The sequence below is a fragment of the Balaenoptera borealis genome, assembly GCF_965194805.1.
Source record: "Balaenoptera borealis genome assembly, chromosome: 14".
Lineage (NCBI taxonomy): Eukaryota > Metazoa > Chordata > Mammalia > Artiodactyla > Balaenopteridae > Balaenoptera > Balaenoptera borealis.
The window spans coordinates 65,780,871-66,267,611 of record NC_138875.1 but is presented as its reverse complement, the minus strand read 5'-3'; the positions used below and the strand labels follow the sequence as shown (position 1 = coordinate 66,267,611).

General features: G+C 51.5%; 11 protein-coding genes, 4 long non-coding RNA genes and 1 pseudogene across 48 annotated transcripts; 8 read left to right on the top strand and 8 right to left on the bottom strand.

Moving 5' to 3' along the window:
- The first annotated feature begins 2,940 nt into the window (after positions 1 to 2,940).
- RAB36 (RAB36, member RAS oncogene family) lies at positions 2,941 to 20,023 on the top strand. Of its 3 annotated transcripts, none has more exons than XM_082354156.1 (11): positions 2,944 to 3,138; positions 3,842 to 3,924; positions 6,753 to 6,844; positions 8,585 to 8,650; positions 9,049 to 9,150; positions 11,129 to 11,193; positions 12,696 to 12,751; positions 13,620 to 13,697; positions 13,963 to 14,053; positions 15,374 to 15,503; positions 15,741 to 20,023. In XM_082354156.1, the coding sequence occupies exons 2-11, from the start codon at positions 3,856 to 3,858 to the stop codon at positions 15,895 to 15,897; spliced, it is 906 nt and encodes a 301-aa protein (XP_082210282.1). In that variant the 5' UTR covers positions 2,944 to 3,138; positions 3,842 to 3,855; the 3' UTR covers positions 15,898 to 20,023. The 3 variants fall into 3 exon arrangements, with proteins under 3 accessions (XP_082210283.1, XP_082210282.1, XP_082210284.1); XM_082354158.1 differs by having other exon boundaries at positions 2,948 to 3,138; positions 15,374 to 15,493; positions 15,741 to 16,566; XM_082354157.1 differs by lacking the exon at positions 8,585 to 8,650 and having other exon boundaries at positions 2,941 to 3,138; positions 15,741 to 16,566.
- A 3,109-nt stretch (positions 20,024 to 23,132) lies between these two features.
- Positions 23,133 to 125,781, top strand: BCR (BCR activator of RhoGEF and GTPase). Of its 6 annotated transcripts, XR_014234174.1 has the most exons (26): positions 23,133 to 24,589; positions 76,902 to 77,068; positions 82,371 to 82,475; positions 82,814 to 82,999; positions 88,122 to 88,229; positions 91,092 to 91,152; positions 92,358 to 92,410; positions 94,439 to 94,579; positions 98,635 to 98,756; positions 99,776 to 99,944; positions 101,107 to 101,226; positions 101,834 to 101,909; positions 103,233 to 103,337; positions 103,995 to 104,069; positions 105,417 to 105,514; positions 107,057 to 107,188; positions 115,046 to 115,226; positions 115,695 to 116,020; positions 118,030 to 118,089; positions 119,074 to 119,183; positions 120,470 to 120,609; positions 121,136 to 121,270; positions 122,036 to 122,141; positions 122,618 to 122,780; positions 123,132 to 123,636; positions 124,328 to 125,781. XR_014234174.1 is itself a non-coding variant. In XM_082354143.1 (25 exons), exons 1-25 carry the CDS (start codon positions 23,284 to 23,286, stop codon positions 123,219 to 123,221), a joined length of 4,299 nt encoding a protein of 1,432 aa, XP_082210269.1. In that variant the 5' UTR covers positions 23,133 to 23,283; the 3' UTR covers positions 123,222 to 125,781. The 6 variants fall into 6 exon arrangements, 5 of the variants coding, with proteins under 5 accessions (XP_082210269.1, XP_082210267.1, XP_082210268.1 ...); XM_082354143.1 differs by lacking the exon at positions 115,046 to 115,226 and adding an exon at positions 112,641 to 112,791 and having other exon boundaries at positions 107,057 to 107,182; positions 123,132 to 125,781; XM_082354141.1 differs by having other exon boundaries at positions 123,132 to 125,781.
- LOC309610771 lies at positions 35,573 to 51,307 on the bottom strand. The gene is made up of 3 exons (XR_014234155.1): positions 43,899 to 51,307; positions 40,452 to 40,624; positions 35,573 to 39,117 (listed from the first exon to the last, which is right to left on the bottom strand). It is a non-coding gene; the product is annotated as an uncharacterized lncRNA (long non-coding RNA).
- LOC309611352 lies at positions 71,487 to 75,936 on the bottom strand. The gene is made up of 2 exons (XR_014234471.1): positions 72,738 to 75,936; positions 71,487 to 72,324 (listed from the first exon to the last, which is right to left on the bottom strand). It is a non-coding gene; the product is annotated as an uncharacterized lncRNA (long non-coding RNA).
- A 9,273-nt stretch (positions 125,782 to 135,054) lies between the features above and the next one.
- On the top strand, positions 135,055 to 256,311 carry SPECC1L (sperm antigen with calponin homology and coiled-coil domains 1 like). Of its 6 annotated transcripts, XM_082354148.1 has the most exons (18): positions 135,066 to 135,187; positions 138,869 to 138,980; positions 161,440 to 161,622; positions 162,531 to 162,720; positions 173,304 to 173,457; positions 177,734 to 179,364; positions 181,005 to 181,212; positions 191,376 to 191,449; positions 192,539 to 192,714; positions 196,834 to 196,997; positions 198,261 to 198,352; positions 203,465 to 203,555; positions 214,226 to 214,309; positions 216,764 to 216,920; positions 219,091 to 219,193; positions 252,170 to 252,286; positions 252,831 to 252,890; positions 254,314 to 256,311. In XM_082354148.1, exons 4-18 carry the CDS (start codon positions 162,568 to 162,570, stop codon positions 254,401 to 254,403), a joined length of 3,354 nt encoding a protein of 1,117 aa, XP_082210274.1. In that variant the 5' UTR covers positions 135,066 to 135,187; positions 138,869 to 138,980; positions 161,440 to 161,622; positions 162,531 to 162,567; the 3' UTR covers positions 254,404 to 256,311. The 6 variants fall into 6 exon arrangements, with proteins under 6 accessions (XP_082210277.1, XP_082210272.1, XP_082210274.1 ...); XM_082354151.1 differs by lacking the exons at positions 138,869 to 138,980; positions 161,440 to 161,622 and having other exon boundaries at positions 135,055 to 135,187; positions 177,734 to 177,769; positions 177,851 to 179,364; XM_082354147.1 differs by lacking the exon at positions 161,440 to 161,622.
- A 5,057-nt stretch (positions 256,312 to 261,368) lies between these two features.
- ADORA2A (adenosine A2a receptor) lies at positions 261,369 to 280,309 on the top strand. Of its 3 annotated transcripts, none has more exons than XM_082354154.1 (3): positions 261,369 to 261,502; positions 270,521 to 271,090; positions 278,605 to 280,309. In XM_082354154.1, exons 2-3 carry the CDS (start codon positions 270,768 to 270,770, stop codon positions 279,506 to 279,508), a joined length of 1,227 nt encoding a protein of 408 aa, XP_082210280.1. In that variant the 5' UTR covers positions 261,369 to 261,502; positions 270,521 to 270,767; the 3' UTR covers positions 279,509 to 280,309. The 3 variants fall into 3 exon arrangements, with proteins under 3 accessions (XP_082210280.1, XP_082210279.1, XP_082210281.1); XM_082354153.1 differs by having other exon boundaries at positions 261,369 to 261,810; XM_082354155.1 differs by lacking the exon at positions 261,369 to 261,502 and adding an exon at positions 261,871 to 262,043.
- Positions 280,310 to 326,424: 46,115 nt separating this feature from the next.
- UPB1 (beta-ureidopropionase 1) lies at positions 326,425 to 355,607 on the top strand. Of its 5 annotated transcripts, none has more exons than XM_082354772.1 (10): positions 326,425 to 326,592; positions 332,220 to 332,391; positions 333,752 to 333,839; positions 340,336 to 340,430; positions 344,015 to 344,176; positions 345,764 to 345,933; positions 349,797 to 349,878; positions 350,790 to 350,832; positions 351,991 to 352,145; positions 355,268 to 355,607. In XM_082354772.1, exons 1-10 carry the CDS (start codon positions 326,489 to 326,491, stop codon positions 355,400 to 355,402), a joined length of 1,206 nt encoding a protein of 401 aa, XP_082210898.1. In that variant the 5' UTR covers positions 326,425 to 326,488; the 3' UTR covers positions 355,403 to 355,607. The 5 variants fall into 5 exon arrangements, with proteins under 5 accessions (XP_082210898.1, XP_082210901.1, XP_082210900.1 ...); XM_082354773.1 differs by lacking the exon at positions 355,268 to 355,607 and adding an exon at positions 353,887 to 354,288 and having other exon boundaries at positions 326,429 to 326,592; XM_082354775.1 differs by lacking the exon at positions 350,790 to 350,832 and having other exon boundaries at positions 355,268 to 355,355.
- LOC309611039 lies at positions 328,834 to 332,213 on the bottom strand. The gene is made up of 2 exons (XR_014234289.1): positions 330,901 to 332,213; positions 328,834 to 329,183 (listed from the first exon to the last, which is right to left on the bottom strand). It is a non-coding gene; the product is annotated as an uncharacterized lncRNA (long non-coding RNA).
- Positions 355,608 to 364,308: 8,701 nt separating the features above from the next.
- GUCD1 (guanylyl cyclase domain containing 1) lies at positions 364,309 to 377,150 on the bottom strand. Of its 5 annotated transcripts, XM_082354781.1 has the most exons (7): positions 376,202 to 376,337; positions 373,925 to 374,059; positions 371,791 to 371,875; positions 370,776 to 370,941; positions 369,504 to 369,595; positions 367,382 to 367,623; positions 364,309 to 366,695 (listed from the first exon to the last, which is right to left on the bottom strand). In XM_082354781.1, exons 3-7 carry the CDS (start codon positions 371,799 to 371,801, stop codon positions 366,604 to 366,606), a joined length of 603 nt encoding a protein of 200 aa, XP_082210907.1. In that variant the 5' UTR covers positions 371,802 to 371,875; positions 373,925 to 374,059; positions 376,202 to 376,337; the 3' UTR covers positions 364,309 to 366,603. The 5 variants fall into 5 exon arrangements, with proteins under 5 accessions (XP_082210907.1, XP_082210909.1, XP_082210906.1 ...); XM_082354783.1 differs by lacking the exons at positions 373,925 to 374,059; positions 376,202 to 376,337 and adding an exon at positions 376,902 to 377,150; XM_082354780.1 differs by lacking the exons at positions 373,925 to 374,059; positions 376,202 to 376,337 and adding an exon at positions 376,819 to 377,085.
- SNRPD3 (small nuclear ribonucleoprotein D3 polypeptide) lies at positions 377,122 to 387,772 on the top strand. The gene is made up of 4 exons (XM_082354784.1): positions 377,122 to 377,250; positions 378,624 to 378,767; positions 385,591 to 385,783; positions 387,542 to 387,772. Exons 2-4 carry the CDS (start codon positions 378,642 to 378,644, stop codon positions 387,601 to 387,603), a joined length of 381 nt encoding a protein of 126 aa, XP_082210910.1. The 5' UTR covers positions 377,122 to 377,250; positions 378,624 to 378,641; the 3' UTR covers positions 387,604 to 387,772.
- Positions 387,773 to 392,917: 5,145 nt separating this feature from the next.
- On the bottom strand, positions 392,918 to 403,054 carry LOC309611040. The gene is made up of 2 exons (XR_014234290.1): positions 398,855 to 403,054; positions 392,918 to 397,829 (listed from the first exon to the last, which is right to left on the bottom strand). It is a non-coding gene; the product is annotated as an uncharacterized lncRNA (long non-coding RNA).
- Positions 403,055 to 404,719: 1,665 nt separating this feature from the next.
- LRRC75B (leucine rich repeat containing 75B) lies at positions 404,720 to 411,655 on the bottom strand. 2 transcript variants are annotated; one of them, XM_082354778.1, is made up of 5 exons: positions 411,166 to 411,655; positions 408,521 to 408,649; positions 408,115 to 408,207; positions 406,840 to 406,955; positions 404,720 to 405,460 (listed from the first exon to the last, which is right to left on the bottom strand). In XM_082354778.1, the coding sequence occupies exons 1-5, from the start codon at positions 411,340 to 411,342 to the stop codon at positions 404,935 to 404,937; spliced, it is 1,041 nt and encodes a 346-aa protein (XP_082210904.1). In that variant the 5' UTR covers positions 411,343 to 411,655; the 3' UTR covers positions 404,720 to 404,934. The 2 variants fall into 2 exon arrangements, with proteins under 2 accessions (XP_082210904.1, XP_082210903.1); XM_082354777.1 differs by lacking the exon at positions 408,115 to 408,207 and having other exon boundaries at positions 411,166 to 411,648.
- A 6,980-nt stretch (positions 411,656 to 418,635) lies between these two features.
- Positions 418,636 to 434,679, top strand: GGT1 (gamma-glutamyltransferase 1). The gene is made up of 15 exons (XM_082354771.1): positions 418,636 to 418,680; positions 421,946 to 422,018; positions 423,851 to 424,019; positions 424,559 to 424,721; positions 425,347 to 425,477; positions 425,626 to 425,712; positions 428,577 to 428,769; positions 429,003 to 429,160; positions 430,094 to 430,243; positions 430,650 to 430,786; positions 433,127 to 433,314; positions 433,495 to 433,622; positions 433,718 to 433,830; positions 433,902 to 434,015; positions 434,354 to 434,679. The coding sequence occupies exons 4-15, from the start codon at positions 424,561 to 424,563 to the stop codon at positions 434,498 to 434,500; spliced, it is 1,707 nt and encodes a 568-aa protein (XP_082210897.1). The 5' UTR covers positions 418,636 to 418,680; positions 421,946 to 422,018; positions 423,851 to 424,019; positions 424,559 to 424,560; the 3' UTR covers positions 434,501 to 434,679.
- Positions 434,680 to 436,409: 1,730 nt separating this feature from the next.
- GGT5 (gamma-glutamyltransferase 5) lies at positions 436,410 to 463,658 on the top strand. 6 transcript variants are annotated; one of them, XM_082354767.1, is made up of 12 exons: positions 436,410 to 437,957; positions 455,478 to 455,608; positions 455,920 to 456,015; positions 456,533 to 456,728; positions 457,293 to 457,450; positions 457,979 to 458,125; positions 458,961 to 459,097; positions 459,429 to 459,619; positions 460,017 to 460,123; positions 460,263 to 460,381; positions 460,519 to 460,629; positions 462,763 to 462,947. In XM_082354767.1, the coding sequence occupies exons 1-12, from the start codon at positions 437,785 to 437,787 to the stop codon at positions 462,859 to 462,861; spliced, it is 1,665 nt and encodes a 554-aa protein (XP_082210893.1). In that variant the 5' UTR covers positions 436,410 to 437,784; the 3' UTR covers positions 462,862 to 462,947. The 6 variants fall into 6 exon arrangements, with proteins under 6 accessions (XP_082210893.1, XP_082210892.1, XP_082210894.1 ...); XM_082354766.1 differs by having other exon boundaries at positions 462,512 to 462,864; XM_082354765.1 differs by having other exon boundaries at positions 436,413 to 437,957; positions 462,855 to 463,658.
- Positions 440,756 to 450,912, bottom strand: LOC309611037 (small ribosomal subunit protein eS8-like; annotated as a pseudogene). Its single transcript has 2 exons — positions 450,424 to 450,912; positions 440,756 to 450,197 (listed from the first exon to the last, which is right to left on the bottom strand). The product of its transcript is annotated as a small ribosomal subunit protein eS8-like (transcript).
- SUSD2 (sushi domain containing 2) lies at positions 458,516 to 486,486 on the bottom strand. Of its 5 annotated transcripts, none has more exons than XM_082354760.1 (17): positions 485,912 to 486,486; positions 484,242 to 484,449; positions 483,911 to 484,062; positions 483,264 to 483,431; positions 482,600 to 482,774; positions 482,280 to 482,481; positions 481,960 to 482,045; positions 481,607 to 481,875; positions 481,374 to 481,517; positions 481,119 to 481,277; positions 480,514 to 480,762; positions 480,129 to 480,401; positions 479,821 to 479,997; positions 479,649 to 479,751; positions 473,066 to 473,184; positions 462,177 to 462,405; positions 458,516 to 458,733 (listed from the first exon to the last, which is right to left on the bottom strand). In XM_082354760.1, exons 1-15 carry the CDS (start codon positions 485,985 to 485,987, stop codon positions 473,139 to 473,141), a joined length of 2,487 nt encoding a protein of 828 aa, XP_082210886.1. In that variant the 5' UTR covers positions 485,988 to 486,486; the 3' UTR covers positions 458,516 to 458,733; positions 462,177 to 462,405; positions 473,066 to 473,138. The 5 variants fall into 5 exon arrangements, with proteins under 5 accessions (XP_082210886.1, XP_082210889.1, XP_082210888.1 ...); XM_082354763.1 differs by lacking the exon at positions 473,066 to 473,184 and adding an exon at positions 463,944 to 464,034; XM_082354762.1 differs by lacking the exons at positions 458,516 to 458,733; positions 462,177 to 462,405 and adding an exon at positions 463,946 to 464,034.
- Between the last annotated feature and the right edge of the window lie 255 nt (positions 486,487 to 486,741).

Below are 486,741 nucleotides of genomic sequence, written 5' to 3'. Positions count from 1 at the left end.
CACTGCTGACCAGAGCAGTTGTTCTTGAAAGTAAGCCAGAGCCAGCCACCACGTACACCAAACCCTCCCAGGGCTCCCCACTGGTCTCAGGACAGAGCCCAGACTCCTAGGCTACTGCTCAAGGCCCTGGGTGATGGCCTCCTCCACACATGCTGGATTATTTCTTAATCCCCCAAATGGCTAACTCTTTCCTGCAGCTGGGCTGCTTGTAACACTATCCACTTCTTTGTTCTTCAGGACACAACTTGGTGTACTCTTCCACCAGGAAGCCGACCTTCTCCCCAACTCCAAATTAGCGAGTGATCCTATAGCTTAATTACCCCACTGGCACACTTCCCTCTTCTTATTCTCTACTTGCTTGTCTGTTTCCCCCAACAGACTTCCCTGAGGGTGGAGGCCACTTCGGTCCAGGTTCCTTGCCTCCCCAGTGCCAGAAATATACCAGGAGGCCTTTCAGTAAGTGTAGAAGGAGTGAATGGTTAATGGATTTGAGTCAAGCTTCATAATCAAAGCACTTTCACCATCTTGTGTGATCCTCACAACAAACCATTGAAGTACATAGTCAGGTCCATTTTATACCAGAGTAAACTGAGGAGGAAGTTGAGCAACTCAGGGAAGCTCACCCTGACGCCTCAGCCCTTAGCAGTGAAACTCACTAACAAAGACACCAAGCTTTGGCCTCCAGCACAGTTAACTCTGAAACGAAGGTAACTGACTTCGATCTGTGTGCCATGGACCCCATTTTGTGATGTGGTTGTCTGCCCCTACTGCTGTCCTTCAAAGGACCAAGTGGTGAAGGGTTGTCTAACCTAGAGCATCCTAGCTTTTACGAAGGTGGTGTGGAGAGCATTGGGCTGGGATTTAGGAAATCTGGGTTCCAAATCTAGTTCTAACTCACGAAGCAAATCCTTTGGAATGTGTGAGCCTTCTTTTCCTTGCCTGTGAAATCAGGGAGCTGAATCAAGTAGATTCTCAAAGCTGGGAATCCCAGATCTCTCAGGATTTGGTTACAGAGAGTCTTTCTGTAAAATCGTCCTTCAATTTTCTGTTTTTCAATCTCCTTTTTATTATTTTTGCAAACACACACATAACATTCTATGTAGCATATATGTTAATTTGTGAGACATAAAAATATAATAAGCACCTGTGAATTCACCATTAGAACATTATCAGTGTCTGCATCCCCTTCCCTTGTCCCATACACGGTCCTCCTCTCCAAAGCTACCATCTCATTTCTGTGGTTACCGTCTCACAAATGCCTCTGGAAGCCATCTAGCCCCACGTGCCTCTCTCTGCAAACAGAAACTAGCTCACAGAAACTCAGTGACTCAGGTCAGCCTTTAAACAGCCATTAATTATGGAAATTAATGTTGTAGCGTGAGCTCTAGAAGCCAAGGCATATGATATTCAGGCATCATTAGGTTCAGAACTATGCAGATGAAGGTCAGGAAATGGAAGGCGTGTCCATTCCTTGTCACTGCAGGGCGATCAAATGCCAATGCTACAGCAAGAGCCTTTTCTTGTGCCATGATTGCAGAGAGGAGGAGGTGTCTGTGGGAAAGGTACGAAGCACACCGAAATACATCAGGGCTAACCCAGAAGGGCCGAGACGGGGGATATTATTGTATTCTCTCTGTTCCAAAATGTTTATTTTCATTTGAATTATTTACCGAATAGGTGATATATGCACATAGAAGAAAATCCAAAAAGTATGAAAGTATATTGTCTCCCTCCCTCCTTGGTCCCCAGCCAACAGATCGTCCTTATCTATGGCAACCACTGGAATCTTTCCACTGATAAACTAAATTTATAAGAGTAAATACAATTCATTTACCTTTTAATGTAATGGTAGCATACTTCAAACAGTGTTCACCTTCTTTTTGTAAATGCAATATTTGTTCACTCATTTAACATTCACTCCATGCCTGCTTATGTGCAGGCACTGTTTGGCTGATGCAATAAATCGGGTGGACTATACACAAGAACCCCTGCTCTCATTGCGCTCAGTGGAGGAAGACAGACAATCAACATAAACAGCAAGTTATATAATGTGTTAGAAAATACTAAGTCCCTGGGAGAAATAGAGCAGAATAAGGGGTTGGAAGGATGCAGCAGTTGTAAATAGGATGCCTCATCTAGAGGTGACATCTGAGCAATGTGGCTATCTGGGGACAGAGCCTTCCAGGCCTAGGAGACAGCTGATGCAAACACCCCGGTGCCTGGTGTGTTGGAGGAACAGCAAGGAGGCCAGTGGAGCATGTGGGGGGGGGGGGGGGGGGGAGTGGGAAGCAGTAGGAGATGCGCTAAGAGAATAAATGGGGCAAATCACATGGGGCCTCTTGGGCTATTGTAAAGACTTTATTCATCTAAGAGCGGTGAGGAGGCACTGGAGGGTTTGGAGCTGAGGACTGACATGATCGGATCTGTGTTTTAACAAGGGATCCCTGGGGGCTGCTGAACTGGGAATAGGATAGAAGCAAGGGTGGAAGCAGGGAGACCAGTTAAGGGGAGAGAAGATGATGATGGTTGGGACCATGGTGAGATCAGAGGAAGTAGGAGGGAGAGAGAAGATACTGGACAAATTTTCAGGGTAGAACCTACAGGATTTACTGATAGATCAGACACGGGATGTGACGGAAAGAAGTCAAGGGATCCTGGAGATCCCTCCCTACCAGATAACAAGAAAAACACGAAATATTTACATAACAAGAAGAAGATCACATTTGCTATATTATGAAAATAAGTACTTAAACACTTCACATAATTCCCTCCACGTTTGAACCACCACCCCTTCCCAGCCATGGTGACATCAGGGAGGCCAGGTACGCAAGTCTCTCCACGGTCAGCCCCGCCCAGGCCCGCCCCTGGCCGCCCTGGCCCCGCCCACCAGGCCCCGCCCTTGTTGCCATGGTGATCACCGGCGCTCGGGCCGCGTCCCGGAGTCTCCCGCGAGGCTCTGGTTGCTATAGTGATCGCGGAGCAAGGCGCTGGCGGAACACTTTTGGCTGTAAGCCCCATCCCCGACGTCCCGGATTCGTCAGACGCCAGCCTGTCCCGCGTGGTGCTCGTTGCCATGGTGATCGCGGCCACTGGACCCTCCGGACTAGGCAGCGTCAGGAGCCTCTGCAGCCGCCGCAGGTGAGTCAGCCGCCCCTTCGGACTCACCCTCTCCCGCCCGCGTGATCCCCCGCCCACCTCCCACTGCATAACCTGAAAGCGGCCTGGGCCCCGGGCCTCCTCGTTTCCTGACCGCACACCCCGGGCCCCCAGTGCTGGTCTGGGGAGAGACGGTCCGATGCGGAGGACCACAGGCCTCTCTCGGTCAAGGCCACCCAGTGGGGAGGGGGCGGGAGGGAGAAGGAGCCGGGGCTGTGGAATAGGCGGGAGGGGCCCGGTGCCGGCTGGGGTGGTTCTGGGAAAGGCCTGTGGGCTGAACCCTGAGGGCCCTGCATACCCAGAGTCTTCATCCCTTAAGGGGCAGGAGCAGGGGACCCCTCCCCCCTCTACTTCCTCTGCCCGGGCTGTGTGCACAACCTGGCGACTGTGCTCCCTCACTCAGCCCAGAGCTGAGCTCAGGGAGGGGCCACTCCTGGTGGACATTGGGCAGGAGACTCAGGTCTCCTCGACTCCCAGGCCGGGTGGCAGGCCTGGTACCCGCCCCTGTGCCCCAACACACACTGCCTGCAGATTGGAGAGATGACCCCTGGCATCCTGACATTCCTGACAGAGAAGGAGGGTTGGACCTGTTTTCAAAGCTACTGCAACGTTAGGCATCAACTTTGGGGGAGTCCCCAGGGATTTGCACAGCTCCCTAACTCTCTTCCCCCTGTTGGGGCCACAGGACTACCTGGAAGGATGAGGTCCTCTGTGACGCCTTTGGGGCCCACTGTGAGCCAGGACCGCATCATCACCAGCTTCCCTAAGGTAGGGAGGCGTTAGGCCAGCCCTTGATATGTGCACTGCTCTCCGGACACCATGCCCTCATCCGGCTTTCCCCACCTCACTCACCACTGGAAACAAAGCAGGTGAATCGGGGAGGTCAGTCCCTCACTGACAGACCCCAGGGACTCAGCAAGCAGACTTCTTGAGAAGCTTGGCATTGACTTGCCCAAGGTGGGCCAGCAAGTGAAAGGTGACACCAGGAGGCAGTGTGGCATGGATGTTAAGGGCACAGACTTTGCAGTCAGACTGTCCTGGGTGTGAATCCTGCATGTCATTAAGCTGTGTGACCGCGGGCAAGTTACTCAGCCTCTCAGAGCCGCTGGTACAGAAGAATAATTCCTCTCACATTGGATGTCTGGCTCATGGTAAAAGGGCGCTCCCTTGCCCAAGTGTGGTCACTGTTTTTCTCATTTTAATTATGACATTATCAAACAGCACTCCAGTTTCCTGACACCAAATCCAAAGTTCTCACCCCTTACCATTCTGCTTTCTGTCCTTGCTGGAAACTCACAGCTCTCTTCCATCTGTATTATAATCCATTATTAATCACAGCAGGGGATGCAAATCCACACAGCCTCCCAAGGGGGCAGCGGGATAATGTCTCCCAGCACTGCAGATGCTCCTGCCTACCCTCTGCTCCAGCCACTCAGGGCCAGGCACTGCAGCAATTTGTAAAGTAGAAGGTCAGACACAACATAATGTCCTCGAGAGGGGGCCACTTAGACAGCAAAATGCTGCTTCTTGACACAGACTCTGGGAGGCATGAGCCCCTCTCAGGGGCTGATGCACAATGAGAGCCAAAGTAAGTTGTTGAGCACCACGTGTGAGAAAAGGAGCAGGAGAAAAGAAATGCACGTGTTTGCTTCTACGTGCAGGGTATCTGGAAGGATGCTTAAGATCCTGCCATCAGTGGTTGGCGCTGTGTGTGGGGGGAGAAATCCTCTCTTTTGAGTCTTGAAATCTGTGCCCAGGCCGGTGGGGGAAGGAGGGTAGGCTCTGGGTATTTGGGGTCCGCAGTCATTCCTCTTCCCCCTCTCCTGCCTTCCCCCCCACCCCGAGTTCTGTCTCCAACATGCACAGAGAAAGCCTCGGTGCCTTAGACCCGTGGACAGTGCCCCCAGGATTTTCCATCTCATCAGAGGCCCAGGCAGCTGCTTCTCTTCTGAACTTGACAGTGGTGACTGGGGATGATGGGGACTGGGGTTAAAAAGCCAAAGGAAGGGAAGCGTGATTGGCACAAAACAGTCCAGGTCTCATGGGATGAAGGACCCCAATTACAAAGTGGGATGAGGCTCAGAGAGGTAGGGAGGACTGCCTGAGGTCACACAGCTGAGTGTGGGGGAGCACAGACTTGACCCGACCGTGGCCGACTCCAGAGCTCTGACGTTTCCCCACCTTGGGAGGCAGGCTAGGGCATCCCTGCTTCCACAGAAGGTGAGATTCTCCCCCAACTGCCTGTGGCCAAGTTCATCCCACACTCCAGGGCCACAGCACTTCAGACCCGAGCAATTCGTGGTCAGGTGGGGCCAGTCCTTCCTTCACCCCATGTGCCTTGGTTTCCCTCTGTGCACTTCCTGCCAGCCTTCCCTAGCACACTTCTCCAATCTGTCCCAAGTGCTGGGACCCCTCTACTGACCGCCGTGTCTTGGCCGGCTCCCAGCTTGACACTGACACGGAAGTGGACGGAAAAGCAGCCAGCTTTCCCGAGAGGTGGCCACACATCTTCGCGTGGCTGGGGGCCCTGGGCTGAGTGCTCGTTTGCACTGCCCACTTGCTCCTCCAGTGAGCAGACCAAGAGGTGCCGTGAGGGGTGTCCCCACCTTACAGATGAGGACATGGGCTCTGTGAGGTCCCACCCTCACCCTTGGCCAAGCTCCTTCGCCGTCCCTGCTGCCTTGGTCACACAGAGCCGAGAGGGCAGGTGGACCAGGGCAGAGCCACAGGGGCCCTGAAGGACAGAGGGGTGGCCCAGCGACCACAGCAGAGCACAGCAGCCGTCTCCAGCATGGCCTGCTCCCACATCCTGGCCATGCCCCACACTTCGCCTTGGCCAATCTGACCGCAAAACGTAATGGTCACCTTTCATTTGTTTAATATCATTTTTTCTAATTATAGAACAAACCTGCATTCGATAAGTGTCATGGCGTCTTTGCTGAGCACTTAGTATGTATGTGCCAGACCAGCTCTGCGCTGGTGGCTTCACAAATATAACCTCGTTTTATGCCCCCAAGTCCCTGAGGTTTTCCAGATGCAGAAATTGAAATTCAGAGACATGAGGCAACTACCCAGGGTCACACAGCAGCTGAGGGTGGACACAGGGGCCCTGCTCTTAGACCACTACCCGGTTCTGCCTTCTGAAAAATGTGGAAGGTGAAAGTGCCTTCCAGGACATTTTCCATGCACAGATATACATATTTTTAAAACAAAAATGGCATCAGAGATCCATAGAAGGTGTAGGAGGATCTTGGCGCTAAAAGGGCCCTTACAGCCCACCCCTCCTCTCACTGGAAGAGGCCCAGAGCGGGCAGAGGGTTGATACACCCACAGCAAGGGCACAGCTGTCCCCAGCGGGACACAGCTCTCTGGATGCCCGCCTGGGCTCCCTGGTGTGTCCTGGTCCCACTGCTCCTCCTCGGGGCTCACAAGACCCTGGAGTCTTAGGAGTCGCTGACAAGGTAGAGGACGGATGTGACAGAGGCTCAGGAAGGAGGGAGCTCTGGGAAGTAAGTCACACCTGCTGCCCGCTTGGCGAGCTTTACAGGGTGATGTGCCCACCTGTCTGTCTCTTTGTCTGTCTGTCTTGTTTCCAGTGGTACACGCCCGCCGCCTGCCTGCAGCTCCGGGAGCACTTCCACGGGCAGGTCAGCGCTGCTTGCCAGCACAGGAATACGGGGACCGTCGGGTGAGTGCCGGCTTGGCCAGGGAAGGGTGGGGAGGACCGAGCGCACGTGTGAGTGTGTGGATGCACATGTGAGCCTCGTACACAGACCACGCGGGCGCCGCCACCCCGTACAGGCCTGAGGAGCATCAGCCATTTATCCGGCTTTACCTGCCGCACCTGCTGCAGGAACAGCTCCCCCCTCAGTGAGGCCGACACCGAGGTCTGAGCACGGCTGTTTCCTCCAGAAGCATTTCCTGCCCTTCAGGCCTCAGACTTAGTGTTGGGTCCCCGGGGTCTCCTCTGAGTCCCCACCACACCTGCCCCCTCGCCCAGGCGGAGCGGGTGCCCCCCGCACCGTGCTCCTGAACTCCGCGCTGGGTTCCTCGCCAGGCCACACGCAGGAAGGAGAGGCACGTATGTGCCCCGTCCCTGCCTCAGGGCGCCTGGCACTGCGGCACAGGTGTCCTGCCATGGTCACACCTTCTTAGCAAACAGGTGCGGGGTCCTGCTTCCGCCCTGCATCCTGAGGGGCCCATGGTCTGCTCAGGGAGAAGGCTGAGCTCAAAAGTCACATGGGGACAGTGAGGCCAGGATGGCCGAGGTGGCCATGGTCACGGGCTGAGCATGGCGGCAGCTGCTGGGGGAGTGCTGGTTCCACACCAGGGGCTTCCCACCAAGGAGCTCCCAACCCTTCCCCACACTCAGTGCTGGGAGGCCAGGAAACTGGGGCACAGGGGAACCCAGTGGCCCTGCGGCAGCACCTTTACTCCTCCTGAGAAGCAGAGTCAGGGCCACCTGCTCCAGAACTAGTGGCGCAGGGAATTCCCTGGCGGTCCAGTGGTTAGGACTCGGTGCTTTCACTGCCGGGGCCTGGGTTCGATCCCTGGTCAGGGAACAAAGATCCCGCAAGCCTCGCGGGTGTGGCCAAAAACAAAACAAAACAAAACACCAGACGCGTGCACACACACACACACACACACACACACACACACACACACACACACACACACACACATATAGAACTAGCAGTGCAGATGCAGCGCCGAGGTAGGGGACGCAGGCAGGGGTACAGGGCCTGGGGCTGTGTGCCTGCCAGGACACCACCACCACCCTGGAGGGCGTTCCAGGGCCAGGCAGGCTGGGGGCATGTCGTGGACTCAGGTCTGCACGCCTGGGCCATGGCTCTACGGTTCTCAGGCTCCCTGGGGAGGGGGGACCCTGCTCACCTAGAGCAGCCACCCCTCCCTCTGTGTGTGTCCTGCACTTGCACATCAGCATTCCTGGGACTGCAGGTCACGCCCAAACCACCAGCCTCCTCCACCTGCAGACAGCAAGAGGGCACCTCTGTGTCACCTGGTGACTTGGTGCAGCTCACCTGGCCACGTCTTCGAGGGAGGGGCAGTGTCTACTCTGCTCCCAGGCAGCAGCTAGTTCTGGAGCAGGTGGCCCAACTTGGACACAGCCCCACCTGGGGCTCTTCCCGCTGCTCCCTCAGCCCAAGACTCAGCCTCCCATGGTGCCCATTTGTGATTCTCACGGCAGGGACGTGGACCCAGTGGGGTCAGGGGTACAGAGTCCCCAGAACAAATGCAGGTCCTCCTGCCCTCCCCTCTGAGGGCCAGCGAGGGGGACAGACATCCCAGAGTGTGTCACAGGTGACCTGTCCCCATCACGAGTGGGGAACGCAGGGAAGGAGGGGCCCGTGTGCGTGAAGATGCTCTCGTGACCGTGCCTGAGAGCACCGCGCCGTACTCCTCACAGGCTCAAACTCTCCAAGGTGGTTGTGGTCGGCGACCTCTACGTGGGCAAGACCAGCCTCATCCACAGGTGCGCCACCGGCCCGGGAGGCTCCGTCACATGTCGTAGTGGAGACCATGTGGCTGCTGGGAGGGGGTGCAAGAAATCCGGGAGATGGTGGGTCCGCGGGGAGTGCGGCGTCCTAGGAGCCTGGCGTTGGCCACACCATCCCCGGGGCCACAGGCTCCCCTCCCTGCCCTCCCTGCCAGCAGACGCGATACTTTTCACTGCCTTGATCCACTTGTTGGTCTCCTGCTGCCGCAGCCTCTCTCCCCACAGAGTTCCCACTGGCAGCTCCGTTGCCCATGGCCTGTCTCTGTGGCCCGTCTCCATAGCCGTCACTGCCTGGTCTTCCCTGAGGGCGGACTTTCACTGTCAGGAGTGAAACCTCCACACGCGGCCTCTGATGGCTTCCTCGGCCCCCACAGGTTCTGCAAGAATGTTTTCAACCATGACTACAAGGCCACCATCGGGGTGGACTTTGAGATGGAGCGCTTTGAGGTCGCCGGGATCCCCTTCAGCCTCCAGATGTAAGTCACCGTGCCTCGCGCGTTTCCCATCATATGGTTGTGGAGGGCTTCGCGGAGACGCCGGGGAGACCCCGGGGAAGGCCTCGGCGAGCGGGCAGGAAGCCCCGGGCAGTTTTGTGAAGCTGGGCTCTCTGCTGCCCCAGTCCCTGCAGCCTGATGTGCCCGCCCCCAGCCTCCCCTGGTGCTCCCCGCGGGCCCTCTGTGATCCCACTTGCCAAGCCAGCAGCACGGCCTACGGCAAGTCACTTCAGCCCTCCAGCCTCTGTTCCCACCTGGAAAACGGGGCCAAAACCGTTCCCTGCGTGCTGGGCTCTAGCGGAGGCCACACGGTCCACAGGCCTTACTGGGGCCTGACGCTCCCCCGTCTCTCTCCCTCTGTCTGTGTCTGTCTCCTCCCTGCCAGACCCCACGCCTTGGCCTCTCAGGGACACACACACCCCCCACCCCCCGGCTTCGGCCCCTCCCCTCTAGTTTCCCTCAGAATAGCCCAGGGTCTCCCCCCAGCCTCATGCTTTCCCACCAGAGCCACTCTCCTCCGGCACCTGCTGGTCTCCAGCCCGGCCCTCTCCTGCGTGGCTGCCCCTGCTGGCATTCCCTGGGCCTCCGTCTGGTCCCCTCCTCCTGCGCTGTCCCTGGTGCTCACCCCTGCTCCCTGGATTCACTCCTCGGGCCTCCATGCCCCGGGCTGGGCCTGGGATCGCGGTGATCGCGGTGATCGCGGTGGAGCTCGCCCCCTTGTGGACTTCAGCTCCTAATGTTTCGAGACAGTGCCCGCTCCTCTGAGACCAGCCCCAGTGCAGTCCTGGAGCAGATGGTACCACCAAATCTCGCCCAAGGGGGTGTACAGGGTCAGACCAGAGCAGAAGAGGCTGTGAAGACACAGGGCTGCAGGACCGAGGGGATGAGGAGGCAGGAGAGTGAAGCAGCACAAGCTGCTGGGGGCAGCTGTGTCTAATTAGAGGGCCCAGGAGGAAGCAGGGGGCTCTCCCGGCTCGGCCTCTCCTTGTCCTACACTGAGGCCATTGCCAGCCAACCAACTGGCCCCACCGCCAGGCCACCCTCCCAGCTCCCACCCAGAGTATTCTTCAGAAGTGGAAATGTGAATGAATTAATGAAAGAGCCAAACAGTTCTGCATCATGCTGGATCACTTGGAAACATTTCAGATTATTGGTGTCTTGTTCATGGCTTGTCTACTTGTTAGTTTACTGAGAAAACTTAAAGTTTGATGTGCTGATTTTTAAAAAGGGTGGATTTTCAGACTCAGCCCTGCATTTTGACCTCCAGCCTTGTTCTAAACCAGGGCAAGTAGATCTCAGCAGGTAACTTCCTCTATCTTTACTGTGCCCATGGCAGACATCATTAATCAATTGTTGCATTTTTTCCCATGGAGCCAGGGCTCAGCTCCTCCAGAGAGCCAGAGCTAACTGATCAGAGAAGCAAACCATGTCCTTGTTAGACAACGCACCCCACCCAGGGAGCTGAGCGTCCCCTCCACTGCCATGGGGAAGGTGGAGCCACACCCCAGTCACACATGAGCAAGTGGCAGAGCCCCAGTCCCATTCCCGGGGTCGCCTCTACAGGTGGACTTTCACATCTTGAGAGCAGCCACATCAGGGAGCACATTCTCTTTTTTATGGCACAGTCGGAAGGGACTGAGCTACAGCTCCATTCATCTGGGCAGTGGAACTGCTAAGGCCGTGCCCCTCCCCTATGAGCACAGTGCATCCAGAGAGGGGGTTCCCCATGGGCGCCCAAGGAAGGAATCATAAGGAGTTGGGGGTGGGGCTGGCTGGCTGGCAGCAGGCACTTCGTGACACCCATGCAGCTGGTGCGGGCGCGTGGGTCTCCGGCCCAGGGCCCCACAAGCCTGCTGGCTGCAGCCACTGTGATCAATGACTTAACCTGCCACCTCTCCCTTTCCCTTTTTCTCTCTCTCTCCCTCTCTCTCTCTCCCCCTCCCTCTCGGTCACGGCACAGCTGGGACACAGCAGGACAGGAGAAGTTCAAGTGCATCGCGTCTGCCTACTACCGGGGTGCCCAGGGTGAGCAGCCGGGTGACGGCAACAGTGGGGCCTCAACCATGTGCAGCAGGGGCTCCCCGTGAATTCCCTGCCGGGCGCACAGCGAGAAGCCCAGGTCTTCTGTGCAGGCACCAAATCTGTCCTCTGAGAGCCACTGAGGAAACACGGGGCCGGTCCTTGTCTTCCAGCCAGGCCCAGGCCAGCCTCGGCAGCCACGCGCTTTAGGGATCCATGGTGGTGGGTGCTACCTGAAAGTCTCAGCCCCAGTTTCAGCTCAGAAAGATGCTCAGAGCGGGGAGTGCTTGTGCAGAGACCCCAGAAAGAAGAGCAGAGTCAACTCAGGAGCAGGGGCGCGGGGCTTGGCTGGAGGGGAGGAGTGGGGGTGGGCCCCCAGGTGGGGGCCAACGGGGCTCCTCGCCCACCACATCCTTGTTGAGGGCGCCCCAGCCCTGGGCAGGCCTCCCGGTCGGCAGGCAGTGGCAGCATAAGCCCCCTCCTCTGACCAGGAAGAAGAGAGAAAGGGTTTCAGTGAGAGGTAAGAGCAAGCGGTCCGAGGCATCCAAACTGGACTCAGATGATGAGGTACAGTTAGGTCCACTCAACACTGGTGTTAAAAGTCACATTTTCACTAAGGTTTGAAAAAAGCAAAAACAGGAAACCACGAGCACCTTGGCTATGGATTGGAATAACAGCTCTGCCACGTCTGCTGTGGCCTCTCTTCTCGGGGGGATGACACCCCCTGGGAATAAGGCGTGAGGCGCCTGGCACAGCCCTGCAGACAGCAGCCTGGCCACGGTCACCACCACCATCAGCTTCCTCCTTCACTTCTCAGCCCCTCTGCCAGGGCAGGGCGCGTGGGTAGGCCTCCTGCAGCCTTCAGCCAAGGTGCAGAGGGAGGCCCACGTCCAGCCCTGCTCACACCCCTGGGGCCAGAAGAGAGCAGGCCCTCTGGAATGCTCTCCACATGGGCCCACCCAGGGCACAGGGGACCAGACAGGGCAGTGATGAGAGGAGCTGGGGGGAGGGGGCTGCATCTCCCAATTTCCTGCCCACCCTGCTCCTCAGATATTGTTCCCCTGAAGCTGGTCGTTGCTAATCGCCCGCACGACCATAGCTGCCAGTGGGGGAAAGTCTGCCCCACGTCAGGCCCTGGACCAAGAGCTTTAAAACAGCTGCTCCAGCTTAGTCTTCAGAGCTACCCTGAGAGCTAGAGGTAGCTGTGGTCCTCACCATGTCACAGATGAAGGCTGAGGCTCTCAGCGTCAAGGCTTCACCCGCACTCCCTCAGCCGTAAGAGGCAGAGGGGAGATTTGAACACAGGGGCTCACCTTGCCTCCCTGGAGCCCCCTGTGGCTGGGCCGCTGGGTGTGGATCAGAGTGGGGGGCTGGGTCCCCAGGGCAGCCATGGGTGTCTCCCTCCCAGCCTCCGTCATCCCCATCTTTCCGCGGGAGCCCCCTTGTCACGCCGTGTTTGCCCCCCCCGTCACTGACCGGCTCCTGGCTCCCCCCTCCACCCCATGCAGTGATCATCACGGCCTTTGACCTCACTGACATGCAGACCCTGGAGCACACCAGGCAAGTCTGGGGCTCTGCAGCCCCCGTGGGACCCTTGGGCCCAGAAAGCTGCCTGGAGGGCTCCCTAAACCTGGGCCATGAGCTGGGCCCCTGACAGTGGGTACAGGTGACCAAGCTCGCTGGTCAGCACCTGCCACCCACGGGCCGATGACTGTTGGCTGCCTTTTTATCCTTCAAGATCTGCAGCTACAGCAGAAGGCAGGGCCAGCTGGGCCTGTGGCCAGTGCAGAATGGCGCACGCTGGCTTCAGTGCTCTGCTGTTGTCATCTTGAAAGCCTTACTAATTTGTGGCGAGGGGCCTGGCATATTCACCTTGCCTGGGCCCTGTCTCTGGGGACACAGCTGGGCACTTGCTGTCTCAGGCAGAGATCTGGGCAAGAGCCGGGGGTTGGGAATTCCCTGGTGGCCTAATGGTTAGGACTCCATGCTTTCACCGCCATAGTGCAGGTTCGATCCCTGGTCAGGGAACTAAGATCCCGAAAGCCGCACAGCACGGCCAAAAAAAAAAAAACTTTTTTTAATTAAAAAAAAAAAGAGCCAGGGTTCATCAGCTGATGGACCACAGCCCCTTCACCTTGCTTTTGTTTGGGGGTTCACAGCCGCATCTCCAGCCCTGTGAGGGAGGCCAGGGTGGTCACTCCAGTTGGTGACAGTGCAGGACTCACCCAGGGCGAGGGTAGAGCCGTGGCCAGGATGGGGCCTTCATCTCCCCCTACAGTGCTCCTGCGTCCCCACCCACCCGAGGCCAGCTCGGGTCAAGCTCCCTTCCATGCAACCCCCGGCCCTGGGAGGACCCGGGCTGCACCCCATCCCGGCTTCCTCGGCCCCTGGGGGGGGGTGCCGTCTCTTCCTGTCCCCCATGTTCCAGGCAGTGGCTGGAGGACGCGCTGAGGGAGAATGAACCAGGCGCCTGCTTCCTGTTCCTCGTGGGGACCAAGAAGGACCTTCTGGTGAGCGGAGCGGGTCAGGGCCAGGGGCGGCCTCGGGAAACGCGGCCCCTTCAGCCTGGGCTTACGGAGCAGAGGGTGACTCGGATGTGCCTAGGTGGGAACTTGCAAGCGTGAGTCTGAAAGCAGGGGCACTCAGTTCCTGGTGCTCGGGGCTCGTCCCATCAGGGAGGCACGCTGGCGCTCAGACTCGCCTGGGACCGCCGGGCTCACCTCTGGGCAGGTGCCGAGGCCCGGGGAGCTGGGTCAGCAGGGCCGCTTCTCCCAGTCAGGGGCCGCGTGCAAGCAGGCGGAGGCGGAGGCCGTGCGCCTGGCCAACGAGATGCAGGCCGAGTACTGGTCCGTGTCAGCCAAGACCGGTGAGTGGGCGCAGGGCTGCCGCCATGGTGATCGGGGGTGGGGGGCCCTGCCCTGGATGGGAGGAGTGGCACACCTGTGTTCTCTAGTGAGACCCCCGCGGCCGCTGTGGGGCACATCCATCCCGTCCCTGTGAGGTCACGTCCAGAGTCTCAGGGAGGCAGTGGTGGGGCTGGGGTTGGAACGCATCCTCACCTGTAACCACACCATCCTCCTGCCCCTGTCCTGGTACAGGTGGGAGGGGCCAGTGACCGGCTGTCCCTCCCTTCCCCAGGTGTCATCATAGAAGGCACTCAAACATCCCTCACGGCCCTCCAGCCCTCCCCCAAACCCCACCCAGTCTGCCCCAGCCTCGCTGGGTCTCCGGGCCCTGAGCTGCCCTCGCCCACGGGCACTGCTTACCCCGGCCCCCAACGCCTCTGAGCCTCATCATCCTCATCTGGGAAGTGGGGTGTTGCTGTCAATCTCGTTTTATTTTTAATGGAAAAACGTGTTTTAAATGATAAAAGCCATATGATTCACTGAGGAAAAATGAGAAAATGCAGAGAAGCAAGGAACAGATTTTGAAAACAGGTTGTTGGGGGGATGAAATGAAATAACTTTCAGTGCCTGGGGCACAGAAGGCCCCAAGGCTGTGGGGACTCGGGAATTACACCTGGGAGTCCTTACCCTGGGCGAGGGGCCACCGTGGACACCTGCCCAGGGGTTGGGTGAGGCAGCAGGAGTGCGAGTGGAAGTACCACCTCCAGCCCAACACAAAAAGGTGGCAGCCCCCATGTCCAGTTCCCTCTGCTCCTTCCTGACGGTGTCCCTGAGGCTGTGAGAACCCGCCCTCTTATTGGAGTAACAGCATGTTCCCTGAGAGCTCCCTATGGGCCAAGAAGGACTGCCCTGTGCGGTGGTATAGGTTGTTAACTGCACAAGGGCAGCATGTGTGTCGGGGGCTGGGCCCGGCCCTGTGCCCAGATGGGTGGTCTTGTCCTCCTGGCAGAGGAGGCACAAAGGTCCCACATGGGGGCCAGTGGCTCTAATCCTCATGGCTGCCCACTGGAGAGGTGCTCAAAGGTTACAGGAAAGCAGGCCCACACGGCTCGGTGCCTGGCCCACGGGTGCTCAGTAGCAATTGATTGGAAGAGTAGATGCCGGGAAACCAAGGCTCAGAGATTTTCAGGAGTGGCCAGGGCAGGTGGCCAGGGTGGGGAGCCCATCCTCTGCACAGCGGGGGGCTGTCCTGGCTCCCGCACCGCTGGCTCCCCCACCCCCCACTGCATCCATGGGCAGGGGCAGAGGTGGCCGGAGTCATGGCTGTCCCATGCCCACAGGGGAGAACGTGAAGGCGTTTTTCAGCCGCGTGGCCGCCCTGGCCTTCGAGCACTCGGTGCTGCAGGACCTGGAGCGGAGGAGCAGTGCCCGGCCGCAGGTCGGCGACGGGGACATCATCCGTACGTGCAGGTGATGGGCCAGGCTGGGGAGAGGCTTGCGGCCTGAAAAACGCGTCCACCACCCTCCGGCCCAAGACTCAACCATTCCCTTGGCTTGTCGCCCTCTGCTCTTGGCTCCTGGCTGCCCCTTCCCCCATCCCTCTGACCTCCAGCCTGCAGCCTCCCTGCCCACCTGCCAGCTCAGACGCCCACCCCCATCAGCTGCAGGTGCCTGGTTGATGCCAGGTGACTTCTCCCCTCATTACAGGGATGGAGGGACACCCACCCGAGACCCAGGACAGCAAGAGGCCCTCCAGCCCAGGTTGCTGTTAGCTGAGCCTGCGTCAGAGGCCTCCACTGCCTGCATGCGTGTGGGCAGTGCCTCCAGTGACCTGGAGGGTGACATGGAACACCCACCGTGCTGAGCCCCAGGGCTCTGCCTCTTCTCTTTAGCGGGTCGGGAGCCAGGGAAGGCCCCCAGTGGCTGCCCAGCTGGTGGGGGCACTGAGGCTGTCATCTGGAAGGCCAGTTGCACTTACAGAGTCACCCAACAGCCCCCCGGCCCCGGGAGGCTCAGCACCACAGGCACAGACACGTGCCCCCAGGCCCACGGCACTCGCCCTGGGCACAGTCAGCATCCCCTCGGGCCTCTTCCCCACTTTCCTGGGTCGGCCTCGGAATCCTCCTCATCTCGGTGGTCCAGGCGAGCGGGACTTGCTGAAGTCAAGGCTCCCTGTCTGCTGCAACCCGGATAGGGCAGGAGCACCCAGGCCTCCCCTCCCCAGCTCCCGCCCAGAGCGCCCAGCCCTCTCCATGCCCTCGTGTTGCTCCTCCTCAGGGGCTACTGAGCCCCCACCCACCCCACTCTCCCCAGCCCTGGGTGTGTGCCCCCCAGTCCTGCCCTCCATGGCCATAGGCAGGTGGCACGTCTGGCTCCCGCCTGTTTCTCGGAGATGGTGAGCATTTCTCGGGCAGCCAGGTGGTTAGCCGCCGGGAGACTCGGCAGCTTCTGTTCATTCCCCCTTCACCACACTTTTAGCTCTCCTTTTTTATAGATAGAAGATACTTCTTTATATAAATCACTCCTAAAGGAATGGCATATGTGCTTATTGTGAAACGAGACAGCACAGAGCTCTGCATGCAGTGACAGTCCCTGTGGTCCCCGACGTAAGCCTCGTCTGCAGCGGGTAGGACTCCTGTTCCTACACAGCACGGCCATGACCTCGGCGCCTTGTTTGCTGTTAAACCAGAGTGACCTCTCCCCACGCCCACAGGGCAGGCCGCATTCCGAGGAACTGCCAGAGCGAGCCTGCGTGTCCCTTTAGCAGCTGCAGGTTTGCCTTCATGCAGATGGGCCAGAGTCCATTCACCCTGCCCGGCCGTGGGACAGTTGGCTTGTGTCCAGCTTTTAGCTTTTTTTTAACTGAAGTGACCATCCTCATAGTTATAGCTTTGCACACTCGGGATTCCCCACAGAGGCCTTGCTGGGCCTTTGGTGGGCTGGCCCACCAGACCCAGTTTTGAGGGGCAGGCTGTCTCAGGGTGCACCAGGACCGGGTTTGGGGCACACCACAGACAGCGTCAGGATGGCAGACCCTGGTCAGGTGGGCTGGCACCCCCCCGGCTCCGTCCCCCACCCCTCTAGGCCCCAGGACCGGGGGGGCGGTAATGCACCCTACTGTCACTAGCCCCCGAGCCAGGACCACTGTCTCATGTGCACCCACCCCCTCCAAATGGCCCTTTGTGAAACTCTCCTCCTGTTGCCCTGTGTGTGCCCAACTGTTCGGTGTTTCTTCTGAAGTGGCAGAGCCACTTTGCTGTGGTTCCACTGATACCATGAGTCCACAAAGACATCCTCTACAAGCACTTAAATTTCTGGGGCGGAGACCCAGGGCCTCATGCGAGAGCGTCAGAGCCATCCCGGACCCCTTCCCCTCCTTCGCTTCTTTCACCCCGGCACTCGAGGCCCCTCAGTGGCCGCCCCAGCCCACCCTGCAGGCCCCTGTGCTTCAGCCTTCCCCCGTGATCACTAGTCTTTGCAGGTGCCAGGCCTCTTCTGTGCCCGGCAGCTCAGGCACCCCTTCTCTGGGAGGACTTCCTGGAGCCCGCATGGCTCCCGCAGCACTTGTTACTTCTGGGTGTGGTGTCCATGTTTGGGCTTCTCCCCCAGCCCCCCCTCCACCACCTTGTGGGACCCTAAGAGCCAGGGCAGCAACCCTGTGACCTCATCTCCCCAGCATCTCCTAGACAAAAGGCCCCCGGCAGGTGCTCACCTAGATGTAGTAGGGAGACAGGAATCCCGCTGAGTCTCCCGGCAGACACGTTCACTCTCACCAAGATGCCTCTTCTTAAACCTCCTGGGGACAGTGCTGTGCTTGGCCCTCCTCGGTGGCCAGAGGCGGATGTGCCCACTGCTCACTCAGAGGCTCCTGAAGTCAGGCAGCAGCCAGTGAGGGCTGTAGGGGCTCAAGCGTAAGGTCTGTTCCTGGGAGGAGCTTGGTGAGAGCCAGACACAGAAGATTCCAGGGAAAACCGTGCAGGCCTGGGGAAGGAGTCGCATGCAGGCACCACCACTGCCTCCAGTCCACTGGAGGTGGGAATTCTGGCCCATAGCAGGGGCCACCCAGGAATGGGGCCATCCAGCCTCTTGGGGGAGTAGCCAGAACCCCCATTTACTGAGCACTCAGTGGAGGGGGAAGAAGCCCCTTTCATCCCAGTGACCCTGTGGGCTGGGTATCAGGACCTCCTGTCCCCACCTGACTGGAGAGGAGCCTGAGCACAGAGCCCAGGTGACAGGATGCAGCTGAGCACTTCTCCTCCGCATTCCTGGTCCCTCCTCTGTCTCCGCCTCCCACGCCAGCTTGCAGTCTGATCCCAGTGGGAATCCCACTCCAGGTCCCACACCTGGTCCTCCTCAGGGTCCACAGCAGAGCTAATGAGCTAATCAGTCGCTCCCCATCACACCCTGCTCCCTGAGCCCCGTGATTTTAGTCGGTCCTTCCCCAGCCCCACAGCCACGGGACCAGTCTCTGTAGTGACCCAGAGCAGGGTGGGGGTCTCGGCCTCCTGGCAAGCGGGAGCCTCCCCCTTCCCCGACACTGCTGTGACCTCTGGAGGGAACAGGGGGCCTCGGATCCACCCAATGCCCACTTCGGCCTGACGATGGGATGGGAGCCACTCCCAGAGGGACTGCGCTCTCCTGAGGGACCCGGGCAGCCTAAGCTGGACACCTGAGGTCACCTGAGATGTAGGTAATGGAGCATGGTGATGGGCAGGGGACCTGCTCCACTCACACTCTCACACAGGTAAGAACCTGGGAGAGGCCAGGGTGACAGGCGTTCCTGGCCTGGGGACTACAGAGGGGACTCGGGGACCCAGGAGGCCCAGGGTGGGGACGAGAGGTGGGGTGGGGGGGGGAGCTTTCAGAAGCAGCAACAGCTCAGAGAGGGCCCTCATCTTCTGAGCCTTCGGGGCTCCCGGAGATGGGGGCAGGGGGCCCTGGGCGCACGTCACCCAAAGAGGCCCTGAGACGAGACTCTCCCAGCAGCCCCTGGGCTCCTCTGCCATCTGCTGTGGCCTCCCCTGTCACCTCCCATATGTCGGGCAGACAGGGAGCGTGGCTGTCCCACGGCCTCCTTCCAGGCTCCACCCCCTCATCCAGACGCCTCCCAGAATTCAGGGCCAACAGCCACCTGTCTGAGCCTGCGCCCCAGGAGGGAGCAGGGTAGTGCGGCCTGTCCCCAGGCTGCTGTTTGCAGACCCTTCCTTCTGCTCCCTGATCCCCAACAGGTGGATGGCACCCCTGGCCTGAGGGTGCTCTGGGCCTCTGGCCACTGGAAGCCACAGCCTGCACCATGTCACTGGCCGTGCCTTCAGGAACCAGCTCATCTTGTCCCAGCCCCTTCTTCTCTGTGAAGCTGGAAATGGCAGCCTGGGCACTCGGCCGGGATGCCCCCCACTGCAGGGCTTCATCCAGAATTGATTCTGCAGAAGGTGGTGGAGTTACAGACAAGGGGGCCTGGGAGGAAAGGCCCACAGCTCACTTGGTCAGAGCCCTTGGCCAGGGAAGTCCCTCAGAGACCCCGGCTACCCACTCTGGGCCGGGGCTGGTAACCTGGAAGAGGCACCCCGCCAGGCACCATCTGGCACAGAGCAACAAGCAGGGCTAGAGAACAGCTGTATCGATCGCCCCCATTTTCTGATCTTGCCCGCAGCTCTCTGGGGCTGACGGATGACAGATGACAGATGGGGGTCATGTGGCCATATCCCGTTTGGAGGGAGCCCTCTAGCCTCTGCCCCCAAAGCGGGTGGGGAGGAGGGTACAGACAAGGCAGGGAAGGAGCAAAATATGGTCCCCACTTATTGTTGTGTGAGACCATTAGCAGTCACTCCCCATTCCTCCCATCCCCTATCCCCAGGTGACCACCAACCTACTTTCTGTTTCTATAGATTTGTCTATTCTGGACATTTCATGTAAATGGAGTCATACAATATGTGGCCCTTTATGACTGGTTTCTTTCACTTGGCATAAATTTTTTCAAGGTTCATCAATGTTTAGCATGTATTGGTGCTGCATTTTCTTTCATGGTCATATAATATTCCACTGTGATATTCCCATGACGGACATTGGGGTTGTTTCCATCCCCAGGGTTCTGAGGCATCGGAAGTTCTGCGTTCTGTCCAGCAGAGGGGGCCATTGAGTCCCAGCCGCTCCTTCCAGCAAAGGGACCGGATAGCCTCGGGGAGGGGTTGCCGGAACATTGGTCTGGGTTCAAGGACCACTAGAGCTGCTGCTGAGGGTACGAGTGTGTGTGTGTGTGTGTGTGTGTGTGTGTGTGTGTGTGTGTGAGAGAGAGAGAGAGAGAGAGAGACTGTGAAATGAATTATAGAGCCACAAAACCATATCCCAGAAAATGAAGGAAGTTGAGGAGGGGACATCACCAACAATCCCACTTTCCTGTTCCATTTTAGTTTTTAGATGAAAAAAAAAACCCATCTATTGGGAGTGGTGGTGATTGTGGTGATGGTTTTCACGGGTGCGAAACCCCTGATGTGACATCCTGCAGCCCACACCAGCCTCACCCCCTAACCCAGCTGTTCCTCAGACACACCCAGAACTCTGAACTCTCCCCATCTTTGCCTGTCTGTCCCCATCTTTAGGACCAGCTCGCCGGCCAGCCTTCCCCTGACCTCTGCCTCCTCCTGGATGCCCGCCCTCAAGGCCCACACACCTCTGCTGTGGCCTGGCTCTGCCTGCCTCACCCTTTCCTCCCTGGGCTCTGCGCTCCCACCCGGGGCCAGCACTGGCTGAGCACCTACTATGTCGTAAGCACTGGGGGTTCACTGGGGAACAAGACAGACAGATCTCTGTTCTTAGAAGTTTAGATCTAGCTGGGGACAGACACCAAATGGGGGATTACAGAGTGTTATATACATGGACCCCACTTTCCTCCTCATTCTTCCCTTCCTCAGGAGGGAGGAATAAGAAAGCTCTTCGGGGAAGGACCAGAGACCCAGGGTGGGAGTGCTTTCAGGGAAGCCTCAGAGGATGGGAGGAGTGTCCTTGGGGCCAGAACAAGCTGTCCCATGGGGAGATAGCCACTATGTTGCAGTGTCCTTGTGCCCAACAAGCCACTTGCTCTACCAAGAGAACAGAGCTTGCAAACCCAAACCAAACAGCGTCAGAGTTTCTGATATGAGCTTGCTTATGTGTACAATATTTAAGGTGGGGCTCAGTTGGGGCCTGCAAACCAGAGAAAGGGACACCTCACTGATGGATGAAGCCACCCCCCCCCCCCGCAAAGTATCCTTTTCTTTCCCAGGTGTTTAATGATAATGTCCCTGATGAGCCCACAATTCCCCCTAGAAACTGAGAGACCCTGTCAGCAAGGGGGAAAAAATGTTTGTGCTTTTGGGATTCTCCTTGCTGACAGCCAGGGAATGGGGTTTTGGAGGCCTGGGTTCTAGTCCTGTCGGACCCACTCCCTGGGTGATGGGAGCAGGTCATCCAAGGAAGGCAACTAATACTGATGCTGAGCTGCTGTGTGCCATGCCCTGGGAGGTCAGGATTTATTATACCCGTTTTGAAGAAGAGGTCCTCAGGATGTGAGCACTGCTGGGATTTCCGCCTCGCATTGCTGGCCACAAAGTCAGGGCATCAACCCCTGTTTCCTCACCTGCAAAACAGGCTTTACAAGGGCCCTGTTGGCCTTGCAGAGGGGTGGGAGGGGACATGGGGCCTGGGAGGGGTGACAGCAGGAGGGTGGAGAGCCTGCAGGGGGCGGCAGTGAGCTGTGCCTGGAAGTGTCTGCCAGTCCTGCCCCCAGGGTTTTCCTGCCAGTCTCCCAGGGCACCAACATTAAAGGCAATCATGGAAGGAACAGCACATGCTTTATGTTTGCCCTATCTGGTTGCCTTACACATGGTGCTCACAACATCTGACATATGAGGACAAAACTTGGGCTCAGAGAGGGGAAGGGAATTGCCAAGGTCACAAACAGGCCGGCCCTGGGCTCTGTTCCTCTAGGTTAGATGTCAGGGTATCCACTCTGGGTGGCACTGGAACTGCGGGGAAGGCAAGACAACCCCTCACATCCGTGCAGGGACAACAGCGCGGGGGTCTGGGAGCGGGGTGGGGAGGTATCCTGGTTCTCATTTCAACGCCCAGGAAGCAGGCACAGAGGGGCAGAGGCGGTCAGGACTCAAGCCGGGTTCTCTGGTCGACAAATCCTGTTTCCGTATCCCCTCACCCAGCAGGCTGATTGGGGTATTTTCACTTGGCGCCCCTTGGACTCCCTCCAGGGTGCTGTGTGTCTAAGATCTCTGGGCTTCCCTGGGGGACGAGAACAAATTTTGTTTCGCTGCCCGCCTGGGCTATGCTGTCTTCCGCCCAGCCCTGCGCGTCCCAGTGGAGGCTGGCGACCCCTTCAGAGGCAGATTACAGAGATAAGTTCTGAGTCAGGCAAACACCTGGCCCAGGACCGCAGGAAGGGAGACATGGGTGTTGAGTGACCTGGGGAGAAATTCCTATTGATTATCTCTGTGACAGTCCCGTGTGGCAGATGTTGCTTCATCACCCACCCCAGGACCCCAGCGCTGGAGGCCCGTTGGCACCGCTGGGTGACCTGTCCGCTAGGGGCGCGCTCAGCCGTGACGCCGGTGAGGGGCTGCCGGGCTGGGGGGCAATGCGGACCCAGGGTTTCCTGTCCCAGGAATGCAGAACTCGCCGTCCGGGCCTCGGTTTTCCCAGGCGCGGGGACGCTGGCAGGGCCACGGCTGGGCGGGGGAGCGGCCCCTTTAAGAGGCCCTCCCGCTCGGTCCGCCGCGCCGCGGCCACCGCCCCCCGGCCCTCCCCTTCCTGCGGCACCGAGTGCGGGCCGGGCGCGAGTGCGGCGTGAGCGAGCGGGCCAAGCGCAATGCGGGGAGGCGGCGGCGGCTGGGCGAGGGCGCGGGAGCCCGAGGAGAGCAGCGCGCCGGCGGCGGCCATGGGCTAGTGGGCCCGGCTTAGCGGAGGTAGCACCCACCCTGCGCGCGCCGGGAACCCCGCACACAATAGCGGCGCGCGCAGCCCCGCGCCCTTCCCCCGCGCTCGCGCGCCCGCCCCTCGCCCCGCCCCGCGCGCGGGGAGCCTGACCGCAGCCTCACCTGCCGCCCGGGAGGGGGCGGGCATTGTTCGCCAGCTGCCGCCACCGCTGCCCCGCCGGGGGCATGGGGGCCGCCCGGCGCCCCGGGCCGGGCCTGGCAAGGCCGTCGCGCCGCCGCTGAGCCGGGCCCCGCGGCAGCCGGGCGGCGCAGGTGAGGCCGGCCGCGCCATGGTGGACCCGGTGGGCTTCGCCGAGGCGTGGAAGGCGCAGTTCCCGGACTCGGAGCCGCCACGCATGGAGCTGCGCTCGGTGGGCGACATTGAGCAGGAGCTGGAGCGCTGCAAGGCCTCCATCCGGCGCCTGGAGCAGGAGGTGAACCAGGAGCGCTTCCGCATGATCTACCTGCAGACGCTGCTGGCCAAGGAGAAGAAGAGCTACGACCGACAGCGCTGGGGCTTCCGGCGCGCGGCGCAGCCCCCCGACGGCGCCGCCGAGCCCCGCGCGCCGCGCCCCCAGCCCGCGCCGGCGGACTGCGCCGACCCGCCGACCGCCGACGAGCCCGAGGCCCGGCTCGACGGGAAGGGCTCCCCGGGCAAGGCCAGGCCCGCGGCCACGCGCAGGCCCGGGGCCTCCGCTCCCGCGGACCGCGACGACCGCGGGCCCCCCACCAGCGTGGCGGCCCTGCGTTCCAATTTCGAGAGGATCCGCAAGGGCCCCGTCCAGCCGGCGGCGGCGGACGCTGAGAAACCCTTCTACGTGAACGTCGAGTTCCACCACGAGCGCGGCCTGGTGAAGGTCAACGACAAAGACGTGTCGGACCGCATAAGCTCCCTGGGCAGCCAGGCCATGCAGATGGAGCGCAAGAAGTCCCAGCAGGGCGCTGGGCCCGGCCCTGGGGACCCGCCCAGGCCCTCCTACCGCGGGCGCCTCTCCGAGAGCAGTTGCGGCCTCGACGGCGACTTTGAGGACGTGGAGCTGAACCCGCGCTTCCTGAAGGACAACCTGATCAACGCCAATGGCGGCGGCAGGCCCCCCTGGCCGCCCCTGGAGTACCAGCCCTACCAGAGCATCTATGTCGGGGGCATGATGGTGGAAGGGGAGGGCAAGGGCTCGCTCCAGCGCAGCCAGAGCACCTCGGAGCAGGAGAAGCGCCTTACCTGGCCCCGGAGGTCCTACTCCCCTCGGAGCTTTGAGGACAGCGGAGGCGGCTACACCCCGGACTGCAGCTCCAACGAGAACCTCACGTCCAGCGAGGAGGACTTCTCCTCGGGCCAGTCCAGCCGCGTGTCCCCAAGCCCCACCACCTACCGCACGTTCCGGGACAAGAGCCGCTCACCCTCGCAGAACTCCCAGCAATCCTTCGACAGCAGCAGCCCCCCCACGCCCCAGTGCCAGAAGCGGCACCGGCAGGGACCGGTGGTCGTGTCCGAGGCCACCATCGTGGGCGTCCGCAAGACGGGGCAGATCTGGCCCAGCGATGGGGACAGCTTGTCCAGCAGGCTGCTTCAAGATGGCACCTTCCATGGAGACGCAGGTGGGTACCTCTACCACCCTGGTGGGCACACCTGCCCCTGGCTGGAAACCACTGAGCAGTAGGGAATGCGGGGAGGAAAAGGTGGATAGTTTTTGGAGTGATTTTCAAATACTGTTGTGGACTGGAAGGATTCTTAATGATGAGCCTGAACAAACTACATCCCGCCTTCCTCCTGAAGGCAGATTCCCAGTGTTTGGAATGGGATTGGGGTGGGAGGGGTGGTGTGTGGGACGGTCGGTGGCTCCTTCCTTTGGGTCTAGAGCTCTGTGCTTCCTGTGAGAGTACTCTCTGTGGGTTGGGACCAGGATGCCCTGGGCAGTCATCTCCTTGCCTTCTGATTCCCCCCACCCGAGCAGTAGGGATGGTATAAAGAGTGGGTCATCTCTGCTGCTTGGATGGATGCTTTTAGCCGGGATTGATCCGTGTCTTGGGCAATCCCCGCCACCTGTCCTGGAAGAGTTATATGACATGTTTGGGGAACCCAAGAGGTGCCAGCTGCTCCCAGGCCATAGGAGTGTCAGGTTCGCTTGCTAGTCAGAGCAGGTGAAAATAGGAATGAAGAGGAAGTGAGGTGACGGACAGTTCTGACTCAGTGGGCCACTGAAGATCCACAGGGTGAAGATTTTATCCAGGGCTGAAGCAGGGCCACGCCCGTTTTGATCTGCCCAGTTTTGATGAGAGTCATCACCCATCATTACTCACCTCTGTGCATCTTACCCTAGCTACATTTTCTGATCCATCAGTGTGCTCTTGCCTCCTCGTCTTCCCTGCCCACTGATGCTCATTTTGTGCTCCTAGTCCACGGTCTGACTCCTGGCCCTGAGATTAAACCTATGGGATTTGTGTATATAGTACGTGTACACATTTGAGTACAAATACCGTGAGGCGCAGGGGTGATGGGACTGGGTTTTGAGATCCAGGCACATTTCGTGATTGGAGTAAGGAGAGGGATTTGGGGGGGGTGGGGGTGAGGCAGTCGGGAGTCTCTCAGAGTCCTGGTCCCTGTTGGGCTGATCCAGTTTTCTGCTCCATTGATTTTTCTTTCTCTGCTGATGGAGTTGTATGTGCTTCGTTGGTCAGCATCCTCTTGAAACAAGTGAGGCTATTTTTGGCTCTGTGGAGTGGCCTCTTTGCGATCAGTGCCCCGTCCTGTTTGTTTTAGGCACATCTAGTTGCTGACTTCATCTGCTGCTGGGGTGGGCTGTGGTGTGTCGTCGGGATCTGTGGCCTGACCCAGCCGCATCCCCTGAGTCCCTCGTGGGACGGGTTGGGGGGAGGCCGTAGTATTTAGAAGCCTGCTTTGCAGGCACGTCAGCTCCTCCAGGGTCTGGAGGATTGCCCTGTGGTCGCTGGGCACCAGCCCCGTCTGGCCAGCTGTCGGCTGAGCGAGCCAGCTTGAACTGGTCCTCGGCGCCCGCCAGGGTGTGGGAGAACGTCGTTAATAAAGCAGAAAATGAGGCGTTTTCGTGGAGACCTACAACCTGAAACCATGATGTCTTGCTGGGGGAATTCAGAGTCTCCAGGGACCGGGGCCCTGTTGGAGGGGGTGTGTTTCGGGGCCCTCCCTGCGGGCCGTCTCCCCAAGCTCACAGCTCCTCGCCTGCCTCTCAGCCCCTGCACACAGGGGAACCCGGCTCCGTGGGTAACGCTGGGTAGGTTCCCAGCCGAGGAGTTAATTTGACAGCTTGGACTCCACTCTTAGCACTTTCTGGATCCTTCTCTGAAAGTCCTCAAGGTCCCACGTTCTCTCTCCTGTTAGGTTTTGAAACTCTTGGTGGTTTTAGCTCCGGGAGCCTGTAAATTCAGTACCCAGCACGTTCCTCTGAGCGTTGTGGCTGGAGGGGAAGGAGGGACCCATTGGCCCGGCCGTCTGTCTCTGTCCTATTTAGCTATGTTCTTTAGATGCCTGCTGGCCAGGGCTGCGCCTCTGAAATGTGACAATGAGGAAAATCGCTGTGGGAGGGAGTGGAAGTCACCTAATTTCTCTGACGCAACAGCAGCCGCCGACATGGGGCCCTGGCCCTAGTAGCTTCAGAGCCTCTTTACTCCCGTATTTCCGAGTTGAGGAAAGGAGCTGAAATGACCACCAGCCGCTGTGCGCCAGGCATGGTGACAGCATGCTTCAGGCAGGGCCCCCTGTGGGCTCTCCATCACCCCACCTGCTCCACATCTGCAGGTAAGGATGCAACCAGGAAGTGGCAGAGCTGGGCCTCCAGGCCCCGCGGGAATGCAGAGCCAATGTTCTTCCCACTGCCCCACACATGCCTGAAAAATGCGAGTGGGGGTGTCTAGGGGTCCTTCGAGCTCCGCACACCCAGGGCCCACCGGCTGCGAGCTCTGCTGTGTGCAAGCCTGTCCCTCTTACAGGACGGGCTGCATAGGAGAGAGTGTGGTCCTTGCCCTCTGGGAGCTTACAAGTTAATGGGAGACAGGAACACACACATCACTTATGTGTTCAGAGGGCATGCCATCAGGGAAACTTCTGGAAATAGCTGCATTGGAGAGGGGCCTTGTCTAGGGGCAGGGGGTGGAGGCTGCCGTCTGCCCCTGAGGAGCAGTGGAGCAGAGGCTTCTGTGACTCTGGACTGTGTGCTTTGTCCTTTATTTATTTATTTATTTATTTTGTGGTACTATATGACATAAAATTTACTATCTTCACCCACATTAGCCGTTTTTAAGTGTACAGATCAGTGGCATCAAGTACGTTCACGTAGTTGTGCTACCATCACCACTGTCCGTCTCCAGGACTTTTCATCTTCCCGAGCTGCGACTCTGTCCCCATCAAACAGCAGTGCCCCGTCCCCCAGCCCCTGGGACCGTCTCCTCTACTTTCCGTCTCTATGATTCCATGACTCTTGGCGCCTCGTCGCAGGAGTGGAATCACACACATTACGTGTCCCTCCGTGTCTGGATAATTTCACTTTGCGTCGTGTCCCCGAATGTCATCCATGTGGTGTCACAGCCACGTGTGCGTCTTGAAGGCAGGGATCCCTGGTTCATTCCTGGGCCTCCCGTGGAGCCCAGCTCAGAGCCGTACACACAGCACATCCCCAAGATCCTGTCCTCCTTTCCACAGCCAGGGGGCCGGGTCGGGAAGATGGGAAGGTGGCTGATCATTGGGAAGCGTCTTAGCTGTGTCCACCCCTGTCCCTTAAACTCCTTTCGAGGACTTTGGCCACCCTTTCCTGAGAGAGGCCACACAACCAAGGACCTTTCCTCTTTTAGGTCTGAGGCACCCCCAGCCCCATGTGTCCCTTGTGAGATGGGACCCTAGATCTTGTGTTTCTTCCTGGGTGCTCCTGCAAGTGGCTGCCCTGTTGTTTCACATTTCTGTTAAGCAGCTTAATTTGCCCTTTGGATTCTGGTGACATGTTATCATCAGAATGATCGCAGCTTTGTTTTTCCCTTGGGTGGTTGAATGGACCGGCGACGAGCGTGAGTAACTGTGGGGCAGGAAAAGGTCACCCAGGCCTGGCCTGGGCTCCACCGGCATCTCTAGACCAGAGCCTGCCGCCACCTCCAAGTTGAGTGCAGGCTCCTCCCGGGGGACAGAGGCAGAGTCCGAGACCATTTAAATCATCACCAGAGTGGAAACGGAATGTAGATCCAATTTTACAAGGATTCTCCAGCTTGGGAAGGATGACTTTAATGTTTTGGGAACAGAAGGAAGCATTCTGGACCTTTCACTGAAGCAGGAGCTGGGAGTGTAGATTCGTGTGGGTCCAGGGGTAGGTGCCCCCCCATTCCTCCCTGTTGCTTCTGGCTTCAATAGCCGCCTCCCCTCCCTGGCTGGGAATCCCGTGGTCCAGCCTGCCCTGTGGTTTCAGAGGGTTCCACATTCACGGTGAACGGTTGGGCATCTTCTCCAGTTGCCAGACAACAGGACTGAGTTTTGACTGAGGCTGCTTTTCAGATCAAGGCTCAGGAGAAGGTGGTGGCAGATTTAATTAACTCTGAACCCCATGGGGGTCTTGACCCCGACTAGAATTATAATCCCTGTGGCTCGTGTAGGATTTTTTCCTTGTTCTTGAAAAAATATAATAACTTTAATTAAAATAACTTACTTATGTAACATGTGATAGGTTTTTCTTTATTGTGGTAAAATATATGTAGCAAAACGTGGCATTTTCACCTTTTTTCCGTGTTCAGTGGCATTCTGTATATTCATGCTGTTGTGTAACCATAACTATCTCTAGAACTTTCCATCATTCCTACCAGAAACTCTGTATCCATTACGCAATAACTCACCTTTCCTCCACCCCCAGCCCCTGGCAACCACTGCTCTACTTTCGGTCTATTTTCTGTGAATTTACTTGTTTCACGTACCTCATGTGAGTGGAATCATGTAATATTTGTCCTTCTGCATCTGGCCTGTTTCACTCAGTTAGGGTTTTGAAGTTGCTGGGTAGCGTTCATCTTTGATGCCCCATCTCTGGTCCTTCATAGGTGTCTTCTCTTCAGGAAAACACCTGTTAGCCATGACGATGTTTCCTTGGCTTTCACACCTATGTGTTTGAAGCAGCCCAGTATGTTAGCGTTCTGGGGCAAAATGCCACAGACTGGGGGCTTCAACAACAGAAATCTATTTTCCCTGCAATTCTGGAGGCTGGGAGTCCAGGATCAAGCTGCTGGCAGGATTGGTTTCCTCGGAGGCCTCTCCTTGGCTTGTAGATGGTCCTCCCCTTCACATGGTGTTCCCTCTGTGCCCGTGGACCCCTGGTGGCTCTGTGTGTGTCTAAAATCTCTTCTTATAAGGACATGATTCAGATTGGATAGGCCCCACCCTGATGACCCCATTATAACTTAATCACCTCTTGAGAAACTCATCTCCAAATACAGTCACGTTCTGAGGTGCTGGAGACTAGGACCTCGACGGGTGAATTTCAGGGGGACACAGTTTGGCCCCCAGCACTCAGTGAGTCCCTGATTGGGCAGCAGAGAGATGGTGTGTGTGTTGTGCTCACCAGCCGGGTCTTAGGAGGAGTTCAGGTGGAGCACCATGCGGCGCTGGGCAGCCTGGTGGGCCAAGACCACCCGGCCGGGTGTCAGGAGAACCACGTCCTAACACTTCACGTGGCCACATCTCTCTCCTCATCTAAAACATTAGGGATTGGACCCTGTCGTTGCTAAGATCCTTTCCTTCCATTCTTTTTCTTTTCTTTCTTTTTTATTTGGCCTCACGACTTATGGGACCTCAATTCCTGGACCAGGGATTGAACCTGGGGCCACGGTAGTGAAAGTGCTGAGTCCTAACCACTGGACCGCCAAGGAAGTCCCTTTAACTTTTTTTCTTTAAAATTTATTAACACAATTTTTCCACGTCTTCTTTACTCTGGTTTGTACCTACGTTTCCTTTATTAAGGCAACCACCTGTCCCCCGTTCTGGCACTCAGAGGTATTTATTGAGCATCTACTAAGTGCCAAGCACTGTCTCCTGGAAATTCTCTCTTGCCTTTATTCACGGGTTTGTGGAAAGGCTTCTTTCCATGCGCCTTGTCTTTAAAAAACCAGTGCAGACAAACAAAACCTTTGTAATGTCCTTGCATCTTCTCTGACTGTGTGTCTTTCTTTAGCTGTATGTTTGCAGCTATTTCCTGTGAATCCTGTGTCTGTCCGGCTTTCTTCTTCAGGGTGGTGAGATCCTCTAGACAAACACCTACCTTGATGTCTTGTGTCTTGGGTGCCGTGGTGTTTGTGGGTCACGGATGGAATGAGACCCCCATCTCTGAGGTTTCTGTTTGGTCCGGCCCCTTCCTGTTTGAGCCCCACTCCGCTTTCCCCCATATAATAATCGGCATTGATTCTGGGGAGCCTGATGACACAGGTGCCCCAGCAAGGAAGCTTGTTAGCTTTGGAGATGTCCTGGAGGTTATTTTTCCTTCTTTGCTGAGGTTTGGGCTCCTCTCAGTCAATCCCAAGAGCTTCCTGAATCCCCGGCCTGGAGCCTGCTAATCAGCTGTCTTGGATTCTGGTGCCCCCTGGCCACTGCCACCTTGCAAAACAGGGACGTGGTGGTGGCGGTGCCCGGGGGAGACGGGCCTGCCAATGTGGGGCGGGGGCGGGGACTGCGATGCCTGACTTGGGAAGTAAACATGACTTTGGTGGAGGCTGTTTCTCGTGCCCTCGGAACATTCTTATGAAGTGGCTGGAGTGAGATTATACGCTGTCGTCAGGTTGGGTCTGAGGGGGTGTGAGACATACACACCCGCCCAAGGTCAGGCCGTTGGTGGAGGGGCCGGTGCTGTCCTCTCTGCTAGGCTGGGGGGTGATGCCTCTCGCATGAGAGTGGGCACCGAGTGACCTCCCCAGAGGTGGAGGGGACCTGATCAGTTGTTTGGCAAACAAAAAAAACCTCCCGGAAAATGTTGTAACCCTGTACATCCTCCTGGGGCACCTGGCTCAGATTCCTCCAGCAGGTCAGGTGGCAAAGCGCCCAAGAGGACAGACGTGTTGGAAGGACACTGCCTGTCCATCTGCCTTTTCCCTTCAGCAGTCAGGGCACTGGGGCAGGGTCATGGTGCTGACAGGCTCTGCTGTGGGCAGTCCTGGGAGGTGCAGAGGGGCAGGGGCTGTCTGGGAAAAGGTGACAGAGGTGGCCGGCCATGTGCACAGAGGGGTCAGCGCATGGCCCAGGGAGCACTAGGAAGGAGCTGTCAGTGGCTGGGAGACCATGTGGAGACACTGGAGGGAGTGGGAGGGCCCTGCTGCCCCAGCTGCCGGGGGACTTCCCTGGTGGCGCAGTGGTTAAGAATCCGCCTGCCAGTGCAGGGGACACGGGTTCGATCCCTGGTCCGGGAAGATCCCACATGCCGTGAAGCAGCTAAGCCCGTGTGCCACAACTACTGAGCCTGCGCTCTAGAGCCCGCGTGCCACAACTACTGAAGCCCACACGCCTAGAGCCTGTGCTCCGCAGCAAGAGAAGCCACCGCAGTGAGAAGCCCGCGCACCGCAACGAAGAGCAGCCCCCACTCGCTGCAACTAGAGAAAGCCCGCATGCAGCAATGAAGACACAACGCAGCCAAAAAAAAAAAAAAGTGCTGCCGGGGTTAGTTGGTCTGCCAGGGGGGCAGGAAGAGAGTTTCTGCGGGTAACACATGTACACATACCAAGGGTAGCCTTCTGGAACATATGTCCACATAGTCTGGGGAAAGAATGCAGACCTTGAAGGTAGGAGACCTGGACATGCCTGAGATCCAGCATGTGGCTTTGTGCAGGGACTTGGTTCTGTCAGCTGGAGAGGACACCCCCTCCTTGGGGGCTTGGTGGGAGCCTGAGTGCCCAGGATGGTGGCCCCCGGGATCTGGCCCCCTCTCTGGTCTCACAGAGTCACCCCCTCAGGCATCTAATGTCAGTTGATTGAACACCACTTAGCAAGCGATTTTAAAGGAGAAATGCATAATTCAGTAGGTGCAGGCCTTTTCACCCACTGGGCTCAGCTCCAGGAGGACCCCGGGGTCTGCCGGGCGCCTCCTCCCGCTCTGTTCCCTCTCCTAATGTGTCCTCCTGGGCTGAGTGGAGTTCTTAGGTCTTAAAAGTACAGTATGTGTGTATTTTTCTGCATCGTGGCCCCAAAGGAGAGCCAGCTGCTTCACCTAGTGGGCTGTTCCGTCGGCCCAGGGCACCTGGGGCCGCGCACGCCCCTGTGGGGTGGAATGGGGTCTTCTTGCAGTGTTCCTGGGGGCCTGGGAAGGTAGGAGCTGCAGGGAGAGAGAGACGGCTTGATTTTTCTCATAGGGCCCCCCCACCCCCAAGTTTGTAGAGGGAAAGCTTAGAACCACTTGGTTCTCGTTTTTAGTGATTGTGAGGCTGTAAGAGAGAAAGTAAGAACCACAGACTTTCTTACTTCAGTGAGAAGCAGAGGAGGAAGACAGGAAGCCACGAGAGTGGCTCACGCTCGGTGCACTCAGGCTGCTGTGTGGGCTGCCCAGGGCTCCGCCAAGCAGAGGGTGCTGCCCTGCGTCGTGTGGAAGGGGACACAGGACAGCTGGGCCCCATGGAGCGTCTGAACCATTTTCAGTGTCCAGCTCAGCGACATCAAGTATTCGGTTGGCCAAAAAGTTCATTTGGGTGTTCCATACCATCGTAAGGAGAAACCCAAACGAACTTTTTGGCCAACCCGATACATTCACATTGTCGTGCCACCATCACCACCACCATCTCCAGAACCTTTTCCCAAAATGAGACTCTGCCCCCATCAAGCAGTAACTCCCCCCTCCCCCTCCCTAGCCCCTGGCACCCCCAGCGACCCGCCGTCTGTGGATCTGCTGTGGGGCCTCTCAGAAGTGGACTCGCGTGGCCCTTGTCCTCTTGCGTCTGGCTTGTCTCACTCAGCGTGATGTCTTCACCGTTTCTCCCTCAGGCCTCGGTGGTGGTTGGACAGCAGGACCACGACCAGGCCAAGCTGACCGAGGCCTCTGCTCAGTGGGGAGGCACATGGTGCTTGGGGAGCGGGCTGCGTCTTGCACAGCACCATCCCTCACAGGGGTCCCTGAGGAGGAGCAGCAGGGATCCCCATAGCTGAGCTGTCTGAGGCTTTAGGTGAGGAGCTGGGGGAACCTGCAGGCTCGTGGTTGAATAGATGGGGCAGTCTTCATCCCTGGCCCTCCCCAGTCTCGTGGAGTGGCTGTGCTGTGAGCGGGGACGTGCAGGCTGGGCCAACCACGCTGGTGCCCCCCTCTCCTGTCCTCTCCGAGGCGCGGGGGTCCCCGTGCTGGGCTCAGAGCCGTTGTCCAATTGACTGGAAGGCCCTGCGACGTGACCTGTGAACTCTCTTAGGTGATGCTCGGCATGGCGGCTCAGCCTCTGGGTGTGTGTGCAAGCCGGCATGTGCAAAAGCAGGATTCGTATCTGCTCAAATCTTAGACCAAAAAATGTAACTCACTTATGAATGTTGACTTCTGAAAGCTTTCCACTTTCTACCCTAGGAACATGGGTGGAAGTGTCTGCTTTGGGGCCCCGCGGGCTGGTGGGGATGGTCTGGATCCGAGACGGCCATGCCTGTGGGAGCCCGCTGGGAGGCCCTGTGGGATAGCATCTTGCTGGGGGCAGTCAGATGGGCCCCCTCCCCCCCAACCCCCGAGGCACCTGGGCAGCCACTATCAGAATTCAGCTCTAAAGCTCCAGGGTGTGATGATGAACATCAGTCTGGGTACCCCTCCTGTGGTATTTTGTCAGCACCCAGATGGTGCAAGTCGCTCTAGAGCAGACTCTTCTCTGCGGAGGGGCCAGCGAGACTCCAGAAGGCGGGGTAGGGAAGTATTGGAGACCCGGTCCGCGCGCTGCTTGTCACCTCCCAGCTTCCCCTGCCCCGTGGGCCCTGTGCTGTTAATCCCTGCTATGTCTGCAGTCTTGGGGTGCAGAAACCCCGGTAGGGTAGCAGGGAAAGTCAGAGGGCTGAGACCCGGCTGCTGGCTGCCTGAGAGAGGCCCTTTATTCTAATCGCTGGGCTGGGACACTGATTCTGCAGGTGGCAGGTGGGAAACCATCCCAGTCGGCTGATGGAGTGCGGCAGGCAGGGGCATGGCTGCCAGAGCCTGAGTGCCCTGCTGGGTGCCCCAAGAGTAGGGGGGACGTCTGGGAGGAGAACAGAAAGTGTCTGTCTCTCTCTGTCTCTCCCTCCTTCTCTCTCTCTCTCCCCCTCTTCCCCCTTTCTCTCTGGCCCCAAAGCACTGGGCCCCCTCAAGTATGTGAGTGGATCAGAGCCGGTCCTAAGGGAGGAGAGTCACTTTATGTTTATTGAATTCCAAGGCAGGCATGATGGGGCATGACAGTAAATAAGACCTTGGACGTCAAAGGCCAAGGCGAGGCTTTCTTGGGGGAGCTCACTCTGTCATCGGGGACACCCACGCCGGCCCCATAGGGCTCGGGGGTGTGTAGACCACGCCGGAGCAGTGGGTCAGGACCCTTGTACTGTCCCTTGGCTTTTCCCTTTCACAGCTATTTTCAGGGGGCTTTTTAAAGGCTGGGCTGGGCTGTGGTTCACTTGGGAAGGGTCCGGGGGGTTCATTTGACTGGGGCCTCCTATGGGTCAGCGGGACAGCATGTGACATCTAGGGGCCCAGGTCCTTCCCGGTGTCCTTGGACGTGTCCAGGCTGTAGCTTTACTCTGCTCGGTGCCACTGAGCCCAAAGACTCAGGAGGAACTGGGGGGCATTTGACCTGGTGGAGGTTGAAGGCAGTGTCTCTGTCCTGGTTGCCCACATGGACCGCCTCTGCTGTAGTTAGAAAAATCACACACATCCCCACAGCTGGTCACTCCTGGCAAGTCTGATTTGTGAGGTTCTTCTTGTTTTTGTTTATCAATATCAGTTTCCCTGGGTCAACAGTCCAGCATGGCTTAGCTGGGTCTCCTGCTCAGGGTCTCCAAAGTCTGCAAAGTGTCGGCAGGGGCTGCATTCCCATCTGGGGCTCCACATTCCCTCACCAGCCCAGGTTGTTGGCAGAATCAGTTCCTGGTGGTTGTAGGACTGAGGTCCCTGTTTTCTTGCTGCCTGTCAGTGGCTCCCAGCTCCCAGAGGCCTCCACTCTTCATAAGCACTTTCTACACGGATATCTGATTTCCTCCTCCGAGCCAACCTGGATTTCTGTAAATCTCCCTGGGAGATCTCCTCTGCAGCCAGGCTTGAGAATTGTCCACCTCCGGAGTCCATGAGCACTAGCTATGTGTCTTGAACAGTTGTCATGTGGAAGAGGGAGTAGATTTCTTTAGGGTCATACCTGGGAGGCTGGTCTGTTACTAATGGTTAGAAGCTTCAGGGAAACACATTTCTGCTTAGTGTTAAGGGAGGTTTTCTTTTCTTCCCGACTTTACATAAAATCATATCTCTGATTGTTTTATGTAGCTGAGATCTAGCTGCACTGGGGGTCCTGTTTTTGTCAATTAGCGTGAGCATTTTCTTGTTTTACTGAATATTTTGTAAACATTATTTTTAAAGTCTACATTATTATTTGTAATAGAGTTATAGCTTAATTGATCTAATTTTAATGAATTTTGTTGGACATTTAACGTTTATTAAATGTAGCTTGTTATTATAATGTTTCAGCGAACATCTTTTCTTTTTAATGAAGCTTTATTGAGATATAATTCACATAACATACAATTTGCCCATTTAGAATGTACAATTTGATGGGCTTTGGTATATTGCATTATTAACTTTTTAACATTATGTTTTTGTGTGTGTATGTATACATAAGCATAAAACTTACCATTTTAAGCATTTTTTAGTCCATAGATCAGTGATAGTAAGTACATTACATTGTTGTGCAGCCATCACCACCGTCATCTCCAGAATTCTTTTCATCTTGCAAAACTGAAATCTGTGTCCTTTAAGCAATAACGCCCCCTCCCTCCCCCGGCCCCTGGCACCACCATCCACTTTCTGTCTCTGAATTTGACTGCTACAGGGACCTCACAGAAGTGGACTCATACAGTATCACTATAAACGTCTTATGTCATTGAGCATAATGTCTTCGAGGTTCATCCATGTTGTAGTATGTGTCAAGAGTTTCCTCCTTTTTTAAGGCTAAATACTTATCCCATTGTTTTGTACTTAAACCACGTTTTGTTTTAAGTACAATTCAGTGACATTCATTAGTCAGTGAGCATCTCGTCTTTTTACATGTGTTTCCATTTGCATTTCCGCTCCCTCCTTGAGGGTGAGCATCTGTCAGTGGATTTAGTCGGGGTGTGGGTGGTTTTAAGACACTTGATATCTGCCACCAGATTACCTTCCAGAAACGCTGTTCCAGTTTACCTGTGGTTTTGCAATGAATCCTCTGCTGTCCTCTGACTTCTTTCTTGCCAAGCTGGGTCTCACTATAACTCCTGATTCTTTGGTGCTCCCCAAGCACTCTGGATCAAGAGAGGCTCAGAGCTGGGGCCACACCAGTCCCGTCTCTCATTTGGGAAGATCTCTGAGGCTACCAGCTATGTGACAGTCCTTTGTCAGCTCCGTGGTCCTTGGCAGGGAAGGAACTCACTGTCTCCTTGTTTAGCATAGAAGCTGCTATCTTATTGCTGCTCTGGGCTGCTTGTAATCGAAACTGAAAAGCACTTCAGCCTCCCTTGCATGCATCCTGGCCGTGGATTGAGTCAGCTAGACAGCATTGTCCAGTTAGTTCTGGCCCCTGGAGTTCCTACGTGCCTTAAGGGAAGCTCCAAGGAAGCCAAACACTGTGATGAAAAGGGATTTTACAGAAGGTAGTACGTGGTTGCACTCAGGCTGCAGAAGCTGGAAGAAGCCGGGCCAGGGCAGCAGGACGCTGTTGGGCTTGTCAGGTCAAACACCTCCCTGTGCCTGAGGACTTGGAGCCTGTAGGCTGTGTAGTTGTGTAGGCTGTGTGGTTGTGTAGGCTGTGTAGTTGTGTAGGTTGTGTGGTTGTGCAGGTTGTGTGGTTGTGTAGGCTGTAGGCGGGGCAGGTACATACAGGAAGGTCATATCTGGAGGGTGGGCAACGTGGTATAATGGCCTTGGGGAGGAAAAGAGAGGGATGGACTCTTTTCCATGCTGGTGAGTTGTCTTCCACTGTGGATGATCTGTCTTATATTTAAGTGCTCGCTGCAGCTGAGAGCCAGCACTTCTGGAGTTTTAACCATCACAGCTTGTGAGCTATAGAGCTGGGGCTCTCACTTGCTCCCTCCTCTCTGGTGCCTGTCTTGGCTGTGCCATCAGCTGCTGTTCTGATTCTGCGTAAATCACTTAAACCCTGTGGGCCCCTGACTCCCCCCGACCCCCCACCCCATAAATGAGGAAGCTGCACGGTAGCATCTTTAAGATCTCTTTAGTTTTGTGATTCCAAATAAAATTAAGTCATGTTGCTCTGAGTTGCCAGCAAGTCACTTGGAAAACCTTACTGGCAGGTGTCCCGAAGCAGTCTTCCCGTAAGACCCCAATTGGGTCTGGCTGCCTGCAGTGACGGGTCCAGGGAGCCCGCGGTGAGCCAGGGGGTGGATTTGGCTCTGCGTGTACATTTAATGGGAACCAGGGTGCTTCTTTGCTGGTTGATTTATCTCCCTTACTGCCCACTGGCCAGCCCTAGGGTCGGCCCCCAGGGCGGGCACAGATGCTCAGGCTGTGCAGGTGTCACCTGCGTAGCGTGCTGAAAGGCATAGCGTGGACAGCTGGGGGGGGGGGGGGCCCAGCCTCAATGTGAGAGAGGGTGAGGGCAGTGTGGAGGGCGTCTGCCCGGGCAGAGGTGGTGGTATCCAGGCAGGTGGTTGGCAGCGGGAAGCCTGGAGGTGCCAACTGATGTCTTGCCGGCCAGAACACAACCCTGCGTGGTCAGGAACGCTTGTGCTGAGGCCAACCCTGAGACAGCGGGGCTTGCATGCAAGGCTCTACCTGCAACATCTCTGTGCCGTGGGGATGGGGGACTTCTGGTACCTTGGGGCCACTGTTTTCCTGCATCACAGATGGCCAGTCCTCAAGCAGCCTGCTGCCTCCCAGGCCCCACCTGGGATTGGAGTCTGAGGGGAAGCTCTCTGTCTAGTCCCTGTTACTTTCTGAGCATCCTCAGTGTCTGCCAGAGCAAGGACTGTCTTGTGCCCGGGCTGGCCACCCCCGGGGATGGGTTGGTCAGTCTGGAGGACACGAGGAGGAGAAGGAGACCGTGCTGACCGTCTGCACTGCCGTGGGGCTCAGATGCCTCAGCAGAAGTCCGTGCTTTCCTTCAGGACTTCTTGTTTGGTGAGCTCGACTGGGACTCCCAGGGACCCCCAGAGTGGCTGGCATTCCCTCTCTGGCGGTCTTGCAGGAGAGAGGACCCCTCCTTTTACTGGAACTTTGCACTTGGGTTTGGCTTTGCGCTTTGTAATAGAATCCCGTGTGCCTTCTGGGATCTGAGCCCCACTCCACCCTGCAGAGAGCTGGGTGGTACGGCCATTGGCAGAAGCTTAGACTGGTCAGAAGGTTCCATGACAGAGCCTGGATTTGAACCAAGCATGGTTATGTGAGCCTCTGCTCTTCTCTCTGCGGTATTGGGGTGGCCAGCCTTTCCTTAAAGGGCCAGATAATAGCTAATTTAGGCTTTGTGGCTGAGAGGCAAAATTGAGACTATTAGGTAGGTACTTATATAACCACTTAAAATGTAATCACTTAAAAATCGTTATAAGATCCATTCTCAGATCCTGGGTCACACAAACGGGTAGTGACAGGCTGGGTTTGGCCCGTGGGCCAGAGCTTGCTGACCGCTGTCCTGCAGTGCGCTGCCTCCTGATTCCTGGTGATTGTGAAATGAGATGACGGAGCCGCGTGTGGGTGTCTCTCCTCTGTGCTCGGGAGCCCTTGTGAGGCAGGTAGGGTCAGTCCTCCTGTCCCCGTGAGGCCTCCTTCCCCCAGGAAGTTGCGGGGGTGGGAAGCAGGGGTGGGGAGCGGTCACCAACAGCGCCCTGCCTCTCCCCCGCATCCTGCTGCTTCCGAATGTTTATCCCCTGAAACCAGGCTGCCCGTGGGTTCATGACGGTTGAAGCTGGGTGACAGGAATGGTATTCGTGATACTGTACTCTCGATTTTGTATGTGCTGGCAATTTCCTGTAATAAAAAGTTAAGAAAATAGTCATTTATTGATCAAAGTTATAAAAGAGAACCCTCCAGCTTGAGAGAACAGGGTGTTGGAATCCTGAATCTTTCTCAAGCTCCACATATGTGTGAGTCGAATCTAACTCATCTGTTCCCTAGTAGCAGATGTTCCGGGAAAGCCAAGCTGTACTTGAGCCACTCCATCTATCATCCATCCCTCCATCCATCCATCCCTCCATCCATCCATCATCCATCCCTCCATCCATCATCCATCCCTCCATCCATCTCTCCATCCATCCAACCATCTGCCATAGTCCATTCGGGCTGTTATACCAGAGTACCATAGACTGGGTGGTTTATAAACAACAGAAATTTATTTCTTGGAGGCTGAAAGTCCACGACGAGGGTGCCAGGAGATTCAGCGTGTGGTGAAGGTCCACTACTTCCCAGTTCATAGACGGCTGTCTTCTCACTGTGTCCTCACATGGCAGAAAGAGTGGTGGATTTCTCTGGGGTCTCTTTTATAAGGACACTAATCCCATTCATGAAGGTTCCACCCTCATGATTGAATCACCTCCAAAGGCACCATCGCACGGGGGATTAGGTTCCGACATACGCATTTTAGGGGGACACAAACATTTATTCCATAGCTCCATCCATCCATCCATCATCCTTCTACCATCCAAATATCCATGCATCCATTTACTCATCGTCCATCCATCTGTCATCCAACCATCCGCCTATTTGTTCATCTGAAGTTTGTGTAGCACCTGCTGGGGTCCAGACTCCATGCTTTGGCCTCGACACAGTCCATGACCCCAAGGAGCTCATAGACACTGATAAATGGGGGCTGCGATGGAGGTCAGTACCAGGTGGGCACCAAGAAGGGGTAACTCTGCTGGGTTAGCTCACAGAGGGCATCATGGAGGGAGCGGCCATTTGGTTGGGTCTTGAATGGACCCCACTGAAAAGGAGAGTGTTAGGCCGTTGTGGGGGATGGGGAGAGGGGGCATTTCAGGCGGAGGCGGCCTGTGCACAGAGCCCTGGAGGAGTGGGACAGCAGGGTTCTGCAAGGCTTGGGACGGCTGGAGCATGGCTTTGGGATAAGGGACCGGCTGGTGATGAGGTGGGGAGATCTGGTGTGCCTCCCACCCTGGGCCAGAGAAACCCCCCAGTGACACCTGCATGGAGGATGGGGTGAGTATGGGGTGGGAGAGCCACCCTGCAGCCACGGGCCTTGCTCGGTGCCCCGCCCGGGTCACTGTGGGTTCCGGGGCTCCTTCTGGACAGAACTCCTCCCCAGCTGGGCGGCTGCCAGCCTCGCTTGGGCCGAGCAGGTGGCTTACCTGCACTCAGCTTTGCTTTGGCTTCTTGGCTCACGGACTCCTGTTGGGGAGCAGCGGTCCAGACATTGTGGAGTTTTGTGTCTGCCTGCAGAGCAGACGCGCTGGAGCCTCAGTGTTGGTGGACCTTTGCGCTTCACTTGGCTCCTCCGGGCCGGGGTGTCTGCACTGCACACCTGCGGCTGGAAGGGCAGAGACAAGCAGCCCTTTCTCCTCCAGGCCCCCCCTCCCCGCCTGGCGTGTGTCTGCATGGTGTGGCGGGTCTGTGGCTGCGTGAAGGCCATGGCTGGGGCTGCGATGCCAGGGGCTCGCCTGCCCTAGAGCTCATGGTCACTTAGGACAGTGGGAAAGAGTCGTTGGGGGTTGTTTGTTTGTTTAATTGTGGTAAAATACACATAACATAAAATTGACTGTGTTAACCATTTATAAGTGCACAGCTCAATGGCATTAAGTATATTCATGCTGTTGTGCAACCGTCTCCACCATTCGTCTCCAGAACTTTTCATCTTCCTGAACTGAAGCTCTGTCCCCATTAACACTAATGCCCCCCGCCCCCCAAACTCCCTCCCCCGGCCCCTTTCAGTTTCCATGCATCTGACTCCTCTAGGGACCTCATGTGAGTGGAATCCTACAGTATTTGTCCTTTTGTCCTGAGCATAATGTCCTTGAGGCTCATCCATGTTGTAGCATGTGTCAGAATTTCCTTCCTTTTGAAGGCTAAATTTTATATATTCCATTGTACGGATGGACCACATTTTGTTTATCCATTCATCTGTGGATGGATACTTGGGTTGCCTCCACTTTTGGGTGTTGTGAAATCATGCTGCCGTGAACATGAGTCTCCAAATTCAGTGGTCTTTTTTTTTTTTTTAGCATCAGAATTTTACATTTGTTTGCCTCCCCCTTCAGCTGTTTGGTTTGTTTATTCATTTTTATTGAGATATATTTGGCATTTAACATTGTATTTGTTTTAGCTGTACGATGTAATGACTTGATAATATGTATATGTTGCAAAATGATTATTGCAGTAAGTTTAGTTAACACCTGTTACCACACATAGTTACAAATTTTTCTTTTCACCTGTTTGTTTTTCAATCAGTTCCCTTTTCTCTTTTGACAGATTTCCAATTACAGGAAATTTTGTCCATGTTAGGAAAATGAAATTTTGAGCTGAGGGTTAAAAAAAAAAAAAACATATAAGTTACCTGTTCTTTTTAAAAAATGCCAAAGATTCAAAAGATGCTATGATGTCAGTAGAGGTATATGTGCATTGAAATGTAATTCACAGACAGTAAAAGTCACTCTTTTAGGTGTACTGTTCTGTGAGTGATGGCAGAGTGGTGTAACCACAATCAAGATACATAAGAGGTCCGTCACCCCAGAAATTGCTATCACCCCCAAAAGCTCTATCACCCCAGAAACTTCTATCACTGTGTCTCTTGTATACACCTCTCCCACCCCACCTGCAGCCCCTGGAAACCACTGATGTGCTTTCTCTCCCTCTGGTTTTGCCTTTTCCTGAATGTGGAATAAATGGAATCCTACAGTGTGGAGCCTTTTGGATCCAGCTCCTTTTACTTCGGGAGGGCACTTGTGACTCATCCAGGTGGTTGTGTGATACCTTGTTTCCTCTTGTTCCTGAGACATTTTTTCATCAACTGATGGGTGGACTGTTCCTTTTCCTTTCTGTTCTGTTCTAACAGCTTTACTAAGATGTAACTTACATCCCGTCTAGTTCCCCTGCTGCATGTGTACCGTTCAGTGGCCTTTATAGATCCACAGATTGAGTGATGCAGCCACCATCACTTTCTAGTCCCAGAACCTTGTCATCACCCCCAAAGTAACCCCACACCCATGAGTGGTCTCTCCCCACTCCTCCCCTTAGCCCTGACACTGCTTTCTCTCTGTGTGGATTTGCCTTTTCTGGACATTTCATACAAATGAGTTCTACGAAATGTGGCTTTTGGTGGGCACCACCCTTTTTTATGGTTTCTTTTGGAAGACCTGTCTTCCAGGCCACCCCGCATCCTGGGAGGGCAGCTGGAGGGTGAGGAGCTGCTCCTCATAATATGTGCCCAGCTCCTCCCCAAGCCCAGGCCTTTCTCTCTGGGTTTGGGGCTGCTCCCTGCAGGGTACCAGGGAACAAACCCCTTTTTCTCCTGGCTCCCCTTCCCCATAACTGGGGTCCCTGCTCCTCCGTCCTCGGCCACCCCCAAGGGTTTGGATCCCAGAGTGGGCAGGTGGATGGGAGGTCTGACCCTTCAACCTCCGAGAGGGGCCTGCAGCTTCCTGGGTGCCTCTCTCTTCCCCGTGAATCCAGCTGCTGAGTCCCCTTTGTCGTTTTTGCTGCCGGATTGTCCCGGCCTCTGGGAGGGGGCTGAGGCAGGAGGAAAGCTGCCCGGCTGTGGCTGGAGGACCGCTGCTGGGTTTGGCAGACACCCAGCTGTGCAGGAGAAAGACCTGCAGGGTGGGCTGTGATCACAGTTGGATCCCTTTGCTGCCCATTGTCCTCGGCCTGTGACTGCTGACACGTGTCCCTGGGAACGCTGTGGTATTTGGTACCTACAGGGACGCCCATTGTCCAGGGCCCCAGGCCTCAGCAGGGAGCACGCGGGCTTCTGGAAACTTCTCAGAGCTGTCGCTGCAGGTGCGCCAGCCTAGAATAAGCCCCTGGGGGCTGGGCTCTCCCACAGGAGCACAGTTTTTACTCTGGGGACGCGGAGGCTTCTGGCACCGGGCGGCGGCGTAGACATGTGTCCGTGGACCGGGCCCTCCCGTGAGCATCCCCCCCCACCTCACGACCTCCACGGGCTCTGATTCTGACAGACATGGGCGTTTATGACTGTGCTTTGGTTTATCCCCTTGTTTGAAGAGCAAGCTGGATGCACCTGCTCTCGGGCCAAGAGCCGTGGCAGCTGCAAGCTGCACGCCTAGCGCCGAGTCTTACTCAGACCGAGGGATGAATTATTTGCTCATAAATCAGTGTCTCGTCTACAGAGGACTCAGAGAAGTGAGGGCCAGCGGGCTTTCTCTCCATCGCTGGGAGGGTGGGGGCTACAGAAGGCACGAGAAAGGACAGTGCTCTCTCTCGAGACTTCCAGGCTCCCCCACCCCCGGAGCAGCATCCTGGGGAGGCCCTGCGAGAGCCTCCCACGTGTGGGCTCATCTGCCCGCGGTCCCCTTGCTAGTCTGGGTGGGGCCTGGCTGTAGCAGGGCAGCCATCCCGGAGGAGATGCACTGACCCCTGCAGCCCTCAGGACCCTCACGGCCCTGGGCTCAGTGGGAAGGTCCCAGGCCCAGGTGGGCACTGGCCAGGCTGTAGGTGGCAGCACTGCTGACCCAGCTCCCCAGCCCTGGGGTCTGGGTGAGGCAGGGGCTGGGCTGAGGGGTGTGGAGAGCCCCTCCTTCAAGGGGCACAGAGCTGGGGACATCACTGGTCATTGCATTCACCTGACACTCCGTCGGTGGCCGCTGAGCAGGAAGGCCACGCTGCCAGTTAGCATCGTGAGAGGCAGGGAAGAGCAAGAGATCCCACTTTGTCACGTCGAAATCTTCGGGGGACTTCCCTGGCGGTCCAGTGGTTAGGGCCCTGCGCTTCCACTGCAGGGGGCACAGGTTTGATCCCTGGCCGCGTGGTGTGGCCAAAAAAAAATATTTCTTTTCGGAAAATCCGTGTCTGAGAATGCAAGAAGGATGGTTACGTTTCCTCATCTGTAAACCAGAAGTCAGAGCAGTCATGCGCTCGGGGGCTTGTGTGAAGGTCCAGTGAGACGGTGCACACGAGAAAAGCACTTAGCCCGGCTGCCGGTGCGCCTCGGTGCTTCATAACACTTGTTATTCTCGTTTTATTGTTGTTATGACAGAGAGTGGGGAGGATGTTGGCTGCTTCATCAGCTGGCTGGACATGTGGGTTTGTTTTTTTTTTTTAAGAGACCGCCGTGGAAGATGACAAGCTGCCTTTTTCCATCAGAGTTGGAAACGCCCAGAGTCCATTTCCAAGCGGTGATTTTTCAAATGCTTCGGTTTTGTTCTAGGAGCACAGCCCTTCTTTTCAAATGACATTTTATATGACACCTCAGTACATGAAACAGATGAAAAGGGTCCCCGCTAGCTGAGCCCAGCCCCGCTCGGCCTCCCACCCCTCCTGGCCTGGCGGTCTCCACGTGGCTCTGAGGACCCAAGTGTGTGCTGTCCCGGGGGTGGCGGCCGAGGGTCTGGGGGCAGGTTCTTCATGGAGGTCGGTGTCCTGTGTCTTCTCCAAGGTGGAGTCGGCCGGGCAGGAGCCTGGCACAGCTTCCTTCTTGGAGCAGAGAAACGGACTCGGTCCCCAGAATGACCAGCTCGTTTCGTCAGCAGATGTGGGGTGAGGTGAGGGGGCGCTCTGGCTCAGAGCCTGGGTGTGAGCCTGTGTTGTCCAAACCTGCATTTGGAAGGGGTTAAAGACAAGACTTCTGTCTGTCACAGAACTTTGCTTTTCTTCTTCATTTAAAATTGTGATAAAAAATTTAAGCGACACCTTAGTGGCATGAAGTACGTTCGCATTGTCGTGCAACCATCAACACTGTCCAACTCCAGAACTTTTCACCTTCCTCCTGAAACTCTGTCCCCGTTAAACACTAACTCCCCCCTCCCCTCCCACCCCTGGCACCCCCCTTCTACTTTCTGTCTCTATGGATTTGACTGCTCCATGCACCTCACAGAAGTAGAATACTACAGTACTTGGCCTTTTGTGTCTGGCTTATTTCACTCAGCATAAGGTCTTCAGGGTTCATCCACATTGTGTCAGAATGTCCTTCCTTTTTAAGGCTGAATAATGTTCCTTTGTGTGGAGGGACCACGTTTTGCTTATCTATTCATCCATCGGTGGACCCTTGGGTTGTGTCTACGTTTGGCTGCTGTGAACGTGGCTGTAATGCTTTTACTCTTGATTCCTTGCAACCAGGACCCGCCTGCAGGAGCACCCAGGGCACCACTCAGCTGCTGTTGATGGGGGATGGGAGAGGGCACCGTTTTCCTGAGCACAGCCCTCTGGGATGTAGCAGGTGGCTGATGAACAGGGCAGGAGTTCTTGGAAAGGGGTGTTTCTGGTGGCAAGTCCCACCGCCGTTTCCAGCCACTTTCTCTGCCAAGGAAACTTGAGCCAGCCGCTCCTGGGATGTGGCAAACCTCCGATCAGGTTCCGGGGAGATGATGGAGTGGTTTTCTGGGTGATCCGCCTCCCCCGAGCCAGTCAGTGACAAAGTCAGTGTAGTGGTGGGACAGGGACACCTGTCCCTGTTTGGTTTTGACACTTAGCTTCCTGAGTGGAATGGGGTGGGCAGGTGCCTTCTTCCCAGCAGCACTGACAGTGTGGGCTCAGCCCTGGGGTGGACTGTGGTCCTGCCCTGCAGTCAGCAGTTCAGGAATTGGAGGCGAGGAGCCTGCCTTCAGGCGATGGGGATGTGTAAGGAAGCTATGGGACCAGGGAGTCAAGGAATCAGGCAGTGACTGAGACTTCAGGCATTGGCCCTTTCCTGGAAACCTGGGTCATTTTCTAGAATAACCAGATTCCCTTGAATTTTGCCAGGTTCAGGAAATCTGGCTGAGCTGGCCTAGCTTCAGAATACAGATGCCTGGTTTCTGCAAAGCCGAGTTTATTCCCAGCCCCTTTCTCTGAATTCTCAGTGTCTACATTGTTTAGGAGTCATTAACATGTTTATAAGCAGAGACCCAGGAATCCCACCCTAGATTTTCCTAAGGAAATAGGACTTTTTTTTCCCTTTTCCTTTTGGTATTATTATACGAGCTGATTCATTGTGTTCATAACAGTGGAAAGCTGGAAATAAACTAAAACTAGTCCCGCAATAGGAAAGGGGTTACATTAGCTGGGGGGACTATGATGTAATCAGCACATGGTAACAATGAAGATTATGTAGCCACGTGGTTCAAGCTCCTAAGTAGAAAGAGTGACACACAGAGCTGTGTGTGTTAGGATTTGTATCTGTCATCTCTTGCTGTGTAACAAACCATCCCCAAACTGAGTGGCTTAAAAGAGCATGATTTAATCTCTTGTGACTCTGTGTGTGTATTGGTGGGTGGTCACCTGGTGGGGACAGTGGAAGGCTGGGACCTCTCTCTCCCTGTGATCAGCCCTCATTCCAGCCTTAGCGCCTTCACACGGAGCCTGGGTTCCAAAGACAAAGGCAGAAGCTGCAAGGCCTCTTGAGGTCTGGGCTGTGGAACTCAAACCCCATCACCTCTGTCATATTGGTCAAAGCAGGTCCCAGGGCCAGCCCTGGTCCAGGGCGGTGGAGAACTAGGACTCGATTCTGCCTCTTGACAGGAGGGGTAGCAGCATCCCATGGCCACAGTGCGTGGACACAGATGGGTGTGATTCCTGGTGCCCTGGTTATGCTGCCTTCTCTGGGGTTTTAGTTACGTGGTCACAGGAGAGGGACTTCTGGGATTGTGGGAAAATGAACCAAGGTGATTGGTCAAGGAGGTGAGGATGTGGGTGAGTTCTTCCTTTAGAGTCTTGCTACTGCCATGTTTATGTAATAGGCTTAAAATAAAATTCTCTGCACGCCAACCATTGGGTGCCTGGCTTGAGAATGATGGCGTGGGGAGCCCAACTGTTAGGTCCCCTAGACGTGCAGTCTTGGCTGGTGCAGGACACTGGGGCCTGGACTCTGGGAAGAAGATAGTAAGTGGGCGCCATTGTGCCTTGTCACCTGGACAGGGGGTGGATGGGCCTTAGGCAGCACGAAGGGACCCAGGCCACTGGAGGTGTTGGTTGACCACCTCCAAGAGGCAGGCGTGGCCCCAGCCAGCACCAGCTGAGCATCCTCATAGGATGAGGGGGCATCGCGGGGCCCCTGTTGTCTGAGGACAGTGTGGGCAGGAGGTGTATTTGTCTGTCCTCCCGGCTTCCCTTTTTAGGTCATTGCTGTCCTAAACAAATGGTTCTTTGTACTTTGCTTTCAAGTTTTGTGTGAGTTTGAAAGTGTTTCAAAATAATAAGTTAAGCAAATAAATGCACGGGAAACCGCACTCCGCCTACGCATGGGACGGTCGTGAGGACTGGAGGGAGGAAGGGCGTTCCCACGCAGCCTGGGCTCTGGGCCGTGGCCGGTCGGTGGGTGGGAGATCCTGCTGGAGAGAGAGCCGTGGCCCAGGTTCCTGAATCTCTGCCTCATGGAGAAAAGTTGGGTCTTGCACAACTGTGCCCCGGGAGCAGGGAAGCGGTCTGGACCTGCCCGGAGCTCATGGGCTTTGCTCCAGGGGAAACTCAGGCTGTGGATTAACCCTCCTCTGATCAGAGAAAATCCCCCCCTGTTGCATGGGGACCTGCCCCCTTCTTGGCATTCCTGTGCTCACTGTTCTCTTCCTCCTGGGCACCCAGGCCCTCAGGACCCCACTGGCCACCCCCTCTGGCCTGATCTTCGGGCCCTGCTGGTGCCCTGGCTCCCCAGGTGGGTCGGGGGCAGGGGGGAGCCCTCAGAGCTGGGTGAGCATTGAGGTCTGCTGCTGCTGCTGCAGGTGGCCAGCCTTGGAGCTTCTGTCTCCTCACCACCCCCACCCCGTCCCCCAGGAACCCTGTAAGGATTCCGGGAGGTGACCCAGAACAGGGCCTGGTGCCCAGCTGGGAGGAATCACCCAGAAACTGAGTTCTTTTCCCTGACCCACTGTTTTTCAACTTTTTCTTTAACAGCTGCAGAATCCTTAGCCAGAATTTGTGAGACCCCCAGGATATAAGGCAGATGAACCTAGTTGACACTCCCCCCTCCCGTACATCGTCCCAGCTTGGCTCCCACCTTGGGGGCCACCATAGGGTCCGGACAGCTGGGAAGGCACTGCCTCAGGCCCTCCTGGTCTCAGGGATGACCACAAGGAGGGATCTGGTCTTCTCTGCAGCACAGTGGATCTGGTTGTGAGCCCTGAAACTTGTCTGGGGCAGTGGTGGCTGAGGACCAGCCTGACGGTGTGCTGGCAATTCAAGCCACAAGGGACTGGACAGGCATGGTGGACCCTGGTTCTCATAGTGGGGATCCTTTGCTTTCAGCCCAGGACATCCAGGTGGTGGCCCAGGCCCCAGCGCTGGGGGAGGGGAGGGGAAGGGAGAAGAGGTGGAGAGGGCTGTTTTATCCACGCTGGAGTGAGCCAGCTCCGAGGGTGAGTGGCTGTCAGCAGCTAGGATGAATCACCCATTTACTTGTTCCATTAAGAGGCCCCTGGCCCGTGGGAGAGATCGCCGCCGGCCCGGCTTGGGAGGACGTGGTGTTTACAGGGCCCAGCGGGTGCAGGGCGAGGAGCTGGCTCATGGGAAGGGCCTGCAGCATGCCCGCTCCTGCCCTGCCCCTGCCCTGCCGGTAGTGACGGCCGTGGATGGACAGAGGGCCAGGCCAGCTCCACAGTGAAAACAGGAAATCTAATCTTTTAAAAATAATCCGGGGGGAGGGGAGAAAGTGGAGGAGCAGAGAGTGTAAACCAGCAGCAGGCGGGGCGGCGGGGAGCATCTTCCAGCGGCCAGGGTTTCTCAAGGCTGGAGATCCAGCGAGTCAGCAAAAAGTCGAAGATGCTCAGTGGGCGGAGGGCGTCTTCCAGGTCCATCCCTGACATTAGATGCTATCTTAGCAGCAAGGCTCCTACCCGGCTGCTCCCGACTGTGCTCCAAACCAGCCCCACACAGAGCCCAGCGGGCAGGCCTGACCCCCACCGTGACTGTGATCCGTCCTTCCAGCCCGTGTACACACCAGATTGTCTTCCCAGAGCCGCAGCCTCTGCGCTTCCCAGGCAGGCAGGCCTGCAGGACACCTGCACTCCGCTTCCCCAGCCTCGTGGGAGCTGCCCTCGGAGCAGAGCTCCCTCCTCCCCACCAGCACTGAGATCCTACTCCCTTGCATGCCTCCCAAACCCCATCTCTTCGCCTGGAATTCCATGCTCCGCCATGTCTCCACCTGCCCAGATCCATCTGTCCTCCCGGGCCCAGCTCTGATGCTACTTTCTTCACAACCCTCCTTTGTCCCACCCCACGTCCCTCTCTGCCCCTGGACCCCGCTCCCTCCTCTGCCCTGTCCCGGCCCCTCATTCATGCCTCCTCATGCCTGTCCAGGCTCTCCAGTGCTTATTTGTGCACCGCCTTGCCACCTGGAGCGTGGAGGCCTCCTGTTACCACCGTCACTGCCCATTGATGGTAGGGCCCATCTGTTGGCGGTGGGGCAGGGTCTGCACAGACCAGGCCTCCTTGGGTTGAGCGTCTCACTCTAATGGGCTCACGTCACGTTATTGTCTCCTGGTTCCAGCTGCCTTGACAGTGAACCAGAATTGCTTTGGCTGCAATACTTCATTCTTCCCAGTGTAGGAGGATTTCATATCCATAATTTACTCCCTTTCTTACAAATTGGACAATCAAGATGTGGATGTAAAATGACCTGCTCACACCCCAGGTGGAGATGGCAGGTTTCTGATGCTCTTCCCTAAGGCTGACCCTCCCCAGGGAGAGCGGAGGTACCTTTGCTTCACAGAGGAGCCCTGGGTGGGCCATTTCCGGCTCCCCCTGCCCGGTCCTCACGCTGCTTCCCACCTTCTCACCTCCACCCCAGTTCCTTCTGGCAGTGGTGTAGGTGGTGGGTCTCCTGCTTCTGCACACACACCTCACTCCAGGGCGGTTGGGAGATGTCATCACAGAAGGGGTCCCAGGTGATGGGTTCAGACCAAGGGGCTGGGGATCCTGTAGGACCTGGGGGGAGGGGAACAGGTAGCCCCTTTTACCCACATGCCTGCCGAAGGCAGAGGCCAGATAAGGGCACCCACGTTGCTCAGTGCTTCTTAAGGAAGGTCCCAGCTCCCTCAGGTCTTTAGGGATCTCACTTCCAGGGTGAAGGAAACTTTATTTCTTAAGACTCAGGACAGATCCCCCACTATTGGCGAATGTAGCTTTTGTTTTCCCGGTTGGGTTCACTGGTTTCTCTGCCTTCGACAGGCAGCTTTGGGGATGGGGGAGTCATCTTTATTATAAAAAGTGACACTTGTCCAGGGTTCCCACACCCGTCCCTCCTGTTGGTCTCCCTCCAGAGCAAGCTCCCCGAGGCCTGCAGTCACAGCCTGCTGTGTTCACTCTCGCATCCCCATTGCCCAGAGCAACGCGGAGCACGTAGTAGGGGCTCAGTTAATGTTTGCAGAGTGAAGGGAGACCTGCCTGTCTCGTCTTGGGCCCCCTCCAAGGCACAGTGAGGCACAGACAAGTTTGACACGGGCAGTTTCCAGCCTAAGTGGGAGGTGGAACACAAATATTTGAGAATTAAAATGAGAAGTAAAGTGATAGTTCTCAGCAGATGGTGGGAAACGTTCTGTGACTGTCAGTAAATTGCACAGATGCTAAGTGCTGTGAAAGTTCAGAGCAGGGGGATTGTTCCAGCACGGGCTGAAGGGTGGAGATCTCGTGGAGCAGGGTAAGGGAGGGTGGGATTTGGCAAAGGGCGCAGGAAGACGTGCCTGGGTGGGAGGGGGCAGCTAAAGGCCCCGAGCAGAACACAGAGGCCGAAGCCGGGTCATCGGTGCCTGGGACACTGGTTTCAAGAGCCTGAGCCTCCCTCTCGGGCAGAACAGAGAGGCCGAAGCTGGGTCATCGGGGCCTGGGATGCTGGTTTCAAGAGCCTGAACCTCCCTCTCGGGCAGAGGTCGGGTGGGTACCTGGGCGGAACTCCTGCCCTCACCTTGGTCCCTCTGAGTCTCTGGACGGCATCTCTTAATAGAGCAGGGGAAGCGGCGTCATCTAGCAGTGGGACGAGGGATCAACCAAGGGAGTCTGAATGTGTGCACGAGGGTGTGGGTGTGCACACGTCTGTGAGCACATGCACGTGAGTAAGCTTGTGCGTGCATGTTTCTGTGCCCATGCAGCCCATGGCGGGGGAGAGGAGCAGCGGCCCGGGGCTGGGCTCTGGCCCATCCACACAGGCGTCTCTGAGCCTCATCTCATAGATGAGGACGCCCACTCCCTCACATGCCTCTGAGAACATGAAACGAGAGCACGTGCACAATCCTGCGTGTGGCGGTGCATCCGCAAGGGCTCTGAGACCCCTGGAAGGCAACACACAGCAGTGGCAACAGGTACTGGCCAGGTGCACTGCCTCAAACCAGTGAGCATCCTAGCGTCTTCTCAAGAGAGCCGTTGGCACCTTGTTTTCAGAGAAAAGCTGAAGGTTTACAAGTGGAAGCCATGTGTCCTGAGCCCCAGAGCTGGCAAGTTGAGTTGCAAAGCGGGGTCCACACAGGCAGGTCTCCCTGGCCAAGGCTACCTCCTGGAGCCTCATGGGTCCAGCCACACCCTGAGCTGGATCCCCAATTTCAGACACCCTGGGACTGAACCCAGAGTGGGCTGGGGCAAGGCAGTGCTAATCTGGTATTTTACACCAGAATTTGAGATGTATCGGATGTGAGCAGATGTCAGAGGCTAAGGAACAGATCTGGAGGTGCAGGGTCTCAAAGTCTCATTTTCCCTCTGGAAAACCTTCTCTGCCCAGGAATCCTGGGAGTGCCAGGAACTCGCGCATCCTGGACTCACACATTTGGAAAAGGGAACATAACGCCATCTGTTCCCAGCCTCCCCCCACCTGACCTCCAATCATCCCTTCGGAAAAGAGAGACAACAGACAAGCCGGGGTCACTGCAGACCGGAGGACTTGTTTCATCTCTTTACGTTCCCACCAGTAAAGTGGAGATAGTGACAGCCCACCCACGCACCCCTGGGATGACAAGCAGGCCCCGGGGTTCCCCTGCCAGAGGGGGACGCGTCGAGAAGCACAAGCATCATTTATCGTAATTATTAGAAGCCTCGGCTGTTCACGTGGTCCAGCCTGCGACGGCTGCTGGCACTGTCCCAGAAAACCACACCACGTTCTCCTGCCCGACTGCACCCTCGGTGCTGCCCTCTACGTCCACGCCAGGCTGAGGTCTCCACTCTGGGAAATGGGACGGGGCCCACTCTCATGGGGCTGCTGGGAAGGTTCTTCCCGGGGCTGGGAGCCATGTGTCAGCAGGGCCCGTGGCACCTGTCGGGCCGCCGTGGGTCGGTGGCCCGGTGATCCTGTCCCTCTGGTCCACTCTGAAAGCCACCATCTCAGAGCCACCCACCTGGAAGGTGCGGCCCCCCAGTGTCCTGGACACGAGGTGCTTCCCCACCCCTTGAGGCTCAGGGTCTCGAAAACAGCTGAGGAACCAGGAGGGGAGTAAACTGGCGAGGATCTCTGTCCAGATGTGAGAGGAGACGGAGGACTAGCCTCAGCTCTTGACCTGAAACTTGAAACTGTCATGTGGGAGTTACCACCTCCAGTGATAATCCCAGTTGTCATTGCGGTGTGACAGCCTGCTCAAGCCCCATGGCTCACTCCACAGTCGGCCAGGCTCCTGTCCTGCTGCCCTGGCCCGTGGGAGGAAATGGGACTGGTCATGCTGCCCCCAGTGGGCACAGCTGCCAGACCCCCACTTAGGGCTCCAACTGGCCACCCGCAGGCCACCAGGAGAGCAGGTTCCCATGGGGCCTGGGGTATTGGTTCTGAACACCTCCTGGGGAAAACGAGTCCTCCAGAGAGACACAATCCGCAGACAGGGCAGCATGGACCACCACGCAGCAGGAGGCTCTGGGCCCATCAGGTGTAGATCCACTAGGAAGAGGCCCTTCACTCAAGAATTGTGTTATCCAGGGAGGACAAGGCATCCAGAAGGGCTCCCGGGGGTACCTGACACCAGCTCTGAACCTGGCGCTTCTCCCAGAAATATCCGTGTGGTAGAACACCAGCTTGGCTCAGCCAGATCACCCCCCAAGCACGCACGCCACAGGCTAGCAATTCCTGCGGGTACTGTTAAAGGCACAGAATCTGAGCTCGGGCTTCCCGAACAGGCCTGGAGAAAACAAGCCCGACTCCTGGGCCCCAGTCCACTGCCTCAGGTCACTGACCTGATGTCTCTGTCCTTCCAGACCGGGCACTGCCATCCCCCTGCACAGGAGAACAGTGGAGACCAATCAGGTCACACGCCCATGCAGCGCATGGCACACAGCAGGCACCCAACAGGTGTCAGTCCCCTTTCCGTCACCATGAAGGAGCCCGACTGCTTATTCCCAGGGCTCTGCCCACAAGGACCCTCCCCACATTACACGCTTTCTAAAGCATTTCTGAGACTCAGAATTAGTCCCAGCCATGCAGGTGTATGTCTCCAGGTCTCACCTTACTCCAGGCTGAGACGCTCTGCTGTTGGCTGGGGGCTGGGGAATGTCACCCAGGGCAATCAGACGGTGGAGCTGGTCTATCTGGATGGCTGTACTCGAGCCAGCAGCCCCCTCCCACCCCTTCCAGAGAGGCCGCGTGCATTAGCACTGCAGCGGCAGTGCAGACATGCATCCCCTGGCTTCCTAGCTACTCAGCCACGGCGCATCCTGGGGAGGAGACGGCCATGCCCCGAGCCACATGGAACTGGACGGCGGAGCTCAAGGAACCTGTGTGGTGGGACCGGCCTTTCTCTGGGGGGCATTAAAACCTGGCAAGCACCTGGGCTGGCCAGTGCCCAGCGAAGTGTCACATGAGAGGCCTCAGAGCGGGGGTGACAAGCCAGCCTCTAGCCACTATGCCCTTCAGCCCTGGGGAGTCAGCCCCCACGGGTGCAGCCCCTTGGCCTTCAGGGGGGAAGGCACTCCGAGATGCCCCCCCTGAAAAATCTGACCCCCTCACCCGCCAAGGGTCACTCCCCCAGGTTCTTTCTCCCACCCACCGTGCATGAGCCCCTTCAACTTTCTACCCGCTTCACAACCTGCGTCCAGATGCTAGAACCCTCCTTACACACTCATCCGAGTCCTGTCCTTCCTCAGACCACTGACCATCAGGACACAGGGGCCATTTGTGGAGGCACTCTCCCCCACCCCACTCACTCACCAACCCAGGGCCAGATCAAAAGAAACAAACCACACCCACACGTAACCACCAGCCCACGGGGGTGCTGGACCCACAAGGCAACAGGCTGATAAGACAATGGGGTACAAGTGCCGTCCACCTTCTCCAAGAGTTTGGCTATGTGCTAGTCTCTGCAAAAGTGCTCGCACGGATCGCCCCCACCGCCCCTCCCCGGTTGACGGCCACTGGAGGACCCAGCTGGGTTTCAGGACATCTGAGGGGTGAGGGGCTGGGCTCACTTCTGAATCACAAAAACCGGAAGTGATTTTTTAGGTTAGTGACAAAGGGAGAGCCTCCAGCATCTGCCCGGGGACCCCACGTGTCCATGGTCCAGGCTGGCACACCTTGCACAGCAGGTGAGGTCACCGTGCTTCCTGGGGACCCAGAGGGGAAGCACTGATGGGGAGGGGGCGCGCTGCCCACCACTTGCACATGCAGAACCAGCACCCAACGCAGCCTCATGTGTTGGGAAAGGGGAAGAAAGGCAGCGATGGTGTCTTCTCTGTTTTCAAACAAGAACAGCCTGTCAGCACCAGGCAGGGAACTGCCAGCGCCAGGAGGGGGCCGGCGGGGACGGCATGGAAACACCTGCACGGGCTGCTCCATGCACATTTCAAGAATCAAGCATTCAAGCGGGAGCCGGGGTGCACGCGGGCCCTCAGGATGCTCAAACGCAGACACTCTGCTCGAGGACGTCAGGGGCCTGGGAGACCACGACAGGTGCAGAGGAGCCCCACGGGAGATTTCCCACCAGATCCTGAGAGTCCAGAAAGATTCTTCTCTCTGAGGCTCTGGACTAAGTCCAGGCTGAAACCCTCTGAGCGGATCTCCGTCCCTCCACGTTCTCCCCTTCCTTGCAAAGAAGTGTCTGTGTGTGCGTGAGTGTGTGCATGTGCATCTGTGTGCGTTCTTATGTGTGCACATGTGTGAGGCACGTGCACCCACCAAAGGGAACCTAACCCAGCTTCTTAGACCGGCAGCTCCCACTTGTGGTCACCAGACCGATGCAGGACAGAAGCCCCTTGGTCTGGCCCCCGATGGCAGGACCTCGTTAAGGAAGCCTCCCCACATCCTTATAGCATAGCAGCAATTGTGTCCCCCTCCTGGCCATCTCTCCTCAAGGCTGAGGGGCCACATGTGCCCACAGGCACATCAGGTGGGCTCGCTGACTAGCCACAGGGACACAGAGCTGATGAGCGACCTCCAACCTGGTCAGGCCCCGTTTGCCCCAAGGCACCAACCTTTCCAGGTGGCAGGATGGCCACCTCCATGCCGGTTGGCTTGGGGCAGAACTCAACCTGCAGGGCAGAGCAGCGCTTGGCTCCAGCCCAGCCCCACTACTGCCCAGCTGGGTGACCTTGGCAATTTACTATGTCTCTCTGGGCCCCTGGCTTCTCATCAATAAAAAGAGGATTCAGCTGGTCTGCTGGCCGCACGTCCTGAGGGGGAGGTGCTGGGCAGTGCTCTTGGCAAGACAGCATCCTGGAAGGTGCCTGCCCAGGGGCCTTTGGGGCCTGGGTGCTCAGCCCAGCTGGGCCAGGACTCGAGATCAGCACACTGTCCTTGGCTGAGCACTGGGTCTCAAGGCTTCCAACTGCTGGAGAGCAACATAAAATTTAGGGGCTCACGCTGAGGTCTGAGTTAATAGGTGGAGAGCAAGTCCCTGGGAGGGGAGGCTGGAGAAGATGGACAGGGTGGCGTGCAGGGGATGAATGGCCTTCGGACCCGCTGAGGGCGCCCCAGGGAGCAGGCGGGCAAGGCAGGGCCACAGGGGGAACCGGAAAGGGCTGAGGAAGAGGGTGGGAGATGCCAAAGACTTACTCCTCTGGGACATCCCTCCCCCACCTGCTGTTCTAGCCTGGTGTCCGATCCTCCTGCTGAAAACGGGACAAAAATGTGGGAATGGGCATGGGTGGGGGCATAACTCAAGGGCCCATGTGCTGCACGGGCCCGGCCAGATGGGGCAGGTGGCTAGAGTATCCGGGGAAGAACGCATGGCGCGTTCCTGCTGGATTCCAGGCTTGCTCCTTACGCCAGCGGGCGGTGGCGGGGAGAGCACAACCAACTCAGCCTCCCTCCACGTGCCCTGCCCGGCCCTCTAGGGAAATCATGTTAGGGAAATCATATCGGATGCAAAACCCCTCCTTTCCGAGGCACCTACCACATGCCAGGCTGTTACAGACCTCACTGCAAATCCCAGCATAGCCCTACAAATTCCTCAAATCACTCCCATCTGACGATGGGAAAACAGACACAGAGAGGAACGATCACCACCTGACACCCTCTGCCCCTCCAGATGGTCCTGGACACTGTGCTCCCTGCTCCACCCATGGCCCCCACCACAGAGAAGCAGGAACCCCATACCACGGGGGGCACATGCCACGGAGGACCGCTATGCGTCTGGAACAACTGCAGGGGTGGGTGACAGCTGGCTGTGGGGCTGCTGGGAAGGCAGGGCTGGCTCGCAGGACAACTTCTGGCATCTCCCGGTCCCGGGAATCCCCATGTTGGCAAAGGTCTCCATGCACAGGTGGCCTGAAGCCTTTCTCCCCCTGGAAATGTGGGCAGGAACTTTAACGTGCAGCTGTGGCCACCCTGTGAGGACCTCTGAGTCAGGCCTCAGAAATCCACAGAGGGTCCTGCAGCAGGGCAGGGACAGGCCCAACCAGGGCATGCGGCCGAGGAAACCAGGGAGGCAGAGAGGGGCTCCCAGCATCACAAGCTGGACACAGTCCTGGTTGTTAGGGGCACGGGGCTCCCCCGAGGGCCGGCCTGAATCTGCAGTGCAAGTGTCAGCTGGGCCAGGCTCGGGGGTTTCAGGAGGGGCTGCAGGAGAGCTCCCGGGAGCTCAATCCAGGGAGTACCTCCACACACAAAGGAGGAGAGTCAAAGGCAGAAGTGTGAACTCCCAGTTCCAGGGGAGGTGGAGAAAAGCGCACTAACCTTCCCACTCGCCCCAGCTAAAATTTCTGGACAAGTCACATGAAATAGCCATCCAGGGGCTCTGAAAGGCAGATAGGAACAGGAGGATGGGGTAGGAATCTCAGGACTTGAGGGACGTCCTGGCAGTGACTTCTTTGTTGTTGTTGTTTGCTTTTTTTTAAACTTTATTTCTTTTAGAGCAGTTTTAGGTTCACTGCACTTTGAGAGGAAGGTCCAGAGATTTCCCATATGCCCCCTGCCCCCACGCAGGCACAGCTGCCGCCATATCAACGCCCCCTCCCCCCACCAGAGTGGGACATTTGTTACCATTGATGAACAGAGTCTGGGTTCCTCTCAATGGAACCTGCTGGGACCCCCACCCCCACGCCCATGCCCATAACCACTCCAGGGCTGACAAGGCCACCCTGGGGCTGGCCTGACGGAGGCTCAGCACAGCAGGCACCAGGACCTCGTGAGATGGTCCCGCCTCCTGGGAGATTTCTTCAGTTCAAGAACCATCCCAGAAAAGAAACCTCCAGTAACTCAGGGCCTTGGACGTTCTCACGGGCTCTGTGCTGCTGGGATCTGATGAGCCAACGATTTGCGGGGGGGACCTGGGGGGGAGAGAGCTGCTGAATCAGAGAGGAGGAAAGGTTTTCTTCCGGGGGCCAACGAGGCCAATGCCAGTCACCAGGCATATGGTTTACCCTTCCCAGAGCCCTCCCCAGATGGGAATTTCTCACACTCCTCTGACAGCTTTTCCATGTTTAACCATGCTTGCAGTCAAAATGTTCTTCCTTCTGTCCGCCAGGCAGCTCAAATGCTGGCTAACTCCCCTTTCTCTCCGCGAGGCTGGACCACAGGGCAACACGCCCCGGCGGCTCCCTCCTCACCTCTGTGGTCAGGGGAGCTACACGGCTGGGCCTTGCTGAGGTTGAGCATAATGACAGCGCCTACTGCCACCGGGCACACTGTGCAGAGTGGAGAATGCCAACAGCAAGTGGCACCTTTAGTCCAAGGCTGCAGGCCGTCCAAAGCCACATCTTCACCTGCTTTCTTCAAGGCTCTACTTTGTAGTCTTTCAATCACTCAGTGTGTTCGGGCAGCTCAGGATTTGCGTGGTTTTGACTTTGAGGGGACTTTTTCAAGCTCAAGGTGAAGCTGTGTTCACAGCAGGCAACTCCCTGTCACGGAAGCACATACACAGCTGCCTCCAGATCACCACTGGCCGATCCTGGGCCTGGTCCCCAAGCCAAGTTTAACGTCAGCTCCACCCAGACCTAGATCTCATGACCCAGTTTTTCTGGCCCCTTTCAGGTGGAAATGAGGGGGCTGGCATTTTCATATTAAATCTATTTTAAAAGATAAAACTGCCGAGAAGAGACTCTCTTTAGCTAGAGCCATTATTCTGGGGCCTCTCCACCTCTGCTTTTTATCCTAAACCAGGGGTCAGCTACCTTGTTTCTGCAAAGAGCCAGCTAGTAAACATTTTCAGCTTTGCAAGCCATGTGGTATCTGTCACAACTACGCAACCTCGTCATCACAGCGCGAACGCAGCTGTATGTCTTGCAGAGACCAATGAGCATGCTGTGTTCCAGTAAAACTTTATTTACGAAAGCAAGCCGTGGTCTGGATTGAGCCATAGTTTGCTGACCCCAGCCCCAGTAACTGGGAGAAGTCCCCACCACCTTCCTCTCCTCAGTTTCATAACCTGGCTGTTTCTTGCCATCACCATAGACCTAGAAATTTGTTATGCAGCTTGGGAGACTCTTCCTTCAACTCTGCCAAGAACCCATCAGCACAGGTGACACACCATAAGACAAAAAGAATGTATTAGCTCCCTTCACATGCAGCAGAGGTAAAACACACACACACACACACACACACTCACACTCACTCACTCTTATAGAAGAATGACTTTGGGCCCTGTAGGAAGAATATTTCTAAAGGGGAAACTCACATCAGTCATGGCAGAAAGTGTGAGCCAGAATCTTGATTCATATAGAACAGAGATTGTGCTGGAAGACAGCACAGGACACTTGTAGGAAATGAATCACTTATGGAGCCTAAGGAGGAGGTTTGTAGGGTTTCTCGGGAGACGCCCCACCCTGCCCCTCCCAGAGGAGGGGCTCGCACTGCACCAGGGCCTCCAGGTCCCAAGGAAGGAGAGCAGGATGTGGGCCAGGGAGCTTGCCAGGCTGGGTGGAGCGTGTGTTTTTGTAGGTTTTATTTGCCTGTTTTCAAAAGGACTGAGGCAGCTCTCAGAAATTAAACTGTGAAATAAGACCATGTGAAGAAAACAAAAATGAAGGTCCAAAGAGTGTTTGAGGTCCCTGGGGTGCATGAACTGTGCCAGCTGGCCCCCAAGCTTCCTGATGGCAGAGGCCAGAAAGGTAGATGAGCCTTGGGTAATGGCTGCCCTCAGAGGGGGGAGCTGGGACTCAGGAAGGCTGGGGGCCGGCAGTCACTCACTGTGGACTCCTTAGGCCTACGGTTCTCCCCCACCCCCTGATCTGCTGGAGCAGGTGATGCCAGAGGTTGAAAATGAGGGCCAAGCCCTGGGTCACCCTGGCCTCATCCAGACCCACAGGGATTTCCCCAAAATCAAAGCCCTGATCAGCCTCCAGCACAGACTGAGCAGGAGGGCACTCAGCCCATGCCCTCCGAGTCCCCGGGTGTGGGAGCCCCAAGCAGGGGCCCCGCAGTCTGGTCTCCGGCCGGCTGTCTTTGCTTTGGCAGAGCCCACGCCCTGCACCTGGCCAGCCTGCCGTCGGTGGGGTCAGAGAAGCAGGGTGGGGCCACCGAGTGAGTGGTCCTGGAGCTGCACAGAGAGGAAGCCCCCAAATAATCACCACCTGCACTGCTCTGGGCTCCGGTGATGCCTTTGGTCCAGGTCCCCCATGGCCGGAGTCCCCTGTATGTACGTGGAAGGGGGCGGCCAAGGCACAGGAAAGGCACAACCCCAAACTGCTTCTTTCACTGCTTCACACACGTCTCGGGGGAGCTGACCTCAGTTCCACTCCAGACACACTCGGGCACATCCTCCCCGCAGCAGCCGGGCCAGCTGCCCCAATGCCGGCTCTGCAGTGAGGTCTCCGAGACTGTCCCCGCACCATGGTGCCAAGAGGACCAGAGAGCACTTGGCTCCAGGCTCCTCCCCACCTCCCCCCACCCACTCCCGCTCTGGGCTCATTGGGGGCTGCTCTGCCCAGGTCCGGGAGGGAGTCCCTCCTGCCCTGATGAGCGAAGGGGCTCCGGGCAGACACAGCACCACAGTAGGCGGCAGGTGGGGAGTGGGCTCCCCTCTCGGCCTCTGCCCTCCCCTGCTCACAGGTGGCTCAGATTTCGGGACCTCTGACCCTCGCGGAGGCAGGGGTGGAAGCTGAGCTCTGGAAGAAACGGTGTCTACCCCGGGCACTGCCAGCAGCTGGCCCCACCTGGACCCTGGTGCTGCAGGCAGGTCACCCTGAATGTCCCCTTGTCCAGTCTACTGAGAGCTCTAAGAACAGTTAATCAAGTCAGCAGTACAAATGCCACCTCTGAGGCAGCCCTCCGGACAGGAGAGCCCGGGGGGCCAGAGGTGTGTCCCTGGGCAGCAAGGGTGACCATGTGAGGTGGCTGGTGCCGAGGGACCCGTGCCCACGCCATCTTCCTGTTGTGGAGTCGGTGCCTTCATGCACCCCTTCAGCACCAGCTTCCTTTCAACCGCGTGGAAAGGAGAGATAAACGGGCCCTCCGGGCCGGTGGCCGAGATAAGGGTACTCTGGTCACTCCCCCTTAGCTGCTCGTGGAGCTGGGTGCCAGGGCCTCTGCCCTTGGGAAAGGCAGGTCCAGGCCTCGCTTGGTGGACAGGGGAGGAAGAGGGGGTGAGCCCAGGGCTCATGCTGCAGGAAGAGAGGGCCAGAGCGCCCGGTCCTCTCTGTGTGGGGAGGTGGGTGGAATAGGTACAGTTGGGGCCTAGAAACAAAATGCGGAATCTCAAGGCCAGGGCCGCAGCCCCCTGTGCGCTGGGAGGGTGGAGGTGTGCCGAGCCCTCCTTGGTTTGTAGACAGCCGTCCTCCTGTTCATGGGGCGTTCTCTCTGTGTGCCATTTTGTCTCCAAATTTCCCCTTTTTGCAAGGACACGATCATGTTGTGATTGTGCCCAACCTAATGACCTCATTTCAACTTGGAAAAGGCCCTGTCTCCAGAGAAGGTCACACTCTGATGTACTGGGGTTAGGACTTCAGCATATGAATCTGGGGGGCACAGTGCAACCCGTAACACTGCCCTTCTTTTGTTTGTTTGTTTCTTAAATCTCCAAACCTGGGTGATCATTTGTGTGTGTGTGTGTGCGTGTGTGTGTTAAAATATACACAACATAAAATTTACCACCTTAACCATCTTTTAGTGTATAGTTCAGTGGTGTTAAGTACATTCACGTTGTTGTACAACCATCACCACCATCCATCTCCAGAACTTTTTCATCTTCCCAAACAGAAATTCTGTCCTTATTATAACAGTCACTCCCCACTTCCCCCTCCCCCAGCCCCTGGCACCACCATTCTACTTTGTGTCTCTGTGAATTTACCTGACCTGGGTACCTCACAGGTTGTGGACTGATGTCCCCCTAAAGTTCATCTGTTGAAGCCCTAACCCAAAATGGTAGTAGTGAGCTACGCTCACTGTGTCCACGAACATGCAACCAGACAAGGCCGGATGAGGACTCAGCCAGAACTCATCCATCTGCACAACAGGAAGAGAGCTTACCCTAGAACCAACCCAGCTGGCGCCCCATCTCACACTTCAGCTCCCAGAACTGGGAGAAAATAAGTTTTTGTTGTTTAAGCCACTCAGTATGTGGGATCTTGTTATGGCAGCCTGAGCAAACCAATGTCTTCAGACAAGTGGACCCTATAGCATCTGTCCTTTGTGACTGGCTTATTTCACTTACATAGTGTCCTCAAGGCTCATCCATGCCTCTCACATAGAGCAGAACTTCCTTCTTTTTTAAGGCTGAGTGATGTTCCATTTTATCGCTGGACCGCATTTGGCTTATCCATTCCTCTGCCGATGGACACGTGGGTTGACCCCACCTTTCAGCCGTTGCGAATGATGCTGCTGTGAACGCGGTGTACACGTACCTCCTCTCTGGACCCTCCCCAGGCTTCCTGCAGGAGGGGCAGTGCCGAGGCGGAAGTGGGGAAGGTGGGTCCTCCTGCCCGTGGCTGGGCCCTGGCCTGGGCTCCATGTGATGTTCACCAGATAGGGAGCCCTTCCCTCCTGCCATCTTTTCTTTCCTACCCTCCGTGTTTCCTCCTTGGAGTGGGAATGGGCTGGGGGATGGGGGCATAGCCATGCAGTGACCATGACCTGGCTCCTGGCCGGGCACCTGGGCCAGCAAGGAGGGACCACGCTGATGGCTTCCCCTCCACTCCTAGACCACGGTCCTGTGCCCGGCGCTGCCCTCTTGCAGGTGCCATCCTGCTGCCTTCACCACTGCGCCCCTCCCACCTCCTTCCCTGAGGTCTTGGCCTCAGGCACTGGGAACTCAGCGTCCCCTTCACTGTTCCTCCCTCCATCCAAGCCCCTCGGTCTGGCCCTGTCTGTTGTGTGTCCATGTCTTGCTCTCTGTTCCCACTGAAGCTGGGCCCTCTACCGGTTCACCTGGAGTGACCGTCACAGAAGCCTCCGGCCGGTCCCACCTCCAGCGCCACACTCAGACATACTGCCAGTGTCACTGGCTCCCGGGCCCCACTCTTGCTCCAGACCTTCGAGGCCCCTGATTCTTCCTAAATGAAGCCCGAGTCCTTGGCCCGCAGCCCACAGCCTCCCCAGGAGGACTCCTGCCGCCTCTCCTCTAGCTCCCAGCACGTCACCCTCCCAGCCTCCCACATGCGGGACCCTGGAGGCCCTGACCCCCTCCATTGGGCGTCTCTGCTGGCTGAAGGCCCAGTCGTTCTTCTGTCTCATGTGGACCTCGCCTCCGTAAAGCCCTTCTGGATCTCTCGGGTCGGCCGTCTCTTTTCTGACTCCGTGGCACCACTTCCAAGCCATGGGCTATGTCTGTGTCAGTGTCCTGTGGCTGCCGTAACAAATTATCACAAACTGTGGCTTAAACAACAACTGTGTGTGCTCTCCGGTTCTGGAGGCAGAAGTAAGTCCAACGTGAAGGTGGGGCTGGGCCGTGTCCAGCTCTGGTGGCCCCGCGGACTCCTTGGCTTGTGGCCACATCATTCCAGCCTCTGCCCCCATCCTCACACGGCCTCCTCCTCTTCTGTCCTTCCTGCCTTGCGTTCTGGGGGAACTAGCGTCTGCCCCCTCACTCCATGGTGACTTCCTCGGGGAGACAGTCTCTGCTGCCCGCCTGAGGGTCCAGCTGCCCCTCATCGATGGCCTTGCCATGATGCATGCGTCACGTGACTCCTGGGGTTCTGCAGCCCCCAGGGGCAGGGGCTGGGTCTGTGGTGCCCGCCATCGCGTGCCTGGCACCGTGCCCAGCATGACTCATGGGTGCCCTACGTCTTGGCTGAGTATTGGGTGCTCAGTACATACATTAGTTTCATTGTCTGAGGCCAAACTGCTGCCGTGGTCAGAGTCAGGCTGTGCAGAGTAACAGTCACATCATCCTAGCCCGAGGGCTGCAGCTCCTCCCAGCTGGTGCTGCAGCCTCCGCCCGCCCCTCCCCCTCCCGGCACCAGCTGGCTCAGGCCCAGGCCCAGAGCATAAGTGATCTTTCCCTTCCCGAGGATCTGGGAGCGGAAGGCACAGGTGGGTCCTTGGAGACAGAAGAGAGTCCGTTGATAATGTTCTAGATGCTGATTGGGGAGGGTCCTCGTCTGCCCACACTGGGGGCACTCGGGCTTTAGTGCTGAAAGTCCTCGGCAGAGTTGACCTTCAGGCGATTCAAGCTCCACCCAGCTGGAACCCAAACCCTGGGTGGGAGGGGCCGTGGGAGCTGTCGGGCCATCACCCCAAGAGCTCAGCCTGGGCACCTGGGGCTGCCTGGCGAGTGGGGCTCAGGCCCCTCCCGACTGCATTTTCCAACCTCTTGTGGGGACTTAACCAGCCTCGGGGCCTTCTGTGTGGCACACGCTGGTGTGAATTGTGAGCTCCCCCTGCCCGGGCAGTTGGGACTTGCCATGCTGGCCTGGTGATGTCATTGTCGGGGTGGCGGCATGAAGACTGAGAGGTCCTGGTTCCTGGAGTGCCCTCTCTGCCCCTCCTCCCACAGAACCACGGGCTCTGAAGGCAGGCTCTCACCAGGATGCAGCGGCTGACTGGATGGGGGATGTGTCGATGGAAAGGATTTTGACCCACGTGGTGTAGTTGCAGGAAGGAACGGCTGCCAGCCTGACGGTGGAGGAGAAAACAGAAGAACCACCCAGATATCTCAGAAAGCGCGGCAGCCTCTCACTGCCCGTGGGTGGCCTGGGGTTACAGTGCCAGGCCGTACTGACCTCTGTCTGGAACGATGCTCCGGGTCTTCAGGAAATGGCTGGATTACGTTCTGAGGTCCCTGTTTAAGAGAAAAACAGGTCCGTTTTGTTCTGTTTTGTATTGAGATGAAATTATACAACAGAAAACTAAACATTTTCAAGTGAACCACTCACTGGCACTTAGTTTATTCACAATGTTGTGCAACCACCGCCTCTATCTAGTTCGCAAACATTTTCTTTTTTTTTTTTAATATTTATTTATTTTTTGGCTGCGCCAGGTTTAGTTTCGGCATGCTGACTCTTAGTTGCGGCATGCAGGATCTAGTTCCCCAACCAGGGATCAAACCTGGGCCCCCTGCATTGGGAGTGCGGAGTCTTACCCACTGGACCACCAGGGGAGTCCCCCCAAACATTTTCATCACCCCAAAAGGAAGCCCCATACTCATTAGGTACCTGCTTTCTGTCTCTATGGATGTGCCTATTCTGGACATTTCATATAAATGGGATCAGGCAGTATGTGGTCTTTGGGGGCTGCCTTCTTGGCATAATGTTTGGGAGATTCATCCATGCTGAAGCCTGTGTAAATACTTCCTTTCTAAGGCTGAATAATATTCCCTTGTATGGATAGACCACTTTGGTATATCAATGTGTTTATCCATTCATCAGTTTTTTTTGTTTTATTTTATTGGAATATAGTTGACTTACAGTGTTGTGTTAGCTTCAGGTGTATAGCAAAATGATTCAGTTATACATGTACATATATTCTTTTTTAAATTATTTTCTCATATAGATTATCACAGACTATTGAGTAGAGTTCCCTGTGTCATACAGTAGGTCCTTGTCGGTTATCTGTCTTATATGTAGTGGTGTGTGTGTTCACCCTAGGCTTCTGATTTATCCCTCCCAATCCATTCATCAGTTGAGGGGTAGTTGTGTTGTTTTACCTTTTGACTATTTTGAAATATTGCAAAAGAGAGTGCTCTTTGAACATTCTGGTACAAGTTTTGGTTTGAATACCTGTTTTCATCTCTTTGAGTTACATACCTCAGGAGGGTAATTGCTGAGTCATACGGTTATCAGTTCGGCTTTTTAAAAATGTCTTCGCTTTGAAATGTGTTTGGAAGGTGACCGAACTGGGCAGGTCACACGGCGGACCTGGGTGTAGTTTTTCTCTCGGAGACTCAGTTTCCCTGTCTGAAAAATGGGCATCTGGAAGTTCCTGCCCCCTAAGGGGATGGGGGTGGATTCAAGGAGATGATGTGGGTGGGTGGCCAGCCCTGTGCCTGGCCCAGAGGCTGTGCCGGGCAAAGGTCAGCAGGTATTTGGCAAAAATACCCACTTGCTACATCAGAGATTTGAGGGTTTTCCACTGTTTGGGGAACTTACTTCCCTGTAGCACCACAAACATCCTCTGACTGTACCCAAGTTCTGCTACAAATAAAGGAGCCAGCCTTGGACACCGAGCCCCAGGACCAGTGGCTCATCCCACAGATGGAATCTGCTCTCAGCACACAGGGCAGCAGGAGGAGGAGGGCTCAAAGCTCAGGATGAGTGTGGCGTCCAGAGCCAGCTGTGTCCCGTGGAGCCTGTGGGTCCTTTGGTGAGACCTGGACCTCCCTCCCCGCCCAGTTTTCTGAGCCTCTCCCAGAGGGACGATGCCTACCTGGCAGGACACCCCCCAAGGATGTGAGCTGCTGTCTGTGAAAGTACCCAGCACTGCACCACCAGCACCACTGTGCTGCTGCCCTGGGACCAGGAAGGGGTGCGGGACCGGGAGAGGAGGGCGGGAGCCGGGAAGGGGGCTTCTGCAGACACGATGCGATGTGGTGAGGGCTCCAGGGCTGCCTCACGCTGCAGCTGGCTGAGACGCCGGAAGGAAGCCAGTATTTGATCTGCTTTTAACTTTGTGAATAAATATGGCCCAGCCTCTGCTGGCGGTGTAAATGGGGATGGAGACCACCCGCTGCCGGGGTCTTCCTGTCGCCCCACCCGAGTTCCCGGTGCCCCTTTTCCTGTTCTTCTTTTTTTTTCTTTGGCTGCGCCACGCAGCTTATAAAATCTTAGTTCCCAGATCGAACCCATGCCCCCTGCAGTGGAAGCACAGAGTCTTAACCGCTGGACCGACAGGGAAGTCCCCTGTTGTGTCCTCTTGACCCCATGCGTATTTATCAGCGAGCCACTCCCTGCTCGCCAGGCCTCTCTCCTCGTCCCTTGTCTGTTCTGGGCAGGGAGGGCTGAGAGCGTAACCTTTGCTCCTCCTGAGGGCCTGCTCCAGACTCACGGGGTGGGGAGGGCACGTTGACCTGAGGGTGGGACAGGGCTGGGATCTCGCAGCAGCAAGGCAGCCGAGGCGGGAACTGGGGACCCTCCAGGCACCTCGGGTCCGGGAGGGGCCCCCTGCTCGGCTGCCCCCAGGAGGTGAGCAGCCAGTGGTCCGGGCACACGTTTCATGGGAGTCCTGCAGCGGGGGTCCCGCAGGGCCCGGCAGAGGCCTCGGAGGGGTTCTCGCTCCCTGAAGTGCAAAAGCAGAAATGGGGAGGGGCGTGTCGAGGCTCCTGGGGGCCCTGTGGGGGGCTGAGGGACTGAGGCTGGTCCAGGGGCAGGTGGCGCTTTCTGGGCTGGTGTGGCGTGGCTCTGCCAGGGCAGGGAGGACAGCGTCCGGGAGGTGCAGGCGCGGATCTGCGATGGGCCAGGTCCTCCTCTGACCTCAGGAGCCCGGCTGGCGGGGATCTCATCCAGCCTGGCTGGAGAGAGTGCAGGTGGACAGGGAAGAGGCCCGGGAAGGGGTGTGTAAACTCAGAGGAGAGGGGCGGCTCGGACCCGGCGTGCGGCTCTGCCAAGTTGACGGGTGGGCAGCGTGATGGCAGGGGCTGCCCTTGAGGCTGCGTTTACAGAGAAAGCCCAGGCTTCCCTATTGTCTTTATTGCTCAACAAATACACAGGTGGGAGGGTGTCCTGGAGCCTGGGTGGCCATCACCCAGCCCTCTCTCAGGGAGCACACCCTTGGAAGTTTCAATTCTATGCTTATTTTGTGCGTATTTTAGATGTGATTGCCGAGGGGCTGCTAGAGATTAAGGGAAGCCGCCCTCGTCCGCTCCCCCGGTACCGCCACCCCACCATTGCCACTGGTGGGAGGGGCTTAGGAATGTGTCATGTACGTAACATAAAGTGGACCACTTTAATCATTATAAGTGTGCCGTTCAGTGGCATTAAGTACATTCACATTGTTGTGCAGCCATCCCCACCATCCATCTCCAGGACTCTTTTCATCTTCCTGAACCAAACTCTGTCCCCATTAAAAAATAACTCCATTCTCTTCTACCCCCAGCCCCCGGTAACCACCGTTCCACGTTCTGTGTCTATGAATTTGACTGTTTAGGGACCTCATATAAGTGCAGTCATAGAGTAAATTTGTCTTTCTGTGACCGGCCCATTTCACTTAACATGGCATCCTCAGGATTCATCCACGCTGCAAACAGGTATTGGAATGTCCTTCCTTTCTAAGGCCGAGTGATATTCCATTGTATGGATATATGGATAGACCACGTTTTGTTTATCTGTCACCCATCGATGGGCAGGTGGGTTGCTTCCACCATTTGGCTCATGTGAATAGTGCTGCTGTGAACTTGGGTGTGCAAATATCTGTTCGTGTCCCTGCTTTCAATTCCTTTGAGTATATACCCAGAAGTGGGATTGCTAGATCATATAGGAATTCTATGTTTAATTATTTGAAGGATTTTTTTAAACCAGTGTCGTCCTCGAGGTGTAAGAAGGGGATGTGATCCCCAGCCTCTCAAGTTTTTGCTCCGATCCCTGGCACCCCTGGAGCTGTTCCGCCTTTGGAAGCTTTCCTGGGTAGCAGGAGTGCCTAGCACAGGGGTAGTGACCTAAGTCTGAGCACTGGCGACCCTAGAAATCTGTTACAGAACAACACTTTATTGAGCAGTAAGGGACCCCACTGGGGACAGAAAGGGCTGGGAATTAAGGAGCATGTGAACCTCGGGGCAGGGTGCGTGCTGCTTGACTCTCCATCCTGTTCTTGCTTCAGGGAGCAGGTCTTCCTGGGTCTCTCTATCCTGCCTCCTGAGACCCCAGGCAGGAGGCTCTTTGGGAAGCCACAGATTGCTGCTTTCAGTTTCAAAAAACCCAGCATGGCCGCTGACAATGGCTCAGGGCAGGATCCCATGTGGTAGACTGCTAAGGCTTCTCTGCACCCTGTCTCTGCTCCTGCATCCTCCTCGGCTCGCAGAGTGCAGACTTTTCTTTCTTCAGCTCACAAAGGGGCCCCTGAGGATTGAGCAGAGGAACATCACGTTTTCTTCCAGGCCAGCTTCAGCCCTGGGATGTTAGGGCAGACTCTCATTTCAAACCTCAGTTTCTGAGACTCCTTGCTTATGGCCATTTAGTGTGGAAGGAGGCTCCTGGCTGAGGAAGGCTCAAACAGAACGACGCAGGTTCTAATCTGTGGCAGTGGGCAGTGGGGGGACGGGGTGGGTCACTGCAGGAAGAGGCATTCGCTGCCTTAGGCAGTTAAACCATTGCCCTCTCTTCAGAATGGCTCACCAAGCAAGATTCTGTGGGGTCCACCTCCTGGAACCATGCTGCAATCGCCGGATTTTGGGTCTGGGGCAACCCAGATCTTCGTCCGACTTTTCCGGAGTGTGCTTTCTCTTGGGAGCATGTCTGGGGACTGGCTTCTCTGGTTCCACCTTTGCTGGTGTGGCCAAAGGAACATCCCCGTAGGCCCGGTAGCCACCAACCAGGCAGTATGTCTCCCCATGCCAGCCCAACTGCGTTTCTCCACACCCTCGGTTGAGGACACAGTAGTGACCAGGTATAGGAGGAGAAATGGGAGCCACTGCTGCTGCAAAGAAAATCAGAACTGATCAGTCACTTCTGCTGTACACAGTCTCCTGCCAGAATTTCCCTCTCTCCTGTCTCTCCCAGTTTCTGGCTGAAGACCTTCAATCTACTTGACATCCAAAACACAGCCTTGGCCCATCACCTCTATGAGTCCCTAAAGAAGGGACACTGGCTGCAAAAGCAATTCCTAGAGCCTACGGCTGCAGCACATGAGGAAGTCTCTTCACCGTTTCCAGGGAAAACAGTAGAACCCGAAAGTAATTGCAATCATGATCCTCTCCATCTCTCCCTTCCACAACAGAGAAAACATTTCTTGCAGTCTGTCACTTCTGAGGCTTTAATGGAAATGTCTTTCAAGGTTTGGAAAAAAATAATCTAATATAAATTGGTTAAGAACCCCTCCCACCTTGGCAACCCCTCTTGGGCCCCATTTATACTGCCTGTTTCAACCACACTGAACTCTAGCCCTCTGATACTTTTATCTAGATTAGAACAAGGCCAAATACAGAGGCAGAGTGATCAGGAGACTCAGAACCGCGTTCTGGGTACCAAGTCTAGGCTCACATCAACCCAGCCTCCTGGGACACCATCTCCTCAGCCCTCCAGTCTCATTAGCACTTCAACACCCCTCTTGGTTCTTCCGGTCTTCCCATCAATATGGCACCACCCTCTCCCCTAGTACTCAGCAGCTCAGGATGGGATGTGTTTGAGGGCACCGATATAGATGTCTACATGACAGCACAGAGGTGCCTGGGTTTGAAGGTGTGTTTCAAGAGTGGCCCTCTTCCTCAAACTGCTCCATTTACCATTTGCCAACAAAAATGCACTTGTCTTTTGCTAAGAGGCCAATCAGGAAAGGTTCTGAATGGAAGCATCCTGTAGCCCAAAGGGGAAGGCTACATTTATAAAGATCAGAACCATCCTGCACACTTGTCCAGGGATGACCTTTCACTTGTCCTCAGCAGTGAGCACTGTGGGTCCCTGAAGGTGTCCCAGATCACTGGTATTACTTACAGCTGGGAAAGTGCTCAGGTGTATGTGGTGGGCAAGCCCCACAGGAACATGTGGCAGCCAGGGGAGGTTGTGTGTACACCATGCCTCCTGTACAGATGCCCGGTCTCAGTGTACCTGCTGCACTGCCCTCCCAGGGAACAGAGGACAGGTTACAGTAAATATAGAAGATCCGGTCAGACATTCTCTCTCAGACAACCAAAGAGATTGGTATCTGGTGGAGAACTGGCAGGGAAATTTCTCTGAGGGCAGCACGTTGGCATAGTTACCTTGCCATGGAAACTGTGAGAAGGCCTGTGAGGTCATCATTACCCAGTGAGGTCATATAAGGAAGCTGTGACTTGAGGGGCAGGCTTCAGGAGGAGGGGCAGTTTTGTGGAGGAGAGTAGGGTGGAGGCAGAGGTACTCTGCCTGGCCCCTCACACCTGGGCCTCCCCACCCATGCCCTAGTGTAGTAGACACCCCACGTGGGGCACACCGGTGGGCTGGCACAGCCCCAGGGGCCCCAGGAGGGCAAGAGAGACCCACATTCTGAGATTGGCTTGAGAGGCAAGATTAACATAAGAGACAGCTAGGTTGTATGGCACTGACCCTAAGAGGCAGAGATTTGTGTGGACTGGGGAATCAGGGAAGGCTCCTTGGCAGTGGGCCTGAAGGACAAGTGAGATTTGGACCCATGGGGAAGAGAGGGAGGACATTCCAGATTGGAAGAATAAAAGCAAAGACACACTCTCCTCGACCTTGTCCCGCCCCAAATATAAATTCATAGAACCCTCACATTTTCACAACTGAGGACTGAAGAAAACCAAGAGGTTAAGGGGCCTACCCAGTGTTACACAGGTAGTGGAGAGGTGTTCTGCTCAATGGTTAGGTTCATGTTGGGGCTCCGGATTTACAGCTGATAGGAATGTGAGGACAAGCTCATGCCATTTCAGACATTTCCAAGTGATACTGAGAGAGATGTTAAAGGTGCAAAATGAGGGTGCTGAATGACCTCACAATGTGGGAATGGTGGGCCCATTTTAATATGAAATTCAAAACAAATTCATGACAAAAGGACATAATACAAAATGACAACATAATCATTACACTCCCCTCTCCCCTAGAAGTAAAAATCATTATAATCCTCTCTCTCTCCACCATGAAAGGATGAGATAAAGGCTCAGCAGCAGCCCCCGTGAAACACATGGTCACCACTGTGAAGAGGTGTTACTAAGACGATTTGGTCCGACTCAGAGAAGGAAAGAGACAACTCTGCCCTTAGCCTGATCAGGCCCACAGGAAGGAACCACATTGGGGGCAGCCTTTGAGAGTGTGGCAATGAGAGAGAACCTTCTTTAGGAGGGGACTCCCTGTTGCCGACCTTGAAAAAGCAAGGATGGGACATTCTTTTACTGGGGCTGTTGCAGAGGGGATGTGCCCAGGAGGTAGAGACTGCTTGGACTACTATTTTAGAGGTTGGGCCACCCTGGTTGAGAACCACAGCACCTTGTATTCCTAAACTGCTTGAATCAGCGGGTGCACGTTAGGACAGACGAAGTCAGGCCTCATTGGAGCAGACTGCCTTTGGGAGTGGTAGAAGGTAAAATGTGAAGGGGAATGCTCTGGAGGAGGTTTGTCATGGCAGGTGGGCCAGCATGAGACCATTCAGATTCTCCAAGGCTCCAGAGATTACTTGGCTGGGAGCATCCCTCTGATGTGGTGCGGGGACTCCTACCTTAACAGGACCTGGCTGGGCATCTGTGGGAGGCAGAATAAATGGTTTATTAACTTAAGAGAGCGAGAGACTCACCTGGGGGGTTCCACAAAACCACTTAAAAAGACTTGTACCTGGATTCTTGAGCCAACCCTCAGAAAACTTATCTAGATCTGGAGTAGGGCTCAGGAAGCTGCACTTTTAATAAGCTTCCTGGGCAGTCCCACCACAGTGGTCCATGGATAAAGTGACCAAATTATTGTGTATTCTCGGTTGCTTTTGGGAGTCAAAGTGGGCAATGTTAAAAACTGCAGCAGGCATACGTATAAACAGGGAATATTCAAGGCAAACAGAGGTGTATAGTTATTCTATGCATGAATCAGATTTGAGAAAAGCTAGCCTGGTGGTTAAAGAACACAACCCTTGGGACAGACAGACCAGATTCTGTCCTACTTACTTGTGTGATTTTGACCAAGTTCTTTTATCCTTCTGACTGTTTCTTCATATGGAAAAGAGCTATGGCTGTACATTTAGCACAATATTCTCTTTTGGCAAAGGTTGCTCTGGGTCCATTTGTGTTCTCTGCAACTTAATCCTTTCCGGTGTGCAAGCATTTTTAAGTTGTTTGGTGAAGTATTACATTTGACTTTCAACTGTTCATTACTTTGGGCAAAGCTTATATAATGCTGCAGAGACTAGAACCTATGCAGAGATAGTGAGAGGATGTTATAAGCTTATTCTGCCGGTTTATAAAAAAGTTTAACCTTTTCTCCTCTTCCTCCGCCTGCCACCAAGAGATGAGAAAGAAGGCAGAGCCTGGAAATGCACACCAAGCAATACTTCTGTGTCAGTTTGCCTTTTATTCCTCTGCCAGTACTTCCCAGAGAGATTTCACCAAAAGTGCCTAAGCTTGCCATGGCCATTGTTGTGAAGAAAATTTATCTCTATTGCTAGTCACATCCCCTTTTCCTTCTCCTGGGCGCTTAATGGATGTTTGGGGGCAGGAAATAAAATTTAAACTAAAAAAAAAAAAAAAAAAAGAAGGGGATGTGACCTGGGCACTGACTGGGGACACCCCGCCCCCCGAACTGACCCAATTCCTTCTGCTTTTTTGGAGGGGGGTGGGGGCTGCCTTTTTTCCTTGCATCGGAGGATGGATTTTAGATTTGCAGAGTGCTTGGCTGGAGGCTGCTGAGCCGACTTGCCTGGAGAGGAGGTTTCAGATTTCACTGTGCAAACCTTTTTCCACACTAAGCCGGGAGCTGTGACTCAGCCTCGCAGCCCTCTCCACTCCCTCCCCTCCCCTCCCCCCTCCCTCCCTTTCCCCCTTCCCCTCTGGCTCTGAGCATTGGGTTGAGCCGCCTTCATCTTGCTGAGCCTCTAGAAGGCATGGGATCCCAGGCCCATGCCCGCTTCTTTCCTGTGTTTGGCTTCAGCTTTGGGTAGAACTTTGCAGGAAGTGCCTGGCCTCTGCGGCCACCGTGTCACCAGGTGGCCAGGCCCAGAGAGGTTTTCCCGCTGGGTGTTGCTGGCAGAGGAGGGGAGAGCAAGTCCTCTCTCTCACTTTGCTCTGGTTCTGGGGAGACAGTGGCTTTCCAAATCCCCAAATAATGCACCTTGTGCTCAAGAGGAGGGGGACCCCTGTGGTGTGGGGACCTCTGGTATGAAAACCCGCAGGGTGAGAGGAAGGCAGGTCCCTGTGTGCTGGTTAGAAGCGGGAGGAGGCAACTGAGGGCTTTCTTCCCGCCCGTCACACTTGCATCGGAGCAATCTTGGGGGGTCAGTGAAATGAGGGGTGCTGAGTCCAGATGAGCTGGACAGTGGGCTGAGCCCTCAGGTGGGATGCAGGAGGGGTGGCCAGCCATCCAGAACTCAGGCTTAAAAGCATCAGTTCCTCAGACGTCGGTTTGGGGAGGTGTGTGCAGAGGGAATACGGCTGGGTTTTTAGTTGCCAGGGAGCCTCCTCACGACCCCATGGCATCTGGCTGCAAACCTGGCCCCTCAGTCTCACCTGGTGGGGGTGAAGCATCCACATCGGAGCCGATGGTCCCCCTGGACACGGGCCAGCAGACCCTCACGGGGTGGGGGGGATGACTTGGCTTTGCACCAGGTTTTAGCCCGGATATCGTGGAACCAGCACGTGGTTTCACAAACATGAATTCTTGCAGTTCTTGGGGTGAGCCTTGGGGCCCTGAGCCTGACCCTGAAGTTCTTACTGGAGACTCAGTGTTGATTTGACCTTGGTCATGAGCTCAGCGCAGTCACGGGCCTGGAAATCAGGTGGCATGCTCAGTGTTCTTCCAGGCGATAAAGAATATGTTGACTTTTTATGATTGTTATTTTTTAAAAAACAGTTCAAAGGTTCTTAGGATATGTGGAGGCTGGTAATTCTGAGCTAATGGAAAAGCCGGGCCCAGAGGAGGAGTTGGGGGCAGAGGATGGGACCTGTTGAAGGAGGTGGGGAGGGCACGGCCGGCCGCCCTAAAGAGTGACAGTGATGTTTTAGAGCTGAGGGGACCTCTATCCATTGTCGAGTTCACGGGCCCAATTTTAAGTCAGCAAAACTGAGACATGGATGGCTTAAGTGAACCGCACCATCTCAGGTGTGCAGCCTCCTGGACAAGACCAGAGCCTCTCGCTTCTGAGACATTCCCACCACGGCTTAGAGCTGCCCACCTGCCCCACCTGGAGGATGAGTCCCAGGTTGCAGGGCCAGAGCAGAGAGCCCCGTGGCCCAGGGGGACCATTCAGGTTCACGGGGAGTGAGGCCCTGACAGCTGAAGCCTTCCGCCCGTGCCCAGCTGCTGTGGGAAGCAGCTCCCGTGGTTGGCAAGTTTCGAGTAGGGGTTGCTGTAATTTAGGAAAAGAAGGCCTCGTGTTTATTTTATTTAAACAAGCAGACAAACCTGTGATTCCCAGAAGGAAGTGGAAGCTGGAGTCAGACCTGTTTTGGAGGGTGGGGTACAGAATTAGGATTCTGCATTAACAGGGTTTTGTGTTTTTTAATACAGTTGACCCCTCCCCAGCTGTCCTTGGGGATGCTGAGTGAAAGCTAGTTAAGTGCCTTTGCAAATCCTCAGGAGGAGGAGGCAGAACTTGACCATGGCCTTGGACTGTCCTGCAAGGACAATACAAAACCCAAAGTCCAGGGGGTCTGTGGGTGATAACCCAACACAACGATCTTGGTAACTAAAGCCCCTATGATGGTCCGTGGATTAAGGGTCCATGGGATTAAGAGGTACCAGGGTGCCTCTGTGCAGCTCTTGGGGTCCTCCTGCTACACTCACCCCAGAACTAGCCTCTGCTGGGACCCTCCTGTGGACACACACACAGGCAGAACCCAGCCTGGCCTTTGCGGCTGGCACCTGAGTGCAGACACCAGGGACCCAGGTGGATCGGCATGGCAACCAGCTCAGTGCCAGGCCGGGTGGGGGTAGTGCAGGATCTCTGCCCTGGCTGTCTGCTGGAGTCCCATGGGAATCTTTTACAGCCACCAGGGCCCAGGCCACCCCGGGCGTCTGACTCGGTCTGTGTTGGGCCCGCCTATGTTATGTTTTCAAAGCTCCCCAGGTGACGCTGCCCTGTAGCCAGGGCTAAGGACACCTGTTAGAAGGCGTGTGACCAGCTGGGACCGGAGGTGGAGGAATGGGGTGAGGCAGATGCGTGGGAGGGAGCTGGGACTTTGGCCGTGTGGGCGCCCGCAGCTCGGTGGCCGGTCTTAGCCTGCAGCCAGTCCAGCCGTGGCTCCTCCCGGCTGCCCACGTGGAAGGAAGTGAGAACAGCCCCGTTTCAGGCTCTGGAAGCCCGAGAGTGGCCCTGTGCTGGGCCCTGTGCCCACCTGGCCTGGGCAGTGTTTGGTGGTGGCAGTTGTTGTAAACTGGTGACTGACCGCCCCGGAGGCCACCTGTGCTGTAGCCTTGGGCTGCTTGCAGGTGAGTCACAGTGACGTGACTTAACCCAGTTGGGATGACCTCTTGGAAATCCCAGGTGCCCTTTGGAAGGAGTCGAGAAGTGGCCCTCATGTGAGATTTGGAACAGGCTGGGCCATTGTAAGTTGATGTCCCAGTGAGGGGGTCCCCTGAATTAGAACAGTTCTGGGAACAGAGCTACCAAAGGGCCAAGGGCTTGGAAGCACGTGTGGGCTTTGTGGTTTGGCCTGGGATGGGGCTGACTGCCGTCAGGTGCCTGTAGGAAGGTGTTAGCTCTATAACTAGGTACCCCCAAATAGGGAGCCTGCTGTAGCATAAGCCGCTCTCTGTGCTCACAGGGACACTGGCTGGGAGAGGCCTGCATCCTGTTTCCTGGCCCTGCACCTAGGTCAGCAGGATCAGGTCGGATCCCACAGACAAGGTAAAAGGATGTCCCTGACAGCAAGACACTGGCATTTGGGGTCCACCTTTCAGGGCCCCCTCCCGCTGCCCCACAGCTATCGAAAGCCCAGCCTCGTGTCGCCTGACGAGGGGGCTGCTGCTTCGTGCCCTCCTCGCGCTGCCGTCTTTGGCCAGTCAGTTGTGAAGGTGAGATCAGCCTACCTGAGGCCCCTGTTCCACGCCTGTAGGTGACCGGTGGGGCATGGAGCCCCTCTCCTGGCTCTAACACAGGCTGCTTCTCTGCAACGTAGATGCACCATTCGGGACGCCGCCGGGGTACAGCTGTGCCACGGACCGGGCCGAGGAGCAGCGCCGGCAGCAGGACGGGCTGCCCTACGTGGATGACTCACCCTCCTCCTCGCCCCACCTCGGCAGCAAGGGCAGGGGCAGCCGGGACGCACCGGAGTCCACCAAAGTGGTGAGTCCCGGGGTGGGAGGGCGGGTGCCAGCAGTAGCAAGTGGGTCATGGGGCAGCCAACAGTCGGAAGTCAGTTACTAAAGCCCTTATTCCCCCATCTGGTGCATGGGGACCGCCTGCTGGAAGCATGAGCTGGGGGATTGTGGGGCTCTGTCGGCGGGGCATGGACGAGGCAGGCAACCCGTGCTGAGGCCCAGAACTCGGCTGCCGTCTAAAGCAGCGGCAACTGGGGTGGTGGCCCGAGCAGGGTGGTGTCCGCACCCAGAGCACTGGCCCCCTTTTGCCAGAGGAGATGCTGAGATGACTCATCCACTTTCCAGGGTCTTTCTCCTGAGGTCTCATTGTCATTAATGATCCCGCCGTCACCTCCACTCTACAGATGGAGAACTGAGGCCCCGAGGTCCATGGCGAGTGCAAGCTGGCACATCCTGCAGGTGCCTCTCTCGTGGGCACACGGCTGGGGTGGTGGCGGAGCTGGTGTGCCAGCCCAGCCTGGCTCAGTGTCCTCACGCTCCCAGCGGTCCCACGGCTCAGGCGGGCACTTCTGAGGTGCATTAGGGCCCAGCTGGGCACCCCTTTGACCTGTCAGGATCTTTCCTTTTGGGCTGAGAGGGTGCTGTCCTTGGGGCACCTCTGTCTTTCTGGTCCCACTGTCCCTGAGGACAGACACCTTCCCCCTTCTGCTTAGCTTGTTTCTGGGTAATCTCCACTCTGAGTTTAAAAATGAGAGCGAGGGACTTCCCTGGTGGTCCAGTGGTTAAGACTCTGTGCTTCCACTGCAGGGGGCACAGGTTTGATCCCTGGTCGGGAAACTAAGATCCTGCATGCTGCATAGCGCAGCAAAAAAAAAGAGAGAGAAAGAGTGAGAGGACTCTGCTTTTCCCTGTGGCTGGAAGCATATCTTTTCACTGCAGTGGCCTCTCCGCTGGGCTGGCGCCTTAGCTGCAGAGCTACTTCTTTCTTTTGCTTTTGTGATTTCTGAAGACCGCCGTGCTGGGCAGGCTTCTCATCCTGAAACGGGGGTGGGAGGGGAGCCCATGTGTAATGCCTACCTCCCTCGTGCAGCTTCTTACCAAACAGCCAGTTTCACCATTTTACAGACGAGGAGACTGAGGTTCAGAGAGGCAAAGTGACTTGCTTGAGGCCACACAGCTACCAGATCTGAAGCCTTCCCCACCCCTCAGCTGACAGTCTTTCCCTCAACTGCCTTGCCTTTTTTTGATGCATCCCCTTTCTTCCTGCGTTGTGGGTGTCACTTGGTACAGACAAGCATCCTTACGGCTGAGCCCTGAACTTGGGACAGTCGTCCCTGTCCATCTATGGTCCCTGAGGACTGTCTTCCCCCCGCATGACCTTGCTCTACTTCAGGCCCCTTGAGGAGGCTGCTCTGCCCTCCCTGTGCCCCAGGCCCTTTGCGGCTGGATGCCCACCTACCTCTCCCTGGGCTCCTGCCCTCAGACCCCTGCCACACTGACTTGGGGTTCTGCCCCCACCTTTTAGCCCCCAGTTGAGGGGCTTATCTGCTGTGGAGCCTGTCCAGATCCAGGTGCTCACCCCCTCCTGCCTCGCGGAGCCCACAGGCATTTCTCACGTTACACACAAGGCAAGAGGCTGCACCTGCTTGCCAGGCCTGGGGGCTCCAGTCCCCAGCAGGCCACCTGGCCCAGAGAGGTGTCAGGAAGCACCTGGGTGAGATGGGGACCTGATCAGAGGAGGGCTGCACTGTTTTGTTCCAGAAGCCCCATGGTTAGGTGCTTGGAGCCCCAGGGTGTGCACCCTTCACTCCCCTGGAGACAGGCACAGCCCTGACTTTCTGGGTCCCCCGTCAGCTCTGCAGTGAGACTTCCTTCTTTCATCTTTGATTATGGGTTTGAAGACGATGCAGCTGTCACTTTCTAGCACCCACAGAAAGCATGGTGGTCTTGAGGTCACAGCTGCCTCATCCCCATCAGCCAGGGGAGGGATCCCTGCTCATCCCTCTCCGTCCCTACCTTCCCGGGTGGGGCTCATCCCCGGCTGCCGAACTTGGGTCCTTTGAGCGGTGAGCTGTCAGGAGGACCTTCCTGGGGACTCCATGGCAACTTGGGGGCTTGGTGGCCTCCTGGGGTGCAGGTCAGCTCCATGCATACCCGTCCCCAGGGGTGGGTAAGGGGTCAGCAGAGGCCAGGCCCCCCCCCTTGCCTGGGGCACTGTGGAAAGGATGCAGGTGGCCATGTAGGGTAGATCCTGGTGACCGAGGCTGTCCCAGCGCTGAGCGTCAGTGACATTCTCCATCCCTGGTCATTCTCAGAGGTGCCTGCCAGTCTTGTCTGTGTTTCCCCTGGACCCATGACTATGCAATGCCAGCCAGCGAGTGTCAGGATAAGGATGAGGGTCTGGGCATCACCCCCGGCTGCCATCCTGCGGGGAGGCGGTGTCCTTTGTTCTGCAGCTGTGCTGACCACCACATCCCAGCCAGGAGCAGCCCAGCCCTCACGGCCCAGGTTCTGCGCCCCAATCACCCCAGGCCCCAGGGTGGGGGTGGGCCTGGCAGCTGGCTGGTGGGTGGCAGTTCTGTTCCCCTGGGTCCCTCCCTCAGCTTCCCTACCTTGTTTTGCCACACCCAGTTCATTTTTTATTTTTTATTTGTTCTTTTAGCCTCAGGGTTGTGTTGCCTTGCCCTCTCCCCTCCCGGGCAGCAGTGAGAGGAGGCCTCCTTCCTTCCTTCTTCCACTCGCCCTTTTCCTCCAGCTTCCTCCCTCGGTCTCCCGTCTGGACTGGGTGCATTCACGCGCCCTTCCCAGCGCAGGCACGTGCCGAGGTGGGGTCGTAAACATCGCTGGTCCCCGCCCTGGCCTTTGCTCTCTCTTCTGCACTTCCCCTCCACCCTCTCTCCTCCGAGTGGGGTGGGCCAGTGTCCAAGCTGAGCCGAGCCGTCCTTGTCTGCTGCCACTGGCCCGTTTGAGGCTCAGAAGAAGGTTGTAGTCTGAGGAGAGGTGCCCTCGCCCCCGCCCAGACGTTCCCTTAAGCTGGCTGCACCCTTTGGAACAGAGAGCTGGACGGGGCGCTGTCCTGCCTACGTGCCTTTTCCGCCCGGCTCTCCAGGCCGCGGCGGTGGGAGCAGCCCCACTGGCCGTGCTCACAGTAGTGGGGTTGTTCCCGGGCGCACGAGCCTTCACCCTGGACCCGCTGGGAGGCACGTGCACGGTCCGCTGGGAGCTTGCTTCCCCGAGGCGCCTCCGCTCGCGACGTGGCCTCTGTGGTCTGAGGTGAGAGGAGATGATGGGATCCCTCCACCCTGCACATCTGTGCTGATGGTGGTGGCACTGGGGGCCCAGAGCAGGCTGCATGGATGGTCCTAGACCCCAGGACCCGCTTGTCTCACGGACAGGGGTTCCCTGGAGGGGCCCTTGGAGCTTCGTAAAGATGCGGCCAAGCCAGGGCCCAGCCAGCGGTTCTGGATCCTCTCATTGGTTGGTTTATTCTGTGAGTCTTCGTGGAGCACCTGTGTGTTCCGGGCGCTGTGCCCCAGAGGCTCCCATTCTTGGAGCCGCTGCCCAGTATGGCCTGGACGGGGGCTGTGGTGTGGGACGTGGGTGTCCTTTCCCCGGAGTGGCTCTAAGCCAAAAATCTGATGGCTGTCCCCCATGTGTGCACACACAGCTGTCTCCCATTCACCCACAGGCTGGGAAACCAATGACGGAAAGCACAGGGCTGTTACATCCCCTTCTCTGGACACAGGGCCCCAGCCGTCTGGCGCCTCCCTCAGACTACAGTGAGGCCGGTCAGCACAGGCCGGGCAGAGGGAGGGCAGCCTCAGCCTGGTGGAGCACAGGCCATGGGTACGGCCAACCTGACACCGGCTTGCCTTGTTGGTGGTCCAGGAGCAAGTGAGGGCTGTGGCCAGGAAGTCGATGAAAACAGCATCATCTCTTTTAGTTTCCTGGGCATCTGTAATAAAGTACCACAGACCGTGTGGCTTAAAAAACAGAGGTTGATTTATCCCAGTTGTGGAGGCTGGAAGTCAGCAGGGTTGGTTTTTCCCGGGGCCTCTCTCCTTGGCTTAGAGATGCCCGTCTTCTCCCTGTGTCTTCCCGCTCTGTGTGTCTGTGTCCTAATCTCCTTCTCTTGTTCTTTTTTATATTGAGGCATTGACATATAACATATTCGTTGTAGGTGTACAACATAACGATTCAATATATGTGTATATTGTAAAATGATCGCTAACCATAAGTCAACATCCATCACCACACGATTACAAATTTGTTTTCTTGTGATGAGAACTCTTAAGATCTATTCTTTCAGCAACTTTCATGTATACGATACAGTATCATTAACTATAGTCACCATGCTGTTCATTACATCCCCAGGGCTTATTTATTTTATAACTGGAAGTTTGTACCTTTTGATCGCCTAGTCTCTTCTTAGAAGGATACCAGTCATTTTGGACTAGGGCCCACCCTAATGACCTCATTTTAACTTGATTACTTCTCTAAAGACCCTTTCTCTGCACACAGTAACATTCTCGGGCACCAGGGACACATCGCCCCCGTAACACCATCACAAGTAGGGGTGGAATGTGGTCTGCCAGCCTCTTGGACCCTACCCCCTGCATCTGCATCCAGGGGCGCATCAGCTCTGTGCTTCTGAGGCAAAGGCAGCCGAGCATCACCCCACATATAGGAGGGGCGTTTAGTAGTAGGGAGAGGGGACCTTGCCGTAGCCCACATGTATGCGGGTCCAGAGTCTGGAAAGCAGGCTCAGAAGAGCAGGTTCAAGGGACAAAGACCCTGAACCCAGGGGATGGGGTTTCCCTTGGGCAGGTGGCCACAGCCCCCAGCCCCACCACTGTGGCTGGGAGGGAGGCGGTGCTGCCTGGGCCTGGTTGGTCCAAGGGTCAGGTGGCAGTGGCACAGAGGCCGGCGAGGCAGATACCAGGAGAGGAGAGGGGAGCCGTGGAAGGAGTCGGGGTGGCCGTGTGGGGGGCCCGACGCCCCCTGGGCTCAGCCTCTTCCAGGACAGCCACTCCTTGGTCACGGGTAGAAGGTGTGGAGAGAGGCCTTGCCCACCCTGCTCAGCTCCAAACTGCCCGTTTCCTGGGGTCAAGACCAAGGGTGGCCTTCGGCTTAGCTGGATGACCATCCAGAATTTGCAGTGACCACAGTCGAGCTGACATGCCAGGACTCCCGTGCCTTCCTAATTTAATCCCACCTGGAACCTTCTTGGGAAGCTTGTCCTCAGGTTGGCAAGCCAGCTTCCTCTCTGAGAGGGGCCGCCTCAAGCACCCTACCCCGGGTCTGATTTTTGTCTGTTTCTCCTGCAGAGTGAGCTGGACTTGGAAAAGGGCTCGGAGATGAGGAAATGGGTCCTGTCTGGAATCCTGGCTAGCGAGGAGACTTACCTGAGTCACCTGGAGGCGCTGCTGCTGGTGAGGAGGGTGCAGGGGCTAAGCGGGCAGGATGGGCCCTGGCGAGCTCTGCTCACGCGTCCCAGGTCCCAGGTCAGCCTGGGAGCAGCCCACCCTTCCAGGATCCTCGACACACCTGTGGGCAGGCAGGACATGCCACCTCTGTGGAGGTTGGGCCTCCCCAAGGGGCAGTGGATGCCAGTGAAAGACTCGGGTACCAAACCAAGCTGGCTTTAAATTTTTATTGTTAATGGAATTTTAAAAATAAAAGCATGTATGTCACGTGACCACAGTGCACTTGACAAGTGGCGAGACCTGACATCTGTGCTGCCCCACCAGTCACCTGTGCCCTCTTTCAGCCCATGAAACCTCTGAAGGCTGCTGCCACCACCTCTCAGCCGGTGCTGACGAGCCAGCAGATCGAGACCATCTTCTTCAAAGTGCCTGAGCTCTATGAGATCCACAAGGAGTTCTACGACGGGCTCCTCCCCCGCCTGCAGCAGTGGAGCCACCAGCAGCGCGTGGGCGACCTATTCCAGAAGCTGGTGAGTGACCCGGAGCGGGGACCGGCAGCCTCCTGGGGGTGACGGGGGGACGGGCGGGGGCCAGGCCTCTCCCTGAGCCTGGTGCCACCTGCGGGTGAGGCTGCTGAGGGCACGATGGGGAGGGAGAGTCTGGGACACATCTTACTGCCTGGGATGCCGAAGGGGGGGCTGCGGGGAGGGGGCGCCGCCACAGCACCACTGCTGGACCCCGCGTGAAAGCAAGGCTTCCCTCCCTCTGCTGGCCCCAATGCCATCTCTGGTCCTTTCCGGGTCCGCTCAGTTTTACTCAAGGTTCCCAGTCTCCAGACTGGTCCCCTCTAGACCACAAAGAAGCCGCTGCCCTGGGAACAGGACTCAGACTCTGGGCAGGGGGACTGGGGCAGGCAGAGCCTGGAGGGGCAAGCACAGGTGGGGACAGCGGGGGTTTGTTGTACTTTATTTCATTTTTGCAGTTCTATGAATTAAAGGCTCTTGAATTAATCAAGAATTTTTTTTTTAAAAAGTGGTTTGGGGAGGGAAGGCTGGTCAATAAAAGTCAGGGAGCCCTTGGGTCCCCAGGGGGTCCCTGGCTGAGGAAGTGGTGAGAACAGGCCTTCCGTGTGGCCCCAGCTCCCGCCGCAGCCATTTTGGGGACCTGGAGGCACGTTTAATGCTAGCGACTGTGACAGCAGCTCCCTGGAGCCTTGCAGGAATCAGGACGCGTCCTGTGGACAGGCTGGAGGAAGGCAGGAGGGCTGGTTTGTACCTGGGGATGGCCATGCCAGGCTGTGAACCGAGGGACCATGAGGCCATCTGGTCCCCGGGTAGTGGGTTCAGCTCTGATCAGGGGGCTCAAAGGGGCCTGCGGGTGCCCTGTCTCACCTGAGCTGAGGCAGCCCCACCAGGCAGGTCCCGTCTCCACCCCATGCAAGTGAGGAGGCCGAGGGGCAGGAGGTCACCTGCCCAGACGGTACCCCTGGTCTGTCTGCCTCCAGGAAGAGTGCTTTGCCCTGCCTTCAGGGGCATAATACTGGAGGGTGGGTGGTGCTGGATGACAGAACAAGGGTTTCTGCAAGGGCTCAGTGGGCCAAAAACTGGCTGGGAGTCCATTCGGCATACGTAGCTCTGGGTCCCTGGTTAGAGGGAGGGAGAGGCGGCCGTGGGGGCAGGTCAGGGACCTTCTCTGGCCATTTGCTGACCTCGGGGCTCACGAGGAGCCAAGGATTCAGCTTTTAAAAAGTCAACGGGATTGGGAAAATCTAGTAATCAGATGAAGCGGTTTGGTGGACCCCTTGGCACTGGCGAGGCCACCCCCGGAAGGGACCAGGCTCGGGTGAACACTGAACTGAGACATGGGTAACGTAGAACTTGTCCCAGCAGAAGGGGTGGTTGAGGGACCTGAGGATGATGGAGAAAACTCTCAGATGGAGCTGCCGGATCGATGTTTGTCTTCCAAGGTGTGAGGTTCATGTGTGAGGAGCCCCCACCTCTGTGGGTCTAAAGGGGGAGCCAGTCTCTTTAGGTGGAGGCTGGTGGGGCATGTCTCTATATAAGGGGCAGCAAAGAGGCCACCTCCCAGCACTGTGAGCCCCCATCCTGAGACGCCCTCGAAGGCGGGTGCTGGGTAGGCCTGGGTGACCGGGATTCCACCTCTGAGGACCCCTAATCCTGATTAAAGGGTTGCCCGGGCCTCCTGTGCTCTTTCCCTGGAGTGTTCTCCCTCCCGAGGAAAGCCGGTCTTCTGGGGGTGGGGTGGCCAAGGTCACCTGGCCCTCTCTAAGTGCCCAGAGCACGCGGTGAAAGACCACCAGCCCCCAACCCTCCTGGCCGCCCAGACGCCCAGCTGGCCCACCGCCGGCCTGTCTTGGCTCATACTGGGCTCTGGCGTTCCGCCCGGGTGTGGCTTTCCTGTTGGCCACCGCCCCGGGCTGCAGATTTTCCCGCCCGGGACCCCTTTCCCGTGGCCAGAGAGTGGAAGGCTGTGTTTTGACGCAGGTGCTCCCCATCGTTGAAGCCCACATCTTTGAAGAATTGTGTTGTGGGCAGAAACTGCAACCACACTCTTCCCCAAATAACACTCTGAAGTCACTCGGAAACTGAAAAAAAAAAAAATTAATAGTCTGATGAACACCAGAATTTGGAAAGTTTCCTCTGGTTTCCCTGGTGTCCTTGAACTACCTTCACGTATCAGATGTTGCAGCGCAAAGACGTGGGGAGAGAGGTGGGGCTGCCGTGGGAAGTGGAGCCCCAGGAACCACGTGCTGCATGTTCACGTGTGTGCCGCCGGGGCCGGGCGCTGGGTCTCCCCAAGGACAGACAGAGACCGTCCCCGTCCCTTTCAGATCAGCACAGCGGGGTCAGGCTCCCCAGCTAGGAGAGTCTTAGGACCCGAGGAGCCTGTGATGCCCCAGCCCTGGTACCTCTGCCACCTGGGAACTCATGAGCCACACCTGGTAGCTAGGAAGCCCTGTCCTGACGGTGCCTTGACTCCCGTTCCTGTGGGGCTGTGGGTTATTGCTACCCATCTAGGGGCTTTGTTTCTGGCTGAATTTTTATCAGCTCCGGTTTTTTGTTTCTAATGATTTCAAACTTCCTGAATTGTTGCAAGAATAGCACAAAGAACTGGGTGTGCGCCGGATATACCAATTGTAACATTTTGCACTGATTGTAACATTTTGCCACATTTGCTTAATCTTTATCTCTTTCTCTCTCCTTTGTATACACCCCCCCCCACACACACACACACGCACACATGCTGAATAGTTTGAGAATAAAATGCAGATCCCTCTGCCCTTTTACCCCTAAATACTTCATCGTGTATTTGCTAAGGACATGCTCTTCCACAACCCACAGGACAGTCCTCCATCGGAGGACGGTTCACAGTTGAGTGATATTATTATTTAATATGCAATGCTTCTACAAATCTCTCCCAAGTTAGCCATCGTGTTCTTTGTAGCCATTTTCCTTCGGAGTCGGGATGCAGTCCAGGTCGCGAGATGTACGTGGTTGTCAGGTCTCCTTAGTTTCTTTCCATCTGTACCAGTTTCTCAACCTCTGCTGGTCTTCCACAACCTTGACATTTTTCTGAAGGATGCATTCTAGTTTGGGTCTGATGTTTCTTCAGGAATAGATTCAGGTTCTGCGCTTCTGGCAGGAAGAGAAAAAAAAACCACTGCAGTGATGCTGTGTCCTGTCGGTGCCTCACATCGGAGGGCATGTGATCTCCATTGGTTTATTGGTGCAGCTCGGGTTCTGATTAGTGCATGAATTGCTTGGAACTTCTCAAAAACCACTTGGAAGATGTGAGCTCCTGGAAGAGGGGGCAGGAGAGGTAATGAAAGGGGTTCTCCTCCCAAAGACCCTGTGTTAGTTTACTAAGGCTGCTACAGTCCAGGTGGCTCAAACAACAGAGATCTATCTCCCATTTCTGGAGGCTAGAAGTCTGAGATCCAGGTGTGAGCAGGGCTGGTTTCTCCCGAGACCGCTCTTCTCGGTGCGTAGAGGCCGTCATCTCTGTGTCCTCACGTGGTTGTCCCTCTGTCTGTGTCCTAATCTTTTCTTCTCATAACGCCCCTAGTCAGATTGGATCAGGGCCCACTTGAATGGCTTCATTTTTGCCCAATCACTTCTTTAGGTCCATCTCCAAATACAGTCACATTCTGAGGTGCTCAGGGTTAGGGCTTCCAACATATGCATTTTGAGGGGACACAGTTCAACAGTGATATCCCCTCAGGACTTGGCTGAGCCGTTGCCTCTTTAGAGAGACCGCCCTGACCACAGTATCTAAAGCAGCCCCGCTGTTCTCCTCGCCTGCTCTGCCTTCAGCCATCTGCCATATTACTTGTTGCTTTACTTATTCATCGTGTGTCTCCTGCTAGCCGGCTGCGCTGTGTCTGAATGATTCGAGGTGACAGTGCCTCAAGCAGGGCCTTTGTTTTTGTGGGAGACGCTCAGTGAGTGAGGGTGAGGGGGAGAAGGCAGGGCTCTGGGTCCAACCGGATGGCAGGGAACCTGGCGTCTGGAATGCAGCGACTCGTCCAGGTAATCAGCGGGGCCGGGCAGGGCCTTCTCCAGCTGCTGCTTTTTCTCTCGCGCCCCCAGGCCCGCACGCAGCCCCCTCAAGGAGCGAGTCCAGAAGACCAGACAGTGCCAAGGGCATCTGGGATTGCCATCTGAAGAAACATAAAATTCAATATAAATGCAAATGCACGTAGAAATAAAATTTAGGTTCGATGCAGACCGAACACCAGGATCAGCAGCAAAAGCCTCAGGCCTCCCGCTCCTGGTTGGCTGCAGTGGGAGGCCTGGCCAGCAGGTCACGGCTTCTGCCCTTACACCCCAGGCCGGGGTTTCCCTGCTGCCTCTGGAGGTGACCTGGGGCCCAGCGATGGTGGTGGCTGCACACAGGACCCCTCCCCCCAACCATGGAAGTCTTTACTCAACTGAGTGTTGGAGCAGGAGGCCGAGTGAGGAGACACTCTATTAATGCCTTTGGTTGAGAACAGGACAAACAAACACCTCTCGCCTTGCACCTGGCAGCAGAGGTCTCCCACCTGCCAGGTGTGTAGCATGACACCTGGGCCCCGTCACCAGGTCTGGGCTGGGCTCATGTCTGGGCAGCGCGAGCCCCTCTTCTCCAAGGGCGGCTCAACTGAGTGTTTCTTGCGTGTCTGAAGAGATCAGGTAGGAGCAGAGCAGTGGCCCCTCAGGCCAGGGATGGGTCCACTGAGGTCTCCCGCAGCCAGGATGAGAAGGGGCCGCTCCATCCCACCTGCTGGAGACGCTCATCCACGTTCACTGATATCCTGGAACTTCAGCTGCTGCTGGTGGCCCCATTTAAATGAGTGGGGTGGGAGGACGAAGAGAACTGCTTCCCCCCCGCCCCGGGGCTGTGAGTCACTTCTCAACGTGTCGCTTTGGAAGAAGAAAGCGTGCTTAGCGCGTGGGGAGGGGAAGCAGGTGGGAGGCAGTGACAGCGTGGAGGAGCTGAGTTTCCTGCAGCCCTGCACTGTCTGCCGCACCTGGGCTTCCTCCAGAGCTGTGCACAGAAGCCCGTTACCCAGAGGGATGGAGACCGCCTGTCCCGCACCTGTCCCACACCTGCCCTACACCTGTCCCACACTCTCTTCCTTCCTCCCTGCAGGCCAGCCAGCTGGGTGTGTACCGGGCCTTTGTGGACAACTACGGAGTTGCCATGGAAACGGCTGAGAAGTGCTGTCAGGCCAACGCTCAGTTTGCAGAAATCTCTGAGGTACGCGTGACGCTGTTCAGACAGGTGCGCCCCTCCACCTCCTGAGGGTGGGCTGTGGGCTGGTCGTTGGCACACCGTGACCCGGGAGAACAAGGCACAGCAAACTAAGGTCTGGTTGTGAACCTCAGCTGTGTTTCCAGATGCCTGTGGGTTGTCATGAGCAGACAGACGGAGCAGCCCGAGGAGCACCCTGCCTCCCCAGAGGCCAGGGCCCAGCTCTGGGGTACCCCGGACAGACTTGCACTGTCTGTGTGCAGTTCGGGATGCCCATAGTTCTGCCTCATTAACAGAGGTCTCGACACTTGAGTCCTGAGGCCGACTTTGCACCTTGCGGATGGAGAGCGGGTGGGGAGGTGTCATGCTCTGCTCCTCTGGGGTCTGCAGCCGGCCCGGGGGATGGGGCTGGTGTGCGTTCTGTCGACCCGCATGGGAGGAAGCTGCAGGCTGGGCACCGCACCGGCCCGGGGGCTCTGAAACCTCAAGCCCTGGAGTGTTAGCACGAGGGACCTCGGAAGAGCCCCCCGGATGCAGAAGACAGGTGGCCATTGGGGGCTGGTGGCCATGCCAGGTCCTCCCTGCCCCGCTCCATCCTGCTTCTGCCCGTGGCAGTTGGGTGATACTTTCTTCTTCCCAGACCTGTAGTCCTCAGAGCCCTGACCTGCCTTCCCCGCCAAACAAGGATTCTGGGTGGGAAGACCTCCAAGTGAAACCCCAGCTTTAAGAAGAGAAACGGAAACTAGAAATAGGCAGGGGAGGGTCTCTTGCTGGGATACGATCGTACCCTGACTGCTACACCTGGGCTTTCTTTGTTCCAGGGGATTTGTGCTATTTTATAATTTATCACGGGGGCTGGGGCCTGTGGGTCCCGGCACCAGCGTCTCCCATGGTGATAATGTGCCACACCGTTCCCCAGAGCCCATGGGTGCCCTGCTCCCCACCTGTTGCCGCTGGTAACGGGCTACATGCACCCAGGGCTTCAGGTTGGCTCCGCACTTCCCTCTGAAGCTGCCCTGGTTTGCCTGCAGCATTGGGTCTGTTCCTCTCTTTAGCTCATTAAACTAGCAGCCCCCATACCCCTAACAGCTGGAATGCTGGCACCGAGTCCCAGGTGACTTTGACAAATTAGAGTCATAATCTTTTAAGAGCAGGCTGTGGTTAAATGGAGCCAAGTTCACGTCCACCAGGACAGGTGTCCACAGAGGAGGGAGGAAACGATGGTGGCACACCACCCGGGAGTCACGTGGTCCCATCAACCAGGCACAGGTGGGAATCTGAGCCGAGGCCCAGGCCCAGGCAGCAGGACGGGGTTCGGTGCGGCCAAATGCCGGTTCTGTGAAACTTTTACCATCAGGTGGTATCCACTTTGGTTTTCCATCCATGTTTCAAAAAAGACCCAGAGAAATTAGAGCCACACAGACAGTGAAATGAACCAAAAGGACACAGAAGAAGCAGGCCATTTAGAGGTGTGGGGAGTTGCATTCTGGGGGGTCAGAGCTCGGCCATGGAGACTGGATGTCCATCTCCAAGGACAGGCAGGGTGGAGCAGTGGTCCTTCATGTCTCCCAGGACTGGCCTGAGAAATGGGTGTGCTGCAGTGTCCAGTCAGACTGGGGTTGCCTGAGATGGGTTCTGTGAGCTCAAGCTCCCCAGATAATAAGTAGGTAACAGGAATCATGTGAAAAGGGCTTCCGGAGTCTAGTCAGTTTGGGAAATGTGGGGTTAAACCAAACTTGTAAGTTTTCTTAAGGCAGGCCTCCCAGAGCCCCGAGATGCTCAAAGTGCCCACGTTCATCACACCTTCCAGGGGCCCTTGGCGCGTGGGCTGCTGCCCTGGCTCATGTGAGCGGCACCTAATTCTTGCAGATTTGAGCTCTCACGCCCCCTCACCCCCCCGCCCACCCTCTGGGAGCTGCTGAGGCAGACAGATGGAGGAGTCATTGAGGGGAGCTAAATTCTCAGGAGAGGCACCAAGGTGCATTGTGAGTTTGGCCCCCGTGAGTTTAAAATACACTATGTTTTCTAGTCCCAAGAGGTTTCCCACAGCCTGAGAGGTTGCGAGGGCCATCTCCAGGCCCCTTCCCATTCCTGTGCTGTGTTTTTTGTTTGCTCAGAAGTCTCATACTGGGATTAACCACAGCTTCTTTCCAGAGACTATTTCAGGCACACAGGGACCTTTTATCCACATTTCTCTTGGTACCGTGGACCAAATCAGCAGTGCCTTTGACACGGTTGTGTTGAAAAATGACCCACCCACTAAAAAGCTCTGCTTACTTCCTGGGCAAGGACGTTTGCAAAGTCAGGAGAGGGGAGGCTGGGGTGGAGGCAGAGTGCATGCCAGCGGCCTGCCCTGGCCTCCCCGAAGCTGAGTGCTCTTCTTTCTGACCCACCAGCCCCTGCACGTTGTTTAACTGCTCCAAGAAAGCTGATCCGTGCACCCAGGGTGGGCGTTGCCAGTTGCCTTTCTTTGCAGGATCCTCTGTGTCAGAGGTTCTCAACCAGCACTGATTTTGTCCCCTGGAGACACTTAGCAATGCCGGGGGATGTTTTAGATTGTCACAGCAGGAGGAGAGGGTGCTGCTGCACCCATAGGATGCTATTCAACATCCCAGAGTGCATAGGACAGCCCCTTAGAATAGAGAATTTCTGATCCTAATGTCAGCAGCGTCATCCAGGGCGAGCGTGTGCTCAGTTGGCCCCGTTCTGCAGCCTGTGGCCCAGACACAGCCCTGAGGTTTGCCACATCTGGGCTTCTCAGCGGTGAGAGGAGGGTGAGAGTTCTGCTGAAGGTTCCTGACCGTGAACTCGCTGCCACATCAGAGCTGCTTCATCTGCCCTGTGGAAAACGTGCTTTTCTCTTTGCAGAACCTGAGAGCCAGAAGCAACAAGGATGCCAAGGACCAAACGACCAAGAACTCTCTGGAAAGTGAGTTCTCCATGCCGAGGCCCCTGCATGCCCCTGTGGTGGCGGCCGCTGCCAGCAGGCAGGAGCAGCCAGGGCCCCCAGCTGGGTCATACTCTGGCCCCTCTGCTGCTCCAGATTTCCAGTAGTGGGGGGTGGGGGGATGGGGAGGGAGCAGCGCTGGCCGTGGTGGGTGCGGAGGGACGTGGTCAGGACCTGTTGCCACCAGTGGGGGGTGGGGGCTGGGGCAGAGAACCAGGAAGAGGTGGGAGTTATCGGACGCCCACAAAGCAGGCACTGCCGGGCATTTACAGTGTCATCGTGTTGTCCCAACGGCCCTGCAGGAGGCTCTTGTCTTCCCTTGTTTCAGATGATAAAACAGGTTTAGAGTGGAAAGGACCATGTAGAACGCAGATTCAGAGTGGCTGGGCAGGGGTCAGGGCCAAGTAGTCGGGCTCCCGGGCCTGTGTTTGCCCTCATCCCTCTGAGCAGAGTGAGCTCAGGAACAACAAGGTACTTCTCGTTTCTGGCTGTTAGGGTCTTGGGAGGAGTTACGCTCACAGAGAACAGCAGACGTGGGCCGGGGCCACAGCTACACCGCCTTCTGAGCCGGTTTCCCCCGTTTCTGTAAAATGGGGATAACAATGCATGCCCTGCACTAGTCGTGGGGGTTACGGGCGGAGCTGCACCCTACATGTGAGAACACATGAAACGCCTGTGCCTGTGATGGGCTGTGCCCACCACGGAGAAGCGGGGATGGCCCTGGCCGGTGGGGCTCCATGCTGCTGGCGTCCAGGGGTCCAAAAACACTTATAAAACCAAGAGCCACATCTCAGCATCAGGCTTGGATCCACATGGAGAGTAGCGTGCTGGTCCGCACCCCCCGGCCTGGGATCTGCGCTGGCGCTTCCTCCCCAGAGTGCTGGCCAGCTCCCTGACCCCAGGCCAGAGGGCCGTCAACACGGAGGCCTTTGAATGCTTGCTGCTGAGTCAGCCACGCAGGCTCGGGTTCTGATCAGCCCTGGACCTGGCACTGATGTCACAGACTGAAGACTCACAGCCATGTTCCCGACCTTCCAATGCATCGGGTTCAACCTTGTCACTGAGCGGAGGGGATGTGGGTTTCCCAGGGGATGTGGAGGCTGGGGCTGCCCCCACCTCCACCCTTGCAGTGAGGGTGGGTGGGCAGGTGGGCGGTCCGCCTTCTCTCACCCTTCGTCTCTCCACAGCCCTGCTCTACAAGCCTGTGGACCGGGTCACGAGGAGCACACTGGTCCTGCATGTGAGTCCCTCGGGCCCAGGGCCTCCTCACCCTGGGGTTCTTGGCTTCTGTCCTGGGGCTGACGCTGATGTCTGTCAATTTTGCCCGCTTGCACCCTTTTCTGCCACACACCTGTACTGAGGATGCAGAAGTGAGGCACCTCTGCCATCCCTGGGCTCCTGGGGGTGGGAGGGGGGAACGCAGCAGGCTCTCCAGGTGTTCCAGATGCCTCATCAGAGCGGGAACAGGTAGGGAGCATCCCGTCCCACATGGGCAGAGGCTTGCGGGTGGAGAAGCTTCCCGGGGGAGGGGGCGGGGACACATAGTACAGGTTGGGGCACCAATGGCAGGTGCATCCCGGGGCTGTGGTCAGACCACATTCTCCAGCCGGGAGAGCGTGTGCAGAGAGGGTGTGCAGGGAGGCCCACCTGGCGGGGCTGCTCCTAAAGGCAGTGGGGAGTCACTTGCACATTATTAAGTGGTCGTCTTAATGCTGAGAAACAAAAGCAGGGGAAAAAAAGCCCCCAATCCTACTGCCAGGTGACCTTATTCGTCTGTATTTAGAGCAAGTCTTACATGTGCTTTTTTTTTTTTTTAATAAATTTATTTATTTATTTTGGCTACGTTGGGTCTTCGTTGTCGCGCGGGCTCTCTCTAGTTGCGGCGAGCGGGGGCTACTCTTCGTTGCGGTGCACGGGCTTCTCATTGCGGTGGCTTCTCTGGTTGCGGAGCACGGGCTCTAGGCGCGTGGACTTCAGTAGTTGTGGCACGTGGGTTCAGTGGTTGTGGCTTGCGGACTCTAGAGCGCAGGCTCAGTAGTTGTGGCACACGGGCTTAGTTGCTCCACGACATGTAGTATCTTCCCGGACTAGAGCTCAAACCTGTGTCCCCTGCATTGGCAGGCGGATTCTTAACCACTGCGCCACCAGGGAAGCCCAACCTGCGCATTTTTTAAAAAATGTACAACCAAGTCACAGAAGTGTTTGAAGTGTCCATTTCCTGTCTTGCTTCCTCCCCACAAAGGAGCCACCACCACAAGGATCTTTATGCCGACACACGTGGCATCTTTCTAAATCACTCAGACGGTGTTGTGCTGTGCATACCATTCCACGTGTGGCTTTTTACCCCTTAATGTTATATTGTGGCAGTTGTCCCACTTTGGCCCAAACAGCTCTGCCTCGTTCAGTTTTAAGCTGCGTGGTTTTCCATCCATTGCACGTTTCATAACTTCTTACCATCCTCCGACTAAGAGTTCCTGGATGGAGGGAGATAAGCTGAGATTTGCGGTTTGGGAGACTCTGGCCGGTGGCCCATCAGAGTCCTGGAGACCCTTTATTTGGTCCCCTCACCACGATGAGTCCAGGCCTGGCAGGGGGAAGCCAGAGCCACCAGGAGCGGTTGGCGGGGGAGCCTGGGATTCCCAACACCAGAGCCTCCCCTGAGCTTATTTCATCTCCCCATGTTCTCTTTGCTGTAGGATTTGGGAGCTAAGAGGGTTTTGTTTCTCTGAACCAGGAAGCCATAGACTTTGAGCACAAATTACGTGCATTCGCGGTAGAGAAGGATTCTCAGGCTCTGATCTAAAAGAGGAGGAGCCGGGAAGGTCAGGGGCTTTCTCCTGACCTCACACGGACCGGCGGACCAGGATGGGTTCTGCCCCAGGGGACCTGTGACAATGTCAAGGGGCACTTTTGCTTGTCACAGCCACACGAGGGGGCTCCACTGCCATCGAGTGGGCAGAGGCTAGGGATGGTGCCAGCATCCTCCAGTGCCCGGACAGCCCCCACCAAAACCAGCCCTGCATGTCGCCAGGGCCCGGGTAGAGAAACCTGCCCCAGACCTGTAGCGTGGAGCCCCTCTCTGCAATGTGCAAACAGTATAGGCTTGTGGGGCGCCGTTAGGGGCCTGCTCCCGGCACAGTGCTCGCACGAGTGCTGCCGCGTGGCCCAGGCCATGGTGAGAAGCGGCCCCAGGTCACACCCAGCGCGTCTGCGGCTCTCACGGCAGAGATGCCGGGACTGCTCTGACTCCATCCTTCGTCCGATGCAGGACTTGCTGAAACACACCCCCTCTGGCCACCCCGACCACCTGCTGCTGCAAGACGCCCTCCGCATCTCGCAGAACTTCCTGTCCAGCATTAACGAGGAGATCACGCCCCGCCGGCAGTCCATGACCGTGAAGAAGGGAGAGGTGAGCATGGCGGCCGAGCAGAGGTGGGCATGGGGCCCACTGTATCCGCACAGCTCAGCCCAACACAGAAACGCCTGGACTTGGGGGCCCTTGACCCTGGCAGGGTGAACCCAGGCTGGTGTGCAGGGCATCGGGGTGTGGTTTCAGGGGTGCGGGCCTCACTTGGGGGGTTATGTCCCGGGCACCCCACACCCTGCCGGATCAGGATCCCCAGCTAAGGAGACCAGTGAGAAGGAGGATGGCATTTGTGTGCCTGGGGACCACTCGGTTTCTCTTGAGTGTTCTTTCATTAACATACAGTTAACAGTGGGTTTAAGGACTTTAAAGGTGATGAAGGGGAGGCGGGTGTGGTTTGTGTTTGCGGCCGGAGATGGAGAACGAACGTGGTTGACTTCTTCGGCCAGGAGGGCTCTCCTTCCCCTCCTCCCTCCCTCCCTGACAGCCCCTCCCGGTCTCCATCTCTCTGCACATCGTAGATGAGAGGGTGTGGAACAAAGGGGCTCAGACGCCACCCCTGCCACCTCCGCTCCTTCCCGGGAGGGGCCCAGCCCGGTGCCAGGCAGCTTGCAGCAAGATGGCAGAGGTGTGCCAGTCAGGGGCGGCGTCTAGTGTGAACACCTTTCGTTGGAAGCGGCACCGCGGGGCGGGGAGGGGATGCGGACCCGCGGCCTCTGGGGTCTCGTGCAGGGACAGGAGCCGTAAGGCCCAGCAACACGTGGGCTGGCAGCGAACCTTACTGTAGCTGCCGCTCGGAGCCACTCCTCTTCCCGTTAGCGTGCCAGGTGCTCGGCGGCGCCGAGGCTGACCCGCCAGGACGCGGGGCTGGCGGGCAGGCTGCTCTCAGCCCTGTGCTTCCACACCTGTGTGGGAAGTGGTACCTGAGTGCTCGGCCTCCCTTGTCAGCAGTTCACACGGTCTCACCAGACTCGGGATTTGCTTCCGTCAAGACTCCCGTCCCCTTCGGGTTCATGCTGCTTGGTCTCCCCTCCTGGGACACCGTGCTCTCTCGCAGGCAGTTCCTTCACAAGAGCCCCGCCCTCCTGGGAAGCAGCCGTGCGAGTCCTTCTGTGGGTGCTGAGTCTGCGCCTGTGTCTCCCGCTGCACTTAGGTTCCCCGGGGAGAAGTGCCTCCTTGCTCTTCGGATCATTGGAAGCAGCTGCCTTCAGGAATTGAGGAAAATCAGATGTCGCCTGGCAGTTGTCAGCCAGGCCCCTGAGCCCGCATCTGTATCCCAGGCCTCCTTCCCCGTGGGTCCCGGGGCGCCTGAGTGGGAAGTGTGTAGGGGCCGGTGCTTCACGGAGACAGGGCTTCTACCTGCGTCCACCCCGTCCCCGCCAGCATCTGGTCCTGTTGACCTGTGGTGTCTGCTCCTTGAGGGGAATCGCTTGGGTGCCTGAGCCACGAATGGGGGAGAAAGGCCGGTGACCCTGATATCGGGAGTCTGAGTCGCACACGCCTTCATTCAGGGCTCTCCGTCAGGAGCACAGTAAGGGAGATTGATGGCGGCTAGACCAGGATGCAGGCAGATCCACACCCACACTCCTGCCTGGGACGTCCTCGAGAGCTGGGGGCTGGGGTCTACAGATAGAGACAGAATGAGGCCTGACCCCTGGGCCAGGGTCCGGGCTCCCTTCGTGGATTTGCCAGTATCGTGGTTGGGGGCCCTGCTTTCCTGGAGCTGGGAGACCCTTCCTGCCCATCTGCTGCACGTTTTCTGTTTGAGCCACTGCAGGACACCAGGGTGGGCTGGGGTTCAGAAGTGAGGCCTGGGGCCTCCTTGGGAGGGAAGACATCTGCCACGATGGGAAGCTCGTGGTGAGAAAGTCCTGCTGCGCTCAGAGGACAGCCACACCGTCCACTCCCCGCGCTGTGCACCTCGTGTGGCCCTCGGAGACGGGGTGCAGCACAGAGCAAGGCTCAGGCCAGGACGTCATGGGGTGGGGGGCTTCTCCTGGAAAATGAGGATTTGCACAGGCAGGGGTACATGGGGAGGGGCCTGGCAACTGAGTCCACCCATCAGAGCCCCCCAGGGCTGCTGTCTGAGCCCATGTCTGCTAACACGGACGGGTGGATGTACGGGCTGCCACAAGTGCCAGGGTGACGCTGGTGGCCTCTGGAGGATGAAGTTGGTGGCTGGGGTGGGACTTTGGATGAACCTGTGAGCGGCAGGACCCGGCGGAGGAGGGGAAGGGCCTGCAGGGGGCTCCATCAGGGCTGGGACCCTGGACGATTCTGACCTGCCGGCAGAGGGGACGAATCCACCTCTGAGCTGGACGTTGGGGGCCCTCTGCTGACAATGGCCAGAAGCTCAGCTCCTTTGTGTGGAGAAAGGAGTTCAGTCCCCCCCTCACAGAAGGTCCCTTGGTCCTGCCTCCTGGGCTGGAAGACCATCTGCCGTGTCCCTGCCGAGGGGGCATTCCTCGAGGACCTCAGTGTCCTAGGACCTGCCCCCCAGCACAGACCCCGCAGTCAGGCTGCCCAGGTCCCCAGTGCTGCATGACCGTGTCCCCAGGTGCACATGCTTCTGTGCTTCCCATGGGTGCGGACGCGGGGCTTGCCTATGCCCACAGCAGGCGGGGGAGGGCAGTGACGATGGGTCACGACCTGGGCACGTGGGCAGCCCTCCTGCCCTCCCACTTATGGTCTGGTTGGCACTGGCGGCTCCCATGTAAATCATCCAGTCTCCGTGCCAGGGCCTGGCTGGCTGCTGTGAGCCGAGCTGCGCATGACGGTGATGTGGGAGTGTTGGGGGGCCTGGCCCAGGCTGCATTTGCTTCTGGGGGGCTCCTGCTGAGAGTATGGGGGGAGTTCAGGGAGGCACAGGCTCCCTGATAAGAACCTCAGGCGGCAGGTGGCAGTGGAGCCAGGTCCCCAGACCTGCTGGGGGGGAGGGTGTTGAGGGCGGGGGGTGACAGGGGTAGGGAGACACTGTGGGTCTTTGCCCCCTGTGGTGTGTGTGCCTGACCCTCCAGACCCTTCCCAGGCCATCACAGAGAGGGGTGGGGAGTTGCCCTTTCTGGGGGTCCTTCCCTGAGGCCAGGCGGGCAGGGTCGCCGATGAGCACCTGGTCTCTCTCCTCCTGGGCACAGACCCCTGAGCGTCCCCGCTCGCTCCCTGTGCTGCCTGGGGTGGATGGTGGAGCTCCCTGAGGCTTAGGCTTCTCATCTTCGAAGTGGGCACGAGGACTCACCCACAGCAGGAGGGTCACATCCAATGACAGGCCACGTGCTGGCACAGCACACCCGGGGTGTGCATGGGGCAGCCTCTCATCCTGGCTCTGTGTCCTCGGCACAGCACAGCGCCAGCCCGGATGAGGTGGCGGGCACTGTTTGCCAGCTGAATTACCGACTTACCTCCATGTGCCCTGGAAACTTGTGAGCCATGGACCATCCCTTGTCTTTCAGATGAAGCCCCCAGGGGCAGAGAGGCACAGGGCTTGCTGGTGACTGGTGCCTCTAGTCTCCCTGCTCCTTCGAGGATGCCTCAGGGTCAGGGGTGGGCATCAGAGGTATAAAACCCCTATGTGGGCCCCTGCCTATCAGTGGGCACTGACCTCAGAAGGACTAGAATGTGGGGTCCCAGCTGGGGGACCCCTGCCCGGCCTCCTGATGCCCTCAGATCCAGGCCCAGCCCTTAGCGTGACCGCCCCCTCTCGGAGTTCTCCCGGCCCGTCTCCTCCCCCCTTACCCTCTAGGCCGAGCACCAAGCTCTTGTTACCTGAGCCTTGACGGTCCCCATACGAGAACATCCCCTCTCCACGTGGCCAGCCTCTTGCCTGGGTCTCCAGGCCTGTCCTGGGGATGTATGGGCCGCCCTGCTCAGAGGGGCTCTCCCGTCACCTTGGCTGCAATGTTCCCTCCGGCCTCCAGGCCAGTGGCCGTGACTCTGTCTGGGGCTTGGGAACTTTGATGAACAAAGAGCAAGGCGTTTGGCGTGTGTGTTTGCGGGTGGATGAGGTGGAAGGAGCGCTGGGAAGTGGGTGTGAGGGTTGGAGGTGGGGGGAGTGGAGGCCCAGGCCACCCCTGCCCTGACCAGCACCCTCCCCGCCCCTGCAGCACCGGCAGCTGCTGAAGGACAGCTTCATGGTGGAGCTGGTGGAGGGGGCCCGCAAGCTGCGGCACGTCTTCCTCTTCACTGACCTGCTCCTGTGCACCAAGCTCAAGAAGCAGAGCGGAGGGTGAGTGACCGTGCGGCCCCAGCTGAGAGGAGGGTCCCCGGGGTATGGGGTGGTTTCTATAGGAGGAGACCTGGTGTTCTTTCCAGTGAGCCTCGAGAGGTCGTAACCTGTTGCCAGGCTGCTCTTGTTAAGCTACATTCTGTCTCCAACTGGACGTGATGCCAGGCTCAAGGTCAAAGTTCATCATTAGGAATCTGGAGACATTCAGGGTCTGGGTGGGTGACCAGGCTGTTGACTATGACTTCAGGTGCTACTGGGGGGCTGTCATGTCGTGACCCAGACAGGTCAGGGGGCTGCAGGGTCTGGTGCAGGTGGGGGATGGGCACTGGCTGCCCCTCCCCTGTCCTCGGAGGCCATCACTAGGTGATCCCTACATTTTGTCTTCCCGAGATCATGGTGGCTTCTAAGTGATTCTCAGCATTGGCCTGCAGACCCCACCCAAACCCCCAGGGATCAGACCACACAGGTTGCAGCAGTGGGGGGCCGGAGGGGGGAGGCAGTGGCTGGAATGGAGGAAAGAAGGTCACGTTGGGAGGAACCAGAACTGGGCTCTTCACCCCATTCTGCCATCACCACACTGAGTGGATTTAATCAGAAGAGAGCCTTGGTTTGCCCATCTGTCGAGGGAGGGATTACACCGGATAGATTTGCAGCCCCTCAAACTCTACAGCTCTGGACGTGTCTGCAGTCCTGTCCTGACTGTCATTGGCGGCCTAGGTGGTCTCCCGCGTCAGGGAGCCTATGAGCCACCACCGTCAGCACAGAGTGGGGTGGATGAGGGCTTGTCAGACCCGTGGGGCCTGGGTCACTCGTACACAATGCCCCTCCCCAGGGGTCACCGAGGCTGGGTCGCCAGTGTCTGCCTGTGGCCTTATCCCAGCCTGTCTCAGGGACCATGAGCAGAGTTTGAAGGTCAGGTAAACTTCGTGGCCATGAACTTAGGGTTCCCCAGTGTCGAAAGCAGTGACTTAAGCAAAGGAAGGTGGTCAGCCTGTTAACCTGCCCCTCCCCCCACCCAGCAAAACGCAGCAATACGACTGCAAATGGTACATCCCGCTCACGGATCTCAGCTTCCAGACAGTAGATGACTCGGAGGCCGCACCCAACATCCCCCTGGTGCTGGATGAGGAGCTGGATGCCATGAAGATCAAGATCTCCCAGATCAAGAGTGACATCCAGAGAGAGAAGGTGGGGCTGGGGGGGTGGTGCCAGGCCAGGCTCTGCAGCTCGAGTGGGCAGCATCCCCTCAGGCTGGCAGGCGGGCGAGTTCTGCAGGGCATCTGACCCCACTGCTGGTCTCTGGGACCTGCTGGGACCCCAGTGAGCCCTCTCAGTGCCAGGCCTCCCATCAGGCATGGAGCCTTCCAGGATGGGGTGGGGGGAGGTGCCCCTCTGTCCCTCTTATAACTGCCCTGATCCGGAGCGAATCCCAGGCTGGGGGGAAACACGGCCCCTCCAGGGGTTCTGGACTGCACCCAGCAGGCCCCTGGTTGTTTCTGGAGAAGAACAGTGTTCTGGAGGAGCAGTGAGGATGAACCCCTCGCCTGTAGGGTCAGCCCAGGCCAGAGCGGGTGCCTCACGGTGGCCAAAGACAAAGTGGGTCCCCAGAAGGTTGATGTTCAGGGACACCCAGCTGAGGTGGGTGCAGCAGGACAGGGGTCCTTCTCAGCCCTCACCCTACCCAGCCTTCTGTACTGCAAACCCCGCAGGATGAGGAAAGCACAGGAGCCCCAGGACCGGCGTGAACTCTGGGTTGTTTATTCGTCCCGACGGACCCGTGGCCCCCATGGCAGAGTGTCCCGAGGCAGAGGGGAGCCAGGGCTGCATCCGCGGGGCTGTCAAGCTCTCTGCCACCACTCACCCATCCGAGCCGTGCCCTCTGCCTAGTGGCAGGCAGCACAGCCTCCCCCGGGGACAGAGGGCTTCAGGAGGGAGGAACACGACACGCGGCAGGGAGGATTCTCCCAGCCAGGTCCTGGGGGTGCATGTCACCCTCCATCAGGACCCTCGCAGTCACTCCCGGGGGACCTGATGCTGAAATGTGGCAGATCCGGGAGCAGGGAGGGGCCTTTGGGGTCACGACAGGCCCCTTCACATTGTCTAAGTTTGGAGCAAGTGAAAAAAGGGAGGTTTGTGAGAGGAAGAACTTAATCCCTTAAGAAGGATGGGCTGAGCACGTCCGGCAGCCTATGCCGGGCCTGGACGCTGTGGCCGAGACCCTGTCCACGCTGGGCCGCCAGACGGTCTCCCGTCCTCCACCGACCAAGCATCAGGGGTGGTGGGGCAGGCAGAGCGGGAGCGGGCCGCGCTGGGCCAGAGCTGGAAACGTGACCGTGCCCTCTCCCCACAGAGAGCGAACAAGGGCAGCAAGGCCATCGAGAGGCTGAGGAAGAAGCTCTCAGAGCAGGAGTCGCTGCTCTTGCTCATGTCCCCCAGCATGGCCTTCCGCGTGCACAGCCGCAACGGCAAGGTGAGCGCCCAGCGTGGCACACAGGCCACTCGCTGGGGCTTTGGGCCGGAGCCCCCATGGCTGGGAGGTGGTGGGGTCTCCAGGGAGTCTCAATAGGGCGGGGGGCTTGCAGGTTTGTGCAGACCCAGCCCTCGGTGCAGGAATGCTGTCCGGGACCTCTTGGGCCAGAGAGACAGCTTCTCTCCTGAGTGGCTTCTGCTGCCTCTGTAGCCGGGACCTTTCCCTCCATGGGCATCACGCACTTGTCAGGGGGCAGCCGGTGGGGGGCAGCCGGTGGGCTTTGCGGGAGCCTTGCCTCTGCGTCATGGGCCCGGCTTGTGGGCATCAGCCCTCCCCTCTGCAGGTCCCACCTGGTGACCTGGGTGGCCCTACACTCTGATTCGTCACGCCCTGACCCAGGCGCAGCAGGAGGGGCGGAGGGTGCAGGGAGGGACGAGCAGTGCTGTGAGCACAGCCGCCCCAGCTCGGCCGGCCTGCAGCACGGAGATGCTCGTGCCTCCTGTGGGCGTGCTGCGGGCTCCACGCGGTGACCAGGACGGAGCCCTGGATCCACTGGGCGCCCGCTCAGCCGGGGTGGAGATAACGGGTGTGCTCTCCCCCCGCCCAGAGTTACACGTTCCTGATCTCATCCGACTATGAGCGGGCCGAGTGGAGGGAGAACATCCGGGAGCAGCAGAAGAAATGTGAGTGGCCTTTGCGCCCAGGACGTGGGCTCAGGAGCGTCAGGGCTGGATGGTCACCTCCCATGGTCTCAAACCTTGTTTTCCCCAAGGGACAGTGGAACTCTTATCCAAGTGAGATGTGCCGTGGAGCCCTAATACGGGAAATAATGGGGGAGGGGCTGTCCTGATAGGGCCCCCTGCCCTCTGTGCCCCCCTGCCTGCCCTCTGACCTCCTCCCATGAACCCCCTTCCCCTCCTCTGGCCTTCTCTGAATTCCCGCCTGCATTCTGGACCTCCCTACTCTGAATTCCCTGCCTGCCCCCGGGGGCCCCCCTGCACCCCTGCTGCCTTTCCGAGGCTGCCACGCACGTGGCCCACCCGCCTTGCCTCCCCCCAGGCCTGCCACACACCCCAGCAGATGCTGATGCCATACGGCCCTCGACTGGGCCCACCTGGGCAGCCACACTGTGCTGGCCCTGCTCCCCTGTGCTTGACCGCTGTCAGGACAGGGCGCCTACTCCCCTCTGGATGGCCCCTTCTTTGGGCGCTTCCCTCCATTAGCAGTTCTTTCCTTCTGCTCAGCTCAGAGCTGCCCCGTCCTGCCTGGCAGCCTTCAGGGTGGGATGGCAGACCCTGCCCCAGGTCCTGGGGCTGCAGCTGCCGGTTCCCTCCTCCGCCCCCAGCCATACGGTTTGGGATTCCCGAGCCATCCTTGCTAAAAAGTTTCCGCGTGTGCCCTGTGTGCCCCCCAAGGTAGGTTGGGGGCTCCGCACGCCTCTGCCCTGTCCTGAGCGCCTGTCCCCCCAGGGTTGTCATTCATGCCTGTGCTGAGACCCCAGTGCCACTGGCCTCCGGGGGCAGGACGGGCGCTCCTGGTGACTCTGATGGCCAGTGCCTGGGGCCCTGCCAGAGTTCCTGTCCCAGGTGTCCTGTTGTAACCAGGGGCCCAGACCATTTACAGCATGTTTTGTCTGCTCAGAAATAATCCCCTTTCCCCACCTGGTGGAGAGGAGGGGGCGCAGGGGACATAGCCCCACAGGAAGGTGCCCCAGATCACCCCCTCGCAACCGCCTTGAGGTCGTGCCAAGGTGGTGGGCGGCCCTGTGTTTGTGAGCGTTGTGCAAAGATTCCTCCCACCCTCTGAGCCTAGCCTGGTCCCCCCGGGGCCATGCCTCACCTGCCCCTTACCGGCTCCTGCCTGGGAGCAGGTGGCCCCTGTGGTCCTCCTAACCAGGGTGTGCTGAGGACCCAGTGGGGGGACGTCTGAGAACACCCCATGGGGGTCCTGGGGAGTCCGAGAGCCGGGCAGACTCACCAGTTGGTGCGCCTTTGCCCCCATCTCAGGTTTCAAGAGTTTCTCCCTGACGTCCGTGGAGCTGCAGATGCTGACCAACTCATGCGTCAAGCTTCAGACCGTCCACAGCATCCCACTGACCATCAACAAAGAAGGTGGGCTGTGCCCCCCAGGCCGCTGTCCCTTTCTGCTGTTAGTGCCATCCTGGGACCAGAGACGTCCATTCCAAGGCTGGGTGTGCTCCTGAGGGCCTGTCAGCCTCTCCAGGGTGTGGACGGGATGGGTTAGGGGTGGTCGCTCCCAGGTGGCGGCCACCGGGTGGCTGAGAAGACCTATGACTTGGCCCCAAGTCCCGAGCCGCTCCTCAGGCCCTCTGTGCTCTGGGTCCCGCTCCCCGTCCCCCCGCCCACCACTCAGCCTGGTGCCGCCCGCCCCCACCTGTGGTTGTGCTGCATCTTGCGTTCACTGTTACACACACTCATGCACATGCAGCCACACACAGGGGTATGCTTTGTACACTCAGGCACACACACCCCATCCACGTGGCATGCTCCCCGACCCCTCTCCTGTCCCGAGAACCTGTCACGTCTCTTCTCGGTCCCTGGTTTGCCCGAGTTGTGAACCCAACTAGATCCTAAGGTCCCCGAGACAGAGGCCACGATGGGTGTGTTTCTGCTCCTGACATTGCCTTGTCCCCTGCTAAGCAAGTGACAGTCACATGGGCCCCCATGAGGGTCACCTTGAAGCAGAACCTGTCACCTGCCTGCTTCTCCCAGGAGGACGGATGCTCACCTCTCTGGTCTCTCGCACAGATGATGAATCTCCTGGGCTGTACGGGTTCCTGAATGTCATCGTCCACTCCGCCACTGGCTTTAAGCAGAGTTCTAGTAAGCAGCTGGGTTGGGGAGGAAGGCGGCCGGACACTGAGCCGAAGGGTGCGGGGACCAGAGAAGCAGCTGACCGCCGGGAGGTGCGGTGCTGGCTGACGCCCACTGGGTGTGGGGTTGCTTTCCCTGGGGTGGACCCTGCCGTTGCCGGCGCCTGGCTCAGACCCTGCGAGCTGGGGAGCTGCCCCCTGCAGGCGAGTCCTGCAATTGCAGGGGCTGGGGTTTGCTATAGACAGAAAACGCTGCCTAGGTTGCTAGGAAGCCAGGAGGCTGAGGGCCAGCACCCTGACCCTGGCCAGCAGAGGGGGGGCACCTCTCCCAACCACTTGAGCTGTCAGAGTGGTGAGGGCTGGTTGCATTTCAGCCCAGGTACAGCACACGCTCACCTGTCAGCCTGGCACCAAGTTCTCAGGGTCCCTCGGAGGAGGACACAGGGCAGGCACCGTTCTGCTGACCTTCCCACCGTTGCTACAAAACCAAACAAGAAATCCCTGATGAGTCACAAGATAGAAGATATTTACAAACTGTGTATATATGATCAGGGCTTTGTATCCAGAATATATAGAGAACTCTTACAACGCAATGCTTGAGACAACCCCGTTTTTAAAAAATGAGCAAGAGATTCAGATAGACATAAAAAACAAATTTACAGATTTGTGGTTGAATGGGAGAAATGGGCATAAGAGATCTTTTAGGGGTGATGGAAATGTGCTACAATTGGATAGTGGTAGTGATTACACCACTCTGTAAACTTACCAAAAAGCATTGAATTGGTCACTTAAAGTGGGTAAACTTTAAGGTATACAATTCATACCTCAGTAAAGACATTTTTTAACAAAAAAGAATGGAACACAATAACTATTGAATAAATTCTCACTAACTAGAGGTGAATAAGTCTGAATACAAATACTTTTTCATTTTACCCTGTACTAACTTTATTAGTACACTGATGGGCGCCACGCCCCTGCACCCACTTTTCTCCCAGCACCGAGCTGCTGTCAGTGAGCAGGGGAGCGAATGTTCTGAGAGGTGCCGGTTCCCTGCACACTGTTGTGAGGTGCTGCTAACCTTGCCGGCCACTGGTTTGGTGTCTTGTTTTAAAAAGAAAACCAAGGGCTTCCCTGGCAGTCCAGTGGGTGAGACTCCGCACTTCCACTGCAGGGGGCACAGGTTCGATCCCTGGTCGGGGAACTAAGATCCCACATGCCATGCTGTGCGGCCAAAAAAAACAAGACAAAAATAAAACCAAGACTGTTTTTTATGATTTAGAAAATAACACCTGCTTTTATAAAAAACATTGGTAATAAGGGACAGCATGGTCACCCTCTCTGTGTCACTCTTCTGCAGGTCTGTACTGCACCCTGGAGGTGGATTCCTTTGGCTACTTTGTAAATAAAGCCAAGACACGCGTCTACAGGGACACGGCTGAGCCCAACTGGAATGAGGTGAGGCCCGACTTCTGGGTGATCAGGAGGAACATCTTTCAGGGAGAGAGTGTGACCCCCAAGGGCTTCCCCGCAGGCAACGGTGCCAGCATTCCCGGAATCTCCTGGAGGACCGGGCATGCCAAGAGATAGAGATTTTATCTCCATGTTCCTGAGAATTCTCCACTCCCCTCCCCCCAGTTACAAAGAAACTTGTTTTGCTGGTGAAGCATCTGGAAAAAGAACTTAGAAGGGCTTCTTGTTACTAAGGCCTTTGTTATTGCTCAGTGTTTCCTTGGGAGGTTTCCATGGCGTTTTTCCTCAGAAATTGGAATGAGCGTTCGGCTCTGTGACCCTCTCAGTGTCCGGAAGCTGGGGCTCTGCTTGTGTGGGGGGGGCCTCGCTGGGCTGGAGGGAACCCCAGTCTCTTTTCTCAGCATCACTCCTGTGATTATTAGTTGTGCCGCCTCCATAGGACTGGGGCACGGGGAGCCAATGGACTACCTGGTCCTTATAGCTCTGGGTGCCCATTCGGAAAGGGCTGGTGTCTGCTGTGACAAGGGGGGATCACAGCCAGGTGGATCCATCGAAGGAGGCTTTGCGGAGAGCGAGAGGGCCGTGACCCAGCAGAGGCGACAAGGGCAGGGCTCTGGATACTATGCAGAGGGTTCTGGTGTGAGGCAGCCCTCGGGGCTCGAGGGACCGATCATGGGGTGGGGGGAGCTTCAGAGCATCAGGCCACCCGGCGGCCACCCTGGCTGTGTGTGTATGGATTATCCAGGGTCTCACAGGTTCTGGGCATACACACCCTCCCTACCCCTATTCAGGCTCAGAAATATTTGCTCTCCCCTCCCTGCTGCTTCCCCAGCAAGAACCCATGCCTGCAAAAGCACTGGTGTGAAATGCAGCAGTTACTGAAGGTTTCATAGGGGTGATGGAGGAGAAAGTAGACACCTTGAAAACCTACGGGAGAATTCTTTCCTCCCAGGTCCCTCTCTCGCCTAGGTTGCCTCCCTGGATCGATTTTTTTTCCCCCCCTTTCAAATAGGCTTTATTTGTAGAGCAGCTTTAGGTCCACAGCAAAACTGAGCAGAAAGGACAGAGATTTTCCGTGTCCCCCTGTCCCTGTCCTCCCCCCCCGACTATTGACTCAGCAGAGTGGGGCACTTGTCGTAACTGGTGAACCTCCGAGGACACATGCCCCAAAGCCCACAGAGTGTCTGCATTTGTAACCAGCACCCCAGAGCTTCTGGTGCAGGTGGTGCGGGGACCACGCTGTGAGATGCTGGCTTAAGGAGCTTGGATTAGGTTTGAGAGGCGCTCAGAGCTTCCAGAAGCATCCAGACTGGGCCACGGTGTGATGCTCACAGGGAAGTGGCTTCCGAGGGTCTGCATCGCGGGACGAAAGTGAGGAGAGTCTCGACGCGGGGCCTCCCGGGGCAGCTCGGGAGCTGTCTGTGCAGGAGCCGCGGTTCAGAGGCCCCTTCAGCCGGCAGCACTGACCCCCACTCGCCGGGGACCCCCCAATTAACTCGGGGCTTTCCTTCTCTCTCGGGGCCACAGGAGTTTGAGATCGAGCTGGAAGGCTCACAGACCTTGAGGATACTGTGCTACGAGAAGTGTTACAACAAAAGCAAGATCACCAAGGAGGACGGCGAGAGTGCAGACAGGATCATGGGGAAGGGCCAGGTACAGGTGAGGCTGCCGCCCTCTGCTCCCTGCAGGGTCCTGTCTGCCCCCACCACTGCCATGTAGTCGTCCCCCGGCCCTGGACACACTCACCCCAGCTCCAGATGCTCTGTGTTCTTCCCCACTTGACACTCAGGGACACTGAGATGGGGGTGAGGCAGGCCTGGCTCTGAATCATCCGCTGTGGGAGACCTGGGCTGGCACCTTCGTGGGTCCTTTTCTGCCCCTCTATCTGAGTGTCTGTCATGCCCCGTCTCGTCCCCAAAGGAATTTCAGATCCACCTGTTTTTCCAGTGGGGCTGCAGTGCCTCCATGGCTTCCGGAAGACCCCAAGGCAGGCCGCTGAGTTGGTGCCCTGGGCTGCAATTGGCAATTAGGAGCTTCCTCTTCTTGGAAAAGCATGAGAGTCTGAGTCTACCTCCCTGACATCCCCTCTCTGGCTTCTAGACTCAGATTCCAGGGGGTGCAGCTGCATCCCTCCTGGGGCACAGGTCCCCCCCTGGAGTTGTCATAGGAGCCCCTGGTGGGCCAGGAGTGTCTGTACAAGACCAGCGAGGGGTCCAAGCCATTCGGGCCCTCAGTCCTTCCAGTTTACCCAGGCCCTGGAAGCACCCCACCCCCACCCCCCAGCTCTCGCACTGCTTGGCAGACAGGAGCTGCACCACCTGCCTTGCGCTTCTTGCAGCCTCACCTGCACGGTTCTGCCGCCCATGGAGAAAGCCCCGGTACCCTCTTTCCTTACGGGGCATCTTACTGGACCCAGCTAAGCGGGTTCCTCCCTGCCCTGCCCTGGAGGTGGGCCCTGACTGTTCCCCACTCCCCCTGGTGCCCCGGGACCCCTGGATGAGGCCTCCTGGTGGGGGAGTGGTTGGACATTCCAGGTGCCAGTCAGAGGACAGGGCTCTCCAGGAAGTCCCGCCTCCCTTCCCTGGGGCAGGAAGTGAAGATCCTCACAGCAGGAATGACAGGAGAAAGGGTGACTCATCCCTGGGTAGTTCGTCATCTCTGTTGGCAAGTCTGGGAGTCACCACTCCAGCTGGCTGGCTTCCTGGGAGGTGCACGCTGCTGGCTTCCCCACCTTGGAAGCTTATTAGGGAATTTGATGGCTCAGGGTCTCCAGGGACCCCTGTACGTTGAGAACAGGTCTGAAAGCAAAAACGCCCCTCTGATCACCCTGTTCTGCTCCCCTCACCCACCCACCAGCTGGCGCCACAGGGCAAGACAAAGACACAGGGAGAGGAAGCCAATGACACCTGGGGCTGGGCTCTCCTAAGGTGGAGACGGCCCAGGGTGGGAGGGGACACCAGTCCGGGACGACACTCTAGTGAGCCCACTGAGGTTGGGGTGCGTGTTGGGGAGCAGGGCAGCAGCCTCGCCCGGCACAGGGAAGGCAGGACTCGTGGCCCCTCTTGGGCGGGGATGGTCCACGAAGGCCGGCTCCTGGTCCAGGGTCGCTTGGCGGCTGTCCTGGACCTGAGACCTGCCTGTGGCTTCGATCCTGGCTGAGAAGGGGATGGTCCCTCCTTGCTCCCCGTCAGCCCAGGGTTCCATTGGGCTAGTTTTAGGGTCTTGGTTTAGAGCTGGGCTTCTGGGTGGAAAAGCAGAAAGGCAGGCCAGGATTTATCAGTCATCCCACTTCTGGCGTCCCAACCAGGGACCTGTGGCCAGCCAGGTCCCTCCCTCCACCAGGGCCACCCTGCGTGAGCTTGGCACCTGTGGGTGCTGCCTGATATTTACTGCCTTGCGGCTCACGTGCATTGACTCCCTGCAGTGATCTTGAGACCCAGCCTTGTGTTTCCACATAGATCTTGTCCACCCTCCTGGCTTTACGTGGAATCCCATGGATTCCAACCGCACTGCTGGGCCGTTTTGTTCTTGATGGATGCTGGGGCGGTCCCCAAACGGTGCTGTTCTGTGAATGCCCTGAGCAGGATGCCTTTGAGCGCCGCCGTGTTTAGGCACCTGCCTCATGCCGGTCATCACTCTGGTCCTTAGTCGTCACCTCTGCTGCTCGAGGATGGCTGGCTCCCTTTGCTCCCTCCCACTCCCCTCCGTGTCTGCACCTGCCCCCAGCCCTGGCGTCCCTCACCCACACGCATCTTGCACAGCCTACGATGAGCTGACAGGCTGGTGCCCGGCTCCTTTTCTTGGCCCCGGTTCCTCCAACCTTTGACGCCAGTCATCTGCACCCTCCACGGCTGGGGTCCCAGGGGTGGTGGGCTTTGAACTGGGGCCTCTAAGCACTGCTGCTGGGTAACCGAGGGTCTCAGAAAGGAAAAGAGAAAAGAACTGACACTCGTTTTCCTCCTTTACTGAGTCAAGCTGTCTTTGGAAACCCTCTGCCTTGATACATTTTGATGTAAACAAAACATTTCCTTATGCTCACACTTGCGTTCTCCGACAGTCAGGGGGTACCAGGTGAGTGCCTGCCCCATCTGGGGAAGACGTGAGCGGTGAGGTTAGGGGGCTGGTGAGGGGCGTCTCCCCGAGTCCCTGCTGCTCCCAGTGTCTGATCCCAGCCTGCACTTCCCCATCCATGGTGCTTTGAGCTCCTCAGACAGTCCTCCTTACAGTAGGACCCAGATGTGAGATGGGAGCAGGGGAGGGGTGGACCCTGTTAAAAAATACATTCATGGCCTTGTTAAACCAGCAAGGCGGACTTCATTCCAGGAGGCTGTCGAAATAGGAGAGAGATGGGGCTCAGCTCTGAAAACAACAAGGAAAGGTGGGAATTTACCGCCCCGGGGGACAGGGAGCAGATGGAAAATGACTGAGAACATCAATAATGGTAGAGTAGTAAAATAACACCAGGGCCAAGGGGGCTCTGGCTAAGCCGACCTAATGGGATTCTTGCTAAAGACAGGCCCAGGTGATCAGACATCACCAGGGAACGGTGGGGAATGAGTAGCTTGGTCAGATGTCGAGGTTGGTTAGATATTGAGCGAGGATGGGGGATTCTTGCTAAACTGACTTAGCAGGATTCTTGCTAAATTTGGCCTCTTGAGGACATGCCCCAGGGACAAGACCTACAGGCATACCTCAGATATACTGCAGTAAAGCAAGTCAAGTGAATTTTCTGGTTTCCCAGTGTGTATAAAGATTATGTTTACACTGTACTGAAGTCTAAGTGTGCAATAGCATTATGTCTGAAAAAACAATGTAAGTACCTTAATTAAAAAATACTTTATTGCTGAAATATGCCAAGCAGCATCTAACAATGCAGGGTTGCCACAAACCTTCAGTTTGTATAAACACAGTATCTGCAGAGCACAGAAAAATGAGGGATGCTTGTAGTTGGAAAGCAGCTCTGAGAAGCCTGTAGATTTGAGCCAAGGAGAGACTGTCAAGTCCCCCAGCCCCACTGCACCTCCTGGGACCTGGGGTGAGTCATAGCTGTGTCTGCGCAAACTCGTTTCCTCACCTGTAAATGGGTGGGAGTCATGGAGCTGTGCGTGGGGGCCTTCAGTGTCAGCTGCTGCTATTATTATTATTTGTCGTCACTGTTGTTAGTGGAAAAGGCTGGCTTTGGCTCCGCCCCCTCATCTCTGCTTCCCTGGGAGACACGGTGGGAAACCCCACCCTTGAGCCATCATCACCCTGGGGGGGATCCCAGAGGGGCAGGAGGGGCATTTGTGACTCAGGCTGTAGGCGGCCAGGGGGGACCTTGTTTATGAATCAGGATCCTCAGGAAGAAGAAGAAAGGAAGTCAGGGGAGGGTGGTCATGCCAGCGACACCCTGGGACCCCAGCCAGGCCTCTTTCTCCCTCCCCCTCCCCCACGGATGCCTTTTTCCTATGGGGGGTCCACCTCGGTGAGGGCGTCCATGACTCCCGGGGCCCAGCCTTCCTGAGTTGGGGCTTTTCCCAGTAAATCCAGGTGCCCTCCGAGCCGGGCCACGTGCGAGGGGTGTGTGGCCCTGCATGTCCTGCTGCGGGGTTGGGGGGGCGGCGCATGCCTACATCCCCCAGGTGCTCCCTGCCCCATGTACACACCTTAACTCGGAAGCTGAGTGGAGAGCCCTTCCCATGAGGGGGGGAAAGTGCAGCACCCCAGAGTGTCCGAGGGGGGCCATGGAGAAGTGGGAGCCAGCCAGGGGTCAGCGGGCCCCAAGGGGCCAGGGATGGAAATCGGACACACCTGCCTGGGCCAGAGGTGTCAGTATCATCTGGGGAGCTAGGTCCCAGTCCCCCAGGTTAGGGTTCTGGATCCATGTGTTTTTACCCCCCTGTTGGTGTTGGTGAGTGGTGGGTTCAGGAACCGCTGGCTGGACTCTCGGGTTTCGGCCCCTGCTCTTCAGGTGACTGTCCTGGTTGAGTTGCCAGGTCCCGCTTCCCTCCCTGAGAGACGGAGGCCCCGCGAGAGGAGGGTGGGGGACTCTCCCTCCAGAACCCAGGGTGCGTGAGCTGGCTAGCTCAGAGCATCAGCCAGTGACGAGGAAGGAAGAGGGACAGGCTGTCCAGTGGGGACGTGGCCCCGGGGTCGTTGCGGGCAGGTGTAGAGGACCCAGTGAGCTCCCTCTTCAAGCCAGATCTGAGGCTCAGCGAGCTGTCTGTCCTCAGACCCCAGGAGCCCGCTGTGCCACCCTAGTGATCGACGGCCTCTGTGTGCCAGGCCCCGGGGAGCCCGAGGACAAGAAGACAGCTGCCCCCAGGCTTCACGGTCCAGAGCTCAGAAAGGAGGATGCTGCAGACGGGCCTCGAGCCGGAGCAGGCCCTGCCTGGGGCAGCCGGTGGCCTTGATGTTGCAGTTATGTCAGAGGAGGGAGGAGTCAGGACAGACGCCTTCACTGAGGGTCATTGCGTCTGGAGCTTCAGGGACTGGTTCCCTGGGTAGAGATGACCACATCCTAAGCTCCAAGAGCAGCCAGATTCATGGGGATGTACGGGGTGCCGTGATCTGAGGAGTCGCTGGGCCAGTCGCTGGGCCCCAGTGCCCCAACGTGTCCTGGGTAGGGAGCGGGGGGCATCACCAGGGTCAGCAAAGCCCAGGGAAAGTGGAGCCTCACGCTGTTGTGAATTTCTTCCTTCAGTTTTCCTTCTCTCACTTCCCTGTGCAATGTCCTGTCTCTTCTTTATATCACGTCCTAGAATTTTGCCTTCTCCCATTTCCCTTGTTCTTGTGTGTGTCTTGCTCGGCTCACAACTCAGGTTCTGATGGGAGCATCAGAAGTGATTTTTTTTTTTTAATGTTTATGTCTTATGTGAGCCTCATGGGCGAGACTGGGGCCTCGGGTGTCTGGCTTGACCCTCGCTTTATTTGAGACTACAGCTCGGGGCCGGCTCGGGGTGGGACACGGTTTCCCAGACTTCTCCTTCAGCCGGGAAGCTTGTACCCGGACTGGGTATGGGCCAGGGGGTCCGACTGTGCCCCTTTTGGGGCGTCCTGGCACCCACACTCCAGCCATCACCAAGCTGTGAGGTATACCCACTCTCAGTCAGTCTCCCCATTCGACCACCAGTTCTGGGCCATTGTGCCCCAGGAGCCCAGGGGAGTGCCTGGCAACATCACCAGATGTGGAAGTGCCACCAAGACTTGTACACACATGTTCTCAGCAGCACAGACCATGACAGCCTCAAACTGGAAAGAACCCAAGCATCCACCAGCTGCTGGTGAGTAGATAAACAAAATGTGGCGTGACCATACTGTGGAATAGTATGCAGCCATAAAAAGGGAAGGATGTTCTGACACACACTACAACATGGATGAACCTTGAGGACCTTCTGCTCAGTGAAATAAGCCAGTCACAAAAGGACAAATACTGTCTGATTCCACTTGAATGAGGTACCCAGGGTAGTCAAATTCATGGAGGCAGAAAGTAGAATAGAGGCCACTGTGGGGGTGGGGGTGGACAGAGAGTTATTGCTTAATGAGGCAGTTTCTGTTTGGGAAGATGAGCAGGTTCTGGAGATGGACAGTGAGGATGGTTGCACAACACTGTGTATGTACATGTTTACATTACGTATTATATGCATGTATGTCTGGGCACAGAGATACCACAGTGAATGAAACAGAGGAGGCCCTGTCCTCGGGGCGCTTGCATTCTAGCAGGAGAGATACACACCAGCCAAAGTGTGGATAAGAGCCCTGGAGACCCGTCAGGCAGGAAGGAGATGGGGAGGGGGCAGCTGATCCTGTCACAAAGTCCCCGAGTTACACCTGCCATCAGGATCATCTCAGGACCATCCACATTCTGTCCACATGGCCGTTCACCGTGTCAGGGCCGCTATGCGCCTGGGGATGGAGGTGCGGTTGGGGGGGTTTGGTCAGAGATGAATGGGGTGAGACTGTGTTGTAAAATGGGTGGTGATTGCTTTTCACAAACATTTGAGGAAGATTTTAGATGTTCAACTGTAAAAGTTGTGAACATGTAAAACCACAAGAGCACATCCTTGTACGGATTCCCTGGGATTTGTCCTGAAGAAGCATATCTCTGCCACTGTGGGGAGAGTGGTGCTGGGACCCAGTCCCTCCTTGGCTCTATTGTGGTCCAGTTTGGGAACCAGTATCTTTTTTTCGTTAACTGACATACCATACAGCATCCCTTTAAAGTAGGTAAGTCAGTGATCTTCAGTAACTTCCAGCATTGTACAACCATCACCAACAATCCTGTTTGAGAATGTTTCCATCCACCCAAAACCCTTTCCCTGTTCCCACCCCCAGGCCCGGGCTGACCCGCTTTTTGTCTATAGATTTGCTCATTCTGCATGTTTCCTATAAACAGAACCATACTCCATGACGTGGTCTTCGTGACTGACTTCCTCCACTTAGCAAAATGTTTTTGAGGGTCACCCCCGTCATAGAGCTTTTACTTTATTCCTTTTTTGGCTGGACCACATCTCATCCGTGTATCCACACGCCACGTTTTGTTTATCCATCTATTCACCAGTTGATGGATACTTGGGTTGTTTCCAGCTTGGGCTTGTGATGGTTAATGCTCCATGAATGTGTGCACGGTCTGTGTGTTAACAGATGTTTTCCTCCTTCCTGTGTGGAGACCCAGGAGGGGAATTGCCAGGTCAGGCAGCCAAGGTTAACTTTGTGAGGAGCTGCCATGCTTTTCCAGGAAGGCCACAGCAGCTCACGTCCCCGTGGTGGTGTCCGAGGGCTCCTGTTTCTCCACATCCTCCCTGACCCTTGTTGCCATCTGTCTTTTTGATTGGCGCTGTCCTTTGTCTTTTTGGGTGGCGCTGTGGCCTGGTTGGGGTCAGGGAAGGGCAGGAAGGAGTTAAAGATGTAGAGGATAGAGCTCCTGAGAATAGACTAGTGAGAGGAGAAGCAGGAGAGCAGATTCCCCTCGTGGGCGGAGTCTCTGGTCCCCTCTTAGGGACCACTCCAGGGAGTGGGTTACAGTGCAGACACGTGGGGCTCAGTCGGGAGGGCTGGGGAGGCCCCGCTGGACCGTCCTGGATGTTGACAGTTTCCCGGAGGAAACTACAGTCTCCAATGAGGCTGGTGAGGAGGGAACAGCATTTCCTTTTTGGACAGGTCCTGCCACCGCCCAAGCTGGGGTGGGTGAGAAGATGCCCCGGGGTTGTCCATCGGTGACCCGTTTGGCCGTGTCTGCTACAGAGCAGGCAGGGCAGTGCCTGGTCCTCAGCACCTGCCCCATCCTCACCGCCTCCCTGGCCAGTCGCACAGGGCTGTCTTCCAGGCAGACCTTGGGGCAACCGTCCACCAGGCTTACCGCCCACATTTGTTCCTCAGAGACCCCCCTTGCCCAGCCCTAGGAGAGATAAACGGGGACCTGGACCTTCCTCCTGGGAAGACGGGTGTGAGGCGGCCCTGGGTTTTCCTTCGACTGCCGTTTTCCAGTCCTCTCCCCTCCATGGTCCCCACTTGTTTACTTCCCTGTGCTTTCAATAGCCCAGGAGAGAGCGTGCTAGCCTTGAGTGTTGTTTGGGGCTGGACGGAACCGAGCCGCGGCCTCATCATTGTGTTATTCTCATGCTGCTTCCGCTCTGCTCAGCACGCTTTGTTTGTTGGAGCCCAGCCAGCCTGGGGACTGTCTTCCCACTGGAGCCGCCCGGGCAGCGCCGTGGCCCAGGTCTGCACTCTGGGGGCTAGTGCGTGCCCCGGCCTCTGGGGCCTGGTGGAGGTGGGGCTGGACGTCGGTGCTGGGGGAGGATGGTGGCACCAAACCCCCTTGTCACTGGGCCGACTGGCTGTGCTCTGGGGGCTGTGGGGTGTTCTCCCACCCGAGTCCAGCCCCGGCAGTGCCTGCCGTGATGGGGTCACTGGCTGCGGGGAGGTGGTGGTGGGGGGGGGTCCCCGGGGGTCCCCTGAGCACGTCTGCCCTGAAGCAGACTGGCCAGGCAGACACAGGTTACTCAGTGCCTCCAAAGTCACCAACAGGAAACCAGCCACTTGAGAAGGAAGCTTGGCTTTTCTGGGCTTCGGAGAAAATCATGACGCATCGGAATTCCCAAAACCAATAGGCTGCTGGTGGGGGTGTTTTTCCCATACAAACAAAAAGTAGAACTCAGGGGTGATGGGAAACTTTTACCTTGGCTAGACTGCAGGGGCGGGGCTTCCCGAGAAGCCTGGTCAAAAGGTGGAGGAGGCCGGGAGCTCGCCGCACTGCTGCCCATCGTGCTCCTGCCCTGCCACGCTCCTGTCCATTGCGCTTCTGTCCATCACACCCCTGCCCTGCTGCCAGCCCCTCAAGCAGCAGGGCTGAGGATGCGAGAGACGCCGTGTGCAGCCGCCCTGCAGGGCTTCCTGCGGTACCTCCACCCCAGCCGGGCAGGCCGGAGACGGGTGGCCTCTGTCGAAAAGCACCTGTGTGCTTGCGGCACCGCCCTGTGGACACACATCCGAAGCCTCGTGTGCAAGAGCAAGGTGGGCCTGCGGGTGGGCCGGGGATTCCTGGGTGGGTGGTGCCAGGCAGGGTCCCTGCCGTCCGGTGTCGGGCTCTGTTCCCCTCCCTGTCCCTCTGCTGGTCGGCTGGGGCTGGGCTGTGTGTGCCAGTCTCTGTCCTGGGAAGAGGGGAGGGGAGAGGGGCTTAGTGATTACCGTTCTTTGGAGGGAAAGGAAAGGTATCTTTCTGCTGCCATGTCTCCCTGTTTACAACTGCCAGCGGTGGAGGGAAACTGTCCCTTTCCTTGGGAGCAGGAAGAACCGTGCCTGCCCCCTTCCCTCCTGGGCGGCCAGGACACGGGAGTTGGGGGTGAGGGACCAGCAGTGTGCATCCTTCTCTCCCGCCACACCTGGTCTGGTTGAGAGCTGGGAGCTCCACTGGCCCCAGAGCTGTGAGGGCCCTGGTGTCACCCCCCTGCACGCACCCTCCCCCGGAGGAGGTGTGACCCCAGCTGGGTGTCGGGAAGCACTGTGTGGGAGTGTTCTGTGACTGCTCTCTGCTCACAGACCTGCCCCTCAGGGTGGGGTCCCCACGGCCCAGGAGTGTGGCTCCCGAGACCCTCCTGGAAGAGAAGGAGAACCTGTCACCACACGGCCCAGGAGGGAGATGCTCTGCCTCCCTCTGTTTGTCTGTGTCAGTCTGTCCATGCATTTCAGATCCTTGCGAATGGTACCCAGTAGGATCTAGAGGGGAGGTGAGGAAGGCTCACCCCCAGGAGTGCCTGTGATGACCTCTGTGCCGAGCCGGGGCAGGGGGAGGGCCTGGGTGCACACACCTGAGAGGTAGGGCTTCGGGGCTTCGCTTTCCAGCTGCCTCCCCTGCACATGGCCCAGGTGGCTGTCTCCTCTCGGGTCCCTTGCAGTGGATAAACAGGTGATGGCTGTCCTGAGCACACTGTGCGCAGTACCGCCGTATGTTGGGGTGGGGTGCACGCGTGGGCAGCAATCATGAAGTGTGGTCCTGCTCTTAAGCAGCTTTCTAGTAGCAGAAATGAACCATCACCCAAAGCAAGCGATGAAATCCCGGGGCACCGTGCAAGGAGTGCCAGGTTATGTGGTGTTGGATGGTGGCTCCCTGACCTGGCTTCACACCAGAATCACCTGGGCAGTTTTTGGTTGTGCTGCCGTCAGTTCTGCGGAGACTGGGGAGGTATTTCTTTAACAAGAGCTCCCAGGTGCTTATTCGTCCAGCCCAACCCGCTGGTATAGAACATGTGCTCCCCAGAGCAGGGGAAATGGAGCCCTTGTGGACAGGGGACACGCACCCTGACCAGGAAGGTCAGGGCATCTTACAGCAGCACAGTCAGGTGACACTAAACAGCAGGGTCCCGAGGACCAGCGCTCGGACAGCGCTCTATGGGATAGAAGCGAGAGGGGCTGCAGGGAGCCTTTGTCCAGCCCCCTCGCCAGTGGCGTGATTTGGAGCTGGGCTCCGGGTCCTTCTGGGCCTGACTCTGAGCCATGGGCCCGGCCTGGACTGGAGACCCCGCCTGCACGGGCTCCCACAGCCAGAGCTCGGGACAGTGTCCCCAGCTCTTGGATGACATACCCCCAGGAAGATGCTGTTGAAATCGGGCTTCCCAAAGTGTGTCTAAATCGACTGTCAGCCTCCTCCGAGCTGCATGAAGCACCTCTGATGCCGGGGGTGGGGGCAGGGAGCAGGACGGCAGGGCTGCCAGCACTGATGTTAGCTCCCATTAGGAAGGGACCAGAGGAGCAGGGTACAGGGCCCGAGCTGTTGCTGACATCCCGGGGGCAAGCCTAGGCTACAGGCAGCGAAGGTCTGGGGGCAGGAGGGCTCTGAGGTGCCGGGGGCTTCTAGCAGGTCCTCTCCTCTCTCAGGACCCCTCTTGGTCTCTGGATAGAGGTGCCGGCCAGGGTCTGGCTCCGATTCGACTTAGACATGGAGAAGTAGCAGGCTTGGGCTGCTGCCCGGCCAGGCCTCTGCACAGACCCCAGGGCATCTGATAATCGTGACCCCTTGCTTTCAGCTGGACCCCCAGGCCCTGCAGGACAGAGAGTGGCAGCGGACCATCATCGCCATGAATGGGGTATGTACCCATGGGGCTGTGTTGGCACCCGCTTCCTGCCGAAGGCTGGGGTGGTCCCGGTCTCTTCCAAAACAGTCGGAAGGAGGCTGAGCCTGAGCTGGTGTCTGAGGGGGGATGTGGCTGGAGGAGGCAGAGGCACCGTGGGGCAGGATCACTGTGTGCAGGCAGGAGTCCGCCTGGTGGCTGGAGTGCAGTCACCCGCCAGGCACTGAGCATCCCTCCTCAGATGGCAATCCAGTGGCATCATGGGGACAGACAGGGCCTTGACCCTGGGGTCTGCCCGTAGAAACTAAGACCCCTGGTTAGCCTTCAGTGCCCCAGAAGGATTTTTTTTTTAACATCTTTATTGGAGTATAATTGCTTTACAATGGTGTGTTAGTTTCTGCTTTATAACAAAGTGAATCAGTTATACATATACACATGTTCCCATATCTCCTCCCTCTTGCGTCTCCCTCCCTCCCACCCTCCCTATCCCACCCCTCTACATGGTCACAAAGCACCGAGCTGATCTCCCTGTGCTATGCGGCTGCCTCCCACTAGCCATCTATTTTACGTTTGGTAGTGTATATATGTCCATGCCACTCTGCCCCAGAAGGATTTAGACCTTAAAAAGAAAAACTAGTACCACACACCAAAAAAGGTCTGGGCATGTAGGACAAAATGTTACCATTTGATAGATAATTCATCTTTTTGTTATATTATTCTCTATACTTTTTCTCTAGTGTTTTGTTGTTGTTGTTAGAATTATATAAGAAAGAGAAGCAATGGGGTCGTTGGGGGAGGTTCTGCAGAAGCTGGTCCTTAGATCACCCTGACCATTCCTGGCTCTTGCTGAGTTGGACTAGGGGCCACCCCCCACCTGGACCTTACCCTGCTCGCCCCGGGGGGTGGGGGGTGGAAAGAATTGCTGAGATCCCGGGGCCCCTGGGAACACAGGCTGTGAGGACCAGGAGGGTGAGAGGATCGTGTCCCCTCCACCTGCAGATTGAAGTGAAGTTGTCAGTCAAGTTCACCAGCAGAGAGTTCAGCTTGAAGAGGATGCCTTCCCGAAAACAGACGGGCGTCTTCGGAGTCAAGATCGCAGTGGTCACCAAGTGAGTGGTGAGGGGTTGGGGCTCATGCGTCTCTTGTCCCCAAGGACCGAGGGCGCCCCCTCCCCAGGTGTTTCTGGAGGAAAGAGCAGGTGTGGGTCTCCTGCTCTGTGCACGGTCACTGCACGGGGACGCCTCCCAGGCCCTTGGAGCACTGTGCTCAGCTGCCTCCCGTGTTTACCATGAAAGGTGTCCCCGTAAGCTCAGGGGTGTCCCACCCCCTTCCCGTGCTGCCCGTGGAGCTGCGCTTGGCAGGGTTTTCTTCCCTCACTCGGAATTTGTCACGATCAGGCCTCCTGTTCAATGATGGAAACCCTGCCCCTTTGTCACGGGTCAGTTGCCAGGAGAAGCTTGTGTGTAGGTTTGAGGGCAGTTCTCAGGGACACAGGCCGCCTCCTCCCAGAATCCATTCGCTTCCCCGATTTGGAATCTGGCCGGGCCCTGACCTCGCTGGTCGTCAGGCAGGGGACCTGCGTCAGATGCTCCCTGGACACCTTTTGTGTCCAAACACTGCTCCCTGCTGCACCCCAGCCGTCCCCCCCCAGCACCTCCGGGTGGCTCAGGGAGGGAGCAGAGAGCACCGTCAGCAGGTACCCCAGAGAAGCACTGCTTGTGAGAGTGTCTAGGGACAGAGCTTTGCTGGGCTCCCGAATGCAGTCACTAAACTAGACTGAAGCTGACCCTCCAGACAGCAAGTCTCCTGTGTTTGAAGTGCTCTTACCCCGGCGTCCTGCCTGGAGCTGCTGGAATTGTCCGTTGTTAGGACGTGGAAGAGAAAAGTGTAGAATCAGGAGTCTGAGCACGGGCGTGAGGCAGCCCCATGGAGCTGGTCCTCTGGCCGGGCTGCCTGCTGGGCTTAGGGCTCACCTCTGCCCCAGGCCTGAAGGGGTCAGGATTTTTCTCTCGCACAGCAGGTAAGGGGCAGGGCTGAGATCGGGTCCCCTGACCCGACTCAGAGACCAGACCGCTTTCCAGGACCCTTGCAGTCACCTGTTAACCCAGGGCCTGGGATCTTTTAGCTGACTTCCAGTGGCTGACCTCACTTAGAAAAGCCTCCTGACTGTCCCTCAAAGGTCGTGTGTGACTTGTAGGGTGTCCAGCCATCTGGAGCTGTTGGAAAGGCCCCGATAAGATATAAGCAGTGATAATCGTGAGATCTCAGAACAGAGGGAGAACACACAGAAGGCTCTGGGTGTGCCCAAACCTGGGTGCTTCAGGTGTACAGAGAGGTGCGGGGATCAGCCCCACTGAGGGGCTGCCAGGCACTGAGGGCGTCCCCTCCCCTGCAGGAGGGAGCGTTCCAAGGTGCCCTACATCGTGCGCCAGTGCGTGGAGGAGATCGAACGCCGGGGCATGGAGGAAGTGGGCATCTACCGCGTGTCCGGAGTGGCCACCGACATCCAGGCACTGAAGGCGGCTTTTGACGTCAGTGAGTGTCGGGCTGGGCAGTGCGGGATGGTGGTGTGGGCACAGTGCCCAAGCCAAGATCCTGGGGTGCCCGTTTATGTCACAACGAGAAGGAAATGGCGCTGTGGGAGGAGGTTCTGCACAAGCCAGTTCTTAACCCATCCTGACCACACGGGCGTGGCTCTTGCGGAGTTAGACCAGGGGCTTCCGTGGGGACGGCCCCATCTCGCACCGGGGCTCCGCCTGCTTGCCCCTGGCCGGGAGTGGAAAAGAGGTGCCAACCAAAGCCCAGGGGTCAGTGCGTCTGGCTGCAGAGAAGCCGGTGGAACTGCCCCAATTGCCAGATAAGGACACGAGACCCCAGAGGGTCCTGGAAGTGGAAGGGGGCAGAGCCGGGACTTCAGCCTGGCCTGGAGCCCTGGACGTGTGGGCCCAGCCACAGTTACAGCTCCCTTTGGGTGGCCAGTATGGGCCCAGCCTGTGGCTCAGAGGGTAGAAGCGACTCGGGGTCCATTGTGGGCCTTGTTCCACATCTGCACTCTCCCCAGACAACAAGGACGTGTCAGTGATGATGAGCGAGATGGACGTGAATGCCATTGCCGGGACGCTGAAGCTCTACTTCCGAGAGCTGCCTGAGCCCCTCTTTACCGACGAGTTCTACCCCAACTTCGCCGAGGGCATCGGTGAGTGAGGGGGGTCAGGGGCGAGGTGAGGGAACCCGAGTTTCAGCCCAAACCCTGCATGTGGCTTGGGACTGAGAACCAGGCCGGTCCCGAGAGGCCTCTGCCCATCCTCAGCGGGCTGCCCGCTGTCCCGGTCCCTCCAAGTCACCCGAGAGGCTGCAGCAGCTGGCGCTGCTGTGGACACGCCTGGGTGCGGGGTCCTGGAGGCCACTGTCCTCCTCACCTACCCTAGATCCTGGCCCCGTCAAGCAGGGCTTCAAGCCCGACCTGACCCCTAGTCCACCTGGAGGGTGGGGGGCACTGGCGCATGGGGCAGCTGCGGCCTCCGCACCTCCCTCCAGGGCCGTTCAACAGAGGACCTGGCCCCCTGAGTGCACAGGGTGATGTGATGAGGGGGCCTTGGGGCCTCGCGGCCCTCCTGCTTGTCACTCTTCCTGCTTTATTCCAAGCCCGGCTTCCCCTGCCTTGGGCTCTTCCGAACAGAAGGCGGGAACGGCCGAGTGTGCCAGGAGGGCAGCTGTGCCCGGCGCCTCCTGCCGCTGGTCCCTTTGGTGCCATTGACCCCTTTGAGATTCAGAAAAGGCGTCCAGGGTGGCTGGCTCCCCACCCCAGCTCCCACCACAGCATCCTCAGTGGGGGCCAGTGCTGTGTGAGGCAGGACGGTGACGGCCCTGGGCTGTCCTGTGCCCTCCGACACGGGCCCTGGGAGAGGCCTCCAGCCCATGCTGTGACCCTGAGAAATAACCGCCCCCCCGCCCCCTGCAGCTCTCTCAGACCCCGTGGCAAAGGAGAGCTGCATGCTTAACCTGCTGCTGTCACTCCCGGAGGCCAACCTGCTGACATTCCTCTTCCTTCTGGACCACCTGAAAAGGTAACCCCAGCTCCTATGTGGAGGCTCAGGGCTCCGGGAACCCCAGGGCAGCAATGGGAGGGGGTCCTCCATTCTCCGCTGTCTCCCCGGTGTCAGACTCCCCAGCAACCCAGGGCCTTCTCTCTACACCTGCCCCAGTCTGTGGTTATCCCCTCTGGGTACCAGAGCCACTGCCACCCCCATCCCTCTCTGCCACGGCGAATGGTGTGCTCGGATCACCACCACCACCGCCCCTCATCCATCCCAGAACCGGCCCCACCACCGCCCCACATCCATCCCGGAACCGGCCCCACCACCTGGTGGCCTTGAACGCTCTTCATCCCGGGCCCCTCTGACCCAGAAGAGCCAGGGTGGGGTCTGCTTTCTGCACAGCTGGGGCTGAGCCCTTCCTCCCGGGGTGGCCTGGGTCCCCGCCCACCTCCATCCTCAAAGTGGTGTCACAGCAGCACCCGCTCTTCTGCCTCGGCCCTCCGCAGGGTGGCAGAAAAGGAGACAGTGAACAAGATGTCCCTGCACAACCTCGCCACGGTGTTCGGCCCCACGCTGCTCCGGCCCTCAGACAAGGAGAGCAAGCTCCCTGCCAACCCCAGCCAACCCATCTCCATGACCGACAGCTGGTCCCTGGAGGTCATGTCCCAGGTACGATGGCCGTTGCCACCCGGCCTGACACAGGTGGCCTCTGTCTGCCCCCTCCTGCATCCTGCCGGTGGTTCCCACCGAGTTGTGCAGGATGGGTGTCCGAGGTTTGGAGAGGGACTTGTCCAGGGCCACGAGACAGGGAGGAGTGGGGAGGACCCAGGCCACTGCTTTTTCCTCTGCACCTTTGTGGGGTTTCTCAGGGCCCGCCCCACCTGGCCGTCCTTCAGGGGCAACCAGATCTCTTGCTGTGAGGGGCTTGTGTCACCAGGAGGGCCCTCGGTCGCCAGGCCCTGGGCTCTGCTGGAAAGGCCTCTTCTCTGAGCCGCTGTCCCCTCCTGCTCTGCCCGGCAGGTCCAGGTGCTGCTGTACTTCCTGCAGCTGGAGGCCATTCCTGCCCCAGACAGCAAGAGACAGAGCATCCTCTTCTCCACCGAAGTCTAAAGGCCCAACTCCACCTCCAAGATGCCGGCAGAACGGCCTGGGAACCTCCTAGGGAAACGGGCAATCCACAGAGCGGGAACCGAACCTTCTAGAGGAGTCATTAGGCCACCCCCCAGGGCCAGGCTGCTGCCAAGAGACAACTACCCAAGGCAAAAGGCCAAGTTGCCTGGACAGTTCCAGGCCCCCCTCCGGTGGGGCCTGAGAACCCTGGGCTGGCCTCAAACTGTGGTTTTCTACGCCACCACCAGAGGGCGCCCCAAGCCAGCCCTCGTGTCTCCGGTCACGGGCCTGGGCGGGACCAGGCAAAGGGAGTGGTTTTTACGAATTTAACTTATGAGAGTTCAAAGATTTCTACTGGATCACCTGTCGAGATGCACCCTCTCCAGGGAGAAGGGAACAGGAGCAGATTCCCTCGGTATCGTGTCTTGAATAAATACTGCTGCTGCTTCGTGCCCAGGGGCCAGGCCCTGTCCAGCGTGGGTGGGGGCGTTTCGATTTCCCAGACTTAGAAATTCGACTCCTGTTTGTAACAGGGTTTGAAAAGCTAAATCTACACTGTGTAGTGCTTGACCCCTTTCACCTCCTTTCTTCTTTCTTTCTAGAAGAATTTGTGCAGAAATGGGTCTTCTTCCTGTTCTATCCTGTTGCTTTGTTTTTGCTGATCACGTGCCCCTCGGAAGGCAGCTCCCTGCGGAGCTGCGTAACGTCCAGGACCGGGCACCAGGGGAGGGAGGCCCAGGCTGTGCACTTTATGGCTGGTTGTCTAGGGAGAGTGATCCTGTTCACCATCCCGACTGTCCCGCCGGGCACGCACTCTCCTCATCAGCTCAGAAAGGCCTTGATCTCTGGCCTCCTCCAGCCTGTGGCCCATCTGCCCCCAAATCTCCCTTCCCCTAATCATGTCCCGCCGCCCCACCCCACCCCCGCCCCACCCCGATCGCTTCATTCCTCGCTCTTTGCTACACACACTCAGCAAACTTTTGTAAAGCTTTCCTCTGGGCGGCGGCAGCTTACCGACAGCTTGTTTTAAACTTTGATCTGAATAGCCTTTTGATACTTGAATATTTTTAAGTTTTATACATAGTTTCTAATTTTTTTCCTAACAGATTCAGATTCCTAATAAGATGTTAGAATGTACTCTGTGGACAATCTGTGTCCCAGCGGCATCTCGTCTTCCTCTGAGCGCCAGCTCTGTTTCCATCAGGAGCCATTTCTGAAGTCTTCTGAGCATCTGGAATTGGGGGGCGGGGATTAGGAACAGGCTGGGCCGAGGGTAGGGGCTCCCATCCCGAAGCAGGTGGAGAGACAGAGCCCCCCATGCTCCACACACCTGTGCGGAAGCCAGGATGTGCCTGGTAACCCTCCTGACCATCTGACTTGGAGGAAAGAGAACTGGGGAAACCACTAAGTATTTTGAAGAAACAAGTCTGTGAAGAATTGCATCACTTTTTTTAAAAAAGGGATGGGGGCGAGGAGAGAAGAAACTTCCATGCTGGACTTGCAGGAAGAGAGGATGTAGCTGAACCGGAGGAGGGAAGTGGTGGCATGACTCAGGAAAAGGCGTTTGCTTGTCACGCGATTAGACCAGTAACAGGTGGCACTGTCCAGGACCCTTCCCGTGTCCCTGGCGGGGTGGGAAGGCTCAGCTGGTGTGTCAGCGGGCAGCTCCTGCCCAAGGTCGCGGCACACAGGGGGCCACGTGCCCCCCCCCCCCACTCTACCCTCTGCTCGCGGACCTGCCGAGGCAGGGACGGAAAAAGAAGTCACTCGAAGGTCTTAAGTCTGCATGTTGTATTTATTTAGTTGTACTTTTTTCTCGTGAGGAGAGCAGACCCACCGTTTTAAAGCAGTGCTGCTCTCCTGGGGGATGAGGGCGGGGAGCAGGGTCCTCTGTGCTTTGCATGTCTCTGGGATCCATGGGTTTCCCAGGCCTCCAGTCCCTGGCCTCTTCTGGCCTGGCTTCCCATCCCCGTCTGGCTCTACAGGGGAAACACACTTTACTTAGAAAAGCTAGACCTGGCCCCGGTTTCTTTTTCCCTGGAGTCTCATGATTTGCGTCTGTCGCATTGAAACTGGAAAGCAATCTCTCAGTGTCTGTGCCAATTTTCGTTCCCTCCCCCCATCTCCTTCCTCTGTTTGCTTTTTATTTATGTAGGATGCGTGGTGTTTAGTGATGGAATGACCACTCTTTCTTGTTCAGCTGTCCAAGCACTCCTTTGCCGAGCCTCAGTGGTGGCGGTCGCTTTGGGTCGCTGGGCGCCCCTGTCGTCCGTCTGACACTCAGGCCTGAGGGTCGGCAAAGCCGGTGGGCAGGTGATTGCCTGGAGGCCAGACGTGACCTTCCACAAGGCTCAGCCGCTGGACTTGGCAACGAGAAGTGATGGCTCGCCGTCTGGGCCCTAGGTCTGGGTCTGGAGCCTGAGCAGAGGGCAGCCCAGCCTCGGGCTGTGGGTGGCAGGCAGTCTCTCCGCAGCCGCCTGTCTGAGTTTGAGCTCGGCCGTGTCTGTACCACCACAGGGGAAAGGAAAGCTGCCACTTTCATTAAAGTTCCCCAAGACGACTTGTGTCAGTGGTGATGGCTGCAGTAGAAATAAACACCGTGATCAGAGCCTCTGGGAGCATCCCCGGAGCCACTGGGTTGGGGCTGAGGGTGGGCATTGGAGCTGGAAGAAGAAGCAGGTGGAGTGGAGAGGTGGGTGTCAAGGAGGCCTCCCTGAGGGTAGTGGGCACTGCTGGGGACAGGCCAGGCCCAGGGCACCCACTTGCCCACAGGCAGTCGCCCCGCTGAGCATGGGGCCGTCTGGTTTGGGACGAATGGCAGAGGGGACACCAGCCGTGCCAAGTCCAGGGGCAGGGAGGGCTCCAGCCCCACAGAGCCTAGCCCTGCACGAGCCCCTCAGCCTCTGTGGTTTCCGGTGGTGCTGCCAGGTGCAGCCTTTCTGTTGCCAGCAGACGGGACATGGGTCACTCTTAGCCGTCACCAGCCTTGCCCACAGAAAAAGCCACCCAGCTTACAGGGAAGCCACACCCAGGTGGAGAGGGGTGTGCAAGGTGGGCTCTGCTGATGCAGCTTGGGACGAGCTGGGGCCACACCCACTCGGACCCCTATTGCCGTGCTCGGTGCCTGTCAGCCATCACCCCGAGGCTCCCCCAGGGTCTTCATGTACACCATGCCATCTGCCCACCTGACACCTGCTGATAAGGAAAGGGCTGCCACTGGCCCTCCTCCAAGTATTTGGCCCCTAAAAGGCTACTTAGCTCTCTCTATCCCTACCTTCCTATTTGAAAATCTGTTCTAAAAAAAGAAAAAGCCCCATTGCATCTCTCTTACTAGGAGTTGATTTTGGGGGCAAGCTGACTGTCGCCATGTTCCTGAGAGCAGGTGCTGTGTCCAGCCAAGCCCAGGCCAGTGGCATGGCCCAGGGAGCAAGACCGTTCACTGCTATGGAATTTGAGGTCTTACACCTCAAAGACCCTCAGAGGCCTCTTAATCCAATCCCTTTACTTGGTTGGTGGGTAAACAGGTGCGCGAAGGCCTCCCCACACACCCGGTGTCCCAGAGTTGGTTGAAGAACAGAGGCTGGGAACTTTGTGTCTTGATCCCTATAGGCTGGCTCACTTTCTGCTGGACTGGACATGGCCAGCTGAGCAGGCCCTGTGCCGAGGCCCAGCGTCACACACGTACCCTGGTCAGATAAAGGAGGGCAGGATTTTGTGTAGAAATCTCAGAAGAGCTTGTATACCTGCCCCCCCCCAAAAAAGGATGCCCCAGTTGCCTTAAACGGAAGCATTTCCATGATGAAGCTAATGGTGGGCTGTCACAAACGGCTCCGGAAAAATAAACAGAAAAAGTGAGGGGGCGACAGACACACCAGCTCTTGAAGAGGCCCAAATGGCCTCCCAGAGCAGCTGCCATGGGTCAATGGGCAGGATCGGGCCTGAGGGTCACCTCTGGGTGAGGGAGCTGTCAGACCAGGGGAGAGAGCCCTGCGTCACCACAGCTCTCCCAGGGTGGGAAGCCAGACAGGGCATGACAAACAGGCAGCCACGTAAACGGTTTCCTGGAAGATGGAGCCCTGGTGCGTCTCAGATGTGTCTAGGTTGGGAAGGAAACCAGCTGCTTGGGGGACTGAGGCTGCTCCTCTGCATGTCGCCAAATGAGATGCACCAAGTGCCCGGCCGGACCTCATAGGCCACGTGTCCCAAGACAGGCCTTCTCAGGGCCTCTCTGGCCAGTTCCGCCAAGTCACCAAGGGCTCAGTCCACACACCGACTCCTTTCCGTTCCCCTCCTGTGGGTGGAACCGGGCGACCTGACCAGAAACTCTCCCTTGGGGTTTTCAGTCACTTGGTGGAAACGAGCCCAGCAGCTGGGGATGGGGAGGTTCAAAGGGGATTCTGGCCAAGAAAGGGGCCTGAGGAGCATGGTCTACATGGGCTCAGGTCCTGAGCCACTGCCAGCTGAGCAGCCCCGGGAAGAGGGGGCACCAGGATGGTGGCCGCCCCAGACGTGGGGCTTCCCCGGGGCTCGAGGGCTTGAATGACCCCTGGGCGTGGGCCTCCCAAACCCAAGGCCTGGCCCCAGGGCCAGCGTGGGAAACCGGGACCCATGCGGAGGGAAACAGATGCTGCAGCTGCTTGTTTAAATAAAACCACCACTTAAAAACTGCCTTGCTGGGTGGCACTGCCCTGGTTCCCTCTGGGGCTCCCCAGCCCCCATAAGCCCAGCCTCCCCACTGTCACTGGGCCAGAAGGAGGGAGAAGCAATGGGGAGAGGGGAATGGCTGCTGTTTCTTCTATTTTCTGAAAATAACGTTTCCAATGTCGGGGTGGCGATCAGAAGTTAGTTGGAACAGGCTACGGCCTCTGTGACTTTTGTCTGTGTTCTTCATTAGATAAGCACTCCTGATCTGCATTTTCCAAGCAGGGCCCTTTCATCTGGTGACGGCCAGGAAGAGACTCCTGGGGCTACTGGTCAGTGGGCAGCGGCTGCAGGAGCCTGTCCACCCTGGCAGGCTGGCCTCTAGCCTCTGAGTTTCTAGCCCACCCAAGCCATCTCATGCTAACCCCGCCTCCAGGTGGTGCCATGCTGGGGTACTAGAGGGTGGTAAATTCCTCTTCCACCAGCTGGCATTGTCCACACCCTCCCTGTGCTCCTTTCTGGCCCCCAGGGTTTTCTAGACTCCACTGCTCCACGGTAGTTATGAACTGAATTGTGTCCCCCAAATTCACATGTTGAAGCCCTAACACCTAGTGTGACCATGTTCAGAGATTACCTTTAGGAAGGTAATTAAGGTTAAATGAGGTCATAAGGGTGGAGCCCTAATCTGATATGACTGGTGGCCTTATAAGAAGGGGAAGAGAGGGACTTCCCTGGTGGCCCAGTGGTTAGGACTGTGCGCTTTCCCTGCTGAGGGCCCTGGGTCGGGGAACTAAGATCCCACAAGCCACGCAGCACGGCTGAAAAAAAAAAAGGAAGAGCCACCAGAGATCTCTCTCCACTTCTCACAGAGGAAAGGCCGTATGAGGACACAGAGAGAAGGGGCTCAGCTGCAGTAGAGGCCTCAGGAGGAACCAACCCGGATGGCACATTGATCTTGAGAAAAATCAATGTCTGTTTAAGCCCCTGGTCTGTGATTTATTGTTATGGCGGCCTGAGTCCACTAATACAGTGGCCTTTGGTTATTCTGACCCCTGGATGTGGAGCCAAGCGTGGAACTCGAGTCCTCCCCATGCTGCTCCAGGTTAACGACCCTCTTAAAGGGTCCCAGGGTGGTTGACTGATCACACCGAGGGCAGGGGGCTATCACCCTCCTTGTCCGGGCCACACCAGTGAACCTCATGGATGAGCACATTCTGGGGGACCGAGGCTGCTCCTCTGCGTGTCCCCAGATGAGATGCACCAAGTGCCCGGCTGGACCTCACAGGCCACACGTCCCAAGACAGGCCTTCTCAGGGCCTCTGGCCAGTTCAGCCAGGTCACCAAGGGCTCAGTCTGCACACCAACTCCTTTCCATCCCCCTCCTCCTCCTCCTCCTCAAGTCAACTGGAATCTCTTCCAGTTCACACTTGGCCCGTGGCTCCTCTGGCGACCCAACCACAGCCACTGCCTGGGTGCTGGCCAAAAAAAGAAAGGTTGGGGGCTGTGAGTCCTGAAGATGATTCTCGATTCTCAAAGAGGAGACATGGGCATGTTCGGAGCCTTGGGATGTGTGCAGGATTCTCGGGAGACTAGTTTGCAAGGGGGGGCACCAGCGGCTGAGGGAGAAGGCCCAGGGTCCAGAGGCCAAGGCTTGGGCAACTCATGCAGCTCCCAGAGCCTCACCTGTAATTTTTTTTTTTTGGCTGCGCTGCACAGCTTGTGGGATCTAGTTCCCCGACCAGGGATTGAACCCGACCAGGCCCACAGCAGTGAAAGCGCGAGATTGCCAGGGAACTCCCTCCTCACCTGTAAAATGGGGACTTGCTCACTCTGACACTGGGAAGGGGCACACACAGGCTGAGGAGCGCTAGTTAAGCCTCAGGCACATTTGGGCGGAATCCCTTTATCCAGCTCATCATCCCTTGTCTTCCGTGTCCCCACCACGATATGCCATTGTTTCCTGAGGGCCCCATGGAGTTGAACCAGGAGGCTGCACAAGGGTGACTGCTTTCTGTGGTTGGGGACCTAGAGTTGAGAGATGACAGAAGAAGCATTTCCAGAGCCCTTGCCACATGCCAGGCCCTGCCCTTGGGACGCTTACAGTCTCTGGGGCCATAGACATTACTGTTTACTAGCCGTGTGATTGCCGTGTGCAGAGAAGCACGGTGTCCAGGGGGGCACTTATTGGGGTGGGGACGTATTATTTAGTTCCCCAGCATCCCTGACCGGTGTGGGAGAATTGCCATTGTTCACAAAAGAACTGGAAGTACAGAGAATTTGAGGGCCCTACTCGAGGTCACACAGCTGTCCCGGCCAGAGTTTGGGCTCAAGTCCAGAGACCAGCAGACCTGGTACATGGGTTCCCTTCTTGCTGGCATCAGTTTCTCTGACTGTGAAACAAGAGGGTTTCATGATCTCTGATCTCTGTGGGCTGTGAGGAAGGGGGGACACCTGTCCTGAGTTGGTGTCCTTTCTGTGTCTCTTCTGGATCACCTGCAAGCCAGCTGGGCATCCCAAGGAGTCTCCTGGGGTTCAGACCATGGCTGCTGGGTACCTGAGTCCCTCTCAGGGTGAGCAGCCCACCTCTGTCTGCAGACACATCTTTGCTCAGCTGACAGCTGAACTTCTCCTGGGACTCGGCGCACCCCTGGCTCCAAGAGAGGCATGTCAAGAATCCCAAGCTGATGTCCTGGCACTCGGAGCTGATGATGTGCTAACGGCTGGGGACAGTTGTTTTCTGATTAAAACTTGGCCTGCGGACCCTGCCTGTTTGGCTCCTCCAGCTGTGGTGCAGACAGAGCAGCTGGGCCTGAGTGGAACAGTCAGTGTCGGGGGTGAGCGTCAGGGTGAGCTGAGGGGGTCACCAGGAAACCAGAGGCACAGAGCTCAAGGGGGTTCCGGGCTGCAGCGCTCCACCCATCTCAGTGGGTGAGATGAGACCCCAGCACTGCAGGGCTGGCGGGGCCTGACCAGGGGGGGAAGTGTCAGCCTCTGAGGCTGATCATCACAGTGTCCCAAATCCTGCCACTTGGTGGTTGTGGCCCGTGGAGGCTGGGCCCTGGGAAGGGCTACACAGTGATAAATGCTCTGGGCACCTCGCCAGGTCCCTTCTTGCTCCTGGCCCGCAGCTGCCCAAATTGCCTGCTCTTTCTGCCCCTCCAGTCCTGACAAGCCGAGGAGAAGGGACCGAGGTGTGGTAAGGCTGATGGGACCACCCAGCGCTGAGGCTGAAGTCTGGACAGTTCCATGCACCCCACCCTCTGATCTGTGTCCTCTCCTCTGACCCCATCGCCATGTCAGGCCTCCAGCCTCCCCAGGTCTCGACTCTCAGGGTCACCCTCCCCGTCCTGCATGTGCCACGAGGGCCGTCTTCCTCAAGAAGATCTCACAGCATGTCACTTCCCTGTCCTAAAGCTGCAGTGACCGGCCCCTGTCCACATTATAGAAGCCCAATTCCGAGGTCTAGTGGGGGAGGCGCTCTCTGCCTCAAATCCTCCTCAAATGCCACCTCCTCCCAGAATCCTGCTGATCCCTCCGGGACACTTTAGCAGCATCTCACCTGATTTAGGACCAGGTTACACTGCTGTCCCAGGCAGAGAAGGCTCTCAGAGCCTAGGGACCTGGTCAAAACCATCTTTGTACCCTCTCCCACCCACCCACCCACCCAACCCTGCACGGGTGCGGTTCAGCAGACCTGGTTCCTATTCAGGAAGTGTCAGCAGCCTCCTGCTTGGTGGAAAATGGCGTTTTTGCTTTGGAATTTCAATGGCAGAAAATCTAGGTTAGTAGTTTTGGTTCATTAAAAGTACTTCGCTGTGTATAAAGACGTTCATAGGAACTTTATTCCTAATGTTAAAGGGTAATGTTTTAAAAAGGTAAAATCATGACTCTTATACAAATATAAAATAAACAGATATCAAAGAGTTTACTTAACTCATTCATTAAATGAGGGAACCAGTAAGATGTTACCATCAGTTCAAAGGAGAACTCCAAGGTCAGACACATATATAGAACAGAAATATTGAAATGAACTTGGAGGCAAAACTGGTTCTTCCACTGTGGGGGAGGGTTGTCCCTGGACAAGAATTATTTGCGTTGCTGTCAATTTTCTACAATATTGCAAAAGAGCTCAAAGACAATATAAGGCCCAAAGCCCCCACAGAATCAGAATCAGATAACCTAGAAGGGTGTGTACCAAGGATGCCTATAGCTTCCCACTGGAGACTCCAGGAATCTTTTTTTGCTTAATCCAATTTTCATTCCACAAATAGCTCACAACTGGAGACAACCCAAATGTCCATCAATAGAATGGATAAACCATGGAATGGTAAATTCATACAGTGCAATACTACACAGCAACCAAAATGATATTCATTTTGCATGCCACAGATGCATGCAACAAGATGGATGAATCTCACAGAATTCATGTTGCGTGAAAGAGGGTAGACACAAAAAGATACTTGCTGTAGGCTGAATAATGCCCCCTAAAGATATCCAGTCTTTCCCTGGGACCTATAAATGTTACCTTATTTGGAAAAAGGGTCTTTGCAGATGTGATAAATTAAGGATCATGAGATGGGGGGTTATCCTGGATTATCCAGGTGGGCCCTAAACGCCATCATGAGTGTCCTTATATAAGAGTCAAAGGGGGATTTCACACAAACACAGAGAAGGCCATAGACCAAGGCAGAGATCGGAATGATGCAGCCACAAGCAGAGGAACATCAAGAAATGCAGGCAGCTGGCAGAAGGTAGAAGAGGCAAGGGATGGATCCTCCCCCAGGGCCTTCTGAGGAGACTCAGAGATGCTGACACCTAGATGTTGGACTTCCAGCCTCTAGAGCTGTGAGATGATACATTTCTTTTGGTTTAAGCCACCAAGGTTGTGGTAATTTGTTACAGCAGCCCTAGGAAATCAATACAATACAATTCCATTTATTTAAAGTTCAAAATCAGCCCACATTCATCCTGAGTTAGATGTCAGAATGTGGTTACATTTGGGGAGGATGTAGTGTTGGCAGGGGAGAGGAGGGACTTGGCAAACTGCTCAAGTTCTTTTTCTTTTTTCTTTTTTTTTTCTACCATTTTATTTGTTTTTCCTGTATCAATATCTTTAAACTATTGTAGTTTTATAATTTGTCTGGACAGCTAGAAGATGGAATCCGAATTGTACTACTACTTTCTTTCCTCCTCCTCCTTTTCCCCCTTCTCTTTCACATTTCTTGTACTCTCCCTTCTTTCTTTTCTTTTTATGTTACTTTTTAAAATTTATTCATTTTATTTACTTATTTTTGTCTGCATTGTGTCTTCGTTGCTATGGGTGGGCTTCTCATTGTGGTAGCGCACAGGCTCAGCTGCTCCACGGCATGTGGGATCTTCCCGGACCAGGGCTTGAACCCATGTCCCCTGCATTGGCAGGCGGATTCTTAACCACTGTGCCACCAGGGAAGTCCCTCAAGTTCTTTTTCTTGACCTTCACTTTTTTGTATTTCATTGAGTTGTATATTTATTTTGTGCACTTTAATATAAAAAAAGTATCTCTTGTCCTCCATGCAGTTCTTACAGGGCTGGCGTGAAGATCTAAATGATGTTGAGTCCTGTTTGAACTGTAAATGCTGAAACAGATGCAACATGAATGCCCTTCACAGTCACCAGGTGTTTACTGGGTGCTGGGCATCATGCTAAGCTCCCTTCATGCCTTATCCCACTTAATCCCCCCAACCCATAACAGCTCCCATTTTGTAGATGAAGAAACTGAAATGCAAAGACAAGTGGTTAGTAAGTGATGAAGCCCGGATTCAGACCCAGGCTGTCTGGTGATGAGGACCATGACCTAAGTCCTACACAAATGTTGAATGATTGATTATCTCCAGACTATTAAACCATCATGGCTATTCCGGTTTTAAAAAGAAAGGTACAGATCATTATGTATAGTAGACTACCATTTGTGTAAAAAAAAAAAAAAAAAGGAAGCAAAAAGAACCAATCTGCTTATTTTGGATATTTGTTTATAGTCAAAAAATATTTTTATCAAGAAACTGAATACATTTAGTTGCAGCTGGGAAGAGGAACTACAGCAATGGAGACAGGGTTGAGAAGGTGCTTTCTGAATTTTGAAGTATGTAAATATATTAGAAATTTATTCAGAAACAAAAAGAAACAATGATTATAACAAAAACCATCAGAGAATTACATCAACAACGTTATGCCAATGATTTGGAAAACATTAACAAAAGACACTTTCCTGCAAAAATATAACTCAGTAAAAATGACACAGGAAGAAAACGAAATTCTGTCTAGACTTAGGACCAATAAAGAAATGTTGGGGCTTCGCTCGTGGCGCAGTGGTTAAGAACCCGCCTGCCAATGCATGGGACACGGGTTCCAGCCCTGGTCCAGGAAGATCCCACGTGCCACGGAGCAACTAAGCCTGTGCGCTACAACTACTGAGCCTGTTCTCTAGAGCCTGCGAGCCACAACTACTGAGCCCACGTGCCACAACTACTAAAGCTCGCGCACCTAGAGCCCGTGCTCCACAAGAGAAGCCACCGCAATGAGAAGCCCACGCACTGCAATGAAGAGTAGCCCCCACTCGCCACAATTAGAGAAAGCCCGCGCGGGGCAACGAAGACCAAATGCAGACAGAAATTAATTAATTAATTAATTTAAAAAAAAAAGTTGTGCTTTTTTTTAAAACCTGCATCCTATCTCCCCCAAAATCTCCGGGGAGTACCGGGAGGGCAGGGCTTCTGTGTTTTCCCACCACTGTCTAGCTCAAGCACAGCGCCGTCCTTGGCACGCTATAGATACGTCCCTGAATGTTGGACCTCTTGGCTAAGCCGAGCATGAACGGTGGACCTCTGGGCGAAGCCGAGCCTTTGGGATGATGGAGCGTGAACACATCACTCGGCAGTGCCCAGTGCATCCTCCAGGAGCATCCGCCAGCCAGAGCTCGAGCAGGAAGCCTGACGCACGCGCACTGCCTGACTGAGGACTTTCTGTGGCCGGCCGGATGATACGGCGCCTGCGCGATCCAGAGCCGGGAGGGACGCGAGCCGAGTGGGCTGTGCTGTAGACGCCTGCGCGGCGGCGGATGTAGGCGGGGCAGGCGCCGCGCCTGCGCAGTCTTCGGCGGCCGTGTGGGACGGACAAGGGGCGGGTTGGGGGCGTGGGCCGCGAGGGAGGCTGGGCGGGCCGGGCGAACGGCGCCGCGGGGTTGGCTGCTTCCCTGAGGCCGGACTCAACGGATTCGGGCCGCGCCACCGGGCGAGCTCGCCGCCCGGCCCCAGCCCGGAGCCAGCGAGCAAGCGAGGCGGCGCCGCGCGGTAAGAGCCGGGGCCAGGTGCCCTGAGTGTGCGCGGCGGGAGCGTCCTTCTCCTCAGCGCCGCCCGCGCGGCCAGGCCCCGGCGGCCCCGCAGACCCCGGCGGCCCGCGCCTGCGCCGTCCCCTCCCGGGCCCCCCGCCCGGCGCGCGCCTGCGCCATCCCCTCGCGGGCCCCCGGGCAGCCCAAGCCGCGACCCCGGCCGGCAGGCGTCCCGGCTGCTTGGGGCCCGGCTGGTTCTGCGGCCGCGCCCACCGGTCTCCTCTCCTCGTGCCCCAGGAGAGGCTGGGGCCGCCGCCCCATAGCCCCTGGCCCCCAGTCCTTTAGTCCCCGGCCTCCATCCCCGGGCCCGAGGACGCGGCGGGCGGCCGACCCGGGCCTCCTGCGGGCTCTGCTTCCGCCGGGCCGCGCCCCCACCCGCGCGCAGCTCCGCCGGCGGGGTCAGCCCGGAGCAGGAGGAGTATCCTTTTTTCTCCAGACCTGGTTAATTGCATCAGGTTGGATGTGAATAATCTTGTGTTCTGCCGAGGAAATTCTGCCTTTCCCGCAGTGTGGTCATGTATGGCTTCAGTGGTTACGTTTAAGACATCAGAGTTCGTTTCTGGGCAGCTCCGCTGGAGATGGCTGGAAAAGAAATCAGTTTCCACTCAGTTTCGGCCCATTTACAAAACCAAGTAACTCCTGTGATCATTCAAGCGCAGAGAATCTTGATTCGTTAATGCCCTTGGTAATTCGCCGGCAAGCACGGGAGGACCCAGGGAAAATTCCCATAAATTTGCCGTCCTGTATTGATCACAGGGGGAAATGTCTGTTGTATTAAAAAAAAAAAAATCATCTTAAGCCACTGATAATGTTTTGTAAGTTTGCAACAGATGCAAGAGACTAAAAAATGTTTGCTGTCACCCCGGGGGCTGCATCTTGAGATGAAATCAGAGCCTGGGGCTTGGTAGATACCAGCAGACATCACTATAATATGGGTAGGTTATCAAATAGACACATCGATGCAGAAGGGTAAGGAGAAGTAGGGTATTGACCTAGGTAAGGTTTTTTTCTGTAAAGAGATAGCTGATCCAGTAATTTTTTCCTCTTGAAAGATGTCTCCTTTTCTCCTTTGAATGAGTGTACTCCAAGCATCTTGAGATAGCTGGAGAATGCTTTTTAATTACCTGTGCATACTCTACGTATGTAGGGATTTTCTTGACATTCATTTTCAGTAAGAAAGTGAGGGGTTCCCTGGTGGCGCAGTGGTTAAGAATCTGCCTGCCAATGCAGGGGACATGGGTTCGAGCTCTGGTCCGGGAAGATCCCACATGCCGCAGAGCAACTAAGCCCTTGTGCCACAACTACTGAGCCTGTGCTCTAGAGCCCTCGAGCCACAACTACTGAAGCCGGTGCACCTAGATCCCGTGCTCTGCAACAAGAGAAGCCACCGCAGTGAGAAGCCTGCGTACCACAACTAGAGAAAGCCCACGCGCAGCAACGAAGACCCAACACAGCCAAAAATAAATAAATAAAATAAATAAATTTTTTTTAAAAAGAAAAGAAAGTGAATATTGTGCCATAGAAAAGCTTTATCACTCTGCACCTTGTCAGCAGTCCAGATATCTAAGTGTGCAGTTCAGCATCATAGTGAGTGGGAAGTGATTATAGCAGTTTTGGTTAAGGTGAGGTTTGTATCAAAATTTCTGTTTTAAACTTGAACTTTTGGGGTTGTGTATCTGCAGTGTGTCCTCTTGAGACGGGATTTCTCTGAAGCAGAGGTTCTCTTTATAACTGACTTTATAAAGTACATCTTATATTTTAGATGACTCAGATGATAGTATTGCTTTGGTTCAAAATTATTATTAAGGATGGGTTTTCATAATACATTAAGATTTGCTGTATGACCATATACATATTTAAATCACATGGCTAACTTGTACATAGTCATTACGCAAACTCTCCACCTCAGTAGAGGAACAGTGTCAGGGTGTCAGTAGGTGAGTTAAATTCTCTTGGCTTTATGGCTTTGGGCAAGTCGGTTTTCCTTTCTGGGCTTCATTTCCCCATCTGTAAAGTGTGGGGTTTGGGGGTGGAGATGGAAAGGAGCTTGAGTTGCCAATTTTAATGTTTAATGGATCTTTGCCTACTTAGTCCTCTTCAGCCAGGGGTAGAACTGGGCCTTCTCACCAGTTCCATGACATTGTGGTCCCTTGTCAAAGACCAGGTGGTGTTGTAAAGCTGGTGAGAACCAATCTCGGAGACTCTTGGTCAGACCCCTGAAATGAACTGTTGAGTGGGCTTCAGAGTATTAAGAAAAACGAGGACAATATAAGGAGTTTTTCATAAAACTAAATTTATTCAACTAGGACTTCCCTTTCTAAAAAATGTCATTTTCTTGATATTAAAATTAAAGCATCTTCTATGACATGATGGTGATAGTAAATGGTGGTAAATGAGATTGTAATAAATGGCAACTACAGGTTGGTTTTCTTATCACAATAAGGTATTTTTAGAAATAAAGAGAACGTAGAATCTATTGTTTTGCTGTTGTTATAAGGGAGTTTAGTGAAAAAGTTCCTGGGGCTTTTGCTGCTGAGAAGATTAAAATATAGATTACTTTTTAAGAGTAAATATGAGTTACTTTGTGGTCATTTGTCCCAATCCACAGGCAACTAAGAAGGCTCTGTTGAATTTGCTTGGTATTAAAGATACTTCTGATCATCCTTTCCTACCAGATATAAAATGTCAGGATATTTTTGTGTGTGTATAAGCCTAGGCAGGGAAATTCCTCCTGGTGGTTGGAATTGTTAGTATTGAATAGACTGGCTGCTGAGGTAAAGAACCCCTGTGGGGATTCTCTGTCAGCTCCGAAACCTTTTAGTATTGTGGCCCCAGTCTTTTGCTGTGAAACACCATGACCATCAAGAAATTAGGCTTACAGATTATATTTCAGATACGCTGAGGGGAGAAGTGGCTGTCCAGCACCCTGTCCGGTTCCAAAGTGAATGTAACAGATGACCATTGTGTCTGTGAAATCTTAAAAATTTTTAAAGATTTAAAAAATCTTACTAGATTTAGATTTAGAGTTGTTGTAAATTTTCTTTTGTACTTACAAAACTACAATATATAATGTGTGTCAAGCATACGTTTTAAAAGTGTCTCAAATTAAAATTAATAATGCAATCTGTAATTCTTCAAATACTCATGTTCACATTGGGAGGACTGACTGCTCTCACCCACCTGAGTTCTCCATTTTCAAAGGATAACATGGAAACTCTGTAAAGGACATTTGTCCAGAGGAAGAGAATGCAGATCTGTTAAATGTTTTTCCTGACCTTTTTGCACATCTTCATTGTAGTTCTTGTCTTTATTTTTTGGTTAAATCCTGAGGTTTGCCCCTGCCTTTCTTTCTAAAATGTTAATCTGTTCACGGTTACTGCCCTGCTCTCTGCACAATTTAAAATCCTTCAATGGCTCCCACTATCTTTACAATCAGATCTACCAATCCTTAGCTTGGTGTCACTGGGCTCAGGCTGCCATTCTCGTCCTGCCCCCACCTCCTTTTACGTGCTTTGTTGAGCTCTTGGTCCTTGGAGCTCTCTCCAGTCTCCTCTGCTGAAAAGCTTTTCTCTCACTTCATCCTTCAAAACTCAGCTCAGATAGGACCTGGCCTGAAAGGCATCCCTTATCCTGTCTCCTGCAGGCTTGTCCAGCACCCTGTCCAGTTAGGATTTGGCTCCCTGGTTTTGTCTGCTCTTCTCCACCAGCTGGGACACCGCAGTGCAGAGCGGGGTGCGTGTCGTTGCATCTGCTGGGTGAGTAGTTTGTCAGGCATGGGTCCTGAGGAAGTGGGTCACTTAGTCCCTGCCCCTGAGGAGCTTTTCACTCCAGGTCCACTTGGCCTTGCCACCCCTGAGACACCTCCCAGCCATGCACACCAACTTGCAAAGTCCATATAATTGTGTCTTAGTGTCTAATTAAAATCTAATTTCTTGACGGAGGAGACTCTGTCTGTGATGTCTATTATATCACCTTTGTTCCGGGCTCTGGAAGGAATGTGCATTTGTTTCATGTTGTTTCCCTTTTTCCCCTTGTATACCTTCCATCTTGGTGGTGGTGGTTTTTGTTGTTGTTGTTTTTGGATGGTAAAGTTTTAAGAGATGAAGATATTAAATTTCAAGTTCGTCTCTTGTGCATATAGCCCAGGGAAAACAGAAATGTTAAAGGGGAAAAATACTTTGTCTCTTGAAAAAAAAAAAGCCCCGTATTACACTTCTTTTCAAAAGAACTGAGTTTGTACAAAAGGAAAAAAAAAAAAGACCCTGATTAAGCTTGGGAAAGAGGCAAAGAAACTGATGGCAGTGTTAGGACTTGTCAAGAAATACTTGTTAAAAATGAAAGTTGTCCCTTTCTTCCTCTCTCACTTCTCATGTTCTTGGGGAAAGTCCCAACTCAGCCATTTTCCAGGGGCACCTCGTCCCCTGGGAAGTCCTGAAGCAGTTTGTTGGGGCTGCTTTTTTCCAGAACAGTCACAACTGGACACTTTCTTCCGAGAGATGCCCCTGTCCTCCCATGTAGGAGACGCCAGTGTCCTGAGTCCCGCTCCCTTCTTTCCCTGGAAGCGTCTCCTGGTCATAGTTTGTTCTACCCCACCAGGCCCAAGAGTTCTTGAGCAGGAGCTATTGAGTCTTCTCCTTGCACATTTTAAACCTTGGTGGGTTTGGGTCAGTCTCCCCCAGCCTCCCGCCCCAACCCCCCAGCCCTGGCCTGGTGGCTTGCTGGACCTTAGTTCCCTGACCAGGGATTGAACCCAGGCTCCAGCAGTGAAAGCACCGAGTCCTAACCACTGGACTGCCAGGGAAGTCCCTGGTTAGGGTCAGTCTTAAATCTTCTGTCCCGTGTTCTTGCCCTTTTCCCTTTCTGGCTTCTGCATTTCTGCAAACTCCGTCACATCATTACACTTAGTCCAGTGTGCTTTCTCTGCCCTGTTACAAATTACCTGCTGGATTTTTAAACCCTAGTTCCCTCATTTTTATTCTTTTTTTTTTTTTTTTTTGGCCGAGCCGCAAGGCTTGCAGGATCTTAGTTCCCTGGCCAGGGATTGAACCCTGGGCCCTCTGCAGTGAAAGCACTGAGTCCTAACCACTGGACTGCCAGGGAAGTCCCCCTCATTTTTATTCCTCAAGCTTACCTCATTGCGTACTTACTCAACTTTGCCCGGCCCCTGCCACTCAAGGCCACCAGCCTTGGATTTTTTAGTCTTTTTTTGTTTATCTCTTCCTTCTTGCCTCAACACTTGTCTCCTCTCCCCACCTCACTCTCCCCTCCCCCGAACTCCACCACCAGGAATGTCAACCTTTCATACCACTCTTCATCGTTCATGTATTCATTTGAATACAAGAATCATGTATGCATATATTCATTCATGTATTCATTTGCAAAGATGTATGGTTTTTAAAAATAACAGCTTTATTGAGGTATAATTCATATACCATAAAGTTCATCCTTTTTGTTGTTTTCCAACTTAAATGAGTCAAATTTATTTATTTGTTTATTTAAATTTTTATTGGAGTATAGTTTTTTTTTTAATTTATTTTTGGCTGCATCCAGTCTTAGTTGTGGCATGTGGGATCTTTAGTTGCGGCGTGCGGGCTTCTCTCTAGTTGTGGTGCATGGGCTTCTCTCTAGTTGTGGCGCGTGGGCTCAGTAGTTGGCGGCGTGCAGGCTCAGTTGCCCTGAGGCTTGTGAGATCTTAGTTCCCCAACCAGGGATGGAACCCGTGTCCCCTGCATTGGAAGATGGATTCTTAACCACTGGACCACCTGGGAAGTCCCTAGAGTACAGTTGATTTACAATGTTGTGTTAGTTTCAGGTGTACAGCAAAGTGAATCAGCTATATATACACATATATCCACTCCTTTTCAGATTCCCCTCCCACATAGGCTATTACAGAGTACTGAGTAGAATTCCCTGTGCTATACAGTAGGTCCTTATTAGTTATCTATCAATGTTTTATACATAGTAGTGTGTATATGTCAAACCCAATCTTCCAATTTATCTCTCCCCCCTGACCCTCTAGTAACCATAAGTTTGTTTTCTACATCTGTAACTCTATTTCTGTTTTGTAGATAAGTTCATTTTGTTCCCTTTTTTTAGATTCCACATATAAGCAATATCATATAATATTTGTCTTTCTCTGTCTGACTTACTTCTCTCAGTATGACAGTCTCTAGGTCCATCCATGTTGCTGCAGATGGAATGATTTTGTTCTTTTTTATGGCTGAGTAATATTCCATTGTATATATGTACTACATCTTCTTTATCCATTCCTGTGTTGATCGACATTTAGGTTGCCATGCTTTTTGAATTGCACACCTCAGTGGTTTTTAGTACATTCGCAGAGTTGTGCATTGAGCACCACTCTCTAATTCCAGAACATTTTCATCACCTCAGGAAGAAACCTTGTACCCAGCAACAGTCACTCCCCATTCTCCACTCCCCCAAGCCCCTGGCAATCACTAATCTACTTTCTCTGGACTTGTCTGTTCTGGATGTAAATGGAATCAGACAATATGTGGCCTTTTGTGTGGTTTTTTTCATTTAGCATAATGTTTCTAAGGGTTATCCGTGTTGTAGCATTCATTAGTACTTCATTCCTTTTATGGCTAAATAATAGTCCATATTTTGTTATCTATTCATTAGTTGATGGACATTTAGTTTATTCCACTTTTCTTTTCTTTTTTTTTTTAATTTTTTGGCCACACAGCATGTGGGATTTTAGTTCCCCAACCAGGGACTGAACCCGCACCCCTGCATTGGAAGTACAGCGTCTTAACCACTGGACCACCAGGGAAGTCCCTAGTTTATTCCACTTTTGGATATTATGAATAATGCTGCTGTGAACATTCATGTACAAGTTTTTGTGTGGACAGATGTTTTCTGTTCTCTTAGGTGTATACGTAGAAGTGGAATCACTGGGTCATATGGTAGCAATGTTAAACTTTTTGAGGAACCACCAACTGTTTTTCAAAGCTGCTCCATCTTACAGTCCCTCCAGCAGTGTGTCAGGTTCTAAGTTCTCCACTTCCTGATCAATGTATGGGTTTTCAGGGCATACTTTTTAAAACATGGGATATTTTTGGCACTTCTGCTTTTTGTTTTCCTCACTTAATACTTCTGGAAAGTCCATTAAATCAGCTGGTATCATTCTGACTCATTGTGATTAATGGCTTCATAGTAATATTCCATAGTATAAATATACTGTTTATTCATTCAATTCAGCAGATAATAAAAGGCTATGATGGACCAGGCACTGTTCTAGGCTCTGAGGCAACAGCATGAACAAAACAGACAAAACGCCCTGCACCCTTAGAGTTTACTGTCTAATAGGGGCAGGGGTGGAAAGTCAGGAAATAAACAAGTAGCATAGCCTAGGGTTTTACCATTGCAGTTTGAGTCTGTGGGGGCTTTCTGAGTAGTGTATATGAAGTACCAAAGGCTAGATTGCCCTAAATGTTGTTACAAGTTACTTTAAGTCAGTATTAGTATTAATAATCTTGCAGGAGAAAGTAGAAACATTTTCATAAAATAAAAAAAAGGAAAAAAAAAAAAGACCCAATTGGTTAATGTGGATATGGAGTTCTAGGAGATCCACATATGAGTCCTTGGTAGCAAAGTTTGCACATTTATAAATTGTATCCAAATCCTCTTATTCTGTTGACAAGTAATAGACATCGTTCCCCCAAAACCAGGTGAGATATATGTGCTGGAGGTTTCTGATGGATGCAGTTGAGAGTACTTTTGGGGGACATGGCAAAACTTCTGGGCCCAGTCAAGACTCTTGTTTTCTTCCTGAACTTTTCTGTGTTTGTTATATTGCCCTATGAATTATTGAGATTGTCCCTCCAGTAAAGCCTACTTTAAATTATTCATGGTGATGCTTAGGGAAAATAATCTGGGTCATCTAGTGTGGTTAGGCCTGGAGGGAATTCCCTCCCAATAAGGGCAGATTTATATTGATATGCAGCCTAGTTTGGCCTGCACTAACCCTTCTATGTTGGCCCTAGTGGTAATGCAGTTAAAATAAGAATTTCGGTTCTGATTTTGTTTTTTTATATTTGACTTTGAAATGAAGTTAGAAATGCACATTTTAGACACACGGTTATTCACCCTTCATGTTACCCATCCAGGTCAAAGTCTTGCTCATCCAGACCAGCTCCATCATGATGGAATGCTAGTCATCTATTAATAATCAGAATGTCACTCTAATGAATGAAACATTATTTTGCAGAAAACTTTTTTGGGCAATTCAGTTACTAATGTTCGTTTATAAAAATTCAGAACAAAACACAACCTGCAAGTTTATATTAAAGTAATATTTCTGAAGGTCTAGTGTAGAATATAAATGCCAACCAGCATACTGTCTAGCAGTACAGGGATCTTAGTCACCTCCTCTCCTGCCTTTGCTTCTCGCTGTCCTCCCCCACCACACATGTGCTTAGTTGGGTTGGGTTCCAAAACTTTATTTATAAAACTAATTTAATTCATAAGGTTTATGAGGTTTAGGTTATTAGTACTGTGGAATCTAATGAGCATCCATGGCAGCATGGCTGAAAAAGCATACATTTCATGTGTACCTTTCATTAAATATGGTCCTCTCACCATACAGCTTAAGGTAGTTATTTTCCTTAATTTTATAAATGAGGAAACGAGGTTAAGAATACAGAGTTAACCAGGGGCCAAGCTTGGACTTGAGCCCAGTTTTCTGACTAAAAGTCCTATGTTCTTTTCGCTGTAATATGCTGCCTTTCAACTGGAATGCATTTGCCATATGGTTGAAGGAACGACAGTGCCATTTAGCCTGGAGAATAGAAGACTATGTAGGGCATTGTTTCTCTTATAATTGAAATATTTGAAGAGCTTTCACATGGAAAGAGGGCTGGACTTATTTTGTGCTGCTCTGGCAGGTTCCCTAGTAAATGGTAGTTATAGTTGCACTGACATTTGGCTCCACGTATGAAAAACTGCCCAAGAATTGCAACTAGTGACAAAGGCTGTGGGGGTGTCATAGGACGATGGCTGGGGGACTGACCTTGATGCCTGCCTGGTCTTACTGAGGTCCTCTTCTTTGCCTCCTCCTACACCCTTTCTTGCCTGAGCGCTTGGCTGGGCCCCCTCTCTTCTCTTCCTAATTTCATTCCTCTTCTCCCTTAAGCCACTCAGAGGCAAGTTTTAAATATGGGATGGTCACTTGATAGTAGTTAATGATGATTTTGTTTGATTGGTTCGTTTTTCTCACATATGCAGTATACACATTATTTTAAATAAAGTGACAGTGAAGTATGAATTTGGAATTTATAATTTTTTCCAATACTAATTTCTGTAGTGATTTTTTTTAAGCGGGAAATAAAAATTGAAGAGTATATCCTGTAGGCTAAGGGGGGCATTTATTATGCAAATATGAGAGTCTCTGCTGAAACGCTAACGCAGTGTTTACTTTCTCACCCAAGGTTCATTATCCTCAGGGATAACTACCCAAGGTTCCTATGCTGTTTCATTCCTCGTCACATGTGATTGCATAGGTGCTGCACCTTGTCCGGCCAGGGAGTCCTGCAGGTGGGGAGAGGGTGGTCAGCAGCAGCAGGGTCTGTATTGACGCCAGAGAGTGACTTCTGCGAAGGGTTCTCAGTCTCTGAACATCTTTGCAGGTGAAGCTTCAGAGCATAGTGAGGTCAAGAGGAAGAATGACCTGTTACCTCTCAAACAGCTGATTAATTTTTTCATAGCAGTTACTGGTTTCTTTGTCTCTTGTCTACATACTTTTTTTTTTTTTTTTTAATTGTCAGGATACTGGAGCTTAGATATATGTGCCATGCTGCATCAGAAGCAAGCTTGGGACATTTCAGGTGATGGGGGTGGCTGGTGGCTGCCCTGAGAAAGAGATTCCCTCAGGAAACAGGCAAGTGAGAAAGTGAGCCCAGCAAATTCCCCCGTGTAAGTTCAATGTGATGCTCTTTAAATAACAGTTGACGTTGCACCACTGTTACCTGGAGCCCTGAGAGCTGAAGCGTTGTGACTGTTCAAGTATCTAGCTAACCGAAGTTAGTGCAGGAGCCGAACATTCAGCTGGTGTCTGATGACGAGCAGTCCTCCCGGCCCTGCTTGAGTGCCTTCGGCGAGGGGAGGACCCAACCAGTTTTAAGGCCGCTCGGTTGGTGTAGGGACATCGCTGATTATTAGTTGCCTTGGAATCTGTCGCTTGATAACTTTCACTCTCTAGTCCTATTCCTGCCTTCTGGACCTTTTGAAGTTTGAAAACGACTATTTTCACTTACCGAGTTGAAAGTCTCACTTACTTGAGTTTTCAGAGCTCTCTGGACTGAAGACAGGCTGGTTATTAGATTTTCTCCTCACAGTGTGGTTCTAGAACTGCACACAGTACCCTACCAGCTCCTCTGAGGAGGACAGTCTACCTGGGACTCCTGTCTTCCTGGATCCAGACAGTGTAAATCAGATGATTTATTTCAGCTCAGGACTGTATTGTTGCCCTTGGAAGAGCCCTGCTGTGCTGTGGGGACACTTTAAGCCCAAATTCCCTCTTCTGCTACAGAAGCAAGTCTTCCAGAGTCTGTCTTTCAGAGTTTTCCTCTTCCCGGGAACTTGTGGACAATAGGATCAGATTCTAACCTTTGACAGCACCTGCACCCTTCCAAAATCTGCTGCTCACACACACGAACAAAAGATAAATATGTGAGGTGACGTATTAATTAACTAGGTGGTGGGAATCCTTTTACAATGTATATGTACATCAGTCGCCATGATGTACATTTTAAATGTGTTACAGTTTTATTTATCAATTATATCTCGGTAAAGTTGAAAAAAATTTGAGGCGAAAGCATCTTGCCTTCAAAAGGTCAGGGTTTCCTATCTGAGACTAGTCACAGAGAATGCATTCCAGGTTTCTTATTTCTTATTTGTTCCCAGATGGTGTGCAAGGAGGTAGTGATCCCTGGGGTTAGGCCACCTTATGTAGCGTGGCAGCTTGAGGGGGTGAGGACACCCGATGAGCTGAGGTTCCAGCTTCATAGGGACCTTCCTTCTTAGGCTGCTTTGGCCTCCGGGGGAGGGCTGCCTGCCCCTTTAATGCTAGGGTCTCCACAGTTTTCCACTAACCACAGTTTGTGAGAGTCTCTAAGTTGTCAGTTTTCTCCTCATCCCCTTCTGCCCCTCATCAGCTTTTTCTTCCTGATTTCTTTTTGAAATTCTGCTGTTTTGTGTTGGTATCTTTTTGACTTTCACCTATACTGGTAACACGTAAATGATGACATTGTGGTACAGGACAGACACATTATTCCCATGGCTTCCTTGAGCATTTCTTTCAGTACCCTATATTGCATGCTCTCTTTCCTAGCTGCTAGCCTGCCAGCCCGCTGTGAAAGATTGGAAGTGAATAAGGGGTCATCAGCCGTCCCTTGTACACACGGGGACAGCATCACCAAGGCCTCAATCTGTATAGTAACAAGGAATGTTTTGCTTACCTGCTTCCACATAAGCTGCTGGTAATGGTTAGGATTTGGAAAAGGGGAAAACATTCCTGAGGTGGGGAATTTAGTCACCTGTAGTTCTATATGAAAGTCAACCCCCAAAAAAACAAAGGGACTTCCCTGGCACTCCAGTGGTTAAGACTCTATGGCGCGGCCAAAAAAAAAAAAAAAGAAAAGAAGAAGAAAGTCAAAGTCAACCGAGAGGAGGGGAAGGCATATCATTATAGTCTCAGTAGAGACTGAGAGACTGACAGGCTTTTTCCAGATCCAGGTAGTAAATGTTTTTGACTTTGCAGGCCATATAGTCTCTGTTGCAACTAATCAGCACAGAAGTAGCCATAGAAATACATGAATGAATGAGTATACCTGTGTTTCAATAAAATTTTCTTAGTGTATCTAAGAACTGGAATTTTGTATAGTTTTTGATGTCACAAAATACTCTTGATTTTTTTTCTCCCCAACCATTTAAAAATGCAAGAAATATTCTTAGTTTGTGGACTGTACAAAAACAAGTGATGAGCCGGATTTGGCCCATGGACTGTAGTTTGCTGTCTGTCCTCCGTCATAGGGAAACAGGAAGCAGAGAGGACTGATTAGAGGGCCTGGGAAGCCAGGCCCAGAGTTTTTTCTGTTATTTTCTAATTTAATTAATAAAGACTCTTTTACAAAAACCCCATCTTAAAAAACAATTCAAAAAGAAGAAAGATGGAAGGATAGAAGGGATTGAAAGCATGCAGAAAGGCTCAGAGAGAGATGTGTGTCAGCCAGGAGGTGTGATGAAAGGCCGGTGGGGAGACTCACACTGGGCGAGGGAGCGAGTGAGGAGAGGGCTGGACACCAGGGACAGAGGAAGGGCAAGTGCAAGTTAGTGACCCACTGAACGAGGAAGGCAAAGGAAGGCCGTGCTGAGTTAGACCCCAGGGGGTGACAGCAGCAGTGGTTAGGCCCCAGAGCGGGTGGCACACACCTGGAGTGGACCGTGGAGTTTTTAGTTGTCTGGAAGATGGAGCAGAGCAGAGCAGCCCTGGGGATTGTCCTGGGAGGGAGAGAGCTCTTCTTTTCTGCTGATGGTGTGAGGAGTTGGAAAGAAGAAGTAAGAAGTTAGGGTACAGGGAACTCACCTCTGTGGTGTAGGGAGGATAGCAGTGTGCTGTTTGGTGTGGGTCCTGTAGCAGTCCTGTGTAGGAGCTCTTAGCCTCCACCTAGAGGTGCAAGGACTGAAGTTTGGACGTGAGTAACATGCCCAGAGCCACATAACTAGTAAGTGGTGGAGCTGGCACTTGAACCCAGGTTCTACCGGAATAATCTGGGTTCTTTCCACTAGACTGTGAATTCCTGAGTGCACAGCCGCAGTGTCCCAGGCTGCTAGTTGGAGATCTGCCTTCTGGCACCGTGCTCTGTGTTTAGTGTTATGGCCCAGAACAATGCTGCTCTTCTCTCTCTTACAAAAATCTGTTTGTGTTTTGCAGTCCTTAGAAGGGATGGTTGTTTGTTTGTTTGTTTTCAATTTATTTTTGCCTGCATTGTGTCTTTTTTTCTTTTTCAATTAATTAATTAATTAATTAATGGCTGCGTTGGGTCTTCGTTGTTCCGCATGGGCTTTCTCCAGTTGCGGCGAGTGGGGGCTACTCTTCGTTGCGGTGCGCGGGCTTCTCATTGCAGTGGCTTCTCTTGTTGCAGAGCACGGGCTCTCGGGGCGCGTGGGCTTCAATAGTTGTGACACGCGGGCTCAGTAGTTGTGGCTCATGGGCTCTAGAGCACAGGCTCGGTAGTTGTGGCGCACGGGCTTAGTTGCTCCACGGCATGTGGGATCTTCCCGGGCCAGGGCTCAAACCCATGTCCCCTGCATTGGCAGGTGGATTCTTAACCGCTGAGCCACCATGGAAGCCCAGGATGGTTGTTTTTAAAGCTGAAATAGTTAAATTACTCATTTGCAGTAAATCAGATTAGGTAGGCAATGTTCTCAGAGACAGGATTTGGTAATTTTGGGGGTAATGTTTTAAACCTAAGAAATAGTTTTGAAGGATTAGAATCTGAAGACCCCCATCTGCTGAGTTTGGGGTGAGCTGCTGTGCTGTATGTATGAGAGTCTATTATTTTTTTTTTTAAGATTTTAAATTTATTTATTTATTTATTTTGGCTGCGTTGGGTCTTAGTTGCGGCACGTGGGATCTTCATTGACGCATGTGGGATCTTTTTGTTGCTGCGCATGGGCTTCTCTCTAGTTGTGGTGTGTGAGTTTTCTCTTCTCTAGCTGTGGTGCGCAGGTTCCAGAGCACATGGGCTCTGTAGTTTGCATCACGTGGGCTCTCTAGCTGTGGTGCGCAAGTTCTCTAGTTGTGGCCCACGGGCTTAGTTGCCCGGTGGCATGTGGGATCATAGTTCCCAGACCAGGGATCCAACCTGCATCCCCTGCATTGGAAGGTGGACCACTGGACCACCTTCCAATGAACCACCAGGGAAGTCTCTATTACTCTTAATATGTTACTAGTAACCTGTTACTGAAGCTCAGAGTTTGCTAAATCAGGTAACATTGCTCTGAAATTCTACTTGTTAAAAATTAGAATGAAGCATTAGGAAGAAACATTTATTTTACACATTCTATTTTCTTGATACCCTGTTGGTTGCATTGTATTGAAGTTCTGACACCTAATTAAGTTCGGTGCTTGGACTTTGTAATACATTACTCACGCAGTAAAGACAAACAGCATGATCCTAAATTGGCAACAGCAAAGTCAGTGTAATTGAGTTATATGGTGAGTCTCGGCATTTTCACAGATATGGGTGCACCATGACATCTGGAACTCAGAAGGAAGTGCTTGCCATGGTTTTCCTCTTTTTTCCTCTTACATCCTCATCCTGCCACTGATAAGTGAGTAGAAGTTCTACCCCCAGTTGCAGGATGTGGTGTGACAGGCTATGAACTGGGTAACAGGTGTCTCGAGAGTGCTTCCAGGATTTCCTTCTGGCACGCTTGTCCTTTCAGCAGTGGCTTGGGCTCTTCGCATCCTAGCTCCGATTTTGTCTGCCTGTCGGGTGTTTGGTTCCCTTCTCTGTGTAGTTCTTAAATGATGCCTTTGGCACTGGCCCTGCCTCACCTCCCCTATGCACCTTGCGGTCCTGGTGAGGCCGAGAAGCCTCCACGTGGCTGCCCTGAGGGCGTGTTGATGGTGCTGGAGGGACAGTCTGGGGGCGGGGCTTCGTGTGACCCAGGTCCTCTGAGCTGGGCTTCGAGGGACTTGAGCTGCTTGTCCTCCAAGATAGCTTTGAAGGAGGAGGGGTTTTCAACCAGTGGACACTGGACTTGGGGGAATAACGCGCCTGTGGGAGGGAGCTGCGCGAAGCGGGCAAAGGGCCCGGCACAGGGGTCTGGTTTCATGAAAGAAACGTGCTGCTCTAGACCCCGGCTGCTGGAGGGAGCCCTGGAGAGTGGCTTTGGAGTTCTGGATCGGGCCGTTTTGTGGAGGATTGACTGTTGAGCTCTGCGGTTCGGGCTTAGTGTTCTTGCTGTTCTCTGTGTAGCTTCTGCCCATCGTTCTCGTCCCAGTTCACCTTGTGTCTCGTCCCCGTGTTCTGCTCCCTCCTCTCCCAGCGCTGGCGCTGCCCTTTGCTCCCTGTTGGCCGGTCTGTGTGCAGGGCCTAGGGTTGCCAGGTAAGATACAGGACGCCCACCTACATTTGAATTTAGGGTAAAGAGCGAATATTTTTTAGTCTAAGTATGTCTCAAATGTTGCTGGGATGAAATACAGTGAGGTGGGTGCTGTGGTCGCAGTGCCTGGAGACAGAGTCTTGGCGTGACGTGGGAGAAGACCGTAAGGGGCTCTTGGGGCGGGAAGGCCGAGTGGAAGTGTAGGTGTTGGAAAGAGCGTGGCTGCATCAGACAAGGGATAGGGAGAGGGTGGGAGCCAGGCGTTTGGCCTGAGGCAGGTAGGCAGGCACCTGGAGAGGTGGGGGCGGGGGGGAGCGGGATTCGGGTCGCCAGGCTTTGATTCTTCCCTGACACAGAAGGAGCTGGAGCAGGGCTGGCAGGGGTGGTGGGCACGGAGACGAGGGGATGCTGTCAGCCAGGACCTGCATTGGGGGGCCGGGACGAGTCTCTACCGTAGCTCAGTGTCTCACTGTGCAGGCCGCACCTGAGATTGAGGAAGACAGCCTAGGGAGCTACCCTGCTGTGGTGCCGTCGTGGGGCATCTGGAGTCAGACCTGTTCAGACCCCTACCCTTGCGTCTGAGCTGTGGGAGGCTCAGGTGATCCTTTTCACGGTTGCTCTGAGGTCATCCTCACCTCTCGAGGTGAAGGAGGGTTGAATGAAATGCTGTGTGTGTGGAATCCCCAGCACAGTGCTTGGCATGCAGGGGGCCCTCAGGGTTTAGTTCCCTGCTTTCCCTCTTGCCAGTGAGGTTTCAGATGGACTGGAGAACAGTGGATTTTCACCATCCATTTGGGATTGTCGGTCCGCCAGGCAGCTAGCTAGGACACCACAGAAGGAGGTGCAGGTCAGCAGTGAGTCCCTGTGACTCTCCTTACATTTCATTCTGGGAGATCAGAGAGAGCCTTCTTTGAGCTGTCTGTCCTTTCCCAGAAAATGTGGATGGAAATCAAGGGTGTAATAGGCCCCATGTCATACACGTTCCCTGCTCTTTCAGTCAATTCTTTTGAGTTGGCTTTCTCAGCTCAACACAATGTCTGTGCAGATGAGACTGTATTTATAGTCTGCTGCAGAAAGACGAACATCTCCCTTCCCTCCTCAGTTTAAACCAATCTTTTCACGCCAGAGTTTTTCAGCCTTGACACTATTGATTTTTGGGGCCCTATAGTTCTTTGTTGCGAGGAGTATCCTGTGCATTGTAGGATGTTTAGCAGCATCCCTGGCCTCTCACCCAGTTGTGACAACCAAAAATGTCTACTGACGGTGCCAAATGTCCCCTAGAGGGCAAAATTACCCACTGTTGAGACCACTTACCTTATACTCAGTAGATATAAGAAAAAAGTACTCCTTAGTATTTTTTATTGATTTTCATGTTATCTAATCAGTGAAGTGCTTATTGAAAAAAGATTTCAATTTTTATTACACTGAATTCAAATTCTAATTTATTTTAACTTGTTTAGTTTGGAAAGACTTTCTTTGTGCCATTGGCAAAACATTTCTCAAATCTAAAATTTTTAGCTTATTATTAAAGGGTTTATTACATTGTTACATTTGAATGATTAGTAAAATAAAAGAAAATGTTTCATTTTGTATTTCAGATCACAGTTTGTTATAAATGTACAAATATATTGAATTGATATTTTTAATTAAAAATATGGCCGACAGTTAATTTAATGAATACAGTATTGTGCAATTTTGTAACTGCCTGCCAGAAATCTGAGCATAAAGCCATGGTTTGGAGGGGTCATGAATAAACATTTTCTTTTTGTAAATATGGCTGAAGAGGGAGAGGAGACTCAAAATTTCTTGCATTCTGGGAGTTTGAACTTTGGGAACCAATTTGTTTTGGACTAAATCTGGAAAAACCATTTGTGTACTATAGCCAGAAATTCTTTTAGGCTGTCCTTTTCCAGCCTTGTCACTTGTCTGGAATGTTAAGTATCAGCAGTAGTTTAACGGCCCTTTAGCGACTTGTATTAAAAAGATCTCCAGAAATGGATCTAAAGAGGTCCTAGTATATAAGATTAGGGTTTTTTTGTTGTTGTTGTTATTTTTTTCAAAGCAGTAAGAAGGAGAAGACTTATGGTTCTAAGTCTGAAAAATGCAGGGAGCTTCTAGTTGTTTCTAAATATTTCCTTGTGTTAAATCTTGCAGAGTAATAGAGAGAAATCATAAATTAGTATGAGTGGGTTTTTCTGTGGCCAAAACAAAGGGAAATAGAATTGCGCTTTTGGATTTTTGTTGCTGATAATTAACTCTTTTTTTCTAGTATCCTGTCTATCAGTAGTTGTGGTTTAGTGAAAAGAGTTCAGACTTTGGGCAAACTCCTTACTCCTGTAGCCTCAGTTTCTTCCTCCTTTCGAGGCACGTAGGGTGGTTTCGAATCAAATGTGCTAGTGCTGGGCAGCACCGCCCTCCCCCAGGCAGCTTGCTCTGGCATTTACACAATAGCAACATCAGCAAAGTGTCTCACCCTCCTCATTACCCTCTGACTGTGTGCCCTTCACAAAGCCAAATTTTTGAAACGTTCTTCCTTCATCTCCTACTCAATTTTTTGTCCCTTTCCAGTGAGGTCTGACTTTGCCCCGTCCTTCCACTTGGAGCTGTGTTGGCCCTGCTTGCCATCTCCTCCTTCTGGTCGACTTCAGTGTCCACTTGGGCACTTTCTCCTGTAGATTTGCCCCCAGGCTCCCTTCACCCAGCGTCGCCAGGCAGAGAGGAGGTAGCTGTGACGGGAAGGGGTGGTAGTTGGAGAGGAACTGCTTTTTCCTTTTCCTTCTTCTGTGGCCGCAAGGGTGTTTGGAGGGGAGTGCACACTTGGGGCTGGAGGTGGAAGTGGAGGAGAGGTCCCTCTGAAGGCCGCCTTTCCTCAGTGCCAGAGTTTGCATCATTGGCTTCTGGGAGCAGGTAGAACCACCATATTAAATGTGCGCATTAGTTGATAATCACACCCTAATTTTAGGCATGAAGTAAAATCCATCTTAAAAATGAGAAAACATCATGTTATAATAAAAAATAAACATTTAAAAGACAGATAATAGAGAACAAAGCACTGATTAGCAGTGGGGAGAGGGATGGGGGAGGGGCAGTATGGGGGTAGTGGGGTAAGAGGTACAAACTGTTAGGTATAAAATAAGCTGCAAGGATATATTGTACAATATGGGAAGTATAGCCAACATTTTATAACTATAAATGGAGTATAACTTTTAAAACTTGTGAATCACTATTGTACGTCTGTAACTTAAATAATGTTGTACAGCAACTATACTTCAATTAAAAATGGACATAAAAAATAAGCTTTTAAAAATTGCCAGTCAGCTCCTTAGTCAGTAAGCATGGAAGTATTTTGAGCAGTAATGGACTTTTGTATTTAGATTCAGGCTAAGCACAGAATCACATGCCCGAAGGCATCTCCCTGGCCTCTCTCCTTCATGTCTCTGTCTCTTGCACCTTGAATACACGCCCACTTGCACATGTGCGGTGTTTTGACCTGGCAAAGCTCAGGCTTTTGTCTGAGTAAGCCTTGCCTTTTTCAGTGGAGTCCACTCCAAGTCTGTCTTTAAAATGTACACCTTTAAATGCACTATCTGGTTGTGTGTTGCAATTCACAATAAGAAAGTTTAAAAAAAATGTGTATGTTGAGGAATTCAGTATAAGAAGTCTATTGCATTATGATTTATTTAATTAAAACATTTCTCATTGAATTTCTTTTCAACGTTTTGTTTGGTTTTGTAGAACTCACGATTTTGTCAGTTGGTTTTGGTTATTGGTTTTGATCCATTTAGTAGCAACTTTTACTTACAGACTCTTATTTATTTATTTAAATTTATTTTATTTTATTTATTTATTTTTGGCTGTGCTGGGTCTTTGTTGCTGTGCACAGGCTTTCTCTAGTTGCAGCGAGCGGGGGCTACTCTTCGTTGAGGTGCGCAGCCTTCTCATTGTGGTGGCTTCTCTTGTTGTGGAGCACGGGCTCTAGGCGCACAGGCTTCAGTAGTTGTGGCACGCAGTTCAGTAGTTGTGGCGCATGGGCTTAGTTGCTCTGAGGCATGTGGGATCTTCCCGGACCAGGGCTCAAACCTGTGTCCCTGGAATTGGCAGGTGGATTCTTAACCACTGCGCCACCAGGGAAGCCCCACACTCCAATTTAGTTTGCTAAATTTCAGTTTTCCCTTGACAGTGTGATTCCTTCTCAGTGTTTTAGTCTCTTCTTAATTTAAAATTTTAATATGATCCCTACATTTTGAATATGGAGTTTGTGAAATAAGAGATAAATGTATTTAGGTTGCTTTGGTTGAAACCTTTTTTTGAATTTTAGTGGGATATTATCAATATATAACAAAAACATAAAAACATCATAGCTAATAAGCAATTTCCTTTTTTAAAAAAGTTTTGATTCCTGGTTCTTGAGGTATAAATTGTAAAATAGAATATTTGAATTTTTGAGTGATCCTAATCCATCCTCCTCGCCTATAAACAAGGCTCACAGAGTTAGCATGACTTGCTCAGGGTCACGCAGGCATGCCAGGCCTGAGACCACAATCCAGGTCTCCTGATTAGCGTTCCAGGGAACTCCCTACCGTATATTTTCAGTGTTTCCTGATATGTAATTTTCAGTGGGAAAGAACCAGAAGCAAATGTTGTTTGTTGACATCTGTGTGCCACAGTGTATAATTTAATGAAGTAGTGAGTAAAAATAATCTTTAGTCATTCCTTATGGAGGGTTTCTCTGACAGTGTCTTTTGAGTTGCTGCTTTTATTTAAATAAAGCATTAGTCATACTTGGGGCATGCAGTGTGTTGTTATAGATTACGATAGCTCACATTTATGCCATCATTACTGTGGGCCACCCTGCTAAACACTTTAGGTTCATTATTTCATTTAATCCTCCCAAAATCCTTATAAGGAAGGGAGTATTATTTCCAGCCCATTTTACATATGAGGAAACTGAGATTTCAGAGAGGTTAAGTAACTTGCCGAGGGATACAGATTTGAACAGGCATGGTGGGTGGGGCAGTCTCCAGATACTGTAAATAAGCACAGTGGATTTAAAAGTTATCAATTAAATAACAATTCCTTTTTTTTTTTTCTGGCTGCTCCACCCAGTATGTGGGATCTTAGTTCCCTGATGACCAGGGATCAACCCGTGCCCCCTGCAGTGGAAGCCCAGAGTCTTAACTGCTGGACCGCCAGGAAGTCCCCACAATTCTATTTAAATAGTTTTAAATAGCAATACATTTAGTGTAACAGAGGGGACAAATGATTCTACTTGGAGGTGAATAGGAGGTGCATAGAGGAGTTCAAAGGAAGAAGTGGTGACCAATCAGGATCCTTGTGTGTCTACAGGTGGGAGGATTAGGGACCACACCTGTAGTTAACACCAAGAGCTCCTGTCCGGCACTGTGCCAGGGCTGAAGGTGCTTCTTGGTGAGGGATGGCCTCAGAGCTCCTTTGTGGTTTCCAGGACAATCTGTCTTCTCCTCCGCTCAGGGAGGAGCCTTCTTGTTGCAATATAATGACAGTTAAGATAAATTCTTAAGGTCCTCTTGGCATTATTTCTGAAACTTGATTGGTGTGCTTTTCATGGGTGGATGGTTGGGGAGGGTGGAGTTTCTGAATCACTGAAAGAAATTGCCATCCCTGATCTTGGATTGTTGTACCATTTTTCTGACCTTTGAGCCCTGGTGAAAAAACTTCTGGAATGAGTGTGTTGGGATTTTTGTTCTCTTTGTTGGTCTACACATATTATTTTGTACAATAACTATAAATTAGGTTTTATCAACTCCTCTTTATAGGAGAGGAAACATTTGCAAACATACGAAGTGATGAAGTGATTTGCCTGCAGTCACAGTTTGTGTGGCAAAGCTGGAGTGTGAACCCAGCTCTCCTGACTTGAAGTTCAGTGCTGTGCTGATGTTTTGAGGCCCGGGATTGGGTGGGGGTCTGGTGACACATCACAGAGCCTGTTCACCGCTCTGTTCTCTACCTGTAACATCACCATCAGCTGCGTGAGGTGTATTAGAAGGATTTTGGAGTCAGGAGGTACCTTCAAGATTCCTTAGAATTCAGCCTTTTATTGTAGGTGAGGATCCTGGTTGGACAAGTGACTTAAGATTGAAGACAGTGCTTTTTAGAGAAGAACTAATGGGTTTTAAATTGAAGTCAGAATTTAAAAATATCTCAAAGGCTTGACCTTAAGCTGAATTTGACCAAATGATAATTTTAACAGATAGGTGTAAACTTTTTCAGAATATAAATTACACAGCTATGAAACGGAGAAAAGTGGAGTATTTACTGTTCAGTTTCTTCAACATTTCTGTGTGTTTGAAATTTTCATAATAAAATGTTATCGGAAAAAAAGAGAAAAGCAGCTTAGCAGCAGTTTGTGTGAAAGAGGCTTTGTAGTATTAGGTAACCATGAACTCAGGAGGAGCCTCTGGTAGCTCCTGGCCAAACAGGGTTTTTTCTTAGATGAAGTTGAGAAGTTCAGTGTCTAGATGGAGAAAGTAATAGTCGGCTGGACTCTGCTTGCAGACCAGGTCCTCCTCCTGTCTGTGCCAATGGCACAGGTGTGTGAAGTCTGGAATAGGGGCTGGAGACTCTCAGACCGACGTGGGGGAAGGGCAGACTTATCAAAGCACTGTGCTGGTCCTCAGATCCTGGGAGAGCTGTGGGCTGAGGGTACTTTTGTTTTGAGTGTGGCGCTCAGATTCAGGTCAGAGGAAAGGAGTTACAGGGAAGGAGATGCCCTTCTGGCCCCTCTCCCCGAGCCCCCATATGGTGTCCTTCAGTCCATCCTCTGCAGCACCAGGTTTCTCTTTAGGAAGGACACATCCAATCAGGGCGGCACTGCCTTCAGCCCTCAGTGCTGTGTGTCAGACCGAAGCCCTTCCCCGCTGGTCGTCACTGTGACGTTTCTCTGTTTGAGCAGGCCCAGGTCTTCAGGGGCCCCGTGCTTTCTTACACCTCTGACCTGTACCTCCCTTCCTGTTCTGCAAGGGCAGAACCAGGGACGATGTCCCCCTGCTCCCACCATACCTTGTACATGTATGTCCCTCATGTTTGCAATAGATTCATCAAGGATGGAGACCTGTTCACTTATGCACCTCATTCTTCCCCTAGACTGTGAGCCCCTGGAAAGTAGGTATTTTTGTCTTAATCAGCTTAGGATGTCCATCTATTTATCCTTGTTTCACTAGCTTCCCAGAGAATTGGCGTTTGGCTCGTCTTGGCACAAAATAAGTGTTCAGTAACTGTTAAGCAAGTAATGACTTGCTTCCTACCTTAGTAGTCAGTATGCTCCATTTTTTGTCAGTGGTGCTGCATGTGGGGTTTCCTATAAGGGACCTCCAAGATATTTTCCATTTTTAAGAGTCTGTGGTTTGATTTTTAGATAGTATTTTACCTGCCATATGTGGAAGGTAAGAGATGGCCCTTTGTTTTCCTTATGTGATCTCCTTATACATGTAAAGGAAACTCAAGCTTCCTGTGTGGCTGCGGCTGTGTAATTAGCTTTAGGCAGGGCTCCTAGAGCTGTAAATCCTGTACTGGGACATCCTGGTAAGAGGTCCAGCCACCCAGATTGCAGCCTTCTCACTGAATGCAAGCTTATTTGTGTAAATGAGAGCAGTTGTGTCTCTGCCCTTGCCTAACAATTATTTTAAATAAAAAAGTAGCAGCTCTCTATAAATGAATATGATTATAGCTAAGGTTTTTACTTTTAGAGCTGTAACATAATACATACTGATTTAGACCTGGTAATAAGTTTTCTAAAATCTATCCAAAAGGTAGATTTTATATTAAATAACATGGTAATTAGCACCTTCAAAATGAAAAATATTGGTCAGGAGTACCAGCACTGACCGATAGGACAAGTAGGTAAGTCTAGAAGGGGCAGATTGAGCAGTATAATTTTAGTGTTGTTACATTTTGTTCATCTCTTGTGAAATCTTCATTGAGATAAAAATTGCCGGTTTCTGAGGAAGTGCTTGTGTATGGTTGCATTGGAGGCCCTATGGATTGGCGGGCAGGGTGTGGGGTTTGGATTGAGACTACTGTCACTAAAGAATGGTTGACCCAGGGAGAGTTACATCATCAGCGCCCACCTGTGGAGATTCAGGGACCTGTGCTGGGTGTGGCGCAGCTGGGGCATGATGCCTGTCCGTGGGAGGGGCTCGCAGCCTTCAGCGTCTTTCCCTATTTGGGGAGCAGTGCATATATTTCAATGTTTTTGTTTTCAGAAATATTTAATATCTTAAGAAATATTATTTGAGAAATACATGTGACACACTCCTTGGATTATTGTTATTTGAGATTATTCTTAGCGTATGTAGAGAGACAGCATCCATCCTGTTTTTGTGAGGAGAGCTACTTTTTATTCCCCCCCACACCTTGATTTCACTGGACTAGAGGTGGTGGTGGGTGCCTATGTGACACCCTCGTGCAGGCCGGGGAGGTGTAGTGGTAACTTCCATCGCACTCCTTTCGAAGCTTTTAGACCCTGGAAGTGCTGCATGCTGTGTTGTCCTCTCCCTCCACTCTGCATCTCTCCCAGGCCTGGGGCTCCAGGGAGGGTCTGGACCAACAATTCCTGCTCCTTAACCTGGTGAGGGGGGCCAAGGTCTGGTGAATTACCACCTGTTTTGGAGGATCCTTGTCCTTAATAGGGGTCATTTTAGAAAATTGTGGAAGCTTTTTTGACTGCCTCAATGGTTGGTAGAGACTGTTGATATTTAATAAGTAGGGGCCCGGGAATTCTAGACTCAATGAAGTGACAGTTCTGCAGAATGGAAACTTATCCTGAGATCTGCAAAACTTTGGAATATCTTTCTGAATAATTTATGTGGATAAAAAAAAACCTGTTTATGACTGAGCCTAGAATCTTATTCCATCTTACACAAAGAAAGCATTTTTTTAACATACTTTTTGGTATATATGGAATTTTCCAGGGTTGCAGTTACTGTAGACACTGAGGAGAAATTGTTTTGTTCTCAGCTATGAAGTATATTAGGGTTCTCCAGAGAGATGGAACCAATAGGACGGAACCAACCTTATTATAAGGAGTTGGCTCACATGCATATGGGGGCTGAGGAGTCCCAAGATCTGCAGTTGGTAGACTGGGGCCCCCGGAGAGCCACTAGCCTAAGTTCCAGTCTGAGAGTTGGAGTCCAAAGCCAGGAAAAGACTGACATCCCAACTCAAGAAGTCAGTCAGGAAGAGTCCCCTCGGACTCCAGCCTTTTTGTTCTATTCAGGTCTTCGATTAGTTGGATGAGGCCCGCCCACATTAGGGAGAACACCTGCTTCACCCAGCGTATGAATTCAATCATTAATCTCAATCAGAAACACCCTCACACCCAGAATACTGTTTGACAAAATGTGTGGGCGCCCTGCGGCTCAGTCAGGTTGACATAAGATGAGCCGTCACACCAAGCGTGGTTCCCCCTTTTAGAAAATCACATTCTGGAGAGCGTGCATGGAGATGGCATGTATCTGAGTTGCCAGGACCTCGTGCCCAAGTCAACACTGTTTGTAACTGTCAGATTCACAGTGATTCAACTTAGAGCTGTGCATTTCTGACTGTTTTATTCCTAGTATAGTCTGGCTTGAACAGTTACGTGTCAAAATTCGTATTTATTTTATTTTATTATTTTTTATAAATTTATTTATTTATTTATTTTTGGCTGCATTGGGTCTTCGTTGCTGCACGCAGGCTTTCTCTAGTTGTGGTGAGTGGGGGCTACTCTTCGTTGCGTTGCGTGGGCTCCTCATTGCAGTGGCTTCTCTTGTTGCAGAGCATGGGCTCTAGGCGTGTGGGCTTTGGTAGTTGTGGTCCGCAGGCTCAGTAGTTGTGGCTCGCGGGCTCTAGAGCGTAGGCTCAGTAGTTGTGGCTCATGGGCTTAGTTGCTCCATGGCATGTGGGATCTTCCTGGACCAGGGCTTGAGTTTCCCCTGCATTGGCAGACGGATTCTTAACCACTGAGCCACCAGGGAAGCCCAGCAGGCGGATTCTTAACCACTGTGCCACCGGGGAAGTCCTAGTAACTCTGTGTTTAACCACTTGAGGAACTGCCAGACTATCTTCCAAAGTGGCTGCACCATTTTGCATTTGTGCCAGCAGTGCTTGAGGGTTCCAATTACTCCACGTCCTCTCTAACATTTGTTACCATCTATCTTTTTTATTATAGCCACCCTAGTGGGAGGGAAGTCGTAGTTCATTAGGTTTTAACTCTGGGACAGAGACAGCAGCAGGAAAGGGACAGTCTATTACATTGTCCAGTATGGTGTCTACCATGTAACTTTAAATTTAAAAAAACTAAAATTAAATAAAATTTAAATTTGAGTTCCTCAGTCACACTAGCCACATTTCAAGTGTTCAGTAGCCACAAGTGGCTAGTGGCTACTGTATTTCGGATAGCACAGATGGATATAAAACATTTTCATAGTTGCAGTAAGTTCTGTTGGATTGTGCTGGTCTAGAAAAAGTTAATTTGACAGCAGCTGGAGGAGTAGGCAGAGAATGGGAGAGGGTCTGAGTGGTGTAGGAAGGAGTGCAGGCGTGGAATTTGGAGCAGAGAAGAAAGAAACTTTGGGGAGCCATTTACAAGATATGAGACTTAGAAAAAAGATAAATACAAAGGGAAAGTGAGACGTTGAAGGAAAGATTCTTAGGAACTTGATTTTTCTACAAAATCAACTTAGTGATGGGTCCAATCTAATTCCTTAATTTTACAGGTAGAAAAGCACAAAGTTGCCGGTTGGCAGGGATCAGCATAACTGTGGTGCACGTGTTGTGGGAAGCCGCTCCTGTCTGTCTTGGTCATTTTCAGTGTCCTCTGGGAACCTATAAGGAGCAGCTTGGTGGAGCTAAACTAGAGGGAGTGCCAACTCTGGGCTGAGTGCTCCAATGGGAAGGGAAGTAGAAAGCAGAAGGCTTCAGGGCAAGCAGACGGGTGATTTGATTGTCACCAAGTACAGCATTTTCTGGAAGGAAGAACCAGGAAGTTGGGAGAAGTCTGGAGAGGAGACTGAGGTCTCGCTGTGTTTTGCTTGGTGTCAATAACAGTGTTCTTTTTGCTCCGAGGTCTTATCACGGTGAGGGTGGAGCGGAGCCCCCTTTGCCCTGTCTCACTGTTCTGCCACCAAACCAGTTGGTACAGTTTGTGTTACGTCAGGCAAGATAAATCTGGAGCGTTCAAGCACAGTCTAGGTGAAGTGTTCATTGAAGCTATTGGAATGAGCCTTTTCTTTTCCAAAAGGCTATTCTGTAAGTTTCTCTTTATTTTTATTAGTGTGTAGAAATCTTCCTAAAATAGACCAACTTCTTTTTTGTGCTCAGTGTAGTTTCTCAGCGTCATCGTACATAAACTTCCTTACGTTCACAGTAGGCTTTCATTTTCTTTAGTCGTATTATTTACTTTACCCAGACCAGGCCAATGTGTCTTTCCAAACATGATACTACTGTAGAGACTGCTTTTCTAGCTCAGCTAATAGAGGTATGTTGAAGGGTTTTTCTGGCCGTAGTTCTGTGTGTGGCCAGTGTTATTCCAGGTCCTCTAAGCTTGAAATCGAGACTGTTCCACTTAGGCAAAAGGTTTGCTGTCGTGGTTTTAAGGGTGTAAAAGAGTGCCCTTACTTTCTGAACCAAATATTGAGGCTTATGTTCTTATAAGACATTTTGATGCTTCCTCTTGATAAAAGAGATATACTGGGAAATATATTTAGATCCTGAATGTTGGAGTTTCTGGGCTGTTTTGCTGGTTTATGTGGAAATATCACAACAAATATTTGAAATTAGGACTGTGCTGGATAATTTGGAAAGTGTGATCACCTTAGAGACCTGCAAAGTGGCTCATTCTCAAGTGCCAGGATGATTATTGCTTCACTAAATGTACTGTGTGTTAGCCAGTTGCGTTAAGAGATGTAGGATATTCTTTTTACTGAGAGAACTAGAATGCACAAAATAATTTCAAGTTAGTAGTGTTCAAGAAGGAAGCCTTGAAAACAGGGTGCATTCTGATGAATAAGTCTAAGAATTTTTCATCCTTTATTTTCTGTAGCGACATCCAACTTTCAAACATTTTTATTTAGTTCATGGTAAGATCCTTCAAAGACAAATGTTTAAAGAGCTTTCTTACAGTTTTGTTCTCGGTATAATGCCATTTCTCTCCACAGATTTGCTTGTAAATGCATCACGAAGAGGCAGCCCAGAATGAAGAAAACAAGCAGGAGTGTTGGCTCAGTGCCTAAGGTGTCTGGGATAAGCAAAGTGCAAACAGCAGACAAAACGAAACCCGAAAACAGCTCTTCAGCATCTGCAGGAGGCAAACTCGTAAAGCCTGGAACAGCAGCTTCGTTGTCAAAGGTATTTACGTGGTTTTGTTTAAATATGTGACGAATTGTAGGAGGAGTGAGTCTTCATATGATGTTTGATTTATCACATAAACGTTATTTAGGATTCACCCTCTTCAAAGAGAGTTCATGGTGTGGTGGACTTAATTGGTGTTTCGTTGGTCTTTACGAACGAAACCAAGTAGCAGGCTTACTTGTGAGCAAATCGCTGTGCCGGTGTGGGAGAGCCTGCCTTCAAGGAGCTTGTGGAGGAAAGGATGGAGGCAAGTCACTTGCACGAACAACTAAAATACAAGTGAAAAAAAAGTCAGATGCCCTGGGAGAGCAGCAGAGTAGCGTAAACAGTTTCAAGTAGGAAAATATTGTTTCTGCCCGAGAAGGCTTAATGAAAAGAGCGTGTGCGTGAGGTCTTAAAGGACGGCCAGTATGACATTCCTGAAACCCCTGAACAGGAGTTTTTATTCCCACCCACCCCCCTACACTGTTACCATAAACTGTTACTTGTTTTTTGACAACTGATCCAGTATTAATCCCAGGCAAAATTGGGTGATATTAATTTAGTCAGAGCATAACTAGTTTTCTTGTTACACTCCTTTCTTTAGAGGCTAGTTTAGTTCTTGTTAGTAAAAGGTAGTGGTACGTTAGATCCCGGGCTTCGGGAGCAGACAGGCCCAGGCTGGGCATGTACATCCTAGGGCTGCGGTCAGGATGGAAGTGAGGGTGTAGGAAAGAGGATGGCGCAGGGCCTGGCTCACAGCAAGGGCTTTGTAAGGGACTGGCAGTAGGGTTTTTCCTGGTTAGCTCTGGAAACTTCCTGCAGCTCAGGATTGATTCCTGACAGTAGCAGGCTTCCCATGGGTGTTCTCAGTGTCTGTGTTGAGATGACTCTGGGCCATTTTTCTGCTGGTCAAGTCTTAGGTTCACTGGACAGAGATGCACATGGTCTTTTTCCAGTCTTTCTCAGTCCAGAATTCATTTATTTGTTCTTTGCTTGCTTGTTTTGAGGTTTGGTGTTTTGGGGTAGAAACTTTGACTCCATGGAGAAAACCTGGAGAGAGTTTTTGCTTGTCTGATAGGGAGGAACGAAGAAATACCTGAAACGCAATCTGTTCAGAAGCCTTTTGTCCAGGAAAGGCTTTACAGATGTGACTTAATTATTTTAAGAAGCACCTCACAGGAGCAGCTGATGAGGGACTTCCTTATATGTGTTGAAAGACCTAGCAGGAAATGCTGGTTTTTCTATTCCAGGGTTGTCGAAACTGAATGCATACTTACTCTGTGGGCTTGGAGATGCCACCAGATTTTCTCCTTGCTACATCCCTGATGAGCAGCTGGGTGTCATCCTGCGGCCTGGAGGGTGATACCAGGAGTAGACCTTTGCCCTGCTTCCGTTAGTCTGAATCAGCACGCTGAGCAATTTCCTTGGTGGCAGTGCTGCCTCTCTCTCGTGTAAGAAAGCTGGTATTTTCTGCCCCAGCTGTTCACTCAGTTGCTCGCCTGTTTTCAGAGTGGAGCGCCTGTGTGCCTGGGTGACCCGTGACTTATGGGGCTGGAGGAGCAGGCTGAAGCGTTGGCACGGGGTGTGCACTACTGCCTGCCTTGTTGCCTCCTCCTCGCTGGCAGGCAGTGTCTCTGAGGTTCACTCCGGAGTGTGCCCTGAGCAGCATGTCAGGTCTTCCAAAGCATGTATCCTGAGTCGATGGCAGCCTAGTCTTGAGCAGTGAGTACTTCTTCATTGTAAGGCAGAACCGTATCCCTGCTCTGTGCCAGCTGTCCATGGCTTTGCTGAGTTGGCTGATTTAAGTAGTTCTGTGTGTGTGCGTGTGTGTGTGTGTGTGTGTGTGTGTGTGTGTGGAGTGGGGAGGGTCATAGAAGAGGTGAAACTATTTGGGAACACTTTACCTCAACTGGAGCAAGTGCTTTTACTTAAAAAAGGAGGGGGAAAAAGTCATTGAATAGAAATTAGAGTAAGAAGATAAGGAAAGAAGAAAATAGTGAAAATGATAGAAAAATTGGAAAAAGCGAAAGGACCTAGGGAACCCACAAACTTGTTATTTTATTTTTCTAAGTTTCCATATTTCACTGTGCTTCTCTAGCATATGGTCACATCCCACAACTTGAATTCTGTAACTGATGGAGCCTTGATGATTACCAGAAAAATGAAGCATTTGGCTTTTAATCATTGAGACACCGTGTCCACACATCCACTCTCGTGGACACCCACGTGGTGTCTGTCACTGCGCAGGATTCACATAACACCAACACTTTTCTTACACTTGGCAGGGTACAGGGATATGTGTTTCTTTTTTTGGCTGCAACCAAGGATTGAACCCAGCCCTGGCATTGAAAGCGCCGAGTCCTAACCACTGGACCTCCAGGGAATCCCCAAGGATATGTGTTTCTTTACCTCTCATTTCAAATGTTGTTTGCAGCTAGGTCTAGTGAGATGTAGGGAAGGACCTTTTTGAGTCTGAATGGAGCTTCTGTAAACATGAAAAGAAGCACTACGGCTGTTCCCAGCATGTTTGGAGGAAATTGGTCCCATTTCTGTGAGTAGCTGTAACATCTGGCTTGGGCCTTTGTGTGGGTCATTCTTCTTTGTCACAGCCAGCAGAGAGGGTTATTTCCAGGTAGAGGTGGTCTCCTACATGCCTGCACTTTCTGGCTGTCCACACTTAATCCTTTAGAAGTAGTACACTTTTTCATTGTCCTGGGGATACTTTTTTCTAAAACTTGATAGATGAGAGTTATAATAAGTTAGGGTTTATCTAAATAATTGATGATTCTCAATGATGATTTGTGATCATACCTTTTCAGTGTAAAAGTTAGTTCACAGTTTGACTGAGTAATCCATCTCTGAAACATGGAAGGTAGAAATTTTAAACTAATCTTAAATTATGAGGTGGAGATGCAGACTATGAAACTTGGACTTTACCTGGAGAAGCCTGTATTCTTTGGTTGTATTATTTCATTATTTGTATCTGTATGTTTTTACCAAATGATTTGTGTTTTGCACCTGTTATTAAAAAGTAGGCTAAAAATCTATTCCTTCATCAATTTCGTTTTTTGGACTGTTGCTGATGGGGGATGTTTACATGTGGGAATGCACATGTATTTATAGAACTGTGTAACAAAAATTAAAACAGAAAAAAGTATCAGAGCCTTCGTGTAAAAGGCAAGTTGGAAAGTGCAGAGTTGTTTCTTGTTTTGTTTTTACTTTTCTGATAAAGTAGAACATACACCCAGAGAAGTTCACAAAGCATCTGTGTTGGGCTTAGTGAGGGGTGAATGTACCCTGGGCCACCAGCCAGGTCAGGAAGCAGAGCCTGCCTGCACCTCAGTGGCCTCCCCCCCGACCCCTCTGAGCCCCCTTCATCACTGCCCTTTCCTTCCTCTCCGGAAGTAACTACCACCCTAACTTCTAGCCCCCAAGATTCATTTTGCCAGTTTTGGATCTTTATAAAGATGTTTTGGACATGAAGTTCTTTTTATGTGTGTCTGGTTTCCTTAACTCTGTTTAGGTCATGATATTCATCTCTGTTGTTGCCTATAGCAGCAGCTCCTCCCTTTATTTATCTATCTATCTATCTATCTATCTATCTATCTATCTATCTATCTATCTATTTATTTATTTATTTATTTATTTATGGCTGTGTTGGATCTTCGTTTCTGTGCGAGGGCTTTCTCTAGTTGTGGCAAGTGGGGGCCACTCTTCATCGCGGTGCGCGGGTCTCTTATTATCGCGGCCTCTCTTGTTGCGGAGCACAGACTCCAGACGCGCAGGCTCAGCAATTGTGGCTCACGGGCCTAGTTGCTCCGCGGCATGTGGGATCCTCCCAGACCAGGGCTCGAACCCGCGTCCCCTGCATTGGCAGGCAGATTCTCAACCACTGCGCCACCAGGGAAGCCCCCCTTTTTTTTTTTAATTGAAGTATAATTGATTTACAATATTGCGTTAGTTTCAGGTGTACAACAAAGTGATTCATCTATATTATATATTTTTTTAGATTATTTTCCATTATAGGTCTTACAATATATTGATTATAGTTCCCTGTGCTGTAGTAAATCCTTGTTGCTTATTTTATGTATAGTAGTGTGTATCTGTTAATCCCGTACTCCTAATTTATCCACCCCCCTGCCACCTTCCCCTTTGGTAACCATAAGTTTGTTTTCTATGTCTGTGAGTCTGTCTGTTTTGTATATACATTCATGTGTAAGCAGCTCCTCCTTGCTGATTACTAACCGTGGAATGTCCACAAGCCATAGACCTCTTCTGCCCTTGATGGACATCTATCTGGAGTTTCCTTTGGGGCTATTAGTCATAGTACTGTTATGAACATCCTACACACGTCTTTTATATGCAGGTACACCCATTTCTGTTGACTCCATAAGCAGGAGTGAAACTGCTGGGTTGTAGGGTGCATGGCGTTCACCTTTCATAGGTAGATAACCAGTCATTTCCCAAAGGGGTTACTCTGGGATGCCCCACATCCTCACCTGCACTTACGTTACTCTTTTCATTGTAAACATTCATAGAGGCGTTATAAAGTGGCTTTAATTTGCATTTGCATTGTTATCAATGAAATTAAGCAGCTTTTTATGTCTTATTTTTAAGTGTTTAGTGGACATTTAGATATTCTCTTATGTGAAGTGCCTGTTCAAATCACTTGCCTATATTTTTACTGTGGTGTCTTTTTTTCCTCAACTTTTGTGTGTGTGTGTGTGTGTATGTGTGGTAAAACACACATAACATTTGTCATCTTAACCATTGTTAAGTGTACAGTTTTGTGGCATTAAGTACATTCACACTGCTGAGTAACTGTCACCACCGTCCATCTTCAAAACTTTTTCATTTTCCCAGACTGAGACTCTGTCCCCATTGAACACTAACTCCCCATCTCCTCCTCCCAGTCCCTGGCAACCACCATTCCACTCTCTGTCTCTGTGAGTCTGACTACTCTGAGTACTTCATGTGGGTAGAATTACACAGTATTTGTCTTTTTGTGACTGGCCTATTTACCGTAGCAAAATGTCTTCAGAGTCATCTACGTTGTAGCATATTGCAGAATTTCCTTCCTTTTTAAGGCTGAATAATACTCCACTGTATGTATAGATCACACTTTGTTTATCCATGCTTCCATCAGCAGATACTTGGGTTGCTTCTACCTTTTGGCTATTGTGAATAATAGCTGTGAACACGGGTGTGCAAATATCTCTTAGAGACCCTGCTTTCAATTCTTTTGGGTATATACCCAGAAGTGGAATTGTGGGGTTGTATGGTAGTTTGATTTTTAATTTTTGAAGACCAACCATACTGTTTTCCACAGCACCTGCACCATTTTATATTCCCACCAGCAGTGCACAAGGGTTCCCCTTTTGCTAATCCTTGCAAGCACTTGTTTTTTCTGTTTTTTGATAGTAGCCATCCTAGTGGCTGAGGTGGTGCAGTGTGTTTCTTTGTACTGATTTATCGTTCTTTACCTATTCTAGACGTGAACACTTTGTCATTTATATGCGTTGTACATATATTCTCCTACTCTGTGCCTTCTCTTTCTGCTTCTTTCTGTTTTAATTAATTAATTAATTAATTAATTATTTGGCTGCGTTGGGTCTTCGTTGCTGTGCACAGGCTTTCTCTAGTTGCAGTGAGTGGGGGCTACTCTTCATTGTGGTGCGTGGGCTTCTCATTGCGGTGGCTTCTCCTGTTGTAGAGCTCGGGGTGTAGGCGCGTGGGCTTCAGTAGTTGTGGCACACGGGCTCAGTAGTTGTGGCTCACGGACTCTTAGAGCACAGGGTCAGTAGTTGTGGAACATGGGCTTAGTTGCTCCGTGGCATGTGGGATCGTCCCGGACCAGGGCTCAAACCTGTGTCCCCTCCATTGGCAGGCGGATTCTTAACCACTGAGCCACCAGGGAAGCCCCCAGAAATACATAATTTTTTTCTTGATCTGTTTAAGTGTAAATTGTAGAGCTAATGCTCCTTTACTGCTGAATATTTCAGTGTGTATTTCCTAAAAAAAGAAGACCATTCTCTTATAACCATAGTACAATGATAACATCTGGAAATGAACATTGATAAAATGCTAGTATCTGATCTGTAGACTTTAGTTAAATTTCACCAATTGTGCTAATGTCCACTTTAGCAAAAAAAGAAGAAAAATTTTTTTCTGGTCCAGGATTCAGTCCAGGGTCGTGAATTGCATATAGCTGTTCTTCATTCTCCTTAAATTTGGAATAGTTCCTCAGTCTTTGTCTTTTAGGACCTTGACATTTACTAAAGCATGTAGCCCCGTTTGTTTGGCTGACTGTCCTCCACATTTGGGTTTGTCAGTGTTTCCGTAGGATGGGGCTGCAGGGTCCCGCAGGAGTCCCACAGAAGCTGGGCGTCCTAGGTGCAGCATTTCCAGAGGCACGTGGTGTGTGGTGTCAGTGTTCCTGGTGATGATAACTTGGTGAAGGTGGTGTCTGCTAGGTTCCTCCACTATCAGGTTACTATGTTGCCTTTTGTAAAAATAACTATCTTGTCGAAAATACTTCGACACTGTAAATATCCTCTCTCTCATCAAACTTTCACGTTAGTTTTAGCAATTTTTAGTAATTCTTTCCAGAATCAATTATTACTATGATTATTACTATGATTTTTGCTAAGTGGTAATTTTATAATTCCATCATTCTTTCTACATTTATTAGTCAGCATTCTACTATAAGGAAGAGTTTTTACTTTTCTCCCATTTGTGTATTCATTTATATTAGTGTGGATTCATGGATTCTTCTTCAGTGGGCTGTAAACTGTTAGCATCATTTATTTTGATGCTCAGATTGTCCCCAGTTTGGCCGGTGGGAGTCCCTTCAAGCTGGCTCTCGTGTCCTTCTGACATGTTCCTCGTATTCTCTGAGCAATTTCTTAATTTCTGGCACAGTAAATATCCTGCTTTTCCAGCCCCAGCCGTAGAATCAGCCTTGTCTTCAAGGAGGCCTTGATCTTTTCAGTGGGGACTAGAATTTAAACCATCTGGAAGCTAGGTGTGCTCATGGCTTTTGCACATATTGTTTCTAAGCCCTTTTAGCAGACAGAGGTAGGAGCACGCACACATGTGTACACGCATATCTGTACCAATTTCTGTATCTGCTTCTCTCCATACACATTAAAACCTCAGAGTTCACACTGATACTTCCAATTCCAGTTACTACACAAAGTTGCTAGTAGCCTTTGCACTTTCCATAATTGTAATCCCTTCCTCTGACAGTGGCATTGGTTATCTATAATAGATTTGTTTATTTTCTCATTCCTAGAATATACAGAAAATACAGATTTGCTTAACTGTTACCACTGCAAAAATCAATTCTACCAGCTGGAATTCAGAATTTATACTTTTTTGTATTTAGCTTGAGAGTTTGAGGGTTTATGGTCAAAATAGTGTGTTCAAAAGATACTTGATTGCCCCCATCCCAACCCCATGTGGTTGTATGATTCATTTGAAATGGAGTTGTGTCCATTTGTTCCCATCGTGTTCCACTTTAGGGTCCCCCCACCCTTGTTTGTTTAATTACTCATTGTGAACACGTGAAGCACTCCCGTGGTTCCACGCGTCACAGCTGTATGAGATGTGGTCAGAGAAGTGCCCCCCCCATCCTCCTTACTCTGTCTCCACCCACTGCTTAGAGGTAAGCAGTCTAATTTAGTTTTTCTATATTTCTTTTTGCATAAATGAGCAGATGTTTATTTTGTATTTCTGCTTTCTTACACAAAAGTTGACATAATTAGATATACTTTTGCACTTGGCTTTTTTTCACTTAATGTATTCTAGAAATCTCTTCACACCACTTTTTAGCAGTCTTTCTCATTCTGTTTAACATTTCATTGTATGGATGTATATAGTTTATTCAGCTACTAACCTATGTACAGGCGTTTAAGGTGTTTCCAGTATTTTGCAACTAAAAACAATGCTGCAATGAGTAACTTTATGCAAATGTATTTTTGTCTTATTGGAAGTGTGTCTTCAGGTTTAAATTCCTAGAAGTGGGATTGCTGGGCAGGAGGTAAAGGCGTATGTAGCTTTGTTAGATGTCACCAGACTCCTTCCGTAAGGCTCTGTCAATCAAGCTGCATTCTCGCCAACAACTTATGAGAGTGCCTGTTTCCTCACATCCTTCCCAAAGGAGTGTGTCATACTTTTTCCTTTTGTGCCAGTCTGAGGTGAGAAGTGGTATCTCAATGTTGTTTACTTTGTATTTCTAATATGAGTTAGACTGACTAATCACCTTCTTTCGTACATTTGTGTGAGTTGATTGTATGTGATTGTTCATTTTGCCCACTATTCTTTGTGTTTTTTGGTCTCTTTCCCCTTAATTTTTAAGAGTTCTTTGTGTATTAGGGATATTAGCCCTTTATCTGTGAGATATTGCAAGTATACTTACCCAGTTTCTCATGTGTGGATTTTATTTTTAAACTTTGCTTATTTTTTTTTGTCCATGCAAAAATTTAAATTTTTTCTTAAGATTTTTATGTAGTCAAATTTTTCAATTTTTTGTTTTATCATTCAGGATTTTGAATGATAGAAAGCCTTGGAATTTATTTTTGATATGGTGTGAAATAGGGCTCATTCATCTTTTTTCCTTTGTGAATATACAGTTGACCTAGCACCATTTATTGAAAACTCCATTTTTTCTGTACTGCTTCTTTGGTCATAAATCAAGTGCCTATATATACAGTTTGGTTAATTCATGTGACAATATTGTGTTATTCTAGTTATTGTGATAATTGCATAGATTTTGATTTGGTGCTCTGATGTATGTTTAACTTTGGCATTACCCAAAGGCAAATTGTAAACAGAGAACTGTGACAATTCAGCCACTTTTTACAGGAGTATGTAGGGTGGTCTTCAGATGTAATTATTATGGAAGGAAAGAATATTTAACTTATGGAAGAAGGAAAATTAGTTCAAAGTTAATTTTAACTTTTATTAACAATATAAAAAATGATTTGAAAATGTAAGAGTATGCTAAGTTTATTTACTGATTAGTAGACGAGGTACAAATTGACAGGGAGGGAGTGTAACTTGATTTACAATTTATTTTTGCATCATACTTGATAACCAGTTTTATTAAGAGAAACTAGTCTTAAAGAATATGAACAATCCTTAATGATTAATGCAATATCCCCCTTCCTTATTATGTGATCTAGATTTTTCATAATGTGACAACCCTAAATTACCAAAGCTTAATTCTGACAGTTCATTTAAAACACTAATCTTCTTTCTGCCTTTTTTTTAGTAAGACAGATTGACCTACCTAATGGTACTACTCCATATACAGTCACTGACATTTAGAGCTGGGAGAGGCTTCAGATTAGAGATGAGTTGTTTTTGAACCATTTTAATTTGTAGAAATGAATTCATTGTGATTATCCGAGGGTGGTTATCTCAATGGGAAACAACATAAGTTGGCTTGTTAACTTGTGCCTTCACCTTAGTGGGCAAAACTTTTGGTTCTTTTATTTAAAAGCAGGGGTTTTTTTTTTTCCCCCACAGACCTTTAACTCTTCTTTGTTCTCTCTCATTTCTAGGAGAAGTAAAATCAGATTTCTTCACTGTTTTTCTTAAGTAACAATTTTATACCCAATCCAGTTCTCCAGAGTGCTTGTTTTCTTTTTAAAAAGCTCACATTTTTTTCAATCATCTTCATAAAACATAAATAAATATTACAAATGGTCTTTCTCGAGTAGTATGATCATTTAACCCTTACTCTAACCATAAAATCTCTAGTTTGTTATTTGTATATTACTTAGGCTTAAAAAACAACAACAACCCTCCTTTCAATTTTGGCTTAAATTAGACTACAAAAAAAAAAATAGAGGTAAGAAAAACAGATTTCAGAATAACTTCTTTTAGACATTGGCTCCATCATTTCATCACTTCAGAGCAGTGAAGATTCCTCCTGACCCTCAGTACTGCTTCTCTCTAGAAACTGCAAGGTGGCATTTCCTGTGGCCTTACAGACCTTTCCTGAGATAGCACATGTGATGTCGCTATCCTAGAGTCACATCCTAGATGAGCGGTAGCAAGGAGGATGTCTGCACTTTCTCCCCCCTCTCACTGAATCTGGCACGTGGGGGCACACCGGGCTTCCATAACATCTCTGAGTACATTATGATTTTCATATTTTAAAAAGAAGTGTATGTGTGGGACTTCCCTGGAGGTCCAGTGGTTAAGACTCCGTGCTTCCAATGCAGGGGGCGCAGGTTTGATCCCTGGGTGGGGAACTAAGATGCTGCATGCTGTGTGCGGTGCGGCCAAAATAAATAACTAAATAACTAAATAAAATAAAATTAAAAATGGCTTTATAAAAGAAAAAAAGAGGTATATACTAGGGTGAAGATTTAATAAAATTAATTAAAAAAAGAAGTATGTGATCATTTATGAAGCAGTGAAGAAGTTCTGTTTCTGTAGCACAGAGTGATGTGCTGCTTGGTAACTGTCAGAAAGTCCTTGTAGAGTTCTTGAACTCAGCGTAAAAGTCAAGGGCTTTGTTTAGTGTCAAAATGTTATTTAATCTTGCTTCATCTAATCAATTTGTTTTTATCTTCTGTTGCTTCTAGACCAAGAGCAGTGATGACCTTTTAGCTGGGATGGCTGGAGGGGTGACTGTGACTAATGGTGTCAAAGGGAAGAAAAGCACCTGCCCTTCCGCAGCACCGTCAGCATCCGCCCCTGCCATGAGCACCATGGAGAACAGACCCAAGAGTAGCACAGGTATGCGCGCACTCGGTGTGAGGGTTACACTGCCTTTGTGTTTGAGTAGGTGAGTGCAGTGGTATTTAGGGAATTCCATCTAATCGTAGAAAATTTCAAACATGCACAAAAGTATCTGGTATTTCATCTCTGTGTACTCACCACCCTTATCACCTGATGGCCACTCTTAGCTCCCTGACACCCACCTTCCCCCTCATATTATTTTGAAGCAAATTCCAGATGTCATCCACAAATATTTAATTATCTTTGAAAGACAAGGATTCTTTTAAAAATATATTCATAATACCATTATCAGTCCTTAAAATAATTAATAATCATTTCTCAAATCATAAATTATCCAGTAAGTATTTAAATTTCTAACTGTCTTATAAATATTACATACATATATTTACTTATTTGTTTGGATCAGGATTTACCAGGATTCACTTAAGTTCCATATATAGTAATTGGTGAAGTGTCTCTTAAATCTTCATTTTTTTTAAAAAAAAATAATTAATTAATTTATTTATTTTTGGCTGTGTTGGGTCTTCATTTCTGTGCGAGAGCTTTCTCTAGTTGTGGTGAGCGGGGGCCACTCTTCATCACAGTGCGCGGGCCTTTCACTGTCGCGGCCTCTCTTGTTGCGGGGCACAGGCTCCAGACGCGCAGGCTCAGTAGTTGTGGCTCACGGGCCTAGTTGCTCCGCGGCATGTGGGATCTTCCCAGGCCAGGGCTCGAACCCATGTCCCCTGCATTGGCAGGCAGATTCTCAACCACTGCGCCACCAGGGAAGCCCTAAATCTTCATTTTAAATCTATGAGTTCATCCCACTTTTTTCTTGCAATTTAATTTTTGTGGAAACTGGTTGTTTGATCTGTAGAGTTTCCCATGATCTAGATGTCCCCCCACCCTTGGGTCGTGCTGTGTGGCTTACGGGATCTTAGTTCCCCGACCAGGGATTGAACCCAGGCCCTGGCAGTGAAAGCGCTGAGCCCTAACCACTGGACCACTATGAAACTGCCTCCCATGATCTGGATTTATTTATTTATTTATTTATTTTTTTAGTTTATTTATTTTTGGCTGCGTTGGGTCTTTGCTGCTGCACGCGGGCTTTCTCTAGTTGCAGCGGGCCATTCTTCGTTGCAGAGCACGGGCTCTAGGCGTGCGGGCTTCAGTAGTTGTGGCACACGGGCTTAGTTGCTCCGCGGCATGTGGGATCTTCCCGGACCAGGGATCGAACCAGTGTCCCCTGCATTGGCAGGCGGATTCTTAACCACTGTGCCACCAGGGAAGTCCCGTGATCTGGATTTTGATGTCACATTCCTATGATGTCCTTGATTTTATTCTTTTATTCTCTCTGTTTACTATAAATGTCATTGAATTTAGAGCCTTGATGGGACAGACTCAGGTTCCTTCCTCTTACCCCCGCCAGTTCCTTCCTAGGTAATAGTTGTCTGTCCGTCAGGAGGCCCATTGTTTCTGGTCGTGTCCCGCTCCATGTTGTTAGCAGCCTCTGATGGTTGATGCCTAGATCCATTCATTCCAGTCCTACCATTCTTTCTTCCTTCACTAGCAGCAGTTTGTTTCTAGATCTCATTCTGTAGTCCAAGGAGTAATGTTATCATATTTTACTTCTTACACTTACAGAAAAAAACTTTGAAACTTCCAATAAACTTAAGGTCATATGTTTGTAATAAAGTGTATGAAAGCAAATTGGCAGAAATTATAGCAGACCTTCTTTTGCTATCATTATTTAGGCTCTTGTCCCCTCTTGTGTGTATTGGATTTTTTCCTAGCCCAGGTTTGCCTACTGTCATCTCTCCTGCTGTGACCCTCTGTGGATTCTTCCGCCCACTCCAGGTCACGCCCCACTGTTAATTGTAATAGCAGTGCAATATGATCACCAGGAGGAAACGTGGAAGTCCTTACTTTGCTTTAGAGGCGTTATTCCATTTTATCCTCACTACAGCCCTGTGAAGTAGAGGCTATCATTAGTCTCATTTTAGAGATGGCAAGCTACACTTAGAAAGCTCAAGTATCTTGCTCAGGGCCATGCATTCATTTGCTCAGTGAATGCTTAGTGGGTGCCCATTTTGTACCAGGCCTCAAAGCTGGTGATGGAGCAGAGACTGGACCTTAAGTCTTTCACCCTCAAGCCTGGGGTCGTCACCACATTTAACACTCTAGCTTGTGTGGTAAGAAGGAAATTCAATACTCTAATCCCACCAGTATCTCCTCCTGGTTCTAGCCTTTAGAATTCCCTGGGTGCACACCCATGGTTCCCTGCTGACCAATGCCTCCTGCCCTCACAAGGCTGGACTCAGTTATCACCTCCCCGGATCAGTTGCCCCATCTTTTCCCTCTTTTGGCCTCCATTTGCAGTTGTTCCTCCTAATCCTGTTACTTCTGCCTTTGAAATCTATTACAGATTTATTATCCCTTCTCTGCTCTTACGGAGATCTAGCTCTTGCTCCCCGAATGCAGACCTTCCTTTAGTTTTACTGCTCTTCCTTCTTCCTCATGTTTCACTTCGCATCCTCTAGCTTAATTTCCATCAAAGTAGTCTTTCTCTGTGTTTCTTCCCTGCTCAAGAAAATTTATTGAACGTTTGTTGCTGCAACTCACCAAGTTCTCCCTGGCATTCAGGGCCCTATGGAAACCTTCCCCTGCTGCTTCCATCGACTGTAGGACCTTACTTTTCCTTCCTGTGTATGATGCTGCTTCCACTACCTCGCCCTCGTCTGTCTTGTGGCCACCAGCATTCTCTCCCCTTCTCTACACCTGATCCCTGGCAGAATTAGTGGCTCTCTTCCCACATCATCATCCCTCGTGTAGACCTTTTACTCCCCGTTACCTGGTTAGCCTGGTGCCTGCCGCATAAAGAACCAGTTGGTTCTTTAAAAATATTTATTGGTCAGGTCTAGGACTTATTTTTCAAAGTAAAAAATAGTCTAATGATTTCCTTAAGTGTTTGTGGGTATTTAAACATACTCCTGTTCTTTTTATATTAAATACATGATCATGTCAATTGTTTGCACAGGTTTAAAATTTTAGCAGTTAAGTAATGGTGTGCCTTGTGCAGCATATTTGCCGAACGTGCTGTTATAACTTAGCAGTGATGCGTCATCGTTTTCTAATACTTAGGGAGGCAGAGTGGCATACTGCTTAGACTGCCTGCCTGTGTGTGAATCTTGGCTCATCCGTGTATTACCTGTGGGATGTCAGCAGATTATTTAACATCTCTTTTTGGGTTTCTTCGTCTGTAAAACAGGATGATGATAATGAAGCTTGTGTAAATTAATGTGTATGAAGTGTTAATATGTGTGTGTAGTAAGTATAAGTGCATGTTGTCTATTCTAATAATTCTTGTTATTGGTACTATTTATGTGGCATTTTATAGTGTGAAAAATTTTTTGCATTTACTTTGATCATAGTTTTTGTGGTTATTGTATGTAGCTTAGGTTTTTTGTTTGTCCACAGGCTGCCTCTCACTTCTGGTCATCTGTAATCTTCCTTCACTGTCTGTTTCTGCAGTTAGGTTGCTACCTGACTGGCTATCCCTAGAGTCACCTTCATCTGGCTTGCCCTAGATACTATGTCCCTGGCCACCTGTTGAAAGCCGTGGTTTGGGATTCAAGTTCATGTGTATAGCTTTTTTTTAATGTGAAGGCTTTATTGAGATATAATTCATATTCCATAAAACTCACCCCTTTGCGGTATACAACTCAGTATATAACTTCATTTTTCATTGATAATTAAAAGATGATTGATCTTCCAGTTTGGAGGAAACAACTTTACAGTAACCAGACTCTCAGGCAGAATTAGTGTAGGTCAGAATCACTGTGTGATTATGATTATAGATCCTTAGATTATATCTCATTCGACCTGGGGCATAACTATGTGCCTTTCTTTTTTTAATTAATTAATTAATTAATTTTTGGCTGCGTTGGGTCTTTGTTGCTGTGCGTACGCTTTCTCTAGTTACGGGGAGCGGGGGCTACTCTTCGTTTCGGTGCATGGGCTTCTCATTGTGGTGGCTTCTCTTGTTGCAGAGTATGGGCTCTAGGCGCACACGCTTCAGTAGTTGTGGCTCACGGGCTCTAGAGTGCAGGCTCAGTAGTTGTGGTGCACAGGCTTAGTTGCTCTGCGGCATGTGGGATCTTCCTGGACCAGGGATCGAAGCTGTGTCCCCTGCATTGGCAGGCGGATTCTTAACCACTGCGCCACCAGGGAAGTCCCACTATGTGCCTTTCTATTGCTAAGTTTTTGCCTTCTATTCTTTGTCTTAAACATGTAGGCACGAGTTCTTCAACCAAGCGGAGCACTTCCACAGGTAATAAAGAATCCAGTTCTACTAGAGAAAGATTACGTGAACGTACCCGACTAAACCAGAGCAAAAAACTACCTTCTGCAGGTCAGGGGGCTAATGACATGGCGTTGGCTAAACGTTCCCGCAGTCGCACGGCTACGGAATGCGACATTCGTATGAGCAAGTCCAAATCAGACAATCAGATCAGTGACAAAGCTGCTCTGGAAGCCAAAGTGAAGGATCTTCTCACATTGGCAAAAACCAAAGACGTGGAGATTTTACATTTGAGGAATGAACTCCGTGACATGCGTGCTCAGCTGGGCATTAACGAGGACCCTCCTGAGGGGGATGAGAAGTCCGAGAAGGAAGCCATCATTGTTCACCAGCCCACTGACGTCGAGTCCACTTTATTGCAGTTACAGGAACAGAATACTGCCATCCGCGAGGAGCTCAACCAGCTGAAAAATGAAAACAGAATGCTAAAGGACAGGTTGAACGCACTGGGCTTCTCCCTGGAGCAGAGGCTAGACCATTCTGAAAAACTGTTTGGCTATCAGTCCCTGAGCCCAGAGATCACCCCTGGTAACCAGAGCGATGGAGGGGGGACTCTGACTTCCTCGGTGGAGGGCTCTGCCCCTGGGTCAGTGGAGGATCTCCTGAGCCAGGATGAGAACACCCTCATGGACCATCAGCACAGTAACTCTATGGACAACCTGGACAGCGAGTGCAGCGAGGTGTACCAGCCCCTCACGTCCAGCGATGACGCCCTGGACGCACCGTCGTCCTCGGAGTCAGAAGGCATTCCGAGCATAGAGCGCTCTCGGAAGGGGAGCAGCGGGAACGCCAGCGAAGTGTCCGTCGCTTGTTTGACGGAACGGATACACCAGATGGAGGAGAACCAACACAGTACGAGTGAGGAACTTCAGGCGACTCTGCAAGAGCTCGCTGATCTACAGCAGATCACCCAGGAGCTGAACAGCGAAAACGAAAGGCTCGGAGAGGAGAAGGTGATTCTCATGGAGTCGTTATGTCAGCAAAGCGATAAGTTGGAACACTTCAGCCGACAGATTGAATATTTCCGCTCCCTTCTAGATGAGCATCACATTTCCTATGTCATTGACGAAGATGTAAAAAGTGGACGCTACATGGAACTGGAGCAGCGCTACATGGATCTAGCTGAGAACACCCGTTTTGAACGGGAGCAGCTTCTTGGCGTCCAGCAGCATTTAAGCAATACTTTGAAGATGGCTGAGCAAGACAACAAGGAAGCTCAGGAGATGATCGGGGCACTCAAGGAGCGCAACCACCACATGGAGCGAATCGTTGAGTCTGAGCAGAAGGGCAAGGCTGCCTTGGCAGCCACGCTGGAGGAGTTCAAAGCCACAGTGGCCAGTGACCAGATCGAGATGAATCGCCTGAAGGCCCAGCTGGAGAACGAGAAGCAGAAAGTGGCAGAGCTGTATTCCATCCATAACTCTGGAGACAAGTCTGACATTCAGGATCTCCTGGAGAGTGTCAGGTTGGACAAAGAAAAAGCAGAGACTCTGGCCAGTAGCCTGCAGGAAGATCTGGCTCACACCCGGAATGATGCCAATCGATTGCAGGACACCATCGCAAAGGTACTGTTTAAGTAGATAGAATGTTCTGGACCAGTGTAATGCGGCTGCAGTACATGGCATGCTTACTGAGAGCCAGCAGTCCTGGTGGTGTGTCATTAGCTTTTGTTAATCAGATATTTTTTTAAGCTTCAGAATGGTTTTTTTGTATTGGGATGGAGTGAAAAGTATTCTTACAATAACGTCACTTCCACTCACTTGTACTTTGTTACTGTTTTCCTGCCTGTGAGAGGATGGGGCTGGAGCTACAACTAACTGAAGTTGTAACAGAAGTTGTCCCTAGTTCTGGGTATGCCCAGGGGAGTGTGTCATGCAGTTTTACATCCTCCTCTGTAGTGTAGTTTGGCATAAGAAAAACGGAGAGCCAGTATTCCAGTCTGTGGGACCAGCAATGTCTGCCTCTTCTTATCCTTTTGTGGTTGTAGTTTTCCAAGTAGAGTTCTGTTGTGATTTAAAAATACTTTTGGAGTGTGAAGGCTCCTATTTCTTAGAGGCCCATGGTTTGTTGCTGGTGGGGACCTTAGTGATCATTGGTCCAGCCCCCTTCTTTTACACGCAGTGTGATAGGGAGGACTCAGTCAGAACTGCAGCCCAGGGTTGCTGGCAGTCGCCAGGGCTCTGTGCCCCACGTGGTTGCTGATGTAGTGTTTATTATTATTTTTTAAAATAAATTTATTTATTTATTTTTTTGCCTGCGTTGGGTCTTTGTTGCTGTGCGCAGGCTTTCTCTTGCTGCGGCGAGCGGGGGCTGCTGTTTGTTGCAGTGCGAAGGCTTCTCCTTGGCGGTGGCTTCTCTTGTTGCGGAACACAGGCTCTAGGCGTGCGGGCTTCAGTAGTTGTGGCACGTGGGCTCAGTAGTTGTGGCTTGCAGGCTCTAGAGCACAGGCTCAGTAGTTGTGGCTCACAGGCTCAGTTGCTCTGCGACATGTAGGATCTTCCCAGACCATGGATCAAACCTGTGTCCACTGCATTGGCAGGTGGATTCTTAACCACTGCACCACCAGGGAAGTCCCTGATGTAGTGTTTATTTGCATGAGTTATCTAATTATCCTAGCTTACATTTTATTTACTGTTTCAGTGCAAAAATTTTTTATAGTAGGAAACAGTATATCTTTGCTCAAAATTTGAATAATATAAACCTTAATTTATTAAGTGACAACTTTCAGAGATACAGTTTAGGAGATGTGGTATTTGTCGGAGCACGTATGTTGGGGGCCACTATGAACTAACACTGACTGTATTAGAGAACTTTCTTGTTTCCATTTTTAATTTGATTTTGAAACTGTCACAAATCAGACATCATTTTTGTGGGAAAGCATGTTAATCATTAATCAGATGCATGCCTTCAGTCCAAACTTTGGAGAAGGGAAAATTTCCAAAATTTCCTCATAAATAATGTAGTGAAGTTCAGTGAGATGTCAGTGTAATTTCAGTCAGTGATGTGGCAGCAGATCATGCTTAAGCATACTGTGTGAAATCCATGTTACTGGAGAGTGCCTTCCACCCAGTTATTACACAGGTCGTTCTTGTTCACGCAGAGCAGCTCACGCTCAGCTCCCTGCTGAGACAAGGTGTGCCTCTGTCCTAGGACTTATCTTAGAACAACTCTTACTTTTCTGATCTGCACCATCAATTTTGCACAGGTAGAAGATGAATACAGAGCCTTCCAAGAAGAAGCTAAGAAGCAAATAGAAGATCTGAATATGACATTAGAAAAATTAAGATCAGAGCTGGAAGAAAAAGAGACAGAAAGGAGTGACATGAAAGAAACGATCTTTGAACTTGAAGACGAAGTAGAACAGCACCGGGCGGTGAAGCTTCATGACAACCTCATCATCTCCGACTTAGAGAGTAAGTGAGGTCCCACCCGTCTTAATGTGTGGGAAGAGTTTGTGTTCTAAGTAGCAAAGTGACAGGGGGTGGCTCTACCTGGGGCAGGGGTTCAAAGGCAGGAGCACAGTGGCCGGCAGACACGCGTGTGGGCAAGAGCTTCCCATGGCCATTGGCAGTCTTTCAGCTGCTATTTGGCTCCTAAAGGACTGTTAAGTGGAAGCATCTCTTTAAAATTGCTTAATTATGGAAAATCATTTAAGTGAGAAGCTAATGGGGCTGTTAACTTTCTAGATCTTAGGAAAAGCCATTTGTTGTCGATGTCTAGTGGTTGCAAGTATACTGAGACCAAAAAATATTTATCCTTTATAATCTTATGCCTGAGGCACAGGTTTTTGTTTATTTGTTTAATATTCCTCCCTTTCATGGAGATTTTATGATCAGGTAGACTTGAAACTCAGATTTTGAGTTGCTTTGTTTGCTTTTTAAAAGATTCTAAAAAACTTGTAATTATTTCAGACTTTAAAAAAAGTTGCAAAAATAGTGCAAAGCATTTCTGTGTGGAAAATTTGATGAGGTACAGAAATTTGCATGATCTTAAAATGTCTTCCCACAGACTGTTTATTATGTTACAAGTGAGGAAAAAGAAACAACCAGAAATTACACAGTGGAACAATTGGGCAACACTGTGACCCGGTGATCGGGTGGGTGACCGGGTGATCATGTAAGTGACAGAGGCACATGGATATCGCTAGGCTGTATTCTGGCTGAGGCATAACTTCAGTTAATCATAAAGAAACATTAAACAGACAAAAAATGAGGAATGTTGTACTAAAAGCCCAGGATCGAATGGTGCTGTATCCTCAAAAATGCCAGTGTCATAAAAGACAAAGGCTGAGGGAAAATTCCAGGCTGTAGGAGGCTGAGGAAAAGGACAACCCGTGCGCTCCCTGTGCCTGCACTGGCTCCAGTGCTGTCGAGAGCTGCTGTAAAGGTGTGGTGACGGAACTGGAATGTGTGTGAGATTAGGTAAACGTATTGTGTCAGTATAAATTTATGAAGTTGATAACCCAGCTGTGTCTGTGTATTCTTGGGAACCACACACTGAATATTCAGGGGTGAAAGACTGTGATGTATATCCTTAAGGGTTCAGGAAAAAGGGACAATTAGAGGCAGACGGACCGGGATAGGAGATAGCAAATGATAAAACCAATGGTAAACTATTAACAGTAGGCGAATCTGAGAAGGAGGTAAATGGGTGTTTGGTTCTTTGTGTTACTTCTTGCACCTTTTTGTAAGTTTGAAATTATTTCCAAATAATACATTTAAAAAATTCTTATGTATTCTTCATCTAGATTCCTCAAATGTTAACAGATTTTAAGTTGTAATACACTTTAATGATGGCCTGGTGGGGACAGGGAGAATGGAGGTAATAACCTTTTTGGATGCCTTGGTTAAAGCTCTTAAAATTTCTGGTTCATGATGCTGCTGCTTTGAGCACTGATGGTTTACTATTTATTTTCTGACAGAGGATTGACAGGCAGATACAGCGTGTCAGTACAGTAGCCAGAGCCCCTGTGCTGTGGATGCAGAGGTGGGGTGGAGGGGAGGTTTGAACTACTGATATTTCCAGGAAAGAGACGGTCATTTGCAGGAGCCCTAAATGTGTCTGGTGGCAGTTCTGAGCTCTGGCTAGTTGACCCAGCATCTGTAGGTTGACCTCAGGGTCATTTGGAATATTCCAGGGTATCTGGATACTGAAGTAGTGGATTGTGGGATTGTATTTCTTACATAGTGATGAACTTTTTCATCTAAAGCTTTAAAAACTTTTAGTTTAACATTTATATCTAATCTGTATTTCATTGTCTCTGAACTGAGCAAGTTATCTAATTTTACTTCCTAAATATAAGAGGTTCTAAAGTTTTTCAGATTAACTTGGGGGTTCAGTGTGTTTTCCATTTTGTACTGATAATAACAGCCTTTTTCCCTTGCAAACCGTTTGATTTGAATATGGAAAGAGTGACACCTTGTGGTAATTGGGGTAATAGCTAGAAAACTGTTAGGTGATAAGGATTCCTGGGACAAAATTTTCCATATCATTGCCAAAATAAAAGTTACATTGACATTGTATGGATTTTAATCATAAAATGGCTGAAAAGCCTTAATAAATTTTTTTTTAAGCCATGTAGTTTCTCTCCCCAGTTTTTTGAAATGAAAAGTTGAAATATATAGAAATACTGTGAGAGTAGTGTGGTAGTTAGCACCTCCTGCCTGGATGTTGGTAGCATTTTGCAGTGTTTGCCTTCTGTATGTGTGTGTTTAACTGAACCAGTTGGCAGTGAGCTGTGGACTTCATGATACTTAACTTCTAAATATTTCAGCATGCACCTTCTAAACATCCTCCTTGAAACCACAGTGCCGTTATCACATCTAGTAAAATTAGTCGTAATTTCTTAGCATCATCTAATACCCCACGTGCAGATTTTCCCAGTTGTCCCCAAAATGTCCTTTATAGTTTTTTTACAGGGACTGGGATCCAAACAAGTTTCTTGCATTATAATTTGTTGTTACATCTCTGTAGTCTGATAGGAGTTAATTTTTTTCCTAGAGAATTCTGGCATTTGGGATTGATGCTAAGTCAGCACTTGGTATAGGGGACTCAATGACAGAGAATACTATTAATTGGGAAATTGAGATTTTCTTCTGTGGATGAAACCATCACCATAGTCAATTTTAGAACTTTTTTATCACCCCCAAAAGAAATCCTGCACCCATTGGCAGTCACTCCTCATTTACCTCAAAGCGATTCTGACTTTGGAATTAATGGACAGGATTTTAAAACAGCTATTGTAACTGTACTCAGGGTGTAGAGGAAAATATGCTTGTCATGACAAACAAATAGCAGATCTCCACAGAGAAATAAAAACTGTAAAAAAAAGAACCTATTAGGTGTTCTGGAACTAGAAAATTAAACAGCTAATATAGCAAGTTACAGAGTCATTTAAACAACAAATTAGAGATACAGAAGAGCCAGTGAACTTGAAAACCAATCAGTAGACATTATCCAGAGAGAAAAAAGATTGGAAAAAATGAATAGAGTATCAGTGATATCTGTGGGACAGTATCACAGGGGTGTATCATGTAGTTGGGAGTCCAGGCGGCCTCCCAGAGAACATCAGTGCCGTACTGTGTAGACCTGGCCTGCGGTACTTCTCAGCAGCATCTGAGCTGGAAAGATTTGATGTAAAAAGTCACTCAGTAACTACTGTTAAGACTTCCAGTTCAAGATGATGGCCTGAGGTCATACATACTTCCTTTCCCTTCCAAAGTCCAAGTGACATGGCGGGAGAGCTATAAAAATTACAATGAGCTTGAGCAAAGATAGAAAACAGGGGAAGGGTCCTATCAGTAGGTCAGCAATTTGGGGTAATTTCTGGAATACTTTATATAAAGCTGATGGAATTGGCTATGGAGAAATCAATCAGAATAGAACATTCTGCAGTTTAGGAGAACACTAAAGCTCTTGAGTAATAATGTTCCCAGCAGAGCCCTGGGGATGGGGGCAGTGAAACCTCCACATCAGGGATCGTAGGGCCCCGGGGCCAGCAGCGGTTTCAGGCCACAGTGTAAGGGATTGCTGCGCTGTACCGCCCCCTCCTCTGTCGGGGCTGTCTCTGGTGTTTGCCCCCAGGCTGCTGCTGCGCTCACCTCTAAGTAAGGTGGGAATATGGTGCCAGGGACTCCCAGCACAACCTTCACACTGTGCCAGAAGTAACTGCAGCCTGCCCTGTTGTCTTAAAGAGAAGACCACCCAGAGGGAAAGGCAGCTCGGCCCAGCAGTGAAACGGATACACACACACATACACCTGTTGCCTCAGCAGAAGCCGCCCGTTCCACATACACCTGTTGCCTCAGCAGAAGCCGCCCGTTCCATCTTGTACATCCAGAGGGCCCCACCCACCCACCCACCCTGCAGGCTCGTGTCATCAGCAGAGCCTTTAGCCATTTGTTCTGTTGAGAAGCATGCAGGAGTCACTGATGCTGATCATTCTTTGCAAGTAAGAAAGACCAACCAGGACTTATTAGACATTTAACACCTTAGAAGAGCTTAAGGGAGAAACAGCAGAAAGAAGCAGCTCAACTGAATCCCCAAAAATAAAGGTAATAACTTGCCCAGCAAACCAAAGCTGACTGGTATTCCGAGTAGTGACACCAGCGAGACCTCAGGTCTGGCTCAGTTGCGACCTTATCAACCACTTAGTGTCTGCATAGTAATGCTCTGTGCATGCTTGCAGTTAAGTCCTGCCCTTTTCCTGCCCTCTGTAGTTCCCAAGATTGGGGCTAGGGCCTGACATCCTGATACATGGAACATTAGCGACAGTGGTGAGCAAGGGTGGCTTGAGATTAGAGAAGGAGCATAAGGAAATAGAGGAAAGCTGTGTAATTCTGTGATGAGAAAAGCGTGGAAGGTAGAATACTTGGAAGCCTTAATGGAAAAAAGTCTCATATTTGACTATGTATAATTGAAATTTTCAGTTCAGCAAAGTGCCAGAAATAAGTGACATAGGGAGAAATATTTATAATGCATGTCAAATATGTAAAGAGATTCTGTACATCAATAAGACTAGAATAACCCATTAGCTAAATCAAGTGTATGAATGGATAAGTCAGAAAAAGACACAAAAAGATGCTTGACTTTTAAAAAAGCAAAGAAACTCAAAACAAGATGCAGGTGTGAAAAATTGAAAAGATTGCTAACGTGTAAGAGAGGAGAAAGGGTCCTCTCATATACTGCAGCTTTTTTGGAGTATTGATCAAAATTTTTCAAGTACAACAGTAATTTAGCAATCCACTTCCAGAAACCTGCTCTTCAGAAGCATTCTTACAAGTTTGCAAATGTATACATAGATGTGGATGTTTGCTGCAGAGTTGCTGGTTACCACAGAAACTTGGAAGCTACCTGTATTTTCAGAAGTCGAGATCTAGTTAATAACCCATGTGCACAGCACATCCCTACTGTGGCTGCTCTTTCACCAGCCAAGATAAACGAGGCATGGAGAAATGTGTGCACAAAATAAGGCAAGTCCCATAGAGGATGAGCTGAGTATATTACTTCTGTAATTAAAACCATAAAAGTTTTAAATACAACATTACACTGAGATTGTAGCCAGGCATAATGGTGTTCCCTAAGAAATACCGATTTCAGTGTATTCTGTACCATAAATTCTCTAACTTGGTGACTTCTCAAAAAAAATTCTGTATTCTTGAGCTAGAACCTTCTAATGGATTGACTTGGATCCTGTTGATAGTTTCAAATGGTCCTTCATCACTTCTTCTACTTCTAGAAATGTGTCTTCAAGTAACATCTGAAAAACTGTAAAGTCATTTATAGTGTTTATAACAAAAATTGGAACCCTTCTGGCTGTTCATTAATAGGAGGTTGCTGAGACAAATCATGATATATCCAATTGATAGAATACTATCATGGCCATCAAAATGGTGCTGCAGGTCTGTATTTATTGATAAAGGTGTCCAGTATCTACTGCTTAGTGGAAGGGCTTGTGAAGCAGTATAAATAGTATAATTTCATTTTTCTTTAAAAATAATACACACATACATGGAATCTGGAAAGATATATGCCAAATGTAAATGCTAGGTAATCTTATTTTTGTCACCATTTTCTGTTTTCCAGACTTGTTACTGTGAGTGTGCATTACTTTTAGAATCAAGGGGTAAAAGTTATATTCACTTTTTTGGAGGGGGATAAAAATGAATAAAATAAAAATTAAAAAACAGAGACAGGGACTTCCCTGGTGGTCCAGTGGTTAAGACTGCTTCCACTGCAGGGGGCACGGGCTTGATCCCTGGTCTGGGAACTAAGATCCCACATGCCATGCAGTGCGGCCAAAAAATTAAAAAAATAAAATAAAGACAAATAAAAATAGTAAATGGTTTATTTGAAACTCATGTGTGTCCTCTTCCTGCATCAGGAGTTCTGGTTTGGGAGTAAAGCTGTTGTCTGGTAGCTGGATACACCACCTGCCCTGTTCCCCTGCCCCTGAGGTGTGGAGCTTTAACTGATAGGTTCCTCTGGTCCTTTCCCTTCCTCTACAAATTGTACCTGATGGCAATTGGAGGTGCTTGACCAGATGCAGGAGCCTGACTTGAGTACTCGGGTATCTGTACCCTAAGGGTTTTCTGGGATTCAGAGGGCAGGAAAGGTTGGTGGAACTTTCATTACTTTACACCCCAAGGGTCGTAGGTAGATCCTGTGCCGTGGTAGCTGCCCAGTGACACCCTCAGGAGTGATGGGCCTGTAACTGGAACCAGCATGGAGGCCTGGTTGATGGTTCTGGTTTTGTTGGTGATGATAGGTCTTGGTGGTGAAAAAGATTATGAACCCCATTATTAAATGGGCAGGGCAGTGCCCAGAATTGTTCAGAGCAAAGTTGGACTAATAACAATGAGAATAGAAATTTACCTGATTTCTAGAATAAAGATAACATTGTAAAATTGAGTTATAATTTATAATTTAAAAAATGAGGTCATAGTAGTTCTTCTGTTCTTTGATAGAATTTAATGTTGCATTTGAGTTGAAGACAATAGATGGCAGTGTCTCTCACACTTAAAGCTTTGAGGAAGGAAACTGCCTTTAGAGGCCCCAGAGTTGCAGGCTAAGCAGCCATGTGTGACTGGTCACTGGGAGAGGCGGCCGTTTGCTAAGCCTCTTCACAGCGAGAACTGGAGCATAGACGCCTTTGTTTCCAGGGAGGAAAAGCTTGTTGTCACTTTTAATGCTTTGTAAAGTTTAAATCAAATTCCCTGGAGACACTTGTAGTGCGCTTTATTCGGCCTGAATATGCCCACTGGCTGCCAGCTTCCCTTCTGTTTAAAAGAAGACATGCCAACAATAAATACGTAGTGCTGAGGGTAAAAGAATGTCCTTTGAGAGTAGTGATCATGTGAATTCTGTGGCCATGAGTGTAGAGGTTGGTGAAAAAAGGATAAGAACAAAATGAATGAAATTTGGGATTTTATGATCAGTCTAAGATAGCCATGTGGCTTAAAATGTCACCTGGGAATCAAGGCACCAGATGTTAAAGTGGGCTGCAGCAAGATTTGCTGTCATCTGTCTCATGTAAGTTACCTAGATAGGTCCTTTGTGACCAGAAGAAAAGGCAAAGGATTTTCAGCAGAGGAGAAATTACACATTTTTTTGTTTGCTTGTTTTAATTATAAAATATTTTTTGTACATAAATATAGTGTAAATGAAAGGTGTAACCCCTAGTGTTTTCCACACTAGAAATATTTTAGCTTCTGTCCTTATTCCTTGTCTATGTCTGGTAATATCACCAAGACCCTGATTTCATCTACCTGTAGGTCATACAGAGCCAAGTTCCCTGCTGGTTCCAGAGTCATCCTTTCCTCTGGAGGTTCGGGTCAGGGTATTGGACTCACTCACTCACCTGCTTGTCCACTTTGCCCTCAGCCAAATTGGATGGCCCGTTTGCCCCTTAAGTTACCAGGTTAAATGTGGTCTGAAGCAGCTTGTATAGAGATAGACTTTTAAAGTTTAATCCTTTGCATATGAAAACATCCTCTTTTCTGTCTCTAAAAGGGTAGGAACTGTACCTTTTTTCCTTTCCCTTATATCTCATGCACCTTGTAAAAAAGTCTGATACAAAGTAGGTACTTATGAGCAGTTTGTTGTATTACTGAGTAAAAGTAATTAATTAACTTTTTATTTCATAGGCCCTAACTTTCTGGAATAATTTTGGGGTGATGAATGGGAGGAAATTGACTACTAGCTACCAAAAATGGCCATTTTTTTTCACCCATGTTTTACCTCATTTTTTAATTAAAAAAAATTTTTTTAATCTTTTTAAAATGTATGTATTATTATTATTTTTTTGGCTGCATTGGGTCTTGGTTGCTGCGTGCGGGCTTTCTCTAGCTGCAGTGAGTGGAGGCTACTCTTCATCGTGCTGCGTGGGCTTCTCGTCGCGGTGGCTTCTCTTGTTGCGGAGCACAGGCTCTAGGCGCACGGGCTTCAGTAGTTGCAGCATGCGGGCTCAGTAGTTGTGGCTCGTGAGCTCTAGAGCGCAGGCTCAGTAGTTGTGGCACAGGGGCTTAGTTGCTCTGCGGCATGTGGGATCTTCCTGGACCAGGGCTCAAACCCGTGTCCCCTGCATTGGCAGGCGGATTCTTAACCACTGTGTCACCAGGGAAGTCCTCATTTATTTATTTTTTTATTTGATTTATTATTTATTTTATTTTTGGCTGCTTTTGGGTCTTTGTTGCTGCACGCGGGCTCTCAAGTTGCAGCAAGCAGGGGCTACTCTTCATTGCGGTGCTCGGGCTTCTCATCATGGTGGCTTCTCTTGTTGTGGAGCACGGACTCTAGGCTCCTGGGCTCCAGTAGTTGCAGCACTCAGGCTCAGTAGCTGTGAGTCGTGGGCTCTAGAGCATAGGCTCAGTAGTTGTGGTACACGGGCTTAGTTGCTCTGCGCATGTGGGATCTTCCTGGACCAGGGATCGAACCCGTGTCTCCTGCATTGGCAGGCGGATTCTTAACCACTGCACCACCAAGGAAGCCCCTCATTTATTTTTTTATTCAGCTTTAGAAAACATATTATTATGTATTTATAGTAATCATTACACATATAATTGTTATAAATATTCTAGACTTTATATTGTTACTGAAGTGAATTCATGCCTTTTAAAAATGTCAGAACACAAATGTATCAACATTGAATTAAGGTTTCAGCAGAGCACGTTCCTCGTGGAACTGGGAGGAAGAAGACGCGGAGCAGTCTCAGAAAAAGCATCAGCCTGCTCATACTTCAGGGTCTTGATTGGAAGCTAACAGCCTAAGAGGTGTTTTGGGTACATGTTGTTGCACACAGGTGTTGGCTGTGCCTGGGTTCCCTCTGCTACGTGTAAGGAGTAGGGGGAATGTTTACTCAGAAACACCAGTGTCCATGGTTTGACATCCCTGACAATAAACAGTTACGTTCTGGCAATGGTATATTGAAACACTTGATGCTAGGTAATGACCTTAGGATTGCTTTCTCTTTTGCTTCCATTAGCTTGTGTATTTATACACTTGCTCTACTCTACAGGCCTACCTGTGCTGGGGCTGCGACCTCGGCATGTGGCTCCTGGCTCTGAGGTGTGCTCAGCCTCTGGGTGAAGAAACGCACCCCTGTTGGCAGTGGCAGCAACAAGGCTGTGTAAGGCAGAGTCGGAACACAGAAAGGACAGGGCTCTGCTGCAAGGGGGCGTCGGTGAAGTCAGAGTGTTTGTCACCAGGTGTAAGTGCCTGCTCTGGTGCTTAACCAGAGAGACAGTGATGGGTTCCTGAGCTGTCGGAGTGACCAGCCGTGGGGAGGCGCTGGGCAGCAGCACCAGCATGGCGCCCTCCCCAGGCATTTCCCCTGATGCAGGGGTTTTTGAGCAGAACCTCCAAATAGAAGGGGACTTCCCTGTACATTTCTGGATCCCAGGGGACTGGCCTTGGCTGTGTCTTCATCTTTGCAGCCCCACTCTGTCTAGATCGGCCTTTGCATATTAGTGGTGCTCATCAGATGTTCAAAGTGCATGACATTGTTGGAAGGAAATTCGTATTATGCTAGAAATAATTTGAGGAATTGATTTACTTAATCCTTTATTTTGTGAAAGACTTTGCATAGAATTAAATAGCACCTCCCCCAAGTTACTAAATAATTAAGTTTGTAAACATTTTACTAATTCACCACTTTTCTGGAATTTATTCCAGCATGTAAAGTAAGTGATGCTTGCAAAAATACTTTAGATTTATAACCCTTTTGATTAAAATCTCCCATTTTAATTGCAGTCAGTGTTGTTTTGATTGGTTATGAGCCAACAGTGTGTGTGTGTTTCTAACAATTGATTTTACTTAACTTTTTGTTTCAGAATTAAGACGCTGAGGAAGGAAGTCATCCAGAAGTTGTGATTTAAATTTGATATTTTCCTTACAAAGTAATACTGGTTTATACTTGGGTTGGACATTCCTTTTTCCTTTTAAAGTTTTGTATTAAAAATAAAAAGTCTTTGGGCAGGATGACTTTCTGAATGTCATATTTAAGTACCTCCTCCCTTTATATTATTCCTTTCGAACACAGTTGTAAGAATAAATATTTAAACTTTTGTGGTCTTTTCAGATACAGTTAAAAAACTCCAGGACCAAAAACATGACATGGAAAGAGAAATCAAGACACTCCACAGGCGACTTCGGGTAGGATAAATCTTCACATACTATCTCATGAGAAAGCACGGTTTTCTGAAAGTTGAGCACTTTGGTGTGGTTGACCCCACTCTCCTTCATCTGAAGCTTCAGATACTGTTACAATACTGAGCCCACTGGAATTTGGGCAGAAAGCTACTGCCTGTCACTTCAGAGTGGGACTGGTGCTAGATTCTGGTTGCAAGATTGTACTAGTAATTTATGAGTGGTAACTTTAGAAAGAGGGATTTAGGAAGCGAGTGTTACATTTTGGAAAGAAAGTTTATTAGCTCTGGATTATGAAGCGTCCCAAACTAAACTGCTTTCTTGTCAGTCTTCTGTCTTCTGTGGATTTGATCAGCCTGCCGACGGCAGAGATGCTTTGTTGCAGAGGGTCAGGAAAGCTGGACTCGTAGTTTGGGTTGTGCCTCAGTTGCTCAGGCTGCCTTGGGGTGATGGGCACTGGGCCCAGTCAGCAGCTGTAGCTCTGGGAGAGGGGCTGCTCTGGGGAGCACGCCCGGCCACGGAGGCTGCGGGAAGCAGCAGGCTGTACAGGTCCTCAGCTCCTCTCTTTGTGTGATTTTTTGTCTGCCTAGATTAAATTCAGTGTTTTTCTTCTGGCTTCCTCTTCCTTTTCCTTTACTTTTGATTTTTTTTTTTCCTGTTAGTTTTTGATGTCAGGATATTTATAGTTTTTCCCTGTAAAATCTTTCAGTATGGTTCACACACCATTTATCTACCTTCTAGAGCTTTTCAGAGGTACATTTTGGATGCTGTGTTTATTTTCGTAAGACTAACTTTGATACCTGCCATGAGAAAGGGAGGCTTGACATTATCATTGTTAATACTGAGCACCCTGAGTGCCTGATGCCTCAGTAGGCAGATCAGCTGGAAACTCTTTTCCTCACTGAGAACACGTTCACTAAAAATAATTACGTTTTCTGTTAGAAATAGGTAATAGCAGTTCTCTGGGATTTAAAAGAAATTAGTCATCATTTGAGAGAGTGCATTACAGCAATCTAATCATAAACACATTTTATTGCTTTAAAATAAGTCTTTACTGCTCTCTTTTGGAAATAAAAGTTTAGTTTTTTAATGTAGGAAGAATCAGCAGAATGGCGGCAGTTTCAGGCTGATCTCCAGACGGCGGTGGTCATCGCAAATGACATTAAATCTGAAGCCCAAGAGGAGATTGGTGATCTGAAGCGCCGATTACATGAGGCTCAAGAAAAAAATGAGAAACTCACAAAAGAATTGGAGGAAATAAAGTCACGCAAGTATGTTTTGAGAAACCAGCTGTGTACTTATGTTTCAATAGGGAGCACCTGAGTCACGGTTCTGTGATGTGGTTTTATGGAAAGAACATAGGCTTGACACTGGTGTGACTGAGTTTGGGTCCAGTGGAACTCACCTTTTCTGGCCTCACTTTGTGACCCCTGTAAAGTAGTGTGGTCTCTGTGGCCTTTCCGAGCTGTCAGTGTCCGTAGTCAACAACGCTGGAGGGGTTGGAGTGGCCGCTGGCATGTGGTCCATTGTGGTTCCCGCCAGTCAGTCCTCTGTCCCCCGTCCCAGCCCGTTGCTCTTCTTTGGGTTGTACTCACGGAGGATGTGGACCCTGGAGGCAGACAGACTCGGCCCCGTGCAGCTCTGCCTCTGCTGGGTGTGAGGGCTCGCTCAGGACCTCAGTTTGCTTGTCTCTGCAATGGACACAGTCCTGCTTGTGTCACAGAGTTGTTGTAGGGTTGAAGTGAGACACCCCTAGATGGCGCTCAGGGCCACGGCCAGTGTCCATTAGCGGGTATTTTAGAGACCCGAGTGAAGAATGCAGGCTGATTTCTCTCCACCGCTTGCTTGAGGAGTTGTCTTATGCTTAATACCCACGGGTATTTTTCCCATTTAACATAGAGCTCTTTGGAAACCCGTAAAAAGTCTTAGATGATGTGCTCTGAGTTCCTAGTGAGATTCTATCTGTGAGCGGGGGAGAGTGGTTTTTGAGATTTTTATTAAGTATCAGTAGAGTTTGAGGTTATTGTGAAGAATTTGATTATTCATTACTTTGAACAATTCTTAAGCAGCCCTAGGTAAAAAATTTAGAAAAATATTTAACAGGCCAACTTGGAAAAGCTGTTTTATTTTATTGTTGCCTAGGTCTAATGGATGCCCAGTGGGAAGTATTGTTAAACCATTTTTCTTTGGCTTCTTTAATAAGCAGAACACAGAGGAATGAGTTGGAAGATTATTATTTCTCCACTAGTACATTACCCTTCCTCCTTTGTACCATTGAATGAATAGAAATGCTCCATTTGAAAGGTAACCCAAGTGACTGAAATTCTACTCTGAGAGACTTGTTCCACTGGCTCCCGAGAGCCTGTCAGTGTTTGAGACACATACTTAAAGGATGTGCCCCCGAGACAAGTAGCATTGTGTAGAGCAGCACTTCTCAGAGTGAGGTCTGCAGGCCCAGGGGTCCCCAGGGCCCTTTCAGGGGCTCTTCGAGGTCAAACTGTTTTCATAATAATGCTGACGTGCTGTTTGCCCTCTTCACTGTGTTGACTTTTTGCACAGATGGTGGACAGCAATTGTTGATGGATCAAGGCCTTGGCACCAAATCGTACTCGTGGTCATTGTGCTCTTCCCCACCAGCCACTCTCATTTTCAAAATGCAGGTTTCCCTTACAGATGTCCTTGGTGAAGCAGTAAATTAGTAACATCACTCTGTCTTGAGTATATTCCTTGAGTATATTCTTGAGTATATTCTTTTTTTTTTTAAGATTTTTTTTTCGATGTGGACCATTTTTTTTTTTGAAAGTCTTTATCGAATTTGTTACAGTATTGCTTCTGTTTTATGTTTTGGTTTTTTGGCCGTGAGGCATATGGGATCGTAGCTCCCTGACCAGGGATTGAACCCGCACCCCCTGCATTGGAAGGTGAAGTCTTAACCACTGGACCGCCAGGGAAGTCCCCTATTGTATTCTTTTTAAGGTCCTATGAGATGGGTGGGAAGTCGCGTAAAGAGCTGCTGCTGCGTCTTCAGCTGTGTGCCCAGGTGTGCGGCGGTCTGGAAGAGAGCATTGCGTGCCACTGTAGTTTGTGCTGTTTTCATTTTTCATGGAGTGAAGATTTTTACTTGAGAATGACTGACACAAGCTATTGGTATTCAGACTTAAGTGTTTGGTGGATATTTCTTGAAAATGATTAAGGGAGCCTGTCACTTCAAGGAAAGCAACTAACAGTGTTTGGTACCAGTGATAAAACATGGGCTTTTAAGTGAATGTTAGGATTTTGGAAAACTTGTGTCTGCCATTGCAAGCTCAGCAGCTTCCCATAAAGAGTTTCCTGATGAGATCCCTAGTGATATTAACAAGAGACTTTTAAAGAATAAATTGTTTAATGACAGGCATCGACACTTGGAAAATCTGTGTAACTCTGTGAACCAGTATTTTCCGTATGACCAGGGCATGATGTCACCCAATCCTGTGTGGGTAGAGGATCCATATGCGTTAAAAGCGCGAGATGGACAGAGTAGGAAAATTTCATTCATATGGTTTCAGGTTACACATTTTAACTAACTTATAAGTTACTACCACTTACTGTGTTTTAGTGTTTATCAAAGAAGAATAGCCATAGTTATCTGTTTTAATATCATAAAAATATTCTTCCCTGGAGTTCCCTGGTGGCACAGTGGTTAGGAATCCACCTGCCAGTACAGGAGACACGGGTTTGATCCTTGGTCCGGGAAGATCCCACATGCCGTGGAGCAGCTAAGCCCGTGCACCACAACTACTGAGCCTGTGCTCTAGAGTCTGTGAGCCACAACTACTGAAGCCCGCATGCCTAGAGCCCGTGCTCCGCAACAAGAGAAGCCACTGCAATGAGAAGCACGCGCACCGCAATGAAGAGTAGCCCCTGCTCGCCGCAACTAGAGAAAGCCCGTGCGCAGCAACGAAGACCCAGTGCAGCCCAAAAAATAAATAAATAAAATAAATTTATTAAAAGAAAAAAAATATATATATATATTATTCCCTTTTCCAACTACATATCTGTGTGAGGCCTGCTTTTTTTCATGTCACAATAGATTGAATACAGAAGAAATGAGAATCTGACAGTCTTCTATTAAGCCAAACATTAAAGAGATGTACGGAAATGTTAAAACACTGCTATTTTGGGGACTTCCCTGCTGGTCCAGTGGCTAAGACTCCACGCTCCCAATGCAGGGGGCCCAGGTTCGATCCCTGGTCAGGGAACTATATCCCACATGCTGCAACTAAGACCCGGTGCAGCCAAATAAATAAATAAATATTTTTTTTAAAAAAATTTAAAAAATAAAAACATTACTATTCTTCTTATTAATTTTTTTGTTTTGTAAAACATAGTTGTTTTTCATAAGAATATGTTAATTATGTTAATAAGCCCTGAGTTTATTTTTATTTTTAGATGAGTTAAATATTTAAAATATTTAATATGGTAAATGTCAATCTCTGTAACCCACATAAACAAAAGCTCTTTGGGGTCCTCAATAGTTTTTAAGAGTGGAAAAGGGCTCTAAGACCAAAAAGTTGGATAATGGCTATTGTACATTCTTTATTAAAACTTCCAAGCATGAGGCATTTTGGCAAAAAAACTCTGTCATAACAGCCAAATGGCCACCACCAAAGACAAATTTTCCTAAGGACTGGCTTAATTTTTGTACAGTATGAACTGGCTTGTAGTTATATGACACATGCAAACTCTGCAGCTGAAATCTCTTTCCAGATGTAAACTTTAGTGTTTGCTCAGTGAATGAGAGCTTTCCAGAAATGAAGTGGAATTGATATTTTTAGTTGACTCACACTGAACATGTAGGAGATTCATGTTACCAATATGGGTCCAGGCTTTCCCCCCTCCCCCTTTGTAGAAATTCTATTTGGTGACTATACCATTTTTAAAAAAAATTTAAGAGTATGGGCTTTGATTTCATTTCTTTGTATTTCCATGCCTATGCATGGCATGTTAGATAGAGCAGGTATCAATTGTCTGCATGTGCTGTGAATTCCCAGACTCACTCCCCTGGGAAGGGCCTTCTCCACAGCACAGAACCTTACAGTCCCCAGTTCTGAGCCCACCTCCCATTTTACTGCTAATTGATTACTGATGTTCTCACCTTACACTTAACACAAATGAAAATGGAAACTAATGGTTACTTAACCTAGTTAGGATAACCTGATATAAAAATTTTAGTATCATTTCCTGGAATTCACCAAACAAATAAGAATATTAGACCAGGTAATTTACTTAGCTCAACTGATACTATTTTCTTGTTTTTAACTGATACTTTTTAATAGTTCTCAGTTGGGAAGGGGAAATGTATATTTTCTAGTATATATACAAAAATGCCCTGATTTCAGTATTGTTTTCAGGCAAGAGGAGGAGCGTGGCCGGGTGTATAACTACATGAATGCTGTTGAGAGAGACTTGGCAGCCCTGAGGCAGGGGATGGGGCTGAGTAGAAGGTCCTCGACTTCCTCAGAGCCGACCCCTACGGTGAAAACCCTCATCAAGTCATTCGACAGTGCATCTCAAGGTAACATCCATCGTGCCCTAGCGGGCGATCGTGTTCATGTACCACATGTTCTCTGTTCTAGTTGATGTTCTTTACCATCTTACTCTGAATCTCATCACATTTCATATGATGTTAGTGAGTTAGTCTTCCTGCAAGGTGGATTTTAACAGGAGATTTGGGATCTGTTCAGCCTCAGAGATCTCGGAGTCAGACTTGGGCCTTACCCCATGCATGTGTGTCTTCTCCGTGCCTGAGAACTTCCAGATGTGGGACTTCAGCCCTCTCCCTTACTCTGAACTCCTCAGGCCCAGTGTTTTCAGATGCTACTTGACACTGACACCCAGGCGTCTACCAGACATCTTCTCACGTCCAAAACCAGATCTTGTCCCTTAACTTCCGTCTTTCCCCATGTGTATGGCAGCACCATTCCACCCAGTCACTTAAGCCAGAAATCTCGGAATCTTCCTTCTTCCTTCAATCCTCCTTCCTTACCTTGACATTGACCCATAAGCGAGGCCTCTTGGTCTGGCCTCCCGCACCCACACCTGCTCTGCTCTCCATCACTGGGGGTGCACCATCCATTGCTCATTCAGTGGCCTCCTCTTTATTTTTTAATTTAATTTTTTTTTTTCTGGCTGCGCCATGCGGCTTGCGGGATCTTAGTTCCCTCACTAGGGATCGAATCTGAGCCCCGGCAGCAAAGGTGCTGAGTCCTAACCACTGGACTGCCAGGGAATTCCCAGGATCCTACTTTTGAACAGTTCAGTCTAGAGAGGGAGACTGACATGTGAGCGGACAATTACACACATTTAATTGCACTAAATGAAATACGTGTGAAAATCTGTGTGGAGGGAAGTGATGAGCTCCTCAGGAGGAGGTGAGGGAAGATGAGCAGAGCCCGGCGTTCCTTCATTTAATATGCCGCGAACTGCACGCCAGGCTTCTCATCTGATGCAGTTGCAGAAACGCTCATCCTGGGGCTTTTGTATTTTGATTTCCTTGGTTTATGGAGCACTTAACCATGTAATTAAATAGCAAAAGTGAAATGACTGGTATAGTCAGGGCTGGAAATAAACACAGGTAGTCTCAGGAACAGACAGTCCGCCTGACGGCAGGACGGCTGCAGGGAGCAGCCGTGAGTTGAGGAGGTGAGGCGTCTCCCGTTCCCAGGGGAGCTGCGAGCTCTGGTTCATGGGGTGAACCCTTAAGGGGAGAGCAGTTATGAAAACTTGCACTGCACCTTGTTGTGTTCATTATTTACTTGTGTGTGTGTTGTTTTTCTAGTCCCCAGCCCTGCTACAGCTGCAATTCCTCGAACGCCTCTGAGTCCAAGTCCCATGAAAACACCCCCTGCGGCAGCCGTCTCCCCCATGCAGGTAAGTGCCTGTGACCGTGGAGGCTCTGGGGGTCCCAGCTTCTGAAAGCTTGTCCTTTTCAAAGTCACCTACACTATGGCACGGGGGGCAAATGGCTGCCTCTTGAGGGATACAGTTGCGATTGTTTTCCTAGGATGCTGTGAAATTCCCTAGTTAAGATAAATTATGTTAATGTCAAGTATGTTATTCTTCTGAAATTCTCTAATAGTGATAGCTAACAACTACTGAACACTTATTATATGTTCTACATTGTTCCCAATGCTTTATAATGTTAACTCATTTAATCCTCATGACACCTGTATTGGCTGTTAGGTATTATTCTTATCCCTAGTTTTCATATCTGGAAACTGAGGCCCAGAAGGGCTAAGCAGCTTGCTGAGGGTCATACAATGAAGTGTTAGAGCTGGGACTTGAGCCTGGGTGGCGTGACTTCAGACACGATGTTTTTAACCCCTACACTAAGATAACTTTCTAAGTAGAATATACAGTCAACCCTCGAACAACGGGGGGTTAGGGGCACTGACCCTCTGCATAGGTAGAAATCCACGTATAATGTATGGTCAGCCCTCCGTGTCTGCACTTCCACGTCTGCGGATTCCCAGCTGCAAGTTGTGTAGTACCTGGACTATTTACTATTGAAAAAACACACATGTAGGTTGACCTGCACAGTTCAAACCCGTGTTCAAGGGTCAGCTGTATAGTTGGCATGTCTCAGCCCCTGCTGCGCTGCAGATCACCCAAAACTTAGTGGCTTAAAACAGCAATTTTACTATTTTTCGCATTTCTCTGGCTTTGCCTGGGCTCACCCCTGCAGCTGCACTCAGCTGGAGGGTGGGCTGGGCTTGGGCTCAGCAGGGTGGCTGGGCCGCCCTCTTCACGTGGTCTTCCTCTCAGGCTCCTTCATGGCCTGGTGTCTCAGGCTCCAAGAGACTAGAAGCAGGAGTTAGCAAAGCCCTTTAAGACCTGGCTGGGAACCTGGACTGTGTCTCTTCCATCCCATTATTTTGGTCTAAGCAAGTTGTAGGCCAGCCCAGGTTCAGAGTCAGAGTGGGAGGGGTCTGCACAGGCGTGAATCCAGAGCAGTGTGGCTCTTTCTGGGCTGTTTTGTAGCAGCCTGGCCCAAGGGCATTGCTGACTCATCACGAACAAGTGTCACAGGTGCCCTTCTTGCCACTGTGGGAGTGCAGACCAGAAGTAGGGCAGGTGGTGTGACTGTCGAGCTCAGGAGGCCCTCTCACTGTGCCCTTGCTGTGAGCCACTTTGGGGACAGTAGCTGAGGTGGAGTTTCTCCACGTAGGTGAGAGTAGCCTAAAACCCAGTCCCCTGTGATCTAGGGTAGGCTTGGCTGCACCTCTTCCCTAAAAGTTTGGGTTTGAGAACATTTTCTCTGAGTGGAGACTTTTGTAGGTGTTAACTACTGGCTGTGTATTTTGTGAGTGAACTTTTTAACCTTTTCCCTTGTAAAGTTTAGGGTAGAAGTGCTGTCCCTCTGCATTTGTAATGTTGCAAGTTGTGGCTTTGCATTTACGTTTATGTAGAAGATGTTATACTCTTAATTTGAAAGGAAGGCAAAGGGAATTCCATATTCTGTCTATAATGAGCTTTTTATATACTTGATTAATCAAACTTTCTAAAGACATGAAGAGGGACTTCCCTGCTGGTGCAGTGGTTAGAATCTGCCTGCCAATGCAGGGGACACAGGTTCGATGCCTGGTCTGGGAAGATCCTACGTGCCGTGGAGTACCTAAGCCCGTGAGCCACAACTACTGAGCCCATGTGCCACAAGTACTGAAGCCCACGCACCTAGAGCCCATACTCCTCAACAAGAGAAGCCACCACAGTGAGAAGCTCACACACCGCAATGAAGAGTAGCCCCTGCTCGACGCAGCTAGAGAAAGCCCACACACAGCAATGAAGACCCAGCGCAGCCAAATAAATAAATAGATAGATAGATAGATAGATAGGACTTCCCCAGTGGTGCAGTGGATAAGGCTCCATGCTCCCAGTGCAGGGGGCCTGGGTTCAATCCCTGGTCAGGGAACTAGATCCCACATGCATGTTGCAACTAAGGAGCCTGCCTGCCGCAACTAAGACCCGGCGCAACCAAATAAATAAATAAATATTTAATAAAAGAAAGAAAAACAGAATCAAAAATAACATTTAAAAAAAAAAAAGTTGAAGATATAAATGAAAGCAGATGAAGGCTCAAGATATAAGGTGAAGTTTCTCTAAATAGTGTTTGTCAGTTGAAATTTAATGTTCATGGCGTCACTCTGTAAACTTTACAAGAGGTAAAAAGTGTCATCTCTCTAACTTGGAAAAAAAACTAGTAATTACAAGCCACATTCAGTAGCTTTTTAGTACTTGATTAGTTAGTACAGTTCTTCTCAAACCTAATTGTGCACAAAAGTCATGTGGAAATTTTTAAACACATAGATTCCCAGGCCTCATCCCAGTGAACAAGAATCCCTGGGGAATGGGGTCTAAGATTAGGATTGTTAGTTTTTCAAAACTCCATGAGTGGGAATTCCACTTCTGGCTGTGAGGGAGTCAAAGGCTGGATTATTCTGCCACCACAGACAGCTAGAAGGCTGGACAAAATGTAGGAAGCAGTTACATTCATACGTGGTAGGACAGGTGGTGCAGGACTGAAATCTCTGGAGAAAAGTTAAGAATGAGCCAAGTCCTACTGTGGCCCACGCTTTTCCAGATGGTGAGCAGGGAGGATGAACCCACACGGAGCAAGGAAGGGAATGCCAGCTGGATCCGAGGAGACACAGATCAATGTCCAGGGAGAACAAGGGCTGGGATTTGGGGGCAGGGTGCCTGGGAGGAGAGAGCCACGCAGAAAAGGTCTAGAGCTCTGCAGAGGCCTCCCTTTGAGTCCTTGCTGAGTGCCAGTCTGCACATGCATAGACATGGGTTGAACCCTGCAAGGCTGGGCAAGAACGATTTTGCAGGAAAGATCAGTTAGTGGGGATCTGGCAGATAGATGCTTCCCATAGTTTACACAGAGCAGGGATCATTTGAGTTCCTACTGGCCACTGTGGAAAAACCTCTTTGAATACTTGGAGCATTCATTAGAGACCTCAGTGACCACTCTGTGAAGTGGAACTAAATAGCCCTAGAGTAAACACTATTCTAGATCTGCCCTAAATGACCTTAAAAACAACCTCAAAAGGTCCAAGGAGATCCATTAGTAACGGGAGAGGCAGTCTCTGAACTGCTTACCAGTGATCCATGCCTCCTGCTGCTGTGCTCTTGTGTCATCTGCTCCTTCTGAGGGTTGGCTGGGCTTCGTGACTTGCTTCTCATGAACAGAATGTGGCAGAAGTGATGAGCTGTCCCTTACAAGATAAGGTGGTGAGAAAACTCGCTTCTGTCTGGAGGACTCCTCTTGCTATCTCCTAGATTCAGTCAGTCCAGTGAACAATTGGAAATTGAAATACTTAGCGATACATTGAATAAAATATTGTGCAAGGCCTTGTAGTGAAAACTATAAAATAATGCTGAGAGAAGTTAAAGGCGTAATAAATGGAAAGATACATCATGTTCATGCGTTGGAAGATGCAGTCTTGTTAGGATCTTGCAGTTCTCCCTCACATCGAGCTGTAGATTCAACTCATCCAACTTACAATCCCAGCACGCTGTTTTGTAGAAATTGATAGTATAATTTAAAATTTATGTGGAGATTTAAAAGACCCTGAATATCCAAAGCATTTGGGGGGGAAAAAGAAACAAATTTGGAGGACTTCCACTACTTGATGTTAGCACTTAGAGTAATCAAGACAGTGTGGTTCTGACATAAGTTTAGATCAGTAGAATAGATAGAGAATCCAGAAATAGGTCAGCTGATTTTCAACAAAGGTGCCAGGGTAATTCAGTGGGAGAGGGATAATCTTTTCAACAGGATTCCAGAACAACTAGATATCCATATGGAAAAAAAAAGAAAAAAAAAACCTTTACCTCATGGCATTCATAAAAATTGAAAATGACTATAGACTTAAGTGTAAAAGCTAAAACTACAGAACTTCTACGTGAAAACATTAGAGAAAGTCTTCATGACCTTCGACAAGGCAAAGATTTCTTACTTAGGACACACAAAAAAATGAACTATAAAAGAAAATTAACAGCTTGGGCATCAAAATTTTAAACTTCTCTGAAAGACATTAAGAACATGACAGACAAGACTGGGGAGAATATATTTGCAATTCATTTATCTGTCAAAATCTTGTATTCAGAGAAGACTCCTTTGTCGTCTTGGTTCAAGACAACCCAATAAATAACGGACAAAAGAGTTGAAAAGTCCCTTCCCAAGAGAAGATACACAAATGGCCAATAAACACATGAGAAGTTGCTCAACATCGTAGTCATCAGGGAAACGCAAGTTAAATCCATCATGAGATCTCAGTACGCACCTTTGGGATGGCTAAAATGAAGACTGCCAGTATCAAGTGTTGGTGAGGGTGTGCGGAGGCTGGCCCTCTCACACATTGCTGCTGGGACTATGGAATGAGTAGTCAGAATTCAGCTGGATAAAAAAGGGCTGGGAGAGCTGAGGAAAGAAACATGAGGACAAGCCCAGAGCTGGTGAACAGCGTGTCCTTGCGGGCAGGAGTGAGTAGTTGGTGGTGTTGGGGCATCACACAGAGGTGGCAGGAAGTGGCTCAGGAGCGCCGAGAGGGTTCAAGTATTTGGTAGGTACGTGTATGTATGAGACCGGAGGGGAGGAGGCCTGTGACCAAGCCGGTGCTGAGTTAAGGTGCCAGGTTGTGCCCGGCAGCGGTGTTGGAGACTTAGTGAGGAGGTGACAGAGTGAGATCCACTTGGTACTGGGGCATGAATGGCCAATCCAAGTACTAAAGGAGCACATCCGGATTTTGCTGATTGGCGAGTGAGGGGCATGTGGGATCTTTCTGTGTTCATTTTAAAATAGTATACTGATCACATTATATGCCTCTGAGAGTGTGTGTGTTTTTTTCAGTCTTACTGTAACAGTGTGGAAGGAATTATGCAAATTTGTAACTAAATATTTACTCTCTGCAATATTTACTCTGTGAAACCCAGCTCTAATTTAACCTAATTTGGACACTGTTTGTCTTACGATTTCAGAGACATTCCATAAGTGGACCAATCTCTACATCCAAACCCCTGACAGCCCTGTCAGATAAGAGACCAAACTATGGGGAAATTCCTGTTCAAGGTACATCTCGTGTGCAGTATTTCACTTTTGTTGTTACTTTTTTTATTCATCTGACTTTTGGGGCTAACTTGTTTTTCTTTTGTTCTTGACATTATTTCTACCAGTCTGATATACATCTTTATCACAGGTTTACTAATAACACGTCTTAATTACAGATGAGGAGACTGGTTGTTAATAGATGCATCTTGGAAGATGACTCTCATAGTGTCATGAGGGTGACAGGGAGTCCACACTGTTGCCAGGCCCTGTTTTTACAATTCTTCTTGGGGCGTGTATAGTTATCCCCATTTTATAGATGCGAAAAATGAGGCTTCAAACAGTTAAATAACTCATAAACACAGGTTGACATTTAAGTTAAGGAACAGTAGACCCGGATAGCCTGGCTCCAGAGCCCATTCCTTTGGCCTTTGTGCTCTGCGTCACTTGTGAAAGGAAAGTGAGCCTCTGAAAGCTGGGGTTCAGTGAGTGCCATTTCCACGCGGCTCTTTATGGCGGCCCCAGCACCCGAGCCCAAGGCTTCTGCCTTTTGAGGTCAGGGGTCCTTCTCCTCCCCCACTGCCTCCCTACGTGTGGTGCTGAAGTGCTTTGGAAAAACGGTTTTGGGCGTTGGGCCAGGTGCTGGGAAAGGCACACTTGGTTGGGGTGGGTGTGGAGACGCCCAGCAGGTGTGACACCTTCTGGAGCCCAGGCCCCTCCTGGCTGGGCAGGCTGGGCCCCTCCTGCGCTCCTGGTGTGGGAGTCAGGCTCTGGGGCTGAGACTGTGCAGTTTGGACGGGTGTGGGGGAGAGAGAAGCAGAGGACTGGCTCCGTGGGCTCCGGGGGGTGCCAGGCATGGGGTTCAGTGGGCAGTTTGCGTACAGGGGGGATGGTGGAGCCCAGGATGGTGCTGTTGCCACTGCCCCTGCAGACTTGCCTTCCATCCCGGCTTCAGCTTCTGGTTCCTGCGTCAGCTGTGGCCTGAGTTCTTTTCTCCCCTCGGAAGGTCCTCCTGCTAAGGGAACAAGTGTGGATGGTTTAAAGTCTCCCTTTACATCTGTGCCGAGTTCCCGCCCTGGCCCCCAGATGGATCCGGGGATTGTGTGTGTGGTCACGGGTCCTGCTGCTGACCTCTTGGATGCTGTTTCCTTGTGTAAGTCGGGGTCATCGTGAACATCTAGCTCAGGGCCTTGGCTCCCTCTTCCAAGGCTCTCTTACCCCTGTGGTCAGCTTTGTACCCTCTCCTGTCCACCCAAGCTGCTGTGGTCCACAGTGTCAGTGGCTGTGGGCAGCATCTGGCCGTGTTGAGCCCGCCCACCCCTGGATGTTCTTCTGGTGTCCTTCACGCCCACTCTGCGTCTCCTTCTCCGTCTCCTGTGCTCAGTCCTCCTGCCTGGCCTGTGAGGGGTGCTGTGCCCGGGGCCTCTCTCTCCTGTCTGTACTCACTCTGTTACTATGTCTGAAGGGGCCTTCTCCCCTTTCAAGGCTACCTTCCCCACTTACCTTGATCGGCCCACGGCAGCACAAGGTTTACTGGGGAAACCTTGCCAGCACCATTGGTGTTTCTCAAACTTACCTGTTGATAAGATTTACCTGAGTCACTTGGTAAAATGTGGAATCCTGGGCTTCATCTCAGATCTGCTGACATGGACTCTCCAGGAAGGGAGCTTGGAAACTTCATTTTCACAAGCACCCCAAGTGATTCTTAGGAAGGGACAAGTTTGGGAAACTGGGCAGAGATTACCATTTAGTTTTGCTCTTACCCTGGCTTTGTGGGTGAAAAGTGGGTGTGGAAGGTCTGCGGGCCAAGGTTATTGAAGACACAGACAAAATGTGTTAGGCGTCTCTGAGGCTCTGCCGAATTAGACCTCTTTTTGGCTCTCTTCTTTTTATTACTGGTAATGGTCAAATGATAAACACCATTGGGCACATTGTGTGTGCGGTCTGCCTGCAAGTGCCGGCCACATTCTCCACTTCTGTCTGTTCTGGTGCCTTAACTGGGCTTAGTTGAAACTGCAAATACAAGAGAGAGGGAAATACACTTGGGTGAATTTGTATCTGAGAATTTGTTGATAGTGTAACATTCTATCTTAAACATTCACTAGGGAAAGAAACCACTTACAAAACTAAGAACAACCAAATGATTCTAGGTCATAAAAAGCCACCGTGGTTCTCCATGCCGGTTAAGAGAGTAGTTCTGAGCTCTGCTGGAGGTCCTTTTCTCCCCTGATTGTCTCTTCTGTCCTGGCCGAAGTCACACAACACAGCCTGTGATTTTCAGGTTGAAAATTTCAATGGCTTCATTCCTGAAAACTTGAAAAGTGCTGCCTCTTGTTCTACTATACTTAAATTGGATAATTTGTTGGTTTTTCCAGTTAAGTATTTTATAAAAGGTGTGGTTTTTTTCTGTTTTTCATCATGCTTGTATGTCAGTTGCAGGAAAATGTTTTAGACCAGAGATCTTACTATAAATGGACTAATCAAATGCTCTTTTGTTGGTATTGTTGGCAGTTGAATTCAGTGGTCTGAGTCATGACAGGTGAATCTTTGTAGATAGGATGTGAGTTGGTGTTTGTAGCCTAAGCAGGTACATGGATACAGGCAGTTGGGAGGGTCTTCACTGTCCCCACTGTCCCCTTGCACAGTGATCTTAGAAGGCCCAGTGCAAGCAGAGACCTCGGCTGGGCGATGCAGATGGCTGGGGAGTCTGGGGTTGCCCAGCGTCAGTGGGACCTGAGTGTCGTGTTGGTGTCATCAGCTCAGATGTACAGGGATCCGAGAAAGCTGATTAGTCCAAGGATAGTCATGTTCTGTAAAGAGATTCTTGCTGTGATCATCTGTCTAAATTGTGTTGAGGATAGAGATGTAAACCTTTTTAAAAATTCAGTATTTTGAAAAATTGATTTATGGTGAAGGTACATGTAATAAATGTGATACAAAGTTAGGAGGTTTTACTAGAAAGCCAAATCTTTGTTTTAAATTAAAATAAAAAGAACCTTTTATTAAAAAGTTTCACAGCAATTTGCATTCTCCAAAGGGTAGATCTAAGTCAGATTCTGGCCCAGCCCTAGATCCAGCCCTAGCTGGGAAATTTCGAGGAGAAATTCAGATAGAAATCCTACCCTCCTGTATTCACAGCCTAATGGGTATCTGTTCACTTCCGAAGGTCTTTCCTTCCTTGTAGTTCTTAATATTTGTCTTGATAAACCAAACCACCTAGGCTCCCATATTTTCTCCATATTATTATATAAAATTTCAAGCATACAGAAAAGTGGAAAGAAGTCATGTATCCGCATCTCACTACCTCGATTCTGTGGCACTTTGCTATATTCGCTTTATCACATATTTATCCATCCTTCTATCTTTCCTTCAGTTCATCTTTTTTAAATGTGTTTCAAGGTAAGTTGCAGTCAGTACCTTGTTGCAATAAACATGCATTGCACTATTTGTTTAAGGTGTTCTGTCTCTCAACTCTTCGTTTTGAGATAAGTTTAGACTTGCAGAAGAGTTACAGAAGTATTAGACTTCTCTTAAATCCTTCACGCAGGGACTTCCCTGGCGGTCCAGTGGTTAAGACTCCACACTTCCGTTGCAGGGGGCACAGGTTCGATCCCTGGTCAGGGAACTAAGATCCCGCAAGCCACAAGGCCAAAAAAAAAAAAAAAAAAAAAAAATCCTTCACCCAGCTTCCCTTATGTGGACAACCTACATAACCATAGAACAGTTATCAAAAGTAGGAAAGCAATATCGTGGAAATGTTATTAACTGAAGTGCCGTCTCTGGATCTCACCGACTGTTCCACTGCTGTCCCTTTTCTGTTCCAGGATCAAACGCAGGACCCCAGTTTGCACTGAGTTGTCTTACCTCCTTGAGTCTCCACCCTTCTGCAGCAGCTTGTCCCTCTCTCTGTCTTTTAGAACCTTGACACTTTAAAGAGTACTGGTCAGTTATTTTTTAGAATGTCTCTCAGAATGGGCTGGTCTGATGTTTTCTCCTGCTTAGGCTGAGGTTACGTACTGCTGGGAAGGGCAGCACAAGGTGATGTGCCCGTCTACGTGCATCACGTCAGGGGCACGTGATGTTGATGTGTCCTGTTACTGGTGACGTGACCTGGATCACTTGGTTGAAGCGGTTGTCTGCTAGTGAATAATAAATATCCTATTCCTGCTTAAACTTCCTCTCACTGATTTTAGCATCTGTTTGTGCATTTTGCCTGCAGCAGTTAGTACTGTGCTCTAGCGGTGATTTTCTATTTCCTCATTCTTCCTGTAAGGAATCATTTGTGTTATATTATTATACTTATTGTTGTATTTATAGCCCTTATTTGTGTTAGTATGGACTCGTGGATATTTATTTTATTCTTTGGGTTAGTCTATTACTATTATTTATTTTGCTGCTCATGTTATTCCAACTTTGGCCATTGGGAGCTCTTTTCATCCCCCACCCCACCAAAGTGCCAAAGCACTTTCTTACTTTGGGGCACCACAGATGATCCAGGCTTGTTTTTTCCCTGCACCAGCTGTGGAATCAGTAATATTTAGAAAACAAGATCTGGGTGCGAGGCATACCCATTACTGCTGAGGTTTCACCTCCTCCAGCTCCTCTCTGGACAGAGCCAGGAAGACTGTATGTAGGTGCACCAACCCATACGTACACATGTGATGATTATTTCTCTATCAAAAGTCATGAGTTTATACATGTACAGTAGTTTCAAAATTGCTAAACCGTACCCTGTGAGAAGCAAATGTACCAGAGTGCAGTGTTTGTGTACAGTTCTTTTTGTGTTTAGCCTGAGAGTCTCCATTCGAAACAAGATTCTTCTCACAGTTACTTAAGTCAGCTCCTTTTTTCACCTCTCTCTCGTTGTGGTTAGGTCATGCTTTTGTAATACAGTTAGATTAGTTTTATCACAGTTTGCATTTCATTCCCCCCCACCCACAATTCCGGTTGATTTTTTTTTTTTAAGTATATACATAAAATTCATTATCTGTTCGCTGCATTGTAAGATGTTTGGCAGCATCCCTGACCTCTACCCACTAGCTGGTAAGGTCCTAGTAGCACCCCACTCCCCTAGTTGTGACAACCAAAAATGCCTCAAGACATTGGTATGTTGGCAAAACTGCCCCAGTTGAGAACCAGAGGTGTGGTTCTCACAGTTTTATTTGTCTAATTTCAGCAGAGAGGTGGAAACTATAAGTGAAAATCAAATAGGAAATTGTAACTGTTGCATGTTGTCTGCTATTTCCACCAAGGCTTTAGCATAATTAATCATAGTTATTTTAAATGACCTGTCAGATAGTTGCAGCATCTGTGCCATGTCCAAGTCTGGTTTATTGATTACTTGCTGTCTTGATGCAGTGAGCTGAATGTATTGTTTTTTCTTGCTTTTTGTATATTTTATAATTGTCGAAAGCTGGGAATCTTGTGTAGGACAGCAGTTTTATGCCTTGACATGGGCACCTCTTTCCTTCTAGGTGTTTAATGTGGGAGCTTGAGTTAATCTGCTCAGGAGCTGGGCTGGGTTTGAGTTTTGTTGTTGCTGTGATGTCCTCAGTGTACAGCAGGCTTCCAGTTGCTCTGGTGATACTTTGTGTTTAGAGTGGGGCGGGTGCTCCAGAGGATTTTTCTGTGTCTGCCCTAATTTCAGCTTTAAGCTGTCCTTTGCATTGCGTCTCAGGAAGGGCATGTCTCATACTGTCTCAGCAGTTTCAGCTGAGATTTCCTATTCATTTGTTGAGAACATATTTTCCTTTATAATGTTGAACATATTTGCAGTAGCTGCTTTAAATGCTTTTCTGCTAATTCCAACATATAAGTCATCTTTGGGTGGGTTTCCATTTCTTTTTTGAGTATGAGTCACTTTTTTCTTTTTCTTTGTATGTCTAGTAATTTTGGATTGTATTTTGGGCAGTGTGAATCACACATTGTAGAGATTCTGAATTCTGTCTTGTTCCTCTGCAGAAAATTGGTTTTTGTTAGCAAGCAGTTAACTTGGTTCACCTCAAACTCTAACCTCTTTCCTTCAGTTGAAATACCTGTTCAGCTATTTTTCCTTAATTCAACTCCTTGGAATCTGAGTGCTTGTGGATTTCAGAGGTCAGTGGGATACGAGCAGAGTTTATATACAAAATTTGTGACTCTTTCCTTTCTGGTATTTCCCCAACCCCCTTGCTTTCCAGCAGCTTTGGTTGTCCTGAGATATCTCCTCTGCTTCTTCAAGGCAGTGATAAGACCCTGGGTTTTTGTTTTGTTTTGTTTTGTTTTTTAATATAAATTTATTTATTTATTTGTTTGTTTTTGGCTGCATTGGGTCTTCGTTGCTGTGTGTGGGCTTTCTCTAGTTGCGTGAGCGGGGGCTGCTACCCTTGGTTGCGGTGCACGGTCTTCTCATTGCGGTGGCTTCTCTTGTTGTGGAGCACAGGCTCTAGGCGCACGGGCTTCAGTAGTTGTGGCATGCGGGCTTAATTGCTCCGCGGCATGTGGGATCTTCCCGGACCAGGGATCAAACCCGTGTCCCCTGCATTGGCAGGCGGATTCTTAACCACTGCGCTACCAGGGAAGTCCAAGACCCTGGGTTTTCTACCAAATTTCATCTGCCCTGTATGGCCTCAGCTGGGGCCTACACTCACACCTATAGTCATAAAACTAGGAAACTCACCCACCAGTTCCTTCCAAATGCAGATTTCTTTCATTTTCTGCCTGCTTTTAGTTTCTCTTCAGTGCTTTTAAGTAGTTGATGTTTGTATGTTTTCAAGATGTCACAGTTATTTTCAGCAGGAACATTGGTCCGTTTGGAACTACTCCCCAATGAGCAGAAGTTGGGTATTTAGGCTCCTATTTTTATTTTTTTAAAGAGTCTTTTTTTTTTTTTTTTTTTAATTTTTAATTTTATTGTATTTTTTTTGGCCACACCACGCAGCTTGCAGGATCTTAGTTCCCCAACCGGGGATCGAACCCGTGCCCCTTGTAGTGAAAGCGCAGAGTCCTAACCACTGGACCGCCAGGGAAATCCTTAGTCTCCTATTTTTATTTTTATTTCTTTATTTCTTTATTTCTTTTTTAAAGATTTTTTGATGTGGAGTATTTTTAAAGTCTTTATTTGTTACAATATTGCTTCTGTTTTATGCTTTGGTTTTTTGGCCCCGAGGCATGTGGGATCTTAGCTCCCCAACCAGGGATCAAACCTGCACTCCACATCTTTCCCTGGATATCTCATTGGGTCCTCAAATTGCATGTGTCCTCATCTCTTTCCCTCCCAGAGTCCTCTTCTTCTCTCTTATCTCTGTATGTGGAACCTCTTTTCTCTCTCCACCATTTCCAGGTGGTCAGCAAGTCTGTTGATTCTGCCTCATTGAAGAGCCCTTGAATCCGTGTACTTCTCCCATCTCCCCTGGTACCACCTGGGCCCAGGCTCTCTGCTCTCTGCTCTGGGTATAACTCATCACCCTGCATGCACTGTTGCCCTCCCACCCCCTGCAGCTGGAAGAATGTCCACCCGAGACACCGTCACTGGCTCCATGTTGCCAGTGGGTGAAGGCCACACTCTTCAGCCTGGCCTGCTTTGACCTTCCAGCCTCGCCAGCCCTCACAGCACTGCTGTCCTAGATTTCCTTTGATGTCTGCTGAACACTGTGCTGGGAACACGCTCTCCTTTGCCTGTATAAAAGCTATTAATTATCGTTCTAGTCTTAACTGAGATGTCGTTTCCCGAGGAGGCCTTTCCGGACCTCCTCTCAAGAGCAGGTCACGTCCCCTGCTGTGTTCCCAGAGCCCCTTGTACTGCTTCTTTCCTGCATCCCTCACGTGCAGCGATTTTTTAAATGTCTGGCTTCCGCTGTAGACTCCGAGTTCCAGGAGGGCAAGTTGCTGCCTTCTTTCCTCCTTTCTCTGACCTTTGCATCATGTCCAGTGCCTGGCAAGTCATGGACACCCAAGTGGTTTTTGTTTAATGAATGGATTAAAGACAAGAATAGCTCCATATGGCAATAGAGTAGACCTGATTACTGTAACGTCAGCTCTCTCCTGCCTGCCACATCTGATTGTGACAGACTTATCTTATTTCCCAAAGAGGGATTCGCCGGCAGTTTGACGTGAAGCTGTAATCTAGCCGCTGCTGCAGCAGCAGAGGGGCATGTGCTCGTTCCGTGGCTGGTGTCGTGGGCAACAGTGAGAACACCACCTGGAGCGGCAGGCAGCGCTGTGCCCATTGGAAGGTGCCTCCGAACAGTGCCTTTTTGTACCTTCTCAGAAGAGCAGCGTTGGCCTGTGCCAGGGACTGTCTACTGAGTTGAGACGGATTTGGATCCTTAGACATGCAGCGAGAGCAGGCTGCACTGGGTGGGCGGCAGGTCCGTGCACCGTGCCTCAGTCGCGTGCCTTCCATGTGCCCAGTGGCAGAGATGGAGATGGGGCGCCTCCTGCTTGCTCTCAGCTGGCACCCTCCTTGTTCTGACCCGTGTGTCTCTATAACCTGTCCTCACTCTCCTCATGTGCTGTGTTCTTTGGGAGATGAAGCCTTCAGGGACATGACCAGTCTCGTAACTGTGAAGTGGACATTTGGACTAAATTTAAAATGTTGACTCCTATTTCCTACTCTTTCCATGTTCCACGAACTTTGCTTTGTCTGTCAGTCTTTGTGCATAATGTACTCTTCCTGTGAAGATGAGTGCAAGCACCACGGGGTTCAGAATTTTGACCGATGCTTGCTGGTGGGCTCTGCACCGAGGCTTTGTTGGTTCAGGATAAGAAAGGCGTAGTGGGCTTCCCTGGTGGCACAGTGGTTGAGAATCTGCCTGCCAATGCAGGGGACACGGGTTTGAGCCCTGGTCTGGGAAGATCCCACATGCCGCGGAGCAACTAGGCCCGTGAGCCACAATTACTGAGCCTGCGCGTCTGGAGCCTGTGCTCCGCAACAAGAGAGGCCGCGATAGTGAGAGGCCCGTGCACCGCGATGAAGAGTGGCCCCCACTTGCCGCAACTGGAGAAAGCCCTCGCACAGAAACGAAGACCCAACACAGCCATAAATAAATAAATAAATAAAATTAAAAAAAAAAAGAAAAGAAAGGCATAGTGGCTGTGGGCTGTGTGAGTCCTGTCTTCTGGAGCGTCCCTCCAGAGTGCTGTGTGATCACAACCACACAGTCCTCACACGCTTAGAAAACACATTTTGGCATGAAAGATGTGCTCTCCTTGAAAGATACCGTGATAGGCCATTACTTTTGACATCATGATATTCTGAGAGGGAGTATTTTTTAAATTGTTAATTCTTAAAACGAAGTGCTGATGGGGCTGTTTGACTGGTGTCTGGTTGGTCCCGCCTTTCCCCATCGAGTGTGTTTGCTCTCAGACAGGACTAACTGTCTTCACTCAGCCCAGCCCCATCACATGTCCCTGACACACCGGACCAGGCAGAACACGTCCAGCCTTCCTTGCTTGTTGTCCTGGCCTGGTGACAGCCTCGCTGGGCTTGTCCTGGCCAGGTGACAGCCTCGCGGGCTGGCCTGTGTCTGGGGCACCCATTGTGGGGAGCAGGTGCTGAGGAAGGGGTGTCACACTGGGCCCAAAGGCTGGTGAATTTGGCCGGGCTGAGGGGGTGAGGGAACCACTGTGCCAGGGATCGGGGGACTGCAGAGACTCCAACCCAGCCTGTGTTCAGCGAGAACAGGCGGAGCTGTGCCCTTGACGGGGAGGCAGGATCTGGTTGTGTCCCTCCTGAGGGTCCTCGCTGCCCTCAGACTGAAGTCCACATGCCAGGCAGTGAGGCTCTTGTCAGTTAGCCACATCCCTGCTTTAGAGCTATCCCCCTGCTGCCCTCTCTGTTCCCCACCTGCCCCATGGTTCACCCACGCTGGGATTTATTATCCTCTAACTTGAATGTCCTTCTACCTCTGCTCTGAATGTTGTCTGGCTGAATACTGTTCCCCAGCCCTGTTCTCCACTAGTGAAGCCAGCCGTCTGACAGACAAATTCATGTCATTATGCTGCTGAAGGCTTCCCGATGCCTGAAGTCGAAGCAAATGGCTTCTACCTCTGTGGCTTGATAGATATTTTCTTTTTATTTATTTATTTATTTGGTTGGTTGTACCGGGTCTTAGTTGCAGCTTGCCGGCTCCTTAGTTGTGAACTCTTAGTTGCGGCATGCAAGTGGGATCTAGTTCCCGGGCCAAGGATCGAACCCGGGCCCCTGCGTTGGGAGCGCAGAGTCTTAACCACTGTGCCACCAGAGAAATCCCTCTCTGTGGCTTGATAGTGCTTTATCATTCTCTTATTCCAGTTTCCATCCTGACTTGTTTCTGGTTGTAGACACGTATGGCTCCTGCACTAACTGTAGGCACACAGGGCAAGGCTTTGATTTAGTTTGTACTTTTAGACCTAGATGCAGTGGGGGATCTTGGAATTTTGGTTGAATTGCATCAGAGGTAAGTAGCAGTCGGTGGTTTAGAAGTGTTCATCTGTGTTGCATGTCTCATCCCTAGAAATAAAAGTTGAATGAGATGTTTTCCCTTGGTCCTTGTCTACGGGAGTTGTTTTGTATAAGGGACTCTGTCTCTGGGGAGCCGTTGAGGTGCCCTGGATGGGAAGGAGGGATGAATGAGCCTCAGGGGCAAAGGGAGCAAAACTCACCTTCCTGCTACCTTTACCTCTTGAAGTTCAGGGTCAGGTCTCTTTACTGTGACACTTTCCACCCTGTGTAGAGCATCTACTAAGAACATCTTCGACCAGCCGACCTGCTTCTCTGCCGAGAGTACCTGCCATGGAAAGTGCCAAGACCATCTCAGGTAATACTTTTTATCTGAAATTTCTTTTAAAAAGATTCTTCCAGAAGTTTTAGTGATGGTACCGAGTACTTTCTCTTTAGGTTTATTTAACCTTACTTGCCTCTTTAGCTCTTTAGTTGATTGTTTTTCACTCTGAATTTCCCCTATTGTATCTTACACATTTCATAGAAATCACATTTCGTGGCCCTGGTTTCAAAAATTAAAAATAAGAGCTAGATAGTTCCATTCACTTAACAAGTGTTCATTAAGTGCCTAGAGTGGGTTAGAAGATATACTGAAAATATAGGTTCATACAAAGTTGCGTAGCTGTGAAAGGTTAAAATATTTATCCCAAGATGTGTCATGACTGTTTTTGAAGAGTTATTTCAGAGCACACCAAAAATTCTCCAGAAGCCAGATTTTTCTAGTGTTATAGCCATTTTACAATGATGAATTTGATGGGCTTACTTTTTCGGTCTCCTAGAGCTAACTCTTCAATTTATCAGTGTTCATATTATTTTCCCCTTGTGGCCATTTTTTAACCCTTAATAGCTCAACTAGAAATTGGACCAGGAAAGGAGAGATTCCTATAACCCTGCCTCCTGTGGTTAATGTCCCACTTGTATGTGGATTTAAGTTAGTACAGTTTTTGTACATCTTAGCTGGGTCTTTAAATCAGTGGGAAGTCCAGCCAAAATCACCACCCCCGAAGCCCAGATCCTGAGCCTTTTCCTGTAACAGAGTTCTTCTGATTCTTTCTCAGTCTTCTTCCTCTGTTTGATATAAAATTATCAAAGGTGTTCTCATCCAATTTCCTAGCATACCACTTCAAAGAAACTGCTGATTTAAGGCATACAGAGATCTGACATTGAAAGGAAAAGGCAGAATAATTATAAAATTATGTCAAATATGCAAGTGCATCATTCTGATAAGATCTTGTAATAGGAGAAAGCATGTCTCCTCTTGATCTTTAAATGCACCGCTTAGCTGATGCTGAGTTATAGTCTGCTGTGGCTATCCTAAAATCATCAAGAGAAGTTTAGCCAATGAAAGGGGGCAGTTCCAGTCATCCGGGGGAAATTAGTGGTGTTTGGCACGATTGCATTACAGCCAGCCCGGGATGATGCAATAATGGCTCCCTCGCATCCAGCATCATCTGAGGTGAGAGACTCTGAGGTCAGGAACCTTGTCTCGCGTCTCATGTCATCGTGGCCAGAAAGCCGCTTCTGTTGTGGCTCCGTTTTCAACGGCTGCAATGGCTGCTTCCTCCTCCCAGTTCTCAGGACTTTCGTAATTCCAGCAAGGCGTAGTGCCTTACACTTTCAAAATAGGACTTTCCTGATTGTTCTTATCTCTCGGTAGTTGACTTGACACGACACCTTTTGCTTTTCTGTTTCGTTGATTCATGTTTTTTAAAACGTGGCTTGGGACTTCCCTGGTGGCGCAGTGGTTAAGAATCCGCCTGCCAATGCAGGGGACATGGGTTTGATCCCTGGTCCAGGAAGATCCCACATGCTGTGGAGCAACTAAGCCCATGTGCCTCAACTACTGAAGCCCGCACGCCTAGAGCCCTTGCTCTGCAACAAGAGAAGCCATTGCAATGAGAAGCCCGTGCACCACAACAAAGAGTAGCCCCCGCTCGCCGCAACTAGAGAGAGCCCACGCGCAGCAACGAAGATCCAAGGCAGCCAAAAAAAAAAAGTCTTGACCCAGAATTGTGTGGCCCTGTAACAAAGTATCTTTCCTTTCTGTCTCTTCAGCAGTGTTTTTGGCCACGTTCAGAAGGGCTGTGTTGATTTTGGTTGAGAGTGAATGTTGCTTTCGTTAGCCTTTGGCTTTGGTCGTGTTTGTAGTTGAACGCAGGTTTGTGGGGGACTCACTGTGGGCCAGGTGGGTGCTTTGAGTGTTAAGGGTGGATGAGACACACTCCTTGCCTTCAGGGAATGTGGGCTTCTGTGCATATTTCAACAACTGTACCTTTTTTACAGTTTTTTTTGTTGTTGTTGTTTTTAATTTATTTTTATCTTTGACTGTGTTGGGTCTTTGTTTCTGTGTGAGGGCTTTCTCTAGTTGCAGCGAGCGGGGGCCACTCTTCATTGCAGTGCACGGGCCTCTCACTATCGCGGCCTCTCTTGTTGCGGAGCACAGGCTCCAGACGCGCAGGCTCAGTAGTTGTGGCTCACGGGCCTAGTTGCTCCGCGGCATGTGGGATCTTCCCAGACCAGGGCTCGAACCCGTGTCCCCTGCATTGGCAGGCAGATTCTCAACCACTGCACCACCAGGGAAGCCCCCTACAGTTTTTTTAAATGGAAAAAAAAAAACCTTTCAAGTTATCAGTAAGTTAAAGAGAATGTTAGTTTTTCCTCCTGTATGATAATTTCTGCTCTTTTGGGGACCTGCTGAAGAAGATGTCTCAAGAACTCAGCTTAAAATGTTTTTGCTATAAATTGCATAATGGCTGTTTCTTACACTCAGTGTCCAGACGAAGCAGTGAAGAGATGAAGCGAGACGTCTCTGCACCTGAGGGCGCATCTCCTGCCTCACTCATGGCCATGGGTGCCACGTCGCCACAGCTGTCCCTGTCCTCCTCCCCCACGGCCTCCGTGACCCCCACCACTCGAAGCCGGATAAGGTAGAGGACAGTTAGCATTGGTGCATTTCATGCCTGCCGTTCCTGGCCTTTTGAAATTAAATGATCAGGTTATAAAGTAACGGCATTCGAGCACTGATGTATTTTCATTCTTTATGTGTTATTTAGTGTTTTCTGATCTAGTCTTCTATGCCTAGAATTGGGAAAGATGATATGAAAGTAAAAAAGTAAAGCAAAGTAAAAGAGAGAATTATTTTCCCCAAGCAGCTGGTGTTTTTGATTTTGTTTTTTTGTGGGGTTTTTTGGTTTTGGTTTTTTCAAGTAGAGAACAGCTGAGTACAAAAGTAAGTTTAGTGAAAACAGGGTGTGGATAGAGTGTTGGGGAGGCTGGAAGAGGGGAACTCGAGCGAGGCCTTGAGGGTGGTGGACGGGGAGGAAGGTGAGCGTTACTGGTAGGGTCAGTGACTCCAGTGAGTTTGCAGGAAGGCTGAACACGAACTGAAAGAGGGATGGGAGTGGGCTTCAGAACTTTACCGTATACTGACTTAGAAGTTTGAGTAAAAGTGGAATATTTGGTGTCTCAAACTCAAATGATATGCTCACTTTTAAAACCCTGCCTCGGGGACCGACCTCTTAGAAGAGTGGTCCCATACTCAGTGCGGATCAGGCAGGTCGGGTACAGTGGAGAGTGCGGCTCATGCCGCCCTGGCCAAGCCCGGGGGAGCACTGTCCGCGCTGGTGGGCAGGGCCCCCACTCTTCCTGGTCCCCCACTTAGAAGTTGTGAGCCTCCACAAGGTGTCTCCTGGCCTTAGTTTCCTTATCTTACAGTGAAGATGTTACAGGAGAGCACCCTCTGCTCTAGGAGGCTCTTTGCTGCAGCTTCTCATTGTGCCCATAGACTTTACTCGTCTTTGATGCTTTTTAAGCTGTTTCTATAACAAAATGGCCTGTGTGAAATAGAGGAAACCTTTCACAGTGATTGTAGTAGTTACTTTTATTTTGAGCATAATAGGGGTTTGTTTTTTTTTTTTTTGGCTTGCCCTTTTGTTTTCATTCATATATCTCACCTTTATCTTCATTCTCATTTCCTGTGATCAGTGGTGTTATAACAAACTTCTTTGAACCCTTTAAACCAGGGCAGCAATCTGGTGGGCAGGTACACGAACATAAAAGTATATTTCTTCAAGACAGCAGTCTAACTGCAAGTTGAAATATTTTCATATTTTACTTTTGGTTCTAAATAAAAATTGGTGCTATTTCAGTGCACCTCTAACTTGAAAAAGCTTCAGTTCTACATGTGTGCTCTTTGATTTCCTACCATACTTTGCAGGATGAATATGGACAGAATAATAGTAAGCCACCTGTAACATCATAACCTCTAGGACAGTTACTGGACTGTTAAGTGTATGGGTCGTAGGGCTAGAATCTCCACTTGTGCAGTCATCACTAAAAATTAGACCAGGCTTTTAAGAGTGTGCTGCTTGTCAAGAAACAGGTTGTTTTACAGAGCACTCTCTCTCCAGGTGCTCCTTGGTATTCTGTTCTGCTTCTAGAATAGTTCTTGGAAGGAAGGATTGGGTACTGGAGGAGTCGGTTGTATGCCTCCCCTGCTCCATTGCCAGGGTGATCACAAAATCTTTTTTGATTCAGTGTCTGGTCTGAGGTAGGATATTTTTTCTGCCTCCAAGGCAGTTGACAGTGCCCTAAAGTACCCTCCATATAATTTTAAGAAATGAGTAATGTATAGCCATTGATTTTCCCCCCCCCCCCCAAGCTTCTGTAGTTGGTCTGTCCCGTAGTAAACTCTGAAGTTCCTTGAGAGGCAGGGTCTCTGTGTTGCTCACCACGCCCTGCCCAGCACATGCACATGGCCTGGCACAGTGGTGCTGTGCCGAGAGAGGGTCCTTCCTCTCTTCCCTAAGTGAAAATAAGGAACCCAAGATTCAGCGGTGCTGAATCTTTGCCAGTTTCCGTGTGGATAATGAGTAGAGCCCCCTGCAGATGGCAGAGCCCCCTGACGGTGGTGGGTCTGTGAGACCCATAAAAATTGACAGGCAAAATCCAGCGGGTGAAGGTACATCTTGCCATTGGATGCCTCCGAGTGTGTGTTTGTTGTGTTCAAATGTTCTGTTGTGTTTGTTGGATTTCTGGTTTAGAAGGGTGCTCAAATAAGAAATATTTCAACTTGGGTTCCTTATTTTCACTTATCAGGGAAGAAAGGAAGGACCCTCTCTCGGCATTGGCAAGAGAATATGGAGGATCCAAGAGGAACGCCTTGCTGAAATGGTGTCAGAAGAAAACCGAAGGCTATCAGGTAGCCCCATGGTTCTTTTGCCCCAGGGGAGCAGCTGCCACACCAGGTGCTGACAGCGCAGCTCACCTGAGCAGTGATGAGTCCTGCACTGGGTTCCAAGTCTACCCTGAACGTGGCGGAGTATCCCTTGGATGAAATAAGTTTCTTACCTTTCCAGAGTAGCTAACCTTTACAATACTCTTGTTCAGCTGTTGTAGCACTTTCTCATTTAAGTCCCAGTTAATTGCTTTTGTTAAGGCCTCATCTGGACTAAGAGTGAAAATATATTTATTTTACTTTAAATTAAGATTTTACTTATCATTGGTATGTTTAAAGTTTTCTCTTAGCTTTTTCCCCTTCCTGCTGGGCTGTCTTTGTGCCCTGTCATTTCTCATCTGGACTGTTTTATAGCCTCTCCTTTCTTGCCCTGTCAGTCTCTCTCTCTTTTGTTTATTAACCTTTTTTTAAAAACTGAAGTGTAGTTAATTTATGATGTGTTAGTTTCAGGTGTATAACAAAGTGATTCATTTATACATATATATATATTTCTATTCTTTTTCAGATTCTTTTCCATTATAGGTTACTACGAGACATTGAATATGGTTCCCCTTGCTATGTAGCAGGACCTTGTTGTTTATCTATTTTATATATAGTAGTTAGTATCTGCTAATCCCAAACTCCTAATTTATCCCCCCCCAACACACACACACACACACACACACACACACACACACACACACACACACACTATCCCCTCTGGTAACAGTAAGTTTGTTTTTTTATGTCTGTGAGTCTGTTTCTGTTTTGTAAATAAGTTCATTTGTATCATTTTTTTAGATTCCACACATAAGTTATATCATATGATACTTGTCTCTGATGTACTTCACTTAATATGATAATCTCTATATCCATGTTGCTGCAAATAGCATTATTTCATTCTTTTTTATGGCTGAGTAGTATTCCATCATATATATGTACCGCATCTTTATCCATTCATCTGTCGATGGATATTCAGGTTGCTTCCATGACATTATGCTAAATGAAATGGGCCATACACAGAAGTACAAATATTATAGGATTCCACTTATATGAACTCCGTAGAATAGTCACATTCATAGAGACTGAAAGTAGAGTGGTGGTTGCCAGGGGCTGGGGGCAGGGGGTAATGGGGATTTATTGTTTAAAGGGTACAGAGTTTCAGTTTGCAAGATGAAGAAAGTTCTGGAAATGGATGCCGGTGATGGTTATATAACCATGTGAATGTACTTAATGCCACTGAACTGTACACTTAAAAAATAATTGCTTAGCCCCCCCCCCCCCAAAAAAAAAGAAGTAAATGATTGGGATACAGCTAGATAGAAAAACCTAGCATGGACATACAAGATTTGAACCATGTACTATATACATGAACTGTATACTAATTAGACCTGTGAGACATCTGTTGAACACTCTACCCAACAACAGCAAAATATGTATTCTTCTCAGGTGCATGTAGAACATTCAGGATAGGCTGTATGTTGAGTAATAAAACAAATCTCGATAAATTTTAAAAGATTGAAATTTCACAGAGTATCTTTTCTGATCATAATGGAATGAAATTAGAAATTAATAACTGAAGGAAAATTCACAACATAACATAACAAAACTATGGGAGGTGCTGAAAAGCAGCTCTCAGGGAAATTTATAGCTGTGAACACCTACCTTTATAAAGAAGAAGAATCTCAGGACTTCCCTCACGGTCCAGTGGTTAAGACCCCGCTCTTCCAGTGCAGGGGGTGCAGGTTTGATCCCTGGTCGGGGTACTAAGATCCCACACGCTGTGCGGTGTGGCCAAAAGATAAAAAAAAAGAAGAAGAAGAAGAAGAAGAAGAAAAATCTCAAATCAGTGATCTAACCGTCAACCTGAAGAAAGTAGAAAAAGAAGAGCAGACTAAGCCTAAAGCAGTCAGAGGAAGGAAGTAATAAAGGTCAGAGCAGAAATAAAGGAGATAGAAGAATCAGTAGAGAACATCAGTGACACCAGAAGTTTGTTCTTTGAAAAGATCAGCAAATCTACAGATCTTTACCGAGATTGACAAAGGAAAAAAAAAAAGGAGACTAAAATTACTAGAATCAGGAATAAAGGAGAGGACGTTACTAATGACCTTATAGAAATGAAAAGGATTAAAAGGGAATACTGTGAACAGTATACCAACAAATTGTTTAACGTAGATGAATTTGACAAATACCTCAAAATACACAAACTATAAAAATTAACTCAAGGACTTGCCTGGTGGCACAGTGGTTAAGAATCCGCCTGCCAATGCAGGGGACACGGGTTCGAGCCCTGGTCTGGAAGATCCCACATGCCGTGGAGCAACTAAGCCCGTGCGCCACAACTACTGAGCCCATGTGCCGCAACTACTGAGACCCGCGTGCCTAGAGCCTGTGCTCTGCAACAAGAGAAGCCACTGAAATGAGAAGCCAGCGCACTGCAACAAAGAGTAGCCCCCACTTACTGCAACTAGAGAAAGCACGCACGCAGCAATGAAGACCCAATGCAGCCAAAAATATTAATTAATTAATTAATTAATTTAAAAAAATTAACTCAAGAAGAAAGAAAATCTGGAACTTCCCTGGTGGTCCAGTGGTTAAAGACTTCACCTTCCAGCGCAGGGGGTATGGTTTCGATCCCTGGTCGGGGAGCTAAGATCCCATATGCCTCGCCGCCAAAAAAACAAAACATAAAACAGAAGCAGTATTGTAACCAAAAAATTCAATAAAGACTTTAAAAATGGTCCACATCAAAAAAAAAAAACTTTAAAAAAAAAAGAAAGAAAATCTGAGTAGACCTATAGCAACTAAAGAAACAGAATTAGTAATCAAAAACTTTCAACAAAGAAAAGCCCAGGGCCTGATGGCTTCACTGGTAAATTCTACCAAACGTTTAAAAGAAGAATTAACAGCAGTCTTTCTCAAACTCTTCCAAAAATAGAATAGAGAACATTTCCTAATTCATTCTGTGAGGCCAGTATTACCCTGATAACAAAGCCAGAAAAAGACATCACAAGAAAACTACAGACCAATATTTCTTATGCAAAAATCCTCAATAAAATACGGACAAACAGAATCCAGCAGCAAATAAAAGGAATTGTGCACCATGACCAAGTCGGATTTATCCCAGGAATGCAAAGTTGGTTCAACATGTGAAACTTAAAGTAACACACCATGTTGTGGAATAAAGGGGAGAAACCACAAAATCATCTCAGTGGATGCAGAAAAAGTGTTTGACAAAATTCAAAACCCATTCATGATAAAAAAAAACACTCAACAAACTAGGAATAGAAGGGAACTTTCTCAACCTTATAAAGGGTATCTGTGAAAACCCACAGCTACCATCGTACTTAATGGTAAAAGACTAGGTGCTTCCCCACCAAGATCAGGAACAGGAAAGGATGCCCACTCTCACCATTTCTATTGACATTTTATTGGAAGTTCTCGCTAGGGCAGCTGGGCAAGAGAAAGAAAAAAAGGCATTGAAAAGGAAGAAGTAAAACTATGTCTATTTGCAGATGACATGATTGCTATCTAGAAAACCTTCAAGAATTCACATAAACACCTTTGGAGCTACTAAACAAATCCAGCAGATTTACAGGATACAAGGTCAATATAAAAAGCAGTTGAATTTCTCTATACTAGCAGTGAAACTCTGAAAATGAACATAAGACAACATTTCCATTTATAATAGCATCATAAAGAATAATATATCCGGGGGAATTGCCTGAGGGTCCAGTGGTTAAGACTCCTCACTTCCACCGCAGCGGGCATGGGTTCGATCCCTGGTCCCTGGTGGGGGAACTAAGATCCTGTGTTCTGCGAGGTGAGGCCAAAAATAATAATAATAACATATCCGGAGAAAAGCATGGTTCGGAAGGATACATGCACCCCAGTGTTCATTGCAGCGCTGTTTACAGTTGCTGAGACATGGAGGCAACCTAGGTGTCCATCAACAGATGAGTGGGTAAAGAAGATGTGCTACGTATGTACAATTGCATGTTACTCAGCCATTAAAAAGAGTGAAATAATGCTGTTCGCAGCAACGTGGATGGACCTGGAGGTTATCATACTTAGTGAAGTAAGTCAGAGAAAGACAAATATATGGTGTCGCTTATATGTGGAATCTTAAAAAATGGTACAAATGAACTTACTACAAAACAGAAACAAACTCACAGACTTAGAAAACAAACCTACATTACCAGGGGGGAAGGGTGGGAGGGAGAGATAGACTGGGAGTTTGGGACTGACGTGTAAACACTGCTATATTTAAAATAGATAACCAGCATGGACCTACTGTATAGCACAGGGAACCCTGCTCAATATTCTGTAATAACCTAAATGGGAAAACAGTTTGAAAAAGAATAGATACATGTATATGTATGACTGAATCACTTTACACCTGAAACTAACACAACATTGTTAATCAACTATACTCCAATATAAAATAAAAATTTTTTAAAAAGAATAAAAGACTTAGAAATAAATTTAACCAAGGGGGCACAAGGCTTGTACACTGGAAACTACAAACATTGTGAAAGAAATTAAAATCTAAGTAAATGGAAAGATCCTTTGTTCATGGATTAGAAGTTTTTATACATGCTACAAAGTGGATGAATCTTAAAAATATTATGCTGGGCTTCCCTGGTGGCGCAGTGGTTGAGAATCTGCCTGCCAATGCAGGGGACACGGGTTCGAGCCCTGGTCTGGGAAGATCCCACATGCCGCGGGGCAACTAAGCCCGTGAGCCACAACTACTGAGCCTGCACGTCTGGAGCCTGTGCTCCGCAACGGGAGAGGCTGCGACAGTGAGAGGCTCGCGCACCGCGATGAAGAGTGGGCCCCGCTCGCCGCAACTGGAGAAAGCCCTCGCTCAGAAACGAAGACCCAACATAGCCAAAATAAATAAATAAATAAATAAATTTAAGAAAAAAAAAATATTATGCTAAGTGAAAGATGCCAGACATAAAACTCCATCCTAAAAGACTTCAGTCCTCCATACCTGAAAGCGGGGGTAAAACTGATGCTCTCAGCTTTGCCAAGTGGCAAGAACATCAATGCTGTGGCTCCCAGTTTGATCAAGGACTGAAATCTCGAGCATAAATCAGTATTGCCCAACCCTTTACATTTTCTTCTTTAACATCATTTTTTATTGGGCTGTACTTCACGTAAGATAACAGTTCACCCATTTAAAAATGTACATTTTAGTGTCTTCACAGAGTTGTGCAACCATCACCACAATTAGTTTTAGAGAATTTTCATCAATCTGAAGAGAAATCTTGTACCTGTTAGCAGTCCCTCCCCATTTGCTGTAGGCAGCCACGGATCTACTTCCTGTCTCCATAGACGTGCCTGTTCTGGGCACTTCATGGCACTGGAATTACACAGCGTGCGGTCCTCTGTGGCTGCCTCTTTCATTGAGCATAATGTTTTCACAGTTCACCTATGTTGTAGCATGTTCTCCACGTGTCACTCCTTTTACGACTGAACAGTATTCCACTTTGTGGACCACCTGTTGTCGTCCCATCATCTGCTGACGCCGTCTGGTTGTCATGGCCGTTACATACGATGCTGCTGTGCACACTGCGTACGAAGGCTTTGCATGGACATAAGTAATTTTCTCACCCTCCTGTCTGTCTTTTACTTGGCTGCCAAAGTGGTTTGAAATTGTGATCTGGTTATTTCTCTTTAAGCTGCTTCTCCTTTGCCATTTGGTTAAAGCCTCAAATCCTTGGTGTGGAGAACAAGACCCCTTACAGTTGATCTGGCCCCTGTGTAGTCTTATCGGCTTCTCCACAATCACACCTTGGCCACTGGTGCCCCCCATCCTGTCACTTCACCCCCTCCATCTGGGGAGTGTCTGCTCCTTCAGCTTCGAAGTCAGCATCTGTGCAACGTTGCCTTTGCCCTGCTCCGCCCCCGCAAGGGTTCATCCCTAATGTGCACCCCCTCCTCCCAGAGCCCCGGGAGCCTAGTTCTTCCTTGACTTGAACCCAGTCCAGGGCAGAGTGCTTTCTGTATATCAGGGCTTTTTTTTGGGGGGGGTGGGGGGGCGGTCTTTGTAATTCATTTTCCCTGTGTTACAGAACCCCACGTGATATATCCCAAGGATACTGAAGTTGTCAGTCTGTGTGTGTGTCTTCCTTTCTAGACTGTGAGCTCCTTAGAAGGGCCTGTCTTTCCCAGCGTCCAGCAGAAGGCCCTGCACATGGCAGAGCTGAATGACTGTCTGAACCTATATGTTGAATGTCACGGGATACCTTGGAGGTTCATTTTTAGAACAGTGGTTCTCAGGCTTGTATGCAAAAACCTGTGAAGATTGTGGGAAAAGTGCAGATTCCTGAGAACCAACCCTCAAGATTTATAATTCGAGAGGTGCGTTGGGAGACTCTGGAATCTGCATTTTTACAGGCATTGCACTTGATCCATAGACCATGCTGTGAGAATCACACATAGAGTCGTGATTAAGCCCTTGGACTTGAGTGTCAGGTAAGGTTTGAATGTCAGCTCTGCCTCTTACTGTGTGACCTTTTGTAAATTACTTAGCCTCTCTGGGCCTCAGTTTCCTCCTCTGTAAAATGGAAGCTTAAGTGAGGCAGTTGTGCACATTTCCAGCATATGCTATGCGTTTAACAGATTTTAAAAGTATTATTTTTCTATGTTGTTGCATGTCATCTTGTAACATAAGCTTTAAATTTTCCTAGACCATTACCCTTAAATTGAGTAATTTTAGATAATTAGAAAGTACCTCCCCCTTGATTATGGCATTTTGCCATGTAGCAAGTTGATTAAAAATTAAGTAACCAAGTTGATTGAGGTAATTCAAGCATTAAGTCAATGATTTAACTAATGTCTCTTGGTTCCCTCCATTTAAATTCTCTGATTCTGTGGTTTTAAGGTACATTGTATTAAGTTAAAAAAAAAAACCACAAATCAATTCCTTAAGATCCTCAATTAATAATTTTAATTTTTTTTTGTTTACTGGGTACTTAAAATGCAAGGGGAAATATAATGCAAAACAGAATGGTTAGCCATACATAAAGAAAAACCTTTTTATACATTGGGCAGTCTGTGCTACAAACCCGTTTCCCCCCTTCCTTACTTCCTGTGGACACTTTTGTAATGATGTCTATGTATGGCTTTTTTGTTTGTCTGGCTTTTGTTTCCTGTGAGACTGGTATCTGTTTTGCTGTTTAAAAGTAGATAGGATGCTGGTTCTTTTATTTCAAGGTCTGTGAGTTAAAATTGGACATAATTTTATATGCATAATCTTTTTAAGCTGAAAGATATATCTGATAGAGCTCTTAATTTGTCAAGAGCCACGTAAGAAGTGCCAGAGCCCTTTCCTTATCGAGCTGTAAGTATGGATGAGCTTACCCCTCCTTGAAGCCAGCAGTGTGGGACCAGTCTTTGGTCTCTGACTTCCCACAATCAGCAGGAGAGGGCAGGCTGTGACACTGGACTGGCTCACTAGAGCAGGAGCTGTTACGTGACACTTAGCACATTCTGCACTCTCAGGCCCCAAGTGCATCGTTAGTGCTGGGACTGCGCGTGCTTTATGTCGTAGGAACTGTCTAATCAACAGAGATAGATTCCCTAATACTCATATCATCTTCCGCTAACTCTCTTAAGAGTCATCCTAAAATAATTGTACTAATCACTGTAATTTCATTAACCATCCATTACAAAACAAGCCCTTGTGAGTTGGCCTTTTATCTGACAAATACATTTTTTCTCTTTTAAATTGCGCGCTGCCACCAATTATTCACTGAAGCTTTAGAATGCTAGAATATTACCCTTGAAGGGGACTTGACGATCTAAGTTAACTGTCAGGTTTACAGATGTGGGCCTGAACCCCTGCCAGGATCAATGACTCCCTCAAGGCTGAGCCATGAGTCTGTGGTATCACAGACAGCCTTCAGAACTATTGCTTTAAGGATTGAGTCTTTCTTCTTTTTTAATCAGTGCCTCAGCTTGTATACAATTGTGGGGTTTTTTTTATTTTTTAATTTTTTTTTAATTTGTTTATTTTTGGCTGCATTGGGTCTTCGTTGCTGAACACGGGCATTCTCTAGTTGTGGCGAGCGGGGCCTACTCTTCGTTGCGGTGTGTGGGCTTCTCATTGTGGTGGCTTCTCTTGTTGCGGAGCACAGGCTCTAAGCGCACGCACGGGCTTCAGTAGTTGTGGCACGCAGGCTCAGTAGTTGTGGTTCGCAGGCTCTAGAGCACAGGCTCAGTAGTTGTGGCGTGTGGGCTTAGTTGCTCCGCAGCACGTGGGATCTTCCCAGACCAGGGCTCGAATCCGTGTCCCCTGCATTGGCAGACGGATTCTTAACCACTGAGCCACCAGGGAAGCCCTACAACTGTGTTTTAAAATTAATTTAAATATGTAGATACCTCTAGTAGTTCTTTAGTGCTTATGGAGAGAAGTGATGCTCCGCTGCCCTATACTATCACCTCTGTAAATTCTGCTTCCCAGAGGCAGCTACTCCAGTTCTTTGACTGTTTCTTTAGGGAGTAACAATGTAAGATTGATGTTATGAGACTAACCAGGTAATAAGGAATATAACTCGTACTTTCAGTATACTTTTCTTTGGTTCTAAATTTTATATTTAACAGCTTCTGTTGTACTGTTGTTTTCTTGTTCTGGGAAAACCTAATTGAATACAATCAAGGAGCCTCTAAAGGTTAATTTAAGAGAGCTTTACTTTGAAATCTCATTGTTTTCTGATAAAATACCAGGCCTAGAGATGGATTAGTTAATCCAAAAGATAATGAAATCACTTAATCTAGTACAAAATAGTTTTAATAAATGGGCAAAAGCTTTTAGTACTGCCTGAGGTAATGTAATCTCAAATAAACATTAAGAATGCACAGTTTTATTGAGGGATTTGCTCATTAGTGCTTGGGCCAAAGAAGGAAAGATTGTACATTTCTTAGTGGAGGCTAATGGAATCAGAAGAATTGATGGACTTGAATGGTTTAAAAGTGATGTTTTTATGTGCTATGCTTTACTTGCTTTCTAGCAATATTTCCTAATATAGAAATTAACTTATCAAATACATACTAAAGCTCTGTGCCAGGTAGTGTGCTGGGCATTGAAGCAGAAATCAGGAAATAGAAAAGTAGTTCCTGTTTCTGGAAGCTTGTGGACTAGTCAGTGAAATATGCATTAGTAATTAAAACTCAATATGGACTTCTGTGTGTGGTTATGATAGGTTATCAGATCAAACTCTGCTGAGAACTGTTCTGTTTAAAATGCAAATATATATATATATATGTCTGTGAAGGCACTGGGGACTAATGAAGGCAGCTGGGACAAATTTGGCAGGAGCCAAGATTGCAGGGAGAAAGAGATCACACTGAGTTGAGCTTCTGTTTACACTGCCTTTTTCAACCCTTGGAGCATTTGCCAGCTCTTGGCATGGGTCAGAGACCAAACAGAAAGCAGTGGTCCAGAGCTTGTTTGAGAGTCACTGAGGAGGGAAACTAAAATCTGAATTTGGAGCTATACTAAGGCAACAGAGATTTGAGGGTCCTAAATCCCAGGGAGAAGACAGTCTCAGAGTAGTGAACTCAACATTTGACTTAGCTCTTGTCCTCAAGGTATTTGTCGCATGCTAAGATGCATGGAGGTGGACCTGGAGAACTTCAGCAGAAATCTGCTGCTGAGAGGATAGAGACTTCAGCACAGCTTTTGTTCTCCTGGTACCAGGAAGATAAAAACCAAAAGTTCAAGACCAGCCAAGGGGGAGTGACCCTGGCAAACATCCTGGGAGTTCAGTAGAGCCCTCAAAAGAACTGTGCCTTACAGATAAAGGTTGACTGGAAAAGGCCAGCTTGAAATTCAGCATCAGAACTTTCACCTGCTACATCGAGGTGATCAGCTGCCAGAAGAAACTTAAAACCTTTCTGCAGGGAGGTGGCACCATCCAGCCCCTTATATTCTGATACCCAGTGTCTTGCAGTCCATCAGAAATACCAGTCGTGCCAGTAAACATGATCAAATGACTGAAAATCAAGGGAAATAATGAGTAATATAGGGAGAAACTTTAGGTGATCCAGATACTTAGATTAGGCCTTTAAAATAACTGATTAATGTGTTCAAGAAAATAGATGAAGAGAAAGAAAATTTTACCAGAGAAATGGAATCTATAAAATAGAATCAGATGGAAATTTTAGAACTAAAAAAATACAATAGCTGAAATTAGGAATTCCAATACATGCACTTAACAACACGCTAGATACAATGCAAATTTGTGAATTGTAGGGTTGATCAGTTAAAAATATCCACAGTGAAGCACTGAGAGATGAAAGGTTGAAAAATACGTAAGAAGGTGTCATAGATGTGGGACACAGTAGAAGATTTAATACGTGTGTAGTTGGAGTCCTAGGAGGAGAGGGAAGGACAGGAGTGTCCTACTAAAACTGCCAAAAATGAAAGTCAATGAGAAAAATCATAAAAGAGAGAGAAAAAGTAGTAGCTTCAGAAGAGTACTGATAAGACTGGCAACTTCTCCATAGATGGACAAAAACAGAATTTATCACCAACAGGCCCACTCTGAAAGAAAAAGGGAAATTCTTTCAGCAGAAGGAAAATAATCCCATAGGGAAACAAAATTATAGGAAGGAATAAAGAGCAATGGGAGAAATAAGTGTATGGGTAAGTATAAATGAATATTGACTCTGCAGTATAATAAAAATGTCTTGTTTAACGATGTATTTAGGTTTAAAATATAAAACAAAAATGGCTCAAGAGGTTGGTAGAAAAGTAAATGTCATTAACATGTTGTAAGGTCCTTGTATTGTCCAGAAAGTTATAAAATTCTGAATTTATGGTAGATATTAGTGAGTTAAGGGTCACATACCATAAGTCTCTAGGGCTGCACTGTCTGATACAGTGGCCATTGGCTGCATGTGATTATTGAGCACTTCAAATGTGGCCAGTCCAAATTGAGATGTGCTGTGATTATAAAACACACATCAGATTTTGAAGACTTAGTATGGGGAAAAAAGGATGTAAAACAACCCATTTAAAAATATTGATACATATTGAAATGATCATATTTTAATATATTAGATTGAATAAAACGTATTAATATTATATGTCTTTTTACTGTTTTAATGTGACTGCTAGAAATTATACATTGGTAACAACTAAAACAATAATAAAAAATGGAAAATTAAGAGGCTAATAGAGGGGGAAATGGAGTAATAATAAATACTCGATTAATCCAAAAGAAGGCAGGAAAGGAGAGAAAAGGAGCAGAGCATAAGGGTACAGAAGTAAATTTAAACCCAGGTATATTACAGTTGCATTATACATACATGGACTGAGTATTACAGCTAAAAGACTGAGATTTTCAGATTATAAAAAACAAACCCAATGCTGTTTTGCATATAAGAACCATCCTTTAACTGGAAAGACTGAAGAAGATAAAAGAATGGGAAAGATACTATGCAAGCACTAATCAAAAGTTGGGAGATCTATACTAACATCAGACAAAGTACTTGTCACAGAAAGAAATATTACTAGGGATTTCCCTGGTGGTGCAGTGGTTAAGAATCTGCCTGCCAATGCAGCAGACATGGGTTCGAGCCCTGGTCCGGGAAGATCCCACATGCCGCGGAGCAACTAAGCCTGTGCGCCACAACTACTGAGCCTGCACTCTAGAGCCCACCAGTCACAACTACTGAGCCCGCATGCTACAACTACTGAAGCCTGTGCACCTAGAGCCCATGCTCTGCAACAAGAGAAGCCACCGCAATGAGAAGCCACGCACCGCAACGAAGAGAGTAGCCCCCGCTTGCCGCAACTGGAGAAAGCCCACGTGCAGCAACGAAGACCCAGCGCAGCCAAAAGTAAATTAATTAATTAATTTTTTTTAAAAAAGGAAACATTACTGAAGTTAAAGATGGCACTTCATTATGATAAAAGGATCAAAACAAAAATAGCAACAACTGCAGTAGTCAGGGCAGTCTTGGGAAACAGAGTTGGAAGACTTACATTGCCCAGTAAGAAGATTTCACGGGCACTTATATCCTAAACTCATATGTGCCTGATAACATAGCCCCAAAGAACATAAAGCAAAACTGACAGAACTGAAAGGAGAAAAAGACAGTCTCTCAGTCATATTTGGAGGTTTTAACACACCTCTCTCAGTAACTAGTAGAAGAAGCAAACAGAAGTTTAGTAAAGCTATAGAAGATTGGAGTAACGCAATTAACCAATTTGTCCTGACTGACAGCTATAAAATGCTGCACCAGACAACTGCAGATTGCCCATTCCTTCCAGTTGGCCACAGAATGTTGATCAAAATGGGCCATATGCTGAGCCTTATGTAGCAAGTCTCAAAAAATTTCAAAGAATTAAAATCCTTCAGAGCAAGTTCTCAAAATGAAAGGATAGATATGATCAGTAGATGCAGAAAAAGCATTTGATAAAATTCAGCAGCTGTTTCACTGTTTAATTTTTTTTAAAGGAACAAATTTCTAACAAATTAGGAATAGAAGCTGCTTTCCTTACTCTGATAAAAGGTATCTAGAAAAAAATAGTAGACAAGACATCAGTCTTAATTGTGACATCAAGAGCTTTCTGCCAGAGATGAGGAAAGCAAGAAGACTGCTCTCACTTCTCTTCAATGTTGTACTGAAAGTCCTAGCTAGGTCAGTAAGGCAGAAAAAGAAATAAAAAGTGTAATGATTGAAAAGAAAGATACAAAACTGTTTATTTACAGACACAATTATGATGTAGAAAATCTAACAAAGATGCAGATATAAACATAAGAATCAAACAAAAATTTTTTAAAGATTTCATTTTTATTAGCATTTTAAAAATCAAGTACATAGGAATGAATCTAATGCAAGCTGTATAGAACAGAAGAATATAAAATATCATTGTAAGAAGTTAGAGAAGACCTAAGTAAATGGCATGATGTGCTAATAAGTTCATTGATTGGAATGAGCAGATAATCTATAAAGTAAATGTAATCCCAATCAGAATATCAGCAGGGTTTTCTTTATTTTTTTAATGGAAATTGACCAGCTGATTAACATTTATATGGAAACCCACTTGGATAGATAGCCCGGGCAGTCTTGGAAAACAAAGCTGGAGGACTTGTACTACCCAATTGGAAGACTTCACAAGCACTTCATAAAAAAGGATATCCAATGGCCAGTAATAAACAGCTGAAAAAATGCTCAGCGTCATTAATCATCAGGGAAATACAAATTAAAACCACAATGAGGTGATGCTACAGCAGATTAGACACAGAATGGCTCATTCAAAAAGCTGATCATGCCTAGTGTTGGGAAGGAAGCAGAATAAGAACACTTAGACATTGCTGATGGGGTTGGAAAATGTTCCAGCCATTTTGGAGAACTATTTGGAAGTATCTACTGAAGTTGAATATTCATATATCATATGAGCAAGCAGTTTCACTCTCAGGTATATCTCAACCGAAGTGTGTACATGCATTCATCAAAAGACATGTATGAAAAAAAAAAAAAAAGACATGTATGAGGTTGTTAACAATCTTGGGTTGCTTGAAACCCCAGAAGTTGGCAAGATTAGTCTAATATGTGTCAGAATAATGGTTAACCTTTAGGAGGTCACAGGAGGCTTTCTGGGTTATAAGTACTAGGTAACTAGTACTTATGAAAAATGGAAAAAATATGAATTCCATCATATTTTCTACATAGACAATTTTGCCATCTGCGACTAAAGACAGTTTTAATTCTTCCTTTATAATCTAGATGCCTTTTATTCCTTTTTCTTTCCTTATTGTACTGGCTAGAAACTACAGTACAATATTGAATAGAAATGATGGAAGCAGATATCCCTGTCTTGTTACTGGTCTTAGGCCAGGGGTCAGTAGAGTTTTACTTAAAGGCCTAACAGTAAATATTTTAGACTCTGTGGGTCACAGGTCTCTGTTGCAACTATTCAACTCTGCCATTGTACCTTGAAATTAGCCATAAGTCAATACATAAATAAATAAGCGTGCCTATATTTTAGTCAAAATAGGCAAGAGGGTCATAGTTTGCTGATACCTATCTTAGGGGGAAGGCATTCAGTCTTTTACCATTAAGTGTACCATTAGCTCCAGGTTTTGTTGATGGCCTTAAGCTCCCTTCTATTCCTTGGTTGCTGAGAGGTTTTTTTGTTTGTTTTTGTTTTTTAGTCAGGAATTAGATGCCAGATTTTGTCAAATGCCATTTCTGCATCAACTGAGATGATCATGTGTTTTTTTTCCTTCATTCTGTCCATTTGGTATATTTCATTCATTGATTTTCATGTGTTGAACTATCCTTGAATTCCAAAAATAAATCCCACTTGGTCATGGCGTATGATCCTTTTAATATGCTACTGAATTTGGTTTGCTAGTATTTTGTTGAGGATTTTTACATCATTGTTCATAAGGGATATTTCTCTGTAGTTTTGTTTTCTTACAGTGTCTCTGTCTGGCTTTGGTATCAGAGTAGTGTTGGCCCCATAGAATGCGTTAGGAAGTGTTTCCTCCTCTTCAATTTTTGGAAAAGTTTTGAGGAGGATTGGTGTTATTTCTTCTTTAAATGTTTGGTAGAATTCACCTGTGAAGCCATCCATTCCAGGGCTTTTCTTTGTTGGGGGGTTTTTGATTACTGATTCAATCTTCTTACTAGTTAAAGGTCTGTTCAGATTTCCTATTCCTTCATAATTCAGCCTTGATAGGTTTTGTGTTTCTAGGAGTTTGTCTATTTCATCTGGGTTATCCAATTTACTGGTGAACAGTTATTCATAGTACTCTCTTATAATCCTTTTTATTTTTGTAGAATCAATAGTAATACCCCTACTTTCTCATCTTAGTAATTTGAGTTTTCTCTCCTTTTCTTAGTCTTTCTAGCTAAAGGTTTATCAATTTTGTTCATCTTTTCAAAGAACCAACTTTTGGTTTTACTGATTTTTCTCTGTTTTCTATTCTTTATTTTGTTTATCTCTGTTCTAATCTTTATTATTTCCTTCCTTCTGTTAGCTTTTGGGTTTAATTTGTTTTTCTTTTTCTAGTTCCTTAAGATGTAAAGTTAGTTGGTTTGTTGATTTGAGTTCTTTCTTATTTCTGAACATTTAAGAGTTTATAGCTATAAATTTTCCCCCAACACTGCTTTTGCTGTGTCCCATAAGTTTTAGTTTTAGTATGTTGTGTTTTAATTTTCAATTGTCTTTTTTTTTTTATCTAATCCGGGGGCCAGAGTTTCTTTTTTTTTTTTTTTTTTAACTGAGTCTTTTAATTTATTTAGTTGCACTGGGTCTTAGTTGTGGCGGGCAGGCTCCTTAGTTGCAGCTCGCAGGCTCCTTAGTTGTGGCATGCGATCTCTTAGTTGCGCACGCATGTGGGATCTAGTTCCCTGACCAGGGATCGAACCCGGGCCCCCTGCATTGGGAGCGTGGAGTCTTATCCACTGCACCACCAGGCAAGTCCCTCAATTGTCTTTAATTATTTTCTAATTTTCCTTGTGACTTCTTTGATCTTCCAGTTGTTTAAGGTGATTTATTTTTTAAAAAGTAGTAAACCAACCTTGTATTCCTGGGATAGACTCCACTTGGTTATGACGTATTATCCTTTTTCTGTCTTGTTGATTTGCTAAAATTTTGTTTAGAATTTTTGCATCTATGTTTATGAGGATATTGGTCTGCGGTTTTCTTTATGTCTTTAGCAGGATTTGGTATCAGGGTAATGTTGACCTCACAGAATGAGTTAGTAAGAAGTCTCTCTTCTTGGGCTTCCCTGGTGGCGCAGTGGTTGAGAATCTGCCTGCTAATGCAGGGGACACGGGTTCGAGCCCTGGTCTGGGAAGATCCCACATGCCACGGAGCAGCTGGGCCCGTGAGCCACAATTACTGAGCCTGCACGTCTGAAGCCTGTGCTCCTCAACAAGAGAGGTCGCGATAGTAAGAGGCCCACGCACCGCGATGAAGAGTGGCCCCTGCTCGCCGCAACTAGAGAAAGCCCTCGCACAGAAACGAAGACCCAAAACAGCCAAAAATAAATAAATAAAAATAAATTAAAAAAAAAAAAAAAGTCTCTCTTCTTTATTTTTCTGGAAAAGTTTATGTACAATCGGTATTATTTCCTACTTAAATGTTTGGTAGAATTCCCCGGTGAAGCCACCTGGGTCTGGGGGTTTCTTTGTGGGAAAGTTTTTAATGACAAATCCAATTTCTTTAGTAACTCTGGGGTTATTCAGGTTATCTGTTTCTTCTTGAGTGAGCTTTGGTTGTTTGAGTCTTTCAAGGAATCTGTCCATTTCATCTGAGTTGTTGAATTTATTGCCATAAAGTTGATCATAATATTCCCTTATTATCTTTTAGATATTTGTAGAATCTGAAATGTTGTCTCTGCTCTGATCCCTGATATTGCAGTTTGTATATTCTCTCTTGTTTCCTGATTAATCTAGCTAAAGGTTTATCAAATTTACCTTCTCAATGAACCAGTTTTAAATTTTATTTATTTATTTATTTATTTTTGGCTGCATTGGGTCTTCATTGCTGCACACAGGCTTTCTCTAGTTGTGGCAAGCAGGGGCTACTCTTTGTTGCGGTGTGCGGGCTTCTCATTGCGGCGGCTTCTCTTGTTGCAGAGCACATGCTCTAGGCACGCAGGCTCAGTAGTTGTGGCACGTGGGCTCAGTAGTTGTGGCTCGCAGACTCTAGAGCACAGGCTCAGGAGCTGTGGTGCACAGGCTTAGTTGCTCCACAGAATGTGGGATCTTCCCAGACCAGGGCTTGAACCCATGTCCCCCGTGCTGGCAGGCGGATTCTTAACCACTGCACCACCAGGGAAGTCCCTAATTTTATTTATTTTCTTTATTGCTTTTGTTTTTCTGTTTCATTGATCTGTACTCTGGTCTTTTTATTTTCTTTCTTCTGCTTACCTTGGGTTTTATTTGCTCTTCTTTAGTTTCTTAAGGTAGAAGTTGTTGTCTTGATTTGAAGGTTTTTTCTGCTATAGATGCTTATTGCTAGAAATTTCCGCCAAAGTACTTACTACTTTAGTGGTATCCCACAAACTTTGATATATGGTATATTCTTTTTCATTCAGTTCAAAATACTTACTAATTTAATTTCCCTTTTGATTTCTTCTTTGACCCATGGGTCATATAGAAGTATGTTATTTAGTTTCCAAACACTTAAGGATTTTCCAGAGATCTTTCTGTTATTGATTTCTAACTTCAATCCATTGTGGTCAGAGAACATACTCTCTGTAACTTGAATCTCTTTAAAATTTTTCGAGACTCATTTTGTGGCCCAGAACATGGTATATAATTTTTAAAAATACTCTTCTGCTGTTGTTGGAAACAATGTTCTTTAAATGTCAGTTAGACCCTGTTGGTTGAGAGTGTTGTCATCGTGTTCTGTACCTTCAGCTACTTTGTGTCCTTGCTCTGTCAGCTGTTGAGTGAGGGGTTATTGGAATGTGTTGACTTGAAGTTGTGGATTTTCTGTCTCCTTGCAGTGCTAATAGTTTCTGCTTTGTGTATTTTGAAACTGTTATTAGGTACATAAATGTTAAGGATGAGAAATTGACCTCTGTCATTATGAAATGACCTTCTTTATCCCTGATGATATTCTTTGCTCTGAAGTCTCCTTTGTCTGATACACCCACTCTGGCTTTATTTTGATTACATTTAGCATGGTGTATATTTTTCTAGTGTGTTTCTGATAGGTAGCATATAGCTGAGTATTACCATATTGCTCTTTTTTAAGTTATTTTCCTAACGATTACTCTAGGGATTACAATGTACATCTTATCAGAGTTTACTTAAGGTTTTTCTGACTTAATTTGGTAAAATATAGCTCCAGTGTAGCCCCATTTCCTCGCTCTTCCTTTGTGCTGTGATTGTCAATATATATTAGATTTGTGTTATAAACCCAATAGTACAGTGTTATAATTATTCCTTTATACAGTGCTATTTTTTAAAAAACCTAAAAGAAGAGCAGTAATGAGGGCAGCTTCTGGTGAGAGAGCCACAGACTTACTGTTCTTACCGGAAGTTTTAGTCCCTTTTCATGAATAATGCTTCTTAATTTATTTCCTTTGATTGATTTCCAGAGTCCTGAAATGATTATTTTTGACCGGTTTGTCCAGTTCCATGTTTTTTTTAGGAGAGGATTTGTCGGCCTCTGCTCCACCACAGCTGGAGTCTCCTAGCGTGCTTCCTTTTGGGATTCTTCTTTATTTCCTGACCCTTTTTCAGTAAGCAGCAACAAATTCTCCCAGAATTGTGTGTCCCTGTGGGTTGAAGAGAGTAGAGTGAGAATGAATGGCCAGATAAAAATAGCTTGGTCCTTCCCAGCTCCTTTGAAATAGTAGACGGTCTGTAGAAAGTAGGAGAAAGGAAGTTCCCTCCTTGGGCCGTGTGCCGTGTCCACGGGGAGCGTGCTGGTGTCTGCCCATACGGCCCGGGCGCCGGTGCTGCACCCTCCCCAGGCCACTGCTTGGAAGCTGTAAAGGCAGCCTTCATCCCCGGGAGAGATTGGCCCCAGAGACCCAGGTTCCTTTTGATGCTTCTTGGTCACTGCATGCTGGGAGGGGCCGGGGAAGAAAGCAGCTCCTACACACAACCCCTCCTCCCCTGGTCTGTCTGAGGGTGCGGGTGGAACGTTACTGCTGTGGATACTCCCCTCCCTTTTTAAGGAGGTCTTCAGTCTCTCTCGGGAAGACGCTACAAGTGCCACTTTCCCCATCCTCCCTTCTCTCTCTCCCCTTCCACCTTCCTAGCATCCTCTCTTTGGGATTGGAGTTAGTGCTGGGATGGGGGAGGGCAGAACGGGAAGGTTAGGAAAGCTAGGGGCTCTGCCAGTGGATAGGGTACAGTTGAAAGAATGCATTCAGGATCCCTGAACCTCAGAGCAAAGCTTAGAGTTGGTTTGATTTCCTCTGCTGTATCTGGAGTCTCAGGCCACAGGGACGGCTTCCCAGAGTTAAAAATAAAAAAGGTGCAGGCAGTAGATAAGGGTTTTGATCTGAATCAGATCTAGGTTGGAAGTCTAAATTTTTTTGTTTTACATTGTCACTTTGCATGGAAACTAAGTTCCCATACAGAAAGATCTTATTGTTTGTAAATATCACTGTGTTCCAGGGGTTTAAAATACTTGAACAAAGGGAAAAAGAATGGCCAGATTTGTGGTCCCACCCGTTCTTTATGTGGACTTGCATACACTCACAGGTTCTCTCCAGTGAAGCGATTAAAGCTGCTAGTCTAATTGTCCTCTGACCTGATGACACGCCGTCTCCATCCAGAAAGCTTGCAGCAGCTGAGCAAGGTCACTTGTCCACCAGGCGCCCCTGGGAGCAGAGCGCGCGCAGCTCAGGCCGTGCTCTGCACGGCAGTCACAGTGGAGTGCGAGGACTGCTTCCTGTTTTCAGGGATTCCTCTTAGTGCCAAACATAGCAGCTGGGAAACAACGTTTTCCCAGAATCACGATGTACTTCTTGTGTTCTGTTTAAACATGATTTGACAGCAACTGTTAACCTCTATTTCCAGAAATGTCAGGGCTATAATTTTTATATTAATTGCTTAGTAACATTGAGATAAATTAGTTTGATCATTGTTTTAGTGTGAGGTAGGTGACGCTACTCAGTCAGGTTTCCCCCTGTGACACCAGTTAGGTTTTCCTACGCAGGTGAGAGGGTGTGGGAATCACACACAGCTCTGGTTCTTAAACACTGATTCTCGCCTTTCTGATTGGGAACGTCTTTCAGAGCCACATTCGGGGTCCATACATTCGGGAAGATGTTCAGTAGAGCTGACCTTCCAGCTGCCGGGTGGAGCTGTGGTCAGTACACAGAAGCAACAGCCTCTCAGATATGCCTGCTGTGACGTCACCAACAGGATGGGCTTGTGCAAGTGCAGAGGTGGGAGGGGTCCACGGAGTTTCCACAGTTTCTGCGGAGTCACAGACTCTGTGACTCAGGGTCCTGCTCCTCTGCCCTTCCTTCTTCCCGTGTAACTCCCATGAGGACAGAGAGAAGCCTGCTGAGTGTGGTCGACGGTTTGGTCACCAGCGCTCTTAGTTAGCTTTAAGATACTTGTCTCAGGAGTGTATTTGCTTAGATAAAGTTTGAAGTGCTTCATCGGAATCAGCATCCAAAATTCCATTCTCAGAAGTTGGAGAAAGTCAGACTTGAGACGGCCCCTAGAAATCGTGAAGATGGGGCTTCCATTCCATAGGGAGGAAGCTGCAAGCCAGCAGGGTGCTTGCAGCCTGAGCTCTTGCTGTAGGGTCTCCCGACACCCAGCCCCAGGCTCTTCCTACCAAGCTGTCCTGCTTCCCCAGCAGTGCCCCAGACTCCAGTAAGTTTCCAGTAAGTAGGTCTTTTTATTATATGAGTAATGCCGAGAAATAGAAGATAAATCAGAAAAGTAACATTTTCAAGAGCTGCTTAATTATTTTGCTAAAAGCAGAATCATTAAATTGTCTGGGTCACATAATCTTTATGTATCATCTGTGGTAGCATGCATAGTCTTTACTCCCTTACATCGTGAGAAGCCTTTTTTTTCTTCTTGTGCTTCATTGACTTTGGATGGGTTGCCAGCATAACGATGTGAAGTCCACAGAGGAGTTGAGATTTGACGGGTTAATTTCATTACGTACATAATGCTCTGGGTTTTCACAAATGAGTTTAGCCTGAGGTCATTCGGGAAATTCAGGGTGACCTCTTCATTTGTAGAAGCAGGTTATTTGTGAAGATGCTCCATTGCTGCCTCATGGTACACATATAACTATGGAAAGGGTAATTAACCATTAGATTCTGTAGGGAAGAGGAAAGAGAACCTGGTTTCCTTTCCATTTGGGCTCTTCAGACCCAGGAGAAAGGAGGCTGGTCTGTAATCTCCTGCTATGTAACAGGCACCACACCAAGAGTGGGTGACTTACAGTAAGCGTGGCGTTGACTTGGCTCATACACGTACGGTGGGTAGGGCACAGCAGGCGCGGTTCACCTCTGCTCCATCGCAGGCTCCCGCCCTCACGCCTCCTCTGGTGGTTGAGACTGTCACTGGTGCTGTGACCGGAAACCTCCGTGCAACCTCTCCCTGTGGCCAGGGCTTCCTCACAGCGTGCTGGCCGCGATCCAAGGGCAAAGGTCCCAAGAGAGGGACAGGTACCGGCCCCTTGCCTTTCATGACCTGGGGGCAGAGGCCTGCCTGGCTCCAGGGGAGGGAAGTAGACCCCACCTCCTGATGGGCAGTGAGGCTCTGAAGAGGATGCAGGGCAGAAATACCATCAGGCTGTTTCTCAAGAGTCCAGGTTGCCACAGAGATGGCTTTGTCTTATTTAAGGAAGTAGAGACGCTAATAATGTGACGTGAACCTGGCAGAACCTGGTAATGATTTTTAAAAACACTGGCTCACAGGTGAGAGGGAGCCTGGGTGGAGCAGTGACAGTCAGTGAAGAGGTGAAGGATTCCCGCTGTGCAAGCAGAGGTGCCCTGGGGTTCGCTGGAGCCCACCCTGGGTGTCCAGCAGACAGCACCTCCCGTAAGTCACTGGCCTGGGGCGGGTTCTGCCATGGTTTAACCCTGCACTGCATTCAGTTATAAAACTCCAAAACACCAGGAATAAGAGGAAAAGATTAAAAACTGAGAGAGCCTGTGTAGTACCTAAATCTGAATGTGTTTGTGGCTTTGGGATGCCCTTTTTTTTTTAAACAAATGTATTGAGGTAGAATTGACATATGTTATTACTACATATATTTTTTCTTCCAGTTTTATTGAGGTAGAATTGACATACGGCACTGTATAGATTTAAGGTGTAGAGCATAATGATTTGACTTACGTACGTCATGAAACGATGACCACAATAAATTCAGTGAACGTCCATCATCTTGTATAGATATAAAGTAAAAGGGAAAAATATTTTTGTGTTGAGAACTCTTAGGACTTACTCTCTCAACTTTCATATATAACATACAGCAATGTTAATTCTATTTATCATGTTTATGTTCCGTCCCTAGTATTTATTTATCTTGAAACTGGAAGTTTGTACCCTCCAATTCCCCCTCCCCCACCCTTACCTCTGGTGACCACAAATCTGATCTGTTTTTCTGTGTGTTTGTTCGTTTTTGAAGTATAGTAGACCCACAGCACTGTGATGCATAGCAGTGGTTTGGAGTTTCTGTACAGTACAAAATGGACACTACTGCTGCACATATTTACATTTTACAACTTGATGAAACACACCTGTGAAACCGTCCCCATGTGAGATGAGCATCTCCACCTCCTCGGAAGCTTCCTCAGGCGCCTTTGCATGCCGGTCGTCCTGCTGTCCCTGCAGGGTTTGCATTTTTTATAATTTTGTATAAATGGAATCATAGTGTGTGCAATTTGGGGAGGGGTCTGGCTTCTCTCACTGAGCATAATTATTTTGAGATTCATTTATATTGTTGTATATATCAATAATTCATTTCCTTTTATTCCTGAAGAGTAGTCCGTTTTATGAATATGTCATAATTTGTTATCCATTTGGCTGTTGGTGGACATTTGTCTGGTTCCAGTTGTTGCTTGTTGTGAGGAAAGCTCCCGTGAACATTTGGTGCAGGCGTTTGTAGAGGCATCTGAAAGTGGTTGGCTGGGTCATGTGGTCGGTATAGGTGTAACTCTTTAAGAAGCTGCCAGACTGTCTTCCCAAGTGGCTACACCCCCTCTGCTCCCCCACGTGCACAAGGGCCCTCATTCCTTCCTGTCCTGGCCAGTCGGCCTCTGTCCTCTCGTAGGTGTATGGTTTTGGTTTTGCAGGTGCCTGTGAACTAATGGTGTTGGGTGTCTTTCCATGTGCTTATTTGTGATACATTCATGTACCTTCTTGGTGAAGTGTCCGTCACAAGGTCATTGAATACAAGGAGGGATGTAATGCCATCTAGAGCATGACCTTTGCCCTCAAGGAACTTCCAACATTATTTTTGAAACATAATATTTCCAGGCCTTTTAAAATTATGCCTTTTCCTAGGCATAAGACCGCCTTTTGTATGACTCAGATTTGTGATCACAAGCGTGCACTACTGTGCCACGAAGGCTCCAGGCATGAGCGGCCTTCAGACTTCTACCGACACCGTATCCCTCCTCATGGCCCTCAACTCTCTCTCTCTGGCTGCATCCTAACATGTTTTATACCAAGAAACCAACTTGTATGCAAAAGAAAACCAGAAAAGTAAGGAGCCAGGGGTTCAGGAGCCCAGCGCCACGCACAGGGCCCCAGCGGGACGGACAAGGGGGAGTCACGCTCCTCCACCAGGGGTCCAGAGAGAAGCGTTTTCCCACTTCCCTCTGCTTGTTGCCCTCAAGGGCAGGTAAGTAAACCATCGAGCTGGGACTTTGGAGAGAAGTACAAGAGGGTGGTGCCACAGCTGTCTGTGTTCCCTATTTTAGATGTTTTGCCATTTTCCCTCTGCCAGAACGGTACCTGGTAGGTGTAGAAACAAATCCACTGACAGATTTGAAAGCAGCAGTTCCTGCTGGAGGCAGTGAAGTGAGTTCATCTTGAGGTGAGCGTGCTGTGTTGAGCGGCTCTGTCCTGGGATCATTTCCTCCCCTCACGGCCCCTTCACGTGCGGGCTGCCTGGCCCCTGGGCATCCTGGTGTCCTGGGTCAGACAGACGCGTTCCCTGCAATTTCAGAAACGGGAAGACTTGTCCGTGGTCCTCCCAGGCTAGGCTCTCCTTCTGTCTCAGTGCCTCCAAAGGTGTTCTGAGGGCTGGGAGGGTGGCGGTGTGTCCCCACGGGCACCCTCCCTGCCGGGGTCCCAGCAGTGCTGTGTCCACGCTTTTGCTCTGACGGATTAATACTGTGCTGCAGTCTCTGTGTGGTAGTTTCCTTTTCTGCATAAATTACATTTTTCAAGTGTAAGGTGTTTGAACGAGTCTAGGTGCACTCTGTGTCTGTCCTTTATGCTTTATAAAGTGTTGTCTTATTTTCAGCAGCCCTCATGTTTAGAAACTGAAACTTTTTTTTTTTAAAGCCCATTGCTACACTGAAGCTTTCAGATCCTCAGGCCTTTTTTCCTGGATTTTCTCTCCTTCCCTTCAGAGTGCTCTTAAGACAGCTCTGGAGCAGCCTCTGCGGAGGGCCTTGCAAGCAGCCCAGGGTTCTGCTCGGCACTTAGTGGAGAACAGCCGCTCGTGGAGCTGCAGCCCGAGCAGAGAACCGGTTGCTTGGTGCTGTTCGGGCCGTAGGCACTGTGGTCCCACGACAGAGACAGGCCGCTCACGGAGCTGTCAGTTTTCATGTCCGGCGCAAATAGGGGTCCCCAGGGGCTGGGTGTTGACTAGAGGAGAGGGACTCAGACCCAGCGGGGCCTCCCTGGACTGTGCCCGTCTGTGTCATGGAAGGCGGTCAGCACTGCCTCGGGAGGCCGGATGAGGGGCCGAGCGAGACCTGCGAGCTCTAGCCGGCACTTTATTAAATCCTCGTAATTGGGTCTTTTCCCCATTTTGTGTATGAGAAAGTTGAGACTCCTCCAAGTTAAACTGTGTGCCCACAGCCCTGTACCTTGTAAGGAGTGGCCCCAGGTCCCTGGGACCCTAAACCCATGATGCCTCCTACTCTGCAGAGAGGGAGCCTTCAGCTCGGTAGAAGGCATCAACTGAGACATAAGCCGGGGGAGAGTGAGCCTTGAGAGCTGCCGCAGGAGCTCCAGCTAGACTGAGGGCCCTTCCTCGGAGAAGGCCTTTGAACAGGGGCTCCCACGAGTCGGAGCTGCTCGTGTCGGGCGGCCCTCGAGGCCGCAGCGCCCGGAGTGCCCTGCATCCATGTTTCAGAGCCTGAGTACAAGACTGGTGACCTCGGTCCCAAGAATACCCTGAAAGAGGCCGTCCTGGGCAGTTGGGGAGCGCTCCTTCTCCTCCTCAAACGCTTCCCTGGGCCGCTGGGGCTGGGGCCAGCCACCCTTCTCCCTCTATGCCCAAGCTCCCCCGGAGCACACACAGGGAAGGTGCAGCTGGGAGTACTGTGTCTCCTTCGGTTGAAATTGCATTTTAGTGAGGAATAACCCTGCCAGAGCTAGACGCAGTCTAGAAAAGGCAGAGTTAGTTCCTAAGCTGCTAATAAAACTGCTCAGATTTGCCCAGTGCTCGTGACTTAACTGACCTCACCAGGGGCTCTTGCCGACCGTCCCTGCCTGGTGGCCGTTTCCTGAATTTTCAGACAGCAGACCTCATGGGTCCTGTGTGGTCCAACACAAAAAGTTTCCTTTAGGAGGGGTTTATGGGAAATGTGGGGACATCAATCCAGTCCCTTAGAGTGACATGAAGTGTCCCCTCAAAATAGGTTCGTTTGACTAAAAAGAGCTATTACAGCACATTAAGCCTGTGGTGCATGGTTCTACCTTGGACTCTGTGGAGCTTCAGCGTAGTTGGAGCTGCTTCCTGGATATGTGCTCGCACCCTGAGCACGTCAGGCAGTGTCACTGCAGGTCAGTGCGGCCCCTTCCCTCCCAGGACACTGGACAGCCATCCCCGGGATGGGCGGTGGGTCAGGTCCCTTTTGAGTTAGCAGAGTGCTTGGTGTGTCCTGGTGGTAAAGGAAGCAGACTGATACCCTACCTTTAACTGTTTGTTTTTAAGAAATTAAAAAATTTTAGAGCAGGACCATAGTAAATTCCCATAAAATGCACTCGTGAGTCATTGCACGTGAGCTGTAACTTCTTCAGTAAACACTTGTGGGTAAGTTAGTTGCTCGTGAGGCCTACCTGGTGTACAGACTTACTGAGCATAAGCTACTTCCGAACATCAGACAATTTTTAAAATTGTAGTAAAATACACATAATATAAAACGTACCATCTTAGCCATTTTTACGTCTACAGTTGAGTGGCATTAAGTACATTCGCATTGTTGCGTGTCCGTCAGCACCTTCTAGTTCCAGAACTTCTCATCCAGAACTGGGCCCCAGCCCCTGACAACCACACATCTGCTTTCTGTCTCTGGATTTCACTATTTTGGGTGTTTCATATAAATGGAGTTATATAATTTGTGGCCTTTGTGTCTCACTTTCACTCAGCGTAATGTTTCCAGATTCATCCACTTTGTAGCATGTATCGTTCCTTTCTGTGGCTCGAAAACACCCCATCATGGGGATGCTGCCCGTTTTGTTTATCCATTTTCTGGTTGGTAGACGTTTGTGTTGCTTTCACCTTCGGACTCCTGTGCTGCTGTGGGCACTCGTGTGGGGGATTTGTGTCCATGCCATCTTCAGGTCTTCTCGGTTTGTCCCCAAGGAGTGGCCTCACTGGGGCACACAGTGATTCTACGTGTAAGTGACCAGGAATCGTCACACTGCTCCGCAGCAGCTGCGCTGTCTTACGTTCCCAGCAGCAAGTACAGGACCTCTGGTTTCTCCACATCCTCACCAGCCTCTGTTGTTTCCAGTTTTCCGAGTACTGTTCATCCTGGCGGCGTGAGGTGGTAGCTCAGCCTAGTTCTGATTTGCAATTCCCTGGTGACCAACAGCGTTGAGCATCTTCTCTTGTGCTGCTGGCCATTGTCCGTCGACTTTGGAGAAATGTCTGTTCAGATCCTCTGCCCATTTTCATATTGGGGCCATTGGGTTGTTTGTCTGTCATTGAGTTGTAGGTTTGTTTGGTTTTCATGGAAATTTTCAAATACACACTAAAGCTGTGAGAATAGTAAAAGGACACTCAGTACACCGCCCAGGCCCAGGTGGTCAGCGCACAGTCCTTGCTCTCCCACCCCTGCCTGGTGGTCCCAGCCATTTAATGTCACCACGTATTTGGACAGAAGTCAGACTTCCCAATTGAATCATGGTCAGTTTTACTGTTGATTTGCTTGACTTAAGATCCAAATAAGGTTCACACGTTGCGTTTGGATAATATGCCTCTTTTAAGTCTGTTTTAATCTTAAAACTCCCATCCCTCTTTTTGTTTCCTTTCAGTTTGTCTTTGGAAGGAACTGTGTCCTGTGGAGCGTCTGCATTTTAGGTTTGGTGTTGACAGCCCTGCAGTGCTGTCCCTGGTATAAACTGGTAGTAGATTCGAGGCTGGATCTGATTCCAGCTCAGATTTCCGGCAGAAGCCCCTCATGTGGAGTTGTGTCCGTCCGTCCAGGTAGAGGGGAAGGGGGCCGGCTCGCTACCGCTGCTGATCGCGGTCGCCCAACAGTGCTGGTCTCGCTCCGTCTGTCCCAGGAATTCCTCTTTTCAGACAGGCTCCTCCATCGGCTGTTTGGTTGCCTTATGTCCAGTCTGGTCAGGAAGGTTCCGTCCAGTGCTTGATCCTGGCTTGGTTCCCCAGTGCACAGGGTCCTGAGTGAGGTCCAGCAGGCCCGGCCAGGCCTCGTGCTGGGATGTCCCGTCCATCACGTTTCCAGCTGCCTTTGGTCTTCGGGTCGGTGGTCCTGCCTCCTGGCTGCACACTCAGGGCATCTGGGGAACTTTACAGAGAATGGTGCCCAGACTGGCCGGATCAGCCTCTCCGGCGGATGGCTGAGAGGTGTCACCTTGAAAAGGTTTTGCCCGTGATTCTGAGGCCCTTATTGGAACCCTCCCCCCACAGGGCACAAGATGCAGGCCTGTCTCCGAGGTCGCTGGCCCCCTGGGCTGCCTGCCCTGGCGTCCTTCCTTCCTTCCTCCCACTTTACACACGTCCTGACATGGACACCGCGACGAGCGGGCCTCAGACTCTCCCCAGACCCCTGCCACCTCCCCCCTCCTCTCCTCTCCCCTCCCCTGACCTGGAGCAGAGCCTGGCTCAACTTCAAACAGGAGACAGCGTGGAGGCCCCAGGCAGCACCTCAGATGTGCGGCCAGCGCGGGCACCCCGGCACCAGCAGGGTGCTGCGTGTTCCTCCCGGGGCCTCTGGGGCCTCCTGCTAACAGTCCCTCCCGGAGCGCTAAAACCGGCCTCCTGGTGGCTTTTCCCTCTCTTCTAGGCACTGCATCCCCCCCCCCCTCAACCAGATTCCCTAACACCCTCCAAACCCTGCCCCTCGGCCCAGGGCTGAGGCCTCGAGGCCCCGTGGACAGGGGTTTGTCTGTGGCTCTGTCCTGCCTCCCGAAGGCGGGCGGTGTACTCGGTCACGGTCACGGTCATGGGGGGATCCCACCACGGCGGCTGAGACGGCAGAGGAAGTGGTGCCGTTAGTGTTGCAGAGATGAATCATGGGTTTTGGCCCTTTGCCTTATGCCCCCAAAAATGGCATTTCCTTAAATAGATCAGAACCTTAACAACTATGTGGTATTTGGGGGTGCATTTTATGGCCCTTAATTAAACTTCAGACACATTAAAACATTTTAAGTTTTAGGTTTTAGGTTTTATGACCTATTTTTAATCTTTTTTTGTGGAGATTTGTGTAACTTCTTGGCTCTCAGACTCCAGCCCTCAACCCTCGATGCACAGAGGCGGGACTCACCTGCCGCCACAGGCAGGGACAGGCCGCATCTAAGGGCGCAGGAGCGGGGAGGGCACATGTCCCAGCTCGGGGAGCTGCCCGCCGAGGGCAGCGGGGGCCAGGGGAGTCTGAGCTCTGGTGAGATGAAGAGGGCAGCTGAGGGCCCTGTGCACAGGCCACAGCTATCTGCCTACAGATCACCGTCGGCCCTTCCTGGATGGAAGGAAAATGGGGTGAAGCACCTCATTTGAGTCTGTGCTCAAAAGCTTTTTTTTTTTAAGTAAATTTATTTATTTATTTATTTATTTATTTTTTGGCTGCGTTGGGTCTTTGCTGCTGTGCGCGGGCTTTCTCTAGTTGCGGCGAGAGGGGGCTACTGTTGCAGTGCGCGGGCTTCTCATTGTGGTGGCTTCTCTTTATTGCGGAGCACTGGCTCTAGGCGCGTGGGCTTCAGTAGTTGTGGCTCGCGGGCTCTAGAACCACAGGCTCAGTAGTTGTGGTGCACGGGCTTAGTTGCTCCGCGGCATGTGGGATCTTCCCGGACCAGGGCTCAAACCCGTGTCCCCTGCATTGGGAGGTGGATTCTTAACCGCTGCGCCACCAGGGAAGTCCCTCAAGGCTTTTTTGAATTTTTGCTCTGGCCCATCCCGTAACCCTCTTGTTTTTGTCCAAACTTAGACTTATCTTGTGCAGTAGCAAAGCCCTGAAGACACCTGAAAGCTAAATGCGAAATCTGAATTCATTAATTAGCAACTTGTATTATAATTACTATGTGTCTCTATTTTAAAAGAAAACTGTTTCATTCTTAGAGAGCTTGGCGTTGCCTGTGAACAGTGAGAAGAAAGTCCTCCCGTTAGTGTGCATGTTCCCCTCAAAAAGCACCAGTTTTGGCTCTACGAGTATTTTTTGTAAAGGGGTCAGCCGGCCACCTGCAGAGCTGTGGTGTCAGGGCCCATAGGGTGGAAGGTCCTTGACCCTGCAGCTGCTTCAGAGAGAAACGCACTGGAAGACGGGTCTCATAGTCAAGGACCTTCCTCTTCACTGGAAGTACCACTTTCTGAAAACAGAAATTCCATTTCTAGACAACTTTGTGAAGGAAATACGTGAAGGGGTCTATCTGTGAGAGTTGCGAGGCTGTGCAGATGATGTGCCCTGTGCTGTGGTGTGTGGCGCTCCTCCTCTGGCGACCTGCTCACTGTGACCCATGGCGCCCCGAGTGCTGCCTTGTTCAGCGGGCTTTCTGGCAGCACTGATGCTGTTGACCCCTCCCAGTTCTGACGCTTCTTCCTTTGGCTTCTGGTTTGTCCCGCCTGTTGGGCCTTCCCCTGTGTCCCGTTGAAGGCGGTTCTCCTCTGCCTGACGCTTATACTGAGGGGCTTGGTCTGAGGCCTCCCTCCTGCGCACTGTCCGCTCCGGCCACCCCCGGCGACCCCCCTACACTGCGTCCCCAGCTGCAGACCCTCGTGTCAGCACCAGGCACCTCCCTGGGTGCCACAGACTTAATTGTTGGGAGTACCTCCCCCCAGTGAGCCATGCATCACTGGAGGGCCCTGCTGTCCAGTTCTGCCGGCACAGACTGCAGGCTCTCTCCTTCCTCACAGCCAGTCATTCCCCAAGTCCAGTTTGCTTTTCTCCGGAGCCTCTGTAGCCCTCACTTCCCCTCCCGACCCGCCACCCTGATGTCGCCTGCTCCCAGCTCAGCCCCAGATGGCTCATACCCGGGCCCCTGCCTGCAGGCCTGAGGGTGTCTCGCTGGGGGTCAGCACTCTGGCTCCCTCCAAGGCCAAGGTCTCCTGCACCACCCTGGAGGGCTGCGGCTCTGGTGTCCTCACAGGCCTGCAGAGACGGTCCCTGCACGTCCCCGTGGCGTTTGAGTTGCTTTGCGATGAGCAGTCGTAGCGCCGCCATCCCTCCCGCCTTGGGTGTTGAATGATTTTGCAGGAGCTTGTTATCTGCGCTCTTCTTCAGGAAACCGGATGGGGTGGGGCCCGGGTCCCCTGCCCACTGCTGCTCACCCCTGGGGCCTAGAGCTCCCTGTGGTCCCTGTTTGGGCACAGTCGGTAGTGGGAGGGGGTGGCTCCCGTGGGAACGGCCATTTCTCTGGCAATTTCATACAGTTTTTGTACCTTTCCGCGCATTTATTTCTTTCTATGGATCCTGTCCCTTTATTAATACGCTGTGACAGCCGTGGGGACCAGAGCACAGACAGGAGGCTGGGAACATCCCACCTTCCCTGTGCTTTTCAGCTTTGGAGAGAGCCTTGCTGTCTCCGTGCTTTTCTGTGTGCCGTCTGTGTTATTTCATAGTATCAATAGTTTGATTTTTCAGCCCCGAACATGAAAAACACTGAAGTAGATGGTGAGATGGGAGCAGAGGGTGCAGGCCTCCCCGCATCCCCGCCCACCCCTGTGTCAGGGCCTGGCTGCTTCCCCAGCATCTTTGGATGGGTCGGGGCCGCACTGGCCGGGCCCCTCCATCTCGCAGGGGGCAGGGCAGTGGTCTGGGTTTTGGTTGCTTTGATTTGGAAGTTGGTCATCGTTGTCTTGGGGCCCCAGGCCCGCTGTCTCCCCGGGGTGCCTCATTCACGAGGTGCTGCTCTGACTGCGGGGTCCAGGCTGGGGGTCTGGTCTGTTTGGAGGAAGCTGGATGGCCGGGTTCCCACAGCTGGAAGCTGGGGCACAGCCGCTTTCTCTGGTGCCGGGGCTTTTGCCTTAGGCCGGTGAGGCCAGGCACGTAGGCGGCTCCGCCAGATCAGGCCTGGTGGCAGGAAGTAGAGATTTGTTTTCCTCCAGGCGTGCATGTGACCCGCGGGCAGGGGTCGGAGCCTCAGCTACACTCAGCCCCGTGCGGAGCTGTGACACGTCGTGAAGAAGCTCCTTCCCTGCTGCCCACGCTGTCCTGGCTCTTTTGTCAGGGCGTTTGGCCCTGATGACTGGGAGGAATAATCCCACAGGAATCATCTGCGACCTGAGCCTCCTCATGGAAAAACGCTTCTGGGGTTTATGAGAATTAAAGCGACACACGGCCCGGAGGATGCTGGGGACCAGGGTTCCCGGCCCTGTCCTCCCAGCCACCATCCCCACACCTTGGACAGGTGACTTCCTTCCCTGGTCCTAGCTTCCTCTCAGGTGGGGCTGAAGCGCCCCCGCTGGCTGCTTCCTGAGATCCCGATGACATCAAAGGGGCAGGTTAGCCATGGCCGTAACTGTGGTTGTTGCCAGAGCAGAGGCCTGTGAGGGCAGCCAGCCTGTCGGGGCGGTGTCTTCATGGTCACAAGTGTGGGGACCAGTGAGGCAGGGGCTGCCCAGGCCTCATCTTAGGGGGGCGGTGATGTCACTGAGTGGCTGGCACTGCCCTTAGGTGGCCGCGTCAGACAGCCCACGGCCACCACACCTTACCGCCACCTTTCCCTGGGGCTGTCAGCAGATTTGCGCCCCTTTGCACCTTAACCTGATCACTTTCTTCACCACAGTTTATGGACAAGCCCTCCAGGCCAGATTGGCGGCCACTAGGGAGTGACCTCTGGGATCACTGCCCCCAGAGCTGCTGCCCTTCAGAGGGTCATGGTTGAGCAGTCCCCAGAGGGCAGCGTCCTGGGTGCCTGCAGTCAGGGCTAGATGCTTCCTTTTGGTGACAGAGTTTGTGTCCACACTACCTGCTGCTTTTGTCAGGAGAGCCCCACCCGCCCTTTGTCCCTGGGCCCTACTTGGTGTCAGGACCTAATGGTTTGTAAGGGGGTCAGGCGGGCAGGCTTTGTAGAACTCCCTACGGAGGTGAATAGCGTTGTTGTTCTTTGGCCGCTGCTCCCGGGGAGTGCGGACTACCGCCTGGAGCACAGTCACCCAGGAAGCGGACTCGTGCATTTGAAGGCTGCATGAAACAGCAGTAAGACATGAAGCAGGAGGTGCTGGGGGTTGGGGTGCTCTCTTTTTCAGTTTGTGGCATTTTCATAAAGCGTGTGAATTTCCAAATTTCATTGTGGAGTTTCAGCTTCAAAAGGATTCTTGCAAATAAAGGTAAAGGCTACTTTCTAGCTGAATTGCTTTATCATATAATAAAATACTCTGAATGACGTGTTTCTTCTGTAGTTGTGAACAGTTTAATTTGAATATGGAGTAGGTGCCCCTTCAAAGAGTCGAGGTGGTTCTCGGAGATGCACTGTGGGAGCCCCACCCACCCCCCACGTCATTGGCGCGGAGTGCAGGCTGGCAGCTGGTCCTCAGAGTGCAGGGCTTGTGATGCCCTGCAAATGTTGGGGAGGAGGCTGGACCACAGCTCTTCCTAACACAGCGCTGCTGCTCCCCGGTGCCCCAGAGGCGGAGCCCCCAGCCCCCAGGGCTGTGTCCTCCCAGGCCAGGGTTTGGGTGGCTCAAATTTCTGCTGCTGTGGTTGCAGCGATCTGGTGTGCAGGGTGGGGGCTGGTCACTGACACCAGCTGGTCCTGGGCCCGGCCCCCAGCCCCCCAGCCTGCCGTGCTTCCTGCAGAGGCTCAGCGTGCTGGGCCTGGGGGCCTCCGCCCCCCTCGGCCATCTCCTGAGAAGCCCGCGGTGTGTGTTGCTCACGTGTTTTCTTTCTTTTCCTGCAGAATATCGACATCACCAACTTTAGCAGCAGCTGGAACGACGGGCTGGCCTTCTGTGCTCTCCTGCACACGTACTTGCCCGCCCACATTCCCTACCAGGAGCTCAACAGCCAAGATAAGGTGAGGCCATGGAGGGCAGGTGGGCGAGGAGGGGAGAGAGCCCTCCATGGTGGTGGGGGGGGTGGCAAGCTGCTGGCTCCTCGCACACCCCAGTGGCCTCTCTGGGTAACGACATTGAGGGTCAGGGCTTCTTGAGGAGAGTGGTCTGGGCAGCGCCACCCACACCAGGCCACCTTCCCCACGTCCAGCCATGACCGGCTCACGGTGCAGCCCTGCCCAGACGGGCACTGGGAGAGGACCCAGGCCCAAGCCCTCTGGTGTGCACCCCCATTGGCCCCTCCTGTCCTTCAGATGACCTTTGAAGACCCCCACGGGGAGGAAACAGTTTCACAGGTGTTGCTTATTAGCTTTGGGGGTGCTGGGCGGCTCAGAGCTGATGTGTGAAAAGTGACCCTCCTGTGCGGAGAGGAAAGAACAAGTGTGTGGGGGTCACTCCGCAGCTGGTCACCAGAGGGGCGGGGCGGCGGGCACGGGTGTGGACTGGGCTGGTCGGGCCGCCCTCCCCGGCCCCGCTCATGCACCCGTCACACGGTTTCTTTTCCAGCGGAGGAACTTCACCCTGGCCTTCCAGGCTGCCGAGAGTGTCGGCATCAAGTCCACACTGGTGAGCCCCCGTCCCCTGAGGAGAGACCCCTGGGAGGCCTGGTGACCAGGAGGCTGCTGGGTGGGGACCGGGGCCCCTGCGGGCTCTGCACCAGCCGCAAGGACGTCCTGCGGGTGGGGTGCAGATGGTCCCCTGCCGGCGCTCTTTATGCCTCCCGTCAAGTGTCCCAAGGAAGCGCCCTGAGTGGGGGGTGGTCACGTTTCGCTGTCAAAAGCACATGCCAGCAGATCTGCCTCGGGTGTCAAAGTAGAGGCAGAGGAGGGCAGGGCAAGGCCCCAGAGTGCTTCTCAAGGGCGGGAAGGGAGGCAGAGGAGCCCTGGGGTCAGGGCTGTGCTCTGGGCTGCAGTAGCTCAGGACAGACGTGTTTCCATGGGGGCTCCTGCCTCGTCACCAAGTCTGACTTCCAGGGAGAAAATACCTCATCCAAATGCAAAGCCAGAGACTTCCACACCCAGAGACGCTGATGAAATTAACGTGACGGGGGTGTTGCACAGCTCGGGGGTCCACAGAGTGAAGGACCCCACAGGGCCAGGTCAGGAACGCCCAGTGCCACCTCCCACCCCGAGGATACCCATCACCCTGCCTTGTGACAGCCGATAGCTTTGAAGACATATTTGCACTCATCTTTACCCTGCAAGAGTGTTTTTGTAGAGTTCCATAAATATGTCTTCTGAATTCACAGAAATACGTGTTTCTGAGTGGCTTCTATTCAATCGTATATAAAGAGAGAGAAGTTACAGTCGTTGAAATATTTCTCATTATCTGGATATTTTACACCATGTGTAAAATTCTGATATATAAGCAGGCAGTTTCCCCACCCTGAAAACTTTCTGTTGAGATTCTTACACTGAACATACATGTGTTCTTTCTCCCCATCCCATTGGCTCTGGTGCTCATTTGTGTCGCGCACCCATGGGACCCCTGGGAGCAGTGCCCTGCAAGGACAGCGGGTCTTTCTTGGGGGCCTCCCGGGCATGTCTCAGAGCCCAGGGTCCCCCGCCCACTTCCTGGCAGCATCAGCTGATGTCTCCCCGACCACGGGGGCCACATAGGACACAGAGAACTGTGGCTTCCGGGGCTTCAGGGGGTCGCCCACCGTGGGGCAGGCTGTGCCTGGTGGGAAGGACACTCAGAGGTGACACCGGAGGGGTTAGCGAGGAGAGGCAGGGGTGGGGAGGAGGGCCCAACTCCCCCTCCCCCAGAGGAGACCAGCCCCTTCCAGCCTTGAGGGGCAGCCCTGGGCAGGGCGGGAGGCTTGGACATTGCCTATGCCCAGGGCGAGGAGCTTCCTGGGTACTTGGCCGCTGACCTGTGCAGTGAGACTCGGACAGAAGTCCCATGAGGGAGGCCGCCACCTCCAGAGCCCTTGGTACTGTGGCTGGGAGGCAACCAGGGCTCTAACCAGCCTCTTCTCCTCTGTCAGGACATTAACGAGATGGTTGGGACCGAGCGGCCGGACTGGCAGAACGTGATGCTCTACGTGACGGCCATCTACAAGTACTTTGAGACCTGAGCACCCGAGGCCCCACGGTCACCCCGGACCCAGCGCCCTTCACTCTGCCCCTGGCCGCCCCGCAGCGTGTGAGCCCCGCCCCCGGCAGGCGGGGGACTCGGCCTGTGTGGCCCGCGCTTGGGCCAGGCTCTTCCACCTGGCCTCTGCGGCCAGGGCCCCACGCACACGCTGACCTGCTGGAGAGATTGGGGAACCATTAGCACTGGGGCGGGAGGAAAGGCTCACTCACAGTCCAACCTAGGGAAGGGGACTCGTGCGCGGGCAGCTCCCTAGGTTGTGAAAGCTTCTTGCAGCACCTCAACTGCTCGCCCCTGAGAACCGGGGCAGGGTGGGGGGAATGGGTACCTGATAGGCCCCTGCTCCCCTCCTGTGTGACAGGGCATCCTCGCCGGCGATACGGACCGTGCCCCCCGTCCTCAGGCTCTGCCAATCTCCAGCTCCAGGGGCTCAGAAACCCAGCACCAACCTCAGGGTTCCAGACAAAGGAATCTTTCCTAAGGAGTTCTCTTTTTTTTCTTATGAGCAATACTGGGGGGAAATGGCTCTTGTTCTCTTAGTACCAAAGTTAAATTGTTTTGGTAAGTGTAACGATAAAACAAAATCCGGACATAAGGTGATGAAAGCCAGAACCGACGTTGCAAGAAACAGGAGGAAAAGCTGAACAAGTCAAGGGGCCCGGATGGTGTGATTTCAGTCCCTGAGTCGCTCGGAAGTGACCCTTCTGGCTGGGGTGGAAGAAAGTGCCTTAGCTCTGCAGGCGAGGCTGCCGCCGCCATCCAGATGACAACCCTCAGCCCTTCTTGGGAACAGGGAGCCGCTGTTGGTTCAAACAGTTTCGAGACCTGCACTTCCAGAACACAAATAAGCAGGAGGAAGAGCAGCCATTGCCCCCACAGAATGCGAGGCGGGGGCTCGGGGAGGCCGCCCAGCCAGCCTGGAGGCTGCGGCTCCATGCGTGAGCAGGAGGTTCAAGACCAGGGGTCGGACGAGTCGACAGCCCAGGGCAGAGGGCGGCTGTGAGACAGGCTGTACGTGCAGCCCGCTGGCCCAGGTCACTGGCTGCCACCCCCGGGGAGGCTCCTGGTGAAACGCCTGTTTTCAGCTGCAGAGCAGCGCCCAGCCCAGAGCACACAGGAGACCCCTCCTCCCTGACAGGCTCTGTCCTTGCATCTGCTGCCCTGTTGGGCACCTGTGCTGTCAGCTGAGTGACTGTCAGGGGAGAGTCGTTGCTTTTCAGTGTCTCTCCACTTGGTTTTTCTCTCATCTGCCCTTATGGCGGCCTGTGTGCCTGATCTGCGGCCACGTTTTTGCCTATTTATTATGTTGAGGTGGCTGTTTTGGCCAGTGGAGACTTTCCTGGGTCTGCAGTTCACACCGCTGTCCCTGGTGGCTCCTGCTGCAGGCCCTGGGGGTGGGGGGGGTCACCGGTGTCCTCTGGAGGAGCATGGCCACTGCTGAGGGGCTGGTGTTGCCCAGCCTCGGGCCCCGGGGTTGGTGACGGGGCAGAGGGGGCTGCAGGGAGGGCTTCCTGGGTGCCCAGCCACCTCTCTGACAACACGCCGTGTGGCCGGGCTGCCCACGATTTCCACATGGATTCACAACTGAGAAGGTTCCAGAAGCAAGACATTTTGCTTTTCCTGGTAGGATCCTTGTACTGTTGGCTTTAAGGGGTGACCCTGGACGGTCCTGTGTTCCTAGAAGTGGTGCTGTGATGTGCTTCGGGTCCAGTGGCAGTTGCTGTGAAGTCTCCAGGAAGACATCCTGCCTCCTCCCTTCAAGCACAAGCTTTACTGCAAAAGGACCAGTGTTGGTTTTCTCTCGACCACAAGCTTCTGCTGACTGATGATACTGTTAAGTTTTTGTTCTATTAAATGTTCTTGAATGTATTAAAATTGTCGTGACACATCAGGCTTGGGCTTTTCTGGGTCGCTGTAAACAGGACCCTCGCCACCTCCGGGGACTGGCTGTGGCAGGGAGGGCGCCTGAGCCCACAGGCCAGGAGACGTCGCCGGGGGGCCTGAGTGGGGTGGGGCAGGGGAGGCTTTGGCCATCTGCCTGCATCTGGGGTGGGATGGCCCAGGTGAGCCATGCGGCCTGGGCGGCCTTGTGACCGCGGAGGTTCTGTAATGGGCACCAGGCCCCAGAAGCACCGCCTGAGCTGCCCCCACACCCCCCACCTGTGGCCCAGACATGTGCTGCTCTGGGTTGGGGAGGGTGCCTTGAGGTTTTCTGGGTTTTTTTAGAAATGTGTCTTCTTGGAGATAATTTTGAGAATGTATAAAATTATAGAGAAAAAAAATCAATAATTATACCACTCACAGGCACCCAACCAATCAAGCCTTTCTTCCTGGGCATCTTGTGTGGAATGACAGTGACTCCACACAGCACAGCCGGGAACAGCACTGCACCTCATCACGTTGCACGTGACACAGGTCACGTGCAGAGGCCGTGGCGTCCTCTCCTGTTCACACTGGCAGACCTGGGCGCTCCTCCCAGGCCTGCGACCCCCTCCCCAGGATCAGGGTTTCATCTGGTAACTGATTCGCTCCCCGGGAGGCCCAGAGCCGCCAGCTGAGTGGAGGTGTGTGTGTCCAAGAGCGGTGGCCTGGCTTCCGGAGCGCAGGACGGGGCACGGCTCCGGCTTCTCCCCACTCAGCAGCTGTGTGGCCAGGGCTATGTGGCCGGGGCCAAAGACGCTGAGCTCCCTCCCTTGGCTGCTGCAGGGAGGTCGTCCAGCCAAGGCCACAGGCTCTGAGACACAGGCCTGTGGGCCCTGCATGTGGCGGCAGGAGTGGGGGACCCCACCCGGGACCCTGGGCAGTGGGGGAAGCGCTGCTGTTTTAGCTGCTGCCCCGCAGGGTGGGGTCCCTCCCCAGAACACTTCTGCCTGCTGTGCCAGCTGCCTCAGGAGCAGACCGACTCCTCACCTCCAGAGCCTCTCCGGCGTGGCTGGGCAGACTGGGGAGCGTCCTCTTGGGCTTGGGGAGGCCTGGCTTCCCTCCCACAGCACAGCACTCCTGCGGCCCAGGGTTGGCCAGGTTCTGTCTGAGGTGGTCCCTTAGTGGGGGACAGGGACAGACATCAGGACTCTGGTGCCTGCAGGCCCCGTGCTGTGTCGGGGTGAGGGGCGGTTTCTCGTCAGGCCCCAGGTTGCTGGGATAGTGCTGGCCAGGGTGCCAGCCCCAGCAGGCCAGGACTTCACTGGGCTGCCCTGGTCATTGGTGCAGGAGGCAGCATGGGTGCACAGAGGACAGGGCTCCACGCTCCCTGGGCTCGACCCGCCCCCTTGGCGGGGAGTACTTGGGAGAGCAGGCTGGGTGTGGAGGAAGGGCCAGGAGCTGGGGGGCTTGTGGGGAGGGGCAGAGGGTGACTGGACATGGCCTGCAGTCTGTGCCACCCCAGCTGTGCCAGGCCCAGGGCAGGGGCCTTGGATGGTGATGTCTGCATTATGGGGGGGCGGGGGTAGGGGCGGGGGTCCAGGGTTCCAAGGAGGGAGATACCGCAAGGTCTGGAATCTTAGGTGGCAGAACCAGAAGGGCTGGGGAGGAGTACGGGGTGGAACATTACCAGCACCCATCAGGCAGGAAGCAGGGACACCCAGGTCTCCCCCAGGTCTGCCACCAACACCTGTGAGGGGCTGGGGCTCTTCCCACCTCTGCAATATGGTCACCCCAGGAAGGGTCCCCCTTGGACCGTGCTCCCAGGCTCTCTGTGAAGCGGGGAGGGAGGTGCCTGGTGAGGTCTGAGGCAGGGGTCCTGGGAGTGGCAAGGGGTGGCTTTCATGTTCTGGCAGCTGCTGCTGTGTGGGTGCCTGGGGCCCTGGCTTAGGGCCATTCTTAGGTTGGTGAGTGACAAGTCTCGCATGCCAGGGGCTGTCCCTGCCACCATTGTCCAGGACAAGGCCCCACTCCCACCTGGGCCTCAGTTTCCATATCCACAGGGATGCATCCAGATCAACTCAGAGGCACAGGGTTCCCAGCAGGGTTGCCGTGTGACACCAGACGTCATCGTGGGCTGAAGCATCTTCCCAGGACTGGGCTGGAGGATGGGGTGGTCCTGCAGCTGCCTGGCTGCGGGTGGCTGGGGAGCTTCCTCATATGATTCTGCTTTTTGGGGGCCTTAGTCTGAGCATAAACTGGAGTCCCGTGAGGTCCCCCCACTTCCTCAATCCCAGAGCCCCAGGAAGCGTGTGGTGCCCGCTCCTTTAGAGGAGAAGTTGGTGAGTACCTCAGGGTGGCCTGGCGGTTCCCAGGGACACTGGCCCCGGCACCCACTGGGTGCTTCATCCTGGGTCTGGCCTTCTTTCTCTGGCCCAGCTGGCCCCAGAGCAAACAATCGGGCCAGAGGCCACCCAGGTGCATCCTGGATAGGAACAAAGAGCCCGCGGGAGTAGGTTGGGGGTGGGAGTCTGAGAACGGAATTCTGGAGCGGGAGAGCCCAGCTGGCCCCCTGCCTGGCCTGCCTGGGCCTGGAGGGAAGGAAGGGTGGGTGCCCACAGCCTTCACAGCTTGTCTTGAGGCTGGGCAGGGAAACCAAGGGCCCGCAGGTAGTAAGTAGATGGGGCCGGCCAGGGCATCCCTGAGCCCATCACCCTAGGTGCTGCCTCAGGCCTGCAGGGCTCCGCGAGCCTGGCACCTGAGAAGGACTCTCAAGGCCAAGGGCAAGGGGCTCGCTGGCTTGGGGAGCGGGGCAGCAGAGGGTCCCCCAGGAGGGCCTGGAGGAGCACATCCGCTCCATGGGGGAGGCAGAGTTTGTGAACAGCCCTCCCATGTGCCTGTTTCCTGTCATGTGCTCTCTGGGCAATGGCTTCACTGGGGAGCTGGACAAAGGCACCTGGCAAATGACACAAGACCATTGGAGCACACCCCCCCACCCCCTCCCATCTCTAACAGGGGCTGCTGTAGAGCAAGGCTGGGGACCATGCTGCTTCGAGGCCAGGTGGGTTCCAGGGCCTAGGGAGCTGGCTCCAGGGCTGGAGACAAGCTAGATCCTGCTGACCACCCTAGGCCTGGGGCACCCACACCGAGGAGGCACTTCCCACTGGGCCCCATGAGTGAACTCTAAGGGCTTTGGCACCCTGGCCCTGAGGGCCAGCTACAGAAATGAAGCCTTCAGCCCCTGGGCGCTGGATGTAGCCATTGTGGGGGCAGGTGTGTGCATGGCCAGGCCACACCTGGGGAGGTCTCAGCAGGACAGCCATTGGGCCCCAGAATGGAAATGGCAGGGGAGAGCTTCATGGGGACCCATGCTGGGGACTAGGGGACAAGAGTGACCCCAGTATTGGCTGAGTGTTGGTCTCTGCCCTATGAACCCCCATAGTCCCGTCTGGGCCCCTGGTGACTCTCAAGCTGTTCCCTGCATGTCTGTTGAGTGAGGACTTGAGTGAATACGGGCCCAACAGATGTTGGCAGGAGGGTTTTGTCCCAGCTGTAGGAGTTTGTCCCATGTAATGGCCCAGAAGCAAGGGAGGGAAGCCAAGGGCCTGGGGGGAGGGTCCCCCAGTGGGGCAGCACCTCCCCAGGTTCCTCATGGTCTGACTGGCACAGCTAAGGAGGAGGCAGGGCAGGAAGGCGACAGTCCCATTTTACAGGTGAGGCAACCAAGGCAAGCCCAGCCGAGGTCCTGATTGCCCTCAGTGGAGGTGAGTGCGGGGGAGGACGGCAGAGCCAGCTGGGGCTGAACCACAGCCTGGACTGGAGGGTGGGGGCAAGGCAGCTGACGAGGTTGGAAATCAGGACGGGGAGGTTCCCAATTTGAACATTCTCATGTGCCTCTTCCCATGAGGTCTCAGGTTTTTCTCTCATGTCGGAGTCCCAGCCCCTCCCAGCATGCCCTTTTCTGCCTCCCTGTGCCTGGAGACGGGGTCCCACTGGACATCAGGGGAAACGGGGAGCAGGGGATCCAAGCTGGCTGAATGGGGCCGGCAACAAGCTGGGGAGGCTGCCAGGCAATGGAGGCTGGTACCTTGGGCTCTGCTCCTGGGATGGAGGAGCTGGCCAAGTGCCTGTGCAGGCTCCCACTTCCCACCCGCCCTTCCCTCCGGCCTCTGCTCCCACTGGCCTCCACCCTGGGGGCCAGCAACACCCCCTCTCTGCCCCATCCCACCTCACCGTGACCCTGCTGGTCCCAGGAGGTTTGAGAATGCAAGGTTCCTGCAAACCCTTGGCCACCAACACCCTGGCCTCTGAGAGGCTCGTCCTGCTGTGCACAGGACTGGGGTTACTGCACTTCTGTCCAGATTCAAGGGTCGAAGGGAGTCCCCTTGTGTGGCCGGACTGGGGCTGGATGGATGTGAGGTCGTTGCCAATTTGGAATCACCACAACATGGATCTGTGGGGTGGGAGGAAGATGAAATCCCAGCGCAAGGGTCTGAGATTCCAGGTTAGTCAGGGATGCAGGAGGTGACTCCCCCTCTCTGCTCAGAGCAGTTGGGGAGGGAGAAGGACCTCACCAGGCACCAGAGCTGAGGAGTTCTTGGAGGGATCACTGGAATTGGCATCTTTGAGCTGAGGTACCAGCCCTCCACCCCCACCAGCGCGGGACCAGACTTAGGGAGGGAGAGCAAGGCTGTGGACCGGGCTGGCAGGCGTGTCCCTGAGGTCCCTGGTATGAGGCCGAATTTTCTCCTTCAGGAACTGGGGAGCCATGGAAAGATTTGAGGAGAAGCAGGCACAGGACGCTTCCCGGGATGACACAGGGGTACCGACCCGCTCAGCTCCGATGATGAGGGACAGCAGGGTTCCAGGAGGACCCAAGCGGCAGGGGCAGCCTGGGGCTTCTTGGAGGAGGGGAGGGAGTGTGGCTCTGGGCCCCAGGGGTGAGAGAATCATCGAAGGGGAGGGGGTGTGGTCCGAAGGGAAGTGGCCTGAACGGACGCGAGAGCTGGGAGGGCGCGCCGGAGCAGGAGGCGGGCATCAGCCGGACTCGTGGGCTGGCCGCCCTGGCGGGGCCACCTGGCCTCGGTTTCCCCACGCGGCGGGGCGGAGCGAGAACCGCGCGGGTCTGGAAGCCGCCCTGCAGGGGGAGCCCGCGGGCGGCGCGGCCGGAGCTGGAGACCCAGCGGCCGCCGAGACGGCGGGAGCCGGCGCGCTAGCAGCAGGTCAGCGGGGTTCCCGCGTCCGGGGTCCCCAGGGTCCCGGGCGGGCGGCCGGGCAGCGTGGGGCCGTCGGAGGCTGCTGGACTTGGAGGGCGGGAGGCACGGGTCCCCTCCTTCAGCTGCCCCGCCGCTCCGTCTCTTCCCGCCGACCTGAGAGCGAGTTCGTGGGCCGGGGTCCGAGCCCTGCCCGCAGCGGCGGCGGGAACAGCGGGTGCAGGGCCGGCTCGGGTGCGGCTGTCGCCCTAAGCCCGGTCGGGGGACGGTGCGCAGACCCTCTGGGCCGCCCTGAAATGGACCGGAAAGTGCGCAGGGTAAGCGGGGAGGGGAAGGGGCGAGAGAGCGCGGCCCCAGCGTCAGGGGCGGGAACCTCGCCGGTGCGTCCGGGGCCACGGGCCGCCCGGGTACTCAGTGAGTCCTCGGGGCGCGCCCTGGCCTGGCTGGGCTCGAGGCGCAGAGGCCGGCCTGAGCAGGGCGGGCCGGACCCCGCAGACGAGAACTTTCACAGGTGGAGCTGCCGAACGTCCAGGTGTTCCCGGGAGGCTGGGTGAGCAGACGGCGTCAGAGCGCCTGGGGCGCGGCGAGAAAGGGGGAGTCGAACGTCGGCCGAGCGCGGGCGCGTCCGGTGGGCAGTGGTGGCGGGAACCGGACTTAGGGGGCCCAGGAGAGGCCGGGGTTGGGGGCGCGCCTCGGACTGTCCTGGCCGTCCGCCGGGCTGCCCTGAGCCGACGTAGGAATTGCGGGAATGGTGGCGGCCCTCGAGGGACTTGGCGCAGGATGCCCAGGGGATCAAGGAGGGGCCGGGGCCAGCGGAGCAGAGATGTCTGCGTTGCGGGCGCGGCCACCGTGCTTTAGACTTCAATTTCCCCGACTGTACAATGGGAGGAAGGCGGAGGCCGAGGGCTCCGCAGGGGAGAAGAGAGAGGCGGGAGGGCGGGTCCCCACCGGGCGGGTCCCCACCCCCTACCCCCCACCCCCTACCCCCCACCCCCTTTTCTCTGGTCTGGAGCTGACCCCTGGGGGAGGACTAGGGCGGCCCCTTGTGCCGGTTCTCCCTCCCCATCTCAGGCGGCACCTAGGCCCGCTTCCACCCACAGGGCCTGTGCTCCTTTCCCACCTGGAGCTCAGGCTGCCCTCTCCTTGGCCTCTGCACCCTCAGAAGACACTCCATGTCACCTCTGTGTTGCTGGGGCTGCCCCTGGGGGCCATGATGGAGAGTTCTTGGGAGCACAGTGGGCCGGGGAGGCTATGTGGCGTCAGGGGCTGCCTCCTTAGTCCTGCTGGGGCTGGTCCTAGATGCCTTGGGTGGGCTGGAAAGGCTCTGCCCTAAGGGCCAGGCCCCCTCCCAGGTTCTGGTCCATGGCGGGAGCTCCTCGCTGAGGCTTGTCCACACCTCCTTGCTCTACCTTTGCCCTTTGGGGTTTCCCTGGCTCTCCCAGGTCCTGGTGTCTCTTGAGCCACTGCCCCTCCCTCCCTATCCCCTCAGTGCAGACCAGATTCTGGGCTAAGCTGGCTTCTCTGTTCATCGCCTCAGGGAGGCTGAGGGCAGCCCAGACATGGCTGGCAGGAGACAAGCTTTGGGCCAGGTGGGTTTTGGTGGACTTGTGTGTTGCCTTCCTCACACTGGCCTGGGAAGTGCAGGTCTCTGACCACACACTGGTCCTGCCCCCAGGAGTCCACAGCCTAAGAGGGCAATGGCTGGCTTCAGGGGCAACCCAACGGACCAGAGACTTCCATGCCCAAACCTGGGTTCTAGTCTTGATTCACTTGCTGAGCAGCCCTGGGCCAGTCATTGCCCCAGCAAACCTGCCTTCTCATCTGTAAAACAAGCATGATGGTGCAAGCAATGCTTAACGTTCAGGGTTGTGGTGGAGAGTAAATGAGAGACAGGCATTGGTTGTGGGGGACAGATCGGGGTCTGTGCTTGAGCTGGGGAACCTGGAAGGGAGGCTGTTAGCCTTATGGGGCTGGGGGGAGACACCACAAGAGATCGCTGTTGGCCGAGGGACATGTGGACTGGAGTTGGATTGGGAGCAAGCACCTGGCATCACACCCTGCAAAATGTAGGGCCTCTAGGTGGCTCTGGGCAGTGTCTGCTGTGTAGGACCACAGCTCCTGGTGGCCCTAAGCAGTGACCTGAAATCCCTCAGCAACTCTTGCTCCCATTTAACCTGCCTGATTCCTGAGCCACCTGACTCTGAGTGAGCTGGAACTGCCACCCCAAGTGTCTTGTGGGGGTCAGTCTTGTCTGCTGAAAGATGTGTATACATGAGAGCCAAGGCGAGCGCAGCCAGAGGGAAGGCAAGGGCTTGAAGGATGGGCTGAGAAGAAGTTTTGGTGTGTGTGTCAGGGGACCCTGAGGAGATCACTGGTGTCAGGTGCTAAGTTGACAAAAGGATGAGCTCCGGCCCCTAGGGAAGGATCTGGGCCTGGGAAATGTTGGCGGCCACAGAAGGGAGGGTTTGCCCCATGGTCTGGAGGTTGAAGGGAGCAGTGGGAGTGCGGTGCTAAGGGTGGGCCCCTGGAAGTCTGTGCTGGGCCCAGATCGGGGAAGGGAAGTGAGGAATGGCAGGAGTTCAGAGCTGGGATGCAGGGAGCCCTCCCAAGAGACTGCTCACCTCCTGGACAGGGCTGGGAGCTCTGGGTGGTGGGAAGGAGCAGTTTAGTGGCAGAAGTCCCCCAGCCCTTGCCCCCAGAATCATGGAAGGGGCCCCTGGAGTGTGGAAGCCATGGGATCCTGACTCCTGATGGGGACTGGAGGGGCTGGATGGAGGGGAAGCTCAGCTGCCCTCACTCTAGCTGGGGGAGCAGGGTTGCGGGGGGAGATGGGGGAGGGAAGGCAGGATGCTTCAGCTTTCCAGGACCCCCGCAGGCCTTCTCTGGCATGCCTCTGGTCCTTGCACAGACTGTTGCCTTTGCCTGGAATCTCCTTTCCTCTCTTCCCCGACCCTTCAAATCCAGCATGAATGCCCCCTCCTCTGAGAGCCCTTCCAGACTCCTCTGGCCCACAACCCCTTCCACAGGACAAGCCTGTTTCAGAAGTTGCTGGGCAGGGTCTTTCTGTGGTTCCCACCTCTGTTGATGCTCGCGTCAGCCCAGCTGTCACCTAGAAGAAAGGCTGCCTTGGTGCACCATGGAGAGGCAGTCAGTGCCACTCTGGTGCCTCCCTGCTGTCAGGGTAGTGGTTTCTGCCCAGAGGCCCCCAGGGCTGGTATGTGTCTGCCCATCTGTCACAGAGCATTCACCTCTGGCCCCTCAGTGGCCTCTGCAAACCGTGAGCCGGGTACCAGGGGCCACTGAGTGACCAGGAAGCAGTGGCAGGGCTGTGCTGGAGTTGGTCTGGCTGACCCTCTTGCTCTCTCCTTTCAGCCTCCAGGGCTGCATCATCACATCTTTGTCCCAGGGACCCCAGAAGTGGGTCTGCCTGCCTCCCATCCTCAGCATACCCACCCTCTGGGAGCTCCTGAGGCTATGCACCTGGCACTGCCCCTTCAGCAGGCCAGCCTTCTGTCAGGGTCCCACCCCGGGCCCACTAGGGTCTATGTTCTCAGGGCCATTTAGAAAGCCCACCCCCATCTTGACCTCTTCAGGCATGGTAGTGCCTGTCGTCCCGCCAGTAGAAGATTCACTTGAGAGAGGTGTGGGTGCTGAGCCATGTGGGTGGGGAGACTGTCTCACTGTGGCCTGCTGTACCAGAGGGGCCACAGTGCAGAGGGGAAGCCTCTTGTTCAGGGTCTCAGGGAGTATGGGATGGAGCAGGAGTGGGACCCCATCTGGGTTCCTTGCAACACAGGGTGGGCACGCAGAACTTTGTGTGTGGAGTGGCCCCTTGGAGGGGGGGAGTCAGGTGAGGCGGCCCGTGGGGGTGAGTGGCCATGTCAGGCTGGGAAGAGGCAGGGCCTGTGGCCTCTCTGGCATCTGGCCTGGACACGAGGGGGTGGAAGGGGGGATTCTGGGCCCCCAGCAGGGAAAGAGGCCCTGCGGCTCCAGGCGCTGCTGATGCGGAGGCTGCTCTGGGGGCTGGGCTCAGTGCAGGGAGCAGGCTCTCAGCCCCAGTCCTGCCCACATCCTGCCCCCAGGCTCTGAAAGCAGCAGCTGCACACCCCAGGGGCCGTGGGGGAAGGGACACCACTGGTGCCTGCCAGGGTATCTGGGGCCCAGTCCTCACAAGGTTCCTGAAGTTGGAGCTGCCAGCAACCCCGCAGGGAGGGAGAGAGGGAGGGAAGTGGTGCCATGACACAGTGGATGTTCACCTCCAGGCAACACTGGAGACGGCCCTGATCTCATTGATGGGTTCGGAGAGGGGCCTGGCCAGTCCCAGGGTCCTGGGGTTTGGGAGGCTCGTGCCCAGGCCTGGGCCACTCCAAAGGCCACTGGAGGGCTTGTGGTTGGAGCAGAGCTGAGCTGCCTGTCCAGCTATTTCTCCTTTGCTTGTTGACCTCTCCACTCTCCCACTGAGTTCCCTTCCCATTGAGGTGCTGCTGCTCAATCTACCTTCCATTTCTCTCAACTACCTGCTCTGAGGTTTGGGTGAGAATTCCACAGTGCGGTCTTCAGATCCCCAACTGTCTCCTCAAACTGTATGCACATGACGACACATCAATTGTGTTCACCTCAATCCCTCTTTTTCATTTCCAGGATTTTTATATTATTTCTTGTTCATATTTGCCTGTTCTTGTTTTGGTTCTGCCAATAATTCTCATTCTTGTTTATGGATACTACTCCTTTATCTCTTTGAAGATCCTAAATGTCTTTGAAAATCATTATTAGATTACTATATTACCTTCATCTCTTCTGGAATGAATTAATCTCCATATTTTGGCTGCTGTTGCTTATCTTTCTTGCCCTTAATTTTCCTCCTGTGCTTTGAAATTGTGGTTTGCAGGCTCATCTTAGTGGGAGCTGAGGTCTTGGAAGTGGGGAGTGACCCACACACCTGGGTAGTAGCCAGCTCTCAGGACAGTCTCCTGGGACAACTCTGCCTTAAGGCCCCCCACTGTGGACTCAGGGCCTGTTGGGGTCAGGCTCAGCAGCAGGTGGCACAAAGCTCCCTGTGCTCTAGCAGCTGGGATGCTGCCTGGCACAGAGTAGGTACTTGGAAACATCTGCTGTGAGAAAGTAGTGGAGGATTCTCAGGCTGGGATTCTGGAGCCCAGGAACAGGCCCATTGTGGCTGCAACAGGCCCAAGGTGCTAGGCTGGCCTTGGTACATTGCCCTTAGCTGCACTCAGGAGCAGGTGTGCAGGGTCCTGCCTGGAAGTTGGCAGGCACTTCTATCCAGCAGGCTCTGGGGGGTACAGCCACCACGTGGGCATGCGTACAGAAAGCCTTGCTAGTCTGATGTACAAGGGGCCAGGAAATGTGCGGGTTTTGATTAAATGGAGTTTTAATTAAAGTGGCCAGGCTGGTGAGGGTAAGGAGGAAGGCGGGAAGAAGCGGCAGTTTTGAGTCTAACTGCTGGGGAATCCTGTGAGGTTGTCCTTTCGAGGCTTATCTTGCACCTTCCCCAGCATGTAACTCTTATCTGTATGGGATGGCTTCTGCCCTCTGCCCTGTCCCCAACAAGGGACAATCACAAGGAAATATTACATTATTAATATTTCATTTCCCCTCTTGGCTAGCAACAGATGACTCAAGGATAAATTAGAGCCAACAGAGAGGGATAGGAAATTGCCAGATCGTGGCCCCGCCCCCCGGGCCTCCAACCTTCCTGTCACTCTCGCTCTAGGAGGCCTCTGAAGGGAGGAGAGCAGAGAGGGGCCAGGAGGCCCTAGGAAATCTTCCTGCTGCTGTTTTTCATGGGCATTCCCCCAGCTCTGTTCCACCCTTTTATGCTCATGGTAAGGCTGAGAGGGCATTAGCCTCTTTGGGCCTTAGCTTCCTCATCTGTAGAGTGAAGTTCATGGGGCCGGCCAGTGAGAACACAGGTGACCCACAGGCCTCTGCACCCTCAATTTCTGAGCTCCCAAGCAGGCCGCACAAACTATTGTAGAGCATCTGGAGTGGAGTCCAGGCAGGTGGGCCCTGGGAGAGCACAGGGCTTGGTGGCTCAGTGGTGGCTGGAGCCTGGTTTTCCCCAGCTGACTGTGCACGTTGATTCCCAGTTCCTGTCAGTGACTCATTCGTAGCTTGAAACAGGCCACCATGGAAGCATTTTACTACAAAACTCTGGCAAAGGCCCTAAGTTAGGGCGCCCCCAACCCTGGGCTGACTTGCGGTCTGACAGCTGGGAAGCTCCAACCTCCTCCCAGCTACCTCCCTGCCCTGCCCACCCCGCGGTGCCTTGGGCTCCACTGATGTGCTCTGCTTGGGGCTGGGAGATTCTAGTCTGGCAGATAACCAGGTTGCCTGTGTGGCCAGGCAAGCTTCAACCCGGGATGTGCTGGCAGCTGCTGGAGGGCCTGCAGGAAAGCTGTAGAAGGCAGATGGGGAGCCCAGTGTGCAGGGAGGCAGCCTTCCAGACCCAGCTGGCAGGGGTGTGTCTGGCTCCTTGCAGGGCTGACCTGGGCTGGAGGGTCTGTTGTATCCAGTGAGACTGGGAAGGCACCCCAGGCCTGCTGGACAGTAGGAAGGTGCCTTCAGCTTAGTCAGGAAGGGTGCTGGTACCAGGTGCTGTGAGGCCTGAGAGCCCACAGTACAGAAGGTGATGGGGAAACCCCGAGGATTTAGGGGCCCCGAGTCTGCCAGGAGAACCTCACCAAACAGAGGGCTTGGGTTAGGGTCCCCAGAGGCCCTTCCATGCTGGGCATCCCAGCTCACATGGAGTCAGCCCAACATCCAGATCCAGGGCAGATGCTAATGATGTGACCCCATCAGTAGGGCTCCGGGCAGTGGGGCCAGACAGTCCACGTTCAGCTCCACAAAAACGTGGCACTTATCTGGGTCAGGTGGATCATTGGTGGCCCCACCTTATCTGACCCTGGGCAGGACCCTCTGAATCTGCATGATGGCCTAGGGCCAAGTCAGGTTTCTAGCCTGGGCTGGTTGGACTGGCAGAGGCTGAGTCTCTGTCAGTGCAGATTCCCCAGGAGAGGCTGAGGCCAGGGTAAGAAGGCTGGCAGGGGGTTGTCAGGAGGCCAGGAAGGTGGGTGGGTGGCTCACTGGTGGTAGGAGGGAGGGTCCCCGGGGCTCACTGGGCCTGACTGGACAGTGGCCCGCTGCTGGTGGTGCTGAACCTGGGAGGCCCCCAGATGGGAGGCAGCTCTGGGGCTGTCTCTTCACTCCTGCAGAACGAGGACGAGACCCTGGACACACAGCCTCTGCAGTCAGGGTGCCCCTGGTGAATGCTGCTCTGGGCTGCAGGCCGGGAGCACCAAGGGACACTGTGTGGCCAGAGATGGCACCAGGAGACTTGGTCTGCCCCGCCTCCACCAGTGACATGCTTTGTAAGCAGCTGGCTGGCAAGTGCCCTGTGCACAGCAGGGGCTCGGTGGGACTTGTCCGTGGCCCCTTGGAGGCAGGCTCCTGCCAGGCCTGGGAGAAGCCGTGGGCTGTAGGAACCCCTTGGGTTCTCAGGAGCTCGGCCTCCTCTTCTCTCTCCGGCTTCCTGGGGCTGGGCACTCCCCTCCAAGCCTCCCAGTGGGCATGGGGGACGCCTCTCTGGTGTACCTCTCTGTGCCCACCCAGCTCCTGCCACCTGAGGCAGATCGGAGTTAGAAGGAAACTTGGGGTCATCTATTGCAGCTCTACATCACCTGGACAGGGTAGGGGGAGCCTGGCCCTTGGAATACAGGCAGGGACAATAAGCAAACTTCTTCCAAGGTTGCCAGTCCTCTTGATCCCTTGTATCCTGGAAGAGAGAGGGGGGATGCAGCCCTGAGCCCACACGTGAGCCTGAAAGGCAGCTTCAGGCTTCTTGTTCCCGGGCAGGCGGCAGCCACTATCCATGTGCACCTGGACCCCAGGAGAGCCCAGGACTGGAGGAGGGGGTGGATTTGGCATGGAGGACACTGCTGCGCAGCACAAGTGAGTGTGACAAGGGGGAGGTAGAGGTGATGGGGAGAGGCCCCTGGACTGGCAAGGGCGATGGAGACTGTTTCACAAGCTCAAGGGGGATCCCTGGGGGTTTGGGCTGGAGAGACTAAGACTTCTGCTTCTACTGGGTGTCACTAATTCTTTACATTTCTATGACATTTTGACTGGGGGAGCCCTTTCAAATGTGTTCACTCCCTTCTCATAGAATCATGGGTGAGAGCTGAAATGGCCCCCAGAGGCTATTGGGGTCCAACCTCCCCACTGTATCAGTGGGGAAACTGAGGCCCAGAAAGGAAAAACACTGTTGCCCGCAGTCCCCAGGCAAGCCTGGCTGAGCGCACCAGCCAGGCAGAGAAGCAGGCTGGGGAGCAGGTGCGGGAGGAGGGAGTGAGGGGGGAAGCGAGGCGGCCGCCCCTCCCAGATGTGCAGTCAGCTGGCGGGGGCTGCTGAGGGGCGGGCTCCCTTTGTGCCTGCTCCAACACCCTGTGCAGCACCACCAGTGAGGGCAAGAGGGCTTACCTGCCAGCAGTGGGAGACAGGACCAGAGCGCCACCAGATCCTCCCAGATCAGAGCTCTGGGGTCTCTGGGCCTGTTCCTTATGCGGGCAGCATAGGTGGGTGCTGGTAGTCCCCAGGGAGTGCTCTCGGGGGGATGGAGCAGACTGAAGCTGGCTGAGAGAGACGGTGGGTGGCCCTGGGAGATCCAGGGGTTAAGGAGGCCTTTCTGGGAGGGAGGGTCGTGGGGTAGTGGTGAGCTCAGGGACCCAGGAAACTGGCAGAGCTGCCACAGAAGGCTTGAGAAGCTGAGCCTGGGGACCACAAGTGACTCAACTCTGAAAGTTCTCGGCTCCTCTGGAAGAAAAACAGACTGGGGTTGATCCCTGGCCCCCTGTGTCAGGTGGCAGAGGCAGGGCACGGTAGGTCGTCCTCAGGCTGATGCCTGGCCTGTGGGGAGGGCGTTGGGGAGCTGGGGCTGAGGGCTGTCCCTGGGAATCTTCAGCTGTGCCCCTGCCAGTGGTCCACCTCCTCACGTGGCTTCTCCCTTGGCAGGTGCCTCAGGAACTCTGAAGCTAAGCTGAGCCAAGATGCCGCCAGAGCCCCTGGAGAGGGCCTGGTTTCTGAAGACTCGGAGTTGGCTGTGAAAAGCCCTTGGGGAGGCCCCCCCAACGGCAGGGACGCTCCTGGCTCCTGTGAAGGGGCTCAGGGCCTGGGCAGGCCAGCTGTGCTGCAGCTATGGACCGTGAGCTGGCCCAGCCTGCGTCCTTGCTAACCCTGCCCATCTGCAGCTGTGCCCAACATGGGATCCTCGGTGTACATCATGGTGGAGCTGGCCATTGCCGTGCTGGCCATCCTGGGCAACGTGCTGGTGTGCTGGGCTGTGTGGCTGAACAGCAATCTGCAGAACGTCACCAACTACTTTGTGGTATCCCTGGCGGCGGCCGACATCGCCGTGGGGGTCCTTGCCATCCCTTTCGCCATAACCATCAGCACAGGGTTCTGTGCCGCCTGCCACAGCTGCCTCTTTTTCGCCTGCTTCGTTCTAGTCCTCACGCAGAGCTCCATCTTCAGCCTCCTGGCCATCGCCATTGACCGCTACATCGCCATCCGCATCCCACTCCGGTGAGCCACGTTCTCTTCCCTGGTACACCTCATGCTGGGGGCCACATCTGTGAAAAGGCTCCCTGTGTCAGGGTCTGGTCTGTGCCAGGATCAGGGTGAACCAGGGGTCAGAGTGAACTTGGGGTTAGGATTTGGTCTGGTGTCAGTGTGTTGAGCTGAGGACAGGGCCATGGGGCTCAGTCTGGGGCTGCCCAGGCCTTGGCACATGGCCAGCACTTGTGCCACGCCAGCCGTCCCTGTGGGCACAGGGCAAGCTGGTCCTTCCCAGGCTCCCCTGGGCTACATGGGTGAGGCTGCCGTGTTTTGGCTGTTGGCAGATGTGTGCAGCCCAGGCCTGGGTGGGTGCATCTGGGCCGTTCTTCACACAGCATGACACTGGGGCAGGGTGGGCACCATGGGAAACCACAGAACCTGAGAGCTAGAAGCCCGCCCACCCACCTGCCTGCCTTCCTCCAGCTCCTCCAAGCCAGCCTGCAGCTTGCACATTAGGAAAATGACCCAGAGAGGGGAAGTGACTTGGTCAAATGCCTTCATGAGTCACTTGGACCTTTATGCAAATTCTGTGCTGCTCAGTCACCAAGTGTTCATGGGGGACAGGGGCTGGCTGGTGGATGGGGGTTTTTATGGTGAAACTTTTGTGAAATGACTTCAGCCATGTATTGTGTAAACGAAGATATTCCCTGAGGCTGAGTTCACTTAAATGCCGCCTCCACCTACCACCACCAACCCATGGACAGGGCTAGGAAGTGTGTCCCTCCCCGCCTGGGGGCCTTCTGCCCTACCTCCTCGCCCCTCCACCCTGGAGCTGGGTTCCACAGCCTAGATAGCTGCAGGCCCTGAGGGAGGTCTCAGAGGATGGTGTGCCCCCATCCAGTGGCGAATTCTCTGAACCAGAGTAGTCCCACCAGCCCCACGCTGGGCTGAGGGTGCCCCAGCCAGGACAGGGAACAGGCTCAATGAGCAAATAGAAATATAGAGTGTCAAACCCAGGGGAACCCTCAGAGGTCATTTCCTCTCATCTTATGGATGGAAAAATGAGGCTCAGAGAAGGGAGTCAGCCCCCAGGGCTACACAATGAGTTGGTAGCACAGTCAGGACTGGGCCTGGGAAGAAACATGACTGCCACCCTCGGTGACTTCAGTCTTTTGGAAGCTGGTCATAGGGTGGCCCCAGTCTCCCAGAACCTGGGCCACCTGGGCTCTAAGGGAAAAGCAGACACCCTCATCATGCTGCTCAAATGACGGAAGGAGCCTGGGCCCTGTGTGGCCCTCCTGGAATACTTTGTCTCGGGACAGCCTAGGACCCTTGTCAAAAGAAAAGGGGACTCTGGCTGGTCCTAATAGAGGACTAGCCTAAACGGGCAGAGCCAGAGTCCAGGCTCGTCCAGGACACAGAGGCCTAAGAGCTCCCAGGCTGGCTGATTGGCGTCCACTTCGGGGCCAGGCCAGTGTGGGCTGGGCCGGGCCGGCCCTGGCAGAATGTTCAGTGGGGAGCAGAGGTGTCGTTTTCACTTTCTTCCCTGATTCAAGGAGCAGTGGATTCAAGGGAGAGATCAGGGCTGCTGGTCTCAATCAAAAGGGCATTGGCTTCTTTTTCTTGTCTCTGTTTTTCTTTTTTTTTTTCTTTTGTTTCAAGATAGATTTATTGATTGATTTATTTTTTTTAACATCTTTATTGGAGTATAATTGCTTTACAATGGTGTGTTAGTTTCTGCTTTATAACAAAGTGAATCAGTTATACATATACATATGTTCCCATATCTCTTCCCTCTTGCATCTCCCTCCCTCCCACCCTCCCTATCCCACCCCTCTAGGTGGTCACAAAGCACAGAGCTGATCTCCCTGTGCTATGCAGTTGCTTCCCACTAGCTATCTATTTTACGTTTGGTAGTGTATATATGTCCATGCCACACTCTCACTTTGTCACATCTTACCCTTCCCCCTCCCCATATCCTCAAGTCCATTCTCTAGTAGGTCTGTGTCTTTATTCCCGTCTTGCCACTAGGTTCTTCATGACTTTTTTTTTTTCTCCTTAGATTCCATATATATGTGTTAGCATACGGTATTTGTTTTTCTCTTTCTGACTTACTTCACTCTGTATGACAGACTCTAACTCCATCCACCTCACTACAAATAACTCAATTTCATTTCTTTTTATGGCTGAGTAATATTCCATTGTATATATGTGCCACATCTTCTTTATCCATTCATCCGATGATGGACACTTAGGTTGCTTCCATGTCTTGGCTATTGTAAATAGAGCTGCAATGAACATTTTGGTACATGACTCTTTTTGAATTATGGTTTTCTCAGGGTATATACCCAGTAGTGGGATTGCTGGGTCATATGGTAGTTCTATTTTTAGTTTTTTAAGGAACCTCCATACTGTTCTCCATAGTGGCTGTATCAATTTACATTCCCACCAACAGTGCAAGAGGGTTCCCTTTTCTCCACACCCTCTCCAGCATTTATTGTTTCTAGATTTTTTGATGATGGCCATTCTGACCGGTATGAGATGATATCTCATTGTAGTTTTGATTTGCATTTCTCTAATGATTAATGATGTTGAGCATTCTTTCATGTTTTTCAAGAGTCAAGTCCCATCCTCCCTGATGCAAGAGGATGGGACATGCTGTGTGACTGTGGAAAGTCAGCTGCCTCTCTCTGGGCCCATTTTTCATCTCTAAAAGGGGCCAGGTCTCTATCCCTCTGAGCTCACAAAGGTGTTCTGAGGACCCAGTGAGTGGACTGGAGTGATGGGTCCCTGAGGAAGGATGGCAGAGTGGGGTGGATGGAGATTCAGGTCTTTCTGAAGCTGCTGGAGGTTCAGAGCCATGGACCTGGCCCCCCCTCCCAACCCCATCTGCCTGCCTGACTCCCACAGTCTTCCAGAGCGGGACCTAGTTCCACCCAGACCTTGGCCATTTGAGCTCCACTTGATAGGGCTTGGAAGGGTCAGCCTGGCTGTCTTGGGTCAGGGAGCCAATGGGATGACGGTGGTGAGGATGCTCAACCCCCCTTGGGGCAGAGAGCGCCACGGTTGCCAGAGGATATTGGCTCAGCGTCTCCTTTGATCTTCTCGGCTGGCATTGTGGCCAGGCGGATGTTATGACCCTCCTGTTACTCGTGGGGAGGCCAGAGCCAGAGAAGGAAAAGTGTCTCCTGACGCGGGGACTCCAGGGCCCTTCACGCTGCTCCAGGTCCCCTTGGGTCCCTCCACTTTACTCTTCCTCAAGGGTACTGGGCTGGCGAGGGCTGGGAAAACGAGGTACGTAAAGTTGTCCGTGTGGGGCTCCTGAGAGCAAGCTGGGCATCAGTGGGGACTAGATGGAGGCAGATGGGTAACCCGGGGCAGCTCTGGGACTGCTGCCTGGCTCAGGGTGCCCATTCCTGCCCCCCTTCCTCTGTCCCCTTCCAGCTGGAATCCAGTCTCTCCTGTGTGCTGTTTCCTGATCCACTCAGTAAGTCCATTTGGCTACCCTGAAGTGTAGCCTCTGACCGATGCTCTGGATGCCTAGCTCCAGGCCTGCACCATTCACCATTAATTTCTTTTTCTTTTTTTTAAAAAGAATTCAGTTTCAGAAAAATCTTATGTGCTCCTTCCCAAGTGCACGGACCCTACTGGGCTAGGGCAGGGCCTGGACAGAGGCAGGGATGGGAGCTCTCCGTGTCCCCAGAGGACAGAATTCCCAGGGTGACAAAGGCTTTCTTTTCCCAGGGGAATTCCACACCCCTTGTCTCCCATCTCTCACTTTAGCCCCTTCTGACTGCTCTCCCCCTTTGGGAAACAGGCCTTCTTATGGGGCAGCAGAGTCCTGTGTGGTGAATTGCCCCAGGGAACAAAACCTGAGTACCCTGGCTTCTAAGGGGGCAGGATTGGGAGAGAGGACTCCCTGCAGGAGATGACGCCATGGGTTGCTGGGGATGCGTTGGAATGGGCATTGGCGTGTGTGGGGGGAGGGGTAACAGAAGGGGGCCAAGCCTGCACAAAGGCCACAGGGAAGGAATAAGCATGTGGGCTCTGGGCCAGGGAGAGGTGACAGAGGAGAACAGGCCTACAGGGAGTCTGTGAGGCTGGCTCAGGCCTGCCCATGCCTGGGAGGGAATTTGGGTTTTAGCTGTAGGTCAGTGACTCTTCAGTTCTTGGTCACTGGCTCCTTTGGACAACTCCGGAAAGCTCTGCCTTCTCCTGACTGAAGGGCAAATGCACGGGAAGCCCTGACCTGAATTGTGGGGGGTGCTATTGGATCATAGGGTAAGCCCCCAATGTGAGTAATGGGGAGCCCCCAGGAAGGGGCAGCCTGTGAGCTGGAGGACACAGGGATGCAGAAGCACCTCTAAACGCGGGGGCTGTGGTTCTGGCACCGGCTTCCTATGACACTTCTGGGCTCCCCAGAACAGCAGAGCGTGACCCTGGATGGCCCTGGCACCCCCTCCACCAGGCAGGCAGTCTATGTCTGAGGCCCAGGAGGGCAAGATGTGACTGCCTTAGTCACAGACACAGCTCAGGGGATGGGAGATGCTGCTGGGCCAGGCTGTGGCTTGGCCATGGTTCCATCTGGGCCCTAATGTTGATCCAGTCCCCTGGGAGCCTGGGTCCAGGGCTCTCAGCCTAAGAGGCTTTCTTTCGAATAACAAAATTAATCTATTTGGTATCTTTTTAGAATAAATAATACCTGCATGTATTACAACATCAAAAAAGAGCAAAAGCATACACAGTAAAGAATTGTCCCCCTTGCCCCACCTCAGCTCCCTTCCTGGAAGGCAGTGTTGGGAATCCTTCCAGACATCCTTTGCACACACAGACAAGTGCTATCAATGTGTTTGTGTTTCTGTTTCTGTCCCCAGGAGGGGCTTTCTTTTCAGAATGCAGTGGCAGACTTCCTCTCCTGGGTTTCCTCATCTAAATGTAGACAAGTGGACAAAACAGGGATTTTCAAACCGTGTCCCCAGAAGCCTTCAGGCTGGGCCCTGGCTTCCCCCACAGTTCATTCGTTCAGTGAATATTATTAAGCCTCCTCTCTTCCTCAGCAGCTCCAATTCTGTGATTGCCTGGGAATGCAGGTGAGAAGGGTTGCTGCTGGAGAACAATTTGAAAATCCCCAAAGCAGGTGGCCTCCAGGATCTTCTACACCATCCCTATTACTGCTTGCTTCTGCTTGACTGCCTCAAGTGACAGGAGCTTCACCACTGCCTGAGGCAGTCCATTTCTCTTGTGAATAGCTAATTTACCCTGAGCCACAATCCATCTCCCTATAATTTTCACCCAACAACTCTACAATCTGCCCTCATGGGACAGTGCTCACAAGCCCCAGATTCTTAGTCCCATTTTACAGATAGGGAAACTGAGGTTCAGAGAGGCAGAGTGACAACATGGCTAAACAAGAATGCACCATTGCTAGAACCTAGAGAGGGAATATGCTTTTCTTCAGAAAAATATCAACGTTAAAATAGCCTCCTGGGACTTCCCTGGTGTCCAGTGGTTAAGACTCCGAGCTCACAATGCAGGGGGCCCAGGTTCGATCCCTGGTCAGGAAACTAGATCCCACATGTCGCAACTAAGAGCCCGCATGCCACAATGAAGATGCCACATGCCGCAACTAAGACCCAGTGCAGCCAAATAAATAAATAAATAAATAAATATTTTAAAAATTAAAATAAAATAGCCTCCTATTCAATCAGATCATATAAATTACTATTTGTAGAGTACTAAAAACAGTGCCTGGCACAGAGCAAGTACTATATAAGTAATAAATGGGGAAAAAAAAACCTGTGACCTCACGTTTGAAGCTCCAGAACAGGAAATAGGGCAGTGTAGGCTCTCTGTGGCTTGGCAGAAATGGGCAAGTCCATGATCCTCTTCCTGCTGCAGGCACCCAAGCCCCCAGTGAATGGGGCTGCAGAGCTCGGGAGAACTGTCCTGCTAGGTTACTGTTTGGGTTCAGAAATGAGGAAGTTACCTTGGCCCGAGTTGCCTCTGGATTCCTGGAATGTCCAGGCAAGTCCATTCCTCTCCTTGGGCCTCAGTTTCTCTACCTATAAAATGAGAGGGTTGGAATAGACAAGAGGTCAGAGGCCACCGTGTTTTTTTTTCCCTTAATTTGAATTAGTTGACAAAATTTAAACCATGGGAGATTTTACCCAGAAAAATCAGCTCCCAGACCTTCCTGAGATCTGGCAGCACTGGGCAAGTTTGCATGGTGCGGGGCGGGGGGGTGGGGAGGGGGGTGGCTGAGTGGTAATCAGCTGCCTCCTGCACACAGGGTAAATACCCACCAGCCTGCCTGCCTCACATGTTTGTGACCTCTAGGCCCCTGTGTTTGCTACCCCATGGACTAGTTGCTATGGCTACTTCCAACTCCGGAATTAAGCATGTTTTTCCTTGACACCTACTATGTCCTGTCTCAGTGATGGTAATGCAGAGATGGATGTAGGGACCCAAGGGGCCCCCAGCCTTGGGAGCCCAGATTGGGTAGGGATTAGTTGAGCTTGGGTAGGAAACTTCTCTGAGAATCTATCTAACCTGAACTTAGAAAGGATGTTAGGGTTTACTAGGTACAAAGGAGGGCAGTCTGGTGTTGCCGGAATCAAAACTGTTAAACACAAAGTCATCCCTCAGAGATTACTGAGGTCACCTTCCTCAGTCAGGGAGATGATTTTTTGATTGTCCTTTCTTTTAATAAAATCTATACCACCCTTTTTTGTTGGCCTGAGGTTAGCTTCTGAGCCAGCAGATCAGGCCACTCCCCGAGTCTGGAACTGAGTCTGGTGCTCTAGAGTACTGAGTGATTTGGGGCAGACTACTTCTCCTCTCTGGACCTTAGAATCTCATGCAACGCTTTCCTCTTGAATGTTAAGGCTTATATAAATGTTAAGACATACTGATCTCATCTCTCTCCAGAGGGCTGTGGGTGAATTTGGAAGGGAGAGGCTGTATCTCATTTGGCCCGGGACCTCCACCCCTCCTTTTCCCACCTGTGCCACCTCTCCTTGGGGGCTTCTGGAGACCCTAAGTCAAGTGGGGAAGGAAGAGCATAAGCACAAGAGATGTGAACCACCTACAGGTTTGATCTGGCTGGTTCGGTCCCCAGCCAGCGAGTACCCTCCTGACCCGTTCCCACTCTAAATAAAGGGACACCCACTGTAGCATCGACTGAGATCAACATGGAGGTTATAACTTCTCCCCTCCTCGCCCCCAAAATCACTTATTAATTCCTTCAAACCAAACTAATTAAGTCCCAGGACTACTCGTAATACTATTCAAAAATCATCTGGACGTCCGTGCAGTGGTGTCCCTTTCCAGGGTGCCTGCTCTCCTGTTACCTCCTGTGAGAAAAGGCCAGGCTTGGCCCTCCCCTGAACAGAAGAGGATACTGAGGCTAGGAGGCAGGAAGTGACTGGTCCAAGACCTCACAGCCAGTGGATGAGGGTACAGGTTGCTGCTCTGGGTTTCTGACTCTTGGACCTTCCTAGCCCTGGCTTCCCAGGCCTCTGACGCTGGTCTCCTCTCCCCAGGTACAATGGCTTGGTGACAGGCACGAGGGCCAAGGGCATCATTGCAGTCTGCTGGGTGCTATCGTTTGCCATCGGCCTGACTCCCATGCTAGGCTGGAACAACTGCAGTCAGCAGGAGGGCAGAAACCACTCGCAGGGCTGCAGGGTGGGCCAGGTGGCCTGTCTCTTTGAGGACGTGGTCCCCATGAACTACATGGTGTACTACAACTTCTTTGCTTGTGTCCTGGTGCCCCTGCTGCTCATGCTGGGCGTCTACTTGCGGATCTTCCTGGCGGCCCGGCGACAGTTGAAGCAGATGGAGAGCCAGCCTCTGCCGGGAGAGCGAGCTCGGTCCACGCTGCAGAAGGAGGTCCACGCTGCCAAGTCGCTGGCCATCATTGTGGGACTCTTCGCCCTCTGCTGGCTGCCCCTGCATATCATCAACTGCTTCACCTTCTTCTGTCCCAAGTGCAGCCATGCCCCACCCTGGCTCATGTACCTGACCATCATCCTCTCCCACACCAATTCCGTGGTGAATCCCTTCATCTATGCCTACCGCATCCGCGAGTTCCGCCAGACTTTCCGCAAGATCATTCGCAGCCACATCCTGAGGCAGCGGGAGCCCTTCAAAGCAGGTGGCACCAGTGCCCGGGCCCTGGCAGCTCACAGCAGCGACGCGGAGCAGATCAGCCTCCGCCTCAATGGCCACCCTCCCGGGGTGTGGGCCAACGGCAGTGCCCCCCAGCCTGAGCGGCGACCCAATGGCTACACCCTGGGGCTGGTGAGTGGAGGGAGTGCCCGTGAGTCCCACAGGGACACGGGCCTCCCAGACGTGAAGCTCCTCAGACAGGAGCTCAAGAGAGAGCGCCCAGAGTCCCTGGGCCTCGAGGGTCCCCAAGCCCAGGATGGAGCAGGAGTGTCCTGATGATACACTGAGTCTGCCCCTTCCTAAGGGAAGGAAATCTTTCTCTTCCTGGTTGGTGGAACCAGTCACGTTGAGAGAAGAGTGCATGTGCCGGAGACCCTTCTCATGGCCGGTTCCCACTTTGGACTGAGGAGGGAGCCCCAGCTGGAGCAGCATGAGGCCCAGAAGGAAGGGTTTGGAGTCTGAGGAAGCAGACGTTTCATGCTGGGAGGCCCTGCATCAGGCCAGAGCCCCAGCACGAGAGCATCTTGGCTGGCCAGGGCTGGTCCCCAACTCCAGAAGCACCTAGAAATGCCACCTTGTCTCTGCAGAGCAGCTGTGGCAGAGCAGGGTGGCTGGCCTGAGGCTGGGGAGTGGTTCCAAAAGGCCCCCTGCCACACACACACCACCCTCCCCAGACTTTCCAAGGATTCAGGAGCTATTGTGCTCAGAGGTGGCGTTTGACTATGTTTTCCAGGAGAAAATGTAAGCGTGAGGAAACCCTTTTTATCTTCCCTCCCTGGTTGCTGGCTCTGTTTCAGCTCTGCTGCTAACCTGGCACCAGGAGTTGGCCCAGGGAGACCCAGGCAGCCCTCTCCCGCTGCCATGAGCTGCCATGCACGTCTCCTTCGAGGACGGCGAGTTGTAATGGAGCCGTGCCAGAGCGTGGGCGCAGGGGAGGATGACGGGGCTGGCCAACATGGTTGAGCCTGGGGAGCTCAGAGCTGCCCAGGTAGAGGCCCTATCTAACTGCCTTTCCTTCTGAAGGGAATGTTTTTTTTTTTTCCTGAGATAATAAAAATGAGCCACGTTGTGTTTTAAGCTTGTCCAATGAGAATGGTGTCTGAGTTCCTTTCCCTACTCCACAGCCAGGCCTGGCACACACATATGGGTATGTGTTGCGGGTGTGAGAGAGTGTGCGCATATGTGCAGACAGCCTGCCTGCCTGGGGCCGTGGTGGGGCTCCCAGGCTCCCATCTTCCTAGGGAAGAGGCTGCCTGGATGCACCAAAATCCAAATGCCCATGTGCAGCCCCAAACCTGCGTTCCTGTGAGAAGAGGGTGTGAAAGGAGGGGACCCTTTCTCTAGCTGCTCTCCCTCCAGAAGCCACAGACCCATCCAGCCCTAGGCATTCCCTCAGTGTGGGGACCAGCTTCCTCTCTCCCTCATTACCTTCCTAATGTCCTTTGTAGGTCTCCTATGTTACCTTCTCAGAGTTGTTTCCTTCACTCCCCACTGCCCTGCTCCACCCCTCAGCTGAGAGGGGATCTAGAAATGATGAGGGGCTGGGGTGGGGGGCTAAACTGCCTTCCCCTGGAGTCATCCCTCCTCCTACTCCCACAAAGAAACGTACAAGGAACGGGTGTTTCCTGCTCTAATGCCGTCTCTGGGGCCCCCTGCCTAAGGAGGGGGTGCCACCCTTCTGTGCTGGAGAAGTCTGAGGCCCAGGGGAAATGAGCAGCCTGCCCCAGCCAGAGGGCCAGTCTTGGTCTCAAGTCTCGCAGGCACACTCAGGGCGAAGACGGGCAGGAATGTTAGAACTTCACAGGTAATCCTCACGCAGCCCTGGGAGCCCCATTTTACAGATGACTAAACAACAGAAAGACTAAACCACCTCTCTTGAACAGAGAGGTTAAGTACTTGCCCCAGTCACACAGCTAGTAAATGGCAGAAGTGAACTTAAAACCCAAGGTTTATCTGACCAAAAAATCCATGATTTTTTTTCCCCATTAACTTAACGATGAACTATTTCAACCAAACCAAAAAATATGAAATAATACCATGTTCCCACTACTCTGCTCAAGAAACGAAACATGACAACCAACCCTTCCCCATATTATCACCCTGCTTCATGCACCTGGAAACAACCACTTTCCTGGGTTTCATTTTGTTCCACTGCACATCTTTATACTCCTACTAGACAGGTGTATATGTAAGTATCCCTAAACCAACACAGGTTTATTTTAGCAATATTTCACTGTCACATCTATCAGAGATCCTCTAGACTGGCTGCACAGAAGAGACCTAGGACGCTCTAAAGAGCGCCGACACCTGAGCCCTTGCCCCAGAGATGCTGGGTGGACCCAGGCAGCAGCAATTCCCCAGGGGTTCTCATGGACAGTCAGGGTCAGAACCACTGAAACAAACGCACAGCCCACCCCATCCACGCCAGCTCCCTCCACCCTCCTACACACTGTGCTTGCTGCGGGCTGAGGGCAGAACAGTGGCCTGGTTTGTGCCTGAGGCGGCCAAGAGCACAGATGCTGTCAGTCCTCATGACCAATTGGTGGGAAGAGGCCACTAAGAGAACCACAAAGGTGGGTAAAGAAGAAATACCGTGTCTCCATCCTTTTTTGAGGCCTCTTGGGAACAGAGCTTTGGGTGCTGGGCTACATGGTGCAGGCTTTGGGTTGGGGAAGAACAGGGACAGGGTCTTAGGAAACACTTTGGATACAACTGAGCCCTAGACCCTCGCGGGACCAGCCCCTAGGCCAGCTCTGGAGCCCAGGCCCAAGTGATCATGCTTCCTCGGGTCCCCAGGGGGTCCAGTGTCCCATCACCACACACACCCTGTACAAGCTCCCACTGTGTAAGTGCACATACACAGACACGAACAGATGCATGTGTCATTCCCTGACCATGAGAGAATACATGTGTATGCACGCAAACATACATGTGGGCAGAGTCCACCTCAACAGCAGCAGCAGCAGCAGCAGTGAGACATAAGGCCTGGCCCAGCCCTGGGGCTGCAGATGCATGTCTGCCCTGGGCCAAGCCGCCGGGGGCAATACCAGGGCTGCTCTAAGCCCTAAAGCTCTGTCCTAGGGCCCCTCTGCTCTCTCCTTGCTCTTCCCAAAGGGCTGGGGATGGACCGCATGCCTCATGCAAGCCTGTCCCAAGCACAAGAGTTCCATCACGGAACCTGTCCGTGTGGTGGCCCCAGCCCCTCTCCATGGCGGTTGTGGCCAGGGTCCCCAGGGAAGCCTGTGAGCAGAGGCCTGGCTCAGGCCGCGTCCTGGCTCATCACTCGCCCCATGAGAGACAGGACCCCTACCTTTGCAAGCCTCCCCATTTGTGTTAAGGTCCTTTCCTCTGGGAGGACTTATATAAAACACTTTGGGCTCCTGGTGGGTGGGGTGGGCCAGCCTCAGTTTTGCACATACTGACCAGGGGACAAGCTCTGGAGACAAACCAAGGCAGCTCAGGGATGCAGGGCAGCCTGGGAAGTAAGAGGAAATGAGAGGCTGCCCCCTGGATCTACTGGGCTGGGTCTTGGTAACCCAGAGCTGGAAGTGGGCCTTCTTTGCAACTGTGGTAGAGAAACAGGAACCCGGGGGCTCGCAGAAGCCAACTGCTTAGGGAGTAGGAATGGTTCTGTGCAGCCTGCCCTGATGCCCAGGGCCTAAATAAAGGCACATCAGGATGGCACTCTGTGCCTAGAACGCACCCCTATCCTGTCATGTCACACAGGCTCCCGGCCAGTCCTGTGGGCTGCTGCCATGGTGAACACTCTTCCCCTGAGCTCCCAAAGCGCTTCCTGAGCATGCTGGGACACCCCTCTGCTGATGGGAGGTTACGTTAGGGGGGAAGGAACTTGGGGAGACCTGAGATCTGCTGTGAGGCAAGTCACTCCCACAGGGAATGAAAAAGCGCCCTGAAAAGTGGAGAGCACTCTATCAGAATGTCTGATTACCACAGCCCTCTCCTCCCCTCCTCTGTCCTAAGGCACCCCTCACTGCACTGTCACTCATCATTAGCAGTAACTGTCACTGTTGGGATAGCCCCTGTCAGGCTGCAGAGCTGGGAGGGGGGCGGGAGAATGTCAGATGACTCACAGCCTTAAAGGAGAAGGCTGGACACACAAAACACAGAGCCTGGGTGCAGAGGCACCTTCCTTGGTGCTCTGGCTCCACCCTTTCTTTTGCCAGAGGAGAAAGGGCAACTCAGCAGAGCTTCCCCACAAGCCCCCCTGCCCTGCCACTAGTCAGGCTTGGAGAGGGGCTGGGCTCGGGGAGAGGCCAGGCCAGGGTGTCAGCACAAGGCTAGGCAGGTGACAGGTGTGATGACCCAGTGTCCTCTGAGCGAAGAATTTTTTCCCACCAGTAGGAAAGGCTTGGTGCAGAACCATCCACACTTCTCTGCCTTGCCCAGGGAAGCGTGTGTGTATGTGGGGGGGGCGGGGTGGGGGGGAGAAAGAGGGATTGATTTTGCAGAATCAGCCTCTGGACTGGCACCTAATGACCAGTAAGCTCTCAGAGAGGGCCTGGGTAGGAAGGAGCAGACTAGAACTGGAGTCCCATCTCCTGACTTGTTGTTCCTCTAAACCACTTAATGAGAACCTGCTGGTGATGCTGGGCCTGGGGCAGTAGGGGGGGGGGGTGCACAGGGTGTACAGGTGCCACCAATAGGGGCAGCAGGAGGTGAGGCCACCAGCAGGACACAGGCTCTGGGAGTGCAGTGGAGGAGCAGGTCTCACCCAACTGGGGAATCAGGCAGGTTGAAGTGAGTTAGTCTTTCCAAGGCCAACGGTCAAGTCCAGGGCTGTGTTTTCCAGGTGTTTGTTAGGAGATGTGAAGGAGAAGGAGCTGAGTAGACGTGCGCCTGATTTACATCTGCCCACACAGGATTATGCCACCCATTTGCAGGCAATTTTCAAGTTAAAATGTTGTCAGAGGGTTGTCACAGTTTTGATCTTTCTTTTCTGTTCTTTCTCAATCCACCCACATTTTCTAGTTGGTTTAGAAAGGAGAGTGAGGGGGATAAAACCTGGTTTAGATTCAGATTTTTGGAAATGTTAGATGGGACTTTAAAAATTATGTAGTTTTCTCTTAGGAAAATTTAGGCCCAGAACCCAACATACATCACAACTGTTGTCTGCTGCAGAATCTTTAGGGCGACTACAGAGACCAGGCCAGGCCTTCTGCAGTCATCCCCAGATGACTACCTCTGCGGTTTCAGCTTGACTCTCTTTCCTGCCTCATTCAGAGATGCCAAAAAATCCCTCTGCTTGCTCCTAAAACCACCACCCTGCTTCGCCGAGCTCTGAATGGGGGTCAGTACCAGGTTTAAACAGCCTTGCCACTGACTTCTTCTCTGACTGTGGGCAAGCCCCTCTTTGAACTGCCATGCCTGCTTTTAGATAAAGCAGATAATAAATGTGAAAGCACTTTGGAAGGTATATGAGGTAAAGAAACACGGCAAGTGTGAATTTAAACCAGGCACCTGGAAGCCTCTAGTGTCTGTGGGGCTGGGAGCTGGGTGTGGACACTGTCTGACAAATGAGGCAAGGGACACAGACTATGGATCACTTGCTGTCTGCAGCCCAATCCTGTCCCATACATTCAACATCTCAAGTCCAGGGGAGTTAAGGTTTATCAAAGATGCAACAGAGAAGATATTATAAATGTCTGAGCTGACAGAATCAGGATTCAAAATGACCTCAGGGGCGCCGGAAAGAGAAAACTGAGCAAAGATCAGTGTAAAGTCCTGTACTGAGTTTGAAAAAGCAAATGTGCAGGGAGAAGTGGGAAGAGAGAACCCAGCTACCATCAGTTCATGTCACGACAATGAACACTTCAGTTGCTAAGGTCAGCAGTGGCCAACTTTGTGCAAAATGCCAGAGAAAGAAATGGCTGCAGCCTCAAGCTGCATTGCATTGCCGTTAACAGGAGCCCCAGGCGGGAAGAGCTCACAGGATCCAGTTCCTGGCTCAAGGCAGGAGGCTGGTGTTCAGTTCCCAACACCACAGCTGATCATCGACAAACTGAAGTACCCTATGAAGACGTGCCCACCCAGAGAAGGTAGTCTCTCAGTGACACCTGGCAGGATTAACAAGTAACCAAAGGAAGGCACTCAAGACTGGGGGCGGAGGCGGGGTGTGTCTGCAAACCAGAAACTGAAAACGGTTGGAGGAAAGAAGGCTGGAGATGACTGCAGGAGAGCCATGACACCAGGTGAGCAGACCAGAAGAGGGAAGCAGCTTGTCATGTGCTGTCCCAAAGGGCACAACTAGGCTTAGTAGGACAACCTACAGGAGTTCTGGGGCTCACATCAACTCTGGTGGAACAACTATAGTTCATGTTTGAGGCTACCAGGCTGCAGCAAATGGAGACCCCTCCAAGGGCACTCAGGCCTCACTGGCCTGCAAGGGGCCTGGGCACCGTTGTGAGCCTTTGAGGAGCCTCCCCCGAACCACGAGGGCATAAGGCCAGATAAGGATGGCTCTTCTTTCTTGCCCAGAATTGTCTCAGGATCCTGGAAGCCCGAAGCAGGAACGGGGGGATAAGATAGGTGATAAGGAAGAGGGAATGACAAAGTATAAACAAAATAAAACCATCACCTGACTCAAGTTTATAGGTATAGGTGAGGGGCGATGACCAGGTGTGAACTGAAAGGAATCAAAAGGGCCCAGTGCCCTATATCGACGGAATATACCCAAGACCTAAAATTCTTCCCACCAGAGCCACCTGCAGTGACAGCAGGTGGTGACAGCTGAAGTGCACTGCTGTCTGGTGGGGGCAACATGTAATTTATCGGGTTAGCATGTGGACATCTGGTGGAGAAGCTTGAGGAGCTGGGACATGGGGTAGATAAGGTTTCACGCAGCACAGGGTTAAGCAAACTGCCAGTTTATGAAGTACTCTACCCAATGAGTGCCCGAGGGTGAAGTATGGGAGGGTCCTCACCCACCTCCTCCCTACCCCCATACTTCCCACTGCCACTCCTAACTGCCCTAATCCTTTCCTTATCTCCCCAAGTCCAATCTATTGTATCCTGCTAATTCCTCTTTCCAGATGTCTTCTGAATCTGTTCAATCCATCCTACTCCCAGGAACCTCCCAAAAGTCATGGTGTTAGCTGAGGCCTCACCATCTCTCACCCACCTGGATAAGCTCCAAACCAACCTCTCTGCGTTTCTCTTTTTACCGTAATCGATTCAGCCCCTGCAGTCAGATAACCCTTCCCACAGCACCTCCGATCACGCCCCTCCTTGCTCAGAACGTTCAGTGTATATCACATCAAGCCTCCCTCTAGAATGGCAGTCAGGCCACAGCTTTGCTCTTCAGCCTTGCCTCCACCCACGCCCCCAGCCTCCCCAGCTGAGCCAAACTGAACAGCTCCCACCCTCCTCCCTCCTAACCCATTCCCTGCCTCTCCCTTTCAGGGAGGCCTCTGCTAGGAAGGCTGACTCTGAATCTCTCCTATTTTCAACACATCCCATGCTTCACAACCAGCTGAAGAGCCACCTCCTCCAGGAGGCCCTCCTGAACCCTCCGCTGGAAGCCTCTTCTCCCTCTTCCCAGTTCCTTTAGCACTTAGTGCCTGTCCTGTGCACTGGAAGTTTGTCACCTACTTCTGGTAACATCTCTTCTGCTAAGGTATGACTTAGCTCCTGGATAATGTGCTGGTTTCACCAGTGTGTGTTCTGTCTCCCTACCTAGACCATAAGTTCTAATCCTAACCATAGATTTCCAGAGAGTGGAGTGGGAATGGCATCTCCTCCAACCCAGGGCTAAGCATAGTGAGCATTTGATAAGGCGTGGTGACCAGACATGGTGGGAAAGAGCATGGCCATGAAGTTGAGAGACCTGGGTCTTAGCCCTTTGCAGTCCTAACGGGTCACGTGACTTTAAGCATGGTGGCAAGCTTCTTTCCCTGCAAAATGATGAAGCAGAGGGGCAATGCAAAACGTCCCTTCCACCTCTGGTGCTCCCCAAGTCTGTGTGACTGCGGACTGACCCAGCCCTAGGCCTGGCTAGGGAAGGAGCAAGGGAAGCTATGGAACAGCCCTTGGAGGGAGCAAGGGAGAGGGAGGTGCGGAGCTAATAGCTCTGGAGGAAGGAAGGACATGCTGGGCTAATGGGATAATTGGATAATCCTCAGAGCGAGGGGCTGCCAGGCTAGGGCCAGCTGTTAGAAGCAGACACAAATAGCACAAGCAAAACAAGGCGCTGGTGCAGGAAGCAGCTTGCTGAGAGATATGGGGGAGGGGCTGTGGTGGTTAGGAGGTGGGGGAGGGGGATGGAAGGGAAACTGAAGCCCCCATTCTGTGGGGGACATTAAGGACAGGCCCTTAGGGACCCTGTGCTCTGAATCTGTAACAAAGATTCCATTTAGGGGCCTTGGACCCATTTCCACTTTAGGGGACATTCTTAGAGACCCTGGACTTAGTCTGGCCTTGAGGGTATCCCTCCACCAAGATAAGATCATCCTTAGGGATCATGAAGCCCTCATCCCTGCCCACTGGGGTTTATCTGCAGATGGGCCATTTGTTTGACATGCCTGTGAAAATACTGCTGGACTCTTATAAAATAATAATTTTGGATGCAGGTCTCAGGGTTCCCTTCTTTCAGGCTAAAAAGTCGATCTGTCAGGGGGTTGGGCACAGAACAAAAGAAACTTGGGAGGGGGCTATGGTCTAGAGTCAGATGCCTGGCTTCTAGTCCCAGCTCTACTGGGTCACATAATTCATGATATGATTTCTCTGGTCCTCAGCCCATCCATAAATGGGGGCAATAAGCAATACTCTCCCTGCAAGGCTGTTGTGAAGATAAAGTAACATCATGAATGGGAAAGTAACTGGAAATCTATAAGTGGTCTGCCAAGTACTTTAGTCCTAACTCTGCTTCTAACAAACTCTGTATGATTTTGGAAAGGCTATTTCCTTTCTCTGGGTTCCAGTTTTTCCTACTATAAAGTAATAAGATCAAATGGGACGCTCTTTAAATTCCCTTCTAATCCTAATGATTCCAATCCTTATAAAAATAGTTTGTTTACACTTGTATACACTGTAAGTAAAGCATGAGAAAGGAAAATTTGAGGCCAATATTATTCATGAATTTAGGTATAAAATACTCAATATTAGCAAACCATATATAGCAATGTATAAAAATAATATAAATCATGACCCATTAGAGTTTATCCCAGGAATGCAACGGTGGTTTAACATTAGATAATCAATCAATATTATTCATATTAATAAAGAAACATATCTCAATAGACACAGAAAATGATTTAAAAAATTCAACATCCATTCATATTAAAAACTCATAGCAAACTAGAAATATAAAGGTATTTTCTTAATCCAATAAACAGTATTTTTCAAAAACCTACAGCAGACATCATACTCAGTGGTGAAATGTTAGAAGCCTTCTCTTTCTAGTAAAGACCAAACCCACTATGCTATTCAATATTGTACTAAAGGTCTGAGAGATCACAGTAAGACACGAAAAAGATACAAGACTGGGAAAGGAAATAAAGTGATATTATTTGCATTAATTGTCTGTATTGAAAAATTCAAAAAAATTTCTTTAGAGATTATTGTACTAATGAGAGTTCATCAAGGCTGCTGGGTATATGGTCAATATAAATAATCAATAGCATTCCTATATATCAGCAAAAACTATTATAAGAAGTAATTTACAAATACATTATTTACAATAGCAACAAAAACTAGAGGGTACCTAAGAATAAATCTAACAAATATGCACAAAAGAGAAGACTCAAACTGATGAAGAGACGTGCCATGTTCATGGACGGGAAGAGTTGATATTATAAAACTGGAAATTATCCCCAAATTAATTTGATATCAAGTACAATTCCCTTAAAAATCCCAAAAGGGTTTCCATGAAATTTGACAATTTGGATCCAAAAAAAATCATGTGGAAAAAAAAAAGGCAGGGTCAAGAAGAGCTAAAATAATTTTCTTCCTTTTGAAGAAGGTGAAATTTTGCCTTAACGTATCTAAAGTATAAAGTTCAAGTCATTACAATAGGCAAACAGGCAAATAGACAAAGTGAATGGGATATAAAGGTTAGAAGCAAATTTATCTTGTATGGGCATGTGTTACATAGCAGAGGTCACATTACAAATCACAGAAAAAGGACAGAGTGTTCCTTAAATGGTTCTGAGACAACAGAGTTTCTTCATGGAAAAATAAAATTGAAAACAAAATAAAGGTGGTAAAAAAAAAAACTAACTCTTTTAAAAGCAAACATAAGAAAATATCTTTATGATCTCTGAAGAAAGATGGATTTTTTAAAACACAAAGCAAAAGCTTTAAGAGAAAATGCTGCTAAATCGACTTATTAAAATTTTTTAACTTTTTTTCCCACAAAAAAAATTCAAAAAGTACAAAGAAAAGCCACAATCTAGGAAAAAGTAACTATAGTGCATATAATCAATAATCAATAAAGGATTAGTGTCCATAATATATAACTCCTATGAAAATAAACAACCTATTAGAGGGCTTCCCTGGTGGCGCAGTGGTTAAGAATCCACCTGCCAATGCAGGGGACACAGGTTCGAGCCCTGGTCCAGGAAGATCCCACATGCCGCGGAGCAACTAAGCCTGTGTGCCACAACTACTGAGCCTTCACTCTAGAGCCCGCGAGCCACAACTACTGAGCCCGTGTGCCACAACTACTGAAGCCCGCGCACCTAGAGCATGTGCTCCGCAACAAGAGAAGCCACCGCACTGAGAAGCCCATGCACCGCAACAGAGAGTAGCCCCCACTCGCCGCAACTAGAGAAAGCCACACACAGCAACAAAGAACAAAAGCAGCCAAAAGTAAACAAATAATATATAATAAATAACAACCTATTAGATAAATGGGTGAAGTTATAACCAATTTAGATGAAGAAGTCTAAGTGATCAATAAACATGTGAAAATAAGTTCAATCTCCTTATACATTATTGGTGGGAATGTAAATTGGTCCAACCTCTATGGAAAACAATATGGAGGTTCCTCAAAAAAGTACAAATAGATTTACCATATGATCCAGCAATCCCACTCCGGGGTATATACCCAAAGGAAATGAAAACAGGATTTCAACAAGATATCTGCACTCCCATGTTTATCACAGCATTATTCACAATAGCCAAGATATGGAAACAACTCAAATGCCCATCAATGGATGAATGGATAAAAAAGATGTGGTACATATACACAATGGAAAAGGAGAATATCCTGCCATTTGTAATACAGGTGGACCTTGAGTTAAGTGAGATAAGTCACACAGAGAAAGACAAGCACTGTATGATATCACTTACATGTGGAATCTAAAAACGTTTAACCTGTAAAAAAACAGAGTAAAATGGTGGTACCAGGGGATGGGTGTGTGTGTGCGTGTGTGTGTGTGTGGGGGGGGGTAAGATTGATGGTGTTTAAGGGTACAAACTTGTAATGAGTAGTAAATAAGCCACAGAGTTCTAATGCACAATATGATGAATAGACAATAATTTGCCTTAACAAATATAATTACGTAATGTGATAAATATTGTTGCATTGGCAATCATATTACAATATATAAATGTATCAAAGTAACACTGTATACCCTAAACTTACACAATGTTACATGTCAACTTTATTCAATTTTTTGAAAAGTTTTAAAAATTAAAAAAAAATTCAATCTCACTAGTAATTAGGGAAAGGCAAATTAAAATATATTTTCTGGCCATTCACAGTCAGCCAACTGGCAACCATTTGAAAGTGTCAATGGGGCCCATTCATGTGATTAGAGGGTTGGGGCTTTAAGGGACCTTCAGGGAGGGGGGAGGACTAGAGATTGAATTCAACATCATGGCCAGTGATCCAATCAATCATGCCTATGTAATAAAACCCCAATAAAAGCAAAACTCTGGACAACAAAGTTCGGGTGAGCTTCCCTGGTTAACATACTCAGTGCATATTGTCATACACTGATGTGCAAGGAGAGTGATGTGTCCTCACTCCACAGGGAGACAACACAGAAGCTTTGAATTTAGGACCCTCCCAGACCTTGCCCTATACATCTCTTCTTTTGGCTGGTCCTGATTTGTATTATTTTTGCTATTATAAAACTGTAAGTTTAGGGCTTCCCTGGTGGCGCAGTGGTTGAGAGTCTGCCTGCCAATGCAGGCGACACGGGTTCGAGCCCTGGTCTGGGAAGATCCCACATGCCGCAGAGCAGCTGGGCCCGTGAGCCACAGTTACTGAGCCTGCGCATCTGGAGCCTGTGCTCCGCAACAAGTGAAGCCGCGGTGGTGAGAGGCCCGCGCACCGCGATGAAGAGTGGCCCCCGCTTGCCGCAACTAGAGAAAGCCCTCACACAGAAACGAGGACCCAACACAGCCATAAATAAATAAATAAAATTAATTTTAAAAAAAATGGAGGTATACAAATCCTTTAATGAGCAATAACCAGTACCTTCACTTTAAAACAAACAAACAAACAAAAAACTGTAAGTTTAAATAAAAAGTGTTGGTGGGGATGTGAAAAGACAGAAATATGTAATACCTAGTATAGTTGGAGATGTGAATATCCTATCATTTTCCACTTCTAGGCCCCAATCTTCAATAAAGACACACACATATATATATAAAACCATGCATACGGACATTCATTACAATGCAATACTAAAAAGCTGAAGCAACTCTCAGAGGTGAAATGGATACATAAACTGTGGTTTGTTCCTACAGGGAACTGTCATACAGAAGACAAAATGAATGAACTCGCCATATCAACACTTATTCTGTACTCTAAGTTAAATTTATCTAGCGATTTCCAAACTAAGCCTTGAATTTCTGCCTTATGTGCCAGTGCTCATGGCTATTGTCCTTCCCCTCACTTTGAGCCCAACAAATCCCTGAGTCCTTTAATCTTGACATTACAGATGGGAAAACCAAGATCCACAGAGGCTGAGTCATGCTAACTTCACATGGCAGATGAGCAGAACCGGAACCAGAACCAGAACTCTAGCCTTCTGACTCAAGTAAGGCTGCAGAGAATCTCAGAGAATGGTAAATGCAGAATCTATCCCACCTCCCAGCCTGGGGCACTCCATCCTTTCAACATCCCTGGATAGCCCTGGTCTCAGCTGCTACAACTTCTAGCTAATGAAGTGTTTAGATCTAGCTTCACCTTTCAATCACCGTGTGACTCAGTTAAGTCAATCTCTCTGTGACTCAGTTTTCTCACGTTAGATGCCAATAATCTCTGCCTGGCTGTCACATGACCTCATTAACAGCATCAAGTTAAATAAAGGATAAGAAGCAATACATGTGTGAAATAAATGAGAAATTATTAACTTTTTATTTTTCTCAGGATGCATAAATGCCTGCCCTCTTGCTACAGAGATCATGGGATTTCCAATTTGTAGAGATTTGATGTAGGGCATTTTGCCGTGAAGCATGGTAGTGGAGTGGGGGGTGCTGGCCTTATACCAGAAGCAGGACTCTGGAGGCTCTACTCCCTTTCCCCACCTCCTCTGGCTTGTCACCTCTGTGCGACTCAGCTCTCTGGCACAGGAGACTAGCAGGCAGTCCAGGGTTCCTGGAGGCAGGGCCAGCCAGCCCTGACAAAATATTGAAGTTAGCCAAGTTGGTCTTCAAAATCTCTTCCCTGTGCCCTTTCTCCTGGTCTAGGCTTCACTACATCTTTCCTGGGTTACTGAGGGAGGGCTTCTGGTTCCACCTCCTCCCCTTCTACCCACCACTGTTAGGTTTCCCACTATTTAAGTAAGACGTATAAGGACCCTGAGGTTGGAAACTATGCCTGGCCCCATCTTGGCAGAGTCCGTATTCAGCAAATGCTGAATTGAGCCAAGGTACTGCCTGTGTATCCCTCCCTTACCAGGTGCATTGTGCTGAGCTGGGCCTCTTGCTCACAAGGAAGATGTCTGATGGGTCCCTTCCCACAGGCTTTTGGGAATCACTGCCTTTGCCCTCCCCTCCCAGGCTCTGTGCTTTTTCCAACAGGCCTGTGGGGAGCGCTGGTAAACCTGGGAGATGGTCACATAGCGCAGTGGAGGGAGTGTATGGGCCGGGGACTTGGCTCCCTGCCCTGACTCCTCTGCTGCTGCCCATAGGTTTCACACCACCACGTTCCCTGGCAAGGGCAGTGGCCTGGGGTTCCCCACGGACAGGGCTGGCACTGAGAAATGCTTCGAAGTTGAGGTTATGCTACTTCTCTTCTCATTTTTAAAATGTAGAAATATTTCCCATTCTCTTCCTTCACAGTACTGTTAAGAACTAAATGTGAATTAATTAAGAATTAAAGATTAAATGTGAAAACAAGTAAGAAGAGAAGTGAGACAGGCAAGGCATCTCCAGAGCCAGGCTGGTCTGCCAGGCCCTCCTGACTGCGATCCTCAGGCCACTGCCAACTTAGACGTCGGTCTGGCTGCCCGTGGCCACTTCTGGGGGCCCTCCTCTCACCCAGACCAGAGACATAGGGATTAAACACAGGAACCCTGCCCTCCTGAGTGACCTTTTATCTACACAGGATTGTTTTCTCTGACAAATAGACCAAAAGGAAGGAAGGCCAGCAAGACATTAGTTCTTTTCTTAGCTTCTCAATGGCTGACATTTCAGGAAACCAAAATTCTGAATGGGACCAGAGGGGATTTCAATTCACTCTGCCTGTCTGCAGGCAGGGTCAGTCTTACTTTGGGATTCTATTACACAGGGTGCACTTCCAGAGGTTCAAGGGAGGCCTTTGTCCAAAAATCTCTTCCAAACTTATTTGCTCATGCTTGGAAATCCATCATTAGAGCTTTACTTCTTTGGCACAAGCCAAATGTGAGTTTTTGTCTTCTGTACAATCACACAAATCATACATATAAAATCGCATCAGTCACCTCATTGTGAATGAAATAAATTGGTCCTTTCCTGACAATAGGCTCGGATGGAGATGAGAAGGCTAGAAGATTGCCAGCGCAGCCCCTGGGGCTCTAAGAGGGAAGATGGGAAGCGTGCAGAAGAGAAAGGATGTAGAGGGGGTGGAGCTGCTGAAGCCTTTTGACCTGGACAGTCAGGTGCAGCCTCCAAAGCACACAGAAGAACTACATGTAAAAAAAGCCAGGCAAAAAAATAGATCACACTCTATGATTCCATTTATATCTAGCAAATGCAAAGTAATCTACAGTGACAGAAAGCAGATCAGTGGTTGCCTGGGCAGGTTGCGGGGAGGCAGGAGGGAGGAATGACAAAGGGAATGGGGAAATTTGGGGAGTGATCAGTATCTTGATTATGATGATGGTTTCAGAAGTGTGTATATATATGGATCAAAATTTATCAAATCACACACTTTATATATGTGCAGTTTATTTATTATATGTCAGTTATACCTCAATAACACTTTTTGGAAAACAGTAAAAAAAAAAAGCTACGTGAGTACAGTGTGCCTGCCAAATCATCCATCTCACACGCCTCTGGTAAGTTCTGACAGAAACAAGTGTTTTCCAAGAAGACACCTCATCTCTCTGAGAATTGGGTATTCTCTCTGTAAGCTGATAGGAATGAACTAGACAATTCCAAGGTTCTATCCAGATATCACATTCTAGGCTGTGAGGGTCAAATATATTAACTAATAGGAAACCATTATAAAAGCTTAAAGGATTTGATTCAAATAGAAGGCAGGAATTAATAGCCAATGTATATAGAGATACTGAGTAAAAATAGTGGATTAAACACGTGTCTAATTTCAAAATATCTAAAACTCCACTAAAAAGGATTCTTTTTTAGGGCAAAGTCTCCAGTGGGAGCTCTTGGAAAGGAAAAATACGACATCAGAAATAAAAATGTAATAAAAGCATTAGAAGACAGATTGAGGAAATTTCCCAGAGAGTAGAATGAAAAGACAAAGATAGAAACTAGGAAAGAACAGATGAGAAATTAATCCCAATAGCTGAATCACAGGAGTTTTAGAAATACAATGAAGGATATAAAATAATTCAAGAAAACACTCCAGAATCAAAGGACATGAACTTTCAGACTGAAAGGGCCACCAAGTGGCCAGCACAATAGGTATGTCCTCGTGACATTTCTTAATGCTGGGGACAAAGAAATCCTACCAGGCCACATGCAAAGAAAGCATGGCCTCAACAGCAGTCCTGAAAGCTAGAAGACAGTGGAGCCACATTACCAAGTGACTCTTATCTAGGGCCCTACACTTAATCAACATGTAAGGTTTCAAAAAATTTCCCTTTCATGCACTCTCAGAAGTTCTAGAGAATATAAGTCATCAAAAAGAGGGAAGGAAGCAAAAAAATGAGAACACATGGGATCCAGAAACAGGTGATCCAAGACAGGAAAGAGGCAAGGGAATTCGGAATTCCCTGGATGACAGTATGGGGGAGAGGTTCCCGAGACGGCAGCAGTGCCCCCAGAGCAGGAGAGAAGAAAGCCTCCAAGAGACTGTCCCAAGAACATATTGAGAGATCTGGATAACTGGCAGGGTTTAGGGTTAATTAGTGCTAAGATCTTAGAAACCTAAATGCATGAAAAAACAAGATAATCAAAACAAAAAGATATGTTGGGAAGGAAAACCAATCATAGTTGACTCCACTGCTTAGCTGTGAATGGGGTTTACATTGTCATAATGACAAGTGCACTAATTACTGATCTACCCAAAATTACACTATAACTATATTGGGAACTATATTGGGCATAGGAAGTATAACATGTGTAGAGGGGGTGAGTGGAGAAAAGGGAGCTGAATCCTCATCTCCCATGGTGGGAAGTCAACAGATAATGCCTGAACTGAAAAATCAGGAAGTAGCAATACAAACATGTTATTTATAGATAGGTTAAAAAATGAGCTAAACAAGTTGAAAATGGTCCCTCTAGAGAAGGAAAAGTGGGGGTAGGGTGGTGGAGGGAAGCTGAGGACCACTCTTTGTCTTAATAAACCTTGTAGCACTGTAGAAGTTGACTTTTTAAATTATGTGCCTGTAGGGAATTCCCTGGAGGTCCAGTGGTTAGGACTCCATGCTTCCACTGCAGGGGGCGCAGGTTCGACCCCTGGTTGGGGAACTAAGATCCCACGCTGCCTTGCAGCGCAGCCAAAAAATAAAATAATAAAAATAAAAGAACATAAATTACATGCCTGTATAACCTTGATAAAATAACTTAAAAAATGAGTGTGGTGACAAATAAACAAATGGGACCTAATGAAACTTAAAAGCTTTTGCACAGCAAAGGAAACCATAAACAAGACCAAAAGACAACCATCAGAATGGGAGAAAATATTTGCAAATGAAGCAACTGACAAAGGATTAATCTCCAAGATTTACAAGCAGCTCATGCAGCTCAATAACAAAAAAACGAACAACCCAATCCAAAAATGGGCAGAAGACCTAAACAGACATTTCTCCAAAGAAGATATACAGATGGCCTACAGACACATGAAAGAATGCTCAACATCATTAATCATTAGAGAAATGCAAATCAAAACTACAATGAGATATCATCTCACACCGGTCAGAATGGCCATCATCAAAAAATCTAGAAACAATAAATGCTGGAGAGGGTGTGGAGGAAAGGGAACTCTCTTGCACTGTTGGTGGGAATGTAAATTGATACAGCCACTATGGAGAACAGTATGGAGGTTCCTTAAAAAACTAAAAATAGAACTACCATACGATCCAGCAATCCCACTACTGGGCATATACCCTGAGAAAACCATAGTTCAAAAAGAGTCATGTACCAAAATGTTCATTGCAGCTCTATTTACAATAGCCAGGACATGGAAGCAACCTAAGTGTCCATCGACAGATGAATGGATAAAGAAGATGTGGCACATATATACAATGGAATATTACTCAGCCATAAAAAGAAATGAAATGGAGGTATTTGTAATGAGGTGGATGGAGTTAGAGTCTGTCATACAGAGTGAAGTAAGTCAGAAAGAGAAAAACAAATACAGTATGCTAACACATATATACGGAATCTAAGGAAAAAAAAAAAGCCATGAAGAACCTAGTGGCATGACGGGAATAAAGACACAGACCTACTAGAGAATGGACTTGAGGATATGGGGAGGAGGTGGGGTGAGATGTGACAGGGTGAGAGAGTGTCATGGACATATATACACTACCAAATGTAAAATAGATAGCTAGTGGGAAGCAGCCGCATAGCACAGGGAGATCAGCTCGGTGCTTTGTGACCACCTAGAGGGGTGGGATGGGGAGGGTGGGAGGGAGGGAGATGCAAGAGGGAAGAGATATGGGAACATATTGTATATGTATAACTGATTAACTTTGTTATAAAGCAGAAGCTAACACACCATTGTAAGGCAATTATACTTCAATAAAGATGTTTAAAAAAAAAAAAAATGAGTGTGGTGAAATTCACACTTATTGAGGGCCTGCAGTGCAAACAGGTGTTCCACATGTAGGCACCATGGTTTTATTAAAAACACATGGATGAGGGTGCGTCCATTTGGAAAGTAACACGGGGGGTAATCCCACAGTGCTTACTGCCTCCTCAGTAAGTTACTTGGCCTAAATCTCAGGGTGTCTCCTTGAGAAACCCGATGCAAGGAATGGTGAAGGCTTTTTTAAGCAAATGTCTAGAGAATACAGAGTGAGCAGAGCCTAGATCTACAGCCAGCTGCTTCAGGTCCTAATTTGGAGAAGAGCAGGGAGTAGAAATGTGGTGAGTGGGACAGAAAATTGTGCCATCCTCTAGTAGCTAACAGACTGGCCCCAGCAGCATGAAAAGAACAAGAAGGAAGCCCTCTTTATGAGTTGTCTCATACCCTGAGCATCAGGCTTTGTTTCTTATACTCTTGTGTCTTAAATTTCAGTGGAAACTGGAGAGTTTCTCCTTAAGGATGTTGAAATGGTGACCCCATGAGTCCTGTTGTCAGCTACCACCATCAGCAGCAGCATAGGGCCAGATCTCAGGCAGAAACACCCATCAGAGAGGCCACAGTCTCATTAGCAAGCTGAGAAGGGAGAACTCACAATAAGAGTGGAAGAAAAACACCCAAACTAGGAATGAAAAGACCCAGCTTCCCAGATTTCCTCTCTGCCACTTCTTGCTTTGTACCCTTTCTTTGCTTTATAAGTCACTCATACACATGGCTCAACTTTTCTTTTCTGTAAAAGTACTTGACTAGATGCTTTCAAGGGGCAATCCTGGCATGTAAGAAAGTACACACCCAAAGGCAGGGTCCGTGTCTGTCTTGTTCTGGTGGATTGTATACTGCATTCTGTAAACCTGCTGTGGTCCCCAGGTCTACACATTCGCATGGTGGGGCAGGGGGAAGGGGGAGAGGGAAGAACCTGTTGCAGAAGTTCTCTTTCTTTTTTTCTTTCTTTATTTTTCATTCTTTTGGGTTTTCTCTTTTGTTGCTGTTGTTTTCTGTTGGCAGGACACACCCAAAGATCCAAGTTTATTTTAAAAAGAAATGGAAAAAAGTACGTAGCACAATGCCTGACACATAGCAGATATTCGATAACTACAGAATGAATGAAATAGAAGATAAAGACAATCAGTTTATTAGAGTCTTAAAACTGGAAAATGACCCCAGTCAATGAAATTCATCACAGATGAAGAAACAAAAGTCTAGTGAGAAGGGAACACATGTGTTTGTGGTCACCCCAGCTAAGCAGGAATAGAGCTGAGTCTCAAGTCCCAACCCTGTGGGAGCTCAATAGAGGGTAGATCAGGACAGAATAGACAGGGAAGGGAAAGAGCCACATATTGGAATATTTAGAGGAAAACATCAGTGTAACAAAATACTATTCTGAACTAACTAGTAAAGTTGGGCAGTGAAGCAAGATAGAGTAAAAAGAGCACACAGTATCTGGTTCAAGTCCCACCTCTGCTACTCACCTGTATGATTTGGGGCTAACTACCTTATCTGAGTCTAAAAAGTATGGATAATAATAGCATCTGCTTTAGAGAATTCCTGTTAGAGTGAAAGTAAGTTAGATATGGTATATGAAGAAAATATTTTACAGGCTATAAAGTATCACAGATTGTTAACCTGTTTGGCTAGGATCCCTCCTGAGTATCTCACACTAACAAATCAACATGGATTATTAATGATAGTTTTCTTCAGCCAGCTAATTATCGCTTTGAAAATCAGATGTAAGGACCTTGAAGGGGGGTAAGTTCTGATGGAGGGGGCAGGAGGAAGAAGTGGGCAGTTAGAATCTAGGTGGCGGTGCTGCAGGGGCTGGTCCTGAGTGGTCAAGAGCAGATTACACCAAGGCAGGGCATAGGGAGAGCTGGCCCATGATCTGGAAACCGGTTTCTAGACTTCGTGACTGGGGGGACCTGTGAGCCCTCCTGGTGGGTTTCCTCTTCTGTAGAGGAGAGATAATACCACCTCTACTAACTTGGAGACTCCTGTAAGATCATGTGAGATGGTGGCTGTGAAGAATCTTTAAGAATCATTGATCACCATCTCTGCAAATGGGAGATTATCATTCCTTTAGAAGAACATGGATGACAGGATATAAGGCACATGTATAATAAACCTTGCCCACTGTTATGGACTGAATTGTGTCCCCCCAGGTTCATATGAGGAAGCCCTAACCCCCAATGTGATTGTATTTGGAGATGGGGCCTTTAAAGAGGTTATTAAGGTTAAGTGAGGTCATAAGGGTGGGGTACTAATCCAATAGGACTGGTGTCCTTGTAAGATGAGGAAAAGACACCAGGGATGTATACACACAGAGAAACGGCCATGTGAGGACACAGCGGGAGGACAACCACCTGTAAGGCACAGAGAGAGGTCTCAGGAGAAACCAAACTTGCCGACACTTTGATCTTGGACTTCCAGCCTCCAGAACTATGAGAAATGAGTTTCTATTGTTTAAGCCCCTCAGGCTGTGGCATTTTATTATGGCAGCCTGAGCAAACTAACACTCCACCTAATAGTTTTGCTGCCTTTACTCCTTTCCCCAGAACAGATTCTCCCTTCACACTGAAGGGTAATACACAAAAGTGGTTCCTAGAGGCATTCCAGCAAGCCAGCAAAGGGAGGAGGCAGCATGGCAAGTGGTCAGGACCACGTGTTAGGAGCTTGCCCAGTCTACTTGTGGGTTATGTCCCTGAACTGCTGAGTGAGTGAAACCATCTTTGTCTGCTCTTAGATACCAAGATTGTCTTCTTCTGCCTATGTACCAAGATTCTGAGACTCAACAGAATAAGCTGTTTAAAGAGCTTTTAGTCCAAGGGAAGGATGTAGCACACAATTAAAGCTCAACTTTCCTCTTTGTTGTGTGCTATGCAATTTGAATAGTTGTACCTTAGAAATAAGGGACAATGTTTAAATCTTGATTGGGAGCTCCACAAGTAATTATGTTGAATCCTGTCAGAATGAAAATGACAAATCTGGCACTCTGTATTCTCCCTATACACTGACTTCATAGGTTTATTCATTCAACAAATTTTCTTGATCACCTACTACATGCCAACTTCTATTGTAAATCTCAGAGATATACTAAGAATAAAGCAGACATAGTTCCTGTACTTACAGAGCTTACAGTTGAGTGGGAGAATAGAGACAAGAGCCAGAGGATAGAAATAAAACTCTGTGGCCTGGCATTTGAAAACCCAGTTTAATTTGGGCCCAGACAACCTCTCCAGGTACCACCTACACTCCTACTGAAATGCCTTGCTCCAACCAAATCACCCCAGTCAAACCTTTCTAACCTCTGTGCTTTCACGCTTATTCCCTACCTGGAATGCTTTCTATACCGTATTTAAATCCTATCCATCCAGCAAGGAGTGGTAGGCAGCCTCTAAGATGGCTCCCAATGACCTCTGCCTCTTGGTATTCACACCCTTGTTATGTGGGCTGAACCTAGTGACTTGCTTCCACTGAGTGAACAAAAGTGATGGGATATCACTTCTGAGATTAGGTTACAAAAGGGCTGTGGTGTCTATCTTGGTCACTCTTGCTCTCTCTTAAATCTCTCACCCTGGGGGAAGCCAGCACCAAGGCTTGAAGAAGCGTGTGGAGAGGCCTGTGTCACAAGGGACTGAGGCCTGCCAACGACCAATTCAGTGAGCTTGAAACTGGGTTCCCCTCTATGTCCTGTTGAGACTTTAGGCTGGGAGCTGGACCACAACCTCACAAAAGACCTTGAGCCAGAGTCGCCCTGCTAAGCTGGACCCAATTCTTAGCCCACAGAAACTGTGAGATGATATTTTTTTTACTCTAAGCCACTAAGTTTTCAGGTAATTTGTTACACAGCAACAGACAACTAACACACAAGACCTGGTTCAAACTACCCCCTGAGGTTTCTTTGACCTAGCCTAGCCCAAAGCAACTTCTACCTCCTTTGAACTTGTAGAGCTGCTCTCATTGGTCATTTTATACCTTTGCAACATTATTTACCTTCTATCCTCTGTGTTTCTGGTCCTTTCCAAGTAACCCAAGATCAATAGCTGCTTAAATTTCTGTTGTGTCCCTGTTCAGAGCAAGTATTTGGCAAAGTAGAGAAAGGTTTTGAGAGGCTAGAATTTTGTGCAGAAATGGGCTTTTAGTTCATATTTGGTGGCTGACGGATAATGACTTGGAGGTGGGAAACTGACATGGAAGTTAGAAAAGGGACTATAGCTTGAGAAGAGCTAATTTTTGGACTTCACCTATGTGAGGCATCAGCGGCTAATACTAACAGTCAGTCCTCCTTGTAAATTCTTTCTGGCAATTTCCTTCTTATTGTGTGAGGAGCTTAGCCTTATGTTGGCAGTTGTGAGAGGCAACAGAGAGGGTGGCTCTGGGGCACTGGGGTCACTTCAGAGGAGGGAAGCTAATTGTTTTCTCAGGTCCCCTCTCTCACGTTTATTCTTTTCAGGGCCTCTGTAGCAGGACGGTGCTGAAGCCCATTTCCTACACGTAGCACATTTATTTAAAACACATACCACATATACACAAAAAACCAAATGCAAAGGAAAAAGGGGAAAAAGGCTGCTGAAGACCAGAGTCACTAAAAGTTCAAGCTAAGAATAGACAAGGAACTCTGAGAGCTGCTCGGCTATGTGACCTCCTACAGGGGCTTGGCAATAAGCCCGATCCAGCTTTGTTTTTTCTACGCCTTTACAAAGAAAGAGCACTAGCTTAGGAGTCAGGAGAACTGAGTTCTAGGCCTGGCTCTGCTGGTGCCTTCTTCTGTGACCTTGGGTGAGTCCTTCCCCTCTCTGGGCCTCAGTTTCCCATTTGGAAACAAAAGGGTTGGACTAGATTCCAATACTGACAGAACGCAAAGGAAAATATTAGGTCAGCCAAAAGGTTCATTCGGGCTTTCCCATCAGATGTTACAGAAAAACCCAAACGAACTTTTTGGCCGACCCAATAGAAAGGATGCTAACCCACTTGGGATGCAGGAGACCTGACTTCTTGTCCCAGCCTTGTCACTAAGAAGCCCAACCTCTTTGGGCCTCTGTTTCTTCATCTATAAAACAAGGTGATATATTCATTCATCCATTCCTTCAACAAATACTTTTTGAGCACCTACTACATTACCAGGCTTGGTGCTAGAGATATGATGGTGAATCTAGACAGACGTGGTCCATGTTCTCATGGAATTTCAAGTCTACTGGTGGCAGTGGAAAAGAGGAAAAGATGAACTGTAATCAGTCATGTAAATGAGGGTGTCATTAATGCCAAGGTAAGTACGATAAAGGAAGGATCATACTTGGTTTTGCTGACTGAGGGATACTCGCAACCTCCCTCAATTCCAATGTTCTGTGATCCAACAGGCGTCTCTGCTGGGCGGCAAAGAGAAACCCTTTGATGAACTCACATCTCATACCATAGCTTTTTTTTTTTTTCCAGAACAGTACAGCTCAATTAACCCAATCAACCATCACTCATCTACTGGGTACATACGACAGGGAATCAACCACCAACTCCCAGCTTCCTGGAGCTTACACTAGTGGGCAGAATAAAATCATAAACTGACACAGCTACAAAATGTCTCACACCATTCTGACGGCTAATTATATGCTTTAAATAATAATGTTTATAAGAATTAAGAATCAAGTGGGGATTTGGATGTGCTAGGGCAATCAGAGACATTTTCTTAGAAGTAGAAACTGAGGTAGGCCCTGAAGGTTTGCTGCATAATTTTAGATAAACAGAAACACTCTTATCAGGGTGCAATGGCCCCATTCCCTACTACTAGACAGAAAAAGTACATGGGACATACAAGAGAGATCTCAAGTGGGAGATTCCTTAATCCCCTTTGGGGCAGGAGGGATACAAGTCCCACTTTTTCTCAAGGAGCAAGAGACCTCTTCTGTGACCTACTCTGAATACTGTCCCTTGGATTGGGAGGACTGCTACAGATGAGCAGCCTGACTTGGGGTGGCCACCTCACCTCTGTGAGTCTGTTATCTCATTTGTAAAATGAAGGGGTTGGATGATATCCAACATCCCTTAGAGCACCCAGAAAGATGGCTAAAATTTGATTCTTTGTAAGTATTTTTATTATTTTATAATAAAACTGGTAGTTGCTGCCATGGAGTAGGAGCTGTGGGATCTTAGACATGTTACTAAGTTTTCTAAACATGATTTACTTCTTTTTTTACATTAGTTTTTAGAATTAAAAGGTGATACATGCACATGATTTTTTTTTAAATAAATTTATTTATTTTATTTATTTATTTTTGGCTACGTTGGGTCTTCGTTGCTGCAGGCAGGCCTTCTCTAGTTGTAGTGAGCGGGAGCTACTCTTCGTTGTGGTGCGCAGTCTTCTCATTGTGGTGGCTTCTCTTGTTGTGGAGCAGGGGCTCTAGGCACACGAGCTTCAGTAGTTGTGGCACGCGGGCTCTAGAGCGCAGGCTCAGTAGTTGTGGCGCATGGGCTTAGTTGCTCTGCGGCATGTGGGATCTTCCCGGACCAGGGCTCGAACCCATGTCCCCTGCATTGGCAGGCGGATTCTTAACCGCTGCGCAACCAGGGAAGCCCATGCACATGATTTTAAACAATCAAATATTATATTCTTTTTTCTCAAGATTGCTTTGGCAATTTGGGGTCTTTTGTAGTTCTATATAAATTTTAGGATTATTTGTTCTGGTTTTATGAAAAATGTCATGAATATTCTGACAGGGATTGCATTAAATCTATAGATAGTTTTAATGAGTACAGATATTTAAACTATAGTAATTCTTCCAATCGAAGAACATGGGATATATCTTTCCATTTCTTTGTATCATTTTCAAATTCCTTCATCAACGTTTTATAGTTTTCTGAGTATAGATCTTTCATCTCCTTGGTTAAGTTTATTCCTAGGTATTTTATTCTTTTGATGTAATTGTAAACAGAATTATTTTCTTGCTTTCTCTTTCTGATAGTTCATTATTAATGTATAGAAAAGCAACAGATTTCTGTATATTAATCTTGTATCCTGCAACTTTATTGAATTCATTTATTAGTTCTAATAGTTTTCTGGTGGAGACTTTAAGATTTTCTATATATAATATCATGTCATCTGCAAATAGTGATAGTTTTACTTCTTCCCTTCCAATCTGGATGCCTTTTATTTCTTTTTCTTGTCTGATTACTCTGGCTAGGACATCCATGACAATGTTAAGTAGAAGTGGCAAGAGTGGGCATCCTTGTCTTATTCCTGATTTTAGAGGAAACGCTTTCAGCTTTTCGCTGTTGAGTATGATATTAGCTGCAGGTTTGTCATAAATGGCCTTTATTATGTTGAGATATGTTCCCTCTATACCAACTCTGATGAGAGTTTTTATCATGAATGGATAAATTGAATTTTGTCAAATGGTTTTTCTGCATCTATTGAGATGATCAGGTGATTTTTATCTTTCCTTTTGTTAATGTGCTGTATCACACTGATTGATTTGCATATGTTGACCCATCCTTCGGTCCCTGGGATAAATCCCACCTGATTATGGTGTATGATCCTTTCTCTATTTTACTGAATTCAGTTTGCTGATATTTTGTTGAGGATTTTTGCATCTATGTTCATCAGAGATTTTGGCCTATAATTTTCCTTTTTTGTGTTGTCTTTTTCCGGTTTTGGTATCAGGATAATTCTACAAGGTGACCTTGTAGAATGAATTTGGCAGTATTCCATCCTCTCCAATTTTTCAGAATAATTTGAGAAGGATAGGTATTAACTCTTCTTTATATGTTTGGTAGCATTCTCCTGTAAAGCTGTACAGTCCTGCACTTTTGTTTGCTGGGAGTTTTTTTTTAATTACAAATTCAATTTCACTACTAGTGAGAGAAAAAAGAACAAAGCTGGATGTCACACTCCCTGACTTCAGACTATACTACAAAGCTACAGTGATCAAAACAGCATGGTAATGGCACAAAAACATACACATGGATCAAGAGAACAGAATAGAGAGCCCAGAAATAAACCCAACAATTATGGTCAATTAATCTACAGCAAAGGAGGCAAAAATATATAATAGGAAAAAAGACAGTCTCTTCAATAAGTGGTGCTGGGAAAACTGGACAGCTACATGTAAAAGAATGAGGTTAGAACATTTCCTCACATCATATACAAAAATAAACCCAAAATAGATTAAAGACCTAAATATAAGATCTGAAACCATAAAAGTCCTAAAAGAGAACATAGGCAGAACACTTTGACATAAATCATGGCAATATTTCTTTGGACCTGTCTCCTAAGGCAAAAGAAATAAAATTGAAAATAAATGACACCTAATTAAACTTAAGAGCTTTTGCACAGCAAAGGAAACCACTGACAAAATGAAAAGACAACTTACTAAATGGGAGAAAATATTTGCAAATTATATGACCAATTGGGGTTATTATCCAAAACACATAAACACTTCATACAATTCAATATCAAAAAAACAAACAACTCGATTAAGAAATGGGTAGAAGGGGCCTCCCTGGTGGTGCAGTGGTTAAGAATCCGCCTGCCAAGGCAGGGGACACGGGTTCGAGCCCTGGTCCGGGAAGATCCCACATGCTGCGGAACAACTAAGCCCACGCACCACAACTACTGCGCCTGCGTTCCAGAGCCCAGGAGCCACAACTCCTGAAGCCTGGGCGCCTAGAGCCCGTGCTCTGCAACAAGAGAAGCCACTGCAACGGAAGCTCGCACACCGCAACGAAGAGTAGCCCCCACTCACCACAACTAGAGAAGTCCCGCGCATAGCAACAAAGACCCAATGCAGCCAAAAATAAAAAAAAAATTTTTTTAAAAAATGGGTAGAAGACCTGAATAGACATTGTTCCAAAAAGGACATATAGAGGTCAACAGGCACATGAAAAGATGCTCAACATCACTAATCATCAGAGAAATGCAAATCAAAGCCATAATGAAATATCACCTCATACCTGTCAGAATGGCTATCACCAAAAAGGCCACAAATAACAAATGTTGGCAAGGACATAGAGAAAAGCGAGCCCTTATACACTGTTTTTTTGGGAATGTAGCTTGCTGTAGCCACTATGAAAAATAGTATGGAGGTTCCTCAAAAAACTAAAAACAGAAATACCATATGATCCAGCAATTCCACTCCTGGGTATATATATGAAGAGAATGAAAACACTCATTGAAAAGATACATGCACCCCAATGTTCATAGCAGCATTATTTACAACAGCCAAGATATGGAAATAACATGTGTCCATCAACAGATGAATGGATAAAGAAGATATGCGTGTGTGTGTGTGTGTGTGTGTGTGTGTATAAAATGGAATATTATTCAGCCATAAAAAGAATGAAATTCTGCCATTTGCAACAATGTATACGAACCTAGAGAGCATTATGCTTGGTGAAGTAACTCAGACAGAAAAAGATAAATACTCTTTCTTATCACTTACATGTGAAGTCTGAAAAATAAAGAAGTGTATGTAACAGGGACTTCCCCTGTGGCGCAGTGGTTAAGAATCCACCTGGCAACGCAAGGGACACAGTTTCAATCCCTGGTCCAGGAAGATCCCACATGCCGTGGAGCAACTAAGCCCGTGTGCCACAACTACTGAGTCTGCACTCTAGAGCCTGCGAGCCACAACTACTGAGCCTGTGCGCCACAACTACTGAAGCCCATGCACCCTAGAGCCTGCATGCCACAACTATTGAGCCCACGTGCCACAACTACTGAAGCCCGCGCACTCTAGGGCCTGCGAGCCACAACTACTGAGCCCGCATGCTGCAACCACTGAAGCCCATGAGCCTAGAGCCTGTGCTCTGCAACAAGAGAAGCCAAAGCCACCGCAATGAGAAGCCCACGCACCACAACAAAGAATAGCTCCCGCTCGCCCCAACTAGAGAAAGCCTGCACGCAGCAACAAAGACCCAACGCAGCAAAAAAAAAAAAAAAAAAAGACTATGCTATAAAGGTTAGAGTTCCTATTTGAGGGCTAAAAAAGCTGTGGAAATAGATAGTGGTGACGGTTGTACAGTACTGTGAATGTAGTTAATACCACTGAATTATATACCTTAAAATGGTTAAAATGGCAAATTTTATGTTATATATATTTACAATTTTAAAAATTAATAATGTAATATTACAAAACTCACTGAATTATACACTTTAAATGGGTGAATTGTATTTCAATAAAACTGCTAAAAAAAAAAAAACTTTAAAGAAGAGTATACTACAAGAGTGAGAGACTGGAGAAAATCCTCCAGTCCAAGCCAGAATCTGGTCCCCTCCCCAGAGGCAACTATTTCTTGTTTCTCCTTCTAGAAACAGTCCAGACATAAACAAGTATATATATATATATATATATTTTTTTTTTTAACATTACTTCCAATTTCCAATGTACTTAACTTTTTTTTTAATTTATTTTATTTTTTTATTTTTGGCTGTGTTGGGTCTTCGTTTCTGTGTGAGGGCTTTCTCTAGTTGCGGCAAGCGGGGGTCACTCTTCATCGCGGTGCGCGGGCCTCTCACTATCGCGGCCTCTCTTGTTGCGGAGCATAGGCTCCAGACGCGCAGGCTCAGTAGTTGTGGCACACGGGCCCAGTTGCTCCGCGGCATGTGGGATCCTCCCAGACCAGGGCTCGAACCCGTGTCCCCTGCATTAGCAGGCAGATTCTCAACCACTGCGCCACCAGGGAAGCCCAACAAGTATATTTTGAAATCTACCGTATCTTTTTCTTTTAACGCAAATGGGGGAAGTGATGTTCTGCTCTGGCTTCTGCTTAATTTCACTTACTAACATATTTCAGGTTGTTGCATATCAGCACACACAAATCTACTTCATTCTTTTCTGCTTCTGCACAGAATTCCACTATAGGGAGCTATCACAATTTACTTAATGAGTTCCCTCATTGACGAACGGTTTGATTGTCTCTAGCCTTTTTCTATGGCAAACAGTATTGCAGGAAACATCCTTGCACTTATGGCTTTAAACACAGGCATGAATGTATCATCAACAGAATAAATTCCTAGTTCTGGTATTATAGGTTCAAAAGGTTAATGCATGTTAAATATTAACATTGCTAAATCGATTTCTCTAGAGTCTACCAATATATACTCCTATCAAGAATTCATTCATTCATTTTTTTCATTCAACCAATATTGGAATGCCTGTTGTGTGCCAGGCACTATTCTAGGCCCTGGGAACACAGCAAATGGATGACAACAACAACGACGACAAGACAAATCCATTACCTAATGGAGCTTCCACTCTTGTAGGGGGGAGAGGGCAAACAAAAAAGTAAAATATGTAATATTTCAGGTGGTAATAAATGCTATGGCTAAAATAAAGCAGAGAAAGGAGTGTTGGTCAGGGGTGGGGATTGGCAATTGAAATAGGATGGCAGGGTATGAGAATTCTAAGCCTCAGTTTCCTTATCTGTAAGATGGGACAATAACAGTACCCATCTCATAGGACTATTGGAAGAATTCAATGAGGTTATCTCTGGTAGATAATAGTGAACATTTCATAAATTGAGCTAATATTATTATAAACAACCTTACAGGTGAGGAAACTGTGCCCTATGGAGGAACAATTTGCCTAAGGTCCCAAGGAAAATTAGTGGCTGGGTAAGAATCAGAACCCAGGTCTCCTGACCTTCCCTGCAGTACTACTTCCAAATATACCCAGGGACCTAAAGCACTAAGAAGCCATCCGCCCGGGGCTGCTAACGGCATCATGATTTTAGGTTGAAGAGTTCTCTGAGAACGTGATTTTCAACATCAGCAAGAGGGGAGGGAAGATGTGGGAGTACACAACGTCCTTCTTCAAGGAGAAGCAGGACAATTTCACTCGGGCCTAAGGCTGAGCCTGCTGGGGTTTACTCACAAGACGTTCAGATCCAGGATGGTGCTCTCAGCCAAAGGCAACAAGCTTTCTGGCTGCTGCTGGCCCATCTGCTCTGATGAGACTCTCCCAAACCCTAATCTCCCATTGGTTTCATTCCAAGGAATCTCCTAGAGGAAAGATAAGCAGCAGCTAAATCACAGCTGTAGAAATAATAAGAACCGGACAGGCAGTTGTATCTGTTTGGCAGGGTGAGATTTTTCAAGCAGGCCAAGTGTGTGGTGGTGGTCTCCTAACTCTCTGTGCCCTTTTCTCACCCAGTGGCACCTCTGCTCCCCCTACAACCAGGCACCCACAGCTTCCCTGGGCCTTCTGCCTACACAGTGCCCTACCCCTGCCTGGGTTCTAACCTCCTTCAGCCCTGTCCTTTCTTCATGGAGGGTCTTATCCCCTTCACTCATCCTAACCTCTCCTTTAAAAGAAGACGCCTTCTTGTTTAACACAGTCAGTATGGAGCAGGATTTAGAGAAGTCAGCATTCTGGGCTTGACCTCTGTTGATGAGCGCTTATATGAACCTGGGCAAATCAATTACCTTTTCTGGGCCTCAATTTCTTTATCTGAAAAATGTTGTAAATTATATGGCATTTCAAGCACCATGGAGTAGATTATTCTGCAAAGGGCAGGGACCCCAATGATCTACCTAAAGACAAAGGAGTATACAGAGTAGTGAGGCTAAAGGCAGAAATTTTCAGATTGGAGGTGCTAGAACCACTAAAATGCTATCAAGAAGTATGTTATGACGACCAATGTCATAACAATGTTGATGAATGGCACCCAGTGTCAAGTTTGAGGTTAGCCATAAAGGGAGTTAACACTTCGACAAGAGACCTAGGTTTCAAATTCTATTCTTATACTGAGTAGACCTCAATGCAAGGGAAAATCCAGGCTAGATTTGGACCTACCCTGTCTGCTCTTGAAAAGGGAACCATAAGAAATAAACGGAGGTTTGGCCCAGATCACCGTTACTTGAATATCATGATAAACATCATGTTAAGGCTAACTAAAGTTTCCTCTGCACGGGTAAAAGCAGGAAGCTTGAGAAACATTCAATTCATAAAAGGGACACTGAACTCAAATTTGGGAAAGTGATCTAAGAAGATTTCAAAAGATGTCAGAACTATAAGCAAATGTGTAGATGCTTCCACTTTTGTGGAACTATGGCCAGTTACATAGAGACGAAGCTTCTGTTGGGGAAATTTGAGAAAACTTGAAAATCTTTGTGACTATCACTAACGTATGTTATCTTATGAGGTGGCATCCATAATCTTAACTTTACCCACAGAGAGAGGCAGGGAATAGCATGGATGATGGAGACATGAGATTCTGAATTCCAAAATAACCTGACAGTTACTACATCACTGTTCCTGCCTAGGAAAATAATCTGGACCCCAAACTTTTCTTCTTTGATGCCCCACAGTTGGGTTGATAACAAACTCTCACAGGCTTGAGTCTTTCAGCATCGTTGATAAAGCGGAAGCAATGGCAGACACTGAGTACTCTGGATGGTCAGTCTACCAGACCTGCTAAGATCCTCTCCCTGCTGGGATACCAACAGACTCAGACCTCCAGGGCTGGCGGTGCATCCTAGAAGAGAAACACTGAAGGAGGGGTGGCACTGCTTTCACGGAGCCTTCAGTGACTTTCCACTGAGCTGTGGGAAAATTTGACAGTTGACTGCAGCTGAATCATAACCCAGAGGTCCTGACTACTCAAATCCTTGAAGATTCCTTTCATTCCTTTCCCAAAGGGGAACCTGGCAAACTCCAATTGGTTAATTCCATTTACCTTCTGTTCCTTGCAAGATGTAGGTGCAGAGTAGTGTGCTCTCAGCGGTGGCAAAAGGGTATCAGAATAACAGCATCTACAATCTACAATTACAATAGTTTGTATTTATCTAGTACTTACCATTGTTAGGCACTTTTTATAGATTTTTTTCATTGAATCTTTACAACTACCCAGTGGGGTATTTACTATTAGTATCCCTAGTTTACAAATGAGAAAACTGAGGTCCAGAGAGGCTAATAACTTGCCCTTGGTCACAAAGCTTCGGTGTGAGGTGCTGAGATTTAATGTAAGCATTCTGACTCCAGAGTCTGTGTTCCTAACCACTATGTCATACTGTATCCAACACCAGTACAGATATTCCGAACTCAAAAGCACTTTAGATATCACAGACCAACCCCCAAATTCTGCAGCTGAGAAAACAGACCTAGTGAGATGATGGGAAGTGCCTAGTGACAGAGCCAGGATTCGAGGCTGGTCTCTCTACTCCAGGGTTCAACGCTCTCTCTGCTGTATCAGAAGGCCTCGGGTTCTCTGATTCATCTTAAGGATGTGGAGTTCTTTGATATCTTATTCCTTATTTTTTAGGGATTGGAACTATATATAAACATAAAAATACTTTCACAGACTTTTTCTATAAAATATTGACCCCTCAATTCTTCCTACCCTTTTTTAGGGACTTTTTTTTTTTTTCTTTAACTTGGCTCCTTTTTGCCTTCTCCTTTTTTTTTTAAATCTCAAGAAAGTGAAAGCAGTTTCAAACAGGATTTTTAAAAAATCTTTTAACCAAGTTTCCCTTCTTTTACCAAAGCATTTTAAACACTGCTATTCAGCTATGATTTCTAATTGTCAATCATCCAGTAAGTGCTTCTGATCTCCTCACTATCCTTCCCTGCCCCTCCCTCTTAAGAGATGACCACTAAGGCTCGTTATGTCCCCTCAGCTCCCATGTGTCGATCTTCAGTTCCCGCTCTGCACAGGTTCTTCCTCACATCCTGCCTCCTGTCATGGAGAGGGTGTCCACACTGCACCCCAGGCAGTCCCAACACGATGACCGTGGCCCCATTCCTTCCCACTCCCTTCTTTATCCGGACCAACAGATTATAAAGAGGTGGGTAAGAGCCTAGAAAGAGCAACACGTGGTGGAAAAAGTTTGGTCTTTGTAGTCAAACAAATCTTCATCTCTCTGGTCAAGTTTGTTGACTGAGCTGAGCCCCATATGTCAAGTGGATAGGAGACCCCACTTCAAGGTGATTATGAGAATGGAACGAGAGAACGTGTAAAGGGGTTAACAGACCACCTAGCACACAACTGACACTGCCTTCTTCCTCTCCTCCGGTTCCTTCCCTTTTCACAAAAAAATGTTCAAAGACCTTCGTTTTTCAAAAAGCCCTAACTCATCCTCAAACAATGAACTGTTCTTTCTCCTTCCTGTCATTCCAACCATATTCACAGTTTACCCTCACTGTTGGCCCTTCCTTCCCCCTATTCAATTCATTTTGGCCACTATATATTGAACCCTACTAGGGACCAGCTCAGCCCATTTCAATACTTTCCCAAACTCTGAATTCAATACACACTTGTGAACTGACGCCACTGCAGCATTAACTGCTGCCCAGCACTCTGACCTCGGGTGACCTGCTCATTTCTGCATCTCCTCCAAGTCCTCTGAACTTTCTGTCTCACCACTTTCTACCTCTCATCTTTCTGCATCCTGTCTCTGGGTGATCTCTTCCCATGGATTCAACAATCACTATTTGCTTAGATTTCCAACTCTCGCTCTCTCTAGTTCAAATTCCAATCCTTAGGCCCCAAACCTGAGTTCCCAACTGTTCACAGGGATCTCTCTTTGGAGGTTTCTTGAGCACCTAAATCTCCAAATTTGCTTTTTCACTTATGGCTCCTGTTTCCTAAATGGCTTCACCACTAAGCCAATGCTTAAGAAAGAAGCCTGACTCATCTTGAACGTCCCTATCTTCCATACGCCATACTCTTTGTTTGAGGGGTCACAAATCTCTTTGATTTTTATTTCCACAGTATTTCCTGAATTCACCCTCTCCACTTCCAGTGCCTTACTTAGATCAGGGCTTTGTCAGGTCTCAGCTCATACTGCAGATTGGAAGCCCTTACTTCCAGTTACTCACCCTGCTCACCCTCTGCACAGATCCGTGATTTATCTAATTAATAGATCTGAGCATATTAATCATCTTCTCTAAAACCTTCCATAGCCGTGACCAGGTGAAATCCTGAATATTTATATCTCTAGCTCCCCATTAGAATAAAGGCACCTCTTATTAATTACTGTATCCCATTGCCTAGTAGAGTACATTAAATATGCATCAAGAAAGCTTATTATATGAATATAAACCCAGAATCATGGCACGTAGAGAATATGAAAGAAATATGATGTGGTCCCTGTCCTCTAGGAGCTTATACTCTTTTTAGAGAGACAAAACAAACACAAGAAACTATTAAGTACCTAAACTGAGATACAAACTCTAAATACCAGAGGAGCTCAGAAGAGAGACAGGTCAGTATAAGGTGGAACTTCTGGTGAAGACCTCACAGAGAAGAGGCTTCCCAAGGATCTGAAAGGATGGGCCTAATGGGAATGGGAAATTATGCTGGGGACCAATGAGACTAACCTGGAGAGAACAGGTGGGTCAGAAAAGAGAGGCCCTCGGGACTTCTCTCGTGGCACAGTGGTTAACAATCCGCCTGCCAATGCAGGGGACATGGGTTCGAGTCCTGGTCCGGGAATATTCCACGTGCCGCAGAGCAACTAAGCCCGTGCACCACAACTACTGAGCCCGTGTGCCACAACTACTGAAGCCCACGCCCTGGAGCCTGTGCTCTACAACAAGAGAAGCCACCGCAATGAGAAGCCCGCACACCGCAATGAAGAGTAACCCCCGCTCACCACAACTAGAGAAAGCCCGTGCGCAGCAACAAAAACCCAACGCGGCCAAAAATAAATTAATTAATTAATTTAAAAAAAAAAACAGAGGCCCTCAAAGGTCAAGGAAAAAGGAGTTTGCCCAGAGTAAGAAAGCAGTAACTTTTTTGAGTGCTCTAACAATAAAAAACTGTCATATACAAAAACTGTAATAATACAAAAGCTACTTTTGATATACACGGAAACACACTCTTTTAATGCAGCAATCCTTTGACAGACACTATTATCCCCATTTTGCAGTTGAGGAAAATGAGACACAGAGCCATAAATAATTTGCTTGGGGCCACACAGCTGTGTGCAAGCCCCTAAGCGCTACAGGCACAGATAAAGAAAATAACTCCTGCTTTCAAAGATCTCAAGATCCAAACAGAGACAGGGGCACAAATGATTACCTCATAAACAATTACTTATACGTCAATGTGTTAGGTAATGTAACAAATATATACACAAGATGGGAGAGTTATTTTAGGAAAATTAATCTAAAAGTATTAGGTTAAAAGTAAAAGGCTCTATCAGAAGACAAAAACACTGAAATCGGAGAAATTAGCTTCCTGGCTAATACAGTGATTCAGGCAAGATCCAGCAAGTGAGGTGATGATGGTGGAAGCAGTAAGACTGGAAAAGAGGCAGAATGCAAACCATTCTAAAGCAGAAAAGGTTTAATGTAAGAAAAAGAGAATCAGACACATTTTTAAGTCTGGGAAACTGAGAGAAGGACATTAATAAGAGAAAGATAAATTCACTTGAAGGTATACTGAGTTGAAGACAAAGTAGGACCATTCAGCTCTGGGAGAATGTAATAGGCCTTAATATAGTCAAATTTAGAAATGAGACTTTTTACATTGTTAGCACCCAGCCTTGAGTTGTACATAATGAAAGAATTTTAAAATATTTTAACGAACCCTGTGCCATTAGGTTGGCCTCTACGTATTTCCTGTGGTTTTATTTTCTCCTCACGTTCTGCTAGTCTCTATTATCAATTCTGTCTTGCCTCATCCTTTCCACAGAAATGAAGTGTGATTATAATATAACAAAGCTGAAGTTTAAACACACAAGAACTTATCTGTCCAAAACTGATTCCAAAAATGCTGTTTTTGCTCAACACTTCTCTGGAACTTCTCTGTTGGAGTTGCTTTCAGGGTCAACCTACAATCCAAACTTTACCATCACACTCTGTTAACACCTCCAACCTCATCACTCAATAATTTAGCTCTTGCTTTTTCAAAAATAAAATCTACCCTCAAAAAAACAAAAACAAAAACAAACGCTTAGCAGCAGTAAGGCTGTTCCAGAAGCTGTGCCACAGACTGTAGGCAACTTCCAGAGAGGCTTTCCAAATATTCTGAGTACTGGCTACATTACTGCAGGGAAGGGATGCCCCTACCAAGAGTGGGGCATCATACTGCTAATTATTTCACAGACCCACTTTTCATTTAATCCTTGAAGAAGCCATAGAAGCAAGTATTATCATTATCATCTTATGTTAAAGAAGAGTAAAAGAAGGTCCAGAAAAGTTAAGCAACTTGCTCAGGGTTATAAAACTAATACATAGCAGAATTGGAAATTTTAAAACTTATGATTTTACCACTGTATCATGTTGCTTTTGATAAAATAACTCAATGTATGGGAACATTATTAAATAGTATCATTACTATATAATCTTATCTCATATGGCCATAATTTTAATACTCCTTTAATTTTTTTCCCCACCACTTTCTGTATCTACTAATTTAGGAAAATATGAAGAACCAGCCATGAAAACTTGTCATAGATATTGAATTAAGTCTACCTTTTAGAAACATAGAACATTAGAAATAGAAATGTCTTTAAATCATCAGGCCTGACTCCCCTGATTATATCATATGGTTTAAGTATGTTACAATCCAGGTCAACAAGCAAATAGTAATTCTTTCGCCACAGATAATGTGTTCAGCTGAAGGCTCTCGTGTATTTGCCATCAGGGCTTTATTCACGCACCCTCTGTTGAATACAGACAGTAAGTTTTACTTATTCCTCCTTTAAATTCTACTCCTTCACCACTGGAACACCATCCACATTTATATATAGCAGACGATTATACTATCTTAAGCTGGGTTGGAAGCCTGCAGGCTTGAATTATTTAAGAGAAAAACATTTCCACTTGTCCTGCCAAACATGTTGATCAATGTTCACTTAAGTGATGTAATCATCTCCTCTCATTTTGTAAGGTCTACTTTCTCTCTTCAGGTGACTAAGCAGTCTGCAATCTTCCTTCCTTTAATTAGATAATTTTCAGGCTTGTCTTACCCTTCCTGTTATTACAACTTCATGCAATCATTTTCTCCTGTGAATACAGTAAAAGGTTTCATGTCTAGAATCTTTCTTTAGCACACGTCTCTAGAACTCAAGCTATCTTCCTGTACACTGGTACAGTGCGACCATTTATCTACTCTGGTGCCCCAGACAGACTGGCTACTCTGCAATGGTCACCTTTTTCTGCTTGAAATCTTGCTTTTCCTCCTTCTTGGATTGACCTTCCTGTGTCCTCACACATCCTTCTGGCTCAGATGCCTGTTCTCCCACCTCTGGACCTGTGTGGCACTTTTGGTAATGTTATCACCTAACATTGTAAACACAGCTACTGTTTATTAAGCACTAACCATGTGCTGTCCCTGGAGCCTTATGTCTGTAATACAAACTACCCAGCTTTTCCTCCTACCCCCTCACAACACACCTCCCATCCCCTATGAATTCTGTCACTTAGAGGCCTAGCAGTGTCTTGCACACAGCAGGTGCTCAAGAAATAGGAGCCATTATTATGATTATGAGAACGAGCACCATATGACTTATTCATGTTTGACCCCAGTGCCTGGTACAGTGTCTGGCTCACTCAATACATGTTTATAAAACTAACCAATGAAGAGAATAAATGTTAAATGGCTATACAAGCCTTGTGAGACAAGCTGTGCAGCTTGCCATGGACTGCTAAAACTAACTCTTCAGAGTCTAGACAGGAAAAGTACCCAGTTAAGTAAACAGAGATGGGGCTGGGGAGCATGGAAGCACTGCCTAGAGGTCCAGGAGGATGCATGGTACCACGTTCAGAAAGCTCTTGTTGGCTGGTGAGTGCAGAGGTTGATTATGGAAGACAGCCTCCTGTGGACTGCTCTGAGCCACAGGCCAGGATCAGTTTGGCTCCCACATGCAGATGGCATGGTCAGACGAACTCCCTTGATCAGGGAGAAATTTGGGACTGTAGGAAAGGCTCCTGATGATGAAGGGGGTACCTCATTCTTAGAGAATGGAAGCCTATACCTGCAGCACCCACAGAGACCCAAAGGTGAGTCTCTGGGGCCCTGGGATTTGGCAGTGGCAGGAAGTAGTCTGTGTTGGAATCTGGCAACAGCTAGCAGGGCCCAGTGAGCAGAATGAGACTCAAAATCCAGATTCAAGTCTTTGGCAGTGCTAAGTTTAAAAGGGGGCAGTGCACTGGGATGCCAGAGAGAGACCTGGATTTAAGGAAACAAAACCCAGATTCAGTTACTGAACTACAGTGCAAACAGGTTTAATGCCGCAAACATGGCAGACTAGTTATTTCATTTGGGGCATTAATTATTCAGGCAGGGCTAGCAGCAAGGTTGAAATCTGAAGTGGGACTCAGATTCTGGGACTAAGGACAGGACTTGCTAGTGGTAAGGTTGTTGGTGGGGCAGAGAACCCGGCACCTTACTACAACACTGCAAACCTTCCACAATGGATAATTAGCACACAGTACAGTCTCTCAGAGCACACATTCTACTTGGCTTCAGTGCTAAGGATTTTGAGACACCAGTTATCTATAGATGGTAGAGTACCAAATACAAATGTTTGGTCTGGCTTAACAAATATCTAATTCTTTCTATACACTTGTTTCACCCTGGGCTGTACCTGCCTAGTCTCTTAATCCCACTACAGTGTTTCTCTCCTAACTGATCCCCAGATACAACCACTTCCAAGTTGAAATTACTCTTTACTACCACAAGATAGTTGTTTCATCCTCTGATTCTGGGACCAAAACTCCTGTCACTATTAGGTCTCAGAATCTAGGTCCACACTACTAGCAATAAAAGTGGTCCCTGGACTTCCCTGGTGGCGCAGTGGTTAAGAATCCACCTGCCAATGCAGGGGACATGGGTTCGAGCCCTGGTCCGGGAAGATCCCACATGCCGCAGAGCAACTAAGCCCATGCGCCACAACTACTGAGCCTGCGCTCTAGAGCCTGCGAGCCACAACTACTGAGCCCGCGCACCTAGAGCCCGTGCTCTGCAACAAGAGAAGCCACCACAATGAGAAGCCTGCGCACCACAACGAAGAGTAGCCCCCGCTCACCACAGCTAGAGAAAGCCCACACACGGCAACGAAGACCCAATGCAGCCAAAAATAAATTAATTAAAAAAAAATTGGTCCTTTTCCATTAAAACGAACCAAACCAAACAAATACACTACAACAAACACTACTACTACTAGTACTACTACTACTACTAAAATCTTCCCATCACCTGGTTCTTCAGTAAGAGCACTCTTCTTGACTTTCACTTCTTCAGATACCAAACTATCTTGTATTGGTCTATGGTCTGTTTGCGGCTCTTTGGATTTAATATCCCTAGGTTTTTTTTGGTTCATGTTAAAGCAATACATACAAATCATGGACTATCTGGTTCAACTACCCATCTGATGACTGACTTTCTTCTACAACACTCCCACCAAGTGGTCATCGGGACCGTACTTGAACACTCAGAATGACTGAGAACTCACTGTCTGCAGAGGCAGCCAATTTCATCTTTGAATCACCTGCTGGAAGTAACTGGGGCTGAAATATGCCTCCCTGAGTTTCTATCCACTGACTCCAGCTCCTCTCCTTAGGGCCATATGGAACAAATATAAACCTCTTATACATGGCCCCCTTCAGATATCTGAATAAAGTGACAATATCCTTCCTGAGTTTGTCTGCTTTGTTTTGCTAGTGCCTTCAACAATTTGTTGCTGTTAGATGTTCTCACCAACATCATCTCTTTCTTTTCTGGGTGTATTCAAGATGATCTACATGCCTCGTACCTAGCCCAGACCAAGACAGATTACAGGTGTGTTCTGGACACTATACCTCTCATAACGCAACCTAAGACTATATCATCTTTTTTGCAGCTACAACACACTGCTGACTCACACTGAGCTTATAATCTGCCAAATACACCTAAATGCCACACATATTGTTACTAACCCCACTGCATATGTATACAATTGTTTTAGGAAGAGCAGGAAGTAGAGAGGAAGGTTCATTTAAGAAGGTTCATTTACCACGTTGAAACTTCATGAAATCTAGGTCCCAAAAGTTCAACCTGGGATTTTGCTTTCCTAATGATACACCAGCCTGTGCTTACTTAGTTTGCTAGCCCAAATGATTAGACAAACTAGTGATGGGTCATGGACTAGATTTCAGCTTAGGCTAGTCAGCTTTGATTTATTTCATGGCTTCCCTCAGAATGCAGCCTTCTTCAAAATTACTCGTCTTTCAAATGTGTGCTATTTATTACCAGAAGAACTGGCGGAAAGAGTATAAATGATTCAATGCAAAGGCATTACCACCACTGGAAAAAATACCCCAAAGATAAGCATCCAGTACATTAAGGATGGTATATTTATGATTTTCCATGGGAATATTATATCTAAATACCTTTTCCCTGATTAAAAATACCTTGTAGAAATATAGATTTTCAAAGATATTTCCACTTAGCTTATTGGATTATTTCAGTTCAAAGAAAGTACAGTGGGTATTATCATCCTCATTTATAGATGGAGAAAAAGACCCAGAAAGCTCATGACTTGTCCTGGCATAGAACCAGGAGTGAACCCCAAGTCCTTGGATTTCTAGTCCAGTGCAATTCCCACTGTACCCATGGCACTCGATAACACAAGGGTGGCCCAGTCCTGGCCTTAAGGCACCAATATCCAAGGAGTTCTCCATTAGCTGTTAGCCACATGTGCTCTACTTGCCCTTGCCATACAGATAAAAAAAGGTCTCAGTGAAAAGATAAAAAGTTGTTACAACACTTAAGAGATGCCAAACTCCAGCAATCATAAAATCATAAAATTTATGAGAATTAGTCCAATACCTTTAACTTGATAGATTAGGAAGAGAAATCAAGTAATTTATCTAAAGCTGCAGTTACCTAATACCGAAACCAGGATTAGAACCTATTTATATACCCAATTCAATGTTCTTTCTGTTATACTATACTGTTTCTCAAAATACATGTAGGCAGCCCTCTGTTACCTATAGCTAGGACATTTCTGAAAATGAGGTCTGATGTATGTTATCTACAACTCAAGAATGTGATGGCTAAAGATCCTGCCAAACTCCTAATCCAAGTGACTATGGGCCAGAAGATAATCAGAGAGGGATGAATCATGACATACTGAACTGGCAACTTCCGAGTAAACAGAGCTATGCTATATGAAGTAGCCCCTGAGCGTGGACTTCTTTCCCCCAACAACAATACTGGTATTGGAACCACTCAAGGACTTGGACTACTTGTGTCCTAGATGACCAGGGTTTAAAGACAGCTGAGAGTCTTACTGAAAGGAGAGGATTATGAATCTGCCACAGCTAAGGGTGGTCTTTTTAAAAAGCAGGCTAGGGCTTCCCTGGTGGCGCAGTGGTTGCGAGTCTGCCCGCTAATGCAGGGGACACGGGTTCGAGCCCTGGTCTGGGAAGATCCCACATGCCGCGGAGCAACTGGGCCCGTGAGCCACAACTACTGAGCCTGTGCGTCTGGAGCCTGTGCTCCGCAACAAGAGAGGCCGCGATGGTGAGAGGCCCGCGCACCGCGATGAAGAGTGGCCCCCGCTTGCCGCAACTGGAGAAAGCCCTCACACAGAAACGAAGACCCAACACAGCCAAAAATAAATAAATAAATAAGTAAATAAATTAATTAAAGAAAAAAAAGAGTTTGCAGAGAGAGACACGATGAGAATCAAGATTTTAAAAAAAAAAAAAAAAAAAAAGCAGGCTAAGGGACTTCCCTGGTGGTCCAGTGGGTAAGACTCCATGCTCCCAATGCAGAGGGCGTGGGTTCGATCCCAGGTCGGGGAACTAGATCCTGCATGCATGCCACAACTAAAGAGTTTGCATGCTGCAACTAAAAGGTCCCACGTGCCACATCAAGACCTGGCACAGCCAAAATAATTAATTTTTTTAAAAAAGCAGGCTAAATATACAGCTATAAAAGGACCCGGTAAATGACTATATAAACATTATAAATATTGATGTGGTGTTCAATTTGCTTCAACAATCTTTTGTCCAAAGACACGTCATACTTCTATCCTCAAGAAACTTAACAGATTCGATATTATGGAAACACAGAGGTGGGAACTCAAGCAAGCCTGAGGACCCAGGAAAGATTTATTGAAGAGGAGACACCTGATGAATCTTAAGGTTTTGAGAATTTTCTAGGTGAAGAAGGGGCCGAGCAAAGACATGGGCATGAAATGGTATGGAGGGTTTGTGCAACTAGAAACAGTCTGACAATGCTGGAGCCCAAAGTATGGGCAGGGAAGAGTTATAGCATGAGATGAGACCAATCAGAGGGCCTGATGCCATGCCCTCTAGGACTTCGGCCTAAACTAATGAAGTGCCACTGAAGAACAGATCACCCTGGGAACCAAGGCTGAGGAGGAATTTGAAGTTGGGAGGCAGGAAGACTGATCATGAGTTGGTTGAAGTAATTTAAATGGTGAGAGCCTGTACACAGATGTATAAGTAGCAATAGGAATGTACAAGATGTATCAGATAGGTCATATTCCAGAAAAAATGAGGCCATTGAATGTTTTCTGAGGGGTGGGGTCTCCTGACTTAAATATTTCTCTCAGGGCTTTTTCTCATGCCTGACACTTTCATCATCAGAGGTTCCTTCTGTAGGATCTCCACCACTAAAATGGAGGTGATCACTGCATTTTATTGTTGCTCAGCTAACATTAAGATGGATTATGAGGGACTTCCCTGGGGGTCCAGTGGTTAAGACTCCGCGCTTCCAATGCAGGGGGGTGTGGGTTCAATCCCTGGTCGGGGAACTAAGATCCCACATTGCCACACGGCCAAAAAAAACCAAAAAGAGATGGACTATGAAAGTTTACTGGGAGTAAAGAAGGCCTTGCAGGGATGGGCAGAATTAGTCATGAGGGGAGAAGCAAGGGACTCAAAGCAAAAACAAGGGACAAAAGTTCAGACTGCTCAAAAGGAGACAATGAAATTCCATGTCACCATTTTGGCTGGGCTGGCCCTGCCCTGCTACAAAATCCATTTTCAGGCAGCTTGACTGCGTTATTCCGAAACTCTTTCATATGAGCCACTTAAAGTCTACACGAGGATAATAATATTAACAATAAAATACACCCTAGCAAAGAAAGAAGAACTATGACTTCTGAGCTAAGGAACACCATATAGGGACAAGTTAACCCAGACATTGGACCTGTAGAAAGTTTCCTAGAAATCGGGTCACTTAAGATCTTTTCCCCCTTGACTATAAGTGAAATATTGGCACCTGTATTTTCATTCCAGTAAGTATCATGTTTAACTTGGAAATCTGACAAATACCAAGAACTCCTGCCACAGGAGTGTAATACTGTTCACAGTATTACTGCGAGGATCAAATGGGACAAAAAGAGGCAAAAGCTTTTATGTGCTGTAAAGCTAAATGAGGTCAAAAGCAGCCCCTCTGGTTCACAGGAGAAAAGAGAAAGATGGGGTCTCCATGTCATGGCCCTTGCAAGGGCTGCTCACGAACGACGATCGTAAAATCGTTCAAATCTTCCAAATGTTGATGAGCGGAGTCCACAGCACCTTAAGTACCTTCCCTAAGGATTAAAATTAACGTACATTGTGAATTTAAAAGTAACACCTAGGACTTCCCTGGTGGTGCAATGGTTAAGGATCCGCCTGCCAATGCAGGGGACACGGGTTCGAGCCCTGGTCCGGGAAGATCCCACATGCCGCGGAGCAACTAAGCCCATGCGCCACAACTACTGAAGCCCACGCGCCTGGAGCCCCTGCTCCGCAACTAGAGAAGCCACCACAATATGATGCCCACTCACTGCAACAAAGAGTAGCCCGTGCTCGCCGCAACTAGAGAAAGCCCACGCAGCAACAAAGACCCAATGCAGCCAAAAAATAAATTAAAAAAAAAAAAACTGTAAGATATGAGATGGGGCCAAGCCTCATTCTTTAAAGAAAAAAAAAAAAAAAAGACTTTAAGAATTGTCCACATCAAAAAAAAAATTTTTTTTAAGTAACGCCTAAAAGCAGACACTAATACAGTTTTAACAAATCAACTCTTTCTAACCAGCCTCTATAATGAAACTCTCTTGTCACAAACAAGCGTGTAAATAGAGAAATTTATATATGACTAGATAATTAGACTCATATTTTATTAGAATTAGAAAAGGCTTAGATCATTGCTACAGACTGTCTGCCCAGCTGCCTCCCCTTCCCCATCTTTCTTACAACGGGAAAACTGAGGTAATGATAAAACCCAGACTAAACTACAGATTTCCTGACTTCTAGTATAAGGCTCTTTTTTCTATAAAGTAATTTTCTATAAAATAATATTTCAAACACAAGAAAAGCATAACAAGACCCAGATTTTTAAAATATCATATGCTTCGAATCTTTTTTAAAAAGAAATATATATCAGCAGATGATCCCCATTCCTCTATTACATTCCCCTACCTCCTTCTCCAGAGGCAACCACCATACTGAGGTTGTGGTATATTCCATTCTTCCTGTTCATGTTGTATATAATTACCAAATTATTATATATCCATAAACCAAACCATGTTGCCACAGAAAGAGTTGGTCTTCAAAACAAGGAAGAGTCCCTCACTGTAGTGAGCTTGCATGCAGTTAAAACCTTTGGTTTGGCTGGATTTGCAAAAAGAAACTAGGACAGAGCTTAGTCTTTTTTACTGACTACCACAGAAGGATCTAATCAAGTGTCTTATTAGAGTGAAAATAAATTGGGTAAATATAAAAATTTTAACACAACTTTTTAAATCCTTCTCAAGTACATGTTTCATATTTGTGAAACCCTGGTTTATAATGACCTGGTATGAATGACCTGTCACCAAACAATACGATAGATTAAGCAATTTAACTATAATAAATAGTTTCTACTTCTGCTTCAAGGTCCAGCTCAAAATGTCACCACCTTAATGAATCTGTCCTCAATCCCTTCAGAATTAATTCCTTCAGCGGTCATTTATTGAGTGCCGAAGCCCTGAAGATACAATAGTAGATCAGACCCAGTTCCTGCCCAGAGCTCAGAAATAATTACCCAATAGTGTTTGATAAATGCACTAATAGAACTATCCATAAAGGGTTAGTGGAGTCTAACTTCTCTTGGAGCACCTGGAGAAAACTTTAGAGAGGAGGTGATATCTAAGCTGCATCTTGGAGGATGAGTAGGAGTTCACAAAACAGAAGACAGAAGGTCATTCTAGGCAGGGAGAGACTGAATGAAAGGGAACAAAGGATGTTAAGATGTTAGTTTTAGAGGGACAACTAAGGATAGACATCAGAGGTAGGGAGTAAAGTTAGAAGACTGGCAGCAATTCAAGCAAAAGATGACATATTGCAGGCATGAGGTGGGAGAAGGAAGGATTTTAGCAAAAGTCAGGAGATAAATTTAGCAGAACTTGATTGCATGGGGGAAAAAAAGAACGTGGAGGAGTTGGGGATGACTCCCAAAGGCTTGGCAAATGAGTGGGCAACAAGGCCATTAACTAAACTAGGAAATACCATACAGAAGACAAGAGCAGGGCAGAAGAAGGGGGGTTCAAATTCCCTCTGAGGCATTTTGAGTCGGCAATGAATCCTCTCCTTTAAGGCCTTCAACGATTTCCCCTTCTAAGCCAGAAATCACCCCTTCCTCTGAGCTCCACGGCACCTAGTATACTGTTTCCACACCGAATTATTTAAACCTGCAGTAATTACAAAGTTTGTCCCTACCTTAAATCACAGAGGAAAGGTACTAGGTCTTGCTGGTCTGTGCAATGCCCTTATCTCGGAGCCTTAGACACAGCAAGCCTTCAAAGTCTGCATTCTTGAAAGGCGGCTCCATCAGATACTGGAAACTGCCCGTGAACATGCATTAAATCAATGACCCAAACCTGTGCGTGAGAGGCTTCTGTAACGTCTCTAAAGCCTTGGGCCACACAGCACCTACTCTGAGCTCCCTGTGTGTTCATCTTATCTGATGTTTAAACAACCCCGCTCGGCAGCGGGATTCCGGTCCACAGAGAAGCAACAGAAGCCCCGCGTCTGGGGTGTCAAGGCCTGCAGGTGGCTGACCAGGCTGTCCCTGCCGGCGCCTGCCCCGTCGGGCCGGGTGGGCCAGGCTCGGGGGCTCCTTGGGTTCTGGGAGGGCCCACCCTGGCCTATGGGCAGCGGCCCCAACCCCCACCAGGGGGCCATGCGGACACCTAGCCACCCCCCCCGCCCGCCCCGCACCGCAGTCGGTGGTATCGGCCCCACGACGGCGTGAGGGTCCCTGGGTAGGGGCGCGCAGCCCGGCCCCCCAACTCTAGAAACCAGGCCCCGGAAGGCAGTGGTGAGGCCTCCGGCCCAGGGCTCAGCTCGTCCCGTACCTCCGTCCGCGTCCCGGGCGCTGCGCCGGACCCTGAGGGCTTGACGGGAAGGCCCCGCAACGGTCTGTTCACCTCAGGCCCGCCGCAGCCCTGCAGGCCGCATCCTGGCCACTCTTGCCGCCTCTCCGCGTCCTCCGTCCCGACTCTCGGGGCGGGAACCTGAGGTGAGGAGAGCGAGAGACAAGCACGCGGCCGGGCACCTGAGCGAGGGCCTCCGAGGGCGGCTGGTGGACTGACTGACGGGCAGTCAGGCAGCCAGGCTGGCAGGAACCACAGCGCTGAGGCGCAGCACTCCCGCGTCCCTCGTGGAGGGGGCGTGGCCGGCGCGTGCCGAAGGAGGCGGGAAGGGCGAGGGGCGGTGCCACCCGCGACGTCCTGGGGCGCTGATTGGCTGCGAGCTGCTGATGTGCGAGGAGGGGGGGGCGTGTCCCCACGTGAGCCCTCTGGGGCCGAGGGCGTGGGAGTAGAGGGGAGGGCGCGTGAGTAGAGGGGAGGGCGCGTGCGCGGCCCTGGCCGTCAGCAGACGCCCCGTCCTGCTCCTCTTCCTGGGGGCAAAGGCCGTCAGGCAGTTTGCGTCTAAAGAAACGTGCGGACTTCAGCCATGGCCGGGGCTGGATTTGAGTCGCTGGAGCGGTGCTTGGAGAAGCATCTGCCACTCGCAGACCTGCAGGAGGTCAAACGCATTCTCTATGGCAAAGAGACCAGGTGTGGGGCCTAGACTGGGAAGGTGGGGGACCTTGGGGCCAGCGGGTGTGGGTCTGGGGGACCAGGCAGAGTGCTTCAGAATCTGAAGGGCTCTGCAAGGGCGGTGGTGAAGTACTGAATTGGCGAGCTGAGACCCTGGGAGGTCTAGATGTGACAGCTCTGGGAGCTCAGGGTTGCACAACAGAGAGTGAACTTTACAAGCCCAGAGGGAAAGGACGGTTTTTACTCTTTGTGCTTTCTCTGTGACCACCCAGCTCTCTTTCCCAGCTTCCAGTGACTAGCTTCTTCCCCAGAGCCAGGCCTGTCCTCTAGGCGTCTGTCTGGGTCATTACCTCCTGTCAGAGCCCCCAGCCCCTCCTTCCTGCAGTGACCCAGCCTCTGGCGGATCCTTGGAGGGAGAGGCCTCTGAATCTGGTTGGCGAAGGAACTTTTCCCACTGGCAAGCCACAGGAGTTAGTTCCCATGCTCAGAGCAAATTTTTTTCACTCCCAGGCAGCTGTGTGCATCACTAGGACTTTCTGAGGGCAGTGCACTGCTGGACGCTGGGCATACAGAGCTGGAAGACACTTCCCCTTCCACTCTTGTTTCTCTTCAGTCCACTTTTCTCAAAGCAACCAGAAGATGTAAATCATATCCTGCTTAAAACTCTATCAGGGATTCCCACGGCCCTTAGAGTGTAATGCAAACTCTGACCCCATGCAACTCCTGACTAAACGTCCTTCCACTTTCTTGCCCATTTGTGGGCTCCCGCAATCCAGCCAGACTGCGCACTCCCTGCCCTTGTGGCAGTGACCTTGAGGCAGGAACCTGATCAGCTCACCTGAAACTGGAGGGTGTTGATTGGATCAGAGATTCCCAGCCACCAGCTGATGTGGAGTTCCTGCAGGGAGGCCAGACCTCAGAGTCTCAGGTGTTTTCACAGCTAGTGGATGGTAAGGGTAGAACAGCTGCCTTTCGGGGTGGGCATGGTACAGAACTTTGTCCAAAAGGGCTCTTTGTACCCAAAGAGGGGTGCCTGGGACTGGATGACCTTCAAGGCCCCTCCAGTGTGCTCATGCTGGATCACTGCTTCCCACCGCGCGTGTAAAGGCTCGTCCCGGGGGAAGCCTCTTAGAATTGAGGCTCCTAAAGAAGGTGTCCTGAAGCAGGGGGTGTCTCAGGGTGTTTAAGGGTGAGGTGGGCATGTTCCACTGGGAAAAGACAGCTCGTGGGTGTCAGGGAGAGTCGTAGGAAAATAGAAATAAGTTTCCCACATAGGGGACTAGCTGGGATCCATTCTAGAGCTCAGAGTAAGGACTGCCTTGTAAAAGGGACTTTGTGTGCACATTTGGATCGCTCCAGGGTAGGGAGGGATTGGAATGGGAGGTAAAATGGGAACCAGATTCCATTAATCAGTGACCACCAGGCCTCTTCCTGGGGCTTCGCTCACAATAACTGAGTAAGTGGTTCCCCTTTTCCATTCTTTCTCCTTTTCGCTTTTCTTGGTTCTGTTCCACCCAGAACTGAGCCCTTCCAAGCTTCACCTCTAGGGTATAAACCTTTGTACTTGTGATTGAGTGGGATTTGGCTATGAACAGGCTGCAAAGTGAAGATAGAAAATTAGTCATTTAGGGACTTCCCTGGTGGCGCGGTGGTTAAGAATCCATCTGCCAAATGCACGGGACACAGGTTCAAGCCCTGGTCCGGGAAGATCCCACATGCCGCAGAGGAACTAAGCCCGTGTGCCACAACTACTGAGCCTGCGCTCTAGAGCCCACGAGCCACAACTACTGAGCCCACGTGCCTAGAGCCAGTGCTCCGCAACAAGAGAAGCCACCACAATGAGAAGCCCGTGCACTACAACGAAGAGCAGCCCCCACTCACAGCAACTAGAGAAGGCCCACGCGCAGCAACAGACCCAATGCAGCCACAAATAAATAAATAAATAAATTTATTAAAAAGAAAAGAAAAGAAAATTAGTCATTTAAAACTTCTTCTGTTCACTTCTCGTGGCCTGACTCGGGCATGGCTGCCTCTATGAATGCCTGGTGGACCTGAATCCTCAGTCCCTCCCCTGGACTCCCCCTTTGCTCCACACAAGACCAGCTTCCCACCCCAATACTTGCCACGCCCAACACAAAGATGATGCTTAGTAAATGTTTGCTAAGTGAATGAGCTAAATGGGCCTTTGCCTGTGCCAGACAGATGAAATCCCCAGAGAACATCAACTCTCAGTTTTAAGACAGCCAGAACCACGAAACATTTATTCATTCAACAAACATTTATTGTTTATTTTTGTCTTGGGCACTAGAGGTACAAGGATGAGTTAGCCACGGTTCCTACTCTTGAGGGACTTTCTGTCTTTTGATGGTTGTCCTACATCATGGTTCTGAAGACCAGAAGTACAAAATCAGAGTATTGGCAGGAATACAGTCTTCCAAAGGTTCTGGGGGAGAATCCTTCCATGCCTTTTCTAGTTTCTGTGGCTTCTGGCATTCCTTGGCTTGTGGCAGCATCACTCCAATCTCTGCTTCTGTCTTCACTTGGTCTTCTTTTCTCCCTGTGTCTCTCCTCTGGGCGTTTCTTAACCCATCACTGGATTTAGGGCTCACCTGGGTAATACAGGATGATCTTATCTTGAGATCCTTAATTACATCCACAAAGACTCTTTTTCCAAATAAGGTCCCATTCACAGGTTCTGAGCATTAGGACGTTGGACATATCTTTTGGGGGGGGCCACAGGTCAGCCCACTACAGAGACTCTGCAGAGGTGGGCATCAGGGTGGGGGGAGGCTGGGTTTGGGATTGTCCTAGAGATGGTCATTCCAGGTGGAGGAATGGGGGCAGAGTAGGAATCTGGGGGTCCCAGTGTTAAAGGGGCAGAGGAGGTGGAGATTTTGTGGGAGACTCCAGAGGTAAGGATGCGGGGGGGACCCTAGGGCCAGTATCAAGGATGCTGATCGGGACAGGGACAGAGTGTCAGGTGGCTCAAGGAGGTCTGGAAGGATAGGGTCAGCAGGGAGTCCACTGGCTTTAGCAACCAGTAGGCTGGTGGTTCCAGAACAAGAGAGGCCTGTGTAGAGCACACTTCCCTTCTTTCTTTTTTTTCCTGTTTTTTTAATGGGAGAGACTCAAACAGCTGTCATGGTGAATGTGGCAGGTCTGCAGGAGACAGGGAGAGATGTCCAAAGTGGGTATATCGTTAAGTGAAAAAGGCATGAAGGGACTTCCCTGGTGGTACAGTGGTTAAGACTCCGTGCTTTCAATGCAGTGGGGCACAGATTCGATCCCTGGTCAGGGACCTAAGATCCCACATGCCGCTTGGCGTGGCCAAAAAAACAATAAAAGCATGTAAATGGAAGAGCAGAACATACAGAAGGACAACTTTGTATGTGTAACACACGCATATTGAAAAATATTGGAAAGACACATAAGACATTGTTAAGGGGGTTGTCTCTAGGTTCTGAGATGGAGGGGAACTCATTTTACATTTTCCACTGTTTGATTTTTTTTCCCCCCATGAGCATGTGTTTCTTTTGTAACAAAGCTCTGGTTTAATTATTTAAAACACTGATGGTAAAGAGCCATTAGAGGGGAAAGAGAAGTTCCAGAAGCGAGAGCTTGCCAAGGAAGCTGGGGCTGGGCTCCCTTGGGCAAGGTCTGCCTTGACCTCGCTGGAAAGGGGGGTTCCCGGGGGAAAGGCCAGGGGATGTGTGGAGCCAGGACAGGAAGTGATGGGCTTTCCTCCTTGAAGTTTTAGGTGAGGCCACCAGGGTGGGGGCCTTAGTATCAGGATGAGGGGCAGAGGGGCAAGAGCCAACTATGGGGACCAAGGGAGGGTTGGGGGCAGCACAGAGCCCCCTTTGTGAGGTTGTGGCCCATTTCCTGGTCTCCACCATGGCTGGTCGGTGCCACACCACATCCTTGAGCCAAGCCTTTGGTGGACACAGCACATGGTTAGAGAATGGGGCTCGAGGGCCAGTTGGGTTCTCCAGGATGAAGCAGGCAGGATTGGGTGAAGGAATGCCAGGGTAACTGGAGGGCGGGGAAACCTTCAGGTAGTGGCCAGACAGTGGGGGGTGCTGGGGAAATGTAGAACCCAGAAGGTAGTGGAGGCCTGGCCTGCATGGCCTAGGGGACGCGTGTCTGCAGGGAGCTGGGGACAGGGATGGGCATGGAGGCAGGGAGGCTGAGCATCGTGGAATGACAGGGCTGAGTGTTGAAGGTAGAAACGTGGGGAGAGCAGACAGCTGCGGTCAGTGGGTGGGGAGAGTTAGCCAGAGGATGAAGGACCCCTTCCAGGTGATGGTTACAGCTGGGCTTGCAAACCTGAGGCGAGCTTTTCCACCTGATGTCTTCCTGGTTGACGGTGCAGGCTGAGGACGGCCTACCAGGACCACTCCCAAGGGCAGCCGGCCCCCAGGCCCTCCTTCTTGTCCTGGCCACCATGGTGACTTGTCCGGGGGAGTGGGGGCGTCTGCCTGCAGGTGGGGGACTGTCTCTGAGGCAGTCATGGCAACAGGAGGCGCAGTGTGGGCACTGCTGCTATTTCTAACCTGCTGAAGCGCACGGAACCCTGACTAGTTGAAAAGCAGGCTGATTGTCAGGGGCGGAACCCAACTCCGAGCTGTCAGGGCCATCACGGGGAAACTGCCTGGCAGGGGGCGGTGGCAGGGGGCTCAGGCTGACAGGGCTGTGATTTTGAAAGAAATGTCTTTAAGAAAGTGGTTTAAAGTAGGAGAGAAATATTGTTAGATAATGGTTGTCAGGTTATTTTTTGATGCATTCTCTGGGTATTTCATAACCACCATGCCCCTAGATGGTAAGGCCTTCCTGGCTGGGGGCCCTGTCCCATGCCCCTGCGGGTTTCACCCCTGGGCCAGGCACAAAACAGACCATGTGGCCCATGGTCACTTTGGTGGGAGGTTTTATAAATAATCCACTTGCCTGTGTTAATAAATCACAAACAGGCATGAGCCCTTCAGCCTTTGGTCTGGACATCTGGGCCCCGCCACGCTCACCCAGCATCGGGCAAGGAGCTGCCCTCTCCCCTGGTGGGAAGCAGGACAGGATGGGGTGGGGGGGTCACCAAAGACTTGTAATCCTTAGTGGCAAATGGCCACGGGACCCTCCGTCTTGCTGTCGTCCTGGCCTCTCTTCCTAGCCGGCTCCCAGCCTCCTTCTCAACAGCTCCTTTGTCTCATCACGGCCTGCCGCAGCCCCCAGACTCAGCACGGCCCTCTGACTCTAGTCCACAGACATTTTTGGGAATCTCTTCCCTCTCTCCTGTGCTGCCTGCTGAGACCTCAATTCCTGCCACCACCCCCCACCCCCCGATTTCAGCAGCTCCAGCATCAACCTCGTGACTAGTTTCCCTGCTGCCCCCTCCCCACTGCCCTCCTCCACCCAGCCTGACCATGCCGCTCCGCTCCCGGCTCCAGTCTCCCCAGGGAAGCCCAGTCTCCACCCACCGGGCCCAATTCTCCAGCCCCGCCCCAGCTTCCCACGCGTGGCCGCGGCCCTGGCCGGCTCCTGGGCCTTCTTGCTGGGACGCACCCACCTCTTCTCTGCCTGAGGAGTGACTCTAGAGGGTCATTAAATGCAGCAGACCTCAGGCAGATCATGTCCCCTCTTTCCTGCCTGTTTAGGAAGCTCGACCTGCCCAGCAGGGCTTTTGAAGCCGCCTCCAAAGGGGACTTTGAGCTGCAGGGCTATGCCTTTCAGGCTGTGGCGGAGCAGCAGAGGAGGCCCCGGACCGTGCGCATGGGGCTCGTTCAGAACAGAACCCCCCTCCCCGCGGACACCCCTGTGGTGAAACAGGTTTGGCCTCTTTTGACTGTAAATACATAAACGGGCAGCGGGCTGCTCTGTGTTTTGAACTCGATCTTGTCCCCGGATGGTTGCCCAGCGGCTCTGCCCTGGCCCCCCCTTCCTTCCAGCCGTGTCACTTGCTTTTCTTTCTCTTCTGGCTCCTACCCTTTCTCTGCCTTCCTCTCACTCCTCACTATTCTGTCCACCTTCCTTTCCACTTCCTCTCCTGTGAGCGAGCTGAAGTTCCGTTTACCAGTTGGGAGGGTGCCCCTGTGGCTCACGCACTCTCCGTGGAACTGCCTCTCGGGCTCCTGCCGGCACACGCCAGTCAGGACCCATCTGTCCACCGTGTGTCCCTCTGCCTGGATCCTAAGATCCCCAGACATCGGTCAGATCGTGAATATGTCTCCTCAGCCCAGGTTGTCAGGTCATCGGGGGGCAGGGATGCTGTCATCACCACCCCCCAGAGCCTAGAAGCACGCTTGGCACCCAGCAGTCATCCACGGGGCCCCGTGCACGCAGTCCCTCGAGGGAGACCAAGCGTCCATCAGGAAGCGTTTGTGGTCTCTGGGTTTTCAGCCTGGTTCCTCTGGTCTGTCTTTGAACAAACACTTCTGAATGTCTCCTGGGAGCCAGACGTCATGCTGAGCACAGAGAACTTGAGGACACTGCTCCCAAGGAGCTCGTGGGGTCATGGGAGTGACAGTGGAGGAATGTGACAGCACAATGGGAACAGCGCCACCATAGGGACACACGCAGGCCGGGGAGAATACAGGTACCCCGATTCTCGGCCCCTTGCTGGGAGAGCTACCCCTCTGTGGGCAACACGTGTTGTGGATAACACATCCAGGGAATTTTGGGTGGGGAAAGGGAGCACATTCTGGCAGAGGGCACAGCTGGGAAAGGCGAGTCATTGGAAGACACGATACACATGGGAGAACAGAAGTGGCAGGACAAGGCATCCCCGAAGCTGTGGATGCAGGACGTCGTAAGTGGACTGGGTCCTGGGGGGTAGGGGGCGAGGGAGCAGTTAACCCAGGGGATGGTTGTGGTGTGTGGTGGGCCCACTGAGTGTGGCCCCTCTCGCAGTAAGCGCTCACATCCTCACGTCCTCCGCTTAGCAACCCCACGAGGTGGGTGGCGTTCTCCCCATTCTCCAGTCAAGGAAACCGAGGCTTAGCGAGGCAGCATTGAGTGTGTGTGGGACCCCAGAGCCTCTGTACCGCCACCTTTGACTGTAGACTTGGACCCAAGGACAGTCCAACATACCAGAACCTCCCACCCTCCTTGTCCTCTTGCAGCCGGCCACATGGTGGTTGAGTTCTAAAGATGGTCTCAACCAACTAATCCTCGCTGTTTAAATTGCCAGGTCACTGCCCTGCACAGACGCATCGAGGCCATCGTAGAGGTGGCTGCCATGTGTGGAGTCAACATCATCTGTTTCCAGGAAGCATGGAGTAAGTCTCTCTCGGGGTGCTTTCTCTGCTGCCTTCAGTGCTGTCTTATCTCCACGTCGCCAAGAGTGTCTGCTGCTTGATTTCTTAAAATCTCCTTTCTTTTCTCATCCATAGAAAGGTTCTTTGTCAACAACACCAGCAACCCCAGAACCCCAGCCTTCCTCCTTCTCACGTGCCTCAGTCTCTCATCTGAGCCTCGGCCTTCCTTCCAAACTTGAATCCGTTTACTCCTTCCTCTCACCTCCTTACCTCTGCCCTGATCCAAGGCATGTCAGCGTCTCCTCAGCTTCTGTAATCACCTCCAGCTGGTCTCCTCCACTCTGGCCCCTTCTAACTGGCTGCCCACACCTTCTAGGAAAGAGCTGTATGAAAACTCTGCACTGCATCATCTGTTCCTCCCCATCTCTGCCGGGCTCTGCCCTGACCTTCTGATACTTTACTCCGCTCCCCTGAGGCCACTGCGCCCGCTGTTCCCTCCACCCAGAGCCAGAGCTGGAGCTGGAGCATTCCTCTCCCCTGGCCTGTAACGCTGCTCGACCTTCGGATCTCAGCTCAGAGCCTGCCTCCCCGTGTAAAGTTGCATCCCTATTAAATACTCCTGCTACCTTGTACCTCTTTATTTTATTTTTATTTTTTTGTCATAGTTATACACATTCATGGTTTAGAGTCAAATGGGTCTACAAGGTCTGTTACCAAAAAATAGCTATCCTTTTCCCCAGAGGCAGCTACTTCTTCTCTGAGCTGGTTCTTTTGGAATTTACCTTTGCTTGTGTTGCTGCTTCCTAATTTTTCAGTTTTGCATCATTTATTGACTTCCCATGATGGAAGGAGACAGTGTAGTCCTTTGCCCTCTCCTGCCCCCTCTACGCACATGTACCCTTCCTGGTCTGTCCCCAGTCCATTTGCTACCAAGATTCAAAGGAAATCGCTTTGATTTCTTTCCCTGAATAGCTTTCTGTTTTCCCTGGAGTTTGCTTTGTTTTCTACATGCTTACCACAAAGTCTACCCCAAACTTTCTGCTGGTTTCCTAAATCCCCCTAAGAGGTTTAGACATATGAAGTAGTTTATCGGTTTCATCTCCTCACAGAAATCTGTCCCAGAGCCTTCTGGCTGCTCTGTTCTGAATTGGTTTCCCCCTCTTTGCCATCCCAGGACTCCCTTCACCATCATCCGGGGGGGGGGGGTCCCTCTGCCTTGCTCTTGTGTTTCTCCTATCTCACAGCTTCCTCTTTCTTGCTTTTCCCCCTCATTTTGGTTGAGTAGACTGTTTGAGACCTTGCACATCTGAAAATATTGCTGGATAGTTTGTTTGGGTATAGAATTCTGGGTTAGAAAAAATTTTCCTTCAGAAGTTTGAACACTTTGCTCCGTGTCTTCTGGCTTTGGGTGTTGTTGACTAGTCTAAGACTACTTTGATTTATGCCCCATTGTATGTGGCCTGTTTTTCTCTAGAAGGTTGTAGGATCTCTTCTCCAGTACTTTGAAATTTCATAATGATGTGCCATGGAGTGTATCTATTTTAATCCATCCTTCTAGATACTTCAGTGAGTTCTAACAGTCTAGAAACTTGAGTCTTTCAGATCTAGGAGATGTTCTTAGATTGTTTCATTCGTGATTTTCTCCCCTTTTTTCTCTCCTCTTGTTTTGATACTCCTTGCTGTTAGGATGTTGGAACTCTGGACTGGATCCCTCATTTTCTTTTGTATTTGTGCCTATTTTTCATCTCTTTGTCTTTTTGTTCAATTTTCTGGTAGATTTTATCTAATTTGTCATTCAGCCTTCTAGTTAGTGTTTTGTTTTTGCTGTCATATTTTGAATTTATGAGAGTTCTTTTGGTCTGAAATTTTCTATTTTATCACATCCTGTTCTCGTTTTATAGTTACAATATCTTCTCTTATCTCTAAGGATATTAAGTAATATTTTTTTTTCTCCCTGCATGGTTCCTAGTTACTCCAAGTTGGTCTCCCCGCTGCTGCCCTGATTACTTATATTTTAAGAATTGGGGATTAAAAAACTGATTGCAAGCTCTGAGTTTGTGGGAGGGGCTCCTCCACTGAGTTTCATTATAGGATGACCGGGTTTAGCTGTTTGTTAGGAAATCAATCACCTATGGTAGTATCTTTAGGTCATTCTTTTCAGGCTGGTCAGATTCCCCAGAGAAAATTCATCTAATCTCCTGCCAAGAGGAAAGGACAGGAGTCCAGTATGCTTATGTTTAGTTAATCCCTTTGTTTTTATCACTCTACTCACCTTTGTCCTGGGTTCCCCAAGGCCAGAGATCCTCTGTTTAACTGTCTCTAGAGAGTGAGCCTCTAGCTGGGGTGGGAGAGGCTCAATCCAGCCTCTTGGAGTGGAGAAGGGATCTAACTTCTTAAGTAGACTTTTGACCAATCCTACTTATTTGTCGCCCCTCCCTGTGTCCCCACCTTCAGAGCTGCATGGTGCCTCTGGCTCCTGAGCTTTCAAGGGGTCTGTGATGGAGAGTGGGGTGCTTCCTGGCCTCCTCCACTGCGGGGGGGGACTCAGTGTTCTCAGATTCACTAAGATATCTTCCGCCTCCCTCGGCTCTCCAGCCTCCCATGTTTTGTTGTTTTTGTCCCTGGCTCGTGCCTCATCCCTGTGGGTTTATACCTGTACACAAAAAACCCTTTACTCTCATTTGGTGGGGTTTCAGGAAAGAGCAAAGGAGTGCGTCCCATCTGCCACCTGTACCCAGAAGTTCATCACGTTCTTCACATTTCTCGTTATACGTGTACTCTTGTGTGATGCTTTTGATTTGTCTGCCTCTTCCATTAGACTGTAAGCTCCATGTGATCAGTGCCTTGGTGGTGTTTATTTTTCCCACCCCAATCCCCACCTCTATTTTTTTTTTTAATTTATTTATTTATTTTTGGCTGTGTTGGGTCTTCGTTTCTGTGCGAGGGCTTTCTCCAGTTGTGGCAAGCGGGGGCCACTCTTCATCGCGGTGCGCGGGCCTCTCACTATCGCGGCCTCTCTTGTTGCAGAGCACAGGCTCCAGACGCGCAGTCTCAGTAGTTGTGGCCCACGGGCCTAGTTGCTCCGCAGCATGTGGGATCTTCCCAGACCAGGGCTCGAACCCGTGTCCCCTGCATTAGCAGGCAGACTCTCAACCACTGCACCACCAGGGAAGCCCTCTATTTTTTTAACATTAAAAAAATTTAATTGTAAAATATGCATACTATTACTATTGGTAAGTGTACAATTCAGCAACATTAAATACATTTGCAAAATTATGTAACTGTCATTACCATCTATACCCAAACCTTTTCATCATCTCCAGCCAAAACTCTGTACTCCCCTTCCTCTTCCACCCCTGATAACCTCTATTCTACTTTCTGTCTCTATGAATTTGACTACTCTAGGGGCCTCATGTAAGTGGAATCCTACAGTATTTAGCCTTTTGTGTCTGGCGTATTTCACTGAGCATCATGGTTTCAAGGTCCGTCTGTGTAGTTGCATGTGTCAGAGTGTCCTTCCTTTTTATGGCTGCATAATATTCCATTGTTTGGATGGACCACATTCTGTTTATTCTTTCCCCTACCCAGATTTTATCTTTAGTGACTTGAATAATCCTTGGTACATGACAGACACTAAAAAATATTTATTGGATGGTTTAACCAACTTCTCTTTCTTGGATCTGGAAAACTCCTGCACATCCATCAAGGCCTAGCACGGGCACCCCCTCCTTTGGGGGGACCCTGGGGACTCCCCTACACAGGTTCCCTTTCAGCTCCCGTCTTGGCTGGCAGCTCCTGAGGGCAGGGCCCGGTCCAAGTCTGAGCCTGCCTCGTGGAGTGTTGGTTCAGTGAATGTGGAACCCCCTTCCCCTCTAATTTGGAAACTGTAGTTGGAACTTCACAGCCGACCTCCCCCAACCTCCCTTCCACATGCTTCTTTTGAAAGTTTGTTTACGTTACAGCAGTTGTGAAAACAGGAAAAGAAGCCATTAAAATGGAAATGGAGAAATTTGGAGAGCTTAGCAAGCTGAAATGAAATCGGAAAGGGAGGTTTTATTCTCTTGGGGCATTTGAGTCTCTCCTAATGCTCTGAAAGCTGAGAGTGAACAACGGTCATTAAGGATTGTTCTTTGTTATCAACAGCTTTCTTGTTGGCTTCCTTAAAATAGCTCATCCATCTTCACCGATGGCGCCTGGGGAGTCTTGATCCTGGTGCCAAGGCCCCCTGGGCTGGTGCTGGCAGAGCCTGCTGCCCACTTAGCTGCCTCCATGGGCTACCGCCCTGGTGGCTGAGATGGTGGTGATGCCATCATAGCACCAGGCTTCCAGGGACTGGAAGGAATCTGGAGGCTGGTGCTTCTCTTCTCTGTGAAATGAGGAGTCACACCAACTTCGCAGGGGTATTGGGGACATGCTGCCTATTACCAGGCCTGGCACCGTGCTGGGCACATGGCCCGTGTTTGGAAAAGGTTGGTTGCAATTATTACCTCCAAACAGGCCACACAACCCATGCAGCAACCAGGTGGTCCTCGCCAGCCACATCACACAGCTTCCTACAAACCTTCCCTGCACTCTGAGTTTCAGAGTGACCGGAACAGTAGCAAGCATCTGGAAACATCCATTAGGCTAATCCTCCTAAAAGAAATGGACTTGGGTTATTGGGAGGAGGAAGATCTAAAGAGTACAGTCGTCCCTCGGTATCTGTAGAGATTGGTTCCAGGACCCCCAACCCTGCAGAGACCAAAATCCAGGGATGCTCAAGTCCTTTATATAAAATAGTGTAGTATTTGCATGTTACTTACGCACATCCTCCCATATACTTTAAATCTTTAAATCATCTGGAGGTTACTTGTAATACCTAATACAGTGTAAATGCCAAGTAAATAGTTGCCCGTGTGTGGCAAATTCAAGTTCTGCTTTTCGGAACTTTGTGGAATTTTTTTTCAAATATTTTCCGCCTGCTGTTGGGGGAACCCGCAGATGCAGAGGGCCAACTGTATGCGGGATTGGTCCAAACAAGGAATTCAGTACTCCAAATCAAGAAGAAAAAGACAAACAGCTCAGCAGGAAGTGGACCAAGGTTACGGACAAGATCATCTGGAGGATGAATCCAGAAAGGCCAGCAACCATGTGGCCAGGTGCTCCACCTCACTGGTGACACGGGAAACGCATGTCTAATCCCAGTGAGATCCCAGCTCACAGCATCAGACTGGCGGGTGTGGATGCACGTGGCCGAGGCTGTGGAGCAGTGGGACACACTCAGCCAGAGGTCCCTGGTGCCTACCCCCATCGCAGCCCCCTCCACCCCACAAAGGAAACTGCCGTTGAGAATCTGGTGTGCATGGCATTCTTTGAATTGTTACTGCGTGTATATGTACCTGCTTTTTTTTTTTTAAGCAAACAAAAATCAGTGAGTTAATGAAATTTCCTATTGAATTAGCCCCCTAGATGGTGGCATCTAGCCAGAGGTCACAGAAATAATGCTTTTATCCTTGGGGAGTGCTCAGCCTACCCAGTGGTTCCCAAACTTCTGATGGGGTCATTAAATGAATGGCTTTTCTTGTTCCTGAGCAAGCCTCAGTCCCTGGGAGGATGAACATTCCTATGGTGATGTGTGAGGGTCCCAGCGCCATCCTTGGTGGCCCTCTGACGCTGTCCCCAAGGAGCCTTGGTTGTGCTCTTAACCAACCAGCAGATTGGCCAGCAGCTCGGGATCTGCTGGTTGGGAACAGTTTCTGGCTGTACCTTTTGCAAAAAATTTTTAACATATATATGTATTGTTAAAATTGTGGTAAAATAGACATAACGTAAAATTTACCATTTTAACCGTTTTCAAGTGCACAGTTCTGTAGCATTAAGTACATTCACATTATTGTGTAACCATCGCCACCATCCATCTCCAGAACCTTTGCATCTTCCCAAACTGACACTCTGTCCGCCTTAAACAACATCTCCCCATTCTCCCCTCCCCCAGCCCCTGGCACCCACCATCTACTTTCTGTCTCTCTGTGAACGTGCCTATCCTAAGTCCCCCATGTAAGTGGAACCATATAGCACTTGTCCTTCTGTGTCTGGCTTATTTCAATGCGCATAACGTCTTCAAGGTTCACCCATGTTGTAGCAAGTGTCAAACTTTCCTTCCTTTTGAAGGCTGAATAATATTCCATCTAATGGATGGACCACATTTTGTTAATCCATTTGTCCACTGATGGACACTTGGGTCATTGCCATCTTTTGGCTGTTGTGAATCATGCTGCTGTGAACGTGGGTGTGCAAGTATCTGTTCAGATTTCTGCTGCAAGTGTTTTTAAGACCATAGGAAGGACATTTGGCCTCGCCTCTTATTCTGCCATGAAGCCTAAAGGGGAGGTGTCCCCACAGCCAGGGATGGGCCTCAGAAGGCAGGCCAAGGCTCTTGGGGCTGGGGTCTCCTGTGGAAACCCTCCCCCACCAGGCCAAGGACCCCCCTCAGAGGCCATGAGCTTGGATGTGATTCTGACCTTTCTCCTCTCCACAGCTATGCCCTTTGCTTTCTGTACGAGAGAGAAGCTTCCATGGACGGAATTTGCCGAGTCAGCAGAGGACGGGCCCACCACGAAGTTCTGTCAAGAGGTAGGATGTTAACCTACCTTTAACTGTTAACTAACCTCTGGCAGCGGCCAAACACGGGCAGGTCACAAAGAGAGGCCGCAGCTGCCAGAGGTGGCCCTTCTCCGTGGAAAACGCGCCCATTTGGCTCTTGCTTTGCCAGGTAAGAATAGATAAGACTATTTACTGCCCCTACCCCCCCCCCTTTTTTTAAGTGTATTTTCTTTTTTTTTTTTTAATAAGTTTATTTATTTATGTATTTATTTATTTTTGGCAGTGTTGGGTCTTCGTTGCTGCGCGCAGAATTTTTCTAGTTGTGGCGAGCGGGGGCGACTCTTTGTTGCGGTGCACAGGCTTCTCATTGCGGTGGCTTCTCTTGTTGCGGAGAACGGGCTCTAGGAACCTGGGCTTCAGTAGTTGTGGCTCGTGGGCTCTAGAGCGCAGGCTCAGTAGTTGTGGCACACAGGCTTAGTTGCTCTGTGGCATGTGGGATCTTCCCAGACCAGGGCTCGAACCCATGTCCCCTGCACTGGCAAGCGGATTCTTAACCACTGCACCACCAGGGAAGTCCCTAGTGTACTTTCACTTAAAATCAGAGTTTCAGAGCCAGAAGGGCCCTTAATGGCTTTTTAAGTGAGGGGGCTGCAGCCCACGGAGGGGGTCCTGGAGATGACTCCCGTAGTAGGGTCTGCAGCTGGCAAGTGCGGCGCTGGCACTCGGGGACTGAGGTCAAGTTTGAGTCTGTGTCCAGAGCTCTGCTACCCCACTTGCTGTTCACCTGAGTTATGGAAGCATCTCTGCATGGCCCATCTCATCAGTGTAGAAACTGGGCTTCCTTTTTCTTTATTAAAACCTCATAATACATGTTCTATGATCCCATTTATATGAAATGTCCCGGATAGGCAAATGCTTGGAGGCAGAAAGCAGATTAGTGGTTGCCAGGGGCTGGGCGGGGAGAGGGGATGGGGAGTGACTGCTCATGGGGACAGGGTTTCCACTTGGGGTGTTGAAAATGTTCTAAAATTAGTTTGTGGTGTTGGTTGCACAACTCTGAATGTACTGAAAACCACTGAATGGCACACTTTGAAAGAATGGACTTTATGCTCCGTGAATTGTATCTTAATAAAGCGGTCATCCAGAAAACCCCAATGACATTCCAAGAGGTTACGAATGGTGACTTATGCTTATTCTCACCTCGAAAAAAATAACTCCTTTCATTTCTCCAATGTCGCATTTCAGACTTTCTACATATACTTAAGGGTTTTTGGAGCAGAACTGTAATCATAGTGATTCTATCAGTACTGAGTTGTGATTCCAAACATCCCTGTTCTCAGGCTGTAGGGAAAATTCTCTCAGCCACCAGATTGTTGATTCTGTGCTACGAGGCAGGAAGTGATTGCAGACGGCGTGCCTGAACCAGGGTGGGAGGAAGGAAGAGCAAAGGGAGGATGGGGATGAGCTGGTCCCAGGGGACCCCTGTCTGCATCGAGGGCCCCGGGACCACAGCTACCCCCACGTGCTCGTAGCATCCCCTTCTGCCCGCCGTGCCATCCCTCTGTTCTGTCATTAAGGTCAGAAGTAGCAACGGGCTGGTAAGAGCTGATGACAAATGACCAGCTGGGGCTGCTCATCCTGGTCACCAGATCCTGAACTTCTTATTTGAGACAAAAGGAATTTGGTGTCAAGAGTTATGTTTGGTTTTCTTTCTGGGATTTTTTTGTATAGGTGAAACATATGATTTATTTTATTTTATTTATTTATTTTGGCTGTGCCATGTGGCATGTGGGATCCTAGTTCCCCAACCAGGGATCAAACCCACACCCCCTGCCATGGAAGCGCAGAGTCTTAACCACTGGACCGCCAGGGAACTCCCTTTTTTCTTTGTTATTATGGAAAGAAACACATAACATAAAATTAATCATCTTAACCATTTTTAAGTGTACAGGTCAGTCACGTTAAGTATCTTCACAGTGTTGTGAAGCAAACCTCTAGAACTCTGTCATCTTGTAAATCTGAAACCCTCCACCCATGGAACAACCCCCTCCACCCCCAGCTGCTGGTGCCTGACGTTCCACTTTGTTTCTGTGAATTTGCCTAGCTTAGATGCCTCACGTGAGTACACTCCTGCAGTGTTTGTCCTCTTGCACCTGGCTGATTTCACTTGGCATAATGTCGTCAGGTTCATCCATGTCAGGGATGACAGCCATGTCATCCATAGGCCAGGATTTCCTTCCTTTTTAAGGCTGAATAATACTCCATTGCATATATACACCACGATTTATTTAGATGCTTGTGTTGCTTCCACCTTTTGGCTGTTGTGAATAGTGCTGCTCAGAACATGGGTGTGAAAATCTACTTTCCTGCACGGTTGCTGGTCCTATGGTAACTGTGTTTAACTCCACCAGGAACGAGGCATCATTTACATTCCCGCTGGCAGTTTAAGAAGGTTCCTGTTTCCCCACATCCTTGTCAACGCTTGTTACCTTCTTTTTTGTTTTGTCTTGTTATTGCCTCTGGATCTGAAGGTCTATGGGAAGTGGCATTAAGTCTTGCTTTTATTTTATTTGTACTGTAGGGTCTGTGATCTTTGTATAGGGCTCACAGGGTTGGAAAACAAAAGACTTGGCTCTCTGGGCACCCTTTAGAATTAGGAAATCAGCCTTATCCACACTAAAAAGGTCCCCAGGGCTATTTTCAATATTTCAGAAATCCTGATATAACCCATACACCCTCTCATTAGGGTTGCTAGGCTAATTGAAATTTCAAGTGATTTAATTCTGACTAGAATTATTTAAGTTTAGACCGCTTAAGAATAGAGAATGGGGGCTTCCCTGGTGGCGCAGTGGTTGAGAGTCTGCCTGCTAATGCAGGGGACACGGGTTCGAGCCCTGGTCTGGGAAGATCCCACATGCCACGGAGCAACTAGGCCCGTGAGCCACAACTACTGAGCCTGCGCGTCTGGAGCCTGAGCTCCGCAACAAGAGAAGCCGCGATAGTGGGGGGCCCGCGCACCGCGATGAAGAGTGGCCCCCGCTTGCCACAACTAGAGAAAGCCCTCGTACAGAAACGAAGACCCAACACAGCCAAAAATAAATAAATAAATTAATTCATTAAAAAAAAAAAAGTAACAAATGTTCAAGTACAATTGGTGTCTTTAAAAAAAAAAAAAAAAGAATAGAGAATGCATTTCACCTCTTAGCACAAACGTGGCATATAGTAAATGGTAAAGTGAATGAATAAATAGTTATTATTCTCACTTGTATCAGAAAGAGAAAAAAGACTAATTTCAGTTATTTTGGGTATATACCCAGAAGTGGCATTATGGGGTCATACGGTAGTTCTGTTTTTAATTTTTGAGGAATTGCCATACTGTTTTCCACAGCAGCTGCACCGTTTTTACACTCCCACCAACACTGCACAAGGACAATGCTGGTTCCTATTTAGCTAAGCTTGGGCGTCAGGACAACTCTGGCATTTAGTCTTCAAAGAACAGATGCAGGGAGAGCTCAGAACCCCGTCTAACTATCTAGGAGGACCATTAGATTCTTCCATAAAAATGTTATGACACTTGATTTGAAAATAAGACTGTGCCGTACTCATTTTTCCAGCTGGCGAGGAAGCATGACATGGTGGTGGTGTCCCCCATCCTGGAGCGAGACACGGAACATGGGGACATCTTGTGGAACACAGCCGTGGTGATCTCCAACTCTGGAGCCATCCTGGGCAAGACGAGGAAAAACCACATCCCCAGAGTGGGCGACTTCAATGAGGTGAGCTGCCCCTTGGATGACCAGCACAGCTGCAGCACAGTGTGGCAGCAGCGCTGGGGGCCTCCCTGCACTGCACTGCGTCACACAGGTGGATGGGATGCAGTGGGATTCCCGGTGAGTCCCAAACGCCTTTAGTGCAGAGGGCTATTTTTTTTTAAATATAACCTGATTTGGCTTCCTGGGATTTTTCTTTGAAGTAATTCGTATACAAATTAAAACCAAAATCAATAGTGCACAAGCGTGAAATGATTCCCGTGGCCCCTTTCAGGCCCTGAGCTCCTCGTCCGTCACAGTCTAGTTCTTGTTTGGTGGGGAGAGGTCCTTGTCCATGGCTCCCGTGGGGTCTGAGTCAGCCATGTCCACGTGTCGGGTGACAGCGAGGAATGTGTCAGGTATGTTAGCTGGGGCTTGGTGCCCGTAATCAGGCTGTAAGTCAGGGGAGCTGTTCTGATCAGTTAATGCCCATCATGGGTGTGTAGGTGGAGGGAGGTGGATGTTTGAAGGAGGGAAATGAACTCCACCTAATGCCTAAGATATGAAGTCTGAACTTGATCTGCAGTAAGTACAGTTGTTCAGGATGTGATATCCCCATCCTTCGCCGCCCTGCCTGATTGTGGGGGTCCCAGCCACTCTCAGGCTGGTTAGGCAGATGAGAAAGGATGTGCAGAGCTAGCCAAGGCCCTCTGGGGAGAAAGAAGAAGCCAGCGTTCCCCAGTGACAGCTGGAGGCGAGGGCGGGAAGACGTGCCCCTCACCTGTTTACCCTGGGATTAATCTTTAGCTCCCCACGGATAGTGACGGGCTTGTCTCAACGCACCAGGATCTGCTCCGGCGTCCACCCTGTGTGCACATCCTGGTTGCTGCCCGACTCTGACGAATTTTGAAATTAATGGGAGGAGGCAAAAGGCAGGAAGCAGATCTGTGTGAGACCCTGACCAGCACCCCAAGGGGGCAGGCGGAGAGGCAGGGTTGGCAGGACTGTGTCCCACCTGCCTGCTGTGCAGGGACGTCCTTGACCCCAGGCAGGGTGCCCAGGGAGCTTTGTGGAGAAGAGCACTTTCAGAGTGGGATTCTAGTCTCATGTTGGCCTTCGTTAGCCGGGCAGGTCCTGTGTCCACTGGGCTACGGTGTGCCCCCCAAGCAGGGTGAGAGCTGCTGTGGACGAGCCCCCGTCCCTTCAGCTCTAACCTTCCGATGGGAACAGGTGGTTGGTGAGGACATTGACCAACTTGTGTTAACACTGACCACACACCTCAGCCTCTAGTTGTACCATGATTGAAACCTCACCAAGTTTATCTTTGAAATACTGTGGGAAGTTGCTTTGGGGACTTTTTAACATGCCACAAAAGAAATTGTGGGTAAGTGCTCAAGCCACGGTGATTTCCCCTTGGGTCAGCTTGCTGTTATTGTGTCTGGGTTTTCAGATTTTGGGTTTTTTTTTAAGTGGATTGAAATTTTGGAACTTAAAGTAGAGTCATACCAGGAGCATCCCTTTTGGAGTATGGGTGACATTTCATTTTCTGTCAAGTCTAAGGAAAGGGAAACTTGGCAGCTCGGAGGCATCCATACATGACCCTTTGTCTTCCAGTCCACATACTACATGGAGGGAAACCTGGGCCACCCCGTGTTCCAGACTCAGTTCGGGAGGATCGCCGTGAACATTTGCTACGGGCGGCACCACCCCCTCAACTGGCTCATGTATAGCATCAACGGTGCTGAGGTCATCTTCAACCCCTCGGCCACCATCGGAGCACTCAGGTCACTTGGCACAAGGGACTTGGGAGGTTTCTGGGGGCAGGCTGCAGGGCGCGGAGGCAGGTTTGGGAAACAGCAGGCAGGTGCGACCACCAGGTTGTCTGAACCCTGGGATGGTGCCAACTTTTCTGTGAAAAAATTCTCCAAGTGTCAATTACGATCCCTCCTAAAGAGCTGTGCTGTACTGTAAAATACCATCCTTGGCTACGATGGTGTCTCAGGTAATAATAATCTCCCCCATCGCTGACAGGATTCAGAAAAGCTCCCCTTCTAAGGGGTCTGGAGCATCAGAGGTACCTGGCCAGCTTCAGCTCCCCCTCGTGTCACAGCTGTGCTCCTGGGGGGTTGGGAGGTGGGGTGACGAATGAGGAGTCCTAAGTCTCCTGTCTGCAGAGTCCGGAGCACGGAGAGCAGACACCCGGACGAGAGAAGGGGCAGACGATGGGTCAGAGCTGAGAGGGTCCTTAAGACATCAGTCAGGTGGCTCTGAAACCTGTTTTTAGCCAACCAAGTGTTTCCTTCTGATAACACAGAACCCGTGTTTGGGTGTTAACCTCACCCCTGAGTAGATAAAGCTGTTGTGACCAGGGTAGAGGGTGGGCCTGGCAGCCCTGAGCTCCTGGGCAAGCCCCGGGCCCCTCACTGAATAAGAGCAGGCAGCTGAGATGACCCAGCACGACTGCACTTCCGCTGCTTCTCTCTCCCCAACGGCTGAGCTTCTGGGTGGTTTCCAGCTTTGCATCATCAACAAGTACCAAAGCTCTAGGAATCTGTGTGTAAATATCTCTCTCCCCAGCTCACTTCCTCCAAAGCAGCATTCCTGGGTCGGGAGGTGCTGGCTTTCACTCTCTGTCATCGGGGCAGGGCCGGGAGGGGGAGTCCCGGTCCCCACGTGGGGTCAGCTGGGGGAGTTCTGGTGGGCAGCCTTGAGTTCCCTGTCACCCCACCCCTGTCATTCTTGTCCTCGCTCTCCATGAAATTTCAGTCGAATTTCTTCTAAAAGTCAGGATGTGACATTCACTTTGCCTTTCTCTTGAGCGTGATGCCCCCTCCACAGCGTTAACTTCCCTCCGTGATCTGATCTGCACAGCAGGTCCCTCACAGAACGCAGACCCCCCTCTGCTACCCCAGACCTGCCACCCCATCCATGCACCCCATCTTGTCTGAGTCTAGGGGGGGCACCGTCAGGCAGAAGGGGACACTCGAGTCTTGGATCTCCCCTCAGAGAATCTCTGGGGGCCTCCTGGCAGCGTGGCCACTATGACAACGTCTGTTGGCAGTTGCGACAAAGGGTGATTCCTGGTCGTCGGGCCACCAAGCCTGGGCAGAACCTCTGGGTCCTAGAGCAGCCCCTCCTGCCGGCCATGTGTAAGACATCCAGCAAGCTCCAGCTCCCCAGAGGGGTCCCTGGAGGATCCTGAAGCCAGTGCCCCACCAGGTACAGCTGCTGTCAGGCCGGGCTGGGCACAGCTGTGTCCTGGAATCAGATGGTCACCTCTCCAACCAAGCGCCCCCAGGCTTTTATCAGCCCCAGTTGAGAAAACAGAAGCACCTCAACATAATACACACGTGTCCTCGGCTTATTAAAAGTTATTGATCTTCCTTCCTTGGCCAACAGTGGTCCAACTGGTGCCCTCCAAGGATGTGGTTCTGCTGGCAGTTAAAACTCTGACAGGTCTTTCAGAAGCAGTATGTCTCACAAGTTCCCACAGTGTCCACACCTTGACCAGATAATTATAGTCTGAGAACCTTAGCCTGAGGACGCATCTGAGAGAGGAGGGGAAGGCTGCCTGCCTGAAGATGCTCATGGCAGCGTGATTGATTACAAGAAAAGCTGGAAGGGAGAGAGAGGTCAGAGTCAGGTCAACACCAGCCCGTCTCTTCCATGGGTTATCGTACAGCCACTAAAACAAATCTTCATGGAGGTACTGCAGCATCATGATGAAAGCCTGTGAGCAAAAAGGTGTTTCCAGGCTGGGATCAGAACTCTGCAAAGACTGAGGATGGTCGTAGAGTGGGGGAAAATTACAACAGGTGGTTCACTAGGATGGTGCAACTCTGAGTTTCTTAAAATACTGAATGATTATTTGTAGAATTGATGGCAAGCACGATGCCAGGCAGATCCCCCCCAGCTGCGCACAAGCATCGGCTCACAGCTTCTGGAAGCATCCATCCCCTTCTCCGGCATCTCCCACCTTCTGTATCAGAGCCCCCCAGACACACACACACACACACACACATACACACACACACGTGCACATGCACAGATTGGAAGGGTATCCTCATTTGTGGGTCCCACAGTTCCAAGCACCCAATGGAAGCAAAGTGCTTTTTGATGAACTGAGTCATCCTGACAAACTGTGCAGCCGTGTGGTCCAGGATTTCTACCATGTATGTGTGTTAATAGGAAAGCCGCCATCCCCACCCCTCGATGCCTTCCCCTTCCCACTGTGATTATTTTTAAGGGCTTGTGTACACCGCGCTGGGAAAGTGGCAAATGTCCCCATACCCCCGCCGGGCTCTCCACGATTCCCGCACGCCCCGGCTCTCACGAACCTCCGGCTTCCTTTCCGTTGCTTGTTTTGAGAGCCTCCGTTTTATTGCCAGCTGTGGGTTTGAGTCCTGCACTCCGCACCCTCCCTGGAGAACTGCAAGAACGATGTTTTATGGCACTCGCTCTGCCACTGTCTGCTTAATTCCCGAAAATGTCATTGACGGGTGTGTTTCTGTAAAAATCCTTTCTTAAAAGTTTTGTCAGCTCGGCTTAGCAGCTGGAGGGGGGAGAAAAGCGGCAAAATGAGTCCCCTCAATCAAGCCTGTGATTTTTTTTCTTCCAGACTCGTGAATCCTCCTGAGAATTAGGCTTGTGACAAGCACCCACCCACCCCTTCCACCTACTCTCTGGTTTAAACCAGGTGCATGCTGACAGGAAGGAAGATTCCAGGGCATCCCGCTCCCAGTCACTCAGCGTTTCTAAGTGGGCATTACATCTGTCAGTTCAGAATCCTAATCACCTTGCTCCTCAGACAGATAATTAGTGACAAGGAGGCCCATTGAATCCTGTGGCACATTTTCTTTGGTGGGCTGGGGAAGGACAGGGTGTCTGGTTGGGGCGAAGTTTCCCACCCCGTCCCCCCTTGGCAGGTGCTGGACTGAGGGAGGCCTGCAGCTCAGCTGTGCCTGTGGAATGACTCCTTCCCGGGCCCGTAGGAGAACCAGGGGGCCTCGGCTGCGAGACTCAGGGTTCAGAAGAGGGAGATGGGGGGGCACTGGGAAATGGGAGCCAGCACAGGGGAGGCGATGTCCACCTACAACCTAAATTCCTTTCAGGTGTACTCTGTTTGCTAGGCCTGAAATCTCCCCCTGTAGAGATTGCTTTGCAAGGCAGCACAGCAGGGTAGGGATTGGGGGACACGCTACACACAAGCCACCAGGGCCCCAGCTCCCTTCTGACATTTACCAGCCTGGGAAGTGGGTTCCTGACCCCCACCTGGGAGGAGGGAACGAGTGAGAAGCAGCAGTTAAGGGGTTCCTGCCACACAGCCTCCCACCCCCACCCCGCCCCCAGAAGCTTCATCTGCATGGTCTCTGAGGATGTTTCAGAAAAGGAAACTGAGTCAGGGTGAGGCTTTGATCCAGGGCTGCTTCTGCTGCGTTGGGCCCTCTCCAAAAGGCCGCTTTGGCTTGAGCCGGGGATGAGCTGGCCTGTTTGTGGGTTTGGGGTCACCCACGGACGCAGTGAGTCTCCCTGGCCATCCCCACCACAGGCCTAGAAGGCTGGCACCCGGGCTGCAGCTCGGGGCCGAGCATCCTCTGAGCCTGGCTGGGAAGTCGGCAACCTGGTTCCTCTCCTTCCGCTCTCACAGTGAGTCCCTGTGGCCAATCGAGGCCAGAAACGCAGCCATCGCCAATCACTGCTTCACCTGCGCCATCAACCGGGTAGGCGAGGTAAGTGCCCGAGGCCTGGCCTCCAGGGAGCCCTCCTGCAGCTGCTGCGAAACCTGCCTGCCAGCGGGGCCCAGCCTCTTCAGAGCAGCAAAAGCCACAAGGGAAAGAACTGCTGTTGCTGTGGCCCTGCTGGGGACACCTGGTGTTACACCTCCTCTCTGCATGCACGCACGCCCCACATGCTAGGGTCCCAGCAGGGGGCAGACTGGCTTCTGTCACTTTGAAAGAAAACACTGTCCCTCCCCTGTTTTTGTCTGTTTTGTCTTTAGCTGAAACCATTTTGAAAGGCTCTCACCTCAGTACTGCCAAGTACCCAATTTCTCTCCACCCACCCTTGACCTCACGCACCAAAGGATTCTGACTACAAACACCATGTATTTATTGCAAAACAAATCCTCTTCCTCATTCTTACGAATCAGATGTCAAACTCTAATCAGAGCATCTGATCAGTCTGAGAGAACACTAAGTCAGTCTAATTTCTGACAACGTAAAGAAACTCAGTGTTTTAATTAGCCCGCGTATCCCTGTCCCTGCTGGACACGCAGTTTCCATTAGGCTTCTGGAAGATATTGAGAGCCACGAGCAGACACCCACCCCTGCTGCCTTTGCAGACCCCAGGCTGGGCTTTATGACTCCAGCAGGCGAGCCTCAGACGCCCTCCACGGCCCTGGGAACCACTCTCTTCAATGACTTTCCCTTCTCCCAGCAGATGGCAAAATCCGGGTCTTCCCCTGGCTGGTCAGATGCCCCGCTGGCTGCCTGCTGGCCTGGGGCTGGGACTCAGCAGGGATGGTTAAGTTCAGGCTGGTCCTCATCACTTTAACTCCTAACTCCCTCACCCCAGCCTGACGTTGATGAACAACCCAGCAGCGCCCCCTATAGGTGTGTCTTACCTTGGTTTTATTTCCCAGGAGTTCTTTCCGAATGAGTTCACCTCTGGGGATGGCAAGAAAGGTATGTCCCGTGACTTTCCGTGGGACTGCATATGAGGGGTGGGCCTCACTGTTTCTTCCCCATCTGCCGCTTCCGGGCAGGGTCTACCCCACAGACTGTGTCTGCACAGCTGTGTCCCCATATGGATCGGCAGTTCTGGCCCTGTGACCACCTCATTCCCTGGATGAGGATGGAGTAGAGATCGGATCAGACTCCATCCCTCCCCCGGGACTAGGGTGAAGATGGACTGAGGTGTGGGGGAGCCCTTTGTGAGCGCCCTGAAATAGGGGTGCATCATCCACCCCGCAGACCTCACTCCCCCCTCCCTTTGTCCTCGTCCACACCCCTCACTCCCCAGCTGTACAAATGCCCCAGAGCCCAGCATGGCTGCCTTGGGTTCCTAGAATCCACAGCTTGTTTTGATCTGAGGGCAGGTCTCACCTCACCTCTGCTAGGAATCTGCCACTCCCCGCCCCCCCGCCAACCCGCCTCACCTCTCTGGCCTGGAATGTGGGAGGGGGGCTGCCCCCTCACCAAGGAGGTGTCTGAACTCGCTCATGGTTCCCGCCCTGGGAAGCAGAGGGGGCTGAGGGGGTCTGTCTCCCAGAAGAGCATTTCCTGAAAGGGCTCCATATCCCCCCCAATGTGAGGCCTTGGAGACCTCCTGAGTCTCTGGTCCCACTTAGCTCCCTGCAGGAAAGTGAGGCCAGCTGGGCCCTGCACTGCGCCCACATGCTCCCTACGCACCTTCAGGGTGGCTGTTACCCTGCTTTACTGGTGAGGGGACTGAGGCGTGGAGGGAGGGTAGGGTGACACAGCTGGCACGGCTGGCAAGGGCAGAGCCACCAGCTCACCATGCGGGGCCACCACAGGAAGCCCTGCAGAGCCATGCAACTCCCTTGGGCTATGGTGGCTGATGCTGGAGCTGGAGGCCAATACCTCTACTAGGGTGACCTGTAAAAGGTTCCCGGGGCAGAGGTGAGGGCGCTGAGGGTGACATGCAGCCACTTGCTGGGCCTCCAGGCCCAAGGAGGGAGGCAGGTCCTTGGGACCTTGGCCACCACTGGGGAGGGAGGTGGGGACCCTTTGTCCTGGGAGTCTCTTGGTGCACCCATCCCCCTGCAGAGTCCACCCATGTCTGCCTGAGCTCACGGGGGCCTTGCCTTTGCTCCTTCACAGCTCACCGGGACTTCGGCTACTTTTATGGCTCAAGCTACGTGGCGGCCCCTGATGGTAGCCGCACCCCCGGGCTCTCCCGCAACCGGGATGGGCTGCTGGTCACCGAGCTCGACCTCAACCTCTGCCGGCAGGTGAATGACATCTGGGGCTTCAAGGTGGGTCCTGAGTCCCCTGCTCCTCCGCGTGGGCCCGTCCTGCCCCCAGCCCTGGGAGCCGCGGCTGCTGGGGGCCTCAGGGACAGCCGCATGAGGCTACGAGTTGAGCAGAAGGCCCAGTGTCTGCCTCCTTGAAGGCCAGGGCCGGTGCTCAGGGGAGGAACCACTGGGTCAAACGATGCCCAGGCAGCAGGCCTCAATAAATTCTCTGCTCATCTGATTTAGATTCTGGGCGCTTTCAAGCAAATTAATCTCAATTTCATTTGTCCAGAGAATGGAGTGGATTGGCCTCGCTAATCCTTTTTTCCTTTCCAGGCATTTGCACTTATCACAAGGTAAATGTGCATGTCTGGCTCTGCCTGTGGCCAGGCCCCAAGTCTAGGCCTTGACAATGGAGGGAAGTGGGTCAAGCGGAGAAATGGGATCCAGACCTGGCTCTGCCACTGCTTTGCAAGCCCCTTCTGCTCCCGGCCTTAGTACTCCCATTTGTAAAACAAGAGGCTGAACTCGAAGGCCCCAGGTGGCCTTGGAGACCAATACCCTGTGACACCACGGAGTGTAAGTGCCCACCTCCTGGGATAGGGTGCTTGCAGCCTGGGACCCCCCCCAAAATACGGCATCTCATCAAGGACACAGATGGAGTTTGCTGTGTTAGTGTCTAGCAGTATTTCCACCAACTCTGCACCCACTTATAAGAAAATCATCAGATGTAGAGAACAAACGTATGCACACCAAGGTGGGAAAGCAGCAGGGGGTGGGCGGGGGCGGGGGTGGGATGAATTGGGAGATTGGGATTGACATATATACACTAATAGGTATAAAATAGATAACTAATAAGAACATACTGTATAAAAAAAATTAAATTTAAAAAAAAAAGAAAGAAAATCATACACACAAATGAACATCTCATTGTCAGGACGGAATGACTTTGCGCAGCATATCTGGGAGGGACCAGGACTTCGGATCCAGCCAGACAAGGGCTTCAGGCCTGACTCCCCTGTTTATGTGAGGGTGGGTCCTTGGGCACGTTTCCTGAGTCCCAGATTCTCACTGGACAGAGAAGGCACTTCCCACATGAAAGTCTCCTGGCCTATCTCTCCTCCTCCAGAAGTTTAGATTAATGCAGGATTCCACACAAATTAGAAGTTGGAACCAATAAACAGAATGGTTTCTCGTTAGTAACTTTTTGAAAGCGGAAGGCTTCCCAAGCCATGGTGATGGGCATGAGTTCCCGTCAAGGCTTTGGAAAGGAGGGAGGGAGGGAATGCTGGGGTGTGAGCACCCTGGGTGGGCTTTCCGGCCCCACCCCCAGCCTCTCCCAGCCTCTCTGTGTCCACGATGAGCTGCCATGTGGAATGGATGGGCCTCCAGAGCCAGGGGACCAGGGTGCGAATCTCGGCAACTCCACTCCTGGCTCGTGACCGGGAGCAGGTCAAGCCCTCCTCCCTCCTGCCTTGGAGCCACCACACCTTCTGGCGGAAGATCACAGAGGTCTTTCAGCAGGAGGGGCTAGGGGGTGTGAGTCATCACCGGCACCCGTGATCTTCGCCACAGCCCCAGAATCGTTGCCAAAAGGTTACACGGGGGTTGTGCCTCTATATCATACTCTGAGACTGTCCTGTCAACCAGCCTTCCTAAAGGATTTCTGTCCCATGGCTGCCCTCCAGTGGCAGCAGGTGGTGGCGAGCAAATGAGGGCGTTTATGAAACGGGAACCTCTAAAGTCTGTGTTTCACTTTCAGATGACAGGCAGATACGAGATGTATGCACGGGAGCTTGCCGAAGCTGTCCAACCCAGCTACAGCCCCAAGATTGTGAAAGAGTAGCAGCCTTCAGCCGCTGCCCGCCAAGGAGGGCACCTCTGCCCACAGCAGATCAGCCAGGGCTCCAGGCTCTAGTGTCCAAATTCTCCCTGCTTGATGCCCTGATAGCACTGCTGCCCAGATTGGTTTTAAAGTGCCTGGGTGGGGAGGGTCGAATGAGTACCAGGTTTCCTTCTGTGGTGATGAAAATGTTTGGGGACTGGATAGAGGTGATGGCTATGCAACATTGTGAATGTACCAAATCCACTGAATTGTTCACTTTGAAATGATTAAACTTTGTTAAGTGAATTTTAGAAATTCAATTAAAGACAATCCCAGGGACTTCCGTGGTTGTCCTGTGGCTATGACTCCCAATGCAGGGGGCCCGGGTTCGATCCCTGGTCGGGGAACTAGATCCCACATGCATGCTGCAACCAAGAGGCCCGCGTGCCGCAACTAAAACGATCCCGTGTGCCACAACGAAGACCCGGCACAGCCAAAATAAATAAATAAATAAATAAATATTTAAAAAAATAAATAAAGACATTCCCAGGCACCCATTGTGCAAGTTGGTTTGAAGTTACACAGGTGGGAGGCCCCAGTCCTGAGTTTCTCCGCTTCTCTGTTTAGACTGGCAGCAATTCGAGGGTCAGCGTGGGAGTGTATGCGCTAGAGGGAGGTGAGGCTGACCAGAGTCACTGAGGCACCTGGTGGCTGCGGGCAGGGGGAAAGTCATTGGAAGAGTCATCTTGGCTATAGTCTCCACTTATTCAATCAGATGCTAATCTGGGTGTTGCTGTGAAGGTATTTAGTCAATGTGATTAAAGCCCATAGCCAGTTAACCAAGCAAGTGAGATTATCCTAGATAATCTGGGTAGGCCTGATTTAATCCGTCAAAAGGCCCCGGGAGCAGGGCTTCCCGGATGAGGAAGGGATTCACGTGTGTACAGCAGCCTCAGCCCAGGCCCGAGCATTCCAGTCTGCCCTTCCTGACAGCCTGCTCTCCAGATTTCAGGCTTGTCCATCCAGACCCCACAGTCACTGAAATCAATTCCTTGCAATGAATTCCTTAATATGTATCCTACCATTTCTTCTTTTTTTTTTTTTTGGCCATGCCTCACTGCTTGCGGGATCTTAGTTCCCTGACCAGGGACTGAACCCGCGCCCTCGGCAGTGAAAGCTCAGAGTCCTAACCACTGGACCACCAGGGAATTCCCCTGTTTCTCTTTCTTTGGTGGACCCTGACTGATGTAGGTTCTGGTATTGGAACTGTTTCTAGAGGAACAGAATCTCAAGGATGAGTCTTCTGTGTTGGTTCTAGGATTCCTGGAATTCTTCTCTAATTCGATTGGATTTAAAGGCACTGATGAGCTGTGAGCTGGACCTGGGCAATTGGAGGCTCTTACCCTCTTCCGTGTCCTTGGAATGTCCATTCTGCCCACTGTTCCTACATTAGGAGTGACATTGGTGATGCAACCTTGAGAGAGTGGTGTGTTATTGAAGCCATCTGGACTGTATTAGTGACTGAACCCCATTAAGGCAACTGTGTAAACTCTTAAAATTCTGACAGGCAGGTGGCAGAGATCTATTCATCTTGCAGCCGCCCAAGACAAGCTTCCTATGTAAGTCCTTTTATTAAAACTGCCACCTGCCAATCTGGAGTGGCTGCTTCTTTCTTTGGTCTCTTCTTGCCCTCCGAGAGCAGGGGCCAGTTTTAAATTTCACCCGGGGAACTCCTGAGGTTGCGAACCAACATAATTGTACGCCAACAAATTGGATACCCTAGATGAAATGGACAAATACCTAGAAATACAAAACCTATCAAGTCTGAGTCACAGGGGCTTCCCTGGTGGCGCAGTTGTTAAGAATCCGCCTGCCAATGCAGGGGAAATGGGTTCGAGCCCTGATCAGGGGAGATCTCACGTGCCGCGGAGCAACTAAGGTGTGTCACAACTACTGAGACTGCGTGCCACAACTACTGAAACCCACACGCCTAGAGCCCGTGCTCCACAACAAGAGAATCCACCGCAATGAGAAGCCCGCACACCCCCGCTCACTGCAACTAGAGAAAGCCCACGCACAGCAATGAAGACCCAATGCAGCCAAAAATAAATAAATAAAATAAATTTATTAAAAAAAGACTGAGTCACAGAGAAATAGAAAATCTGAATAGACCTATAACTAGTAAGGAGACTGAAGGAGTAATCAAAACGCTCCCCCAAAAAAGAAAAGCCTGGAACCTGATGGTTTCACTGACGAATTCTACCAAACAGTCAAAGAAGAACTAACACCAATTCTTCTCACATTTTTCCAAAAAACTGAAGAGGAGGGAGCACTTCTTAACTCATTCTGTAAGGCCAACATTACCCTGACACCCAAGCCAGACAAAGATGCTACAAGAAAACAAAACTACAGACCAATATCCCTTTGAATATTGATGCAAATACCCTCAACAAAATACTAGCAAACTGAAATCAGCAGCATGTTAAAAGGATTATACACCATGACCAAGTGGGATTCATTCCCAGAATGCGAGGATGATCCAAAATACAAAAATCAATGTAATATGCCACATTAAAATCTCAGATGATCAACTTAATTGATGTAGAAAAAGCATTTCACAAAATTGAAAACCCTTTCATGATTTAAAAAAACACTCAACATAACTCGGAACAGAAGTAAACTACATAACAGAGACCATATATGAAAAACCCACAGTTAACATCATGCATAGTTAATGGTGAAAAACTCAATGGCCACTTTTTGCACTTCTATTCAACATAGTGTTGGAAGTTATAGCCAGAGCAATTAAATAAATAAATAATCATATCCCAATTTGAAAGAAGTAAAATCATCTGTTTGTAGATGACATCCTGTATATAGAAAACCCTAAAGATTTCATACCAAAAAAGTATTAGAACTAATAAATGAATTTAGCAAAGCAACAAGACACAAAAGCAACACACAAAAATCCGTTGTAGGGCTTCCCTGGTGGTGCAGTGGTTGAGAATCTGCCTGCTAATGCAGGGGACACGGGTTCGAGCCCTGGTCTGGGAAGATCCCACATGCCGCAAAGCAGCTAGGCCCGTGAGCCACAATTACTGAGCCTGCACGTCTTGAGCCTGTGCTCCGTGGCGGGAGAGGCCACGAAAGTGAGAGGCCCGTGCACCGCGATGAAGAGTGGCCCCCGCTTGCCACAACTAGAGAAAGCCCTCGCACAGAAACGAAGACCCAACACAGCCATAAATAAAATAAATAAATAAGTTAATTAATTAATTTAAAAAAAAAAATCCGTTGTATTTCTATACACTAAACAATTTGAAAAGGAAATTAAGAAAACAATTCCACTTAGAATAGCATCAAAAAGAAATACTTAGGAATTAACCAAGGAGGTGAAAGACTTCTACAATGAAAACTACAGGGAATTCCCTGGTGCTCCAGTGGTTAGGACTCGGGGCTTTCACTGCCGAAGGCGCAGGTTCAATCCCTGGTTGGGTAACTGAGATCCCACAAGCCATGCAATGCGGCCAAAAAAAAAAAATTAGTAGTATTTACCTAATAGATTTGTTATGAGGATGTAAAGCACTCAGAATAGTCTGGCACTTTGTAAGAGCTCAATAAATGCTAGTTATTATTTTTTTTAAAAAATCCAAAAAACCAACAACACCCATTAAATGATTGTGCTGGGAAGTCCATCCTGGTCACACGCCTCAGTCCACGATGAGTCATGGGCCCTGGAATGCAGATGTCTGCATGGTGCAGGCTGAGGGCTGGGCTTCTGCTCTTGTTTCTCCTGTCCCCAGCTCCAGGTGCACAGCAGGCCCCTGGGGAAATTCTGTAGAGCAAAGGAAGGCACGCTGGTTCAGCTGGGACCCTGGGCAGAGGATCTCATGGCTGGGGACTGTGGTATTCAAAAGAGAAATCGGCTTTTTTCTTCTGATTGTAGTGAGCAAATATTTTATAGAAAATTTAGAAGATAAGGGAAAATACAGAGAAGGGAGAAAAAAATCATCTCTAGTCCTCCAACCCAGAGATAGATCATAGCTAACATTTTGGCATATTTCTTTTCAGTCCTATTTTATGGACTATGCCTATTTTAACATAATTGGGATCATAATGTCCATATAATTTTGTGGTGTTCCCTTCTGTTTCTCAATGTAATGTGAACATTTTCCTTCACCATAAAAAAAAAAAATTGTTTTTAAACACTTTACCAGCTGCATAGTGTTCGACATGTAGATGGCCCCCTATTTATTTAATTATTCCCCTACATTAGACATTAAGGTATGTATGTATGTACTTATTCATTGCTGTTACAAATGATGCTGGTATGAATACTTTAATGGCTAAATTAGTCTTATTTCTATTGTTTTCTTTAGGGTAGGTCCCAAGAAATGGAATTCACTGTGTTGAAAAGCATGAACGTCTTGTCAAGAACTGGGAAGAATCTGAGATCTTACCCTATGTGCAAGCTGATGAGTTAGCTGACCTCAGTTTCATGGATGCTCAGCAAAAGACACAACACTCCTGGATCAGAGACAAAGGACTTCGTTACAACAATAGCAGCAGCCAGAGTACCAGCATTTTCTTGCAGGAGTTCCTTGAGCCCCAATTCCCACAAGACAACACAAAGAGGGCCAAGTGACTCCTACACACACAGTGAGTTGCATTAAGGAGAGAAAGGGAAAAAGAGAGATGAGAGCTTAGAGAATTTGACTCTTTTATACTGGATGGTAAAGTATGTCTGCTCCTTGTTCTAAAGACAGACGCTGCCCCTCTCTACCAAGGTCGCAAGAACACCTATGCTTTGCTCTGGAGGGAGACCTATCTCTATCTTACAAGGCTGTTGGCTCTGCAGACATCCTTGAAAAATAGTCTGGGACAAAGGCATTCATGGTTTTAGCTCGCAAGTCAGGCAGAAACTCGAGAAATGTGAGAGACCCACAACGATAACTTCCAAAAATATCCACCCCTCATTTCTACACCATCTTGACTTCTGGCAACTTCCCCATGAGTGTACCACGCCAACAGTTGCTCTCGTTAATCTGATCAACAGAAGCTGGACTAAATCAATTCAGTTTGTCTCTTGGCATTTAATTAATTTCATCCACAGCGCTTCAAGGAGCAGAATGAGTCCCACCTGCAGTATTAACCTCAATCCCACCTCCCCCACCCGCCCCCCACCCCTGGGTCCTTGACCCAACAGGCTGGACAAATCCCATAAACCATCAAGGTCTATCTTAGAAAAAGTCAAATGGCTTTCTCAAATACTGACCTCTCCACTTAGCCTAGGTCATTAATCCAAGAATGGCAGGTTATATTAGGTATTGCCCAGTCGACGCTTTGGCCCACAAGGAAGAAGTCTAGGCAAGTTTATCATTCGTACCCACTCTGGCCAGTAAGTTGACACTGACCTGAATGACTTCCAGGGCCAAGGTGGTACCACTGGTCACTTCAGCTACTGTCAGGGACATCACTGTTTCTAATCAATGACTACCATCCCAGGGATAACTACCCACAGAGTCCACCTAAATAATGGGTCAGTTATTGGTCCAGGAAGCTCCCCAGGGTAACTCAGGATAGCCTCATTTCAGTGAGGTCTCCACAGTTGTCTGTGGGCTACCCAACCTACTGGTGGTATTTGTTTAAGCACTTGAAGGGGGAATTCCCTGGCGGTCCAGTGGTTAGGAGTCTGCGCTCTCAATGCCGAGGGCCCAGGTTCGATCCCTGATCAGGGAACTAAGATCCTGCAAGCCACGGCGCGGTCAAAAAAAAAAAAACCAAAACAAAATAAATAAACACTTGAAGGTCTGTTACAACCACCACAAAGATGCAAGACACTGTTCAGGGAGGTTGGTGAGTTCATGCATGGCGTCCACACAAGTACAGTCATCAGGGCACACATGGTGCCCCTAGAAAGAAAGTGTTATTTACAAGTGTTGGGGTCCCCCAAGAGGGACCTCCATCCATCAAGACAGAGGTTGATAATGCCTCTAGTGTGGCCTCCCGGCCAGCTGGTAGGCCTTTGGGTTCCCAGGTGAGTTTGAATAATTGAGTCTGATCCTCCTATTTGGAAGGACTGCCTGAGGGCAGTCATCCAATCTATTCTGTTTGCCCATGCCGCCAGCTGGGTGGCATTCTTCTTCCCCACAGGGTGACTGAGTGAGTTCTATGGGAATGGGGGTTGGGAAGGCATCTGGTGGTACTGCAGGAATTTTTCCTGGAAGATACAGGAGCCAACCACATCTCCTGCATTTCCAATAGACTTCTGGTGAGGTTAACAGGAATCACACTGTAGTCAAAGCCATCTGGTCAGGAAGAGGGCAAACCCTGTTACATTTAAGGTGCTTGCAGAAGTTTGGGAGAACTGCACCAGGGCATTTTTTGGGAAGGCTCCAGAGGCAATTATGAAAGGCAAAGATCATTCGTGATTAATGCCTCTCCCTACCTATCTCCTGGGATCTAAGGTGTTTCCTACCTAGGGGCCAGAGTTGCTGCTCCCCCTCCAAAATCAGCATAGCTAAACTCCAGTAGCTAAAATGTCACCTGTTAATTTTTTTTCCTCCATTTTCTCCTTCTCAGACCCAAGCCTTTTGTTTGGAAGGGTCAGGTGCAAGAAGAAAAGGGCATTTTTATAAAATGCAGAGAGACCCAATATATTCCCCACTTTGTCCCGCATGGGCTGCCGTAGGAGTTCTCCTCGAGCAATGTCCTCACCCAAGTGGTTGCAGCCCTTGTGATCTAAGACCGTGCCAGTCCGTCAAGAGAATCAAAGTGGCTGAACCAGAATCAAGTTTGAATCCCTAGGCCCCCTTTTGGCTTGGCTTTCACCTAGAAAATGTGCCAACCAGGCCGGCCCAGAGCTGCTCTCAGGGGAAATAAAGAAGCAAGGTGTCCAGGAATAGTCAAGTCTGAATCCCCAAATTTCGAAATAGGTCCTTATGACCTTCTTACCACTTTCATCCAGATGTCCCCAGGAAGTGGCTTTTCTAGGTACAGGTGCATTCAATGACCAAAATGCTTTACAGAAGTGTGTGGACCAGGAGGCAGTGAGGGAAGTAGAGCCAGAAACCTTTTTGTGTTGATTTTTGAGGAGGCATTACAGTGTTGAATGATTCCAGATGCCTGTGGATGGATGGCAGGGAGTGTGGAGGGTCCACTGAATATCTTGACTTCTGCTCATTGCTGATTAGCTTTTGTGATGAAAGGTACACCTTGTCAGACTGCAAATGGCCCCAAAAGCCAAAAAACACCACACAGATTAGTTTCAAGGGCCACAATGGTGTGCCCAGAGTTGGCTGATTGGAATGGAACAGCAACTCCATAACCCTAGAAAGTGTCAACCGTGATGAGTCACCATGAATAGCCACGAGAGCAGGTGGGAGGTATGATGGAGTCGGAGGTGTGCCTCCCGGAGCCACACCCTGGGCAAGGTGACCTCCTTCCCTGCAAGAGAAATGGGCCAGCCCTTGGCAGGAATCACAACTCTGGCATGCAGTGGTAGCCTCTGCATCAGAAACCACTTTTCCTTTGCTCCAGGTCCAAGGTGGCGGGTGTGTTGTCATACCCAGCCCAGTGATGAATCCAGGTGGCAATCAGGTGGCACAGGGGTGCAATCACCAGCCTTATCCCAGTTGGTCGCATCAGAGAACAGACCTGGGCATCCACATGAGTGATCTAGACAGTTTGAAGTTTGCGGGGTGGCAGACCCAACAACAGCCCAAGAGCCAGTAAAAACACATCGGGGTTTACCAAGTGGAGGATTGGCCTAGTGCATGAGAACGGCCTGGGATTCTCGCTACTGAGCAGAGGACTCACACCCATTTCTGGTTCTGGGCCGTGCTGCTGAGGGTAAACAGCAGAGCAGCCAGTGGACACCACTGGATTTCAGCTTAGTTGACCCATTGGTGAATAAGACCCAGGCATTTGGGGGAACTTGAGGTCACCATAGAACCAGTGGCTTTGCTTTGGTAGAAGGAGATGGGGATGTAAGTTCCCCCTGGAGGATCAGCTGCCAGTTTTTTCAGGTAAATCTGAGGTGTCCCTCAGGCCAGGGCAAATCCATGATGTGGGTCCCTGGATACTGCAGCTGGGGCAGTTGGACGGAGGTGAGTCAGAGGAGAGCAGGATCTGTGCTCCTCCAGAGCGTTGGGGCCACACGCCAGGCTCCCTACCTGGAGACAGGCCGCCCGGGGCCAGTGCAGCCCAGCTCTGGCTCCAGAACTCAGAGTTCACTTCCTGGCTCTGCTGGCATTGCTCACTCCTGCAGGGCCACTGGGTTGCTTCTGACCGTGACCTGGGCCAAGGGTTGGGAAAGCAGCAATGATGGGTTTGGGTCAAGCTCTGTCCATAACCCTTTGAACAATGACCTCGGGCCAGTTGCTCCCCTCTCTGGGCTGCAGTCTCCCCACTGGACTAGACCAGTGGTTACCCAAGGATGGGCATGTTTCACAGAATACCAGTGTTCCACAGAAACAAGCTCTGTGGCAAAGCAGTTTGGGGAAACCCTAAATGAATGGGGTCCCCCTGCCGCAGGATTATAGAGTCTTTTCTGCACATCCTAAATCTCTGGGCGGGGGCTGTAGCATGCAGTGTTTGCCAAGCTGATCTGACCAGGGCACCCCGTCATATAGAACTTCTCACCATTAGTATTCTGAAGGGCGTGGCTCAGGACACGCTAGAGAGGATGGTCTCCGGAACGTTCCTAGCTCTGGTCTATGGGACCTCTAGTGATCCTTGCCTCCTGGTGTTCACGCTTGCTCTCACGCTCTCGTGCTCTTGCTCTCTCCCTCCCTCCTTCCCTCCCTCTCTCTTATTACCTCCTGTCATGTCATGAGGACACCCAGGCAGCCTGTGACCAGCAGCCCTATGAGTGAGCTTGGAAGAAGATGCTTCAGCCCCAGTCCAGCCCTGAGGCAATTGCAACCCTGCCCAACAGCTTGAGAGACCCTCATGTAACCCCATGAGCGACCCTGGGCAAAAGGCGCCAGCTTACCTGCACCCAAACCTCTGCTTTGGTCTGGCCCCTTGGCTCCCAGTGGGGCCCTTCCCAGGAGTCCTCAGCCTGTCCCCTCGCTATGCCCCCCCACCACATGCTCTGGGCAGCGTATCCCACCCGGGACTCACCATGCCCCGCCCCCTGCCTTTGGTCCCTCCTGCTTCAATGCCTCCCTCATTCTGTCATTTTCCTCGCATAATTGTATTCAGGGGCCACTCAGAGGCCCCAAACCAATCTCTTCCATGCCTGTCCCGACCCATGATATGTCCATTCAGGATGGGCTCCTTCCCCCCGGGTGGGCAAGGGGCTCATGCTCAAGTGCAGAGGGTGCGCTCCCTGCCAGGGCTCACATGCTATTGGCTACACTCATAGGACACCTGCCCTGCTGCCTGGCACACTAGCTGGGCACACTGACCTCAGGTGGTCAGCTCCCTGACTGAAGCTGTGTCCAGAGGGCTGTTCTCCAGTTTAGAGACCTCTGTCTCCACAATGTGGGGCTTGGGGAGGGGCCGAGCAGCAGTCAGCCAGCATGAGAGCACTGGCCGGAGACCAGGACCTACAGGCTCCGGCTCCATCAGCTCTCTGTAGGACCTGGGGCAGGTCTGAGGATGCCAGATAAGGCAGGATTTCCAAACACTTCCTTTTTCTGTAGATTCTTTTTTTTTTTTTTAACTTTATTTATTTATTTGTTTGTTTATTTATTTATGGCTGCGTTGGGTCTTCGTTGCTGCACGCGGGCTTTCTCTAGTTGCGGCGAGCGAGGGCTACTCTTTCTTGCGGTGCACGGGCTTCTCATTGCAGTGGCTTGTTGAGGAGCACGGGCTCTAGGCACGCGGGCTCAGTAGTTGTGGTGCACGGGCTTAGTTGCTCTGCGGCATGTGGGATCCTCCTGGACCAGGGATCGAACCCGTGTCCCCTGCATTGGCAGGCGGATTCTTAACCACTGTGCCACCAGGGAAGTCCTTTTCTGTAGATTCTTATCAAGCAAAATGCCAGGAGTGCAGTAGCCAGCAGATAAGGGTTCAGGGTGCAGGGAGGGCTGTAGTCCTGCCCTCTGCACCCCCCATGCCCTCCTGTGAGCCCCACTGTCCCCCCACTCCTCACCCACCCCCCCAGGTCCTCCTCCTGCCCACAGCTATGCATCATCTAGGCCCTCTCCAAGAACCATGGTCAAGGTCGAGCTGAGCTCCGAGGCTCTTCCACCTCCAGCACCGCTTGCCTGTGCCTCCACAGGCACTGGAAGGGATGCAAGCCTGAGAAGCAGGAAGCTATTCCAGTCCCAGCTAAACCCGCTGTGGCAGGTCGAGGGCTCGGGTTCCCGTGCACTGATGCTGAGAACCCGGGGAGAAGACAAGAACCACTCATTTCGCAGTGAGGATGTTTATTGAGAATGGCTCATTACAAACAAAATATATGTATAAAATCTCTGTAATGTAAAAGATCCCTTTTGTCCCCAGGTGGCTGGAGTGAACATAGCCAACTGTCCAGCGTGGCACCCTGTGTGTGGCCAGGGGGTTGTGGTGCCACGTGCTGTAGGCAGAGTTCCTGCTGTCTGGGCTCTGTCTCCAGCCCCATTTTCATGATTTGTGCAGGAACACGACACAATGTTTGCGTCCTGCCTCCATGACCTTCCCCAGGAAGGTGGCACCATCCCAGGGGCAGGCGGCTCTTGTGAATCTTCCAGACAGGTGACCTCTAACCTGCACTTGCCCTGAGAAGCCCTCCTCCAAGCCCAGGGATTGAGTGTCTCTGATGGACAGAGGTGCCGTGACCGCTCTTTGTGGAGGCTGCTGCTCTCCGTGCCAGCCTCACTCACAGGCAACCATCCTGAAAGCTCCACTTCCTCTGTTTCCCTTGACACATCTGTCCTCACCAGTGTTACCCGGACCCCTGCTGAGGACACCCAAACCCAAAGCCACCATGTGTGGTACTCCTGGGCGTGGGACAGCGCTCCCTGGGATCTTGGGCCACCCAGCATTAAGGCAGTGGACACGAGGCCAGTCTGCAGGCAGCACTAGTCTCTGAAACCCAGGGTGGCTGCCCAGCCAACGCCTCTCTCTTGGTCAAGGCCGTCTGGTGTTGAGGAACAATGTGGTTAGGTGGTCTGACAGCCCTTGTCAGCAAAGCCCACCCCGTGGCTGCCACGGCTCCCTGGGGGCAGACGCAGAGCATGGCCATGGTCTGCAGTCTGAGGGAGGGGTAGCAGCTGCCCTACATCATGCCTTGGGCACCGGAAGACCGAGATGCAGGGTGCCGCAGCGGTGTGGCTGTTGGGGCATCCCTACCCCACGAGCCAGAGGCAACCCGAGGCGTGGGTGTCCCCAGCCCCTTTGGGAACGATCCATTGTCCTTATTTTTCAGGTGCAGACCCAGGTTCAAGACCCAGCTCCACCACTCTCCTGGGCCAGATTCTGTCCGTATAGTGAGAGGCCCCTTTGAAAGAGAACTTGGGCTGGCTTACCTGCCCCGTGAAGAGAGGTGTCAGTGGTTCCAAAGTACCTACAATCTCACTATTATTGTCTTGAGGTTGAGCCTCACCCCCATAAAGTGAAAACTTAAATCTCAAAAACACCACCCTCCCACTCTCAAAAAAAAAAAAAAAAAAAAGAAAAAGAAAACAGCTCTAGTCCATGCTATGGTGCCGTGCTGTGTGATCCTGGGTAGGCAACACCCCTCCTGTCAGACAGAAGAGACCCAAAGTTCTGTGCAAAAGGTCCTGATGTGAACACCAGGGTGGGTGGTGGAGGGTCACAGTCCCCCCCCCCATCCCCAGCCACTGATCAGCCACGCAGGCCCAGGGCCCCAGCAACCAACCCTGCGAAACTTGGGGCTCCCCGCCCTCAGACGCAAGCCCCGCTGCCTGCCTAGTCAGGAAGCCTCGTGGGTGTGAGCATCTTTGGGGCCCAGGCAGCTATTCCTGGCCCTCGGGGTCAGGCATTGTGAGCACTGCTGGCCAGCAGGAGCCAGGGTCCCACCTGCAGCCCAGGTTTCCACCCCAAGGAGCTGGAGTACCTGGAAGGCCGTAGGGGCCTCAGAGTCCTTTCTGCCTGAGGTCCAGCCCTCCCTAGGGGCCAGAAGCCTTGCAATCAGCTGCAGGAACTGGTCCCACTGGAAGGTGGGAGGGGGCAGCAGCATCCACCAAAGGGCCCAGGGGGATCTGCAGTACTTCCAGGTCCCTGCAAGGCTGGAGCGGTCCCAGCCCCTGGGGCCCAGGCCGGCTACACAGTCTCCAAACAAACAGACAAGCAACATCTCTCTTCAGGGCTCAGTCACCAGGTCTGTGGGGAGACGGGCTCAGGCTTCTCCCTCTGCCCTGGGTCTGGCTCACAGGCAACAAGGGCACCTGTAAGGGTGGATGTCCCCTGAGCACAGCTGGAGTCACCCTTGGGGTCCTGGGGGAGGCTCCACTCAGATGCTCCGGGGAAGGCCCAGCAACCAGCAGGAGTGCAGGGTAAGTGGCACGACGGCTCAGCGCTGGTGGATTAAGCAGGTGGGACTCAGCCTCCTAGAACTCCCTGGGGTTTGGTCACATGAGCCGGAGCCACAGTTCCACATCTGAGCCCTGGCAGCCCCAGGCCTGGGCCAGGGCCTCCTGAGTGGGCCCAGCTGGGGCAGGGCAGGGTGGGGTCCAAGGGCCTGGGCACACCAGGCTCCTGCTGTCAGCTGTCCAAGTAGACAAAGAGGATGTCCTCATCCGTGCCGTAGCTGGTTCTGGCCTCCTCGAAGTTACTGATGCTGGTGCTGCACATTCCTGCTGGGGCAGGAGGGGCAGGAGGGGCAGAGCAGGGTCAGCAGGTGAGGCGAGCACCTTCCTGACTAGCGCCCAGGGAAGCCACATCCCACATGCCTGGCTGCCCCTCACTGCTCAGGAAGCCCTCCTTGCCTACTGCAGCCTTTGTGAGCTTGTTCTCTGACCTTTCCCCAGCTCAGCAGATGGAGAAAGTGAGGCCCAGAGAGGGGAAGAAACACGCGCGAGGTCGCACGGGACAAGTCTGTGTGAGTCAGGGTGGTCCTTCCCCATCCCCAGGGCCATGGGAGCCCTGGTGGGTTCTGGAGCCAGGGCTGGGGCCAGGGCTGGGCAGACTTCCCTTTCTGACAAGTGTGCTGGCTGTCCTCGGAGAGCTGGACTGGGGGAGATGGAAACTGCGGCCCGTGCAGCTGAGACAGCGGGGTGGGCCCCGGGAGGTGGCAGGGGGCTGGCGCAGTGGGAGGGAGAGAGGGCTGGCCTGTGATGATGGGGGTGTGGAGGCTGGCACAGCCCCAAGTTGTGGCTGGTTTCCTACATGGCCAGAGGGGTGGCAAGGATGAGGGAGTCCAGGGGGAGCAGGGGCTCTGGGGAGAAGGCACTGAGGTAGGTCTTGGCCACACCAGGTTGAATGGGAGGAGTCATGGGGGCCAGGGGCCGCCCTGACCACTGTTCCCACCTGCCACACTTACGGTCGGCATAGGCCGGGTTGTTGTAGAAGATGCAGCCAGTGGCCCGGTTGTAGCCGCGCAGCACGATGAAATGGCCCTGGTAGTCGGGGGTGCGGCAAAAGCAGCGGTGGCCACTGGGGGCAAAGCAGCAGTACTTGACAGGGCTGGAGCAGAGGTCGCAGTGCAGCACCCCTGAGTTCACCAGCACGATGGCCACGTGGCCCTGTGCCAGGTGGGCCTGGATGTCCTGCACGCTCACTGTGCTGTGGGCAGGAGGAGGGTCAGCTGGCACCGCTGGGCCCCATTCCCCGTCTCTCAAGTGGACCCCCCCTTGGACCCCGTCCTGTCCTGTGTCACAAAGCTTGGGGACATGGCTCGTGTCTGCCCTGAGCTCCTCGCAGGTGGGAATGTCCTGCTTTGTTACGGTGGCCCAGGCTCAGATTGGGGGCCAAGCATGGGACCAGGGTTGGAGGGCTCTGAGTGTGCCCAGACAAGCTGGCCCCATCAGGCCCTTCACAGGGTGACAGTTCAGCTCCAGACAGACCCCCATCAAGGGCCACTGGAGCAGCACCCCACCTCTTGACCTGGTTAGTGAATTCTTTTGTACAAGCACCCCCCGCCTTGGTCTTTTACCCTAAATGACACGTGATTAATGTAAACTGTTGGTTTAATTTGCTTCCCAAAATCTGAGCCAAGCACGCCTTCACCAGTTTCAAAACCAAATGCTTCTCTGAAAGGGTTATTTTTCTTTTTCTCTAAGGCTCCTCGTGGCAGAAGGGGCTGCCCAGGAAGGACTGGTCAGCAGCATGTCGAGGGGAACCCCCAGTTCAGCCAGCTGCTCCAGACTCTTAGGCACGGCCCCCCTCCAATGCCCCCAAAAGGAAGCAAGTCCAAGTAAGACCCAGAGGGGAGAAGGGCTGCAAGGGTCCTCTATGCCTGGGGCCCCACTATCTTCACGGGGGGACGCTCACCCACTCTGGGCCCTCCGTCCTTACAAGCTCCTCAGGAGTACACATTAGCACCTCATGGCCTGGCCCAACTCCAGCCACGCTGAGTCACAGGACCATCTGGTCTGTTGCCTTGGCCCAGGGAAACATGCCATTTTTCCATTTGGTCTTTGAAATGAAACAGCTGGCTGAGTTGCCAATGGTATGTACTAGAGTGGGATTTCAGCTACCGGGAAAAGCAGGGGCTGGGCTGGAAGGAAAAGAGCAGACTCCATGGGACCCCGGGGGTGCAAGTCCCAGGTTCGAGTCACAGCACGGCTGAGTTGTTGGGGTGGCCGTGGTGGCTCACACTGTTTTTCCCATCAGTTTCCTCACCTGGAGGATGGGGACAGCCCCAGCTCTCCACTCAACAAGGCAACACCTGTCAAGTGCCACTAAGCACACATCGGCTGCCTCTCCCTCCAACATGTGCTCACGGGGCCCAAGGATGTGTGGAGACATTTTCCCTGTTTCCCAGTGGGCTTTCGTGTGCCTAGATTACGTTACAATGAAAACAGAAATCTGGGGGGAATGGGAGACCCAAGAGAGGTCTTGGGGGCCCAGCCCAGGTCTGAGCCAGCAGGCCTGGGCGCAGTGCCTACAGGGAGCCCAGGGAAAGAAATGGCTCGCATCTGGGCAAGTCGCTCGCGGGGTCTCCTGAGTCCTGCCCCCACGTGTAGATGAGAAGGGGGAGCCACGTAAGGTCAAGCAGCCCGTGGGGAGATCTGGCAGCCAGGCCTCCCTAGACAGTGTCACCCTGGGCTGTCCCTGTCACCCTCCGTCACCGTGCCAGCATGCTCCCCAGGCCATCACCCCTTTATTAGGGTCCCTGTGTTCTGTTCTATGCCACCATTCTGTGAGCAGCCCGAGGGCTGGCTGGAGTCTGTCTTGCTCACCTGTCCCTCCATCCCCCACTCAGGATCTACTCCAGGCCAGAGTTTTGTGTATAGTAGGTCATGTAGCCCCACTTGTCCCTATTTTATGGATGGAAAAACTAAGGCCTGGGGAGGGGGGGCAAGTCAGTCAGTGCCCAGGGCCAGCTGGGTAGGAAACCCCAGTTCTGCCTGACTCCCCAGCCTTTCCTGAGGCCTCCCCGCAACCTGCAAGTCTGTGGGTGAGCAGGTGCACAAGGAAGGGCAGGGGTGGGGTGGACTCACCACTTCTCCACCAGCACCTTGCAGGCCTTGGCTTGTGCGAACAGCTGGTTCACCCGGGTCTCCTCTGTGTCGAAGTGCTTCCTGTAGAAGGACTGAAGAGAGAAGGGCAGTTGGAGAGGCCACTGCCCTCACCCCACTTGGATGAAGTAAACAGCACCTTCTGGAGTTAGCAGAGGAGCCCAGCCTGCAGGACGACAGCACAGGCAGCATGCCTGGGCGGAAAGCTGTGTCTGTCCCGAGCGGGCAGGGCGGCTGGCCGGGAGCACAGGACCACACAGAGAATGCGGAGGATGCTCAGGAGATGGGTGGGCAGCAGGCTCAGGCTGGCCCCCGGAGGAAGGTTAGCCGCCCCTGGGCTTGTGTACCCTGATGGGCAGGAGTCTGAAGTAAATGAGCAAATGGGCTGGCTGAGGCCCCTAGATATCTAGCCACCACTCGGCTCAGCCAGTATATGTTAGCAAGGAACAATCTCTGTTTGGTGCAGGGGTCTTAAGGGGGCCAGAGCCCCTGTGGGGGAGGCAGAAAAGACCCTGCTCTTAGGCCCTTTCCTCTGCCTCACGGCCACGCTGACCAAGCCAGATCCGTGAGCCTTCTTCCCCTGGCCTAGAAGGTTCAAAGGAGAGTTAGGTTGACGGGCACTGGCCACCATGCGACAACCCTCTTGCCAGCGATGCCGGTAGCGACTCTGCTCTGCCAAAGTTTGGAGCGTGGGCTGTGAGCCACCCTGCGGGAGGCAGGTGACACCAGCTCCAGCTGTGCAGGGTGGGAAAATGCACTGGGGTATTGGCAAGGCTATGCTGGCATTCTTTTTAAAAAGAAAAATAAAAGAAACGAAAGACAGTATATTGGTTTTTCTTCCAGAACACCAATGGCCCAACTTGGAGCCAGCTGTCCCCATGAGAAGGAAGAAAATCGGCGAATGATGGCGGAGGAGGACAGTGTGTGCTCTGAGGCCTGGCCCGGCTCATGCTGGGACACAGGAAAGGACACAGGAAGGTCACCCGGACGCTCCTCTGTGCATCGTCAGGTGCTGTCGAAGGCAGGTGGTGGGTGTCTGTGGTGGGGGTGTCATGAGGGACCCGGCTCGCCACTGGGGTCCTCTGAGCAGCTGGACCCAAGGTGATCTGGTCCGACAGCTCACAAGTCCTGCCCATAGTGCATCTGCCTCGGTTCCCCGGTCTCTGCACACCACGTGCTCACCTGGGTGTCCAGGTCTGGACCACACCCTCTTCTGATCACCACACCTGGTGAAGGCCAGTGGCCGGCGCTCACCTGGTTCTTGTAGCCCTTGTCCACGCCCAGGGTCTGGGTGCAGAAGCGATGCCTCACGCCAAAGTGGCGCATCAGGTAGGCCAGGTCGATGGTCCAGATGCTCCTGGTCAGTCGCAGCTCCTGCAGGGCACTTTCGAACTCACTGTCGTCCAGCTGGCCCAGGTAGCTGTGGGCAGATGGGCTGCTGAGGTCAGGGGAGCTGGCCCGGGTCACCCTCTACCCGAGGGCCTGCCAGCCACTGTCTGAGCTCCTGTGCCCCCCGGAAGGCTCTGTCTCTTGTCATAACTCCTACGTCCTGCCCACACACCGCCAGGCACAACCCGAGGCTGCTGGGGGCACTGCGCCGGCCACGGAGTCCAGGGCCTGGATTCTGCGTCTGACCTCTCTTGCTGGCTGTGACTTTGGTCAAGTCTTGCCATCCTCTCTGGCCTCGCCAGCTTCATCTCTAGGACCATCTAAGTGCTTGGACCACATCAGTGGTTTTCTAAGTTTTAGGCACAGAATCCTTTTCTTGAACCCTATCTTGCCTGGAATTCCAGGAGGTAAAATGGGTAAGGAAGAGGCTGCCCTGGGGTTCTAGGCTGCTGCCTGAAAACTCTGACAAGGAGATGGCTATGGTCCCTCTGTGCCCCAGTGGTCAAGGTTCTTGTGATATTCATGCAGCCTCAGCTCAGCGGTCAGCTCCCTAGTGACTCAGTCTCCCAAGAGTCCAAGGCCAGGAGTGGGGAGGACACCGCATCTCAATCATGGGGTCACTCTGTGGGCCAGGCCCGGGCACCTGGGACTTCCTGGCCATTCCAGAGCCCCTGGCATTCTCAGGACGCAGACCTGGAAGGCCTGGTCCACCATTGCTTGCCTTTGCAGGTGGGATGGAGCCTGGATGGAAGCTGGGCCTCCCACAAGCCCCAACAGAGGAGAGCCACGTGGACGATGAATCCCACCCAGGTCTCTCCCTGTGTGCCCCCCCGCAAGAGCAGGTGCTGTGGACTGGGAGGGCTAAGGCCTGCCCACTCACCGCAGAACCATCCTGGAGCAGGCCAGGCCGCAGTCCCAGTGGTAGAGCTGCTGGATAATGGGCACGGGCAGCTGCACAAAGTCCCCTGCATGGAAACACACGGAGGTCACAGACCCTGGTGTAGGGCCCACCACTGCCACTCCCACCATAATCAGCTGCTGCCCAGATCCTGCAGGGGCCGTTCAGGGACCAGTCCACAGCCTTACAAAAGGCCCCTCAATCCATTCTCCTCACCACGGCAGTGATCTCCCCGAAATGCCAGTCAGAGCAGGCCAGCCCTACACAAAACCCTCCAGTGGCCTGGCTCCCATACCTCCCAGGGCAAGGCCTTCATGGCTGCTGCCCCGGCACCCTCTGCTTCCTCGCCTCCCCGCATCCTCACCAGCTAACTCCTGTCCACGGATGTCACTTCTCCATGACGACCCCTGTCGTGCCTGGCCCCCCACTCCGTGCATTCCCAGCCCCAAAGGCCCCTCTCCAGAGCCCTCTCTGTGGTGGGCGCTCCGAGGAGGCAGGGACAGGGCGGCAGCCGGGAGGCACTCAGCAGATACTCATGTCTGAATTCCTGAGGCCCCTGACTCCACAGCCCCCAGGGCTACAAGGAGGGGACTGTCACGTGTCTGCATGTGGAACGCTACCCTGGGCGGAGCAGAAAGGGCCCGACCTAGGCATTCCGGCATTCCAGCCCCGGCTCTGTCACTGGCCGGCTGTGGGCTAGGCCACTGACTCCCTCATGCTGGACTGAGTCTGGCCATCTCTAAAGTAGGGACTTTGGTCTGATTCAGTTGTTCAATCAACAAATAATTCCCAAGAGCCTATAAGTGCCTGGCATGTGAACCAGAGATGGTTGTGAGTGACACAGACAGGTCCCTGCCCTGGTGGACAGCAAAAACAAGCAGCATAGGAGAAAAACAAGGGGCCAGGATAGGGGAAGCCGGGGGGTGCGCCTTAGATAGGAGAGCCAGGGGGCGCCAGGCAGGGCTGCAGCGGGCAAGCTGGCACGTGGCCTGCAGGACCCTCCTGCCCTGGGATCCTGTGAGTCTGGACAGAGCTTAGAGTCTAAAGAACTGGAAGGATTTCTCTCCGGCTGGGAGCACTCTGTTCACTTAGGACGCCCTTTCAGCCCATGTGGTTTCCCTGCCTCAGGGGTCTCCGGGGGACTCTCCTGAACCCACTACTGGTCTGTGCAGAGCTGCCCTGGCCTCCCCCGCGTGCACCAACCAGGAGGGCCGCCCATGAATCCTGGAGTCTGTCCTGACCTTTCAACCTGCTGGTCTTGTCCGGGCAGCCTCTTGCCTGGAGTGGGTCCCAAGCTCCTACTCCCCATGTCTAAACACTCCCCGGCTCTCAAGACCTGGCTCAGATGCCAGCACTTCTGGGGCCTTCCCTGATCCCAGGCTGGCTATGCCCCTTCCCTAATCTGCACTCTGCCGGGCCAGAGTTCATGCTTTGGCTCACAGGAGGAGATCCTCGCATCGAGCTCATCTGTGCCCTGCTGGGCTGTCACGGATTCCCAGGAGGCAGGGACCCATGACTGCTCCTTTGCTGCACTGTACTGTCCTCTCTCCTCCTATGCCTCACCTGTGGGGCCCTTGGAAGGCAGGATGGCACGGGTGAGTGCAGGTCACCAGCTGGCTGAGTGACACGGCCTCTCGGTGCCTGCTCCTTTCTCACAGACGCCAGCCCGCAGGGTGCTGTGGGCACTTGGGGCAAGAATGTGTGCGAAGCCCTTCACAGGCGCTGCCGTGAGCCCTGACCTCCATCTAGCTGGGGTCTGGCACACTGAGACCAGGCAGGCTCAGGCTTTGCTCCCTCCTTCCCCGACCCCAGGAGGCTCTAAAAGGAACCCAGGCCATGACTAGAGGCCTTCTGATATTCCCCTCCACCCACTGTCATGGATTCAGCCCCCAGGGCTCCATCCTGCTTTACTTCTGCCTGTCCTCTGCCCCAATTTCTACCCCCAGCCCCTCTCCTGTTTCTGTACACAGCAGCTGGAGGGATCCCTTCCACAGTCTCCCATTGCTCTTAGAATAACGTTCTTATCTCTTACTAAGGCCTGCAGGGCCCACCCCACTCGCTTCACCTTGGCCCTCACCCCAGGACCTTTATATGTGCAGCTCTGGAACTCTCTTACCCTCAGTACTCAAGTCTTCCCCTTTTTGTCATTCAGGTCCCAGCTCAAAGTCTCCTCCCATGAGAGGTGTTTTCTGACTGTACCTTTGGGAGAAGGGGCTCTTCTTCACAGTACTTCCTTGTTTCCTTCACAGTACTTAGCAAAAGTAACAAAAACAAGAAAAATAAAATAAAGCTATCCTGTCTCCCCACTAGGCTTTAAGCTTCCTAAGGGCAGAGAATGTGCTAATCTTGTTCACTGTTATTCCCAGTGCCTAGTGTCTGATGCTTAGTAGTAACTCAAACCTTTGCTGGAAAAAAAAACGAACTTATTAAGCACCACTGTTGTGCCAGGCTCTGGGGACATTACAGGTAACTGAGACCAAGCCCTGCCCTCCAGGTGTTCACATCCTAAAGTAATCCCCCAACGGGCTGAGTGGAGGGAGAAGCCTATGCGGTGTGCTGTCCCCTTGTGGGGGGTGCCTCCCTCTTCAAGAACCCCTCACTGTGGCTTTAAACTGCCTTTTTGTTTTTCTCTACATGGGCTGTTTACTCCCTAGTCTTTGCTCTTGCATATCCCTTAGTCCGAAAGGTGGTCTCCCATCCAAATGTTCTGGTCTCTTTCCCTCCCTGAGGCCCTCTATATGGAGGATTGGAGGTGGTGTGTAACTTCCCCACTGGACAGACTGGGAATTCCTCAGTGGCAGGCAGACAACCTTTGCCTCCTCCCAACCCTCAGACCACAGCAGGAACACAGACATGCTTGAATTGCGAATGGAAGGCGTTTTTTTCCAAAAAGGCCTTATCCCTCGAGATACCTAGGCCTATGTGTCACCACAATACTCCCCTTTCCTTCAGGCTTCCAGACTGTGGCCCTCTGTTTACAGCTCCCTCCTTGCTCTGTGGCCTGGGCTCTGACACTAGCTAGCTGGGCCATCTTTGGCCAGGCTTTGACTCTTCCTGTGCCTCCCCTATGCCCAGCTGTAAACGTCGCAGAGGTCGGCGGCTCTCTAGGGCCCTCGGGAACTCTGCTGCCCCTTCTCTTCTTGCCCTGATCTCTAACTCTTTTATCCTTACCCCACCCCCAATGTGGCTAAACGTCCCCACATGGCCATCCCGAATCCTGGCACAAGCAGGTCAGCCAACAGGGACCCAGAGATACTCCTGTGGGGGGTGATAAGAGTAGGCGAGGCCTTCCAAGCCCAAACTGCTGCCAGATGTTGATGCCTGGAGCCAAGGGACTGTCCTACCTGAGAGCTAGGGTCTGCCTGGAAGGTGCTGGCCTGGCTTCAGTTGGCAGCTGTCGCCAAGGAAGGAAGACAGCTCACTGGCCCTGAATACTTAACCCCTCTCGGCCTCAGTCTGCTCATCTGCAAAAGTGCAAATAACATTGGTAACCGACTTTGTCATTATGAGCATTAACGAGGCTCTGCACGTAAACAACTTAGCATAGTGCCTGCCCACAGAAAGCTCCCTGTAAACTTGAGTCACTACTCCGCAGGGGCTCAGGAAAGGCAAGTGTCTGATCCAAGATCACAAGAGTTAGGTAATTAGAGGAGTAGGCAGGCAAATCCCAGGGTAGCCCCGGGCCCTACTCCTTGCTGCAATCACAGTGTCCCACTAATGCCATAGGGTTGGGGTCTCCTGTGCTCCTGACCTCTTCAGTGTGTTGGCACTTCACTTTAGAGTTTACCACCCCTTTCTCTTTCTCATCAACCCTGTGCCTTAAGCAGAGCAGGAATCACTGCTTTCCCCCTCCCCCACTTAGAAAAGCAAATTGAGTCCCGCGGCACTGAACGGGTCAGTCTGTGTTTCCGCCCCAAAGGAACTCAGGCCACCTGGGCCAGAGGAACTAGAGAGTGAAGAACTATAGCAAGACAAAACGCCGAGTCTGGAAGGCCAGGGGAAGGCCCTCCCCCATTGCTCTGTACTCCCAACCAGTTCCCAGTCCTTCTAGGCCTTAACTACCCGAGGGGACAAGATCTTCCAAGCCCCAGGAGGACTTTTCGCTTCTGGGGAAGGTGCCGCTCCTGCCTCTCAACGGGGACCCTCCCACCATGACCGCAATCAGAGCTGCCTGGGGTCCCAGCCCAGGGAGTATCAGGAAACCCCAACTAACCCGGGCTGGCGGTGGGGTGGCCAAGGCGGAGTGCACACCTGGCCAGGTTTCGCTCAAAGCTCTACAGCCCGGGACGCGGCGGCCGTCGGCCCAAGGTCGCGCGGCCGTACCCTGCCCCGCGCTAGGGCGGGGTCCCCCCTGTTCCCCGGGGTGAGAGCTGAGCCCTCGAGGAGCACTGACCGGGTTCGAGCGGCGGCCCCGCTACCTCCGCCTCCGTCCTCATGACGCGGGCGGCGGGGGGCTCCCATGGCCCCGGCCCGGAGCCGGCTGCAGCTTCGGCTTTGACTGGGGCTGGAGCGGGACCCGTGCGCGCCGGGTTCCTGGGCAGCCACCGCCAGCACCAGCGCGCTGGGGTGAAGGGGAGGCAGCGGCTGGGCCGCCCCAAGCCCCGCCCTGGCCCTTCCAGGCCGCGGCCCGCCCCGCCCCGACTCCTACGCCTCCAGGCCCCCGGGCTCGGGATCTCAGCGCGTCTGGTCGCTAGCGGTCCCGGCTCCCGGGAGCCCCGCCCCTGGCCTCCCGGGCCTCGCACCCCTTCCCCGCCCGGCTCCCCGGAAGCTCCGCCCAGGCCCGGGCGTTCCGCGAACGCGGGCTCCCCAGAGGCTCTTCCCCGGGCAAGCTCCGCCTCTGCCCGGCCAGCTCCTCCGCCAGCCTCGGGCTGAGGCAGAGCGCGGGGCTCCGGGAGACCAAGCCCCACTCCGACCCCCTGGAGGGACGGTCACGGGCCGCCCCCGCTCCGCTCCGTCCCTGTTTCCCTTTCCGTATGGTGGGATACTCGCCTCGCTTAGGGCGCCCCTTACCTGGCGCTGCCGGGTTCTCAAGGTTAGATTGTGAGGGCAGGTCTTGACCCTCGGCCCCACCGCCTGTCGCCCCCGATGCCCGCCTTGCCGTCCAGCCCGTCGCTGGTATGGGGTGCTTGGAAACGCGACCCCCCTCTGCCCTTGCCGGCCCGAGGGTCGATGTTTCCGGCGGCACCTGGGTCCGGTCATCAGCCCTCTCTTCCGGGCCCGGAACTATTGTACCAGAGCCCAAGTTTCCCAGCCGGCGGGGTGAGGAGGAAGCGGAGGCGAGACTGCGCCCGCCACTAGGAAAAGGAAGGGGGCGGGCCCTGCGCGAGGCATCTTGGGAACGCGTGGTATTCTGGGAGCGTGGGAGCCGCCATTCACTCGCTTCACGCCTTCGCAGTCGCAAGAGATACCTCTGCACCAGAAAGGGAGAGGAGACCGGAACCGGTGAGGAGAGGCCGGGGGCGGGCGAGGGTAGGCCGAGGTACCCGCGAGGGGCCGGGGGCTGGAGGAGGACTCGCTGCCGGGAAGCTTTGCGGTGCTCGGGGAGGGAGAAGAGCGGGAAGCTCGGCCACACAAACATGAGCGTCGCCTCACTAGCGCCTGGGAGTGAGTTCGTTAGCTTTTCCCCAAAGTACATGCTCTTCAGTTTCTATACCTCTCCAGGCCAGTGTTTTTTGAATCATCCAGGTAATGGTCTTGAGATCATTTCTGGCTGATTGCCTCCTTTCCCCAAATCCTACCTGGGTGATCCTTTTCAAAGCCCTTTGCATCTCTGCCTCCATCCCCCTTTCAGACACTGGTCCCCTCGTGCTTTCTACACTGTACACAAGTTTTTATCAAGTTTCCCTGCTTCTAAATCGTGTTCGATTTATCTTGTAAGTGCGGATGCCTTTCCATCGGATAATTCCTATACTGCCGTGGATCCCCCACTGCGTTCAGCATAAAATCCACACTCCTAAGTCTTTCCCAACCTCTCCTGTTCCTTTTCCTCTCTTGACCACACAAGATGTGCCCATCTTGGAACAGAAAAAGTCCACTGCGTTTCCTTTTTAATTAGGTCAAGTCAGTCTCTTGCCCTGATTATGTTTTTCCTCCAAGATAAGCATTTCCTGCTTTTAGCACATTGTCACTTTGTGAACACTTTGCTGTTTTCTCTTTAGCCTTGATGGTGAAGTAAGTGGAGGGTCAGAGAGCACTTAATGGGTTGAATTAAATGCACAGCCTCTTCTAGATTTGCCTGGATCTTTTGGTCTGTATCTGCACTGCTTAGTGCCCACTGCATTGGGCTCTTGAAACGTGGCTAATGTGACTGAGGGACTGAATTTTCTATTTTAATTTTATTTCATTTTAATTGAGTTTAATTTCAGTAGCTGCATGCAGACAGTGGCTACTGCCTTGGACAGCTCAGGTCTGTGTCATAGGTTCTCCAAGAGATGTTACCCACAACTGAGGGTTGACAAATATACATGCATTCCAACCTTCTCTTCTCCAACACACAGTATTGGGGAACACATAGTTATTTGATGAAAAGTAAGCGATCTGCAGTGGGAGGGAGATGGGAGGCACTTTTCATTCCCATTAGCTTTCCCTCTAGCCCCCCTATTCCTCCCCACCCACATCTTGCATGTGTTTGCCAGATAGGGCCTTCAAGCTAGGAGTTAAGCTACTTTTTTCTGTAAAAAAAAAAAAAAAATAACAAATGCACCTTTGGCATCTTTGCTAAGTTTTGTGTAGTTTCAGGCCTTGAGGGCGTGGTGTTTGCCACATGTCTTCTTGGGCTCTGAAAGGTGAACTAACTGTTGTCTTTTTCACTGTAGAACTCTCTTCCTGCCGAGATGTCTATTGGCGTACCGATTAAAGTCCTACATGAGGCTGAGGGTCACATTGTGACATGTGAGACAAACACTGGTGAGGTGTATCGAGGGAAGCTCATTGAAGCAGAGGACAACATGAACTGCCAGGTATCCTGCTTTGCACTTGAGGCTGTGGGGGAAGCTTGAGCCTGTGCCTTGGAGGACAGAAAGATGGTGGTTGGGGGTCTTTTTGAAGTTCTCATTCAGCAGTTATTTACCAAGTGCCTAATGTGTGCCAGGCACTGCTACAGGTACTGGGGATGTGAGTATAAATAAGAGCCATTCGGAAGTTTGGAATATTTAACTTTGTTCTTTTGTGTCTCCCAATCCCATAATCATTTTCTCCCATATTTTGGGGACCTGTTTAAGAAAAGTGACACTACCTTCAAGAGAACCATCGGGTTCGGGGCCACTGTTCATTACCCCCATATGTTTGCATAGTGCTTTGCAGTTAGCAGAATCCTCCGCTCACATATTGTGTTTATTTGCCATTTTTCTTGGGGGAGGCATCTCGTTTGATTGCATTTATAGCAACTACCTTGTGAGGTAAGCAGGTTTGGTGATAGTTTTATCATCCATAAGATAGGAAGAATAGGGGACTTCCCTGGTGGTCCAGTAGTAAAGAATCTGCCTTACAATGCAGGGAACGTGGGTTCGATCCCTGGTCAGGGAACTAAGATACCACATGCCATGGGGCAACTAAGCCTGAGCGCTACAACTGCTGAGCTCACATGTCTAAACTAGAGCCCGTGTGCCGAAAACTACAGAGCTCACGTGCTCTGGAACCCGCGCACCACAACCAGAGAGAGGAAAGCCGCAACGAAAGATCCCGCATGCCGCAACTAAAACCCAACGCAGCCAGAGATAAATAAAATAAATAAATAATAAACCTTAAAAAAAAAAAGATAGGAAGAATAAGATTAAAGGACTCATCTACTGAACGTCACTCTGTTAATGTTGGAGCCACTTCTTGATGTGGTGCCCTTCCCGTGGCACAGCGTTGCTTTTTGCTAATAGTCACGTGGATTTGTATGGCATCGCTTTACAAAGTGTGTAACATAATTTCTCCTTAAGAGCTTGGACTTTGGAATCAGATGTGGCTTTGAATTCTGATTGACCTTGGGCATGTTAATCACCTCAGTTTTCTCATCTGTGAAATGAGAACAGAATTAGTTCTGCAAGAGATTGACTGGGAAAGCTAACAATAAAGGGTAAAGGAGAGGGAGCAGGAGAGCTTTCAGTCTGGGGTGCTGGTCTGACACTGGGGAAAGGAGAGGGGGAAGGAAGGAGGGTTGAGTAGGAAGAGCCTTAGACGGTAGTGTATCTCTGAGGAAGTCTCAGCCAAGCAAAGGAAGGTTTCTCATTGGAAGAGTCTAGCATGGGGCACAGGTGGCCTGGCGCTATACCCCCACTGTGGTCAGTCATTGGCTGGCAGCTTGACAAGAGAGTGGCTTCAGGGTGAATGCTGTGGTGGATCCCAGTCTGAGCAGTGCACTCCCAAGACTGCCACTGGGGTAACACCCCCACCCCAGGGCTGTTCTGAAGATCAGATGAGTGTGTGTGGCAACTAGCTCAGCGCCTTGCACATTGTAAATGTCAACATATGGTACCTGTTGATATTTTCTAGGTGAGAAAACTGAAGGTCAGAGAGGTGAGGTGACTTACCCAAGGTCATGTTGCAGGACACGTGTCCTAAGTATCCATTGTTTCACAGGGTTCATTGGTTTATTTGTGATTTCTCTGTAGCTTTGAGCATCCTCTTCCTGCCAGGTTGACCAGCTGGGGGTTCCCTCGTGTTTGGGGAAATAGACATCTGGTGACTGCAGGTTTCTCTCCTCGGTGTTAACGCCACAGAGGTGGGTGGGTGGGCTCTCTGCAGGTCTGGTGGAGCCAGGCCTCCTTTGCCTTCGTGAGGTATGGCTGTCATAGGTCCAGTCCTCTGACTGAAGGCATCCTCATCCATTTTAAGGTGCTTCAGTTTGGTGAGTAGAATGCAAGACTAGGATAGGGAATCTTCGTGTGTTTATTCAGCTGTTTATTTGGATAACTTTCTGAGTTTGCAGAGCTTCAGACTTCCCATCTGTAACGTGAAGGTAAGGTGTCTGACCGCGTGACCTTGGTGTTCTCTCTGATGGTAGCCAGTGTGAAGTAAAGCACACAGACCCTGTGATGGATCTGGAATCATTGCAGCCTGCCACCTGGTGTGACTTTTCGTGAGCTTTGGACCTCCCTCACCCTCTGTTCCCTCCTTTCTAAATCAGGGATAAAAATAGCACCTCAGCCTCAGGACTGTAGTGCAGAATAAATGAGCCGTTGCATGTCAGATAGTGGGGGCCTGCCACCTCCTTCCACCTGTGTTAATCTGCTAGGGCTGCCATAACAGAGTCCCATGCTGGGTGGCTTAAACAACAGAAATTTATTCTCAGGGTTCTGGAGGCTAGAAGTTCGAGATCAAGGTGTTGCAAGGTTGTTTCTTCTGAGGGCCGTGAGGGAAGGATCTATTCCAAGCCTCTCTCCTTGGCTTATAGATGGCTGTCTTCTTCCTTTATCTTCACGTGGTCTTCCCTCTGTGTGTGTCCATATCATAATCTCTTCTTATGAGGACATAAGTCATATTGGACTACGGCCCAGTTACCTCTGTAAAGATCCAGTCTTGAAATATAGTCACGTTGGTGGGGGCTAAGACTTCAATATATGAATTTGGGGGGTGGGTACAATTCAGCCTGTTACCCTGCCCATGCCAAGATTCGAGGCCTCACGGTGTATAGCGAAACCTGGCGCATTGGATAGACCCCAGCAGGCTGTGGCGGAGCTGAGCCCGCTGTGGTGAGCACCCAGCACAGTTGACTCACGTGTCCCCGGGGTGGGAGGCCAATGGTGCCTGCTATTCTCCTTTCTTCCTAGTCCCAGTAAGTCTGCCCTTTGGGGATGAGAGTGTCCTCTTGGCTCTCCCTCTGCTTGTTCTTTGCTAGAGGGCAGCTGGAGTTCAGTGTTTGCCATTTGATGTTGGGTTTTAATAACATTTTCTATTATAAAAATGGTGTGGGGGACTTCCCTGGTGGCACAGTGGTTAGGAATCTGCCTGCCAATGCAGGGGACACGGGTTCAAGCCCTGGTCCGGGAAGATCCCACATGCCGCGGAGCAACTAAGCCCATGTGCCACAGCTACTGAGCCTGTGCTCTAGAGCCTGCGAGCCACAACTACTGAGCCCGTGTGCCTAGAGCCCGTGCTCCGCAACAAGAGAAGCCACCGCAATGAGAAGCCCATGCCCCGCAACGAGGAGTAGCCCCCTCTCACTGCAACTAGAGAAAGCCCGCACGCAGCAACGAAGACCCAATGCAGCCAAAAAATAAATAAGTAAAATTTAAAAAAAAAAAAGTTTTTGAGGAGGACCAAAGTGAATTGTTGTTTTTTCGTGGGAAATTATATGTGATTAAATTTTAAAAAATAGCTGGGCCGGCGGCGGCGGGGGGGAATTTTAAAAAATATTTTTCTTACTTTAAAATGACAATCATGTGTTAAGCTTGTGATCATAAAGCACAGTAAATGTTATTTTTTAAAAAGGGAGTAAGGACCAAATCCAAAATTTCATTATCTTTAAAGTGACGTAATTCCTAGACGTTTTGGTGGGGGAAAAGTGATAGTTAATAGATTCTGCAGAAATGATGCTTTGGGGGCTTTGGCATGATCACCCCATCGGTGACAGGACTGTTTGAACTGTTTTCTTGGCTGTGGCATAATGGTCTGTGGAAAAATCTACCTAGATGTTTCTTCTGAGCTCTTTGAGAGTGGATTGCAGTCATCATACTCCTTTATTGCATAATATGTTGTGTATATATGTGTATGTTTCCTCTTACTATATCCATAGTACAGTTATTAATTCAGGAACTCCAAGATTGAGTCAGTACTTTAACCTGCAGTGTAACCAGTTTCTACAGGTGCACAGTGTGTCCTTTCTGGCCGTGTAGTCCTCTGCCTCATTCCTGGGTTTAGTTGTCAACTCATTTGATGCTTCTTTGGTCTGGGACGGTTCCTCCAAGTTTGCTTTTCACACCATTGATGATTTTGAAGACTAGAGGCCAGTTATTTTGTTAGAATGTCCCTTGATTGGGGTTTCTCTGATGCTTCTTCCTAATTAGATTTGGGTTATGCTTTTATGGGCTGTTATTGTGTGATTTTTGTCTCCTCAGAGGGTCAGTCAGGCCTAAACACCTGTTTGCCCCTTGTTTGCAATGTTAACCTTGATCTTTTGGTTAAGGTGTTATGTGGTCTCTCCACTGTATGTTCCTTTTCCTTTTGTAACTAATGAGAATTTTGTGGGGAGGTTAAGTGAATACCTTGTGAGCATTCGGTTCCTCATTATTGTTCCATTCCTCAGCCCCTTTTAGCTTCCCGTGAAGATTCTTGCTTGAATCTTTTTACTATTACGGTTGCAAAGAATAATTTTTTTTTCCTCCATCATTCTTTCTGTATTTATTGGGTCTGCTGCATGGAAGTGCCTTCCCTTACCCCCCATTTATCCATTCATTTACTATCAATATACGCTCATACTGTCAATATGTTTTGTTAAGGGTGTTATAATCCGTTGCTGTCATTGTTTATTTTGATGTTCCAGTTATCCCAGATTTGACCAGTAGGAGCCTCTCAAGCTGACTCCTGTGTCCTTTGGTGTGTCCTGGTCATTTTGGGGGAGCACATCCCTACCTTCTGGTATAAGATGCTTGTTACAGGCTCATCTTTTACCTTCCCTAACCCAGCTCTGAAATCAGCCATTTCTTCAGGAGCCTTGCTTTCTTTTAGGTTGGGAGTAGAATTTAGAAACCAAATTCTAAATTCTACTGGGTGCTGTTAAGTATTTTAAAGTCTTAGTTTAACTTGTCAAACTAGGACCTGTCTCCAAATGGCTGTGTGCTTAATAGTGCCAGAAGGTTCTGTTCATTGCATGCACATTCTGTGCCAGGTACTATGCTGGGGTTTTACACACGATAGGTCCTTGAGTCATCACAGGACCTCTCCGAGGACAAGCTTCCAGATGCCCAGGGTGACCAAGCATGGAAGGAGCCGATCTAAACCCAAGTGTCTGACTCCCAAGTCTGTGAACTTGGCGACAGTCTCTAAAATGAGGCCTAGAGTAAACCTGCTGGATCCCATTGCCTCTGAAAGCATCAAGCCCTCAGTTCTGACTGTCAGATTCCAGACAGGAAAATGAGGATGGTGGGACAGGGAGGGAGGGGGTGAACATCTGCTGGCTGCTCGCCGTGTGCCCCGCAGCTGGGATGCTGTGACCGACTCTCCGTGGCCACCTGGCACTCTCCATCCCGGCCCCAGACATGTGGGTAATGAGTACAGAGACGGTCTGTACTAAGATCTTCTCTCCCCAAAGTGTCATTGCAGTTGGGCACCTGGCTTATGTCATCTGTGTTTCATTGTGGCTGTTTGGGAGAGTTGAATGGATGGTGTGTTCCTGCCTGACTTTCATTTAAACCGAGTTCACGCCAAGTTGCTGCCTTTAGCTCATGATGCGAGTACAGCTCGGGCTTGTTGACAAGCTGTGTACCCGGCAGAGGGATACACGGCACGGCCATTTCTCTGCTGGTGCCGTGGAGAGAGCGCGAGAGCAGCGGCCCGCCTGGTTCCTAGGCTGTAATAGGACTAGTGATGCTGGGCTCCTTCTTGCTTCAGCCCAGGTGGACACGTGCCGTTTGTGAAAGCACTCAGTGTAAGTGTTGTTGATCTTCTGTAACAGCCTCTGTCAGGGATTCTCAGAGAGGGTTGGGGAGGCAGTGACAGAGGAGGGAGTGAGATGTACCAGGATGTGCTGGAGGGGAGTTGGTTTGGCAGCGGCAGGGCAGCCTTAGAGCGTGTTTGATCTTTCTGCCACTGGGCGCTCATGCAGAGGCCGCGGGGGCCAGTTAACACTTGAAGAAAAGAGCAAGTCAGGCTGAGGTGACAACAAGCAGTCAGAAATTGGGGAGCCAGCACACCTCTCTCCCATGTGGGTTTGACCCATTCTGAATAAATTGTAGTCCTTTTCCATGCAGAAGGCTGGTAAAATAAGCTGTTTTATCTGATAAACGTGGTGCCTGTTGAGATTGGCACTGGCAGGTTTGTGTCACGTTCCCGCGCCCGGCCTATCCTGGCTGGATTCTCCTCTAAGCCCCCCTCCATCCCCCACCCCCTGTCCCACGGTTCACGCATTCATCTGTCCGAAGTGCCGCCCTAGCCCTGTCCGCCCTGCCTCTGTCCACAAACTTGCACGGCCCCATAGTCTCTGAGGTGGCGACCCTGCCCTCAGTCCCAGTTCCCCTGCTCCATGTCCTGTCTGGTCTTTGTGCGAACTCTCGCCTCACACCTGTCCTGTATTCTGGGCCATTCATGCATGCACTGCCACCCCCACTTCTCAGTCCCTATCACCCAAGCCAGAGGGGCTCTGTCTCACCTACTCGAGTGTGTTCCCTGGGAGGTCAGGGACAGCATCTGGTGCACGCTCGTAACCCTCACGGCGCCTTTGCAGTCCGTGTGCTGGGCAGATGTGGGAGGGGACACAGGGTTTGGACAAGCAATTCTAAGCCATTTCAGTTAGTTTATCATGTGCTGGTGGGAGAGCGAGGATGGCAGAGTTGGGGCTCTGGGGGCCAGTCCAGGCATTTGAATCAGGAGTCCCTGCCTTCTGGCTGTTGGATCTTGGACAAGTGCATTAGTTTTTTTATCTTTAAAAATGGGAAATCTCATACTGTTAGGGCCATCTCTGTGAAGTGCTGAGCGCAGTCCCTGGCGCACACAGTAGGCCCTCTGGAGTTCCCCCAGCTTTATTTAGTGATGTGAGTTTCTGCATTTCTGGACTCCCCTCCTTGCCAAGGCTTGTCTCACATACCCTGCTCTCCACTGGTGCTGTTGGCCTTTACTCATGAGCCGGTGGTTCCCTTCCAGATGTCCAACATCACAGTCACATACAGAGATGGCCGAGTGGCACAGCTGGAGCAGGTGTACATCCGTGGCAGCAAGATCCGCTTTCTGATTTTGCCTGACATGCTGAAAAACGCACCCATGTTAAAGAGCATGAAAAATAAAAACCAAGGCTCGGGGGCCGGTCGGGGAAAGGCTGCTATTCTGAAGGCCCAAGGTAGGTGCTCCTCGTGCACTGGTTGTGACATGTGGGTGTGTCGTGTACCTTTTAGAAATGCCCTGTTATTGCTGGGGCATGGGGGTGGACCTGACCTGAGCCATTTCCATACCCACTGCCACCCCTTTTCCCTTCAGTCTTGGGGGATCCAAGTACCCTGCCTTCTCTGTCTGCCTCACCTGATCCCATTCACAGGAGTTATGCAAAATCCAAAGTGGCTCCTTAGAAAGAAGATGGGGACTTAAATGAAAGAGTAGATAAGTCTCCTATAATGACTCTCTAGGAGGCCCTTTGTTTTCAGAAATTCTGGGGTGTCTGGGGGAAGCTTGCCCTGGTCTAGTTTGCTGAGTAGAGGCACTGTGGTATTGATTAGCTGACTCCTAAAGCAATGGGATAATAGTTCCTCTTGAGGCTGGGGATGTCTACTGATACGCAACATAAATAAGGGAAATGGGGGGGGGGCATCCACTTTCAGATAAGAAGTAAGCAGATTTGAGCCATCTTTACCCATTAAAGGGGGCTGACTTAATTTTCAAAACTTCTTACATTTGAAAATAAGTCCTTCCTTTACCACTTTCCAAAAGTGGGACTAGCCTTTTCCCAGTGACTTGGTCTGACCTCTTTTCTTGGTTAGCCCAACCAGAGTTTTGTATGTGGGTCCTGAAAAGTTCTGCCATGTTGATTAGCTAAGAAAGCAAATGCAGTCGCTAGGAACCGTCTTAGTATTTATTGGTAAAAGGCTTTACAGTGCAGGAAGGTCACTGGCGTCTCTGTCAGTATCTTTAGCTGCAGTACATATGTTGAGTTTAAAGACACAGTAGAGTAACCCTTTAAAATGCCCTCCAGAAAAACTGATCAGAGAATCTCCTTGCCCTTCCTGGAAGAGAGAGAGTTGTGGGGAGATGGGACCAAAGCTCTGGACCTTTGTCCTGGAGAAGGAACGATTTTCAGAAGTTCCAGCTTTGTGCTACAGCTGTTGTTCTCTCTGCTTCCTCAAGGAAGGCTGCCCTCGTTGTCACTGTGTAACGATACCATCTTCTCTAGCAAAGGGAGGAGCCCAGTGGTCGTGCACTAGAAGGCGCTTGGCAGTGAGTCTGCCTCGGCCCGCTGACCTCTGCCTGAGCCACTGCCTGCGCCAGCCCCAGGATCTGTAAGAGGAGAGGGGTGAGGCTCCAGTTAGTAGCCATCAGGATATTTTCACCTGTTCTTCAAAGCCACTGGTTTTCTAGAACCTTTGGGTCACAGAGAACAGCTATCTTTATGTGGGGAGTGGTTTTGGTTTTTTCCCCCCATTCCAAAATATTTCACACCTGCAGAATAGCTCGAAGAATAATAAAACCCCTCACCCAGATTTAATAGATATTAACATTTAACATCTGTTTGTTTCAGAATTTTAAGTGTGAATTAAATGCATCTGTCGTGTTTTATTAGCTCACCCTGGGCCAGCTCTGAGAAGTCATCTTTTCTATGGTTCCCAGACTGGGTCCCCAAACCACCTTTGCCACAAGGCCTTGCCTCTGGTGGGGAACAGTGCTGGGCTGGAAGGCAGGAGTCCAGGGCCTCTCCAGCTCTGATGCCAGGCACCTGCCCTGCCCAGGGTCTCTGTTTCCCCCGTGAAATGTGACGGGGTGAGCGTGGTGCTGGACCGGGTGGCCTTTCAGGCCCCTTCCTGGGCCATGTCCTGGGTCTCTGGCTGCTCTGTGATATGAGTCCTTACTGACCTGGCCTTGTCCTTTCTCTTCCCCACCTTTCTTTCAGTGGCCGCAAGAGGGAGAGGACGTGGAATGGGACGTGGAAACATCTTCCAGAAGCGAAGATAAATTTATCTGTTGGACAGAACTTTGCCCTTATTTTTTTCTTTTAGGTTATCTGGGTCAGGAGGTGCGTGCGTATGTATATGTCCTAGGTTATCTTTTGACATCTTTTTCTTTAGATCTGGGTAAATGTTAAACTAAATAAATGTGGGTTCTTTTCTTTTTGAGACTATAAGGACTGTGTGTTCATTTTGTAGTTTTTTTTGTGTGTGTGTGTTTGCTTTGGCAGCAGGTTAAACTTTCACACCCTGGGAGATGCCCTGCATTTTTCCAGTTTGAAGTAGCATAGTTACTGATAAGAGCGTAAGCTGCTGTTCCAGGCCAGTTGCTGGTTAAGCCCTTGGAACAACTCCGAGGGTGCACAGATTGCCTCATTTGTCGGCACGGACATTCATGCAGCACTTTGTTCAGGCAGCGTTTGTGGGCGCACCATCAGTTCAGCTTGAACAACACAACACACGTGGTCATGGTCTGTGAAAAAAACCTAATGCTGTGACCTTGTAGCCTGGAAACCCCAGTGACTCAGCATTTAGCAAAAGTAATCCAATATTAAAAGGTAATTCAGGGCTTCCCTGGTGGCACAGTGGTTACGAATCCGCCTGCTAACACAGGGGACACGGGTTCCATCCCTGGTCCAGAAAGATCCCACATGCCGCGGAGCAACTAAGCCCGTGTGCCACAACTACTGAACCTGTGCTCTAGAGTCCGTGTGCTACAACTACTGAAGTCTGCGCGGCTAGAGCCTGTACTCTGCAACAAGAGAAGCCACCACAATTAGAAGCCCGTGCACCGCAATGAAGAGAAGCCCCCACTCGCCGCAACTAAAGAAAGCCTGCGCACAGCAATGAAGACCCAACACAACCAAAACCAAATTAATTAATTAATTTTTAAAAAATGATCCTGATGTGTCAGGACTTTAAAAAAAAAAAAAGGTAATTCAGAGAGTCCTAGTGGCTGCTGTACTGGCTTCATAAGCAGTTTTGTGGTGATTCAGGGGACAGGTTCTTGTGCGTTTATCAGAGTATCTCAGCATGGACTGGCACAGCTGCAGCTCTTAATGCAGCGAAGGTAACTAAAGAGCACAGGGTGTGCAAAGTGAATAGCTGACAAAAGCACAGAAATTGGGAAAGCAACCTGGAGAAGTCAGACACTGAAGAGAGGTCTTGCAGGGATTCCGTGAAGGATGAGCTACAGCAAAAACTATTGAGGAAAAGGGATCAATTATCGGCCCTTAGAATGTTGCTCATTGAACAGATGGTTCAAGTACTGGAGGGAGAGGAAGAACCTAGATCACGCAGAGATTTTTTATTTTTATTGGAGTATAATTGCTTTACAGTGTTGTGTTTCTGCTGTAGAACAAAGTGAATAAGCTATATCCCCTCCCTGTTGAGCCTCCCTCCCACCCCCCACCCCCCATCCCACCCCTCTAGGTCATCACAGAGCACCGAGCTGAGCTCCCTGTGCTATACAGCAGGTTCCCACTAGCTATTTTACACATGGTAGTGTATATATGTCAGTGCTACTCTCTCAATTCGCCCCACCCTCTGTGTCCACAAGTCCGTTCTCAATGTCCGCGTCTCTTTTCCTGCCCTGCAAATAGGTTCATCAGTACCATTTTTCTAGATTCCATATGTATGTGTTAATAAACGGTATATTTTTTTCTCTTTCTTACTTCACTCTGTATGACAGACTCTAGGTTCATCCACATCACTGTAAATGACCTAATTTCGTTCCTTTTTATGGCTGAGTAATATTCCATTGTATATATGTACCACATCTTCTTTATCCATTCATCTGCTGATGGACATTTAGGTTGCTTCCATGTCATGGCTATTGTAAATAGTGCTGCAGTGAACTTTGGGATACATGTATCCTTTTTAATTATGTTTTTCTCAGTGTATATGCCCAGTAGTGGGATTGCTAGGTCATATGGTAGTGCTATTTTTAGTTTTTTAAGGAACCTCCATACTGTTCTCCATAGTGGCTGTATCAATTTACATTCCCACCAACAGTGCAAGAGGGTTCCCTTTTCTCTACAACCTCTCCAGCATTTATATCTCCAGCATTTATTGTTTATAGATTTTTTTGATGATGGCCATTCTGACTGGTGTGAGGTGATACCTCATTGTGGTTTTGATTTGCATTTCTCTAATAATTAGTGATGTTGAGCATCTTTTCATGTGTTGGCCATCTGTATCAAGTAGAGATTTTCTAGTAAGCTTTGTCTTGTGGTCATGACACAACCACATGGTGACAGACCTTGTATCATTCCTGTAATAACTTGAGGAGAGTGAGCATCATTGGGTCTGTCAGCTAACAAGACCGTTCCGCCCAAGAGCAGCCCCTGTGTTGTGTCTCTTGCTCCCCCACCCCCAGCTCCTCTGATACATTCGGATGCAGTGTGGCCAGTGGCTCCACAAGCAGTGCTGCTCCAGTGGAGGGTTTCCTGCACATGGGGTGGTTTCCAGTGAACTCACTGTGGAAGGGAGTTAGTTTGTTTTAGATGTGACAAAGAGTTAACTTGTTCTGATAAGAAAAGAAACATGCACATTGAGTTACATATAGAGTGGGTTTCTTTCAGGTAGAAGTTATGATACCCATAGTGCCCTGTCTGGAATACCCTCCCCCTTCCCCTTGATTTAGACATTGATTTATTGGCTTCTTAATTGAGCCTCCTGAATTAGTAATATAGTGAGTTAGAGCAGTGGTTTCCACATCAGCTAGAGATCTTGTTAGAAGTGAAGGTTCCACAGCACCAGCCCTAGAGGTGCCTATTACTTGGTCTGGAATTGGAGCCCAGGAATCTGCATTTTAAACCATGCCCTTGCTGCCACGGCTCCATGAGTCTCATTCGGTATATCCAAGGCCACATTTTGACCCTGGTGTGGAGTGTGTTATTTTATGTAAGCGCTACATTTTTAAATTTTAATTCTAATTTTTGGCTGCACCACACGGCTTGTGTGATCTCACTTCCCTGACAGGGATTGAACCCGGGCTCTCAGCAGCTGAGTCCCAAACTGGACTGCCAGGGAATTCCCTGGAAATTTTATAAAACAATAAAGAAGATTAACCTAAAACATGGAGCTTTATAAACAGTTTTATATCCTGCACTTGAGAAAAAAATCAGTTACATTGAAAGAGCAAATAGTTCTGAGAGGCTTATTATGAAAAACAGCAGCCCTCCTGCCCTGTCTGACCCTCTCCCCCATTTCCCCTGCTTCTGGGGAGTCCCTTTCAACTCTTGGCTGGTTGTTTGTATTTGCCTCCATGTCTCAATTTAAACCTGTTTGTATGGCTACTCCCTGATGTTTCGTTTTAGGCATTTATCTTTCAGCTTCTCCTTCCTCCTGCCCACCATGTGTGGACTCCCCATCGCCCACCTCCCTGATATTATAATTCTGGTTAGATCATATTCAGTGTTTATGTTATTAGGGCTGGGTATTTAAATCACAGCTGAGCCAGGTGGTAGACTCGATTACTTTCCTGCAGAACTTTCTTTTTCCTAGAATTAATTCGCTTACATTCTTATTGGCTTAATTTTCTGTCAACTTGTCACTGGTTTAACCTCAGACTTCTCTATAGACATTAATACATCATCTATTTGATCAGTTTCTTCTTGATTGGCCCCACTCTGGACTGGCTTTCCTTTGTGCCTAAGGTATTTCCGTTATCATGGGCTTTCCTCTGTTGAATCTCCTGTTGTTTGTGTAACCTCTTCCTCTCATGGTTTATTACCTCGTCCAGTAGAGACCTGCTGTGGAAGGGGTGCATGGGAAGTAATTTTTTGAGAGACGTTGCATGTCTGAAAGTGGCTTGTTCTCTCATACTCGATTGAGTATGAAATTCTAGGTTGGAGTTTGTTTTCCTTTAGAATTTTGAAGGCATCGTTACTTTTTCATCTAGCATCTTGTGTTGCTGTGGAGAAGTCTGAGACCGTTCTGAGTGCTGACCTTTGTGACTCTCTCCTTTCTGTTGCCAGTGTTCTGAGATTCACACTGACGTGCCTTGGCAAAGGTCTGTTGGTGCATTGTGCTAGGCTCTTGCTGTACCTCTTCAGAATGGACTTTAATCCTTCATTTCTGGGAAACTTTCTTGAATTACTTGTTAATGATTTCCTACCTTTGGTTTTCTGATTTTTCTTTCTGGAATTCCTGTTATTCAGATGTTGGATCTCCTGGACTTACCTGTGTTTCTCCTCTTTTCTCTCCTTGCCTCCCCTATCCCCCATTTTGTTGTTTTTTGATCTCCTTTGTAGATTTCCCCAAGTTGATTCTCTGAAGGTTCATTTTTCTTTTTTTTTTTTTTAATTTTTAAATTTTATTTATTTTTTGGTTGCATTGGGTCTTCGTTGCTGTGTGCAGGCTTTCTCTAGTTGCGGCTAGTGGGGGCTACTCTTCTTGTGGTGCATGGGCTTCTCATTGTGGTGGCTTCTCTTGTTGTGGAGCACGGGCTCTAGGCGTGCAGGCTCAGTAGTTGTGGCTCGCAGGCTCTAGAGTGCAGGCTCAGTAGTTGTGGCGCACGGGCTTAGTTGCTCCGCGGCATATGGGATCTTCCCGGACCAGGACTTGAACCCATGTCCCCTGCATTGGCAGGCGGATTCTTAACCACAGCGCCACCAGGGAACACCAGTCCTGTTTTGTTGTTTTTAATAGGACCTTGGGACTTCCCTGGCGGTCCAGTGGTTAAGACTCCACGCTTCCACTGCAGGGGGCACGGATTCGAACCCTGGTTGGGGAACTAAGATCCCACATGCCGTGAGGCACGGGCAAAAAAAAAAAAAATAGGACCTCATTCCAGGGTTGCAATATCTTCCTATCTCTGAGGACGTTAATTAATATGCTGTGTTGAAACTTTCATCTCCTGCGTGATGTTTTCTTACTCCTTTCTGTTTTAGTCTTTCATGTTATAGACTTTCCTTAGCTGCCTGGCAATCATTGGTAGTCTACTTACATTTAAGAGCAGGGTATTAAAAAGAATATATGTTTGTAAGGTGACCTGATTGAACTTTTTTGAGTAAATCTCCAATGTCCATATCTTTAGGACTTTCCTCTTGGGCTGGTCAGATTCCTTGGAGAAACCTTCAGTCTTGTCAGGTGGGTTTACCTTGAACTGCTGGCCTACTGGGAGCTCAGTAGGGGAAGAGGACTGGGGATTTTCAGCATTCATGTCCAGATTCACTTCATCTTCCAGGTCTCTGGGAAGGCTTCCTAGTCCAGAAAGCTAACCCCCTCTAGAGAGTACACATCCAACTTTTTGCCAAAGTTGGGAAGGGGCAGTCTCAAGATCATATGAAGGTCTGAATATTTAAGCACGTTCTCTCTTTTTTTTTTTTAATTTTTTAATTTATTATTTATTTATTATTTTTATTTTTGGCTGTGTTGGGTCTTCGTTTCTGTGTGAGGGCTTCCTCTAGTTGTGGCAAGCGGGGGCCACTCGTCATCGCAGTGCGCGGGCCTCTCACTATCGCGGCCTCTCTTGTTGCGGAGCACAGGCTCCAGACGCTCAGGCTCAGTAGTTGTGGCTCACGGGCCCAGTTGCTCCGCGGCATGTGGGATCTTCCCAGACCAGGGCTCGAACCCGTGTCCCCTGCATTGGCAGGCAGGTTCTCAACCACTGCGCCACAAGGGAAGCCCCACGTTCTCTCTTTTTAAAAAACATGTCTTTTCTTGGAAAATATACTACTTTAAAATTGAAAACAACTTGGCAAGGTAAAGAAGATACAGAACAAAGGATGATGTCATAGAAAGATAACTAGACCAAGACTTAAGAAATGGATTCTGGCTCTGACTACCTCCACTACCAATTCTGTCTAAGCCTCTGGTTTGTTATCTATACAAGGGAGGGTTTAGACTCAGTTGATTCATTGATACTGTCTCAGCTTCTATACTCACCTGCTGAGTATTTCATAACCTTTTCAAAAAAATAAAGTCAAAGCACACAGGATTTTTTCTGCTTCTGGCCAAGACGGAGGTAATTGCCTAGACTTACCCTCATACCTCAAAAAAAAAATCAAAACTCAGGACACTGAAGGAGAGTAATCCCTGAGAGATGGGAAACAAATAAGGTGGGCTTACTGCCTTGTGAGAGTTTCCAGACTATGACACAGGCGGAACCACCAGGCTATCTGGGTTGAGGAGGCAGCTCGAGTTCATAGGACAGAACAGCAGGAGAAGAAAGCTGCACAGAGGACCCAGGAGGTCTGCAGAAGATCCCTCTTGACTATTTAGAATACCGATCAGCATACGAGTGTGAGGAAACAGGATGGGGAAGGAACCATCAAAAAGGATTATTAAAAAAAATTAAAAAAAAAAAAAAAAAAAAGGATTATAACAGTGCCTTCCCACCGGCCAGAGAAAAACTCAACTCACAGGATAGTGGATAGACTATTATACCAATAATTTTATTTTAAACAGGTATAATAAGGTGACAGACATGAGATGACTTCCTTGAAAGAAGAGTTTATTACAATTCCCAAGAGCAGGGAGCATGCCATGCCATGCAGGGTCACACGAGGAAACATCAGGTGGGTCAAGAGGCAGGAGTGAAAGGAGAGCATGGCCCAGAGCCTCTGTTATGGTTTCCACAGGGAAAGCATGGGTGAGGCAGCGTAGGCCAGTTTGAGTAAGTCTAGAGTTGGATAATTTGAACAAATCAGAGGGCTTTAAGCTATAGGGGTAGTCTACAGTTATGTGGTACCTGGCCCTGTGGTGATTTATAGCAGGGCAGATAATGGCTTGGTGTGTGAGAGTTAAACATCGTTGCGGGTAGACTTTGGATTGGTTAGTTTTTATGTGAAAGGTATACTGTGCAGGCAAATTGTTTACTATCTCTAGGAAATAACTAACTCTAGGAGGGGCAGTCTCTCCAGGATTAGCAAGGCCCCAAGATGTCAAAGCACCATTTTAAAAATTTTAAAACATTGAATAAAAAAACATTAAACATGAATAATACAAAAATATGATGTATTTTAAGACAAGTATCCAGGAAAGTCTCGCCTCGTAAATGAACTATTAGCCCTAGTTTGAGCATTGCTCTGGACCCAGCTAACAAATCATAAAAACAGGACTTGAAAGGATCACGCTGTTTCCAGGTCAATTAGCTGTATTCTAGAACAAAGTCCAAAAAGATTTATAGGAACATAAAAACATCTAGCACCCTACAAAGTAAAATTCACAATGTCTGGCATCCAGTCAAAGATTACCAGGAATGCAAAGAGGCAGGAAAGCACAACCCGTAATAAGAATAATCAAAACATCCAAAACTGACACAGATGTTAGAAGTAGCAGAGAAGGACATTAAGATGGTTGTGTTTTTTGTTTGTTTTGTTTTGTTTTTATAAATTTATTTATTTATTTTTGGCTGTGTTGGGTCTTTGTTGCTGTTTGCGGGCTTTCTCTAGTTGCAGCGAGCGGGGGCTACTCTTCATTGCGGTGTGTGGGCTTCTCATTGCGGTGGCTTCTCTTGTTGTGGAGCACGGGCTCTAGGCATGTGGGCTTCAGTAGTTGTGGCAGGTGGGCTCAGTAGTTGTGGCTCATGGGCTCTAGAGCGCAGGCTTAGTAGTTGTGGCACACAGGCTTAGTTGCTCCATGGCATGTGGGATCTTCCCAGATCAGGGCTCGAACCTGTGTCCCCTGCATTGGAAGGTGGATTCTTAACCACTGCGCCACCAGGGAAGCCCAAGACGGTTGTTTTAACTCTTTCAGATATTCAAAAAGTTAAGTAGAGACATGTACTATCTAAAAAGAAGGACGAGGGAGTTCTTTGGTAGTCTAGTGGTTAGGACTCAGCACTTTCACTGCCGTGGCCTGGGTTCAATCCCTGGCTGGGGAACTGAGATCCCACAAGCCATGTAGCACAGCCAAAATAATAATAATAATAATAAAAATAAAAAGAAGGATGAGGGGGTGTAACAGAAGGAGAAAGGAGAAGGAAAAGAGAAAGAGAAACTTCTCATTGAATTTCTATAGCTGGATGGGATTCACAGCAGATTAGACATTACAGAAGAAAAGCTCAATGAACTTTAAGGCATAAGCTATAGAAACTATCCAAGGTGAGACACACACAGAGAAAAAGAATTTGAAAAAGAAAAGAGCTTTGGGACAACTCCAAGTTTCCTAATATATGGGTAGTTGGAGTCCCCAAAAGAGAGGTGATGAGGGGACAGAAAAAGTACTTGAAGTAATAATGGCCAAAACCTTTCCTAACTGGATGAAAACTATAAACCCACAGATCCCAAAAGCTAAATGAACTCCAAGCACAAGAAAACGACACCAAAGCATATATCATAACTCAAAACCAGTGGTGAAGAGAAAAATTCCAAAAAGCAGCTGGAGAAAAAAAAATGTTATATTAGAGGAACAAAGATAAGGATGACATTTCTCATTGGGAACCATGCAAACATGAAGACAGTGAAGCAACAACTTCGAAGTATTGACAGAAAAAATTATCAATCTAGAATTCAATACCTGGGGGGGGATAAATCTTTTTAAGATGAAGGCAAAATAAAATGTTTTCAGACACACAAAGGCTGAAAAAAATTCCTCACCAGGAGGCCTGCTATACAAAAAATGTTAAAGGACATCCTTCTAGAAAAAGGAAAACTAGACCATATGGAAATCTGGATCTACACAAACGAGTGAAGATTGTATTATGGCGCTTATGACATGTAAAAGTAAAATGCATGACAATATTAGCATAAAGGCCAAGAGGGGAAAACATATACTACTGTAAATTTCTTATACTAGAAGTGGTATATTACTTGAAGTCTGTGATAATTTAAAAATGTATAATATAAACCCCAAAGCAACACTAAAATAACAAAGAATTATGCCAACATTCAAATATCCAACAGCTGATGAATGGGTAAACAAAAGTGGTATATCCGTACAATTAGAATATTATTTAGCCATTAAAAGGAATGAATTACTGACACATGCTACAACATGGATGAATTATGAAAACATGGTAAGTGAAAGAAGACACAAAAGGCCACATATTGTACGTTTCCATGTATATGAAATGTCCATAATAGGCAAATTCATAGACACAAAGCAGATTAGTGATTGCCAGAGATTGGGAGAGGGGAGAATACGGAGTGCCTGCTTAATGGGTATGGGGTTTCTTTTTGGGGTAATGAAAATGTTCTGTCATTAGATAGTGATGATGGTTGCACAACATGGAAAATGTACTAAAAACAACTCAATTGCACACTTTAAAATGGTTAACATGAAGAATTTTATATTATGTGGATTTTACTTCAATAAAAAGAGTTAAGCCAACAGAGGAGATTTATAAATAAATAATTATACCAAAATAAGGCAGAAAAAGAGAAAGAGGAACAAAGAACAGATGGGGGCTTCCCTGGTGGCGCAGTGGTTAAGAATCCGCCTGCCGATGCAGGGGACACGGGTTTGAGCCCTGGGCCGGGAGGATCCCACATGACACGGAGCAACTAAGCCCATGCACCACATGAGCTACTACTGAGCCTGGCTACTGAGCCTGGCTCTGGAGACTGCGAGCCACAACTACTGAAGCCCGCATGCCACAACTACCTAAGCCGGCACGCCTAGAGTCTGTGCTCCGCAGCAAGAGAAGCTACCGCAATGAGAAGCCCACGCAACGAAGAGTAGCCCCCTCTCGCTGCAACTAGAGAAAGCCCGCGTGCAGCAATAAGGACCCAACACAGACAAAAATAAATAAATAAATACATTTAAAAGAACAGATGGGGTAAATAGAAAATAAATAGCAAGATGATAGGCTTAAGTCTAACCATATCAATAATCACAGTAAATGTAAATGGTATAAACACTCCAATTAAAAAGCAGAGAATGTCAGATTGGATTAAAAAAACAAAACCCAACTACATGCTACCTACAAGAAACACTTTATTATTTATTTGTTTATTTTTGGCTGCATTGGGTCTTCATTGCTGCGCACGGGCTTTCTCTAGTTGCAGTGAGTGGGGGCTACTCTTCGTTGCGGTGCCCAGGCTTCTCATTGCGGTGGCTTCTCTTGTTGTGGAGCACGGGCTCTAAGCACACGGGCTTCAGTAGTTGCGGCATGTGGGCTCAGTAGTTGTGGCTCACAGGCTCTAGAGCGCAGGCTCAGTAGTTGTGCATGGGCTTAGTTGCTCCACAGCATGTGGGATCTTCCCAGACCAGGGATCGAATCTGTGTTCCCTGCATTGGCAGGCAGATTCTCAACCACTGCACCACCAGGGAAGTCCAGAAACACTTTAAATATAAAGACATAAATAGGTTAAAAGTAAAAGGATGGGGAAGAATACCATTGCTAACACTAGTCAAAAGAAAGCTGGAGTAGCTATATTAATATCAGACAAGTAGGTTTCAGGGATAATGAAGGTTATTTCATAATGATGATAGGGTCAGTTAATCAAGGAGCCATAGCAATCTTAAACATTTATGCACCTAATAATAAAGCTTCAAAATACATGAAACAAAAAATGGATAGAAATAAGAAACAGACAAATACAAGTACAGTCAGAGTTCAGTTCTCCTCTCAATAATTGATAGACCAAGTAAGCAGAAAATCAGCAAGGATATAGTAGACTCGAACAACATGGTAAGTCAACTTGACTTTGATTAACACAGGACACCCAACAATAGTAGAATACACATTCTTCTCAAGTGCACACAGAACATTTATCAAGATTCAAAAGGCTTCAAGCCATATTATGTTGTCTGACCACACTGTAATTAAATTAGAAATCATTTATCACAAGGATCCTTGGGAAATCTCTAAATATTTGGAAACAAAATAACACATTTCTAAGTAACCCATAGATCAAAGAAGAAACCAAAAGAGAAATTGGAAAGTAGTCTGTACTGACTTGAAAATGGAAACACAACATATCAGAATTTGTGGGATGCCACTAAAGCAGAACTTAGAGAAGTAATTTATAGCACTACCCACTAAAGAATGTCACTAGACATTTGGCTCCACAAGGATTGAATATAAGCCACTGCAGCCATTGACCTTCGACACACCCTGAAAAGAGTTCAGGGCAGAGATCAGGAATGAGGCACTCCGTGCTCTGGGAAAACTGGCAGAACAGACCATAAGATAGTTAGATATTTTCAGGAGAAATTTTTTATGAACCTGGATTCTTGCATCTTCCCTTAGAAAAGCACTAAATCATTAACTAAGATTTGCATTCCTTGTGACTAGCAGCAACCTTCTACTGAGATGTGTGCTTGGTTGCACCTACCCCCTTTGCCAAAATCACATATATACTGACCTCTCCCCTTACCTCTTCTGCACAGTTTCTTGAGCTATCTGAGAGGCTCTCTCCCGGGCTACAGTCCTCAGTAAAACACTGGATAAACTCCACTCACAGCTTGTACATCGTGCGTTTTTGTTTTTGTTTTTTTAAGTAGCAGTAAACACCTATATTAGGAAAAAAGAAAGGTCTCAGGTCAATGATCTCAGCTATATTACTATCAGACAAGAAGATTTCATGGGACTTCCCTGGCGACACAGTGGTTAATAATCCGCCTGCCAATGCAGGAGACACGGGTTCAATCCCTGGTCTGGAAAGATCCCACATGCCGCGGAGCAACTAAGCCTGTGTGCCACAACTACTGAGCCTGTGCTCTAGAGCCTGCGAGCCACAACTACTGAAGCCCGCGCACCTAGAGCCTGCGCTCTGCAACAAGAGAAGCCACCGCAGTGAGAAGCCCACGCACCACAACAAAGAGTAGCCCCCACTCGCCACAACTAGAGAAAGCCCGCACACAGCAATGAAGACCCAATGCAGCCAAAAATAAATAAATAAATAAATTTATTTAAAAAAAAAGAATCTGCCTGCCAGTGCAGTGGATGCAGGTTCCATCCCTGGTCCGGGAAGATCCCACATGCCACGGAGCAACTAAGCCCATACACCACAACTACTGAAGCCCGTGAGCCACAACTACTTGAGCCCATGCACCACAACTACCGAAGCCCGTGAGCCCTAGAGCCCGTGCGCCACAACTACTGCGCCCGCATGCTGCAACTACTGAAGCCCGCGTGCCTAGAGCCCGTGCACCGCAACTAGAGAAGCCACCGCAAGGAGAAGCCTGCGCACCGCAACGAAGAGTAGTCCCAGCTCGCCGCAATTAGAGAAAGCCCACGCACAGCAAGACACAACGCAGCCAAAAAAAAAAAAAAGAATCTAGAGGGAATTTCCTGGCGGTCCAGTGGTTAGGAATCTGTGCTTTCACTGCCGTGGCCCGGGTTCAATCCATGGTTGGAGAACTAAGATCCCACAAGCTGCCCCCCCCCAAAAAAATCTAGAAAAAGAAGAGCCAATGAAATTTGAAGTAAGTGGAAGAAAACAAGTAAGGATTTAAGTGGGTATCAATGAAATAGAAAACTATAGAGAATAATCAGTGAAACCAAAAGATGATTCTTTAACAAGATGAATAAAATTGATAAATCTCTAGCCAGACTGCTCAGGCAATGGGGGGAGAGGCGCGGAAAGAGGAAGACAAAATTACCAATCTCAGGGATGAGAGAGGTGACTGCTACAGATTCCACAGATATTAAAAGAGAATGTTACAGGGAATTCCCTGGCAGTCCGGTGGTTAGGACTCTGCGCTTTCACTGCCAAGGGCCCGGGTTCAATACCTGGTCAAGGAACTAAGATCCCACAAGCTGCGCGACACGTCCAAAAAAAAGAGAGAGAGAATGTTATGAACAACTTCATGTCAACAAATTCCACAACTTAGATGAAATGGACAAATTCTTTGAAAGATCCAAAATACAAACACTCTCTCAAGGAGTAATAGCTAACCTGAAAAGCCCTACATTTATTAAAGAAATTGGAATTGTAGTTGAAAACCTTCCCACAAAGAAAACCTTAGGCTTGTGTGCCTTCACTGAGGAATTCTATCAAATATTTAAGGAAGAAATAATATCAATTTTACACAAACCGTTCCCAAAAAATTTAAGAGAAGGGAATATGTCTCAGCTCATTCTATGAGACCAGCATTACCCTGACACCAAAACCAGGCAAAGATATTACAAGAAGAGAGAACCACACTGAGATATCACTACCCAAGAGAAAAGGAAATATCTGTTCATGCAAAAACTTGTACATGATATTCATAGCAGTTTTATTTGTAATAGCTAAACACTGGAAACAACACAAATGTCCACCAACAGGTGAGTGAATTGTGGTACATCCATCCAGTAGAATGCTACTCAGCAATTAAAAGGGACCATTGATACATGCATCACTGTGGGAGTTTCAATTATGCCAAGTGAGAGAAGTCATATAAAAAAGAGTACACCCTGTATGATTCCATATATCTAAAACTAGAAAATGCACACTAATCTATAGAGACAGAAAGCAGGTCAATTGTTGCTTGGGGAAGGAGGGGAAAGGGACGGTGGGAGGGAGACATTGCCAAGGGGCACAAGGAGACTTTTGGGTGTGACAGATACGTTTACTTCATGGATTTAAACACAAGTCAGAATGCGCCATGTAGCACAATTTCAACTTGTAACACTTGGGATGTCCTCTTAATTGGGTTTGTTTTTTTTTTAACGTTTTTTATTTATTTATTTTTTGCTGTACCACATGGCATGTGGAACTTACCCGACCAGGGATCAAACCCGCGTCCCTGCAGTGGAAGCACCGAGTCTTAACCACTGGACCACCAGGGAAGTGTACTTAATTGTATTTTAGTTGTATGACAATGAAGAATTGTTTTTTAAATAAGGTATTGTTATCATTATTGTTGTTGTTATTATTATTATTATTTGGCCGCGCCACGCGGCTTGCAGGATCTCAGTTCCTGGACCAGGGATTGAACCTGGGCCCCAGCAGTGGAAGTGCTGAATCCTAACCATAGACCACCAGGGAACTCCCGGTATTATTTTTTAAAAATAAAATTAAAGTATACAGCTGGGAAAGGAAATACTGCTTTCCATTGTTGGTTGGCAACTATCTCTAAGAGGAAGAAGTATGTTTTCCTTTCTCTCCAGGACCTAGAGAAAAACTTCTGTGCTGCGTTAATATCAGCCACTGGGATGATCATTCATCTGAGATTCTGGATTCTCAAAAAGACTGTCTGCAGAGGCTGACCTTTGTGGAGACTCATATCTTAAAGAACTTTATCTGGACTCAAATGTCCTCCCTTCAGGGACAGAACAGATGTTCCCAAGTGTTGGTCACCGAGGTCCTGCAGAGAACAGGCATCTTTTCTACATCTTTCCTTTTGATGCTGTCAACATCCTAGCAAGACCTGAGGAGGTGAAGGCACCTCACCTGCAGCTGTCCCAGCCAGGCCACCGGAAGTGGGCGTGAATCCCACACCCCAGAGTGGAGCTCAGTCTGACATGTACTTCCAAACCCACTCCTCACCACTCCCTTTCCATCCCAGAAGAGGGCTCCCCTCCCCACCCATTTTGCACATGAGGAAATGGAGGCCAGGGAGGTCCTGCCTGGTCTTGTTCCAGGGCAGTGCAGCTGGAGGTCGCTCTCCACTGCAGGGCACCTGCCAGCAGGGCCACCGTGATGTCTCCTGCCTCGAATGGCCTCTGGCAGGGCTTGGTGGAATTCCCCTGGCAGGAATTTGGGTGAAGCAGGCAGGGGTTAGCATCCCAGACTAAAGCCAGGCCACCTGGCTCACTTCTCGGCATCTCCAGTTCTAGCCCTTTGACCTTGGACAGGTCACTCAACCTCTCCCTGACTCAGCTCACTCACCTCCAAAACGGAGGTGGTAATAGCACTCACCTCCTACAAGTGCAAAGAGAATTAAAGGGGTGTAAAGCCATTGCAACAGTGCTTGGCCCCGAGAGAGGCTACAGAAGCACTCTTAAATAAATAAATGGCTTCAGCCCTGTCTAGTCCCGAGGTTTGGGCTCCTGCCATTCCCACCCAGAGAGCCCTGGGTGGAGGCCCCACTGACACTACAGAGCATCTGCCCTGTGCCCCCCACGCGGCAGGCACTTTCCAATCCTTGTTTCAGCCTCACTCCAGCAGGATAAGGGGAGGCTTCGTGAGCCTCATTCCCAAGATGAGGGAACAGACCCCGAGGGGACCACACCACCAGCAGGTGACACGGTGGGACCAGGCCAGGTCTGTCTGCCTCCGAGACTGGGCCTAGGAGAGGACTGGCCCAAGCGAGGCCCACCTAGCGCCTCCTTGGTCTGGAACTCGGGCTGGAGCCGGCCTGGAGGGCACACTCTGCCCACCAGGCTGCGTGACTTACTGGGGTGTCCCTGCCTGCAGAGTAGCCTCGCTGGTGGTCGTAAGGACCCCTCAAAGGGGCCCTGGACACCTGCGTGGGAACAAGGGCAGCCTGTCTCTCTCCAGCTGTTTCATGCTCCGACCCAGCCAGTGCATTGCGTGCATCCACCTGAGAGGCGGGGAGCTTGAGAACAGCTGTCTCCGCCTGGATTCTCCCAGAGCTCGCCTGGCAACACCCGGCCAAGGTCCTCACACCATCCTGGTAAGAATCTCTTTGAGTGGTCATGTTCGTCACATTCAACGTTTGTGGGCAGATGAGGGCCAGGGATGGGCAGGGAGCGAGGGGCAGGAGGGACACAGACAGCTTGGCGTTTCTCCAGCCGGGAGCTGCAGGACACGGGCTTATCAGCTTGCCCGGCCCTGGGCCGGCTTCCTCATCCTTCTCCTCTCTGTGGCCCCTTCTACCCCCACCCGCTTTGCCTTCCCCTGGGGAGCCTGAGCCCCCTGTCCCAGAGCAGGGGACACAGGGAGATACTTCTGTGGCTCCCAAGCCACTGCGCAGGCTCATGTCTTTAAAGCAAGGAGGCCAGGGAGGGTCCAGGACCCCAGGATGGAGCATTGAGAGCTGGAAGGGATGGTGGACAGAGGAGAGGAGAGACCGGGGGCCGGAGAGGAAGCAGACCTGGGCTGAACCGGGTGCTCCTCATGCCTTTCTGGCTTTCTCCCGATAGGGGTTCCGCCAAAAGCAGTGAGGGCGGCTGGGCCTGACCTCGGGGCTGGCAGGCAGCGCAGGAGAGGAGCTCCTTTTCCTCACTGCCTCTTGTTGGTCCTGGGACCGACGTCACCCTTCTTGGCCATCTCCCTTCTGTCCCAAGAGGCCGTTGTGCATCCGGCTGCCTGGGGACGTGTGTAATCAGTGCTGACTCACAGTCCCCTGTGGGCCAGAGCTATGGGGGAAGGTCAGCTGGTGGGCCCAGGGATGTGGGCCCGGGGGACCCCCACCTTCTCCTTGGCCTGTGGGGCTCTCTCCGCTGCCGGGTCTCTCCTCGTGCTGCAGGATCCAGCTACCCTAGTCCTGACCTCCCAGCGCTGCAGGGGAGCCTTGGGCCCTGGCTCCCCTGCTGCAGCCTCAGTCCACCCGACACCTCGAAATTCCTTCCTTGTCCCGGCCCAACTCCTAGTGGGGCTGAACTCCAGCTCCGCACACTGGGCTGGGAGGTGACTGTGGTGTCTGGTCTGGAGCCTGCCCTTGTGCTGCTTGGGGAAGACAGGAGACGGCTCCCTGCTGGGGCAGCTCCAGTACTGCTCTCCCCTGGGGCCCCCCACCTCTGTGGGCCGTGCCCACCTCACCCCTGCATGCTCCCTTGGGGTCCCGCATGGGGGGAGGACTCTGCATGTGGGCCCCCAGGGCCTGGAGGGAACACAGAGCTCTTTGTCTCTGGCCTGATGTCTCTCCTCCCCCACCCCATGGAGTTGCCCACTCGCCAAGTACAGGAGGCCTGGGGGGTGGGTACCAGGGCTGGTGGGCAGTGCTGTGCCCTGTGGGAAATGATCCTTGCCCCCTGTCTGCACAGTCTCGTGCCCAGCCCAGGGGGCCCTGGTGGGGAGGTCAGCAGCCTGCGCTCCTCTCTGGGCTCCCAAACTGCTCCTCCCCTGCTCCTTCCTCAAAGTGCCCAAGCACTGCCCAGACGTGAGTGCCAGGTCTCTGGAGGCCTCCTCTAACTCCCCGACCACAGACGGACCCTCCCCCCTTCTTTGGTTTCCATGGGAACCCTGCCCAGGGAGCACCCAGGGGAGATCAGTGTGAGCTTGGTCCCTCCCTTTTGGGCAGGCAAGGCCCCTGAGTCCCAGCCACCCCTTCTCCCAAACTCAGCCGCAGGGCTGGTGCTCAGTGGCCCTGACGCCCACAATGCAGAAAGGCTGAGGTGGAGGTGGCAACAGCCTTTATTGTGGGGTCTGCACAGTAGGTGCCTGCTGAGGGAAGGCTGAGACTCCAGCCTGGACCGACCATCCAGTCTCCAATGAGCCCATCCTCCTCTGTGCACTGGATCTGGGTCCTGGGGGGTAACTCCACCTCCATCACCCCCTCCCATGTGCTCGAGTGCTTTGCCAGTCAGGAAGGAGCCAGGGCGGGCGGCGGGTCACCTGGTGCAGCAGGCCTGGGGCTCGGGCCCTGGCCCAGCAGCTGCAGAGCCCCAGGTGGAGGCAAGGGCCGTGGCCCCGGCCACGCCACCCTCAGGCTCTGGGTCCAGGCTCTCGTAGATGGTGGGCAGCGAGGTGCGCTGGCTTAGCCGCCGGCGCAGGCCAACCAGCAGGGGCTGGGGCAGGGAGGCCACATCCACGTTGTTGCCCAGGTCCACCCAGGCCAGCACCGGGAACTTGGTGGTGTCCTTGATGGCCTCAGTGAGCTCACGGGCGGCAGCCCGCGTCAGCCGGTTGCCGTTGAGCAGAAGCTGGGTGAGGCGGGGCAGCGTCCAGAGGCTGGGCAGCAGCTGGTGCAGCAGCTCATCACTCAGCCCCGTGAAGCTCAGGTCCAGTACTGCCAGCCTGGCGCCCTGGCTGCCCAGGTAGTGCATGATATGCTGCACGTCCTGTACTGACAGTGGTATCCCCGATAGGTTCACGGTCTCCCCCGCCGGCAGAGTCTTCTGGAGGTTGCTCTTGAGGCTGCGGGAGGGTCGAGGGTGGGGAGGGACTGAGCAAGGGCCCCACCTGCCTCAGACAGTGACCCCTCCGTCAGGGCAGCGCAGGGCAGCAAGGCCCAGGCCCTGCAGATGGCCACTTTCTAGATGAGTGGCCACGGGCAATACTCTGAATCGCTCTGAGCCTTAGTCCCCTTTGGTTAAGAGGTGACCTGCCTGTGAGGATTAGATGCACTTGCATTAAGGCTCCATGAGCTGTTACAAAAACCCTCTGTGTGCTTGCATCACCACACCTGTTACATCTGTTGTCTCTTATTTTTATGCCAACTCAGTGGGGTGGGAATGATTATCCTATTCTGCAGAGGAGCAAACGGGTGCTTGGAGGGGTGACGTGACCCTTCCACGGTCACACACCACTAAGGGGGAGCCAGGTCTCCAAATCGGGGTGTTCTGACCCCTGAGCCCATGCTTTTTTTTCACGTGCCTCCTCTAAGGTTGACCCTTTTGGAATAAGGATAGATGTGGGAACAGGCCCAGGGTAAGCAAGAGGGCCATGTTGGGGGATGTGGGTGGGATCTGCCCTAGGGGAGGGCTCCCTGTGTCCTAAGCTGGAAGGGAGGTTTAGAGACTGAGGACGGTCCCCCACTACCCCCAGAACCCCCTCTAGTTCTCTCCTGTCATTTGAACATGGGCCTGCCTGGGGGCTGACAGAGGTGGGAACACCTCCAGGGCCCTCACCTGCCAAGGCAGGGAACAACCCCATGGGCTCCAGGCTCAGCATGGGCCACCAGGCCTGAGGGAGGGGGCAGGAGGTTGGGGAGCAAGCAGGGGAGAGCACCGGGGCCCAGGTGCCAGTGGCCTGTTCCCAGGCTGAGTTTGTGGCCACGAGGTTGTGATGGAGTGACTAAGGGGGACCCCGTTGCAGAGTGAGCTGCTGGGCTGGCCGTGGAGGCCTCAGCTTCAGGCAGCCTGGCAAAGAGTCCCCAGAGGGCTTCAGGAAGCAGGGCAGTGTGGCCTTGGGCAAGACACTCTGCCTCCCCTGGCCTCAGTTTCCTTCCCTGGAAAATGGGAATCATGACCCAGACTCCACCTCCCTCCCAGCCTGTCCTAGGGACTGCTGACTCCAGCTGAGGCCCCCAGGGGGGCCAGGCCCTGTGACAGGCGGGGCGTTGAGGGACAGGCAGATGGCAGGAGGCAGTCACCTCCATTGACTGGCAGTCAGTCAAGGCCAGGAGCTGGCCTTGGGGAGCATCCGCCTCCATTGCCACTGGCCAGTGACGGGCTGTGATGCAGCCAAGGGTGAGGGCCTGCAGGGTGGGATTTCAGGCCCCAGCTCTTGTTGACAGAGGCCTGGGAAGGGACCCCCAGGGGCCAGGCGGCTGGGCTGTGTCTGGGCTCCCTTACCAGCTCTGGGTCTTCCTTCGGGGCAGGCTGGACCCCTGCTGCCACTTGGAGTGAGGGGTGAGGTGGTAGATGAGCTGCCGGCAGGTCTTGTCCGAGGACTTCCAGAGCTCATAGTCCTGCGGGGGCAGCGCTGTCAGGGGAGGCAGAGCCCTGTGCGCCCCCAGGCCTTGGGGACCCAAGTGTGTGCATGCGCACAGCCATTCATCACGGATCACTGAGCCGCCCACTGGCTTTCCCCCTCCACCCCCGCCCCCCTGCCCCGTGGCCTGGCACAGAGCCAGGGGAGGCTGCCCACTGGGAGCTGGACAGGCTGGTCCGAGGCCCGTGGTGCCCGGCGGGAGGAAGCCTAGACAATGGGCCCTTGTTCCCTGTCCTCAGGCCCTGGGCCAGAGTCTCGGGCTATCAGCCGCTGGCTCCCTGTCTACCCTCGGTGCCTCCCTGGGACTCACCACAGGGGGAGGCAGGACCAGGCCTCTCCAGGGAGCCCTGCTCCACTGACGCCACCCCCAGGGAATAGGAACAAGCCAGGTCAGCACGCTCTTCTTCCTCTCACTCTCCAAGCGAGACCGCACCCGTGGGGCCTGGGTCTGGGCTGCCAGCGGGGAGGGTTACCATTTTCCAGCACCACCACCTGGCTCTCTCTGGCTCCCAAGTGGGCCCTTGCAGAGGCCCAGCTCGGGCAGGATGCGGGGTGGACTGCTTTCCACAAGCTGGCACTAAGCACGCTCCACCACCCAGCACATTCTTTTATCCAGTCCCTCTGTTAACAGCGGGCACACACAGTGGCAGCAAGCCCCAGGGGTCACCGCGATGGCTCTAGGCTAGCCTCAGAGACCCCTCAGTGACAAGTGCACCTGGACGTGGCAGTTCAGAGCTGGCAGGGCCCAGAGTGGGCATTCCTGTTTCACACGGGGGCTCACTGTGACAAAGGGCCGGGGGCTGGGGGCCGGCCACAGGCTGTGTCAGGAGTGCGGCACCTTCCATGCTTATGGCAGGACGTCCGCAGGTGCCAACATAGCAGGTGGGGACAGGTGTTCTGGGCAGACGCGGTGGCAGGAGGGGAGTCAAGGCTGCAGGTGGCAGGTGCCAGCTCAACACGAGGAGGGATTTTCTTGTGGCTTGAGTTGCTGTGGGACGCAGTGGGAACATGTGGACAGGGGTTCCAGCCAAGGGCGCTCTCTTCTGGCTCTGGGACTCAGGGGCTGGGAGCCTGGTTACATCAGTGGATTTGTCAGAATGTCCTGTATCCCGAAGGGTCCCCATACGACTACCTGCCTGGGTCCCAGGGCCTGGCGCACAGTGCTGAAATTCAGGAAACGGGTCTAGGGAATTCCCTGGCGGTCCAGTGGTTAGGGCTCCGTGCTTCCACTGCAGGGGGCACAGGTTTAATCCCTGGTCAGGGAACTAAAATACTGGATGCTGTGCTGCAGGGCCAAAAAAAAAAAAAAAGAGGAAACGGGTCTACCCAACAGATGACTTTCCAGGGCTGGGAAAGCAGAGTTCCCATGTGCTCCAGCTGCTGGCCAGCCTCATACACTGAAAATGGCATCAGGTCCCAGAGAGGGACAGTGACCCACCTAAGGCCACGCAGCAGACCAGGTGAAGGCCCAGATCCTAGCTCCCAGCTCTGGGCTCTTCTGGCCTGTCAACCACACTACCCAGCCTGGGGCCCGTGCCTCACCGACTTGGGGCACTGTAGGTCCCGGGCCAGGTTCACAAGCAGGTCGTGGGAGATGGGGTCCACCAGATTGAGGAAGGCCACATTCCTGTAGAGGATGTCTGTGAGGAGGGTCCCCTCGAGGCCCAGGTCCTGCAGGTAGTGAGAGTGGAGTGAGCCAGGGGTCGAGGCCTCCCTCCCCTAGCCCCCATCCCAGCCAGCCAGAGGCTCTCACATCCGTTCCCCTCTCTCCATTTCCCCCCTGAGGCTTGCTGGAGCCCTCCCCACAGTGGCGATGGGCCAACTGTCCGGGGCAGGTGGACCCTTTGGATGAGCAGAGGGTCGGTGCATCGGGGGCCTCAGGGAGGCGGTAAGTGGGTCTGGGAACCCTTAGACTGGTTCCCTGGAGGTGAAACGTTCTGCTGAGGCCCCCTGGCTCCTCTGGGATTGGGCTTGTCTGGGGGATTCTCTGGGGCTCCTTGATATCCCCAAATGCCCCTGCCCTCCTCATTCCCTTTGGGCCCCCTGCCTCTATCCACCTATCCCCGAGCACTCCTGAGCTGCGGCTGCCACCTCTTTGCTGACGGGTCCAGACTGTTCCTGTCAGGGTGGAACTCTCTCTCTCTCAGCTCATACGACACAAAGGCAGCTCAGACTGGGTGTGTCTCGCCTCCTGTGCCTCCGCTCAGTAAAGGGTGCCACCATCCCATCTTCCCAGGCACTTGGGCCAGAGCCCAGGAATCACCCCACACTCTTCTCTCATCCCTCCTCTGCCCAGCTCTCCCCACCCCAACCCACTGCTCAAGGAGCTTCAGGCCTCATCCCCTCACAGCCTCCTCCCGGGGCTCCCGGCCTCCTGATACCCTTCCCGTCCACCCTAATGCTGCCAGAGCCAGCTCTATGAAACACACACTTGACCCCTTAACCCCTTCAGTGGAAACCAAATGCTCTCAAGGTTGTGTGATGGCAGAGACTCGCACACAGCCTGCAGTCTCAGAACTCCCCGTGGCCTGGCCTTCACACCCTCTCTCACCCACCAGCCTTCCTGTCCAGCCTCCAAGCCTCCCACCCCTCACACAGATCCCACCGTCAGGTCCCTGGCCTGCCCTGGCCTTCCTGCCTTCACCCCTTGGCCTCTTCCTCCTGTTATTCCCATAGGCCTGGCGTGGTGTCCTTTAGGGGGTCCGTTTAGAGGATATGCCGACAAGCTGATGGGACAGGCACAGCCAGGAGGGGCCTCGAGACCCCATGTGGGCCCTCCCCAAGCCAGGGAGTAACATGTTCTGTGTATAAGCCCAGGGCACAGTAGGCCAGGCCAGGCCAGAATGACCAAGGTCCATAACTGCAGAGTCCCTGAAGGTTATGGGGCAGGACAGGCCCCTCACTGGGCCTCAAATTCCAACCTTTGGGACACCAGTGGGCAACCTAGCTCGTTCCCCAGCTAAAATTTCCAGCTGGTGCCTTGGGCTGCAGACGCCATGCTGGACAGAGATAGTGCCTCTGAATAGTCTCTGGCTGATTTGTGCTGCTCTGTTGTTTGCATTTTAAACACGGCTCAAGTTGGAGATGACAGCTAGGGAGGATCCAGTAGAAGGGAAGGATGGCTGGTGAGCCTGGGCTGACCCAGTCAGGGTCCCAGACCGCAGCCTGCCTTCTGCTGATGTGGACAGCTCCTCTTAAAGGGCCAGCCCCACCTTTCCAGCCTGCTGAGCCCAGAGAAATGAAACCCAGTGCAGCAGGAGGAGCAGAGCTGGGAGACTGGAGGGTGAGCTCTGGCCTTGGCTGGCCCCCAATTTGCTCTGTGGCCCTAGGCTCACTGCTTTTCTCCAAGCCTCAGTTTCCCAATCATCCACCTGCAGGTCAAAGACCACCGGCACAGCTGATTTCGGCTTACAGGATGGGGCAGATTGTGGTGGCAGCTGCTGCAGGGTATAGGGATGTGGGCAGAGAGAGGAGTGGCTTGCTCAGTGGTGATGCTGGGATCAGACCTCATGTCTCTTAAGGCAACCCAGGGCTAGGGATATGGGACTCAGGTACCTGGTGTATGTGGAACCAGAGCCCCCGCCCGTCGTGATGTGATGTTGTGATGTACAGATGCCAGGTGTGTGTACTCAATGGGCGAGAGCTGCCTGCTAGGAGGATGGGCATTGTGTGCTGTGGCTTTGTCTGAGCTGACGTGGAGAGGTTGCACCCGCTGACCAGCTGGGCTGTCCCTTCCCCAGGTCCTTGCTCCGGGGTCCAGTGCAGCGCCTCCCTTCACCCTGGAGGGGGGAACCATCCTCTTCCCATTGTCCCTCAATACAAGATGATTCACCCCCACCTGCCCTCTTCCCAGCCGCCCTCCTTTCTTGGCAGGGCCTGAATGTGGACTCATAGCTCCAGGCTTGGGAGCACCCTCAACACCCACAACTGACCTCAAACCCCAGAGACGCATACAGTCATGGGACCCCCTCCACACTCACAGTCCCCCCGACCCCACAACTCTAGCTGACTGCTTTCCCTCCCTCGCCCTCCGGCCCAGACAAGACCCCCACCCCCTGAAGCCAGTCGTCCCCTCCCCTCGGAACCCGCCCGGCCCGCGCGCCCGAGGCCAGCTCCGCATCTCCTCCCGGCCCCTCCTCGGTCTCCAGCCCCGGCCGGCCGGCCGGCTGCTTGGCTGCTTCTCTCACCTGGCGCAGGAGGCGCAGCAGCTGCTGGGCGCGCTCTGGCCGCCGCTCGCGGAGCGTGGACTGGATCTCGCGGAGCCAGCGCACCCGGCGCTCATAGGGCGCCGGCCCGCACCCCGCCGCCGCCCCAGCCTCCGAGCCCGCTTCGGGCCCGGCCCGCCGGCCCAGCCGCGCCCCCATGGTCGCCGCGCGGCGGGCACCGAGCCGGCTGGAGGAAGGGCCGCTTGCGCCCCGCCCCTGGCCCCGCCCGGGATGCTCCGGGCGGGGAGCGCGGGATCCGAGGTTGCGCGCCCCGGCCGGGCCGAAGCGGAGGAAGGGGGGAGGGTTCCTGCTGGGGGCCCCGGAGCTCCCACACTCGGTTTGGGGGTGTCGCTGGAGGAGGCCCTCGCCCGCGCTAGACCTGGCTCGAGCCCTGTCGCCAGGAACAGGAGCCGCCGGGACGAGGTGGCGCTCGGCGCCTTTAAAGGCTCCGCGCCCCCGTGCTGATTGTGGAACAGTCGCTTTGGCGGGGCAAAGAGCACTGGACTTGGAGTCAGGGCGGGGTGGGTGGGGGTTCCGCTGCCGTTTGCCAGCTTTAGACAGTGCCAGCGCCTGCTTTCAGAATCTCGCCCGCCCCAACCGCAGCGAGCAGTTGTAGCATCTGACCTGTCCACCCTGCGTGGACACTAATGAGTTGACAAATGTTTATCACCCCTCCTTGCTTGGTTGGGGGCAGACTTGGGCAGGCCGGCCTCCTCTGCCAGCCACCTGGGAGATAAATGGGATGGGGGATGCTGGTTAACTATCTCAGCCTGGCTGTGGGCAGGCTGGCAGCAGGCCAGCCGCACCTGCCCCTGCTTCAGTCTTCCCCGTGACAGAAGTGGGGAAAGTGTATGGGGTGGGGGCTGGCTACTCCAGGGACCAGGTTTGAGCCAGGAACCCACTAGCTGGAGGGGTCTTTGTTGGAGGCTTGCTGCCCCTTATAGCACCCCCCACCCAGCTCTGGGCCCCTCACATTCCCAGGGTAGGGGGCTCCAGACCCTGACCTCCACAGCAAGGAGGGTGTGTCCGGCCTGGGAGGACAGTGTAGCTGGGCACGGGTGCAGGGGGTTGATCATGGACAGCGATAGGGGGAGGGGAGGCTGTCCGAGGGCCTGTGGTAAGTGAAGGCAGAGTTAGGCTCCTTCTTCTGAGTTAAGAATTGCCCCCCCAGGACTGTGTCCAAGACAGAGTGCTGGGCTCTGTGGTGCCCTGAGGCTGAGCCCCTGAGACAAGGCAGAGGGCCTGACCACCCACTGAACCCCAGCCCTTGTCATTGCCTGCTTGGGCGCCCCCATTGGGCCTGTTCCTGGGGCCTTCCTATCCTGGACCCCCTTCTTTCCTTCCATCTGCGACTGGACCCAGACACCTCCCTTCCCTGCTATGTAGCCAGCTTTGTCCTGGGGCCACCTTGGCACCACAGGTTTCCTCCCTGGCAAACCTGCATGACTGCCCGGCCTGCCTTCCTCCAGGAAGGTGCTGTCGCTAAACTGAGCCAGAGACTTCAGCAGCAGCCCCGTTGCCCCAGGGGCCTCGCAGACCCCCACCCAGAGCTGGCAGGCTGGTAAGACCTCCCCCACCCCAATCTCAGGGCTGGAGCCAGAGCTGGGATGATTCCCAGATCGTGACCATATCCTTCCAGAGGCTGAGCCAGGTCTGGACATTGTCGCCTCAAAAGCGAGAAGGCCGAGGTTGGGGGGGCGGGGGCGGAGGGAGGCAAAGGAGGGCTGAGCCTGGATGTCATGAAGGGGGGGCATCAGGCAGCGGCCGAGGGGGTATGCCCAGAGCTTGGAGTCCCATGGAAAGTGGAGAACTGCTCCCCAGCCCCACCCCTCACCCCCTGCCCCACCCTCTGTGTCCTTGGCTGAGAGATTCCTGGAGAACATTTTCCAGGAAAGGAGGGAGGGGTGGCATCTGGGCCCAAATCCCTGCATGGGCCTCCCTCAGCCTCCTATGGGGGGTGGCGAGGTTAACTCTTTCTGGCCTAACCTGATTGGGACAGGGGACCCCAGAGACGGAGCTGTGCCCTCGGGAGTGGGAGCATTGTCCCCCCACTGGCCGGCCTCCATGTATGCTTAACTAAAGCCTGCTGGCCCCTCTCCCTGGAGTTGTCCTGGGCAGCTGAGCTGTGTTTGGGGAGACTCTGTAGGTGGGGGGCTGTGGTGTTGCCCTCTCAGCCCCCAGGGCTGATGTGGAGGTTCAGGGGTTCTCGGGGCAGCCTTACCACCCCTGAGAGCCAGCGAGGTGGGAGGTTGGGGAGCCAGAGAGTCAGGTGGACGGACCCCAGGCCCTGCTGGGGGCATCTTGGGCCCCAAGTGGGAACTTCCAGGAGACAAGTAGCACCGACAGCTGGTGGCGCAGGTGGAATGACAGGGAAGCAGGGTCCTGATGACCCAGCAGGTGGGGTGGAGGGCTGTGGCTGGTGCTGCAGCTGGACCTGTCCCACCTTCGGGCGTCTTCTCTACCCACCCAGTGGGATATTTCAAGCCCAGGAGGAGGAAGGGCAGCCCAGGGCTGATGGTACCTCAGCAAGGAGCCAGGTGCCACTGAGCCTCCTGGCAGCCACTGCAGAGACGGATGCAGGATGGATTCGGAACTCACTAGGAGGAAGAAAGCAGACAGACAGTCTATGGAGACAGTTTCCCCTGGATCTGGCTCTAAGGAATAGGTTGTGAGCTTCCTGCAGGGCTAGGAGTCACCACGGGGGTCACAGGTGTAGGCTCAGGCCCCAGCTCCTAATCCCCTGGACCTGCCCTCTTTTGGGGTATATAAACATGGGCAAGGTAGTTAGTGGTATTAGTTTTCTGTGGCTGTCATAACAAATTACCACAAACTTGATAATGGCTTAAAACGACAGAAATGTATTCTCTCCCAGTTCTGGAGGCCAGAAGTCTGAAATCAAGGTGTTGGCGGGGCTGTGCTCTCTGAAGGTGCTAGGGAATCATCTTTCTCTGCCCGTTGCCAGCTTCTGGTGATGGCCAGCAGTCCTCGGCCTTCCTTGGCTTGTAGCTGCTTCACTGCAATCTCTGCCTCCATGGCCACAAGTCCTCCTTCACTGTGTCTGTGTGTCTCCCTTCTTACAGGGAGCCTACCTTGAATTTAGAGCCTACCTTAACCCAGGATGATCTCATCTTAACTAATGACTTCTACAAAGACTCTATTTCCAAATAGGGTCCCATTCAGAGCTCCCAGATGGATGTAGATTTTGGGGAAAACTATTCAGCCCACTACAGTAGCTTCTGCAAAACTGTTTCCTCCTCTGTAAAATGGGGAAAATAGAATGCCCATCTGGCAAAGGTGTAGGATTAGACGCAGCAAGGAAAGCGTCCAGCACACATGCACGTGGCATGTGTAGGCTCTAATCAATCTTCCGTGGCTTCATGCCGAATCCACCCAGCCACCTGACAGCCATTATACTTACATTTACTGATGATCACTGGGCCCTGTGGATACTTCAGAGACAAACACGCAGGAGGTTAAAGGAACAGCGGAGGTGGGGAGCTGTGATGGGGGTCCCAGACACTGCTGGAGCCCAGGAAGACATCAGACCAGGAGACAGAGGAGGGCTTCAATGAGGAGGCGGTGGCGTTGAGGTTGGGGCCTGATGGAAAAGTCCCAGCAGTAGGGCAGTGGGTGAATCGCACAGAGAAAGGGGCAGGCCCCAGCTGACAGGAATTTATCTGGAGGGCCACGTGAACCTTTGAAGGGTTTTTCAGTGGGGGAGGGATGTGCTCAGAGCACTGAGGATGCAGTAGTAGAGCGGCTGGGGACCCTGCGAAGTTGCCAGGTGAGAGGGGGCGGTGCGGGGGGCTGGGGGTCAGGTGTGGTGAGCGGGAGGGGGTGTAGAGGTAGGGGCTGCTGGACAGGGCCGGTGAGGATGCGTGGGCTGCTGTCCAGGGCTAGGCCCTGGCTAACGTGGCCGGTGGAGGTCTGGGAGGGTAGCTGCCTAGCTCAGGTTCCGGCTTGTTGGTTAACCCAAGGCGTCTGAAACATCAGCCAACAGGATGTTTCAGTGAAGGGGGCCAAAGAGATGCTGAAAAAGGGGGGTGGGGGCAGGGCTTCTACAAGCCCAGGCAGGCTGAGCAGGGTGTGTATGGAGAGTGTGGGGCAGTTTTGGCATTAGCGGAACTGCACATCCACTTAGCCCTGTGCAGGGTCACGGGGTGGGGGATGGCAGCCGTGGACAGGTGGGCTTGGGCGTTGCACCCATCCCCCCACCTGGAGATAGGAGTATGTCAGCTCTCCGGGAGACCAAGCCACGTGCTGGGCTGGGGGCTGGGGTGTGGATGAGGCAGCCTTCTTCCCCCACCCCCTGAAGCTCCCAGACACCGCAGATAATTATGAGGTGATGTGATAAATGCTACCTGTGCAGGGAGCCATAGGCAGGGAGGATGGGGCAGCCAGGAGGGGGCCACTTATGACCTCTGGGCTCTTAGCTGCTCATCCAGGAGGGAGAGGCAGCTGCAGGCCCGGGTGCTGGACCATGGAGGTCATGGTGCTCACAGCAGCCTGTGCATGGCCGTCTCAGTGCATCTGCCCAACAACTATTTTAATGATCCCTGCTCTCCAGATAGAAAACTGAAGGCAGGAAGAGGATACCCTGGGCCATCAGGGCTGGGATTGAACTTGAACCTAGGGACTGTAGAGCCCATGCCCTTGGTTGCGCTGCCTATGAGTTTGGGAATTAGGCTTGGTCCAGCAGGTGCCAGACTGGCTCTGCTGCCGGAAGTTCCCAGGTGTTAAGAAGCTGCTAGCCCTGGAGGCCCATGTACTTGCCCGAGCTCCAGCCTCTGTCCTCACATCAAAGGTGGGTGCTGAGAAGGTGAACCGCTCCAAGGGCGCCAGGGAGTGTCTGGGGCACAGGGGGCTCTCTGCCTATGCCTGCAATTGGCCAGAGCTCACTTCCCACCACCACTGGGCCTCACCAGCCCCTTCACCAAGCCCGAGTTCTCCTTCCATCCCTTCAGTGTGGTCTGTGTGGCTCTGAGAGGTGGTGGCCAAATAGCCATAGGGTGTGGGGAGCCCTGCTCTGTGGCCTCTGACAGTGGGTAGGGTGTTAGGCCAGGTCCCCCTGAAGCAGGTGCAGAAGGCATTCCAAGAAGGGAAATTGGGGCTTGACATTGGGAAGAACCTGCCAAACAACCAGTCTCACTGTCCTTAGAGGTAGTGAGTTCCCTGTCAGGGCAGGTGTGCAAGCCGACCTTTCTGGGGTGATGGAGATAGGAGCTCAGAGGCCAAACATTTGAGATTCTGTGGTCCTCAAGTTGATGAAGATGAACTTTTGTTCAGCCAACTGACCAGATATCTCCTTGGTGCAGATACCAGGGGACACAAAATGTCTTGGATGATATTAGGTTTCCTGACTCCCGGTGGGCCCTGAGATCCTGGCCCAGCAGTTCTGGAGGATGGGTTAGGTGCTGCTTGCGTCTGGACCTGCCTGCCTGGCTCACTCACTGTGAGGTTCCCAACTGCATTTTGGGATGTTGTGTCTTTTTTTCTGGCCGAGTCGCGTGGCTTGTGGGATCCCAGTTCCCCACCAGGTATTGAACCCAGGCCCCGGCAGTGAAAGCCCAGAATCCTAACCACTAGGCCACCAGGGAACGCCCAGGATGTTGTGTCTCTACCAGCCAGATGTGGCCCACCTGGGGCACAGGCTCACCTGGCACTTCCGGGAGCTCAGACACTGGCACTTCCGGGGGCTCAAACACAGCCCCTCCCAGGACCTGACAGCAGGGTGGGGCACCACTGGCAGGAAGTGGTTTGCAGGTCCTTCCCCATTTCCTGGGTTGCTGTCCTGCCGAGTAGCTTTGGGTAAGTCCTTTTTCCGCTTAGGCTGAGGTTTCCTGTGCCAGGAGCACCCTGCTTGCCCCACCAGTGCTTTGTTTTTCCAGGCATAGAAGTGGGGCAGACCTGAGCCTGTTAGAGCAGGAAAGTGGCCTCCAAGGCCTCTGTGGGCCCATTTCTCAGACGGGGGGATGGGCCAGGTGCCTGCCTCCCTGCCCACTGGTCCAGGGCCTGAGCCTCCTGTCTGGCCAAGGCCCCCACACTCTCTAGGTCGCTGGTGCCAGCACCGCAGGGGTGATTAGCTGATGAAAGGCTTCGGGATGGTGGGGTGGGGCCCCCAGGCTGCCTTGGCAGCTCCCCTGGCTGGAGGCCAGCCTGACCCAGGGGAGCTCCTCCAGGAGCAGGGACACAGAGACCCAAGCTCAGGCAGCCCCCAGCCAGCGCCCCGTCAACACTCCCTTCTTCCCATGGCCCCTGCCCTCTGCCTGACTCCCGGAATGGCTGAGGAGCTAATGGTCACCCACCAGGGTCTTAATGGGTGAGCTGGGGTTAATGGGTTACCCAGCCCGGTGGCACATTCACCAGCCTCCCCCGGCTCTCAAAGTCCAGATGCACTGGCCTGGCCTTCAGGGTCTGAGCTCAGCCACTTCCTTTTCCAGCTTTGATGCCTCAGGGCTCGGGAAGGGTCAGGGCGGTCAAGAGTCTCCCTTGTACCCTCACTGCTGTGGAGATGCCCCAGGCTCAAATTGTTCCCTCTGCCTGGCTGGCCTCCACAGTCCAATCCCAGTGCTGTCTGGATCCCCCCCATAGTTTCTGCCCCTCCCTGGGGGTCCTGGGCTCCTCTTCCTCCTTGGTTGACTATACTATCCCATCTTCAGTCTGGCTGGGGGCTCCTTGAGAGAAGAATCTGAATGGGCCAGGATCAGATGGGAGAGTGAGTGAATGAATGAATGATGGATGAATACATGTAAGCAGCAGGCTGCGTGTGGACCTCAGAAGAATGGGCAGGCTTGGGCCTCCCAGTCCTGTGGGGGCACCCACCCCATCCTGTTGGGCTGGAGCAGGTGGGGGGGATGTGAGCAGATGGCCCCATCCTCCATCAGCCTGCCTCCTCAACCCCAGAAAACTGAGGGATGAGGAAAGGCTCCCTGGGTCATGTGACTCCTTTCTGTCCTGGTGACGGTGACCAGGGTCCTTGGAGTGACAGCCTGTGGACATCTGCATCCCCGGGGGCGGGGGAGAGGGCATCCCCTGACCAAGAACTCTAGAGAAAACGTCAGGCTTCTCAGACCTGGCGGGGCCTGTGATGCTCACACACCCACCCCTGTTGATGGAGGCATCTGGCTGCGCCCCAGCACTGTGGGACCCCTCTTTGGATATTGTACGTGGCCAGGATTTCACCTCCTCCCAGAGGACCCTTGGCCTAACTGGCCTCTGCCTGAAACCCAGCCTCATGTAGCCCTACCGAGGCCCTCAAAGCTCAGGTCTCTTATTCAGGGTTTGGGACCCCACTGGGCTTGAAGAGGCTACCCGCTGTCCCAGGTCACACAGCCCCAGGGATAGGACCAGGAACCAGTCCTCTTCCCACCTGGAAAGGTTCCTGTGCCTTTAAAGCCTCCCCCCACTCAGGCCAGCAGGGGGAGGGAGGGGAGGAGCTGGGCACTGGGGACTCTGCTCTGTGCTGGAGTACAGAAGGAGGACCAGCCTTGCAGCCAGGTGAGCTGGGGCAGGATGGGCGTCTGGCTGTACCCCAGTGCTATGTGACCCCGAAGCTCAGCTCACCATCTCTGAGCTGCTGGACATCGTAGGAGTGGGGAGCTCAGGCTTGGGGCCTCTCGGGGGCATCTGGAGGAGTGGGTTCCAGCCCCAGCTCTGTTATGTCCTGGCTGTGCTCTGGAGGAGTCCCCCGTCCTCTCTGGGCCTCAGTTTATACACCTGCGTCATGGGAGTGAGCTGCCCTTCAGGGTGATGGGGGTGGGGCTTGTGTGGACGGATCCTGCAGAGGGGTCGCACGGATGGGCAGAGCCTTAGGCCCTTGGTCTGACTGGGTCTGGGCTGGGAGCGTCTGTTTCTTTTCCAGTAAGTGGGTTTGAGGTTGCCTGACAAGGCTTTCTGGCTGACTCTGCTACAGTTGTGGGGTGGGTGGAGGAGTGCGGGGAAGTGGGCTTCTTGGATTGAGAGGGAGGAGGGCAGTGTGGAGAAACTGAGGCCCAGAAGGATGGGGCAGCCTGGGGTGGTGGTGGGGTCACTGAGGTGGCGGGTCTGGAGTGGAGGCGAGTGGTGATGGGGGCTGAGGCGCTGTGTCCTCGGGGCTCTGGTTTGCTCTCATGGTGGGGGTGGGGCATGGCCGGTACAAGTACAAGGGGTGATTGCACAACTCCAGGGGGCGCCCGCCCCCTTGTGGTTATTGCAGGCATGTATAGCTATTTCGACAGGTTTCTGGCAGGTAGTGGTTATCAGGTCTTGGGGAAGGAGCCTTTTTCTAATTCTCAACCCTATTGCACCAGGGTGGGCAGCAAGGGAGACAGATCCCAAATCCGGTCTGGGTCATGGTAAGCTTCCTGCCCAGAGCTGTGTTCTCATACCTAGGGGACATCACTCCTCACTGTGGGCATTGGGGACAAGGAAGGTGAAGGGGTGCCTACCTGTCCATCCATGTGCCTCCAGGGCCGAGTCGCTTCTACCTAAGCCTCGGCTTCCGGCCTGTGAATGGGTTTGGGGCTGTGCCCAGTTTCGCCCCTGTGACTCTGGGGTTGGAGGATTAACAGAGAAACCCCACACTGTCTGCTCTGTCTCACTCTTCTTCATGCTGTCTTCTCTGCTGCGTCCTGGAACATGCTCGCTCAGCCTAGATTCAGCATGGGTGTGTGTATGTGTGTGTATTGGGAGGGGGTGGTGCTGATGGCAGGGTCAGTAACTCTGGCTGGGTGAGGCTTGCATATTCCTGGGGGCAGAGAACTCACCACCTTTTGTGCCTAGGACAGGAGCCGTGGGGTCTGGAGGAGACCTCCAGCCCAGACCCACTGCCCCCAGGTCCCCTCTCTGCATGTGGGTGTGGTGGGCTGACTGGGACAGAATGTGACACACTTGATATGTGAGAAAGGGCTTTCTTTGTTCTGTACGTCATGCCTCAGTTGACGTGGCCTTTGAGACACCTTCGCTTTTGTCTCCCCTCCGTAGAACCTGCAGCTGCTGCTGGGCTTCCTCCAACTTGCCTCAGCCCAGGGTTTTCCTGTTGAGGTCACCTGTGGGGTCTGGGTCATCCTCTGCCCACTCAGACCTTCTTCTTACCTTCCTGCCACTTCTGCCATGTCTCATGCCATCCCAGGCAGGGAGAAAACCATTGAGCAGCCTCAGGCAGGCTAGAGACAGAGCCCTGTGGCTCTCCACTGTAGACCCCTCCCAGCCGACTGAGCTGCAATGCAGCCATTCAGGCAGGACCAAATACCCTGATGTTCCTGGCTGATGTCCAGTCCTCGGGGACATGTCTTGGGCCTTGGTCCCTGGATCCTGCCTTGTCCATCTTCTTAGTTACCCTGGTCTGCAGGGGAGGGGATGGTGTCTAGGGAAAGAGCTGTCATGGCACCCCCATCCCAGGGTCATGCTGGTTGAGGATTTCATGGTAGTGCATTGGGTGGGTTCCATGCCAAGCCCGCCCAAGGGCAGTTGAGTGACAGGACCAGGCCTTCTGGCTGTGTGACCCAGAGCAGGCAGCAATGTCTGGTCAGCCTCCACGTCTCCTTCTACCTATCAAATGGTGCAGCCTTGCGGGGTTATTGAGGATTAGATGTCACAGATGGGGGCTGTGGGGGCTCCTGGGCAGCTTCGGCACAGCGAGCTAGGGAGCGGGGGAGGGAGGCATGACTCAGGAAGTGGCTGATGCTTCTCCTTGGCTGACGAGGGCCAAAGGGGGATGGGGCAGTGTCCAAGTTCCCTGAGGCGGGTCTGCAGCTGCTCCTGACTCTGGACTCCTTGGTGGGCTGGTCAGGGACATGCAGCAACTTGGGGCAGGTATGGGGTAGCCAGGTGTGCACTGGTGGGCTGTGTGACCTTGGACCCCGCTCTGGCCGTCTCTGGGCCCTGCCTTTCCAGGCTGTTTAGGTGGTTCCTTGGGCCTGGGGCACTAATGTTCCTGGATAGGTGGTGGAACCTTCCGGACTTGAAGCCCTGGGCCGTGCTCCAGGGAGGTACCCTTGCCGTCCAGCTGTGGGGTGTGGTGAGCCTCTCAGGTCTGGGTTCTGCTCTGGTGCTGGTGACACCCCTGCTCCACGGCCTCAGGAACCATCTCTGGGACACCATGTCTGGCCCAGGAGTTCAGATACTCTGAACAAGGACAGGGCAAGCCTGTGGGGGACACCCACCCTTTGGAGGGGCCTGAGTCCGGGAGGAGGAATGCCTTGCCTCTGTCGCCACACCTCGCCTTCCCCATTGGGGCCACACCCCTTGCCTGCTGCCACCATCCAGGGGACCCCAAGGGTCACTGCTGACAGCACCTCCCACCTCCAGGGCCCTCCCAGGGCTGCGTGAACTTTAGTCACCTGGCAATAGGCCGAGTCTCTGTGCCTCCTTGTTGCCGTGACATGACAGCAGCCTCCGGCCACCCTCCGGCCATCCTCCCTGCCAGGCCAGACCTCTCTTTGAGGACTGCCCGCTCTCCACCTACTCTGACATACACAGGGATTCTAGGTGCCCCCTGGCAGGTCTCTCCCCCTCTCCCCCCCATCCCTCCCACCCCCATCCCCCACCCCCTGGACTAGGTGAGCACGTGAGTTCCTCCGGCCCCTCCTGCTGCTTTCCTGCCTCTGCTCCTCCTGGGAGGAGCCCACCCCCACCCCAGATCCCAGCCCAGCTCTGAGGCCCCCTGAGAAGCTCTGCCCGGGCCGCAGGCGTGGCTCTGGGCGGCTCCTGGGAGTGGGGGGGGCCTGGCCTACACTGTGGCCAAGACTTTCCCAGGCAGACAAATCTGCCTCTTCCTCCCCAGCCAGTGTCCCAGCCCAGAGCTGTCTTCTGAGGAACAGGGGCTGTCCTGGGCCCCCGCTGCCCCCAGGCCTCAGGTAAGCCCACCGGGGTCAAGAGGAGCAGGGTCGCTATTGGAGGTCAAGCACCTGCTCTCTGGCCTCAGTTTCCCTTCCTGACACTGATTTGGGTGAGAGCCAGTCCTCTGGGCTTGGACGTTGTTTTAGTGAGGCTGAGAAAAACGTGTGTGGGGGATGGGAAACGGAAGCACAGTCACCCAGCAGGGTGTCTTCCGCAGGGCTGGGATGGCTGCCTATGGGGGGCTGAGTCAGGCCTCCCTACTGCCCTGCCCAGGGAGAAGGAGACGGGTCAGTGCGGCCCACCCCTCCACCCACTCCCTGGTAGACTGAGCCTCGCAGGGTACCCCCTGCCCTTTGGGGAGCCCACTTGGGCCCTTGGGTGGAAGGATGCACAGGCAGATGGTTGGGGGGGGCTGGAGCGTGGACCTCAGGAGGTCTTGGCTGGCTTGTCTAGGGGCCTGAGGGTGGAGAGGAGGACCCAGAGTTGTGGGGGTGGGGTCTCAGCTGATGGTCCCAAGCCCAGGAGAAATGAGGCCATGCCCCCAAGCTGCCCAGAGTGGCCTGACCCAGTGGACAGGACTGGGGGGCCTCCTTGACGGGTGGGGCTGTGCCTGTGCTGGGGAGGGGGGCACCGGCCCCTGTCCTGCCCCGCCCACCCCGCCGCATATGATGGGAAAGTTCTAGGTCTGGAACAGATGCCTCAGGTTGCCAGCCCAGCTCCCGAGGTCCCGAGGTTCCGCAGACCTCCCAGCACAGCTGCCTCCATCAGGAACCCTTAACCCTGACCTGGCCCCCTGCCAGGGCCCGGGGTACGCCCTGAGAGCTGTCAGGCCTGGCAGAGGGCATGGACTGTCCTCAGGGCAGCGGTGGCGGCAGGACCTGGCTGGCTCCTTGGAGAGAGCCTTGCCTTCTAACTGCTTTTCCGAGGACAGAAGAGCAGGCAGTGCTGGTGGGGGATGGGAGGGTGTCCAGCGAGAAACGGTGGTGCCTAGGTTCGGTCAAGGTGGTCAAGACAGAGAGGAGGGCTGGCTTGGACCCTGCTGGGGGTGTGGGGTGGTAGTCTGCTGTGTGACCACCCCCTGAGCCTGGGGAGGAGAAAGCCCTTCTGTGCTGGGGTCTGGATGCCCCCACATTGGGTGGGACTCCATTCCTAGACCAGCTCTAGGAGACCCTGTGAATAGGGACAGGGTAGCCAGAGGGGTTCCAGCCCTGGGCTCTCCAGCAGACATCGCCCTTCAGAGGGAACTGAGTCCGGGAGAGGGGGCACCCTGCCTCTGTCACCACACCTCTCCTCCCCCGTTGGGGTCACACCCCTCTCCTGCTGCCATTGCCACGGGGACCCCAAGGGTTACTTCCATCCCTCCCTCACAGCCTGGCAGGAAGTCAACAGGGAAATAAATGGCGAGTGGAGGCTGACCGGCTCCCCTCTGCCATACGCAGGCCTCCAGGCACCCCCAACATAGCCAACACTTACCTAACACTTCACGCTTTCCAACCCACTTCATCTTCACAATACTCCCAGCAGACCCTTCTGCCATTCCACTGGACAGATGGTCAGATGGTCAGTGACTTACCCAACGTCCCACGCAGGTGAGACGGGGCAGGCTGGCCCCAGAGCCCGCGCTCCATCCCCTCGGCTGACACACTGGCCCGCACCCCTTGGTCACGTGACAGCTCCCTGCCCTGCTCTGTGTAACCCCCTTGCTGCGCAGGGGAGAAATGCACTGTGGGGACGGAATATTCACCAACATGGGAGTGGCTGGCAGAGTTCATCAGAGGCAGAGACACCTCACATTGCTCCCCGGAGGGCTGGGCCCAGCCCGCTTCAGAGACACCCGCTCCATTTTCAGGAGAACGAGCAGGCTGCGTGGTCTGAGAGTCTCCCTGGAGCAGATTCTGTGGCCACAGTCTCCTGCAGAGCGTGAAGGAGACCCCAGTTACTTCTCCGGCCTGTTCAGCCAAAACCATCTTTTGCGGCCACCTCCCCGGGAGGCTCAGGGCTCCCACCCGCCAAGGAAGGTAGGCTCTGGTCCTGCGGTGGCTCATCTGATGATTTCAGGAGACTGTGGGTGCCCCCTTTGAGGGCACAACAAAAGCTGAACCCCACGCTCTGTGGCAGGTCACTCTGGGGACCCAAGGACAGTGCCGGGAAGGAATCAGGCCAGGCCTGTGCCTCCCGGAGTGACCTGCTTGGTGGTGGAGGGCTCTGCCACTGTGGGGAGACAGACAAGGTCCTGCAGGATCAGGGGCTCCTCTCCGGAAGTGAAATCCGGGGGGCCCCCTGCTGGAGATGGGGTCCTTACTGGGAGGGGGCCCCGAGGATAAGCAGGAGGATTTGCGGGGGCAGAGGTGGGACCAGGAGCTTCTGGCAGAGGGAGTGGCCTGAGCAAAAATCTGGGGGCTGGGTGGCCCATGCATTCTGGGGGCCGGAAGGAGACATGAGGACATATTTCTGAGGCTCGACTTTGTGCTGTGCCCTGCGGGACGAGGATGTGCCCAAGGCCAGGTCAGCAGTGGTCCCTTGACCTTCTACCCTCCCATCCCCCATGCCCGCCAAGCCATGAAGAAGCGGTCCATGCTGCTGGCCCTGGTGGCCGTGGTCCTAATGCTCCTTATCATTGGCCTCTGCGTCTGGCTGCCTGAGACCTTCAAGCCCCACAGCCACGTGTACCCCAGAGCTGCCGTGGCCACGGATGCCAAGCACTGTTCAGAGATCGGGAGGTGAGTGGGGCAGGGTGTGGGGACACAGGCCCTGGAAGACAGCCACCGTAAGTGGACCTGGGCAAGACCCTCGCCTCTCTGGGACTCAGTTTCCCCACTGGTAAAGGGGCTGCCTGGATGAGGGGTGTTCGGTGTGCGTGGAGCTGCCTATCCTGTCCTTGGACCTTCTCAGCAGCTTCTGGTCAGGGGAGAAGGGGACACTGGCCCCGAGAGCAGGGTGTGGGTCTCCCAGTGTCCAGCTGAGCCCTTTTCTCAGTTCAAGGGTGTCTGTCTCTTCAGATAAACTCTGCTGTTTCATTTTTAGACCCCTAGCTCACATGTACAAAGATCAATTCTCACTTAAAAACTTAAACAGAAAAAAGATGTTATTAATAAAAAGTAACAATTTCCCCTTTTTTTCCAACTATAAAAGTCACGTACATCTGTTTGCTTGAAAAAGAGGAACATTTAAGCCCGTTGGTTTTAGAATACAACAATTTTTTACATTAAAAAATCAAAAACTATGGGCTCCTCTCCATCCTCCTTTGGGCAGGGTGGCCAGGTGGTGGGGAGGTGTGCGGCGGGGTGCGCATCTTGGAGGGTAGAGAGCCCGCCGGCTCTCACTCCCGGCACGTGCCACTGGCAGGGATGCATTGCTGGACGGCGGCTCAGCGGTGGATGCTGCCATCGCGGCCCTGCTGTGCGTGGGGCTCATGAACGCACACAGCATGGGCATCGGGGGTGGCCTGTTTCTCACCATCTACAACAGCACCACACGTGAGTGGCTGGCAGGGTGGGAGGTGAATGGCGGGGCTGCCTGCCTCAGGCTGCACTTGGGCTGGGCAGGCAGAGCTGGGCAACTCCTAGGTTCACACAAGTGAGGGGCTGGTGTTAGTCTGGACTGCCCACATGCTTCTCCTTCCAGGAAAGGCTGAGGTCATCAACGCCCGAGAGGTGGCCCCTCAGCTGGCCTCTGCCGGCATGTTCAACAGCTCAGAGCAGTCAGAGGAAGGTGAGTGCAGGCTCGGTGTGGGTGCAGGGCCAGGACGAGCTGCTGGAAGGCATGAGCACACCCCCACCCTCCATATTCCCCCCCACCCCCTCTGGGGCTGGGAGTGGCTCTGGCAGTCCCATCCCATCCCTTCCTGGCCCCACAAAACCCTCCATAATGATTGGTCAAGCCCATCATCACAGAGGGTAAAGAGAACTTCTGTTATTTCTGCTCAGGCCCCTCCAGGGTCATCCGGAGCTAGAACACGGAGAGAGTGATTACTATTACAACAGCTTGCATGTGCCGGGGGTCCTGGGGCCAGCACTCTGCTCAGCCCTTTTCACCAATGAGCCCCTTGAATCCTCCCTGTACGCTTGGCAGGGGGAGCGTGGTGTTGATTCCCATTTTACAGGTGGGGATGCTGAGGCCCAGAGAGGTCATGTAAACTGATTAAGGTCACACAGCTGGATGGTGGTAAAGCTGGGATTGAACCCAGGCTATCTAAACCCTGGGTTTTTAAAGGGCATCCAAGTCATTCATTCGTTCGTTCATTTGTTCATCTGTGGGGATAGCTCTCTAGAATATGGGAAGGAGTCTCTTTTTTCTAACCTGTCCTTAAGCCAAGAAGGAAATCCCTGCAACTCCCCAGGCAGCCAAGGGAAATCAATGGCCACCAGGGGGCGCCCCTGCAAGGACCCCCAGTGGATTGCAGGATGAGGTTGGAGGGAAGGAGGGGTGGGGATTAAAGGCCATAGTGGGTCTGAACCCCTCCTGCAGGCTCTGCAGGACCCCTCCTGCAGGTGGAACCCTGGGTAGGGTGCTGAGAGCAGCCGTTTTGGAATCCCCTCCAGCACAGTCTTTGAATTTTTACTCATTGGGAAACTCAGTGTAGAAATGAAATCATTCAGAGTGTGGGAATCTTACAGACTTAACATCTTTGGATGCTTGGAATTCACATATTTAATGAATTTTTACCCATTGGGAAACTCAGTGTAGAAATGAAATCATTCAGAGTGTGGGAATCTTACAGACTTAGCATCTTTGGATGCTTGGAATTCACATATTTAACTAGGGCTTGTTGGGCACCTCCTACAGCGTCAGGGGCTGTTCCCTAAGCCAGTAGAAACAAAGGTAACAGGTGAAATGCACATTCCAGGTGGAGCAGGGAGAGATAGCACACATGGGTGTGCCATGTGCCACAGCACTGCCTGGGAAGCAGAGGTAGGAAGGGTTGGAGGGCTTGTGGGTTCATCAGATACCCTGGTCAGGGCATGTGAGCAAAGACCCAGAGGCTGGGGCTGGGGGCAGCCGTGGGGGTGTCTGGGGAGAAAGAGGAGGACACAGGGTCAGGTAGAACAGCCCAGGTCATGTTGGACCTCATGGGTCATCATGTCTGAGTGAGGTAAAGGTGTTCCCTGAGTCGGAGGGGGGACCTGGGTGGATCTGGCCGCTTTCTGATGGGACCCCCCTCAGGCTGCTGTGAAAGAGGGGGAGCAAGTTACCTGCCCGTCAGGTGGCGCATCAGGATGTCACGGTGATAACCAGGGAGAGATGAAGTTGGTGGCTGGTGGCTGGGCCGAGCACACTTGGAGGGCGGAGCTGCAGATTTGCTGATGGGTTGGGTGTGACGCTCACCCAGGAGTCTCGGGTGAGTTGGGGTCTCAGGTCTGCACCTGGAAGGACAGGGTGGCCCTTACAGAGACCGGCAAGGTGTTAAGTTTGAGAAGCCTTTTTCAAGTGGGCAGGTGCATCCTCAGATCTGGCCATGAGGGGAGCAGGCCAAAGAGTCAGTTTGGGAGTTGTCAGCATGTAATGGACCCTGCAGCCTGACATGGAGGAGGACACCAAGAGTTGGTGCAGACAGAGGAGAGGGCAGGGAGATGCAGAAGTGACGCAGGAAGAGAGAGTGATGGGCCAGGTAAGATGAGAAAGAAACCCTGCGCTGGCAGCGTGGGTGTCACTGGTGACCTTGGTGAGAGTGTGGCATGAGAGCCTGATTGACCAAGGTCAGGGCAGCACTTATTTAAGGGGGAGGAATTGTGTGCTGGGTGTCAAACCTTCTGGGATGTGCCAATGTCGTAACAACCCGGCTCTTGGAACCTCATGCCCCACTTCAGGGTGGGAGAGGCAGCTCGAGAGCTGCAGCCGCCAAGCCTGGGAGTGGCCCCCTACCCTGCATATCAGGGGTGAAAGCAGGAGGGTGCCTGGGAGCCAAGGCTGTGGCTGAAACTTTCTGGGTCAGTGCTGGCTTTAGGGCATGGCGGGGGCAGTGAGGCCTAGTGGGCAACCAGGGTCCAGGGCTCTGTTTCCAGGGGAATCATGGCTCCTCGAAGGACAGTGCTGGGAAACAAAACTCTTTATGGTCAGATAGGGAAACCGAGACCCAGAGAGGGGACAGGGCAGGGGTTTGGGCTCAGGTCCCAGTTGGGACAATGGAAGAGAGGAAGAGATGCCCTTGCTTTGGGACCAGCCCAGCCTTGAGAGTGGCCTGGGCTTGTGCCGGGGGCTTTGGCGGGTTTTGGAGGAACACTTGAGTCTTATGGGATGAGGAGCCTCATGGCCTAGGAGGCTCGAACTGAGAGATGGTGAGGTCTGGCTTCCTTATACTCTCGCTGTGCAACCGTGGGCCTGGCACAGGATTTCAGACACGGTGGCACGTGCGGAGACAGGCATCCAGGCCTGGGACAGCGGGACCCAGCACACATGCTACCGCCCCTCGCTCCTGTGCCCTCATCAGACAGCCGAGCTGAGCCACACTCATGCCTGCTGAGTCCAGACGTGACCTAAAAAATCTATGTCCTTCCTGAGCCTCACTGGCCCCACCTGGGGATGTGCCTGGAACATCCCCCTTGTGGAGCCACTAGCTGTGTCCCTCTCCTTCGCAGGTGGGCTGTCGGTGGCGGTTCCAGGCGAGATCCGCGGCTATGAGCTGGCACACCAGCGTCACGGGCGACTGCCCTGGGCTCGTCTCTTCCAGCCCAGCATCCAGCTGGCCCGCCAGGGCTTCCCTGTGGGGAAGAGCTTGGCGGGAGCCCTGCAGAGAAGCCAGGCTGCCATCCAGCGGCACCCTGAGCTGTGGTACGTCTACGGTCCCTACTGGTGGGCACGAGCGGGTGGCACTTTCAGGAACCTGCGCTGAACGAGGGACCAAAACCCTGCCCGTTCTGAGCCTGGGGGTGGGGTCCCGGCCCCACCTGGGCTGGATTCTGTGGACAGGGGCACCCCATCCTTTGTTCTCTTGTGTGTGTGTGTGAGGGGGGTGGCTGAGTCCGCCCCACCTGCCTGCCTCACGGGAGCCCCCTCTGCCCCAGCGAGGTGTTCTGCCGGGATGGGAAGGTGCTGCGGGAGGGGGACCGAGTGACCATGCCTCGGCTGGCCGACACCTACGAGACGCTGGCCTTGGAGGGCGCTCAGGCTTTCTACAACGGGAGCCTCACGGCCCAGATTGTCAAGGACATCCAGGAGGCCGGTGAGCGGGCGACCTCAGGGGCCTGGGGCCAGGAACTCCACAGCGGGAACACTGAGCCTGGGGTCCTTGAGTCCTACCTGGCCTGGACACTGGGCTCTCAGGGAGTGTCTGGCAGGGGAGGGTCACAGATGCGTCTGCAGTTAATGACAGGCCACACGGATCCACAGCTCCTGGTTAAGTCAAAGCTGAGAGAAACCCTGCAGTCCAGGAGAGAAAACCCTGGTGGGGGGAATGCAGGTGTAGGCAGGAGCCAGGGTTGGGGAAGCGCTAAAGTACAGACCCTGGAGGACTTCCTGGAGGAGGTGGTGCCTGAGCCACAGGTGAGGCTGGACTTTGTAAGCAGAGAGAACAGTTTGAGGCCTGCAGAGAGGGCTTTTAATTCTCCAGGAGGATCACAGGGGATGAGGGTGGGCTTGGTGAGTGAGGCATGGGAGGGGCTGCATGCAGGGCCTGCGGTTGGGAACTTGTGGGCAGGTTCTCATAGGTTCAGGAGCCCCATGCTGCCTCTCCCTCACTGAGCCATGGCCTCTTCATGTTAGTTTTGCCAGTGTGTCAGGGAGGAGGGTGATTAGCATGTTGACCTTTACCACTGACATCGGAAATTAGCCTGTAAATACTTAGTATGTCTGGAGCCATTTCCCTAGAGAATTAAGAGCTTCCCTCCACCCACCCATTAGTCATAGGAGGAGGGGACTGGGGGGCGGAGGTAGGGGAAGTGGGGGATGGGAGCAGATATTTCCCACTTAGAGAAGATCCTCTGGCTGCCAAGAGGACAGACGACAGACCGAGAGGCCAGTGGGGCAGCAGGTGGAGGGCGCTGGCCTGGACCTGGCCAGGGGGAGGTGGCACCGTCAGGGAGGTCTGGGATTAGACAGGGCTCCCCGCTTGATGGCCCCCCAGAAGTGTGCCCCATCTCCGTGTCACCCCATGCAGGGGGCATCGTGACGGCCGAGGACCTGAACAACTACCGCGCAGGGCTGATCGAGCACCCACTCAGCATCAGCCTCGGGGACACCCAGCTCTATGTGCCCAGTGCCCCGCTCAGCGGGCCAGTGCTGGCCCTCATCCTCAACATCCTCAAAGGTCAGCTGCCCTCCGTGGCCCTGCAGAGCAGCGTCCTGGGTGTGGGCACAGCCGTGCGAGGTCTCGGGGTCACAGGGTGGCTCTCAGTGCCAGAGTTCACGCTGGGCGGCCTGGTCCAGAGGGCACGTCTGGTAAATCTGAGTGGTCATCTGTGACCCCGTGGACTGGGTAGCCCTGTGGCTGACATGCGAGGCCCAGACCTGGGGGACCCTTGCTTCCTTCCATCCTCCCCCGCCTCCCAAGCAGCCACTGCTGTTGGTTATTAAATGTCCCCCTTCTCAAGGTGAACCAAGCGGGTCAGGGAGGCGTGGACCACCCCTCCCTTCAGGGCACTCAGCTGTCCTGGCCAAGCTTGGATGTCCCGGGGCCACCGGGACCACCAACCTGCCCGGCTCTGCCCAACCAGGGTACAACTTCTCCCGGGCGAGCGTGGAGACGCCTGAGCAGAAGGGCCTGACCTACCACCGCATAGTGGAGGCCTTCCGGTTTGCCTACGCCAAGAGGACCCTGCTTGGGGACCCCAAGTTTGTCAATGTGACTGAGGTAAGGGGCAGGGGCTGGCCTTCAATGGGTGGGGGACCTACCATGGAGATGCCATGAGGGCTCCCCTGGCCACCCCAGCCTCACTCAGGCTTTATTCATCTATTTCTGCCACTGACTTGCCCTCGGGCCTACTGTGTGCTGGGATGGACTGTTGACCCTGAGTCCTGGCCTCTGCCCCACGGAGCTCACAGGGTGGGAGAGACAGACTTGTCAGTGAGTGATAGTGCCCTCCTCTGCCACACTCCAACCTCGGGGCCTTTGCATGTGCTGTGTCCTTGGCCTGGAAGGCTCTGGAGTGGTCAGTGCCGAGGTGAGGAATGCACAGGGGCATCACAGCCCTCAGGGTGGAGGAGGGTGGATTCAGGGGAGGGGACCAGTGTTCCAGGTGGGCAGAGGCCCCGGCCACATGCTCCCTGGTCACACCCAGGAGCTAACTTCCCAGATCCCCACCCAGGCCCTGCACTGCCCGACCCACCCACTCGCCAGGTGCCCCGGCTCCAGGCTGGACCTCCACCTCCACCCCGATCACATCTCTCATTACCTACTTGGGTCCCCCCCTCCCTGCAAGGTAGACCCGCAGACCCCCTCACACTGACCTGTGACCTCCCGCAGCTGCTCAGCAGCCCCTCTTCTCTTTCCCGGGGATGATTTTGCACTCACTGCTCCCCACCTCAGCACCTGGCATCCCTGAGCTGGTGGAAGCCACTGCATCATGCCCCTCTTTGCCCTCCCTCCCGGCTGAGACTGGCCTTCTGCTCATCCACTCTCTGACTCTGCACGCCCTTCCTACGCTGCTGCTCTCCCTCCTGGGTTCCCAGTCTGCCCTTTCTGATGGGTCATTCCCGAAAGAGGTGTATGGTTGTGGGTCCAGAACCCTCCAGCTGCTGCCCCGTCCCTCTGCTCCCCCTTGGGGCAACCTTGGCCGCCACCTGGAGCCCTCTCTCCTCGTGCCCGCCCTTCCTCCCTCCACACCTGCGCTGCCAGGTTCTGAGACCAGCCTCCGTTTCCCCTTTGGTCCACTCTCTGCAGCATCTTACCACGTTCACCAGCACCTCCCTCCCTTGACTTTTTAATTTGCAAGGTTATGGACGTTTTGGCACATTTCCTTCCTCTCTCCCCGTCTCCATCCGTCTCCCCCTCGCTCTCCCTGTTTTTTCCTTGTTAGATGCCTGGTTGGCCTTTCCCCAAGGGTCCCATCCGTGTCTTGAGGCCCCGGGCCCGTCAAGCTCACACCTGCTGTTGCTGTCACGTCTGCCGTCTCTTAGCCTCAATGGACCCCCTGGGCTGTTTTGTTGATTTTAAGGCCCAGGGCAGTTGTCTTTTAGGATGTCCCAATTCCTGGATTCAACCCTGTTTCCTTGGAAGTAGATTCAGGCTGAACGTTTTCCCCTTGGATTAGTCACTTAATTCAGGGGTGTTGCTGGAACCTTCTGGAGGCATTTCCTCTGCTCAGCCTCCTGCGCCCTGCCTTGCCCATGAACTCAACACATCAGGTGTGGCCCATCACCCACCTGAGACAGATTCTTCAGGGTCCGACGAGCTCCTGTCCCAAGTCAGGCTCCCAACCTTCCCCAGTTAGCGGCCACTATAGACTGAAGACTCGGGGCCTTTCTCCGTTCCTCTTTTCCACCTGGTGAGCCCCCAGCATCTCTCACCTGGTGGGTATCATAGCCTCCCAGTTGGGTTTCACCCACACACAGCTGCCGGAGGGATAACACCCATCAGCTGCTCACTCCTCTGCCCTAAGCACAGGTGGCTTTGAAGTCCTTATAGGGCTTGTAAGGACCTATGGGATCAGCCCCTGCTGGCGTCTTCAACCTCCTCTCTCCCTAACCCCATTCACTGTCTGCCTGTCACTCACAGGCCTGCCTCAGGGCCTTTGCATTACCATTTAGGTGGCTTTTTCAGATATTACCTTCTCTGGGAAGCCCTCCCTGACCACTCTGCTCCCACCCCATCACACTCCACCCGCCTCACCTGGCTTGTTCTTTCCAGCACATCCCTGCCTGCCTTTGTCTTCCCTGCTGTGAGGGTGGGGACCTGCGTGTCTGTTCCCTGCTGATTCCCCAGTGCTGGGCATGAAGTTACAAGCTCCCTGAATGAATGAATGATTGGATGCAATGAGAGTGGGGACTCCAAGGACGGACAGACATTCAGAGTTGCTGGACAGCAACAGAGACAGAGGCTGGGGAGAGGGGGTCAGATGGGCCACGTGAGACTTTGGGTGCAGGAGGGTTGTGGTCAGAGCCATGGTTGGGGGCTTCCTGAGAGCTGCTCGCACAAGCCCGTCCCCCTCCCCACCTCCCTCACCTCCTCAGGCCAGCTCTGGGGTCTCGGCAGGTGGTCCGCAACATGAGCTCCGAGTTCTTCGCTGCCCAGCTCCGGGCCCAGATCTCCGATGACACCACTCACCCGGCCTCTTACTATGAGCCTGAGTTCTACACGCCAGATGACGGGGGCACCGCCCACCTGTCCGTGGTCTCGGAGGATGGCAGTGCCGTGTCGGCCACCAGCACCATCAACCTCTAGTAGGGCTGCTGGGCGGCCGGGTGGGCCGGGGCTGCCTGCGTGTCCTAGAAGGGGGGCTCCACATTGGTAGAGTGCTTGCCCCCACCTCCCCAGGGAGCGTGTTGGCACTTTGGTGGGCACGTGGGGCTGGTGGGATGGGGCAGGGGCGGGCACAGCTCTCTGACCCAGCTGGTCTGCAGCTTCGGTTCCAAGGTGCTGTCACGGGCCAACGGGATCCTGTTCAACGATGAGATGGATGACTTCAGCTCCCCCAACATCATCAACCAGTTCGGGGTGCCCCCCTCACCGGCCAACTTCATCACGCCAGGTGTGGGGCACAGGGCTTGGGTGGGGAGGGGGCTGGTGTCCCAGCAGGCAGCTGACCAGCTCCTCTGTCCCCTCCCTCCCACCGGCCGGCTGCAGGGAAACAGCCGCTCTCGTCCATGTGCCCGGCGATCATCGTGGGTCCGGACGGCCAGGTCCGCATGGTGGTGGGTGCCTCTGGGGGCACGCAGATCACCACGTCCACTGCACTGGTATGTGCCACCTGCCTGTGCCCCAGCCCCTTGCCCAGTGGGCTACACTGACCCCATCCCCTCATCCGTAGGCCATCATCCACAGCCTGTGGTTCGGCTACGATGTGAAACAGGCAGTGGAGGAGCCCCGGCTGCACAACCAGCTTTTGCCCAACACCACGACGCTGGAGAAAGACATTGACCAGGTTTGGGGGTGGTGCTGAGTCACATTGGGGGCCCCTGGGAATCCTGGAACAGGGCCTGGATCTCCTGAGTCATTGTGGAGTGGATGATGGCTGCTGTCCTCTGCCTGGGGCAGATGACCCTCATGCCCGCTGCCTGGGCCACTTTGCACCCCATGCTGTGAGGGCCAGGCCACCAGCTCCGATGAGACCCAATTGGCCCAGCTGCCCCCAACTTGCTCTTCGTGGCCACTCAGCCAGAAATGGCACCACCTGCGTCTGTGGAACCCATGCCCACACAGGTGTGGTTCAGACGGTGTCTTGGGCCCCCGTTGAGGCCTCCCTCTCCCTCCCACCCCCAGGCAGTGGCTGCAGCCCTGAAGACCCGGCACCACCACACCGAGGTCACTTCTACCTTCATTGCTGTGGTACAGGCCATTGTCCGCACAGCTGGCGGCTGGGCGGCTGCCTCAGACTCCAGGAAAGGCGGGGAGCCTGCGGGCTACTGAGCACTCAGGCAGGCAAGGTGGACCAGCTGCCCAGGGATGAGATGTCCGCTGGGGGTGGGGGGCTGGGAGTGGGACTTTGGGGGACATGCTTCCCCTGTGAGCGGCAAAGCAGTGCAATAAATGGGGGCTGCAGTGCCAGGCTCTGGGCGGTCTTGCCGGCCGGCTCCCAATTCCCTGGGCCTCAGCATCCTGTGTGAAGTGGGGCCACCTGGCAGGGAAGGATGGAGAGAAAGGATTCAGAGGTCTGGACAGCTCAGGCACTGGAGCCAGCCTCAGCATTTTCACTGGAACGGGGCGGGAGCTGGGGGTGCAGGGCTGGGGTGGGGGCCCAGGGTGGGCCATGCCAAGCACTGTTCTTCCTCACCCTGAGCCCCACGACGAGAGCCAGGCCACTTCTTCCCTGGGCTGGGCAGCAGCACTTCCCAGTGTCAGCCACCAGGGGGCTCACAGCCCCGGCGTTTCCTCCGCGGATGCTGGGAACCCTGGTACCTCTTCAGCCCGGTGGGTGTCCAGCCTCACCATAACCAGCACACACTGAGGTGAAGCTGAGGTCTGGGTGGGGGTGGGATTGGGCAAGAGGCTGGAGCAAAACATGTTGGTCAGGGCCAGGCCCAGGGGGCTTTCCAAGCAGAAACCCAGAGTGAAACCCAAGCTGTGATCCACTCCAGAAGGAGGCCCGGTTCTCAGGGATCCGTGAACTGGAAGAGGTTGCCAAATCCCCAAGGGTCAGGGCTTGGACCAGCGCCCCAGGGAGGGTGGCTCTGGGTGGGGGAGAACCACAAGACGCAGCGCCCAGCCTCCCCCACCGGGGCCAGCCCCTCCCGCCCTCCCTCAGGGCCTCCTAACTCATCCTTTATACACAGTTGTAACGCCTGAGGTGAGGTGCTGGGAAAGACCTGGGGAGGTGGGCAGGGGCGAGGGGGTTCCAGCATGACAGCAAGACATCCCCCTGCCTAGTGAGGACCAGTGGGGGCCCCTGAGGGCAGGGGCACAGGGCTAGGAGAACCCAGGTTTGGGCTCTCTTTCATGAGGCAGAAAATCCTGATGCTTCCAAAGTGCCCACAGGGAAACAGGGTGTTGGTCTGCAGAGTGCCCCCATGTCTGAGCCTTGAGCCCTGGAGGGTGACATCTCTGGGGTCCCTGGGGGATGGGGGGACAAGATGGAGGCTGAGCTGGTGGGGTGGGCAGGTCTCTCCTCATTTTAGCCCCAGAGGAAAGGCTGTGGCCAATTTGCAGGGGGAGAAGACTGAGGCCTGAGGGTTGGGCCTTGCTCCAGCGGAGGTGGGGGCTGGCCTGGAACTCCCTGGGCCCCAGCACGTGGACAGGGTGCACCCCAGTTCCCCAGCCGTTATGGGGTTCAGCTCCCCCCTGGGGCCTGGAGACGGCTTCCCCTCTCTTTCCTGCCCCTCATCTCCTGGACAAGGATGTCCAGGGCCCTTCCTGGCTGGGCCTCCCTGACTGTACTTCTGGCCAGCCCAGCACAATGCCTGTTCCTTCCCTGGGCCTTCCCTCTAGCGGTCCCTGCACCCTGGCCTCTGCATGACCAGGAAGGCTGGGGAGAGGGGGCGTTGTCCCACCCTGACCCCGCTGACCTCTCTGTCCCTGCTTCCTCCGCCTCCCGGGCTGGCCCTGGCCCAGGAATGCACTCTGGTTCCTGGTTGAGCAATGTCACTGTGGTTTGGGGATCCGGTGGGGGTGGTGGGAGGTGCCCGCAGCCCTCCTCACCCCCCAAAGGTGCCCCAGTAGCCCCTCCAGCTCAGGCTGGCAGGGGCTTCGGACAGGGGGCCTGGCAGGTTCTGTGGCTGTGCGGGCACGTGCCTCAGTTTCTCTGCTGTGCCAGAAGGGGTAAAGAGACCTGGGGAGGGCAAAGCTCAGCTAGAAAGGAAGCTGGGAGAATGTGGGGGCTCTGGGGGGCTCTGGGGGTGGGAGTCCAGCCCCTGCACCCTGTGCCTTGCTGAGTCTGGTCAAAGGGGGCACCTCGGGGGGCCCCCACTCTCCCAGCCACCTCCTAGCTGGGCACCCTGAGGCTTGGGCAGGGCAGGGTGCAGGCCGGTGCTCCCAGGAGAGGAGGCGCTGTCAGCTCAGGAAGAGGGAAGCAGACACGCCACCAGGGATGGGCAGAGATGCAGGTGGAAGGGAAGCCCGCTCCCTGAGGCCCAGTGGCATTTCCGGGACAGCAGGCCCCAGGGGTAGACGGTCCGGTGGGCACTGTGTGCCAAGGGCTGGACGCAGGCCCTGTCTGCATTCCCCACACAGAAGTCTTGTCCTGGGCATTTGGCGTTCCAGTCGCCTCCCCTGAGCAGACAGGAAAGCCAAGCCCCCTCCTGGTCACCCCTGGTCACCCCTTGCCACCCCCTGCCCACCCCTTGCCACCCCCTGCCCTGGCTTCAGCTGAGCTGGGAGTTGAACTTGGGTCCTGATTGACATTGCCTTGGGTCCCCCTCCGTCTGCCTCTGGTCCCCTTTAACCCCAGTGTCCTCTGGCTCTGAGGATGCTGTGGTGAGCTGCGGCTGGGCGGGGCCCCATGAAGAGGAGGTGAGTTGGGGTTCTGCCCTGGCCCCCTGCCCCACTGAGCCTGATCCAGGGGAGGGTCCTGGGCAGGCCTGCACTCTGCTGTCCTGGCTTTGCTGGGAACCGGGGAGCAACCATGGGGTCCTGGGAGCCCTGCACCCCAGCTTCCCCCGGGAAGCCAAGCAGGCACCAAGTCCTCACACACAGGACGGGACAGGGTAGCCCTGGGCATTGGCAGCCGGTGGGAGGGGTGATTGTACCAAGGCTTTCAGGGGACAGGCGGTGGGAACAGCAGTGAGGGAGTTAACGGCCGCCACTGACTCCTCTCTGGCAGGAAAAACTCCCCATAGACGCCCTGCTGCCTGGCGTCTTGCCAGGGCCAAGACAGGGGCTGAAAACTGGAAGTCCAGGCGGGTGGACAGCTCTGCCTCTGAGGCGGGCGCTGGAGGAAGGCAGCAGCCCCGCTGCCAGCCGCCCGTCCACATTCCCACCTGTCTGCCTGGCTGCCCGCTGTTCGCCTGGAAACCTGTCTGTCTATCCATCTGTAATCCTGACTCTGTCCACTTGTCCATCTGACCTTCCTTCTCTGTCCAGCCATCTGGCTGTCAATCCATTTGTTTGTCTCTGGCTCCGGTCTATCTGTCCATCTGTCCCATCATCTGTGAGTCCATCTGCTCACCTTGTTGTCCATTCATCCACCTGTCTCTCTGTATATCTCCGCCCACTGGTCTGTGTGCCCACTTACCTCCTCTCTCCCCCGGGGCCACAGAGCCATGGCCCAGGGCCACGGGGCCACGATCAGCATGGTCCTGCTGGGGCTGGGGCTGGCACTGGCCATCATTGTGCCTATCGTGGTCGTCTCTTGGCACCGCGTCCACTGTGGCCCCCAGGCCTTTGCCCATGCTGCGGTTGCTGCGGACTCTAAGATCTGCTCGGACATTGGACGGTGAGTAGGAGGTGGGTGGGAACTGGGTGGCCCTTGGCCCTGACCCCTCCCGGAGACTTTGTGACCAGTGGCGAGAATGTGGAGAAGGCACACGTGTGTGTGTGCTGGCCTGTGGGAGTCGTGTGGGTTTGGCCTCCAGTAAGGAAGCAGCCCCAGGGCCCTTGCACAGACCAAGTAGCAGGTGTGCACATGAGACAGACAGGGGTTTAGGGTAGCAACAGTGTGGGCAGAGCAGAGCAGAGCAGAGCTGGTATGTGAGGCTGATCCCAGCTCCAGGGCTTGGGAGGCCCAGCGAGGGCACTGCTGCAGTGTTGCTTGTCTGGTCCTGGCCCCTTCAGAGAAGCCCTGGCAGTTTTCCAAGGCTGGGGTCTTCCCCCGGGGGCATGGGTGAAGGGGTTCAGGGGCTCCATATGTAAGGACTGCCTGCCGGGGTGCACTCAGTGCTGCCCAAGACCAGGCTCCCCTCCTGGCCCTGGGAAACTGGCCTCTGATGGCATCATGTCCCCCACGGCCTCCCCTCTGCGTGTCAAGGCCTGGAGCCAGGCCAGTGGCAGGCAGAGTGACTGTTTGATGTTTGGTAGGCCGGGGCAGGGGGGCTGTGGAGAGGGGCCCCAGCTGATGTTTCCCAACGCTCTTCCAGGAAGCCCAGCCCACAGGAGGCTTCCGCTGCCTACCAGGACGGGATGTGCAGGACGCCCCTCCTGGCCCCTGCCCTACTCTGGGCTTGTGGGAGCCTGGGCTAGCAGCCCCCTCCCTGCCGGCTCAGTCTGCTTCCCGGAATATCTGCCTCAAGGGCCATTGTCAGAATCAGAAGTGCTTTGTGAACCAAAGAGGACTGTCCTGGACCAAGGGGCAGTGTGTCTGAGTCCCACCCAGGGCACCACTGGGCAGATGGCATCCATGCCCCCTTCGTCCCAGGGTCACCCCTCTTCCGTGCTTTCTCCCTTGGTTTCATTCATTCCTTCCTCCCTTCGTCTTCCATCTGTCTGTTCGTCTGTCCCTGCCCTGCCCCCTTCTGGCCTGGTCCTCAGGCTCTTCTCAGGGTGCTTTGTCCCCTTCCTCAGGGCTCCCTCTAGGATGACAGGGACAAGTTGGGGGCAGACTGCTTGGTCTTCCCAGGGGGCTCCCAGGGGCCGGGAGGGGAATGACCCCTCCCAATGCTCTGGCGAATTGCAGAGGCGCTGTGCCCCCCTGAGCCCATATTTGCAAAGATGCAAACAAGTCGGGGCTTCAGACCCAGAGACCACTGATGGGGACGCGGCCCCCAGGGGTTGGGGGCTGCTTCCATGGATTTGCGAGGGGGTTCCGGGCCTGTTGTGTCTCCCCAAGTCTTTGTTGGGGGTTTTGGAGGGCCAGGGGTTGGGGTCTCTGCTCTGCAACCCTCGCTGGTGAGGTGAGCAGATGTGGTTCCCCCCAAGTGTTTCATGTCCTTGGCGCTCCACTTCCTGTTCTTGCTCTAAGAAACCAGGGGTGGGAGAGAGCCTGGAGCTGCCACAGCTGCTGTGGGACAGGGGCTCACACGATCTGGCAGGGCTGGGGAGATCCTGCAAGGGCCTCCTAGACCCTACCTCCTTCCACCCTGTGAGCGCTGGGTTCTCTCAGTGGGGCTGGGACTCCTGCAGCAGCCAGAGTCCCTGGGGGAGGACCGGCTCCAAGCCTAGTGTACACACAATAGAAGCACGGTGACAATGAGGGCCCGTCCCATCCTGCGTGATGCCAATGTGTTAGGCTCATGTGCAAACTGGGAGTTCCGAGGCTCCACGTGAGTGCTTGCCTTCTAGGGAGACTTCAGGGTTAGTGGTGATTTTTAGGCTTTGTGATGTCTGTCTGCTGTGACCACTCGGAAATGCCACACAGGATCCTGAGTGGAGGGTTCATAGTTCCACTTGACGTAGAGGAAACTAGGCCTGCACAGAAGGGACCAGCTGGGTGTCACAACATGAGCAGGCCCAGCTGGGACTGTCCTGCTCTGCTGCCCCTGCAGAGAGGGAATCTCTCCGGGGTTGTTGGAGGGTGGGGTCTTCCCAGGGTCCCCATCCTCCGCCCAGGATTCCAGCCCACCCAGCCCCTGGGCTTGGATCGTAAAGGCCAGAGCTTCAGTGGCCATGTGAGTAGTTGTAGAGGGGGCTGGCGGGGAGCCCAGGGTGCTTGTTCTGTGGGGCCCTGGAGTCAGGGGTGGGGAGGGGCTGGGCCCCGCAGGTTGGGTCTCATCAGCTGCTTCAGACCCATTCAGGAGTCGGCCTGTGGGTCATGCCCTTGGTGCAGAGGAGAACGGGGACTCTGGACAAGCCTCAGTTTCCCCACCTGTGAAGTGGGGCTCATGTTGGCACCTCTGTCACGGAGCGCGCCCGGCCCAGAGGAGGTGTCCCTGGCCTGTTGTAACAGTGGCTTGGTCTGGATGTGGTCGGCATCTCAACAGGGGACCCTGCTGTGGGGAAGGCTCACAGGATTATGGTGTGATGTCACCCTTCCTCCCCTCCCAGCCCTTGTGACCCTAGCGGCTCTCTGGACTCCCGGTTGGCTCACCAGGAAATTACTGCACTTCCAACCCTCTGGGGTTCAGGAGGAAACAGCCTGTATACCTGGGCATCGTGCACACACACGTGTGAGCGTGCGTGTCCGAGTGTGTATGTGACAGCAGCCTCCCAGCTCCTTGGGGACAGGCAGGTGAGAGAAGTGTGACTCCTCTGCACCGCGGCTCTCTGCTGGCCACAACTGGCCCCTTCACAGCTGAGGAGACCCAGGCTCAAGGAGGGAGAGGCACGTGCCTGGTGAGTAGGAACCCCAGCCCAGGTGGCCCCGAGCGTGTACCATCCTGCCTGTGGACATGAGCGTGTTCGTGGTACATGTTGGCGGGCGTCGTGGATGCGTGAAGGTGTGTGATGCTTGGCTACCTGCAGCACCAGCCACCTGCCAGCCATTGTCCTGGAGTCACAGTGGTAACCAGATGGTCAAGGCTCTTGCCTTCGTAGTGGGGGGAGACAGAAATAACTCCACACCTAATGCTGAGGGGTTGGAAGTGATTATTGGTCATTCTGGGTATCCTCATCTGTGAAATTTCTGTTAAAATCTTTTGCCCATCTTTCTGTCAAATTGTATATCAAATGCATTTTCTGCATTATCATGACAATCAAATGATTTTTCTCCCATTAAAAAAATGCAGTGGGACTTCCCTGGCGGTCCAGTGGTTAAGGCCCCACACTTCCAATGCAGAGGGCGTGGGTTTGATCCCCGGTTGGGGAACTAAGATCTCACATGCCGCGGGTGTCACGGCCAAAAAAAAAAAAAATGCAATAAATGTTAAACCACCCTTGCATTCGTGGAAGGAACCCAGCTTGTTCATGATTTAATATCATTTTTATTTATGCCTAAGTTTGATTTGCTAATATTTTGTTTAGGATTTTTTTCTTCATATTCATGAGAGGTACTGGTCTGTAATTTTCCTTTCTTCTCATGTCCTTGTCAGGTGTTGGTATCAAGGTTACACTGGCCTCATAAAAAGAGCTAGGAAATGTCCTCTCCTTTTCCATAGTCTGCAAGAATAGGTTTTGTGTTGTTGTTGTTTCTTGTTCTTAAGATTGGTGTTATTTCCTCCTTAAACGTTTGGAAGAATTTACTGGTTAATCTTCTGAGCCTGAGTTCTTTGTGTGCATGTGAAGGTTTTAAATAACAGATTCTGTTTCTTTAACAAGTATAAGACTTTCAAGTTTTTATTTTTTCTTGAGTCAGTTTTGGTAAGTTCTTTCCAAGGAATTTGTCCAGTTTGTGCAAGTTGTCATGTGTTGGCATATAATTGTTTATAACGTCCTCTCATTATTATCCTCTTAATGTCCATAAGAGTCTGTAATGAGGCCCCTTTTTCATTCTTGATATTGGTAACTAGCGTTTTCTCTTATCATTCTTGATCAGTCTTGATAAGGGTTTTATCAATTTTACTGTATTTTGGAAGAATCAACTTTTGGCTTTGTTGATTTTCTTTATGATGCATTTATTTCCTCTTTCATTAGTTTCTACTTTTATCTTGACTCTTTTCTCCTCCTTCCATTGAGTTTAAGTTGCTTTTTAAAAAATATTCATCTTGAGATACATTTTGGGAAAAACAAATTATAAGGTGGATACATAGATGACTGATCTTTAAAGTCTTTTCTAGTACATGCACTTAAAGCTATAATTTTCCCTCAAAGTTTGGCTTAGCTGTATTCCACAAGTTTTTTGTTGTTCTTCCCCTAAATGTTCATATTTTTATTTTGAAAAAGTTTTACACCCACAGAAAAATGGAAAGAATACCCATATACACTTCACTTAGATTCACCAGTTGTTCATATTTTGCCACATTCTCTGTCTCTCTCTTTCTCGTGCTCTCTCTCTCTCTCTCCATATATCTATATTTCCACATATTTGGAAAATAAGTTGCATTTATCATGACACTTTATCCCTAAATACTTCAAACATGTATCTATTAAGAATAAGATTATTCTCCTATATAACCTTAATACCATTATCACACTCAAGAAATTTAACCTTGGTACAATTATAGTATCTAATACCTAGTCCAATTCAAAAATTTTCCAATTGACCCAATCTTTCTTTCTTCCTTTTTCTTTCTTTCTTTCTCTCTTTCTTACTTTCTTTCTTTCTTTCTTCCTTCCTTCCTTCCTTTCTTTCTTTCTTTCTTTCACTTTTATTTTTTTAATCTGAATTTTTATTTTTTTATACAGCAGGTTCTTATTAGTTATCTATTTCATACATATTAGTGTTTACATGTCAATCCCAATCTCCCAATTCATCCCACCCCCACCCCATCTATCTTTTTAGATCCAGTATCCAGTGATTGTCATGTTTCTCTAGTCTTCTTTAATCTAGAACAATCCCCTGCTTCAAAAAAAAAAAAAAGTTGATATTCTGTGACATTAAAGAAGTCCATTCGGTTGTATCAGTCTTTCTTTACAATCTTGGTTTGTTTTTATAATTTATTTACGATCAGATTCAGGTTAAACACAATATAAGATAGGTGGTATTTTGCCTTCCCATTGTATCACACAAGAGGGAACACAATGTGAGACCCTCTCATCATTGTGATGCCAAGTTGGATCACTTCATAAAGCTGGTGTCTTCCAGATCTCTCCGTTGTACGGGGTACCATTTCCCTATTAAATTAGTAACGTACGGTTTGATACTTTGAGACCCGGCGAATATCCTTTTCTCAAACAACATTTACCCCATGTTTTAGCATCTATTTTTATCCTCGTCTCAACAGATACATTTGTGTTTGCAAAACGGCGATTTCTAAACTAGTCATTTCTTCACCACTCATTGGCTGGCATTCTTCTATAAAAAGGATCCCCCTTCCCCAACCCAGATATTCTTGAGTATTACTATTGACTCATGGATTATTTTAGTTCACTATGTTATAATCCATCACTTTACTCTTTCTGATGCTCAAATTGTCACAAATTTGACCAGTGAGAGCCCCTTTAAGCCAGCATCTATGTTCTTTTACACAAATCCATCAGTCTTAGAGAATTTTCTTGACTTGTACACAAAATGTTCCAGGATCTACTCGTATATTCCCTCAAACCTGAAATCAGGAATTGGTAGAGAATGGTATTTTAGAAATGAAAATCTGGATGCTAAGAGGGTTCATTATTATTGGGATGCCATTGCTTCTAGGTAGTATCAGTGCATAGAACAAGAAATAATGTAAAATCTCTGACACCTCCAGTTCAAATCCACTATGATGGGGTCTTCTGCATCTTTCTCCATCCCGTCTTGTCTCTGCAACTATGAGAGAAGTTCCCAACAATGTCCATATATTTACTTACTTGCTGTATCCCCAGGTACTCACAAAAAAGTTTGAGAATTACTTCAACAATGCACTATGAACAATGAATCTGCTAGAGAAAATTCAAGATGTCTTTTCAGAGGTTTTTTTGGTCCTTAAGATATATCCCATGAAAGATGGGCAGTTAATTAAGTTCTTTTTCCTGTGTGATTATGTTAACAGTTCAATATACTATTAGCTTAGTTTTTTTCAATTAAAATTCAATTTTAGGGTTTTCTTTTTCATCCTTTCTGTTTAATTTTCTGTCTGAATACAAGTCAGAACTGTATAAAAAGGTATTCTCAAAAGTCTCACTCTCATCCATATGACCTTTATTCTGTTCCTATTCTCTCTTTTAGAGGAAATCGTTTTCATTTGTTTTGGATTTATTTTTCCTGTGTTTCTTTTCTCTTTTTTCAAATGCATATGTGTGTGTATATAGATATATATATATCTTTTTCTTTTCTTTTTTCTCTTTATTTCTTTTAAAATTATTTCTGTTTTTTGCAAAATAATCAAATATATCCCTTATTTTCTCTTTCTGATATACTTTTTGATACTGAGAAAGGTTTATATGTTTGTTATAATGGTTATAATTATATTAGTATCTTTTTTAATACTATTTATTTATTTATTTATGTCTGCGTTGGGTCTTTGTTGCTGTGCACGGGCTTTCTCTAATCGCAGCGAGCGGGGGCTACTCTTCGTTGTGGTGCATGGGCTTCTCGTTGCGGTGTCTTCTCCTGTTGCAGAGCACGGGCTCTAGGTGCATGGGCTTCAGTAGTTGTGGCACACGGGCTCAGTAGTTGTGGCTCACAAGCTCTAGAGCACAGGCTCAGTAGTTGTGGTGCATGGGCTTAGTTGCTCCGTGGCATGTGGGATCTTCCCAGACCAGGGATTGAACCCATGTCCGCTGCATTGCCAGGCAGATTCCTAACCACTGCGCCAGCAGGGAAGCCCTATGTTGATATCTTTATTATGTTATATGGTAAATATAATAACAATATTAGATATATACGATATGGTCCTCATAGTTCTTACTCTTTCAATATTCTCTATTGGCTCCTCTGATGGTTAATTTTATGTACCAACTAGGTTATGGTGCTCAGTCCCAGTTGTTTGGTCAAATATTAGTCTGCACGTGACCATGAGGTTATTTTGTAGATGTGATTAACATTCACAATCAGTTGGGACTTCCCTGGTGGTCCAGTGCTTCCCTGGTGGACTCTGTGCTTCCACTGCAGGGGGCATGGGTTCCATCCCTGGTCAGGAAACTAAGATCCCTCAAGCTGTGCGGCTTGGCCAAAACAAAAACGAAAACAAAACACATTTACAATCAGTTGACTGTAAGACAGATTGCGCTCCATAATGTGGGTGGGCCACACCCAATCTGTTGAAGGCATAAAGAGCAAAACCTGAGGTTCCCCAGAGAAGAAGGAATTCTACCTCAAGACTTGGACATAGAAATCCTGCCTGGGTTTCCAGCTTGTTGGCCTGCCCCACAGATTTCAGACTCAAGACTACACCATCAGCTTTCCCCTGAATTTATAACCTGCTGGTCTGCCCTACAGATTTCAAACATGCCGGCCTCCACAATAACGTGAGCCAAGTCCTCAAAATAAAAATTTCTCCCTATATGTATATTCTATTGGTTCTGTTTGTCTGAGAACCCTGACTGATACTGTTCCCCACTATGAGTAATACTGAAACTACCTGGTAACTTCTTCCTCCTGTTCTTCCCATCTCCCAGCATAGGGTCTAAAGGGATATCCTTTTACTGTCAGTTAATACCTATCAGTCAAGCAGTGAGCTTCTTTTATTTTCATATATCCTTTCCATTCTCACCCCACCCTCCTCTTATATCCGCACAACAGACCTCACGACCCATAATAGCTTTAGCTGTTTCTCCCATTTCTTTTTTCAGTTAATTTTCCCTCTTCCCACCAGATGGATTTTCTGTCCATACAATCATCAAAAGTAAATTTTCCATTGGCACAATTAACACATCCATAACATCCAATTTTATGTGCAATAAACAGGCAAATTTACTTTTATCAGTACTGGGGGCCTGTAAAGCCAGAGTCTTTTTTTTTTTTTAATCTATTATATCTGTTATTTAGCCCATGAGTGAACGACAACAACCATGTCCTCAAAACAACATCCCTACCCCATTTTTGTAATGGTTGTACTACTGTACCTACATTTTCAGAACAATAGCCATTCCATCTCTATACTGTTTCCGTCATAACCATCATTTTTAGTCTTAGATCTACTGGTCAGTATATATTTAATTCTTAGTCCCACTTCTTATGGCAAAGTCTCTCCAGTTACTTGAGTTGTCTGAAGTTGTTTTTTTTTTTATGAGATTTCTCAGGAAGGGTTCATGGGGAAAATATTCACTGAGTTCTTGCATGTTTATAACAGTCTGTGGCCCCTGGAGGTGAAGGTCAGTTTAGCTGGATATAAAATCCTTGGCTCACATGTTCTTTCCTTGAATGCATTGATTATAACACTCCACTGTCTCTGGCATAAAGCATTGATGTTGAAAAGTCTGATGACAATCTGATTTTCTTTCTCTTATAAGAGACTTAGTCCTTTTTACCTAGATGCCCAAATAATTATTAATTTTTATTAATATCCAATAGGTTAATTTGAATACATCTCTATATTGGCTACTCTGAATTGATTTCCCTATGCAGTGGAGTGCGCTTTCGACAAGTAATTTTTTTTTAATCAGAAAAGTTACCTTGAATTGTAGTTTTTATTATTTATTATGTTCCATAGATTTGGCTTTCCTCCTTGGGACTCCTATTAAGTGTATGTTTGATCTTCTTTATATCTGTATTTTAAAATCTCTTTCTTCATTTTTTTTAAGAAGATTTATTTATTTATTTATTTATTTATTTAATTTATTTTTTGGCTGCGTCGGATCTTAGTTGCAGCACGCGGGATCTTTGTTGAGGCATGGGGGATCTTTTTGTTGCAGTGTGTGGGCTCTTTGTTGCGGCACGTGGGCTTCTCTCTAGTTGTGGTATGCGGGTTTTCTCTTCTCTAGTTGTGGTGCACAGGCTCCAGGGCACGTGAGCTCTGTAGTTTGTGGCACAAAGGCTCTTTAATTGAGGCATGTGAGCTCAGTAGTTGTGGTGCGCAGGCTTAGTTGCCCCGCGGCATGTGGTATCTTAGTTCCCTGACCAGGGATCGAACCTGTGCCCCTGGCATTGTAAGGCAGATTCTTTACCACTGGACCACCAGGGAAGTCCTTCTTCATTTCTTTTTGATTGAAAAAAATTTCCCCCTTTTCATCTTATCTTTCTTTTAATGTATCTCTATAGGTATTGGCTCTGTGTTTATCCTTGTTTAGGCTTCACTTCTGATAATTTTTCTTTTATGCTTCATTCTTTCCTGAGTTCTATAATTTTGGTTTTTAAGTCTTCAGCTTCTCCAGTCACTTCACTTTAAGGTTTTTCTAATTCCAATGTATACTGTTCTTTCATTGCTTCTATAATTCTTTTAATTTATTTAGCACATCTTAAAAATATTACGTTGCAGTTTACATCTGCTCTGTGGGCTTGTCTTTCTGGCATGCCTCCACGGGACATTATTCTGATTTTTATTATCTTTTTTCCTTATATCAACTCTGTATGGGGTGTGGCTTCAATACCTTTTATTGTTCATGTTTAAGGAAGATGAGTTTTCCTGTACTTTGAGTTTAGAAGGTAAGTCAGAATAGCTTTTGTAGCATCATGGCTCTTGGTTCCTTTTGTTGTTTTCACAAAATGATTTTAAAAATATATACGGCCTCCTACTTTCTGGTATTTGTCTTCTCTGAGCACCTCCACAACTTTTTTTTTTTGGCTGCACTGCGCAGCTTGTGGGATCTTAGTTTCCTGACCAGGGATTGAACCCAGGCCCTTGACAGTGAAAACACAGAGTCCCAACCACTGGACTGCCAGGGAATTCCCTGCCTCCATAACTTTTTGAAAACATCTACATCTTCACTATCCTTTGCTCCTGTCGTTCCTGTCCTGCTCAGTCTGACTTCTCCTCCCACTGGCTTCCCCTCCGTGCAGGGCTCTGTTCTGGAGAGAGAATGGGATCCCCCATGTGGAGAGTTCTCAGGACCCAGAACTCCTCGGCACCCTCCAAACTTCCCTTGGCCACCTTTCACTCACCCGTAAGCTGGAGACTGCAAAACTCAACCTGTAAAACTCATCTGCGCAAAGGTTCTTGGGTTAATTGGTCTTCCAGGCTTCCCTGTGAGAACCAGTGGGTGGTCTGGGAGTTCTCCAGACCCACTGTCTCCGCTTCCCTTCCTTCCCACCGTTGCTGATAAGCCTACTGCTTTTTTAAAAAAATTTATTTATTTAATTTATTTTTTGGCTGCATTGGGTCTTCGTTGCTGCGCGTGGGCTTTCTCTAGTTGCAGTGAGCGGGGGCTACTCTTCGTTGTGGTGCACAGGCTTCTCATTGCGGTGGCTTCTCTTGTTGCAGAGCATGGGCGGTAGGCACGCGGGCTTCAGTAGTTGTGGCATGCGGGCTCAGTAGTTGTGGCTCGTGGGCTCTAGAGCGCAGGCTCAGTAGTTGTGGCTCACAGACTTAGTTGCTCCACAGCATGTGGGATCTTCCCAGACCAGGGCTTGAACCCATGTCCCCTGCATTGGCAGGTGGATTCTTTTTTTTTTTTTAATTATTTAATTAATTAATTAACTTATTTATTTATTTTTGGCTGCATTAGGTCTTCGTTGATGCGTGTGGGCTTTCTCTAGTTGTGGCGAGCAGGGGCTACTCTTCGTTGCGGTGCACAGGTTTCTCATTTCAGTGGCTTCTCTTGTTGTGGAGCATGGGCTCTAGGCACACGGGCTTCAGTAGTTGTGGTATGTGGGCTCAGTAGTTGTGGCTCATGGGCTCTAGAGTGCAGGCTCAGTAGTTGTGGCGCACAGCTTAGTTGCTCCGCGGCATGTGGGATCTTCCCAGACTAGGGCTCGAATCCATGTCCCCTGCATTGGCAGGTGGATTCTTAACCACTGTGCCACCAGGGAAGTCCCGGTAGGCATATTCTTAACCACTGCACCACAAGGGAAGCCCAATCCTACTGCTTTTGATGTACGATATTTTCATTACACTTGGTTCAAAATATTCTCTAATTTCCATTGTACCGTCTTCTTTGTTTCATGGGTTATTTAGTAGTGTTTGTCTTGATTTCCATATATATGAGGATTTTCTAATTAATTTCTGTGAACTTGTTGAGACTTACTTTAAGGTCCAGAAAACGATCAATTTTTTTAAATATTCTGTGCATTCTGGGAAAGAATGTGTCAGCAACACTGCTGTTGAGCGCAGTGTTCTGTATATGTCAGTTCAGTCAGTTTATTATTATGATGTCCTTCAAATCTTCTACAGCCTCACTGTAGAGGATTTTTTTTCTTATTATTCTATCAGTTACTGAGAGAAGTGTGTTCGTCTCCCACTGTGATGTTTGTCTAATTCTTCTTTTCATTCTGCCAAGTTTTGCTTCATATATTTTAAAACTGTTAAGTGCATATACATTTATATTTTCATATCTTCTTGTTGAATTGAGGTTTTTATAATAATAACATGTCCCTCATTATCTCTAATAATATTTTCTTTTAAAAGTCTACTTTGTTTGAAATTAATATAGTTATACAAGCTTTCTTGGTTAGTGTTTGTATGATATTTTTTTTTATAATTTTATCCCCTATGTGTCTCTCTCTCTCTTTTTTTTTTAATTGAAGTATAGTTGATTTACAATGTCATGTTAGTTTCAGGTATACAACACAGTGATTCTGTTATATGTTCTTTTTCAGATTCTTTTCCCTTATAGGTTATTGCAAAATATTGAGTATAGTTCCCTGTGCTCTACAGTAGGTCCTTGTTGGTTACCTATTTTATTCCCCTATGTCTCAATCTATTTTCTATTTATTCTATCCTTTTTTCTCTCTGTAGTTAAATTTGGATATTTTGTATTGAATTAATCTTTTTTTAAAATTTGTGTTTAAACTGTTGGTAATCTCCTGTTAGCATTGAGCTCCTAATTTCATGTTTTATAGTTGCCAGTTCTCTGATGAAATTCTTAATCTTGTCTTTTATTTCCTTGCATATAGTTATTCAAAGTCTGAGGTCTGACCCTTCATAATCTGGAGATCCTATGGTCTTTTCCTTCATTATCTATGCTTTCTCTTGGGCTTTGTGCTGTCTTCCTTCCTTGTTTGCCTGGTCGTTTTTTTTATAACAATAAACACCTTTTTTACATGAGCTAAGATAGGAGGGAGGAGGATTTATTTGCTTTTCGGGGCCTTGGTATTCCTCAGATAGAATTCCAGCTCCTTGTCCTCGAGCACAAAGCCATCTGCTTGACCACACTGGCCTGGTCTTGAAGTGATGCGTGCAAGACGCTTGCCCTGCTAGAACTGCTCCTCTAGAACAGTGGTCCCCAAGTTTTTTGGCACCAGGAACTGGTTTCGTGGAAGACAATTTTTCCGCGGACCGGGGCGGTGGTGGTGGGGAGATGGTTCAGGCTGTAATACAAGCGATTTTCAGGCAGTAATGTGAGTGATGGGGAGCAGCAGATGAAGCTTTGCTCACTCATCTCCTGCTGTGCGGCCCGGTTCCTAATAGGTTGCAGACCGCTGGGGACCCCTGCTCTAGAAGACGGCTGATTTGGGTGTTCTTCTTCCTTTCTTCATATTTCTTCTGAATTTTCTTTGATTGTTTTTTGTTTAAAGTCTCTTCCTCCTCAGGAGTCAGCTTGGCCCCTTCTTGCGGCCCAGGGGCAGGGCATAGTGGGGCATACCATGTGTTGTTGGTGAGCATGATGCTGTTCTGCACCAGGGTCTTGGTATGGACCAGTTCATCATTGGATGTATTGTAGACAATATCAGTAATCCTTGTCTTGCGTGTACAGCACGCCGAGCCCCAGGAGAAGTTCCCCACGTCCAGCCTCAAGGCCCCGTACTTCTTCTTGTCTCCCCACATGCGGACTGTGTGTCTGTGGCGGGGACCAGTCTTGGTGTTGGCAGTGGGGCATCCCAGCTCACACTTCCGCTTCTGGTTGTAGGGCTTCCTTTTGCTCTAGGTCTTGTGGTGCTTGTGCCAGTTGTCCTGAGAGATGCCCATCGCTCGGCACTGGCTGGAAAGAGGGCTTAGTCCTTTTTAATTGAGCACTAGTGAACGTGTATAAAGATTGTTAAAATTTTTTAGAAATAATTTGAGGCCTATATGCACAGAAATCTCTGGCATTCCTATACACCAACAATGAAAAATCAGGAAGAGAAATTAAGGAAACTCCCATTTACCTTTGCAAAAAAATATATGTAATACCCAGGAATAAACCTGCCTAAGGAGGTGAAAGACTTGTACTCACAAAACTATAAAACACTGATGAAAGAAATCAAAGATGACATAAACAGATGGAGAAATATACCATGTTCTTGGATTGGAAGAATCAATATTATGAAAATGACTATACTACCCAAAGCAATCTACAGATTCAATGCAATCCCTATCAAACTACCAATGGCATTCTTCACAGAATTAGAACAAAAAATCTTACAATTCATATGGAAACACAAAAGACCCCGAATAGCCAAAGCAATCTTGAGAAAGAAAAACAGAGTTGGAGGAATCAGGCGTCCCGACTTCAAACCATACCACAAAGCTACAGTAATCAAGACAGTATGGTACTGGCACAAAACCAAAAATATAGATCAATGGTACAGTATAGAATGCCCAGAGATAAACCCACACACATATGGGCACCTAATTTATGACAAAGGAGGCAAGAACATACAATGGAGAAAAGACAGCCTCTTCAATAAGTGGTGCTGGGAAAACTGGACAACTACATGTAAAAGAATGAAATTAGAACACTACCTAACACCATACACAAAAATAAACTCCAAATGGATTAAAGACTTAAATGTAAGACCAGACACTATAAAACTCTTAGAGGAAAACATAGGAAAAACACTCTTTGACATAAACCACAGCAAGATCTTTTTTGACCCACCTCCTAGAGTAATGGAAATAAAAACAAAAATAAACAAATGGAACTTAATTAAACTTAAAATCTTTTGCACAGCAAAGGAAATCATAAATAAGACAAAAAGGCAACCCTCAGAATGGGAGAAAATATTTGCAAATGAAACAACAGACAAAGGATTAATCTCCAAAATATACAAACAGCTCATGGAGCTCAATATCAAAAAAACAAACAATCCAGTTAAAAAATGGGCGGAAGACCTAAATAGACATTTCACCAAGGAAGACATACAGATGGCCAAGAGACACATGAAAAGATGCTCAACGTTACTAATTATTAGAGAAATGCAAATCAAAACTACAATGAGGTATCACCTCATGCCGGTCAGAATGGCCATTATCAAAAAATCTACAAACAATAGATGCTGGAAAGGGTGTGGTGAAAAGGGAACCCTCCTGCACTGTTGGTGGGAATGTAAGTTGATACAACCACTATGCAAAACAGTATGGAGGTTCATTAAAAAACTAAAAATAGTACTACCATATGACCCAGCAATCCCACTACTGGGCATATACCCTGAGAAAACCATAATTCAAAAAGACATGCACCACAATGTTCATTGCAGCACTATTTACAATAGCCAGGACATGGAACCAACCTAAATGTCCATTGACGGATGAATGGATAAAGAAGATGTGGCACATATATACAATGGAATATTACTCAGCCATAAAAAGAAATGAAATTGAGTTATTTGTAGTGAGGTGGATGGACCTAGAGTCTGTCTTACAGAGTGAAGTAAGTCAGAAAAACAAATACCGTATGCTAACGCATATATATGGAATCTAAAAAAAAAAAAAAAAATGGTACTGATGAACCTAGTTGCAGGGCAGGAATAAAGAGGTAGACACAGAGAATGGACTTGAGGACATGGGGTGGGAGGGTGAAGCTGGGGGAAGTGAGAGTAGCATCAACATGTATACACTACTGAATGTAAAATAGTTGGCTGGTGGGAAGCAGCAGCATAGCACAGGGAGATCGGCTGCGTGCTCTGCGATGACCTAGAGGGGTGGGATAGGGAGGATGGGAGGGAGGCTCAAGAGGGAGGGGATGTGGGGACATGTGTATGCATATGGCTGATTTGCTTTGTTGTGCAGCAGAAACTAACACAGTAATTGTGAAGCAATTATACTCCAATAAAGATCTATTAAAAAAATAATAATTTGAGGCCTAGGATATCAACATTCTGGGATCGCCTTAATCCAGTTTGAGTGGCTGAGATCATCTGAAGCTGGGCCGCCGTGCTTGTAAGAGCTGCTCTGTATCTAGTTGACTGTTACTCGGAGTGAGGACCCGTCCCCAGGTGTGGTCCCCCAGCACACCCAGCCCCAGGCACTGGAGGATGTCAGAAGCCCTGCTTGGCCGTTCAGCCTCCTCTTCCAGGACTGGCAATCGTCTGGAGGGGAAAAGCGGCTCCAAAAGCCAGGCTCCTCTCACTCGGAGGCCTGTATTTCTCTCCTGCTTCTGATGCCCTTGAGCAGATGTTTTCTATTTGTCTGGCTTTTCTAGTTGTCTGTGGAAGTTTGGTCTGAATTGTTTAGTCTTTCATTACTAGGATGTCTGCTTTACATGTTAACAGATTATTTTTTTTAAAACCTATGGGAGCAAGGCAGCTGCAGGGGTCCAGATAGGAGACTGTTACAGTAACCCAGGTGAGAGATGCTGGTGGCTTAGACCAGGGTGGTGGTGTGGTGGAGGAGGTGATGAGAAAGGATTGGAATCTAAGTGTATTTTGGAGGTAAAACTAACAGGCAGGATTGGCCGTTGGATATGGGGATGAAAGAAAGCGACCTATCAAGGACGACTCTGAGGTTTATGGCCTGAGGGTGAATGGTTGTGTCCTTTTCTAGGATCGTGATGACTAAGAAAGGAGCGGTTTGGGGGGCAGAGGTGGGAGGGAAGGAAAAAGTGAAGTTTAGGTCATGTTTAGAGTGAAATACCTCTTAGATGCCTAGGGGAGGTAGCCTGTGGATGGCTGGGGATAAGTTCCTGGAGTTTAGGGGAGATCAAATTTGGGGGTCATCAGCACAGAGGTTGCATTTTTTTTTTTTTTTTAATATGTGGTTTAACACAAAGTTTGAATGCAAAGTTAATTTTTTAAAAAATATTAATTAATTTATTTATTTTGGCTGTGTTGGGTCTTCGTTTCTCTGCGAGGGCTTTCTCTAGTTGCGGCAAGTGGGGGCCACTCTTCATCGCGGTGCGCGGGCCTCTCACTATCGCGACCTCTCTTGTTGCAGAGCACAGGCTCCAGATGCGCAGGCTCAGTAATTGTGGCTCACGGGCCCAGCCGCTCCGCAGCATGTGGGATCTTCCCAGACCAGGGCTCGAACCTGTGTCCCCTGCATTGGCAGGCAGATTCTCAACCACTGCGCCACCAGGGAAGCCCCAGAGGTTGCATTTTAAGCCCTGAGCCTGGATCAACTCATCTGGGGGAGGACATAGATGCACCAGGACCAAGGACTGAGCCTGGGGCCTCCAACATCCTGAGGTTGGGGTGGTGGGAGGAAAACCGGAGCGTGGTAGGTGGGGGTCCTGAAAGCCTAGTGCGGAAAGCACTTCCGAGGTCAAGTGAGATGCGGCCTTTGTGATGGGAATTTAAATTTGTTTTTTCCAGTTTGTCTTTTTTCTTTGTTTATGGTGTTTTATTCTAATTAAAATGTGTGTTTCTCTGTGCCTGGATGTAGAATCTTAGTTCTTTCATACTTCTGGCTTCGTGCCCTCTTTCCCATTCCAAGATTACCTGTGTCCATGTGGCGCCCATGTGTGCCCACATGTGGGCCCAGAGCAGGGATATGTGGCTCCGGGGAGGGGTGAGCCCAGCATGGAGTGCTCGGATCAGCGTGCCTGAGCTGAGAAGGTGCTGGGGTCAGTGGTGGGGGAAGGGGACCCAGGCCCAGCCCCTCTTTGGACCTTGGTTTCCCATCTGTGACCTTGAGGTGCTGGGGAGGATTCCTGGCTGTGAGGGAAGAGGCAGCCCCCAGTGAGCTGTGCAGGGCTGTGCCCCAGGGAGATGGGCACAGCCCATCCTCGGCACAGGCCAGTCTGACCAGCACCTAGGAGCTGAAGGGTTCACACCTCACTGCCCATGGACAGATGGGGAGACTGAGGCCTGAGAGCATTCCCACAGACCGTGGAGCCCTGGGAGGGGCTGTGGAACCCATCAGCCCAAGCCCTAAGCCCTGATGGCAGCGCAGGATCCCAGGGTCACTTGAAAAAGTCCAGTCTTGAAGGGGTTGGGCCAGTGTGTCCCCAGTGAGATGAGGAGTGGCATCCGCCAGGCTGGGCTCCCAGCGCTGCCGGGAGGGACGGAGGGGCTGGCCCGGGCCTGCTTCTGCCTGTTGTAAATGAGCCACTGCTGCTGGGAGGACCTAGCAAATAATGGTAGCTGGAGCACTTTGTAAACTGAGATGCACCTTATATACAGCCAGGGGCAGTGTAAATGGCATCACAATTTGCAATCTGTAGAGTGCTGTACACCTGTGAGTGGCTGGACTTGAGGGGGCAGCCCAGTGCGGTTTGGTGGCAGCAGGCAGGCCACCCACCTGTCCCCATTCCCCAGTGAATGCGAGCAGAGCAGCCCAGGTCGGGAGGCTGGGGCAGGGGAGCCAGGCCACTTACTCTGTGCCATGTTCCCTAGAGCCATCCTCCAGCAGCACGGCTCACCCGTGGATGCCACCATCGCGGCTCTGGTCTGCACCGGGGTTGTCAACCCCCAGAGCATGGGCCTGGGTGGAGGGGTCATCTTCACTATCTACAATGCGTCCACAGGTGAGTCCATACGGGACCCCCGTGGGGAGGATGGGCTCGTCCACAGGTGCTAACAGTGAGGTGCTTGTAGACCACCTGAGTGTATGGCCGACCTGCCCTGTCCACCCATGCCCCTTCCTGGGTCTCTTGGTGCCCCCCAACCTCTGCAAAGCTGAAACCAAGTGTTAGCACAGAGGCCAGTTCATGGTACAGAGAGAGAAACTGAGGCCCAGAGCAGGGCCGGGGCTGTCTGAGGGGGACTGTTGGTGTGCAGTGAGGCCTAGCAGCCACCGGGGTGCCCTTGACACCCCACACGCCCTGCCCAACTCCAGGGAAGGTGGAGGTCATCAACGCCAGGGAGACGGTACCTGCCAGCCACATCCCGGGTCTGCTGGACCAGTGCAAGCAGGCCCAGCCTCTGGGCACAGGTGAGGTCCTAGAGGGGCCACCCGCTCCCACCCCACCAGACCACTGGGGCTGACCAGAACCCCCCACCCTGAAGGGGCAGCGCCCCTCATGGACGGCTGAACCACCCTGGCACTGAGGGGTGGCAGCTGGGGATGGGGAGCCCTTGCAGAGGTCCTGACTCCCCGGGTTTTCCCGGGGGAGGGCTCTCTGAGTTGGGAGGGACGATCCAAGCAGAGGGACCACCTCAGCCGAAGGCCCAGAGAGTTCAGTGGAGACGGGTTGCGGGGCTGGGGGTGGTGGGCGGGGATGGGGCCAGTTTTTCTGGGCGCCACAGGCCTGGCCATGGACTTTGTGCAGAGGGCAATGGGGAGGCACAGGGGTGTGAGTGGGGAGGGCCGTGGTCCCAAGTGGGCTCCAGAAGGCTCGCTCTGGCTGCCACGGCTGGGGGGCCAGGCAGCCAAGTGTGGAGTGATGGAGAGCCTCCAGGGGCCAAGGGGGGCGGCCCAGGGGCAGGGGCGTGACACCTGTGCCATGCAGGTGCCCAGTGGATCGGGGTGCCTGGGGAGCTCCGCGGCTACGCTGAGGCGCACCGCCGCCACGGCCGCCTGCCCTGGGCACAGCTCTTCGGGCCCACCATCGCACTGCTCCGGGGGGGCCTCCGCGTGCCCCGCGTCCTGAGCCGCTTCCTGCACAGCAGCTACCTGCGCCCTTCCCTGCACGCATCATCCCTGAGGTGAGCTCCGATGGGGGCCCAGGGCCCCTCCTCAGCCCAGCCCCTCCTCAGCTCCTCCTCCAGCCAGTGGATCAACCTTCTGGGGGCCCGGGCCCTGGATGGCCAGTATGTCACTGTCTCAGCTCAGAGACCTCCGGTTCCACGTGGCAGAACCTCATCAGAGGGCTCAGGCCAGAGAGAGTTTATGCCAAAGTGATGGGGCTCCCAGGGTGCAGATTTGGGCCCTGCCCTTCCCCCCACCCACTCTCTCTGGGCTGGCAGGAGGGCTTTGGCCGCCCCACTCGCCCACCTGGCCAGCCCACTGACCAGGAGGAGCGCCGGGTGTCAGGCCCTGGGTGGACGCCGGCTTGGCGGGGGGTGGGGGGGTGGGGCGTGTCCTCCCTGGGCCTGGGTGATGAGACACATGAGGGGTGTCAGCCCCACCCAATCCTGGAGAATCTGCCCCCATGTCCACTGCAGCCCCTCAGGATCCCGGACCAGGACTCCCTCCCTGTAGGGTCCCTGCAGAAGTGTGGCTGCCCTCCAGGACCTGGCCTCACCCTGAGGCCGCCCCCCACCCCCCAGGCAGCTCTTCTTCAATGGGACGGAACCCCTGAGTCCTCACGACCCACTCCCGTGGCCCGCGCTGGCCGCCACCCTGGAGACCGTGGCTGCGGAAGGCGCAGAGGCCCTCTACACAGGGAGGCTGGGCCAGATACTGCTGGAGGACGTTGCCAAGGAAGGTCAGTACGTAAGGCCCCACAGGCCCGTTCCGCCAGAGAAAGAGGGGTCTAGGCGCCAGGGCTGAGGGTGGGTCTGGTCCTCCCCTCCCCTCCCCTCCCCTCCCCTCCCCTCCCCTCCCCTCCCCTCCCCTCCGAGAGGGGGCCAGCTGCTCCCAGGGCTTGGAGAGGCCGTTGCCCCAGTCCTGCCCTCTGCTGGTCTCAGGGACCTTGTAGTCAAAGCCCCCGAGGAGCAGGGCCCCGAGGGTTAGGGCCACAAGACGGGAGCCATCGGTGGCTGCGGGGGTGCTCCTGGGCCTGGAGTTGGCCACCCTCAGTCTCTCAGAGGCCAGCATGCCTCCCCCACCTTCTCCCACTCTCCCCTCCGACCTGCCCGTCCCTGGCCTCTGTCCACCCATCCCCCAGCCCTGAGGCCACTGCCCACAGGCCCAGCACCACCCCTCTGGGCCTGGAAGGCTAGGGAACGAGGGGGGCCCCCACTGTGTGAACTGGGGTCCCCGTCTGTACATGGAGTCCTCTGTCTCACCCCAGGCAGCCAGTTGACCCCGCAGGACCTGGCATCATTCCGGCCTGAGGTGGTGGATGCCCTGGAGGTGCCCCTGGGGAACTACACCCTGTACTCACCGCCACCGCCTGCAGGGGGCGCGATTCTCAGCTTTGTCCTCAACGTGCTCAAAGGTGAGGCCCCCAGGAGCCCAGGGGTCCGGTGCCCGTGAACTGAATTCCAGGCCCAGCCAGGCTCTGGGTAGCCACTGCCTCCTCCAGCTCAGCCCCCTCCTCAGATGCTGAAGACGGGGCTGAGTGGGCCAGGACGGTGTGTTCTAGAGCTGGCCTCCGGTGTGGCCCACGCCTGGGCTCTGCTGAAGGGTCTGCCGTCACCTACCCACTAAGTGCCCCCAGGTGACCCCGGCCCAGGGCACAGGTGCAGTGGCTCTGCAGGTGGTGAGCTGCCGGTCCAGTGTGTGCAGCTAGGGCTGAGGCCCAGCCTATTGCAGCCTGCAGGGGGGTTGCGGGCTGCCTGATGTTGCCTGTGGCTGCCGTAACAAAGTATCACAAATTACCAAAACCTGGTGGCTCAGACAACAGAAATTTATTCTCTCATAGTTCTGGAGGCCAGAAGTTCAAAATCAGGGTGCCTGCAGGGACACATTCCTTCCGGGGGGGCCTGGGGGAGAATCTGTTCTTTGCCTCTTCCAGCTTCTGGTGGCTGCCGGCATTCCTAGGCTTGTGGCTGCATCCCTGCAATTTCAGCCTCCGTGGTCACACAGCCTCCCTCTTCTCTGTGTCTGTTTTATAAGGATATATGTGGTTACATTTAGCGCCCACCCGGATAATCCAGGATAATCCGCTCCTCTCAAGATCCTTAATTTAATCACACATTTGCCATACAAGGTAATATTCACTCTTTTTCCATATAAGGTAGTATTCGAAGGTTCTGCGAATTAGGACATGGACAAATCTTTCTCAACCCACTACACAGGATGACCCCCACCTGCGCCCACCCCCTCCCCAGGGTTCAACTTTTCCGCGGAGTCGGTGGCCAGGCCCGAGGGGAGGGTGAACTTGTACCATCACCTCGTGGAGACGCTCAAGTTTGCTAGGGGGCAGAGGTGGCGGCTGTGGGACCCTCGAAGCCACCCAGAGGTCCAGGTGAGGTGCCCTGAGCTGGTGGAGAGCCCCCTTCCCTGCCCGAGGGCTCAGCATGAAGGGAGGTTCAGGCCAACGGGTGCTCCGTCCACAGACCCTGAGAGCCTGGCGGGTGAGGCTGGAGGGATGTGTACACGGTTGGTTCTAGAACAGGATGGCCTGGCAGTGGCCCAGAGCAGGGAGGGTGGAGCAGTCTGGGGACTGAAGGGAGCCCTGGAGGGGCAGGTATGGGAGGGCAGTGGTGGCGCTGCGTCTCTGACACCCTTAGGGGACCTTCTGCTCTGTGACCCCACCTGGCCTCTCACTGACCCCGTCACCTGTCTGCCCACCCCAGAACGCCTCCCAGGACCTGCTGGGGGAGGCTCTGGCCCAGCATATCCACCAGCAGATCGACAGCCGGGGTGACCACCAGCTCAGCCACTACAGCCTGGCCGGGACCTGGAGCCACAGGATGGGCACGGCCCACGTGTCCGTGCTGGGGGAGGATGGCAGTGCTGTGTCCGCCACCAGCACCATCAATACGCCGTACGTGGGGCCAGGGGCAGGCGGGCAAGCCCCACTCCATTCCCTAGACCTGAGCCCTTCACCCCCAGCCTGGCCTCCCAGCACCTCCCTGGCTGTGTCCATCGAGTGGTACCTTGTTTTTCCCTCTCCTGTGTCAAAAGGGTCCTACACCCTGACACCTCTGGCCGAAAAGGCTGCTGATGGGGTGGCCCTGAGCCAGGATGAGGACGGGCCTTACAACCAGAAGGATGCCGTGGTGGGGGGCAGGGTGGATCTTCGGGGGCAGGGACAGGGAGGGAAGAGCAGTTCCAGGATGCTGGAGGGCAGCTGCTAAAACGAGGGGCTTCTGGAGGGCTGGGGCGCAGCCCGTGTGTGTCGGGAGCCCACGGCCCGCGCCCAGCTCTGCCTCTGTCCACAGGTTTGGAGCCATGGTGTACTCACCGCGCACGGGCATCCTCCTCAACAACGAGCTCCTGGACCTGTGCTGGAGGCACCCGCGGGGCTCCGGAGTCACCCCCCCTCCCGGTGAGCACAGTGCCCCGGGGCGAGAGGAGGGAAGGGAGGAAGGCCGGGCAGGCCCAGCACAGAGACAGGGATGGAGGGGGCAGCCCCGGGGGGCGCTGGCTCGGAAGCGAGGCTGCACTGATACCCGTCCGGCCTCCAGTTCCAGGCGAGCGGCCCCCGTCATCCATGGTCCCCTCCATCTTGGTCAACGCAGCCCAGGGGTCGAAGCTGGTGATTGGCGGGGCTGGCGGGGAGCTCATCATCTCTGCTGTGGCCCAGGTGAGTCTGGGGGCTCCTGGATGGAATGTGCCCTCGCTGGGCGGCCCTGTTGTCCTGCTGTCCTGGGAGGGGTTGGGGAGGGTGGCTGGTGCCCCTCCCTCCCTGCCTGCCTGCATCCTTCTCTCCCCCATCATCAGGCCATCATGAACAAGCTGTGGCTGGGCCTTGACCTGCAAGCTGCCATTGCGGCCCCCATCCTGCACGTGGACGGCAAGGGCCGGGTAGAGTACGAGCCCAGCTTCAGCCAGGTGAGGCCGTGGGCCAAGCCACCGCTAGGCGGACGCCTCAGTGCTTGCCTTCAGAGCCCCTGATGAGGCCTCAGCTTTTGAGTGTGCCCGGTGCACTTCGGCTTTGGGGGCCACCAGGAGTTGAGAAGCTCCATGGGAGAGGCAACAGGCAGCTAGTCTCCACGGCAGGGGCCAGGGTGTTGTTCACATGACTCCCAGAACGAGCTCCCCTGCACCTTGGTCCCTGCTCTTTCTGGGCCATTCTCTCTGGAAGCTACTCTCCCCGGCTGCGGCCTCTCAGACTCTCCCTCATGGTGATCTGCTTCCTTGTGTGATCTGCAGCTTTTATCTGCGGGTTTATTTGTAAAGGAGTCTACTATTCCTGGGAGTCTGCAGAGGGATTTCCCTCCAGGGCACTGGGTTCTTGGATCCCCACACAAGCAGGCCCAGGAGCTAAATTCTCTTGTGGGACTCCCAGCCCCTCCCCTCCACCTGGGCAGATGGCTGGTCTCCTTGGAAGGTCTCTGGGCTGGCAGATGCCCTCACTAGGACCCACTTTAAAAGACTAGCAGCTTTTCAAGGCTCCAAACTTCATGCCCAGGGTCCATTCAAGCAGCTGGGGTTCAAGGTCATCAAAGCTGCCTTTCCTGTTATGAGCTTCTCTGGTCTCAAGGCCGCCTCCCAGGGCCCTTGGAATTCTGAGGACCACAGAGTAAGGGGCCTTGAGTACAAGGGGGTGTGTAGTCCTGAGAACCTTAGTCTTTGGGCCTGGAGACTAAGGACCTCAGCCCGTCAGGCCCAAACTCTCAGAGTCCGAGGCCCTCCCTCCCAGCCTCCCACCCTCCCTGTGCAGGGTCCTCCCTGTGGCAGGAGGACTTGATGCTCTCCCAGGACTCCTCCTCTTAGGCCCTTCTCCTTGACCTTGACTGAAGGTCTTTACTCTGTGAACACCATTCTCCAAGGACCTCAACTCTGAGAATTTGGACCTGACAGCCTGGAATCCAGAGAACCCTGAGCCCACGGCCCTCAGCTCCCTGGAAGTTAGAGTGTTGGCCACACAGGTCAGGGCCTCCCATGGAGAACATCTGAGGTGCTGGGTGGAGACCTTGAGTCTCCAAGGGCCCTCAGAGCCAAGGCCCAGGCCTGAGGCCAGGAGGGTCGTTGTTCCTCAGGGCCTTGGAGTTTGGCCACTATGACCCTAAGGAACAGTGTCCGAGGACCACAGGTCCTGCCTGTGCCTTCCAACCTAAGGACACTAGGTAATCAGCGTGTCAGGCAGAGATACACCCAAGGCCATAGCGCCTGGAGACCTCACCGTACCCGTGGCTCAGGTCCTGGAGGCCCTGGTTCTGGGGACTGCAGGGCACCTGGAACCGAGGGCCCTGGTGGGCGGGGGTCCTTGGCCTTAAGTGGGAATGTGGGGCCCGAGTAACACAGGTCTCCACGTGCCAGGATTTGTGTGAAGGGTCACAGACTGGCAAGTGTGGGGACCAGGCCCCAAAGCAATGTACTCAGGCCCTCAGACACCAACACCTGGGCCCTGATGCCCTCCAATTCCACACACTCACCGTCTCAGACCTGAGCCTTTACAGCCTGTGCTCGGAGTGCCTCACCCTTGGGGACCGTTGGTGCCTGTGGCCTGGGGTCCATGTCCTCGGACTCATGGGTGTTCAGAAGCCTCCAGCTGACTCCTCCACCAGCGGGGCCCTGGAGAGTCTTGGACCCCCGTCTTCTCATGCTGGTGTTGAGATGGCAGGTCCTAAGCCACGAACAATGCTGGCATCAGGGCCATTCCTCCTGTCCAGGGCAGGAGCCAGATGTTAAGTTGGGCCCTTCTTACGTATGGGTGACCTGGGACTCCGAAGGGCCCAAGCTCTGCCTTCTAGAAGACTTTGCTTTCAAGGTCCTCAAAACCTTGAAAGCTACCTTCTCCACAGAAGCCCTTGGACTCCTTGCTTATCACGTTGAGGCCCCTGGTGTCCTTGATCCAGGACAGAAGTGAACCTGCATCTCAGCTTCCTTCTCGTCCGGGCGATGTCCTCCTGTCATATCCCCTGGAGCCCAGGCTTCTCCTCTGGGGCCTTTGGAGTGGGAGGCCGTAGACTCCATGCCTGCAGACCAGGCTGCATCCAGCGCCCCTCTCTCCTCTCCCAGACCGCCCCTGCCAGTCCTGCCTCCTCGGCCAGGGTCCTCAGCTCCCTGCCCGGGTCCCAGCCCCTCCATGACCAGCCTTCTCTGCTCTCCAGGAGGTGAAGAAGGGGCTCCAGTACCGGGGCCAGAACCAGACCGAGAGGCCTGTTTTCCTGAACGTGGTCCAGGCCGTGTCCCAGGACGGGGCCTGCGTGTACGCCGCAGCAGACCCCAGGAAGGGTGGGGAGCCCTCAGGCTACTAAAGAGGCTGCTCCCTCCCCACAGCTGGGATCCCGCCCGGCGTGCACCCAGGCTGGCCTGGTCCATGGGACCGAGCGCTCCGGCAGAATCTGGACCCCTTGGCTGGACGGTCAGCCTGGGGCTTCAAGAGGTGGGGACAGCCCAGCAGATGGACGGCTGTGGGGGCCGAGCCCTCCCCTCCCAGAGCCCCTGTGGCCCTGCCCTGACCCCTCCAACCTCCCCAGGCCTCTCAGCCAGGACTGTGCCCCCACCCCCCGAAGCCCCATTCTCCAGCTGTGTATCTTCCAGTCCAAGATTGAAGAAGAGGCTGCACCACGCCTGATTCAGGGTCGAGGTGGGGAGGGGACCTTCAGAAAGCACATGCGGTGAGCTGCAGCCCTCCACACACACCACCACGGAGCCGGGGAAACCAGACACGGGCTGGGCCTTCTCCAGGCCACCCCTGGACACTTGCTGGGGCTCCACACATGGTTGCCCGGACCCACCCGTTGGGAGGAAGACAGGGGTGTGGCCTGGGGGCACCTGTCCCTGGCTCCTGGGGGCCCTTGGCCCAGGCCCGTCCTGGAGCTTGTCCTCCGTGCCAGGAAAAGGCTGGATGAAGCAAGACCTAAGCCCTCCCCAGCCCCCAACTCCAACATGTTCTCACCCTCAGCACTGTTGACATTTTGGGTGAGTCATTCTTCGCGGGGGCGCTGTCCACACACTGTAGGCGGCGGAGCGGCATCCCTGGCCTCCCCTTGCTAGATGCAGTGTCACCCCACCCCCACAGCCAGTCACCAAACCACCCCCGATTGAGACCCACGATCCCCCAGCCACCGTGGATGGCTTTGCCAGCTCCTGGGTGCGCCGCCCTCCCTGTGTGGGGGGGGGGGGTCCTGCCCCATGCCAAGTCCTGGGAGCATTGGGAGTTCTTGTTTCACCCCAAACATCCCACAGGGGCGTACCTCTACCTGGAAGGGCGCCACTGCAGATCCATCACCTCCCACTGTGCCCGGAGTTCAGCCGCACAGGATGGGTCGGATGTTGCTCCTGTGCCTGCTGGGACAGAGCACTACACACTGAGGGCCTTCAGACAACAGACACCCTCGCTGCAGTGCCTCCCAGCTGCATCCCCAGAGCAAGATAACGGTGTCCCTGCACTCCTGACTCACCCTCTGCCATCCCTGGGACCCTCACCGCCCCCTGGAGCCTGTTAACCACTTGTGAGCTGATGGGTCCCTGCCCAGGCTCTAGCCCAGGTTTCTGGACCGTCAGACTCACATACCCACTCATCCACCCACCGACTCACCTCCCACCTCCAGAGCACCTGGGATCCATAGGCATCTCGGACTCAACACACCAAACTAGAAGCCAGCTCTGAGGCAGCCGGAAGTTCTCCGGTGGCCCCCTCTCCCCCCTCCATGATAGTCACCCAGTCCCCTCCCTCCATCTGTGTGGCTTGGCCTTGGTTCCATCTCTTTGTCCGTTTCTGCCTCCTTGCCGCTGCCACAGCCTCGATCCACTTCCTACTCGTGACAGTGATGAGCCTTGGAAAATGCATACCTGATCCTGCCATGAGGCCACACAGAGCCCTCCTTGGCTCCTGGGTGCCCCTGGAGGAAGCCCATTCCTCTCGCTCCCTGCTCATCCCACCCTAGGTTACTTGCTCGGCCCCTGCCCACATCCCTCCTGGACCACAAGCAATGCCAACCAAGATGCATTCCCAGCCCAGTTAGCGACTCTTACAGCCTCTTTAAACAGAGGAAATCAAAGCGGTATCTTCAAAATAACATTCACATCAATATAGATCAGCCCCCACAGAATATAGCTAAAGCAGGGCTCAGAGGAAAATATATTGCCTTAAATAGTTACATTAATAATAATCAAAACAAATAAAGTATCTAACATATGAAGTTAGTAAAAGAACAATCAGAACAGTAAGGAAGGCAAAAGGAAGAATTTAGTAACAACTGAAGCAGAAATTGATAAATTTGAAGTCAGAAGAACAGATCTTTGAAAAAGATATAATATATAAGCTATTAGCTAGCCAATTAGTAAAAATGAAGGATGTGTAAATACACACAAAAAAGAAATGAGAACAGGGAAATAACCTAAGCTATAGAGGAAGTTAGAAGTACTAGAAAAGATTACTCATTTTAATAAAAATAAATTTGGAAACTTGACAAAATAAATTACTTTCTAAGATGATATAAGTAGAACTGCGATACTTAACACATACTAAAAACACTGCCACTTATCTGAAATTCAGATTTAATTGGCAGGCTTTATTTTTATTTGCTAAATCTGGCAAGCTTAAGTATAAATGACAAACGGGTCCAAGAAAGAGCAAAGGTCTAGACATGTCAATGATCGCAAAAAAAAAACTGAGAACGTGGCAGGAACACTGGCCTACCACAAATGCCCTTCTGGAAAGTTTCCCAGGCGAAGTGTGTCCTGCCATTAGGATCAGAGGCCTCTCTTGCCAGTTAAGCCGCCACAGTGTAGAGCGGGGAGGAACATTTCCACATTCACTTTTTGAAGTCAGCATAGGACTAGCCCCAAACTTGGCAAAGCACACCAAAGACCAATTGTGTTCGGGAAACTCAACACAAAACTCCTCAAACAAATACAAGGAAGGAGACTCCAAGCAACACATTCAAAAGGACAGGGTGTCCGGGTGGGGCCGACACCAGTACTGCTGGGAATGTCCATGAGAGGGACTTGTACTCCTCCTCTTTCACCAGAGGAGAAAAATCACAGAGTTCTCTCATGGAGAGGCATTTGACAAAATTCAACACTCATTCTTGATTTAAAAAAAAAAAAAAAAAAACCCCACAGACAAAACAACAACAAAACACTGAATAAAATGGAAATAAATGGATATTCCCTTAACATGAATAAATATCTCAAAACATCAGTAACATCTGTTGGACAATGACCATGGCTCCGTGCTACTCTATTGCTTTACATGTATTAATTCACGTAATTCTCCCTAATGAAAGGGAGCTATGATGAGCCCCATCTTACAATGAGAATACTGACGTACTAAAGCTCCCAGGGCCCTGTGGAGTAAGTGCCAGAGGTGGAAACTGGGGAGACAGATGGAGAAAATGAGTCTTGACCCCTACCTCATACCATATACAGAAATTAATTCGAGATGAATCTTAGGCCTAAATGGGAAAACTAAAATAAATGCCTGGGCAACCAGTCCAGAATCATTTATTACAAAGACCTTCATTTTCCTCATTGAATTACATCAGTGCTTTTGTGAAACAAACAAAAAAAACTCAAGTAAACCAAGCCATCAGATTTTAAAACACACTGTAAACATACAGTAGGTTAAAACAGCATATGAATAAACCTCAGAAATCAATCAACCACAACACAAAGTTCACAAAGAAATGCAAATATATGGGAATTTTGTCTGCTAAAAGAGCATTTCAAAGCAGTAGGAAAAAGATGAATTGCTAACAATCAGTATTAGAACAAGTGGGTAGCCACCTGGAAAACAGTAAAGTGGGACCCCGGCCTTTTATTTATACCAAATTAAATGCCAGTTGGACCAAAGATTTAACAGTTAAAAATAAAACCATACAGGGCTTCCCTGGTGGTGCAGTGGTTGAGAATCTGCCTGCTAATGCAGGGCACACGGGTTCGAGCCCTGGTCTGGGAAGATCCCACATGCCGCGGAGCAACTAAGCCCGTGAGCCACAATTACTGAGCCTGCGCGTCTGGAGCCTGTGCTCCGCAACAAGAGAGGCCGCGATAGTGAGAGGCCTGCGCACCGCGATGAAGAGTGGCCCCCCGCTTGCCACAACTAGAGAAAGCCCTCGCACGGAAACGAAGACCCAACACAGCCATAAATAAATAAATAAATAAATAAATAAAGTGAAACCTTAAAAAAAACCATACAAATATTGTAAAAAAAATGAGAGAAAATTTTATTTATGTTCTTAGAAAGGGGAAGTCCTTATTTAGGCATGACATAAAATCAAGAAGCCATATTAAAGGGACTTCCCTGGTGGTCCAGTGGGTAAGACTCCACACTCCCAATGCAGGGGGCCTGGGTTCGATCCCTGGTCGGGGAACTAGATCCCGCTTGCTGCAACTAATAGTTCGCGTGAGGCAACTAAAGATCCCGCGTGCCACAACTAAGACCTGGCGCAGCCTAAATTAATTAATTAAAAAAAAAAAGAAGCCATACTAAGGAAAGGATAAATTGGGACTTCCCTGGCAGTTCAGTGGTTAAGACTCTGCCCTTCCAATGCAGGGGGCAGGTTTGATCCCTGGTCGGGGAACTAAGATCACACATGCCATGCGGCGTGGCCAAAAAATTAAAAAAAAAAAAAAAAGGATAAATTTGAACATATAAAAATTTAAAATTTTGATGTGAAAAATATTTCAAAAGACCAATGAAAACCTTGCAGAAAGACAGTTTCAATACGTGATCTGGGGCTGGTTACTTTAATATTTAAATATTTAATATCAAAGACCAAGTATCCATTAGAAAGATGCACAGGGATATGACTCATTAGACCACAGAAAGAGAACTACAAGTCGCCATTTCAACATATAAAAAATTGCTCAACCTCACTGATAAATGCGCCAATTAAAAAAACAATGAGATCCACAGGGACAAAGCAAATGGCTCCAGCCCAAAGGCTTCCTCTGTGAACGCTTCCAAACACTGATGGAACAAAAAACACCAGTCTTACACAAACTCTTCCCGAGAACAGAACAGAGAAAACATTGCCCAACTTTTAATAAGGCCAGCATAATCCTGAGAGCAAAACCTGACAAAGAAACTTCATGAAAGAAAAGTAGAGGGTGATTTCATTCATGCACAGAGATGCAAAATTCCTAAATGAAATCTGAGCAAGTCAAATTCATATATATAAATTCATCACTACCAATTTGGGTTTATTCTGGGAATGCATGATTGGTTGAACATTACAAAATCAAGCAATGCAATTCACTGTATTAACATACTAATAGAATAAAGAAGAAAAATCATTCCCCATCTCAATAAATGCAGAAAAGCATTTGATAAAATTTGCCAACTTTCACAATAAAAATTCTCAGTAACTAGAAGTAGAAGAAAACTTCCTTAATTTTATAAGTTGCGGCTACAAAACCCTACAGTAAACATCATACTTCATGGTAAAACATACAAGCCTTCCTTTTGAGATTGAGACCAATTCCTTTTGAGATGGAAACATGCATTGCTAGCTTTCATCATTTCCTTTCCATACTGAAAGAGACGTCCTTGCCAGGGCAATAAGGTGAGAAAAACGAACAAAAGGTATAATTGGAAAGGAGGACATAAAACTGTCAATATTTGTAGATACTTAACAGGTAAACTGTTAGAAATAAGTCAATTGAACAAGATCACTGGAATCAAGGAAAATATACAAAAATCAATGATATTTCTACATCATTCATAAATAGAAAACACTTTTTTGAACTGAAATCACTTACAATAGCATTAAAAAAAAAAAATCCACGCCTAGAAGTAAAACTAACAAGTATGCAAGACCTCTACACTGAACACTGCAAAATATAACTGAAGAATTTGAAGAAAACGAATAAATGGAGGATTATACTACATTCATGGACTAGAAGGCTTAGTGCTGTGAAGATGCCAATTCTCCCCACATTCACCTATAAATCCAATGCAATCCTAAAAAAAATCCTCACAGGTTTGTGTGTGTGTATGTGTGTGTGTGTGGAAATTGGCAAGCTGATTCTAAAATTCATATGGAAACACCAAGGACCAGGACTAGCCCAGGCAATCTTGAGGAAGAACATGAAGGAGAGGGACTTCCCTGGTGGTCCAGTGGTTAAGACTCCGAGCTTCCGATGCAAGAGGCCTGGGTTTGATCCCTGGTCAGGGAACTAGATCCCGCATGCCACAACTAAAGACCCCACGTGCTGCAGCTAAAGAAAAAGATCCTGCATGCCACAACAAAGATCCTGCATACTGCAGCTAAGCCCCGGTGCAGCCAAATAAATAAATAAAAATAAAATAAAATATATTATAAAATAAATAAAATATTAATAGGCAGAAGACCTAAATAGACATTTCTCCAAAGAAGACATACAGACGGCCACGAAGCACATGAAAAGATGCTCAACATCACTAATTATTAGAGAAATGCAAATCAAAACTACAATGAGGTATCACCTCACACCAGTTAGAATGGGCATCATCAGAAAATCTACAAACAAATGCTGGAGAGGGTGTGGAGAAAAGGGAACCCTCTTGCACTGTTGGTGGGAATGTAAATTGATACAGCCACTATGGAGAACAATATGGAGGTTCCTTAAAAAACTAAAAATAGAATTACCATATGACCCAGCAATCCCACTACTGGGCATATACCCAGAGAAAACCGTAATTCAAAAAGACACATGCACCCGAATGTTCATTGCAGCACTATTTACAATAGCCAGGTCATGGAAGCAACCTAAATGCCCATCAACAGACGAATGGATAAAGAAGTTGTGGTACATATATACAATGGAATATTACTCAGCCATAAAAAGGAACGAAATTGAGTCATTTGTTGAGAAGTGGATGGATCTAGAGACTGTCATACAGAGTGAAGTAAGTCAGAAAGAGAAAAACAAATATCGTATATTAACGCATGTATGTGGAAACTAGAAAAATGGTACAGATGAGCCGGTTTGCAGGGCAGAAGTTGAGACACAGATGTAGAGAATGGACATATGGACACCAAGGGGGGAAAACTGCGGTGGGGTGGGGATGGTGGTGTGCTGAATTGGGCGACTGGGATTGACATGTATACACTGATGTGTATAAAATTGATGCCTAATAAGAACCTGCAGTATAAAAAAACAAACAAACAAAACAATTAATACTAAACTTTCATTGGGTTATTTGTATGGAATTATGTTAATATAAATGTTTCAGACATTACATGAAATTTCTAAAAATCTTATATTTGTATTTGTGTGGAAATATGTATGGAAATATGTTAATATAAATGTTTCAGACATTATATGAAATTTCTAAAAATCTTATATTTGTATTTGTATGGAAATATGTATGGAAATATGTTAATATAAATGTTTCAGACATTACATGAAATTTCTAAAAGTCTTATATGTTCTGGTATAATGTTATAAGTAATAATCCTAGTTATTACTTTAAAATGTATAGCTCAGAAATAACTAATTTTCTTGTCAACTGCATTATTATGAGCTTTCATCAAATCTTTAACAGTGGTCATTTTTAAGTCTTTTGTCATTTACAGACAGTTCTGGGTGTACTCTGATGCTTTTGCAAATATGTTCCTATAAAAGGCTTTCATCTTCAAGAAATTCATGGAAAAAACTCTGACAAGTACAGGTTTCTGGTAACTGACTGTACTGCTGAACTGAATGAATAAGCATTTTCAGAACTCTAATGAAAAACAGATGAACTCATAAAAGTGCTAACAAAAGATCAAGATGAAAAAAAAAATCAATTACATGGGACTGAGTGAACTGATGAGGATGAGTATAATTTTTGTGACTTTCTGTCTGAATTAAAAAAAAAAAAATCCCACAAGGACTCAGAGGCAAAGAATATACAAATCAATTTTCACTGCAAAGTAAAGGAGCTGTTACAGTGGAGGATTGCTGGACTGAATGTCAATATTATGACATAGTATGAGTGTGTTTCATGTTTGGTAATTGCAATCATTGTTGCTTTTGTTGTGGTCATCCATGTACAATGCTTGGTGTCAGTCTATTTATCTCTTGTAAAAATAAAATACAGTGTGTGTGTGTGAAAAAAAAAAAAGACTGAACTCAAGTGATCATGGGAACTGCTCCATAAAAAAAAAAAAAAAGGAAAGATATGGCCAATTAAAAAAAAAAAAAGAACATAAAGGAGGACTCACATTACCAGATGTCAGGAACAAGCTATGGTAATAAAGGCAATTTGGTATTGGTGCAAAAATAAACTGGGCAGGGCTTCCCTGGTGGTGCAGTGTTTAAGAATCCACCTGCCAATGCAGAGGACACAGGTTCGATCCCTGGTCCAGGAGGATCCCACATGCCATGGAGCAACTAAGCCCATGCGTCACAACTACTGAGCCTGTGCTCTAGAGCCCACGAGCCACAACAATTGAGCCCATGCGCCACAACTACTTAAGCCCATGTGCCTAGAGCCCATGTTCCGCAACAAGAGAAGCAACCACAATGAGATGCCCGCTTACCGCAAAGAAGCGTAGCCCCTGCTCACCGAAACTAGCGAAAGCCTGCACAGCAACGAAAACCCAATGCAGCCAAAAATAAATAAATAAAATAAATTTTTTTAAAAATCTATCAAAAATAAACTGGGCAATGGGACAGAACAGAAAGTCACCTGACCTCTGACAGAGGAGACACAGCAGTGCAATGAGAAAGGAATGCTGTTTCAATAAACAGTGCTGAGTCAATCAGATAGCCAGATGAAAAATGTGTATCCTGACTCCTACCTCACACCATGCACAAAAATCATTCCAGATGGCTGGCAGATCTAATTATGAAATATCACACAATAACACTTTTATAGGAAAATACAGAACAGCTTTGTGACTTGGGAGAAGGCACGTGTTTCTTAAACAGGACACAAAAAGTACTAACTGTAAAAGAAAAAAATGGATAAACTGACCTATATAAAAATTAAGAACTTCTGTTCAACAAAAGACATTAAAATAGTGAAAAGGCAACCCATGGAATACGAGAGTATCTGCAGTGCTTATATCTGACAATAAACTCTTACCCAGAATAAAGAACTCCTACAAATCAATTAGAGAGCTCCAGATAACCTGACGGAAAATGGGCAAAAGACTTGAACACACCTCATAAAAGAGGAGCTCTGGATGGCCAATGAACATACAAAGAAATGCACAGCTTCACTAGTTGTCAAAAAAAAAAATGCAAAATAAATCCACAATATGCTACCACTATATACCCATCAGAATAGCCAAAATTCAAGAGACCAACAATGCCAAGTGTTGGCAAAAATATGGCAAAATGGGGACTTCCCTTGCAGTCCAGTGGTTAAGACTCCACACTTCCACTGCAGGAGGCATGGATTTGACCCCTGGTTGGGGAACTAAGATCCCACACTAACATTCCACTTCTATAAACGAAGTACAAATACAGAGGTTATTTAAAAATATATATATATATGGCAAAATGGAATTGCCATTCGCCGCCAGTGGGAACATCAACTGGTAAAACTACTTTGGAAAACCAGTATTACCACAGTATAAAACTACCACACTCCTACCTCATGCCCAGCAATGCTACTCCTAGGAACTTACCCAATATAAATGCATATGTCTGTAACTGACCAGGACCCTATGGGGCCTTCCTGGAATAGACCCTGCCCCCTCCAATGTCCTCCGCCTGCCTCTCTGTCTATAGAAAAACTTTAGTCTCCAAGGCCTTCCCTGAGTTCCAGAGAATACATTTAATCAGAGAAGTGACAAATGCAGAAAGAAAGGAGAATAGCCAAGCAAGACAAAATAATAATAGTTTAGCCATTAAACAAAGTCAAGGACCTTCAGCTCCTCCTCAAGGGCTACAGGTAATATTCTGAGCTATGTCCTTTGAGCCATTTTGCAGATACTGAAACCCCCACCAGGTGGAAGAAGTTAACTGCATGCTGCCCACTAGCACATAGACCCCAGACCAGTCGGAACCAGAAGGATGACGATGTTGACTCCCAATTACCTCACCACCAACCCATCAGAAAAATGCCCACGACCTGACCACGCACCCTGAAACCTCCCTCCCTCACCCTGTCTTTAAAACCTTTCCCTGAGGGACTTCCCTGGTGGTGCAGTGGATAAGACTCCGCACTCCCAATGCAGGGGACCCAGGTTCAATCCCTGGTCAGGGAACTAGATCCCACATGCATGCTGCAACTAAGAGTCTGCGTGCCACAACTAAGGAGTCCACGTGTTGCAACTAAGGAGCTGGCAAACCGCAACCAAAACCTGGTGCAACCAAATAAATTAATTAATAATAAAATAAAACCTTTCCCTGAAAGCCATCAGGGAGTTTGGGCCTTCTGAGCATTAGCTACCTGGACTCCTTGCTTGGTCTTGCAATAAACACTGCACTTTCCTTCAGCACAACTTGGTGTCAGTAGGTTGGCTTTACTGCACGAAGGCGAGCAGACCCACATTTGGTTCGGTAACACATCTGTGCATCAAAAGACACATACAAGAATGTTTATAGCACTAGCCATTATAGCTCCAAACTGAAAATCACCCCAAAGTGCCTCAACAGGAAAATGGTTAAACAAATTCATTAGCTGAAATAACACTCAGAAAAAATAAAAAACTCAAAGCAGAACACCTCAACATGGATGAATCTCATAAACATAATATGCACAAGCAGCTAGATGCAAAGAGCGTCGACTCTAGGATTCCACCTGTGTGAAGGACAAACCAGGCAGAACTCGCCTATAGGGTGAGAAATTGGTGGTTGAGCTGAGGAGGAGGGAGAGGACAGTGTCTGATAGAGAAAATGTTAGGGGTGACCAGAGTGGTGGTTCACTGGGCATGTTCACAAGCTGTACCCTGAGCAGTGCACTCTCTTGCTTACAACTTATACTTTATTTAGCAGAGTTCCATCAAAGAAGCAGGGCCCACACCATGGGAATTGGGCAAGGGGTCCCTGTAAGGCTACTGTCTCCCATGGGATGCTGCAGCCTGAGGTCCATGTGGCAGAGTCAGGAGGCAAGATGGATGGAAAGTGGAGGGAGGACCCAGAGCTGACTGGAGCCCATGAGGATGGGCTGAAGCCCACATCCCTTCTTGTTGCCAAGGGCGACAAAGGTTTCTTGCAGCAGCTGGACCGCTTTGTCACACACCTGACCCAGGAGAATGGATTGAGGGTGGACTGGGAGGAGGTGGAGTAGTTGCCTGGATTCCGCTGGTGCTGATGAGCTGGGTCAGCAGGCGTGCCACAAGGAGTGTGACCTACAAAAGAGGTTGCCAATTCCCTTCCACCCTCCCAATCCTGCGCAGGAATCTCTCTTGTGGTCCTAACCCAAAACACATTGGGAAGGGAATTCCGGGAAAGCCGGTCAGCCTGACGGAGGCCCCACAGTGTGTTTCACTAACTGACAAAGAGCAAAAAATCTGAAGGCTCCTTATGCTGATGAGGGTGTAGGGGGCCCAGCAATCGCGTAGGTTGGTGGTGAGTGTCAGCGGGTACAACTCTAGGAGGAAAACAAATGTGTCGTTTAACCAGTCCATCGGACTTCCTTGGTGGCGCAGTGGTTAGGAATCCGCCGGCCAGTGCAGGGGACACAGGTTCAAGCCCTGGTCTGGAAAGATCCCACATGCCGCGGAGCAACTAGGCCCGTGTGCCACAACTACTGAGCCCGTGTGCCTAGAGCCTGTGCTCCACAACCAGAGAAGCCACCGCAATGAGAAGCCCACGCACCGCAACGAAGAGCAGCCCCCACTCGCCACAACTAGAGAAAGCCAGGGCGCAGCAACAAAGACCCAACACAGCCAAAAATAAATAATATAAATAAATAAATTAAAAAAAAAAAAAAAAAAAAAAACCAGCCCATCATCTTGTGTGACTTTCCCCTACAGGTGAACCTGAACTTACTTACCAAGCACAACAGCGTTTGAAGAAGCAAAAGGCTGTCCACCACCTGGGGAATGACTAAGTAAATTCCTCTGTTTGAGTTTTAAAATTTTCTAATTGTAGTAAAATACAAATAACAGGGCTTCCCTGGTGGCGCAGTGGTTGAGAGTCTGCCTGCCAATGCAGGGACATGGGTTCGAACCCTGGGCTGGGAAGATCCCACATGCCGCGGAGCAACTAGGCCCGTGAGCCACAGCTGCTGAGCCTGCGCGTCTGGAGCCTGTGCTCCGCAACAAGAGAGGCCGCGACAGTGAAAGGCCCACGCACCGCAATGAAGAGTGGCCCCCACTTGCCACAACTAGAGAAAGCCCTCGCACAGAAACGAAGACCCAACACAGCTAAAAAAAAAAAAAAAAAAAAAAAAAATTCAGTGTTGTAATTCTAAAAAAAAATACAAATAACACAGGACTTCCCTGGTGGCTCAGTGGTTAAGAATCTGCCTGCCAATGCAGGGGACATGGGTTCGAGCCCTGGTCTGGGAAGATCCCACACGCCGCAGAGCAACTAAGCCCGTGCGCCACAACTACTGAGCCTGTGCTCTAGAGCCCGCGTGCCACAACTACTGAACCCACGTGCCACAACTACTGAAGCCCACGTGCCTAGAGCCCATGCTCCATAACAAGAGAAGCCACCGCAATGAGAGGCCCGCGGACCACAACGAAGAGTAGCCCCCGCTCGCCGCAACTACAGAAAGCCCGTGCGCAGCAATGAAGACCCAACGCAGCCAAAAACATATAAATAAAATAAATTTAAAAAAAAAAACAAATAACAAAACCTTTACCGTCTTAACCATTTCTAAGGGTCCAGCGCAGTGGCATTAAGTACATTCACATAGTTGCACCACCATCACCACCACCCATCTCGACCTTTTCATCTTCCCAAACTGAAACTGTCCCCATTAATTGACAGCTCCCAGGAGTTACCTGGTGGTCTGGTAGTTAGAATTTGGTGCTTTCACTGCCATGGCCCAGGTTCAATCCCTGGTCAGGGAACTTGCCGAAAACAACAGCTCCCCATTTCCCCTCCGCAGCCCCTGGCAACCTCTACTCTACCCTCTGTCTCTTTAATTTGCTCTAGGGACCTCATGTAAGTGGAATCATGCAGTATTTGTCCTTTTGTGTCTGGCTTATTTCACTTAGCATAATGTCCTCAAGGTTCATCCATGTTGTAGCAGTGGTCAGAATGTCCTTCCTTTTTATGACCCGATAATATTCCATTGTACAGATAGACCACATTTGTTTATCTATTCACCTGTTGATGGACACTTAAGTTGCCTCCACCTTTTGGCTATTGTGAATAACGCTGCTATGAACATTGCAAGATCCACTGAATTTTTTAAAACCTTTTGCACATAGTATTTATCTTCAACACTAATGAAAAACATAAGGCCATCTTTTCACATCTCTGCCTGTTGTGTATAGTTCAGGGGACCAATTGCTGCAACACATAGACCCCAAAATGTACTATGGCTTACTCACAAGGGAAGTTTATTTTTTGTTCCCAAAGCAGTACTGGATGGGTGAATAGGTGGGGATGGGGAGATCCTTCCACGTGCTGGGGACCCAGGTTGGCATGGCTTCCAGTCACCTGTGCATCATCGGGAGCATGGGGAAGGGCCTGCAGGGGGTTGCCTGTGGAGGTGTTAAGGACCAGCCCTGGAATTGCCCCACCCGCTCCTGCTAGAAACCAGTCACATGACTGCACCAACTGCAAAGGGTGCTGGGGAATGTAGTCCAGTGCTTTCAGAAGGGCACCCAGACTGTGTGGCTGCAGAGTATCTACTGGACCTCACTTCTCTAATGGCTTCTGTCCTCTAAAATTCAGCTGGAGCCAGACTCCTCCAAGAAGCACCCACCTGGCCTCCTGCTCCCACAATGCACTACACCGATCACACCCTCCTCCAGAGCAACGTGGACCATGGGGACAGGGGTCTCCCAGCAGAGGCCTGGCCCGGGGCAGGGACTCGGTCACCTGGGGCTGTGTGGGAGGAAGCAGCCTGGTGGAGGGGTCCCTACTCCCCACATTGGTCCCTTCCCCCCACATCAGCCCCTTCCCACTGTTCAGCCAACAGGAGGCCCAAGTGGGAGGCTGGAGGGGAAGTGGTGCTTTCCCCTCCTCGGGAGGCTAGAGGCCTCTGTTGGTGGGGCAATTGCCTCTGTGGTGAGGGCCCCACGCAACCACATGGTTCTCACTTTCTTGGGGACCTGGCCTGGCTCCTTGGCCTCCCCCACCCTTTGTCCCTCACTGGCTCCTATTTCACTTCCCAGCTCTCCCATTACCTGCATTTCCAAGTCCCTGGATTACTATCCTCCAAACCCCAACTAGTACAAGGGACAGGGGACTGGCCGCTGGGTTCTGGTGCTGTCACTCCCTAGGGCTGCGGTTTGGGGAGACCACCTCTCTGAGGCCAGGGTGCCTACTGTTTATGTTTCTAGGGAGTCTATGCCCAGCTCTGGGATCTTGTGCCCTCACACAGGCCCTGCAGCACCCCAGACTCCCAACGGGCCCCTGGGAAAACCCCTGCCAGGTGTTGGGGCTTCCCAGCCTGGCCGGCCCCTGGCACTGGGAAGGCCTGACGTCTGGGGCCAGGGCCACGATGGATCCCTTCTCCTGCCAGGGCAGCTCCAGGGCCTGCCTTAGAGGGACAAGAGTAGGGTAGGGAGCCTGAGGGAGGCCATGCTTTATTTTCAGGATGAAGCCTGACAGGGGAGGCACCTCTGCTGCTGCCCTCCATGTTACTCCTCAGACCTGAGTGCACTGCCCATCCTCTGAGCCTTTGCCCAGGCTATTCCTCTACCTGGAAAGCCCTCTGACCAATCACACCTCTGAGGCCAGTCTGGAAGCAGTGACGCTGCCCCTGCCCTCCTGCCCTGACCAGGAACCTGACCCTCACCCACTGTCAAGGGCCTGGCCCGACCTGGCTCGGCAAGGGAGGCACTGGGGCTCAGGTTGGTGGGAGGCCAGCCCTGCCTTACCTCATCTGCAGAGAGGAAAGTACCTGCCCAGGGGCCAAAGGGTGGGCCCTCAGCCCCCCTGTCCTGAGCTGGAAGCCCAGAGGTTGGGGGGAGGTGGGTGGGGTCTGGAAGGACAAGAAGCACTGACCCCAGCCGCCTCCACCAGAGTCTCCTCGGCACCACCCCCAGGACTCCCACCCCCCCAATCTCGTCTTAGCTCTGTTCAAATGGGCCCCACTGTGCACACTCCAGGAATCCCTGCAGACGGGATCTGCCGCTGCCCCTGCCCACCCCTCTGCCAAAGGTGAGGCTGAGGAGGTAGGGAGGCCTGGCCTCGATCCAAATGGTCAGTGCCAGCTGGATGACCTTGGGCAACCCATGCAACCTCTGAGACTGGGGGATGACTCGAGGCCCCCCCCCAGATGAGGGAGACAACCCATGCAACCTCTGAGACTGGGGGATGACTCGAGGCCCCCCCCCCAGATGAGGGAGATAAAGAGGTGGGCCTGCATGAACCTTGGCCGAGGTTGTGACCACAAGCCTGCTGGCCCAGCTGCACTGCTCTCCCTGATGGCCTGGCTCCCTGTGTAGCCTCCGCCTCCACTGTTCTTACCCTCTGCTGCCCCCACGTGGCCACTCTTGGTGCTGAGGTGAGGGGGCTCCACTCACAGCCTCCCACCCAGGGCTCCAGATCTCGTGGGCAACCCCCTGCCCCTCACTCCTCTCAGGCAGAGCTGCCCGCCCTGGCCAGGGGGCGCCAACCTCCAACCCCACACTCCCTGGTGCTTTCTCCATCTAACACCTATGATGCAAAGCTGACCCCATCCTACCCTGCCCAGGCGTGCCCACAAGCCCCATTCAGCACCCTTGCTACAAACGGGGCAGCGGTGGCATGAGGCCTGGGCCCTGTACTAGCTTCTGGACACTCCTGGGCAAAGGGCTCAGGGACCGGGACCAGTTGGGCATCGCATTACCAGACTGCCTCTGGGGCTGTGACAGGGCAGGGTGGGGGGCCCAGGGCCAGGCTGCCAGCTTGCTTGTTCCCTACACTTGGGGAGGGTGGGCCGCCCAGCCCTGTCCCTTCTCTTGAGTGCCCAGCGTAGCACCCCATGGAGAACCCTTCCCCTCCCCACCACAACGTGGTCATTGTTCTAGATCCCACTTTACAGATGGAGAGACAGAGGTTGGGGAGAGACCGGTCCCAGGTGACCTGCCAGTGGACGAAGGCCTCAGACCCAGGTTGCTCTGGGTGCTGTGGGACCGCACAGGGCAACAGTGGGACTCCCCGGAACCGAGGCACAGCACGAGCATCAGGACACCAGGGAAGGGGCACCAAAGGCTTGTTTCCTCCCCCAACAGGCAGGGAGGGGTGTTTCAGGAGATGTTCCAGAGACAGAATTACAAGCCTGGAGCTTAGAGGGTGACTCTCCACACCCAAGTCTGGACCCACCTACAGTCTCAGGCCAGGCCCAGGGTCTGGGAATCAAGGCAGCTCGGCCCTGGGGCTCCCTGTTGGGGCACCAGGACTCAGTATACTGGGAATCAGCATCATGGGCACGGGATCTGAGGTACTGGCCTTTGCATATCAGGTGCTGGAGTATTAGGGCTCGGGAGACAGGCCTCAGAATTCAAGGGTATGGAGTCTCGGGCCTGGGGAATTAAGAGTCAGGGGTATGGGGGGAACAGAGCCTCGGGAACTCCACAGTGACCACTCAAGGTCCGGGTCTTTGGTGACAGAGCAGGGCACCGGGCTTTAAAGGCTCAGGTTCAGGTGTCCGTGTCCCAGGTGTATGGTGGTAGGGATTTGTGGATCCAAGTACTGGGGTGCACGTTCTTGGGAGTTTGGGAGGCTGGTCTTTGGCCCCGGGGAGGTTCTGTGTGCCCTGTGCCGCCGGCCAAGCGTGCTTTCCTCAGGGTCGCGAACCCCAGACGGCCCTGCAACAGAGACTGGATCTAGAGCAGGCCCAGTGGTCCCACCCGCGCCCCGGGGCGCCAGGAGAGCCTAGGAGGGTCGGATGGGGGTCTGGGAGGGCGGAGGGGTCTCACGTGTTGCTCTTCCTGCGGCGTAGGAGCACGTAGACGAGCGCGACGAGAGCCACCACCGCCAGGCCTCCAAAGATGACGCCCAGCAGCACTGCGTAACTCCGCCCTGGAGAGGCGGCAGGCGGCAGGCTGAGAGCTGGTGGGAGGGGCCGGTAGGTGGGCGGGGCAGCCTCACCTGGCTGGCAAGTCGGGGTGGGCCGGGACCAGGTGCCATCAGCCTGGCAGGTGCTGGCCTCGGCCCCGGCCAGGCTGTAGCCGCTGTCGCAGTGGAAGTGGACAGTGGAGCCCACCAGGTACCTCATGCCCTCCTTGTGCCCATTGGAGGGCGGGGCCAGCCAGCCACAGGACACCACTGGGGCAGGGGTGGGGCACAGACGACAGGCCTGAGCTGCTGACCACAGCCACCAGCCTGGGGGGCCGTGTCCCAGCGCCCGGTGCCCGCCGCCCTCACCCACCGCCGCCCTCACCCACCGCCGCCCTCACCGGGCTGCAGGCTCTGCGCGCGAAGCAGGTGCTGCCTGTGGACCAACCGCGTGGCGTTGCCCACACTCAGGCTCCCGGTGGCCGCCACGTCGAAGTTGCAGAAATTGTTGTCCCCACACAGTTTGGCCACCTCACTCGCCTGGCTGGGGCTGGAGGTGGTCTCCTCGGGGAAGAGGGGCAGGAAATTGGGGTCATGCTTGGGCCGAAGCAGGAAGTTTTCCACCAGGAACTTGGAGTCGTAGGTGAGCAGGGAGGAGGCGTTCTCCACAGCCCCTGGGGAGACAGCAGCAGGCCTGGCTGGTGGGAGGGCCTGGGGGTTCCCCCCCACCTCCACTGAGCAGCCCCCAGCATGGTGCTCCCTCCCCTCCAGCCTGTGGTCACTCACAGTCAGCCCCAAACTGGAACAGTTCTCGGGAACTGGCACTGGGGGGCAGGACCTGGCCGCTGCGCAGGGTGAAGTCGTCTGAGGGGTTGTCATTGAGTGTCCCAAGGAGGCCTCGTGTGTGGGTCAAGAACTTATTGGGCAGCAGGACCACCACACTCAGGAACGGACCCTGGACGCTGACCTCCAGGCCGGCCCCTGATGACAGCATGACTGATACTCTGTCCCCAGCAGCTACTGACAGGAACATGCCTGGACACAGGGGGAGCTGGAGTCAGGGCTGCCCCTGCGGGCACCTTGCCGTGACCCCAGAGCCCCGGGATGCATGGGCCGGCACCCATGGGCTCAGGGGCAGGGGAGGGCATCCCCAGGGCCCAGCCTGCTATGACACTCCACCACCCCGGGCAGTGGATCTGAGGTGCCCAGGCCCTAAAGGGAGCCCCCATACCAGGGCCGTGCGTGGAGGTTGCCTGTCGGCCCTCACACCCTGACTCCACCTCCCCATCTGCGCCCTGGACACCTCCGCCTGCTTTCTGCCAGGGCCAGAGAGAGGTGTGGAGGCCCCGGTGGGGAGGGCAGGGGAGTGGGGCCCCCACCATCCCACTCACCCTTCAGGTCCATCCATCTTTGCTCCTTGAAGCTGAGCACCTCCTGGTTCAGCAGCACCTGCAGGGCCCCAGCCCCATCCCTCAGCCGGACCTCTACCACATCTGAGTTGCCCTCCTGGACAGCCACAGCAGTCAGCCCTGTGCCTCGGTCCTGAGAGCCTGGGATGATGGGTGCAAAATGGGGTCCACTCGGCTCAGCCTCCCCCTCCCCAGGGATGACCCTGAGCCACCCAGAGCCTCAGGGCCCAGCCTCACCCTCGGGCGTCATCCTGGTCTGGGCCCGCGCCTGCACCCTCAGGTCGGTCCCAGAGGCCTCCAGCAGCACGTACTCGCCGCGTCCGTTGAATGTGAAGTTGGTGCCATCGAAGGTGACAAAGTGTGGGTCCCCGAAAGTGGAGGCTGTGGAGAGCGGAGGGTCAGGTAGGTTGCCCTGGCCCCGCCCTGCCTGGGGCCCCGCCCTGGCCAGCACCTGCCCAGGCAGCACCCACCCAGGCGCGGGGGCTGGTAGCTGCGGCAGTCACTGGAGGGCCGCCTCTGCATGTAGCGGGAGCACTCGGGCGCCCAGAGGCAGCAGTAGTAGAAGCTGATGACATCGTAGATCCAGTGGGAGAGGCCCGGCACACGGGGCGGCACGCGGTATGGGGGTGCGCCCCAGTCGTGGCCGCGGTCCGGGGTGCTGCCACTGGTGGAGTCGGCTGTCAGGAGCTGTGTGCCCGCCGCCGTGTAGCAGCACTGCTGGCCTGAGCCATATAGGGGGCTGGGGGCACAGACAGGTCAGGGCCGCCTTGGCATCCTGCCCCCAGCCCCCACCCCGCACCCTGCCCACCGTCTCTGGGCTCACCTGGCTTGCACGGAGCGAACGCAGTGCACAGCCCCTGGGTGATAGGTGCACACGCTGCCATGCTCGATGTCACAGCCGTAGTCCGCCTGCAGAGCGGCTGGTTGCTGTCCCCTGCACTGGCTTTGGGCTCTGTCATCCCCTCCCTGGGAGCCAACCCCTCTGGGGCCCTGGGCCCTCAGACCCCAACCTTACCTCCCAGGTCTCTACCTGCCTCCCCCTGCACTGCCTTGGGAGGCACAGCCGTGTGCCTAGTGGGGGCAGCTGGCCCCGCCTGTCCCCTCGCTCCCTACTGGGCCCTGACTGGGGCGGGGGGGGCTCACTTGGAAGCGCCCAGAGTCAGCCTGGGCCTGGGCCAGGGTGCAGGGGCAGTCGGGCAGCTCCTCCAGGAAGTTGGGCAGCTGGTCCTCCAGTTCCTCCCAGGCCAGGCACTGAGCTCGGGCCCAGGCCACAGGGTCTGCCCGGAAGTCATCGCCCAGGTGCCAGGCCAGCGCATGCTCGTTGCTCCAGAGTGCGTGCACGTCCCTATGGGGACACACGCACACTAGGGGCCACCCTTCCTGCCCTCAGCCCTGGCTCCCCGTCCAGCGTGGGGGCAGCAGGCAGACAGGCCCCAGCCCATCTTCTGCAGGGAGGCCCTTACTTCTCCCCTGCGTGGTGTTTGCTGTTGACAATGCGAAGGGCACCCACTTTCCACCTCTGGTAGTTCTGAGGTGCAGGTTTTGGTGTGAAGGTGAAGGAGCCGGAGTTGGTGATGTTTGTGGCCAAGGAGTACAGGTACGACCACGCTGCCGTCCACTCCTGGGAGTACGGCTTCCCTGGGGGAGAGAAGGCCTTGTCAGCCCCCGGGCCTGTCCGAGGAACCCCGAGGCATGGGGTGGGGGGGTGGGACGCCAGTCTTTGGTGCTCAGAGCAGCCTGGTAGATGGACAGAAGGGTGGACAGATGACCACCATAGGAGGCCCTGCCCTGCTTGGGGAGGGAGCCAGGCCCAGGGCCGGCCAGCCATCCAGGGACTCAGAGAGGATGGGGCAGAGCCAGCCTTTTCTGTTTCCAGGATAAGCCTTGTATCCAGGAGCGGAGAATGGCCACACCTCCTCCTAGAGCTGGTACCCAAACAGCCAGGGCTCCCCAGCTTCCCTGTGCTGCTCCAGCCAGTTCCCCTTTCTTGCCTGCACTCTTCCCACTAGAAATCCCCACCTGGATTCCCCCCACCTGGAATCCCCTTTCTCCCATCTCTGCAAGCCCCAAACTCCTGACCCCACCAGGCCCCACAGAGGCAGCCTAGGGTTACTCTGCTGGCCTCACCTGTCTCCTTGTAGCCCCACAGCTCTATGGTGATGGAGTTCGTGGGCAGAGCCAAGGTGTTCCAGGTCAGGGTGAGGTTACCCTGGGTGCTGGCAGTGCCGTAGTATTGCCAGCGGGTCTCGTTCACCAGCTGGCTCTTTTCGGACTCTGACACTTTGCTGGGGTGCACTGGGCAGGGGGCAGGGGGCGAGGGTGAGGGGTGAGTGAAGGCCCGGGGCCCAGGGGGTCCAGGGGAAGAGGCCCGGGGCTCTTAGAGCTGTGGGGACCTCCCAAGGACAAAGCACAGCAGTCCCTCGGGAGCGATGCTCTCCCCCTGGTGGCAGGAAAGGGCAGGAACTGGGAGAGGCAGGGCCCTGCCCCCACCCATAACCAGGCCTCTGTCCTCCACCTGGCTGCTCCCCTCCCCTGGCTGGCCGAGAGCCACACTCCCTCTGGGCTGGAACTCCTGCATGGGTGCCAGCGGCGGGGAAAGGAGCTTGGGGAGCCTGCACCCAGGGAGTCGGGCGGGCCTCCAGAGGGACTGGTTCACCCAGAGTGGGCGAGCCAGGTGTGCATAGATTAGTGCCAGGGAAAGTCCCTGTGAGGGACCTGGGCCCGGGAGGGTGCGGCCTGGTGCCTCCGGTCTGGACCAGCATGTTGGGGCTCACCAGCCAGCCAGGTGCCTGAGCGTGGGAAGGAGCGGCCATTGTCCATGGAGAGCGTGAAGGGGATGCGGCCGGTCTCGTAGAGCAAGGGTGACACACAGTGCACTCGTCCCGAGGAGTCCACAAAGCCGCGGGTCTGGATGCTCTCCTTAAAGCTGTGAGGGTGGAGGAGGCAGGAGAAGCTGGGCCAGCGTGGGCTGACCTCTCTGAGGCTCCCAGCCTCCTCCCTGGGGAACCCATCCGGCCAGCCGTCCCAGTCCTCTGTCCCGGGGGCCCCACCCAACCAGCCAGTGGGTCTGGGCCCCAGCGTGCACAGAGCCCTCGGGCCTCCCACCTGCAGATCACGCCGTCAGTGGAGTTGGACCAGTTGAGATGCTGCACCACAAAATCCTTGCCACCCATGATGGAGCCCGAGTAGGGCAAGATCTCCAGGCAGAAGTCCCGAATGTCCGAGCAGCAGCTGGCCAGGCCGAAGCAGGTCGGGTGGCAGGAGCACGGCCCATCCTGGACTCCACAACGGTGGGAGCAGCTCCCCTGGGCACCTGGAGGAGAGGGCCCTGAGTGCCCAGCCTGGCCACCCCATGTACAGGGCCCACATCTCTTTCCCCCTGGAGCCTGTTAGAAGCACCCCCAGGAGAAAGCTGACCAGGAATTGCACTGACCACCACGTGGACCCAGTGGAAACCCATAGGGCCCATGGGGTGGGGTAACTCCTAGTCCAGTTGGCCTGAATGACTGGCTAGAATGAGGGGAGATTTGGGGAAATGTGTCCAGACATAAAACTTTTTGGGAGGAGCCCCTGGGCAGACTGACCCTTAGCTAACAAGTCCCGTACCTGACGGCGTCCTCAGATGGCTACACGTGCCTGACCCCTTGACATGGGCCGGGGACCTGTCTCCACTCCTAAAGCATCAATGGACCGGCAGCCTGGAGAAGAACCATGCTGGCTTGCCCGATCTGGGGTCTGGGATATGGCTACTAAGAGTCCCATTGGAGGCCCACTAGGGGCTGGCGCCCAGGCCGAGTTTGCCCCATCTCACTCCGCTGGGCAGTGCAGGCTCACCGGTTACGGCCCCACCCTCGGGGGAGAAGGCCAGGGGTTCTCCCCTCCGTTTAGGGGAGAGGAGGGACAGTTCCAGCAGAGGACCCAGCCAGGCCAGGAGAGGGGACAGGGTGGTTTGGTGGGGGGCTGTGGGCACCCATCGCCCTGGAGCTGGCCTGGCTGCGCAGATTGGAGGGTAGCGACTGGGGTGGGGTGCAGGACCGTCCCATCTGGCCCTTCCCTGCCATTCCCCAAAGGGGCCGGTCAAGGGTCAGGCTTGGGCCTGAGCCACCACTGCGGGCCCTACTTCACCCAGCACAGGGCCTGGCACTCAATAAATATTTATTGACCGAGACTGTGATGGCTTGAGGGGGTGGGGAAGGAGGCCCAGTGATGACTGTAAGTGAGATAAGTGGAAGGAAGGTGTTGGTGCTTCCCTGAGATGGGAGATAGGCCGGGGAGGGGGCTGGGGAGCTGGCAAAAACTAGCGCAGGCCAGCCCAGCCCGGGGGCCAGGGTCCTGGCTCTGGAGTGCGTGGCCTTCCCCTAGACTTTCTCGGGTTCAGCCCACCCTGAGAAGGACCCAGAATCCTGCCTCTGGCCAGGCAGGGGGCCCAGTGGGGTTGGGGGCTCCTCCATGTACAAACACACCGTCCATCGGGGCTCGAGGTGCAGGCCAAGGGCTTTCCTGAGCTCACCACCCCCTGGCCACCTCCCTCCCAGCCCGCCACCGCCTTCTGGCTCCCAGCCAGCTTAGGGTAGGCATGGCCCAGACCCCCCCATCCCTACCAGCAGCCCCTTGACCCTGGGCTCCCCAGAATTTCTTCTTAGCACCCCCAGTATGGTCACAGATGGCCCGACGGATGGACAGAGGCTGAGCCCAGGGAAGTTCTGCCCCGGGTCTGACTACAGCGGGCAGATGGACAGACAGACGGGAGACAGAAGGGCAGCGTGTGCGCGTACCTGCTGCAGGCCGGGGGCCTGGGCCGGGGGCTGTCACCAGCAGCAGCAGGGCCCAGGGCAGGAGAGACAGCTTCATGGTGCCTGCCTGTGTCTGCAGCCAGAGCAGCAGTGGCTGGGAGGTGGCGGCGGCTCACTCCCCACGGCCTGGCCCTGCCCCACACTGCTGCCCCACCCCACCCGGGTCCCCTCTCAAAGTCCACAGGTGTCCTATGCGCTAGCAGGGCCCTACTTGCCCAGTTAGCACATTCCTGGCCCGCGACTCGGGGAGGGGGGCCCACGTCCTGAAGCCGGATGTCCGGAGGCTGCAGCTCAGACCCTGGATCCCACCCCCGGGCCTGCTCTGGGGAGCCAGGCCAGGCTCCTGAAGGGGATGGGATGCTGCAGTGGGGATGAGGCAGGATTGTCCTTGCAATCCCAGGATTCCAGCCCCTGGGGTCCCAGGCCACAGGCCTGGCACCTCAGCTTCCCTGCAGGGAGCAGGGGGTCCCAGTTCCTCCCCACAGCCAGGTGGGGTTAAGGGAGCAAGTGACTTCCTGCTGGTGCCTGCTGCTGGCCGGCTGTGTGGGCGCTGGGGGAGGGCTCCCTCTCAGGAAGGGTGGGAGCTGTCAGACACAGCTCCGTGGGGATCCCCCTTGGAGGGAGGAGGGAGGAGGGGAGGAGGGAGGAGGGAGGAGGGGAGGAGGGAGGAGGGAGGAGGGAGGAGGGGAAGGGGGAGGGAGGGAGGAGGGGAAGGGGGAGGGAGGGAGGAGGGGAAGGGGGAGGGAGGGAGGAGGGAGGAGGGGAAGGGGGAGGGAGGAGGGGAAGGGGGAAGGGGGAGGGGAAGGGAGGGG

What these genes read in the sequence shown, in the direction of transcription:
- RAB36 (XM_082354156.1), top strand. Translation starts at nt 3,856, where the DNA reads ATGAGGTCCTCTGTGACGCCTTTGGGGCCCACTGTGAGCCAGGACCGC. An exon ending in TCATCACCAGCTTCCCTAAG is followed by an intron (nt 3,925 to 6,752) that starts GTAGGGAGGCGT and finishes TCTTGTTTCCAG; the next exon opens with TGGTACACGCCCGCCGCCTG. An exon ending in GTCCGTGTCAGCCAAGACCG is followed by an intron (nt 14,054 to 15,373) that starts GTGAGTGGGCGC and finishes CCATGCCCACAG; the next exon opens with GGGAGAACGTGAAGGCGTTT.
- BCR (XM_082354141.1), top strand. Translation starts at nt 23,284, where the DNA reads ATGGTGGACCCGGTGGGCTTCGCCGAGGCGTGGAAGGCGCAGTTCCCG. An exon ending in CACCTTCCATGGAGACGCAG is followed by an intron (nt 24,590 to 76,901) that starts GTGGGTACCTCT and finishes TCTGCAACGTAG; the next exon opens with ATGCACCATTCGGGACGCCG. An exon ending in TGCACAGCCGCAACGGCAAG is followed by an intron (nt 101,227 to 101,833) that starts GTGAGCGCCCAG and finishes CCCCCCGCCCAG; the next exon opens with AGTTACACGTTCCTGATCTC.
- SPECC1L (XM_082354146.1), top strand. Translation starts at nt 162,568, where the DNA reads ATGAAGAAAACAAGCAGGAGTGTTGGCTCAGTGCCTAAGGTGTCTGGG. An exon ending in CAGCAGCTTCGTTGTCAAAG is followed by an intron (nt 162,721 to 173,303) that starts GTATTTACGTGG and finishes TGTTGCTTCTAG; the next exon opens with ACCAAGAGCAGTGATGACCT. An exon ending in GAGGAAATAAAGTCACGCAA is followed by an intron (nt 192,715 to 196,833) that starts GTATGTTTTGAG and finishes TATTGTTTTCAG; the next exon opens with GCAAGAGGAGGAGCGTGGCC.
- ADORA2A (XM_082354154.1), top strand. Translation starts at nt 270,768, where the DNA reads ATGGGATCCTCGGTGTACATCATGGTGGAGCTGGCCATTGCCGTGCTG. An exon ending in GCCATCCGCATCCCACTCCG is followed by an intron (nt 271,091 to 278,604) that starts GTGAGCCACGTT and finishes TCCTCTCCCCAG; the next exon opens with GTACAATGGCTTGGTGACAG.
- UPB1 (XM_082354772.1), top strand. Translation starts at nt 326,489, where the DNA reads ATGGCCGGGGCTGGATTTGAGTCGCTGGAGCGGTGCTTGGAGAAGCAT. An exon ending in CCACGAAGTTCTGTCAAGAG is followed by an intron (nt 340,431 to 344,014) that starts GTAGGATGTTAA and finishes TCATTTTTCCAG; the next exon opens with CTGGCGAGGAAGCATGACAT. An exon ending in GAGTGGGCGACTTCAATGAG is followed by an intron (nt 344,177 to 345,763) that starts GTGAGCTGCCCC and finishes TTTGTCTTCCAG; the next exon opens with TCCACATACTACATGGAGGG.
- GUCD1 (XM_082354783.1), bottom strand. Translation starts at nt 377,007, where the DNA reads ATGACCGGACCCAGGTGCCGCCGGAAACATCGACCCTCGGGCCGGCAA. An exon ending in GCGACGGGCTGGACGGCAAG is followed by an intron (nt 371,876 to 376,901) that starts GCGGGCATCGGG and finishes GTTTCCATGCAG; the next exon opens with GGGACTTTGTGCAGCTGCCC. An exon ending in AAGGTGCTGGTGGAGAAGTG is followed by an intron (nt 367,624 to 369,503) that starts GTGAGTCCACCC and finishes TCCTGCCCACAG; the next exon opens with CACAGTGAGCGTGCAGGACA.
- SNRPD3 (XM_082354784.1), top strand. Translation starts at nt 378,642, where the DNA reads ATGTCTATTGGCGTACCGATTAAAGTCCTACATGAGGCTGAGGGTCAC. An exon ending in AGGACAACATGAACTGCCAG is followed by an intron (nt 378,768 to 385,590) that starts GTATCCTGCTTT and finishes GTTCCCTTCCAG; the next exon opens with ATGTCCAACATCACAGTCAC. An exon ending in TGCTATTCTGAAGGCCCAAG is followed by an intron (nt 385,784 to 387,541) that starts GTAGGTGCTCCT and finishes CCTTTCTTTCAG; the next exon opens with TGGCCGCAAGAGGGAGAGGA.
- LRRC75B (XM_082354778.1), bottom strand. Translation starts at nt 411,342, where the DNA reads ATGGGGGCGCGGCTGGGCCGGCGGGCCGGGCCCGAAGCGGGCTCGGAG. An exon ending in ACCTACAGTGCCCCAAGTCG is followed by an intron (nt 408,208 to 408,520) that starts GTGAGGCACGGG and finishes TGCCCCCTGCAG; the next exon opens with TGGAAGCACGGAGCCCTAAC. An exon ending in CGCCAGGCCCTGGGACCCAG is followed by an intron (nt 406,956 to 408,114) that starts GCAGGTAGTCGT and finishes CTGCCCCCGCAG; the next exon opens with GACTATGAGCTCTGGAAGTC.
- GGT1 (XM_082354771.1), top strand. Translation starts at nt 424,561, where the DNA reads ATGAAGAAGCGGTCCATGCTGCTGGCCCTGGTGGCCGTGGTCCTAATG. An exon ending in CAGCGGCACCCTGAGCTGTG is followed by an intron (nt 428,770 to 429,002) that starts GTACGTCTACGG and finishes CCTCTGCCCCAG; the next exon opens with CGAGGTGTTCTGCCGGGATG. An exon ending in AGTTTGTCAATGTGACTGAG is followed by an intron (nt 430,787 to 433,126) that starts GTAAGGGGCAGG and finishes GGGTCTCGGCAG; the next exon opens with GTGGTCCGCAACATGAGCTC.
- GGT5 (XM_082354765.1), top strand. Translation starts at nt 437,785, where the DNA reads ATGGCCCAGGGCCACGGGGCCACGATCAGCATGGTCCTGCTGGGGCTG. An exon ending in TATCTACAATGCGTCCACAG is followed by an intron (nt 455,609 to 455,919) that starts GTGAGTCCATAC and finishes GCCCAACTCCAG; the next exon opens with GGAAGGTGGAGGTCATCAAC. An exon ending in TGTCCTCAACGTGCTCAAAG is followed by an intron (nt 458,126 to 458,960) that starts GTGAGGCCCCCA and finishes CCCCCTCCCCAG; the next exon opens with GGTTCAACTTTTCCGCGGAG.
- SUSD2 (XM_082354760.1), bottom strand. Translation starts at nt 485,987, where the DNA reads ATGAAGCTGTCTCTCCTGCCCTGGGCCCTGCTGCTGCTGGTGACAGCC. An exon ending in CGCGCAGAGCCTGCAGCCCG is followed by an intron (nt 479,998 to 480,128) that starts GTGAGGGCGGCG and finishes CCCCTGCCCCAG; the next exon opens with TGGTGTCCTGTGGCTGGCTG. An exon ending in CGCCGCAGGAAGAGCAACAC is followed by an intron (nt 473,185 to 479,648) that starts GTGAGACCCCTC and finishes TTTGATGCACAG; the next exon opens with ATGTGTTACCGAACCAAATG.